Source organism: Tachypleus tridentatus, chromosome 11 (assembly GCF_004210375.1).
Source record: "Tachypleus tridentatus isolate NWPU-2018 chromosome 11, ASM421037v1, whole genome shotgun sequence".
Taxonomy (NCBI): Eukaryota; Metazoa; Arthropoda; class Merostomata; order Xiphosura; family Limulidae; genus Tachypleus; species Tachypleus tridentatus.
The window spans coordinates 42,608,660-43,159,854 of NC_134835.1; the positions used below are offsets into that span (position 1 = coordinate 42,608,660).

The following is a 551,195-nucleotide window of genomic DNA, read 5'->3' on the forward strand; positions in this document are numbered from 1 at the left end:
CCGGGACCGTTAGAAGCGGTACGGCTTATTATAGTCAGGTCATGTTTGTTTTGAATTTTCGCACAAAGCTACTCGAGGGCTATCTGTGCTAGCCGTCCCTAATTTTGCAGTGTAAGACTAGAGGGAAGGCAGCTAGTCATCACCACCCACCGCCAACTCTTGGGCTACTCTTTTACCAACGAAAAGTGGGATTGACCGTAGCTTTATAACGCCCCCACGGCTGGGAGGGCGAGCATGTTTAGCGCGACTCGGATGCGAACCCGCGACCCTCAGATTACAAGTCTGGACATGTTTAAATCTTTGATATTTTTACCTAAATTGTAACATGACTGAAAAATGTTACAGTCAAAACAGTTACATCGCCTGACCACTTTTCCATTAAACGTATAGCTCCAATTTATGTACTAAAACTTGCTTCTTTTAATTCAATATATTATTTTATATGTGTATGGAATGACTGATTAAAATGGATCAAGATTTAATTTCATAGCCTTAACTTTTCAAAATATTTTTGGAGTATGCCCCAGACCTTTTTAAAAATTGTCCCAGCACTCCAAAATTACTTCCTACGACAATGTGTTCCCTAAGGTAAGTGAATTTATTCTTCAAACACAGTTCATATATACTTTAGAAGATATGATATGCACAAATACACCACTATCAAAATATCCCTAAAAGTAATTGATTTAGTGTAATATAGAGATGTGGAATTTACATCATTTGTGCAATAATCCAAGAATTTTACACATATTCTCAGACGCACTTTTGACCTTGTAACTGAGGGCATTAATCATATAAAGGCAGAAAATGTTATGCAAATTAAATCTGATTTTGACTGAGATAAAGAAAGAGACTATGCAAACACTGTGCTAAATATATAACGTGATCCTTATCTACGCTCCAAAAGTTTTTAATTGATTCTTACTGAGGCTAAAAGAGTATTACTAATATATGCGAAACCAGCAGTTTTGTTTTCTCATAATATATTTACTACTCACGTCACGTACACTCACCTAACAAGTGTGCGTGTTTTTTATAGCAAAGCCACATCGGGCTATCTGCGATGTCATCGGAGGGGAATCGAACCCCTGATTTTAGCGTTGCAAATCCGAAGACTTACCACTGTTCCAGCGGGGTACCACCTAACACACGGTTTTCCAACCTTTTGGCACTCGCGACCCCTTACCTAAAAGTTTGAAACCCATGTGACCCCCTACTTATGACTTACTATCACCAGCTTAATTTTTCTTTTATTTTCTGTGAAGAAGAGGGAAAGAAACATCTAAAAAAATATTTAAAAATTCTGTAATTATTTATTAGCAAGTTAAATCACATTGGTCCAACCTGAATTTACAAAAAGAACATATATTTCTTAAAATAAAATTAACATAGGTTTGAACAGCTATCCAACCCAGCTAGTGAGATGCCTGATGTTGCATTTCAGCAGCAAGCTTTGAAATTCGTGGCCGAGCGTTTATTAGAACCAGTCTCATGTCATCTCCAACATCCAATCTGTTCCTATTATTTGTTTTTATATTGACAAGAGTGGAAAATCCTGCCTCACACAAGTAGGTAGAAGCAAATGGAATAAGGATACGTAAAGCTATCATGCTGACTTTGGAGTATGACTGATACATAGCGCACCAGAATTGAGTCACGGATTTCACCTTGAAGAGATCACGAGCTGAAGAGTCGTTCCTTAGATCCAGAAATTCATCTTGGATATCATCTGGGATGATGGATACATCAAGTTTAGTACAAAATGGGTTCCTTACCAGGGCCTCCTGTTCCTGTGATAGCTCAGGGAAGTAACGCTCGACTTCCTTTTCTAGAGACTGAAGATGTTCGGTAATCTCATCCTTGAGGAACTGATCCAGTTGGATCTGAGACTCATCCGTCACTCCACAAAGTTTTTCAAACATAGCGATGTTTCCAAGATTGGTTTTCCGACGCCAGTTCTGCAGCTTGGAAACAAAGGCCCGAAGACTATCTTGAAAAAGGAGAACATTTCCTTTTTTGAAGGAAGTTTCCCTTCCTTGAAGCTTCAAATTGAGCTTGTTCAGCTGGTCAAAAATGTCGGCTAGGTATGCAACCCTTTTATTCCATGCTTCATCTTCGAAGTGAGCTACAAGATCTTTCCTTTCTTGAGTCTGCAGGAATAGCTTTATTTCATCTTTCATTTCAAAGACACGATTAATAACGTTTCCTTTCGACAACCAACGTACTGCTGTGTAGAAGAGAAGGACTTCATGTCTTTGCATAGTTCTTTGAATAGGCGAGTGTTGAGTGCTTGAGTCTTCACATAATTTACAATTTTAATTACAGATTCAAGCACTTCCTGCAGAGTGGCAGGGAGAGTCTTACTGGAGAGAGCATATCGGTGAATCATGCAGTGGATGCCCTTTGCTTGAGGTGCTAGCTTCTTCACTCTCGACTGGAATCCTGATTTCGATCCCAGCATAGCCGGTGCCCCATCCGTACAAACCCCAGACACGTTTTCCCATTGAAGATCTTCGTCTTGACATCATCAGCTTTTGTTGTGGTTTCAAGTGCACTGCAGAATAAGAATTCGTCTTTGATGTCACCTGAATTAATGTATCTCACGAAGACAAGCAACTGAGAACATGAACTTACGTCTGTTGACTCGTCGAGCTAAAAGGAGAACAAAGGAGAACCCTTGATTTCAGTCAAAACCTGTTCCTTTACATCCACAGACATTTTAGAAATGCACCTCTGTATAGTATTATTTGACAGGGATACTTGCTGCATCTTCTTTGCACTGGCTTCTCCAAGAATAAGATTTACTGCTTTCATCATGCAGGGTTTAAGAAGTGTTTCTCCAATCGTTTGAAGCTTTTTTGTTTAGCAATTTCGAATGCAATCTCATATGAAGCTTCCAATACGGCTGCACTCTGCTGCTGAAACGACCCACTTCTATCGATTCTTTGGCTTTTAAGACACCGTTCATGCCGTTTGAAGAAATCCAAACCCTTCTTTGCGTGTTCTGGATGTTTCGTCTCCAGATGACGCTTGAGTTTTGATGGTTTCATTGACTCTGCACGCAGGACAGCATGGCACAAAACACACTGTGGTTTCTCGATGCCGTCGTTGGCGAGCACAGTGGTGAAGCCAATGTTGAGGTAGCATTCTGAGTATCTGCGCCGTTTAGCCATGGACACAACTCACCTCTACTGCTTACTTATCTCCTTGTTAAAATAAAATAAAAATATTGAATAATGAACGCTTTGGCAACTATAGATCTTACACTGACTACTTGTGGGGGGTGCAGGTAGAGTAATGATGGGGTAAGTATTGGGAGGAAAGGGAGCGTGGCCAGTCGCGCGATTCGTCATCCACGAATCAGCAACGGACATGTGACTCACGTGTCGACAGCGAGCACACACACACTTAATCACAGCTAAACAGACACACAAGCATACGTACATGCGCGTGCACTCACATACTCGCTACTCACTAGTACACACATACCTACAGTTGCAGACACATACACATTCACACAGGCACATTCACTCACAGGCACGCACACATACACCCATAATATCACCTAATGACATTGAACGAACGTAGCACACGTTTTGCTTTGCACCGAAACAAAAAAATGTAAGAGCATGAAAATGTAATTGATGAAATAAAATTAATATTATCCCAAGCTATTTCTAACAAGGCTACGCGACTCCCCTGCCAAGGCTTTGCGACCCCTGGGGGGGTCGCGACCCAGCGGTTGGGAACCCCTGACCTAAGAAGTAAAAATAGGGAAGACATAGCTTCCAGGTATCATACAGCTTCAACACAGTAAACCTCGTTATAGAATTTCAACTTTAATGAGAATTTTATGTCAAAACAATTTTGGAGTCGCAATACATCGGTACAGTCTACCCATATGTCATGGAAGCAGCTTGTCTACACGTAACAAGAATCGCCTTTCTAAATAGATATATTTTTTGACTGTGTTATGTACTGTTGACTTGAAAATGCAGACGTCCACTGACTTACTTTTATAGATTCTCATATGTACAAGACACTACTCTTTACTCACTATGGCTGTGATAGAATTTGGTGAAGGTTTATTTTTAAATGGTCCCGTTTTAATGACCATCTAGAAAGTCAAGAACCATTTTGTGTAAATTAGATAATAAACTGTGCTTAAAGCTACTCATTTTAAAACCTAAGTTATATAAATATCGTTACGTAATGTTCTATATCTTGAAAAGGCACTATCTACAGTACTTATCAATTTTAGTCGGGTCATAATAGGAATTTGTAGCTTGAGAAAATAAGGTAGACACTATTTCTAGCCTTTTTAGAGTCCCTCGTTGTAGGATTGAAAATATAAACTTTGCATTTTTAGTCAAGTTGTTTCTATACTTTTATATCTCCATTTGCGGTATTAAATTAATAATTTTTAATTATCTTATTTTTAAAGTTTACATATCCGTTATGGACAATTTGTTTCTTGTTTTGAATTTGCGCAAAGCTACACAAGGGCTATCTGCGCTAGGCATTCCTAATTTAGCAGTGTAAGACTAGAGGGAAGACAGCTAGTCATCACCACCCATCGCCAACTCTTGGGCTACTCTTTTACCAACGAATAGTGGGATTCATCGTAACATTATAACGCCCCCATGGCTGAAAGGATGAGCATGTTTGGTGTGACGGGGATTCGAACCCGTGACCCTCGGATTACGAGTCGAGTGCCTTAACTGCCTGGCCAAGCCAGGCCCACTGAAATAGTCGCAGAAAACCACGTAGAGACAAAATACAATAGTGTTAGTTTCAATCTAATGGGCTATAAGTTGTACAACTTATTTTTTAATTAATACGGTTTTATTTTTATAGCGAAAAGTGAAGTCTTGGAGAAATTCCTTCTAGTCCTAAACTGCTAAATTAGGGACGGGTAGCGCAGATAGCTCTCGTGTAGCTTTGCGTGAAATTAACAAACAAACAAACAAACCATTTTCTGTAGACTTATGAAACAACAATAATAATATGAAAAGCAGTTGGGTGAAAATTAATTTTAATTTTGTCTAATGATCGGAAAATAAACTTTTTCTTTTTTGCTGTTATCAAACCAAATTATCTGTGGTTGAAAACTTTCTCAATAAACATGGCTTTATCTTTTGTAAGTTGGATTCTTCCAGTTAGTGATAATCCTACACTTAGTACTGTTTTTGTTGTTGTGTTGCTTACTGGGGTAAAGATTTGAAGACTCTTGAAGTAATACTACTTTTAGTTTCTTTCGTTATTTTTTTCTGTGTGGTATATGACAGAGAGGTTCAAGATGATAGGTATTTCATTGCTAGCAATGACTAAATATTAATGTTTTGTTTCAAGTTAAACACAAAGTTTCACAATGGGCTATCTTTGCTTTGCCCACCACGTATATCGAAACCCAGTTTTTAGTGTTGTAAGTCGTTTGTAAGTCCACAGACATGCCGCTGTGCCACTAGGAAATTAATGTTTTGCTCTTTATTTGTCAATATATAAAGAGTTTTGTTCATTGTGAACCTTGTTTGGTAGTTTCTTAGAGTCAATTTTGGTAGTCAATTAGAGCAGTTTTTACTTTTATTCGAGAATACCCTATAGAATAATATAGCAATTGTAAAAGTTTGGTGCCATGCCTATAATATTTTTTACCGTGGGTTTTATTAATTTTGATGTGTGAGATTTTTTGTGGTATGGTGAAAGGGAGAAATGAAATGTATGTTTTAACTGGGAACTACTGTGACATTTCAATTGAATAACATAGATAAGTTATGTCAGCTACAAGTTTCACAGTTAATGTTAGATTTGGCCACTAACTTGGAGAGGAGCAGTAGTCAATTTGTGGGCTTATATGGGGTTGGTGGGACAGGATATACGTCATTAAAGGTGCATAGCATATAATTAGGGTTAAGCTCCTGGATGATACCTTGTGGAGTAACAGGTATTCTAAACAAAAGCCAACAATTTATATAGTGATACAGCCTCCGCGATAGCAAACATAGTGTATTACAAGTATGGTCCAGGGTATTATTGTCTCGTATTGTGATAGAACAAATGCTCAAAACGCACTGTTTTCTATTCATAAATCAAGGTGTGCTTCGTCAAATAGTTATTTATTTTGGTGTTGTTAATATGGGCATTTGGCTATTAACTGTCCTGTTGAAATGGTGAACAGTGTACAAGTAAAGTTCGAGTTATTTTAGACGACGCGTGTTTGAGAGAAAACACAGCTGCCAAAAAAACTGATATGACCAGTTGAAGATAGTGCAGACATTTTGAACTTAACACAGAAACAGGAACACTGTGATTTGCTGGTTATATTTCCCAATTTATTTGTGGTATCAGATGGCCAGTTTGGTTGGACAAGAGTAAAACTACTATATAGACACAGGTGGGTCATGTCTTATAAAAATAACACCACGTAGGTCTTCCTGGAACACTGACAACATAGCCATAGCCATGTCGATTAGGATGAGATAAAACAAGTCCTACAGGGGGCTATTAATCACCTAGTAGTGGTTGTTCGAAAAAAAGAAATGTATCATAATGTTCTGTACGATTTTAGGCAGACAAATACGACAGTCCATTTCTATAATGGAGAATGCTTCTTTATTCAGCATGTTACACCTGGCTGCCGTATATTGTTACTTTGCTAGAGTAATATCTTTACCACTTAATGTCTAATATTTGTTTCAGAGCGGAATCTAGTTTAAGTTTTTGACCTTGAAACCCTGCTGGCTATCTTTTACAACTGAAGCTGCTAGGCGTTTTCTTAAAATTCCTGCTATTATCAGACCTGCCCTTTATCTTTTTATCATGGAAAATGATTATGTGCTTTGTAACCTCAGTGATATGGAGAAGTATTCTGTGGTCCCCAAGAAACCAAGAATATTATACTTCAGCCCACTGAAGAGGAGCTTATGGATGAGAATATCCTACACATATAAATTCAGTATGTTAAGGTTATAGGTCTTATGTAGTCCTCATCATAGGATTGACATATCTTCACACTTCTGACAGGTGTATTATTTCCCTAAACCAAAGAGTAGCTTTATAAAGTTAAAGTCTGGTAATGTGCTAAAGAAGTTCTGTGATGAATCTTCAAGTGCAGCAACTATCTCAGACACGTGTGTGTGTATATGTTTTTCGTGTAGCAAAGCCACAAAGGGCTATCTGCTCAGCCCACCAAGGGGAATCGAACCCCTGATTTTAGCGTTGTAAATCCGGAGACATACCGCTGTAGTAGCGGGGGGCATGTTAGACACTGTACTAACATTTCATCTAGCACTTTCCCCTTCATTCTCTGCACTCGAGACAAATCTTTTCTAACCAAACCCAGAGCTAACTTATGAACCACTTTGTTGGTCAAGTATAAGGCAACAGCAACTCTGGGGAAACTACGCGCAAGATTGAAGTGAAAACGGACAGAGCAAATGGCGTAAGTATGCCCCGTAATTGCTGGAAAGGGGGAGTAGAACCAAAAGGGGGGTCAAAATAAGCTCGAATCATAATTACAATTATAGGAAAATAAATGTAGGGGTCCAATTCCTTTTATGTGGCCTGGGCCTGTCTTTTGTGGTTCATTACTGAGTAGAGCTTTGGGATGTTTGTAGTCATTCTCTTAATTTATATGAGTGTTTTACATATTTTTTTTATGAACTGAAATAGTGTTATATATATATTTCTTAACACAGGTATTTTATCTAAAATTGTAATACATTTTACTTGATTTGTTTCGTGATACATACTTACTACTTTTCTTAATTGTCATCTTATTAACTTAATATTTTTTCATGTGGTACATTTAGTTTGTATAACGCTAAAATCACGGGTTCGACTCCTTTCGGTGGACTCAGCAGATAACCCGATGTGGCTTTTTATAAGGAAACACCACCATCATAACTACAACACAATAAAATTCAAATAGTTAAATGAACTATATGATATAAAATTAAAAATACGCAGACTTACCGCTGTACCAGCGGGAGACGAAACTTGTTATGATTATGACATAGATATTGAAAAGTTTTCGTATCTATGAATCTTTTATGTTAAAATATTTTAATGTTTTATATTTGTGTTAGATTACATCTTCTAAAGGGGTTAAGTGGTCTTTGTTAAAGAGTTATTTTTGTTTCTGCAAGTTTTTTTTTGTTAAATGGTTTAATTTGTTTTCTGTGTTAAACTTAAAGGGTATTGAATGTATGTGCGTGTGGTTAAAGGATTATTTTTGTAGTATGCATGACTCTTTGTTAAAAATGCTTTTGTGTGTACTTATATAAATGTAAATACAACTTCGCTGTTTGAAGATGTATTCGTACTATTTTATTCATCAAGCATGTTTCATTTTGATGCTAATGTATTAATAAGAGTTTTCTTAGTTTTTATATATGTGTATACAGTTTTGGCCAAAACATTTATATGTCTTGTAACATCGTTATGACTAAAATATAAAGCAAAAACACTTAATACTGTGAAATTAAAAATACACGTTATATTAAATATGTACACATGTAATTTATAAGATAAGATAATTTCATCGTCTCATGAATGATTTACTAGAAGAGCAAATAATTTTATGAGACACCTGTAGAAATATGTATAATTCAGCGTTTCACCTATTCCAACAAAACTCACTAAAACATATATAATTAGAAAATATCACGCCAAATTATCATAAATAGGGTCTGCAACCTTTTTTCAGGGCATATCAAATAATCAGTAACTGGTTGGTCTTCCTTCCACTCTAATAACCTCCGCAAAACGAAATGGCATGTTATAGATGAGTTTATTGATGTAATTCAACCTGATTTGATCCCAACTTGACGCAATAAGATACTACAATTCAGCTGCTGTAGTCGGTTTAAAATTGTGGTTGGCAATTTTCCAGCTCATTTTGCCCAACATTTCTCAATGGGATTGATATCTGGAAACTCTGCTGCCAAGGTAATTTTGTAATGTCCTCCTGGTCAAGTCAATCTTATATACTACGTGCAGTGGGGGCAGTGACATTGTTGTCTAGGAACACAAAGTTATTTCCAAAACTTACTGTAGCGTATGGCAGAAATATCGTCTCCATGTGAAGCCTATAGGAGATGCTATTAACGTTTCTCTGGAGGATATGAAAAGCAGCTTTTCCACCATGAGATATGTACTGCACCACTTCCTGTGTCTGTTCCCTTTGAGAAAGACAGTCTTTCCTCATTTGTTCTCCAGTGATGAACATGAATCCTACCACCAGTTTTAACCCTGTAACTTTATCATATCCTACTGGAGTGAATTCATATTTGTTTCAAGGGGTAGTTTGGCGTACACGTGAATATTCTTTCTCTTGGAAATAAACGGTTACAATGGTTGCTGAAGTAGGTGGTGTAAGATTGTTAAATCCGTACTAAATTTTGTCTGACTTGAAATATGTGGTGTTTAATAGGATTCTTATCCTTTTCTTCATTTTATGTAGCCATGATTTGCTGTTAACAGAAACTAAATGATTTCCTTCTTTTTTTTAAATACAAAACAAATAACGTGCGATACCGCCGTAATACAAAGTATGTTTTACTTAGTTACGTACAAAACTACACAATTATTATTTATATCGTACCAATCACGAGTAACAAAAGCCAGTTTTTAGCGTTATAAAACTTCACTGCTTCAGACTTGTTTGTTTGTTTTAAATTTCGTTCAAAGCCATACGAGGACTATTTGCACTAGCCGTCCCCAATACCGCAATGTAAGACTAGAGGGAAGGCAGCTTATCATCATCACCCATTGTAAACTGTTGAGCTTCTCTTTCACAAAAGAATAGTGGGATAGAGTGTACATTATAACGCCCCAACGGCTGAAAAGGTGAGCATGTTTGGTGCGACGGACGATTCGAATCCGCGACCCTCAGACTACGAATCGAATGCCTTAACCCATTTGACCATGCCGGGCACCGCATTTTTGTTTTTGTGTTTTAATTGTACGTTTATTATCTGTTACAAAAGTGTTTGTTTAAATCTTTGTTTACGTTTCAGCGTAAAGCTACTTGACCATTTCAGGAAACAATCCTCAACTTTTAGCATCATAGTCCTCAAAGTGACTGCTATTGCTAAGCCATTGGGAAGATAAGGTAAATTAGAATGAAAATTTTGTTATTTTAATTTACAGGTAAAATTTAACTGCCTCAGAAGATGGGTGGTATGTTTATGTTTGTCACAAGAGTGGAAATACTCCAATCTCTACAGGAAATGGGACCATTAATTTGTATATTCTTAAACACAATTTATCTCGTATGTGATTAATTCTTGATTTAAAAAGAACGAAACAAACACAGAAGTGCTCGTTTTTCCTTCGTAAAACATTTATTGTTGTTTCACTAATTTTTATTCGTATTATCCGCTATTGTATGCAACTTAAACAACGACAGTTTATATATTTTTTTGTGGTTGATGTGAAGAGACATGTTTTATAAATTCTATAATAAGTTAATAATAATAAGTAAGCGTATTATTCAAGGTAGTAAAAGTAAGTTAATAACTGTATCATCAATTCTTTTACCTTAGGTGGTGTGGCTAGAATTAGAAAAAAAAGGCGCAAAAGTCACAATGATAAATTAAATTACGGAATTATTTGTTTAATCTATAATTATCCATCATGAACTCAGAATGTTTTAAAAAAGAAATCGTATTATAATTATTATTATAAACCGAGAGTATGGATGTCTGCTTTGCCATCATCACTAATAGTAGCTTGAATAGGCATTAAGGTTTGTTATGGTATAATTACAAATTACAATATTATTTTGAATGAAAAATATTTGAAATACAGCTGGTACTAATAGTATCAGCAGTAATGAGAAATCGTATGGACTGTTAACATATAGTGCAGTGCTCACTGCTTCTAATAACTATAAGTAAATTATGTGTTTTGTCTTCAAGCCGAAAGTTTAGTTTAATTTTTGGGTAACATTCATTGGAAAGTGATATCTTGACAGTTTTACAATGATTAAACATTAGACCTACCTATTAATGGTGTTATAAATAATTACATTTATAGTGTAGACATGGTCAGAATTTATTTGTGTAAAAGGTTGAGTATAAGTTACAGTTTTATGTAAGCTTTACTTCTCATACTTACAGTCACAAGGTAACCAACTGATAATTTAATGTAGGTTTAAGTATTATAGATACAGATTTTAGTTTTCTAGTGTATATATTCATGACATTAACTTTATGAAACTGAAAGTTTCTTCTATGTTCTATTGAACTTATACTGTATAGCCTGTAACAGGATTGGATTCAGTAGTTTTTGCTTAGTTCTTAACTATACAGTTATAGTTTAATTTTGGTCTGCATTTGTTAACAATCATTACTAACAATAGTGTAAAAACTGCATAGCAGGTGTTTTGTTATGTTTACATCAGCCATCTACATTGGCATTGGGCATGAACTAATAAAGGCCAAAACATGAACAATTACGAGATTTCTAACTAGCATTCCACACTTGTGTTTGTAGGGGAGAGTAATATACCTCATTTCTTCTTATTTTAACATATGATATATATTTGTAAAACTTATCATATGAATACTTCATTCTGGAAAATAAATTTTAAAAATGTGGATGAAAAATACTAAGTGTAGTTTCTGCATGTAGTAATGCTATCCTAATGACAGGGTCATTTTAATGGGGAAAAAGCTGTTTTATGATTTGCATAAACTTGAGTGTTCTTGAATTTCCAATTTGTTAGTTTTTATAAGATTTCTTCATGTTTGCAGCCAAGGATACATTTGTAGATGGTGTGTATCTTGACTTGCAGAAAACCTTTAATAATGAGTCATTCAGTGTGTTAATGAATCATTCTTTTGGAATAGGGGAAATGTATAATGTACTACAGCAAGAAAATTTTTGATGTCAGAAACTATAAGGTTCCAACAAATAGGTATTTTTTTAGAGAGAATTATATTAGTGTCGTGGACTTGTTTTGTTACCTTTATTTTCATTTTGTCAGCTATTGTAAGATTTATATAGTTATTTTGATTGCTGTATTTTTAATTTTTCTGACCATATTGATATGCAGGAAAAAATTAATTGTAAGGAAAATGTTTAATTTAAAAATACCTAGACAGCTTATCTAGTAGGCCAGTGTATGAAAGACAAAGTTACAGTATTGAGAGGTTTAAAATTATACATTTAGGGTATTTACAAAAGGGTTGAATACTTTTTGGTAAGACAGGGACTAGCTTGTTTGCAAGGACTTAGTAACTTAGTAGGTAGATTAAATGAGGACTAAATATTAGTGAGGGTCAAGATGAACTGAAGTTGGAAAATTAATAGGAAAATTCTAGTGTAGCAATGACGTACACAAGTGGTGTTAAGGGAAGGGTAAGCTGTTACTATTGTAGTGGTAAAAATATAAGAAATAAATAATGACTTCAGGGCATTTTATATGGGAATAATTGAAACTGTTAAATGTAGAAAGTTTTGATTAAAGAAATGTCTTTGAAATATCGGTTTATAAGTTATTTGTTAGGGATAGAGTAATTATAAAAAAAGGGAAGGAGTGGCTTTGTATGGGAACTGTGAGTTGTGTCCTGTTGAAGTTGAGGATATCAAAGAGAGTAGCAAGGAGATTACATTTCTTTGGGTTTCTGTTAGTGAATGTAATGGAATAAACTGATGATTTTAGTGAGAAGCTCTACAGTTATATTAATATCTCAGCTGTGAATGAGTTTGTAATTATGGGTGATTTTAATTTCAAGCATAGTGATTGAAATATTACACTTCAGTGTAATTTAACTTTGAAGAATTTAATCTTTTTCACTTGGCTTTCTCAATCAGGAATGTATAGTCCATTTATATTCCTTTAACAATGATCAATGAAAGTGAACATATTTTATGATTAAATAAAGAAACAGTTCATAAAGAAATGCAACTTTACATGAGTGAATGCAATTATTCTAATAGCTTTTTATCAAGTTAATGTAATAATTGTATTTTATTATTTCTATCCTTGGGCATATAGCTTGAGAAATGTTAGTCAATTTGTAAGGAGGACAGTATTACAGAAATTATTCAGGATAATTTTCTCCAACAAGTGGTCAAGGAATGCATTATAAACAATGGTATTTAAGATTTTTATTGTTAACTTCTACTATATAAATGGTTGATTGGGTGGGGATTGGAATTTGGAGAACATGTGGTTGTAAGTGGTCACTTGCCATTTAGGTTTTAATGTTTCGCTTTATATGGAGATCAAGATTGATGAGACTTTGCCTACAAAATCAATAAACACATTTTGAAGTGATGCATCAAGAATTATCTGTTATGAACTGAGTAACTGAATCAATTTGAGATACTGATCAAGTGTGGAAACAAATTTTAAAAGTTTAGATGTTCAAAACAGACATCTTTATTTAAAAAAAAAGTGTGGCTACAAGTTAAACACTAGGTTAGCTCACAAAGGGTTTAAGGGGTAATATTAAAGAAAAAGCATTACAAATTTAAAAAGTTTAAATTGATCTAAGACAATCTTAGATGATTATAGGAGATTAGGTGAATTATTCAAATATTAGGCACTTAAAAAGACTACATGAAAACTGACTAACCAGAAATGTAAAAATTAACAGTATTTTAACACATTTTAAAGTAAGTAAAATGTTAGGATATGAATAGGATATTTGAGGGGATAGAAAATAAAAGACTTATTTCTGATTATTATAAGATGAATGAGTTTTTCAAATGCTACTTTTTCATCACTTCTTACTAATGAAGATTTATTTAAGTAGTATTCATTGTTCTGTATAGTTGCTGGATTGAAACAAGATTTGAGTTTCTTAACAAAAAATTGGGAAGTTTAAAGAATAATAAATACCATGGCTGAGATATTTCCCATAGGTTTTGAAGGTGGTTAAAGATTTTTTTGTCAGGCCTTGAAAAGTGAGCAGGCAGAAGATGGCTAATTTTACTCTTTTCAACAGTGGTGATTAAAAAGTTGTCTTAGTAGTTATAGGTCTGTTAGTCTTACTTCATTGGTGGCAAAATATTTTGGAAGTGTTACAAAGGATGCACTTCAAAGTTGTTTAATAAAGTTTAAAATTTTGTTGGATAGTTAGCATGGTTTTACAATGGATAAATGTTGCTGAACTAATCTTGTAATATTCTCTAAAGAGATTACTATATATACAGATGAGGGTAAGGGTATGTATTTGATATATGGATTTTCAGAAGGCATTTGACAAGGCACCACTACAGGCTTTTTTTTTAAATGCCTGTATAGATGTGAGGAAAAGTTGGCTGAGTCAGTTGAGAAGTTGCTGGATGGAAAGAAGAAATCTTGGCAGGGGTTTAGTTTAGAGAGAGAGAGAAGTCTGAGGAATTCTCTCCCCAACAGGGGATTTCAGGAACATTGTAGTTCCTCTTTGCCCCTGCTCGTGGAAGTTTATTTATTTGTATGAGGGAGTTTTTTGTGTTTTAATTTGGCATTGTTTGAGACAATGAAGTGAGCCAAAACTTCAGTAGCCAGGTACTCCAAGACAGCAGCAAGGTAGACAGATTGCTCCACCAACTAAGAACAACCATGCTGGATGGAAGAATGCAGGTGGTTGTTATAAATGGAGTTGATGAGTAGAGTTTAAGTGGAATACCTCATGGCTCAGTGTTTGGACCCTTGCTTTTTTTTATTATTTATGTGAGTGACATAGATGAAGGAATGGCCAGTATGTCATGTAAATTTTCTAATGATATAACAATCTTGGATATTGCTGCTTGTGAGGTGGATGTTGCTGTGTTACAAAAGGATTTAGATCATTTGGTGAGCTGGCAAATAAATGCTGGATGGCTTTTAATTATAATGAATGCAAGATAATGCATATAGGTTGTTGTAACTTGAATTCTAAATACCATTTTGATGGAAAAAACCATAACGGTGTTATGGAAGAGGTGGATGTTAGAGTTCTGGTTGTTCAGTCTGCTACAACATTGAAGTGGCATGTTGTTGCTTGTGATAGGGAAAATGGAATTTTAAACTTTGTTTACACAAGTGCTAAATACAAGTGTAAAGAGATTGTAATTTCAATGGTTAGGTAATATTTGGAATAATTTTTCAGTTTTGGGCTCCTTACAGTAGAAAGAAGATTGAATTAGTTGATAATGGTTCAGAGGATGGGTACTGGGATGATTCCTTGGATAGAAATGTCATTTGTGAGCATGTTAAGATCTCTGAAATTCTCTATTGAAACAGAGTAGGGTTAGAGAGGATGTGATTACGGTGTTTAAGATTGTTAAGAACTGATGTCAGTGAATCACTACTAAATTGTATAGCCCTCCAATAGCTTTCCAGTAAAATTCAAAACAAACCACAGGAAGCATAAGGATATACTGAAAAAAATTGCATCGATTAACTACTATAATTATTCTTGGTTTAAAACATTTTGAGCTACAAAAAGAGAGCATTGAAAACATGGGTTTATTTTTTGTGAGGATTAGAAGTAGAGGTACTTTAATTCCAGTTTTTATAAATATTGAATAAATGTGGGATGAATAAAACTTGAGGATTTTAAGTCTTTTAAGCCTTTCCTTAGTTGAAAGTTATTGTATTTTAATATTTAAACAACCAATTGTAGAAACATTTTATTAGCTTTTAAACATAGACCAAAACATTTTCTCGGATAACCTTGTTTTACTGTTAGAATATTTGCACTGTGTAAAGAAAAAATAATTTGTTGCAGTGTTTATTGGTGTAAAATATTAGATAGGTTGCTGTTTTGGTTCAGTGATTAGGGTACACTTTAATAGTCTAAATTACCTGCAGTCATCTAGCATTTTGTATTGGGGCCAAACCTTGGATATATCTTAATTTATATGGAGAGTCAGTTTAATGATGTTAATGATATTTACAGGTAATTTTAGTTTTAACCACATTTAGAGTATGTTAGTATTTGTATAGTAGCTTTTAAACCATGTGTTTGAGAAATTACATTAAAAAAGCATAATGTAAGATATATATGTATACTATTTAATTTTCATGTTTATTGTGGCTGACATTACTGTTTGATTTTAACTACTTGTGAAAAAGAAATATAAATGTCATTCTTTTAAGATATTTATAGAAAAAAATATTTAAATGGTGTCTGAGGTTATAATGTATAATATTTTTGTTCATTTTTCTAGTTTGAAAAATAGTGACTAAAATCCAATGTCAAGACCTTCATGGTTGATATAAATTTCATGGGGAAGTACTTAACAAGTCCTAGTTGTAAATGTGAGAATGACATCATTAACATACGTCTCTTGTATTCGCAGCTGTGGTCGTCCAATTCTTCCACCTGTGGTAAATAAAATGTCTTTTTAACTTTCATGTGACATCTTACAGTTAACATTTCTAAGGTATCAAATTATCATAGTAATTAACAACAAATACATGTAGAATTTATAGAATAAAATATGCAGCATGCTTCAAATTTTTAATTCATATTTTCTCATTTCATAAGCATAAATTGTTTAACTTATTTTTAACTACTGATTTTAGTAAAGTTTTATGACAGTATGCTTGACCTGATGCATTTACAATCTTAACTATAACATTTTATTCAATAATGTTTTAGAAAATTAAAACCAAAATGCTGTCAGCTTTATGACTAATTAAATGTTTTATTACTTATGGGATTCTGAGTCTGTTTTAACAACCTATGTTAACTTTGGTATGTGAATAATGTTATGACATTTTGTTGAATTCATTATTTACTATTATACAGTGAACCATCTCTTAAATGGTTGTACATATATGTGTTAAAGATTTCTTTTTGTTTTCACCAGAGGTGAAATTGAAAAGAAAATCTGTATTGTAGAGGTCTAGTGCCTTCTTTCATTAACTGTACATCTAATGTGAACTGCAGTTTCACCTATTCAAGGTTCTTCAGCACAGCTTGTGTTGGCAAACATATATAAATTGATTTAGGTTACTATATGATGAAGTAAAACAGTCTCAGAACTCTATAGGTGTTATAACTTCACTGTTATGAGATGCCTAATGGTATTTATTTGGTTTACTGACTAAATTTGGGCTGATGAGCCTTGAATAAGTGAAACTGTAGTCCACAGCAGATGGTATGGCCAGTCTGGAATGCATTAGGCCTCTATATTACAGAATCTCTTTTTCAGTTTCATCTCTGGTGAAAACGAGAAGAAATCTTTAACATATATGTAAAAAAATACTTTATTGTTTTAATATTTTACTTGGTTAGTTTACAAAATAATGTAAAGAATTATACTATTTTGATTATTTTTTTCAAATAATTTTTTCTATCTGGAAGAATTGATGGGTTTCAGGTGAATGAGATATGAGTATCTACATCTTTTTAAAGTTTGATAATAATTATGTTGTCATTTTACCACCTAATTTATATTAATATGTCATTTTGACAAACAGGTATTGTTAAGAAAAATAGCTTTATATTTCCCATTATTAAGTATTATAGGGAAAACAAGAATTTAATATAAAATAGAGAAGTTAACTGGTTATTATAATTTGATGTCACCAAAAAGTTGAACCTAGGTAATTATTGTTAAGATTGTAATATTTAATATTCTTTTTAATATTTCTTCCTAAATGTTCACAAATCAAAATGAATCAGACTTGTTACTTAAGGAAAGAAATAGTTTAAGATCGTGATTAATCAATTTTTTCATAAGTATTCAAATATGGAGACAATTAAATGATTTAATATTAAGAACAATTCCCTCAGTATACACAGGTATTTGTTTTTAATAGTAACACTGTGAGTGTTTATCTGTGTTGAAAAATAGAAATCAAATTCTTTGTTGTTGTTATGTGAATGTTGAAGTTAAATATAATGGTAATTATTGTGTGTTGTATATCTTTAAGATAATGGTGAGGCTGCATTTACAGTCCTTCCTGATTGATGGTCATTATCAAATTAATGTTCAAAAGTATCCATCAAGTGAATTTTGCAAGTGCTTGTTAGAACTTCTATCAAGTCTATCATGATGGCTGCTGTTTTAGGCTCACTACTAGTCATTTTATTCATATTTAGAAATGTTTGATTTCAAGTCCCGTTATTTGCAATGGTACTGGCCACATGATCAACTGCTGTTTGTATACACAGACAAGTTCACAGATACCTTTCTGTAAAATAATTAATTGTTATGAGTTAAGTGTCCTCCTGTAGACACCCATGGTAGAAATCAGGCCAGTGATAACTCTTACAAGACCCCATGCAAAACCAAAACATCTTACCTCCAAAAGCACTTGCAGTGATTAAACTTCATTTCAGAGATATAGAATAATTAACTTGTATGATTGCACAGTATCAAGGAAAAAATATCTGTTGTGATTATACAATAATGAACAAAATTATACTTTCCAATGTATCAGTATAATAAAACTGAATAATTCAGAATTGACTTGTGCTTTTGATTCCACTAATAAAAATTCTATTGGTATTTCAAATTGTAGATGTTGAGACTTTTTAAATGTGAAGGCTTGAATAATTTCTGTGTAACAATTAAAATGATCTTGTCTTATAACATTGAACTAATTTTCTGTATAACAATTAAAATTATCTTGTCTTATAACATTGAACTCATTATCTGTATAATCCTTGTTGTAGATTCTTCTACGAGATGAGGGAACCTCCCAGGGAAGGTTCTGTTCTTTTAGTTTACCTCCTCTGAGATCTAAACATCGTGTGTGGTGACCCTTGAAGGAAAGGAGAGGATCCTGGTGGTTGAAGGGTCCAACCCTAACACACCACTTTGGCCTTGAATACTTGTAGGTGGGCAGCCTTGGGATGGCTCCTCTTGGGTCAATCGGCTGGTCCACTTGGGCTAGGGTTAACCAAGTACCAGTGTTGGATGTTCTCAACAGGTGTTGTGGACTTTGTATCTGATGCTGGTGTTTGGGAATAGTGCTCATGAAACCCTGGCGTTGCTGCAATGTCTTTGTTTGGCATTGTGTAGTGTGTCCCCTCATAAGGTTCCATGGTGGGTGGGATCAGTGGGTACCAAAATATTCCTCTTTTTATTATGGATCCTCCAAATAAAACTTATAAAGTAGTGAAAAAGCAGTCCATAAGTAAACGACCATATCTTGAAGATTCTGAGCAGCAATCTTCAACATCTGACACCTGTTGTACCTAATTTTTTATTGTTGCATTCACTTTTAGATAAACCTTTTGGGCAAATGTCTCCCTTTTTCATTCAGAAGGGACTAGAGGGACTTGTTGGCACTCCAAAGTCAGTTAAGAAGCTTCGATCTGATGACATATTGGTGGAAACATCCACATTTCAACACAGTGAACTCCTCCTATATTCAAAGGCAATTGGGGATATACCTATTGAGGTTACACCTTATGCTACTGTGAATTCAGAGAGATTTCAAGAACATCCCCAAGTCAGAGATTCTTGCTGGTTTCTCCACCCAAGGAGTTTCTTAGCAAGGTGTATCTCCACTTGCAAAGATGGAATTACAATGTGATCAGTGTCCTCATTCTGACATTTACATCACCATGTTTACCTGCCACCATCAAGGCAGGTTATTTTAATTGCAGGATATGGCCATACATTCCAAACCCTCTCCTATGTTTCCAGTGTCAGTGGTTTGGTCACTCAAAGACGTCATGTCATGGTTCCTTGATGTGTGTTCGTTCTGGTGGCAAGGACCAAGATGCCTACTGAGAGTGAAATGGAACCTCATTGTGTGAATTACAATGGCTCCTACACATCCTAGTTTTGTTTTTGCCATAAATGGTTGGAAGAAAAAGAGGGGCAGCATTTTAAAATGATTCAAAACATTATTTACCCTCAGGCTCAAAAGTTGCTGTCCACCACTTCATCTTGGACATATGCTGCTGCATTTTGTTTCACTACTACAGTGGGAGTGCAGACAGATCTTTCTGTGCCTCCAAAAGAATTGCTCTCAAAACAAATGAAAAGTCTTTTGACCTCCATGGTTAAAAAAGTTGATGAATCAACTTTAAACTTCAACACCCCAAGATCCACTTCCTTTGGTTCTGGGTATGAGCATTTTCTCAGATACATCTTCTCCCACATCAAGATGCAAAATGATCATTCATTCACATCCTCAGTTGCTGGAATCCTTTTCCAACAGCAAAGACCTACGAAATTGACCCAGGGCAGGATTGATGGAGGTCAATAGACCCCCTTGAATAAAGACAGTAAAGAAAAAAAACGTGGTCTGAAACAGAAGGGTTCTCCACCCAGTTGCCCACACATAAATAGAAATGGCCACCTCCACACAATGGATCTCTCGATGTTTACGTTCTAATCTGGATGACATCAAAACACTGATTTCTTCTTACCATCCTTTATGTCTTTCCTTACAGGAAGCATTTCTGAAACCTGATGATACAGTCGCCTGTCGGCAGTTTTCTTTCTACTGAAAGGAGAGGTTGTGTGATGGACGAATGCATAGAGGGGTGCCACTGTTGTTTGATCAGCATGTGCCCACTCTGTCTTTGCCATTTGACACACCCTTGGAGGCCATAGCCATCCGTGTTTCCTTGGGTTGTACCATCACAATTTGTTCTCTCTACCTGTCGCCTGGAGAGACCATTGATCAATCAGCCCTTGGTGCTCTCATTGAACAGCTGTTGTCTCCCTTTATAATCCTGGGGGACTTTAATAGGCATCATCCCCTCTGGGAAAGTGCTGATATTGATAGGAGGGGTTGCTCCATAGAGCGTATGATCTCTGATCACAACCTTTCTCTTTCTAATAGCAGTTCTTCAACTTATTTTCATGCACAAAGTCAGTCCTTTACTGCTATTGATCTCTCAATTTGCTCCCCTTCATTGTTCTCTCATTTTTCATGGAGGGTTGACAATAATCCACGAGGCAGTGATTATTTCCCTATAATTTTGAGAGAGACTGGTCATGGTTGATGCCACCAGACCTGCATTCCCAGGTGGAAGCTGGATCAAGCAAACTGGCCCCCTTTCACTGCTTTCGCAGGACTTGATTCTGCCATCATCTGTAAGCCATCAATAGATGACTGTGTGGCAGCAGTGACTGACTGTATTATACAAGCAGCTGCTCAATGTATTCCTAAAACTTCAACATGTTTTCCACATTATCCTCGTCCCTGGTGGAATCTTGTCTGCCAAATGGCACAGAAGGCTCAAAAACGGGCCTGGGATACTTTTCTTAGGTATCCCACACTTTTGCATCGCAAAGACGTCACAGCAAGAAGGAATCTTGAATCGAGTTCACAACCAACATTTCTTCTACAACCAGTTCCAAAGATATGTGGGACAAGATTCGAAAGATCAGTGGGCAATATAATTCTGTCCCCCTCTCAGTATTGCTCTATGTTATCCAAGAAGTAGCTAATACCCAGAGCATTGCCGATACTCTAGGTGAAAGATTTTGCCAGGTATCTAGTACTTCTGTCTCCTCCTCCACCTTCTTGGCCATCAAGACTTGGGCAGAGTGATCACCTCTTTCCTTTCAAGCTGATTGTCTCTATGATTATAATTGTCTCTTTACACGGGTGGAACTCAAACTGGCCCTTCAGCAGTCTGACAGTACATTTGTTGGACCTAATGATGTACACTATGAAATGCTGCACCATCTATCTCCTGCTTCTCTTACTATTCTTCTGATTGTTTTTAACCAGATCTGGCAGGAGAATTTTTCCTGATGCCTGGGACCAGGCTGTTGTCCTACCTTTCTCTAAGCCTGGGAAGGATCCCAAGATTCCTTCAAACTACCATTCAGTTGCTTTGACGAGCTGTCTTTGTAAGACCTTAGAAAAGATGGTTAAAGCTCATCTTGTTTAGTTTTTCGAATCATACAACCTCCTCTTGCCTACCCATTGTGGGTTCTGACGACAGCGCTCATCTATGGACCACCTGATTTGAAACGTCAATCAGAGAAGTCTTTCTCAAATAACAACATCTTGTTTCAATATTCTTTTACCTTGAGAAGGCTTATGATACAACATGGAGGTATGGCATTTTGCGAGACCTCCATATATATGGGGTACATGATCATTTGCCCATATTTATTAAAATTGTTTTAATGGACAGGAGATTCATATGAGTTTGACACTTTCCTATTCTTTTTTACAGGAACTTGGAGACCCTCAGGGCTGTGTTCTGTGTGTCACACTTTTCAGTATAAAAATTAATGCCATCACTGAACAATTCCCTCTTACTCTTGCAAACGGGCTCTGTGTCGATGACTTTCACATCTCACATCAGTCATTGAACATGAGGTACATTGAGCAGCAGCTACAGACTGCCCTCAATCATTTACTGAAGTGGACCACAGCAAAAGGCTTTAACTTCTCTCTCTCTCTGAAACCATTTGCATGCACTTTTGTTGCCAACGGGTTATTCACCCTGATCCTGAATTTCGTATCAATGAAGTTGTGCTGCCTGTGGTCCCTGGTTCTTGGGGCTTATATTTGACTGTAAGCTGATCTTTATACCACACATCAAGCAGCTACAGGTCAAGTGTGGAAGAGCACTGAACATCTTCTGTGTCCTTTCTTTCACCACTTGTGGAACGGATCGATGTTCTATGCTAAAGACATAACGTAGTTTTATTTGATCAAAACTCAATGGATCACTGTTCAATGGGTTTTCCAGGACCTTAACCTTAAAGATCCTGGACCCTATTCATCATCAAGGACTTCGGCTCTGCACTGGAGCTTTCTGCATTTCCACAGTTCAGAGCTTATACATAGAATCTCATGAACCTTCTTTGCACCTCTGCCATTTGCCACTGTCTTTACTATATGCTTTGAAACTTTGTTCCTTACCACAGCATCCCACCTGAGATCGTGTTTCTTTCCTCAGAACAGACAATCTGCCATTGCTCCTTTTAGCCTTTGTATCCAGGTGCAGTTGGATGAATTAGGTCTGTCCTTGGATAACATTGCTGTATCCAGTGGTCAGCTCATTCCACCATGGCTTTTTACAGTCCCCAAATGTGACCTATCTTTAAGTCATCTGAGAAAAGCAGACACTCCTGAATGGAAGTACCATCATTCTTTTGCTGAACATCATTTGAACCATCCTTCCATTCCTATTTATACAGATGGTTCAAAATCAGGTGACTCTGTGGGCTCTGCTGTGGTTTATTGTGGTTTGGTGGTTGCTCGCAGAATTCTCTCTACAGATTCTGTGTTCAGTGCTGAACTGTATGCCATTTCTCTTGTCCTGGATCACATAGAAGCTAAGCAGTACTCAAACTGCACTATTCATACTGACTCGCTTAGTTCTCTACTGGCCTTGGAATCTCTTCACATTAGTTTACAAACTGTTCTCACTGATATTCAGAACCAACTGGCCCATTTCTCTTTAACATCTATCCAGTTTTTCTGGATATCAGGCCACATTGGTATTTGTGGGAACAAGCTTGCCAACACCGCAGCGAAATCTGTCTGCTCTGGCACTATCACCGCTGTGCCTATTCCATACGTGGACTATGGTCTTATATTCAAAGCTCAGCTCCATGCCAGCTGGAAGTCAACTTGGAGTGAGCAACACAAAACAAGCTTTTCCAAATAAAACCCTATATTAGACTTTGGCCGTCTTGCTTCCATAAGGATTGAAAAGAGAAAGTTATTTTAACTAGACTATGCATTGGTGACAGTTTTTTAACTCATCATTTTTTTATCTGGAACTGATGCACCAGTGCATAGTCTATGTAACACTCAAATCACTATAAGCCACATTTTGCTTTCTTGCCCTCGTTATGACTCTCAATGATGGCATCATTTTAAACATGTTCTGTCCCAAGGTTTGTCCTTAATATTAGTGATAGTGACACTGTCCACCTTCGAAATGTTTTTAGTTTTTTAAAGGCCATTAATGTTTTTAATGCCATTTAAGTTTTTTAAATTTATACATGAGACCTTTTTTTAATGTGATTCCCTTTTAAGAATCACAGCCCATCTAGTTCAATTTGAAATTAGAAAATGGCTGTAACGTCAAATAACTCGAAACCAGGAATGGAAAGACCAACTTTAGGTGACTGATGCTGCTGTTTGAACCACCCATTAGTTATCCTGGTGTGTTATCGTTAAAATTTTGCCACAAGTCTTTTAATACTTTTATTACTTTACTTTTTGAAAATGGCCATAATGTCAAGTAACTCAGAACCAGGACTGGAAAGGCCAACTTCAGGTGACTGATGGTTTGTTTTGTACTTACCTTTTTTGTCTTCCTGGTGAGTTATGATAATTACAGTTATGCTACAGAAAGTCCTCTGCAACTTGTAGTATGCTAGTTTTTCTCTTAACATTGTAGACTAGGTGTAAATATTTGTTTTATATTATTTATGTTTCAAACTATGTTTTGTTTTACTTTCATTTCCTTCTATGAATTTTACTAAATTTAATTTCAACTTTTTACTGAATGTTTGATGCAGATAGCCCAGCTGCTTTGTGCCAAAAACACCAAATCAACCAACCAACGATCTGTATAACAATTAAAATGATTTTGGTTTGTAATGGAAATTAAATAGTTTTATAGATTTTAATTTTGAAAACCTCTTAGCAGACAGACAATCAGTCACAGCTATAACCAAGGATATCTTTAAAGACTTGCATCTATGTACAAACTTTTGCTTTTTTTTTTTTTTGCACATAAATTCAAGAATTTCTAGAATAGTTAATGATTCAGTTTAAGATTGTGTGTTTGCTTGATTGTATGTGCCAGTAGTTTAAAAATGTATGTGTTACTTATTTACTTCTGAAACTATTGTTAGAAATTTTATATATACAAGTTTTTTTTATATTTCGTATTATGATTTCAACATTACCTGGAGAAATGCTTTCCTTTACAGTTAGCTTTATTAAACTAATAGTAACACCTAAGCTTCACTGACATTTAATTTAAATTGTGTTATTATGTTTAAAATGTGTGTTGTTTAAGTTGCTTATAGTTTACGTTAATATGGTAAACTCTAAAACCTTTTATTGGTTTTTCAGATCACTACAGAAAGGAAGAAAGAAATTGCTCAATATCGTGAACAGGCTGTGGCTGTAGAGGACCGTTTGAGAAAAAATAAAACTTTGAAAACTCAGTTAATATTCAAAATTAAATCAATTGTTCAAGACTTAGAGGTTAGAATAAAATATATGAAGTATCTTGCCCCATTTAAAGATATTTTTAATCATATTATTTTTTCAAGGGAGTATCTTGAAGGGCTATTTAGTTTACTGAGTAAATCTCCTTATACATTGAAATACTGGAAAATGTGCTGACATTTAGCCATTGTTAACCATAAACCAAGTTAGAAGACAACTTTGTGTTCCAAGCTGACTGAAATTAAAAAAAGGAAAGTGTAAAATAAATTATACTGTGGTGGTTCATAGTAGATTTAAAAGATGCATAGCCAAATAGTGCAATGAAAAGAGTGGGTTTTATGCATGATCCTCAAAATACCATATTCATTTTTGTCTGACAATCAGCACTCATTAAAAAAACAAACTACATCCAGTTGCACAATCAGGAATTTTAAAAAAAAGGAGTCTCACTCTCTATCCACCAGTTTTTAAATGATATAGGTGATGTCTTCTGTATATAATGTATTGTTTATTGAGCAAATAAGTAATAGTAAGTGTACTAAAGTAGTTCAGATTAGAGATGAGTATTCAGCTATCTAATTGTGACTTAATACATATTTTTATACATAAATTGAAAAAACAATCGATGACTAAGAAGAGGGCTTGAGCCCTCCAAGACTTTCTTTTCAGTACATGGTTACCTGTATTTAAGTAAGTTTTAAGAAAACAGGTAATCAAAGGCTACAATGGTAACGTTTACTGGTTAACTTTTGTAACACAAAATTGTAACAAATAACTAATATCGATGGACTTTTTTTTGAACTTGTGCTATTGTATAATAGTATTAAATAAAATATGTACAAGTCAAGAATATATTCTTCATTTGAGGCATGCTTTCTGATTTGTTGAAATTTTTATATACTTTTTTAAGCTTTCTTGGCATCACTGATCATTACAGAGATTGAGGAGTGCTGTTAAACATATTCAAACAGTTAGGCTCTCTTTCTGTCTTTAAATTTGTCTGGAGAAAATGAGCAAGTTAATTACAAGCAAGCCTGTTAATTTTTCTTTCTTTTTACTGAAAATTTAATGGTTTAGACATGGAGTTTCTCGTTTGCTTGACAGCTTATTTGTTCCTTTCTGCTTTACCCAATTTTCAGAGCATTATTCTATAGTTTAAAAAAAACAAAGATTAGGAAAATGAAGAAAAAGTTAAATGAAAATATTTAGCAAAAACAAACAACAACAAACTTCAAACAATGGAGAGCTGGAAACATGTAGATTAACATTTCCTTTTTTATAATATTTGTTTTTACTATGAGATTTTATTAAACTATTACAAAATTACAACATTGGGATATAATTTCCTTCATGAAGTATTTTGTATATTTTCTAATATATTTACTGCTACTGATGTGCAGATAGTTACCAGCCTTGTTCCTTTGTCTTAAAACTTGGCATTGGTTTAGTTTCACAGAGATTATAGGCACAAATAATATCATTCATAGAGTTGCATAATAATTGAGATCATATGTGTTTTATTGTTTTACTTACTACCTAATTGTTTTTGTTTTCTAACAACAGTTGTTTTTCATAGAAAAGAAATCATCTAAGAAATCCGTTGGAATTAAACCAAAACAAAGAAGGTAAAGGAGCATCCGTAAAGTGCCCAAAGGATGTGCCTGCTTTAGAACACCCTAAAGTTGGTGAGACAGGAATTCATGATATTGCCACAGATCCAGTTTCGAATTCAGTTGAACGGTATGAAACAACTAATTCTCGGGACAAGTTTCTGCAGGAAGAAACCTCAGATGTTCAAGAGAATAATAAACTAATAGTGGATAAAGAAAGTAAAAGATGTATGGTTAGTGATAACAGTCATATTTCAGCTAGTGAAAGTGAAGAAGATAAAAGGTTAAAGCAGCTAATTTTGAATGATTTGTTTATTGAAAAAGATGTTGGAAATTTACCTGTAAAGATAATTTCTTCTGAGACTCCTGATGACAGAGTTTTCACAACATTACCATCAACTGTTTTGCATGTTAGAGAGAGAGCTGTAGTTTCAGACACTGAGCAAGAAAGTATGCCATTAAGTTATGGTGATTATCAAATAAGTTCATGCAATAAAATGTCGTTTGTTTCAGATGATCAGTTGAGGTCTGTCATTAGTGTGACACCTAGTACTGACCTTGAAAAGTATATGGATAGTTCAGTTGATACTATAAGCAGTACTGACTTAATGGAAGATTCACCTAGTCCACAATCAGTTATCAGAATTTGTATGTCTGACTCTGGTTCTGGTGTCACTCTGCAGCAGGGTAGTCAATTGAGTACAGATTCAACTGATTCACAGAAAATAGTGCCTAAACAATACCCTAATGAAGAGCAATTGGATTGTTTTAGCGATAATAAAATCTCACACAAACACTTTTCTGATAACCTCCATCCTTGTGAAGAGTCTGCTGTCATTGATGGAGAAACAAAGAGTACTTATATGTCAGATCGTGAAGGTATAGCATTTTCTGGGGGGAATAGTAATGATGTCTATGAAAATAAGAACTTGATGTGTGAAAAAGTTGAGAAGGAACATAAAAAACATATCCGGAAGTCATCTTATACACTAGACAAACCATCATCTGTTTTAATCATGGCTCATGAACGATGCTCTTCAGAAAACAGTTCATCTCAGGAAGAATTTCCTCCCCAGTTGCCTGCAACAAAATTACAAGAACAGTTGAGCCACAATGCTAACAAGAAGTTAGATGATGTTAATAATGATAAACATGCATTTCCTTCAGCAGAACAGAGTGTTATAGCTCGAAGTAAACAAACTGGAGTTGAAATTCAGTGCGCACTTACTAAACGTCCAAAAAAAAAAGAAATACCATATTCCATGGACAATCGTAAAATTATTGATAAAACTGTTGTTTCTTCCTCAACATCAGTTATAAAAATCTTTAATGAATCTGGGGATCAAAAGGAAATGCTGCCATCTTGGAATAACAAAAACCAGTTGGAGAATGAAGTTGTGGAAAGATCTGAATCTAAACAAAATCGAGTCTCTCTGTTAGTTTATCCAAGAAGCTTTGTAACTGATAATTTAAAAACAAATGAAAAGGCTTGTAAAACAGAAAGGACTGAACCACAGAATGAAGCTGTGATTTCTAGTTCTCCCATTGTTTATGATGGAAGCAGCAGAAATTTATCTTCCATGGTCAGTTTCACAGAAAATCAGATAATGGCACTGGAGGAAAAATCACACGAACTGAAGAAGTATTTGGAGGAGACATCCACAGAAGCTTCAGAACTTGCAAAGACAGGTGTGTATAGGAAAGATAAGAAATCTGCTGTATTTTTACAAGAAAGGGAACAAAACAAAAACAATGGGAACTCCATAACTGAATTGACCTCATGTAATTCTCCGTCGGACTGTTTCTCAAGGTAAGTAGCAACATCTTTTCTTTTTCTGTTTTTTTATATATACACATACATTTTGCTTTTCAAAAAGGAGTAATCATTTAATAGAAAGAAATCTGGAATATCAGTATAATTTAAGAAGACAGAAATTAAAACATATCTGATTAAGAGTTATTTAACACAAATAATAACCTATTTTTACTTCCAGTCCTGTCATGTTTGTGGTATCAATACAAACCATATTTTTGGTACAGTCATTATGCATGTGTGTACATTTCATACCTTAATCTTTGAAAATGTTTAATAAGTATGTTTTTTACATTTATGTAGGATATAAATAACCAATATGAATTAAACTTTTAATGTAGTGGAAGTACATATACTTTATAGTGGACATCTTGAGGTGTTGTCATTGGAATGTTGGGTTGTATTACAAGTGGTGATGGTTTCAGTGCATTAATTGTCAGTAATAAGTTATTTCAGTGCTGGTTCAAACAGTAACCACATTACATAGCATCTGCCATTAATCATTTAACTTCTCATTTTGCAAAAAAATAAATAATTCTTAAAATTAAGTTCAGGAATTATTTTGTACCTATTTACAAAATATATTTTTCATGGAAAAATAGAAAATTTTTTCCAAACATAGAAATAAACATTTGGAAATTTTAAAATAGCAATGAATATTTTATCACATTTGAATTTTCATTACCTGTTTAAAAACAACAATGAAGATTTCTTATTATTTGGTTATATTTAAACTTCTGAGTAAACTGAAAACTGTGAAAGAACTGGAAACTATATATACAAGAGCTTAAAATGTCATACCTCAATATTTCTAATTGTGCATTGAGCATATATATATTTGTTACAAGACAATCCTTAATTTACTGTTTCTTCAGTCTAATCATTAGTTTTATTCCAAGTTCCCAAATTTGAAACTATTTTTAATGACAGGTTTTGTTTTTATTTGTACTGAAGTACCTATTAAATATTTCCTTACACTTTCTTGCTATAATAGTTATCAAAAAACATCTTAAAGTTGAGTTTGTGACCTAAATATTTTATATAACTGTTAAATTGCAAAAGTATGCCTTATAAACAAAGAATTCATTGAAAGAAATTGTTAACAAGTACCATGACTACATTTTGAATGTACACTTAAAGGCTGTAGAAAAATTTCAATCAATTTTGAAAGGAAAATGTCTCATTGCTCTGTTTATAGCAAAACTTTAAATAAATTTTAATTCACTCTTGACAATTGCAGTAAGTGAGCAACAGGTAAGGAACACATGAAAGAATGTGATTTTATCTTTATAATAAAATTTAATTATAAAATTTCAAGAATCAAACTAAGATTGAAGCATTCACCTTTATTTTCTACATTATCAGAAATACGTATTCACTAAATGTGTCTGATCACTTTCGTTTTTGGTTTTTTTAACTTGAGTTAAATTGTTAGGGCTTTTGGAGCAAGAGTCCCAGTTCTGTTAAAACTACTCCAATTGCATGAGTAATGTGTATGCTACTGCGTAAGAAGTTTGCCTTTAAGTAGTAAATTAAAATAAGCACTTTTATAATTTAGTTACAAAAAACAGATATATTATTGAATTATTTTGTAACTTCTATTTTATATCAGACTATAGTGCTTTTGTACTAGTATACACACGTTTGTATAATTCTATAAAGTTTACTTTTTGTAAGAAGTTTCCATTTGAAGTTTTTCTTTCAATTGGAAAATGTTATATTGTTCAATTCTCTTAGTCATAAACAGTTTTTGTTATTTCCAGGTGCTAAGTAATAACCTCAGTCATGAAATATTCATTAAATTGTTTATATTTTTAATTATTTTATTACCTGATATGAATAGCTTGTTTTACTGTTTAATGTACTACTGACATACAAAGTTGTATTTTCAATCAAAGTAAGCATGATTTAAAATTACATTTTATATGTATTTACATCTACAGAACTAGTAACTCTCTGTCTGTGGAAGAACTTTTGCAAGAACAAGAATATAATTTTGCACAGTTTAGACAACAGCTTCAAGAACAACATAAACATCAAATGGAGGCTTTGTTGCATCAACAGATTAAGCAGAGAAAAAGTTTACAGGATAAAATAACCAATCAGGAAATTCAACTTGCTCAAGGGCCAGGTTTTATCAAGGAAGCAGAAATAAATTATCAAAGTGAGATTCGCTTTCTACTCTTTCAATTTAGAAGAATTCAAAAATTGTAGATGGATAAATTCTTTTGTGTCAAGTTATTGTTTTGTTATTATAATACAAAGTAGTCACCAATATCTAGTATATAGATTTCCAAATCCATAATTTGTGTCTTTAAATAATACAGAGAGAAAAAAAAAGGATAAATAGAGTTATGGTATTTTAGCTGTGACAAAGTATACTGCTGCTGTAACTCATATCAGTCTTTTCAGTTTATCAAAGAAATTATCATTTTAGAGGAGGACCATGTTAAGAGTAGTTAATCTTACAAAAGCAAGAATGTCACAGACAATTATGAATTACCAAGCCTACCAAAAATAAGTTTTGGACTTAATTAAATAATGTTTTGTAAAGGTTAGTTAAAACTAATTTTTAATGAACTTAAACTACTTTTAAAAATAAACAGCTAAAATTCAGTAGAAGAAACAATACAGTAAAACACCATTTTGCTACTTTTAATGTTGTGTGATCAGTGATGATGCAGTGTTAACAGTGGCAAAGAGTAATTTTACTGTATCACGCAATTTTCATTCTATTTTGGCCATTTATCATATTTCAATTGTATGGGATATATCTCTGTTACATACTTTTTTTTTTTTATCTGTGTATTGTAGAATCTTTGAAGAAAGGAAATTTTTCAGAAAGTGTAAAAGAAGTGCCAGACACTGAGAATTTTTACGATGACACCAGTCCTGGTTCTGACATCATTTTTCCAGTTAACCAGCCACATTCATTAAGAAAACAATCACTTATCGGAGAAAATGATTCATTTGCTCTTCCTCCAAAAGAAACTCCAGTCTTTCATGTCCCATTTGATTATGTTAGTAAGGATTTAAGTGCTCATACAGAAGTGTCTCAAGTTGTAAAAGATGGCGATAAAGCAGCAGATGTGCTATCGAAGTTCACACAAATGCCCAGTTCAGTAATTAAAATTCCTCCAGAGGTAAGAAAGCATAGTTTGTTTCCAGTTTGTGATAAAAATGTAATAATTCCTTCAATGACAGAGTTTAAAGCCCGTGTGTTCCGAAATTTTGAAGTGTAGTTGCTAAAATGGGTTCTGTGGTTTAGACAAAACTAAACTGGTATAATACTAAATTTTGATGTTTCAATTTAGCAGTTGTGGATCCTCCAAAGTTATACAATTTGTAATACTAGTTACATATTATTTTATTTCATTATAGGCTTTAGATCCAGCCATGAAGTTGAAATTTGATCGCCTTACAGCAGCAGCTAAAGGTTTTCTCACAAGGCTTCTAATGAAAAGTGATAGAGTACAAGGAGTTATTCAGACAATTAAGGTTTGTACTTTATTTGTTCTTGGTTGGTATTTGGATTAAGGACTAAGAAGGTTGAGGATCAAGATGTTCTTTTTCACTTAGTTTGGTTCATTAGAAGCAAGTTTGGTAATTTCAAAGTTTATCCACTCTTCTTGAGTTGAATTGAGCTCTGGAAGCTAGTAAATATTTTTATTATTGTTTTTGTTGGATCAAGTATCTTACTAAAATATATTGAGATGTAATGGAAGCTAATAAATATTTCTAGTTATTATGCTTGTTAGATTATGTATCTTACTAAGAATAAACCTTAAAAAATTCAAACCATTCATTTCAGTGCCTGTAAGATGGGATTAAAATGTATATACTTTTGGTTCTAAAAATGCTACAGATGTTTAGTAGTACTTGTTAAACATCATTCTCTCTGTTGTTCCTAAATTAATTAAGTCTGGACAGGAACTAGTGATGTTCAATAATAGTCAAGTTGATAGCTCCTAAAATTCATGTTTATAAGACATTAGCAGTGTAAAACATATCAAACTCTATAATCTGTGTTTCATGTTCTGCACAATATTTAGCTTTGGCATAGAGGCTGAGTTGGTTTTTCAAGTACAAACTGTTAGCTTGTAGTTTAATAATCTTATGACCGATTTGAGGTATAATTACAGTTTTGGAGTCGGGTGGTCAAAGCCTTTCAATCGATGTATTTAATCATGACCCAGGTCTCAGATTAATTTATTCTAATCCTGCCTAAGAGAATTTCAATATGAGGGGAGGCTGGAGAAGAAGCCAATGAGTAATAAAATCAAATTGATATACATGCACCCCATACTTGGTATTGCTGGTGCACAAAAATTAACTGGTAAAAAAACATGCCATTGATTAATTTACTCTAATCCTGCCTGAGAGAATTTCAAGTGCCACAGCTGTTGAGTATTTTATTTTGTTAAAAACTGATAGTAAGTTAAATTTTGAAAAACAAAATTAAGAGGCTGGTATTGGGTGAAGGCAAGATACAAGTAGAGATTTTAAAATAGATCTTCTGGAACACACCTCCTATCACACTATGGCTTTATCCCAACTAAAGTTCTCTTCTCTGCCCATCAAAATATTGGTATGAGTTTTACCTCACTTGCTTCAGCCTTTATACCCCATTATATTGGCCATAGTAAGTTAAATATTATGCTTCTTTTCACCTATGTCAATGCACTTCCTATTCCAAATTGGTATATCAGCTCCCCATTATTATTTCCTACTCTTTTTTTCGTGACAGAAGAATGTTATATTGATTTTGTGGGTTTCCTATGGGTTTCCCTTCAGCTTTGAATAGCTTTAGTTATACCTATGCTTCAGACAATTTATTTGTTTTTTAAGACTTGTCTTATTCAATATTGACTGTTTCTTTGCTTTACACTAAAAAAAAAATTCTTGGACGTTTCCGATATGAACTTATAAATTTACATCTCTTACATGGAGTTGCCTAACACCACTGTTCTGCAACCTTTGGAGCCTAGCATCACCTGGGCTTGAGGGGAGGGGGTATGCAGAACGAACTAAACCTTGGCAGGGGTTTAGTTTAGAGAGAGAGAGAAGTCTGAGGAATTCTCTCCCCAACAGGGGTGTTCAGAAACGTTGTAGTTCCTCTTCGTCCTCGCTTGTCGAAGTTTATTTCTCTGTACGTAGGAGTTTTCCTGTATTTTAAATTGTCATTGTTTGAGGCCATGAAGTGGGGTGGGGCAGTATGAAAGTGACGGGTGAGAAAGGAGAGCGAGACAAAGGCTTCAAAAAGGAAATGGACAAGTACCGAGCCCGTAGGCAGAAAAGAAGAAAGCGGAAGACCAACTTCACATCAATCAACGGAATGTCCCGTTATCAGGGCCACGGAGTGTCTGGGATCTATAAATTCAAGTGTCTCGAGAAAACCCACTTTCACAGGACAGGCGCCGAATGTTCTACCTGTCTTGTGCCTGGAGCTGGAAAAAAAAATTATATACATATATAAACATATATGCATCTTATTTATAATTGTGCTTTATTGAGTGGTTTGTGATTCTTGAAATATGTTGTATGGTGATATGTATTTTGTAGGAGCGCTGGCTAATTTGTATAATGACGCAGTTAGTTCGTTTCTATGTTCTGCTTTTAAATAATATTTGTATGTTATTTCTGTGAGCCTTTCTTAAGGGTGGGTAGATTACTGATTTTGTGTACATAGTTGACAGGCGTGTATGTTGGTAGTCGGTTTGCTGCTCTTAGTATTTTATTTTGTTCTTTTTGGATCTTCTGTAGTGTGTTGTTAGACATATTGTATGTGCCTGACACCCGTATTCTATTAACGGACGCATTTAACCCTTGTATATTTGAATGATGATTTCAGGTGAGTAGTGTGAGTGCTTGCTAGTTATGATCAACAAATGTGAAATGCGTTTTTTGGTGGATAAATGTGTGTTGTTGACATGTTTTTTCCATTTTAATCTGGAGTCGAAAGTGATGCCAAGGAATGCGATGTGCTTACTTGTGCTACCAGACGAGTTGCTGAGTGAGATGTTTACTTTTCCTAGCGTTTTTCTGTGTCCTTTTAATTTCCTGTAAAATGTGATTGCTTGCGTTTTTGTGAGGTTTAAAACCCCTCTCCACTTGTTGCACCATCCCACGACAGTATTTAGTGTTTTCTGAATGCGAGACATGGCCATTAGCGGGTTTCTAGAAATGCTCCAAATAGCAATGTCGTCAGTGTATTGTGAATTGTAAGTTAGACTAGGGAATGGTATGTCACTAACGAAAATAATGTAAAGGAGTGGCTAGAAGACGGATCCTTAGGGCACTCCTGCAGTGCTTTTGAAAGGTTTTATTGATTCTTACTTGAGCCGTTCTATCTGTTAGGAAGTTTGATATCCATGTGATAATAGTTTGATTTACTTTCAAGTTAGTTAATTTATACTTGATGGCCACACACTGTCAAATGCTTTTTTAACATCTAAAAATACACCTGTGGTTACCTGATTGTTATCGAATACTTTGTATAATGATTCAGTGGATCGTGTGAAGTGATCTATTGTTTGTCTGTTTTTCCAGGAAGCGTTTTGAGATTCGGGGAGAATTTTATTTATTTCACAGAAATGAAGGAGGTGATTTGATATTATTTTCTATACCAGTTTGTCAAGACAAGTTAACAGGTTGATGGGACAGAAGTTGTCAGGATTAGTCCTGTTTGTTTGTTTCTTGAGAATAGTGGTGATAATGGCTTTTTTTTTTAAGTGTCGGGGTAATAACATGTTGTTAGTGAGAGATTCGTGATGTTTGTGAGATGTTGTAATAGGAGACTGGAGCCTTTTTTGAAAATAATGTTAGGTATTTCATCATGTCCGGGGGATGTGCTTTTCAAGTTTTTAGTGTTAATTTTGTATTCAGTGGTGGTGACTTTTCTATTCATTGAGCTGGAATGGCTGTTTAGAATGTTACTGGGGAATTATGGTGTGAAGGAAGATTGATTTGTATGTATGTAGTTGTTAACATGTTGTTGGTGTTGTGTATCAAAGTCAGCAGAGTTGAGGTCGCTAAAGGAGGATTCATAATAGTCGGCTTTCTCTGAATCCGACATCGCGATTGTGTTGTTGTGTGTAATGTGTTGGAATACGTAATTTGTGTTTTTGTCCGAGGAAATGCTCTTAAATTTTTTCCAAATCTCTTTTGGGTTATTCTTAATATTTTCTAAGTTTTTACAAAAGTTAAACCAACTTGTTTCTTTTGCAATTTTAAATTGTTGTTTAATTATTGCGTTTGTTCTATTGGTCTGTGTTTTGATGGTCGGGACGCGTGTTGCAAAGTGAGTTCGTCTTAGCTGTCTACGTTTGATTATTAGAGAGTTAATTTCCGGTGTTAAAGTCCATTTATTATGGGAGTGTTTTCTCCATGTTTGTGGAATTGTGTTTTTAAGAGCTTCAGTAACTTGCTTTACGTAGTTGTCGAATTCCATTTTATTGTTAGCAACATATTCGAATAAGTGACAGATGGTAGTAGAATGTAGCGTTACACGTGAGCCAGCCAGTTTTAGTGTACATGTACACTAAGGGAGTCACGTGCCTTGCTGGGGGGGGGCAGCGCGGGTGAATCATACAGGAAATGGGGAAGTGGCCGCTGGTGATTTCGTCATGCACACTGAAGTTAGAGATTCTGTTTACTGTTGCCTTGGGAGCTAAATGAAATCAAGTACATCATAGGAACCGTTAGCAACAGAAAAATATGTAGGCGTATGGTCATTTATTAGATGCATGTTGTTTATGGAAAGAAAATTTATTATAATTGACGCTCTGTGCGTGTTTCTGTATCCTTTCAGCTCTGTATGTGTGGGGAATTAAAGCCCCAATGGTTTTGGGTTACGATCTGCAGGAATTTGTAAAAAGTTAATGTCGATATCTTTTGAAGATGAACAATATATAACTAGGATCAGGATTGTTCGTCGGTTATTGAGGTTATGTTGCAAAAGATTGTTTCATTTACGTTTGATTTGAAAATATTTTCTATCGAGTTGAGATGTGATATTTCTATGCTAAAGTAAACGATTATACCTCTGCTGTTTTCAGAACGAGGTACTGAATGTTGGGAATTCACTCGGGGGGGGGGGAAGCAGAGGATGTCCAGTTACTTATATGCAGAGAGGTGGAGTCTTACATGAGTTCTGATAATTTTTCACCTGTCGGCTCAGAGGCTGAGCTTGTATGAAATGAGTGGTGCACTGGAGAAAATTTTTCTGGCACCTTCATTTTCTCAAACAGCTAATCAAGTGCCTAGGATGGACATCTCACCTCCTGCAATATTGCTTCAACTAGGACATCAAGTCTTGAGCATTTTTCCTGTAGCTTATGACTCTTTTTCTTTGTTGAAAGAAAGTCATTCAGCTGATTACCTGGTCTTTCCATCTTTGCCAGACATTGTTGTGTATTTTAGTAGATTTACTAAGCCCTCTTGAGACAGGAAGTGCAATGCCTTGTCCTCCTTATATTATGGATCAGTATGCCTTAGCTTCCATTGTCTGGATAATTTGGGTTTTCAGAGGTTAATTTCTCTTCTTCCTGTTTGGGGTTCCAGGTCTGATGCCATTGTTCATCTTAATCAAACCTGGTTTTCTTGAAATAGTTTTGTGTTTTTTATCTTCTTTATTACTGTTATCTGAGGCCCATCACAGGTCATTTGCTCAACCTTCAGAGGATCTTAGTCATTGATTGACTTCTTCTTTGGTATAGATATTGGCTTCTGCTCTTGCCTTGGTCTCTTGGTTATTTTGTTGCTGGGATCTTTTGGAAAGAGAAGCTTCTCCTAAAGGAATTTGATTTCCTTCTTCAGCCTTTAGAGATTTCAGGGAAGCTCCTTTTCTCAGGCATTCCCAATTCCATGGAATATAGGGTGGATGTGGTTCACTTTCACTCTTTTGACTCAGGACTCTTTTCTTTTCTCAATCTTCTATTGGACAGCTTTCTGCATCTACCATTAGGGTTTCCAGACCTCCTGCATCAGTTGCATGTTCTATCAGAACACAAGGGAGATTCTACCCTTATCAGCAAGTATTCTCTGCTTGTATAGAGTCTAGACAATGTTGTCTGTGATTATGTTATGAAGTTCTGTCATGTGAGGGCTTGACTCAGATGGTACACATGTCAGATCAGTGGGTCGTTCAAGCTCTTATGACAAAATTAGTCTTTTGTTTCATGCCTCTTTTTTCCACTCCTAGCCATCTAGGGTCTTTTGCCCAAAGAGGCCACAGAACATGTTGACTCTTTGCCATTTCTTATTTATATGATCTTGGTTCCAGATTGTCTTTTATGCCTGATTAGGACTCTATGATATTATGTTGCAGATGTTGAAGACTTTTGTGGTTCAAGCCATCGTTTGTTTCTCCACTGGGATCCTACAGTGTCACATGACTTATACTCTGTCATTTTGATAGGTTGTGTTTGCCAGTTGGTTCATATTGCTTACTCTGGCTTTCACTGGAGGAGTAGAAACTTCTTTGATTCTCATCTCATCATGTTTGCTATATTTTAATATACCTGGTGGCTCAGTTGAGCTGCTCACTGGGGGAGATTGTACAGGCTGGTATGTGGGCTCCACCTAATACATTTATATCTCATTGTTTGCATGATTTGGCAATTGCCTTCATAAAAGGTTTTCAGCTACTCCTTGTGGCTTTTCACATCCCAGCTAAGTTGTGAGAGAGGTGACTGACTTCTCTCTTTGTAGTTATTCTTTTTAGGGACCCTCTCACTATTTTCATTTGAATCCCTCTTAGTGAAGGATGTTACCTGGTTAGGTGTGTTTCTTTCCAAATCCACATTAGCTACCAGTATATTGATAAAAACTTACTGATAGAAACAAGCTCTGTTGAGAGATGCTGTGTTCCATGAGACCACCTTGTGGGTTTTTGGAGTAGGGTGTGTAAACCATTATATACACTACTGGACTTCCACTTCTGGTATAAGTAAAGCATAAGGGGATTTTTCCCATCCCTGGATTGAAAATAGAGAATATTGTTCTCCTGTTGCCCTTTCTCCAAGGCACAGTTCTTTGAAACTTCCTCATTTCTCCTCGTGGAGCATAGGAATCCTTACTACTCCCAATTATAGATGGATCTGCATGTAGAGAATAACAAAATTTAAGTTGATATGGACAATACAGTGCAGTATAAATGATGTATAAAGTGAGGTAAGATTTATACAAATGTTTAAAAGGGCATAAAAAAATAACTTTTGTCAGGATAAAACTATTTCATTTCTGCTGTGTGTATTGATGAACAGAAGACATATTAATACTAGAAGTAAATGAACTTATAACACCAAAATGTTATTATTTAATTAGACACTGTTTTTTATTGTGTAGCTTTTTCAGGAGTATTCACTAGAACACAAACCAAACCTGGCAGTGCAAAGCTTCAAATGGTTTAAATAATAATTCTGTTTGAATTTATAACATGCATTTGTACAGAGTGCTTTATACTTACTAAGTAGTAAAGCATATTTTTGAAATTATGAACTATTATTTATAGCAAACAAAAGTTCTATGAAGTAATGAAGTAATAAAACCATTTGTGGTCATAATTCTTCAATAGGAAGAGCTTCTTTGAATTTTCTGTCAGTGTACAGGGAATGGTGATTTCAAGTAAGGTGTTACTTGTCAATAATTAGTTAAAAATGATTTGAAGTGTATTCCTTTAATGTTATTTATAAAAAGCATCAGCATATTCTTCTGTCCTTGTGTGTATGGTTCTTCAATTTTCTCCTATGTACATATGATGGCAAATGTTACATGTGAGCTGGTAAACTATGCTGGAGACAAAACATTCATTTTTATGCTGTAAACACATTTATTTAAGACAGTCAGCTTTATTAGTCTGTAGGGCAGTGTACTGGGATTTTGAAACCTGGCATTTTAGGGTTGGACCTGGCCATTCTATAGCCTTATTTAGCAGTTGAGATTTCCTGATTGTAGTTTTTATTTCTTAAAGATAGCATCATCAATTAGAGGTGTTACTTTTAGAAAATCAGGTTTTTCCCTCCTTGGTTATCTGTTTTTTCTTATGTTGGAAGTGTTATGCTTATTTTTGCATGCCTTATTTCTTGAAAATTTGTTGGATGTAAAAAAGGTGTTTATTCATTGCTCAAAAGAAGTGATTTTAGTTTAATACATGTATTTTTAAAATCTTTTTTACAATCGTGACAGATTCAGTTAGTTCTTCAATAATTGCATTTTTTTTTAAGTTTTGGGATGGTGGCAATTCAAGTTAAGGAAGAGGTTTTATTATTGGTTTGTAAAACAAAGTTGATTGTATATTATTGTCACTGTCAGTCCTTTAGGAAACATAAAGAAAATCTGTATTCCTCTTGTCATTCAAAGGATTCAAGGTGAATTGAATGTAGTGGGTCTATGAAATTTGAAAAGTCTAAAACTTTATTGAAGAAGGATGACTGTGGTTCCCCATTCCAAATGTGTTATCAGTGTGTCTAAGCCAGGGATGAGGGCCAGTGCTGGTATCTTGATGCCACATATCAAGTGCCATTATTTCAGAGACATGCATAAATATTACAACATAAATAACAGTGATCTGTAATACCCACTGAGTTGAAGATATACTTTGTGTCAACACAAATATATCCATTGAAAATATTTCTATAACAGTGTCTATTGTCAGTCTGTACATTTCCAAATTGTTTATGTGATTTGACATTAATTCACATACTACATTGACACCATCTTCTGCACAGGTGTATAGGGAGCTGCAGCATCCAATGTAAAAAGTATTGTTATGTTGGTTACTAAGTGAAGTACGTACTTGATTCATGATAACAGGTCTTGTGTATTATTTAAATGTAATGTAATGCCATTCTCGGTAACAACACCAAAATTATGTGCATAAGCCAAGACAGACTTTCAGTGGCATTGTCATATGCTGAGACTATGGGTCCTAGTGACATATCATGGTTATATTTCTTTGATAAACCATGTGGTTCGATGATGATAGAAGGTTTAAGTTCATCCAGTAACTCCTTAGGGAGGTTATTTGTTTTTTTAAGTTAAAATATTAGCTTTTGTCTTAATTTTTTGATTGGATCACTATTAAGTATTTGAAACTTATTCCAAATATTTTTTGTTCATAAATGTTTCTGCTGAAAACTATAAAACCTTTACATTTGTCCCATTCTTTGATAATGTTATTTTTTAAAGCTTTTTAAGGGCTACTTGTTCTTGGACATTTAAGTTAGGCTTGGCTTGATGATTCTTAACAAGGATAGGAAAACATGTGGACTCTCTTTATAAACAACAACATGAAAGAAGTGCAGTTGCAGATCCTTTTTCAACTAATTATGGACAAGTAACACCCGACTTGAAACTATCATTCTCTGTACAATTCCTCACCAAGTACATTAACAAAAGATTCAAAGAAGTTTTTCTCATTGAACAACTATGACCACAAATGAATAGGGACAAAGAATGGTGCCAATAATTTTAATTATTATTATTATTTATTAAACCTATCTTTTTGTTACTTCACTCTGTAATATTAATAGAACTTTAGTTTATTACAAGTAGCAGTTAATTATTTCAACAATACTTTTCTATCAGAAATACGTTTTACTACTTAATATGTCAAAAGCACTGTAGAAATGCACTTTATAAATTTATTATTTGAACAATTTTAAGCTTTGTTTTACCAGTTTTAGCTTGTATTTTAGTGAATGCACCTGAAAAAGCTGTAAAGCAAAATGTTGAGTGTCTAATTGAATAACATTTTGATGTTATAAGGTAGTTTATTTCTAGTATTAAAAAGATAATTCTATAGATGAGAGGAAATAAGTATTATGAAAAATATATCTTCAATGTAGAAAAATGTTAACTTTCTGACAAGTTTTGTTTTATTTTAACATACAGAAAAGAAATAGCTATCTTCATAACAGAAATTGTTGTGCAGTGGTTTGTTTTTTGTATTTAACAAACATTTTTGTAATCACTAAAAACTTTTTTCTTTCCAGAACTTCATCAGTAATTGTTATTAAATGGAATTGGTATCTTTTTTCCATCATAAATATGATTAGCTTGGAAGAAAATTAAATTTGAACTACCTAGGAGATCACTAATTAATACAAGATCTATTTTAAATAATAGAAATAGGTTTGGTTTCCTTGTATTAAAATATTGGTGCATGAGTGTCTTTTAACCCTAAAATCAGAAGTTGATTGTAAAAAAAAATTGCCAAATTGTAGTGACAGTTTTAAAGAAGACAAAATTTGCTAGACTAATTTCTCTTATAAAATTGTGTTTAATCTCTTGATTTTAAAAATGCATTGAAAGTGTTTATAAGTAAGATTACCATTGCTCAGGGCTATTCCATGTTGACCTTCATTAGCATTATAAAATACATTTATAGCATCTGGAACACTTCACACTTCAACCATTTATTATGAGTTTCATTGGTGAGATCTGATCAATCATATCTAAGTCTGTCAACCACTAAAATGATCTAAGACATTGGAAGGATATTTTCTTTTTTAAGAGTTTTTGTGTTATTGGATTCCAACATTTTTTGTGATTACTTTAACTTCAGTAGGAATCTCATCATGACAGTAACTACATTTGCACTTCATCCACACATCACAACTTTCAGCCTTGCTGTTGCAACTTGGGTGAATATGACTTTTGGGCATTCTGCCAGTGCATGTTGATTACCTTAGCATTGAAAAAAAGTTCAACTGTAGACAAATTACCTCACAAGAGTCAATGGATCTTCACTGAAATTGTGACAGAATCAAGAAAAACTAATTTTTATATGAAGATTTCTTTACAAGAGGTTAACCAATGAGCACAAATATATTATATAAAAACTATAATACCACATTATTGTTGAAATACAATTGAGTGATTTTTCTTGCTTGAAGGATATTGTGATGAGCAAGTTATCAACTAATTTCTGTATGATTGACTCTTGATTATAGGATTAAAAAATGATAAAACTGATGACTCTGATTTAGGCCATCAAATATATTTTGTGCAAACTGAAGACTTGTCATATATAAAGATTTGATAAAGGATTATTTATATATAAAGTTTAGTATATTTATCTTTTATCAGTTCTTAAGCTAAAACATTTATGAACCTTTAGTATTAATCAGTATTGTGAAATCTCAGAGGTTCTCAGTCAGTGGTGGCTGTAATGGCAATAAATACTGGATTTTTATATAAAAAAATATTAACTGTAGAAAACGTTTACTATTTACACACTGTGTATGGCCCATTATAGTGTTGCTGACAATAGGAATAAGGAATAAACTCGACAAAAACATCTCATCTTTAAAATCGAAAAAAGTGTAGATGACCTTGACAGTTAAATGCAGTTCAAGAACAAGCTCGAATAGACATACCTAATAACAGTGAAACTGAATTTGTGGAAGAAGTACATCTAACAGTCACTATAAAGACACATACTTAAGTACATATGACATGCACAAGATTATATTCCCAAATACAACTTTTGACTAAACCCAAGTAAATAAAATTAAACATGTTGGGCCCGGCATGGTCAGGTGGGTTAAGGCGTGCGACTCGTAATCTGAGGGTCGTGGGTTTGCATCCCCGTTGTATCAAACATGCTCACTTTTTCAGCCATGGGGTTGTTATATTTGATGGTCAATCCCACTATTCATAGGTAAAAGAGTAGCCCAAAAGTGGCAGTGGGTGGTGATGACTAGTTGCCTTCCCTTTAGTCTTACATTGCAAAATTAGGGATGGCTAGTGCAGATAGCCCTCGAGTAGCTTTGTGGGAAATTCAAAAACAAAAACAACAAAACCAAATATGTTTTAAATCCAGTTCTACTGACATGTATAACAAAATGCTGTTCTGCATCCATACTATTTACCAAAATTTACTTGAAAATATGAGGCATTATAATGAAAATGATTATTAATTACCATCATATTGAACATTATTTATAAATGTAAGCAGGTCAGATATAAAACATTTAGTGAATAGATTGCATTTATACATTAACAGTCCAATTTGTTAAGGTTTGGTTTGTATAGCAGATTTAGATTAGATCACAATTAATATATTAAAAATTGGTTGTTGCTTGTATGAAATCTTACTTTGTGGTTATAAGTCTTGTTTACGTAAGAAAATTACTTTACACAGTTTTACAGTGCATATCTTATGTTGTAATGTGCAGGATATTACTAGAACTTGCTGTAGGAGTAACTTTAACATGTTAGTTTTGGTTTTTTCATATATGTGTAGGACACGTTGGAGTGTGCTCTCAAGTTTCATCAAGAAACACCTATCAAAAAAGGTTATGTAACTTTACAAGATGCTGAACTTCACAAAAGGCTTCTTACACAGGTTGGTAGATTTAATTTGTAGAGACCTTAAAAACTTAGCCATAAGATTGAAGGATGTATACTAATGCAAGCTTGTAGACTTTTATGTGTAAAGATCTTGTATCTGGGTCATCAGGTTAAAGCTGTTACCTGTCTTAACTACTAGTACATGTTTGTAGGTTTTGTTTTGAAAAACTGGATATTCTGATGAGGTACTTACCATTTAGAATACAAGGTATTCCCATGTAGTGCTGCACTCTGTATGCAAACTTTTTGTACACAAGCATTCTGCTCCCCTCCATTGGAATGTATATTTACAGGGGGTGGACATATGTTATTAATTTGTTACATCTTTTAGTAAATAACAGAAAAATATATAAAACTATATGTTTTTAGAATGAAATCGACAGGATCTGTTTGAATATGATTTTAAATCTTAATTTTAACACTGATCTTTTTAAATATCTGAACTTTTCATAAATTTAGTTACATAAAACCTTAAGTCTTAATTTTAACACTGACTTTTCAAATATCTGAACATTTCATAATTTTAGTTACATAAAACCTTAAATTTTAATTTCAACATTTTTCATGATTTCAGTTACATTTTTTCAGAAGGTGTTCTGTATTTGGTGTAGTTAAATCTTCTTATTTCAGTAAGCCTACAAAATGATCAAACAAGTTTTTCTACAATTGTGGAGTCAATAAAAGATATGTTAGAAATAAGTCCTCACTCACACGTTTGTGATTGTCTCTCTTGATCAAACTTCTGTGTTGTGAGTCACAGTGGAGATAAGGGGATTGTTCCAGTTCTATCCTTTTTGCTATCCCTCATTGTACCTTATGCCTACTTCTCTCAAGAAACTAAAATTTGATACACTGTATGTAATAGTAACATAATCTGGTTTAAAAAATAAAAAAACTTGACACAGTTATTGAGACTACTTATCTGAATGACTTGTCTTAAAACCTGATACATGTATACGTAATAATATTTCCTGGCTTAAGTGACCAAATCATATGAGTGTTTAGTTATTTGGAATCAAAATATGATATAAAGTAGTTACAGATCCTGATAACAAAATATTATTCCATAAATATGCTTTGATTTTATATTTTAGAAATAACAAACATCCATTTACTTTGAAGATGTTAAGACCTGTTACATATAATATATAGTAAATGAATTAAAATAAACATGGAGTCAGATTCCTAATCTTAAAACCCTGATCCTTCTACAATTTTGAAAATGTAGACCTGTTTTTAAGTTGCTGTTTTATTAACTTGTTTTCCCCCCCACTATTGTGTAATTTACTGTTTTGGTGCCATTGTTAATTTTATTACTGTTCAGTAATGTTTGATATTGCAATGTTATTACAACTAACATGTCTGCTTGTCTGTTACCTAAGAAACATTAGTACTATCTTCAATTTCTGTGTGTGCAGTTTTCTTGAATTAAGAATTCTCACTTTTTTTTATATTTTTGTATTACATAACTTGGCAGTTATCAATATGTTGTCTAAGGAAAGGTTGCATATTATGGAAAGGAAGAAGCAGCAAAGTGTGTGTATGTAAATTCCTGTTGTGGTGTTCTGAGAATAAACAGAAAATGTTTGAGAACCACTGCTCTGACTGAAGTTATTTCAAATTAAGTGTGAAAACTCTCTCTAAAATAGATGCCACCAAAGAACACACAACCTTATCATCATTATCTGAATTAGAACATTCATTTACAAGATTGTACATATTCCAGTTAGAACTTTTAGCATCATTAGAGGTAACATTATATTAAAACAAATGTTATACAGTTTATCATATCATAAAACTATTTTTCATTCCTTTAAGTAATTCTTTTAAATGTATTTCTTGTAAGCTTAAATGATACCATAATACTTGTTTTTGTACTATCAGAATAGTTATTTTAATTAAGTAATAAGTGAATTAATAATATTTTGTGACTAATATTTAACTATCATAATTTCATAATGATTTTTTATGGATGTTTGTAGTAGGAACTTTAAAATATTTTAAAACAACAAAATAAAGTTAATTACTACTAACTGTTGTATCACTTTTATCAGAAAATTTATGTAATTGGAAGCATATTATTTAAGTTTGCTGTCTCTTCAGTGTAGTGTTAAATTAGTATAATTATGTTTATATAAATTTCAACTTCTAACAATTTGAGGCATGAGTTAACAAATATTACTTACAAGCTCTTAGCAAGACATGATAATAATTACAACTTTTGTTGGTTCAGGGTAGGAATATAATAGAATATTATAATAAGCTTTGAGTGATTTAACTGGGCTCATATCCTCAAAATATGGTAATAAATTACGTCAGAAACAGAAATATAAATTTGTTTCCATTTTTAATCTAAAAGCGAACTTAAAAACTGAAACTGTTTATCGAGGTTGACTTTTTCTGATTAAAGTTTATTTTTACTTGCTGTGTAAAGTTAGCCAGAAACATAGATATTTGAATAAGAGAAGTAATAACCAAATCACACAAGATGATCTTTAAAAAATGTTTTATCAAAGGAAACAAATAGCAGCTTTCATTTTATCTTGACTGGGATATAAATGTTTGCAGGTCTCTTTGTGGATGGTCCCGACATCCCAAATTGATACACATTCCTTTGTTTTCAACACCATTAAGCACAAGGGATATTCCCAACTAGAACATTTTAAGTATAATTTAAAATAAAATAATGTTTATTTTTAAGTAGTGTTTTTTGGAAACATTATAAATGTTTGCAGGTCTCTTTGTGGATGGTCCTGATGTCTCAAGTTGATACATATTCCTTTGTTTTCAAATGCCATCAAGCATAAGGGATATCTCCAACTTGAAAATTTTAAATCCTAACCTGGGCACATGTTTGATCTGCATTTACGAATATTTTTTCCAGAAAGGGATGTTACATAAATCTTCCAAAAGCTTTAAGTTTTCAGTGCCATCAACACTCCTTATGAAATGCCAAGCAGTGTCAAAATATTGTTCTGGTTCATGTCTATCCACTATGATTATATATTAGCTGTAACTGTCACATGACTTGCTGATTTATATATTTAAAATTGTTTTAATATGACACACTCAACAATTTATATGTGTTTTTTTATTTGTTTTATACAGTAAGCTAAACACAGTGTTTGTGTTATGTTGTTTTAGATAAACTTTGATAATTTTTTCTCCTTTCAGTTAACAGCTGCCTGCTATGAACTTCATAGAATTTTTTTCGAACTTTCTACCAAAGAAAAAATGGCAATCATTGCTCAATCCAGAAAACTTCCCAGAGGAAAACGAGTATGACTTAATGTGTTTTTTTTAGACTATAAGTGCTGTTTAAGAATTTTCAATTAAAGTTATTTTAATTTTGATTTCTCACTGAATACATTTCAGCATCATGCTGAAGATAATTTCCACACAATTACCAAACTGCACACGTCACTTTCCTTGGGGATAGGGAGTAACCTTGGTTTTTGGGTTAACAGGTCAAAGATCACTCTCACTATTAAAAAGAAATATAGAAATTTGGTTTCTGTGCAAAAGAAAAACAAAGTACACATGCATCAAAACAGGTAACCATGCTAATGGTCAGGGAAATCAGCCATCTGCTGATAGTTATATTTTAATTTTAATATGATTTAATAATTTTATTTTAAGGTCAGTACACCTGCAGAAATTCAGTTACCTCCAGAACCTCTAAGGAAAATATCTTCAGCAACTCTCAAGTCATTGGAAAGGAAGAAAGGAAGGTAAATTAAAGGAAGTTTAAATAGTGTAATATAAAACAGTCTATGAAAGAGTATGAATTATATATGTACAGCATGTCTTATTTAGTTTAACTTTAGTTTTGGTGTTATTTCTAAAATAAGAGTACATACTGAAGAACATTTGATTTTTTAATATATTAAAATCAACTTGCACAGTAAAGCAGTAATTGTTTAACTCTCAAATTACTGACTTAATTTTATACTGTTTGGGACTGGTGTAGTCCACATACTGCATTATATTAAATAATTTTGTTTTTGTCTGATCAAAAACAATGGATGAAATAATCATTCATTTTCTAGTGGAATCGTCTACAGTACTAGTTATGTTGTTTATCTTTGTTTGTGTGAATTATATGTTATAAGGAACCCTTTAACCAACAAAGTAATATACTTAAAATAATTTGGTGTATTAGTGGATTATTAAATTTTAGGGGAAATTACATAGGCTTGTGAATTTAAACTCCATTAAAGTTTTTTCAGTTTTAATAATGGATTTTCCATAATTCAGCTATGCAAGTTACAAAAATAATATAATTCTTTTTTTCTTTCACGTAAGGATGTTTTACAAATTTGGAAGAAAAAGACTTGCTTAGATCAAATTAACTACAAAAATAACGTTTTTTGTCACTTACACACCTCTTGTTGCCATAGTGACAAATATGTAATATTAAAAAAAAAAAATATTGTTAAAGTACATGTACAAATAGGTACCATTCAAGAATGAACAGCATGCAGCCTGTTAACTATTTTATGTACTAGTGATGTGTTTCTTGTTGTTTTCTTTATTTTAAGCATGACAGAATGTGGCCCTGACGTCAATTAAAATTATTCACGTACATAAAAGTACATATAATGTTTTGTGGAAAACCTGTACATGATGAAGAAAAATGAATATCAGCATACAACAGTTTTTATAGAATATGCAAAAATATCAATACAATAAAACAATTGCAGGTCTGTGTTATTTAGATCCAACATATGTGAGCATAGATATTATTTAGAGAGAAAGAGTTGCATTTAACCATTAGTTGTCTCTTAATACTAATAATATTTCCTTTCTTAATATCTATGTTCTCGGTCCAAGGAAGCAAGCAATGTCTAGATCCATGAATTATTCATCTACAGATCAAAGGTTTGTAGAGTGGCCAAGTGTTAGTTAACTGTTAAGTAATGTAAAATGGAACACTTGTGTAATTTTTATACTAGAAATTTTCTTCTTGAAGAATGAATTTGTGATCTGAGTAATTTATATTTGATCTGAATTGTTAGAGTTGAAATAAAAATATTAGTTTTAGAATAACAAGCAAAATATTCAAAGTTGAGAGAAACATCAGTAACAAAATTTAAAGAATTAAATCATATCAAAATAAGAAGAATTCATAAGTATAAATATAAAAGGTGTGTAGAAAGTTTTAACAAGTTTTTGTAATGCAAAAATACAATTTGTAAATAGTATTTTTATTACACAGCATATATGAGATGTACTGTCACATAAAACATGCAACATTTGTTTATATATATTTATAGTGCTATGTTTATATATCATTGCATTATGAAGACTTGAGAAATACAACTAATTTGCTTGCCTGTACTTACATATCATTAAGCACTGCTATGTCTTAGGGAAGAGTTTGCCAGTTGATAATCCTGTGAATGTGTAACCTAAAACTGTGTTATGTTTAAGGGTTCATCATGATTGGAAAATCTAATATAACTAGATATTCTATCTAGTAATAGAAGCACATTTCAGTTTTTAAAAGTCAAATGCAAGATTGAATAATAATATTTAGTGGTTAAGATTTTCCAGGATTTTTGTCTTGAAACATTTAGTTAATTACTTAAAAGAAAATTTATGATTAGAAATTTTTTAATCAGAAGTATTTGATATGTAGGTTACTTTTAATTTGTTGTTTATGTCAGTAATTTTTTCCTTTGAACTTTAGAGCAGGTAGCTCAGTTGTAATAAAGCCTCGAAATTCTCCTCCTGGTTTGAAAAATTCTGTGAGTACAAAGTTGCAAGCAGTTGACTCAAACGAAATTCATTCAAGAGAAGGTAATCTATTTTTCTTTCTCTCTTGTTACATATTTTTATAAAAATTAAAGCAGACATGCTGTCAAAATGATGTTTGTTGCTATTTGTAACAAATTTTAATGTGGGTCTGTAGATGTACAGAAATTGTTATGAAGGCTGTTGTTGTTTAACACTGTAATAACAAGGCTTTTGAATAATTTATTTGTGTAACAACTTCTTTTTCCTCATCTGGTTGAAGGTATTTGTGTCTTATAAAACTACCAGAAATGTAATTCAATCATAATGAAGTGTAGGCATTGAAAGTAAAGAAACTGATGTGAAATAGGAGTTTTGCAGTTATGTGCAGTTTTCATAAAATGGGAAGAATAATAGTGTTTACTGCTTTGTTTTTGTGAAAAAAAAATTTACACAAAACGTTTATGAAGCTTATTAAAGTTTAAAAAAAAGGATTTGCATAGGCCCTGGAAATCTTGGAATATGACTGAATTTTTAAAAGTTTTTTCCAATCTTTGATTTCCTAGAAATTTGCAATTTTTTATTAAATTTTAAATGCTTGAAAAATCCTGGAATATTTTTTAGGCTACTGAAAATTCAAGTGCAAGCACTTATTCGATCTAGGTCTATTTTCATAATTGGTCACTTCACCAATGTGGTTTATGCTGTTAATAAAAACAGATTTTACTAACTGCAATTGCTTTGCATACTTTGAAAAAAATTCTGCAGGAAACTGTTGAGATGTTTGGAATAATATCTCAGAAGCATTCTGGCAACCAGTAGAAATTGCCAATCAGTCACCAGAATGTTTTATGATGAGTGTTGTCTCACTGTGTTCACTCTTTAATTGCTATTTTTTTCTTGGTGTAGTTTCTAGGCCTACTTATACAGGTACTAGAGTCAACTATTGCATCTCTGCACAAGAGCCTGTACAAAAGGCTACAGTGTTTAAGATAAAGCTTTAGATTAGCATATCTTGGCTACTGCATATAACACTAGGCTTAATGTGAACACACTTCAAGATTGTTCGTTCATTTATGGTAATACCAACAAATGCCAAGCAAGCACAAATTTAAAAGTGAGTGGCTAAAACCCAGTGACTTTAGGGACTGGTTGGCATAAGTTAACAGACCTTAAGTGTTAGTCATCTCTTTGTTGGACTAGACCCATAGTATGGCCCATGTAAGTAGCATGACTTGAATAAAATGTTTATACTACAAATTTATGAGAGTATGATGGATAATTGGTTGGTTTATAACATTAAAATATAAAATAGAACAGCAGTAAAATTTGGGTAATTTGGACCTTTTTACATTAGCTCAATTTTGACAGGTGTAATTAATGCAGCAGATTTATAGCTAGAGTGTTTATAAGAAATATGTTGATATATCTGTCAAATGAAACGGTTTATACAACCATTGTGTCTATGGCCTTAACACAGTAGAAGGGTCTTGATGTTGTCAACCTGAGGCTTTGAAAAAAATCATGGAGTTTTGTTTTATTCTAGATGTGTGAACCCTGAAATGTTCATAGTTTAAATAGTTAGAAAGTAGCAAGGTACTGAATTTGAAAACTTTAACTTGAAAATGAAAAAAATTATTTGTTTCATTCTTAGCCTTTGTTGTGTATAGTTAAGGGAGTAAAGTAAAATTTCTTTTGAAAGTACTTTTGACTTTATTAACTTTGGTGTGCAACTATATTACCAAGTAACACAACTTACAACTAGAACAGTGATTAGTAATATTAGCTAAACAGTTAGTAGCTCCATCAGTCAATAGGTATGATGTGTGCAGTAAAGTGCTCCATCTAAGTGCCTTCCTTCTAGTTAGCAGTTTAAAATAAAATTTGAAATGAAATTTTTTGCAAAATAATTTTGATTTCACCCTGTTTGGTATACTACTATTACCAAGTTGCACAACTAATAACACCTTGTGCACATTTCGTACCTTACTTTTGGCTTGTATAGTCATTCAAAGATTGAATAAATTTAAAGCAATACACTGAGGCATACACTATTTTAGTTATACTTTATTTAGCCATAATGGGAATTATAAAGCTTGAGAAATAATTTCTTGAATAACTGAAAATCTTTCATTGTATTCAAGAAATTAATGTAACAACTAAAACATAATACAAAATGGATATTTTCTAGTAAAATGTCTGTGTGATATACTTGAATAGTTTCTTTACTTAATTTAGTTTTTTGAGATAACATTTCAATTTTCTGTTATTAACAGGTGTACCAAGAAGAACAATCAGACGTGTGCGACGATCCCTTTATGGCAAAATCACCACTGAATCATACGCTTCTCAAATAAGGACATTATTACCGAGAAAAGAGCAGGCTAATTGGAAAGATTAAAACGAAGTTGTTTTTTATAAGAAATTTCTACACAAAAGATATCAGCTGTTACACAAAAAATGCAGAATGGAAACTTCTTTTTTATAGAATTTAAATAGTACAAGTTTTTCAGCCAGTGATGTCAGTAACAATTTTCTCAACCAAATTATATTTTTCTATTATTAAGTGCAAGTTGTAGTAAGGAACAATTTCTTGAGGCCTTTGGTGTATATTAGTTTTTACTAGGCTATAAGCCTTCCTTAAATGTTTGCCTGTATGTTATTGCATAGTAAAGAGATTTTTTGAGTTATAACATTCCTATAGTGTATTGTAAGCTTGCATTTTTAAGAGGTTTAGCACAAATATTTTGCTTTTTGTTTACAGATAACGTAGTTTTCAATATATATATATTTTTGCTGTTCAACTTAATTTTTGTTGCTACTTAATTTTTCTTTAGTGTAGAATTTCATAACTATTTGAAAAATCTAAACCAAGTTGTATCATTACTGTTAAATGGCATTGCTGCTAAAACCTAGTCTTAACCTAATTTTGTACTCGTCATAATCAGTGATAGCCTTTACTTAATATACTGGAACACAAATATTTTTGTCAGGATCTTCTTGTTATGATAAAGTATTATAAAGAACATTCGATTTAAAATATGTATATATATTTTTGTATGTATTAGGATTTATTACTTTTTAAAAAAAACATTATAAAAAGAGTGAAAATTTTACCGAATGTAAGTTGTGAATTTTATAATAAATATGCTATACTTCAGTATTTGGAAGACAATCCATTGGAAAATTAAATATTAAAAAAATCTGATGAAAGTAAAGGCAACTTTGTAATCGAAAGATCTTTTGCACTGCACTCACAATTTAGAATTATAGCAGTCCTAATTCATTTCTTTCTGTATGATCAATAATGTCTTTTGTTTAATATTAGATATGATTGATAGTCTCCCATTACACTTCACTTATCGTCTACATGTTAATATACGAAATGTTAGAACTTTCTGGTCCTATCATTTAATTGTTCATACCATATTTACATAGTCATGCAATGGCCCATTGTGTGGGTATGTGTTTATCCGTTAGCATTCATTATCTGGAGTTGACGAGATTTATAACCGTGAGTTTTGGTACGATAAATTGAAATTATCCGATGGTGTACAGTATTTTGTTGTTGTTTTTTTTAAGGATTTTTACTCCAGAATGGCAATTCTCTCGATGTCGATAAATTCATTTCTTAACCTATAAAAATGCTAGTATTTGATCTCATGGTATTTGGGTTTAACACTTTTACTCAAAAAGCAGAGAACCTGAAGATGACCTAGAAAGGTCGAAACGTTGTTCTCTCCTTATCAATAAAAGTGTTAATACCCATACCAACCGTTCTGAGATACCGGAGTCTATCATTCTACTGTCACGAACTTACCGTACAACAACAGATTTTAAGTTCATAAATTTTGATCCTACAAATTTTGAGGAATTTGTAGTTAAGTGTGTCGTGAAAACCAAGTTAGTAATAGCAAATAATAACAATTTGTTAATGAAATATATTTTTATCTTTAAATTTCATAGATGGCACTACAGAGCACAGGAAAACATTTTTATTTTACATTGATCTATCCAAGTACATCAACAGTATTGGTTAATGAAAATGCTTGTTAGTGAGAAGTTTGTTATTTTAATGTCACGTGGTTGAAGGGGTGGTATTGAATCACATTTTAAATGAAAGCGAGTAAGGCTTAATTATTTATGCTTCAAAGCCTTTAAAAATATTTCATATATCTACGTTTTTAATCCAGAATGTGACTTTACTGTGTTAATAACTTGAAAACGTACTAGAATATAAATATCATACTTATAAATAAATTTTAAAAATGTCTCCAAGTTTATTTCGGGTAATACCGGACCCATCGCAGTTCTTGTGTTTTCGTCTGTGTGTATTTAAAATTAAATGAGTGGTGTAACAACGTAGTGTATAAAATGGGTAATATCAAACTGTTGATCGAGAAAACTTTAAAAATATACTATTGCCAGAGCGAAATAAGAGTCCGTAGAGAAGGAACTCAAACGTTGAGTGTAATAGAAGTGATGAAGAAACAGGTAGTTTTTCATGCAGAGATATACAAGCTAGCCACAAGAGTATAGCTAACATCTATGTGATGGCATGACGTGAAGTGAATGACAGAATTTAACAAGGAACTTATCTGCGGTTCCGGAAATTACAGTGACACTGGATGAATTGAAGATAATTCTTCGAACAGCAAAGAGGGGAAACTGCATTAGGTTCAGATGATATACTCAAAAGTACAAACTACGGAATAGTCTGTAAGGAGAACTACTTGAAATGATCAGTTTGTTAATGTTTGAGTGGAAAATGAAGAAAGATTTTGGAGAGTGCGTAATGGCAGTGTTGTGCTGCTCAAACCATTCAAAGAAGGGATTCAAACTAATAACGAAGCTTATAGAAAAGATAGCATTAAAAAGTTAAGATAAAAAAAAGATTCAAGACCTTGTGGCACAGCATCAGCCAGTGTGTGTGTGACATCACAACAGTGAAAATGCACATTCATTGGACTGTGGCAAGAAAGCTGAAGGCTTTGGAAGCCTTGGGCGTTTTCATATAATGAGTATTGACCGTTCTAGACACCAGGTGCTGTCAGTTGAAATTTGACAGATGAAGACCCGAAACCGTCTATATCAACTGTGGCTTGTCACAAGGATCCTCACTGAGTCGTATTCTTTCAGTGTATATATTGTTATTCTAGTTAACACGCTGAAAGGCCCTAGAATAATACCATATAAATATGTTATTGTAACTGTAGCAAGTATCTCACATTAATGGAAGTGGTAGAAGATCTGTTTCCAAACAGGTAAAGCTTATTGGATGTTCACTACTGGATTTTGTGCAGACACATGCAGCCAGAAGGAGTCTAACCTTTTATGGATGTTGTGATGGGCTATAGAATGACAGTTTCTGATCAATCATGTGAGAAATAAATAACTGAATACTTTTCCTTATCAAATATACTGCAGCTCAAAAATCACCAGAAAAAAAGTATGGAATCCTCTTATGAGCATCAATTGCCTAGTCACTAATGACCAAGATACCAGAGGGTGGAGGATGCAAATAGTTACAAGAGCAGCTAAACTAACGTCCTCTGACATCAGGCTTTTGGGTTTGTTTGAACGGCATTATTACGGTGCAATGGATTCTAGATAGACAAATGCTGCTTAGAGTAACCACAATTATTTCACCCACTATATCGACACTTAAGAGAGGGCAAACAAAGGTTAGTACAGAGGTTAAAGTTGATAAATTGATAAGTGAGTCTAAGGAAGATGTAAAAGAAATATGTCAACTGGAAACGTTAGGAGTATTGAGTTGGTCCAGACAGTTAAACACAGTGTGATTGATATGTGAAGGGAAAAGTCGGGACTGGTCAACACAGCAGAAGTCATGGAATAGATATACGAGTCAATTATAATCGACGTAGCTACACGGTCAGGAGTCAAATAGAAATATGAATGTGTAGTATTTGAATGGTCATTGGCAAAAACTGGTTGATCTCGCTCATTCAGAGCAAAATGTGAAGCATATGGAAATCTATTATTTGGTTGAACCGTAATCGTCACGATTATAATAGGATCATACTCCTGACAGACTCGCCAAACTTCCTCAAAAACTTGGAGACAGATTTTGTTCAAGCACATGCGAAAATCCTTGAGAGACTTGAAGGTTCATCTGAGAAAGACAATATATTGAATTTCACAGAGCCATAATATTCAACGAAAAACGTTATTACTTGGTAAAGCACAGAGAGCCCTTGTGAATCATGTTAAGACCTTAAAATGATGTCGTCAATGAAATAGCATGTAGACGAATGGAACAGACGACCCATTGGTCAACTGGATGAAAGAGGGAGAAAGTACAGAAATGGAGCGAGTGCAAACGTATGTGGCATTGAACGTTATTACTAAAAAAACCTGTTGGAAAATGTCTTGTTTGTTTTTGAATTTCGCGCAAAGCTACACGAGAACTATCTGCGCTAGCCATCCCTACTTTAACAGTGTAAGACTAGAGGGAAGGCATCTATTCATCACCACCCACTGCCAACTCTTGGGCTACTCTTACCAACGAATAGTTGGATTGACTCTCACATTATAATGCCCCCACGGTTGAAAGGGCGAGCATGTTTGGTGTGACGAGGATTCGAACCCGAGATCCTTAGATTACTAGTCGAGTGCACCTGGCCATGCAGCGCCTCTGCCAGTGGCACAGCGGTATGTCTGAGGACTTAAAACTCTAGAAACCGTGTTTCGACATCCGTGGTGGGCAGAGTAATGTGTAACTTTGTGCATAAAACACAAAAAAAATGAATGAGATAATTTATGTTTATCAGGATCCCTAGTTTGTTAACTAATGAATAGTTATTAATGTATATTTTCTGCGTGTCGTGTCTTTGACGACTTTCTAAGATACTGCAGGATAATATTGGATTAGCTATTATTTTAAATTTACAGGTAACATATCTAATACATAAATTACTACCGCTTCGTTTTTTAATGTTAGTGTTTCCATATTTTTTACACGTATTTGTGAAAATACTAAATAACGGTTATTTCAACGATTACATAAAGTATTGATACGTTTTACTAGACACTAAGATCTTCAAATATAGTTTAATTTATTATGTGCTAGTGACATTTCTAGCATGTTAGAAAGTATCTATTTTTTGTAGCTATTTAAAACTGGCAGTAGAGGTAACAGAAGAAGCCCATTTTAGAGGAAGTTGCTCATACCTGTTTAACCAATTTTCAGTTCCACACGTTGAACACTTTCTACAAGATTGTTTAAACGTCTAACATTCAGTGTAATAATGTTTCTTCACGACACTTTTTATCTAATACTTGGTTACTTTTTAAAAGATGCAGTTGAGTTCAACTAGTGCCACCTGTATAATAACTACAATTGACTAATTTCATATGATAGCACAATATCTTTTATTATACGCATAGCACGTTAGTTTGTTTTAGAGAAGAGCTATCTCTACTGCATGAAATGGAACTCCAGATTTTAGTGTTATAGATCCGGAAATTTACGCTGAATCACCTGGGGTCTTGTAAGCTCCAAATTTTTGCATCAACTTGAACCGTCTGTTCAGATGTAATTTATATCATTATATAACCTATAATTATAATTAGCCAATTATAACAAGTATTTCTATTTACAAATTAATATCATATAAAAAATCAAAATCCTCTATTTGCTTGGAAGTTTCCGTATCTTTGCACCATTATCATTCGGTTACGCTAAATGGTTTTTCTTATTCGTTTGCATAGTAGTACGTTTGTTTGTTTTGAATTTCGTAAAAATTTACACGAGGACTATCTGAGATAACTGTCCCTAATTTAGCATTGTAAGGCTAGAAGGAAGGCAGCTAGCTAGTCATCACCACCCACCGCCAATACTCTTTTACCAACGAATAGTGGGATTGACCGTCACATTATAACACCCCATGGCTGAAAGTGCGAGCATGTGTGGTGTGAAAGTGATTCGAACCCGTGACCCTCATATTACGAGTCCAGTGCCTTTACCACGAATCCATGCTGGCCCGTATAGTAGCGTCTATTAGTTTGCTAATAGTCAGTGGCCTTATTAATCAACTATATTCATTTACTTGATAAAGCGCCGCATTTCTTTTATTTTATCTTAATATTCCTCGGTAGAACAACGTTAAAATTCAGCGTTCAAGTCACCGTGTTGGACAGAGCATATAGTCGAATGTGACTTTGCTCTGAAATAAGAAAAAAACAACAACATCTTATTGTTGATTAGTAAGTCATCGTACTTACTGTCTCCTTAAATATGTACTTGGTATTTTAGACCAGCTGCACCAATTAACAGTTATTGTCAATGATTACCATCAAGTAAAATAGTAATCACTGACCTCATCAGTCAACTGCCCATTTTCTTTGTATCTGATGTGGTCTAATGGTTGACATTATGCTTCATCACGTAACGACGTAACGTTCCATGTCACCACATCCGGTCATGTCTCGTTTGACGACTGTGCATCTTGACAGTAACCCTAAAGCATAGTTTCATTTGCAAAAACTTCATTATGAGGCTGTCATGTCCAAAAGACATCATTTTTTCTTTTATATAATTCATTTAACGGACGAAGACGACGCTTTACCAGCATTCGTATAAATAGTCTAATCGCACAGAAATCCATAGGCGCCTTAACACGTATGTCTTGTGTGACGTATTATTATTTATTTTGGATGAATTTGCGATTTATTATATTACCGTGTCATATAACCGGAAATTTGAATTTAAGCTTATTCGTTACTTAAATGTTAATATGTATTAACACTTGTGTTATTTGTCAACAAGATTGATACATACAATTTCCTTTCTTAACACAAATACATTTTAATATACAAACATAGAAACAATAACTGTTATTACTAATAGTTATCAGAAATTATGTTTATATACAACAGTTTTACAAACTTATAGACAATATTGAGTTTTATATCTAGTTTAGAACTGAATATTTTATCGACGATCTAGGGCCACGACAAGTGAATTAATTGAGTTAATATTGTTGCACGTCACTTAAGCTAATAAGGCCCAGCATGGCCAAGTGGTTAAGGCTCTCGACTCACAATGTGAGGGTCGCGGGTTCAAATCCCCATCGCACCAAATATGCTCGCCCTTTCAGCCGTGGGGGCATTATAATGTTCGTTCAATCCCACTATTTCTTAGTAAAAGGGTAGCCCAAGAGTTGGCGGTGAGTGGTGATGATTAGCTGCCTTCCCTCTAATCTTACACTGCTAAATTAGGGGCGGCTAGTGCAGATAGCTCTAGTGTAGCTTTGCGCGAAATTAAAAAACAAACAAATGCTTAAGCTAACGACGTCTTTCTTAACTAGCCTCATACCGCATACCGATGAAGATATTTAATGTCCTCGCAGAAACAAAAACGTCCGAAGTAATTCACTGAAATTGAACCGTTTGTAATATTCGAAATCTATAACGTTCCTGGTCAAATTCTATAGTTTTCCGATTAATAGACAGTAATTACAATTATAGCTTCCTAGGCCTATAGCATACTGACTGTAGCTGTACAATAATATTCTTCTCTTATCTTTTTATAAGAATCACGCGAGACTCTAGAACCTTCACCAAGTTCGCTTTCGACGATACTGTCAGTTACTAGTATTATATACACATATAGTACGTTGTTGATCCTTACTCAAGTTTCGAGAACAAGTGGGACTTGCGCAATACATAGTCAATAATATACGTCACATGCAAAAGTGAAAACTGTACTGAAAGAAGCGTAAGCACTAAAGTAAATGTACAATTTGGTATGTAACAGCACGAATACCCGTTTCGTTTCACAACTGCTTGAAGTATGCAACGGTTGAAGAGATATGTCTTGAATGTAACTATAGATATATGTCCTTCGTAGCTGTGTTGCGTGCTGTTGCCTCTTACGTTACACATGGACGGCTTTTTTCGCTGACTTTTCGTTTTCATAAGTTTTCGCTTTTTACTAGATGCCTCATAGCTCGTGCATAAATTTTACAGGTCTCTTTGTACACGATTCTGGTGTCTTAAGATGATACATATTCCTTTATAATACTTTTAAGTACAAGGATATCTCTGTCTTGAAAACTAAACCCTTGATGTGAAAACATCTTTATAATGTCGGAAAGATAGGTGAAATATATCTTTTCAAACAAAATGTCCGATTTTAGTGTCATTACACTACCAACAAATCACCATACAATGTCAAAATGTAGTTCTGACAAATACCATTCCATCACAGCTTTATATCAGCTGTAACTTGCTGATTTCTGTATTCCAATTCTGTACGGAACTTATTCGATTTTAATAGCTAGAAAAAAAAAATTGTCGTAGCGACCGCTGCTGGTGGCTGTCTTGCGTCTGCCCAGTATATAAAAATATTACCGGTAACTAAACCTCAAACCTTGGGATCTCTGACTTAGCATTCAACCTACATGTACATAAGGCTAAAATTTGCAATTCCGTATTCTTAATAATTATAAGCTAATTTAGACGTTTGAAAGTTTGATTATTATTCCCTAATCTTCAGTTTCTGAATTACCTCACAGACATGTAATACTTACGATAACCTACACCTACATTAGTTCTGAACATAAGAAATAATTTGTCACAACAGTTTTCGGTTATTCGTACTTGTATAATATTTATAATCTATAAGTATTTAATAAGCATGTCCTCTGGTATGTAGTAAACTTATTTTGATCTCCTCCTATATTTTTCAGAGCAATGCAAAAAAGACTAAACAATTGGAAATGTTAGAGAATTGCTTGAGATATATGATCAAATAACAAAAACAGCAAATACCTCTCTCCGATTTTCAAAGGTGTATTCTACAAGGTACCTTTCTACCATGAGCGTCTTTATCAAAGATCGTTTATTTGATCTATTGCATATAGTCGTTTGTCATCACACTCTTATCAACAGCATCAATTGAAAAGAAAAACGTCTGCCTATAAGAAAGATCGATGACCATTAAACCGAGTGAAAAGATGATTAGGCAGGTTTGTCAGGTAACACTAATGACAGAATGTGTTGACTAGTTGACCGAATCCTTCAACGATCTCACAGTATTTGCTTAAAAAAAAGATTTGTCATTTTTCATGCAACAGACAGCTTAAAAATTGTTTATTTTAATTTCAAATGAAGTTTAACGTCAGTGATGTTTAGAGCACAGATGTGAATAATTGGAAATATACTATACGGCAGAGGAAAAATTTGGAAAAAATCCAGATGAATCCCTTAACACTGCTGTTATTGTTCTCAGATTGCAAACTGCTATAGGTAGTGTAACAGTGTGGGATAACATGTTATACTGCCATTCTAAACTATGCTAACATGTTATACCGTCATCTGAACTATGCTAACATGTTATACCGTCATCTGAACTATGATAGCAGGCTATACTGTCATTCTGAACTATGATAACATGTTATACTATTATTTGAACTATGATAACATGTTATACTGTCATGAACTCTGATAACATGTACTGTTAACTGAACTATGATATCTTATACTGTCATTGTGAACTACGATAACATGTTGCTCTGTCATTATGAACTACGATTACATGTTATACTGTGATCTGAACTATGATAACAGGTTATACTGTCATTCTGAACTATGATAACATGTTATACTATCATTCTTAACTATGCTAACATATTATAGTGTCATTCCGAGCTAATGATAACTTGCTATATTGTCATCTGAACTATGATAACATGTTATACTCTCATTCCGAAAGACAATAACATGTTATACTGTAATTCTGAACTACGATTACATGTTATACTGTCATTTGAACTATGATAACATGTTATATTGTCACATGAACTAAGATAAAGGATATACTTTCATTCTGAACTGTGATAAAATGTTATACTGTCATTCAGAACTATGATAACATGTTATACTGTCGCCTGAACTACGATAAAATGTTATACTGTCATTCTGAACTATGCTAACAAGCTATACCGTCACCTGAACTACGATAACAGGTTATACTGTCATTCTGAACTATGATAACATGTTATACTATCATCTGAACTGCGATAACGTTATATTGTCATGTGAACTCTGATAACATGTACTGTCAACTGAACTATAATAACATGATATACTATCATCTGAACTATGATAGTATCTTATACTGTCATTCTGAACTACGATAACATGTTATACTGTCATTATAAACAACGATTACATGTTATACTGTGATCTAAACTAAGATAACATGTTATACTGTCAGGTGAACTATGATAACATGTACTCTCATCTGAACTCTGATAACATGTTATACTGTCATCTGAACTATAATAACATGATATACTATCATCTGAACTAGGATAACATGTTATACTGTCACCTTAACTATAATAACATGATATACTATCATCTGAACAATAATAACATGTTATACTGTCAGGTGAACTCTGATTACATGTTATATTGTCATCTGAACTCTGATAACATGATATACTGTCATCTGAACTTGAAACATGATAATTTACTGAGATCATATAATTATCAGTAGATCTATGACAACATTTTCATTTCATAGGACATGATAGTCTTCTGTTTGTGTCTCCAGCAGGAATGTTATATATTCCTAATTTCCAACGTAATTGCTATAGCGTTTTTCTGCAACGTGAATGTATACGCTCTTTATAACACAATGTTGTTCTTTGTTTTTCTTTTTGATTTTCAGTACATTCGCATAGTTCATCTTTCTTCTGTCTATTCGCTTCAACAAAACAATAAACCTATTACTCAACTTTGGCAAAAACTCAAATAAAAGTTTTACCTGTTTTGATGTTTGTTTTGCTTAGAAGGTCAAAATATAAGGTATTTCTTCTATTGCATGTGTGTCTCTGTGTGTGTTTTCTTATGACAAAGTCACATCGGGCTATCTGCTGAGTCCATCGAAGGGAATCGAGCCCCTGATTTTAGCGTTGTAAATCCATAGGCTTACTGCTGTGCCAGCGGGGGACTCATCTATTGTAATAGGAAAGATGTGAAATGTTTTGGTGATTAATACACTTTTGCAGTATTTTAAAATCTGAGAGAACAGATGTGAAAACGATTGAAACTGGCGATAACGTGGCAGAGAAATCCTTTTATATGAAATGGTTGACTTGGAAACTTCAAAGTCGTCGAAAGAGGCCTTAAATACGTATAGCATGTGTAAAGCTCACCCACCATCTCCTACTCATTCTACACTCACCCATAAATATTAATTCGGAACGTCTCGTACACGCTCACGAACCTCCAGTTTACTGTAACTGTATCTCAACCAAATACGTACAGCTAAGTTGTCAGGTATCGTGCGACTCCAAGCGTCTTAATTCACTGATGCTCCTCGTAGTTTGTTTTGAAACACATGCGAGTCACATATATCATAAATGTTTTGCGCTTTTCACTGTTGGTGGGCAGAAACAAACTGGTAAATTATTCAAATAAAACGACCAGAGCCACACTCACAGTTTGTACAACATAAAATACTCATTGTTCCCTACATTTCCGGGACTGCGGAACAAGTCAGACTTAGTTTATTTGTTACGCTTCTAACGTAAATCTCCCTTATTCAATATCTCTGACCGTCTCAACCTCCGCATTCACAATGGTAGCTAATCAGCTCGTCAATTCTAAACGTGTATTGCAGCTGACATAACATGTTTATAAGTTATCATAATACGACTTGTGTATGAGTGATAAAACCTGCACGCTACAACTGTTTTTGAAATTCATCATTTAGTACATATTTTCTTTCTACTGTTGTTTCCATCCTCTTTTCAATTTAAAATTTTCTTTTTTCTTTATGAGCTTCCAGGTGGCTCATCTTAAACGCTAAAATTCGGGGTTCGATAGTTGCGGTAGGTATGACCCAGATAGACCATAGCGTAGCTTTATACTTAATAATAAACAAACAAATAGTACTCTTTATACATTTAAAAATGCATTTTGATCAAACAGTTAAGTGTACTAGTGTATTACACTGGGCCCGGCGTGGCCAAGTGGGTTAAGGCGTTCCACTCATAATCCGAGGGTCACGGGTTCGAATCCCCGTCACACGAAATATGCTCATCCTTTTAGCCGTAGGTGTTATAATGTGACGGTCAATCCCACTATTCGTTGGTAAAAGAGTAACCCAACTCTTGGGTTCTTATTTTTTTATATTAAAGCTCAAGTATAAATTTGTGCAAATATTTAACGTATTTTTCACAGGAGTCTTCCGGCTTTCCTATTCAAAACTCACCTAGTTTTGAAGTGAAAAACAAGAGAAATGCGGATTTCTCTAGAAGATTTATCCAAGATTCAATAAACAAACAAACCCTAACATTCAAAAGGCCCAGTAAGGTTGTTAAACAAGACAACATAAAATAGTCAATGTTTTGTGGGTGGTGATGACTAGCTGCCTTCCGTCTAGTCTTACACTACTAAATTAGGGACTGCTAGCGCAGATAGCCCTCGTGTAGCTTTGCGCGAAATTCAAAAACAAACAAACAAGCATTACAATGAATATGTTATACTAATTCTAATTTAATCTAAAAGGGATAATAGGATATAAATTTGAGTTAAATTGCATATACATTCCACTTGTTGAATAAGAAACAGTAGTTTTATCTGTAGTGTTTTAAGTTATATTTTATGTTAACTATACATGATACGATTATACGACCAAAGTATTAAACTATCATAACTACATCTTTATAATACAACTGATGTAATCTTCTTTATCGAACTATAACAGATAACACGCAGTTAGCTGAACGTTCTATGTTTTTTCTAAAGTGTATAGCCATTTTATGCCTTAGTCATGTAATACTAAGTTGAAAAGAACATGGTGTATTTCTCGAATATAAAAACTCGTGGAACTTTAAAAGTTTCCATGATAACATAATTTTAGATATGGTTTATTGTTGAATATAAAAATTCGTGGAACCTTGAAAGTTTCCATGATAACTTTAAATATAGTAAGTTCTATCAACATTCGCGAATCTTAAGTTTCTATGACAACTTGAGATATAGTATATTGTTGACTGTAAACATTCATAGAATCTTAGAAGTTTTCACGGTAGCACAGTTTACAGTTAAGTTATTTATAACCTCATCTAATATATATATATATTATTATGCTTTACGTTGTGTTTGTAATTACTGTGTATAAAAAATTATTTCCTTTACTCAATTCCAGTACCACTGGCCACTTTATCAAATATTTTACTCGACTACATTAAGTCGTTACTGATCTACACTTTTAACCATATATACTTAACTAGATATTTACCATTTACCATCATGTTAAATGACAGATTTAATATAAAAATATATTTTTATTGAAAAAATACGTTTTGATATAGTAGGTGAAAACGTCCCCAGCAGTGGGTGATAGTACAGCGCTTCTGATGTAGTTATACAAAAATAACAACTTTTAATCTAAATAGATCAACAGAGAATAACGAACTTTAAATCCTTTCTTCGTTGAAAATAGAACCAGATAATTTCATAAGAAGGTAGTCACATTATAATACAACTGATAAGACATCCGTATCTGCAGTGATAAAACTGTGTCAAGAGTTTTATTTTTTCTGTGTTAATCTTAATAAAATATACATTAAAACTTTAATAGCTTCCACTAATCTCAAGGTTATCCTTCCACCTAAGAAAAGTGGGTGAGACAATGTAATTGCTGACTCTTAAAAACTACAGCAATTTGCGGGAAAAACGTTTTTACATGCGAGTATAATTATGGCCTAAAGGAGCTCGATGGTAGATAAGTGATGTGCTCGAGAGCTTATAACGCTAAACACGCGGCAAATAAACGATTGAGTTACTTTGCGCTAAAACAAAGAAATATTCCGATTAAAGAAAGTGCTTCTCACCGGTAAACTCATAAATTTATTTTTGTTCTTAAACAAACTGCTTTTGATAAACTGTCTCTTCATTATTTTTTAGTTAGGTTTTAAATGCATATTTCCTCACATTAATAACTCCGTTATTTTAAAATATGTAAATCAAAGTATTACTTTCTCTTATATTTATCTGTGGTTTACAGACAAGTTGGTGGCATCCAATGTGAGCTTCGTGACTACTATTATCAAAAACAAATGATTCGATACAAGGAAGTAGTTATGAACATATGATCCGTCACGTTATTGTGATTATTTTTGAAAGAAAATGAAACGATACCAAAGAAAGACTAGGAGTGTATAATCCGTCAAGTGTAAATCTGAAAAAGTTAATTAGCTAGTTTAAGCACGGGCGGGAATGTTTAGAATATAACCTTAAGGAAGGGTGGTTTATGGAAGACACTTCTCATGAAATGTAGAAAACTATTTATTTGATAAATATGAAATTACCTTCCTAAAAAGAAAAAAAGGTACAGGATGGGGTGTGAACTTAACCCATAAGGAATAATTTTGCATGAAAATTAACACTGTAGAGATTATTAACACAAAAACACAAGGTGGAGGTGAAAAACTGGGTAGCTACTGATGTGGTACGAGGAGAAACCAGACAAAAACTGGATTATAGTGACACTGGCCGTGAGTGAGGTGTTGATAAACAACCTCATGCTGTTAAGTTTTGAGTCTCGCCCTACAAGATTGTAGCTTGTATTTGCTACTCAAAACAAATAAACAAACTCGAACATTATAGTCAGAAGGGAGTAGAATCAGATGATAAAAGATGTAGATAAACTGTATTGGGGAATATAAAGTATTTTAATGTAAGTGGGACAAGTGTTCCACGTCTCTTAAATATCATTAGTTGTAGAGGTTGCTACACCTATACATAAATCAAATAGCTTGAGTTGTCTAAAAAGTATATAGAGGTATTAAAGACAGATCTGCATGTGTTAATAGAATGGAGTGTAGCCACATGTGACATATTAACATTTGTATATATGGTTGACGGTGAATTCTGACTATTCGATAGTGCAATGCCAATACTGATAGACTTAAATTTTGGTAAATATATATATATATATAAATCCTTTTCCAAGTGCAGCTGTTCATAAAACAAGATTTCTAAATGACGTGCAGCCCAGGAACATGACATTTCAAAGAAGGGGCTTTCAGAGTTCTGTGTAAAAGAAAAACAACGCGCACACGAGAGCATTCACAATATAAACAGTGGACCTACATTCGAATTCAATTTGAGCAACAACCACATCCACAAAGCGAATGCTATAGTTAAAAAAGACAGTTCTCTGATCTGAAAGACCTCTACTCTGAAGTTGAGCATATTTGCTGATACTGTTAGTACGATAAATATATTGTTAATTTTCCTATACAATTCCATCAGACTTTTGTATTCTTGTTCTGCTTAAATAAAGGGACCCTATGTCCGAGGACGTCAAGACGAACGACTGGTCTACTCGTCTTTCACAGGAGTTAGGTACAATGCAAATTGGGCTATTAGACAATAAAAATTAATTATTTCCATCACATTAATCATGAATGGCAAAGAGGAAGAAGACTCAAGGGCAGCACAGTATCTAGAACATCATCATTGTAAAGTAAGAATAACCCTTCGAAATTATAGGTCAGAGGAAGAAAAGGCTCTGAATTTGATTATCGAAAAACGTTGTGCACAAAAATGTGAACTTCGAAATAGATGTACTTTCTTATTATTGTACAGTGAAATGAGAGCGGATCTGTATCTTGAAATTCTACTTGAAACAATAACACCGTTAACATTGCGATTACATAAGCTATGTCGAAAGTATTATAGAAAACTGCTTCATTGTCTTTTAGTGTGTTTGTTCTCGTAAAGTTACACAAAAGTTATCTGTACCACTTGTTCAAAATGTGGAGTGATAGGGAACACCATCTACCACCGGGTTACTATAATCGAATAGCAAGACTTAATGATCACAGTTATAACACATATATTACCCCAAAGTGTGAAACACCATTTTATAGCAACGGGATGCGAACCCTCGACTCATAGGTTCATAGTCTGTAATGCTAACCAGTGGATCATTCACGATCCTGCTTTTAAGAGATCGTTCAGCAGATTACTATTTCTGAATTTTTGTGGGTTTTTGTTGGTTTTTTAGCCAGAATTCATTTGTTCATATAAGTTAAACATTTCAATGTTTTTCTTATATCTAATCATGATTCGTGACCAATTTGGAGCAGTTTAAATTTCGCAAGTCCCCTTAAAATGGTAAGTTAGACAAAACTGTGTAAAAAGCATTATATATATATCATTCAATAACCAACTACTAGTATGTAAGATGCCTCACTTACGTATTAAAATGGTGTAAATAGCAATTATCCCTTGATTACTTTACACATTATGCTTTCAAGTAAACCTGATATATAGGCCTAAGCTTGGGGCTCTTCACCAAGTAGTTGTTATACCAGTTTTCGATTTTTCAGCCATTTTGCTAGTTTCTGCCAAAATGCCTAGCCATATTAAACATGCCATTATAACATAGAATATCGTGTATATGCCTTAAATCTGCACCATTCGTTTTAGTGGGTCCAGGATAGTTATTTTTTATTTATCATATATTTTACTAGAGTACTGTGTAACTGTGTTATATGCAGACATACCATCATTTTTTTACTATCTGTAGTAATATAATTTTCCATAAAATTGTTAATTATTTCGGTTCCATTGTCATGGTGGCAACTTATGGTTTAAGGTGTCTTAACACTTTGCCCTTTCCTTATATAACGTATTATACTCACAGGAACATTTCAGCATATCTTGAGCCTATATTTATTTAGTTAAAACTGGAATATCCTTTGATGATTGAAGTAAGACGTCAATAGAATCTAGCAGCTGTCAAGGAACAAAGGTCATGAAGTGACTTCGTTTATTGTAAAAAGAAAACAATTGACATTTGAAATTCAGACTCTTTTTGCGTCGATTTGTTGAAAGCAAATCTTTGTGAAACTACCCCAACTCTTTTAGTATTGAGATTATCTGTCTTTTGGGAAGTGTTAACAGTCGCAGCTCAAAATGAGAACTGACAGTCATCGCACGTGGGTACATGATCAGTTTCAGTCTTCTTTTGTCTGTATAATAAATAAATAGTTTACTTATTTTATATAAACTGTCCAGGTTCTTTTATTCCCACTATTTTCTCCGAATACTCTTGCACAAAAAGTTCACTTAAATCGTTTTGCCGAACCTTCTGGTATTTGCGGGTATTTCTATCTGATACACATATCTGAAAATATATTTTAATTAAAAATACCACAAGCATTTATTAAATACATATTTTTGTGTCAATAATGCGTAACTGTATCCTACTGGAAAGATTTTCTTAGATATAGTTTAATTTTTTATTTGCTAATTTTGGAGAATTTACAAACGACAGATTAGATTAACATAAGATGTCATAGTCCTCTATAATGTGCACGAAATTAAAACTATAAAATGCTCGACTATACAATTGTATCTGTAATAACGACCTTGTTATAAAAATAAAACTGTTAAGTTACTTATGATTACACAACTGGAAGAATACTCAAATAACGGATATGATACGACTGGCTAAATGTATAACCCAAACCAACAAAATAGTTACAGTTAAGAATAGCCACAAGGACCTGCAAAGAAAGCTTCAAGAAGCGTTAGGTTAGGAAAGTAGAGAACGAACAACGTTTTCAGTTGCCAGAACATACAGCTTCACAAATAGCCCAATTATCAACTAATTTGTTTGTTTTGAATTTCGCGCAAAACTACTGGAGGGTTATCTGCGTTCGCCGTCCCTAATTTAGCAGTGTAATATTAGAGGGAAGGCAGCTAGTCATCATCACCCACTGCCAACTCTTGGGCTACTCTTTTACCAACGAATAGTGGGATTGACCGTTACATTATAACCTCCCCACAGCTGAAAGGGCGAACATGTTTGGTGTGACGGGATTCAAAAATGGGACCCTCGGATTATGAATCGAGTGCCTTAACCACCTGGCCATGCCGGGCCCCCCAATTATCAAACCGTCCAGTTAACAAAGCTAATTAAAAACATATAATTGATATACAAAATTATACAGTGCATTAAAAAAGAATTCATCCCCTGGAAGGCTTCTACGTTTTATTTTTATATGAGCTTGCAGTCGTGAAACTTTCAAGTGGAACGTTACATTTTAAACCTGCAAAATCTACTTCAAACTGAGAAAGCTATAAAATGCTGATATTGCAAAAGTAAGTTGGATTTCTAATTACATTTAAAATATTCTTGGGCTTAGCATGGCCAAGTGTGTTAAGACGTTCGACTCGTAATCTGAGGGTCACGAGTTCGAATCCCGATCGCATGAAACACGCTCGCCCTTTCAGCCGTGGGGGCGTTATAATGTGACGATCAATCCCATTATTCGTTGGTAAAAGAGTAGCCCAAGAGTTGTCGGTAGGTGGTAATAACTAGCTGCGTACCCTCTAGTCTTACACTACTAAATTAGAGACGGTTAGCGCAGACAGTCCTCGTGTAGCTTTGCGCGAAATAAAAACAAATAAACAAATAGAATATTCTTAATTGCATAAGTATTTAACCCTTTTGCTACGATAATTCTAAATAAGTTCAGGTGCAAAAGATTAGTTTGAAAAGTCTCAGATTTAGTGTAATGGTCTCTGTCTGTGTCTAATCAAGGTAGTTTAACTTGACTTCAGAGAAAATGCATCTGTTCAAGCCACATCTCACATACCGATACGACAAAGTAACTATAAAAACCAAGGAGTTTTCCAAACGTGTCAGGTATAAAAGTGTAGAGAATCACAGATCAGGAGAAAGTTATAATAAAATTATCAAGTCGTTTATTATCCCTTTGAGTACAGTTAAGTCCTTCATTAAACAGTTGAATGTGCTTCATACAACGAACTTACTACAGAGGTCAGACAATCCTTCAAAACTAAGCAGTCGGGCAAGCAGGAATCTGGTTAGGAATGATATTGTGAAGCCAATAGTGAATTTGGAAGAGCTTTAAAGCTTCATGTCTGAGATGGAAGTCAGTATTGATACATACACACACACACAAAAAAACACACAATAAAACTGGCCTGTATGGGCGAGTGGGAAGAAAGAAGCCATTAACTGAAAATAATTATCTTAAATCTCTTATGGAGTTTGAGATAAAATACGTATATGACATTGCAGCCATGTGGTAGGAGGTGTTGTGGTCAGACGAGATAAAAATTGAGCTTTATGGTCTAAATCAAAACGTTACGTTTGACACAAGTCCAACAAAGCACATCACCCAGTCAACACCATCTGAACTGTCAAACATGGTGATGACAACATCAAGTTATAGAGATGCTTCTAATGAGCAGGACTGAAGAGAATATGAATAGTACAAACTTAAAGTGAATCTTTGAGGAAACCTACTTGAGTCAACCAAAAACCTAAGACTTGGTTGAAAATTTACATTTCTACAGGACAATGACCCAGTTAACAGAGCCAAATCCGTACTGGAATTATTTCAAAAGAATAAAGTGGTTGTCCTGGAGTGGCCCAGTCAAAATCTTCACTTGAATCCAATAGAAAATGTGTAAAAAGACTTGAATATTGTAACGATCCACGTCGAGCTTATTAGAATTGAAATAATTTTGCCATGAAGAATGGACAAACATTATACAATCTCATTACGCAAAGCTGAGAGATACTAATCCTAAAAGACCCACAGCAATAACTGCTGCCAAAGATGCTTCCATCAAGTAATGATTTAGGTGAATAAATACTTAAGGAATCATCAAATTCCAATTTATATATTTTCTTCGCAATTTTTTTTTGACACTCAACGTCCTTCACACATAACAGCGTTACATTTGCTCATTGGAGTTTTGAATAAAAACAAGTTCATTAATAAGATTGTTTGCATTATTTTTTTTCATCAACATGTGACATCATTGGTAGGAGGTGAACACGTTTGCAAGACATTATACAACAGAAAAAGTGTTGATTTTCCAAAAGTTTTTTCAGCTCGGCTCGAATACAGATCAAGTGTGGCATAATGGTTAGCTAACCAGTGCGAATCTAAAGGTTAAAGGATTGCGTCCTGTTACCACACACACACACACATACACAAACAACAACAAACCGCACAGAGATTAAAAGAGTGGCTGTCAAATCCACTGTTCGGTCATGTAAGAGTAGTTGAAGAGTTAAAGGTGGATATTATTTACTAGTTGTTTTCCCTTTAGTCTATCAGTTGAAAATCAGGAAGAATTTTGCGCAAAAAGTCACTATGTAGCTTTGCGATAATTTTCTAAAACAGATCAGATTGTTACGAAAAGTATAAACGTGAAAATATTAATTATGCTGTTGAAGTTCAACTGGAAAAATATTTTTACAGAAAGAGAACGTGATTTACGTCATGTTAATCAACCGGTGGTTAAAACAACCAGAAAAACAACAAATAATTTCTGTTTGTTTTGTTTTGTAACCATCAAAACTGTACTGTGGGTTGCCTGCGATTTGCCCACCGAAGGGATATAATACCGAGTTTTAGTATTACAAACACGCTCACCGTTGAGCCACCGTCGGGCATGTTTTTCGTAGTCTGTTCTTTCGTCAAAAAAATAAAAAGTGACCAGTTTCCAACGATCACCCATACAGTGTCAGATATGTACAGTGAGATATAGTGAATCAAACAAAAACAAACCTTTAGCATACAATAATGCATTGATAGAATTAGCGAAGTTTGTTTTAATTAATAGACACTTATGTGAATAGTTAGTAAAAATAGAAAGTTAAATTTAGTTTTCTAAGTACTACGAGAATATACTTTGGCTTTAATAGCTTGTGAAAGTTAACAATAAAACAACCAGTCGCGTGGTTTCACTACAGGGGTGTCCATTCAAACTATGAGGTACTGATAATGAAATAGATGAGTGGCATCTACATTCACATAACGAAAAGGTCAGCGAACTTTCTTTTGTAATTACTAGTATTGGAAACATTTCAAAGCAGGTTTTTTTATAAACTCCAAAGCGAAAATTATCTTTTTTTATATATATATATATATTTGAAAGAATAATTGGTCTTATTGAACAACGGGTACCCGAGTTACAAAGAAATAACAAACTTTCAGTGTCGTGAACAGTAGGCTGTATATACATTTTCCAGTGTAGTGCAGCATTCATGAAAAATGCTCTAGGACGTTGTTATTATTAACAGCAATACCTATTGCATAGAATTGTTAAGCTCCTGATTTCATACATGTTCTATATATTGTTTATAAATAGTCGAGCTTTGATGTTGGTTTGTTTATTTTTTGAATTTCGTGCAAAGCTACACGAGAGCTATCTGTGCTGTCAAGCTTTGAATCTCTTTCTTAGAGCCAGGTTTTCCATTCAGAGGGAAGGCAGGATATTTTAAGGGGCCCAATAAACTAAAAAGCTTAAATTAATATAATTTTTTAATTAAATAATCATTAAAACAAATCAAACCTGTAGTGGTGTTTATCGAAGTTTTATTTTTTTTACTGGATGACACAAAACAAGTTTATGGTCTATAAAAATTAAATATAATATGCCTAGATTTTACATGGTGTCGGAACCCTCGTGGGTTTCCCTGGATACGCCGCTGTTAGTAGAGCTAAAGTTCTATATTTATAAGATTCGATTATTATCTGAGACAATAATTACACGTATTGAATGACGACTTCTTCAATGGACGTCCGCAGGAAGGGTCAAAAGGAGGAAGCTGCTGTCTTACATTTCACAAAAATTCCACTTGGTTTGGTTTGTTTTGAATTTGGAGCAAAGCTACTCGAGGGCTACCCGCGCTAAAACTGCACTTGTCATGATACAAAATTAATGTCGTGATTAAAGTAAATATGTTTGGTGATTTATTTTAAAACTGCAAATTTGTGTTCGCGATTAAGCACACATAACATATTCTTAACTTACATTGTAAATATTGACCCCCTACATACACACTTTAATCCTCCCATACCCTCACCCTATGGGTGCCCATGGTGATTCGTTAATAAGCGATAGAATTGCCAGTATTTTTCATTAATTATTTGTTGTCATTTGTTTAATATTATTAAAATAAGAGTAAATTATTTCAAATATTTTAAAACTTTTCTGAATGTATGTCATATACAATACATAATCAATAGTTTTTGAAACAGTCCAATTTATGTACATTCTTACTCAAAACACGAGGTTCTGTCGCTGACTGGAAGGAGCCATTATACTCATAGTAATGTAGTGGTCTCAGAATCTGAAGAATTAGGTTTTGAGAAAAATTTGCGTGCACACAAAATAACGGAACAGTAAACCGTATCTTAATATATTTTTTTCCCGTGGATTATGGCCCGCGCGCTTGCCCACATTTCTTTATTTTTACTTATGTTACCTGAATAATAATCTACCATGACTTTTATGTACATCGTCACTATTTGCTAGAAATTACTCTCACGTGAAAAGGAAAAAGTCCTCTGTTTCCGTACCTCTTACGAACTTTGGACCTTGGTAACAAACAGATGGTTGTGATCTACGTCATCACTTCGTGACTACGCACGCCCGGGACGTGAAACGTGCAGCCCGCGTTGTATGAGTTTCGTCGTTCGCAAGAACTCTCAGAATGAATGAAGCCACAGGAGATGTGAGTAGGATTTGGCTGAGGTAAAAGCCGTATTTGTTACAAGAATAAATCTTAGGATGAATGTAAAGGTGTTCAGACGACATGCCTAAATCTGTCCTTCTTCCAGACCAACTGTACGAAGATCAACAGAGTGAATTAGACACACTGGCTTCAACAAGTGAAGTTGACGAATGGAGCTCAGACGAGGAGTGTTGTGAAAGCCAGTCTCGACTCTTTGAAGAATATCAGCGTGAAGTAAAAAAGATCAAGGAAAATATTAAAGCCATCGATGAACTGCGCCAGTCGAAACCAACTCTCTCTCTTGTAAACTCCTCATTCGTTCATCATGAAAAGGATCATGACACTAGGTCATCAAAAAAACTTGGGACTCGTGAACTAGAAACCATGACGTACAGGACGCGGTTGCTAGGAGATAAGCACGTGCTAGGGTTTTCGCCCAATACTGGATCTCACGTGTCTTCATTACGAGGTAGAAGTTCTGACAGACGACACCAGGCTGTTACGCCTACTGTTCTGCAAAGAGTAAGAGACAAACATGGTTTACGCGTTTGTAGCCTTAATTTGTATTCTTCACGGGCAAGATGGAGAAATCAGGAACAACGTTCGGAAGAGGGTAAGACAATAACTGTTTTTTTAGATACACATTAATTCAAATTATAAAGACAATTATTTTATTTTATTTCTCCCATCCCACTAAAACTCAGAATGTGATGAAAATAGAACAATATGATTTCAGAAATTAAATTCAAACTATTACAAACACGAATGTCATTTCAACTAGAAACAAGTGATATTAACAGAATGTGTGTTACAAGTTTTGGAAAATCCAGTCTAAGATGAGCAGAAATTTAGATGGTTAACCACTAAAACATCCACTAGTCTCATTAAAAGTGATGAACTGAAATGTATTGACAAACACTAACTTGAAAGTAAATTGTCAGGCTTTATTCACCCATTCATTTACAAAAGGAAAATTTTAAACGTTTTTGTTATCTTCTATACTGTGTATGTGTAAGACGTAAGGTTTAGTTTACTCATTATTACAAATTACTGTAATATTAATAAAAAGACTAATTCTCTTTCTTGTAGATTAACTCTTCTTTTGCCATGAAACTAACCATAATATTCAGCCATCAAAACGAAACTAGAAAACACTACGAACCGTAGGCGGATTCGTCATTGCGTCACTACAATACCACTGCTATATTACTACTCAAATTTTCTAAGTCGTACTTTCTTCATACCATTATTAATGCTAGTATAAAGCAAAACTTTGTCGTATTAGTTTGCATTGTCTTTATACCGGCATTTTCAGAGTTTCGATAGTGCTTTCCGTTGTGCAAGTATACTGCCAATGATATTTAATATACGAGTGCTCTAATAGTGCTCGGCGTTTTAGCAGTATTCTGCTAGTAGCGTATAATGTACTGGTGGAATACTAGTGTTCATACAGTGTTATGACGTTGGTTTATACTGTACCAATGCTTTGATATCTCTCTCAATTTTGGCACATGGTGATTGATGACATTCACATTTTCAATGCTTTAACAATGCTCTCCGTTTTGGCACTGTACTACCTCTGGTACTCACAATACCAGAGCTTTAAAAGTGCTCTCCCTTTTATCAATACACTACCATTAAATCAATATTAACTTCCGTTTAAAGATAAAATCTAGCTAATTGAATAAAATGTTCTTTCATACAAAGATCAGAATGAATTACTTGATCAGTTGATTATCCTCACTGTTAGCGATAATTTCAGATGGAAACTTAACAATATTCCACAAGGCTCACCCATTTTAAAAGGTTTAGAAGGTTCCTAAATTCAGGTTAATACGTATCTCTTTATTTTACTATTAGAATTACCCATATGTTAACTGCCTATTGTTTTGTGTAGCGTATTTACAATAACAAAGTTATCTTCCATTCCTTTAAATGGCTACTGTTTTCCATTGCGTTACCAAAATGTTACTGTTCTTTTCCATACTCTTAACTGACTAAAGCTGATTACCTTCTTTGTAACTAAAGTTGATTAAATTACAATCGTTGTAACTAAAGTTGGTTACAGTCTTTGTAATTAAAACTGATTACAATCTTTGTAGCCAAAGCTGATTGCAATACGTTTGACTAAAGCTGGGTACAATCTGTTTATCTAAAGCTGGTTACAGTCTTCGTAACTCAAACTGATTATAGTCTTTGTGACTAAATCTGATTACAATCTTTGTGAGTAAAGCTGACTGCAGTCTTTGTAACTAAAGCTGGTTACAATTCTTATATTCTCCGTAATGTAACATCATTGATAAATAGTAATGTTTAATTATCTGTTTTCTGCATTTCTGTCATTACAATAACAATACTTGAAAATTGTATTTTATTGTGCCACTGCACTAACACTGTTATCAGTTACTCTGTTACTTAACTCATTGTATTACTAGAATATAACTAATATGTACGACATTATTATGTAATCCTTCAACTTAATTTCTGTTTTCCACTGTGTTTTTACAATACCATTATTGTCAAAATTGTTTCTACTACATTATTGTTCTCCAGTGACCACTCTTATCAACCATGTCACAATTTAGTTACTGTTCTCTACTATGTTCCTGTAGTACGACCGTTATCAGCAATATTATCATTCAACTTCTGTTTTCCTTGTGTTACTGTAGTACAGTACTACCGTTATCAGCAATATTACCATTCAACTTCTGTTTTCCTTGTGTTACTGTAGTACAGTACTACCGTTATCAGCAATATTACCATTCAACTTCTGTTTTCCTTGTGTTACTGTAGTACAGTACTACCGTTATCAGCAATATTACCATTCAACTTCTGTTTTCCTTGTGTTACTGTAGTACAGTACTACCGTTATCAGCAATATTACCATTCAACTTCTGTTTTCCTTGTGTTACTGTAGTACAGTACTACCGTTATCAGCAATATTACCATTCAACTTCTGTTTTCCTTGTGTTACTGTAGTACAGTACTACCGTTATCAGCAATATTACCATTCAACTTCTGTTTTCCTTGTGTTACTGTAGTACAGTACTACCGTTATCAGCAATATTACCATTCAAATTCTCTTTTCCTTGTGGTACCGTAGTAGCAATGTTATGAGCTTAGCTACTACTAATTACTCTTCTTAATTGTATCACTAAAATATCATTGTACTCATTTGCACTTCTGACTAAGTACGACTAAAATCAATCTAATGCATACAGACTGAATACAACATATCTCAAGCTTAAGTTGGAAGTTGTCAACTGTTACATATTTGAATATCCTCTTTCCTGAAGTTTACCAAATACTGTACAGGAGTCTTTACCCAACCTTATTTGATTATTTAAAACACAACTGATGTAGCAGTTACTTATTCGAATCCATAGATTCCATATTATTTCACGTTTTAACCAGTTTATATATGTTATTGAATATCGTTTGCATCTCGCTATCGCGCGCTTACAAATGCACTCGTTTCTCTTTTCTTTTCAAAACTTATTTTCCGGAAGAAGCATCACCAAACGAACTCCTTTTGAACAGATCCCGGAGCACAGCTGGTTTTATTCCACGTTACTTCCTAACTGCTGTTTTCCATTGTGACGCTACAATGTCACTATTGTTAGCCATAGTTCAAGTATTTTATCCATTGTTTCACTACGACATCACTGTTATCAGCTATGCTTCTACTTTACTGTTATATCACGTGTTACTATAGTACCGTTGTTGTCAAACATATTACTACTTAACTACTGTTATCCCTCAACTCACTATAATAACACTATTGTCAGCTATACTTCTTCACTGCTACTATGTCACTATTACCTTCCATACTTCCATTTAAATACTGTTTTTCATCGGTAGAGAATATTAAACTAGTATAGTCTTGGAAGTACGTTGAATCTTCTGGACAAGAGAGTTGGTGGATGACAACGTTTCAGGTTAAGAGAATGACCTGAAATGTCTTCGCCCACCTATCCTGAGAATTTTGGGCTTCTAAGTCTATAGTAGTCTCATCATGAAAACACGGTTTAAATCGTTTGTCGGAGCTTTGCATCATATCTTTACAACAACATTTTCCACTATATCACCCTGGTGCTACGTCTATACTTCCATCACATTGTTGTATTCTTCTAGAAATAAAGCTATTATTAGTAGGGAAAAAACATCTATTCAAGCATTGACACTTCCATCAGCCATAAGAGCTTATGTCATCTGATAATGTTTCACTGTTTTTTCTTTTGGAATAGTTATTCACTCAGTATTTAGACATTTGGCGAATTTCACCTGTATTTTTTATTCTGGAAGCAGATTTCCAGTTAATTAATTGATTAATTAATAAATTAATTAATTTGTCAGAAAATAAGTTATATATAATGGAACTTACAAGGTTGCAGCTAATATGTTGTTCGAATTAATATGTTAAAACTATTTTGTGTCAACTTTGCTAGAAGCGTACTCTGTTTTAAGATAAAATCTCTGTTCATTATCCACCAGTTATGGCTTCTCGGCATTTAAAAGGTCGTGCTTTACTTTTGAAATGAAATAAATCACGTGAAAAAACGTGTGTACATTATTAGGCCTCGTCTTTTCTGTACGTGAAGATCGAAAACATCACGAACGTGTTATTTTTTGTTCGTATAATCGACTTAATTGTAACCACCCGCTAACCACTCATTAAGCAATTTCCATCCAATCAATGACCCTAATTACATGGAAAGCGTGCAAGGAACTAGGCACAACGTTAGCGCAGGCATTTTTTGAGTTTTTATAAAGCTAGGTGGCTACACACAATAACTATTATATATGTTTATAGGATAAAACTGATATAACAGAAGACGAAGAATCAGGTTTTGGATTTTGTCTTGAATTATAAGGCATCTCGTGATCTTCTGCAACATAGTCACGAGCCATCTAACAAAAGGTGGGAAGCAGATCGTGCATGTGCTGGCGAGGGAATAAGACAAAAGCATTATGATAGCTATCGCCAGATAAGTAAATGGCTGCATAGTATCACACCTCGCATTCTCCTAGAAGACCTGACATATTCCGAGTTCGTTTTCTGAACACTTATACTATTAACAATTATAAAGATAATAGTCAAAAGTTAATGTGCCGGTAATGGTCGTGGTTGGTGTTTGTTGTCAGTTTTAGCGTCACTTGGACACAGAGTAAGATCCCTAGTCATGTCGTCCCGTGCACCATTCTTTTCCCTGGTTGTTTTCTACGAGCGTTTAAAACCTCACGTGTACTCATAAAATCTGACGGGTTAACAAATAACGATCATTCCTTGGTTCGTAAGATACGTCACCAGCTGTCCGGAAAAATAATTGGATAAGAGTTACGCATATACAGATTCGTATGTGCCTTTCTGTTAATTTATTTTGCATATTTTTCTACATCGCTATGTGACCATGGTAAAAGTGTAAGGATGTATGTAAGTAAAAAGTAGACACTGTGATTATTACCTCTTGGGTTTTCCTGTTTCTGTTGCACGTCGTAGGTTTGAGTTTCGCTTATAAATTGCGTGTGAAGGTGTAGTAAATAACTGTTGACGTCAACCTGATTTGTAGCGCAGCTTCCATTGTAATTGAATACATTGCTTATCATTTTGACATAGAATCTTCACTTGTTTGCATAATCATATCAAAACCAACTCATTTTTACTCTAAAGCCATAAAATATATCTTACTTAACACGAGTTTTCATTCAAAGTAAAATCAGATCAAGATCAGAATTAAACGAATCCTAATTTTAATAATTTTCTCGTGTAGTTTCACGAGAATTTCCGAAACAAACAAGTTAGTTTTCGTCATTTGTAGAGAACTGACGAGAACTGTGTAGTGACGCACCACTCAAAAGTAATAAAACAATACAATGGTAGTGACTTCAAATGGTGATAAGAACTTGTATGTATTTTTTAATCATTTCATTTTCACTAATTAAAAGTTAAGAAAGAGCGTGTATGTGTTTGTTATAGAAAAGCCACATCAGGCTATCTGTTGCGTCCACCAAGTGGAATCGAATCCCTGATTTTAGCGTTGTAAATTTGTAGACTTATCACTGTCCTAGCAGTTGATGTCAAGACAAAGAAACATTAAGCAATTTGTAACAGCTGTAACTATTTGGCAACGCGTAAGGCCATCAAAATATTGTATCACATCTTTAGCGTTAATACATGTGTTATGATATCAGTAATATATTTGATATGATTTAAAATATTTCAAGTTAATAAAATGCAGTAAAAATACAGTTATCTTTAAGTTCTTGTATCTAATAAAACGTCTCAACTACATTTATAAGGGCGTTATATTATGGTTTGTTTTAAATTTCTCGCAAAGTTTTACGAGAACTATTAGCACTAGGCGTCCCAAATTTAGCAGCGTAAGACTAGAGGGAAGGCAGCTAGTCATCACCACCCATCGCCGACTCTTGAGTTATTCTTTTATCAGCGCATACTTGGATTAACCAGCACTTATTATAACGCACCCACGGCTGACAGGAAGGGAACGTTTGATGTTACGGGGGTTCGAACCCGAGACTCTCGGATTGAGAGTCAAGCACCCTAAACACCCGGCGATGCGGGGTCCGTTATATTACAAAACACACTAGTTAACAGTATAAAGAAGATAAGGAGTAACATGAATGTAAAGTTTCAAAGACCATCAGCTACAGTTAACACGGCTAGGTTGATCTATGCAATCAATCCTTGTAGAGGGGGCCCGGCATGGCCAGGTGGTTAAGGCACTCGACTCGTAATCCGAGGGTCGCGGGTTCGAACTCCCGTCACACCAAATATTCTCGCCCTTTCAGGCGTAGGGGTTATAATGTGACGGTCAATCCTACTATTCATTAGTAAAAGGGTAGCCCAAGAGTTGGCGGTGGGTGGTGAAGACTAGCTGCCTTCTCTCTAGTCTTACACTGCTAAATTAGGGACCGCTAGCGCAGATAACCATCGTGAGCTTTGCGCGAAATGAAAAACAAACCAAACTTGAATTGAGGAAAGTGTCGTTTGGTGTCGTTCATTTTTAAACCCTTTTCTTCATACTTCAATCTTACTAGAATATTTACACGCTGATGTATTTTAAAAAGCAAAGTCCTTCAAGTTACACGTCGTGATGTTATCTACAGAAAAAGAATAAACAAAAGAATTAAGAAAAGCAGCGCTTCTATAGATAGGAGAAAACAGCAGGTCATCCTGCAGTATATACGTTCTGATATAGTATAACTTTTTTAGTGAGATTAGATTTGGAATCACTTAGCAAGTGTTAACAAAAGATTTTCTATTACACGCATACACATCTTGCAAAGTCACACGGCGGACATTGTGTTGAAACGAGGGAGACTGTTTAATGAAGATAGATGACAGTTCCAATGTGAAATGATAAAGGATTTCTTATGACGTAAGCTATAAACAAAGTGCATTTTACTGCATATATACAAAGATCTGGCACAGTACAGCGAACCTTCTAGTCAAGTTTGACACAAAATGATCTGCTAGCAGTTTTCAAAAGACCAACCTTTGAAGAGAGGTATGAGTATTCTTGAGCTAGACAGGAAATCTTTTTTTTATAACACAAAGAGAAGCTTCTGAAAAAAAATTATCTTAGAGCCTTTTAACGAACAGTAGGAATAGTCCAATTAACTGAGACCAGTGGTTCAGATTAAAGTAAAAATAAATTATCAATTGCAGGTTCGCGGTATTTAGGGAGGGAGGGAGGCAAAAAAAAGAAACAAGCAAACTTGTTTTAAAGTAAATAAAGGGTCTTCTGTTGGAGTTAAACAAGGTCTTTATACAGCTTAAAACACGAAGTAATAGTTAGTAGAATTAAAAAGTAAGGATTCTTCTGATGTTGTTACTGTAGGTGTGTTCTATTGAAATTCAACAGGATTGTTCTATTTCTATGAAGGTTTTTAATAAACTATTAAACTTGAGAATATAATATTTTATTATATCGTTCTATTTTAGAAAGATATGAAATATTTTATTATCCTGAAATTGAGAAAGGGTATTAATCTTCGTTTTCTGTAGGGATAGACAAAGGATAATAAAATAAAAATAAGTAGATGTATCCAGTTCATACTAAGAAAATAAATTATTTGATGCATTACACTGAATCAACAAATTATTATTTCCACATCATAATCTGTATATTACATTATTGTATATTACATAATCTGTATATTACATTACTGTATGCACTGAATGTTCATGTATTTTATTTCCATCAGAGCTGCGTTGGATTAGTTCAAATTATAAGGTCGAACGAGATTTCTATTACTCCAATTTTATCAGCCATTTTTTCTCATAGAAAACACAACTGCTGGTTTCAAATTGTGTCTGAAACTCCTTTTTTTTTCGATAGTGGTACCAGAATATATATCCAGCTTCCTTACAATGCCTTTTTAAGCTGAAGGGATCTTTTTCGTTACCGTGACTTTATGAGGATGTTGATCTTGATTGGCCTATGTTGCTGTGATAAAAATATCTCTTGCTGTTTTAAACGTTTGACTCTGCGAGTGTTTTCGCTTCTTTGGGAAAATCGTAGTCTTTTCATGAAGTGACATGTCACTTTTATTCTACGTCGATTAATAATCTTGCTGTATCATTATTTCCCTACAGAAAGAACGAACACAAAAGTTTTACACGCGCGTAAGCAGGGGTTTTGTGACAAATGCGAACTTATACCCTAAATTGCACTTGGACTTGAACTATGAATTTCTGCTTACGTCCTTCTTTTACACTTCCCGTCAATAATGTATACTTTTGTTTGCTATACAGAGGCTTGTTTATTATGTGATTGTAGATCTAGAATCATCCTGACACTCGCATGGTTCTTGTAGCTAACGTACTTGTGTTTCTGCAACATGTAAATTATCTTCTAAATCTGTATAAGTGTAATAACACTGTCTGTGATGACAAGAAAACCCGTGTAATAACACTGTCTGTGATGACAAGAAAACCCGTGTAATAACACTGTCTGTGATGACAAGAAAACCCGTGTAATAACACTGTCTGTGATGACAAGAAAACCCGTGTAATAACACTGTCTGTGATGACAAGAAAACCCGTGTAATAACACTGTCTGTGATGACAAGAAAACCCGTGTAATAACACTGTCTGTGATGACAAGAAAACCCGTGTAATAACACTGTCTGTGATGACAAGAAAACCCGTGTAATAACACTGTCTGTGATGACGAAAAAACCCGTGTAATAACACTGTTTGTGATGACAAGAAAACCCGTGTAATAACACTGTCTGTGATGACAAGAAAACCCGTGTAATAACACTGTCTGTGATGACAAGGAAACCCGTGTAATAACACTGTCTGTGATGACAAGAAAACCCGTGTAATAACACTGTCTGTGATGACAAGGAAACCCGTATAATAACACTGTCTGTGATGACAAGAAAACCCGTGTAATAACACTGTCTGTGATGACAAGAAAACCCGTGTAATAACACTGTCTGTGATGACAAGAAAACCCACTTGAAATGAAAATGTATCTCAAGACGGCTGATAAGGGTGTTAACACTTTTACCAAAACAAAGCATAGAACAATGTTTGATTTTCTTCAGGTCATCTTTAGGTTAACCTTTAACTCCATATTTAATTATTTTCTTCAACCACAACGCAGTAGTCCTTTCTCTTGACCATTCAACCATTATTCTACGTTCACCCTCATTTATCTTGTAACTCAACGTCTTCTTGGCTTTTCTTTGCTTCTATTCACACCGCGTCTTGACTCAGTTATTCCGCATGAAACAAATCGCCACACTTGTCTGTCCAGGTACACGTGAGATCTGCAAATATCTCGTTGTTTCGAAAATTTGGTCACCGCGAACTTTGTCCATTTCGAATCTTATAATAACGGATTTCATTTATGTAGAGCGTTAAACAATGAAAATATCCACAAGTGGATACATCGTGCATTCTAAACAAGTAAGAAAGTGTCATAAAATCCACGTGCTTTAATTCAGTCTCTTCCTGTGCTAAAAGTTACTTCAATTACATTTATTCTGGGAAATGACTTTATATATCACAATAAAATAAAACACTGCTGCTAAAGATTTGTAATTTTTTGTACGCTATCGTTTTTTTTCTGTTTACAAAGAAAGTTAATTATCTGTATTATAAAATCACTCTATCAGTTTAGCGCTCTTCCAGTTAAGATATCTAAAACCTCTTCACAAAGCAGCATGAAGATATGCAACTAAACTATAACCTACGTATACTATATTATCTGTGCTGATTACGACTTTCAAATATTCCCACTTTCCAAAATGTCAGTAAAGAACAATTAGAACAGTTTAAGTAGTTTACTGGCACTATTTTATTCAATGCTCTGTTTTACTGCTTTGAGTTCTCTGTATGATTATTTTGTTTTGTTTTTGTTTTTTATTTCGCACCAAACTACACGAGGGCTATCTACTCTAGCCGTCCCTAACTTAGCAGTGTAAGACTAGAGGGAAGGCAGCTAGTCATCACCACCCACCGCCAACGCATGGGCTTCTCTTTTACCACCGAATAGTGGGATTGACCGTAATTTTATAACGCCTCCACGACCGAAATGGCGATCATGTTTGGTGCGGCCGGGATTCGAACCCACGACCATCAGATTACGAGTCGAACGCTTTAACCTACCTGGCCATGCCGGGCCTTTCTCTGTATGAAATTCTAGGAACCTGCGAGTAAAAGTAAAAAAACGTCTCTATAGGAGATATAATGTTAACCACACTATGTCCACTGTATTCAACACCAACGAGACCTTTGGCTTAGTATCAAAACTCACCAGACCGTCTCAGATACGACGGACAGAGGAATAGTCAACATACTATTTATATTGTTAACTTACATCAACAACAACTGTTATGGTGTAAACTAGATTAGATTAAATGAGTGGAACATAATTTTTATCAGGTTTATTTAATTCATTTATGAATCAGATTTATAGTAAGAATTAATAACACATTGTTATTTATTCATTTTAACATCGATTATTGATCTTTATTCGTCACTAGCTGGAGCACCTGTCCACTGGACAGAAGTTATATAAATTCATGATCAAAGATTATCTTACGACATGAAACGTTCCTTCTCTTATATGTAATTTAAAAAAGACACGCAAAAACGCCCATAAAATCTGCAAAACACAAAATGTGAAACCGCACATTTGTATTATATCCATAAGAATCTCATAAACCTTCAAACCAAGGTGAAGATCACAAACCTTCAAACCAAGGTGAAGATCACAAACCTTCAAACCAAGGTGAAGATCACAAACCTTCAAACCAAGGTGAAGATCACAAACCTTCAAACCAAGGTGAAGATGACAAACTTTCAAACCAAGGTGAAGATTACAAACTTTCAAACCAAGGTCAAGATCACAAACCTTCATACCAAGGTGAAAATCTGTCAACAGGAGGCGTAGTAGTGGCAAAAAAAAAAAAAAAAGAAATTGCAAAATTAAAATTTGTTTAATCTCCCCTTTGATCCAATGAATTGCCAAATAAAATTTAGTGAAGATTCATCCACACGTTGCGAAGTAGTTACATGGACATATAACTAATAATAGACAGTGTTATTGTATTTCAGGGCGGCTGGTATGGATTTTAACACTTTTACCAAAATAAAGGAAAGAACAACGTTTCGACCTTCTTAGGTCATCTTCATATTAATAATGGTTCTGACAGAAAACGCCAACGTTGCTCTCATAGCTCACATTCTTTCCATAACTGACCAGCCACAAAATTAGATCAAAGTCTTTTCTCTCAACTTGCTCTCAATATAGGGAAATATATTGTCTTATTTAGTGAAACGTTGCTTGGTGTTCCTAGGCTTAATTTATATGAGAAATGTGATTCTTTTTGTTTTGCTTTTCTTCTTATTTACACGTGATCTCGATTTAAAAAACACATTAATTCAGAGTTTAAAATTAGGAGAAAATACCTGATTACAAATTGTTACTTTATCATTTTATACCATATTCAACAGTGGTATCTTAAGATGGCCCGGCATGGCCAGGTGGATATGGCTCTCGACTCGAAGATCGCGGGTTCGAATCCCCATCATACCAAATATGCTCGTCCTTTTACCCATGGAGACGTTGTAATGCGACGAACAATCCCACTATTCAATGGTAAAAAGAGTTGTCCACGAGTTGGTGGTAGGTGGTTATGGCTAGTTGCCTTTCATCCAGTCTCACACTGCTAAATTAGGTAAGGTTAGTGAAAACTCAAAACATCTTAAAATGCTTCATATTAATATAATTATGATTGACAGCTGTCCTACATTTTATGTAATGTTATGCGCTACGTTATTGGACTGGAAATGTTATGTATCTACTGGGTGGTTTAGAATAAAATACGACCATTCCATGAAGCAATAGCTAGCTTTCTTTCTCGAGGCTCTGCTACAGAATGTAACACTCAGAGGTGATTAAGAACATGATCTCAACCGGATTTATGTTTCACATTAGAATAGGCCCGGGCATGGCCATGTGGTTAAAGCACTCGACTCGTAATCCGAGGGTCGCGGGTTCGAATCCTGGTCGCATCAGACATGCTCGCCCTTTCAGCCGTGGGGACGTTATAATGTGACGGTCAATCCCACTATTCGTTGGTTAAAGAGTAGCCCAAGAGTTGGCGGTGGATGGTGATGACTAGCTGCCTTCCCTCTAGTCTTGCACTGCTAAATTAGGGACGGCTAGCGCAGATAGCCTTCGTGTAGCTTTGCGCGAGATTCAAGAACAAACAAACAAGCATTAGAATTTTAGAAATTTCAAAAACAAACAAACGAACGAAACTATCAACATTAACTATAATATAAAAAAGTGAAATACGTAGTGCTTGCAAACTAAGTATGAAATTCTACAGTTTTAATGTAATTTTTGTTATATGATCTAGTAATTCTAGTTGGTTAGTTATTTATCGGATAAACATCGGATTTTCATGATATTTAAAGACAATTTAAGTAGTTACGCTTTGAACTAAATTAATGAAGGTTTAGCAAATCCACAACAGTTCCAGTTCTAGTGTTTCAGGAAATACTCCCCAACAACAACTTTACTTACAAGATAAGGCCTGGCATGGCCAAGCGCGTAAGGCGTGCGACTCGTAATCCGAAGGTCGCGGGTTCGCGCCCGCGTCGCGCTAAACATGCTCGCCCTCCCAGCCGTGGGGGCGTATAATGTTACGGTCAATCCCACTCTTCGTTGGTAAAAGAGTAGTCCAAGAGTTGGCGGTGGGTGTTGATGACTAGCTGCCTTCCCTCTAGTCTTACACTGCTAAATTAGGGACGGCTAGCACAGATAGCCCTCTAGTAGCTTTATGCGAAATTCCAAAACAACAACAACTTACAAGATAAACGGATGCGTAGGCAGTGAGTGTTGGTTTGTAACTAGCAGAAGTGGAGGGTGTGTTCGAACAATATCCCAATACACTTAATGCTTTTTTACGTAAACTAAACAAAGCAGAAGCAAAACCACTAGCATTACTTCTCAAGTTTTTAGATTTTACAGAGTTTACGTTTTTGTCATCAGAATGTTTATCACTTGGAAATATGTGAAAGGCGCACAGTTTCACATTTGTACTACTTAGTTCTCTCGTGGTTCAGCTACAAGTAAACACTTATAGCTCTAAAAACTGGGTTTTGATACAAGTATTGTGTATAACACAGATAAAACATTGACTAGTTTGCTCACTTAATTAAAACTCACCACTTATTTATTATTATTATACATGTGTATAATATTTTTCTTGATTAAGTTCACGCTTTTTTTGATCTCTTAACCTTGGGAGTTGACTGTTGGTTTTAAGTAACGGTGTTCTGAAATTACAATTATAAAACTGATTTATGCTTTGGCTATCTCGGTATCTGTCAAATGTAAGGGGAACATATTGAAAGAGCTTTTCAAGGGACAGTCTTGTATGGCTGGTTGAAATAAGTATATTGAACTACTTTTCTGTTACAGCCATTATGCTAATAGAACAGTTACATGAAACTCAATAACGGATCTATCGTGATATAATCCTGTGTTTTTTGTAAGATATATTTAGTGATAGGTCCTTTTCAACGCGTCCCTCGGTAGGGCGGCAGTACGTTTAGGGACTTACAATAATAAAATTCAGGGTTCGATCCTCTGCGGTGAACACAGCAGATAACCCAATGTATCTCTGTTCGAAACAAACAATCCTCTTCAATACACACATTTAATTAACGCGAAAGTAGAAATGTAAGTTTTTGCATTAACGTGTTTTTTTATATTTATCGCAAATAAAATGTAACAATGTACTTTTTAATTATTCTTTTTACAAATTCTGCACTTGACTCTCTGGAAATTTAACTTTTTTATAACACCTTTTTAATGGAGAGTGTAGCCAACCACGTGAGACGCTCCTCGGACTTTGACGATGTCATATAGATTATAATTAATGTCAACTCTGAGAAACTCTCAACATATGCATTAATCACTGGAGCATTATATGGCGTCCTGAAAGCAATGCTTACGTTGATGTATATATTATAATAATTATATATGCTAGACATATATAAATATATGGCAAATCATGCTTGTAGCTAGACTTTGAATCAGTTACATCAATATCTAACACAGGTTCGTACATTATCGTACTAGTTCATTGTGCTCTACACTTTTAATGGCTTTGATGGCCTGCGGGAATCAACAACTTGAAATGAATTCATGCAACAGCTGAAAGTACATCCTAAATCCATCAAAACACAGTCCATTAAAACGTAAAAAACAAAACATAAACCTTTTGACCAATGTTGCGGAACAATGATTGACTCAAAGTCATCCGTGATGACGAGAAAACCCATTTGTAGAGAAAAAACAACAAAAAAACGACTGGTATGAGTAAAGAAAACTCTATGTAGAGGAGTGAACAACGTTTCGACCTTCTTCGGTCATCGTCAGGTTCACAAAGAAAGAAAGAGGTAACTGGTAATTGGTTCTTGTAACTTTTTCAATCACATTAACTCTCTACATCCCAACATGAACTTCACATGTGAACAGGAAGAAAGCAATTAAATAACATTTCTTAATCTCAAAATTGCAAGATCCGATACACAATTTAAAACAGGAATTCACCGAAAAATCAACCATACTGGACTACACATTCCTTGGAACTCAGCACATGAAACGAAACAAAAACTCAACATGCTAAGAAACCAAATAAACAGCCACAAAACTGTGCTAACCAGATAAAATTAACGATGAATTAGACAAAATAAAACAATACTTCATCAACATCAATAAGTTTCCTCTACAAACCGTAGAAAATATTATACGCACACACCTAGACAGAAAGCAAAATCAACAAAAGTAAATATATCTCACGAATCAAAAAATCACGGAACCATATACTGCTGCATACCATATATTCCCAACATCAGCAGAAAAATAACCAACATTTGGCAAAAACTAGTAACAAAATATTACATTCCAATTAATACCAAATTTATTCAAATACCAGGCATAAAACTGAGGTCTATACCATGTAAAAACTACACTGACAAACACCACACCAGCCCCCCGCTAGTACAGCGGTATGTCTTTGGATTTACAACGCTAAAATCAGGGGTTCGATTACCCTCGGTGGGTTGAGCAGATAGCCCTTTGTGGCTTTACTATACGAAACACACACACACACACACACACACACACACACAACACCACACCAACATTATTTATAAAATGCAATGTGATAACTGCCACGATTTCTATATTGGAGAAAAAAGAAGAAAGATAGAAACCAGATTCAAAGAACACAAAGTCATCTTCACACGTTTTCGAACACTGCAAATCAAATAAACACAGCATAACCATAGAAAACATCCAAAAACTAAATAAAGAAACAAACATTAACAAACGCAAAATTAAAGAAGCCTTACTTATACAACAACTCAAGCCCAAAATAAACCAATACAAAGGAATACTCTTATACCTATATTAATAAATATAATCAAACATCTAAGCACGCCCTCTACATTCCTACACTCAGTAACACAAACCCTTTCAAACATGTGGTCAGCTATCTTTCTTTATTTGTGAACCTGACGATGACGGAAGAAGGTCGAAACGTTGTTCGCTCCTCTATATAGAGTTTTCTCTATCCATGCCGGACGTTTCTATATATATATATGATTCAAAGCCAAGTCTGTAATGCAAAGACGCTATATTTCACCTCCGGTCATTTTACAACAAATCGTGACCCTTTTTTCATCTTACACAAGTTTCCGGTCATTCTTCAACAAATCATAACTCTTCTTTCATCTCCCACGAGTTACTGGTCGTTCTACAACAAATCATAAGTTTTCTACTAGTTCTTTAATGCTTGTCATGGCATATTTGAAACCAGTTTCTCTAAGTTGAAAAACATACGTCACTAACAAAATAATTATCAATATCAATTCTCATAGCTGGGATCTGAATCAGCTTTCCGACTTATCTACCATGTTACTATAGAAATCAGAAATTTGTATGACGCTAGCTTATCTGCTAATGATCCATCTTAAAATAGATTGTACTGCTCATTGTAGTTTCCTTTAAGTCCATTAATGTTGCCAGTATACCTTTTTATATTTTCAATCCTACACTGTCGTCTAGTGTAGGAAAAAGGTTTGACGGTAATATTAACAAAGAACTTCAAAAACCCTCATCTATTATATGATGCCGCAAATATACTGAATATATATTTTGTAGAAAATTGAAAAATGTTTTTCACCAAATGAAAAACTTACAACATCATATAATACAATATTCATAGAATAACAACCACAAGGAACGAAAAATGACACTTTGTATCGTTTGAACAACCCATATAACACAAACTTGTATTTGAGTTGTGTTTCGTTATCATATCACTCACCTTGTCAACGATATTCCATGTTTTGTAAACTCCTAAATAATAACTTCTGGGAGAGAAATTCATAAAAGACTTGGTTTGTTGGCTGTTTATGAACATACGAACTGCAATCATTTCTACTTCAGGTGGTTATGGAGCTTAACCCTCAATATGAGGGTCGTGGGTTCGAATCCTCGTCACACAAAACGTGCTTGCCCTTTAGCCATGTGGGCGTTATAATTCCACGGTCAATCCCACTATTCATTGATAAAAAGTAGTCCAAGAGTTGGTGGTGGATGGTGATGACTAGCTGCCTTCCCTCTAGTCTTGCACTGCTAAATTAGGGACGGCTAGCGCAGATAGCCTTCGTGTAGTTTTGCGCGAAATTCAAAAACAAACAACAAGCATTAGAATTTTAGAAATTTCAAAAACAAACAAACGAACGAAACTATCAATATTAACTATAATATAAAAAAGTGAAATACGTAGTGCTTGCAAACTAAGTATGAAATTCTACAGTTTTACTGTAATTTTTGTTATATGATCTAGTAATTCTAGTTGGTTAGTTATTTATTGGATAAACACCGGATTTTCAGGATATTTAAAGACAATTTAAGTAGTTACGCTTTGAACTAAATTAATGAAGGTTTAGCAAATCCACAACAGTTCCAGTTCTGGTGTTTCAGAAAATATTCCCCACCAACAAACAACAACTTTACTTACAAGATAAACGGATGCGAAGGCAGTGAGTGTTGGTTTGTAACTAGCAGAAGTGGAGGGTGTGTTCGAACAATATCCCAATACACTTAATGCTTTTTACGTAAACTCAACAAAGCAGAAGCAAAACCACTAGTATTACTTCTCAAGTTTTTAGATTTTACAGAATTTACTATTCGTTGGTAAAAGAGCAGACCAAGAGTTGGCGGTGGGTGGTGATAACTAGATGCTTTCCATCTAGTCCTACACTGCTAAATTAAGGACAGCTCGCGCAGATAGCCCTCATGTAGCTTTACGCGAAATTTAAAACATAATCAAATCAATTTTTAACACAAATATATTTTAATATACAAACAAACAGAAAGTGTACAATTTTCAATAACGGTTATTACTAATAGTTATCCGTCGCACCAAACATGCTCGCCTTTTCAGCCGTGGGGGCGTTATAATGCGAAGTTAATTCGCTGAATTTGAACGGTTTGTAATGTTCAAAATCTATAAACGTTCCTAGTCAAGTTCTGTAGTTTTTCGATTAAAAGTGTTAATCACAATTGTAGCTTTCTAGACATATAGCACACTGACTGTAGCTGACTAATAAAATATTCTTCTACTGTCTCTCAGCTAGCTGCTTTTATATGAATCACTCGAGTTTCTCGAAGTTTCAACAATGTTCTAGAGCGTTTTCGTAAAACAAGTATTGTTGATTCTTATTTTTGAGAGTTTTCTACAAATTTCGAGAACAAGCGGGACTTGCGCAATACACGTCACGTGCAAAAAAAAAGACAGGAAAACTATACTGAAACAAGGTATTAAAATAAATGTATAACGGTAATTCCGTTAAAACCGGATATAGTTTTTAAAAATACACCAACTATGAACATGATCCTTTTTTTCACGTTTTAAATTTTCCTAATATAATTATCCTCTAAAATCATCTTCCAAACTGGTTTCCGTAAGATAAATTTTAATATATTTTACTTGTAATATGTTCGTGCTTTCCTAATGTAAGTAGTGTTCAGTCGCCCATGCTCCCTAGTGGCACAGTGGTATGTCTGCGGACTTACACACTAAAAACCGGGTTTCAATACCCGTGATGGGCAGAGCACAGATAGCCCATTGTGTAGCTGTGTGCTTACTTCTAAAGAAACAAATAAATAGTCGTCCATATCTTGTCTCACCATAAACTAATATCTAAGATGTCAAGTTCCGATAGCTTCTCGTTATCTACATTAATTGTGGAAAAATTATTTCTGTTACTTTGATGCTCTATGGTTTGTAATGGTCAATACTTTCTTTAAATTTATTCTCAATTGTTTATTTTGTTAATAAATAAATAAATTATTAGAAAGTGCTCTTTTCTGCTTCTTCTGGTTATTTTTCTCTGTTCTTATCTGTGTGAAGGCTTACAATGCTAGAAACCAGGTTTCGATGCTTATGGTGGGAACAGTATAAATAGTTTTGATTTTGCTTTATACTTCACGACAAACAAATGTTTCTTATATTTGCTTAGCCCTCACTCGTTTTATAAATAAGAATAAATTAGAATAATTATTAATTAATTTAATATTTTTTTTAATTTCTCCTCGATCAGTTATTTCTTGGTGTAAGCTCTTTGTTTACATGAAACACAAGCTTTAAAGTCAATAATACATCACTAAAGTGTTCTTTGACAACTGAATAAAAAATGGATTATTACTTTTTCATGCACTTAATTAATACAATAAGCTAAACACAATAGCGATACAAACAACCTACATTAAATATATATTTTAACTGAAAATGTATTGGAAAACCGAAGTGCCTATTTGAATCCAGCAGCTTGGAGCACCCTGGCGATAGCCGTGCTCATTTCGGTATATATTTATATATATCTAATACATTATTTAGGCATCGATAAACAAAATAACGTTGTCATTAAGGCCGTTTTGATACTGAGGAGAGCAGCTCTTATAGTAGAGACTACACTAAGATGTCAAAGTATAAAACATATAATACTGAACTCCATGTGTTTGTTGTATACGTAAAATTAGTGCTATTAACATAATCAGATAAATCAGGTTTCAAGACCAGTTGTCATCTTAGTTTTCTAGTTTTCTACATCGTGAATAATCTGATGTTATCTTCATAACTTTCAGGTTTTAACGATTGTTTTGCAAGTCAGTCTTGTATGGGATCTCACCACAACAAGATATAGGATAATTCTAAGAACTGTTAAAACTATATTTTTATGCCACTGATGTTTATTAATCTTGTTTCTTACTGTTCCTCTTACCCGAAGTTCGACAACAATTAATCTACAAATTCTCCCAAGTATTTGAGCTGAACACAATATTTACTGATTTAGAAAGGTTGCGACAGTAATCTTCTGAAGTATTTATTCAGCTTAAAAGAACAGTTTGTAACTTCAGGCTGACTTTTTACATGTTTTTGTTTAGGAATACCATTTCTTTTTTGATAGACTATTTCAACGCTAATATATTTTTTAAGTTAACGATTTTCTAGAATCTAGTAGGTTTTATAAAGTTTTTCTTAAAACTATTTTGAATCAAAGGAAGATTTAACATCAGGTGATCATTTGAATTTGTTCGCATTAAAAACAAGGCTTACAACTTTTATAGTGGTTTTCCTTGGACTTTATCTTAATACGATGTTGTTCACAAACGATTTTATAAGTTTGTTTGTTAAGCACAAAGCTACACAATGGGCTATCTGTGCTCTGCCTATCACGGCAGGCCCGGCATGATCTAGTGGTTAAGGCACTCGACTCCTTATCCGAGGATCGCGGGTTTGAATCCCCGTCACACCAAACATGCTTGCTCTTTCAGCCGTGGGGGCGTTATAAAGTGACGGTCAATCCCACTATTCATTGGTAAAGAGTAGCCCAAGAGTTTTTGTTGGGTGGTGACGACTAGCTGTCTTCCCTCTAATCTTACACTTCAAAATTAGGGACGGCTAGCACAAATAGCCCTCGTGTAGCTTTGCGCGAAATTCAAACCAAACCAAGCCTATCACGGGTATCGAAACCCGGTTTGTAGCAGTTTGAGTCCGCAGATATATCGCTGGGCCACTGGGAGGCTCTTTAGCAGGTCTCCCGCTCTATGTGGCTTAGAAGTAAGTTTAAGGGCTTATCACGCTAAAAATTGGGTTTCAGTACATGCGGTGGACTAAGTACAAGTATCCCTTGTGTAGCTTTGTGGTTTTTTAATATATATTTGAAATATGTTTTCACAGTTTTCTCTTGCAAAAATAATAATTAGTGAAAAAAATAGGCGCACAAAACGTTTTCAAGCAATTTAAATCTTTTGGAAAAATTCATAAAACAGGTAGTTTAATGAAACTAATATTATCAATCAGAGAAACTTAATATTTTAACAGGTTTTTCCTTTTTTTATATTTTCAAAAACAGAATAGTGAAAACTTAACTGTTAGAAACAATTTAAACTTTCCATTGTATTACAAAATCAGAACTTCCATAGTGATTAGTTTACAGTGAACTTGACGTTATGGTACTTTAATAGTTCGTTACACAAACTAAGTTGTTTATTTTTATAATTTTTGTTCAAAGCCGAACAATAACTGCCCCTAATTTTGAATGAATACATTACAGTGGAGACACCTAGTCAACAGTGCCCACTGCCAGCTTTCGGTATACTCTTGTCTGACCACGTATTGGGATATAGCTATTCCTTTTTTTACCACAGCAATATTCCTGAAGTGCGGAGTGCGTCTTTTGTTGGAGCTAACGAACCCTAAGATTCAGTCTGATCACGATAACCACTTAGCCACGCTCTGTCGATTAATTTCATTAATAAATAACTGTAGTTTTCCCTTTCTTTCTCTTGCTGTAAATGTCTACTTAAGCATGCATTTAACCAGTTAGTTATTATTTATCTGTTGTAAACAAAAAATAATAATTATGAAATTAATAAGATTAACGCGGGATTTAAATTTGGACCTTCTGATATATTTCTGAATTATCATTAAAAATATTACAAATAAATTTCGTCAATATATTTAAACCGTGCTCTTAGTTTAAGGCTTACAAGTTAAACATCGAGATTCGACACCCGTCGTGAGTACAGCATGGATAATCCATTACTTTTAACGCAAAGCTATGCCCACCACACATACGTTATTCAGGCTACCTAGTCGTTTATTTTTCCCTTTTAAAAGGGTGTTAATATCTAAATAATAACCTACCAAGTGATAAAAGCACAGTAGAACAAGCGCATGAGTTTATGTACTGCAGTCCACAATCAGCAACGTTACGAGTTAAATGTCTATTTTCATATTTTTTATTACTCTCTTCCTTTAAAACTACTATAGAGGGAGCTGTGATCAATCTTACTTTCGTACTTTGATTTCATAAGCGGAATATATCTAGAACCAACGATCATTTCTCCTTTTCTTCTTCTAAGTTTTAATTGTTAGAAGTAAAAGTTACTTACACGTTTAGTTCTCACTGTATTGTGTGATCCGCGCCCAGTAGGTGGCTGTCCACCATAAAGCAAAAACAACGTGCGAATAATAGTAGAAAATAGATCAACTTCAATTCGCCAATTGTTGTTCGAATGTAATGCTCTGTTGTATAAAGCTAAGAATGAGCAACAACAACAAGTCACGATTTCTGTGCCTGCTAGGCTAAGATGGTCTTGATAGAATAGAGTTCAGCTTTCGTCCTTTTTCTCACAATGTAAGCTTGTTTCATTTCATGAGGTTTTCCTCCCAGGTCGATAAATATACAACTAGTAAGAAGTATGTGTGCTCAATTTACTAAAAGGAAATATGTCTTCCAGAATATGAAATATATGATTATTCGATCCTGTGTGCATTTCAAAACTTACTACATGAATACATTTTTATCTTTATCTTTTCTTATAGAGGTTCTAAAGGAATTATTGAACCAGTCGTCTAGTGTCCAGTAGATTATTTCGGCCGTTATTTTGTAAACTATAAACGAATGTCTGTTCAAGAATATCAAGCAGCCATTTTCTCATCTTTGCCATTCACACTAGTAAGGAACTTTTCCTTAAGTTGCTTAGTGGCCAGCACGTTATTTAAGTTACAGTTGCAGATTTCATGTAGAGAATTTTAAGGAACTTGTCGTTTATACTGTCCAGTGGTCATTATCTTGGCTGATCCTCCAGAAACTTAAAGTTTTCTTTCAGTATGTTAAGAGGACAGTTTTGCTTTTGTTTTTTGCTCTAGTGTCTTTAAAGGAACTTATTCTCTATACTGCCCACTGGTCATTATCTCGGTTAGTGTTTCATAAACTGAAGAGCAGTTGTTTTTCAAAATATCAAGTGGTCATAGCCGAAGAATACAGACGTATAGGATGTTCCTCAAAATAAAACCACTTCATTATGTTTGTTAATTTACTATTTATTTCCTAACTGGTTATGGCATAGGTTTTATAAACGAGATACTTCTTCATTCATAATTTATTATTAATACAATGAACATTTACATATTCCAAGTACCTCAATTATGGAGCTCACAAAATATATTAAGCTTTATATTTAGTACTGACCAACATAATTTTAAAAGAATAATAACAATATTATATTTCTTTAACTCGAAAATACGAACATCTTTTCCAATAATTTGAATGATTTAGTTTTTAATTGTTCTCTACTTAACAACGTTATAATTTATTTGTAAGTATTTTCTGGTGAAATATATTCCTGTGAGAAGACGAAGCACCAGAGACGTAATTCCATTCTTGTAAGTCATGCTGTAATTAGTCATGATGTAGTGATGGTCTACCGCGACTAAAAAATAGTTTTAGAGTAGTCCACGACGTGTTATTCGAAGGAGACGGAAGTAATTGCTACTGGTGTGTGAAGATTCTCAGAAATTTTGTGAGACAAAATTTGAGGATTCGTCACTGTTGACTGATTACTTAGCCAATGGTATCAAATAAGAACTTTACGTGGGGTCAATTCTCATAATAAAACTTATCATTCAATTGTCTGGCTTGTATAGAGTATGTCAGGAACAAACCGGCACGAACTTTAATAACCTTGTTATGTCTGTTTAACATTTCTCTGTCAAGCTTCATGTATACCAACATAAATAATAATGTCTGGCGGCATTGTTTAACATTTGGGTTTCATGTTAAGAACAGAATATGTAACATGTTGAAGAAAAAAAATCCTACGGGGGCAAAAACTATATTCTATACAATATGTCAGTCAATACTTCTGATGTATATATTCCGATTTTATACGTATTTCAAAGCCCTGCACGGCCAGGTAGTTAGGACACTCGACTCGTAATCTGAGAGTTGTGGGTTCGAATCCCCGTCGTACCAAACATACTCGCCCTTTCAGTCATAGGGGCGTAATAAAGTGACGGCCAATCCCACTATTCGTTGGTAAAAGAGTAGCCCAAAAGTTGGCAGTTGGTGGTAATAACTAGCTCTAGTCTTACACTGCTAAATCAACGACTGCTAGCGCAGATAGCCCTCGTGTAGCTTTAGGTGAAACTCAAACAAACTTAAAATTATATTAATTTCACCATTACCTAAAAAATAGAGAAACGTTGTAGTTCTACCAATTCTTTAAGTTTCTGTACAGCAGCTCGAAACGTCGCAACAAATGTTTAAACCTTTTCAAAAGAAGAAAAAAAATTGTTGTTTTCAACATTTTGAGCTTCGAAATATGATTTGTTCATCAGAGGAATAATTTTAAAATTTTCGTTTTTAGTAGTTTTGACTCTAAAGGTTGTTTTAGTAAACGGAAGAATAATTATGAAGTTTGCTTTTTTTTATTAATTCGACTCAAAATACTGGTTTTTACTATCTGATAGATGCATTAAAACTCGGACAAAACCATAGCTAAAAACAGACGTAAACAATTTCTTTGCCAAGTTTAACAGATCTGAATTTTCTTCCTGTAATTGATAGTTGCTAACACTATTCAATGAAAGCGTAGTTTATAATGAATTTGTGTATAAGTGTACATGTACACTTAGCATAGGTTTAAATAACTATATAATCTTCTTTTTATGTCAAGTCTAACATTTATTTGGTTAACACTAACAAAAGGACCTAACGTCTCATTATGTGTTGAGTTTTATTTCGTAATTAATGATTGTTTTAAGATATGAATGGTTCTAAATAACAATCTGCCATAGAAAAACAATGACAAAATACTTCAGTAGTAATGACATTAATTTTAAAGCTCTTCTGTATTGTGCACATTGTTGACGAACTGTTACCTAATGAGGGGTAACAATTCAACGTTAGGCTTCTGTGGTGTTTCGCGATATTAGATTGAGCTTCGCTAATTTCTGAACAATTTATCATATCGAAATTATGTGTAATTTTTAACTGATATAAATATAGTTCCACAAGAGATGAGAAAATATGTTTAGATTCTCAGGCATCTCAGAATACTTCACAAAGCATTGTTTGACAAGTAAAGAATGCTAGTTCTAGGAGGGTTTGGGGGCATACCCCCCAAGAAATGTTTGGAAAACAGGTTATCTGAGATTGAATTCTGTGCTGATTTTACTATCACTCATTTAAAGTATTAATTATTTACATATAGTTCACAAAAGTAGGTGCTCACTGGCACTCATACTTATCATAACTATAACCAGTACAAGTTAGTGCACTTGCAGATTACACGTGTAATTTATTATGCATTGATAAACTAATTCATATATACTATAAGTCTTATCTACTGACCTAGAAACAACTTTTGCAGCGCGAGTTAAAGTTTAAAAAGACCTACAGTTATTGTGACAAGATGTTAATTAATCTATTACTGCTAACTTTTATTGAAATAATAAAATTAGGACTAAACAGAAGAAACCTTAGACTAAGTCAGAGTTTAAGATCATAAGCTTGAATTATTTTTTCACTGTTTTCTATATTATATTATAACTTGAATTTTCTCAAGTTTTAAACCATTAATTAATCACGTGCTCTTTAACTTGTATTTTTACTTTGTTTTGAAGGAAAAAGCTAGCAAATACATTTTCGAGTAAACCATTAGACTGAATTTCTTTTCTTTTTCAAGTTTCAAGTAACCTTGAAGGACCATTCTTTCGTAAATAGTCTTGTACTAGTGTGGTGTTCAGATACATACAGTGATTTCCGTGGGAAATGTATTTAGTATATGTAGATTAAGTTGATAATAAATTGAATGCGAGCTGCAAAATACAAGAAGCAAGAGACATGAGTATATAAAAACAAACGAAATATATATTCACGTTAATCAACGTCTTTCAACACCGGCTCATTTATAAACCTAAAGAGATGGCATGTTATAAGTGTTCCATCATAGCTGTCATTATGTTTACGTAAATATTAGAATAATAATAATTCTTTACTAACATCTATCAGTTACTTTGAATAGTAGTCGACTTTTGATTCAAACCTTGGTCAATAATACGTATTAGTTTTAGTCTTAACAATCAGAGAAGGCCTTCAATTTTTTTTTTTGTCATTGTAGTTAATTTGCTTATCACACTTGGATTCGTTTTACTTTTAGTTATTTTTTATTTTATTACAAAAATGATAAAAATAATATTATGTGTGAGCTTCCTCATCAGGTCGATGAGTTTTAAATCCTCATTATATGAATATATCGCATTAGTCCTAACTTAGGTACAATATAATTTACATAGACCAGTCAGTAATTTATACATGGTTTGGGGATCATGACAGAAAATTCTAGTAACGATGAGGGTGTTCGATAAGTGAATTATTCCAATTTACTCATTAGAAGTTTATTCTCTTTCACAAGTAAATGTAATGATGGTATTTCATAATAATTTTAATACTATTGACAAGACTTTTAAAATAAATCAATACTAACAAATATTTCTGTGTATATATTTCACAATCTAATTTTTTAAATATTTATAAATTAAACTGATTTTAATTTTTATTGTTTTGTTGAATTTACATATGACTGAAAGTTATTTGTAATTACAGAGCTACTGGAAACAATATTTTATAGGTAACTGAGCTAAAAAAAGGAAACTTTTTCGCGAGTCGATTTTAGTTACTGCTATTAAATTTTTCTATCCTAATATATTGTCATTTATTTTACTTTCGCAAAGTTTGGTGTGTTTTTGTTTTTTTTGTTGTTCGGCGCTGAATAGAAAACGATTCTCTAACTTCAAAATAAAAAAATGTGAACGACTGAATTAATTCATTTCAAGTAATATAACTTGTAAGTTAATCCTTGTCAAAAATAGTGATACACTGTGTTCGTGATAGGATTTAATGAGTTAATGTGAAGTGGTACGGTTGAAAAAAACAACTAATATTTAAATAAATGTTTCTTTCATGCTAAATTAAATTTGAATTGTTGTTTATGGCACACCTTAATCTTTATGATAAGTGTATTACGAATAGACATGTTTAGGTACTCTTTCTGTGTATACTTTCCTGGAATAGCTACTTGAGATTTGTGAGAACCGACTTTTTTACTTCTTGCATACGGTTAGGTAATTTCATTGGCCAGATGAGTTTCAAGACACACGTTTCTTAAATGTAACAAACATCTTTATTTCTCAATTATCCTTATTGGTTGAATAGTCATGGCACTAAATGGCATATAAAGAGAAACAGAATGGTACAGCATTTTGACACAAGGGGTCAGTGGAAACATTCGCATCTTCATTTTACTCAAAAAGGAAAGTAAAATAAGAAAAATCAGTGGATAGAACCAACCAATAATAAGTTCCAAAAACATCTACTAGCAGTGATGTTATTAGTCGAATGATGTGTTGGTGTGTTTAAAACTAGGAGAAATAAAAACAAACGTTTAAATAAGTTTCCACCAAGTGCTTTATGAAAAAATATATAAATAGAGAGGTCTATATTTCATAACTTACTCTACTATTTTGGTGAACTTTGAGCGTAACATTTTCAGTTGTTTTTTCACAATACATTTTATCGCTTCTGTTTTGAAGCCAAGGCCTTTCACCCACCAGTAGAGTGTTGTAGCAAGTGAGCTAAAGAATTAGTCCGAAACCTATAGTTACTTTGTCTTGCACTTGCTTAACCACGTGGCCGTTCACTCCTCCTTAGCATTTACAGGCTTAGACATACAACTGTCGTTTCCTTGGCTAACAAAAGGACACCTTTACAGTTTTGCGGGCAGAGAAAGTAAATTTGATACGAAAAATAGAGAGAGGGTAAGATAAAGCTCGAACGAAAAAATTCCAACAGTTTCTTGTGCCAGTATTTTCATGTCAAAACTACATTGAAATAAACTTTACAAAAATTTCTGTGCTACTGAAGATAGTTTAAAATATTTGAATTATTTCCGAAGTGTGATGAATCTACATTATTCATACATATACAGAACACACAATGTACTCGTATACCATAATAGAAACATAAAAAAGAATGTATCGAGGAAAAGGTATGAAAAATTTCCTGTTAGTTCAGTTTCATGAAACTTAAATTCGTTTCAGCACTTTATTTGTTTGACACAGAAAGATTAATCAACCATATCTTTGTCAGACCAAAGTTCATATGAAAGAGGAATCACTGGCTCTATCAGCAGTAAGTTAAGACCAGGAAAACTATTGTAATTTATTTTACGTAAACAATTTAATGCTGATAAAGAAATTATACACTCATCTCAGACTTACAATCAGACGCCTAATAATTTCTCTTGTGTATGGATCCTAACAATCCACTCCGTATTAAGGTTTGGTTGGATATTGTTTCCTTAATACCCTTATAACCTAGCATCTGTTAAGGTTTGGTTAGATATTGTTTCCTTAATACCTTTATAATCTACCCTCTATTAAGGTTTGGTTGGATATTGTTTCCTTAATACCTTTATAACCTAGCCTCTATTAAGGTTTGATTAGATATTGTTTCCTTAATACCTTTATAATCTACCCTCTACTGAGGTTTTGTTAAATATTGTTTCCTTAATACTTTTATAACCTACCCTCTACTAAGGTTTTGTTAGATATTGTTTCCTTAATACCTTTATAATCTACCCTGTATTAAGGTTTGGTTAGATATTGTTTCCTTAATACCTTTATAATCTACCCTGTATCAAGGTTTGGTTAGATATCGTTTCATTAATACCTTTACAATCTATCCTGTATTAGAGTGTAGTTAGACATAGTTTCCTTAACGCCTCTTTTCTCCTTATACTTAACAGTACATGTGAATTTTATATAAGGTCGTAAAGCAAATGTTTTACGATTTAGGCAGTAAACCTGTTTCATTTTTTTGAAAACAGAATCCAGCTGAGTCAAAGTACTTATATCTTACCCAATGTGGAACACTGATGCTCTATCCGTTGAAATCTTAATCTAACAGACACATTCTCTACTAGTGATATTAGACGTGTGAATATGTGTCTGTAGGGAAAAGTGTTGCTTTAAATTTCTAAACATCTAGAATTATCATTCATATTAAGATGTACTGAACTTGTTAAGTATAATGTACAATTATCTGTGATTTTTGTTGGAGTCTATCTGTGTACATCCAATGTGTATACACTAACACTAAAGTGAGAATAGTTACTTGTTTGTTACAAGATATACCACGTAGGTGTATGATGAGCTACCAAGAAATAAAATGGGTTTAGTTACTCGTACTGCATAAAGGTGTATCAGATTCATGTCGACGGAAAGACAACACACGCGTTAAATATATGGATGCAAGTACAGTATGGTATTTTCATGTATCAGACATTGCGTACAGTCTTGGCCAAAATGTTCCATACTGTAACATATTGTTGTTATTGTCTACATGCATACGGTAGTTATTGAGTAAATGCCCAAGTTGTCACAGAATGGTAGCTCATGATTGAACAAACATGTAAACTTGTTATTCTAAGCTGTGTTGATTGTTTTAGAGGTGTTTATTTTGTCAAACAACACATACATTCTTGTGTTGTACAAAAGGTTTTGGTATAATCGGTTTTTTTGGAAACAGATCAATGCTTTGTTCAGGCAGTTTCTCTGTACTTACTGTAGAGTTATGCCTTGTCACGCGCCAAAAGTTATAGAATATTAAATTGTTCGACTAACCATAAATGGTATGCAGCAAATGGACATTTCCAGAACAGTGTAGTGTGTCCAGAATCTTGAAACGCCATAAAATGACATAAATGTTGTTCTGGGAACTGGTAAACGCTGACATAGACTGCTCGAGATGACCTTGTTTTGACCAGGTTAATACGTCAAGGTCAAACGAAGTCTTGCAACACGTTATGACAGGAATGACATGAGCACATTCATTCCAGGATATCCAGAAGAAGATTGAGTAGGAAACTGACTAAACAAAGATATTTTGTAAGTAGAGCTATCTGAAAACCGATATTAACCAGAATTCATCGCTGTCACCATTTTACTTGGGCAAGACAGCAGGCCATCTTACGGTAAAGGCACTGGTGACATGTGAGCTTTTCATATGAGTCCTGTGTCTAGCTTGTTGAAGCTGATAGTAGGATTCGTGTTCGTCGTTTGCCTGTAGAACAGATAAGGGAAGATTGTCTTTCCCAAAGGGAACACACAGGAGGAGGTGTGGTACGTATTTTGGCAGCTGTACATCATGATGGAAAAGTTCTTTTCATATCTTGACTTACAGAGAAATATCAATGGTGCCTCCTACAGGTATCACATGGAGGTGGTATTTCTACCATATGCCAGGGCTTTTTAATAATAGATTTGTGTTCCAGGATGATAATGCCACTGCTCACAGTACATGCACTGTATGGGATTATCTCGACCAGGAGAACACTATAAATCTGCCATGGCCAGCAAAGTCTCAAGATTGTAATCCCATTGAAAACTGTTTGGCAGAACGAGTCGGAAAATTGCAAATCACGATCCTAAACCAGTTACTGTAGCTGAGTTGCAGCACCCTCAAGAGAACAGTTAGGATGAAATCATGGGGGATTACATCAATAACCTCATTGACAGCATATAACGTCGCTTTAAATATTTAGTATGAATTGATATAAGGTAACAGACGCTACTTATAATAATATGATGTTATATTTTGTCATTATATATACCTTTTAGTAAGGTCTTTTAGTGATAGGTGAAATACTGAATCATGCATCTTTCTATAAATGTGTAATAAAAATGTTTGTTTTACGGAATTCATGAATAATTGATTAGAACAACTTGTTTCATTACACAAATTACATATGTAGTTGTTTAATATAACAACTTGATTTGACAGCGTCGAGTATATCTGTATTCTACCTTAATAATAATGATCTGGGCCTGGCATGGCCAAGTGTGTTTAGGCGTTCGACTCGTAATCTAAGTGTCGCAGGTTCGAATTCCGGTCGCACCAAACATGTTCGCCCTTTCAGCCGTGGGGGTGTTATAATGTGACGGTCAATCCCACTATTCGTTGGTAAAAGAATAGCCCAAGAGTTGGCGGTGGGTGGTGATGACTAGCTGCCTTCCCTCTAGTCTTACACTGCTAAATTAGAGACAGTTAGCGCAGATAGTCCTCGAGTAGCTCTGCGCGAAATTCAAAACAAACAAACAATAATAATGATGTCACAAAATAAACAAACATTTTGGGCAAGACTGTACTAATAGTATGTGTACTTGAGAGTACAATAAAAGTATCTTTTGCAGTACTTCATACACATGTGTATATTCTGTGAAAAAAAGTAGAACAGCTATAGAGTATTGTAGTTTCTTTTGAGGTGTTAATCAGTGTGTTCGTAATAACGTGGGTGCGTTACGCGCGTGCATCTTTTGGTAACTTTGAATACCACCCCTAATCGAACGACCAGATTGAGTTAAGCAAGTAATTTTGATATAGGAACAGATAATCAATAAAATAGGCCTAAGCTGTTTCCGCTAAGACCTGTTGTAATTCATGTAGCGGGTGAGTATTTGGATAAAAACTGGTTGTTGGTAATTTGTCTTTCCATTAAGTTATATAGGGAGGCTGAACACTTCCATAGAGTGTAATGAAAGGCTTGTTGGTTCGGAATGGAATAATGATACCCAACAAACTCACGCGTGATTACAAGTTCAGGGGTCTTGGTGTGCGATCACGAGCTAAGAATCCCACTGGATATTTCGCGTACTTCTTTTCATCCTAACGTTTACAGGTTAAACGTTTTTTTTTTTTTTCATTTGAAAGCCTTACCTTCTATCATTTTTATATACACAACACTTAAACCTACACTTATCTTTGTTTACGTTCGTTTTTACGTGAACTGAAAAACACAAATTTCAAAGACGTTTTAACTTAATGAAAAAAAAAAGTCGTGACATTGTTAGTATCCATCTATCTGCCTATTGAAACGTAAAAAATCAAGTTCCACTCACTGTAGATGCATATATTTATTTGTGTGTGTGTCTATGTGTTTTTTTATAGCAAAGCCATATCAGGCTATCTGCTTTTCCACCAAAAGGAATCGAACGCCTGATTTTAGCGTTGTAAATTAGTAAACTTAAAGCTATCCCAGCGGGACACATTTATTTTTGTACTTTTCATATTGTACCGTTTCCGAAAATTTCAGTTGCTTATATGTGATATCTGTGAAACAACCAATCAAAGAAAACATTAGGCCTCTACGTCACAGATTCTCTTTTCAGTTTTACCTTGGGTGAAATTGAAAATAAACTTGTAATAAGACATGTATGTAACCATTAAATACTTAGTCCAATGTATATAATATGATAAATGATTTGGACACGAGCTCAAACAGTATTCAAATACCTAAATTAATTTAGCTTACTTTACTGTGGATTGAAAAGGACTTAAATATCCCATTAATGACAGTTATTTCGTTTCTGAGATTTGGATGTTTTTGTAAGCACAAAGTTATACTATGAACTACCTGTCCTGTGCCTGCTGCGAATATCGAAACCCGTTTTTTTGTGTTGTAACCGTTCAGTTTTATCGGTAAGTCGATGGAGCGGACATAGTTTCGGAGATAATTTCTTTGGTATGATAAAAAACCAAACGACATTAGAACAAATTAGGGCTTCTATGCATCTCCCTCTACTTTGACATGATTTTCCTTTTTTAATTCCGTGCAAAGCTACACGAGAGCTATCTGCGCTAGCCGTCCCTAATTTATTAGTAAAGACTAGGCAGCTGGTCATCACCACCCAAAGCTAACCCTTCAGTTACTCTTTTACCATCGAGTAGTGGGATTGTTTGTAACTTATAACGCCTCCAAGGGTGAGCATGTTTGGTGTGACGGGGATTTGAACCTTCAGATTACGAGTCGAGCGTTCTGGCCATGCTGGGAACTTTGGTATGAAGGTTTTGTTTGTGTCCTTTGGGCTTCTTATTAAACCATGAATAATCTGGTCCGAAGTTGTAGACTATAAACAGCTTGAACAGCACAGAAAACATTGCTATGTAAATTATATATTTTGAGGAAATATAGCCCATATATTTGTTCGTACTTGCGAACCTGAAGAGTTCTAATGTCAGTCTAGGAACGGAATTTATAAATTTTATTTTTATTCTAGACTTAAACCTGCACGTTGGGCGGGGGTTTAGAACGAAATCTATTCTTATATCGAAATTATCTAATTGGTTGTTTGTAGAATAGTTATACGATTTTGCCTTGATAATTATGTAACCGTACAGTAAAGTTATCATTTTGATTTATCACAATGTCATTTCACATTGTACGGAGGACCAAAGGGATTGCGTTAGTTATAAGTGAGATAAAAAAAGTGTGGCGAACATAAAACACACCTACTATATTTAGTGATTATAATCTTTCCAGTTTGAGAAACATAAAGGAAATATAAACAAAATTTGGGTCGATAAAAACCAAGATTCGTATAGACAGAATCCTCTCCCGTGATTAGCATGCTAAACAAAACACAGTACCTTTTTAATAGTAACAAAAAATCTGTTATCACGCTGTGATCTACACATTTGTATGCGTTTATTTTATTTTCTCAACTCGACACCATATTCTAAAGAAAATAAATACTGTTATCGGTTTTGAACATTCTTGCTACTCTAACATAACATTGTTACCATTGGTGTAAACTGTTAAAAGACAATACAGATTTTCGACAATATTAGTAGCATTGATCATGATATAATTTAAATAGTATTTTATGTTTCATTCACAGCAGTACTTAATGTAAGAAGATAGTACAGTAAGGTTCTAACAATATGACCAATTATTTCCGTAAATGTAAACTATCAGGTATGGCAAAAATCATGGCAATGATGGACTGAATGAAAGTGGTACGATGGGGCTATCAGCAGATAGCCCCATGTGGCTTTGCTGTAAGAAAACACACACACGCTTACTGCACAAATAATTAATTTATGGTGAAATATATATAGCTGTAACTAATGTTCTTTGTAAGTTATTTATTTATTGCTAAGCTCTGTAAGTTTCAAACAACACGACTACATCTTCTGTTAAATGTAAACTGTTGGTTAAGATAGTATTTTTGTAATTTTCTAAAAACATAACTATATCTTTGTTAAGTGTATACTGCTTATTGAAATGGTAGTTCCGTAAGTTTCTAATAATGCGAATAATTCTTCCATCAAGTGAAAATTGTTGGTTGAGATATATACTCTGTTCAGATAGACGTGGAACTGTTATTTGTTAAAAGAAAAAAGTAGAAGATGAAATACTCTACTTCGATAAACAAATAATAAACATTAGGTATGATAGAGATGGAGAGGAAGAAACTTATTTAAGCAAGGGCCAGTCACATAATCCAAACCATTGTTCGAGTACGTTTAGGCTGCCCTCTAGTGGATGACATGACACGTAGCAATTCATCAACCCAGAACAGGGCAGGAACGGTGTGGTAAAATTGTTTGCATCACGCTATCGCTATGTTTCGGCATGCACAGCGACGAACTTGAAACGTGACGGTACATTACCAGGTCCACACTTTTGAAGGGCATACCTAAAGCACGTGGTATTTTCTTCCTTCTATAATTTTTTTTTCACGTACTAAGCACAAAATGCTAAAGCATTCATCGATAACATAGCGCTTGAAATTACAATACATAATTTAAAAAATGCACCTCATGACCTCCTGCCCTTATCGTTGCTTGAGATCAGAAGGTCATAGACTAGGAATCTTTGCTGCTCCAAGCTCATGTCCATAATAGACTTGGGTAAGAATAATTATATGTTTTGATTTTATATATTGGCAATAATAAACATGTGTCGTCATCCTAACCTTAAACTTAATACGAGTGTGGGCAAAGATTGATATAGGATGGTATTATTGCAGACCTATTTGGTGTTACCCTTCTAACCTTCAATTTACGACTTTATCATAACCTGATGTGGTTTCCATTGATGTTTACAAACTGATTGTTTATTGATTTCCTTTTAAAGTTCGCGCATAGTTACACGAGGAGTATCTGCGTTAATTCCTAATTTAGCTGTGTAAGACATGAGAGAAGGCAACTAGTTATCACCACCCACCGCCAACTCTTTGGCTACATTTTTGCCAACGAACAGCAGGATTGACCGTAATTTATAACGCCTCCACGGCTGAAAGGGCGGGCATGCTTGGTGTGACGGGGAATTGAACCTGTGACCCTCAATGACTCCGCGACTCTCATACTGCGAGTCCTAACCGCCACGCCATGCAGTATGAAAAATGAAATGAGAACTATCAATCAACATATTCATACCTGATGTACTTTCTTAAATACTGTTAAAGTTTATATTTTAAAAATACGTATTCCTTAAATACGTAAATTTAAACAGAAATATGATTAATTGATATCTACTTATTTTGCAAGCTAAAACAGAATTAGCAACAAGCTGTTAAGATTTCTCGTAAACATTCATTATGCATTTTCCCATTCCAAATTAAAGCTGCGTAAAATATGAAAACATCCACTGTTTATAATATTAAGTCAATACATCTCACATTTGTCCTGGTCCATGGGGTTGGGTACGTTGCAGATCGTCTCGGCATGGCCAGGTGGTTAAGGCACTCGACTCGTAATCCGAGGATTACAGGTTTGAATCCCCGTCACACCAACATGGTCGCCCTTTCAGCCGTGAGGGCGTTATTCGTTGGTAAAAGAGTAGCCCAAGAGTTGGTGGTGTGTGGTGATGACTAGTTTTCTTCTCTCTCTAGTCTTATGCTGCTAAATTAGGAACGGCTAGCGCAGATAGCCCTTGTGTAGCTTTGCGCAAAATTCAAAACAAACAAACGTTGCAGATCAGCAACTCTCGCGATAGCCACAGCTGATTTAAATGCACGGTAGAATGGAATGTTACGGAACTTGATATTGTTTGATGTTCGCAGATAATATGTTGCCACCAAAATTTGATCATTTTTGTGAAGAGTATTTAACAGCCCTTTCCAACGCAAAGTATCCGTACATTCATATCGTAAAGAAGTATTCGTATCGGGTTTTTAGAATTTCCAACACAGAGATATTCCTTGTACATAATGGCTTTGGAAAGCAAAGGAATATGGATCAACTTGATGCGCCAGGACTATCTAGAAATAACCTGCAACAAGAAGTACCCCAGCTGTGGTAAGCAAGTAAAAATCTACAAAGACAAAGGTCAGTAGCGAAAGTTTTCCTTGTGTTCCAGGTAATAATACGCATCATAATGAAGAATCGCCATCTGGAAACACCATACAATTTTGGTTTAGTGTTTTAAGGCGCAAAGCAACTAGGTTGTTTGCGCGCCATACAATTTGCTTCCATGACAAATCCGTTCAACCGTCGCATACCTAACGCAGCTGGAGAATGAAACAGGTGTTAATGATTTTCATCACAAGGACGTAATAGTCAGGTCGCTGGACCTTGGAATTTTTGTGCGACTAAACTGTTAAAACGGGGGTTAGGAAACCGTCCTTGTGCAGAGAAGTGCACTTTGAACATAGCAGCCTTGTGATAGAAGCTTTTATAACGGAAACTACGCCGCCAGGCTGCTCTCAAGTTGCACGGATCATCTCATGGAGTAAGACCAGCCGTGGTTACATTAATAACAAAAAACATGGTAATTGTGTTGTTATAGCGTACTCAACACCTGACTACATGCCATATTAGAATATTCTACCCCAAACCTGACTAAATTCAACATTAGAACATAGAACCTCGCGCCTGGCTACTTGTTACGTTAAAACATAATACCGCACGCCATTAAAACATAGCATTCCACTACATAATATAACTATATATCACATAGTTATATAGTTTATAACTATAAGTCACATTAGAACATTTTACTCCAAACCTTACTAAATATAACGTTAAAACATAGTACTTAAGCTGAGTCATGTTAAAACATTTCTTTTCAAGTCGCATTAGAACATATTACCATAAACCTGACTACATGTAACATTAAAACATAGTACCTCATACCGAGTCATATTAGAACATTATTCTTCAAGTCAGAATACTTGTAAATTAATAACAACGTACTGTACGCCAGAATACACATTACACTCAATCATGGTACCCACACCTGATTATATATCACATTAGAACATCCTACCTCACACCTAATTACATGTCACGTTAGAGGATTCTACCCGAAGTCTAACTAAATATCACATTAGAACATAGTACCTCACACCTGATTACATGTCACGTTAGAGGATCCTACCCCAAGCCGAACTAAAATGCACATTAGAACAGAGTACCTCAAGCCTGACTACATAACACATTATAATATTTTACCTCAAACTAACTATATATCCCATCAAATTAAAGGATCTCACTCTTCACTATATGGAACATTAGAACATTGTACCTCACGCCTCACTACATATTACATTAGAATGTAGTACCTCACGCCTGATAAGATGCTAGACTTCTTCTAATGTAGTCAGGCGTAAGGTATATGTTGAAGTATGTAATACATAGTCTGACTGTGTGTCTCATTAGAATATAGTACCTCATACCTGATGACTACATGCTACATTAGAATATAACACCTCATGACTGACTATATGTCACATTAGAACAGGGTACCTTACACCTGACTATAAAACACATTAGAATATCCTATCTCAACCTGACCACATGCCACATTAGAATATAGTATCTCATACCTGACCACGTATCACATTAATACATAATGTCTCACGCCTGACTACATAGCACATTATTATATCTTATCTGAACCTAACTACATGTCTCATAAGAATACAGTACCTCACACATAAATATAAATCGTATTAAAATGTGTTAATTCAAACCTGTCTAAATATTACATTAGAACATAGTTCTTCACGCCTGACTACAAGCTCCATTAGAACATAGTAGTTCAAGCTTGACAATATACCACATTACAATAGTACCTCACGGCTGACTACAAGTCACACTAGAACATCCTACTCGAAGCCTGATTAATTGTCAGATGAGAACATAACACCTCACGCCTGACGATATAGCACATTATAATATCCTATCTCAAACTTCACTACATGTTCCATTAAAGTATAGTACCTCACTCCTGACTAAAAATTACATTAGAACATTCTACCTCAACGGAAATACAAGCCGCACTAGAATATAGTATCTCACGCCTGGCTACATGCAACATTAGTACATAGTTTCACACATTTTTTCTCAAGGCTGATTATTTGTGACTTTAGAATCTAGTATACCTAACACCTGAAGTTATACTACATTAGAACATGGTATTTCACATCTGACCTACAAAGCACATTAGAATATCCTACCTCAACCTGTCTGCATGTTACATTATAAAACAGTACCTCACGCCTGACTACACAGTATATAAGAATATCCTATCTCACTACATGTTCTATTACAATATAGTGGCTCATGGCTGACCAGAAGTAAAATCATAACATCCTACTCCAACGTGACGACATTACATATTCGAACATAGTACAACACGGCTGACTACATAACATATTAGAATATCCTACCTCAAATTAACTACTTGACCCATTAGAATATAGTACCTCACACCTGACTACAAGTCACGTGGAACATCTTGTTCCAAATCTGACTATATGTTACATTAGGACATAGCTCGTCGTGCCTGACTACATACGGCGTTAGAATGTCCTATCTCAACTGATTATATGTTCCATTAAAATATAGTTCCTTTACGCCTGTCTATATGTTCTATTAGAATATAGTTCCTTAGGCCTGACTACATGCCCCATTAGAACATAGCACATCAGGTTTGGTTAGATGTCACTTTAGAAGTTTAGAACATAGTACTTTGCACCTCACTACATTAGAAGAAGTATGTAATATGTTGTCTGATTGTATGTCCCATTGGAGTATAGTACCTTATGCCTGACTACACGCCACATTAGAAAATAGTTCCTGACGTCTGACTATATGTCACATTAATACATATTATATTGCACGTAAATAAATATTGCATTAGAACATGACACTTGAATATTTGTTTTCTTTGAATATGATATATAATATATCGTACATCCAAATACATGCACTACAAAATACAGTGGCTTACAATACACAAACTACCAGAGTGAAATATGGTACCACGAAATGGGTTAAATGACACATTTGAAAACATTATATCAGATTTACCGACATGCCACATTAGAAAACAGTATCTCATATCTGACAATATGCTCTATTGAGAACATCAAAACCTACAACCTAGCTACATTTAGCTACGTATTGCACAACAATATAATATTCCAACTTTATTAGCTATCACCTTAGAACATGGCATTAAATACCTTATATTGTACTACATAGTTCATTAACATATAAGTGTTACGTTATCCAGAAACAAATGTCGTTTTTGAACTGCGAAGTTTGGAAAAGTATAAACCAGTGTTGTAAAACATGCCTTAATCAAATTAAGCGCCATTTGCTTTAACACACTTTTGCCAACGTGTAACGATGCTGTTTATGTCCTTACTGTAGAAATCAGAGTTTCTATGGTCAATAAACTCCCTGAAAGCTTCTTCTGCAGATGTCCGGTTTTGAAATCGTTTATTGTTTAAAAAGTTGTGAAAGTGCTTGAAAGAAATGAAAATATATAGGGGAAAGGTCTGGAGAATACGGTGGATGAGGCAGAACCTCGATTCCCAATTTGTTCAATTTTTGAAGCATCAACCTTGACAGGTCTCATAACGCTGATTTTGTTGATCTTCAGTCAACTCATGTGTAACTCACTTATCTAACTTTTTCGTCTTTCCAATTGCACTCAGGTGGTTGGCAATGCTTGATTTGCTTGTGCCTGGGTTTTTTGCAAGTTCATGTACTGTTGTGCGAGGGTCTGTCTTAACTTCTTCCCTTAATGATGGCTTACTTCCACAACTTTCGTGGTCTTCAGGACTTTCATCTTCATGTCAAAACCTGTACGTTCAGTATCAGATATATGTCCGAATACCTGGTTGATGTTCCGTGTAGTTTCGGTAGCTTTTTGTCCAAGTTTGAAGTTGTAGAGGAAAATCAGACGAAAATCCTTCTTGTTCATGCTGCTTTGGGGGTTGCAAAACGTACTCTGAGTAGAGTTGAAACTGCAGACAATTAAAACACCTTGTAAGCGACAAACGCTGGATTAAACCAACCAACTAACGATAAGTTACTCAATATTCATTTTCTAAATGTCACCATGAGAATTCCGACATTTATTTCTAGACAACCGAATACAACAACACGTCACATGTCACGTTAACAAAATACACCTCACAACATGTGTTGACTTTGGAACTGGATTTGGCATGTCGAACTGTGCATCATGGATTCCTTTTTGCGTCCCGTTGTCCCAAAATTCACTCCGTACTTTTCTGGCGCGTGTGCATTATAAGAATTAATTGACAATCATAATATTTGATTAGAGTAGCCCATTAATTGGCGGTGTGTGCAATTAATAAGCTATCTTTTTTTTTCTAGTCTTAACAGTAAGGGTTGAGGGACGACTAAAGCGGATAGTTCAAACAACTATAAATAATGGTCATGTTTCTCAACACCACAATTTCTCTTGTAACAAGCCTCTGCGAAAGATAATTATGAGGTCAGTATTGAAGGATTAACAAGTATTTGATCGATCAGGGTGCTGTAATCGTGGTCTCTTTCGTCATTTTGTTCTTGTAACCAGCCACAGGTTTCATGACGTGGCTGGAGATTTGTGTACTTTATGCTTCAACAGCTTTCAATTATTGTTCATCATCTTATTATACGTACAAAAAATATATCAACTTGATTACAGTTAAGGTTCTTTTGTCACTATGGCTTTCACTTTACAGATGAGATTATGTATCCATATTGGGTTGAAGTGTAGATTCGGAACCTGATTGCTGTCCTGAATGCTTTGCCCAGGGAATTGTTTTGCTTCTTTGAGAGTGTCCAGAACTCCTCTTTTCAAAATAGTGTGTCCTATGGTTGTAAGTCGTTGAAGTGTTCACACTTTGTCAGTATTTTTAATTGAAAATACTTTAAATAACTCTCAGGCCGTAAGTCCACCATTATTAGCTTTACAATATAAAGTAGTTGTTAATGAAATGTGTAGGCGTTAAGGTGTCTCCAGTGATGGCACAGTTGGAGTGGTCGGAAGTTTGCTACGAATCAGATGTGTAGGTATTAACGTGTTTCCAGTGACGGTACAGCTGGCATGGTTGGGAAATCTCCATGAATTGAATGTATGGATACTAAACTTGCCCCCACTGACGGTATAGTTGGAGTGGTTGGGAAATTGCCACGGATGAAACGTGAAGATGTTAACGTGTTCCCAGACAGGGGCGGTTTTAGTTATTCTGGAGCCACGGGCAAAATTCATTAAATGGGGCCCTATAATGATAAGAAACTTCAGACGTAGATTAAAAGGCGTAACATCGGGGGCCCTTCCATATGTGAGATCCCTGAACAATTGTTAAGTTTATCCAGGAGGTAAGACCGCTTATGTTTCCAGTTACGGGTTAGTTGGAGTGCTCGGGACATCGCCATGAATCAAATGTGTCTCCAGTGACTGAACACTTTTTGATCTACGATGGCATTCTGATGTATTAATATCTACAAAACGTTATATGTACACAACACATTATCATTTTCACCATAATGTTCCTGTAAACTCAGTCAAAATACATATTTTTGAATAATGTTACGTGTTTATTTCAAGTGCAAAAGATGGCTAATAAAAACAAGGCTTCAAACAAAATAATTATTTAGAAAGGAATGCTTTGCTACATATGTAGTCAGAGGATAACGTAAACACAATAGTCTTGTTAGTTACTGTGATCTGAAACTATATGTACAGCCAGAACAGTCTGGCTTAAGTTGATCTGACATAGTATTAAATATTAATTTCAAAAACTAAGAGTTTAGCTGATGCCAACCTGACTTTGTTCTAAATGTTAATATAAATAAAACAATCTATCTTTAGTCAATCTGACACCACAATAAATATTAATTGTAAAAATGGCAATCTAATTATGACAGGACAACTTTATTCTAGTCATTAAGTTAAGTAAAACAAAGCAACTTAAACCTGACGTTATAATAAATATTAATCTATGTTTAATATAATCGGGTTCATTACTTCGTAAATTACTCACATATATTAATTTAAATGCCTTAATAATTATAGCTTTACTTCTTAGTAGATAATAATTTAAAAATGTTAATATGGCGTCTTACAATCTGACTTCATAATGAGATAATTAATTAGAAGAAAATCAGCTTGTTAGTTACAGGTAATTACATTAGAGGCTATATTCATTATTTTTAACGTAGTAAACAGTATTGTATAGATTAAAACTAATTGCTTTCTTCTTCAAATCTCGATTAAGTACAATACAAAACTTTACTACAGATTATGCATTTAAAATGACATATCACATCATAAGTTAATACAGTGGATTCTGATCATATACAATACAACGTGTGGTTTTAGTGAATAAAGCTCACTGCTCTCGACATTTGAACAATACTTTCTAGTTTACTTAAACCGTTTTCTCAAGAAATCTCTATCTAACTACATTCAAGATCTGATCACGTTGATTGGAACCTGACGATACATCCGCAGTATTTGTTTACATGTGTTATTCGATACCAAGTGCTATATAAAGCACACTTACCAATTACAACGTGATTTAACGCTCCACCGAATCTTAAAGAGGAAAACTTGATAGAAGCGGATAAAGACATGACGGATCATGTCACACTATGGCTACAAGCCATGCCGTACATCCAACTGTCATACTACAAAGTATGGCTACAAGTCATGTCCTACTTCTAAAAGTCATACTACACAGTATGGCTACAAGTCATGTCGTACTTCTAACAGTCATACTACACAGTATGGCTACAAATCATGTCATACTTCTAAAAGTCATACTACACAGTATGACTACAAGTCAAGTCGTACTTCTAACAGGCATACTACACAGTATGGCTACAAGTCATGTCGTACTTCTAACAGTCATACTACACAGTATGACTACAAGTCATGTCCTACTTCTAACAGTCATACTACACAGTATGGATACAAGTCATGTCGTACTTCTAACAGTCTAACTACACGGTATGGCTAGAAGTCATGTCCTACTTCTAACAGTCATACTACACAGTATGGATACAAGTCATGTCGTACTTCTAACAGGCATACTACACAGTATGGATACAAGTCATGTCGTACTTCTAACAGGCATACTACACAGTATGGCTACAAGTCATGTCGTACTTCTAACAGACTAACTATACAGTATGACTACAAGTCAAGTCGTATTTCTAACAGTCATACTACACAGTATGACCACAAGTCATGTCCTACTTCTAACAGTCATACTACACAGTATGGCTACAAGTTATGTCGTACTTCTAACAGTCTAACTACACGGTATGGCTACAAGTCATGTCATACTTCTAAAAGTCATACTACACAGTATGACCACAAGTCATGTCCTACTTCTAACAGTCATACTACACAGTATGGCTACAAGTTATGTCGTACTTCTAACAGTCATACTACACAGTATGGATACAAGTCATGTCGTACTTCTAACAGTCATACTACACAGTATGACCACAAGTCATGTCCTACTTCTAACAGTCATACTACACAGTATGGCTACAAGTTATGTCGTACTTCTAACAGTCATACTACACAGTATGGATACAAGTCATGTCGTACTTCTAACAGTCATACTACACAGTATGGATACAAGTCATGTCGTACTTCTAACAGTCATACTACACAGTATGGATACAAGTCATGTCGTACTTCTAACAGGCATACTACACAGTATGGCTGCAAGTAATATCGTAGTTCAAACTGTCATACTACACAGTATGGCTACAAGTCATGTCATACTTCTAAAAGTCATACTACACAGTATGACCACAAGTCATGTCCTACTTCTAACAGTCATACTACACAGTATGGCTACAAGTTATGTCGTACTTCTAACAGTCATACTACACAGTATGGATACAAGTCATGTCGTACTTCTAACAGTCATACTACACAGTATGACCACAAGTCATGTCCTACTTCTAACAGTCATACTACACAGTATGGCTACAAGTTATGTCGTACTTCTAACAGTCATACTACACAGTATGGATACAAGTCATGTCGTACTTCTAACAGTCATACTACACAGTATGGATACAAGTCATGTCGTACTTCTAACAGTCATACTACACAGTATGGATACAAGTCATGTCGTACTTCTAACAGGCATACTACACAGTATGGCTGCAAGTAATATCGTAGTTCAAACTGTCATACTACACAGTATGGCTACAAGTCATGTCATACTTCTAAAAGTCATACTACACAGTATGACCACAAGTCATGTCCTACTTCTAACAGTCATACTACACAGTATGGCTACAAGTTATGTCGTACTTCTAACAGTCATACTACACAGTATGGATACAAGTCATGTCGTACTTCTAACAGTCATACTACACAGTATGGATACAAGTCATGTCGTACTTCTAACAGTCATACTACACAGTATGGATACAAGTCATGTCGTACTTCTAACAGGCATACTACACAGTATGGCTGCAAGTAATATCGTAGTTCAAACTGTCATACTACACAGTATGGCTACAAGTCATGTCATACTTCTAAAAGTCATACTACACAGTATGACTACAAGTCAAGTCGTATTTCTAACAGTCATACTACACAGTATGGATACAAGTCAAGTCGTACTTCTAACAGTCATACTACACAGTATGACTACAAGTCAAGTCGTATTTCTAACAGTCATACTACACAGTATGGCTACAAGTCATGTCGTACTTCTAACAGTCTAACTACACGGTATGGCTAGAAGTCATGTCCTACTTCTAACAGTCATACTACACAGTATGGATACAAGTCATGTCGTACTTCTAACAGGCATACTACACAGTATGGATACAAGTCATGTCGTACTTCTAACAGGCATACTACACAGTATGGCTACAAGTCATGTCGTACTTCTAACAGACTAACTATACAGTATGACTACAAGTCAAGTCGTATTTCTAACAGTCATACTACACAGTATGGCTACAAGTTATGTCGTACTTCTAACAGTCTAACTACACGGTATGGCTACAAGTCATGTCATACTTCTAAAAGTCATACTACACAGTATGACCACAAGTCATGTCCTACTTCTAACAGTCATACTACACAGTATGGCTACAAGTTATGTCGTACTTCTAACAGTCATACTACACAGTATGACCACAAGTCATGTCGTACTTCTAACAGTCATACTACACAGTATGGCTACAAGTTATGTCGTACTTCTAACAGTCATACTACACAGTATGGATACAAGTCATGTCGTACTTCTAACAGTCATACTACACAGTATGGATACAAGTCATGTCGTACTTCTAACAGTCATACTACACAGTATGGATACAAGTCATGTCGTACTTCTAACAGGCATACTACACAGTATGGCTGCAAGTAATATCGTAGTTCAAACTGTCATACTACACAGTATGGCTACAAGTCATGTCATACTTCTAAAAGTCATACTACACAGTATGACTACAAGTCAAGTCGTATTTCTAACAGTCATACTACACAGTATGGATACAAGTCAAGTCGTACTTCTAACAGTCATACTACACAGTATGACTACAAGTCAAGTCGTATTTCTAACAGTCATACTACACAGTATGGATACAAGTTATGTCGTATTTCTAACAGTCATACTACACAGTATGGATACAAGTCAAGTCGTACTTCTAACAGTCATACTACACAGTATGAGTACAAGTCATTACATTTTTTTATGTATTGTATTTACTTATTTTTCAGTGGAACAGTGAATATTGAACTAAGTACAAACTAGCAGCAGGATTACGTTGAGAAATAAAACTAAAAATAACTGTTGAACCACTAGCTCGCGTTAGAAAACTTCATGAGCTCCTAATGACCACATTGAAATATTTTACTTCTAACAAGCTTGTCATTTTGTAAAACCTCTATAGCTTTATGGACATGTGGAAATTAAGAAGAAAACAAACGAACAAACTCTGTAACAGAAAATTTCAACATCTCTAATTTCAACATCTTAATAAACTGATTAATTAACAACAAAAACTGTGAAGGATAAAAAAATAACTAAACACAGTAACAGATAATCATTGATGCAGTAATTTAGACATTTTAATTTTAACCGATTAATTAATATTGCAAACAATAATAAACAATATAGTAAAAGAAGTCAAGTGCAGAAAAGTGTAACAAAACAGAAAACTTTTATATAATTAAATATTTTAGCAGCAACTCTGAAGTTCATGAACACTTAACATCAATAATAGTAGTACTTGTGTTTATTATCCGATAAACATCGATAATGTAGCAATAGTAGTACTTGTGTTTATTATCCGATAAACATCGACAATGTAGCAATAGTAGTACTTGTGTTTATTATCCGATAAACATCGATAATGTTTTTAATTAAAATTTTATATTAGTTTTATTCATTAACCACGGCATAATTCTAAATCGTTCTATAATAAATAAAAATATATTCGACTGGATTAATTATCGAGATTAATCATAATTAGATACACGTTTACTTATCGAAAAATACAAAACAGTAATGAATTAAAAAACTTGACATTAGTAAACCTGTAGATAGATACAAATAAAATACATCAGATTCTAGTTGTTGTATAACCACTTATTGACGAGAGTCAGGTCCCTGCGGGCAGATTACTTGTTGAAAAGAAACGGTCGAAAGATTCCAAAGTTTGACTACCTATGGCAGTGTTACGAACTAGAAACTACGTAGTTGATAAACTGACGTTTGGGACCATTTTGGAGATGTTTTATGCAGAGAATATAAAAGTGGTGTGTGTTATTCACTTTTCTAAGTTGCTGTCTGAATTTTAATATATTTGGGCAATTGTTCGAATCAACGAAATATGCTGGCTTTTTTGTTTAATCAGGAGAATCAAGCAGTAAAACCGTTTTAAAATAAACGCATTAAAATACTGCCAAGAGGTGGTACTTTGGTTTGAATTTCGCACAAAGCTACACGAGAGCTATCTGCTCTAGCCGTCCCTAATTTAGCAGTGTAAGACTAGAGGGAAAGCAGCTAGTCATCACCACCCATCGCCAACTCTTGGACTACTCTTTTACTAACGAATAGTAGGATTGAATGTAACATTATAACGCTCCCACAGCTGAAAGGAAGAGCATGTTTAGTGTTACAAGGATTCGAACTCGCGATCCTCGGATTACGAGCTGAGTGCCTTAACCACCTGGCCATGCCAGACCCCAGGTGATAGTGCCTCAGAGCAATATATTCAATAACAAATTATTCAGGAAATGTAATATAGTATAACTAAATACAAATCTTGTTCATTTGTAGGAGAGTTTATGAATTGATATGTTAGGTAGATGTCCGTGTTGAGTGAATGATATATAATTCAACAAGCTGACTTAAAATTATAAACGTGTTTCAGAAACTGTGTATAATAGATACGCGTATTATAATAAACTAACACAATATATTGAAAAGTAATATTGTGAACTTGAAGGACTTTGTTATTAATTATATAAGTATAATTATATACATTCAAGTATTCTTGTGAATTCATGAATAGCTAATTAAGCATAGCGTATGCTCGTAATGAACAATGAATTTTGTAACACAGGTAAATTGATTAATGACATTCATTATTGCTATATTGTTACATTTTATTTTGCTTTGTTTTTTGGTTAAATTTCGGGTCATCTGTATTAGTCGTTCTTGATGTTCAAGAGATAGGCTAGAGGAAAAGCAGTTATTTCACACAACCCACCGACAGATATTCTTGTTATTTCACACAACCCACCGACAGATATTCTTGTCAAACCGAACAGTGAGATTAGATCGTCACCTAACACACCCATGGGCTTGGCATGGCCTGCTGAATTTGGCTCTAAATTCGCAATCTAAGGGTCGCGGGTTTTGAATCTACGTCACCGAACATGTTAGCCCTTTCAATTGTGAAAGTCCTATAGCGTTACGGTCAATTTCACTATTACTTATTAAAAAGAGTAGCCCAAGAATTGGCAATTGGTGGTTTTGACTGGCTACTTTCTTTCTAGTCTATCATATAGCCATAGCTAGTGCCAATAACTCTCGAGAAGCTTCGCGCGACATTCAGAATAAATCACACCCGTGACTCCAAAGTGTGAAGTTTGATTTTTTTCATGATAACGAACCTTAATTCCACAATGCAGCTCGTTAACTGTTATAAATAGATGAAATGCGTATGAAGACAGAGTCGAATAGTTTCTTTCACTGCAGATTTTATTTATTTGTTTGTCCATTTTATTATTTCTCTAAGTGATCTTTTTCCTATAAATGCCCCCCAGTGGCTCAGTGGTATGTCTGCGGACTTACAACGCTAAAAACCACTTTTCGATACCCGTGGTAGGCAGAGCACAGATAGCCCATTGTGTAGCTTTGTGCTTAATTTAAAACAACAACAATCTTCATATGAAGATAATTACGTGTAATTTAGTTTTTTGCATATTTCGTTGGACCTGATGTTTGTTTCTTTTCTTTTTTGCAAAGACTTGCAAATGATTTTCTTCCAGGTGTTTGTTTGTTTAGAATTAAACATAAAGGTACACGATGGGTTATCTCTGCTCTGCCCACCACGAGTATCGAAACCCAGTTTTTAGGGGTGTGAGTCTGCAGACATGTCACTGGAGGCTCTTCCAGGTGTCTGCTGTCTCTTGTTTTATACTACTCAAGTTTTATTGTCATAACTTAAGTTTTTTTATTTCCGTTCTGCATAAGTATCATCATAACTTTCATTGCCAGTCTAATTGTTGTCAGACTTAATATCACTAGCAAATTTAATCAACAGATAAATGACCTTTTTATGACTTCTATTAATTGGTTCCATATGGCCATAACCATTTCCATACTAATCTGAGAGTAATTTTTGAATTGCCAATTGCTAATATAATTTTGTCCTTGGGATGTTTTTTACTCACTGTAATATTACTAGAGAAGATATTCACAAGAATACTGAAACTGGAATAAATTTCACATTAGAAATCTCAGCCTGTTGTACAAGTAAATTATGACTTTTTATGTTGCAGTGAGTTCATGCATATCAAATAATACCGATAAAAAAAATCATGGCGTGTAATTAATCGTTTACTGTCTAAAAATATATGGGAATACATATGGAGTTCCAACTGTAATTAGTAGGATTAAAATATTGTTGATATTTTTGTTTGTCTTTGTTCGTGGAACTCATTCGTTATTAACAATCTTGTAATCGACAAACTGTAAATCCATAAAATATTTGGTGCACCAATGTTTTAAAAAATGTGTTCTGGGGTTAAGAGAATAATGGACGATGTACTGCTAATAAATTAAAATAATAAGACATTAAAAGTAATTTGATACCGAAGTAATAGAACACAGATAGAAAAGAAAAAATGGGAGAATATAACATTGATAGGAGGTTGGGAGATGAATAAAAATGTCCTTGCTAGAGGAGAATGGCGAGGCTTAGACTAAAAGTTGGAAAAACAGAACAAGTTGATATATCATAAATTAATGTTATATAGGTTTATAGAGGTTATATAGGTTTAAAGGGAACTCGAGGAATTGAAGTTGAAATAAAAATACAGAGGAGAGAGATAATTTATAGAAAATATTAAATAACAACATGAGAAGCAGAGCAGACTCTGATAATATTAAAAATTATGTAAGGATAAAAATGTTGATGAGAAAAGACGAAGAAAATACTTTCAACTCACTGATGGGATTATGAAGTTTGATTTAATTAGTGGGATTTATTTGATCTGTACTGAACATTTATTTGTCTGTACTGAACATTTATTTGATCTGTACTGAACATTTATTTGTCTGTATTTACTGTATTTATTTTAGATTACATCGCAGCCCTAAAATATATTTGTGCGTGATACGATTGTAAACATTTACTGGTATTCTGCTATTTTAAAACGTATGGCTGAAACCTATGTTCATTCTTCATAATAATCTTGACATTCAATCTGCTTTGATTGTTAGGAAAAATAGAGCCAATTAAAAAGAAAAGTGAACATTGCAAACTATCATCTGAAACATGTTCTCGTGTATATCAGGACAAAGACTTTGTAAATTAGACAAGTATCTTTATAGTTCGCTTTGTTCAAAGGTCGCTTTCCTCTTTGGCACGTAACCGCCGTAAACTGGTCCTTGAAATATAGAACTTCTCCTCATTCGAGAAAGCTTGAGTTGCACTATGAATGGAACCAATATAATAACATTATTTTCTCTCTTTACCACTTTACTGTCCTGATTTTTTTATCACTGTAACTTGATCACTTGAAAAGTGACTGTCTGCTTGCATATAAACGAAGTGTCGTGTAAATATCATGTTAGGTATGTCAAAATATAATTTCCAGCTTTAACAAAAATGGGTTTAGATACTCGTAGTGAGCAAAACATAGATAGTTTTTTGTATAGCTTTGTGCTTTCTAACAAACAGACTTTTAGATAAAATCATTGTAATGAAATGTAGGCACCAGAGTCATAAATATTTTCAAGTAGAATGATCAAGAATAGACGTACAAACTGAATTATTAACATCTTATTTATGACAAGGCAAAAACCACGATTATAAAATAATGTTAAACATCACCTCAGTTAATTTTTATGCAGATTAGATTTTCGATAATCTGTCATGTGATTCGAAATACATATGATTTATCATTCAGTTTACGCTGGTAAATGAACATATAATGGAATTGGGTTTACTTCTTTACTGTTCGGGATATTTGATTTTAGGGTAGAACATGCTGACCACGAATAGCAAGACAAGCCTGGGACCGATATCACATACTTAGAGTTTAAGTGTTGATAAGGTCCTAAGGTATTTCCTACCACTTTCTTAAAGAGTTGTTTCCAGAGGATCTGAAGTCACACAATGAGATGTGTCACGTCTTCCACAAATCATTCCATGTATGCTAGATAAAATAGAAATCCCATGAGTGAAAGACCATTCTATTCGATCATTTCCTTCTTACTGAAGAAACGTTTCAACCACTTTATCATAGTGAGGCTGATAAGTCCGCCAATGTTTATTCTTTCCAACATTATACTTTTAACACCACCTTTTGTCTTAATTTTCTATGTTAATTTCTACCTACACTGTACTCTTAACACCACCTTTTGTCTTAATTTTCTATGTTAATTTCTACCTACACTGTACTCTTAACACCACCTTTTGTCTTAATTTTCTATGTTAATTTCTACCTACACTGTACTCTTAATACCACCTTTTGTCTTAATTTTCTATGTTAATTTCTACCTACACTGTACTCTTAACACTACCTTTTGTCTTAATTTTCCATGTTAATTTCTACCTACACTGTACTCTTAACACTACCTTTTGTCTTAATTTTCCATGTTAATTTCTACCTACACTGTACTCTTAACACTACCTTTTGTCTTAATTTTCCATGTTAATTTCTACCTACACTGTACTCTTAACACCACCTTTTGTCTTAATTTTCCATGTTAATTTCTACCTACACTGTACTCTTAACACCACCTTTTGTCTTAATTTTCTATGTTAATTTCTACCTACACTGTACTCTTAACACTACCTTTTGTCTTAATTTTCCATGTTAATTTCTACCTACACTGTAATTCTTAACACTACCTTTTGTCTTAATTTTCCATGTTAATTTCTACCTACACTGTACTCTTAACACCATCTTTTGTCTTAATTTTCCATGTTAATTTCTACCTACACTGTACTCTTAACACCACCTTTTGTCTTAATTTTCTATGTTAATTTCTACCTACACTGTAATTCTTAACACTACCTTTTGTCTTAATTTTCCATGTTAATTTCTACCTACACTGTACTCTTAACACTACCTTTTGTCTTAATTTTCCATGTTAATTTCTACCTACACTGTACTCTTAACACTACCTTTTGTCTTAATTTTCCATGTTAATTTCTACCTACACTGTACTCTTAACACCACCTTTTGTCTTAATTTTCCATGTTAATTTCTACCTACACTGTACTCTTAACACCACCTTTTGTCTTAATTTTCTATGTTAATTTCTACCTACACTGTACTCTTAACACTACCTTTTGTCTTAATTTTCTATGTTAATTTCTACCTACACTGTAATTTTAACACTACCTTTTGTCTTAATTGGTTTTCCATGTTAATTTCTACCTACACTGTAATCTTAACACTACCTTTGTCTTAATTTTTCCATGTTAATTTCTACCTACACTGTAATCTTAACACTACCTTTTGTCTTAATTTTCCATGTTAATTTCTACCTACACTGTAATCTTAACACCACCTTTTGTCTTAATTTTCCATGTTAATTTCTACCTACACTGTACTCTTAACACCACCTTTTGTCTTAATTTTCTATGTTAATTTCTACCTACACTGTAATCTTAACACTACCTTTTGTCTTAATTTTCCATGTTAATTTCTACCTACACTGTAATTCTTAACACTACCTTTTGTCTTAATTTTCCATGTTAATTTCTACCTACACTGTAATCTTAACACCATCTTTTGTCTTAATTTTCCATGTTAATTTCTACCTACACTGTAATCTTAACACCACCTTTTGTCTTAATCTTTCTATGTTAATTTCTACCTACACTGTACTCTTAACACTACCTTTTGTCTTAATTTTTCCATGTTAATTTCTACCTACACTGTACTCTTAACACTACCTTTTGTCTTAATTTTCCATGTTAATTTCTACCTACACTGTAATCTTAACACTACCTTTTGTCTGTAATTTTCCATGTTAATTTCTACCTACACTGTATTCTTAACACCACCTTTGTCTTAATTTTCCATGTTAATTTCTACCTACACTGTACTCTTAACACCACCTTTGTCTTAATTTTCTATGTTAATTTCTACCTACACTGTACTCTTAACACTACCTTTTGTCTTAATTTTCTATGTTAATTTCTACCTACACTGTACTCTTAACACTACCTTTTGTCTTAATTTTCTATGTTAATTTTACCTACACTGTAACTTTAACACTACCTTTTGTCTTAATTTTCTATGTTAATTTTACCTACACTGTACTCTTAACACTACCTTTTGTCTTAATTTTCTATGTTAATTTCTACCTACACTGTACTCTTAACACTACCTTTTGTCTTAATTTTCTATGTTAATTTCTACCTACACTGTACTCTTAACACTACCTTTTGTCTTAATTTTCCATGTTAATTTCTACCTACACTGTAATCTTAACACTACCTTTTGTCTTAATTTTTCTATGTTAATTTTCTACCTACACTGTACTCTTAACACTACCTTTTGTCTTAATTTTCTATGTTAATTTCTACCTACACTGTAATCTTAACACTACCTTTTGTCTTAATTTTCTATGTTAATTTCTACCTACACTGTTATTCTTAACACTACCTTTTGTCTTAATTTTCTATGTTAATTTCTACCTACACTGTACTCTTAACACTACCTTTTGTCTTAATTTTCTATGTTAATTTCTACCTACACTGTACTCTTAACACTACCTTTTGTCTTAATTTTCCTATGTTAATTTCTACCTACACTGTACTCTTAACACTACCTTTTGTCTTAATTTTCTATGTTAATTTCTACCTACACTGTAACCTTTGTCTTAACACTACCTTTTGTCTTAACACTACCTTTTGTCTTAATTTTCTATGTTAATTTCTACCTACACTGTAACTCTTAACACTACCTTTTGTCTTAATTTTCTATGTTAATTTCTACCTACACTGTACTCTCTTAACACTACCTTTTGTCTTAATTTTCCATGTTAATTTCTACCTACAGTGTACTCTTAACACCACCTTTTGTCTTAATTTTCCATGTTAATTTCTACCTACAGTGTACTCTTAACACCACCTTTTGTCTTAATTTTCCATGTTAATTTCTACCTACACTGTACTCTTAACACTACCTTTTGTCTTAATTTTCCATGTTAATTTCTACCTACACTGTACTCTTAACACCACCTTTTGTCTGTAATAATTTTCTATGTTAATTTCTACCTACACTGTAATCTTAACACTACCTTTTGTCTTAATTTTCCATGTTAATTTCTACCTACACTGTAATCTTAACACTACCTTTTGTCTTATTTTTCCATGTTGATTTCTACCTACACTGTACTCTTAACACTACCTTTTGTCTTTTTCCATGTTAATTTCTACCTACACTGTACTCTTAACACTACCTTTTGTCTTAATTTTCCATGTTAATTTCTACCTACACTGTAATCTCTTAACACCACCTTTTTGTCTTAATTTTCCGTGTTAATTTCTACCTACACTGCCGCGCTTTAACACCACCTTTTGTCTTTTTCTATGTTAATTTCTACCTACACTGTAATCTTAACACCACCTTTTGTCTTAATTTTCTATGTTAATTTCTACCTACACTGTACTCTTAACACTACCTTTTGTCTTAATTTTCTGTGTTAATTTCTACCTACACTGTACTCTTAACACTACCTTTTGTCTTAATTTTCTATGTTTATTTCTACCTACACTGTACTCTTAACACTACCTTTTGTCTTAATTTTCTATGTTAATTTCTACCTACACTGTACTCTTAACACTACCTTTTGTCTTAATTTTCCATGTTAATTTCTACCTACAGTGTACTCTTAACACCACCTTTTGTCTTAATTTTCCATGTTAATTTCTACCTACACTGTACTCTTAACACCACCTTTTGTCTTAATTTTCCATGTTAATTTCTACCTACACTGTACTCTTAACACCACCTTTTGTCTTAATTTTCTATGTTAATTTCTACCTACAATGTACTCTTAACACTACCTTTTGTCTTAATTTTCTATGTTAATTTCTACCTACACTGTACTCTTAACACTACCTTTTGTCTTAATTTTCTATGTTAATTTCTACCTACACTGTAATCTTAACACTACCTTTTGTCTTAATTTTCCATGTTAATTTCTACCTACACTGTAATTTTAACACTACCTTTTGTCTTAATTTTCCATGTTAATTTCTACCTACAGTGTACTCTTAACACCACCTTTTGTCTTAATTTTCCATGTTAATTTCTACCTACACTGTACTCTTAACACCACCTTTTGTCTTAATTTTCCATGTTAATTTCTACCTACACTGTACTCTTAACAATTCACCTTTTGTCTTAATTTTCCATGTTAATTTCTACCTACACTGTACTCTTAACACCACCTTTTGTCTTAATTTTCCATGTTAATTTCTACCTACACTGTACTCTTAACACCACCTTTGTCTTAATTTTCTATGTTAATTTCTACCTACACTGTACTCTTAACACTACCTTTTGTCTTAATTTTCCATGTTAATTTCTACCTACACTGTACTCTTAACACCATCTTTTGTCTTAATTTTCCATGTTAATTTCTACCTACAGTGTACTCTTAACACCACCTTTTGTCTTAATTTTCCATGTTAATTTCTACCTACACTGTACTCTTAACACCACCTTTTGTCTTAATTTTCCATGTTAATTTCTACCTACACTGTACTCTTAACACCACCTTTTGTCTTAATTTTCCATGTTAATTTCTACCTACACTGTACTCTTAACACCACCTTTTGTCTTAATTTTCTATGTTAATTTCTACCTACAATGTACTCTTAACACTACCTTTTGTTTCACGTTTTGTATAGAAATGGAGATGAGTTTAGTTCCTTTCACTCTTTTAACTGGCTGGAGTTTGAAGTTTGTTAAAAGAAATATTGTTCAATGTGCTGTTCCATACTGAACCACCTGATGTCTTCTCAAAGTTTAGTTGGTCTATAGATCTGCTGGATGTCTTTTAAATGTACAGTGGCTCTACTGGACCACTGGATATCTTTTCAATATGCTATTACTCTACTGGACTATTGTATGTCTTTTTTCAATGTGTTGTTGGACTACTAATTTACCAGATGTCTTCTCAATGTGATGTTGGAATACTCATCCATTGGATGTGATCCTTTCATTATTGCAAGCACTCTTTGATTGAATGAAATGCTTATGCGTATCTTGATAATAGACCAGCCTTGTGAAATATGTTTCGAACTATTTATTCACTGACAGAGCATTTAATTGTGGCTGCTAGCATCTGATTCGGTCTCGGAGCAGACACTTCACGATTGCGGTGAACCAGAAGTAACAGATAGCAGTTGGCTGCTTGTGTTGTAAACGAATGTCTCCTTTGTTCAGTTGTACAAGTACCACACTTTTGGTTTGCAAGTAATTCCATATTCTGTCAATGAGACACTTTAGAACACTTGTAGCGACACCCATAAAAGTCTGTTGTGATTGAGCGGTTACCACTCATCCAATGGCTCTCCATGTGAAAAAAAAAAAAAAAATCCAAATGTCTTTATAAAGGATCATGAGCAGTTTGAAACGTCATACGTTATGTGATACTTCTGTACATGACAACTAAGACTGATTATGTAGGACTAATTTATATAACATTGTCCAGTGATTCTCAACCTTATTTGTGGACTACCTGATTTTTATTTCAGTGGACCACAATGGGATCAAAACACTATGCTGTCGATTCCTTTCCTCACTACGTAACCTTTATGCAGACTACCTGAAAAAGAGTCTGAGAGGCCACAGACTAAGAACCACGAAAACAGACTGAATGACCACTCATTTGTGTGTCAGATCAGATGCCTAATTTACATAACATTAAAGCCGTGGTAGTGAGAGTGATGAACATTATTTTATAACATTGCTAAAAGAGTAATATTACAAATTCTGATTTTCATTTAACATTGTGCAGCGAAGTTGAGTTTCATTTTTAGTATGAAATATATAATTCACAAGGACACCACATAGCAATACTTTGTGTTCACATTAGTCATTTAAATGTTACAACATTCGATGAATAAGAAGTACATTATTATTTACTTTCATTATCGAAGTAAGAGCGTCCTCGTTGGGACAAATTTGAAAGATAAGAAAATAAAAACTAGTATTAATAAATAATCTACAATGACGGTACTAGGAATAACCTACTTTTGAAGTTCTACTCGGTAGAACTTCAAAAGCTTCCCAGTGGCAAGATAAATACATGTACTGTATTTATCAGTACAGTCACAAAATCTTTCCAGTGGCACAGTGGTAAGTCTGCGGACTTATAAAGCTAAAAACCTCGTTTCGATACTTGCACAGATAGCTCATTGTACTAAGCTACGGACAAGCAAATTAAAGAAACTTAGAAAATCAGAACATTTAATCATGAAACGATTCAAAACGAAGTTTTCTTAAAACAATGAATTTACAAAACATCAGCTAGCAACAACATTTTATGAACAATGTGTACAAGAAACACGATTAAGTAAGTTTATTTACCCATTTCTAAACTGGAAACTCTTAACATATTTAATCTTTATACAATTACCTGCAGAACTGGATATTGTAGTTTTCAATTACAAAGTTTTCTGACAGACGTTTTTTTTAAAAGAGATTCTAAAGTAGATTATCTTCTGGTGACACGACCAGACTTATATATTCGTGCAACATTTTTTAATGTCTTACAATTCAGTCACGTGCTGAAGGATTTCGAGTGGAAATTCAAAGCGTCAGCCGCCATATATGTAAATAAGTTATAAAAACTGAAGATGAAGAAGAGACAAGATATCGATATGAACTATCAACGACTTATCATCACCACTTCATTCATCCTGCTGGAATGTCTGGTTTATTGTACTTGTTTGCCACCGTCACATTCGTCGCTGTTGCGTGCCCCAATATGCCAACACATTAGGATACACGTGTTTTCTTTAACGACATCCATAACTGTTTTTTTGGATGGTTGGGGGGGGGGGCATTATAAGTAACAAACAAAACCTTAACTGATGTCATATAGTTTAGTCGTTACGTATATAACAGAGTAAAGTTTATTGTGCACATTTTTTATCTAGGTGTGTTTGTAATCATATGGAGGATTGGAAAAATACACTCAATTATTGGATATCCATTTCATAAAAACATCATTAAAAGATAAATTTCGTTTGTTTGAAGTTAAGCACAAAGCAACACAGTGGGCTGTTTGTGCTCTGCCCACCAAGGGTATCGAAACCAGGATTATAGCGCTATATGTCCGCAAACATACAGCTATGCCACTTGGTGGGGCTATAAATAAATTAAAAATCAAACGTCTATTATGAAGAACTAAGTAATTAAATAAGTCGTTAGTGTTTTTTTTGTTTTTTTTTGTAAACTTGGACTAAGAACTTTTGAAAGAATCCTGGCTTTTAGCATATTACGGCACAACATAAACCAACTAAAATATGCATTAAAACAACAGGGAATAATCAATAGCCACAGCATATGAAATTATTTTAGCTAGGATTAGGAGTAAATTAATCTATGAGAACTTTCTCTTGTTCATTTCTCTCCTTTTTATTAGCTATATTTAGGTGCGCAAGCAATACCAACCGTGAGGCGCACATATATCTGATTCATTATTATTACTCAATAGGATTTCTACAAGTCTACCCTTAAATTGAAATTATTTTCGGCAGGGTTAGAGTAGAGTAACTTATGAAACTTTTGACAAGAGCAATTATATCAAACAAAAGTGTTTGACCACCTGTTTTATTTGTTTGTTTTTGAATTTCGCTCAAAGCTACGAGAGGGTTATCTGCGCTAGCCGTCCCTAATTTAACAGTGTAAGTCATCATCACTCACCTCTAACGCTCGGGCTACACTTTTACCAAGGAACAGGTGGACGGAGTGTCACATGATAACGCTCCTACGGCTGAATGTGCAAGCATGTTTAGTGTGACTAGGATTCGAACCCGCGGCCCTCAGATTACGAGTTAGCGCCCCAAACCGTCTGGTCATGTCGGGCTGAATAAATGTATCTCAAAATGTTTACAAAAGTAGGAAATTAATGAAAGCATATAGAGCAGAGCTACAAATCACTAAGTCACTACAAATCACTAAAGTCACTACAAATCACTAAGTCACTACAAATCAGTAAAGTCACTACAAATCAGTAAAGTCACGACAAATCACTAAAGTCACTACAAATCACTAAGTCACTACAAATCACTAAAGTCACTACAAATCACTAAGTCACTACAAATCACTAAAGTCACTACAAATCACTAAAGTCAGTCTAGTAGCTCTTCTTTCGCCAAGCTCTTTTGTTTTTGGAAAAAAATACAGTTATTTCCCAAATATTGTGAACATTTAGTGTGTTACTAGATTAATTAAAACAGTAACACAAAAAGAATATAATATTATGAGACTGGTTAATATTTATATAACTTTATCCCAAATTTTTGAACTGAAATTTATGTACATACTGTAATGAGTAATATGCAACGGTAAGCACTGGAATAAACAATATGCAACAGTAAATACAGGTATAAACAATATGCAGCAGTAAACATTAAAATAAACAATATGCCACAACAACTATTGGAAAACACTATGTAACAGTAAATATTAGCTTAAACAATATCCAACAGTAAACAGTGAGTTAAAAGAAACCTTGTGCGCTACACATTATAATTTATCTCATAACACTTTCTGTGTCGATACGATGGCAGAATGCCATATACACCTTTTTGCAAAAGTTTCATTAACAGAGGAAAAATATATATTTGCAAACAGCTAATCACCAAAAATGAAATGTCTGCGACCAAAGACGGGGTTCTAGCATGTGTAACTACAATAGGATTCCTCGCTTCGCTAGCCAAGACTTTCTAAATTTTGATGCCTGGTTATTAGATCCTTCTTAAAAATAACAGTTGAAATAGTTGTTAGGCCTTGCTAATCAGTTCTGGTTGATAGATTATGGTATCGAAACAAACACTTCTTGAAGAGTAGCTTCTGTCAGACAGAAGATTGATCTGAAATGTTATTTCTAGTTGAATTTTTCATAATAAGCTGGCTAAGAGAAACATTACAAAAGTACACTTTGATTAAATCATCTTTTAGATTTTCCACCACGTTCAATGACCTAAGAGATTATTATACGTGTCTTGTAAAACTATCCTTTTTTTCTCCCTAACATTCTACTTCGCTACAGTTTCTGTTTACTTTTAATTTTCTACTCGCATGCATCAGTAGCATCCACGCTTTTTCTGAAACACAATATGCTGCTCTTAAATGTGTAGTTCGAAAGCTTCTAAGTTCTCTCGTTCTTCGTCTGATGTTTTCGAATACACAGGTTTGAGTTTGAAAGATTTACCAGCTAGAATTCCTGAGATACACGAAAGTAATCGTGAAAGTATCAAGTTTGCAAAACGAAATCTGTATAAATATCATAATCTGTTTTGTAATAAGGTTACAATAAAAAGTGGGTTAAATTCATCAAATATGAACCAATATAAATAGCTCCTGTTTAAATATTATTTAAAACGCAGAAAAATAATGCGTTTGATAAGTAAGTAATTAAATAGAACATTTATCATAAGATTTTTTCATGTAGTCGTTCAATCTGTCAGTGAAATTCAACATTTGGAGCATGATAAATGTACACTTAATTCGTTGTTTATGTCGATTGTATTACTGTAAAGGATCTAGATGCTCTCCGTGGCTCAGTAATAAGTTTATGGACTGATCACGGTAAAAGTCAGATTTCGATACCCGTGCTGGGCACAAAACAGATATATCACTGTGTAGTTTTGTGTTTAATGACAAAGAAATACTGAACTTGTTATTTTGTTAACATCCTTTTGTGACTGATTGTACTTCGACAATAATGACATCGTAAACAATGGGTTTACAATGTAAACTCTTATGTATCTTATATAATTGTTTAATATTTCTGAAATGTTTCAAATTATGCACATGATTTTACATTGGAGAGGAATGTTCTAAACGAAACGAGACTGTATCTGTTTTATGACTAACAATATAAACAAAAAAGTAATGTATTTTCTGAGTGGCCAGTCGTATCACATTACGACAAGAAATCTATCCTGATGGTATTGAGAATGAAGGTAACCACGGATCACTTCTCCACGTAACTCCATATATATTTATATTTATATATTTTTAAAACGATGCGTTTTCCTTTCCTTTCTTGAGGTTCATTATACCGTTTTGTGATATTGTACATCTCTCTCTCTCTTCCGTAGTACAGCGGTATGTCTACGGATTGACAATGCTAAAATCATGGGTTTGATTCCCGTCGGGAGGCTCAGCAAATAGCGTGATGTGCTTTTGCTGTAAGAAAACACACTCACTCTCTTCTCTCCCCGCTGGTACAGCGGTAAGTCTACAGGCATACAACGCTGAAATGAGGGGTTTGATTTCCCTCGGTGGACTCAGCAGATAGCCCAAAACGACTTTGCTATAAGAAAAACACACACTCTCTTTTTTTTATAGGGCATGCATATAAATACACAAATGTTACGTTTTCAAATCAGGTATTTTATACGTCATCAACACATTGTCATGAATGGCCTTCACATAATTCTGGCCTTCACACGGTAGATTTTAGTGTAAAATTCAACAATTAAGTTACAAGATGTCTCAAGTTAAACGTAAAGTTTTTTAATAAAAGAACTCAAATGTATGCATAGTTTATTTAATTTCGCGCAAAGCTACATGAAGGCTATCTGCATTAGCCGTCCCTAATTTAGCACTGCAAGACTAGAGGGAAGGCAGCTAGTCATCACCACCCACCGCCAACTTTTGGGCTACACCTTTACCAACGAATAGGGGGATTGATTGTAACATTATAACACCCCACGGCTGAAAGGGCGAGCATACTTGGTGCAAGGGGGGTTCGAATCCGCAATACTCAGATTACGAGTCGAACGCCTTAACCCACCTGGCCATGTTGGGCCTGTATGTATAGATAAAGATCATACACGGTAGATTATAAACAATATAGCTTATTTGCAAAACACAAGAGGTCTAAATTTTCCAACCAGAGGGTATTGTTTCTTAGTGGTTGCAATTTAAATACTGAATGTTCGACACGTACCTAATGTTCTGCTAACATAAGATTACAAAACATTTTACTACTGATTATGTATTGTAGATTGTTTATTTCTCCTCAGTGTTACGTAATTAAATTTATTGAAATAAAAACATTCTTTGGGTCTAAATATACCCTACGGGACGAAAGTTGGGTTAAAGTCGTGATAACACAACATCAGTCTGGGTTCAGTAAATGGGCTGCGAACAATGAAATAGTTCTAAGTGATTACGTTAGACTATGTTGGTCGAACAAGTTTTATTATATTTACTCAACGATTAAGTCAAAATAACAAAAGTTTTAGAACGTGTGTGTGTGTGTGTAAGAAGTTTTCCTACTCGTGACACGATTTTTTTATTATTATACAAACATAACCACTTGTAACAAAAAAAGTACGTGGCACCAGGGCGGCTGTTGCACGCGGTCTCGTGATTTGTTTTATTTTGTGACTGATTGACTGAGGGACTCTGGAAGCTAAATATCCTAGTGGTGGAGCGAATAGAGATCAAGGGTTGACTATAAAAGTCCTCTACACGCGTTTGCGTGCTGTTCACCATTAAGACATTGGCCTTAACATATGTTTGCTCGAATTAAGCTAAGAAGGTTTTATAACCAACTAATGGCTGTATGGAATCTTGGACAATGATAGATTGCGTTTTCTTGGAAAATTCTATAGTAATGTTTTTATTAATGGACTCATCGTGGTGTCAGAGTATAGTTACTGGAATGTGTCAATATAATATATGGACTTGTCAACTCCTTTTGAACAAAAACTTGAAAAAACAAATAGAAATTCCCCTTCTGAAAGTGTTAGGTTATATTGTAAAATATGAAACACAACAGAGAATAATATAAATTTAACTCGCGGAATCATTCGTTTGTTAGGTAAAATAATTATAATTAATTCAAAGGAAACAAACTTAAGTAATTGTTAATGTAACCGTTAAAATAACTTTAAATAGTTAGAGAGGAGACATTAACTTAACTCGGGAAATTTGTAAGTTTATCGGGTAAAAAAACTGTATATTATAAAGGGTAGACAACTTTAATTGTTTCTTTATCGCTGTCGTGTCAGATAAAGCAATATTTATTATAAAAGAGAAAACAAAATTAAGTTGTACTCAGATCAAAATCACTGAAATGAGCAAAATTAATCATAATCCATTTTAGTTGGTTTCATTTATTACCGATTTTGTTTTAAGATACTTCCAGCTTTTTATCAAAATTTAAGTTGCGTTCTGTTGGTTTATCAGATAAAACAAATATTGGAAGTAAAGAGAAGACAAAATTAACTTAGAAACAGACAAAAGAAGTAAAGAAGACAAAATTAACTCAGAAACAGACGAAAGAAGTAAAGAAGTGACAAAATTAACTTTAAATACAGATGAATGGTTGGTTGGTTGGTTTGGCGTTTTATGGCATAAAACAACTAGGTTATCTGCGCCTAAAACAGATGAAAGAAGCAAAAAATATTCAAATTTAACTTTAAAATAAATGAAGGAAGAAGAAAAACACAAAAAGAAGGAAGTAAAAATAGAAAAAAATTAACTTTAAAACAACTATAAGAAATTAAGGAAGAGATAAAATAACTTGTGTAAATGTTGGTTTAACAGGAGAAACAAGTGTAACTCTTAAAGACTTGGCATGACCAGGTGATTAGGGCGCTCGACTCTTAACTTGAAAGGTTTGGGTTTGAATCCCCATCATACCAAACATGCTCACCCTTTCAGTCATGTAGGCGTTATAACGTTACGATTAATCCTATTATTCCTTGGTAAAAGAGCAGTTCAAGAGTTGGCAGTAGGTTGTAATGTTTTACATTGTTAAATTATGGACGGTGGCGCAGATAGCCTTCATTGCATGAAATTAAAAAAAAAACAACGAATAAATATTAAATAGGAAAACCGTTACTTTGTTTATCAAGTAAAGTAAATATAAGAGGTAATTAGACAAAATTAACGTTTTTAATTTGGAGATCACGGGTTACTTTTAGACTTAAGCTGGGAACATGTTTAGACACGTTAACCTTTATCAGCTTATTGTTTTGTACCGATATTCAGCAGTATTAAGCTGACGACAAAGATTTCACATGACACAGTTTATGTAGGATATTAGCACGTTCACAGGCAGAATATAAATAGAAACCCTAATTGTAACAATATTTATGGATCTGTTGAGTAATTCGCTTTAATGAAAGGTGCAATTATACGACAAAGATATATTACAATAATACAAATACAGGGAGAGCTTACTCAAGTATCAGATCCTGAGCACGCGTCTTTTTTTACAGTATTTTTACCTACTTTGTTTCAAGAACAGAAAAAAGGAAAGAAACTCAATCCTTCTTCTTTATCTTACACCTCTGTAATTTTATCAAGGGTAGCACTACGGAAGAATAAATGATTGAGGCGGCGCGTAAAGCTGGAGGTATGCCTTAATCTTTGTGATCACACATCATTTGTTTCGTGTCAGCGAAAGGTGCAAACGAAACGTGCCTGTTTTATGTTCAAGTTTTACGAGATTATTATTCAGAATGAGACATATTTTGTGGTATATTTTTTTCTAAAGCAAGAATTGTAATACGAATAAAAATACTGAAATAGAAGCAAACTATTGAGCTTTATTCAATTAAAGGTAAACTGTTGTAAGAAACATTAAAAATAAACAAACTATGTCACGTTACTTTATTAAGTTAGCGAGAGTTGTCATAAGAAGTAACAATGCTAAAAAAAAAGAACAAACCACAATCTTTCACTGTGTTTGGTTAAAGATAACTGCTTGAAGATGTAAAAATACTAAAACTAAATATTCCCCCTTCCTCCTTTCAGTAAAAGAAAGCTGTGATACAAATTGTAGTTCTTTATTTTAAACGGATAAAATAACTGTTAAAAATAAAGAAGAAACAAACGATGCTATTTATATTCTGGGTTTTCTAATAATACACGTACAATACCTGAAAACATTATCATTGTGGGTTTTCTAATAATACACGTAGAATACCTGAAAACATTATCATTGTGGGTTTTCTAATAATACACGTAGAATACCTGAAAACATTATCATTGTGGGTTTTCTAATAATACACGTAGAATACCTGAAAACATTATCATTGTGGGTTTTCTAATAATACACGTAGAATACCTGAAAATATTATCATTATTCCTTTTTTTTCCTTTTTATTCCAAAAACAGATTACTTTAACCTTATTTTTAATTGAACTATAATAGTTGAGTTTATATAAAAACAGTTTCAGTAGTAAAGAAAAAAACAACAGTCAAAGCATCTGAAGATGACCTAGAAAGGTTTGGTTTGGTTTGAATTTCGCGCAAAGCTACTCGAGGGCTATCTGCGCTAATCGTTCCTAATTTAGTAGTGTAAGACTAGAGGGAAGTCAGCTAGTCAATCACCACCCACCACCAACTCTTTTACCGACGAATAGTGTAATTGATCGTCACATTATAACGCCCCCACGGCTGAAAGGGCGAGCGTATTTGGTGTGACGGGGATTCGAAAGAAAATTGGTGCTTATTGAGAACTGAAAGATAGATATCACATACAATGAATGGAAACAATTAACACTGAAAACGAAATCAGATATGAATACTTGAAAAAATTCGAAACACAATATATTCCACTTCGGGTTTGGATCGATGAATGGTTACAGCAAATTAGGTTCATTAGGGTGTGTGTGTGTGTGTTTTCTTATAGCAAAGCCACATAAGGCTATCTGCTGAGCCCACCGAGGGGAATCGAACCGCTGATTTTAGCGCTGTAAATCCGGAGACTTACCGCTGTACTAGCGAGAGGCTGTTTTATTAGGAAGAGGTAGAAATACTAAACATTTTACATACAATGTTTGAAACAAAAAACACATTCATCCTTGTTTTGGAATTTCGCGCAAAGCTACTCGAGGGTTATCTGCGCTAGCCGTCCCTAATTTAGCAGTGTAAGACTAGAGGGAAGGCAGCTAGTCATCACCACCCACCGCCAACTCTTAGGCTACTCTTTTACCAACGAATAGTGGGATTGACCGTCACATTCTAACGCCCCCACGGCTGGGAGGGCGAGCATGTTTGGCACGACCGGGATGCGAACCCGCGACCCTCAGATTACGAGTCGAACGCCTTAACACGCTTGGCCATGCCGGGCCCACATTCATCCTATCTAGCTCTAAAACTCAATTGCACAAAAGTCATTGCACTCATCACTAAGATACCACAGTTTTTTATTATTTGTTTGAAATGTTATGCAAAGCGCAGTACACTTAATAATAACAAAATCATTTTATTTTTTCGACTACAAGTTTTGTTTAACTAATGATAGGCCTAAATATACACGTAAATAAAATGTCATTCGAAATTCTACTAGCTGATTTTTCGTACGCGCAGTACTTCTTGTATCTCTATTACTTCGTTTACAAAGTAAAATCAAAATTTAAAGAGGTTATCTAACTATCAGGCTGACTCAATAACCAAATTTTGTCAACGCCTGGCATGTGTTTTATACAGTTCAAGTCGTTTCATGATTTTTCAAGAAAATTCCAGTTATTAATTAAGCTAGAGCTCACCAGGTAATATTTAAAACTGCCTCAAGCTAAAATAAATGTCTAAAATGAGAAAACACAGCCTGCAATAGTACAAATGACAGCAATGAAAACTACTATTTGTATCCAATGATGAAACTAAAAGATTTTTGTTTTATGGTAAAATCAAGAACGCTTTGGACAATGATTTGTACTTTATTGCAAAACCCGAAAGTTCTGTTTTTTTTGGGCCTGGCATGGCCTAGCGCGTTAAGGCGTGTGCTTCGTAATCTGAGGGTCGCGGGTTCGCGCCCGAGTCGCGCCAAATATGCTCGCCCTCCCAGCCGTGGGGGCGTTATAATGTAACGGTCAATCCCACTATTCGTTGGTAAAAGAGTAGCACAAGAGTTGGCGGCGGGTGGTGATGACTAGCTGCCTTCCCTCTAGTCTTACACTGCTAAATTAGGGACGGCTAGCACAGATAGCCCTCAAGTTGCTTTGTGCGAAATATCAAAACAAACAAACAAAACTGTTTTTTCTGGTTAATGAGATATGGTTTATACTTTAAGATAAAACCAAACGTTTTTGATTGGTGGTAAAAAGTAAGAAACTTTTGTACTCGTACTATGAATGTATCTTATCATAAAATTAAGTGTTTTGTCTGATGGTAAAGGCAAAGACATTTAGCCTGTTTTGTTTTTTTTCTCTTCTTTTTTCTAGTCTAGCCTGGAAGTTTCTGATTAAGAGTTTATACAGCAAGAAAATATTTTGGCCTAAGATCCGTGTCCTTAAGAGAGTAACAAACCCGGTCTTCAAATAAAACCAGTAATGCTTTTGATTTAAAATCAATGTCCTTAGGAGAGTAAGGAACATTATCTTCAGTTAAAGCCAAAGAGCTTTCAGATGAAGTCAGATAGTTCTTGATTTCAGGTTCTATTTGATTGTAAGTAATGGATAAACGTGATAGGTTTGATTTTCTGAAATATCACCCGCACTTTTTAGAGTGAAAGTTGTAAGTTAATGCTTTAAGCTTAGAAAACAATTTTACACATGTGACGTGTGAGACAGAGTGGTTGAATTATTCTCGAAAAGTAAAGGTTAAGGTGTAATTTAGCCAGGCTTGTAACAGATATGATGTTATTGGAAAGAGACCAGAGCCATTGAAACTCCACTTAAATTACGTCACAATGTTGATTGTACAAATCCCAATTTTGTTGTTAGTTCAGCCTCGTTTGAACACAATGTATAAGTGTAAAATAATGCCTAAAACTACGTTCTTGTTTTGTTGTGGTTTTTTTTTTTCTGCTTGAGTGTAGTCTTTTATTTAATAGAAAGATGAAACCCGCAGGCCATCTCGCAAAATATTTCTACACAAAAGGTGTTCTAGAAAGGCGGGTTTCCCACGTAGATACACACGGGTACTGGCTTTCAAAGAAAGAAAATTGGAACTGGTCGTTTATTTCATACAATTTTAGAGTAACGAACATTATTCGTAATTCTGTGTGGTATCTGAAGTTCTACACTCAACCAGCGTTGCTGACGTGTTACAAAGGTAAAAACAGAAATAGATTTAATTTTTTTCTTTCATATTTTTTGTTATGTAATAGATAAAGATAAAAAGTGAAAGCACTGCTATGCATATCACTTTAAATCACAAAATTGTACAGTAATTACTCGTTGGGTAAGAACAGTTTGAACTAAAGCTGTGAGACTTTTCAAACTCGTCTATAACACCAACCACAAGAAAAATTACGTGTTTCTTGTATTCAGGAAATCGTTTGATTGTCATAAAGTCTGTAGTTCAGAAACACCGAATGGTTGTTTCATTCAAACTCCAGTCACTTTAGAATGCTTATTTGATTTTTTTACAATCTTTCTTCTAATTTTGAATAGATAATTTAGTGTGTAATTTAGGGCGAGAAGTTAATTATGAAGGTCTATAACAACTCAGAGATGTAAGAGAAATTGGAAATACGAAGTGTAAAAAGGTTAAAGCAGACAGAGGGTAGAAAACAATCAAAAACGATTTTGATAAATTATCTTCCCTTAATAACTATATCATTTATAAGATTTGTAACTATCTTCATGTATTTGTGGATTGAGATGAGCAAGTACATATAAAAAAAATTGAAGGTGACTGTTTTGTAAAATATCTCGAATTATCAACTCTCTTGAGAAGTTAGTGTAAGTTTACAAACTTACAACGCTAAAATCCAGATTTCGATTACCAACAGTAGAAAACCACTAAAAAAAATTGATGAAATGTAAAACATTTGTTGTAACGTGCTGCCATCTAGTGCGATAGATATTAAAGATATTATGTTTTAAAATTATGTCCTTCCTTCCACACAGTGTTCCCGTCACTTTTATGCCATTATGTAGCATATGACATGAAATTACAGAGCTAATAATTTATAAACTAATAACACCATCACATATAATACTACAGCCATAAGTATTTACTTATATGTTTCATTTTAAGTTTTCAGAATTAATTTATTACTTTATTGTACTTTTAAAACGAAAGATACTTTTGTTCGTTAGGGGTTTCAGAAACATATACAATGGAACAAAATTTGCAAATTTTATCTAAAGCATTTTATAAAGCAATATTTTCATAAACTCCTGAAGGTCCCTAGAAACATAATACATCGATATCAGGCTGGACTTTAAATGTCGTTTTATACAATACCATTTGTAGTGAATATAATCAGATCGCTTTTTTCTTAATACTAATTCATATCTAGGAAGAGTGTCATGAAAACCTCTATCAAATATTTGGACAAATTTTCTAAGAAATCAGCAGTAAACGAAAGAAAAAAAGAGAAAACACATGAATTATATTAACAAACAGAAAATAAGAAAACAAAATAATATTCCCTCTCCTAGTGACTCAGCGGCAAGTTTGCTAAAAGTCATATTTCGGTTTTCGCAGTAGACCACAACACAGATGACCCATTCTGTAGTTTTGTGTTTAACAACTAACAAGAAAGATGACATTTCGATTTCTTCGTCTTAGCAATCAAAATTTCCAATTTATTCCATTGTGTCTCCTTCGCTGAAAAACGATAGCAACAACCACAAACAAAAATGTACAATCTTATTTCTTTTTTAACATGTACTGTTATATGAACAAGAACATACAATGATTAATGTTAACATTTTCAGCAGCATAACGAAAATTTGAACCTTGGACTTTCGTGTCTTTAGTCAAAAACGGGGAACCACTAGGCCACGTAATTCCCAGTATATCTGTAGACAAATCTGGACAACCCAGATGTTTAATTTATGGCATATATTTTGTAGTATTGGCAACAGATGGCAGTAACATTCGAGAACGATTTGCTCGAGAATGCCGTTAAATGATCACGATGTAACGGTCAATAAAACTTACTGGTGAATTTACTTTGAATAATGTTTGCAGTACAACAATATAGTGTATCCAGTTTATTAACACTCCTACGAAAAGACGTTTCTAGTCCTGATTTCTCCAAGCCCGTTCCCCTGGCTGTGGTTTTGCTAGATAGTAGATAGGGACAGTGGGAATCTCGTTAATCCATTCATTAATGGATTTAAATGGCAATTTCATTTAAACACAAAATTATTAGCCTAATATTAATAACCTTTCAAGTTGCTCTGGGGCCTATTAGACCCCACTTTTCGTAGGAGTGTTAAACGAACCGTACTTTTAGCATTAACAATATTATACGCGGAAAATTGTTTTTATAGTTTTGAAAAGTGAGTTTCTTTTCTTACGTTAATCTCGAGTACAGTTTTATTTGAATTAAGCACGAATAACAGAATTTAATTTTAAATTATTTTTATTTCTTCTTGGCCAGTTATTGACTTAATAATATTATTTGTTTACTTAGAGAGTGTTTGATTCGTTGCTAATTTATTTCAACTTAAAGAACGAGAAGTTATTTTATACATGTACATTTGCCATTAAAATGATGGACTGACTTATTTTGAATTCGATCATTTTTCTTCGTCGTCAGAAGAATCCGCCAGTAATAATATAGTACAATGAATTTATTATTAAATACTTTGTGTGGTTATTGCATTTAAGCCTAGCGTCTTAATACTTTGTAAAACAACCCACATAAGTTAAAGTAATTTTCTGTGCGCATATTTAAACAGATCCTTCAAGTTCACTCAATTAAGCCTAGTGTCATAATCGTCTGTAAAACAGTCCACGTTGTTTTCTTGTGCATATTTAATTTTACGTTAAGTTTGTCCAAGTCAACTCAAGAGTCAATTAGTTTTGATTTTAATTAAGTTTTATTTTTTTTAAAGCAAACATTTTATGGAAAACTGCAGTGTATGATATTATTAAAACTACGAGATAGGTTTATAAAACTTGAAAAACAACAACAAAAGTGTTGGTGGAGTAGCTATTCACCAAACACAGTTTCTGTGTAACGGAAAATAGATGTAATGATGCATATTGACTTTTGGAATACTCTATTAGTGTATGCTAATAGGCTGTACAGGCCACATCTTTCGATTAGGGTAAACGTCTTAGCTGGCATGTGCGGTTATTGAGGAACCAACCAGTCATTACCCACGTATGGGGAGGGCGCTGAAGCTACAGACGAGAAAGGGATGATTAATGGGGTTTCCTGTTTTTCCAGTCTTACAAAACGAAGTTTGAAGTGGGGGGATGGACTGTAGATAGAATGAGTAGGGGTCATACAAAAGGTCATCTTGATGTAATCTCAGAAATAACAAACAATGGGTCTCTAAAAAATACTTATTTCTTGATGCATTGAGTAACTTAGTATCGAAACATTAATAATTTGATTTAATAAAATGACTGTACACTAATAACATTGTTAACTCGGTTTTGGTTTGGTTTGTTTTGAATTTCGCGCAAAGCTACACGAGGGTTATCTGTGCTTGTTAACTCGGTAACCACACTTCAATTGTTACTAATAACATTGTTCACTTTGTAACCACACTTCAGTTGTTACTAATAACATTGTTCACTCTAACCACACTTCAGTTGTTACTAATAACATTGTTCACTTTGTAACCACACTTCAGTTGTTACTAATAACATTGTTCACTCTAACCACACTTCAGTTGTTACTAATAACATTGTTCACTCTAACCACACTTCAGTTGTTACTAATAACATTGTTCACTCTAACCACACTTCAGTTGTTACTAATAACATTGTTCACTCTAACCACACTTCAGTTGTTACTAATAACATTGTTCACTCTAACCACACTTCAGTTGTTACTAATAACATTGTTCACTCTCTGACCACACTTCAGTTGTTACTAATAACATTGTTCACTCTAACCACACTTCAGTTGTTACTAATAACATTGTTCACTCTAACCACACTTCAGTTGTTACTAATAACATTGTTCACTCTCTGACCACACTTCAGTTGTTACTAATAACATTGTTCACTCTAACCACACTTCAGTTGTTACTAATAACATTGTTCACTCTCTGACCACACTTCAGTTGTTACTAATAACATTGTTCACTCTAACCACACTTCAGTTGTTACTAATAACATTGTTCACTCTAACCACAGTTCAGTTGTTACTAATAACATTGTTCACTCTCTGACCACACTTCAGTTGTTACTAATAACATTGTTCACTCTAACCACACTTCAGTTGTTACTAATAACATTGTTCACTCTAACCACACTTCAGTTGTTACTAATAACATTGTTCACTCTAACCACACTTCAGTTGTTACTAATAACATTGTTCACTCTAACCACACTTCAGTTGTTACTAATAACATTGTTCACTCTCTAACCACACTTCAGTTGTTACTAATAACATTGTTCACTCTCTGACCACACTTCAGTTGTTACTAATAACATTGTTCACTCTCTAACCACACTTCAGTTGTTACTAATAACATTGTTCACTCTAACCACACTTCAGTTGTTACTAATAACATTGTTCACTCTAACCACACTTCAGTTGTTACTAATAACATTGTTCACTCTCTGACCACACTTCAGTTGTTACTAATAACATTGTTCACTTGATAATCATGCTTCAGTTCTCTATAAACAAAATAAATATTTCTCCATCTTAAAAACTAGACTGTTTTGTGATTCTCTTTGAATTAATATTTTCTTGTAGCAAAGCCACATCGGGCTATCTGTTGAGTCCACCGAGGAGAATCGAACTCCTGATTTTAGTGTTGAAAATCCGTAAGCTCACCGCTGTACTACAGAGGGACCCGTTGAATAGCATTCAGTTTCTTGTTTTAATTTTCTGGAGTATTCTCATGTTGTGACAGTTTTTCTAATTATTAATATGAAGTATCATGTTCCTGCAACTCAGTTTTAACAATGGTATAGAATACCTTGATTATACAAATAAACTGTTCTTATCGAAATATAAGGAGTTTCATCGTTATGCGATCAGTTTTCTTCTCAGTGATATGCAGTATTCTAGTCTTATGACATTGTTTTTCTTCTCAGTGATATGCAGTATTCTAGTCTTATGACATTGTTTTTCTTCTCAGTAATATGCAGTATCCTAGTCTTATGACATTGTTTTTCTTCTCAGTGATATGCAGTATTCTAGTCTTATGACATTGTTTTTCTTCTCAGTAATATGCAGTATCCTAGTCTTATGACATTGTTTTTCTTCTCAGTAATATGCAGTATCCTAGTCTTATGACATTGTTTTTCTTCTCAGTGATATGGAGAGTGTTGATTCAATGACTCAGTTTTTCTTATTAATGACATGTGATGTCTTGATTCTACGATTATTATTTGTATATTTCTGAAATCACTGATATAGAACATCTTGATTCCGCAACTTTGTATTTATTATTATGATATCGAGTATCGTGATTCTTCAAATCAACGATTTTCTTATCAGTGATATGGAACATCTTGATTCTTAGACTCAATTTCTCTTAAAAATGATATGGAGTATTCTTTAGCCTTCATAGGAATGATTATACGAGTGTAAACGTTATTATTCGAAAATAAAAAAATAAAACAAAAATGTTATTAAAACTTCTTCCAAAAATCGCAAATAAATTAAGATAAAGTGAAGAACTGCTTCCAGTAGATCCACAAGTTCCTTATTACCTGCTTAAAGCTATATACTAAAGAAAACACACGCCACCATACGTCAGGTGCAATTATGACGACTGTACGGTGTTCGATATTTGTCTCCTGAAAGACACGCACTTTTTTTAAGCTTTCGTGGAAATAAGTAAAGAACTAAACGGTACATTTATCTCTGTATGTTTGAATTCTATGTACCAAGTAGTTTTGTGAAGGCAGATTAAAGGACTTAAAATGATATATCGTCTAGAAGATACGTAACTACTGTAATGTATTAATGAAATTACCAAATATTTCAACATATAGACTTGAAAGCGTTCACAGCGGGTTTCTGTCTGTCAGCAGGTGACTTTGATGTTGCTTGTTGTTAAAAATCTATATTTTGGAAGTAATTTGACATTCACTTTCAACCTTTTATTACTAGACATGGTATTTGATCTAGTAAGTTCTGGTACATTAAAGGCCAGATGTGGCCTAAAAGTCAGCGTGTCAGGCTGTGAATTGAAGAGTCAGGGGTCAAGATGTAATACTTCTGAACATGAATTAAACTTTTAATTGTATTTGGGTTAAAAAAAAAACAACAGTTAATTACCTTATTTATTTCAAAGAGCGAGAGAAAACATTTGTGGCGGTGGGTGCTGTTGGCTGATTGCCTTACCTCTTGTCACTAGCTCAAAATTATGGAGGGTTATATCTGAATCCCAGAGGTCTTTGACCTAGACCTTTTGTTCGCATGCGCAGAAAATGCCGTTCAGCTTCAAAGTTGCGCTAGGTTGGCTTTTCTGTATAGCAGTCGATTGATCTGAAGTATTATATTTGACTCGACTTTGATTACATTATTTGACTAAGTATAGTCTACTGAGGACAGCATTCATAAAAATGTGATGAATATTATACTTCAAAAATTTCGGGAGATTGACAAAATGAGATAATAACTGTAGTTTTGTATCTGAGTTTAAAAACGAAATCTTAATTATACCATGTTTTTTATTCAACCCTTCAATCACCAAAAACTAAAAAGAAAAACGACATGTTCGTAGGTTTGTGGAAGGTGTAACTACAGCATTCGTTGTAGCTATGCTTAACAAAACGTTTTAATACTGCAAATGAGAGAAAACATGAAAATCTTAACTTTATAAAAATTGCCAATTCAAATTAAAGCATCTGGAACAAAGGTTGAGTTCTGTATTGTAGTTTTACACTTTAGTAATTTACATAAATGACTCTGCTGAATTAAACTAGAGAACTTAACTTCTCAGTAATATGTTCATTGATTTTTTTTTTTTTTTTGGAAATTAACAGTAATGCATAAATTCTTAATGGAAAAATATTGTTGTTTACTTCATTGGAAGATGGAAAAAAGTGTCACAAACTATTTTGATGACAGTCTCGAACTAATTTTGTGCTGGGTCTCGTGATCTTTTTTCACAGATTACTTTCAGACATTGTCAGTTCACTTTTCTTTTTAATCACAGAAGACAAGAATTCCTGAACTAATAAAGTCGTTACTTGTTCCGAAATGCTACTGCCGTTTGTGCCGGAAAGTTCACATACCACTACCCAATGTTCACACATCACGAGTCTTAGTACTGTAGTTTGAATAGTTAAAAACACCTTACTAGAAAACGCTAGAAGCTGTCTTGTTTTTTTCTCCCTATTTGATAAAACATTTTTCTACCATGCGACAAGTTTCGGGTTTGAATGCTTGGCGAGGAAATCTATATGATTAAATTATAATACACTTTAAAAATACACGAGCACGAGTGCTATATAAATGTCATACTGCCATGAAAACGAATATTTTGACTTTTCCTTTTGCTTCTAATGAAAAAACCTTTTGACGTCGAGACAATATTTCCAACTGTTAATGGATGGATTCTATAGAAAATAAAAACTTTGGATTAGAAACGCCATTTTGTACTACAAAATTACTTTGTACACACTGGTTAATTTTCCATCAAACAAGTCTAATGTTACCTTGGAGTTTTTAGTTAGTCTAAAGTAATTTATTATTTACAAGGATTAAGTTGGGGTGTAGGTCTGGAATGAGAACATTTCGGTGCGACGTTTCGCTTTTTTAAGGATTCAAAACATTAAAGTTACTCTAAGCAACTACAGCAACTGGCAGATTTAAGATTTGATGAGCAATCTTTAACACTGAATCCTCGAAACAAGTGTACCTCCGTAGAAAGTAATTCGATTAGCATCATATTTGATTTTTTTTAACTGGTACTGACCAAACAAACCTATATTTCTTTACAGAAGGAAATCTAATTAAAAACAGATTTGGTTATTCTAAGTTATATACAATTGTACAAAGTTTAAAAATATCTGTTATTAAATTTTCCTATTAATAAATCTCATTTTAATTCTGACAGCAGATTTTATTATCAAATAAATGGTATTGTTATGGGTTAAAAGTAGCAATGGTTAAATAACTTTCCAAATATTTTTTAAACCTTTTAAATACTGTAAGTATGTTGGTCATACCTTCGTTGTATTTGAGGGGAAAAATGTGAATTTTTTTCTTAGAACATTTAAAAAAGAACAACTTTCGTTACTTGAGTGTTTATTCAGTAGATAACTATTTTTACTCTACCTTAAGTAAATGTCAGGATGGATAACGTTTGTTTATTTGTTTATTGATTTTCCTGGAACACAACACGAGGACTATCTGCAGTTTGGTTTGTTTTGGATTTCGCACAAAGCTACTCGAGGGCTATCTGTGCTAGCCGTCCCTAATTTAGCAGTGTAAGACTAGAGGGAAGGCAGCTAGTCATCACCACCCACCGCCAACTCTTGGACTACTCTTTTACCAACGAATAGTGGGATTGACCATCACTTTATAACGCCCCCACGGCTGAAAGGGCGAGCATGTTTGGTGTGACGGGGATTCAAGCCTGAGACCCTCAGATTACGAGTCGAGTGTCTTAGCTACATGGCCGTATTGTGTGAATGATGCAGTTCAAAGAGGAAATAGTTTTTGATGAACATTTAGGAATCTGAACGTATCATACAAATATACAGGGTTGTGTAGTTAAAGCATTACACTCTTTGTATGTAAGTTCATTTTGATAAATATTTTTATTTAATGGAGTTTAGCATATTTAAACAACTGTCATTATTTCCACAAACAAAGGTAAAGTTTCAAAATAAGTTGTTAAAAATTATTTTTATCAGTCATTACTTAGAATTTAAGCATTTTAATCGACGTGTAAAGTAAGTTATAATGTTCCTAAAACAGTCATTTGATATCAGACTTCCTGTTATGTGTAAAAATACCTATGTTTTGGGAAACATAATTAAAATTATCTTGAAATCAAAATATCCACACATTTCTCTCAAAATATTTTTGTAAACAACACTGAAAATAAAGAATATTTTTTCAAGATAAAGGAGTTGATCAACAAACTTTACCGTTATTATTCTCGAGTTCCGAATAATAATAAAGGGTGGAAAAATTTAATAATTAAATTTCTTTATTATTAAATAATGTGGGCCTGGCATGGCCTAGCGCGGCCTAGCGCGCTTCGTAATCTGAGGGTCGCGGGTTCGCGCCCGAGTCGCACCAAAACATGCTCGCCCTCCCAGCCGTGGGGGCGTTATAATGTGACGGTCAATCCCACTATTCGTTGGTAAAAGAGTAGCCCAAGAGTTGGCGGTGGGTGGTGATGACTAGCTGCCTCCCCTCTAGTCTTACACTGCTAAATTAGGGACGGCTAGCACAGATAGCCCTCGAGTAGCTTTGTGCGAAATTCCAAAACAATTAAATAATTTAATGATAGTGCATGATAGAAAATTTCAGACTTTAAAGTTAATGATTGTAAAGGTCGAAATCATAGGATGAAATCAAACTTTGTGTTTTTTTGTTAAAGATGACAGAAGAATAGTATTTGTGAAAATTCAAATGAGCTTCGTGACGGGTGGAAAATTTCGCCAAATTTATAATCGTACGGGTACGATTGTTTGTAACATACGAGTGCACTTTTCGTTGTGAAGTTTGTTTTCGGTATGGACGAGATTATGTGTCATGAATCACACGTCGCTTAGAGCAACGTTTAAAGTTCACCTTAAGCCGAGTGCGGATAATTCTGACAAGCTTCATAGACATCTAGAACAAGGTTTTTCAAACTATGCTCCGCGGAGCCCTTGGGCTCCGCCATAGTTATCTGGGGCTCCGCGAGAAAATTTTAGAATGTTGATATTTTTTCATAAAACTATAAAATTGAATCATAATACGTACCAAAAAGTGAAAAGTAAGACATATCTTCAATATAACACGTTTATCACGTATTAGGCCTTTTAATATTTTATTCTGTCTAACGTCAGTCGATTTTATTTTGTTTAGGGGTAATTCTCGCAGTGAAAGTGTTAATACAATCTTAATTAACTTCGACAGTAGCAATACTGGTTGGTTGCTAGTAGATGTGGCATCATCTGGTTGGTTGCTAGTAGATGTGGCATCATCTGGTTGGTTGCTAGTAGATATGGCATCATCTGGTTGGTTGCTAGTAGATATGGCATCATCTCAAGATCGCATGCGTCGTTGGAAATGTAAGATAGTTTAATAATTCTTGTGTGAACCATCGGTCAACCTTGCATAGTGATGCTAAATGTCTTTTAAAAGTCAGATCTGGATTAGCGGCTAAATTTCAAACGAAATGAAACAAAACGGCCAGGTGGTTAAGGTATTCAACTCGTAATTCGAGGGTCGTGGGTTCGAATCCACGTCACACCAAACATGCTCGCCCTATCAACCGTGGGGGCGATATATAAAGTGACGGTCAATTCCCACTATTCGTTGGTAAAAGAGTAGCCCAAGTGTAGGCACGTAATCGCTTGAAGCTGCAATAGTTGACATAACAGGTATCGGTTGATGTTGTTGTTGTTTTGAATTAAGTACAATGATACACAATCGGCTATTTATGCCCTGCCCACCACGGGTATCAAAACCCAGTTTTTAGCGTTGTAAGTCCGCAGACATACCGCTGAACTACTGGGGGTCATGTCATATTGGTCGAATATGACTGCTGTTATTCCAAGTTCTTCAACCATCTTTTAAAGGAAAACAACAAATAATGGTGTTAAAGTCTACCTGAAACCAAGAGAGCCTTCCACAAATTCATAATCCTTGTTTATTAACTTGTTAACTACCAGGAGATATGCCAAGTTTCATTACGATAAAAACATTTATCGAAAAGTTATCTTTATTTAGTAACCGTAGTGGCGAGTTTTCTTACTTCTACAAGAACGGCGAAGGCTTCCCTCTACGAAATGTTATGTCTTATGCTCTGATGTAATTTAACAACCTCGCTTCATGAATATACTTTATTCGTATGAAATTAGATACCTCCAGGTATTGTAACGTTAAATGATCGGAAATTCACTGTGACTCATATATTGTCATAATTATTGAAGACGAGAAACTCACTTGAAATAAAAATGTATCTCAGAACAACTGGTATTTGTATTAACACTTTTACTAATAAAGTTTTATTATTAAAAGTGTTAATACCCATACCAGCCGTTCTGAGGTACATGTTGTCGTAACGTAATGGCTTAAATATGCGACGACTCGTCACTGCTTTAACATATACAAATAGTCCTTTTACAGTGTAATTGATCTTGTTTGTGATAAGAACATGCAGGTTATACCTTAATACTATATATGCTGTGACATTTATGGTATTAAGCATTATAGAGAAATAATCGACATGCTAGCTACAACTTTGATTTAAGTTATAGACTCTAGAGGTGTTCCATATACTACACAATTTCAACTTTTCAGAAAACAACTAAAATACGATAGAAAAACATTATCAGTTATAAACAAGGTTTCGCTACTGTTAAGGTGGCATCAAGCACTTAAAATATCTAAACATCACAATTGAATACACCCATTTATGACGTCACAAACATAACCTTGAGCTTAGCGTAAAGTATAAACCTGCTAATTGTATTTTATTGACTCTTTTCAAAGAAAGAGTGAAGGATATCTGGAAATCGGTCAGGATGTGTGCTCTAATATTCACTTTTCTATCACTCACAGAAGATTGCTACAATACATTGGTATTCGAGAATTTATTCCGGAAGGGGGGGAACAAGCCATTGCATAGTGCAGTCCATTATCTTGCAGACCGTTGTTCTGACTGATTATGGCTTATTTATATACACCTACTTTCTCATTTCTTCATTTATATTTAAACAAGTTCGGGTACTCTTTCTTTCTCCGGGTTATGAATTTAAATAATGTTGGGTTGGATACTACCATAAATAACAGAAAACTCCCAACTTTTAGGTAATTTACTTATAACACAGTATTTTAGAACAGTACCATTATTACCTCATCCATATGTTTTAAGAACTCAATACGTATATAGTTAAAACACATTACACATTGTGCCATTATTAAGGGGAAAACAGCAGTGGTGATAAGGGTGCTTTCAACATTCGGCTCTTAATGTCCTTCCACAATGTTTCATGTTATTCATTAATTGACGGTTATTGGCCGTATGGGATAAAACTGTAAGGTAATGTGTCAGAGAAGGAAGTGGATATAATTCTTCATATCAACGTTATGGTGGCTGTGGTAGTGGAAATTTCATCTGAGTTTACGTATTACTTCAATATCGGCAGCCATTTGTTTTCATTACATTCCTCCATAGAGAGCGCTAGTGCACTCTCTAAGATACGTAGGATGTTTATATGTCCTCTTTCGACACTGGGTATATGTTGTGTTATAGAAAACGTAATGGACTCTTCTTTTTTTTCTTTGCTTGTTTGATGTAGTGACGTAGTGCAATCTATGAACATAGTTGACGATAATTTACGTCAAATATAATAAATATTTAATAACAAGGAGGGATCAAAACATTCCCCTTGTTTCAAACTATCATCCTATAAAGTCTAGTTGCGATTAGTAATGAAGAACAGACAGAGACAGATATTTTTGTGCGTTATATACCGTAAAATAATATCACTTTCTAATACATTTTAAATACCTTATGCAAAAAAAATTTTCATCTGAAAGTCCGAGGACGAGCGATAGAGTGGAAACTGTAGTATCGGCTGATAGTTCGTGATCACAGTTACGTTCAGTAATGGAGAAAGTAGTCTCATGGAAACACGGTCCTTGAACAATCGTTTTTCAAAAACATGAGCAACTTAAGTTTTATGGTATTTATTGCCTCGTACAGCGATGTAGCTACATTAATAACATAAAGTAAGCATGTCTTACTTTCATACATACACGTGGATAAAACAGATATTACGCAACAAAGAACGATATCAGGCTAAATACTGCTAATTTGGGGGCCTGAATACGGGTTTCATGTTTCTCTTCGTCAGTCAAAGACTTCCTTACTTTGATGTTCCAGTGTGGAGGACAGGTTGAGGTGTAGCACATGTGTTACTAAACATGGGGTATTGAATATAAAGACACCAGTCGTGAGGTATAATGGATGACTATTGTATGTCATGATATTTTCCAATTAAATGGCGATTAATGTTTCCTTTTTTTTTTTAGTTTTTAGTTTACTTGTTTTTTTTTATTATAATTACGTTAATTTTATACCATATTTGTAATGGACCTGTCTTTAACGCTATACTTGTTATGATCCCATTTTTAAAGCACAACTCTAATAATTATATAATTGTACTCCTTTTTTTTAGATAATTAATGCTTGCAAACACTTCAAAATTCTTCTATCTCTTAGGAGCTTAATGCTTTAAAAACACTTGTTTCATCGAGAAATTATCAAATGTTAATCAGTTTTTTTCAGCTTTGCGATATGAACTATAGTATAGTGATCAAGAATGTTGAAATCTAGTTATACCAGATAAGCTAGTGTTAACCTACAACTAAGAATTGAAGGCTATAAATATAATATTTTCCAAGATTACAAACTCTCCTCGTACTTACATAAAGGTGGACTATCCTAGTGGTAAGTGTCAGGCTGCGGATCGCAAAGCCTGAGGTTCTAGCTGCAATAATTCACTAAATACAATCTGCACTCCCAGTTGTGAAAATGTTTAAAATATTATAGTCAACCCCGTTATTTGGTTCAGAGTAGCAGAGTTAATAAACAATAGTTGCCCTCATTCTGGTCAGCAGTTCCAAATTATGGATGGCCATATCTGAACCCAAGGGATTTATGATATGATCTTGTGATGAACATATTAAAACAGAAGTGTTTTCTTGATCAGTATTACTTGTATATTTGCTTGTTATGAATAGCAAAACATGGATGACTTATTGAGTCGCCCATCTTTGATATTTAAGGCACAATAAAAAGACACGTCTTAATAAATAAAAATAATGAAGAAAGTTATCCACACTTCTTTGTTTTCCCTGAGAGGTTCTCCATACATCAAGAAAATCGAACTTCCTGTTGAGTTATTTGTTTAGAGACACGAGATAAGCCGGGAAGTTGTTTTATTAATATATTTCTGAAAGCTGACTATAATATTACGCTCATATTTCAATTTAAAAACAACCTGAAATCTCAAATAAACGCTTTATTTTATTTTGATTAATGTTTTGGCTACAAACTTTCATCAAGGATTGTTCTACTCACTATTATGAACCACTATAGTTATTCATAACTATAGGAATTTTACAAAAAATTATAATAGAACACATGGGCAAGAGCATCTTAAAAAGTGGAACTGTTCTGGAAACAACATTCAAAACTTTCAATCTCAATGGCAAAGGTTGCTTAAACATTGATAACAGCAGAACAAAAGTTGGTTTTCCGATCATTATGTCCCCAGCTGGTACAGCTGTAAGTCTAATGACTTACAATGCTAAAGTCAGGGTTTTGATTTCCCTCCGTGGATTCAGCAGATAGCCCGATGTGGCTTTGCTATAAGGAAAGACACACACACCTAATCGTTAGGCAAAATTCAAAATTCATTAATTTGCTTTTCATATTATTGTTTGACAAGTATGCAGAAAAAAAAAATCCATAAATATTTTATTCAAACCTGAGTAAACGTACTTAAAAACGTCTGGGCTGGTTACAGGACTATTTTTGTGTTGATTTTTGGAAAATAAGAAAATATTTTAAAAGTTTCTTCATCGCTACCTACCAAGTTTCTCTTCGAAGCTATTCAAGCACGGAAGCCGATAGCAAAACCGTTTAGGTATACTCTGCTAACATCTCTGCACAGCTACTAAAAAAATTCCTACAAAAATTGTGGTGCTATTTTTCATTTGATTATTGAAAATCGAGATTTACACCCTATAAAATTTTCTAAGTTATTTTTCATCGCTAACAACATAAGTTCTTCAAAGCATTTCAGGTATCATAGAAGCCGTTATACTAGTCTGAAATGCTCCATTTTATACTAATCTGAAATGCTCCATTTTATACTAGTCTGAATTGTTCCATATTATACTAGCCAAAAACGTTTCGTTTTAATATAGTAAATAATGTGTATATTTACAACAGTGTCTCCAGTCTTATTATTACTGAAATCAATATGAATACGTACTTTAGTGTTTATTTTTGTTTTTCACAAGCCTACAGCAAAATCGGTTGGGTATTTTGCAGCAAAAGCTAGACAGATATACTGTGTGAATGTCCATGATTTATTAAAAAAGTGAATTATTTTTCATTGAAAGTTAATTGACGTGGCTGTAAATACATAGTATATGCAATGCCATTGTGAGAGGATTCCTTTGTACTCGACGCTTGTTAAACGCGTGTTTACACGAAATATCACGCAAAAACCATCCGGTTCAGTAAATAATGGTTGGGTGGAAAAAAAGCTAATGCAACAGTAAACTGTTGGAAAACATTGATATTCAAATAAATACAAATTCATAAAAGTTAAGAAACAAAGTAATTTAAAAGTGTTAATTTTAAAAAGTACAAAGATTATATTTTCAAGCATACAGCTAGGAACTCAAAAAAGTGAACAAACTAAGCTGTAAATGATGTCTATATTATTTTATCAACCTAGAAACCCTATATTAACTCCATTAAAATTGATAAGTACTGAAGACATGGAGTCAAAATTGAGCCGTTTTCATGAACATCTTTTAGGATCAGATTAGGTCAGCAAACTTACTACTATCAATCGTTTTCAAGTAACTTACAACTCTCATTCACAGACAGGAATAAAATAATATAACATTATTTATTTATTTAAGTAACTTTCTTATCATCCACAAAAACCAATAAACTAGTAAGCTAGTCTTCTTAATACTGGAGCGGGTCATGCAACCATAGCAACAACGGAAGAAAAACAACATTTATAATTCTAAGAATTCACGAGGATGCATTATGATATGTCATTCACACTACATCTGCTTTAACCAATACCGAAGAGGTCTTTCACCCAGTACCAGTGTTAATTAGGCTGGCTGAGATGTAGTAGTGGTACATAAAATGTTTTGAATGTACATTAAATGATTTTAATACAAAAAAGTCTCATTAGAATTTTAACGATTGAATGATAGACAGAATTCTGCCTAAACTGATAATACACTCTTTCTTAACTTCTAAAAACATCCTGCCATGTGAATTGATGTAACAAATATTCTCCGATTCCAAACGTGATGGTCTTCCAAAGGATCACACATCGGACCTGTCACATTGTGTTAACTGAACTTCTGCCACATGTCAGAGTGATTCAAGATTTTCTTTGCAGGCTACAAGAAAGTGAAGAAAACAGAAGAATGTATTGAACCTGTGATAGGTTATATTCATCAGCCAAATATAATTGATTTAGATGGCTTGTCTTTTGATTTATTTGAAATGACTCCTGGTTGTATTTTTTACAAAACAGCAACTTTGAAATGTAGAAACGGTTTGACAACCAATTAAATTGTGTCAGTACAATTAATTTTGTAGTTCTATTAAATACTTTTAACTTTATGCATTCATTTAAATATTGTTCAATGATGGCCCGCTATGACCAGGTGGTTAGGGCGATCAACTCATAATCAGAGGATCGCGGGTTCAAATCCCCAACACATGCTTGCCTTTTTAGCCATGTAGCGTTATGTTGTAATGGTCAATCCCATTATTCGTTGGTAAAATAGTAGATCAAGAGGTGGCGGTGAGTAATGATGACCAGCTGCCTTCCCTCTGGTCTTACGCTACTAAATTAGAGACGGCTAGCGCAGATAGCCCTCGTGTAGCTTTGCGCGAAATAAAAAAAAACAGTTCATTGACACAGCGAGATATTAAGACTGACCTCCGCCTTTGTTTCTGGTTCAGATATACGAACAATGTATTTGTTATTTTGAAACCACCATTTAGATTCATTGATTTCATCATTTCATCCCACAATTACTTACATTCAGAACGTCCTATCATCAAGTTTATTTCAGAAACATCCGTCCGTTTTCACTAGCCAACTCACCTTCATAAGAAACCCTTCATTATGTGTTTCTATCTCTACCATACATTTTAGTAAGAAAAAAAGTCTTCAGTATTAGTCGGGTTCACATAATTAATAAAATATGAAACGTATGTAAGGGGAAAAGGGTAGACAATACTTTGACAAATCATAAAACTAATCTATGTATTAGATATATATTAGGACGAATATCACAGTTACTTAATCTGTAATGTCTCCAAAACTGTTTTAGTGATTACAATAAGGTATATTTTAGTGACTGATTACAGCATGGCATATGTTAGTGGTTACAATAAGATATATTTTAATGATTACAGCAAGGTATATTTTAGTTATTACAGTATGGTATATTTTAGTGATTACAGTAAGGTATATTTTAGTGACTGATTATAGTAAGATATATTTTAGTGGTTACAATAAGATATATTTTAATGATTACAGCAAGGTATATTTTAGTGACTGATTACAGTAAGATATATTTTAGTCACTGATTATCGTATGGTACATTTTAGTGATTATAGTAAGGTATATTTTATCTTCTAAAATACTAAGTCGTTTAATAAGACTAATTATACACTATCACCAAGATATATGGAAACACTGAAGTGTTTTGTACGTTGGGTTATTTGTTCCTTGTAACAGTGACTAGCTCACGAGCTACATAAAATGTGGACTGTCGTAAAAATCGTAAACAATCCTGATACTGTCCTTGTACAAATATTCGCCAGATAACTCACAAACCTTGTATTAAAACTGCAGTGACTGACTAACAAGTTTAGATTACCAGGTCACGTGATTTGGGAGATCACGTGTATGTTATAAAAACGAAACAAGGAAACAAACGCAAGAATGTTTTGCGGAACACATCAAGAGCATTAATGTTGGGAAACGTGTTTGGGGGTTAAATGTTTGAAAACATGCTGCTGGGAAGCGTTTTCGTGAAGAACTTTGTCACAAAAAAAACTGATATTTTTCTGAATAAAAAATATTTAAAGAAAAGAAACCATCTATAGATCTTAACTATAGTTGTTTTTGGAATTTCTGTTTTTCATTATCTTTGAAATTCAGTCATGTCTTACGATTATGTTAGTTAAATAAATCAATGATGTTCCGTTCCCCAGTCGCACAGCGGTAAGTCTATGGACTTACAACGCTAAACACGGGGATTCGATTCCCCGCCATGGACACAGGAGACAGCTCAATGTGGCTTTGCTCTAAAACAAACAACGTTATTTAACAACTATTGCAATTAACATACCCCCAGTGGCACAGCATCATATCTGCGAACTCCCGCCGCTAAAAACCGGGTTTCAATAGCAGTGATGGGCAAAGCACGGATATCTTTTTGTGTAGCTTCGAGTTTAATTCCAAATAGTTAGTCAGTTGTTTAATATGTGCATATTTATGTTTATTTATATATATATATATATGTGTGTATGTACAGAAAGAGAAATATCTCCTTTCAGTATATTACATGAAACGTGCTGAAGGACCTGATTATAAAATAAAATACAGTTGTTATCTGTGTTTTAGGATGTTTTAAACAGAAATATTTTACGCTTCATTTAAACACCTCCTACAACTGTTCACTAGTTGAAAACGTTTAGTGACGAGTACACATGGATATACGTAATAGTACGCAATAGCATTGCATGTGCTGCTTGTAGCAAAGATTATAATTCAAGTTTCATAACAAAGGTAGTTTATAAAATTGTCAACAGAGGGCAAACCAGTAATCTACCACGAAAACATAACGTCCAGTGAAGAGACATACGTAAATCGTGTTGTAGAGTATACGTAATAAAGTTATTTATTACATTCAATATATTATATATATTTTTGCAGTGAAATTGTACACAAGTGTTTGCCACTTTTATGAGTATAATAGTACTAAATTAAATTACTAACAATAATTTATTTTACAAAACATCGAAATAAAGTAATTGTATCTATTTTTAACTACTGTATAATATTGTCAAAATAAGTTTATGTTTGACACCATTGTTTCCTATACGTTACTTTTACACGTTGACTTTTAGATTCGGGGAAATAAAGTTCATATACATGTCTTGATTTAGCTAGAAACTTAGACCACTAGCTGTTAAAGAGAAAAACATATTGTGGACATGAGTGCCCGCAGGATTTTTTCAGAAGTTTTTTTTTGTGAGAAAGGGAGCATAATAGTGTGAAATTGTAAAAAAAAAATAATTTAAATATGCAAAATAAAGTAAATAAATAATGCGTTTTCCATTTATCAGAGGGAGCCCCTCCTCTTCCCGACGCCCATTATTGCAGAGTAGTAGCAAATTGATAGTTGTGACCATGTGCACCGTTTTGGTGGGAAAAGTGTTATTGTGCATTACAACTTACTGTAGAATAACGAACTGAAAAACTTCATGAAATGCAGGCTTACAAACGTTGGTTGTTCTGAGATTTTTCCCAAAAAGAATAACTTGTATCTCCTCAAAATTCCGGATAAAAATTCCTTTGTCTTTTGCTATTATCTCTGATAAAAAGAGTTAAATTTTTGTGGACGCTTTTTAAAATAAATACCTTCGGTTTCTCTAGTTTCCCTGATAAAAATGACTGAACATTTTCTGATTTTTAATTTGTTCAAACTGTGCTTTTATGTATGAAGAGAAGAAAATTGCCTATAAATAAATAGGTGTCAGGCCAGACTTATTAAAAACGAGTTATCAGCTACTTGACTTACGAACATTTCTGCTGTGTCTGTGAGTGTCAGTGCTCGAAGAAGGTTGGAAGAAGTTATTCTTGTTTTAATTTGATTAAAAACATGTTTTAGAAAGTTAGATGGATTGATGTTTTTCAACTGTCACGTTTAATACATACTGTAAAAGCTATTATTACGCTCACCATTACGTTTGTTTGATGCCCCAGCATGGCCAGGTGGTGAAGGCGTTTGTTCATAATTTGAGGGTCGCGGGTTCGAATCCCCGTCACACCAAACATACTCGACTTTTCAGCTGAGGGCTTTATAACTAACGGTCAATCTCACTATTCATTGGTAAATGAGTGGCCAAAAGTTGGCGGTGAGTGGCGATGACTAGCTGTCTTCCCTCTAGTTTTACACTGCTAAATTAGGGAGGGCTAACGCAGATAACTTTCGTGTAGCTTTCAACAATTGTTTTTTTGTTTAAGTGCAAAACTGCGTTGTGACCACCAGGAATCATCTCTTCCGTTTAACTGAAAGAAGCGCGTGATGTCAGTTTGTTGTTAAACTACACAATGGGTTACTTGTGATGTACCCACCACATGTATCGAAACCCGATTTTTAGCATTATAAACCTTCGAACTTACTGTTGAACAGCTGGGGGTACGTGACGCCAATAAAATTAAAAACCTGATTAATGGGTGGTTGTTTCTGGTTACAATATACGAAGTGAAATGTAATGAAAGACAATATATATTACTCATCATAGGAGCAATAAATACATATCCGTTCGTCGAAATAGCTTGGAATAGTTTATAACAAATAATAACAATAACAACCAAAGCAACGTTGATGTAGAAGTTCTATAACTCTTTTTAAATGTGAATCTTGGGAAAGATAAAAGTTTTCATTATAAATACAACAACATTTATCCAAAACAAAAAAGACGAAGTAATAAAATTCAGGTGTATCATTGATTATGTATATATATTCATTATCGTAAGAGTTTCTTGAACAAATTCGAAGAGTACAACAACTATAAATATTATTATAAATCTTAAAATTTTCCCTTCCTCTTTACTGATGGAAACTTTCAGTACAACAATAAGATGAGATCAAATACAACAACGCAAGTGGAAACGTTAAAATAGTTTCTGCTTAGTCAATTTTTAATCTCAAAATAAACAAGTTTAACTTCGTGACTTAACTAACTCAAAGTTAAAGGGTGTGTTCAAATTATTAAATTACACGTTTATCTGCTGCTAACACTTTCCAGTGATAGCGGGAGAAAGATAACTAGTAATTATAATACAGTAACTAATTCTTTATTAAGAACGTTTGATATATTTAACTAAATGTAAATTTATGACAAAAATATCGTAGCCAGAATACATAACATTAATTTTATCAAAATTCCAAAGAACTTTGATGTGTGTGCAATTAGAAATGGATATTTGTGTTAAGGCTGGAGTATTAGTGCGCATAGCAACACATTGCCTTGTTCATCGTTTTAAGAAACAGATCATAAAGTTTTGCGACTTATTATCATGAACAGTTTCCTAACTTAACTGTTTTATGAAATAATTCGTCTAATACACTATCAACTATGATATTTCCTTCCAACAGTTTACAATTTACATGTAAAAATGAGGAATAATTACAATTAAAAATATGTCCTGTGGCATCGAAAAGTAGTTCGCTTTTTTATTCCCAACATTCTGTTTTCTATTAGGCGACTCTGGTGGCATGCTGAGATTGCATTCATTCCCGTCTTTCATTTCTTCTGTGTGTTTAATTGGAGATATTTGTAATAATATAATCAAAGTATGCAGGTGGAACTTTTACTAATAACTGTCTTCCTTCTAGGACTCTCTTGAGTTAAATCGTGGGAAGTTAGTAGTTCTCGTTGTCGTCTTGGTGCTTTGTTCCTTTGTCGTCAAGTACAAAACTGGTATCGAAACCCAGTTTATAGCAGTTTATGTCTGCAAACATACCGCTATGCCACCGGAAAGCCATCTTAATGCAAAGTTATACGATGGGCTATATGCACTGTGCCCATCGCGGAGAATCGAATCCCAGATTCAGGTTTTCTAAGTCAGCTAACTCACCAGAATACAAGTTGCTAAAAATCAAACTATGTTGAAGGAGAGATAGAAAGAGTTATGCGATGTTTGCTGTCTCACACCTTGAAGCCTCCGGCAACTACAGGATTTACAACGTTAAAATCAGAGGTTCGATTCCCATCGGTGGGCTCAGCAGATAGCCTGATGTGGCTTTGCAATAAGAAAAACATACACACACACATCTTGGAAATCGCTACTTTATGTTCGAAGATATGTATAATTCCTAGTTCACTGTTACAACTTTCTCAAACTTTCTGTTGCTATTCCTTCTCACAAATTTCCACCCTTTTCACTCTAATCTTTCCTAATTTTGAACTAATATTATGTGGGAAATGCAACTAATCAACACCACCCACAGTCAACTTTATGGTTTCTCTCGTTAGATCGATAGTATACCACGCCTCCAAAGTGCGGAGTGCGTTTTTGATGAGACAGGTTGCGAACAACTCATCTTTGGATTTACAGTCCGAGCACACTAACTACTAGAACACGCCTAGTCCGATTGAAAATGCATTAAGTATTAGTTGTTTATAGTGTTGCTTTACTAACACGTGTTCTTAAAGCTTTATATAAAAATTACATATATGTCTGGTCAATGAGGTTCTATAATCTCATATGGTAGGATCTGGTCAATGAGGTTCTATAATCTCATATGGTAGGGTCTGGTCAATGAGGTGCTGTAATCTCATATGGTAGGGTCTGGTCAATGAGGTGCTGTAATCTCATATGGTAGGATCTGGTCAATGAGGTGCTGTAATCTCATATGGTAGGGTCTGGTCAATGAGGTGCTGTAATCTCATATGGTAGGATCTGGTCAATGAGGTGCTGTAATCTCATATGGTAGGATCTGGTCAATGAGGTTCTATAATCTCATTAGGTAGGGTCTGGTCAATGAGGTGCTGTAATCTCATATGGTAGGGTCTGGTCAATGAGGTGCTGTAATCTCATATGGTAGGATCTGGTCAATGAGGTGCTGTAATCTCATATGGTAGGGTCTGGTCAATGAGGTGCTGTAATCTCATATGGTAGGATCTGGTCAATGAGGTGCTGTAATCTCATATGGTAGGGTCTGGTCAATGAGGTGCTGTAATCTCAAACTTTCTTGACAGTTTTAGTATGAGTATGAAATCAGTAAATTACAAAACAGTTCAATAAAACAATTCTCTTTACTAGAGACTAAGGCTGTGAATTTCAAAGAAGTGCAAATGTTCAAAACTCCAGCACGGCCAGAAGGTTAAGGCACTCGACTCGTAATCTGAGGATCGCGGTTTCGAATCCCCGTCGCACCAAACATGCTCGCCCTTTCAACCGTGGGGGCGTTATAACGTGACTCTCAATCCCACTATTCGTTGGTAAAAGAGTAGCCCAAGTGTTGGCGGTGGGGGTGATGACTAGCTGCCTTCCCTTCAGTCTTACACTGCTAAATTAGAGACAGCTAGCGCAGATAGCCCTGGTGTAGCTTTGCACGAAATTAAAAACAAACAAATACAAACGTTTAATCTGTCGCTAATGAAGCATGTTAAATGGAGAGAGTGGTGACATCAGCGACATTTTACACGGAGTTCATGTGTGATCAGGACCGTGTTGTGAATTTGTTTGTAAGCTCATCCTATGGTTGTAACGTTAAAACTGACAAGTAATATGTTGTTGTAGACTCTTTACGCACGCTATTATGTGTAATTCTTAATTCACCGTCTAGACAAAGTGTAGAGGTGAGGCTTACCGTTCGCATTCCTTTGTCGTAAAAACACACATACAAAACGCGTTCCGCAGTCTCGTCTATGGGTATGTTAAATCCCAATATTTGATAAGATTAGCCTAAGGTTTGGCGGTGGGTACTATTGATTAACTACTTGTCCTCTAGTCCATCAGCTCAAGATTACGAATAGTTATCACAAATAGCTCCTTTGTAGTTTCATACAAATATCATGTACAAAACAAACTTAAAAGTCAGTATTACAGAGCCATTAGTGGGCGTTAATCTAGTGCATTAGGTTTCAAATGTTTTAAGCTAACATAATTCCCTTTCAAAGTTATTACAATTTCGCGTACCCCATGGTTCTTATACCGAATATAAATATATACATACTTTTTTTATTTTTTTGTGTCAGTAATTGTTATTTTTAAAAGAAGTTTTTTCAAACCTTTCTGACTTAATGTTTTACCCTTTTGTTTTGTGTACTTCTTCGACAACCTCCATGGTGTACGCGTACCACAGTTGTTTGTTTGTTTGTTTGTTTTTGAATTTCGCACAAAGCTACTCGAGGGCTATCTGTGCTAGTCGTCCCTAATTTAGCAGTGTAAGCCTAGAGGGAAGGCAGCTAGTCATCACCACCCACCGCTAACTCTTGGACTACTCTTTTTACCAACGAATAGTGGGATTGACCGTCACATTATAACGCCCCCACGGCTGAAAGGGCGAGCATGTTTGGCGCGACTGGGATGCGAACCCGCGACTCTCAGATTACGAGTCGCACGCCTTAACATGCTTCGCCATGCCGGGCTGACCGCAGTTGTAAACCACTAGTATAGAATATAAACTGTAGTTTGTCATATTGTGGTAATATTAAAATTAAATTATAACAGAAAATTAAAACATCAGTCAAATTATTCTCCTTTCTTGGCTTTTTAACATACTTTTTTATTTATTCGTTTCATGTGTTTTCTTGTTGTCTGGTACAGAGCAAACTCACATTGTCAATTATATATTATCAGCTAACACTGGTGAATATTTAACTTAAATAAAGATAAATAGCATACACACGTGAGTACAAACCTCTCAACACAGTTCAGTTGTGGGCATGTCTTGTTTTACAAAAGTGAGTTCGTGTTGAAAACATACATCCAGTATCTTTTCGCCAAATTTTATGTCTGGCTTTAACTTAAGAAGTTTGTTTGATAAAACGTCTGGATACATAAAAATACGTATAAACACCAGGGATTTTCAGGCTTGTACGCAGAATGTTTGAGAGGATAATTCTAATTTGTGAGATCAAAACCAACGCATACTGAGCGAAACAAAATCATTCAAAACACGCTGATGCTACGGAGTCTGAAGGCACGTGACTATTTTAAGCCAAAACACGCTAATGCTACAGGGGCTGAAAGCGTGTGACTATTTGAAGCCAAAACACGTTAATGATACTGGGGTCTGCGAACATGTGGCTATTTCAAGCCAAAAAATGTTAATGATTCATCATAAGAACGTAGACCATGTAGAAAACATTAAATACCATAAGCAGTTGCACTATAATAACACATGTGTATGTTGCTTTTGTGCGTGATTTCTATCCATCAGCAAATTTTAAATGTCTAAAATTCGTAAATTCTCCTGAAATTATGTTCTGCCTAAAGTTTGACATGTTTAGTTGATACACTAAACACATAAAAGTCTTTTAATTAAGTTGACTTATTGGGTGTGTTTTCTTATAGCAAAGCCACATGGGGCTATCTGCTGAGCCCACAGAGGGGAATCGAACTCCTGATGTTAGCGTTGTAAATCCGTAGACATACCGCTGTACTACTAGGGAACAAGTTGTGTTTGTTGTTTTGAATTAAGCACAAAGCTATACAATGGGCTATCTGTGCTCTGCCCACCACGGGTATCAAAACCTTGATTTTAGCGTTGTATGTCCGCAGAAATACGGCTGAGCCACTGGGGGGCAGGGACAAGTTGTCTTATTAATATTTGTGGTGTTAAAATATTTCAATTCAATTAAACACTGCTTTAAATTTAGTTTGGTATATCTATATTGATATATATATCTTCTGCTGTTGTTCATAATACAGTTGAAACAGATAAACATGAACAACTAATCTCGAATTAATATTTAATTTCAGTTGTCTACAATCACATCTAGTATGTGCCGTTTTTGCTTTTCAACAGTCCTTTGTTAAACGATCAATTCATTATTAACTGGGCTAAGTGTGCTATTACATATCCTTCTTTACTTTCACTCGTACATTCTTAGAATTACCACTATAACAAAGTTCTATGCAATGAGCGATAACACATTTGCTAATCACAAACAGCTAGATCACTGCACACGAGCAATGCTACTTCTGCTAGAAGACTTGTCATGCAACATGATTTATTAAGCATATTTCTTGACAGTGACACGCTGAACGCGCATAAACATTTAACTTTCAGCATCTGATTTTGCTTTTGCTTTATCTTAACGTGAATTGCTAATGAAACAGTGAGGTTTACCATTACAGTAGTAGGATAGACCCTTTGAAATTTGTTTGTTAATTATTTTATGTTTTTAACAATTATGAAAGTACAATTACTTTTCGATGTTTTTACAAAAAGATATTTTTTTGCGTTTAACAATAACTCTCTTTATTGAGCTGTGTTATGGTCTTTGTCATATAAATATATTTTTGTAATTCCTCTATGCATATAATAACGAAAGTTCTGTTCATATAATACCCATATTTCTATGCGTTTTGTTTTTTCTTCTTGAAAATCGTATTTCCTGGTTGAAAGATATATCAAATAATATATTCATTGTGAACCTGAGGATGACCGAAGAAGGTCGAAACGTTGTTCGCTCTTCTACGTAAAATATTTTCTCAACCCAAACGAGCCGTTTTTGCATATATATTTCAAATAAGATATTCGTTTTCTTTAATGAATCAAAACTACATTATTTACTTTATTACTAATAATATTTTTTACGTAGAACAACTTCTATACAGAGGAAACACCCTTGTTCGATTATTGTACTTTCAAATGCCACTTTGTGCGTACACACACCCTCCACTTTGGAATGGATGATTTGTTACTGTAAACAACATCAACTGATTAGATAGAAGGTCGGACTTGCTCTTCCTGTTTACCAGAAAAACATGGAACCAACTTGTTATACGTAGTAGGATATTCTTCACACAAGGTACAAAAGCCAAGGTAACGGTGGTTCATCAACTAGTAGGATATTCTACACACAAAACCAAGGTCGTGATGGTTGTTCAAGTAGTGGGATATTCTACACAAAGTACAAGAACCAAGGTAACGGTGGTTCATCAACTAGTAGGATATTCTACATACAAAACCAAGGTCGTGATGGTTGTTCAAGTAGTGGGATATTCTACAGACAAAGTACGAAAAAGTAAAGCTGTGACCAAGTAGGATATTCTTTGTATAATGATACAGAAAACTAAGGTCGTGATGGTTGAATTGTGTTTTTTTTTTTATAGTAAAGCCACATCGAGTTACCTTCTGTGTCCACCGAGGAGAATCGAATCTCTAATTTTAGCATTGTAAATCAGTAGACTTATATCTGGAAGTCATGATCTATTACAGCAGTTACTCACTAATAATTTTTTACATTTGATGTATATGTGTATGTGTGTGTGTGTAATCAAAATGTTAAAAAAGCGAATATTTTTATACATTACTAATAAATGTCAAAACCCTTCACGTTGTTTTGAAAACTCAAAATTAAATAGAAATTTAAGGAAAAATATGGTTCCATAAACATTTTCCTCAAACGTGTCTGAAGGTCGAAAATTACATTGAAGTGTAATTCATTCTGTTTTAGTACATGATAGGTCGTAGCCAGAGTGAAAATTTACTCGAGGTCCAAACACCAGAAAGCAGACCTTTACCACATAAGTATAAAATTAAATAACACGTTATATTTAACTTCCGATCTCTGAAACTCGCTGAGTTCATCGCTATTTAAGAAACAATGGCAGGCGAAGTTGTAATAGTGATACAGGTCAAAGGGAAAAGATAGTTATAGTATTAACTATATGTCTCTCCATCTCTTTGTATATTTTGAGAACTTCTCTGAAAGTGTGTAAATTATTACATTTTGACGTTGTATTTGAAAAATCACAGTGATGGTCAGAAACGTTCTTCATAATGGAGTGTTTGTTGTTTTTTTCCGAAAGACAATTTTAAATATATGTAACACAAGGATTTTTGAAGTGGGAAATTGGTTGTATAATCCAGACTCTTCAACATCAGGAACAATGTAAAAATTAACATTTATACATAAATATTTTCTTACGTGGTTTTAAGACTTTGGATTAAGTTCTTGTTGCTGCATTTCTTACAACTTCTCTTATTACAATTCGTGCTTCCTTTTTCAAGTAGCGATTAACTTCAGGTTTTTCGTTTCCTCTTTAATACCTGAGAACTGTGTAAATCTTGTTCATTTATTTGAAGTTAAGCACACAACTATCTAATGAGCTATCTGTGCTCTGCTCACCACGGGTATCGAAACTTCGTTTCTAGTGGCACAATTCCGTAGACATACCACCGTGCCACTTGAGGGGAATTAAATAACAAAACTTTCTAATTTACCTCTAACAAATAGAGATCCATCTTTCGGAATCGTTAGAATTATTTAGAGATTTTGTACTGTTTTCATCTAACTTATTTATCCTTCGAATTTTGTCACTATCATAGAAAAAATAAAAATACTTACAATTTACAAACACAGGTGGTTTATTGGACTGTTCGTGATCCTTCACACTTGTCTTTGTGAAACACGTTTGAATAATTACTTATATATATATATATCGTAGCTTATTATAATGTTTTATATGGTTCTGTTATCACGTAAAGAAAAGAAAAATCGTCCAAACCCTAGTTCCCTTGAATACGCAAATATTTCCAAGTTGGAGAAAAAGAAAATAAAGCACGCAGAGGGCGCTCAAAGTATTTCCATCACCATTTTTTATAGCTTAAGGCCTAAATCTTTCTCCCATCGCTTTCGGCTGACTCTGTTTTTATTGAGTCAATACGTCTTCTAGAAAGTGCAGGTGCATAACCAATTACGCGTATAACGACGGTTGAGTTAGTGTGTTTTTCACTTATTTTTTTTTTCAAAGTCGATAAGTTGTCATTCCGGATTATGTACACATACCTGCACTAATAATACGATCAGTCTATTCACCTTGTGATTTGCTAGTACTTAGGCCTAGTTACTCCCAATGGCTGCACAGACGGTGTTGTTGACAAATATGACTGTTTCCTGTCTTGCCAGGCTATCTCATATCTATTTGTGGGTGGAGTGCTGTAGCCGAAAACAGGGGACTGTTAGTCAATTTCTGAAAACATTAATTATAAAAAATATGTATATTTCTGCAGAGAGTCCTTGGTCTACTAAATTAATAAACACGTGTTTATTAACTTCGTAAATTAATAAACAATGCATTTTTCATAGCTGTTAATATACAGTGGAATGTGGGGTATGACATTCAGCTTTTGATCACATATGATTATTATTGTTGTAAACACGAAGTTGATTCTAGAAAAATTATTATTGAAAGAAATATGAAATTTTCTATCTTGCATGTAATGTTTTCAGCTCATTACATTAAACACTCGAAAATTATTTATCGTACATCTTGTCAATTAAACAACTATTCTGTTGCCCTTCTGTAATCAGTCTTTCTTTTAAACAAACATGATTTCAGGCCGTGGCGGGGGGGGGGGGGAGCATAGAAATGTCATTGGCCTCTTCAGCTAATGCTCTCCATTAATTTAATTTTAGATTTGACCGCACTATATGTCTCATTCCCACCTCCTCTTTCCCTAGTTAGGATCAAACTAGAACCGGGGCTGCATTAGGTCGAGTGGTAGGTTTCTTTCTCGTGGACGAACACCGTGGCCAGTCAATTGTACCACTAGGGTTTTCTTTTATCTTATATAGAATGTAAAAATGAGGCTTGTTTGTTCCTACCGCGTATTGAATTCCATAACGTGTGTATAAACAAGACGAATAATTCTGAGTATTTAAAAAAAAAAATTTCTTATGACGGATTCAGACATTTAATAAATTGGCAAGTTCGGTGCTAATTTTGAAATGATAGACCATAAGGAAGGTAGCCAGTCAACAGCACCCACCGCCAACTCTCGAGCACCTCTTGTGGAAGAGTTTGCTCGAGCAAACTTGGAAGTCATCAAGGTTCCTGTTAGCTAAGAACACTTCTTGGGCAGTTTACCTTAATATGTCATTTAACTAAGATGAAAATTTGAGTAACCTGAAAGAAGTAATCCAGGATATTCAGAGAGTAAGATTCTACAGAAACTTTCATGAAATCAAATTTTGTTTTAAGTGTAAAAAATAAAATACAGAATATTTTTGCACAAGCTCTGAAGAATTAAGATTCATGAAAATCATGGTAAAAATCAACTAAATTCGGTTATTATTATTTTGGTTATTAAAGATTCTAACTACAATAGAAATGTAAGCCAAGGCATCAAAAGGGAAACTTGAAAAATTACCCTAAAGGATAGAAAAGAAGTGATGTTAAGTGATGAAAAAAGTGAAGAAGTGATAGAAGTAAACAGTGATGTTAGAAATTACTTACGGTCGGTTAGCATGAAGTACCTGAAATTGAGAGCAAGGTATCAGTTGCTGTAGAAGAGCTATTCTAAACCGAATTACAGTAGTGCAACTATACCAGAAAATGTATGCTGATGGATATCGGACTTACATCCCACAACTGTCCAGCCAGATATTGTCCCCAATTATATTAAAACTGTCTTTACATATGAAAATATAGATGTACAGTAGAGTGAAGCGAAGTGATAATAAGACAGATGAAAGGTTAAGATATATTTTAATATTAGAAGCATTTTTAAAGCGCTTTTTAAAGATGGAGTTCTTGAAATTAGTATATTTTGTTCAATATTCATGTTAACTGTCACATGTGAAGACGAACTTGTTATTATTAGACAACTGAAAATAAAGCACTAACAACGGAAGACGCATAAGTTAAGTTAATAACTGGCATGTAATTTAATAGAAATATCAAGAATATTTTCATCGAGATCTGTTGATTAGAAGAATATTTGGAAATTTGAAATTAAGCAAAACTCTTGTGAAAGTTACAAATCTGTGAAGTCTGATAAACAAAGTCAAGGATTTTAAAGTGAGGTAGTGGAGAGCTTTAGTAGAATCCCTGAAAAGGAAGAAATTACAGGATTACTGAATCAGCAAAAAATTAAATTTGGAAATCAAGGATGTCTGTCCACATATCTGAAAAGAAATGTAAAAACTCAACAAGAATCGATATAACATTCCATTTTATCTTCTTATAGGATATCAAGGTTCTGACAAAAACTAAGACATTTTATTGAGATTCAATTATGGCAATGGTAAGAAGCAATATATTAGCAGATGAATCGTAGGATAATCTTGAAAAGGACTATTTTTATGTAGGTGATGGTGGTGAGAGTATAATACGTCACCCACTCGACTGATGTCTTTCCCATTAGAACGTGAATCAAGTATTTGAACGTTTTCAACAAGCGTATCCACGTTGAACTGATTTCTGTGCTAGATTAGGCAGATATATAAGGCTTTTTTCTCTTGAGTGGTTCATTAGTTTTATTTCAGTTTATCGTATTTAGTCTTCGCTAGCATGGTAGGTTACTGCAAATAGGTCGGTATTACCGAGTCTTTTTGTGTCTGTTACGTTTCAACATTTTTTTTCGTTTTTCCTTCTCTAGTGAGGTCCAGCATGATCAGGTGGTTAAGGCACTCGACTCATAATCTGAGGGTCGCGGGTTCAAATCCCTGTCACACCAAACATACTCGCCCTTTCAGCTCTGAGGCTTTATAACGTGACGATCAATCCCACTATTAATTGGTAAAAGAGTAGCCCAGGAGTTGGCGGTGGGTGGTGATGATTAGCTGCCTTCCCTCTAGTCTTACACTTCTAAATTAGGAACGACTAGCGCAGATAGCCCTCTTTTAGCTTTGCACGAAATTCAAAACAAACAAACAAATTCTTCACCAGTATATTGAATTCAAAATTAACAGAGGATGTTGCAACTGACGTCTTCACTGTCCATCAGGTCTTTAGATGATCTGATGCCTACTAATTGTGATTATATTGTATTGTGGCTTCTGGATACTGTTCCACCTTTATTTCTTATTATAGATCCTTTGTCCGTTGTCAGATTGAACTTTGAAGTGAGGAAATATGGCCGAGTATCTATAATTTTCTTTCTATTTATTTTCGATGTTTAACCTCATTATTTACTCTTAATCAAGTGTTATGGTTGTCCATTGTTATAAGGGCTGTACTGACGTGTTTTTATTTCTTTTTCTGAGCGTCTTCTGTATTACAGCCCTTGTTCTTTCTGGAAAGTTTAACGCCTATCTTTACACCACTGAGATGATTTAATTTATAGTTGCGGTACTTATTTTTATGTTGCAACATTCTTGTGGTATATGAGTTATGTGTCTTGATAATTATCACGTCCAGGAATGTAAGTTTGTTGATCTTTCCTGTTTCCATTGTGGATTTTTTTGTTCAGGTGGTTCATGAATTTTTGAAGCTTGTCTGGAGTTTGTGGTCGCATTACGAATGTTTTCTCAGCATATCTAAGCAGCATATCGGGGCGTAGAACGGCTGTTTTGAGGGCGTTAACTTCGAAATGTTCCACATCGAGGTTATTGAGCACTGATGATAGGGATGGGCCATAGCTGGTCCTTCTTGTTGTTGACAGTATTTATCATTGTGTTGGAAGCAGGTTGTGTTAACACAGAAGACTTTGAGTTCTGTTGTTGTACAGGTTGTCAATTAGGTGAGTTCCGTCATTCTCATGCTGTTGGAAGAGAATGTGTAGTGTTTTCAAGAGTCGGTTATACTCGTGAAAAGGTTGAATACAGCAGCACTGATCATTATGTCTTATGAGGTTATCGTGGTTGCTTTTTGATAATCTTTACGAACTGTGCTGTGTTCTAAACAATGAGAATGGTTCACCTGATAATGTTGATATTATAGCTACATGAAATCAATTCTTCATTAATCTTCTTTACTGGCTATTACTGACAGTTTGGTAACTTTGAGGCTTATATGTCTATTATGTTATTGAATTCTACCTTTGTTGGTCTTTTTATTTTGTCGCGGGTTCGAATCCCCGTCACACCAAACATTCTCGTCCTTTCAGCCGTGGGGGCGTTATCATGTACGGTCAATCCCACTATTCGTTGGTAGAAGAGTAGCCCAAGAGATGGCTGTGGGTGGTGATGATTAGCTGCCTTCCCTCTAGCCTTACACTGCTAAATTAGGGACGGCTAACGCAGATATCTCTCGTTTAGCTTTGCGGGAAATTCAAAAACAAACAAACTCATTTTGTTTTCCCATGTACTGGAGTCCACATTCACAATAGTTTTTTTGTTATAGTGTTAGCAGTTGGCTTTCATTTTCTAAACTGACTTCCTGTAGACTGAAAGGTTTTCTTGAAAGTGCATTATTTCACTATTGTAATATCTGCATGGTGTTAACTCTTTGACTGTTTCTTTTCTGGTGTTTTTGAGGAGTTGGTTAACAGCTTTCTGTTAATATTAGAAGGGTAGATTTCAAATATGTTTTGAGAGAGCTACAGGCATTTGTGGTGTGTAACTTAATGTTTACATTAAGGCAGTGTTTTCCAAGCTGAGGGGCTTGTACTGGTGGATGGGTAGGGATTTGCCTTTTGGCTAAATAACCCAAAAATAAAGAGGGAAGAACACAGACAAGTTGGAGACAACGGTAACTTAACTAAACTATCTCTGTTTTCAAGGCCCTTTTTTCTTTCACATGTACGCACTCGTTACAGATTGTCGGTTTTCTAAGTATTGAAAACGGGAAGAGGAAGTGTTGATCTTACTGTTATCACTTGCGAAAATTATTTTAATGTGAAGGGAGGGCGAAACGTAAACTTTTCTGAGTTCAAGGGGTGCCGCTATTTAAAGTTTGTGAAACATTTATCAAAGAATGAGACCCATTTATTTGTGAGGAATCATAACAAATAATCATTATGTTGGAGGTTATCGATCGGTCTGACGACGATTCCTCCCCCCGTCCCTAGTGGCACAGCGCTGTGTCTGCTGACATACATCACTATAAATCGGATTTGATACTCGTGGTGGGCAGAGCACAGATAGCCCATTGTATAGCTTTATGCTTAACTATAAAATGAAAAAATATATCTTACAAGACGCTAGTTGTTATCACATTTTGTCAACTCCAGATATCTCTTAAAACCAGACGAACACAGCTGCTTTTGTAGCACTAGGTGGAGCAGCTGAAGTTAAAAAAGTCTGAGAAAAGTGTTGTAGATGAGCGATTCAGCTTAGCATTTATTTTGAAGTGTTTAAAGAATTACTTAGCCTCGAAATATTCAGGTGTGTGGAGGCATAGCTGGTCATGCATTTGTATAGGTCGAGGCACTGAATATTGAGGCTATGAATCACAGTGTTACTACCATTGCAAAAACAATAATGACTATGATCCATATGTGAGGCCTGTCACATTAAATCTTTAAGGCTCTATAGGTAAAAAGAAAAACACCTAAAAGACTCTGTATTCACTTTGTACCACTGATATGTCATGGGGTAATGAAGGATGGTGTAACTGTATCTGAACTAAAAGCAAGGTACAACTTGTCAAATGTCTACATAAAACCACAGAAGCCCATAAATGGCAGCACACAGGTACTGCGCTTCGACTATACACACGAGTTAACTGTAAGAGTGTTCAGCCAGCTTTTTATTACAGTACATACCATGAACTTCTGCCTTAATTCCAGTGTTTACCTATACATATGGTTTTGTGGCTATTAGACACCATGGTACGTATGGCACGCACGTATTGCTTTAATGAATACAAATAACAGAAGATTGCAGTAAGATTAAAAAATAAATTTAATGTCAAAGTGCCTTCGAATGAATCCGAAATGGTGCATTAATTAATCAACTGTAGTAACATGACTAATTGGTACTGACTTGCAGCAAACAGCATTGCAGTGTACCATTAGAAGGTTTTGTTTCGCTAACTGTTTTTGTTCTGGAATGTATTAGCTCAAATCTGTTCTCCTGCATAGAACAAGAGGTGCTGCTTTTTGTGAGATGGCAGAGCGAGTCTGCATAATGAAGTATGTTCCTCTGCACTATGACGCCCCTACATCAAGTGTTTGGATCAGTGGAGAAACTGGAGACTTAGTGAAGTAGCTGATTCTCCCGGAACTACGCATTGGAGCATGGCTTATGGATGTTCATGTTAGATGTGAAATTGGTTGGGTGCTCTGTGGTGGAGGGTATGTAATCACTACCAAGTAAGAGCAGAGACCCAGCATAAGAGGACTCCCCCCTCCCTCTTTCTCTTATTAGTTTGTTCTTTTCTGTATGTGTTGAAGACACTCCATTCCACAGGGTCGTGCGAATAAATATCGGATGGACACCGCCCAACAGGGAGCCTTATGTAAGCCTACCCTCAGGGTGAGGGTGGTTCCCACTTTCATTGCTGATAGAATGTTATTTTCTGCAACGAGTAAAATGTACAAAATATTTTTATTTTACATTATTTAGAGTTTGAATATGTAGCATTTCCCGTGTTAGAGAAATTGAGTAATCAGTAGCTGATCAACAGACCTTAGTTCTCAACTGAATTACACCTTATACAAAGCGTGGGTCTTTTATCTATTGTGCGTATGAGGCGTGACCTGCTATTGACCTTTCTCATGTCAGTATAATATATCGTTAGTCATTTTACTGATGCCTTATATGCTTGCTTACAAACTAGTTTTCTTAATGCTTCAAGGGAAAGTTTATAGTGGAACAAGATGAGTGAGACATTTAACTTTGGTAATCAAGATCAGTTGAGACAGGTGAACCAAGTGTCTTTAAAAATACCACTGACATAAAGTGACTTTTGTTATCATCGCACAAAAACGAAACCCAGAGGTATGATGACCGTCAAGGACAGAACATTTCAATACATTTACTTCAGAAAAAAACATAAATAAGGTATAGTGAACCATTATTTATGATGTTAGAAAAACACATAGGTTCAGATAAATCTTGATAGAAATGAATAAAAACCCTATAACCCGAGCGCTTTAGAAAGGTGGACCTTTCTTCTTCAGGGGTAAACTGGAAAGGTGTGTGTGTGTATGTGTTTTTTACAGCAAAGCCACATTGGGCTATATGCTGAATCCACCGAAGGGAATCAAACCCCCGATTTTAGCGTTGTAAATCCGTAGACTTACCGCTGTACCAGCAGGTGATGAACTGGAAAAGAGTGAACCACTATGTGATATTAAAAACAATATCATCCATGAACATTTCAACCTTTTTATTTTAGAATTTTTTGTGAGATATTTTAACCGTGGATTATTAAGGTAAATAGCGGTATAACTCAACATTCATTTATAAAAAATAATTACAGAGGAAATCAGGTTTACTAGGAGAGAAAACATCACAGAATATATGTCTTCATTCTCAAACGATATATACAATACTGGAATGTTTAAACCAAGATGTAGTCAGAGATAATGTATACTTTCATAAGTAACTTTGTATTGCTTCAGCTGTTTGTGTTAACGAACCTAAAACACTTTAGCGCTTTCTATTTAAAAAAAGTTTTAGGAAAAAACTAATTTGAAAGATTCAAGAACAATATTTTATAATTAACGTGATAATTAATGAGGTTTCAACTGGCAAGTTCACGAGACTTATGCTAGGTAATTTACAGAATTATAATGCGTGGCTCATATCTAGTGTGGTCCGGCAAGGCCAGGTGATTATGGTGCTCGACTCGCAATCTAAGGGTCCCTGGTTGGAATCCCCGTCACACCAAACATGCTCGCCCATTCATCCGTAGAGGCGTTATAATTTGACTGTCAATCCCCCTATTAGTTGATAAAAATAAGAGTAGCTCAAGAGTTGGCGGTGGGTAGTGATAACTAGCTGCTTTTCGTCTAGTCTAACACTACTAAATTAAGGCCGATAGCGTAGATAGCCCTGTGTAGTTTTGCGTGATATTCAAAACAAAGATTATGAGTATATGTAGTAAATGTCAGTGAAAGGTCAGTTAAAAATTCTATATAATATTATTCTGCATGTTATAATTAATAATAAACAGTGTAAAAGTATGTTTTGTGGATAACAGAGGTTCATGGTCAGTACTGTAGTACATGGTAGAGCTGACAAGAGGAATGAGGACCTCTTATCCATGTTTATTTGTTCGGTTTTGGTTTGTTTTGAATTTTTCGTAAACATACACGAGGGTTATCTACATTAGCCATCCCTAATTTAGCAGTGTAAGACTAGAGGGAAGACAGCTAGTCACCACCACCCACCGCCAACTCTTGGGCTACTCTTTACAAATGAATAGTGGGATTGACCGTTACTTATAACGCCCTCACGGCCGAAAGGGCAAGCATGCTTGGTGTGACAGGAATTCGAACCCGCGACCCTCGGATTACGAGTCGAGTGCCTTAACCACCTTGCTAGTATTTGATTTAGAGCAAGCTTACAATATGCGTTGTCTGAATTGTGTCCAGCTCAGAAAATCGAGCTTCTGATGCTAGACGGTTTGTTGTTTGTCATTGGACTATCTTCTGTGTCCACTGCGGAAAATGGAATCTGTAGATTGTAAATCAGTAATCTTACTACTGTCCCACCGAGGGACAACCTCTTGTGGGCATGCAAGGATTTGTGAAATAATTTAAAACAAAAACTTTAAGTAACGTGTTGCTTGAACAAAGTAACCACTGTTACTTCATTCAAACTTCTTGTACCTACTACCAAGACTGCACACTGGCAAATGTGCTACGATAGGACTCCATAACTGGAAGACCGGTGGTAAAAACTCCTTAACAAATCATAACAAGTAATTTGTTGACTAAATACTGCATAAAAAAGCTAAAGTAAATCATTGTATGAAGCTGAAAGGAAAAAAATTAAAATTGTAATATTTTCTTCAAGAACGGAGCTGATCAAGATTTATTTGAAGGTCGGATTGTATTAATTTACTTTTTTTTCCTGATTCAATCAGAGTCACATTTAACACATTTATTTACACATTTTTGTGTAAATCTCCAAATACATACTGCTGTGTTTAATTAATCTTATTGTTAGACTTAAAATTTTCTTCATTTTAAAACCTGGTGTCTTTTATCAGGAAATATATTTGAGTCATACTTTTGTATCTGTAAATAATGGTTTTGTGTAACCCGTTTTTATTAAATATAGTTTGCGAAATTACAAAATGAAGTATACGTCATGTTTTTAATTAACTATAAAATGAGGTAAATTAAAATTAAACATAGAGACCGATATATTTCGCAATCGTAGTCTGTTGAAGTACAGAATCGAGAATTTCATGGACACATAGCTGTATTATAAGTTAACGTAGGCCTTACTATGAAACGTCTGTATGTGAAAGTAGTTTTATTACGAGTACCTTTAAATTTTCCAAAAGTGTCATTCTCTACAGTTGGTCTAAAGTTACTTTCAAAGTGTCTGTTTCTTTCACATTAAAGTATGAAGTTTATATTATTTAAATAGGTTAATTTGTTTGTCAAACATCTTAGAGTGTGTGTTTTTATAGTAAAACCACATTGGGCCATCTGCTGAGCCCACCGAGGGGAATCGAACCCGCAATTTAGCGTTGTAACTCCGTAGTCTTACCGCTGTACTAACGGCGTGAACGAACATCCTAGAACACAGAATGTCCGGACACTTTTTTTTTTTGCAATTATCTGAAACTAAATTTAAATACAACAGTTAAATAGGACAATGATTTAATATACCGTGTGTAACTTGCAATGTTATTAAAATTTTACCTCATTCTGTATATGCACAGTTGCATCTATACCAGTTTGTCTGCCATGAAAAAACAATTTTTTAGTTTCGTCTGATAGGGCAGTGGTCCTGAAACCAGGGAGAACGTTTACAAGGAGTAATGGGACACACAATGTGTCATGGGTTATGTGTGAGAAGGTTAACGAAAACATACTAATGAAGTTCCATTATTGTATCCATACACGCGTCAGTGAACATGCAATGCAACTACAATTGTTGATATATAGTTTTGTGACATATTGGTTTCTTACGTATGCGCGGGTAGGTGGGGGTGGGAGCGTCAAGTACCACCGGTAAGGCATAAAGAAAATGCTGTATGAAAATTGAAGTACCATTTTTAATAGGGTGGTTTATAGTTTTACGGTTTGATTATTGTTACTTATAAAAGACAACTTATATGATTAATTTTTTCTTTGATTTTATTTTTATTTGTCACCACGGATGTAACGACTGTAAATATATTTCTATACGTTTTTCATTGACAATTTGTCCCAGCATTGCCAGGTGGTTAAGGCATTCGATTCGTAATCCGAGGGTTGCGGGTTCGAATCCCCGTCACACCAAACATACTCGCTCTTTCAGCCGTGGGGGTGTTATGATGTTATGGTCAATCCCACTATTCGTTCAGTGGGTGGTGATGACTAGTTGCCTTCCCTCTAGTCTTACACTGCTAAATTAGGGACGGCTAGCGTATATAGCCCTTGAGTAGCTTTGCGCGAAATTCAAAACAAACCAAACTTATGGGTGTTCTAATACACATGGTTTAGTTGTTTTTACTTTTCACTGATTTTAGTTCTTGTGTTTCGAATCTCACACTTTGACCTGTTATTTCTTAATCATGGGTTATAAAGAACTTAAATCTAAAGAAAATGTCATGTGTACTCAGTATGCTATAAAATAACAGTGTCTCACTCAACATTATGCTCCTACTGTCTTAAATTTGAGACTACGTGATGATTCCTGTGCTTGGAATTAAGACAAGATTCTTTCCACACAACACAAAAACTCTGTTGTGACCTCGAAAACAATTTTGGAGGTCATATATCATTAACCTGTCACTGTCTTAACGTACTGGAAATAGCTAATTTCTAGTCACATAAAGTTAATTCAGTGTCTTAAGCAAAACTGTTGAAATTTGGGTTAAAATAACTGATTTGTACGGTCTAAGACTGTATGTTAGGGTGAGCTCAAGGTTTATTTTGCTTTCATAGACAATTGTATCAGGGTTGAGACGACCCAGAAAGCTCTATCACACACGACCGCTAGAGTGGTGGCAGTGCTGTCATCTTTCAGGAGCACCAGCTTCCATGTTGGCTTTGATAGCTGAAGTGAAGTGCAGGGACCAGACCCTGGTGGTTTATACTGACACCAGTGGTGATATTTCGTCCTTGTAAATGACAATGCCAACCCACAAAGCACTTGGATTATGAAAGAGTCTTCTCAGAGGTACAAGCGTCCACATCTACGAATAAGAACCCAATCAAATATAGCTAATACTCACTCTAGCATCTGTTTCAGTCCTCCCTGTCCCGACTGTGACTCTCCACGGCCTGGGAAACATCTTTCTGGAGGAATGGAACCGTGATTATATTCTGTAGCGTTTTGGTATACTGAGATCAGACAGGTAATTCATATAAGTAACTGGGAAACAGTGGTTTTCCGAATTTTTTATGAGTAGTAATACTTTAAACATAGACAACTAAGGAAATACGAATACACGAGTGAGCAGATACACAAGTCTTTATTCACTGAAATGTCGCTATTATAACGAAACAGGTCGGGTTTTTTTTTTTCCCCCAGTGACATAACTGGGGCTAGAGAAAGACTTTCCAAATAAGTTTGCAGTGAACAGGACTAGATAAGAAATAATATTATGCTTCACTTTCAAGTCAAACCAGCACATAACTATTATATCCTAAAATAATTCTTACATTTATTATATAAAGTACTATTTCAAACAATATATACAGGTGTAAAAACCTCTGAATTCCTATAAACGTTTATATTCGTCTGTGTCTTGGGTTTAGTTGGGCTTGCCCTGCCCTAAAGAGTAGGCACAGACACAGGTTCAAACTGGTACAAGTCTCTATGGAACAGCCATTGCCATATGTAACCTTTTTCTATCAGAAGGATTAGTACGTACTTACGACCTTTCGACATTCGGTTTACAAGGATGTCATTAACTACATGCAGAACGTCTAAACTAAAATTTCGAAAAATTATGTGATTATGTCTTACTACAGACACATTCTAAGTTATTTATCAAAGAGTAAAATGAACAGTTACAAGCTGGGCTACCCGTAACCTGGACGGAAGTTACGTAAATTCATGATAAATGAAAGGTTATTTTAGGGCATGAAAAGTTGTTTCCTTTGTGTATATACTAAAAAAAAAACGCCAGTAAAAACAGCAAAATATAAAATGCAAAACCGTAAGTTTACGGGAAAATCTTTAACCTTATTGCAAATCTACATGCGCACAGGATAAAATGTTCGTGAAGTTGGGGGTTGCAAATCGCGTAATAAAAAGTTTTTTCAGTATCATATGGGCAAGGGTTCCATTATAGTACGATCACGAAAAAATTTTTTGAAAAACGATCTCAACTAAACTTTAAGAAGTATACATTCTGTAGTTTTTTATTTAGTAATAGTAGTGTCAAGTTCAAGCTGCAAAGCTCTTTAAATTTAATTTTATTAGTGTTTCTTTATTTAGACTATTCTAGCTACGTTCTGTGTAATCGTTGGAGTGATCTGTTAGATTTAGAATAGGATTCGTGTATGCCTGATTTTGTTTTGCTTTGCAATGTACTTTTTTTTAGCAGTCTTTTTCTTTTAGATGTGGATGTTTTTTCCGTTAGACGCTTTCTTGTGAATTTGTGTGAATGCCCTACAAGTGTCTGTTAAGCTATGTATGTTCTCACCTCTAGAAGGAAAGTTTTGAGGGAGAAGACAAATCCATAGTCAACTGTTATAATTAGAAATTAATTAAAGTTAAGTCTGTCAGAGGACTAGTCCAATACTAGAGGCGAGTAGCCGTGATGACGCCACACCCCTTTACCACAATAATTATATACATATATTTAACATAACGAAGTTAAACGTGTTTTCACTGGTAATCATTTACTATTGTTAGCATTGTGTTTTCTATCTTATCATTTGCTTCACTCTTTTCCACTTTTCTATGAGAATAGAGAGGATTTCCGAAATTTCTGTGGCCACTGCATCTGCTTTTCTTCGGTATATTTTTCAGAGCTTGACCCTAAGTCTTTGACCTTTGTTCCCACATCAAAGAGGATGTTTTTGCTCTGTTTCGTATATAAACTACATAGTCCAGTACATATATTTTAACAAGTTATTCTCTTAAATTTTGACAGGAAATCCATTCAATTTTGTTTCCATTAATACTTTATGTTTCTCAACTTTTTTTCTACATGACAAGTGCGTAATAAAGAGTTATGCTTTAAGTTTAAACGTTTAGTTTGTTTGTGTAAACTAAATTCTCGAATTCTTGGATACTTGATACTTCTTGTGGTTACTTACTTATTATTTATTCTTATTCACAATGTCACTGAAACTTTATAGTTAATTATGTCGTGACCTGTGTTCTAGTTGGAAAGTTAGGACCAATCATTTTGTTTTTGTGGCCTAGAAACAAATGGAAAGTTAGGGCCAATCATTTTGTCTCTGTGGCCTAGAAACAATTGGAAAGTTGGGGCCAATCATTTTATTTTAGTGGCCTAGAAACAAATGGAAAGTTAGGGTCAGTCATTTTGTTTGTGTGGTCTAGAAACAACTGGAAAGTTAGAGCTAGTAATTTTATTTTCGAGTCCTAGAGATCACTGGAAAGTAACAGGCGATTTTTTTATTGCTAGAACCAACTAGTACAACGTCTAGTGTACTATAAAAATGTACAATTTTGCATACAAAATATTTTCTATAAATAAAATAAAATCAATGTACATATTTATTATAATTAAACCGTATTCCTCAGTTAATTCATGTAAAACAATCATAATATTATGAAAACATTATACTATAAACATATGTTTTACATTTCTCTTTCGTGCGGGAACAGTTGAATTGAGTAGATAAAAATAAGTTACTTGAGGTAAAATCACAGCAGTCGCCATCTGTTGTTGTCAGTTACAACAAAATGTAAGGGGGGAATTGATTTGGTTTGTTTTGAATTTCGCGTAAAGCTACATAAGGGCTATCTGCGCTAGTTATCTCTGATTTAGTAGTGTAAGACTAGAGGAAAGGCAGCTAGTCATCATTACGCACCGCCAACTCTTGGGCTACTCTTTTACCAACGAATAGTGGGATTGACTGTAACTTTATAGCTCCCTCACGGCTAAAAGAGCGAGCATATTTTGGTGTGATAGGGATTCGAACCCACGACCCTCGGATTATGAGTCGAGTGCCTCAACCACCTGGCCATGCCGTGCAGGTAGGGAATAAATTATATATATTTTTTAATTTTTTAAAAGTTAAAAATCCGTATTAACCTTACTCCTTGTTCGCGGGTTTTGTAATTATACAAACAAGTTGTATCACAGCATTACATCAATATGAGTAAATGAGTTTGTTAACAGGACACAAAGGTCGCCGCCTTGTAACTGAGTATTTAAAAATTGTTTATCTTAAAGCTGAGGTTATAACATTAACGGAAACTCTAAACACTTGAATATAAGTGCATATCTTGTCTTTGTGAACAAACACTGTAGGTTGTTATATTTTTAAAGTGAAGCCATTTCTGTAGGTCTGTCTAATCTTTTTAGCACGATAGCATTCAAGATACACCTTGGTTAGTTTATAGAGATGGACAATAGTTAAGTTGCGAATAGTCTTTACTACGCTACCAAAGGGAATATATATATTTAGTGTTCTTACTGAGGTAACTTCTATATATATACAGTGAAGATTACGTTTAAGGTTACAATGTGACTTTAACAGGTATGACAGCATTTAAAGTGTAATTTAACTGTGATTGATCTGTGGACAATAGTATTTCATATTAATCCGTGATGACGAGAAAACTCACTTGTAGAGAAACTTGTACATTTTAAAACGGCTGATATGGATAGAGAAAGCACTGTGTAGAGGAGCGAACAACGTTTCGACCTTCTTTTCTTTTGTATGTATGAACCTGACGATGACCGAAGAAGGTCGAAATATTGTTCGCTCCTCTACTAGTGCTTTCTCTACCCATACCAGCCGTTTTTAAATATATAGTATTTAAGATTAATTAAACTATTACAAAGCTCAGACTGATTCTGTTCGAATTCAGTAAGTAAAATCAGTGTTTTCGTTAACGCCTTAATGGATTATAATAATCTATGAGATCGTGTATTGTAAGTAACTTTTTTAATATTTGTATACATATTTTATTTGTCTAAACACACTACTGATTTACCACACAAGAAGAATAAGTCTCCAGGTTCAGGTGTTATTTGTAAGATATTATTGAAGATTTTTTCTCTGTATAAATTATGTTTTAAACACGCTTTTACTGACAAATTATGTTTTCTGAAACAGAAACACGCTTTTACTGACAACTAAAGGTTTCCAAGATTTTTTATCATTGGGCTTACCCTCTTCTGTCACATTACTTTCTTAATATGGATCACGCCATAACAATCGTTGTTATAAATATTTATGGTGTTTATAGTGCCTAGACCACTACTATCTCCACCCCGTTCTGATGATCATTGGTATCAACGAAAGGCCTCGTCGGCAGGCACTGGATATGGCAGATACGGTGTGGTTGACATAACATACTCTGCTTTACTTTCACCCATGGATTCTAAAAATTTATAAAAGTTACATAACGGTTTAATATCTAAAGGACAACTAATGTTAAGGTCTGTAAATGCGCGTGTGCGTGTGTGTATAACTCGATAGCTAAATCCTACAATAACGCAAACACGTTTTATGATAAAGAAATATTAAAAATAGGGGATAATAACACATTAACTGTATTTGAAAAACTGCTGTATGCGTCCTGTTTATTGAATTAAATTTTACGAATGAGAATTTGCCAAGAGAAATATAAAAAAAACAGCGATAATATAACGATTATCAATTAGGAATTATCATTTTAAATTATGATAAATATATTTTAAAATAATTTATGTGTAAAGTTACTCTCTCAACAAATCGTTAAAAGTATAAAACAGGTTTTCTGTCGTTATTTCAGTCGATAAAACGTATTATTAATCTTGTCTTGTGCAACTGCTACTTATGAAACAACAATAAAGTTGTAACGGCCGTTAAGGTTATATATAAAAAAAAATGTATACTTAGAAACGAGATAACACTAGACCATTACTTTATTAAACACTAATATTTTAGCATCCAAACCTAGCACCATTAAATAATTCTGTAAACACTTATATTTTGACATCCAAATCTAGAACCGTTAAATAATTCTCTAAACACTAATATTTAAACATCCAAACGCAGCACTGTTAAATAATTCTGTAAACACTAATATTAAAACATCCAAATCTAGCACCGTTAAATAATTCTGTAAACACTAATATTAAAACATCCAAATCTAGCACCGTTAAATAATTCTGTAAACACTAATATTAAAACATCCAAATCTAGCACCGTTAAATAATTCTGTAAACACTAATATTAAAACATCCAAATCTAGCACCGTTAAATAATTCTGTAAACACTAATATTAAAACATCCAAATCTAGCACCGTTAAATAATTCTGTAAACACCAATATTAAAACATCCAAACCTAGCACCGTTAAATAATTCTGTAAACACTACTACTTTGATATCCAAACTTAGCACCCTTAAATAATAGTGAAATAATCAAATGCAAAATAAAAGATCACTCCAAATAGTTATCAGATACATCCGCAACTATTTTTGTAAGGAGTAAGGTTAACAGAATACAAGACAAAAGCTCAACAAATTAAACATTTAAGCCTAAAGAACGACTCTCAAGAATTTAACTTTTATCCTTTTTATCCTCAACAAAATGCTTAGCTACATAATAGGTACGAATTAAGTTAGCTAAACTTTAAAATGAACCATTTATCACAAGACGTCACTTGTGCAATAGTAATAAACCTAAAAGTTCTGACAAAGAATAAATACAATTTATTTTAATAACTCGAGTTACTTCCACAGACTGTTTTCTGCTCCCAATCGAGAAGTAACATAATAATATAATTATCTTGAGTATTCTGTCAACATTTACCTTATAATAAAAGAGAATTCCAAATTTCAATAGCGACAATTATATTATTATGGGCTGTCATACTGGGTAATTAATTATCGGCTCTGGGTTATATTCAACAGATGTCGCTACTTCAAATAATATTTTTCAAGATTTTGATTTCAGCAATGACAAAAGTATTACAAACATCAAAACATTGGTTAATAACATTGCACATGTAGGCGTGGCTCGAATGCAATAAAAAATAAGTTATGCACATCAAAGCAAAGTTGTTTTTTTTCAACAAAGTTTGAAACGGAGGTTAATAGGTTGATGTGAATTTACTTTACCAAATTATTCATTATAGGTATTAATAATTCACTACACTTATATAAATTAAATGCACTAACATATGCAAATGGCGGTGGGGGGGATTGTGTTGTCCCTCCAAATTCTTCCGCTACTGCTCAAAGTTTTTCATGTTGTGACCGAAAATATTTTGATATAGTGCACATTTATTGTTGGAGTCTACACCAATACGTAATTACAAATACATCAGTTCTTTATTTTTTACAAATATTTCTTAAAGTGACCATTGACCTTTATTTGAACTTGCTGCGCTATGGAAGCTCAATTTTAAATTTCTAACGGTGCCCCAGGTGCTTATTGTCCAATCGTGCTTTGAAATCTATAACACAAAAGAACGTAGCACTCAAATGTTCAAATTCAAGCTAGTTTAACACATCGAACAGTGGCAAATGACAGTAACAAATAACGATAGTAAATATCTGTCATCAAATGAAAAATATGTTCAATCAAGTACTAGGCCCAGCATGACCAGGTAGTTAATCTCGTAATCTGAGAGTCACGGATTCGAATTCCCGTCACACCAGACATGCTCGTCCTTTCAGTCGTGGGGGTGTTATAATGTTACGGTCAATCCGTTAGTAAAAGAGTAGCCCAAGAGTTGGCGGTGGGTGATGATGACTAGCTGCCTTCCTTCTAGTCTTACACTGTTAAATTATGGACGGCTAGCGCAGATGGCCCTCGTGTAGCTGTCCGCGAAATTCAAACGAACCAGGTAGTCCAGACAAAAATTGTTTAAACTCAAATTATTTAAGTTTTCGATAACTTTCCTTAAAACATGACTGATGACAACGTTTTGAGCTTTATATTGAAATTACAATTACACTATTTTTTTGCAACTCTACATTTTAAAAAATTGAAACAAACATGAATTTACCAAGTTTTTATATGTCAAATGACAGTTTTCAACGTAAACAATCATATCAAATGTGAACACAGTATAATGGTGTTAGTGTTACACAAAACAATGGTGATCCTTTTATCCCAGAATTCACATCAATATATCATTTCATTTGAATATTAATAGTTAGCTCCAATATTTAAATTTATTTCATATAACAAATAAGTCCCCCCCCACTGTCTGCACTAATACCCAGTGTGATTAACGAAATGTGCAGATCTTACACAAATAATTTAACATTTTATTATTTATTATTTAAACAACTGCTTACTGTAAAAAGTTCAATTTGAAACGAGCTTCTCTGTTTTTATGGTGGAGAATGTTACTTAACCTGCTTTAACCTCCCTCCCTATGCTATTGGTTACTGGGCAAAGCCGCTTTACCTGATTCAGCCACCGTCAACAAAGCGACGGCAGCGCCTGCGGCGGCATAGGGGCCAATCAGCTCGAACAGTGCGCGCGCCCGTTCCCGCCGTCGCTAGGGTCACGGTTAGCGAGCGGTCTTGTGAAGATGGGAGGTCTCTGTGACTGTAGGTGCCTGCGGGCCTCTATCTGCCTGAGGTGGGTACTTCTGTACACGTGCAGTCTTATGTTTAGTAGCTATGGTTAGTTAAGGTGTTATGAGTGAGCGAACAGCACGCAAATTCAAAAGGTTGGTCCTGTTCATAAGAAAATTATTAGAAAGCGTTTACAAAGGGGATAAAGAAATATTTTAATCAGTTAAAACGTGACGCTAAGTTGTTGAATGACTTGTTAGGTGAGCTTACTCTGAACTTGGCCTCTTCAAGGTCTATTTCCGACAGGTAGGCTTAGCAACGAATTCGTATTGAGGTAGAGCTTGGAGATTAACGCGGGAGAAAGCTACTTACCTGTAGTTGTGCCAGAAAGTAGTACTGGAACCTGGCCGTTATCTGTATGGCAGTTTTGTGAGTGAACGACTGTCACATCTTTTGAGGTAGATGATTAATTTCTATTTATGATTCGAACGAGACCATCAGAACACCGGTTGATAGCCCGAAAACGGTGACTGCTGCTACGACTCGATTTTAAAGCTTTATCTACGTTACCATACGGGTACCTTTTGTTAAGTTTTGGATGCATTAAAAACACTTTGTTTGGATAACCAGCGTAACTGTTCGAAACTTAACGATTATATTGTTAAAAACTACAATCTGTTTGTCGGACATTTCGTGTGTGCAGTGCCGGTTTTTGAACAGAATATCTCATGCTTAATGCTCGACTGCGTAGAACTGGGCGACCGGATGATTCACCTGAAGTGCTACAGTAATGGCAACACTTGGACTGTCGAAAGTTTTCATTTTGGACAAATATTTTACAGAACTGCAGAAATTCTGGGAGACAGAACGTAAGTTACAAGGTAAGTTACACTATTATATAATGTTTGCACGGTTAAATGAAATTACTGTTTTAAAACTTAGGCATTGCTTGTGTTGTGTTTCGTACTGGCTTCTAGAACAGCTAGGACTAGGAAAGTATAGAAATAAATCTTTGATACCTACAATTTTTGGACACCATTTTTATTACTTCCATATGTTTTATTCTCTTTGTTTATATTTGTATAACTGCAAATATAGCTATTATTCTGTAATGATATATATATAATTCAACTCTGTTTTAATAACATTTTAAATAGAGATAAACAGATCAACTAACTGTTAATTGTATAAATTTTCAACTTTGTAGACAACAACTTTCCTGATAACATAGTAAATATGAACTGGATTTAAGCGTATCTTAGCCAGAAATATCAAACAGCTACAATATAATATTCAAATTTCGATAATTTTGTTCTAAAGTTTAGTTCTATTGAGAAGTAATGTGCGAGCGAATTTCTTTGTCGAATACGACTTGCCTTAATAAAAGCTTAGATTTTCTTGTATCATTTACGTGAAGAGAATGAGTATTGACGTTTTGATTTCATTCACTGTTTTTAATTAATTGAGGTAGGACCTTCTGGGCAAGTTACTCTCACACTAATTGTTGTTTTCGGGTTGAAAGTAGTAGATTATTGTACACTGAAGTAATTCCACGCAAGTCGCCGAGCGTTCGTAGAATTAACATTGTCATGCATAGCACATATCAACGATTTATCAAAGAACTGGAGTTGACGTGTATAATATTGTTGTGTTGAATACCCTAGCGGTGGTTAACAGAAGAGATTAAACGACAAATGTTCTTAAGTATTCATACTTACTTGTTAATACTAGTTGACTTTCGAAGGGTTTCCGAAAGTGTTCTGTTTCGAGAGTAAGTAAAACCAAAACTAAGCGTAACATATTTCTATTCCTTGCGAGCGATTAAAACAGGTGACTTCTAGGCGACTTTTTCCCCTTTCACAGAACTGAATCTCTTATCAGAGCCAACAACCTGCTTAGAGTGAAACTAAAAACCAACCTGGTAATGAGTGAATCCAATTAGATATACGTTTCTTATTTATAAAGATTAGAATGCGTTATTTGATTAGTCGGGTGTTTATGATGTTTTCGGCCGTGAATTTAACGAACACCAAATTATCAAAACTGAAGTGCGAGCGATCATTTTCGAAATATCCCACAATGCCTCACGCGAACACTACCTTTCTCAGCCTTGCGCCCGTAGCTTTGATGTTGCGAACTTACAATACTTTAAAATAAATCTTGTGTGTATTTTCATTTCTTGCAACCAGGGAATAAAACATGAAATTTTAATTAAAAAGCAAACGGAGAATAAAACATTGGAATTAATATTCTGAGGATATTTTGTGTGTCTAGAACTTCTCTTCTTTAAAAAGGATTTCGGCGCTAATTTTCTACACTGTTGATTTTTGAACGATGTCTGAAACACCTAATAGTTTATAAAAATAAATAACGTTTTGGTACTTCGGGAAAGGACAATATGCCTTTCAAAGTGAAAATGGTTAATAGGGAACTGGCATGATATAACGCATTTCATACCTGCCATTAAATGCCTTTCTGTATAGATATTATATGTGTTTTACAATAGCATCTTTAAAGCTGGTCATTATTGCCTAGAAATGTTATTTTACGTGCGAGTCAAACTTAGTATGAATTAGCACAGAGGGAATATAAGTTAATATTTTAAGAGATATCTCTGTTCTAACTGCTTGCACGTACTTTCTTTTGTTAAGTACGTTTTAGTAATAATCTAATGCAGAAGTTCATGTAATTACCATTTACCGAAAGAATAACTAATAAGATAAAATGCTAAGACATTATAAAACTAATATAGTAATATACATATAAATCCCAAATTAATAATTGTAATTAATATAAATTGGATTATGTAAATTCGTTGTGCCCCTGGCATCGTTGCCTGTCGATCACAAAAAATGAGTTTATTTTCTGTTGGATTGAGGCAAATAAAATCCAAGTATAGAAATAAGATAAATATGGAGCTGGATCTTCGTTTGAAACTGTCGGGCATTGACCTAAAAGTTTCCGAGATTGTTTCAGCAAAGTACATTAAGTGAATCTTAAGACTTTTATTTTTAAATTTTCTGTATTTTTAAAACTAGAATCAAGCTGTAAAGATAGTAAAATACATATATGATACATCAGTTACACATGGTAGAATCTATTTTTAACGGAAGGTGGTCCTTTCGATACAGTAAATAAATTGAAGGTTGGCAAGGTTTGGGAATCCCTAATTTAATGGATATTATCGTAAGCTGCCCCAGAACTCAAATGTAAGCTAACAGTAATAACCCAGTATGTAGAGTTTTGTTGATAAATATAACTTTGTGACAAGCAAATGTTCGTTACACCTGCAAGGAAAGTTTTACGATATGCCTGCGACATTAAGCGATAAATTTCATATTTGTCTAAATAAACACTGGTCACGATAGATTTTTGTCTTGATGGCAACAGATTTACTTGAATCTGGAACGTGCAGGTGAAAACGAAAAAGTTTTATTATTAATAATTCATAATTATTTCCATCCACACACATAGATGATTAAGTACAGTTACCAACGAAACGTTTTGTTTTTTACTCATGGATATCTCCTGAAATAAATACATACTTTCACTGGGGTCCGGCATGACCAGGTGGGTTAAGACGTTCGACTCGTAATCCGAGGGTTGCGAGTTTGAATCCCCGTCGCACCAAACATGTTCGCCCTTTCAACTGTGGGGTCGTTATAAAGTGACGGTCAATCCCACTATTCGTTGGTAAAAGAGTAGCCCAAGAGCTGGCGGTGGGTGGTGATGACTAGCTGCCTTCCATCTAGTCTTATACTGGTAAATTAGGGACGGCTAGCACAGATAGCCCTCGTGTAGCTTTGTGCGAAATTCAAAAAACAAAATAAATTTTACCCTTGACAGCATTGAAGTCAAGGTCATAACTTGCAACAAGTCATTCTCAAACACTTTTATTTTGTATGGGGATTTTTAATGGAAAGATATTCAGATTGTAATGATACAGTTAATAACTGATAATAGTGTATTATTATTCACCATGTTCAGGATCATGTGTTGACAAGAGCGTATTTTAGTCGTATTTTGTTTTTCTCTTCCCTTCCAGCTGTTTGTGAAGAAACATTTACAAAGTTTCAACTATTTATCGATCAACACTTTAATTAAGACAATAAAAACGTGTATATGAAGATAAAATCAAGTCCATTATCCTTTCCCATACAACTCTAGTGTTGTATTATGTCATTAATACATTTATTGTGTTGGAAAAATTGTTTAATATTAATCAGTTGTTAGTCGAAACGTAAAATGTTTACCTGACAATTATATCATATATTATATTGATTGAGTATTAGCTTCTAATGTGTGGTGGTGCTTGAATCGTGCGCGTTGACGTAAATGAACTTTTAAGTAAGAGTTTATAAGATATTTCTATGTTAATGAAGCTGTGGATAATTTCCTCCAGGCACTTCAAGAACAGACTTGTGTCTTAGTTCGAGATTGTGACTCTAGGTGTTATATAGGTCACGCACTTAATCTACGGTTAACTACAGCGGGAAATCAAAATAAAATTGTAATGAATTGCGTATTATAATTGAAAACACGAGAACATCTTTTGACCGGATGCTTGTTCATAGTGTTGAAAATACCATGCTTTTACTAACGCACGTGTTCTATTAATTCCGTGTTTATTTCGATGTTTTGAAAAGAGTATATAATTTGATCTTTGTTTTACTAAACGTATAAATGAATTATGCCTTTTTTGGTCGCCTTTAAACGAGGGGCGTGAAATAACATATATATACACTAAAACGGTAGCGTATGTTCTTTAGATATTTCTACGCGTTGTCAAAATATTTACAAGTAAATCTAAAAGTACATTAAAATGCATTTCCTATGTATGTATTGTTTCATTTCAGTCTATACATACAGCAAATACATTCACTTATGCCTAAGTGTACTGAATATCTTTTACTCTCACTAGCCACCCAAATATAGTCTGTGTATATTTTTACTCTCATTAGTGTTCTGAATACACTTCTGGGTATATATTTTGCTCACTAGTGTCCTGAATACACTTCTGGGTATATATTTTACTCACTAGTGTTCTGAATACATTTCTGGGTATATATTTTGCTCTTACTAGTGTCCTGAATACAATTCTGGGTATATATTTTGCTCTCACTAGTGTCCTGAATACACTTCTGGGTATATATTTTGCTCTTACTAGTGTCCTGAATACAATTCTGGGTATATATTTTGCTTTCACTAGTGTCCTTAATACACTTCTGGGTATATATTTTGCTCTTACTAGTGTCCTGAATACATTTCTGGTTATATTTTTGCTCTCACTAGTGTCCTAAATATACTTCTGAATATATTTTGCTCTCATTAGGCCTTATATTTCCGCTGAGTATTTTACTATCAGTTTAATTAATGGCCTTATATTTCCGCTGAGTATTTTACTGTCAGTTTAATTAATGGCCTTGTGTACGTTTTACTTTCACCAGTGCCCTGAATACACTTTTGCGTACATTTTACTCTCACCAGTGCCTTGAATACACTTCTGCGTACATTTTACTCTGACGAACGTCTGAAATGTACTTCCGTGTGTTTTTATTCTCACCTATGCCCTGAATTTATTTTTGAATTCCATATTTAGTTACTACAGTTCTAAGTATACGGATAAATCCTAAATATAGTTCTTAATGTTGAATAGACCTAGTGTTACTTATATAACAATAACGTAACTAAAATTTTAGACTGTGTATGCGGGAGTACAAAGGATGTTAAAGAGTCATTTTAACTTTTATTTTCTCTAGTCATTTTTGTATAAATATCAGAACAGTGTTAGGGAGCAGCATCCCCCATGGGGAACACGAATATCACACTCCCCTCTTGTTAAAACTCCGTATGCTTATACGTACTGCATTTTGCAATTGTTTCACAACACAAACCATATGGGTTTTTTATACATAAATTTTATACTAAGCACAATGCATTTTTCTCAGCATAAAATAAATTTGATATAATCGGGCAGAAAACAGTAATAAAATTTTCTCGTAAGTAAAGGTTTCCGTTAGCATTAATTATTTTTCTTTTCACGTGAGAAAGTAAAAAGTAGGGACGGGTGTAATTACACATAAGTTCACGTGACATCTTTTAATCTCGCACTAGGCTATGAAAGCGACGCCGTCCTTTCGTGAGCACGAGCTTTAAGAAGCAAAAGACGAGAAACTAGTCACGAGCTACATTACAGGTGTAAGTTTGCTTGGTTTACTATGTCTGGTTTTGTACAGAAACTTAACAAGGTGATTTAAGGATAGCGATATTCATCTGCGCTGTACCAGCTAAAACACTACTTTCTGTTGTTTTGTTTTTTTACCCTCCATCTAAACTGGCTGTTTTCAACACGACGTACCATCATTAACGGATGTGTGAAGAAACGACTATTATGCTGGAAAGTGTAACCTGATTTGAATAAATTAAAACGCCACCTGTGTTAAAAATTATGTACACAATACCATGTAGGTACACCTGTAGTTAAACACGCAGTACCATAAATATAATATATACTTGTTAAGCACACACCAAAAAGACTACACTTGCATAGGTACATACACGCTAACACACGCTTCACAGGTTCAGCTGTACAATACAACATATATCTAACGGGTTCAGCTCTACAACATAGTTAAAATATACAGTAAAATAGTTCTGTGCTACGCCGTTTCATATACAATAACGTAAGCATACGTCTTATTGCAACTCCATTCCTTTACAACTTAAGTGTAAAAAGTATTCATGAAGTTTCAGTTGTTTTATGTTCAGTAAACTTAGTTTATTGTATTTGTACATAGTATCACCTACGATAACATACCCCTGTACTTGTATAGTTTCATGTACGATAACATACACAAATACTACTTAGTTTTATGTACAGTAAGATACATCTCTACTACTTAGCTGCACGTACAGTGACGTGAACCTCATACGCACATATTTGACACGTAGTTGTATATAGCTGTATCTAACAGAAAAAAATGTGCGTGTTTACATAACTCGATGAATAAAGAGAAATACAGGTACATAAACACGTATAGAAATGTGCAGTAACTTTATTTAAATGTGCATATACAAATGTGAGAGTTTTCTTGGCTTGTTAGGAAAGTTTTGAACAAATTCATTATTTTTATTTTCTATATTTCATGATATTGGATGTGAACACAAGAAATGCAAAATAAAGATTTGGAGATAAACATAATACATCAAACACTTGCAGAAAAACTTAAACATTAAATTACCGAAAGTCAAGTGCGCTTGGTTAAGAATCGTGTTCCAAATCCTGTGATGTCCTTGGAACACTTTAATCGTTGTCTGGCCATCATTACTCGCTGTTGCTCAACGCTGCTATTTTCGTTGTAACGAGCTTCTGCGAATCAGAGCATTTTAACTTTAGCTTCTAATCAAAGCTACCTACACAGATAAGAACACAATATTAACCCAACAGTTAATATAGTTAATTTAATATGCAGGTGTGATCTTAAGCCACACATGATGAACAAACTTCCCTTATATTCTACTCTGTACATGGACCCTGACTTTCAAAGCCACTTTGAAAAATAAAAAACAACATCAAATGAACAAAAGTCATGGAGATGACTTTAAAGGTATGTCAGAGAAAAGGACTACATGAACACTACTTTCATTTTCCTTGGTTCTTAAAATATTTTGATAGTCTTGACCTTCTTGGTATCCTGGTTATGCCCCTCCACTAGGTGGCTCAGTGGTAGTTCCGAGGGATATTTATGCTAAAAATTGGGATTAGATACCCGCGATAAGCAGAACCCGTTGTGTGGCTTTGGGCATGACAACAAACAAACAAAATACTGGTCGTACAATGCAGGAATTTCGTCTCGCATGACTGATGTCGGAACTTTGTTCTGTCGTTATCTTTCATGCTGTATGAAAAGTTTGTGGCAACCGTAATGCCTTACGATTAAGTTTATTTACGTATCCAGTACTTTTTCTTGCTTCAGTAATTCCATTACGCTCAGACCATTTTTATAAAAATCTTCTCTCTCAAGCTCAAAGTGTTTTTGTACAGTTTTCTGTCAATGTAATCGGGAAAATAGCTCGAGCACTTATGGTTTGTGTTACTTTATAAAAGTGTTCTGAATTATATTGAACACAGCAACTCTTTTCTGGATGGGTAGGTGATGTATTCTGGATGATCAGTCTACGAATGGGGCACTGTTAAGGTGATTTTTTTACCTCCTTTATGGGCTCTGCTAAACTCACATTATTGTAAAGAATTATCTTTGAAATTAATGTGGCTGGAACTTCCCTTTGTTGTTTCGCTGTACGCACATTTATTCTTCCCATAAAAAGGTTTTGACAAATTCCACTACCCTTAAATTACTTCATGGCAGCATTGCACTTTATCAGTTTGAAATTTTGTTATCAGTTTTACAGTTTATAGGTTTGGATCCAAGAGCACTTTAAACAGTTTTATTGCATAATTTTGTACTTGGTTGTTTGCCATTTGAAATTTTAGCATTTACTTTTAACTAAAAATCCCCGACACTTTAATTATTATCTGTTTGTCTATGGATCTATGGATCATATGTTACCATTAGGAAATAAGACAGAAATCGACGTTTAGAAATAGTAAAACGTCGCAGAATGTAGTTTGCAGTAATTACCTAATTAATTGACAAACTTAATGTATAATTCAATACGAATAATGTTATTTAAGTTACTCTTATATACTGAAATATCAAATACTTTACATGCGTGGTTTTATGGACAGTTGAATAAGTACACGTACTTCAATGTTAAAGTGTTATTTTAAAGTTCCTTGATTTCAAAAAATTATGTTCACGCACACAGCTTTATATGCTAAACCTAAGTATGCTGAGATTTCAGACAAGATGGCCGTCGGTAGAGTTTAAAAACCGCTTTCCTCAAGGTTTGTTACTGACTGGGCCATTGAAACAAATAAAAAAGAATCCGGAATGGTGTTTTAGTTGTTCTTTATTGTCCGGTTCTTTTCTGGCGCTAAAACGCAAGATAAACAGGTAGAACGGGTAGTATTGGTGATCCTAGGTCATGAATAATCCGACTAACAGTGTAGTGCTAGTTTTGTAGTTTTAACATGCAATGCAACTCCCATTTTATTTCAGCCATAATTCTGGGTTCACAAAAACATTGATGTAATCCGTTAGATACTGGGAATATAGCAAGCCTACTTTTAGTAAGACTCGATACCTACAACTCTAAAGACATTGCAAAGATAGAAATTAGATATTTAACGTTATAATGGATGAGTTGAGGCCTAACTTTAACAATATCGTTTGTGAAACTTAAGTTAAAATTAAATGAAATTATATTTTTATATCCAATATCTGAACATTTATGGTCAATTTTCACTAATGTGAAGAATACTGAAACAAAACATGTAGTCTAAAAAAGTGTCACTTTACCAGTGATATTTTGATTTATTTGTAGGCGTGTTACCATTTTCAGGAATGATTTACATGATGGGGGCAAATAAGAGTCGGAAAATCATTACTTAGGTCTTGTACCTTGACGTTTTGGTTAGACGTTGATCTGATTCTGAATGTTGGAGAGTGTATTCGTCATTTAAATTGTATATTGAAAGTAACTATTGGTAAGCAAAATGTTCATGACCCAAGGATGCTTGCTTACTGACTATTTACATGAATCTACATGAACGTGAACGGATAGATAATCAGTAAAGTGCAGGAACTTACTCTTCAAGCGTAGTAAGACAAATCATTTTTTGGAGGTAATGGTTTTTAAGAGAGACTGCCATGAGCCATAAGGAGCAAACGAATTATATTTTATTCATATTCAATCGGTCTCATAAACATTTTTAAAAATCTAAAACTAAATAGTTAATTCTTGTGTATCAACACTTAAAAACATATAACAAAAATATCTTTACTACAAGTCCTTGTTTACCATACATTTTACAACTGATTTTTTCTCATAACTTGCAGCAAGCAAGGTGTGGACTCGAACGTATCTTTCAGCAGCTGTTCTTTTTTATAACTCTAATACGAAAATTCGTATTTTCTCACACACAGACACATCTTTAAATTATTAAATATTTGTTTATATTGAATAACTACTGTAATCCTGGAATGGCCTGGTGGTGAGGGCGCTTGACTCAGAATGTGCGAATCTCAGGTTCGAATAATAGTCACGCCAAACATGCCATTTCAGATATGAGAGCGTTATAAAGTGACGGTCAATCCTACTATTCGTTGATAAAAGAATAGTTTAAGAGTTGGCGGTGGGTGGTGTTGATTAGCTGTCTTGCTACTAATCTACACTGCTAAATTAGGGACGGTTTTACGCGAAATTCCAACACAAAATAAAACCAAATACCAAATTCTCACATGATTTACAACAGTTGTAAATCGTACACACTGGATTCCATTTTTAACAGTTATTCATAATACAGATTGACCCGCTAAACCAAGGACGAATCCATAGTCTATACGTTTTTTTGACTATTTCTGTTTTTGTCACGTTTTTAATGCTGGATTTAAGATGGTCAACAATTATTAGATTCGATTCAATTTTCTAAAAATGATTAATCTATTTCAGAACTTCAAAATGGTTGCAGTGATATACTTAAAGAAAAGCTAAACCCAGTGTAGATTTGAATAGAAATTTTGCTTTTCTTGTATTTAGAACGTCATATGTAATGATAATAAGAAATACAAACTTGGATCTTCTGTACTGTGTAGCAGTATTTTAACAAATTGTTAAAGTAAATTATTCGTATTTGTGCGCGATAATAAAATAGCTCACTTGTATCCATTTCAAGTAAAATACAAATACTTAGACTGGTTAAACAGAAAGTAGTACAGTTGAAAAGTGTTACATGAGTAGTGAAATGAAAAAAAGGACATTTCTGTTAGAGTTGGATGAAAACCTACACACACTTCTATTAGTTGGATGAAAACATATAAAAGTAAATACTTTTCGGTATTAATAAGCGTATTTTATTCATTAGTCACTATCGAAATATCTAATCAAAATATACAAATATGTTCAACAAAATTCGGTGATCCGACAAAGTCCCAAATCAAGAAATGTGTCAGTTGTAATGAAAAAATTACTTATTTATTTCAATATCAAGAAAGTTGAGAAACTTGGTTTGTTTGTTTTATTGTTGAGTCTTTTTGGCCCAAAGTTACTCGAGGGTCAAGCGAAACTACGTAATGTGCTATCTGTGATGAGACCATTTCGGGTATCGAACTTACATTTTTTCGTGATAACCCCTCACATTTATATTTAAGTTACTAAGCCATCTGAAAAAAAACCCTTTCAGTTTGTTTATTCTCGATGTTCTTGTTTTTGTTATTGACTATAAAATACATATAAAAACACATTAAAAAGAGTATATATATATTAAGCATTCAGGTTTTTGTTAGAAAGCTTGACAACTTTGCAAGGATGCCTGTTATACTTAAGCATAAATAACACACCAATAACAAACCACGATTAAGAACAATTAGTCCAATGCTATTGAGTTTAGTTTTTCGGATTTGAGCCCTGCCTCATGTGAGCATACTTGAATTCACTCACACACTTACTATATACATATATACACCACAAACGCAAGTAAACCCAAGAGCCATAGTATATATACTTTTATACTGGTTAAGACTACCGTCATTCTCTGCCAAGTTTAAAATCAATGGACGAAATCTGGGCTCTCAGGTGTTCAGGGGTAACAAGAGGGTGTGTTACTAGAGAAAAAGACCTTGGACAGTTCTCTACCCCCTGGAGACAGGTTTACAAGACCCTACCTGGGGCAGGCCTGGCGCCTCTTCTCTTTCGTCTATAGGGTCAGCAGCAAAAGGAATTTGTTTGGTGCCTTCAAAATGTCGCTTTCTACCTTTGTAGGTATATCTAGAAGAGACACTCCTCTCTTCTGATTCGGCTCGGTTCCGCTACTCTGTTGTGCCCTCTCTCTCTTTTTTTTTTTTTTCTTTTTTGTCAATGTAGTCGGGATCACAATCAAAACACGTGCACGTGCAGTGTCGATAGTATAAGCTTGCTTTCAAAATAAGTGAAGGGACCAAGGAATAGTTGACATTGGGCTCAAACACACAACGTAATGAAACATTATCAACCAGTCTCTGTTACAAGCGCTAATTTTTAATGTTATTGTTTTGCTGCTGCTGAACAAACAAATAAAATAAGTGTTTATGTACAGAATATTTTGATACTGGTCTTACTAACCAGTTATATTAGCATTACTTGGGCAAAGCATCTTTCTGAAAACAATGTAGTTTGGTATAATGACATAAAGTAAAACAACTTCGCCGTGGTTTACTGCAGAACGAGTGTGTGAAATACATCTTTATGTTTGAAGTGAGCGGTTTGATTTGCTATCATGCACCTACATAAGTCATCACGTCTTACAGATCTGATACATATTTCATAAGACTTCTCACTGACCTCAAGGCTAAGCCAGCGCGATGTTCGACCAAGGACACAGCTTTCTTTGACAGGGAAGCTCTTATGAGAATGACCTTGTGATGATGGTCGCCACCTGGCAGACAAAGTGAACTTTACCCTGAAGTTTTATTACAGCGAAAGTTTTAGGGGAGAAGCCAGTAACATACGATTTACTAAATAAATTAGAAATTCATTTTGTGCTTAAGTATTAGTTCAATACGTTAAAATGAAATTGTGGCTACTATGTAGCTTCACTTGTGTCGTGTTTTGTATAAGACTTGAGTGGTTAGTCTTAACATTATGCGTTTACGGACTTAAAAACGTTAAAAACCAAGGGCGAGTTTTCTTGCCCTTGGTGGGCTGAGCACAGATAATCCATTGTGAAGTTTTGCGCTTAATTTAAAAAAAACAACAAAACAGTTATAATATATTTTTACTTGTTATGGTGGAGACTTTTGCTTTATAAAACGAGTTTGAGATCTAAAGAGTATTATTTTTCACCTGTGTTACCATGTTTTACGCTATTTTTCAAGTATTTTGTCATCTTGTCCAAAAGGAAGACAACAGAATTAGCGTACATCGGTAAGGTGTTCTTTGTGAGTAATTTATTTGTATTTGTCTTCAAAAACGTTACATGTTAGTCTATTTTGAATTTTCGCACAAAGCTACATGCGGACTATCTGCACGTATTAGAGACGGCTATCTCTAATTTTGCAGTGTAAGAGTAGAGGGAAGGCAGCTAGTCATCACCACCCACCTCCAACTCTTGGGCTACTCTTTTACGAACGAATAGTGGGATTGACAGTAACATTATAACGCCCCCACGGCTGAAAGGGCGAACATGTTTAGTACGACGGAGATTCGAACCCGCGATCCTCGGTTTACGAGTCTAGTGTCTTAACCACTTGGCCATGCTGGGCCAAGAAGGAAGACAGCTAGTACTTATCCACTGCCAACTCTTGGGCTACTCTTTTACCAACGAATAGTGTGATTGACCGTAACTTATAACGCTCCATGACTGAAAGGGCAAGCATATTTGATATGACTGGGATTCGAACCTGTAATTCTCAGATTACGAGCCGAGCACCTTAACCACCTGGCCGGGCCCTACATTGTAGCCACAACAACTCGCGTTGTGCCAATACATGAAGTTTATCGCCAGTCATCAACTTACTTCTTCAGATTTTACAACTGATAATGTCAGTATTTCCGAATCATTTCAAGTTGTGATGTCATTTCATGTGATGTAAACACTGGTTAGTAGTATGTAAATTCACACACACACACACAAATAACTAATCTCTATTCATTATTTAGGTATGTCAGAAGGTTTCATAATATCCCAGTAGAACGTCAGAGTTAGCCATTTCTGTCTGACAATTCTTAGTCTATGTTAATATTGAATTATTGGTGAGAAGAACCGCTACTGTTTTCATTGTGCGTCACGAACTTGAATAGTTTATCGTTATATTCGATGAGACGTGCAAAATGATGAGATATGAGGACTAGAAATGTTTACTTGGAACGTTGTAGAACATAACAATTTGTCGTGAAAACTTGGGAGGAAAGTTTATTAGTAGGAAAATAGAGAATAGTGACAAATTAAATCTAGAAATGTTTATTTGAAACGCTGTAGAACACAAGTTACATAACATGACAACTGAGAAGAGTGGCTAGCTTGTGTATTTGTAATGTTTCATCACACGGAAACATTACGTGGACACTATTGTGTAACAGGAAAACTTACGTTTGTAAATGTGTCAGTACACAACAGCCTAACTTGAAAACTTAAAACAGGTGTAAAATAGAGAATGATATGACCTAAGTTGTTGTTTTTCTAAGTTAATTGTGGAATATTTCAACGAAATAGTGGTTTTTAGGCTTGAAGGTTAATTTATTCAGAGATAGCCAGTTATAAAATTCTATTTGCTCGTAGTTGTGTTATGTTACTCTTATCTCCTTGTGTCCCACGAGTAAGAGAAACCTAAGAATTCATGCACCAAGAATATAATAAATTTTTCTAACTCGGGTAATTTTTAAATTTTGTTTTGTATTACGCGTTTGTAAAATGTTCCTTTTAACCGTTTACACTGCAAGTAATACCGTGTTTCTCCGATAATAAGACCTACCCATAAAATAAGACCTAGTGTGATTTTTGGGGATAGTTTTAATATAAGCCCTACCCTTAAACTAAGCCGTAGTTAAGAATGGCAGGAAGAGGAAAGAAATAAAAAAAAATTAATTTATTAATTAGTTTAATAGTTAGTTAATTAGTTTGTTTAAGTATTAATCAGTTAGTTTAATAGTTTAATAATAGTTTATTTTATAACTTCATTTTTTTAATATATCAAAATAAGACATCCCCCGAAAATAAGCCCTAGTGTCATATTTTGGAGTGAAAATTAATATAAGCCCTGTCTTATTTTCGGAGAAACACGGTACCAGTCTGTTTCTTAATCAGAATTAATGTGTGCTAATTTCTTAACTCGTTAATAGTTATGTTGTAACCTTTATAACTATGGCATACATTTGTTTTCGACTTTTGGTGCACACAATGCAAATACTTACAATATTTTGAGCATTTTTTAAAGGTTTCTTTATCTTATCGCAAGGTTACGTAATATAATAGGCGCTTTGTCCGCCGCTATGAATCCGCAATTTACTGCTCACCCACCATGAATTTGAGCGTTTGGATAAGCGTCACTTGGTGTTTTATCTAAAAATCTGGTGTTCCAGTTTTATGATTGATTATCTGGGATCCATCAGTTTTGCAATGATCCTTTAAGAGTGTGCAACTATAAGTCAAAGGCTAGGTTGAGATGCACCAAGTACATGATTATAATTAAGTTTACCATAGAAGAAATTAGCTACTATTTAAAACCAGGTATTTTAACCGAATAAAAAAAAACAGAGAGAGAGAGACGTATTCCTTAAAATAGTATAAACTGTGTTAGCTTCTATATATTGTTCAGGATTTTGAAGAACAGTGGCTCGAATTGGTTGAGAAAATTATAGCTTAGCAGAAGTGTTTGATTCACGAGGGCTTGAGGTTCGCTGTAGTAATAATGTCTATCGTGTGTGGGTTGAGAGAAGATAGGGACAGAAAGGTTAATATTAGTCACGTGAGCAGCCACAACTATACAAGTTGAGGATAGGTTTGTTATAATGCAGCTTACTCTGAAGAGACGAAATGGTGAAGACCACTGAAGCTAGGTAAATGACTTAGTACTAATCCACGCCCTCTTTTGCCGTGTGATTATCCAACCCGACCGAGGCCCACAGTAATTTTGTGTTTAGATTGGAAACGTCGCTTCCATCATGTTATTCCATGAGAGTTACTCATTATTTCGGACCCTAAAGAAGAAATTAGGGTGGTTCTGATATAAGCTTGAGAAGCTAGTTGGGTCTTTGAATACAAATGAACTATATTTAAGTAGCAACTTGGTTGTTTACAGTGTTTATATTGAAAAGCATTATGGCAATACGTTGTGATGAACACGCGGATTGATATTGTACCTGTTGTATTTTCTTCCTTAGACGAAACCAAGTTGACGCTATAACCTGCCTGACGCGTGAAGTTTATGTACAGTTATCACATCCTGTTTTGCCCTTGCTAACGGACACTTGATAGAACATGGTTGACTTGATAATAACTCACGTGACGGATAATAGAGAATGTCTTGCACGTTTACTGTATAAATAACTATAACAAAACAATGCGTTCTTTTAACCTTACCCACAAAATGTTAGATGGATAAAGTTATCAAGTTGGTGTAGTGTTTTTTAACAACAAGATATTTGGTAGATATACGAACTTGGGCTAAGTTGTTTTTATCAGTGCTGAGGCCTTGGTAATGAAAGAGCTTTGGTTATACTTTGTTGGCGAGACCTTGGTAATTAAGAGCGTTGTTGTCACGTTGTTTTAATCTTGTTTACGAGACATTAGTAATTAAAGAGCGTTGGAGGCACTCTGTTTTAATTTTGTTAATGATATCTTCGTAGTTAACCCTCGAATGCCACCATGATTGTATAGCACCTGGTATTAGACTGAAAACTTGCTGCTGACATTAGGGTTAAGAGCACTGGTAGTACTTTATTTTAAACCTAATGACGATAACTTGATAATTAAAGAACGTTGGTAGCACTGTGTTTTGATATTGTTGAAGAGACATCTTGGTAATTGAATGTGTTGGTAACATTTTATGTAACGATGTCGTATTTTTGTAAAAATTTACTAGTTATTCGCTTTATCACTGTTATGGTTTTATGGGTTTATGTATAAAAAGTCTCAAGCTTCCGTTAAGAGAGAGAGTGTTTTTGAAAAGTTTGGTTTAGGTTGTGATAATTTCGGACAGAGATTTTTCTCTATCGAACTAGAAAGAGTTTTTGAACCTAGATATCAATCGTAGGTATTTGTTATAAGCTATCATTAACTTTTTATTAACGACTCTAATAAACGTTAGTAAGTTTGGGGATAATAATTAGTCTTAACTTCTGTAGGTATTGTGCTCTTGAGAAATGTTGAAAACCGTTTTAAAAATTATTTACAGTTTTTGGTGCAGTTGACATTTGAACAATGAACTTTTCCAACTGTACATCTAATGTGAATTTCAACTTTGGATTTATAACATGAAGCATTCTGTTAGAGCTCCATTCCTGTGTAGTTCAGTAGTCTCCCTAGTCCAGTGTTTACAGACTCCCCTTATATCGGCATGGGGTATTAATATAGTAGCTATATATGTTTTACAAGCACATACATAACATATGGTTTGCTGATCACCATGTATATAGTGATCATACATACAGTAACACTATCAGTGACATCATTGTGGTAATGATATCAGGCGTAAAAGCCATTCAGCCTGCTTAAAGTCCATCCAAATGTCATTGTCTCCCGGTATAGCATCTTACACCAACTATGCATTTCATAAAACTGTTTAAATGGGACAGTACTGTTATTGTACAGATTCACGTCCATGATGGACGCAAGAACAATTTAACTTAAAGTGAAAATACAATCGCCAAAAAGTAAACAAAGAAACTTAAGGTTTGAAACGTAGTGTTGACATTATTTCCTCAAGTTACAAATCACTATTTTGACTCCATTTATTTAGGAGAATCAAGACTGATTTGTAGCTTCAGTTAATAATATTAACACTACATCTCAAACATTAACTTTGTTTGTTTTTTGGCGATTTATTTCCTCTTTAAGCCACCTATTTTTTTCTGTACTTTTTTTGAAGATCTCTATTCTTCCTTTTTAAACTAATATTTGTTAATAGTCTTGTATATATACATATGCTATTAGTAGCATAATTTGTTAATTTGTGATTATTAAGTTAAAATGTTATAGTTTGTATGTATCAACAGACATTAAGCTAATATTATATACTTTGGATATCAAGTGGCAGTAACTGAGGTAATATACTTTATGTACATGGATGCTACAGACAGGATAGCTTGTTCATTAGTGAGCATTGAGCTAAAATGATATACTTTGTGTGTATCAACAGGCTCTAAAGTAATATTGTACACTTTGGATACAAGGAAACTCTAGCTAAGATTGCAGACTTTATATATACATGGATGCTACAGGCATCATAGTTTGTTTAAAAAGAGAACAATAAGCTAAAACAGTGTTTGTTGTGTGTACAGCAGGCAATAAACTAATATGGTTACCCTGTGTATCAGTGGGCTACAACTAATACACACAAAGCTTTTGTGTGAGGTGATGCCACATTTTTATACTTAACTTTTCTTTATATTAAATCACGGTATGTTTCTTAAATGTTATTATGTGATTGCTTTCTGAAAATAAGTTGTCACCGTTAATTGCTATATATAGTAGTTTTTAAAGTGTGTAATTTCTGTATAGATATATAACTGATAAAGTCAAAGGTCATCTATATGTATATACAAGTTTTTTAATTATTACCATGCAATAGAAGATGTTTTAATATAACTTCTGTATATATATTTTCTCTTTCGTACAAAACTGTGTACACAAGTGCTACAATGAAAACTTGCAAGCTTTCTGAGATAATCGGACATGTTAGTTTACTGCAGTAAAAAAGTATTAGTTCAGTCCAGCTAGAAACTTTTTATTTGTTGAAACCTCAGAATGAACACAAACCACCAACTTCATCATACAGTAAAGAAAACAAAGCCGAGTATAGGTAAGTATGGGGCTGGGAGTGGGAAGATGAAGCCTCAGTTTTTAAACAATTTAAAAAATAAAAACCAATACATGTTATAAGACATTCAATTCAAGTAACCAGTATATTTAATTTTTAAGACTCAAGAGATTCATTTAGTTTACATTTTTCTAACAGATACAAGATCTTAAATACATGTTACAAAATTGTTTAGAATTTGGCTCCTATACCATAATTTCATAGTTATATTCTTAATAAGTACTTTTTTGTAGCAAAAACAATCAATTATCTTTAGAGTACATTGTTTTCATATGCCTGCAGTATGGTGTTATTTTAAAATACCATATATCAACAAGATAAATGAAAAAAAATTGGAAATTTAAAAATCTGCAGACAGGGATCATAAAAAAATAAACAAACAAGACTGTAGATACTGTAGACATTAGTTACTCAAACTACAAACCTGTATTTTGGCTCCAGCCTGTTATTTAGAATTACATTTGATAGAGTCAAAATATGGATATTTAGTTTTGAGTAAATAATGTCTACAGTGTCCCTAAACTTATTTCATCATTTTTTCTTACAATCCCTATTTGCAGGCTTTTAAATTCCTAATTTTCTATTTATTTTGATTGCAGATGTTTTTGTGCTTAACTATAGACAAATGATTACTTGATGTGATAACTAACTTAATATACTGTATGATAACAAGCATAGCTAGTAGTTAGCTGATTCAGATCATGATGATTTACTATAGCTATTAACCATTTGATCACATTAGTTTGAGGTGTAAAATGCAAAGCTGCAGCTGGAGATTATAAAGCAGATTTGCTAGAGAATATAGTGAGCATTAATAGTTTCTGTGTAACTACATTATTTATATATAATGTACAGTGATAAGCAAATATATCCCTAGATTAAGACACAACCCTAAGTGTGAAAAAAAATGTTACCAGTAGAAAAGAGGCCTTTTCATTTAAAACATTGCTTTAAATAAACATTCATGCCTTTTAAAGTAATTTTCTAACGAATGTGTGCAATAAAATTTAATATCGTGTGTACTGATGTTTTTTTTCTCCCTCACTTCATACATAATACAGGGGTTGGCTCCCTAAAGAAATCAGTTGTATAGTATACAAACCCTCCCCGCTAGTACAGCGGTATGTCTACGAATTTACAACACTAAAATCAGGGGTTTGATTCCCCTCGGTGGGCTCAGCAGATAGCCCGATGTGGCTTTGTTAGAAGAAAACACACACACACAGTATACAAAACACTGAGTATGTACATGCTATAGTCATGCCATCTGATGTTCATCTATTATTGGTTGGTGATTCCTGTTTCACACTGTAGATATGTTTTTAATATGATGTAAAACATAGAAAAAAAAATCGACTTATCAACTTCCCTACGACTTTCAGTGTATTACTTATTATTTTACAGTAGGTTTAGTCGCAATGTGCCAAGCTTGTTTGCTCTTGATTGACAATAGAATAACAATAAGGTGAAATACAAACGGGCCATTTTGAACATATTTTCTTTTCTTTGTAAGTCTAACATGTTGTTTTTTTTTGTACATTTTCATACGTGTACAGTTTTATCAGTCAATAATAAAAGTTTTAAATAGTTGCTTGACGGTAATCATTAGTGTTTAAGATGCCTGAACTTTCTATTAGAATTCTATGCAATTCCTTGGTTTCCCTACTATGAATTACTGTCGTGGTTTATGATGTGACAGGCAGTAATCTTATAACAAAGTACTGTTATACTACCAATGTTGCGGTACCTTTGTTAAACATTGCTATATTGTCATTGATTTATTGTAGTGTTCCTTTACAATGCATTATTGTGGTGGACATCTATTGTTGTGTTACACCATAGCATTATGTGGTCTGTGACACTTTACGTAGTCTTTCCTTTACAAAGCACTTTGTAAAGTGTTTGTGGCGCGTTCAGATATTTTACAAACTGTTGTGTTCTTAATAACGTGACAGGCTGATTTTTTTAAAATGTCATTTATCCCTTAATATATTTTCACAGGCTTGTTGTGTAGTTTTTGTTTTGTAATAATATACACTTTGATAGTGTGATAAACCTCCATTAAAAAACTCTAAACGTTTTGTTTCGTTATTAAAACTTTCCCTCGATTTCTCTTTTTCATTTATTTATTTTTTTCTGCTATGGGGTTATATAGGCTAGAGCTAACTATCCCATAGTTATTGTGTGAAGGTTATATGAACGACGTTAAATTTCATGCATTAATCCTTGTAGATGATCCCAGATCTGTTATTTTGAGTAAACTAGGAAGAAACACACAAGTTAGAACAAGTGTCTTTCTTATTTTTAGAACACCAGTCGTGATTCTGTTTTGTGCAGGGTTTCATATCAAAGAAAGAGAAAGCTATGGCTTGCTGTGCACTCTGTTTATTCATAAGTGATTTTTCTACCAGCAAATGATCTGTTACTAAAAAAAAAAATGTCGCCAATATGTTTCCTACGTAGCTTAGGGAGATTTGAAAAAAAGCAAAAACTTTAAGCTTCAACATAAATTAAAAAGGTAAACAAAAGCAGTTTACTAGTTTACTACATTAAAAGTATCGGTTTAAACGCTGAAAGCTGATGAACCATTTGAAATTAATAGGCCTAACATCTGTGGTAAGAATCACGATGTTTCTCCATCCCAACCTGTATTCCTCTTAATATGTCTATTGAAGATGAGAGGCGTGAAAAAATATCATTTAAGCTCCTTTGTCTCCTACAGGCTACACTACTTACACAATGGTATAAATTTTCATGCATACGTATTTTAGTTTTATTGAGAATGGCCAGGTGGTCAGTGCACTCTGAGGGTCACACCAAACATGCACCCCTTCCGCCATGGGTGTGTTATAAAGTTACAGTCAATCCCATTATTTGTTGGTAAAAGAGTAATTACAAGAGTTGGTGATGATGACTAGTTGTCTTCCCTCTAGCATTACACTGTTAAATTATGGACGGCTAGCATAGATAGCCCTCGTGTGACATTGCACGAATTCTAAAGCAAACATTTACTGAGGAACCAATGCAATTCTTGTTGGCTTGAGGAAAGTAAGCTACCAAAATTACTTGAAGATAAGCCTTTTTCGGAATATTAAAATGTGTTTTACTGAGGAGATAAACTTTTTGCTTTGATCTAATCACCAGCGTTTTGATCATTTTATGCGCATTTAGTATATGAACTAGAAGTGGAATGAATAAATTGCACTAGAGTAGAAACACGTGTGTATACATGCTACAATATTTAAAAAGTAATGACTTGTTTTCCTGGATACCATTGAGTAACAACGTGAGACTCCGAACAATTACATAACATATCTAAAAACTAAAACTAAAGACGTTCCACATATACATATATATAATAAAATATGGGAATATCAGACTAGTCTGTATTTTTTCTTCTTTATTAAACTCTTCTTCTGGTTTCGTGGCTTCAAAGGTCATTCTTCAGGACATAATTTGATTGAGAATCTGTAACAAAGACATTAAAAATCGTTTTTCAACTATATATAGATAGATATAGATAATGTATTTGTGTGTGTGTGTACGGTGATAGTATTACCGCTTCCCAAATGGTAGAATGTTTTATAAAATTATATGAGATTTTAAACGAGGCTTACTCGAGTTGCTGATCATAAGAACACGAACAAAACTAACTCATTTTTTACTGATAATATGATACACTGAACTAACTTGACACTAAGATGCTAGAGAAGCATTTTTAAACTTCCGATGGCCTCGGGTTCTTCTCTTTCTGCCTGTAAGGTCGTTACAGTTTACACTAAGAGCAGATTTCTTTCGACAGTCCCTATTAGAATAGTTTTAAGATTGTAATAGTCGAGAACTGCGCCGCCGTGTGTACATCATGAAGCATTAGATCATTTTTCGGCTAAACTTGCAACACGTATAATAAAAAATCAACTTTCACATCGTACAACAACAAAGCACGTTATGCAATTAATCAAATATTCTAGTGAATTATAGTTTGAAATTTAACCAGAATATTATTCATATCTGAATAGTCAGTTAATGCATTTAGTAATTTGTTGGAAACGATTTCATCTTCAGGTCATCTTGAGACTTGAACATCACAGCTTTGTCGAGTTATTCCAACAAGGTTAGGCTAAATACTGAATTGATAGACTAGACGAAAAGCAACTAGTCAATCTTAGACTGTTCTTGTCTGACTGAATTGCGAAAATGTGACTGTCACTCGTATAACGCACCCTCAGCCCAAAAGTGCTCAAATATCGTGATTTTAAGACAATGATTCGCGAATCATGTGCATCGAATTCACAGGCATTAGTACATGTTTAGCCTAGGTGTAATGTGAACCCTCGAGAAAACACAAAATGATCATTAAGTATAGCAAATACAGATTAATGTTTCATATATAAACTACTTATATACAGCTGTCTCTAATTTAGAAGTAATACACTAGAAGAAAGGTAACTAGATAACAATGCTCTTTGCCAACTCTTGGACTGCTCTTGTCTGACCGCATATTGAGTTATGAACACGAAGGTTTACAGTCCAGACAGGTTAACCGCTAAGACTAGACATGCGTGGACCAATGCGTATGCAGTAATAGGATGCATTAGTTAAATGTGCTTAATTTTATTGGTTCGTGGCCAGATGTTTAGGGCGCTCCACGAGCAATTAAAACATCACAAGTTCGAATCCCGGTCACACCAAACATTCTCGCCGTTTCAGCTGTGGGGGCGTTATAATGTTACGGTCAATCCCACTATTCGTTGGTAAAATACTCACCCAACAGTTGGCGGTGGGTGATGATGACTAGCTGCCTTCACTCTAGTTTTACACTGCTAAATTAGGGACGGCTAGTGCAGATATCCCTCGTGTAGCTTTGCATGAAATTCAAAAATTCAAAAACAAACAAATTCGTCCGTTCCAGTCTCACTGAATGTAGTCTTTCTCCTAAAAGTAGGTCCATGGTATCAAAATACGACTATCTTTGGAGTAACTATTAAAGGAAAATCTGTAAATATAGTTGCCAATCGTAAGTCTCCCGATCTTAAAACGAACTACTTAGTCGAGCCCAAAACTTAATGTAAAGAGACGAAACAAATGATTAAAGTTTAGAATTTGGCGCGTTAACTGATTTTAGAAGACGTTAATTTGTCTTAGCCAACTGCTTAGTTATTTTATATACGTTGGAAATTACGTTGGTCTACAATACGTAATAATATAGCATTGCAGTTGTAAATGGTATGACCGACTCTTCTGTAATTCGTAGTACATTGCTGTATATGTACAGGTTCTAGGTTTTGCAAGTCTTAACAAGAACAATTTATTGATTCGTGATACTTGACAAAAACTTAATCAAAGAACTGGATCATTATACACACTGCTCACATTTGGCAAATTTTAGTCATTACGGTATCTTAAGAAAGTTACGTACTGTAGTTAGAAGCTACAATGGAGCGACTTTATTTTTCTGTGTATCAAACGTAAGTAAATTCGAATACCACTTATTCAAGAAACGTGAACGTAAAGCGTCAAGTACCAGTTTCACAAGGGCGCGCAAAAGGAATGTAAAAGAAAAAAGTAAAACAAGTTAAGTACCAGCTACATCATAAAATATGTGATGAAAAAGAAACCAATTACTAGTATGAATATGTAACCTGATGGAACGTGAAATAACCGAAAATTCAAACTGAAGTGATGAAACTAACACCAAACTTAGTTAACAAGTTGCACAATAGAAGGCAAAAGAACCTGAGAAAATAGCATGACTCAACGTTGAACAACTATGAAGAATTAAAATGTATGATGGAATGTAAAATTTAAACAAAATTTAACAAATACGAGGGATTGTTCAGCCATTTTAATTACGTAACTTATGGAACGTAAAAAAAAAATGTTGCATTAATTCTTAAAGGAACGATAGCGGAACGTAAAACAAATTAAATTTATACAAATGAAAAACGTAGATTGTCAAACAAACGACAATTAATTACACTTATCAGCAAGATGAAGTATCAAGAAAACAAATCAAGAATTAACTTGAACAAGCAACATGAATGAATACGAATAATCCAACCAAAAATTAACTTGAACAAGTAACATGAAGGAACGTGAATGATCCAACCAAAAATTAACTTGAAGAAGTAACATGAAGGAACGTGAATGATCCAATCAAAAATTTTAACTTGAACAAGTAACATGAAGGAACGTGAATGATCCAATCAAAATTTTAACTTGAACAAGTAACATGAAGGAACGTGAATGATCCAACCAAAAATTAACTTGAACAAGTAACATGAAGGAACGTGAATGATCCAACCAAAAATTAACTTGAACAAGTAAAATGAAGGAACGTGAATGATTCAACCAAAAATTAGCTTGCACAAGCAACAAAATGAGAACGTTACCAACTCAACCAAGAACTAGAGCAAGCAACATGATGGAACGTGAATTATCCAAACAAAAATTAACTTGAACGAGCAACATGAAGAAACGTCAATGATCCAACCAAAAATTAACTTGAACAAGTAAAATGAAGGAACGTGAATGATTCAACCAAAAATTAGCTTGAACAAGCAACAAAATGAGAACGTAACCGACTCAACCAAGAACTTGCACAAGCAACAAAATGAGAACGTTACCAACTCAACCAAGAACTAGAGCAAGCAACATGATGGAACGTGAATTATCCAAACAAAAATTAACTTGAACGAGCAACATGAAGAAACGTCAATGATCCAACCAAAAATTAACTTCAACAAGGAACACGATGAGACGTGAATGATGGAACGAAAAAGTAACTTCAACAAGTAACATCATGGAACGTGAATCATCCAACCAAAAGTTATCTTTAAGATGGAAAAGGATGACAAGGTAACCGACTCAGCCAAGAACTAACTTGAACAAGGTACATAAAGGAAAGTTAATTCTCCAACCAAAAATTAAGTTGAACAAGCAACAAGATGTAACGTAACCGATTCATCCAAATATTAACTTGAACAAGCATAATGATGGAGCGTGAATGATCCAACCAAAAATTAACTTGAACAAGTTACAAGATGAGAACGTAATCGACTCAACCAAGAAGTAACTTTAACAAGAAACAAGATGAGGACGTAACCGACTCAACCAAGAACTAACTTGAACAAGCAACATGATGGAACATGAATGATCCAACCAAGAACTAACTTGAACAAGCAACATGATGGAACATGAATGATCCAACGAAGAACTAACTTGAACAAGGAACAAAATGAGAACGTAACCGACTCAACCAAGAAATAGAGCAAGCAACATGATGGAACGTAAATGATCCAACTAAAAATTAGCTTGACAAGTAAGAAGATGAGAATGAAACAGACTCAACTAAGAACTAACCTGAGCAAGCAACATGATGGAACATGAATGATCCAACCAAGAACTAACTTGAACAAGCAACAAAATAAGAACATAACTGACTGAACCAAGAACTAACTTGAACAAGCAACAAAATAAGAACATAACTGACTGAACCATGAACTAGAACAAGCAACATGAATGATACGTGAATGATTCAACCAAAAATTAATTTGAACAAATAACAAGATGAGAACATAACCGACTCAATGAAGAACTAACTTGAGCAAACAACATGATGGAACATGAATGATTGAACCAAGAACTAACTTGGACAAGCAACAAAATGAGAACGTAACCGATTCAACCAAGAACTAACTTGAGCAAGCAACATGATGGAACGTGAATTTTCCAACCAAAAATTAACTTGATTAAGCAACATGAAGGTACGTGAATGATCCAACCAAAAATTAACTTGCACAGGCAACATGAAGGAACGTGAATGATCCAACCAAACATTAACTTGAAGAAGTAACAAGATGTGCAAATAACCGACTCAACCAAGATCTAACGTGAGCAAGCAACATGATGGAACGTGTATGATCTAACCAAAAATTAACTTGAACAAGCAACATGAAGGAACGTGAATGATCCAACCAAAAATTAGTTTGAACAAGCAAGAAGATGAGAACGAAATCGACTCAAACAAGAAGTAACTTAAACAAGCTACAAGATGAGAACGTAATCGACTCAACCAAGAACTAGAGCAAGCAACGTGATGTAATGTGAATGATCCAACAAAGAACTAACTTGAACAAGCAACAAAATGAGAATGTAACCGAGTTAATCAAAAATTAACTTAAACAAGCAACAAAATAAGAACGTAACCGAGTTAATCAAAAATTAACTTAAACAAGCAACAAAATAAGAACGTAACCGACTCAACCAATAACTAGAGCAAGCAACGTGATGGAACGTGAATGATCCAACCAAAAATTAACTTGAACAAGAAACATGAAGGAACGTGAATGATCCAAAGAAAAATTAACTTGAACAAGGAACACGATGAAATGTAAATGACATAACCAAAAATTAACTCGAAGAAGCAACATCAATGGAATGTGAACGATACAACCAAAAATTAACTTGAACAAGCAATAAGATAAGAAAGTAACCGATTCAACCAAGAACTAACTCGAGCAAGCAACATGGTGAAACGTGAATGATCCAACCAAAAATTAAGTTGAACAGGCAATATGAAGGAACGTGAATGATCCAACCAAAAATTAACTTGAACAAGTAACATGAAGGAACGTGAATGATCCAATCAAAAATTAATATTGTGTTTGTGTATAAAGAAAAGGTTATAAATGCGTTATTATGTGTAAGTGTGCGTCGTTTTACCTGTTTATCTATCTGATTTACAAACGAATAGTTAAAAACAAAATGTTGTAGTTAATTACATCTGTTCATGTCAGAGTGTGGATACGAGGCCAGCCACGCTTTGAGTTATACCTGCCTGCTTACGGTTCCTGTCAGCGCACGTAGTTTTCCGGCTTAGAACGCTATACTGGATAGTCTTGCTTCCATACAAATACAGATCCGGTTCGGTGACTCTGATAACACGGCTAAAATTTTAATATAATTTTGTTTGTTGTTAAACTTGCTTTCGGCATTTTTGAAGGCCAGTGTTCACATACTCTGTCTTGGTGATGCGTAAGATGTGGGTGTAGCGGAATATGCTTTTTGATACGTGTGGTCTTAGACGTCATTAAGGAAAGGCAGTGGTACTTCGATGACTTTAAATTAAACATTTCATTATAAAGACGCTTATATTCTGTGTGATATATATTTGTTCACACCATTCCTAAATTATTTTTACTTTTATCTGTCAAATTACCAGCACTTTCAAGGGCATTTAGTGCCTCCAACTTGAAGATTATATTAAGAAAACGAGCACTTAGATTCACTTCACTTCTGTAAGTAAGGTATTACTAGAACAAATAATCCGAACTATTAAAGCTAAAACACTTGTGTTAACTTAAAAAATAATGCTGATGTTAAGCGAAAAAAAAACGTTCAATGGTAAACAATAAATATTCCAAAATGAAATTGTCCGCAGCTTCATAGGTTGGCCCAGCATGGCCAAGCGTGTTAAGGCGTTCGACTCGTAATCCGAGGGTCGCGGGTTCGAATTCTGATCGCACCAAACATGCTCGCCCTTTCAGTCGTGGGGGCGTTATAATGTTACGGGCAATCCCACTATTCGTTGGTAAAAGAGTAGCTCAAGAGTTGGAGGTGGGTGGTGATGACTAGCTGCCTTAACTCTAGTCTTACACTGCTAAATTAGGAATGGCTGACGCAGATAGCCCTCGAGTAGCTTTGCGCGAAATTCAAAACAAACAAACCGCAGCTTCACAGCACAATAAAAATTTATTGTATTTTTGCTGTTATCGATATTAAGTTCACAACTATCAATGCGACACAAAGTTTTCGTTTTGAATGTTTTTTTTATATTTAAGTCTTCATACAATTTTCAATTCACGTACTTGTAAAGTTCTTTCAATTATTAATTAGATTATTGAAATTTATTTTAATTTAAACAGGTTTTTCTATTTTGTCAGTTTTCTCGCACATACAACAGAATGAGTAATTTAGAAAAGCCAATGTTGTTATCGTTTGTTTAACATCAAGGTAGAATATCTTAATGAAAACAGTTGTACTAACCGTGTAGGATGGATATAAAAAAATCCAAAACATTTCCTTTGTGGAAGAAAAATATATATAATGAGTCGTGATAAATAGGATTAAACTTGCCAAAGGTTAAAAATAAAAATCTACTGAAACGATTCCTGGTCAGGAAGAGTATGGTTTATCTCCGTTTTCAGCATGAGGGTGACTAACAAAGAAAGTTGTCGAACTTCCTTATTTGAATATATGACGTGTTTTAAATACGAGATGTTTGCCGACGCAAGACCGCGACAAGCAAGTGCACTCCGCACCTCAACTTCTAAACAAAAGAAAAGAAAATGAAAAAAAAACAAATTTTGTTATTTCCTTAATGTTAAAGAACTCCCAACACTGCACTGACCAGGAGGGATAGTTTGAGTTAAGGGTTAAACGTTAAAATGACGTGGCAGGTACTCTTATACCAGAGTAGTTGTCATACATTAGCATTGGCAGTGTTTACCAGATACCATTACTGAACTGTAATGCATATATTCGGTAACACACAATAGACTTAATTAAAACAGAAATCAACTAACGAATACTTTAATTAGAACACTTTATAATTTAATCACTTTAACACCAATGTGCTGCAGTGGTTATCACTTGGTATACCCACATTTGTTTTATTATGTGCGAAGCTGCACAATGAGCAATGTCCGTAATAATCATCGCATAGATCCAACACTGAATTTTAGTGCTATAAGTGTCCAGCTTTATCGCTAAGTCACTTGTGTGTGTTATGCCTTATACTCACATCACAATGGGTAAGCTGCAGTGTTTACGAAAACATTAATTTGAAGCTCCTTACGTTTGCTCAACATTTTTAACACGTGAATTAAAGTCCCAAACTATTTACAATACTACAACATTATTGCAAAAACGGTAATTCAGTTAAATTTTTAAGTATTCATTGAACCTTATAAAAATAGTAATATTTTCTTAGGCTTTGTAAAATAATTTTATTTAGAGTATTTTGGCACAGTAGTTTGTAGTTGCTTTTATACTGTAGAGATTTTCAACTTATCCTTTCTTACGTATTATAATATATATCGGACGAATCTACATTTTATTATGTTACGTATTACAATTTCAAATTGCCTGAAATTTTCATTTTAATTTAGAAATTAATTGAATGTCGATATGTATCAAATTTATGCTATTAGCGAACAAGATTGTTTGTTTGTTTTCGGAATTTCGCACAAAGCTACTCAAGGGCTATCTGTGCTAGCCGTCCCTAATTTAGCAGTGTAAGACTAGAGGAAAGGCAACTAGTCATCACCACCCACTGCCAACTCTTGTACTACTCTTTTGCCAACGAATAATGGGATTGACCGTCACATTACAACATCCCCACGGCTGGGAGGGCGAGCATGTTTGGCGCGACGCGGGCGCGAACCCTCGACCCTTAGATTATGAGTCGCACGCCTCATAAATATATTTTAATATACAAACAATACAATTTGTAATAATGGTTATTACAAGTAATTATTTATGTACAAAAGTTTTAGAAACTTTGCAAACAATAGTGAATCTTCTATCTGGTATGAAACTGAATATCGACGGTTCATGATGAGCGAATTGATTCTGCGTTGATGCACAGGTACACAACTTGACGGGAAGCTGGTTAGCTTTTCCATACGTGAGTTTATTTCCGCCGAAGTTATACGATGCCTTCATAGAAATGCTAACGTCCGGAGTTAATTCACTGAAGTTAAAAGGTTTGTTATGTTCAAAATCTGTAAACGTTCCTGTTCAAATATCCCTTTTGTTGTTGTTGTTTTTTCAATTAATAGGCGTTTATTCTAGTTATAGCTTCCAAGGTTTATAATGTATTAACTGTAGCAAACCAACAATGTAAAACTGTTTCTTGGCGCGTCGATTTATAACCATTTAGGGTGAGATTCTCGAAAGTTCAGTTAGCAACAATATTTGAAGATATGCTAGTGCTTTCATAAAACATATATTATTGATTCTTACATTCGAAAATATTCTACAAGTTTAGAGAACAGGCAGGACTTTTGCAGCAGAGATTTAACAATATAAGTTACATGCATTTCTAACTATATATTAAACTGAAACAAACATAAATATCTAAATAAATATATAATATTAAATCTGTTACACGTTACCTCAGCAGGTAAAGAATATATTAACTTGCTTAAATGATTGTATAAACACGAGTTGTAACTATTCGGGTTCTTCTGATATTTAATTTCATGTAAATGATAAATACGTTTTTCCTTAGCATGTTAGTCGATTTTAGATATGATGATTTTTCCTTCCATATAAGTCATAGTCTTTTAATTTTACGCAAAACGCAACACAAAAAAAATGTGTTAATAATATAGCTAGTTTCAGTTATCGTCAGATTTTAAATGAAGTTCCTTGTACAGAATATCGTGTTTTTATTACAGTTTCTGGGTTTAAACAAGATATAAGTAACTATAAACAAAAAGAGCTTTTTAGATTTTGTGTAAACTAACTACAGTCGTTTTGAACTGTATGAATCCATAAATTTAGACAAGTGTCCAAGGATAATTTTATCAAGATATGAATAGCATTAACTGGAACAAAATATCTTGATATACGGCATGTAATAGAACTGCCCTCTAAATGAGAAAATGGATATATTTTATATTTTTACAGATAGTCTTTGCACGAATTTCTATTGTTTCCAGTTGCGAGTTTAATTATACCACACAATAAACAATACTACTGGAATACAAAAATATACTTAAAGTCTTTTAAGGGCAAACGACTTATGTGATTAACCTTTCGATCACAAGAATGGCACAGCTACAAGTCTGTGGATTCACAATGTCAGAAACCGGGTTTTGATACAAGTGGTGAAAAACTCAGATAGCCCATTGTGTAGCTTTGTACTTAACTACAAACAAACAAAATCGATCAAACGAGATATCAGTTCTTAAGAATCTTATCTCAGTCAAGTAAAATCAAATCAAAAGGAAGGACTGTGTTAAAATCAACAAATCTCAACCACTGACTAATGATATTTTCTAATAAACAGAAACAAGCCCAAACAAAATTGAAAAGCGCTGTACTAGTTGAAAGGATCCCTAGGGTACAGTCTATAGTGTGGGATATAAAATGTACCCTAGGTTTTGGAGGTGACTGAAGAAGTAGTACCCAGAGTGCGGTGGGAATGCACCGTCTATTAATCTTAATCTCCATTCCCCAGTTTCACATAAAGAAATTCATAATAATAACAATAAAATAATCAAACGAAATAGAAGTTAGGAGAGTAAATGTAAGTGTTCAAGCCCACAACGTCCCACATCTATATCGCCCTTCACAGCCTGCAGGAAGTTGTGGGAAGGTAACTGCTTCCCAAAATACAGAAACAAACAGTAATAAACTACTACAACTTGGGGATAAGTTAAATAAAGTTACCTCCTGAAGCTGTTATTCCAGCCTCCTGTGACTAGTGAACGGAGGTTAAGACTAATAGACTGTGCATCCCCATCGCAATGTAGGTTCTACTTTTTCAGTCACCTCCAAAACCTAGGGTACATTTTATATCCCACGTTATAGCCTGTACCATTGGGATCATTTTGATTTGTGCAGCATTTTCAATTTTGTTTGGGTTTGTATGGCTCCATACTGCTACCTAGAATTACATTTGGTGGAGTCAAGACAGGGATTTCTAGTTTGAGTAAGTAATGTCTACAGTATCTTCAGCCTTATTCACTTACTTTTGTTTTACGATCCCTATTTGCAGGTTTTTAAATTCCCAGTTTTTATTTATATTGTATATATGTGTATAAACATAATGTGTTTAGACTGAATTATTACCATTTTAAGGATAGTTGTTTTTTTTTTTACTGTCTTAGTATTGTTAGTATGATAAAAAACAAAAAATGATTTGTTTACGTATGCTGGTTAGAAGCTCTGTAGTTGGACAATATAAAGAGACAAAGATGTTGAAGAATCTCAGGATATTTTTGGAACTTTACTCCATTTTAGCTATGGAAATTTGTATTTAACGTAATCATTTTCTCTTGAAAATACTATTTAAATTGCGCATATTAAATTGGTAAAAACCGCACATTGTGAATCTTTCTAGGCCTAGTTATTTTCTTTAATGCCTCTTTTTGTTTATAATTTTAACCATATGATTAATGATTTTCTTCATGTTTGATTTTATACACTTTTACAAGCAAAGGTTTTTGTCAGCAGTTACAGGAAAAGTTTAATTTATTTATCAATTTAAATTGGCCAGGCATGGCCAGGTGGTTAAGGCACTTGACTCATAATCCGAGGTACGCGGATTTGAATCCGTGTCACACCAAACATGCTCGCTCTTTCAGTCGTGGGGGCGTTATAAAGTTACAGTCAATCCCACTATTTGTTGGTAAAAGAGTAGCCCAAGAGTTGGCGGTGGGTGGTCTTACCCTGCTAAATTAACCCTCGTGTGGCTTTGTGTGAAATTCAAATAAACCAATCAATGTAAATTATTTCATGAAGTTTTAAAAGGTTAATTGTTTTGCATTTTTGGTTGCACTCAAATGTAAACTTCTGAGCTACTTTACGCGAAAAGTAATTGTTGAGCATTCCAGTTAAGCTAAGAGTCCCTCAACAATAACGCATGATTAATCTACATTTATATTGTTTAAGTTACGCCACATTTTGAAATCTGAATGATGGTGTGATTAATTCCTAACAATTTATTGTAGAATATCCTGTTTGTGAAAAAAATTTATATTATTCACGCCTGTTCTCCTGTCATCTCAAAAATGAATGTACAATTATCTGTGCTTATATGCAAAGCTCGAGACAGACGATCGCTCGGAAGACACCGTGGTTCGCCATATATAAAAGATAAATGCTTGGCTGCTTTAACTTTACGGGACAGAATGTCCATTTTCAAAAGCCTAGTTACAATAACCAGTCCGTTAACTTATACGCTAAGCGTGGCCTATTGACTAGCGTCCCTTGGCATGATTGTGGAGCTGAGTAAAATGCGCTAGAATTTTGATATTCTAGGTGTGTTAAAGGAGCCACAGTGTTCCATTCAGCAAGATAAAAATGTCCCAAGAGTTGGAGGAGGGTGTGCTTTATATTATCTGCCTTCCCACTAATCTTATCAGCTCAGAATTACAGATCTTTATACGCCGATATCTCTTTCTGTAGTTTTATTCGAAACTCTGAAACAAATTCATTATCTAATACTAACTTCCTGAGAGATAACTTTAATCATTGTTTAGAATAGCTGAAATAATTGCTTGAATATATCTTCAGGTAATATGGAATAGTGAATGTGCTCGGTTCAACTCAATCCAACATTTTTCAGACTCAATACCTGGATTTCAAATAATCATGTAATCTTGGCTTAGCCTTCTTCTAACCTTTGGTTTTATCGTTTTGCTATCTTTCTTACAACCGAAATATTGTAAGAGAGACATTGGTTTTAGAAACCAGAAAAATTAATAAACAAATGTCACTAAAAGAACAAATAAATAGCTTTGTTGTTTAAGAGGAACAGTTAAGTCATACACTGTCGGTGCGTGTATATCTGTATATCTAACCAACAGACAGTTTTATGGGACTTTGATGCATGTTCTTAAGCCCAAAAAACTCCATTTGTTGCTGGAATCGCGTAAATGTACACACCAAATAAAAACGAACTGTGCCCCGGCATGGCCAGATGGTTAAGGGTGCTCACCTCGCAATCTGAGGGTCGTGGATTCTAATCCCCGTTCCACCAAACCTGCTTGCCTTTTCAGGCGTGTGGCGATGTAATGTGACGGTCAATCCCACTATTTGTTAGTAAAAGAGTAGCCCCAAGAGTTGGCGATAGATGATAATGACTAGCTGCCTTCCCTCTAGTCTTACACTGCTAAATTAGGGAAGGCTAGCGCAGATAGCCCTCATGTAGCTTTGTGCGAAATTCAAATAAACCAAACCAAAAACGAAGTAGGTGTTTGTACAATGCACTTTGATGTGACATCTTTATGCCATCAATTAATCTTGGAAATTTCAGAAGCTGGGCATGTTTTCGGCTTCATTTGGGTAAAGAACTGGTATTTTTTTACCACTTTCTTCTGTGTAAGGTTCCAACAGATTGTTTAATATGAAACTTTCATGCATTTCACAAAGTGTAACAACTCCCAGAAACGGGTTAAGCGAATGGGGTAAAAAATGCCGCCGAAAAGTGGACGAACGCAGGTGTTGTTTTTCTTTCTAGTAATTCCGTCAAAGTAACAGAGGCGGCACCCTAGCACTTTTTATGAAGGTGGTCATTTTATCTTTTCCTTTTTTTTTTTTTTTTTGAGTTGTCAGGCAGGTATATACGTCTTCTATTTTGTAATTGGCTACAATCGTCGGATAGGGACGCATGGAAGCCGGAACTTAGAAAACAGCTCAGGGCATTTTTTTTTTTCGTGTTGTCGAAAGCTTCTGTTGTATGTGTGTATGTCTATATATATATTCAGTCCATAATTTGAAAGCTGTAGAGGAAAGTAAAGGTAGAATGGTGGCCGTGAAGGGGGGTTTCATCGAGAAAGAAGACAGCATAAGAATTGAAATAAAAACCTTCATAAACATAGTCATCTGTAGGGGTACAAAAGGCATCAGCGGGATGTAGAGAGACACTCTAGCTTAATAAGGGTTATATAAATCCTCCTTGTTAAATTTATTCAACCCTTTAGGGGATAATTTTTGTTTTGTTTCGACTTTTTTGTGTTGAATGTCATTAAACGCAGCGTCTCTATGACTGAATAGGTGTTTAAATGAATGCACGCACGTGTTATTGAACGAAGACTTCTACAGCTAACTGCTGGAACATAGTATGGAGTGAGCACAACTCTAACATATTGTGTTAGTCTTTATAATGTGCATTGTCCTATACGCTTGTCTCGTCTTTTATTCCAGAGATGGCTTTATTTCTTAAGCAAAACCTAACACTTCACGAAGCTTAACTTTCCAACTAAAATTATTTCAAGTGTCTCGAGATAAATTAGCCAAAGACTTAGTAACAATGCTGTTCATAACTTGTTATATTTGTCCACATCACTGGTTCCTTTATTAAGGAACTTACCGTTCATGGGTTCGAAGTTAAAACAGTGATTAAACATAAAACTGGACATTAGCAAGTAATCGTTCAGGTATTTTACTGTTTTTGTATTTTGTCTTTCTTCGGACAGACTGGCAAAATAAGTTCAAATTAGAAACGTTTTATCGAACACCGACATTGTGTAGATAGGTGGATAAATGAATAATTCGATTGATTTTCCCAAACACCCACTAATTCTATGAACTGGAATCCATTATTAATACAGAGACGGGGATTGAACCGGAGTTACTTTAATAGAAAACCTCGAACACAACGAGTAATGCAGCTCCTTATTAAAGAAATGATGCATTATATTAAAATTAAAACTTGAATGTTTAGCTTCGCTTCTAACACTGTCTCTTAATAATGTTTTACAGAGAGAAGAAACCCGAAAGTATTCGCATTCCGTTTGTTGATGAATTAATAAAAAACTTACAAATATATGTTGCGTTTGACCAAAGAGTGCAATAACAAATATAAGGTAGATTTATTTTGTTTTTCTTCGTACGGCTTGGCCCTGAATTAAATCATGAGAGGCCTTAAGTAATCGGTTTAGTAACACTGGTCTTTCATAACGTTTCATGACCAAATTCGTGATAAACGTGAGCATCAAGGTTATGAGAAACCTCTTTAGTAATACACACTACTTGACTCGCAATCTGAGGGTCACGGGTTCGAATCCCATCATTGAACATAATCACCCTTTAGCCGTAGGCACATTATAATGTAACTGTTAATCCCACTATTCGTTGGTAAAAGAGTGGTCCAGGTGTTGGCGGTGGGTGGTGTTGACTAGCTGTCTCACCTCTAGTCTATTACTTCAACATTAAAGACGGTTAGTTTATGTAACTCTCTCGTAGCATTTCGCGAAATTAAGCAAATAATTTTGTTTTGTTTTTTAATTTCGCGCAAAGCTACTCGAGAGCTATCTGCCCTAGCCGTCCCTAATTTAGCAGTGTAAGACTAGAGGGAAGGCAGCTAGTCATCACCATCCGGCGCCAATTCGAGGTCTACTCTTTTACCAACGAATAGTAGGATTGACCGTAGTTATAACGCCTCTACGGCTGAGAGGGCGAGCATGTTTGGCACGAAAGGGATTCGAACCCGCAACTCTCAAATTACGAGTCGAGTGCCTTAACCACCTGGCAAACAACTGTAATACATCGAAAGCTTTATGCTCAAAATGTAGATTCTTACACACAAATAAACATTATTTTCCCCGACCTTAATAGTTTTTATGAAATTGTTTCGATTAATTCGAGTGTAAAATGTTTTTTTAATCGTCGCAGTAATCATGAAATAAATTTTGAAAAAGACCACGAGCGACCTCTATTATACATATTTTTAGTTATTATAAATATTTTACATTGATAGCATAGTATTGTTGTTTGTAATTAAAAACAAAGCTACACAATGGGCTATCTGTGCTCTGCCCACAAGGGGTATCGAAACCCTGATTTTTAGCGTTGTAAGTCCGTAGACATACTGCTGTGCTACTGGGGAGCAAGAAAAGTCAATTATTTGTTTTTAGAATTAAGCATAAAACTTCCCAATGGACTATCTGTGCTTTGCCCACCACGGGTATCGAAACCCGGTTTTTCACGGTATGAGTTCACGGACATACCACCGTGCCACTGGGGGGGGACAAGAAGTGTCAATTATGTGTCTGTTTGTTTAGAATTAAGCACAAGATTACACAATGGGCTATCTATGCTCTGCCCACCACCGTATCGAAACCCAGTTTTTAATGGTATGAGTTTACAGATACAGAGGGACAAGAAACGTCAATACCTGTTTCTTAACTTGTTACATGAGTCTTAGTTTAGTGTAATCACACCTGTAATTATATATTAATTAATCGTATCTGGGTTCACAGACTTCTACTAGCAACGTTAAAAACCATTTCTGGCTTCTTGATATATAAAGACATTTCATTACACCAACTCCCTGGTGGTAGGTTTTGTTATTAACTTGTTGGCAGTTGTTACACAGTAGAAAGAATTACCCTTTCCGTTTCTGTTGTTTATAGTAAAAGTCATTCATTTATCATCTACAGTCTTCTGACTATTAATAGACACATAGCTCATAACGTATTGAAGACATCGACTAAAGATTTCTTCTGTACACGTACACACTAGTTTCGCTTACCTAGCTTTCAGAGAAGAACGCGTTGCAAATATAAGGTTATAAGATAAATATACAATTGTGAATTTAAAATCCTGCTAATAAGGATTTTAAAAAAGTAAGCAAACAAGGCTGAAGATACTGTAGACATTACTTACTCAAACTAAAACTCCTATATTGGCTCCATTCTCTTATCTAGAATGACAACTATGGGCAAAGAATTATTTGATATGGTAACTAATTTATATACCGTAATAATATAAAACATAGCTAGTAATTAGCTGATACGGTTCATGATGATTTACTGTAACTATTGACTGTTTGATCACATTACGTCTAGATGTAAAATGTTAAGCTACAGCTGGAGATTGTAATGCAGATTTTATAGAGAATATAATGCACATTTATATTTTCTATGTAACTGAATTCTTTATACATAATGCATGAAAAAAATACCAATTGCAAAACAACCTTTTCAAATAAAATATATACGTCTAAAACATAGTTTTAAGTAAATGTTTGTGCCTTTTAAAGTAAGTTTTTATATGAATGTGTGTAATAAAATTGCATATGATTGATGTTTTTTACTTCACTTCTTACATAATAGTGGTTGGCTTCCTAATAACACATGCTGTATAGTGTACATACAAAGTATTGCTATAGTCATCTAATGATCATCTGTTATTGGCTGATAATTCCTGTTTCAGCTTTTTAAAGAAACACCTTATATTTGTCATAAAGCTAACTTCGAGGGTAATGATAACATCGTTTTCGCTGAAGTTATGATATTTTTTAGCTTATGCAAAATATAGATGAAAGTAATACCCTTAAGACCTTCGCAGTACCTTATTTAGTATTTTGCAAAAGGTTTAGGTGCAATACACCAAGTCATTTTTGTTAGTGGCTATCAAATGAATTATGATAGTAAGAAGAGGAATTAGGACAAGGGCCGTTTGGACGGATTTTCTTTTCCTCATAAGTCTAACATGTGCTGTTTTTGTGCAACTCCATGTGCACAGCCTTAGCAGTCAATAGGAAAGGTTTTAAAGTGTTGCAGAAACTGAATCTTTGCTGTTTAAGGTGTTTTCTGTCCTGACGTTCTGTTAAGGTTTTCTGCAATTTATTTGCTCTTCCTATTACAAACCACACTATCATGGTTCATGAACAGTACAACATCTCTAGCTTCTGGTAGAAATAGTAACAACAATAATAATTTTATTCTACCAAAATAAGCATTTATATGATTTCTGTAGGAAAACTTAGCACGAACAACAATTTTCTGCCAGTCAAACAATGTATTAACAGTCTGTTGTTACCTCTAAAAACATTTTTTTTAGAAACATTACATCAGTTTCATTATATGCTGCTTTGTGTAGGTAGAGATGAATACATTGTGCTTGAATATCTTTTACAGTTTTACTTTAAACAAAAGAAAATTGTATTAAGAAAATCAACTCTGTTGATGTTTTTTGTTATTGATCATATATAAATAAAGAGCAGCAACAGGTTAAATATTTTACAGGTAATTCATGACTTGAATCTTTTCTTCTGACAGGTGGTTTAATGAACGTCCTTCCTGTCAGTTGAATGTATTAGACATTTATTTTCTTATTTCTGGCATCCTACCTTTAAGCTGAATGTAATAAGCATTTGGATTCATACCTCTGGCTTACTTTTCTTACTTTATTAAGTAACCAACCATACTCATTAAGAACAGAATCCTTCAGACATGACAGCAACGAAAACAGTACAAAACACTAACAAGCACCAAACCCTTCTGTCAAGGATAACAGTTTTAATTTGGGTTCCAAATCAGAATTTGGTATGGTATAGTTAATTATAGGTCGTTAAACTCTGTGGTTAAAAGAAGCGAGGTTCCCAAGGAAAACATATATATATATATATATAAAAACAGTAAACAACTGACTAAAAAGCTTTCTAAGTTCCTAGCAGCACCACCTAAGGACAGACTTTCTCCACATCATTTCAGACAGATAGATTTATAAGTCGATAGACATATAATTTATTCTGTTTCTTTTGTATAAGATATGTCTAGACATTTTTTTTGCCATATGGATATGTTTAGACATTTTTAATTCTTTTGTTTGTGGTTGGATATGTGAGGACATTTTTTTATTTATTTTCTTTTTGTGATTAGATATATATGCGTATAATTATTTAATCCTGGTTTTTGTTGTTTTTTGTAATCAGATAGATAAATGTAGACATTTTTTATTTCTATTTATTTCCTGATCAGATATATATGTACAGATAATTAGTTTATTTCTTTTATTTTTGTGATCAGATATATACGTGTATAATTTTTTCTAATTCTGTTTGTTTTGTGGTAAGATAGCTGTGATATACATTTTTTAATTGTGTTGCTTTTGTGGTCAGGTATGTAAACTTTATATTAATTTGTCTGGTTGAAAGTACTGTGCGTTGAACATAGTTGTTTTTAGAAATTAAAAAGTTTCGGTTGTACACTTATGAAGTTATGGTTTCAGCGTGTTACTTGGTAAAGCTTAGCTACAAGCACAGTTTTAAAAGTTTATATAATATGATGTTTTTTACTGCCCCTGTGAAAACACTGAAGATATATATTTTTTCTGTATTTAGCGATATTTATTTCGGAAATGAAAATGTACTCGCATACGCTGTATGGACAGTTTATTTTGGGAAATCACGTTATTTGACATAATTCAGTTTACAAATATAAATACAGTGAATTGAGTGCCTTTTTTAAAAATATTTTGAATACGCAAATCGATAAATCATGTATCAGCCATAACCAATATAAATTTGCTGCAAGTAACATATTTGGCACTTCGTAAGCTGTGTTATGCGACCAAAGATTGATCGATTTGGGGAAAATTATTTAATAGGCTTACGACAGTGTATTTTTCAGCAGAAGCTATCCTTTTTGTTGTGTGTGTGTTTTCTCATAGCAAAGCCACATCAGGCTATCTGCTGAGCCCACTTCTTTTTGTTAAGGTGCACTCTCGTCAAATAGAACAGAACGGACATGGAGACATGGACTACAGGCTCCAAAATTGCTTGGACTACAGGCTCCAAAATTGCTTTACAATAACCTACTCAACCTCTGTATATCCTTTTAGTGTTAGAAAGTTTTTGGAGAGTTTGAAACTTCCTAGGTGACAAATTAGTTAACCCGAATAACGTGAGAATAAAAACTCAGATGAGCTGGAAATGAGAGATGTTTCACTCGTAAGTTTTCGATCCTTTGTCTACGGTTTAGTCACCACATTCAGTGATTAAACTTGTTTAAAATATAATTCCCTACATTGTTTTCAAAGGGACAATTAACTAGGCACACAAAATAAAAATATTTTCGTTTAATTTAATGTAGTTAATTACATGTAGTTAATGTAGTTAATTAATATAATTAATTTATATGAAGAAAGTAAAAAAAAAGCAATAAAGTTAACGATGTTGAGTGTAATCAACCATGTTGTCGATGATTTTCGTACTTAAAACGTGAACATTATTTACTAGCCCTCAAGCAATCGTGAAGAGTTTATTAGGTTTAAGATTTTACGAGAAGCTTGGCTAGAACGTAACACAAGAAAAGAAATAAATTAGGTAGATTAGCAAATAGCGGTTTCAATAACCCATGTTGTTGTTTTTTATATTAAAGTTATGATCATTAGGTGATGACTAAAACTGATTACAGAAAGTTGTATATCAGAACGGGTTTCAGATTTTGACAGTCAATATACCGCGTTGTACAGGAGACTAGCTTGTTACTCAGCTTAATAGCTCAAGATTTAGAAGTCCGTTTTGATCCATGCTTTTATTATACCGTCTGTTTCTTGGTGGGGAGGAGAAGGAAAGAAAAGAAGAGCTGGCTTACCTTTGGTCGGACGATGTCTTCAAATTGTTTGGATTTTATTTCCTCATTTTAATGAAAATTTTCTTTTAGTTTGTTCTTAGTATATATTTATATAAAAAAAGCATCAATTCCAAATTACTGAATCTCACGTGAGAAAGCGTTGGTTACTATAATTTGTAAAAATCATTATTCTACGAGCATTTCAAACTCACTCGAGAGCAGAGTTTTCTGACGTGTGGGTAATATCGATACTGAAGTATAGAAGTGAAGTTAGAAGAAATTGTTAACCCTCAAAACTTTGTTCATTCATTGGTTTGTGTGTGTCTGTGCACTTGTCGAATAGCACGTTAATTTGTGCAGGTCAGCTTAAAATAACAACAACACACAAACGAACTCTTGCTAGTGACAGTAAAACTTACGATTAGCAAATAGGAAGCTTCATAACCATACAGTTCCGAAATGAATAGGGTTTGAATATTGTTCTACTACTGGTGTTGATTTTTAGCGCACAGCTAAAGAATATGCGATGAATCGAAACTCCAGTTTTAGCGTTGTAAGTCTGTAAACTTACCGCTGATCCACTCATGCCGCTGTTACTGATCAAATATTATTTTACTTATATAGCTAATGGTGACATTATTATTAGCACATTCTTTGGCCAATAAATTTTTAAGACTTATCTGGGTCTCAAGTTTTCCGTATGAGTGTGTGACGCAATTTGATGTGTTTCGTTGGATGTACATTTAGTGTTGTTGCTAGCACTCAAAACATTATCTAAAGTTTTCCGGATGAGTGTGTGACGCAATTTGATGTGTTTCGTTGGATGTACATTTAGTGTTGTTGCTAGCACTCAAAACATTATCTAAAGTTTTCCGTATGAGTGTGTGACGCAATTTGATGTGTTTCGTTGGATGTACATTTAGTGTTGTTGCTAGCACTCAAAACATTATCTAAAGTTTTCCGGATGAGTGTGTGACGCAATTTGATGTGTTTCGTTGGATGTACATTTAGTGTTGTTGCTAGCACTCAAAACATTATCTAAAGTTTTCCGTATGAGTGTGTGACGCAATTTGATGTGTTTCGTTGGATGTACATTTAGTGTTGTTGTTAGCACTCAAAACATTATCTAAAGTTTTCCGGATGAGTATGTGGCGGAATTTGACTTGTTTTGTTGGATGTACGTTAACAGTGTTGTTGTCAGCACTTAATATATCAATAATATGTACTAAACCTGTTTTCTAGCAAATAAAACATAAAACATTTAATATTTGCAAAGTATATAATTTTAAGCAGTATTTTATTGAAATTCGCAGATATTGTAGACAAAAGGCGGAAGACTTTTGAAACGTCCTCCTCTTTACTTATGTCTCCACAGCAGTTGCTGTCCATTCTACAAAGTTTCATCATAAATATTCTGCCTAAACAATCTATCACGTCTTTAATAGGCACGCATTAAGTGTTTGAAAATTAGAAGGTATTATATTAGTATAGAAATTTTTACAGTAATCTCAAACTGTAAGCAAACTTGAGATCATAATCGTGGTTTGGCTAATTTCTAGGCTGATGGATCCTCTCATCAGACTGACTAACACGATAATATACGCCTAATCAATGACAGTACAGTTTTCTTATGGTCAATATTATTATGTCCGCCTATTTGACGACTTATATGGCCTGGTATAGTCGGATGGTTAGGGCGCTAGACTGGCAATCTGGGGTGGCAGGTTCGAATTCCCCTCCCATCAAACATGCTCGCCCTTTCAGTCGGTATTACGGAGGCGTTAAAATGATGGTCAATCCCACTGTTCATTGATAAATGAGTAGCTCAAAAGTTGGCGGTGGGTGGTGATGACTAGTTGTCTTGCTGGCTGCTAAATTATGGACAGCTAGCGCAGATAGCCCTCGTGTAGCTTTGCGCGAAATTCCAAACAAACAGTTAAACAATGTGAAGGTTCGGTGCTCACCCTGAGGGTTTATAACTATCAAATTAGGAGTTCAATTCCTGTGATGAGCACAACACAAGTAGCCCACTGCGTTTGAAAACAAAATGAGATCGTCAGGATTGTTTGAAATGACCTGTGTAATGTTTTCTGACTTATTAACAGTTTTACGTAATGTTTTCTGACTTATTAACAGTTTTACGTAATGTTTTCTGACTTATTAACAGTTTTATGTAATGTTTTCTGACTTATTAACAGTTTTACGTAATGTTTTCTGACTTATTAACAGTCTTATGTGATGTTTGCTGACTTATTAACAGTTTATACTTGAAAAAGAATGCTTGAATCTTCATGTCTTATTTATATAGAGTTTCTAGATGATTCGAATAGCAGGACCATTTATTCGGTCTAAAAGTACCATTATTTTTAGATTTTGTCCAATACTTTTCTCTGTGACTAAGTTATATCATTAAACTGTTTTATCTTTTTCTCTATATTTTATCTTATTTAATCGCTTCATTTTTGTAATATTTTGTTCAGTTTCATGACTCATTAATAATTAATTCAAGAGCACTAAGAGGGAACTTTTTACACATTTACAGAATCTTCTTCATCAAACGAAGCGGTTCATCTTCAGCAGCGACTGCGCAGTCTCAGTTCGGAGCTGGTAACGTTGCGGAATCGGTTGCACGTGACAGGTGGCTCCCCTAGCGTTCCAGTCAATGGACATACTCTTCCTGCCTACCCGCAGAACGCGGAACCAGGTAGGTTACTGTAACAAAATATCTCCAAATCATTGATTTCAATTGCATACTGTCGTAAATACAGGTCTCGGTCAGTGACAAATGATGCGTCAACGGCTACAGATACTTCATCCATAGCTAGTTCCTATGACGGGCATGCGTCAATTGTAGGCTTAGTTGTATATAGATAAAATACACTTGTTAAAAGGCGAAACTGATCACTGTTTTCTGTTGAAGATTATTTCGCAGAAATACACGTAAAACGATATTTATGGAAAATGCTAGTTTGTGTTCTTAAGACTTAATAACTCTTGCCGACAGTATTCGTATTTTTAAAACTTATTGTTTCTTTCTGACAACTTTCACAACGGTAAACTTGTTTATCTCTGACAGTATTTTTGTTATAAAACTTAACGGTTCTGTCTGACAATATTTTTAGTAGGTATAGTTCATTGACTTTTTTGACGATATGTAAAACTTATAAAATAAGTAAAACTTATTGGATCGTTCTAACAGTAGTTGTAGTAGTGGTGATAATTTATGAGTCATATAAATGATTTTATTTTATTGTAGAACCATTAAACGGGAATAATTAATCATTTCAATTTTGTTTTTGTATTTTTTTTCTCTATTTATATTATTCGGGTGACAGTTTCGTCTTCTTTGCAAATTCACATGTATTTATCTTTACAAGCCTCAAATCCCTTGGAATGAAACTCATTGAGATGTATCTGCGTAAATCTGAATATCCTTGCCTACTCTGGATAATGGTTGATATTTGCGATTACGCCATTTTTTCAAACGTTCAATAAAATATTGAACCATTAAAAACGAAGCAAAAACTTACCAGTCTAAGTGGCTAAACTGTGTCTCTCATTGTCTTATCATTTACTATTATTGTCGGGGTCTGAAAAACATCTTCAATCTGACAGAGGCGGTTTGGTTTCTATTCTAATGTATAAAACAACTGTAATGTCTTGTGCCTACCCTTTAAATATTTATTATCTGTTCATGGATACAACAAATAAAGATTGGTTATCTATAAATGCCAAACAAGAATCCGTTTTTATATAACACTAGGTTACTCTGCTGACAACGAGTTTTAAGCTATGGCATTCACGAAGCGTGAAATAACAAAAATATTGTTTATATCTAATGGATATCTGTGTGCGTTCCTTTCACTTACTGTTATATTATTGACAACTATAAGTTTATGTGGTTGACCGTAAGATCATAGATTTTCTATTAGCCTTGAAATTAACCTCAGTATTCTGCAGCTTCAACAAGAACAACAAAAGCTTCAAAGTCTTAATTTTAGATTCTGATGTCTTAAAATGTCGAATAATGAAAGATAGTTGTTCTGTTTGAATAATATTGGTTTTAGATGGTTGTATTCTTTTGTTTAGCTAACGTTGATTGTATAGCAATGTTCCTTCTGTTCTGCGCGGGCGCACAACAACCAATCAAATTCCACGCATTTTATTGTTCCAACCGCTCACACCCTCAGTAATGGTGAAGTGTCTCAATACGTTGACTGACTTAATGATCCTGGCAGCCGATAGGCCTAAAGACCAAATAACCAACTGATAGCAATGAAAAATGGCCAGTGGCGGATTTAAGCCTAAATGCCTAGTCAGCTAAAAACAACAAAAAAGGAATAGAAGGACTCGGCGGGCTACTATACTCATATCAATATTATACATCAAGCGAAAGGAAACACGGGCTTGGGTATCTGACCGCCCCTGAAAGCGGCCTAATGATCCAGTAGATTGAATGTTCTAAAAATACCCACCTAAAAAAAAAAAAAAAAACTGGTAGCGCACAATCACAAATTTCCATGATACTGGTGCACGTGAAAAAAATTAATTCCGCTCATGGATTGAAAATATTAGAAATAATATTATTGTATAGTCTTAAAAACACCACAGAACATTTGGAATCACATATTCGAGAATTCGTGGCTTCAGTTTTCCTCCCGTGTAGAAGATGAGACAATTTATCTTAAATATAATTTACCAGGTAATTAGCGCCTCTTGTGCCATTTGTTACCGCCCGTTGAATATGTTTTTGTGTTAAGAAATCCGAAATTCCAAGGAATTTTATAAGTTACAGTTTCTATATTGATACATAGTTTCGTTTTAACTGAGGTGGATAAACTGTTCAGTGCCAAATATTGAAAAAAATGTCTTTATGTCATTGAATAATTTTCGAGTGGCCACCTTTATTTTTTAGTGTTAATGTCAAAGCTTTTCACGTGTTTCTCTACGCAATTTGAAAAAAAAAAAGAACGAGATCCTGTAAGACTTGGGTCAGTGATACATTTGTCGTTTTCCGCTGTCATGGACATTATCAAATGAGTTGTAAGAAACGTAAAACATGCGTTTTCCCTTTGTAACTGGCTCGGCATGGCCAGGTGGATGGGTTAAGGCGTTGGACTCGTAATCTGAGGGTCGCGGGTTCGAATCTCCGTCACACCAAACATGCTCACCCTTTCAGTCGTTGGGGTGCTGTTATGTGACGGTCAATCCCACTATTTGTTGGTAAAAGAGTAGCCCAAAAGTGGGTGGTGATGACTAGCTGCCTTTCCTCTAGTCTTACACTGCTAAATTAGGGACGGCTAGCACAGATAACCCTCGAGTAGCTTTGCGTGAAATTCAAACCTTTGTAAATACAATACCAGCAGTGTACTCCTTTATTGATTAAAGATATTTCTTTCGTAATACACGTTCAAAAAACTGCCGTCCTCCACTTCTCTTGGTGAAATGTTCAAGTCTTCCAAATGTTAAGTCTTCCAGCAGTGAACATGGGCTGTTTGGAAGGATCGCTTATCCGCATAAAATTCTAAATGTACCCTCAGTAGTTTTAGCCAATCCCAGTGATTGCTTTTGGTACAGTTACTTATTAACGTACAATATTCAGTACTCATAAGTACAATAGAGCTAACAACTTTGTAAATATGCAGTATATATGGTTGTTTTAAGGGTCGTACCACGGATAATGCGAGCGGTACATTCGCACAGAGCGTTGTCAAAGATAGATGTTGTACTGGACTGTCTTCATGATCTCCAGGAAATTAGGCTAAACTTCTTGGTTAAAATAGCAATTGTCTTTTCTTCCCATTTACTTCAGTTATTACTTAAGCCTGTAATGAAAACCAACGCATGCAAATATTATGGTTGTTTTATTGAGATTTAGAAAACCAGGTTGAGCTTTTTGATCAATATAACAACGATTTTTTGTCACTGTTTACTTCAGAGATTACTTAGGCCTGTATAAACCAGCATGTACAAATATTTTGGTTGTTTTATCGATACCGGGGAAACGGTGTTAAGATGTTTATTCAAAGTCACAACGATTCTTTATCGCCAAACAAGATGAGCTTGAACTCCAGGACTGATCTTTCTGAAGTAAGTTATAAATAGTCAACGTTGGTCTGATACAGTTAATAATGGTAGTAGGGTCTAGTCTTATACAGTTAATAATGGTAGTAGGGTCTATTCTTGAATATTTTTACAGATCGCATCATTTAAATTATCCAGAAAGAAAGTAATCCACGCAATCTGTTTAGTTTGTCGTAACGTTGTTCGCAACGGAACGTAATTTCTCACTATTGATTATTGTAAGCAAAAGAAACATTATAAATCTAATGACACAAAACTGTATTGTTTTCATTATTTTTCACAAACGAGAAGAATATCATTGTTCTGTTTTGTGTTGTTAAGACATATCGTTTTTCGTAATTCTTCAGGGAGATTCTACAAAGTTAATGTGTGAAAAAATATCTTAATAGAAGATCTTTAGCTTTTAATGACAAAAGTCGTTGTGAACTGACCACGTTTCATGCATATTAGAAACAGGAAAAGCAGTTATATTACGGTCTAGGAGAACACTCTTCCATGTAAATTATCTGCTAAGTGATTTTACACATCGGTACAACTATAGTTTGAAGACGTAGCTGGTTTTTGCTGAACACACTAGCCATGCATGCAGAAAACTAACGTATGGTATCAAGCTTAAGTGTCCACGTTTGTTGCAAACAACATATCATATTACTGAGTTTTTCTTGGAAAAGGACGAAGAGGGAGTGTGGGAAACTTTACTTAATGCTTTTCAGACCAGGGACGCTAAGTTTGAAGCTTTAGATTGATAGTCATTCAATATGCAATGGCAGCTGATGGGAAGTAGCTCAGTGTTAAGTGTTTCATAAGTTAACCATTATTTCACGCAAATAACGATTGATTTATCAAAATATCGTCTAAAGGTTTCCTTAAGTATACCTATGTTCCTGTTTTTTTCTCCATTGTATGCTTATCACTAATATGTCTTTAAATCAATTATTCTTATTACTTACTGATAACATTTGATTCTTAAAGTACTCATTATAAATCAACACTACTAGGCCCTCAGACCATTAATTCTCATCTATCCTATATAAAAGTCAGCGTGTATCACTTCATGCTTGATTTCATCAAATAGGAAAAGTAGTAAAAGCCAAAATGTATTAATTCAGATAGAACAGTTCGATTACTGTCTATTCAATACGATTTTGTGATGAGGTACAAGAGGACACGTGAGGAAGGGGGTGTTGTGAAACCTTATAAGTGTAGTAAGTGTTGGTATGATAAGCCTACAATAAAGACGCAGTGTGGGATCACCTAGAGCGAAGTGAACACAATTTACCATGAAAGTATAAATATCGATTCAATTTAAACTTGCATCGCTGTTGATTTAAGCTATTTTCTGTTATATCACCAGTGTTTTTAATAAAAACAAACAAACTTATTTAAGCAACAGAGACTCAAAGTTAAGAGATCAACAAATATTTTTCAATATGTGTTGTCTGTACAGTACTGTGTTAGGATAAGATAATATTTTATCATTCTTTTTATTTTATGGGGCTAATTCTTCCATGCCATTACAGAATGTAAATTTCATTATGGTAACGTTTCGCTGACTCCTGTTGACATTCGAATGTGCCAGGGTGAGAATTCTAATCATTCTTTGGAATTTCCTCTACTTGTATCAAGGACATGTCATAAGGATTCTGCTTCAGTGAACATACTGGTCAAATTTAGGGTTTCAAACAAGTGACATGGTATCCTATATAGAAGCTAGCAAAGAACCAGTATATGGTACCGTTGTTTGTTAGAATAAATCAATTTAATAGCACTTCACAAATAAAACTTGATAAAAAAACAGTGTTTAACACTATATATATATTATGTTTGTTGTCATACTACGACCCTAAAGCACCGCAGAACATTTGGAATCTTTCACATGTTCGAGAATTTGTGGCTTCAGTTTTCCTTCCGTGTAAAAGCTGAAATAATTTATCTTAAATATATTTCACCAGGTAATTCGCGCATCTTGCTCCATTTGTTACGACTGGCTGTTAAGAGTTGCTTATTTTAATATGGCTCACCAGTGGAGCGGATAGTTCACATAAAAGCCTTACGTGATGCTTGTTTGATTCTCCGATAAACTGCTGCAGACTTTGAATGTTCCCCAAACACTGTGAAGTACACCCTAGATCGTGAGGCAGAGACAGGTAAGTCTGAAAATAGGAAAGGAAGAGGCAGAACACCTAAACTCAGTGATACTGATGTTAAGTACCTTCGTTTATTCCGCCTTTTGGGACAAAATGAATACTACCACTGATCTGAAGCATTAGATAAATGACCATATACCAAACAAGAAAAAATGTCCAGATTTGCAGAAAACTCAACGAGAATGGAATATTTTGGTCATGTAGCAGTTTAAAATCTTTACTTCGATCTTCAAGTATTGTCAAGAGACTGAAATTTGTTACAAAGTACAAAAAAGTAGACTGTTGACGATTGGAAAAGGGTGTAATGAACGGATGAGTCTAAGTTTAAAATATTTGGTTTAAAGCGTAAGTTGTTCGTCCGGCGGAAAACGGTGAAAGATACATCAATGCATAGCACCTATCATGAAGCATGGGAGACAGTGTGATAGTTTAGAGGTGTTTTTCTGCTGAGACGACAGGAGATATTTGCAAGATAGATGGAATAATGGACCAGTACAAGTACCTTCAGTTGCTAATCCGTCATGGTATAACCAGCGGTTTGTGTATTATTGGTGAAGGAGTTTACTAATAATAATTATTATTCATGCCACCCATGCATTACGTAGATAATAAAGAAGCTACTAGAGTCATTCAAATGATGCAATGGTCCACACAGAGCCCTGATCTCAACCTAATTGAGCAGATCTGTGGTTTGATAGATCAAAAGTTGACAAATCAAAAGTTACTTCTAAAGAAACTGTATGGAAGTGTAGAAGATGAATACGCTACAAATTCGTTTCGTGAATTATCTTCATTTTGATTGGCTCACAAAGAAATTTACCGACGTTTGACTGCTTCAACTCCACTTTTCTGCCTCTTTGATGTTCAAGCTTGATTTCGCAAAATTTATTTATTTCAATTAGTTATCAAGTTTTACCCTAGGGTACACTATGGAGTAGGAGTAATAGTACTTGATCCATCATTTTTGACGGGTTATATGCTAGTTGTTTTATAATACAAGCAAACCTTCAGGCGGCTGGTTCTTATCGTGTGACGAATACTACTATCGTTTTGAAATATAGTTGTTTCACATAGCCTTGTTCAACTTCAAACAGGAACTATGAAATTAACATCTTTTCACTGTTTTTCTGACATTTTAACTACATTTCCTCTCTATAGCTAGCTCTTAAGAGCTGCTTATTTTAATATGGCTCACCACTTATTCAAATAACTTTTGAACATTTTGTATGAAGGGTTCATTATTTTCTTCTCGAAGTACTACTCTAGCCTAATATTTACTTTCAGATTTTAGCTTTAATAATCAATTTGGCTGAGAGTAACTCTTATAAACGCTTTTAACCATAATCATTTATACACGTATTTTTTAAGACTCAAGGAATTTCATATTTTCTCTGAAATTTGTATTTCATTTGCAGATCATAAGTTTCATATGGACTCAAAATTGGATTTATAGACTTGATTAGGGCAGTTTTGCAGGAATTCACAAATTTTGTATTTAGTTGTTCTTTGGTAATTGTAAGCCACTAAAAAGAACTAGCTATAAAAATACGAGTAATTCATTTTGAATTAGAAGAAAACATTATCTCCGATTACAACTACTCTTCGTACATTTAAATCTTTACTCTTTTTTTTAAAACAAACGCTGGTTTAATTTGCTTGCCATCTACTTTAAGACACAACATTTTGTTTGTTGCTTGTCAAAAAAAAAGAAAGTTTTGTCCGTCTTGTCACTTCACAGCATAGAAATTATTATCAATCGACTGAAAAAGGTGAACATATTTCAGCATGTTTAAAAGTATATATTTAAAGCAATTGTATATAAAAATTATGCGAGACATCCAGCTACTGATGTTTTATCATTCTTGAATCCTTCATCTTAGTGACCTGAAGAGTGATTCATTCTTCAGAAGGTAAACTTTGACCCCTTGATATATCGGTCACAGAAATATCATTTGTATACGAGAAAATGTAATCATAAAAATGTGGAATTTAAAAACAACCTTTTATATATTCTGCGCCCCCCACTAGTACAGCGGTATGTCTCCGGATTTACAACGCTAAAATCAGGGGTTCGATTTCCCTCGGTGGGCAGATAGCCCGATGTGGCTTTGCTATAAGAAAAACACAAACACATATATTCTGTACTCACACTTTAAATTTCTGAATTTCATATCCAGTTTTTTTAAATTAGAAAACGATTCCAAAAGTGTTTAATACACTATAATATAACTGTAGTCACCGCAGTTGTAAAACACACTAGCTGATAATTCAGACATCCTAATATTAGTTTTACAGCTTAACGTCTGTATACAAGAAATAAAAAAATTAATGTTACAACCATTTATCTTTCACTTTATTAGATTAAGTAAGTACTTGGCTAGTATTATACGTAGCACTATATTTAAATAAAATATTGCCCTTTTTGTGATAATGTACCAGTCATTAAGTCATTTGTTAGCAATAAATGTTTTTTTCGATGTGCGTGTTCAGAAGCTTGTAAAAAAAAACAACTAACAAAATGTAACTGGTGTGGAGAAATTTGTTCTGACGTAATTCCCGATGAAACAAAGTAGATCGAGTCATGTAAACACTTATATTAAGAGTTAACAGATATATGATTGTTAACTTAGTTGGAAAACTGACCATTAAACAAAGTAGATCGAGTCATGTAAACACTTATATTAAGAGTTAACAGATATATGATTGTTAACTTACTTGGAAAACTGACCATTAAACAAAGTAGATCGAGTCATGTAAACACTTATATTAGGAGTTCACAGATATATGATTGTTAACTTAGTTGGAAAACTGACCATTAAACAAAGTAGATCGAGTCATGTAAACTTATATTTGGAGTTAACAGATAAATGATTGTTAACTTACTTGGAAAACTGACCATTAAACAAAGTAGATCGAGTCATGTAAACACTTATATTAAGAGTTAACAGATATATAATTGTTAACTTAATTGGAAAACTGACCATTAAACAAAGTAGATCGAGTCATGTAAACTTATATTTGGAGTTAACAGATAAATGATTGTTAACTTACTTGGAAAACTGACCATTAAACAAAGTAGATCGAGTCATGTAAACACTTATATTAAGAGTTAACAGATATATAATTGTTAACTTAATTGGAAAACTGACCATTAAACAAAGTAGATCGAGTCATGTAAACTTATATTAAGAGTTAACAGATATATGATTGTTAACTTACTTGGAAAACTAACCATTAAACAAAGTAGATGAGTCATGTAAACACTTATATTAAGAGTTAACAGATATATGATTGTTAACTTACTTGGAAAACTGACCATTAAACAAAGTAGATCGAGTCATGTAAACACTTATATTAGGAGTTCACAGATATATGATTGTTAACTTAGTTGGAAAACTGACCATTAAACAAAGTAGTTCGAGTCATGTAAACTTATATTTGTAGTTAACAGATAAATGATTGTTAACTTACTTGGAAAAATGACCATTAAACAAAGTAGATCGAGTCATGTAAACACTTATATTAAGAGTTAACAGATATATAATTGTTAACTTAATTGGAAAACTGACCATTAAACAAAGTAGATCGAGTCATGTAAACTTATATTTGGAGTTAACAGATAAATGATTGTTAACTTACTTGGAAAACTGACCATTAAACAAAGTAGATCGAGTCATGTAAACACTTATATTAAGAGTTAACAGATATATGATTGTTAACGTACTTGGAAAACTGACCATTAAACAAAGTAGATCGAGTCATGTAAACTTATATTTGGAGTTAACAGATAAATGATTGTTAACTTACTTGGAAAACTGACCATTAAACAAAGTAGATCGAGTCATGTAAACACTTATATTAAGAGTTAACAGATATATGATTGTTAACTTACTTGGAAAACTAACCATTAAACAAAGTAGATTGAGTCATGTAAACACTTATATTAAGAGTTAACAGATATATAATTGTTAACTTAATTGGAAAACTGACCATTAAACAAAGTATATCAAGTCATGTAAACACTTATATTAAGAGTTAACAGATATATGATTGTTAACTTACTTGGAAAACTAACCATTACATAAAAATCCGTTTTCTCAAGTCAGCTACAGTTATTTTAATTGACTGCAGTAGAATGCTCGTGCAATATAAACTTACTATATGTATATATGTGAGTATCGCAGCTAACGTTAAATGTATATACCAACAATGAGTATTTTTTATTCAAAATATAAACAAAAGTCGATTATATATAATGTATTTTCAAACTTGATGTGAATGTTTTATTTCACTTGAACTGATTACCTGTAAAATAAAAGGGATTTGGATTAAATATAAACTAGTAATAATGGTAACGTCGTCTGTAAATTATGTAAATTAGTGATGTCGAAAGTTCGGTAGTGTGTTTCGAGCCTTCGAATGTCAAAATCTTCCTTTCTTCCTAGTCCTAATAGTATTTGAAGTTAGCAAATGCTATATCTGAAATTAAAATGTGCAATTCTAAAGGTTAACAACTGTGATTTCTTAGGTTAGTAGATATAATTTCCTGAAGTTTGCAAGTCAGATTTGTAAAGCTAGAGATATGTTTTAAGTTTAAAGTTATCGTTTCTTAAGTTGGAATCTATAAATATCTGAATTATCCGTTAAAAAGAATCATTACAAATTGTGTGAAACTTATGTTTCTTTTCAGAACTTTGTAAGCCGAATATAGGGATGATACGTCCCAGTGCATGTCCAGATGTCCATGATTTAATTCATCTCCCAGGACCATTGACTGAAGACGCTGTATTACGAACTCTCCACACCAGGTTCTTCAACAGAGAATATTTTGTATGTTTTATTTTAAAACTCAGTTTTAGATCATAATTTCTGCTCTGTAAGGGCATTTTTGTCACTAATATTATGCCATCTGCTATAAATCGGTACAATCGTGAACTATAGAAAGGATGAATAATGTAAAATAATGTACATTATTTATCTAATTCATTAAATAAAGTTTCCCTTTTTATAAAATGGAAAGATTATTAGTGCTGTGCCTACATCTCCCGTTTCTATTTTATGTGAATAGGTAGGAGTTACATACAGTTTTAGTTTTAGAACTTAAGAATCAACTCAAGTTTTGTCTATTTTATTATCCTTGTTTCTGTCGCCTGATATTAAGCGTATTCAATGCTAAGCTTAGAATCTTTGAGTGAGTACACGATATTAATACAAGTATACAATTATTGTCTACATGATTTCAAAATAAGCTGACAAAGTATGTTTCTAGTAAACATATGTGTGAGAATGAGCTTACTTTTCTTGTTTACATGGTTTTGTATGCTTAGAGTATTTGCTAATTTTAGTTAACATAAATCTACAATTCGTGTCTACATGGTCTGGCAGAAAACTTAAAATACACGTGGAATGACATAACACTAATTTTCATGGTACGTAGATGTGATAAGCGTACAGTCATTGTTCTCATGAAAGGGTAAGTATTGTAAAATGTGTCAATGTAAGTGGGGGGAGAGAGGGAAATCGTATTTTACTTTGCGTTAGATGAGGGTTGAATTTATCTTATGCAGGGCCAAGGGTCCCTAATTATCGTAAATAGTGTTTTACGGCTAGAGAAATGATACGATCATTGTAATTTGCTTTAAAATGAACAAAACATTTTAATCTTATAAAAAATCTACTAGTACTGGAGATATGTGTCTATAAAAACATATCTAAAAATTAAACAATAACTACTACACAAAAACTTGCAAATAAGCAGCCAAATAAATGAGCACAGTTGTTCACATTTGTTATTTTATTTATTCTGAACAAGGATAGGCAGAGAAAAATCTGATGTTGAGTCCTGATAGCACTTGACTAAGAAGTAACTTGTTGACTGAAATATAGTTATGCCTAAGTAATGTTAACATTTTGACCTAGTAGATAATCAAGATATCCATTTGGTTGAATTCAAGGCTTGAAAGAAGTGAAGGGTCACACAGAGAATTTGACCATTTATGTGGACAATCTGTCCAACTACGTGAGAAGGCATATCTTTCTATGAAGTCACAAGATCATGAGGATATGATCTTTGTCAAACTTAGTGAGAGGCTACTAAGCAAGATTATGTTACATCACCAAGTGTGAGAGGCAATCTTTTCTAAAACGAGGCAGTATTTGTGGCATTTAATTTGAGTTTGTAATTTCAATCCAGTATTAAGAGGGAAAGAAGCCCGTAGTGATAGCTACAGCACTGTATCTCTTGAATTGTCTGCTTTATGCCAAACTTATGTTCTTTTAAGGGTAAATCAGCCATTGACACATCCTAGTGCTGCAACAAAGCCTCGCCAGATAGCACTCAATGAACAGGACTTTCTCTTTCACGATCTTTGTGCCAGAGCAGATGTCAGTGATGCCTCCTTTTATACATCACTCAGAAGAGGGAAGACCAGAACATTTTTTTTTGGTTATGGGCTCATAAACCACCAGAATGAACTAACAATTACTTGCTTCACAGCAAGGTAGGCAAAACTCATTCTGTGCAACTGCTCATCAGATGCTGTAAGATCACTGTCAAAGCATAGATGCTGGCTGTCTAGTTCTAGAAGCAAAGTCCCATTTAGATGTAGTTACTGACGTAGAGAGAGCAATATTCAGCTTGCTTCCAAAGGTTTGATAGCAAACTAGTTTTTTCTGGGCTTAGTGTATACTGATGAAGATACATGGACAAGAAGTGGAGTTTCTGCTTGATATAAGAGCTGCCATAACACTGGCTGACCACACTGTAAATTGGACATTTCAAGTGATGCCACCATTCTTGTTAGTCGATATTGACTTCATTCTAGTGAATGAAGAGGCTCATCTTCAACTACATCAAGGTAATATTGTTCACAAGACAAAATTAGTTAAATAAATTTCAAAGGTTTTCAAACCTTTAAACACCAGTCAGAATAGAACAAACAACAGTGCATCGCGTGAGTGTATGCTGAGAATGGAGACACAGTACCTCCAAAACAAAATTGGTGTTGGGTGATATACTGTAGACAAAGTCTAATGCATTGCCACCATGCAACATGTTGATGGAAAAGGTTGATTATGTTTTTGTTGATGTTGCCCAAAAAGTAGGCAACATTATCCCAAACACTGATTATTTTAAAAGTTAAAAGAAGTTTTTGTGTTGTTATGTAATTCTGGACATTCAACTATTCACCTTCCCACTGGAATGTTATAGGTATGGTAAGCAAAACCTGAGTCTTTCTGCCATACCATGTTCAAGAATGAATTTTTGGCAGAATATGGTGACGAGTTTGTGGGATAAGATGGCTGATTGATTTTGAAAACTGTACCATCCCTGTACTACCAGCAGTATAGTGATCACTAAAATATGAAGTTATTAAAGGATGGAATCATAAAGTGTTTGCAGCCAGTACTTTACAGTAAATACAGGGATGTAAATATATGGAATTATAAAGTGTTTGAAGAGTGGATGATGATGACTTTCGAGGTAAAAGAGGACATGCAAATTTATATGTTAATTTTTTATGAGTGAACTTTGTAACTGACATTAATGTCTCACCATTTCTACAGACAAATGAATGTCTGAACAGGCTGGAAGTGTCCGTAGGTTTAGCAGTTTAGTCCTAGCATCTTAATAATAGCAAGTCGAGCTGTATGATGAGAGCAGACTTAAAACTGCTTTTAGCAATTGAGATGGTAGTACAAATTTGGCGTACGTGATGACCTGTAACTTTGGAGCTGCTAATGGAGTTGACACTGAGAGGTCTGCAATGGTAGAGGTGCTTGTTGTTTGTCATTGCTGCTCGTTGTTTCATTATAAGTTCGAGTTTACCTCACAGAATCTGAGCATGATGATTCAACAGAAAATGAAGGTAGGATTGAAGCTGGGACAAGGTTAATGTGAACTTACGCACTCACAAATAGAGATTTACAGTTATTGTAGGTAGAAATATAGCCTCTACTGACCCTATGACACTGGCTTCACTTTCTATTTTGCCCCCTTTTCCAACTCTAATGCACCAAATTCTGTTTGTAAGGAATATGAGCAAGTTACAAGTGGGTGTGTTAGCTGTTACAATGACAACGATAAGAATGGGCAGCACAGCTGTATGTTGGCCAGGAGTAGAGCCTTAACGAAACACGATGGGCCAGGACATTCTCAGATACAAGATATTTCTAATAATGAAGTGATAGGCTAGAAGGAAGGCAGCTAATCAATGTTACTCACCACTAACTTTTGGATTACTCTTTAGCAACGAACAGTGGGATTGAACTCCACATAATAACGCCACCTTGGCTGAAAGGGCGACCATGTTCAGAAATGGGTTTCGATATTCCGACTCATAGATTGCGATTCGAGCACTCTAACCACTAGGCCAAGCCTAAGTTATTTTTTTTAATCAAATAGAAATATCAAGCAATGTGTATTTGTTTTTTCGATGGTGATAATGTTTTGAGTACTAAGAAAATGAAAGGTTGTACTTCTTGAATTTGACTCTTTACCCCTCCACCACAAAAGAAATGGTTGGTTTATGAATTTCGTGCAAAGTTGCACGTGGGCTATCTGCGATAGTCGTCCCTAATTTATCAGAGAAAGACTAAAGAGAAGGCATCTAGTTATCACAAACAGCCAGACTTCACAAAATAAAGAGGCTGTTGAAAAACATTGAGAGGGTGGGCTGTTAGTCTCTTGTCAAACTGTTAAAATGTAAAAACGGCGAAGACGAAAACCGAATGTACACTAAAATCTGATGGTTAGCGTGTTTCTGGAGAAACAGTTAAATAATCAAATCCATGTATATTCAAGAAAACAAAAATTTTGGTAATATATATATATATATATAATCTAAATCAAAGTAGAATTCATACAGTAAACAAACTGTTTGGGGAAAAATTCGGTTCCTTCAATAAAAACAGGCAAAGCTGTTGTTTAGTAGCTTACATTAAGCAGACCAGATTAGTATTCGAGCCCCAACAATTGAAAGCAAAAATAAATACAACCAATAAATTCATTATCTCTTATCTAATGATTCATTAAATACAGCTCATCAAATTAGCAGTGATACTGTACATCTTTATGCAAACTCGTTTATTTAATATAATTTTTGGAACTTTGGTATATCAATGACCTCCAGAACACCGTTACACATGTGTGAACATTAATAATAATAACTTATTTTCCCACGTTCGAAGAGTATTTTCCCACTACTTGCATAAAGAAGCAACAAAGCCTGAAATTTGTTGAAGTTTCTCTTCCGTTATCCACAATTAACTTTTAATAGTCATCTTCCTCCATGCAAAATGTTAGATTGTCGAAAGTCCTAAGAAGTTGTGTTTCGCATATATTGATTATGTTCATGTTTCTTTTGGAAGTTAATGCGATACCTATTTTCGGTAAGAAACATTTTATACCCAAATATATTTATTAGGTAATATCTTCAGGAGATGAGTTGTGAGTTAATCGTTACTATTACAAACTGCACGTCGAATATCTCGGGGTTCGACGTATGACGCCACTGGTTATGTTGTGCAGTTTCAGCTGGGGGTGCAGTATGAAAGATGATAGTGAAAGCCGGGTTTTAGCTGTGACTGAACGGCTCATATAACTGCTCTGAGTTTTTGTTTATATTTCAAGTAAAAACTTTTATCTCGTAGCTCTGCCATCTCTTGACCAATTTGAGATATAATTACAGTTTTGGACCTAGAAGGTCAAACCATGTCAAATGTTGTAGTTGACCATCCCTAAGGTGTCATAGATTAATTCCTTCTAATCCTGTCTAAAATAATTTGAATTTGAGAGTGGCTGTTAAATATCCTGACGAATTAAAACCGACTCAGGTATACGCACGCTTTGCTCTTGTTATAGTTGAAGCACAAAAATATAGCCAGTAAAAAGGGAAGTGAAGGTCTCGTGAATTAGTTTACTCTAATTCTGCCTAAAAAAAATTAAAGTGACACGACTATTGAGGATTACTGCTTGTCTTTTCATAAATTCAGACAAAGTACTCTTGGCGGCGGGCACCTCTTGCTGCCTGTTTTCCTTCTAGCCAGATTGCTCAGAACTAGGGACGGCTCATCTGACCGTTTAACCCAAGTACACATTGGGTGTTGTACACGTTAAAAATTTCAATACCTAAGATCCGAATCTAAAAAAAAAATTATTTAGTATAACTTACAAGTAAACAAAGGAAAGATAAATATAAGTAATATGAACTGAAGAAACAAACCAGGTAATCAATAATATTAAATCTCATGTTCTCTTATATTGCTATTAAACTGTTGTGCAAAGCTACACAATGAGTTATCTGCACTCTTCCCACTGAGGGGACGCAAACCCCAAATGATAGCGTTTTAGATCCATAAAATTACCACTGACACACTGGGAGACTTTCTGAAATATCAAATACGTTACAGGGAAATAAATCCTGAGACGGGAATTATAAAATATTAAATTATAAGAATTATAATTGTGCTAAAGGTGGTCATTTTTGTTTCTAAACTTGAAGACGTTCATCTAACTGTACAGAATGCTAAAGAAATGAGAAACAATGTTTAATTGTGTTGATAATGTTCACAATCCCTGTGATCGAACTCCACATGTGACGCTGCAGAACATTATAGATCTTCTAAATCTAAGTATATTTATCATGATTTATAATCTATAAATAGAACCACTTATAAATAGAATAAAAGTTAAGAAGAGTCTGTTGATTAATCCTATTTGTTCTTAATAATTAAAGCAGAATATTCCTAATTTATCAGCAAACTGTATGAGGTTCAACATTGTTAAGACACGACGTAGGACTAGAAATGTGTCTTGTAGTTTAAAATTGTGTACTATTATATTGTGTTCATGATGTCAGAAAAACACGTAGGTTTAAGAAATCTTGATGTAAAAATAAAAATCTTATAACCCAAGTGCTTTCGAAAGGTGCAAACTGGGAACATTAGAATTAGGCATGACATGCCAATATTGTTAATTGGGTATTATAACTGTGTATCGTGAACTGGATTTCTGTTTTGTTAAAGAGTTGTTTTAGTAATCGTGTCGACACCTACTGTAAGCGTTTTGCAAGAGTAAGTTATCCCAGTTTCATGATCAATGTAGCAGTTTTCACTGTTATATTGGTTTTAAGCTTTAAAGGTAAGGATGGCTGAGGGGCTGAAAATGATTGGAGGAATCATGTGGCACATTTAATGTTTCCTGTCTTTTTTTGGTTTGTAAAAAAGATATATACTTCCCTTTGACGTGTACTTTCTCTTAGGAAAGATTGCTGTACATTGAAACACAACAGTATAAAAGAGGACAGTAATTTCTTCTACTGGTAGGTTAGGCGATGCCTTGAGATCGTATTCTCTCACTTGTTTATCAGAATGACCAACAGTAATATTGGTAGCGCATGCGCACTGAGAGGGGGGTTATTAGGAATACTTGTGCTCTCTTAGTTTGAAACAAAATTTAATACATTGAGTTAGATTAAATTCTAGCGTCATATGAGCTTTTCCCATTGTCCAGTGTACTCATTTACTTTTGAATTTGTTGTATGCATTTTGTCAATTCAACTCAAAGATATATATCGTAACGTTTATCAAGCTTTACGGTTACTATATTTCGCTAAGTGTATAAGTGTACCTGAAAATACCACAACGACAATAAATTTGCAATCCAATACCACAATAATAATAAGTTTACTTTTTTTTTTCAATACTCGATTTAACAATTGTTAAACCTACAACCTTTCATTACGAGATAGGCTCATAGATACTGATTACAAGATGGTAAAAAAGTGTTAATTTAAAAGGGAAACTCTATTATTAGTCACTGTTGTGGTTCATGATATAGCGTAACATTATCCTTACAATCTAAGTTTACTTGGCTGAGAGTAAGCTTGCAGTCGTGGTTTATTCTTAAACCTTAAAAGATATACATTTCTTGTCTATGTTACGGTAATGATATTACAGTGTTCTTGCTGTGACAGATAAGATTTTGATGATGCAATATACTTACAAATTTCTGGGTTTGCAATACAGAGATAAGTTTACAGTTGTTCGTACGTAGAACCATTGTAATGGTATACTCTTGTTTGCAATGTTTCTCTGGTTAATTGTAAAACCAGATTTCAATTCTTATGCACCCGTATGAAATAAACTTAAGTTCTTATTTCCATGACTTTCGATTCTCTGTACAATCTTTTTTCACATATTATACAGTTCTTGTTACGTTACAATTGTTTGTAATAAGCAGTATTATAACTTACGCAGTTATATCTTAATGGGATTTTTTCAGACAAATGTTGGTCCAATCCTTCTTACTGTTAATCCCTGTCAAGACGTCGGTAACCCTCTCACCCTCAGCAGTGCTCATGCTTCATCAAAGTGCCCTCAGTTGCTTCGTGTGGTTCCATGAAGCTGTCCGTCAACAGTCAGAAACAGGATACCCTCAAGCCATTATTCTTGGGTAAGCTAGAGAAGCTGAATAATAGTTACTAGTATACAAAGTTAAGAAGACTTTTAACGTATGTTAGTATGGAATACAAGGCTTCATGTTTGATTTGTTTTGTATGGATAACCATGAATCTTTTAATCGTTATCATATTTACTAGACCCATCATGGCCAGGTGTTAGGGATATCAGCAAACATGCTCACCCTTACAACCGTGTCTTACAGCGCACTCATAGCCTCGAAGCACAGAGTGCGCATTTGTGGCACGGGACACGGACCATGAACACGAGGATTTACAGTCCAGACAGGTTAACCTATAAGATTAGACATGTGTGGACCAGTGTATATGCAATATCAGGAAGCATTGGTCATAATACTTGGCTCAGAACAGTATTTTATTATTAACGTTTTTCTGGCGCTTGCCTGCACAATATTAGATGTATAAACCTCACTGAAAAATACTGTGACTAGACAATAAAATATAAATAACAGAAAGATTAAATAATAATAATAAATGAAAGAGCTATGTACAAAAGATAGGCTTCACGGGCTAGAATTTTACTTACGCTTGGTCTCAATTGTAGATCAGAAATTCTTAAAGCAATAAACCGGTTTAATTTCATTGTTTCGTGGCCCAACATGGCCAGGTTGTTAAGTCGCTCGACATGCAATTTGAGGGTCGCGGGTTCGAATACCCGTCACACCAAACATTCTCGCTTTTCAGCTGTGAGGGCATTATAATATGACGTTCAATCCCACTATTCCTTGGTAAAAGAGTAGCCCAAAAGTTGGCGGTGGATGGTGATGACTAGCTGATTTCCCTCTGGTCTTACATCGCTAAGTTAGGGAGGGTTGGCGCAGATAGCCCTCGTGTAAATTTTACGAAATTCAAAACAAACAAATTTACCGGATCCTGTCTTTAAAAACGTGGGAAAAAATCAATGTTCAGACACACAAAAAGAATTTGTACATTATTAAAACTTTCATGATAGCGGTGCTTTGGTATGTTTCCAGTGATACTGAAGGTTGTATTAAAGATAGCACTAAAGACACGTTATTAAAATAAAGTTTTAACTTGAATTTACTTTATGATATACACTTTCTCTTGAACATCTTTAGGTGCTTTAAAATAACTTAACTAGTTGTAGTTTGAATAATCATTATATCCATATCGCCAGTGGTATTAAGTTTTTTAATGAATTTCTTACATTAAGGTGACGATAAAAATATTTCGGTTAAAGTTTTGAAAAGATTGAGTCGAGTAACTGATGGATGTATGAGAAATATATTGTGAATGTTTGTTGTTGTTGTTTTTTTTAATTTCGCGCAGGACTACATGAGGGCTAACTACGCAAGCTATCCCTAATTTAGCAGTGAAAGACTAGAGGGGGCAACTAGTCATCACCACCCACCGCCAACTCTTAGGCTACTCTTTTACCAACGAATAGTAGGATTGAATGACACATTATAACGTCCTCACGGCTAAAAGGGTGAGCATGTTTGGTGGAAGGGAGATTCGAACCAGCAACCCTCAGATGCGACATATTGTGAATTATAAAAATAAACGTTAGTCATATGTATAAATATTTAAAAAGATAATAGAAACCTTTCCTGAAAAATCAATAACTTTGGAGATGAATCCAACTAATCTAGATATCCTCTAGAAAATATAATGTCTTTAAAGAAAAATATGATGATTTAGAAAAATAACCCAAGTGAAGGGAAACTATCGTAAATAGTTTCTCTATCTTGTCAGACTGCATCCTATAGCAACCTTGACATATCAAACATGCAGAGTATAATGTTTTCCGCATAATTTTAAATAATAAACCTGGGAAGGCGCATACCGCAAAGGAATGTATAGTCGTTGATATATATTTAAATGTTAACATGTATTTAACGGTGACACTGAACTATAAGTATATAGAATTATTGAATAGTATATACTTTTGTAACACAAACTCAGTACTGATAGTTGACGTTTATTAAATTCCATAGATGGTACAAACGTTACTCTGCTAAATGTTGCTACTCAAACCCATATCTCCTATTCACACAACAGCAATGATATACCAGACTTGTGTTTAAGCTCATAAAGTGGAGTTCAAAACGTTTTCATATTTCAATGTAGAACGAGATGCTGATATGAATCAATCTACCAATTGGCCAGGTGGTTAAGGCACTCGACTCGTAATCCGAGGGTCGCGGGTTCGAATCCCCGTCACACCAAACATGCTCGCTTTTTCAATCGTGGGGGCGTTATAATGTGACAGTCAATCCCATTCGTTGGTAAAAAAGTAGCCTAAGATTTGGCGGTGGGTGGTGATGAGTAGTTGCTTTCCCTCTAGTTTTACAATGCTAAATTAGGGACGGCTAGCGCAGATAGCCCTCGTGTAGCTTTGCGTGAAATTCAAAACAAACAAAACCGAAACTGTTCAAACATTTATCGCTAAGCTATACAACCTCAAGAATGATTCAGAAACGACGCCAAATTCAAAGACGGTATATGGAAAATAGAGACCAAAGAATAAAAACAGAAAATTAATGTACTTAGAAAAAGAAGAAAAAAAAACGAACAGAAGTTAAACATCTTAAACAAGGACAGTTGAACCAAATAGTGTTCTAAACTAAATGAAAAACAGAACTAAAACATTTCTAGGCACATCTAAAACAATGCGCAAACGGAGGAAACACAATCCGTACATACTCACCATCACGAAATAGTAACAAAACAGCACATAGAAACAGAGACAAGACAGAAACCTTCAAACACCTACAAAACACGTTCCGAACCAATCACAAACAAGACTCGAACAGTCGTTCCTACAATAGTATGCAGCATAAAACAAGGCACAAACGACGATAGAGACAAAGAACATACAGCACGAGAGGTGACTAAAGAAATAACGTACATGAAGGTTATAAAAGCTACCAAGATAAAAGCTCCAGAACATGACGTATAAGCTATCCCCCTTCAGAAAAGATACCCGGAGATTGGTTGAACACCTTATAGTATTTTTTAACCTATCGCTTAAATCTGGATACATCCCAGTTTCTCGGAAGCAAGTGAATGTTTTAATGTTCCATAAAGAAGGAAAACCAGCCAATAAACCGAATAGTTACCGTCCCATGAGCCTGACCAGTCCCTGTAGGCAAAATATTAGAAATAATAACAAGTAATACTCTACACATTTGTGGAGATAGCATCTAAATTACCTGAAGTTCAAAATGGGTTCAGAAAATTCTGGCAAACTACAGATCATTATAATTAAATTAAACTGAATTCATCGGAGATACTTTAGACAGAAAAAAGGACTGTCGCATGCTTTCTCGATATCAAGAAAACATTGGATACTTTTGCACAATGGTCTAAGGTTCCGCATGTCAGAAATTGAATTGCCGTGCGGTATTATTCGCTCGCTGTCAAACTTTTTGTTAAACCAGTGTTGAGGAAACCTTCTCGCAGCCATTCACACCTGAGGCAGGTGTCCCTCAGGGAGGGGTGGTTAGCTGTATTCTATTCACATTTATTTTAACAACGTGCTTCTAAAAGATCCGAATCACGGATACTCTTCACAGTTCGCAGATAATATGGCAGTCTGGAAAATCACTCACATCTCATCAACAGAAGCCATAAATCTACAACCTGAATTAAAAAGAGTAATCGAATACTACGAAAAATATTGCACTGAAGTAAATGTACCAAAAGTCAATCGGTAGTCTTCGCAAAACTAACAAAACATAAAAATAAGACCCACCCGAACTATACATGAACGGAACACTTCTCCAGATAACATCATCAAAACTCTTAGGATTGACCTACAATACGAAATTAAGGTGTGCCAAATAAATAAATAATATTAAAACTAAAATTTGGCAACACACGAATTATGCTAGAAGTCTAACGGGCAGGAATACTGAAGCAACAGCTGATAATATAATCATAATTTACAAATATACGTACCTCCAGTAATAGAATATGTATGCCTCGCACGGATAAACGTGACACCTAAAAATGTTAAGAATGAATTACAAACAGTACCGAAGTTCTTACTTGTAACAGCACACGTAGTACCGAAACCAATATCCTCTACATTCATTCACGAACATAGAAACACTAATCATGGATTCCAACATAGCTAGCTGAATTATTTCACGAAATATTGGTGAAAAAAGTAATTTATATTTGAATTGATTCGTTAATGCATATATGATAAAGATAACCTTAAACATTTCTCCACAATTAATACATAGAATGATACATTAATTAACACCACCTCATGCAAGACTTCTAACTAACCATTAGTTTTAGGTTACTACGACAGGATTTTAAAAAAAGGCAAAATGCTTTCAAGAAAATGTAAAATTAACGAAAAATGTAGACATCTTGAACTGTTCGCTAAGTGTAGAACTTTGCAATAACGAATGAAGAATTAGTGTTTTCAGCACATTATTATTACCATAATTACACAATTAGACATAGCCTTGAAAGGGGCCTGGATAATTGCGCGGAGTAGGAAAATTAAAATAACACTATTCTGAAATCATCCACCGTGCACCGAACAGGAGAAAAACGTCAAAACCCTCCCGGGTCTACTAAGACATGAAGCCCGATACAAGAGATTTGTTACTTTTATCTTGACTTAATGAGTTTCGTTTTGACAATGGTTTAGTTCAGTATTCATAATTAATTTAAGAGAAATCCTCTAGAAAATAGTCGGGTAACTTCACTGAGGTTTAATCTCAACAGTCTCTGATTAGAACATCACCTGTAGCCATACATGTATAAAAATAATTATACATTTAAATTACACTACGAAGCTACGTTGCTATTGTATTTATCATATGTTCTAATTAATTTCGATTTGGATTCTGTTCTACAGCGGAGAAAGCGGAAGCGGAAAGACGTATTACTCCATGTTACTATTACGTCAGCTGTTTGACGTTGCAGGTGGAGGGCCAGAAACTGACGCTTACAAACACATGGCAGCCGCTTTCACCGTGCTTCGGTCTCTGGGCAGTGCCAAAACGTCGTCCAACTCAGAATCTAGTCGTATTGTAAGTGGTGACGTTTTGATTAAAATTACAGTAATTAATATTGTGAATAATAAACGGACATTCAAATTACAGAGTAGCCAAAATATCAACATTTAATAATCACCGGTTGTTAACATTATAATTCCACGTTATGAATAAAAATATAAATTATGATACTGTATGAAATGTTAGAAGGGCGTACTAACATGGAAAGTTAATTTCGCCTTTGACACGAATTTTCAGATAATTTTGTAATTCTAACAACTGAATATGAAATGATATGTCCTGTTCAAGAATGTTTACATAGTGTGAACCGGATACACTGTTGGAACATACTGGATGATAGTTGTTCATCATCAAGTGTTTAGTGTTAATTCTGTAAAATCATTTATCTTTTACGTATCAACTCAGCAAAAATCGTTTACCTGATAGTTGTTAAATCGGCAAAATCATTTATTTACTAGTTGTTAATTCAGCAAAATCATTTATCTACTAGTTGTTAATTCAGAAAAATCGTTTATCGGCTAGTTGTTAGTTTAGCAAAATCGTTTATCTGTTGGGCGTTAATTTAGCAGAACTCTTTACCGAACTAAAAAAGTAATCCATCTTTTTAATATCAGCTTTAGAAAGACCGTGGACAGTATAAAATGTATTTTTTTAAATCAACGCAAGCATTTTTATTTCACGACAACACAGGCTTACGTGAACTTTAAGATAATGGATTGATATCTGTAGGGATATAAACAAAAAATTTGTATGTTTTTAACAACACAAATTACGCACGGTTTTGAGCTCCAAACTGTTATGTTGTGAAGCCACATTTTTATATGTATGTAGATTATATAAAATTAAACACGTAAGTTATGCACTAACCAACACGTGTGTTCTGTTTTATTAGCTCTCAATAACTGTGTTGTTTTAATACAAGCCTTTTTTTACAACGCTAAAATCAGGGATTTGATTCCCCTCGGTGAGCTCAGCGGATAGCCCGATATGGCTTTGCTATAGGAAAACACACACATACGCCTTTTTTTTTTCACAGTATAATACGCTTTGCACTAAGCTTAAGAAGCTAGATAAATTTATTTATTTATTTTTATATTTTACAAGGCCATAGAGGCGCTATTAAATAAACGTAGGCAAAACGTAATGTATTTTTTTCTGAAAGTTTAATTAGAGGCGCACATCTCATCATAGTATTGTATCGATACAACTGTATTACGGCTCCAAGATACGATACTCGTATCGCTGTGTCGTCACACGTTTTGTTTTGAATACGAAGGCTGACCCGATAAGAGCTTATATAAACTCAACACAGTCTAGCACTACTTTTAGCCAGAAAATAAACCCGTGTTGATATTTCATTTGTATAACCTTTGCTGTGCGTTAAGATTGTTCCTCAGAAACATAATATTTCGCTCCTAATTTTAATTCGACATTGCAACTTTTTTAAAATTTGAATTTGTTTGGATTTTTCAAATGTTTACTATTTTGAGGTGTTTTTTCTCTAAATCGTTAAATTCAGTCACAAATAAAATCTATAAGGAAAATAATTCGCAATTTAAAAATTTGGAAAAATAAATTCGTTTTTATGGCAGAGGACAAAGAAATATGGGAGAAGGGAAGAAGGAAGGATAATTATTGAGTATATTGTTTGTGAAAAAAATTTAATGAGTACTGGCCCCCTACCCACACCTCCCTCAGAAAAATGTTACCCCAGGGCCTTTCAGGTCCTTGCCATGCCACTTCCTATTAGTTCGCGTTTTTAATGCTTGGGAAAAGTGTAACGATACTTTCGCATTACGTTTTTGAAGCTAAATATAAAATATCAGAACGTCACATCATCCATTTTACTTGCAGTTAATTTCCTGAAGAAGTATAATGAAGAGAGTAAACAGTGAAATTTTTGGTGTGAACAACAGGCTGCGCGCGCATATCCTAAACGGTCAGGTCTGAGACCCCTATGGTTCAAGTCTAGTCCGTCACTTTTTTAAACCATTGATCAAAGGAAAGGAAACCAAACAGTAGCACATGCCAACACAAAGACTGCATCAAGTTTATTGAAACTATAATAACGGGATTTTCTGCCACTCTTATAACGCGCTCACAATTGAAAGTGCGGAGGAAGTTCATTTATCAAACCTTGGACATTATAGATTCACAGACAAATAGGATAACAGTAAGTTCACACGTGGTTTTTAAGGTCTCATTGATATTTTTAATACTGATACCAGTGAAGACTGTCGCAGGTTATGATTATCAGTCATTATGGGGCTTTGATTCGATGTTTTCGTATCTTTGGTGGAATATTCGTTAACTAAAAATACGCTTCGAACTATTAATAATTGTTAAATGAAGATTAAGAGAATGGACAGACAAGAGACAGTTGTAGTATATAGGTGAATTAGAGGCACCTATTGGAATTTGGCTAGTGGAAGGCTGGCTTACAATGGTATTTAAAGTATGGTTGGTGATTTGCAAGCTTACAAATGTATCTTTAAAATGTGACCCGGTGAGAGACTGGCGTAGAAACGTATTGAAACGTGGCTCGTGAGAGGCAAATTAATAAACATATCTGAAGTATACAAATAAAAACTAAGTTCTATATCGGAAAATGGCCGTCTTATGAACATACTGCTGCTTTGTATAATGTACGTGTAGTACTGGTGTGAGCCGGGCATGATAAGGTGGTTAGAGCGCTCGACTCGTAATCCGAGGGTCGCGATTTTGAATCGCCGTCACTCCAAACACGCTATCTCTTTTAGTCGTGGGGGCGTTATAATGTAACGGTCAATCCCATTATTTGTTGGTAAAAGAGTAGCCCAAGAGTTGGCAGTGAGTCGTAACGATTAGCTGCTAAATTAGGGACGAATAGCGCAAATAGTCCTCGTGTAGGCCGGCATGGCCAGGTGGTTAGGACGCTTGGCTCGTAATCTGAGGGTCGCGGGTTCGCATCCCCGTCGCACCAAACATGCTCGTCTTTTCAGCCGTGGACGCGTTATAATGTGACGGTCAGTCCCACTATTCTTTGATAAAAGAGTAGCCCAAGAGTTGGCGGTGGGTGGTGATGACTAGCTGCCTTTCCTCTAGTGTTTCATTGCAAAATTAGGGACGGCTAGCGCAGATAGCCCTCGTGTAGCTTTTCGCGAAATTAAAAAAACAAACAAACAGACAAACATCTCATGTGATGTCGCTACATAGGACTCAGGTTCCCTTGGATCAGCAATATGTTTTTGTATATACAGTGGAACCCCTCTAAAGCAGCCACCTTCGGGACTGAGACAAACTGACCTGATTAGAGGTGTTCCACTGTACATTATTAGGGATTATTTAAACAAAAAAGGGACTGTGATTGAATGACCGCTTTCAAAGGGTGACCGAATTTGAGAGTTGGCCACTTATAGGGGTTTCACTGTATTATTGTAAAATTAATCTTTCGTTGGCGAGTACTTTTAAACTTAACAAATTAGTTGTTTCTTCCTCTGAGTATCTACAAACTTTGCCTTCACTTATACATTGTTGTGACTGGTTTTAGGCCTAAATTTACAGATGATTTTAACTGCACAAAATTAACGTGAAAATAAGCATACTTGTTATATCTCAACAGAAAACAAACTGGCTGAACGAAAACACACTCTGAAAAGTTCACTCTACTACCTTCTAAACAACCTTTCAACTATACTGTTGATACTTCGCTTATTTCCTATTTATAATCTACCGTAGAATGTACTAGAAAACATGACGTCAAATCATTATAACTTTCTAGTTTTAAGTATTACACGACCCACAGATCCCTTTTACTAACAAACAAATTACAGCATTAAAAGCATAGCCTATAACAATATTTACTATATGAAACTTGGCTCTCAAGTAATACTTTAAAAAAACATTGTTTACTAACAGAGGGAAACTACAGTATAAGAGGCTGTAATCAGTTTTGATGATTCAGTTTTTGGTTTTGTAGAACCGTAGTTGTTTGGCTATGTGCAAACCTGTACATTTTTCATTTGCACATTCGTAACCTAACCACCTTAAGATGAATGCTGACAAGGTGGTTGGTTAGGGATAATCACTTGCGGCATGGTTTATGATGCAAGGAAAAACGTGACTTAAGTCTAAAGGACTATTTCTTATCGAATGAGGTTACTAATACGAGTAGCTTAAGAATATCACACAGTAGCTATCCCAAAGACTCCTCATATGCATATATATGCATGATGTTTTTATAGGCCCTACTAAGAAATGCTTTTAACAAGATGAAGCACTAAACCATTTCCACCCTTCTCCAAATCTTATGCAAATCATATGTTAAATGAGAAAACGTGACCCGAACTGCGCTTGAATACATCTTTCTTTCTTTTCCGATGTCAATTTTTTTCAGCCTCGGTAGTTTAAATTGTGTTTCGTTCTCTCTTCTGGCAATGACGGATTTGTACTTAACGTTATGGTTTTCAGCGTAAATAAGAATTTGTAGCTATATATTATACATCATATTTTCGTATAACCCTTCCAAGTTATACTAATAGATTATTGGAATATTTTAAATTAAAAAAAAACAGTATACACATTCTGATTTTAGTCGTAAAAATTAAAAGTAGGTTGTTAATTTTGATTATCGGAAAAACTCTAGATTATTTTCGGTATATAACAACACAACGAATCAATATATTATAAACAGTGTTTTTTCTTAGCTTCAATAACTAAATATGTCTCAGTCTGTCATCTTGAATTCGTTTTCTACACTTTAGTTATACACAGCGTCGCTTTGAAATGAACGTAACTCACCAAACAGTATTTGGTCTAAGTGTACAAAAAAAAGGGTAATTCATTTAGTATTATATGAAATAAGGTGCTAAGTTAGTGAAGAAATCCTGTTTCGTACGTGGTGTATTTGTCGGTTAAGGAAGGATGGTAACAAAGTGTTACCACTCCTGCTATATGGGTTCGTATGTCGTCACAAGCGAGAAGTGTGTGTGTTGTCGAATTTAAACAGCTCAAGTGGTAAAGTCTCACTGGATAAATGATACTTTATGACAAAGATATGAGTAAGTGGAGTGTTGATAATGGAATAACGACTCATAAAGCAAATGTGGGCGTTACAGCTTTGTCAGTTGGTACGACTTGGGCGGAGCCATGTGTAGTAAGTTTGGACCAAGAACATTGATTTGCAGGGTCTTCAGACCTAACCACTTGTTCTTTTATCGTCTATTGTCAGAAGCCATATGGGTGAAACTTACATTACGTTAACTGCATAGATGACAAGGTTTAAAATGTGAAAAATTTCCAACTTGGGAATATTCATTTATTCCAGTAGCACGTGTGACAAAACGCTTTCCATACGTCACAGTTTAACTGAGTAATAGCGAAATTACTGAACATACGTGTAATATTTTGCTGAGAACTTTAAAAAGAGTTATAATCGCTCTGTTTATGAAACGTATTAATCAAGATATTTAACACTATTTATAGATATGCAAGTATAAAGAAAGCTAATTAATAATCTAATTTTTCATTTAGTTAGCTAGCTTTTTCAGTAACATTGCTATAAGAACAAATCACACGTTGTTTTAACGTGATTTTAACATTCGCAAGTCATATGTTGATGCATGTTTTTCACAGTTGGATTTCACCAGGTCAGAATATTGCATATGTCGTAGAATGGATTTATCAAACCAAGAACATGATAGCATAAAATGTTCTTGTGAATGCAACCGTTAGGTTATCAATGTGAAGTTCTCGGTTGCTTCTAAAATATAAAAAATAACTAACCAAGTCCTACTTATACCACGTGGGTGGCATGCGTGTTCGTCAGCATTAATTATCTGCCTATACAATTAAATACTTCCTTGATACTAATGAATCTCACCCATTCGACTAATTTGTCGACAAGAAATGATCTAATTCTATATTCAGCTGTACACAAGATGGACGACAGACAGGTATTTTTACTAGAACAAAACTGGAACTTGTAAAAATAAAGTTTTTGGTAACGGAATGTAAAAAAAAAAAATTACTGTCACACCGTGATATTAATTAACATTATGCTTTCCAAAGTAAAAGCCGCTGTAGTCGTAATTTTCCTTCATGAAGTTGCACAGCAGTTGTCCTACCTTGGATTTGCTACCTAAAATTCATGAGATGCGCCTGGTGTGGGGACGGATCTTGAATTTAATTAACAGAGGCATGGGTGCTTCTTGAATGTCTGCACTGGAAAAAGTAAAATATGACACCCAGAAAGAAAAAGCTGTGGTTCAACTTCCAGCCTGCTTCGGCGCTGCTAATGGGTCACGTGATCCCAGCGGCCTCTTTTTGCAGTATATATTGGCACAGCCGTTTGTGGTTATTGACATTGGGTCCCCTTAGTGGCGGGTCACCTTGCCTCAGGACCTCCTTCTCGCTACCTTAGAATGTTGGAGTCTAATGCCTTAACTTCCCGTGTCATTCAATGAAATCATGGCTGCGAGGTTTTTCTTCGAATCCACCGGTCTTTGTAAATCACTCCCATAAATGTCAGTGTCAGCACGCAAGATGCCACACATAGAATTTCTCAAAAATAATAATACGAAAACGACATATCGTCAACATTAGTAAGTATGTGTACAAACTGATACTGAAGAGAAATGTCTTTTTTTTTTTTTTACTTCGGTACTACTTTAAAAATATTTCCATTTGATTAAAGACAAATATATGTACAATTTTGTCGTTATTATGGTTACTTTGCATTGTTAGCGTGATATATGGATTTCGGAGTATTTTAAATCTTATAAACTGGACTTAACCTATTGAGATGTTATTAGGGATAAGTATTTCGTTTCATGACTCAATATAAAACTGGTTACAACGGTATATTAAATTACCTATGTTATTTAATTGATTAGGTTTTTTTTTATTCCGGTCTGTGTAGATGAGTTGCTTTGATTAAAAATTCACAATACTACAATATCATGAGAATAGAAACGTAAGTTATCACGCACTTTTCATAAACTTTTGTCAGAGTCCATAGATAAAACGTTAAATTAATTGGGATAGCCACTGTCGAGTTTACGCGAAAACTATTTGTCGTGGTTAGAGGCCTGTACGATTAATTTAATCAAATTATTAATTATTTGATATTTTTAATTTCACAATTCAAACCACTTAATAGTTTACATTCTATATTTCGATTGCTAACTTGTTGTCATCTTCAGGGAAGCCCTTGGAATCTTGATTTTGCGATCTTAAAAGGGTTGCATACTATCCACTCATCCGGGCTCTTATCGCCACTAGCAGACGAATCAACTATTTAAATGTCTTCACGAGGGATATCCAGGTTATGCTTACTGCTGTGCGAATGTTATTCAGTTTTATTGCTTGGTCTTCCTGCAGGTTTGTAAGTGTAGATAAATCCTATCTCTGTTGTTAAGCACAAAACTACACTATGTTTACTGTGCACACCACAATTATCGAAAACAGGTTTTTTAACATTATAATACAGAGCCTTAATAGCTGTAACATAACATAAAAACTCATTAACACCTAATGATCAGTAGTAACTAGTTAATAATTAGAGTTAGGGGATCATATAGGATAAGAGCCATGACAACGATAGATATCTGAGCACCTCAACCTTATTCATTTGTATGGTAGTGTTACATATTCAATGTTGAGATTAAATAAACATCATTTACATGGAATATGTTGTATGCCATTGTTGAAATAACACACGTAACTCGTGTGTGGCAGTGTTATATAGCCATTTATGAGCTTATATTTGCGTATGTGTGTGTTTGAAAGATACTTAATATTTTCTTGATACAGTTTGGTATTTTGACTGTCAAGTTCAAATAGATGTCTCTAATCTGACACAGTGTAATCATGACTCTTCAGAGTAGTTAACTAACCACGGTAGTCATATTAAGTATACTAAAACGAAGATAGTGCAATCTAATTCTTGAATGAACACAAACAACACTTGTACGACACAATGACATGTGCTATTTTGTTTACTCTAACACAACATGTACAATACAATGTGATATAGCTATTGTCGAGTTTACGCTTGCACCACATGTACAATACAATGTGATATAGCTATTGTCGAGTTTACGCTAGCACCACCTGTACAATGCAATGCCATATAGCTATTGTTGAGCTTACACAAACACACTGAAATGGTGCAGTGTGTTATAATCATTGTTGAATTTGCATAAATATTACTAGTATGCTACTTTGTGTTAGTTATTTTAGAGTTTACACAGATGTTACTTATACGATGCATTGTGTTATATTCAAAATTGAGTTTAGACAAATATAATCTGTATGGCGAGGTGTGTTATAATCAGTGTTAAGTTTACAAAGTAACTTCGTACTGTGGTATATGATCATTGTTGATCTCCCATCCATTCTAACTACTATTTCTGATTACGTTCAGTTTCAAGTAGTAAGCTGGCTAAAACAGTTTGATAAGTGGTTATTGGTGAATTCCTTATCATCATTGCTGATTTCGTTCAGTTTGAAATAGTGTGGCTGAAAAGGTTGCTGGCTTAAAAGTTTCCTTCGAATGTAATGCTCACTCACAGTTTCTATCTTTCCAATTTTTCGACCAATAGATAACTCATTATTTTGACCATAGTTGTGGAATTCTCATACTTTCGTATTTGTTTACTTACGTAACACTTATACCACAGTTTTCTTGCTCCTTATTCCTTCTGATCTGTTGATGAACTAAAGTAGTTAGGGTCCTGTACACTATGAACCCCCCACCACCACTAAATTCGACCTAATGTTTGATATATAGAATATATATATCAGAACATTTCCTTATTTAACTTATAATAATAACGAAAGTCAAATTTGTCTTAGCAAGAAACACACAAACGTCATTGGCACTGCATAGATTTTTGTCTTACTGAAATAATCTGGTGTCGTATGTGAATATTTAAATAACTCCTTGTACCCCGCCCTCATGAAAATAATGGGCTGAGAAAGCATTGCAATAATTGTGAATCGTAAATAGGTGGACAACGTTTATCGCTATTGTTAATTTGTACCGGTTCTGATTATACAATACTACCACTTGCTACTCAGATTTTGTTGAAGTCATTTTTTGTGCTTTGGAATCCTGTGCGATTGTACTGAGTGCCCATTGATTAATCTGAGCTTGCTTCTAAAATGTAGCACCAATCTCACAACTCGTGCGTCACAGGCATCCATTCCACTATAACACTTGTTCCACATTCTAATCTATCTTACAGTTTCCATGTTACCGTTACTCCTTTTGATATAAAAGAGTTTATACGTTACTGATATATTCCTTATTTTATATCGTTTATTCCACAGTCTACGTTGCCAGTATTTCTTTACTGTAACACATATCCCACACTCTTATGTTTCCAGTATTCCTTCTGATATAGTTCCCTGCTAGAACAGCTGTAAGTTTGCGGATTTACAACGCTAGAATCAAAAGTTTGATTTCCTTCGGTGAACACAGCAGATAGCCTGATTTCACTTTACTATAAGAGGAACACACACAAACTCACCCATATGATATAGCACGTTGCCAGTATTCCTTCTGATAAAAGCAAATGAGCTGGATTTGGCTCAACGATTATCACGCATGACTGTGAATCCAGTCCATGGTTCGCGTCCATTTGATGCAAAGACGAGATCCGCACATTATAGTCATGAGTACGTTATAAAAGCCACGGTAAAAATCCCACTATTCTGATTAAAGTATTCCAAGAGTTAGCTGTGCATGATGTTGACTAGCTGCCTTTATTGTATTCTATTCTCTTAGTTCAAAATTATGCATGGTTTTTCCCAGACAGCCCTTGTGTAGGCTTTGTACGAATATCCACGCAGTAATGAAAAAAAAAGTATTCAACGGGTAAATAACAACAATATATATATATATATATTTATATACTTGAGTCTTTATAGCTTCTTGTGATTTTATTTCGATTTAACACAAACAGCTATAATTTGTCTCCCGCTAGTATACAGCGGTAAGTCTACGGATTTACAACGCTAAAATCAGCGGTTCGCTTCCCCTCGGTGGACTCGGACTATAGCACGATGTGGCTTTGCTATAAGAAAACACACACACAGCTATAATTTATCATTCAGATATTTAACTATAAATTTTAATTCCAGTAAAAAGACACCGACAATTTATAAGAAACAGGTTGTTGGCTTTATAGAGAAAGGTAGAAGTTTAAACAGCATCTTATGTTTTTTTACTTGTTATTTATAGACTGACGCAAATTTTGTCATTTACTGCGTGAAGTGATTCTTATTCTTTTAAAGTTCTTATCCTAACCTTTCAAAGTTTTCTCGAATACCTCAATAATTTGATTAATGGTGAAACATGTTTAAGGCCGTGATACTTTCAATAAATCATACGAAATAGTCATCTTCAGAGGTATGCCCTCGGGACATCACGAAAAATCTGAGAGGTGAAAGGTTTCGTCACCTCAGGGGTGTGTAGCTTGATAATGAATTGCCCAATAAATATTCGACGATACACCATTGCTTAGCGACGACTCGTATACTTTCGTTAGGTAGTTTCGTGCAGCAAGTACTTTAATTGTCAACGGATCACATATTGTTTGGACTGGTATACTCCTTGGGGTTCCACTTTTTTTTTTTTTTTAGAATCTTAAAAGTTAATTAAGATCCAAAAGCTTCTGATCCTACCAAACCGCACCCAACTTCCTTCTGGCTGTTTCTTTTCTTTTTTTGAACATTCATGCCTTGATGTCGAAAATGCAATATTTTTTATGGACATTTTTTTTCAATGGAATACAATAATCATCTATTAAAAGATTTCAAGATAGCCATTTGAGGTCGCTGCACCTGACATTTTCTAAAAAGGTTTGGCCGAAGTAATTAATCAGCCGATTTATTCATTATATGTATATATATATATATATACTATATCAGCTCGTACTAAGATATTAACTTAAGTTTTTTTTTGTTTTGTTTTATACAAACTTTGATTTTTTCCGATTATTTTTTTAGGGTCATTTTATTGAAGTTCAGGTGACAGATGGCGCCCTCTATCGGACTAAAATTCACTGTTATTTTCTTGATCAAGTAAGAAACGAAAAAGTACATGTTAGTGTGAAAAAGCTATATCCTTATTCAATGATAATCACGCTTCCAAAGAATCTTAAGTTCATAAGGGGAAATGTTCGAAGTTTCTGTCTAAATTTAAAGATTACAATATCAAACAAGATTATTTAAACATTGTCATTTAGTACAAATAACTAAAGTTTCATTCATAAACCTTAATTCGTGTAAGTTTGATTCTAATAATAACAAACATTTTAATTTCTGTATCTATAAAGTTTGGTGTTTATATCATCCAAGTTTTTCAGTTACCTAAAATGTATTTTAAAACAAATAAAATTTACTTTGTAATTCACTTTAGTGTAACAAAGTTTATTTAATGAAACGAGAGAATATCATCGTATTTATAACTTGTTTCTCTTTTTTTTTTTTCTAATTCAAGACGAGAGTTGTTCGTCAACTTTCTAACCAAAAGAACTACCATATATTCTACCAGATGTTAGCAGGCCTAACACAGGAGGAAAGAGGTACAATCAGACACCTGTTTTCACATTTTATATTGCTCTGTGCATGTTGCAAAGTGTAAAACATTCTTTTGCAGGAATTATTAAACAAACTGTGTAACGGCATTGGATATCTATTAACAGTTTGGCACGGAACTTAGCCTTACTGAGATCCATATTTTTTATTACAAAGAGAAATACTTCTTAAACCTTTAGTGTTATCTGAATATACTACAGTTAAACTGGTAGGCAAAGAGCAAGGTTTGAAAGATTACTTTATGGCTGTGGTTAAGATTATTGTAAATTTAATCGCAAAGAACACTGCTAACAGCAAAATAGTTTTTAAAATGATTTAGTATTCTATTTGGATTGCAAGTCTTGATATAATTATAATTAGGCTTGTTTTTTAACCATTTCTCTAAATTTCCTGAATGCATTCATGGCTTTAGGAGCATGCAATATTTGGGTAAGGATTGGATTATTTCAGAACAGGTCAGTGGTCTTGGACAACCTGAGTACTCCAACACTCTCCAGAGGAGCAAAATCCCTGTGGAGCTGAAGGATTTTGTGTTTTGGAATGTAAAAATACATATGTATGAGATTATGTAATTTTCTTGTATAAATGAATAACAAACTGTCTGAATATTAAAATACATAATAATCAGTTATGTAACTGTCTCAACTGGATTTCTTATCTTTCTCTTTTTATAATATTGCTTTGCTGTCTTTTCTGAGTGGCAAACTGTGTTCTTGTAATATTTTGCTGCTTTCTTTACATGGAGACTACCAGAGTGAAGTCACAATATGCTATATTGGAAAGGTTACTCAGGTCCTAGTTATACTTGCCTTTTGTTTTTTCAATTTTTCTTTCTTTCACTACTACTTTCTCACATTAATTATTTTAGAATTAATTAATAATATAGATAGACTGAAATTATTTTATTCTTTTTTATAAGAGGTAAATTTTTTAAAACTAAACTCTTTAAGATGCAAAACTATGTTTTATATCTGATAAGTTATTTAAATTAAATTTTCAGGTTTTGACTTACAGTTGAACTTTTACACTTTCTAGCTAAATTAAATCTAGAAGGATATTCCATACTCAGTCTTCAGTACTTAAACCGTGGAGACGTCAACCAAAATGAGTCAGAAGATACAGCAAGGTTTGAAGCATGGAAGGTACCACTAGTATTGTATAGTTCCTTTGTTTTTGACTAAATAAATTGATATTGTTATTTGTAGAAGTTAGGATAAGAAGAAATCCAGACTTTGAAACATAGACCTATGAAAGATATGAACTGGGAAGAATAAGTGTTGAGGTAACATTAACGACTTCTACGTCGGTGATCACTTCTTGCTTAAAGTCAAAACATCAGTTTAAAACATATCTGAAATAGATTATAATTTAACAGCTTTCTTAAAAGGAGTTTTAAACAATGTTAAGCTGACATAGACTTTTCACATTGAACCATATATACAAACTGGTAATAGTGATGTGTTTAATTCAATATTAGATCATTGGAACTTTATTTTTACCTTTTAAATTGATAATAGATGTAATTTAAAATATACCATTGTGGAGATGACTGATGTTTACGGTGGAACCTTTTAAGTGACACCATTATTCCAAGTATACTATTTTGAAACACAATAAACTTTGTGTGATTATAGATTAGTCAGTTAGAAATACTGAAACAAACTGATCCAGTTGAGAATCAGTAGGATTTTGATGATTTTCTTACAGAACAGGTGATGTAACTTTAGTTTTTATTTTCAAGTACTTGCAAGCCTTAATATACATAATATTGAATTTACTAAACCAGGATACTTGGAGTAATAGTAATAATAAGATTTAAAAAAAAAAGTCACTGAAAGTTTGTGAACAACAGTACAATAGAAATAATATATCCACTGCAGCAGCAATATTTCTTTGAGGAAAACTTTAGAATTGTTTAGCGTTGCTTTTTTAATACATGCAAATTTGGCATGCCCTGCTGTTCAGGGTACTTGACTCATAATCTCTGGGTTATGTGTTCTACTCTCGTTATTGAACATGTATGCTCTTTAAAAGTGTGTGTGTGGTGCTTGTGGAGGTGTTATATTGTGATGCTCAATCCTGCTATTCATTTGTAAAGGGTAGCCCAAGAGTTTAGTGGTAAGTGATGTTGATTAGATGCCCTTCTAGTCTGTTGCTTCAAAATTAGGGATTTCTAGCACAGTAAGCCCTCAGGTAGCTTTATATGAAAAAAAAAACAAAAAACATTTGCCTAATGAGGTAGAATATCAAACAATTATTGTTAAGTAAAAGTTTCTACACTATAATTAGTTAGACACTGAAGTTACAAAAAATATTATATTTCAATACTGAAATGTAGAATTAATAATAAATTATTTTATTTGGTTATATATCTTAGATCTAAGAAAAAAAAAGGAAGTATTACATGGGTCTAAATGGCTGTATATTTGAAACTCTTGCATGATTGTTGTTCACATTACAGTGTTAGGGCTGTACTTACAACAGTTTTCATATATTATTATGTTACAGTTCACATTGGAGTAATATTTTTTTCCCAGTCACTCTTTCCTTTGGTGTGGATTCCTGTACATGGTGAGGGGACTTCCCAGAGAAGGTTCTGTTTTTTCAGTTTACCTCCTCTGGGATCTAAACATTCACCCATGTGTTTGTCATGGGTGGTGACTCATGAAGGGGAGGAGAGGATCCTGATGGTTGAGGGGTCCAACCCTAACACACCACTTTGGCCTTGAATGCCTGCAGATGGGTATTCTTGGAGTGGCCCCCAAGGGTCAATCTGCTGGTTTACTTGGGCTAGAGCCAACCAAGTACCAGTGTTGGATGTTCTATACAGTTGTTGTGAACATTGTGTCTGATGTTGGTGTTTGGGTATAGTGCTCACAATAACCTGGTATTGCCGCAATGTCCTTGTTTGGCATTGCAATGTGTCCCCTCATATGGTTCCATGGTGGATGGGTCAGTGGGCACTGAAATGTTCTTTCTTTATTATGGATCCCCCAAATAAAAGTAAAAATAAAATAATAAAAATAACAGGTCACAGGTAAATGACTACATCTTGAAGATTCTGAGCAGCAATCTTCAACATCTGTAACACCTGTGCCTCATTTTCTTCTATTACATTCTCTTTCAAGCAAACCTTTAGGGAAAATGTTTCCCTTTTTTATTCAGAAGGAACTAGAGGAACTTGCTGGCTCTCCAAAGTCAGTCAGAAAGCTTTGCTCTTGTGACATATTGGTGGAAACATTCACATCTAAACACAGTAAACTCCTTTTACATTCAAAGGTGATTAGAGATCCACCCATTGAGGTTACTCCCCATGTTACTTTGAATTCATCACGAGGAGGTATTGTAGAGAGGGATTTGAAGGACATCCCTGAGTTGGAGATTCTTGCTGCTTTCTCCATCCAAGGAGTTTCAGCAGTGAGGTGTGTCTCCTCTTGCAAAAATGGATTTATGATGCTGATCAATGTCCTTACTTTAATATTTACATCACTGTTTTCACCTGCTACCATCAAGGCAGATTATATTACTTGCAAGGTACGGTCATATATTCCAAACCCTCTCAGAGGTTTCCAATGTCAGCGGTTAGGTCACTTGAAGACATCATGCCATGGTTCCTTGACATGTGCTTGTTGCGGTGGCAAGACCACAATACCTGTGAGTACGAAACAGACCCTCATTGCGTTAATTGTAACGGCTCTAACCCATTCTGCTTTTGTTCTTGCCCTAGTGGTTGGAAGAAAAAGAGGTGCAGCATTTGAAAACAATTCAAAACATTACTTACTCTGAGGCTCAAAAGTTACTGTCCACCACTTCATCTTGGATGTATGCTGCTGCACTTCATTCCACTACTACAGTGGGAATGCAGACAGATCTCTCACTGCCTCTGAAGGAATCGTTTTCAAGCCATATGTGAATGCTTTTCACCTCCATGGTTAAGAAAGTTGATGAATCATCGTCAACACCCATCTCTGTTTCTAACATTCATTCCAGCAAACTCCAAGATTTTTTTCTTTTGATTACGGGTACAGGAATTTCCTCGGGTACATCTTCTCCTGCCCCAAGATGCAAAATGATCATTCGTTAACATCCTCAGTTGCTGGAATGCTCTTGCAACAACAGAGACCAGGAGGTTGATAGACCTCCCTTGAATAAAGAAAAAAAAGAAGTAGTTGAAAACAGAAGAGTTCTTTTACCAATTTGCCTACACATAAATAAAAATGGCCACTTTGATATAATGGAACTCTCGAGGTTTACATTCTAATCTGGATGATATCAAAGCATTGATTGCTTCTTACCTTACAGGAAATATTTTTGGAACCTGCTGATACAGTCATCTTTCGGCAGTTTTCATTGTACAGAAATGGCAGGTTGTGTGATGAATGAGTGCATGGAGGGGTGGTACTGTTGGTTGATCAGCATGTGCCCACCCTGTCTTTGCCACTTGATACACCCTTGGAAACCACAGCCATCCATGTATCCTTGGGTAGTACCATCACTGTTTGCTCTCTCTACCTGTTTTCTGAAGAGACTTGTGATCAGTCAGACCTTGATGCTCTCGTTGAACAATTGTGATCTCCCTTTTTAATTCTGGGGGACTTTAATGGACATAAACCCCTCTGGGGATTTACTGATATTGATGGGAGGGGTTGCTCTGTAGAGCATATGCTTTCAGATTACAAGCTTTGTCTTTTCAGTACTGTTTCTTATACTGTAAAACCTATATAAGCCAGAAATTACAAAAGGCAGAAACCTGTACAAGCGGGAAATGTCAAAATTTTACAGCAATGTCTTAAGATTTCTCGGATGAAAGGCCCTCTATACAGCAGAATCTGTTAACGGTGATGGAAAACTATCTTTCACTGACCTCATCTATCAACAAGTAGGATTAGAACCAGAGTAAGATGGAAAAAATGTTTTTGATTAAACATTAATTTATTGTTTATTTAATAATGCCTTTAAATATTAATAAATTCTTGGACATTTTGTTACAGTGAGTATTGGTTAAATAAATTCTGTTCTTTTTTCTGCCATCATTATTTTAGCAGTTAAATTAGATTCATGATTTGTAGAAATATATTTGTCTTTTTAAATGCAAAATTCTACTCTTTTAAATAATTCTCACAAAAAAAATAAATTTCTATCTTCCCTAATTTTAAAATTTGGGGAAAATTTACTTAATATCCTCACTTTAAAAAAAAGTTATTAAATACCCTCATTTTTTTTAAAGTTGTTTGTTGTGATTATTCTAGTGAAATCCAAACTCTGATTGAGAAGATTGATGCAAATGATTCTGTGAGTGTGGAAAGTTTTGTGAATAGGAATGTTTTACCAGAAACTGATGAAATTGATTTAAACTCTATAGTAGAATTGCAAGATGGTAACAGTGTGAGAGGTTCAGAAGATGAACAAAATGGAAAAGATAGTGAGAAAATAGAAATTCCTACCTCATTGCAAGTGTTAAGTTATAATAATGTTATCAAATTGTATGCAAAAATGAAGGGGGAAAATGAACTTCATGAAAAGGCCATAGAACTGGCTTTCTCTTTTAACTGCATGAGAAAGCCCATTGAGGAAATGAAGCAGTTGAAATTGGACACTTTCTTCAAATAAATTTGATTGAGATTTTGTGTACTTGAGCATATGTTGAATGTCTATTTTTTTCTTATTCTAATAAATATAACATAAACAGTATAATAATTGTATTCACAAATGTCTTACTTCCCTTGAGTCAAGCAAATATAATGTTCTGCTCAAAAATTATATATAATTAAGGAAATGCATGTTCATTATGTCCAAGCCAGAAATTTTACTCTGTCCTGTGCAATTCCACCTTATACAGGTTTTACTGTACTTATTTTCATGCACCTACTCAGTCCTTTACTGCTTTTGATCTCTCATTTTGCTCCCCTTCACTATTCTCCCACTTTTCATGGAGGGTTGACAGCAACCCATGAGGCAGTGATTGTTTCCCTATCATTTTGAGAGAAACTACCCAACCTGCATGCCCCAGTGGAATCTGGATCAAGCAAACTGGCCCTCTTTTACTGCTCTCGCAGAACTTGATCCATCAATATACAACTGGGTGGCAGCAGTGACTGACTGTATTATACAGGCAGCTGCTCAACATATTCCTAAAAACCTCGATATGTTTTCCATGATGACCTCATCCATGGTGGAATCCTGCTTGCCACATGGCATGGAAGGCTCGAAAACAATCCTGGGATACTTTTCATAGGTATCCCACAGTTTTGAACTGCATTGCTTTCCAGCAGGCCTGTGCACATGCTCAGCAGGTAAGCCATCAAAGCCAGAAGGAATCTTGGATTAAGTTCACAATCGGCATATCTTCTACCATCAGTTCCAAAGTCACATGGAACAAGATTCAAAAGGTTAGTGGGAAGTATAATTCTGTCCCCCTTTCGATCTTGCTTTCTGATGGCCAGGAAGTACCTGATACCTGAAGTATCACTGATACTCTCAGTTAAAGCTTTTGTTGGATATCTAGCACTTCTGCTTCATCCTCCACCTTCTTAGCCATTAAGATTTCGGCAGAGCAATCACATCTTTCCTTTCAAGCTGATCGTCTATAAGACTGTAATCACCTCTTTACGCTGGTGGAGCTCAAACTGTCCCTTTATCATTCTGGCAGTACATCACTCGGACCTGATAACATACACTACAAGATGCTGTGCCATCTATTTCCTGCTTCTCTTTCTATTCTTCTGATTGTTTTTAACTGGATCTGGCAAGAAAATGTTTTCCTTGATATCTGGTGCCAGGCTATTGCCCTGCCTTTCTCTGTGCCTGGGAAGGATCCCAAGATTCCTTCAAACTACCATCCAATTGCTTTGATGAGCTGTCTCTGTAAGACCTTGGAAAGGATAGTTAATGTTCATCTTGTTTGGTTCCTCAAATCATCCAAGAGCTATTGAACATGAATTCTTGCAGAATTTTTATCTTCAGTTTTAGACAACACAGCAAAAAGTTTTGGGACAACATGAGACCTAATGGTTCATCTCGGTTTTTCCATTCTTGAAACTAAACTAAACTTAACAAATGAAACAAAAAACTTTTAATGCCAACTCTTATCATTCATATACTGTAATGGATTTACTGTTAAACATTTATTTTAATATCAAAGTTTGTTTCAGTTTAGTATATATTTAGAAATGCGTGTAACATATATTGCTAAATGTGTATTGCTAAAGTCCCACCTGTTCTCTAAATTTGTAGAAGATTCTCAAGCGCAGGAATCAATAATGTATATACTACGTAGATACCAGTTTGTTGGGTCAACTGAATTTTTGAGATTTTTGTCTGATCAGTATAAGAGATAATCATCACAACACAAGGGGAGACAGAATAATGCCCACCCAGTGTGGGTTCTCATGACAGTGATCCACAATGGACCACCTGATTCAACTTGAAACATCAATCATAGAAGCCTTTCTCAAAAGACAACATCTTGTATCAATATTCTTTGACCTTGAGAAGGCTTACGATACTACATGGAGGTATAGCATTTTGCAAGACCTCTACTTATATGGGTTACGTGGCCATTTGCCCATTTTTATTAAAACTTTTTTAATGGACTGGTGATTCCAAGTTTGTGTGGGTTTAACACCTTCCTCTTCTTTTCTATAGGAACTTGGAGTCACTCAGTGCTGTGTTTTGAGTGCCACACTTTTCAGTATAAAGATTAATGCCATCACTGAACAACTCCCTCCCTTTGTTGCAAACGGGCTCCATGTCAACGACTTTCACATCTCATGTTGGTCATCAAACATGAAGTATATTGAGCAGCAGCTACAGACTGCCCTGAATCATTTACTGAAGTGGACCACAGAAAATGGTTTTAACTTCTCTCTCTCTAAAACCAGTTGCATGCACTTTTGCCACCAACGGGGTATTTACCCTGATTCAGAAATTCAAATTGGTGAAGTTGTGCTACCTATGGTCCCTGAGACAATGTTCTTGGGGCTTATCTTTGACTGTAAGCTGATCTTTTTATCACACATCAAGCAGATACAAGTCAAATGTACAAGAGCACTGAACATCCTCTGTGTCCACTGTTCTACCACTTGGGTAGCGGATCAATTTTCTATGCTAAAGATGTATTGTGCACTTATTCAATCAAAACTAGACTATGAGTCACTGGTCTTTGGCTCTGCCAGGACCCTGGCCTTGAAGATGATGGACCCCATTCATCATCATGGATTCAGCTCTGCACCAGGGCTTTCTATGCTTCCACAGTCCAGAGCTTGTACACAGTCTTGTGAACCTCCTCTACACCTCTGCAGTTCGCAACTGTCTTTACTGTATGCTTCAAAACTTTGATTCTTATCACAGCGTCCCACCTGTGGTTGTATTTTATTTCCTCAGTGGACCATGCTCTTTCAGAACAGATGATTTGCCATTGTTCCTTTTGGCCTTTGTATCCAGGAGCAGTTGGATGAATTGGGACTGTCCTTGGATAACATTGCTGTATCCACTGGTCAGCTCATCCCACCATGGCTTATTGCAATCTCTAAATGTGACCTTTCTTTAAGTCATCTGAGGAAAGCAGATACTTCTGATTGGAAATACTGTCTGTTATTTGCTGAACATCTTTGAAACTGTCCTTTCATTCCCATTTATATGAATGGTTCGAAATCAGGTGACTGTGTGGGCCCTGCCATGGTTTGTTGTGGTTCGGTGGTTGTGTGCAGTTTCTGTGTTCACTGCTAAACTGCATGCTATTTCTCTTGTTCTGGATCACATAGAAGCTAAGCAGTACTTAAATTACACTATTTATATTGACTCGCTTAGTTCTCTACTGGCCCTGGAATAGCTTTGCATTAGTTTTCACCGATATTCAAAACTGACTGGCCCATCTCTCTTTAACAACTACTTCTATCTAGTTCTTCTGGATACCAGACCATGTTGGTATTTGTGGGAATAAGCTTGCCGACACTGCAGCTTAGTTTGTTTGCTCTGGCAGTATCACTGCTGTGCCTATTCCAAACATGGACTATGGTCCTATATTCAAGGCTTGGCTCCATACCAGTTGGCAGTAGACTAGGAGTGAGCAACATGAAAAGAAGCTTTTCCAAATACAACCCTCTATTGGACTTTGGCCATCTTGTTTGTGTAAGGATTGGAAAGAGGAAGTTGTCCTAACTGGACTATGCATTGGTTACAATTTTTTAACTCATCATTTTGTTTTTTATCTCGGACTGATGCACCAATGTGTTGTCTGTGTGACACTCTAGTCACAATAAACCACATTTTACTGTCTTGCTGTTGTTAGGACTCCCAATGACTGCACCATTTTAAACGTGTTTTGTCCCAAGGTTTATCCATAACGTTAGACAGTGTAATTCACAAAGGTGACACTGTCCACCTCACAAATGTTTTTAATTTTTGAAAGGCCATTGACCTCTTTAATGCTGTTCAAGTTTTGAATTCAAAAATTAAACTTAGTTTCTTTTACTTGGATTTCTTTTTATGAATTTTAATAATTTAACTTTTAACTTTTCACCAGATGTTTGTGCCATGAAATGCCAAACCAACCAAACCCAGTCTTTTTTAATCTTCTCTCTACTAAGGAGGGCTAAGTGTGGCATTGTGCTTAGCATGCCCAAATTGTGAATCCAATGGTTTATGGTGGCTGTTGGTGTGCTATTAAAATGGCAGTAAACATCTAATAATTTGTTTAGACAAGAGTATCCCATTAGTTAGTGGTGGGTTCTGTTGATTAGCATACTTGTATGTTGTCTAGCAGTTCAAAATTAGGGGTAGGTATGTGTAGATTGCCTTCTGTAGGTTTACATAAAAATCTTAGATACAAAAGAAAATCTATAATTGGACTAAATACTTAATCAGATATTTTAATTGAAGAAGCTGGTGCAACACAATTTTTAATTGTATAGCTTTCTACTTGGCTATAAACAAACAAAATGTTTGTCTTTTTTAGTGATTGGAGAGTAAAAAGATGAACCTATTTTATTATAAAATAATACTGAGCTAATATATAATTATTTTTTCTTCTGAGATAAGAGAGAGAGAATGGGCATGGTAAAATGAGCTGGAGATTTATTAAAATTGTTGTAGTAATCTTCAAAAACTATTCTATACAAATTGCAATTTACATTTTCAGTTTTATTATAAATTTGTATGTTAAGTTTCTATGAACTATCATCTTCATGAAATAACATCTGGCTTGATATGAATATTTTATCACTGTTGTATCTGAAAAGTCTTTGCTTGCAATTTTTATTGTTTCATTTTTTAATTTTTTCTTGCTTATATGATGTTTTCAGTTGAAAATTGTTTTTAAACTAACTGCAACACATTGTAATGATATATTTTTTATCAATAATTTGTTACTTACAAAACGTAAATGCTAACCAAAGTTTGTGTTGGAACAGAATGTCAAATTTTTAATCATTTATTTCAGACATGTCTTTCAGTTCTTGGGATTCCATTCATGGATGTCATTAGGGTGTTAGCTTCAGTTTTGCTGCTAGGAAATGTCCAGTTTCTTGATGGGCCAGGATTAGAAGTGAACATGAAAAGTGGAACAGGTATAGCAGAAGATCTTTTGTTTTTTATATATTTTGTAACTTTTAAGACTTTGTCTCAACTATAATTGATTTACTTCATTGATTTATATACAGATAAATAGATTCTTAGCATTAAGAATTGCAATTTTTTCACCCCATATTTCAGAAATTAAGTCAGTTTCATCATTATTGGGGATATCCAGTGTTGCTTTGTTTCGTGGTCTTACTTCTCGCACGCACAATGTTCGTGGACAGATTGTTAAGTCTGTTTCTGATGCTAGCATGGTAAGTATATGATAAAGTTCAGTACTAGTTTAAAAGTCCTTAAAAAATCATGCATTTCCTGTCTGAAAAAAGAAATCTTAAAAGTATTTAAATTACAAGCTAACACTTAAATGCTGATACTTATTGATGAAATTAGAAATCTAATGGTCTTTTTAAATGGATAATAACACAAAGGCTTATAAGCTTAGAGTATTACAAAAAGATCCCAAGAATAAATAACATACAATTGATAGCCATAGGGCATTTATTTATTTATCTAAAGGAATAGTCTTTGTATTTTAAACCTGCTACAGCTTAGTGGTGTAATAAGTGTGAAGCATTTTAATGTGATTTTGCCAACCCCATTATGGGATGGTTTCTATATCTAAGTAATATTATTTTCTTTACTGTGTTTCCAGTTTTATTAGAAAGAATGTTAGGTTTACTACAAAATTGAAAGAAATTGTAATTCAGTTAATTACTGTAAGTTTAATTTAATAATTATAGTAATAATTAATTTCAGGAATGAAACTTTCTCATTATTTATTATCCATTCTTATTGGGTGTGTTTCTATTATTACAAATACATAAATTTTTCTGTTGAGGTCTTATTCATTCTTAAAATGTTAATTTCTGAAGAGTTCATCACTATTATACAGGTGTAAAATCTACTAAACAGTGCTTTTATTAACACCTTACAACTAAAAGAAAACTTCTATTAAAAATTGTAACATCAAATTTGTCCCTTTTCTTCATTCAAGAATTTTTAACCTTTATCTCAGTTCACGAAGCCGGTAACAGAATATGCATGAAAACAAAAATAAATTTAATAGTTTATTTTGAAACATACAAGACACAAATAACTACGATAATTAATATAAATCACTATCAAATACTGTTTCACATATTTAATATGAGCAAGCATGCTCTTTATATGGCATGAGTTAACTTCATAATGATAAAAAACGTAGAATTATTGCAATTGTAACTTAAAGTTTCACAATAAATAAATCTGTAATCCATTGCACTGTTTTAATCAATACATATCTGTTAATAAACTCTAGCAAGATATGAATGTTAGGAAGTGGAAGAGGAAACAACAACAAAATGTATATTTGTAAATATTGAAAGACAAAAAAATAATACATGTTCAGTGTATGAAAACCAACCTATGTTATGCCAGTTAATTGTACTATGTCCCAATATCAGCTGCAACTTTGGCTCAGTTCACAATGTGAATATTCGAGAATCATCCATTGGTTTTACTTAACAGTATATAGTGTCTCTTTATTAACCACTGTTTGTAAATTGTTTTAGGCCACTGCAACAAGGGATGCCTTAGCCAAAGCGCTTTACTGCCGGACAGTAGCAACAATTGTCAGACGAGCCAATAGCTTAAAAAGGCTTGGATCTACCTCAGGAACTCTAAGTTCTGACAGCAATGAGTCAGTTCATAATCATGCAGGTAGGCAAATCAGTATCATTATGTTTTTGATTTAGACATTTTCTGAAATTTGTATCATTCTTTAGCAAGAAGTTTGAGGTAACATGATGGACATGGCCTAAATGTCTGCAAGTTTTTCCAAAGTTCAGGAAACAGTGAACCATATTTTAAATACATGTTAGGCTTGAATGAGTTATTGAGTTACCAAAAGTCAATTAATGAATAATCAGTGCATGGTGTATTTATTTTCAGACAGTTCAGCAGAGATGGTGCATATCGTGGTGATCAGAAATTGATTACAAGTATGAATACTTCATATTTTTATGAAAAGAAATGCATGAAAAATGCTAAATATTAAAATATGAATACATATGAATTTATTCATGAATACTTTGTCAGGTAATATTCAATAATAAAACAGCAGTTGATGAGATTTCAAACTTTTTAGAAACTCAAACAAACAAATTTTGAATAAATAATAACATTTCAATGTTTTTATTTTTCAAAATGCATTTGTAAAGTTTAAGAACAAAAGGTATATTATTAAAGCAGACTTATAGATATTACAGCTGTTCATTGTTCTTTATGAACATCAGTCTCACGTCTTGTCAGTGAGGTGACAGCAATCAGGTTCAAAGGATTTGCCTTCAATGCTAAATGGAACAGAGGATGCTGGAGCACTCAGATAGTGTTTGGCTAGTAAAGATGGGATAGGAGAGTTTTTCATGGATCTTCTAATACTTGCTTTCTTCAAGAGTGCAAGAATGGTCAAGATTGATGTTCATGTATGCATTCTCTGAAGTTAAAGTGGTTGATTTCTTGGAGGCAGCAAAGAAACTATAGAGCTTACTTCTTTTGCAAGGGGAGGATTTACTGTTTTCTTCTGGCTTCATGGTTGTAGGATTATTGGTTGAGGAAAGTATCTTGACTTCTTACTGCAGTATCATTTGATTGAATTCATAAACCATATATCTGGTGAAACATCAGTCAACTTTAAACCTGGGATCAAATACTGCAGCTAGGCAGAGCTCACTTTATTGCTTATACTATGTCAGCCTGGTGTGAACAGATTTCTCCAGTTTAGAGACATCATTGAAATTATATTTGGATTGCATACTGTCAATCTTGGTGTCATCAGACCATAAACATAAAGTGCTACCTGTCTGGAGGTAACGACATTCTGACCATTTATGAAATCTGTTGCCTCTACAAAAGGTTGTCAATGTTGTCACTAAATCTACAAGCATATTTTGATCATGAAAAGTAAGTTCGATGTTACAGTATCTGTATTATTGAACATATCCTGGGGAATCTTCAGTTGACTCAATTTATGAGTTCCATACTGTTAATGTTAATGACTGAACTCTGACCTCTCCTCAAGTAGATCAGTTGCTTGCATTAAATTTTGAATGTAGGATACTGTGTCTGATGATTTGGAAATAACTTTCAGCAGTGGTTCAACTATTTTCATGCCATCCTTGACCATAAGCTATAATGTGGGAAAATTAGGGGACATAATCAAGAATAAGTTTTAATAAATTATCTGTTGATTTAGATTAATCCAAAAGTTCATCTTCTGAGTCACTATCTGTAGATGAACAATCACCATCACTCACACTAAGCAGTGTTTGTGTTTCAAATCTAGGCAAGCAGAAAGCTTGTTGGATGCATTGTCAGGTGTCACATATGAGATCTTCACTTTTATTATATTGTATAATTTACTTAGAATATAGTTTGTATTAAAAGAGCCAATCTTCAAATGTATCAGTAGATGAGATATGTTTTTTCCTGAAGTGGAAATAGTATTTACATTTTGCTTTGTTGTGACAACATCTATCATTAGGAAGTATGAAGTGTTCATGTGACACTAAAGACAGTTTAGTAGCCATATCAAAATCTTTTAAATGACTTACTAGAAAATAACCACATAAAATAACAATTTTTAAGGTGGGTGGAAGAGAGTATCGACCTAATTTTTCTCTCTCACCATAGGCATCCTTTACTGCAAATGTTTTTTTTCCATTGTTACATTCAAAATTTAATTAAACAACTTTTCGTTCATGTTATATCAATTAGTATAGCATAAAATTGTAGCTAATAATCCATATTTTAATATTATGTAAGTTTTAAGTTCTTAATTTTATAAGCAATATTTTAAAATATTCTGAATTTTCCCTACTGTGAGAGATGTGAGTTGTTTTCTCTAGACATTCTCTCTTCTCTAGTTTATTTACCACCTTTCCAAGAAGTACAACATTTGACATAGATTACTTATTATAATGTTGTCACTGTTAAGGCAAAGCATAATTTACATCCACCTGTCACATCCTCTCTTTCAGGATTTGTCATAAATTACTTATTATAATGTTGTCACTGTTAAGGCAAAGCATAATTTACATCCACCTGTCACATCCTCTCTTTCAGGATTTGTCATAAATTACTTATTATAATGTTGTCACTGTTAAGGCAAAGCATAATTTACATCCACCTGTCACATCCTCTCTTTCAGGATTTGTCATAAATTACTTATTATAATGTTGTCACTGTTAAGGCAAAGCATAATTTACATCCACCTGTCACATCCTCTCTTTCAGGATTTGTCATAAATTACTTATTATAATGTTGTCACTGTTAAGGCAAAGCATAATTTACATCCACCTGTCACATCCTCTCTTTCAGGATTTGTCAATAGTTCTTTCTGGTGTTCAATACTGTATTATTTATAACCATTAAAAAGCCAAAGTTTTCATATATCAAATGACATATGTTGTTTTTTGTGGAGAAAAGTGTTAACTTCTCTTTCAGCACAAACTTTATTTCCATGGGAATGAAACTTGTACTGAAAGAAAAGTTAATATTGCTGTGAATGTTATAATGAAAGTATAGAAATTTGATGAGTACAAAAGTTGTCATTTATTCTTACAATATTAAGTGTTCACTGAATCATTCAGGGAGTAGTAATACTCTACAACTGAATTCAAATATAATTACTTTTAATTTTCTGTATCAGAGTATTCAAATCCAAGTATAAGTATTCTCGAAGCCATATTCAAATGCACTTGAATATGAATATCCCTTATCAGGTGCTGTTCCTGTATTGAAATTAAAGAATAATAGTTATTGGCCATATTGCCTAAAAAGTAGAAATTTTAATATAAATAAACTCAGGGGTAAAATGGTATGTTAATCTAGAAGTAAAGGTTATTATATAACACAAACAAAAATTACCATTTTATGTGAATAGAGTGAAAAATTTCACTTATTTTATAAAGAAGTATTTTCTAAATGTGTCAGTTTTTAAGCTTACAAAAGCAGACTGGAGTATTGAAAAAATGTATTCAAACTAAGTGTTCATCTTATTCTTTTCTCAAGTGTTAGAGAATCACATACAGATACAGCCCGATTGTTAAAAAGAACACATTGAAATTTTGGGTTTGAATAAAATCATTTTTCTGGAGTTTGTTAGTCTTTTTTTTTGTCAACATATTTTCTGAATGCTTGTACAGTCTTTGAATAAAAAAGGAATGATCAATTTTATGACGTAATAAATGCTGAGAAAACAAATTGATAATTCTTTGTTTTCACTTTTGAACTGCATTTTAGGGATTCATTAGTTGAACTGTCCAGTAATCAAAATGGACCAAGTAAATACAATTGTAATGTGGAAAAGCAGCCACTTGGCTGTCTAAAGAAAATTGACTAATTCAGTAATGGTACTGTTACTACTGCACTCATTGATAGACAGTGTGTTTTCTGAAGACACTTTTATCTTGCCAGACTTACCATGCCACACACCATTTTGTGTATATTGAATGAAAATATATATACATGAAAACAACAAGTCATGCCCGATGATGAACTGAATAAATGTTGTCAAAATATGTAGCAAAATATCTTTGTTGTGCCATAATATATAATTGTGGCTCAAATAATTTATTATTTTTTATTATGTGGGTAGATTTACAATATTGTCTTTTCATAAATAATATTTTATTGAATGAAGCATTACTTGATTGAAAACACTTTTAAGCTTTAGATCATTCTCATTTTTTCAGAGAGTAGTTCATCATTCAGTTTTGATATAATCATATTTATTATTATACTTTTGCCATCATTGCAGTTCAGATATTTATTTTAGACAGTTGCATCCTTCTGTTGTATTAACCAATATTGTAACCCTCTCATAAACTTGTTTATAGAAACTATTTGAACCAATTACACAAACATATCTGCTAGTATTGTTTAGGATTATATGACTGTTTTTTATCTAATCATAATATATACCATTATATTTTCTATCCCCACTAAGTGTGAATGTCTCATTTGTTTATCAGTTCCATTTTACCCCTGATTTTCTTTACATTAAAATTTTACTCTCTAAGCAATTTAGTCATTTTTAATTATTCTCTAATTACCATACAGTCCCAGTATATAATCTAAATAAACTGTGAACTCTCTGTGTTTCTTTTATTCATTAAAAATTATATTAGTAGAAAAAGCTTCAGTATTCCATTAAACAAAAAGAATTGTTAATTCTTGTATAAATTATTTTGGAAATAAAAGTTTAATATGTGGTGAATGCTGTTTCTTTCAGCAGAGACCGGTAGCCAGCATGCTTCAACCATAGGTTCAGGTGGAATTAAGTCTTCCAAGTCTATGACAGTTCTTAACTCTGCCATTCGCCATGCTACTGATGGATTTATTGGTATTCTTGATATGTTTGGCTTTGAAGATGGGAAGGTAAAAATGTGTTTGCACTTTCATCAAACCTTGTGCTATAATTTCTGTGTTTATATTGCTTAAGAAAAGTTTGAATATTTTCAACAGAGAAAAATTAGTTTCTGTATTTTGTGAAAGTGCAGTCTCGTCAGACTTTTGTGAATATAAACTTTAGCTTAGTTTAATAATCAAACTTGTCTTTATTTATTAAAATGTTTCAGAGTAAGACATGTACCCTAAGTATAATCAGTCATAGACTATTGCACGACAATTATTGTTAATGAAATAACATATCTATAAAAGGTTATTTCAAAAATAAAATGAAGTTAATATGCACAGTTACTTATCTTATCTTACCATAACCATTATGCTACGTTTGCTGTAACTTAGAATGAAACAACAAAGAACAATACAAGGTTTCTTGTAGCAATACAATTTGATTTCCTTTTTAATAGCCAAGTCAACTTGAACATCTGTGCATCAACTTGTGTGCTGAAACAATGCAACATTTCTATAATACTCATGTGTTTAAGAGTAGCATTGAGTCTTGCAGAGAAGAAGGAGTTCTTTGTGACGTAAAAGTCGACTATGTGGATAACGTACCCTGCATAGATTTAATCTCATCTCTTGTAAGCATTCTTGTTGTTAGTGCTTTTTATTATTAATACCAATTTCTGCCATGAATTTTGAGTTTAAAGAAACTTAAAATTTGACTTAAAGATCAGAGTGTGGAATTGACAGTATCACGAACTTCTTTACAGGTATTATAAAGATTGGGTATTTATAAGCTAAGTGTTGCAAACTTTTTATACCAGTCCTGAAACTATACATTATGAACTAATAATACTTTTATTAATTGTGTGCATGTTTGTGTGTGTAAAGTCTTTTTTCTTTTTTAACTTGTGGTAAGAAGTGTTTAGTATTTTAGTTCTTCTTGGACCTGCAGCTCATATAACAATGTTTCATTATTTTTGAGTCATACTCACTATTTGTATTCTTTTGTATTAAACTAGGCTTAAACTGAGTTTTACTTTTACATAGAGAACTGGATTGCTAAGTATGCTGGATGTTGAATGTTCAGTTCGTGGTACACCTGAATCATACATCCAGAAAGTAAAAAACCAGCATAAGGCCAGTTCTAGGTGGGTAATGATCATTTTATGTAATGAACTTTTTATAGTTAAAAATTTAACCTTATTATTTTAGTTAATAAGTACATTTCTGCTACTTATTGCAAAAACTAGTTTTATGATTTATATTTGTTTTCCTTCTTAAATTAGGTGCACTTTTTAAATGACATTAGCATGGGAAGTTTTTCTGTGCAGCTAATCTTTCTAACTATTTAATCTGCAACTTAAAATTGTGAAGATAATTCATTATTGTTTTGAATATTTTATTTTTATCCTAGGTTTTTTGAGCCCCAACTCTCAGATTGTCGGATTTTTGGAGTTCAGCATTTTGCAGGAAATGTCTTTTATGACACATCTAATTTCCTTGAGACAAACAGGGATGTTGTTCCTGATGATGTTGTTTCTGTTTTTCACAAAACTTCATGTAGTTTTGGCTTTGCTATTCATTTGTTTGGAAGTGAATTAAAAGCTCTTTACTCAGAAGGTCAGTAGACAAAATTCACTAAGGTAGATGTTTCTAGAAGTGATGTGAAAATTGTTTTATGAATTATTGGTTGTATGTGACCTTTCATATATATACAGAGTAGGGTCAAAGAATGAGCAGTTGGTTTTGAATTTATATCATACAACACATTTTTAACACTAATTATTATGCATGACAAAAACAACCACGTCAAGTTATCAAAATCTACATTAGCACACAGTTTTTATTTATTCAAATAAAGCAATGAAGTTATTTAAGGATTTTTTAAAATTATTTTACTCCCATATAAAGATTTAAGTGTCTTGTGTCTTATTTATTTAAAATACCCTGTAGATACATAGGTTGAAAATGTACAAATTAAAAATAGTATATTTTTATTTCATAAAATACAAAGAGCTAACCACTCTAATCACTCCTTATAAGTTAAGCATATGTGACAATTTCAAGTGTTGCACTGCTTTTTTTGTAGGGGCCAGCTATGCCATAGGAGGTATAGGATAATTTCTTTACTGATGTCACTAGTGGCCTTCTGGTTGTGTCCTGTTCTACTGATTCCCCTTCTTTTACATTTGTTAGCTACATCATATGACACTTTGTTTTCTAACAGTTTAATTCCCTCTGAATGTCGGTAAACCTCACTAGTGTGAAGGAGGTTGGCCAGTAGATTTTTCAAGATAGTGCTACTTTTCATTGGTAGTGAATGATCCTTTTGGGAACACTTGCTTATGCTAATCCAGTGGATGTAACTGCAGATGTAACACTTTGATAAAAACTTTTATCACCTGTATATTTAATTCATTATCAATTCCTTACCATTTAACAGTTGAATGTTGGCATGAATAACTTATGCCAAGAGTAATAGTGGATGGCATCTAGGGGTCAACTTAAAGAGTTCTTGCATCCTAAAATGGGTTTCATATATAGCTAATATTTATTCAAATATATCATTGTTAGCTTATGACTGCTAAATGAGGCATGGGGGCCATAGAAGTAACTTGCAACTGGTTTAGGTTGCCCACCACTGGGCTACAAAATTTGTTTTGGCTATTTCCATGAGTTACTTGTATAGTGAGATTGATAAGTGATGGAGAGCCATAAGATACAACATTTCAAAAAAGGGTACATTTAATGGTCTTTATGGAAATAGAAAAATCACACAGCAGAGCATTAAGAACAGTATCAGATTTTGAAACCACACCACAAGCCAATTTCAAGCATTATCCTCACCCATAAAGCAGAAACATTGGTTAAAAAATAAAAATTTGTGAGATATAAAATTATTGTGATGAAACTGCACGTGACTCTTTTGAATAATAACAAGATAACAACTTGACAAGCTTCTGACCATACTTTAGAATCAGTAGTTGTCTTTAAGAGAACCATGGCTGAAGAAATTGGAATCACAGCACCCCTTTTTAACCAAGTCCTATATTTTCAATAGAATTTTGTCTTTTATTTACAAAAATGTGGTCTTGGATACTAATGTCCATTACATTTTAATTCAAAATGTGTGATTTAAGGCTGACCATGTCATCTTTCAGAGAAGGTTTTTACAATGTAAAATGGTGCTTTATCATGACCATCACCCCAAGCTTCATTAATCATGAAAAAAGTGGTTCTAAAATCAGCACAGGATATGGAACCTTGTTTTTGTACTGTTACTGACTGGGTATTTTAGTACTACAATTAAAACAGTTATCAGATTAATTAGCACATTATTTTAAAATTTTTAAGTAACCAAATGATAAAAACGTGCATTTGTAAGAAATGACACACTTTAGTATTACTATTTGATGAAATTTACTCTGTTACTTTACTGATTTTTAATTAATCAACATTTATTTCCATAGAGACAGTTCCTCGAGGTGTATCCTTTCGAATTTCACCCACTTCTCATACAGATCTGTAAGTATTTGGAAAAGGTTTAGTTTTATCAAATAATTGAGTTTTAAGACTTGAAAATATGTAACTTAATAAACTATATATACATATAGATACACACACACACACACACACACACAATAAAAAGGATTACAGTGTTAAAATAATTGGTCAATAAATAATTTATTAAAAATAGGGACTAGCCCTAAAGAGACTACATGTATTATTGTTATGTCACCATCTTCCTGGGAATAGAGAGAGAAAGAGAGGATTTGGAATCAGTGGTACCATTTTTTTAAATTTACTGTATTTCATTGAAAGGATTAATGTAATTAAAGTATTTTTTGTTATGTTCAGGACAGTTCTACAATGATGGGCAATATTTTACTGCCTTATTCATTTATTATAACTCTTCTTCTGTCACATAATTAGTCAAGATCTATTCTGAAACTTTTATTACAACTTTAAATTCAGAAATCCAAACAATTTAATTGTTAAAGTTAGGAAGATTAAACGTTACACGAGGAACCAAACGTTCTAAATATTCGATTAAAAGATCAATCATTGTCTAAATTTATGTGAACTCAGTCCTGTGTATGGTAAATGAAAAACTTAGAATAAATAATTTATATTTTTGGACTGATCATCAGAATATAATAAAATGTGTAGCCATTGCACAATTGGTTTTACCTTATGTTATGTTTTTAGACATTTGAAACTAGTTTAGTAAAGTATTAAATATATAACATACTTTACTATGAGACATTATAAGCTTAGAGCCTCAGCAGTGTTAACTTTTTATTATTTTTATTTTACCCATACATTTTATTATCATCTGGCTTACTGAATTTGTATTGTACATGATAGTTAACATGAGTATAGGGGAGAAAGAATGTATAAACAACTTTTAAAAGAGAACTGTAGAAAGTAGGAGCTTTAAACAAAAATGTATATGAAGAAACAACCAACACTCAAAAAATATTTATTTATTTTGCTTATAGTGAAAATATCATAAATATTTATTGAGCTTGGAGAATAGGATGACAAACTTTTGGGCTCATTTACATGATGAAATCATCTAGTTGCAGCTATTCACCACACAGTACTTTTACTGTATGTTGTAATAAAGTACTTTATTTCAGACCTGAAGTAAACAAACATTACTAGTTTTTAAATTCTGAAAGCACTAAAATAATCAGAAAGGGAAAAAAAAACACCAATTGAATAAAGTTTTTGAATTTGAACATGATCTCCAAGAAGAGTAACACTTATAATATCATTAATATCTTATTTCTTCTATTTTAACATTGCATTTTCAAACCCTATGCTGTTGTTGTATGAATACTCTTTTAGTAATCAATTATAATATCTTTTCCACAAATAACATATAGTCTGTTGCAAATAAGTGTTATGAAAATTATTAAGTAATTTTCTTTTAGGCAAAATGGAAATGAGCCAGTTTCAACACTTACCCAAGATTTTCACACCCGCCTTGACAACCTATTGAGGACTCTAGTCCATGCCAAGCCTCACTTCATTCGTTGTATCAAGGTAATTTGATATTTGTTACTGGACAACCTACTGAAGACTGTTTCCTACCAAGCTTCACTTCACCCATGTGAAGATAGTCGATACTTTTGAACACCACATTTATAAAATTAATATTTTCATTTTTGATATATGACTGTAAATATTTAATCATTCTTGCTTATAGTTTAGTCTTCTGTAAATAATGAAAGACGTGTAGTCAAAAGGTTCGTAATTAATTCTGCATACAAAACTTTTGTAATGATTAAAATATATTTTGCCCTTCAATCACACATAAAGAATATATCTTTAGTCAGATGTGTTTAAGAATGTTTTTTTTTATTTTTCATACAGATGTTCTGTATTTAGTTAAAATCATCCTTGTAAACCAGTTTGGAAAAAATTGTAAATTGCAGTAATCCTTTAGTTTTGTTCCATAAGTCTTGTAGGTGCTTGGAACTGCATTTGTGTCATGATACAGGCATTTGTGCAAGTTATTGTGAGATACTAATTTATCTCCCTTGAATATATTTGGAGTTATTGTTGTTAAAAGTAATCTAAGGATTGTGGGATACTGCATGAGATCCCTGATCTAACATGAAAATGTGGTAGTTTATTATAATTATTCTTATCTTGTCTGTTGCAAACATGTTTAGGCAATGCTAATTTATCTCCCTTGAATATATTTGGAGTTATTGTTGTTAAAAGTAATCTAAGGACTGTGGGATACTGCATGAGATCCCTGATCTAACATGAAAATGAGGTAGTTTATTATAATTATTCTTATCTTGTCTGTTGCAAACATCTTTAGGCAATACCCTATACCCCATCAGTTAGTGTTACTGAAGTTGACTTCATGTTTAAATTGTAATATGCTCTGATGAAGACTTAAAGTGTGGTTAACACTTTACTATCTATCTTTATAAGACTGAAATCTACTGACTGTTCAACACAGACTGAATATAAGCATTTACTTTGGTTAATATATATGCTTAATAATTTCTTATATTTATCAAAGAAATTTCTTTACTAACACACAACAGAGACTTTTAAAATATAGATCAAACTATTATTGACCTTATGTGACGTATACTTGTCAAAAGCAAAGTTTTGTATCACTTAATTCACTAGTGTGCAATACAGTCTGTTTCCTCGCAGAAATATATATATGTTTTTGTATATATACAGGTGTATATAAGTATATGTAATATTTGCTATTTCAAAGCTGAATTATAAAAATGTAAGTATTTTGTCATTTTTCATTAAAATTAGAATTTTAGTTTAGAATATAAATGGTCAGTTAATTTTCTGCATATCAGATGTAACTAAATTAAACAAAATTGACATTTACAAAATTCCTGTTCTTTTGTTAATATTTTTTATTGCTAGCTAATTTAATTTTAAGTACTACCATCATTATGTCTGAAGTTTATTTTTTATTTATAATTTTCTCCAATTAGTCAAACAACTGTGAACAACAGTCTCACTTTGACAGAGCTTTAGTTGTCAGACAGATTAGAGCCCTTCAAGTCCTTGAAACTGTCAATTTAATGGCAGGAGGTAGGAAAACATCTTGTACAAAGATTTTTTTTACACTGGAGAATTATTTCAAGAGAGGACATCAATTGATTAGTTTTGTGGAACTACATATTTATTTTTATAACTTGTTGGATTTTAAACCTGTAGAAGCTAATATATGTTTAAGCTGTGATTGGTTAATGTGTTAGTAGCTAATGAAGTTCCTGCAGTGAAACAGGCTAGAAACAAAATGATGGAACTTCAGTATTTAATTTCATTTATTTGAAACCCTATATTTAATTTTCTTAACAGTAAAGGTAGAAACTAAATTACAGATGCCCATAAAGTTGAGTTTAGTATAATTTTATATCCTCCAAACATGTTTGAATATACTTTAGTATAGACCAAGGAAAATTAAATATTTGTGAGCTGCAAAAGGTCTAAACAAGTTGGCTTGCTCGTTTCAGGTTACCCACATCGTATGAGGTTCAAGGCTTTTGCTGCTCGATACAGAGTTCTAGCACCTTTCCGAAAATTGAAACGAAATGAGGATAAAGCCATTGAAGACTGTAAAGTAAGAAGATATTTCCTGTTGTAAAGTTTTCCTAATAATGTTTATTTCAAGGAACACTTATTTAAAATAATATTGCATTGTAACTTTGTTGAGATTACTTTTCCCGTAACTTTTATTTTGACTGGAATATGAACACATGCTACTGCTTGATTACGTAACACAATTGACCAAAGTCAGTTTGTATGTAAGCTCTCCTTTGTTCAAATGTTATGACTGACCATATTTGTTCTTTAATGTAGTCTGAGTTCGTATCATAGTGTGTTTCTATTTCATCATCTTTGGCTAGTACCAGTGAAGTAAGTATACATCACATCAACAATTTCAGGGGGGCCCTACCCAAAAAAGGGGCCAAAGGATCTGTCAAACTTGTGAATTGCAGGCAAAAGGAATAAATGTAAGAGGCCAGGTGTATTTTATAACTACACAACTGGCTAATATCTAGATCAAATGTTGTTTGATTGGTTTTTTTTAAGACATATTGATGGTATAAATAGATGTGTTTCAATAAATGAATCAAAATTGAATAATCTGAATAGATTAACTTTTAAATATTAGTTCTATATAAATATCCTGCTTTACTACTTCCAGAAGCAACTTGCACTTTGTACTGTTATTTTGCTTCACTAAATGTTCAGTATCTCATTTTCAGGAATTCTCTGTTTTCTCTAAAGGTTTTGGGTAGTTATCCATTGACTTGCAGTCTATATGTTAAAAGCAATGACAAAATATTTCTGTTGGCTCTAATTCTCTCAGTGTTTATTTCCAATCTACATTCTATACTAATTTGCTGATGTAGTTTATTAAGTGTGAGAAGCATTTTTTTTTTCTCTTTTGATTCTACCATAAAGTTTCTTTTTAAATAATTTGTTTCTTTATTCTTATTGTATTATATCTGTAAACTGGTTTATTTATTAATATAGGACCTATATTAATTGAACAGGTTAAATACAGCTACTGTGCATTGTACCAACTTTAAATTTAAAAAATGGTCATCACACTTTCATAACACTCAGAAACACATCTCTTTCTACAAATAACTCATTATTTGTACGTTAATTTTTATTCATGCTTCAGTAGATATATGTAGATCATAATATTTACATTTGATCTACATTAAATGGAAAATAAATTTCATCTATTGAGATAATATGTTTTGTAAAACTACTTATTAGTCAAGTTAGGTTAGACTTAAAAGCTGATATGCTCTTTATATTTTGTACTTAAATGTGATTGAACCATTTCAAAAAGTAGTATGGTTGGTTAAACCACAGACCTAAACAAATAGGAACATATTTAGAGAACAATAAGCTAATCTGCATGTACTGCTTATATAAGAAGTTGGAAGTTGTCATGAAACCTCAAAAATCAAATATAAACTACATTTCTATTATTCTCCATTGAATTATATATATCACACATTGTTGACATGTATATTAAATTATATGGGATCTTATAAATAAAAAAATTAGTTCTATAGAGGAATTTATAATTAAAAAGTCTAGTCCAGTTTTAATACTTTAGTAGTTCTATTTCATTTTATGTGTTAATTGTTAATATAGAAAAGTTGTTTCTTATTGTTATATGAACAAAATAATGGATTTAATTTTGCTATATATTTACATATGTAAGTGAGTTAAGCATGATATCTGAGTATTTAAATGTATATGAACTTTCAATTTTGTTATTTCCAGGTTATATTAGATTGTTTCCTACGAGTAGTGGAAGCCCAAGAACTGACAAGTGCTTCAACATCTTGGTCATTAGGAAAGAGACATATCTTTCTAAGGTGTGTATTTATAACCTTAAAATGATAGTATTACAAAAATACAGGGTTTTATTGGGTTAATTATTTCCCCAGCCAATTGCTGTATTATTTTCCAGTCACCAACATGTTAGCTATGTTGTACTTATTTCAGAAATTTAGTAATTATTTAGTTTCAGAAATCCATTTTGATATTATCAGCATAAAATGTTTTATGTTAATAATTACACAAATTATTAAACTTTGCTATTTCTCAGTTCTAATGTATATATAGTATGTGTAATTTAAGATAAAGCTTTTCATATATTTTCAACAAATTTTTTGTTGTTTTCATTTTAGCAACGTAATGAAAATCACTCTTCAGGATAATCCAACATGTAAAACTGTTATTTAGATATGTTACAAGAAAAATGAGAATTATATTTTATCTGTTAATCATAAATCCAACAGACCTAATGTAAACTTAATGCAATATCTAGATAATTGTCTATATTCAAACATTAAATATATTTGTTTTTGTCTTTGGTGTACAAAATGTTCCATTATTTACACATTATGAAATATATATATATATATACTTCTCAATAACATTAGAATGAGTTTGGGTAGGAAATTGAGCACCTATCTTGTTCCTTTTAGTGAAGGGGCACGACAACAGCTAGAGAAGATACGAGTGGAGCGACGAAATAATGCAGCAGTGCTCATACAGTCAGCATGGAGAGGCTGGCAGTTTCGTCGACGATGGTCCACGCTTAAACATAACTTGCAGCTACAGGCTCGTACACGAGGCACCAAGTATGATTTATAATATTTATTACTTGTTAAAATAGGTAAATGAAAATTGATGTGTGTTTATAGGACACCAAATAGACTTTATGGCCATAATCATTTGTCAACATATTGTATATCATATTAGACCACCACAAGAAGGCATCTATATCAACATACAATATGAATCAAAAATGAATATTTAATTTTTGTTTCTACAATTTAATTTATAGCTCCAATTTATTGACATACATTCATAAAATAGTAGTTTAATAAAGTTTTCAATGCAAGTTTTAAAAAAAAACAACATGATGACATGTCATCTGATCCCTAACTGTATGGAAAAGGTTAATTAAAGAAAGTGACTACGTCATGAGAGAATACAAAAATGCATATGATATCAGAAATGTTTTCTGGAGTGAAAGCTTTATTGACGAAAAGGTTACTAAGTCAAAAGCCATGTTCAAATGGGTCCTTTACTTCTGTTGGTAAATTGTGATAGATAGCAGAAAGACCAAAGAAATTGCATCCAGTAACAAGTTAAAAACTACAACTGTAGTACAATCAAAACTTCTGGTATATTCTTTCCACTGAAGGTGTTATTAGTTTCATTGTCTTCTTCACTACTACAAAATGACAATGTTTTCTGTTTGTGTAAAATTGATATCAAAACCCAGTAGAGTACATGATCTTTTTGGGCTTGATACACTATCTTGTGACACATTCTGAATGAGACTATTTAAGAGTTGTAATGCTAGTTATCTAACATTCCTAATATATAGCTAATATTTAATTATTCATCAGTCTTTATGTAATCATATTTTCATCTATACTTAGTATTTTGTTCTAAGAGAAAAAAAAACTGGAAAATCTTTTTCAATACTACTTTCATTTGATGTCTACAACTGAATTTTAAGATTAGTTTTTGACGATCCTACAACAAGTACAAAATGTTACCCAGTTTGCCCATATAACAGGTGTTAAAGGTAACTAAGTTACTTTATTTATTGAAACTTAGGAAGCATATCTGGTATTTAAAAAATGTGATTTTGTTTTATCAGAAATGTTCATCATAACCCTCCTCCCATTACTACCAATGTTTCAAGACCACGCCCTCAACCAATTGCTGGAACTCCTCCTCCTGACTTGGAGAAAGAACAGAAAAAAATTCAGCAAACGTGTTCACTGTTTGGACTAGATCTGGTAATTTTTATTTATGGAGTTGTTGTTTCTATAAGGAATCAATAAACATCTTAATACATATTAACTTGTATAATACCCATTATGACAACAGATAAATGTATTTATTTATGATAAAAATTCATCTGGTATTCACAATGTATAAATATATAGTAGATAAGTAGGTAATGGGTTAAGATGTTCCTTTACTTGATGACACCTGTTAGAATAAATGTTATAGTTTGTACAATAGCTCCACGAGTACTAGTTAATTTTATCAGTGTTAACATTAGTATTTTTGACTTTAATAATTAAAAAACATACATTTTGCTCTTGCTGATAAACACTACAAAAAAGTCTTAATTATATTTCTATCTCTTCTCTTAAAAAGGAGAGACCCCCACCAGTACCTCCCAGTCGATCATACACAGTGACTGGCAACACTAAAATGGGTTATCCACAGACAAGAGTAATAAAAATGAATTTCCCAGGTTTGTTCCTGTATTTTTATTTTATTTTTTCAGATTTTAATGCATTGTGTTGGAATACTATACATTTTTACCATATATATTTTACTATCATAGAAAAATGTCTTTCACTAGTGTATTAGTGGCATTGTGTTAAAGTTGTTAACAGTACTTAATATTCTCTTTCACTTGTTTTTTCACCAAATTCTACTTATATCTTTATTTTAGAAACATTTTGGCATTTAATATTGTTTTTTGTTTTTTATCTATTAACAAATATTAAGACATACTACTACAAATGTTCTTGGATTGCACATCAGTACAGCTTATATATCAAAACTACTTCCACACTTCCAGTAACAACCTGGCTAATTTGTATTATTAAACATCAGAATGAGATGAAATATAGATAGTGTTGTAGTTTGAATTGTTAAAAAGGGCCTTACTAAGTTGGTAAAGCAGTCCTCTGGTGTGTGATGGATCTTAGGTCCATTACTGGACTGATGGAAGAAAAACAAGCTGGCACTCAGTTATTAGAAAGTGTATTATTAAAAACTGTAGTTTAACCCTTTGTTGTGGTTGGTAACTTATTTCTGTGGCATTCAGGAGGTCTCAGCTTTAAATTTGAGCTGAGAAATTTCAAATGGTTTATATTACCATATTAGTGAATGAGTAGTTTGAATTATTAGTTCTTATTTAGAACATTTCCTGGAGATTAAATATGTAAGAAAATGTTTATTAATAAGTAACATCTGTTCCTAGAACTTTAGCCATTAACTGTGTTTAGTGTTCTTACAGAAGATGGTAGTGGAGAGGTTCAGTTGCTGAAAGGAGAAACTGTAGTGGTTGTGGGAGCTTCCCAGCAACGAGGACATTTACTGGTGGAACACAAAAGTCATACAATTCATGTCCCCTATCAGTATTTGGAACTGAAGACCAATGGTCAACCAGCAATTGGCATGTGAAATAACTCTTTATTGGCAAAGCCATTACAAATCATATTTTAAATCAAGAAACAGAGGGTCTTATCAAATAATTATTATTTTGTAATATACCTGGAGTGACTGTAATTGTTTGTTAGAGGTTTTATGCTAAAAAATGGACTGATTAATAACTTGGTTTTAGTATCTTTTAGCAGGAAAGGAATTAGTTAAATAGAATGGTTTATACTTGGGTTTCTGTATGTCTTAGCAAAAAAGAAAAGAGGGAGAGCTGGTTACTGATATTAAAGTTTGATAAGTTACTCTTTGTTTTGTTGTATAGGTAATCATTTGTTTTCGTGAGCTCGTTGCTGTTGTTAAGGCAATATTTTGAAGCATTTCCAATTTGTTTTATTGTCAGTATATCATTTAATTTAATAAACAAACATCTGGTGTTATAGCAATATTTTAGCACTTGGTGTTTGTCATTTGTTGGATTTGATAAGCTAATTGTTTAATTAAATAACATTTAATAGAACTGGACTGATAACTGGAATCAGTATACAATTTTGGCAAAGAAAAGAAATGACTGATTGCCATCAATATAATGTTTTGAGTAATTAATATTTTGTTTCATTTGAGTGAGGTTCCAATAACTTTAAATTGTTTTATACACAAGGTAACATTTAAACTTCATTGGCTTTTATCATCCAGTCATCATTTGATCAAACAATCTCATTCTTCACTTTCAAGTAAGATGTGATGAGATTGTTTGCTTGGAATGTAATATTTTTATAGATTAGGTTATTTTTAGTGGATTGTTACCTTTTTGATAAACTTCAAGGTGGAGTTTTAATGATGTGATTTCAATAGTTTTGAGATGTTTTGTCTTCTCTAATGTACTATGAATGTACAGTTCAAGCTCTGACAAAACAAATTATGAATCTCTTGTGACTTCCTAAGGAACATTTTAAATATACAGAGTAGTCCAAAATTATTTTACCTATTTTCAAGATTTAATAATTAACTAACTAAGGAAATAGTTATGCAGTTTTCAATATATTGTAGCCAAACTCTAACAGTTTTTATTGACATGTCAAGTAGCCTTCTATGCATTCACCATTAGTGGTTCTCAGCATTTATACATTTCAATTCATGTTCACTGCAATGTGTCCATAGTTACAGTGGTAATAGCATCTGTCATCCTGGTCTTTGCTATAGGTGTGCAACATGCAGTATCCTTAACATACTCCCATACTTCTTTCCTGTATTGGTATCTGTGATACTGACTTATTCTATGCAAGCCAAATGACACATTGAGCCTTTTCTTGCATGGTCACCATTTTATAGAATAACACTACCTGCTGAGATGATAAAACAACAATAAAACATGACAATAAAAACTATGAGCTGGATTATAAGATGTAGAAAAGTGCATAGTTGTATTTCCTGGTTATTGAATTATTAAATTTTAAAATTGGAAAACTAATTTTGGATCACCCTGTATATTTAAAATTGAATAACACTGTAGAATCTAAAAAAAAGAAAATTGTTTAAATATGCTGTTAAACAGATTATTTACATCTTCTAAAAGAAACTGATAAAAGTGGAAAAGGAGTATTCACTACATTTATCAGTTTTTTTTGGAAGGGACTCAAAATAACTCAAACTTTTTCTGACATTTTAATGACTTTCAAACTAAAAATGCTAATAAACAGTGAGCCTTGAAACTTATGGAAACTAAAAATTGTGTAAATATACTTTTATATGTATATAGTTAGGAATATCAGTGCCAAGTTATTAATGTAATTATTGGTTGGAATACTGATAGACTCATTATGCCGAAAAAGGAAAGAAAGAACGTTTTGACTCAATTCCTTCTTTTTTGTATAAAACGGGTAATGCCACACATGTGAGTGCAAGACCCTTTCATTATTGTATGGCATTTTATATATTGAAAGCATTACTTTTAATTCCGTCCCAAAAACCTAAAGAACCCCAAAGATTCTTATAATTGTTGTTGTGGATCTGAATGTAGTTTTCTCTTACATGCTTTGAAGTTAGCTTGCATTCGTGTTTTGCTTTTTCTGTAATTTTCTGCACGGATAAACACTAATGAATTCATAGATTGTATATGTTACTTCTCACAAAAGGTTGGAAACACAGAACAAGGAGGAAGGTCTGTCTTTAATCTAAAGTAGATAGGCAACTGATGTATAAGTAGTATCAGTATTGAAAAAGTAATAAAACTAGTGTAATGGCAGCAAAACAACCTAATGTGTTTCATTAATGCCATTTTAAATTATACAACATAGTGTATTAGTTGCAACTATATGCAGAAATTAATTCTTTATTAGCTAAATGACATAATCAAACATCTTGTCCACTGTGTGTAAAAATCGTCTCAAATTGAAAAAAAAAATTTTTTTTCTTTTACTGATTGTGATATTTTTTATCTTTTACTCAGTTCTACAAAATATTGTGCTCAAAATATACTTTTTACAACACAATGTAAAAAATGGTTTAGTTACCAGATTTTTTTTTACCAGGATTACAATACAATGATTGAATTAAACAGAATGTACTTAAAGCATTGTTTAGGTTAATAGCATTATATACTAAGAAGTAACAACATAACCTTTTAAATTTTACAACAGTGGTTTACAACTTAAGTATTATCATGCGACTTAGTCCATATGTTTTTAATACTATATGAAAAAACTAACTTCAATATTTTTATTTTTGCTAAAACTATCAGATTACTGATCCATGTGCATTTTAATACTGTTTGAATAGTATCTTTTTTATTTGTTTATTTCTTGTTAAGCACAAAGCTACACAACAGGTAGTGTGTGCTGTGCATACCACAGGTATAAAAACCTGTTTGTTTGTTTTTTATGAGTTTGTAGACTTACTGCTGAGCAACTAGGAGAAAGGATAGATACTATCAGATGTAGTAACTTTAAAACATTTGTTGTAATACTGCCAGACTGCTACATTCGTGTCTTGTTGTTTTCTTTTTTAACTGTTACAATATCAATTGCAAATGCCTTTCCACAGCAGATGTGCTATAGCATCTCAACTTGTTCCTTAGTTCAAGTAACTTAAAAAATATCTTAGTTTAACACTAACACAATAGTGAGGTTTGAGTGGCTTAGTACTTCCAAATTTTAGTTTCTATCAGTAATAAAATGTCAACAATTTGTGAGACTTGTTACTGTATTACTTTGCTGTTTGGTTTTTTATAATCATAAAATTCATCATTCTCTATAGTGTATTATAAAGGGTGGAGCAGAGGGCTCTTTGCCAAATGTAAAACATTTGCTTTTAGAATGTTGCATGAAGTTTACAAGGGATTGGACGAGTGAATGGTGTCATTCTTTTTCTACATTTATTTTTGTAATAAATTAAGAAGGTTAACATCAAAATATCATAAAAAATGCAATATGTAATTATTTCCACTTTTATACTTAGGGAGCTATGTCCCTCATAATATCTTATATGGTAAATGCTTACACTGTTTTAGTTATCTTCTTATAAGACATTGCTAAATTGGGCTGTATATATACAATTTATAACACTGTAGTAGGAGAGTATTCTAAAATTGAATATAATTTTTATCAACATTCAATTTTATGGGGAAGACTGACATAACATTTGGTGATAATTATTTCCAATATTCTGAAGTAAGTCTGGGTTATGTTTATACATTATCAATATTCTTCTGAAAGACTAGCATTAGATAAGGTATATTTATTACAAGTTTAGATGTTTTGTTGTTAAAATATAAATTAATGTTGATGTGAGTATTTATGTATTATTGCTGGTTGACATTGATGTAATGACAAACGTATGCACTAGTTTTGATGGTCACTCTTTGTACAGTATGTTTAATTAGTTGTTAAAGCATATCATTATTCCTCTGTGTGTATGTGTTTTATGACTTACAGTCTGTGGTTTGTTGCTTCTAACAACAACAAAGCAATTGAGACCTTTAGTCAAACTTTAGCACAAGTAATAGCCCATGTAGAACAATGAACAAGTTAGACGATATTAACTTTGTGGGAATTGATGTCAAAATCTTACTCCAAATTCAACATATTTAACTAAGTTTGTCATTATGAAGTCCAAGAATGTAACTTTTTTAGAATTTCAAAACGTTTTACCATTTTCACTATACTTGATATATTTGTCAAATAGTTTGGAAGCTGCACATGTATTCCATCTGGTTTCAATTAATTTATGTAATACTTCTCTGCCAGACATTTATAAAAGTGTTTAACTAATTTTACACTAAAGTTAAATGTAACAAAACTAGCAAAACCATTCTGAAAAGATTACATTAGTGACAGATAGTTATAATATCAGTACTTATGTTACTGGTCTTAATAGTCATAGATTTCTAGTAACATGGTGTTAGTTTTTCATGGCAGTGATAAAATTGGTAGGCATGCTGTTTGGTGTTTATGATGTAATTTTTTCTAGGTGATGATAATATAAACTATAGTGTGCTGATGAAGAAAATAAGGAGACCTTTCATATAGCATATTTATATATACATATATATTTATGTATGTCAATGTTAACTTCTGTCCATCTGTTAATAATTGTATATTTTGAACCAAATACCATTATAAAGACAGATAATCCTCAGGGCCATATTTGTACAATATGAAATTCCGTTTACTAACAGCATACACAAGTTCCATATTCAGTCAGTATATGTTTAAAGTTTGAACACTGGTTAATTATGTCAAAATATACTTATGCTTTATAAGCTTTTTATTTACTTTCCAAACATTAAATGTCCATTCATTAGATTGGTTATACTTGTAAATGAAATAAAACTTCAGTAATTATATTTTTTTTTCATAAGTTGTAGCTTTTCTCTTGCATCAAGTGACTTTTTCAAAGCAACAAATCCTGCTTAAATAAATTTACATTACAATTACTCTCAGTTCCAATTAATTGTATAGCTAAAACAAACTGTTAAAAGTAAATGAGACAGAGAGAGATATATTATTTGTGGAGTTGTTTACTTTTTCTTTCATAAATATGAAGTATGTGAATGGACATATTTGTACAACACTTAACTAAGAACTGATTATATTACAGTTTATATGTCAGTCAGGTTGATAATAACAATTTGCTACATACAAATATCTCAAAAAGGTATACTTGAAAGCCTCAATTCTCTAAACCTACTTTGGACACTGAAACTACCCACTCACAAACTTACCTCAACTGTAGTTCCTTTTACTTTATGTATTCAGAAAGTCAGGTGAAATACAGAAAATACTGAATACCTTAAAGCTTTGTCACAATACAAGTCTTGTCATTTTTTTTAAACAGTGCTTCAGAAGTTAAATTTATATGCAGTTTAGCCGTTTCTTCAGCTGAAGCTAACACATTATGTATGAGTGTAAATTAAAAACATTAGTTGTATCATTTTATGTAATACAACCAAAGTTGGTGGGATAGGTGTGTGTTCTTTACTAACTAGAATTGTTATGTTTTGTAAATATTATAAATGTATTAACATTTATCTGTACGAGTTCATGTCCAGAAAAACTTTCACCTCTGTAAATAATTTGTAAATGTAATCAATAAACAGGTGTTCCAATTCACTTACGATATTTTTTTCACTCTGTATGTTGTTTGTGAACTTTAACGTCTTTTACGAACTGGCTTTTTACTGGAGTAATTATAAAGATCTGAATCGGAAATAAAGTGCACTAACTAATTTTTTTTTGCCGAAATATCGCCATTTGAGACCTAAAAACATGCAATTAAATAAAAGTAAAGTATCTAAACCTAAATAATAACAACATTAACATTGCTAAAATAAAACGTGCTATTAGTTCTTATCTATAAATCTGATTTGTTAAAGACTTACTAAAATTATTATAAATTTAAATTGAAAGTAATTGCAGGTTTACTTGCCTAACAGTTTGATTAATGACATAAAAGTTGTCATGAAAATTTATGTTTTATAGCGCCTAGAGCACCACTATATTCGTCATATCCTAACGGGCCTGATGAGCCATGGTATTTGGTGTGATGCCTCGTCACCATACTAAATGGCATAGTATGGTTGACATACACTAATATACTTTCCTTTCACTCACGGATTCTTAGAATAACTGAATTTTTGAATGATGATAAAATTTTACACATGTGAAAATAATGAAATTTTGAAAGAATCAATTAAAGAACTGCTAATGCTATAAACGTAAATCGTAATTAACAAGGCCATCCTGCTAAATCCTAAAGAAATTCTTATATTAAATTCAAGTCCAATAATTTAAACTAAGCCAACTTTATACAGAACCACTTAAATAAAATCATATTATGCCAAGATTATTAAACTCAAGTTGTTTAGGTAAGTTTAAATAGACTTGTTGAGGCATATCTTCATACTCTCAGGTTCTATGCCAAAACTAAATCCACTTAATTATTAACAAAGCAATCTGGGCATGTTGTGACTAAGCCTACTCAATTTACTTTGTTTCACGAAATGCTCCTGTATAAAAGCTGGTCTGGTGGTTAGGGCATTCGACTCGTAATATTAGGGGACCGGTTTTGAATCCTCGTCGTACAAAACATACTCGCTCCCTTAGCTGTAGAGGCGTTATTATGTGACAGTGAATCCCACTATTCGTTGGTAGAGTAGCTCAAGAGTTGGCGGTGGGTGGTGATGACTAGTTGCCTTCCCTCTAGTCTTACACTGCTAAATAAGGGACGGCTAGCGCTCTTAGCTCTCGTGTAGTTTTGCGCGAAATTCAAAACAAACACATAAATATAAAAGCTAGTAATAATGCACCTAAACCTATCCCAGTTTTAATATTAATGGAAGAACATTCTGTTATACCTACATTAATTCAAATTTTAATAGGTTTGAAAAGAGACATCTATACTTATTAATCCATCTTTATAAGGTAGACTTTGTTTGAAGTACAATTTCAGGAGATAATTGCCACGCCTACCTGTTACAACTTCTCTTACACAAATTGTTAACAGTTCTCTCTGACATTTTGTACAATATTATTTAGAACCTCTAAAATGATAAAATTTTAACGTACACATGATGTATTATATTACGTCGTTTTTTACGCGCACAATTGATTACTTCCAGTTGGGCATAGCTAATTCTTAACAAAAATGGTAACGAATAGTTAGCAAGTTATAAAAAAAATAAAAGTATAAAACAACCTTTGTTTTGTGTTCTGTGTTTTTAGGTGTATTTTTGATTAAATAAATCATTTAGTGTAGTAGACAGTGTCAATATTATAAAAACAGACGTATATTTCGTCAACAGCAAAAGGGAAAAAAAAGAGAGATCCGGAAAGTTCTATATTTTTTGGTTTTCATCCTTATTTTTTTATTATTATAAATGTAACTAAAGTACAATTATAAACGTATTAGCACAGATAACAAATAATAATTTTTCACAAAGCATGCTCACGAGCAACTCGTTTATTATGTAATTCGGTATGGTAATGTGAGCTTCAAATACTAAAGTGTTTTTTAAAAGTTTTGTTTGTAGTTGAGCACAAAGTAACACTGGGCGGTCTGTGCTCTACCTACCACGGGTATCGAAACCTAGTTTGTAGTGGTGTAAGTCCACAGACATCCAACTGGGGAACTTGTTTTGGAAGTAACAAAATTGTATGATGAAGCTTTGTTCTGTTTTATTTTTTTCACATGTGTGTTGTTTTTTTTGTTTTTTTTTAGAATTCGGGAGATTTGTCAAGAATTCCAGGAGTCGGGAGAAAATATTAAATGCCATTTCGGGATACTCCCGACGAACTGGGAAGGATTAGCAAGCCTATTCTCTACTCTATATTGTTAAATTCTTGTTCGTGATGACGAGAAACCCACTTGAAGTAAAAATGTATTCTCAAGACAGCTGATATGGATATTAAAACTTTTATTAAAATAAAGTAGAGAACAACGTTTCAGACTTCTTGCTTCAGTTGCAGTTTCTCTGTTAACCTAAATATGACCTAAAAAGGTCAAAACGTTGTTCTGTACTTTATTTTCATTAAAACTTTAATATCCATACCAGCCGTCTTGAGAATACAGTATTAAATTCTACCAAAGAATAGCACTGTCATTAACTGTACTGATTTGAAACAAACAATCAGAGATATTAAAATTAAATTTCGTTACAGAGAAAGGAAAACAGGAACAATCACATTAGCAGAATGGCATACCAAATTTTGAATTTATTTTCGCATGATACAAGTGACTGCATGTTACTGAAGCAATAAGCAAATAGCCGGGCCTATATCGTAATAATAGTGATAATAATGTTCTAAGCTATATTTTCCATGTTATAATTAAGTTCTAGAGGTTAACATTTTCATGTAAAACCTGTTTCTCGAAAAGCAGAGTTGTAAAAAATTCTAAAATATGTTTTTTATGTTCACTTAAAAGTACTTTATCAAAACGTTGTTCCAGTAAAATTATCCAACCGGAAATCTAACATGGCCACGTGGTTAAGGCACTGAGCTCGCAAGCTGAGGGTCACGGGTTCGAATCTCTGTCACACCAAACATACATTTTCAGCCGCAAGGACATTATAATGTGACGGTCAATTCCACTTTTTGTTTGTAAAAGAGCAGCCCAAGCATTTGGCAGTGGGTGGTGATGACCAATTGTCTACCCTCTAGTCTTACACTGCTAAATTAAGGACGGGTAGCACAGATAGTCCTCGTGTAGCTTTGCGCGAATATCAAAAATCAAATAAACAAACATTATCCATCCTGATATTTACTTGAGCTAGAGTGAAAATAGTTATTTACTGAATAAACACTCAAGTAATAAAAGTAAAAAATACACTCATGTGCAGTTCTTTCAAACCGTACATGTATATTGCGGATCATAAGGTCTAGAAACAAAAACCCTCTATGGAATATATTTATCAAACTATGCAAATTGACAGTGAATAGTAGTGATGTAAGATATTTTTTTTTTTTTTTTAGTTATCTAGAACACATTTCTTGTATATAATTGATTATTATAGTATTCAAAACTACACTTAAAATTTAAGCCATCTCATGCAGGCAAATGTCCGTGAACTTATCACAACAGTAATGCCAATAATGAATATTGTACAAATCTTATCGTTTCAGAATAAACTATATGACGAAATAAAAAAAAAACAACAACAAGTACACGAGTTCAACCAACTATATTATGTACAAAATTTTTTATTCAGATTGAGAAGCAACTAGTTTCCAAAGTTGCCACAGTCAAGCCTTACACATACGGAGTTGAAAATCTGCTCAGCACAATTGAATGTCCAACACTTTTGTTGTGGCGATATACTTCACCCATAGCTTCAATCATATTATTTTTCATTTATTTTACAGCTGCATTGATCTTCTTGCATCGTGACATGATGCTGTAGTCTGGCTGCATTCCAGGAATAACATTTCAGGATTCTTTATTCTCCATAACGCTGAACGGATGAAATCCCCCAGTTGTAAAGTTTATAACTAACTTATCAAGCGTGATCTTGGATACACGTTGACTCACCATTATGGATATTACCTCGGTTGCTTATTTGATGACTCCTTCTTGATGACCTACCTCTTTCGAGTTTGCGAAGTTAACTCTGTGTATTTCTCTAAGTCAGCTGGGTGGGCACGCTGCAAAAAGCAATGTGGACTTAGAATATGGACATATCGGAAGATATAAGTACGTTACATTTACTTCAACTTCTAAGCTGACAGCCAAGCACTTGTGTTACTTAGCTATTATTCCGCATTTTTTCTTTAAAAATTCATCTATTATTAGTTATGTGTCCTGTAAAGCCATATTACTCTTAGGTTAGATGAGGTTTTATGATTTCGTATAGTTTTTCCATGGCTTTTATTCGATCCTTCAGTTTTTTTTCCTTATCATATATAAATTATTTAGTTAGTTTTTGTTTTGTTTTCGCCCAAAGCTACACGAGGGCTATCTGCGCTAGCCGTCCCTAATTTAGTAGTGTAAGGTTAGAGGGAAGGCAGCTAGTCATCACCACCCACTGCCACCGCTTGAGCTACTCTTTTACCAACGAATAGTGGGATTGACCGTCACATTATAATTCCCTCACGGCTGTAAAGGTGAATATGTTTGGTGCGACGGGGATTCGAACCCGCGACCCTCAAATTACGAGTCGAACGCCTTAACACACCTGGTCATGTCGGTCTGTATTATTTAGTAATAAAAATGATAAAACGTTCTTAACTATTATTAATACTCTCATAGAAACTCTTGAAATCTGCAAAAGAGAAATATAAATCAATGAAAAAGTTCTCTAAAGTTGGGGTAAGCATCCTTTAACGAAATTAGCCGTGCCTATCGAATTAAGAATTTATTAATTATGAAGACCAAGAAAGAAGTTCCTATTTTTCAAATTTTATCCAAACCCTTCTCATCCTATATTGGTTACATTAAGCTGGTCTGATAGTTAAAACACTGATTAATTGTTGAGGTTGTTGAGCGAGGTGGCTATGTTTTAATCACCAAACCAACCTAACTTAACCAAACATGAGGCAATTTTAATTATCCAACCGAATTAAAGCAAATAATTTAGAAAATGAATTATCGAAACTGCAAAAAATCTAGACCATAATCACTCAAATATAGATGATGATCTGAGAAATTTTGTTTCATCTTCATTTAGGCCTAGAAATTTAATACCGTACGTTTTAATCTGAATGCAATATCCCAGCACTTATTGATTCGGATAGTCAACTATACTTCGCCTCATATATAATCCTCTTGGCATGTACTGTGTAAAATTAAGATGACTATACATTTTTCTAGGAATTATGTATTCCACATACACAATGAAGATTATCTTATCTCCATGTGCTTCTTTATGTTTATGTAAACAGTCATGTTCACCAGCTTCAGATAGGCAAGCCAAAAAATAAAAGCGTATTCGATCAGGAAATAAGGAAAGTTATATATAGTTTATACCTTAACTGAGTTATAATATGCATAAGAAATATACATACTGAACACGTTTGATGGACAGTGAAAATAATTTTCATCTATACACGCACACAAATAGGTCCGACATGGTCAGGTGGTTAAGGCAATCGACTCCTAATCTGAGGGTCGCAGATTCGAATCCTCGTCATACCAAACATGCTCGCCCTTTCAGCCGTGGGGGCGTTATAATGTGCGGTCAATACTACTATTAATTTGTAAAAAAGTCGCCCAAGAGTTGGCGGTGGGGAGTGATGACTAGCTGTCCATCCTCTAGTCTTTCACTGTTAAATTATGAACGGCTAGCGTAGATAGCCCTTGTGTAGTTTTGCGCGAAATTAAAAAACAAACAAACAAACACACACACATAGTGTGAGTACTTGCATAGATAAGTGTGCGATCGCTACTACTGGATGACTGAATTGATTCTCAGCTCTGTGTCCTTCAAGTGAATCTCTCTCGTATTAGTCATGATGAAAGCCAAGTAGAAATGAATCGAGAAAGCACACCCTAATTCAACAGATCAACTCAGGTTTTTGTCCAGTTGATAATGTCACTTTGTGAACTTTGTTTTCTCCCAGCATTCAGACAATCCCAAATCAGCCAGTAAAGGATGTTACAATACTCATTAGGGGACCCAGAATCAGTGTTTGGGGCAGGTCAAAGTTTAGAAGAGATGGCATCTATAGCGTGGAGTCCATGGACTATTTTATTACTAAGTGAGGCTAAAAGTGGATATTAAGCCACTATAGGTGAGATATTTCAAAAATACGTCACTTCCTCTACATAAGGCCGAATTTACTTAAGGCCCTTTAAATGGTAATAACAATGAGAAAAAAACAGAAGATAAAATTAGGCGTAATTTGGTTAGTAATCATTATTTGATATCGCTTTTATATTATACTCTGTTATAACAGATTCGCTTAGTTATAGTCTACAAAGTCCCATGTTGGGCTAGTCTAAGTTTATTGCACGTTCAGCAATTATGACTTAGGCCAGGCTAAGTTGGGCCCATCTGAGTCTGAGAATCGCTTAAACATAACAGTTAGTTATCTGAGGAAAAGTTCTTAATTTAAAGTGTCATAAAATAGAGAAATTGTGATAGTTACTAGGTCTAGGCCTAGCGAATTTCAACTAATAAATAGCCGCATTTAGCGCTAGCACGTATACGTCTTGTATAGTTTTACATACACATAATTACGATACAACTGGAATAGTTAAACAAGGGTTGCTAAATGACCGAAACCTTTAATAGCCAAACTGTCCATGATAACCAAGATTTGGGACGAGCTTTCAACTTCTGCAATAAAATGCTCAAATGCCCAGCAAAAATGACTCGAACATCATCTGATATACTTTAAATGCTAAACTTTCAAGAGTGAGTTTCGACCCTATACTTAACATTGCAAGAAAACATTAAAAAACCGTAAGTTTACGTTCCACGATCATCATCACTTTTTTTTTTTTTTTATACTTTCGTTTAAGGAGGGAGTCATGGCTTCTTTGGATCCGCCAGTGACATTACTAATCCTTTCAACCCAAATGCTATTCGTTATTGCAATATCCGCTTGACGACTTTATGGATCATGTGTTGCTGTCATGACAGAACGGAAAAAGTAACCAAAAAATGTTTAAAACCTTTATATCACTAACGCAGATATCAAATATATGACGTGTTTAAGTATCACCGAGAGAACTGCTGATCATGATGAATGCCCTGGAACTGTATAGTCCATGAAAGTAGTTCTACAGTACCCAGTAATATTATAATAATCTAGAAATTTTGTGAAACTCGGAGAAACGATAAAACATTATAAATACGAGTGATTAATTAATTGTGAATGAGAATTCAGTGAGATTTATCATGTCTGTTAGCAAAGAAGCTCTGTAGGTACGTTTATGTGTGAGTTAGGTATTCTATCAAAGTATCAGAATTTTTGTTGAAGTGTTTTTCATGCAGTTTACACCTACGACAAACGTGAAAGAAGCCTTTAGCAAATGTCAAAGAAGAAATGAACAAATGTGTTAGTGTTACGTGGACTGGACTGGATTTTGCATTATTTATACATGATCCAAAAGAGCCCACCTAACAATAATAAATGCTGATGACTGCTATAATTATTAAGACCTTTATTATTATGTTTACATATTTATTGACCCCATTTTAGCTTTCTGTTTTTACGGATAGTTGTGGTATTTTAAGAGTTGACTTTTAGTATCCCACAGGAGCTACAAAAGCAGGAGATTTCATCAGGTACTGTATCACAGGCTATGTCATCATTTCTCTATCTTTGACTGAGTCTTTACACAGAAGAAAGACATTTGGCAGAGGCTTGCAAACAGTTGAATTTTTTATTGAAATAAATATCCCACAGTCGGGTCTAAATATTCATACTAGTGTCGGTGTGTTTGAAGAAAAATCTACCTTACATAAAGTACCTCAGCAAAGTATCAAGTCTGGTGAAAATCTGTCGTAATTAAAACCTTTATAAAATTATAAAATCTTGAATTTCTAAACAGACTGAGATATAAACTGAAAAATAAAGAAACTGGACATGATGTGTGAGGCAAAATGAAATAAATCAAATACTGCACTGATTGTGCTTCACATCACTACATAGTCCGTGTGTTGGTCTGGGGTCTCCTAGTCGCTTTTTCTGAAGCTTCTATGGTATGAATCGTGGCACTCAATTATTAGTGGAACTCACTACCAAATAATGTCCTCGATTAGAATATTTAATGAATGAACAGACTAACACCTTACTGTGAGACTCTCCATCAGTGTTTTCGTATTGCTTACGTAGATGATGATGTATGAGCATGTCATGTTATTCTTACAACATTGTGATCCTTTGTGTTATCATCTCATCATGAGGCATTTTAATGATGAGTGATCTACTCAAAATTGTGGACCTTCTGCTAAGCAAGTAATGTCAGAAGTACTTCATTAAGACCACAGCTGAAAGCACGAGTCGTGACAGTACAACTCACAATATCACATATTGAATTCCAACCTGCAACTGTGAGAGCATTGCTCAGATTCCATTGTGTTACGTATTATAATTTCTCATGGACAAGTTACCGATTTATTATGTTACGTATTAAGATTTAATATATCTTGAAATTTTAATTTAAATTTCGAAGCTAATTCAATGTCGATATGCATCAAATTTATGATATTTGCCAAGGTGATTGATACACACAATTTTCTTTTTTCACATAAATATATTTTAATATACAAATAATAATACAATTGCTAATAACAGTTATTACAAATAATGATTTAAATACAAAAGTTTTTCAAACTTACAAACAATACTGAGCCGTCTATCTGGTCAGGGACTGAATATTTTATCGACGGTCCACGATGAACGAATTAATTCTATCATATGTTGATATCGGTACAGCTCCCTTAACGAGTAAGCTATCACTATCTTTTCATACATGAACTTTTCACAGATATTTAATGTTCTCGTAGAAATATTAGCGTCAGAAATTAATTCGCTGAAGTTACACTTTTTGTAATATTCGGAATCTATAATCTTTCCTAGCTAAGTATCTGCACTTTCGCTATTAATGAGGGTCAATTACAATCATAGCTTACGAGGTTTATAGTATACTACTGTAACAAACCAACAATGTTGTGTAAACTGTGTCTTGGCGCGTCAATTTATAACCTTTAGGCGAGTTTCTCGAAAGTTCAGTTGGCAACAATGTAAAACATGTATTGTTGAGAATCTTCTATAAATTTAGAGAACAGACAAGACTTTTGCAATACACATTTTACAATATAAGTAACATGCGTTTCTAAATACATATTAAACTGCAATAAACATATATATTAAAATAAAGAGATATTATATATATGTATATGTATATTGGTAACAATATATTAAGCACAGTACATTGTCAAATAAATATACAAGTTCGATAATACAATAAATACAAACAACCTTATGATCATAAAAGTGAAAGTGCATCACCACAGATGCTATCAACCCTTTTGATATGGACTATCTTTAAATCATAGTCTTGTAATGATAAACTCTAATTTAACAGATTTTGTTTCAAAAATGTCAATGGGTTATGATCAATGTAAATAACAACAGGTTGCTGTGATGCAGATACATACACATTAAAATGTTCTAAAGCTAACACTAAATCTAATATTTCCCTTTTCACAGTTTAATAGTTCTTTTTGGTCACAACTAAGCTCCTTGAAAAATAACAAACAGAATGTTCAATACCTCTCTCGTCTGACTGTAATAGAATGGCATCAGATCCACAATTGCTGGCATCAATACAGGGTAAGTTCACAATAAAGATTTGACTTTTTCCAAAACAGATTGGCACGTTTCAGGCCACTTGAATTTCTTCAGTAGGTTTAGTAATGGTACAGTGATATCAGCAAACGTTTTACAAAACTTCCTTTATTAACCAGCAATTCCCAAAAATCTCATCAAACTTTTTTTGTTTGTAGGAGTGGGATAATTCACAATGCAGTCAACTTGGTCTTGAATTGGAGAAACTTAATCGTGGCCTACTATGTAGCCTAACTAAACAACTTAGGCTTTACAAAAGTCAATTTGTACTAAATTTACAGTGGGATTGGCTTTTGTAATTCTCGTAAAAACACCACGTAATAAGTGTTTTTCCCGGATGTTACTGTAAATTACAATATCATCAACATAAATTCCAACATCTGACAGATTGTTGAGACGCTGATTCACCATTCTCTGAAAATGTTTTGAGAAATTTTCATCCCAAAAGGCATTACATTGTACCGATATAATCCATTAGAAGTAACAAAAGCAGAAAGTTCTTTTTTCTGTCAGTTGGAGGAACAGCCCACTATCCCTTCAGTAGGTCACATTTTGTACTATGTACGTAGATTTTACAAGTTTATCGATATAATTCTCTGTTCTTGAAATAGGATAGAAACCTGTTTTTGTCAAAGCATTTTCTTTATAAAAATCTGTACAGAATCTAACCGAGCCATCAGATTTAGGAACCAGCACACAATGTAAAGACCAATCACTTTTACTCGGTTATATAGTGCCATTTTCCACAATATAAGATGTTTCTGAGTGGATATCCCATAATGAATAGCAATATCAGGGCAGAACTCGTACTCTTCACCCTTTCGGAAATAAAAGTTTTTATTCTAGCTTGGGATGACTTTAGATTTTCTGGAGCCAATTCGCAAGCACCTACAGCCTAAATCAAAACATGAAAAGTTAATCGATTAAAAGCATTTCTTTAGGCTCATCTTCCAACCATTGAGACAGTAAGTCCGAAACATTTTTTCCAATGTAGAATGAAATCTCTCAAGAGCACCATATGATTCGGGATGATATGCACTAGATTTGATCTTTTTAGCATCGAGCTGGTAAACAATCCGTTTAAACAACCTAGACATAAAAGTTAATCCCTGATCAAACTGAATTTCGTTGACCAAGCCAATAGCAATTAAGAAATTAATCAAAGTCTTAGAAATGTTTTGGCTGAAATTATTTTAAGGGGATAGCTTCAAGGAATCGATTGGATGCACGCACGATAGTTAACAAATAATGATAGAGTTTTGGTAAATGCCTAACACAGTCAATAATCACACGACTGAAGGGTTCTTCGAGAGCTGAGATAGGTTTCAAAGGACCAACAGGAATTTTCTACTTAGGTTTTTTCCAATTAATTTACATGTATGAGAATTTTTAAAAACTGAGAAACATCTTGCCTAATTTTTGGCTGAAAGAAATGTCTTATAATTTTGTTGACACCTAAATGAACTCCCATGTGGGGTTCATGGATCACTTTCAATATATGAAAACCACGTGCTTTTGGAACAACGAATGAATAAACTTTAGCCCAGTCCTCTAAAATTAGTATATCTGGTGGTCACCATTTTCTCAGGTGCACACCGTTTTTAAAAGGTAACCATTTGGAATTTTCTTCAGTTCATTCTTTAGAAGTTATATTTAAATAGTGGAGAGATCTGTGGATTCTTTCCTTACTGGGTGATCAGTTTACTTCTAGCACATGGAACTTCACCAGGTGAACCAGATCCCTCACACCCATCATTGTCATTCACCTATGAATTGTCAATAGAACAATTTTTCACGTGATTCCCGCCGGATCCGTAAAATATCTGACACAAATCTATAATGTCATCCTATGAACACGAGTCTATCACTCGTTTTTGGTTAATTTCTAAGCCTGAGCTCAAGTCACAGCACACTAGGGAAACACGTCTGAATTCTCCTAAACAACGACATAATACTTAGATGAAAGAATGATTAGTTCGCTAACCATTTGAGTTCGGTAACAACTTTTCCCTCAGCCAAATCGTTTCCTAACTTAACTGGCAGAGTAGGTCTTACTCCAATCATAACTTGTTTAGAAACTAGATAATAATATTCGAACTAAAGAACCTTGCGATAACTTCGAAACGTTTGACGATTAGCCTCCGGTACTAACTCGTATGCTTTGAGAACAGCTGTTTTAACCTTAGCATAATTGATGCAATCTTCTAGAGACAGGGCGGCATGATGTTCTCGTGCTTTAATAGTTAAAACTATTTGTAATAATAGTTTTAACTATTTTTCGATGGGTCACTAAATGGTTTTAGCAACCTTCTCAAAATGTTAAAAATGTTTATCAACTTTATTTTTATAAATGGTGGTACTTTAATATATCAGTTGAGTTCAAAGTTGTCATTTTGCCTTCCTCTATCAGAGATGAGTTTACTTTCCAATTCTTTCAGCAAAATTTCTTTCTCGGCTTCGATGCGATCTTGTTCAAGTTCGATCTGAGTTTTAACTGGATTTTTAACTTATCTTTATCACTCAACTCAGATTGGCTAGTGGAAACACGACGGTATTTCCTTAATGGTTCCGCAGACAACAAATTATTACCGACTATTATATCAATAATACGTTTTTAGTTCATTTTCACTCATTGATGTTTTTATTTTTAATTAAAAAATTTGGCAATTTCGAGTAATTCACTGTTATTGTATCTTTCTAGTCGTTTGAGGGAAGGTGATTCAAGAAAATCTTGATAACAAGACATGATCAAATCCTGTTGGCAATAATTAATATAAATGAAATTAAGATTTGAATTTAAATTTTAATCGAATTTTCTCTCTGATTCAGATCTCGAACACGAGCCTCCAATTTATTATGTTAGGTATTATGATTTATTTCGGACAAGTTTCCTATGTATTATGTTATGCAGTACGATTTCAAATAACCTGAGATTTAATCTTAATTTAGAAGTTGATTGAATGTCGATATGTTTCAAATTTATGACATTTGCCAACAAGATTGTTAAACAGTTTTCTTTATTAATACAAATATATTTTAATATACAAACAACAATACAATTTCTAATAATGATTTATATACAAAAGTTTTAGAAACTTACATACAATACTGGTCTAGAACTGAATATTTTATCGGCTGTTCACGATGAACGAATTAATGTTGTGGTGATATTGATAGAGTTTCCTTAACGGATAAGCTATCACTCGCTTTTCACATGTGAGTCTTTCGCAGACGAAGATAACTGATGTCCTCTTAGAAATAGTAACGTACGAAGTTAATTCGCTGAAGTTAAACGGTGTATAGTGTTTTAAAGCTATAAGCGTTCCTAGTCAAGTATCTGCACTTTCCCAATTACTAAGCGTTAATCACTATTATAGCTTCCGAGGTTTATAGTATACTAACTGTAGCAAACCAACAATAGTATAAAAACTATCTCTTGGCACGTCGTTTTATACATTGGATCGTGATTCTTACACTCTGATAATCTTCCGCAAATTTAGAAAACAGGCGGGACTTTCGCAATACACATTTAACAACATAAGTTACATGCATTTCTAAATATATATTAAAATGAAACAAACATAAATATTAAAATAAATATATTATAGTAAATCCGTTACAACTGTCATTGGCATCAGTACCCAATAAGAAATTAAAGTCTCGTAAAGCACAATGCGTATTGGTTTTAGTAAGAGCAGACGTTGATGCAATAATGCGGAAAAACTGGCCACAAAGAAAAATCCTGAATCTTTTATTTTTCAATGTGTCGTAGCTTGAGGCCAAGCTTGAACTGTTGTAAGCTTTACAGGGTCTGTTGACTTATGTTTCCTCAAAATGTAATCAAGAAAATGTTTATGTGCATATTTCCCATGTTTCAACTTCAAACCAGTCATTCGTATCCTCTAAAATACCACTGATAAATTATACACCAAAACAACATTCGCATATATCAGGCACAAGTTCCACTGAAGACATATAAGTGCAAGTTTTTTTTTAATCTCTCAAAAATAACAGATAGGTTACACAAGCTAAATAACAAATCTTCGAATTTATGTATAGATTATCTCAAGTGTCCAACAGTTTTAGCTCTTATCTTGTCATCTAGCTCGACTTGTCAGTATCTGGAAACCAGGTCTAATATCTTGAACCATTAAAGTACCTTGAAACACATACGCACATTTATCTATCCACTACAACAGAAAACTGTGTGCAATGTTATAGTGTTCACCCGTCAGTAATCAACACAGAAACTGTTCGTGCTGTCTTTCTTTCTAAAAGTCACCAGTAGTAATGACTATGTACCCGCTGATGGTTTTGTGATCCGATTCTTTAACACACACTACACATCAGTGCTAGCTATATCCCTTGTGCCCCAAGGAAGCCTCTGTGGTAGTTTTATAACTGAATGGGTATATCAGTGGCTGTGTAATATTGTATTGTTTCTATTCGACCCAATCAGCATCTGATCCCAGAAATAATTTAGTATTTTTAACCAATAAGTCACTGAGCACTAGCTACTGAAATGAATCAAGACTGCTTGTCTAATCCTTATTCAGCAACCTCGGATGTATAAAGAACCGATTACTTGTTCATAGACTCAATGTGGTGGAAACAATCCTAGTATTACTGCTAGTCTCAGTCACTATCAGTTCCTCTAGTCATTCAATAATTATTTAAGTATGAAGTTGGATAACCACCTGCCTATAAATGATCACTGAGAGTGAATTCCCACACAGACAGATTACTGTTCGTGTCATTACTGCCTGCTTACTAAATAAGGAATAGTTCCTCTCATGTGTTGTTCCTACAGCGACATCACACAGCACCAGTCAACCATGGATCATGAACTGCGTATATGGAATTATGATGACTTATTCCTCCAGATACATTCATGTTAATGGCAACCCCTCATCCATAGCAACTATTTCTTCCTCCTGACCATGAATTTTCCATCCAGAAACTGCCAAGTTCCAATTCTATGGGTCAAGAGTAAGTAAAGCGCAGGAAAACAGAGACACTTGTCTAAAGAAAGAAAACCTTCGTAATAACAGCATCTTCATTCATGATACTAAAATTTCTCATTTTTAATTTTCCAGTGGTATTCTCATGTTACCCCAGCTTCCCTCAGGATAGCCTGCAGGACTCAAATAATATATAATAGATCAAAACTGTGTTCTCCCTACCCTTAATAGTTTTTCACACAAAAGAAAGCGACTAGTCACAGGCTGGTAAACGATCACACTCATTAATGAAATAAACACAATCAGAGTTAAGTCTAAGTACTTAATCAAGTACTTATGAATTGACTGTGGAGGGAGAGAGCTTTATTGTAAGTTCTTGAGGGCGTAATTATGTAGAATTACAATAATGACAGAAAAACAGGAATGGGGACAAAACCAGCGTTTGCATAGGGCAAAAAACACGTCGCGTTGACGCTGCACCAAAAACCTGTGGACTACTGTTGACTAATATATAGTGAGATTGACAGTAATATTATAACGTCATAGTTGAAAGGACGAGCACGTTCAGCGACACGGGTTTCGATCTCGTGACCCACGTATTGCGAGTCGAGCATCACCTAACTCAAACCAAAACGAAGGGGAATTAGCGAGTCACTTGCTAGATGTTTTATAATAAAATATGTCTGTAATACTGAAAATAAAAATACGTGATATGCCCGCATATCAAACAAGTCTAAGAGTCAAAAAAATGAAAAAAAAACAACACAAAACAACAGCGACTTATTCAAAGGTGTTTTCAAATATTTCATAATTTATTTATTCAGCTTATGGCTGATAAAGTAACATTGATTCACTACTATTTTTAGAATGTAAAATGGTAGTAATGAATTAGAAAAATGACACGAAAATAGCATTTTCAGAGAGATCTGAATATACCTAAACATGAGGTGTTTATAATTGTTTAGCTTATTTTAATAATTGGCTTATAATATTGTGAACGAAACAAGAAATTATAAATTAAGAATATTAGACTGATTCACAAGTGTTAAAAACAAGATTTATTCCAACAAACACGTTGACCGTTACATATGTTACAATGGCCAAAAAACGAATACACGAAATTCATTATTTAAGAGACAGTTATTTTAAAAAACTTGGAACTAGGAGGGTTGAGTAAACAAAAAAATATTATTTTTTAAAGTAAAATATATACGAAGTAAGAATATAATAATAATACAAATATATATTTTTGAAACTATTATCATAAAACTTTCAGGTTAACATATATTTAAATATCTTTAATTAAACCAAGCTTAACATACGTCAGGCTTTTGATACTGATAAAATCTCTCTTTAAAACGTTTATTGATATAAAATATAATATTTTTCAACAGCTTGTTTTAATATATGATTTGATCTCCTCAAAATGTGAACTGAAATTATATGTGTTAAATGCAATAAAAAACTACGTGTGGTTGTTTCAATTTTTGTGGTTTTTCACAACCCAAAATCAAGATCTGACATAAAAAATTCTCTTCAGCTTGCAGCAGGTCGAAGTCCATAGAGAAACCACGTCACCAGTGTGTAGGAGAAACCTTTCAAGGCTTACACCTGCAATCACAACACTGATAGAAGTCCTCACATTGGATCGTTTCGAACTCCAGGTTGTAAGAAAGAAGACTGACTGCACGTCGTTGGTGGCTACAACTGACTCCTGTATCCATACAGTTGCTATTGGATACATTACTGTGCGTGACAAAAGAGGAGGGGTAGAAAGTTAGTTATATATTTAAACACGGAATAAAAATACTCTGATGTACAGATATAACGGTGAAAACATTTCAAATTAATTTGATTTTTTCAATCCTTGTTTTTCTTTTACAGAGATACAGGAATATATGACTTTAGCAGAATGCCTAACACATAGAAGGAACTATTGTTTTAGCTAAGTAAGAGAAAATGACATCCTGTTTTTCAAATGTATTGGCGAATTCTTTCTCCTTAGATATTATTAAAGTAAAGCTTTTAATACCTAAAAACAAAATCAAATGTTCGCAAAACAATCGTTAACAAGTTATATATTTTACGATGGCTTTTTAAACTAAACATTCAAAAGGCACTCCCTTTATTGGGCTCGAGTTAACAGTTTGAATAAAAAAACTGTACGCAATTAGATTTAATAACCGGGATAATTAATAATGTGTCATCAGTTGACACTTCAAGTTCAACGTTCACAACAAATAGAAAATTAGTTATATCAAAATGCTTACAAATTGAACATTTGTTTACAACGACATACATACACAGAAACTTTGAAAAAAAAACAACTGAGAAGCAAAAAAAATCTTACTGGCATTTAAACTGCCACACACACTGCTGCAAGTCGTTTTGCTGTGACTGTACGATAATACGAAAATTTCCGTCTACAGTATAACCAAACACTGGCTCACATCTTTCTTGAGCTACCTGACACTGAAATAAGTCGTCACCGTAGAACCTTGAAAATCGTGTAGAGAAACATAAAGTAATAATGGAATTAAAACATATTAATATTTGTTATTTATAGACAAAAAATACTGAAATTTCTTGCACGTTTTTATATGTACAATATGAAAGAAAGGTAAAAAATTCATAGCAATAATCAATCCAAGGCTCTGAATATATCATAGATATTAAGACTACATGTATTCATTATTCACGAATGCAGTGTAAACAACATGTCTGAGCTGACATACAAACGACTCAATAAAAACAAACATTTTAAGTTTTCTCACTAGTAGTAATTGTTCGTCTATTTTTAAGTTTCGCGCAAAGCTACACGAAGCTTTCTGCGCTAGCAGTCCGTAATTTAGCAGTGCAAGACGAGAGGGAAGGCGACCAGTCATCACTACCCACCGCCAACTCTTGGGCTACTTTTTATCAACGAATAGTGGGATTGATCGTAACATTATAAGGTTTAGTGTGACGGAGATTCGAACCCGTGACTGAGAGTTGAACGCTCTAACCACCTGCTATGCAGGGCTTAGTTGTGACTGACAAGTCATTGGTTGCAGATGAAATAGTGGGCAACAGGTTTTATCTTCAAAATTTATTTAAATGTCTTTTTTTTTCTCATTTTCAAACGTTACGTGCTGTTTAGAATCATACCATATTGTATATACATCTCGTTCTGAAATATTAATTGTCTATAATGGAAAGGTTACTGGAAGTTAGGATGCAGAGTATACAAAATATTTCACATTTACTTATTTAAACTTCATTGATCTGTCAAGACTAAACTCAAGTCTGCTTGTTAATTAGATTAGATATTTAAAATTATAAACTATTTTACGCTGTAAGACAAGAAGCAACTTTTGTATGGACTTTAAAGGTTAATTTGAAAGTCACGTAAGTTCAGGAAACAGTGGCTGTAATGTGTTTAGGGTACTTTTTATAACGTACAGCCATGTATTACGAAGTCTACAAGTCAATTACGGGCTTACAACACAAGGCCTGAAAATCATTCATTCAGTATTAGGGTCTAAAAGTCATTACTTGCCACCAGTGGCATAGCGGCATTTTTCATGATTTGTAATGTTGAAAATCGGGTTTCAATAGCAACAATGAGCACAGATAGTTCAATGTGTAGTGTTGTACTAAACAAACAAATACGTGACTTAGAAATCGCTATGCTCATAATGTGGCCCTGTCTTGTTTTGTTTTATAACAATCACACGCTAATGAAACTCCCAGCTGGAATCTACTACTCCATAACTACTTTACTATCATCATCCTTACTGACTTTACACTAATGTAGAGCTTTACAGATAAGTCAGATGTTTTCGTTTGTTTTGAATTTAGCGCAAAGCTACACGAGGACTATCTGTGCTAGCCGTCTCCAATTTAGCAGTGTAAGACTAGAGGGAAGACAGCTAATCATCACCACCCACCGCCAACTCTTGGACTACTTTTTTACCAACGAATAGTGGGATTGCCGTCACATTATAACGCTCCCATGACTGAAAGAGCTAGCATGTTTGGTGTGACGAGGATTGGAACCCGCGACCGTCAGATTACGAGTCGAGCGCCATAGCCATTTGGCCATGCTGGGCTCAGGTGTTTTCGTTCCAATCCACTCGAAGACGCATGCTTGAAAGTATAATAGGTCCGGTTTTTTTGTCTCACATAAAGGGTGCATTCACATTGAAACATATAATGATTTCTTTGTTTTTGCAAAGCTGTACAACGGGCTATCCGCGCTGTGCGTATACTGCGAGTATCGAAACATAATTTTCGGCATCATAAGCCAACAGTTTTTCCTGTGGGATCACTTCTCTCTTATGAACTTTTGCTTTTTTTTTTTTTTAACTATGAGCAAACATAGAAACGTTTTACAAAGAATCATTAATATCAGAATGATATAAAAAGGTTACTACTTTATTATTGTACTTTCTAAATTTTAAATTGTTTGTTATTTATACGGTGCTCACAAGAATAACGAATAACTATATTTTTTAATTTTTATAATTGATTCAAAATGTTTGTAATATTTATACAATTGTGTGTTGCTTAGACATTTTAAATACATCGATCTCTTTACCATTGAGTTTTGTGTGTTTGTTTGCCTCCTTAAATTTGAGTAGTTGGTCTCAGCTCTGTCAGAAACATATAATATTTTGTGTCTGATTATATCATGCCATAACAGTTTTCTTATTATTTTCTTTCTAGTATCTAATAAAATAAACTTTGAGTTGTAGCTGTTTTTACTGCTTATCGATGTTTAATAAATAATAATATAATTAAGTACAGAAATCAAGTCAATACTTACAATGCAGAAGAATAACAGTGATCTTCTTCAGGGCTAACAAAAATAATAATAAGAAAAGAGTAAACTGTAAGAATATCTAAATCAAAAACAAATATTTATGTTAATATATTTAATCATTACTCATAATATCAAGGGCCAGCTTAGAGCATTTCTATGTGATGTATTTAAATGGTAACAACACATATCGAATTACCTAACAAAGCAATTGTGATGTCCACACGACTCTAAAGGATTGAGAGATCTCTTCTCCTTTCCCAAATTTCTTTGAAGTCTTTCTATTTCTCTATCGATTTTTCTGTTAAAGAAGACAATACGTTCATTTTAAAATAGTCCTTTTTGTAAGCTCTGAATTTAATTTTTCACGAAATCAGTCTCTGGTTCAGAATTATCATAAGGTTATATTTCTTGAATTTGATCTAGAATAGCAGTCTTAAACAAGAAAAGCTGCATTTATGGATATAATTAAAATTAAAACCAGTTAACTTAATCCACTCTTTGTTTCATTCGAAGTAAACCCGAAATTACACTCCCTCTTTAAAGTGAGGCTACAATTACTCTTACCTTATCTGAGTCGTGTCAGAACTCCCTCAAGAATACAGTACAAACCAACTAACTTAAGATATTAAAACATTTCACAATATTGCTTCCTCCTGGGTTGTGAAGTCCCCTAAATAATTCTAATAAACAAGTAAAATAACAGTATATTGAATTTAAAATTTCAGAATTAGAATTAGGAATCACTCTATACAGTTAACAATATTAATATTTACATGGTCAAAATTATTTATTGGATAACCATTGAAATAGACAAAAATCAAAATACAGTTTTAATTTTAACCAACAAGGTAGGAATCTTGGCCTTTGCAACTGGTCAATTTATGATGAATTTTTACTGAATTTGGACAATTTAATGTTCTCCTGTCAAATCCTTTCAAAAACGATAACGTTGGAAGACCATTGGTTTTCAATCACCTGCTATGTTACATTTTAGGTTGACTGTTTTCGCACACCTGTGCACCATTTTTATTGCTGCTTAAAGTCCAACTTCTAGTCTTGTAATTATCATATAGAGAAATAGTTTTTGTTTCGTAAACCGTGTAGCTTTTCAAAGCTAGTCTGACCAACATTCATGTTTCTGCATTAAGCGAGTTCCCACACACTTTCTTAATGTCAATTACCGACAAATCATGATCTGTAGAAAAAACTTTCCGAGGTGAGGATGATTTCCAACTTTCCTTTTGCTGGAGCTTTTTGCCCTTTTGTTCTTCTTTCTTCATCTCTGGCAGGAATTTCCAACACTTGATTACTACACTGGACTGAACAACTGTAACCTTAGAACCAGTGTTGATCAACGTACTTCTAGGCTTCCCAACAATGAACTTGATAACTCGTGAACTGGTTACTTTAAACAATACAATCTACAAGGATACCTGTTCATTACTCACAGTAACTGCTGTAATATCCCAGCTTCCTCCTCCACTTACAACAGTTACCTTTTTCTGACATCCTTTAGGAGGAATTTTCGTTTCTTTCTATAGGCTTTTGTCTGCAGATTCTGGCAATCTGCTCTTTTAAGACACAATTTCAACACCTTCTTTTGTGTGGCTTACTGCTTCTAGTTTAGGTGAAAAGTTGGTTAATGAGAGTTGATATTTTCAAACTACTTTTTCTGATGCACTCATGCTGGATGGTACTTTTAGTTGTATACTTGCAACTTTATTTGGTTCACATTCCACAACCAACTGGATAGCTTCCTTTAATGTTCTCTTCTACCATGACATCTATAAATTGACCACATTACAATAAACTCATCATTTCACATGAAACCTTCAGATAAGATAATTGGGCAATCTTTTGCACATCTTCCACAAGTTCGACTAAGGTATCGTCCTTCTCTTTAGAAACTTCCTTTTGATTTGATACTCTATATCCGTTTGATTTAGAAGCCAGCCACAAGCTGTTACTGCTCTAAGCTGTAACATTGCCTACTAATGTTAAGACAGATCCTTTCCAATGGACAGAAAGAGCTTCTTGTTTACTACTCCATCCATCCACTTTAGAAATTATTTCGATTTGAGCCCAATATGCTTCACCTTATAATCCTATCATGAGCTGTTGGGTTTTCAACTACTCGATGTTGTAGAGTTAGATATCTAACTTATGGAACTGGATTATGCAGAGATACAGCTGACCTTACTCAGAAAGGTTCTATATTCATAGGTGACAAAAAAATTTGTTGTGAAAGGTGTGGACGTGTCGTCATCATGAAACTGAAAATTTGTTTGCGTTCTATCTAAATTTCACCCAAATAATACCACTCCTGAAATTAGTGTTTTATCGGTTTATATCGTTGGCTGGGTTCTTTTGAATATTCGGTAACAATAATGCAAAGTTTAGTCAACGAAAATGAGATCATTTTACTGCTACTTCAAGTTTTACTAACTCACCCAGTGGTATGTCAAATTCACAAATAAAACTAAACATTCACTCACTAACTTGCTAAATTTCGTCGTGTCTGCGGCACAAATTAAAACAAGAGGGAATCCTCAATAACCGCGGCACTTTAAATTCGTTTAGGACATGATCAGAGTAAATTAAATCTGTATTTTTTTTTTGTTTATGGTGAATTACAAAGCTACTTAAAGGGCTGTCTATCTGTGCTGTCTTCCACTGGGACAGTGGTAAGTGTATGAATCTACAACGTTAAAATCAGGGGTTCGATTCCCCTCGGTGGACACAGCAGATAGCTCGATGTGGTTGTGCTATAAGAAAAACATACTATCTATGCTCTGCTCACCACTGTTATCGAAACCCAGTTCCTAGCGTTGTAAGACCTCAAACATACTGTAGTGACACTGGGGGAGGGGCTTAACTCTACGAAAAGTTTACTTCCATTTCTATTAACTATATATTTGTACTTTATCAATATTAAATGTGGGACGCGCGTATGCCTAATTCGATTTTATTACTCATCAAAATCTCTATCAGCTTATCCTGAAATTTAAATTATCTTAGGCAGGATTAGAATACATTAATACAATATTGAGCGTGGTCAAATAATGAATCTAAAAAGTATAATCTCCTGAGCAGAAATCGGTAATTAGATCACAAATCAGTCGAGAGGACTGATGACGGAACTGCGAGCTAAACGTTGGCACTAATAATTAACTCTTTCTTCCTAGTTTTCATTATTAAATAAAAAGACATATATAACTAAGAGTGCAATTTAAAAAAACAATAGTATTGAGAAACATACATGTTTAGTGAGATGGTTTTACCTTCACGGACCCAAGATTTGGAACCGTTGCCAAAGTATGATCCTTTTGTTTGGTTTGTTTCGAATTTTGACCTTCACTTATAACGCCCTCTTGGCTGAAAGGGCAAGTATGTTTAGTGACTGGGATTCAAGCCCACGACCCTCAGATCGCGAGATATGCCAGGTCGCAGTAGTAGAAGTAGGCTGGTCAGATGTCCAGACGAAATGATTACACAAAGTTATATAAAATTTATACCAGAAGAAGAAATACATTAATAAAATAAAAACTGTGACATAAACTTTAACAATAATAAAAACCATGACTCAGTCGGACTTGTATCTTCACGTAAAGTACAAACTTGAATATGTTTCTAATTCCTTTCTTGGATCTGTATTCAAGTTTAGAAAACTACAACTTATAATAATAATAATATGGTATGAATTTAAACAGTAGCTGTGGCTGTTTTATATTAGATCTCAAATATGTTTCAAAACTGAATAAACTGGAAACAAATAGTGTTTACCCCAGCTATTTAATTTTAATATTTTTGCTTTTGAGAAGACACATAATCATTTCATAATTCTTGTATAATTTTTTCAAAGAAAAAAATTCTAATGGTTGGTTAGTTGGTGTCAGATAAAATCTTGAAGTTAAAAATTAAGAGAAAAGTATTGTACTTGTGCGATTCTTGGAAAAGAGTCATTAGGTGGATATGGCAAGAGGCTACCCCACTGAATAAGTAACATTTGTTTCAGGGTATTCATCATTTTGTGTGAAGAGGCAGAAATATTCTGACCAAATAAACAGAAACTATGGCTAACTCAATATTCATGTTTGAACACAATAGGTTCGATGAACAGTAAAATGATCAGTGTTTCTTTATTAGGTTGCTATAAATAAAACAAATAAATAAACTGCCACATCACACATTTGAAAAGTTTTATGTGTAGTAAAATAAAAATGAAGATTGTCAAATTTTATTTTATTTGGGTCCTAATGGGGGGCGTATCTCTATGACTGCTCCCTCTGGCTACGCCACTATTAGTTATGCTTTAGAACATTAGAGGTGCAGTGGAAACTGTAAAGTATATGTAGGGTATCTACATCGAAAGAAGTTTTACGTTTCTGAATGACATACGTACCTTTGTATCTCAAAGTTGATATAAGTTTTCGGAATCTTGCGTCCTTGTAAGCCTATCGGAAGTGGTTCTTCGCATAGGCATTCTGGTTGGTTGATATCAGCGGAAATGACGTAAAAAAGTTGTAGCAACGACGACAAGATTAGCAACGAGTGCAATGGCTGTAAGTATAGAACATATTACAGTTACTATTAATTTATTTCACAAACTTTAGTCCCATCACTGAAATAACTATTCATTTGTTCAACCAACTTATGACAATGTTCTTAACACGAAGCTGTTTCGATCAAACAGTCATTGCTTCCAAACATAACTCATAAATCTAACGCGTTTGTTGTTTTTGAATTTTGCACAAAGCTACTCGAGGGTTATCTGTGCTAGCCGTCCCTAATTTAGCAGTGTAAGACTAGAGGGAAGGCAGCTAGTCATCACCACCCACTGCCAAATGCTTGGGCTGCTCTTTTTATGTTCTTTGAATCTTGTTTCCATTTTTCTACTTGTTTCTCCAATATAGAAGTCGTGGCAGTTATCACGTTGTATTTTATAAATAATGTTGGTGTGGTGTTTGTCAGTGTAGTTTTTACATAGTATAGACCTCAGTTTTGTGCATGGTTTTTTGAATAAATTTGGTATTAACTGGAATGTCCTATTTTGTTACTAGTTTTTGCCAAATGTTGGTTATTTGTTTGCTGATGTCAGGAATATATGGTATGCAGCAGTATATGGTTTCGCAAATCAAAAAATCGCCTTCACACGTTTTCGAACACTGCAAGTCAAATAAACACAACGTAACCATAGAAAACACTCAAATACTAAATAAAGAAACAAACATAAACAAACGTAAAATTAAAGAAGCCTTACTTATACAACAACTTAAACCCAAAATAAACCAATATAAAGGAACGCCTTTATACCTATATTAATATAATAAAATAAATAAAATTATATATTCAAACATCTAAGCCCGCCCTCTACATTCCGACACACAGTTACACAACCCCTTTCAAACATGTGGTCAGCTTCCGGTCAGTTACCTCTTTCTTTGTGAACCTGACGATGACCGAAGAAGGTCGAAACGTTGTTCGCTCTTCTATGTAAAATATTTTCTCAACCCAAACGAGCCGTTTTTGCATATATATTTCTCTACAAGTGGGTTTTCTCGACATCACTGAAAGGACTATAGGGTATTACCCTATCATCTGCGGGTATTACCATTACACTTCAGAGTTTACATACAACTAAATTGATAGCAAGGATTTTGTAACTAATTATACTACTATACCAATGGTTCTCAAAGTATGGTCCACAGTCGACCACGGGCTGGTCACTCATGTGTATCGCCACGGGCGAGATTATACGAAAGAAAAGTACGGTTGGAGGTAGGAGAGGTGGTGGTTCGTGTGATCTTTTGCCTCGTCGAAGTAATTCATGAACGAAAAAACTTGAGAACCAATGTAAACTACTTACCGCAACAATGAAAATACAATTAATGGTTTTTTGTCATGGATAAATTATAATAAGTTCCCGTGATTGAAAGCATAGTGTTGTTCATAATAATATCGAACGCACTCATGTGATTGCTACACGTCAGTTGTTGAAGTGCGTATCACATAATAAGATATATTGTACTGTTCTTCAAGCTGTTACTGTATGGGACAAACTATATGTGTTGTTGTTTTTTAAATATCATTGACAAATTAATAATAAACGTCTGGCATATATCTTATTAAGTTATAACATTCATTACAAATTATTATTCGTTGAAACGATGAACAATGGCGACCCTCTCTTCGCCTCCCCTAGCACGTTCTTCTGATTTCGTTTCACCATTCCATGGTATGCACCCCACATCTGTCAATCATAATAATCATTATTACATGTTTTCTACTACTGTGTGAGAGAGGTTTATGAGCTCTTAAAGGTGATATACTGAATTTTAATTGATACTACGTGAGTAACCTCCTAATATCTCTGTCTTCTACCAGTGCTTTAAATATTAAAATAGATTTTTATTCTCTTTGTAAAATGTGGGTGATTGTTTTGTTTTTGTAATTGAACTTGCACGTTATTGTAATAAATGTCTACATATTTTACACACAGTTATATATTATTCATACGTTTTTGTCTGAGTCGTTGTAACAGTCAGTAGGTAAATGTTTAAAATTCGGTAAAATCGACGTTTCGATTTTACATCATTGCAAAAAGATAGTACAGTTGCGAGCTAGTTACAGCTACAACATTTGTGGCAATAATTAAAATGGCTGTTTTATCATGACTTGGAAAGCGATTTTATTTATGTTTCTAAAATCCTTAGGGCTGTTAAATTGTTCAATATTTATTTAGGTAAAAACTGTAAATATATCACTCGTTTCTGTTTTATATAAAAGGAAGCGCTTGTTGTACGCAGAATATAAACGATCTCTATTATTTCTCACACACTTTATGTGTAATGAGATTCACATACCCCAGGAACTGCTGCTTCCTGCCTGTTCAATTCCTTCCTCTTTTTGATAAGACAAACTTGTTTATTAGTACAAGTTATCTTTAACACTCCGGTATTCTTCGTTCAAACAGATTTCCCTATTTTTTTATTTTTTTCCAGAACTGTCAGAAGAATAAGTTACAAACTAATGTCGAATTTAACAGAGCTTAAGTACTTTACTGTACATTATTTGTAATAAAAAACGAAATCAACGATTAAAGCAAAAACAAAATACTATTCTTGCTTGCTGAACTGTCGTCTTTCACTGGATTGACTAGTTTTCTTTTTTCAAAATGTCTTCCCTTTAAACAACGCACTTAAGATCACCTACTTGAACATTTAAATCAAATGCTCTTTACATTACTACAGAGGCCGTGTAGTTTTTGAACAAGACTGGAAAGTTCTGTGGAGGATATGGAACTGTTTCGCCCGTGTAATTGTTTTGCGCACGCTGGAACTTGTCACATCACAATGTCACATCATTAAAATAGAGTTTGGTTTGGTTTAAATTTCGTGCAAAGCTACACGAGGGCTACCTGCATTAGCCGCTGCTAATTTAGTTGTGTGACACACTATAGAAGGAAGGTAGCTAGTCCTCACCACCCACCGCCAATTATTGGGCTACTCTTTTACCGACGCATAGAATGATTGTCCGACCAGGTGAAAGAGTGAATGAATTTGGTGGGATAGAGATTCTAACCCACAACCCTCAGATTGCGAGTCGAGAGTCTTAACCACCTGGCTGTGCCAGGTCTCTGAAAATACAGAGAGACAGACAGACAAAAAGGGACCCTTTATGGTTCAAAAGATGGACCAAATCTCCATGAAGAAGGAATAGTAGAGAGAGAGAATGGAGGAAGATTCGACTTCCTATGAATTTGGTGAATATATATATAGTTGAGGAAACTGCACGATACTGTTTGAAAGTATGTTTATTGCAAAAAACAAAACAACCAGATGTTACGTTCTTCCACTCTCATAAAGAAAAACAGCTTGTTTAAATATGTACGTGATGTAGGTTTAGTGACTATTTGTTACAATGAATGTTGATACTTGGCGTGTCCCTCGGAAACTACAAATACCTGCTATAGTATCATTTGGAGGCATAAAATTTGTAAGCTACTATTCTTGTTTCTTTCTAATGGTAATATAAAATAGAACTTATGAGATGTTGTTTCTAAATCAAAGTATGCAGTAGAAAGAAAAACTCAGTAACCCAAAGAAAAAAGTGCTAAATCCTGGCGATATATCCCGTGTACAGTAAGAAATATAGCCCTAAGTGTCATTAAGACTACTTTTTTCTTTTCTTTTTACAATAATGACAACCTGAACAGTGATGGTATGATGTATTTCTTTACTAGACACTAAAATCGGGACCCAGTCGTAAACCTGTTTGTATGCATTAGACAGTGAGGCAAGATGAAAACAAATAAAAATTTTCTCGGTTCAGAGAATCCTCTAAGCAGGTGTTGGTTAACCGATTTTTTATTTTTAAAATATGCGGTAAAACGGATTTAAAAAAAAGTAAAAGACCTTGAACAAAGTCACTTCTCTCAGACTGCTTCGCTCTGAAGGAAAAAAACAACATTATACGTATTCTAATCATAATGTCACCATGGCTAACAAGTCTTTCTCTGGCATTGAAAAGAAAGATTTAATCCTGAAATATTATTTAATGGCCTGTGCCATGTGACCTATTGTCTCGTGTAAATCTTTACCACACGTATTCATGAACTCCTTCACCATTAACAATTGATATGTGTGCGCATTTTAAAAATTATTCTTACGAAAAAACAAAAACTTCGTTATGACATCAGATATTGTGTTGAGTTTAAGATTAGTGCGAGATTACTTGAAACAATTAACGTCCTGAATGCATGTAGTTGGATGTTTAAGAACTATTGCATAAACAAAATATAAAACAAAGAAGTTTCTTTGTTGAAAATTCAAATGGCAATTTGTTTGCTTGAAGTTAAGCACAAAACTACACAATAAGGTATATGTGCCTCTACCCACTATGGGTATCGAAATCCGGTTTCTAGCGTTGTAGGTGCATAATTACTAGGTAGCCTTAAAGGACAGACGTCTTGAATAAAAAGAGAATATACCATCTAGTTAATCGACTACCAGACAGTTCACAAAAGAAAACTTTTTTAAAAAATCCATAAAGTGTTAACCTTACATTTAGGTTGCTAAAATAATTTATATTAAAGTAATTAATAAATGTTCAAAACGTAGCTACCAGCTCGAATTCTACCAAAGAATTAATGTGGGATTCATCCACAGCAATTGCTAACTAAACCAATAGTCAAGAAGGAAAGTAGCGGTCCAGGATGTACATGTTCCTTCCAGGTCACTTGACCAAACAACGTTAATGAAACAACAACGACTAGTACTATAAACTCTCGCCAAACACGCACCTGGTTATTCTCATTTAACATAACCTCAGTACCATTTGATCTACCACAGGAGAATACTAGCTGTCGACATTATTGCAAAACGTGCAGCATTAGTCAAAAATCCCATTGGCAGAAAGACAATGAAGCAATTTCGGCTAGAACGAAGTCAGCGACTCTTGGTCTTCGTGTTATGTGAAAACTGCATAAAACTCGGCATAACTGAAAGACACTACATTAAAATATGAAGGTAGACAGCATACTACAGTACAAAGCTACAGAATTAGTTATTTAGTCTGTTTATTACTGGGAAAAATACCCCTGGATTTCAGCGTTGCAGGTCCGAAAACTTACCTCTTCCCCACAAAAGGGGGAGAAGCAGATGTATTATCTTACCAATCAGCAGAAAACAACCAAACTATTTTTCAGGGAATAGATAAATGTAGCTTTTAAGTTCCCAGATGAAAAATCAGTGCATGATCACCAAAACAAGTTAGCTTTACCTCTGACACAAATCATATATAAGTATGTATTTTTCCTGCAAATAACTTATCTTTCTGATCATTGCGAGATTTTGTTTTAACATGTTACATACCTTTAATTAAATAAATACACAGAATTAATTATCAAGGTTTTAGCCGCAACATAATTGTTCATAGAATGGCTTCGAGTTTGTTTTTTGAGTTATTTTGAAGTACAAACTTTTAACTCATAGATCCATCTCTTGACCAGTTTCAATTTAACTACAGCCGTGGCTAGTGAGGATTTCCTCTTGTTGTTCTGTTCTGTGTAATTCGTTTTCTTTGAACAGAAGTTCATAATTAACAGGCTAAATAATTATACATTAAATCTTTTATTATTAAAGCATAAAAAAATACTAACACTAAAATACGTTGAACATTGTTCAGGTAATTTAATTATAACAGTTGGACACCCCAAATTGCACCACCTAACGCATTGGTTGTCAATCTGTAGTTCATGGAAATAATTACAGAACATAAACATGAATAGAGTATATACATATTGTGGTCCATACAAATAAAATCGTGTGGTCAGCAAACAAAGGTTTGAAAATCAATACATACTAATGAATCTAGCATCTTTGTAAGTTTATATTCTGATTTTTGTGATTCGAACTGAACATATTTTATACTAAAAGAAACACAGTAATAGAGATACGTATATTTACTCTTATTAACCTTAACAAGCTCTTCCACAGTATTAAAATAAAAGTCAGTACTTACCGTAGACATGATACAATGGAAGAGTTCAGAAAGCGACAATTTCACTACTAGCTCTCGGTAATAATAGCTCGAGTGTGACGATTTATATACTGTTTGAGGCTTTCAACAAATGACAGCGCCGCACCTTTCACTCCTGGTTTATTGCATCACAGTTCAGCGAATATGGAACGATAGGTACAAACATCCTCTCCATGACGCATCTGCTGTTTCTCACGGCCTAACCTCGTATAATTTTGTTCAACTTTTCCACATAAACAGATGTCCTGACCTAAAACAATTGAAATTGTACAATACAAATGGGACGTGAAAGAATTCGGTTAAATACGTAAATAATGTCCTTTGTTGTTTGCTATTGAGCACAAAGGTACACAAATATATATGTCGTCTTCCCATCAAGGAAGATATACTACTATGTACTGAAACAACGTTGTATAAAGTTAGAATATTTTAACTGAAGTATAATTTAAGACTTCTAAGTTGACAAATGAATTTTAGTATATTTCCACATATAATATTTATATTATAATCTGTCTACCGAAACTGTGGACTGAGCTCATAAAATCGTTTTTCACAAAAGAAGGTTTTCCTACTTTATTTTGAAAAGATTTATTCGGTTTTTTTGTATCTTTAAAAATTCTTATCACCAAATACAGAATTGCTAGAATATCAGTAGTTTTTCAAAAATCTCACGTTTGCAGCCTTTTGCTAATATTTAAGACAACAGTCAATAACGTTTAAGTACAATGAATACCATTAATTTAAGCTGTTACTCCAGTATAGTATGACATTACGTCATTAGTTAAGTTCTAACAATTTCTGATAAGTATTGTAATTCACTTTCATTTAATTTTGTTTGTTCAAGCCTTATTAATATTTCGAACTTTCTCGTACCTTACTAGCGCTTATGGATTTCAGTTAGTTACGTTTTTACTTCAGACTACTCGCTCTGTAAATACGGTATGTCTGTGGACTTACAACGCTGGAAACCTGGTTTCGATACCCCTGTTGGGCAGAGCACAGATAGCCCATTAACTTCAAACAGTCAACACTCTGTAGACTGACCATGTTGTGTGTGGTTAAGTTGAAGTAATTACAACACTCCTGTGTGGTATGTCAGTTTAATACTTTGTATTATTACATTTAGTTTTGGTTATCTAAATTAGGGTATTCTAATTTTACCATTGTGCGATTTTTAGCGTTGTGTAATTAATCGAATTTATACGATTACCTTAACAGCTACAATTCGGTTAAATTAGTACATAAACCTAAACACTGTTTATGTGTTCATTAATAGAGAAAGGCACTGCTGTTATCATTATCTTATCGAAATAGATAATTCTATCTTCTCAACGTCGAACTGTGCAATAAAAGGTAAGAAGTGATTTTGTTCACGGTAATATGTTTGTCAACTTTCATATGATATTTTTTCGGTTATCTTTTTTTATCCGGTTGTATCAGCGGATCACGTTTATTGACTTCATTGGGTAATAACCGTGAGTACATTATACCTGCAAATCAGGCCACTCCAGGATCTCGAGTTCTGGGGAAACCTTGAAGTAATGCAAGCACATGGACATATAACAGTAATTTCATAAGCACAGGAAAAATTCAACTTTAGTCAGAAGAAGCAGCAATAAAAACTTGTCAGTTAATAACACAAAGTGATTTAATGATTTAATATATATCGTGCGCGAATGCGCACTTTGTTTTCCGCTAACAAAAGGGGCTATCTGAACTATGTTGACTACAGGATCAGAAGACCAACAACTGACCCATGAGGGAGAGAGACCACATACAGATGTACCCTATTTCTACCTTGTAATGCTATCTGAAGAAGTCAACAAGATAAAATGAAAACACTTTCTTTTCATTTATTACTAAACAATTTTGTTTTCAACTCACTTTTTTGTATGTCTCAAATTGATTGAGTTAATGGACACGAAATTGTCTATTTTTTGGTATTTTCGTGTCTTTCTCTTTTCCCTGTTCTTTTAGAAAAATAACCTGATTAAAATAATTCATTATCGTGGTTATTTATCAATGTCGAATCGATAATCAAATTGAAATTGAAAAGTACTAACCGCTCAGCTTTGATAAGTTCACTAATTCAATTTATTCATTCCAGCAAAACAAGTAAAAAAAAATAATGTACCGTTCTGCTATTTAACTGTAACTTACAAGTTGACATTTAGCTCGGATATGAAACTACTTCAAAGCTACACTGGCGGAGGTGTTTCGTGAGGTTTTATTGATGGCCAGGTGTTAGAGTAGCTCATATATATTGGTACTACCCTTTTCAAGGAACAAGGAATTAGTTTCGTATTAAATTAAAGTCCATACCTTCCTTAGTGTTAGTTTATTAAAGTCCATATCTTCCTTAATGTTAGTTTATTAAAGTCCATTACTTCCTTAATGTTAGTTTATTAAAGTCCATTACTTCCTTAATGTTAGTTTATTAAAGTTATAGTCCATATCTTCCTCAATGCTAGTTTATTAAAGTTATAGTCCATATCTTCCTCAATGCTAGTTTATTAAAGTTATAGTCCATATCTTCCTCGTTGTTAGTTTTGTGTATCATTTAATTTTATATATTTTGAGGATTATTTTGCTACGTTAATTTAGAATATGGATTCAGGACTGACCGGCACCTTCTAGGCTATCATTGATATTATCGAACAAATAGTGCTAACTTCAAGAACGGTGTTGTATACGATTCACTACATCTCAGTCAAACTTGAATGCTAACAAGCTGAACAAAAGCAAACTTAAGACTGCAGTTAACACGAGAGAAGACTTGTATAACACCATTCATCTTACTTGAAACAAAGCTGATGATATGGTAGTGATAACTTCGTTTTGTGATGTAACAAAACTAAAATTAAACAGTTGTATTTTTATTTATTTTTTTAAACTGTAGCTATTTAGAAACCGTTGTATTTGCAACCTATGTATGGAGAATGTTATTCCCACGATAAATAATGATCGTTGAGCTTCAAATAACACCTGTTTCATTAAACTTACAGACATCAAAGGTGTTAAGTATAAATAATAAAAACTAATACATTATAAATATCGTGTGTGTTTACACACATAGGAACATGTGTTACAATATAAGACAAAATACGTCTCATATCAAATACTACAGGAATATATTAAACTACAACATAATTTTAAAATTACATACCACCTTGTTTCCTGGCAGCTCAGACAATGGACTTTATGCTGAAAATCAGGTTTCGATACCTACAGTGGGATAAGCATAGATAGCCCAATCTGTAGCTTTGTGTTTTTCAACAAACCAACAAACACATATCACCTCATACTTTCGTTTAAGTGTTGCAAGGTTGTTTCAACTTGGATAATTGATGATGACACTTTTAGGAACAAATCAAATAATCATACTTTAAATAGGAAGACTCAAACATCTTTCACAAGCAATAACAAAAAAAAATGTAACTTTCGTTCACTTTAAAGATTTACATAATAGAATATCATCAATGGTTTCTAGCTAGCATTCCCCATATATGTTAACCTTTATGTCTTTTTACATAAACTGAGGATTTATTTTATTTTATAATCAGTAAAAAGTTGTAGTCTACTGGTGGTTTATAGGAAAGTCTGAGAATGATAAAAGAAAACAGTGTTGTGTATAATAATTAGTAAAAAAACACGTAAATATGGAATTTCTTAAAAGAAAATTATTTGAACTGATCATATCGTATACTGTTCCCATTGACACGTTTACCTATCTTATCGAAATCCGTGTAAATAACAATGTATTTACTTCCCTTGATCAGTATTTTAGACAAACATGCGAAATAGTCATGGGAAATCTACTGTCACAAATATGTTGAGACCGAATTAGTTCTTTACTAAAATAAAAACCTTTCAAAACTTCTGTGTGGCAAAACAAAAGAAGTGATTTTGAAAGTGTTTTCAACATCCTTAATCAACTTCATTCAACTATCAATTTTAAAGTTGAATGGAAAAAGGATGAGCAACTTTCTTTCATAGATATTTTGATATCTAAAAAAAACACAGAACCAATCCTCTCAGTACACCGAAAACCGACAAATTATTTGAGTTTTGATCATTTCGTTCCATGTCACCTTAAACAGATCAAAATATTTATTATTTCACGTTTTGTTAGAGCATATATAATACGCCACCCGACAACGCTTGAACATGAAACTAAAATTATCTTTTCTATTTTCAAAGAACTAAACTTTCCACCACGTATCATTACAAATTACCATCTAAAAGCACGAAAAACCTTGTTCTGTTTAGATAAAGATCAATCACTTTATATTGGTTACAACTGTAACGCTTGACCCCAAGGAAAATATTAAGGAAGAATAATTTTAGAGTGATATACAAATATCTGAATACTATTAAAAACATAATTTAACTTTAAACAGAAAAAAATCTAAAGATAAAAACTAGGCATCATGATAAACGTCTTGCCAGTCCTGTGAAAAATATTATGTAAGTGAAACCGGAAGAAATGTTGGCATGAGAGTTCTTGAATGTAAAAAAAAACACAACATAAAATATGGAAATCAAACCCAAACTTTTTTTTTTCATACGAGAAATTCTTGCCATCAAACTGATTGGAAATCAATGATAATTTTAAAAAAAAAGAATTTTATATAAAAAGAAGAATCGTTGAAAGTTGCTTAATCAAAAGTATGCCTAACTTCAACACCTCCCAAGGTCTCTACAATTAAACTTAACAACTTCCTGACCTCCTGTATCCTAAAGGGAATTTCTGGTTCAGGGATCACGTAGGCGTTTATTGATCAGTTTCTTTCCTGCCAGAAGAAAATATGAGACTGAAGATGATACAAGAATTTGTCAAAATTAGTTTCTCTAATATCAGACTTCTGACAATTTGTTTCCTTTACTGTGGTTTTTCACTAAATCTCGGAACTTATAACACCAAAAATTATATTTCGATACTTAAAGTGGATAGTACTGAGACAATCTATTACATAGCTTTGTTCTTAACAACAAACTGGTAATGCATTTAATTTGGACTTGTTATAAGGCATTAGTATTAAGCCTATTGTATTTTTAAACTCGAAGGTGCTGAAAATGCATGTAGTTATAAAGGTTTCAGAATCATTACAAACATCAAAATCAAGAGTAATAAACGACGTAAACTTTCTTTAAACACCTTTATAACTGTTTTTTATGGGTTTCTTTTAAACTTCAAACTGAATATCTTTTAATAGTTACTTAGGACTGTTTAGATATTCTTCCAGTTAAATAAAACATTGTCGATCATGTCCACCTTATTTTGTATTACCATTCTGATGCAAAAAGTTTTTCTAAACGATAATGCACCGTATTTCCTCATTGTTTGAAGTCAATTGAACACGAATGTCTCTTTGCTACAGCAGTCCACTCTTATTATCTGTAAACCAGCTGCTCAACATGTTAAGCTACAATCGAATAAAAATTTTTCTGGATATCCGTAATATAGAGAAAGCCCACTTGTATAGAAAATTATATATTTAAAAACGGCTGATATGAGTAGAGAAAGCATTATGTAGAGGAGGGAACAACGTTTCGATCTTTTTCTTGAACCTGATGATGACCGAAGAAGGTCGAAACGTTGTTCGCTCCTCTATTAGTGCTTTTTCTACCCTTACCAGCCATTTTTAAATATATAGTTTTCTAGATACGTTGAGAAGTCTGTACCACCAGAAGGCGGTACAAACCAAGGTAGGTGGAGGATCTGCCAAAGTGGTAAATTACTGCACCAACCAACGATAAAGAAAATAACAATAATTACCTAAGAAGTTTCCTATAATAACTTCCAGTACTATATTAACTACGAAGTTTGATTTTGTGATGACCTATATTTGAGAGACAGAAATTTTCTTTCGGAACTTTGACTGAGAAGTGGATACTTGTTTAACTGGTGTGATAAGGAATATTAGAGCACTAAAGGTGCAGCACACCTGTTGTATTCTCAAAAGTGTTTATTATTGTTGTTATTTACATGCACGTCTAGGATGGTAAATTTTGGTGTAAAAAAATCTAAATATGTAGAAGTTTTCAAATCTACAAGAACTCTGTGAGAGGATTTAGTTCAGTAGAAAGCGTCCACTTGTTTTGTGGAAAGAAAATCCCTGCTACAATAACCAAGTATTTTTTGAGTATTTATTCATTTTATGTTTCATTTGAATTACTAGTTAGTTATTTTGATGTAAAAATTCTCGAACCTGGCCACCTAAAACTCGGAGTACAGCAGAAAGTTTGTACTGGAAGGTTTGGTGGTCAGCCCAGTACTTTATTGTCTAGGTAGAGAGCTTCATGGACACTTGTAAGAGTATAAACACGACAAGTAGTTCTCGGTTCATACAGAAGCCGCCAGGACACTGAAATATCTCTCAGTATGTGATAAACTAAGTAAAGTCACTCCTTCACTCGATTAACACTATATTCATCATGATGAACAGGAATACACTTGAAATGAATGGGAAGGTAAATCTTCAACCGTGTCTGGAAGACATAACTCGCAGAATAAAGATAATCATACCTGACTTTGGTTTCGACATTAGCGTCCTCCGGCTAGAAGTAATGTGGAAACTATAAGTCAGTTTCGTCTTTGCAACAGACGAACTGATGTTTTATGGAAGAGTTATCCAATACTAGCAAGGCCTAAGAATAGTAGTCTTCACGAGTGTTTGTAATAACGGTGTATCACAGTATATCCATATATTCAAGCTGTGTTTTGTGGTTTACTATGGAAAAGATTTAGGGTGTTGCTGCAATGCAATAATATATCCTGTGCATGAAACATACTGTTTCCTCTCCAAACGTCAAGCAACATCAACACTGAATAGTTATCTGTCCAAGAAGTGATAAAATACTGATGGTTTTCTGCAGTTCCAGATTATTAACTGTACTGTCTGGATGGTCTTTGGTATTGCAAGGAAATGGAAGCGACCTAGGTTAGTGGTAATGCTATGTTTGCATCCATGAGACAGTCATATGTTTAGACCTACAATGCTAAATTCCAGGGCTCGATTTCTAGCGGTGGACGTAGCAGCTAGCCCAATGTAGATTTACTCTTAAAACAAACAACAAATAAACAATTGCTAACATATCTGAGGTCGCTCGTTGAAATTGAATATTCTGATGGAACAACAGCACTAATTGGATGGAGCAACAATATTTAACCATCAAATAAACACAGGTGATTTGTAACTAATCAAACAACATGCAGGCTTTTTCGAATCATACAGTTTTCAGGGTATTTGGTCATCTCTAGTGGTAAATGTATGGAAAAAAGGAGCATTTCTAGGTTCTCTGTTGTCGATGATAGGTGAGCTTATGATAATGTCATTCCACTGTCATAAACAGATTATTGATGCTGACAAGTTGATAATGAGAGAGATGTCTACTCTGTGTCAGGATATTGCTATTTGGTCGTCTATTGGACTCTGTGCACGAGAAACTGAAAAGATCCTAACAGCAAGTACAGAAAACAAACTAAGAATAAAAATCAGCCTTGAAAATGAAAACAGATATGGGTCCTGCAAATGGAAGTAGAATTTATTGGTTATATTATGAATAAACGTGTGGTCTCTGCAGACCCTGCGAAAATAACAGCTGTGTAAGAGTTTTTTAACCTGTTGTTAAGTGAGAAAAATATTTGTATTGTATTGTATTACTGATCTAAAAGTGGTCAACTTGAAGGTTATAACACAATAATCTATTATCAGATCTCACTAAAGTTGAAATGCACTTCAGACGGTGTTAGAAATGTTAGCAAGCATTCTTCTCAGTGAAGTGCTAGCTAGAGTGTGAGTTCTTGTTAGATACCAAAACTGGTTATTTTGGTTTCAAAATGTAGTAGAATGATTGATTGTATTCATGAGCTAATACAGTTGTAAATCAGATATTGTGCAGTGGGAAAACAACTGTTTGCATTTATTATCTTCATAAAATACTCTTTGTTTTAACAGAAGTTCGCAATTTGGGTAGACCATGATTTCCTGAATTAGTTCATGAAATGAACTCTTAAAAACCAGAAAACAATAATAGGTACCAACGGTATAGAAATATGAAGTTTTTTGGACTTCAAATTTTCAGTCTTGACTTTTACCATTTGAGATCAAATTCTTAATCCTTTCTGCTATCTTATTTTTCACCTAGACAGTTTTCCATTCTCGAGGTTTGCTTAAAACTCCAAGTTTAATTACTGCATCAAGAAAAACAGCTATGGTTGTAACAACACTGAGAGCAAGGAGTTTCGTTTTTGTGATGACTGTATGACCGACCTTATGACTCGTGCATGTGGCCTGACTTTTCACCTGGGTTAACCTGTGAATGAAGATGCCTTGTTGACTGATGTAGCTGTTATGAAGAACCTTAATGTATCCTTTGTTAAGTTAATCTTAGTTTTCTCAAGGCTTGGAAGCCCCCATTGGCTGCAGAATGACAAAAGGATACCAAATCATCCCTAAAGGTACTGTCAGCGTTACAACAACCAGGGGTCTCCATCCCATCAAACAAGCCAAATTTGGGTGGCTCTAATCCAGGTAACGTCACCAATTTTGAAACAAGAGCTGAAGCAATAATCGCCCTTTTGAGCCATTACTGTTTAAAAGTCCCAGCAACCAACCTCAATGACATTCAAGGATAGAACTGCTTGCAACCCTTTCAACTATTTTTATCATGAGACTCGTCTTGCAGCAGATCCAGCTGCTAAAGCGGTAGCGGTTAAGATGTGGTCACAAAGTGGACAGAGACCTAAACTATGATCAGCTGGGATATGGAGATTTGTATTGATGTTCAGTGCTACACTCACAATTGGAAGAAGTCTACTAGCTGGAAGCGAAGCTGACCTAGATTAGATGACCCAAAACACGCATCTAGTGTTAATCTTGAAGTACTATATCTTGTAGTAGAAAACAACGCAGTACTTTTACTGATCACTTTGTTTAAAGGCCTGAAACTTGTGCTCACGACCAAACTGTCAGAAAATATAAAACTTCAATTATGTCTAGTATACAAAAAATGCATTTGTTCAATTAGTTAATTACCTCTATTAATTGTAAAACAAAAATAAACCAAGAAAAGGGAAATACAAATATTAATTGAAGCAACAACAATGTACAGACTATTGGAAAGTAGGAGCCAGTTTGAGTTCTAGTATCCAATTGATACTCCCAAATTACGACTACTCAAATATTACTGCACCTGAGGAACGTCATCTAATCTACAGACTATTGGAAAGTAGGAGCCAGTTTGAGTTCTAGTATCTGATTGATACTCCCAAAATACCACTACTCAAATATTACTACACGTGAGGAACGTCATCCAATCTACAGACTATTGGAAAGTAGGAGCCAGTTTGAGTTCTAGTATCCAATTGATACTCCCAAAATACGACTACTCAAGTACACCTGAGGAACGTCATCCTTTTCGGAGAATTAAAGAAAACAAAATAATTTTTAAAAATCTTCAGACAAACAATAATATTTTGATTTTACGAAAAGTGACATGGACGTAAACAATACGTTTATTTGTTTGTTTTGAATTTCGCAAAAAGCTATGTAAGGGCTATCTGCACTAGTCATCCCTAATTTAGCAGTGTAACACTAGAAAGAAAGCAACTAGTCACCCAACCTCAACTCTTCGGCTACTCTTTTACTAACGAATTGTTAGATTGACTGTCACATTATAACGACCTCAGAGCTAAAAGAACGAGCACGTTTGGTGTGACGGTAATTCGAACCCGCACTCTCAAGATTACGAGTTGAACGCCCTAACCACCTGACCGGGCTGGGTCCCCTTCGTAAACAAAGTGTTCCAATTGACTCTAGCACATATTTACCCCTTTTTAAATGCAACTCGAACTTCTGTTTAATAAACTCCAGCATAAAAGTAACGTACCCAAGAAATTACTGAAACCAAATCGTACGTAGTAGACCACAAGGAAAGCATGCCACTCCAACCAGTAGTATCCAGCTGTGAATAAGCGAAAGCTTCAATCTTGATTAGTCAAAAAATAATCCACTTCCTACTATCTTATGTTTCAGCTCATTCGACTTGTACTAAGGACCTTCATTACAACTTAGAAGACGATGTACTAATCTATTCAAACACATTCTTTTTCAGCTTAAACGTAGTTTTTTCGACACTATAAAACTTATGAATGAAAGTTAATTAACAACAATGAATACGAGAGATAAACCTTATAAGGACCTGAACCTGTTTTTGTTTTCCTGAAACTTTTAGAACGATTCATTCACTTTATTCTGAGCAATAAATGTATTCTATGTTGCTCAAATATTCTTAGACAACAACAACAGAAAAGACGCTATGGCCAGCAGAGTTGTAGTGATTTTTGCTATAGTGTTCATGCATATACTGGAAAGCATATTAACTTCACACCTGTAAGAAGTAGGCAAAAAACCTGTTTTTGGTTATGATATATGTAGATGAAATTTTTAGTATTTTGTGTAGTACTTTACAAGGACTTCAAACTTTTCACAGATATTTCAACAGCTTACTCACAAATAAGTTTTTATTCTGTAACTTCTTCCAAGAACTGGAAAACTAAATTTCCTTGATGGTTTTCTTGAACACCCACAGAGTAAACTTATAACAAGTGTTTATAAAAACACCTCTCATAGGCCGGTTTTCTTCTATAGAGATTGACATCACCTTACTAATATGAAAAAAACTGCTATCATGGGAAAAATAGCCAAGATCAACCGAATTTGTAATTCTAAAGAAAGTAAACTTAAGAAGCTGAAAGATCTACAACATACACTTAAAAGTAATGGTTACTCATGTAGTTTTATCTCCAGCACATTTGAAGAGTTGCAGAGAAAACTAAAACGAAAACCTTTACTCTGCGTAAACAAGATGGCACATATAAGTTTGAGATATGGATTTATCTCATAACCTGTAATCGGTGATACAAAGGTTAGGTTTAATAGTAAGGTTTTCACACACACACAAAAAAAACATACATAGCCTCAAAATAAATACTGAAATATTCTGCATACAAACCGTATAATGCTGGCGATAAAAATGTTCTGCTGAAGTCGCTAGAACAATAAATAAATGCACAATTATAAAAAATGTATATATTTCTCGAATACCTTTTAGAATATGCGACGAATTTTACATTAGAAGAACATCTCGTGCATTACAATCGGATCACGTGAAACCATTGAATCGTTTCAACAAAGGTGCCAGAGAGAAACAATCGGACTGTCTTTTATAAATATAAATCCTTCTTACGTCTAATAATATAATAACATAAAAGGCCCGGCATGACCAGGTGGTTAAGGCACTCAACTCCTAACCCGAGGGTCGTAGGTTCGAATCCCCACAACACCAAACATGCTCGCCCTTTCAGTCGTGGGGGCATAATAATGTGATGATCAATCCCAAGAGTTGGCTGTGAGTGGTGATGATTAGCTGCCTTCCCTCTAGCCTTACATTGCTAAATTAGGGACGACTGGCGCATATAGCTTTCGTGTAGCCTTGTGCGAAATTCAAAATAAACCAATAATATAAAAAAGCTTTATTTATTTCGAATTTTAAGCCACAAATTAATCTACATACAAGAGACATTAAAGTTGTAATCTTTTATTTATTCTCCCTTAGCTTACTGTTAAAATTTTTCTTCTTCTATTAATTATAATTTAAAAGCTGAAATGCTCGTCAAACGATGGGAAATATTTAAACTTAATTAAAACAGTTTAAGTTTAAGAAGAATCTTATATTTAAAAGTGATACCTTAAACATAAACGTGATCTCGAAATTTTTAAATTATATCAAAGGGGTTTCACAAACAAGATTTGTAGTTTGTTTTCCATTTACCAACAAATAAAGATTTCGAAGGGATCCCACCCTGAACATCATACATCTCGTTAACTTTGAGAAAAGCATGGTTGTTCGATAAACAATCCAGCAACTTTCATACTTTGACATCTTTTTAGAATATTCAACATATTGAATACAGCAGAAACAGCCCTCGGTGGGCTCAGCAGATAGCCCGATGTGGCTTTGCTATAAGAAAACACACACAATTTAGGTAAACATTATAGACTGCTCTTCAACTTATAAATCCCACTATTAACTCTCCATGGTTCTAAATCACATACTACTGTTGTTTTTGTGCTAGATAAATACTTTTTTTACTGTGTGCTTTTAATTTGTGACTTCTTCAGAACATTTAAAGTTGATATGTTTACAGTCGTACAACCCAAACTAACTAAATTTAAACAGTTCAATGTAAGTACTATTTTATAGAAACTAAAAGAAGATAAGAACATTAATACTTGAGCTGTAATTTCTAGTTTTGAAACCTACGTTTACAGGGCAAACTTTTTATTTGTTTTCGTTTCAGACATTCCTGTAGCAGTTAAGAAAATTTAAGGTTTGGCCAATAATTAATTAAAGCTGGCAATGTTTACACAGATTTCATTTGTTAACTACATGGTGGCCCGTAAGTCCCTACTCATCTATATGTTATTATGTTATATTCAATTACGCATTGGTTATAAATGGGTTTCCTTTTTTCAAAGAAATATGGCCGATGTAAGCCCATTTACACTTGAAAAGCGTATTGTGCATAATATTATGCAGCGAGAATGAGGGACAGCACACAGATACACTGGATACATAAGATATATGGATGGGTAGGGACTTACGGGCCACCCTGTACAACAATGTCAAAAGTTCCAAGTTGTTTCCTAGTGGATAAACTTCGATAGTGGTAATAACCCCATCACTTATCCATATTTTTACACAATGTAGAATTGTTACTGGTTTTTCACTCTTACGAAAAGCATATACAGGCCATTTTTACCTATACATACATGAACTTTAATAAAAAAAAATGTTAAATGATACATCGCAGCTCATACTGTACATACATGAGGAAAAATTACCACAGTTGAATATCGTTGCATATTATAACCATTACTTCCTTGAATTAATTCAAGTTTTCTTTAACACAGATGGACCACAACTGTTATCCAACGCGATTTTTATATTTACCAATATCATTCAATATATTTATAATGCCTTAAATAGCTCGAATGGACAAGCCTATTTTACGACCTAATACTTCAAGCTAACGATGCATATTTACTATTAACAACAGAGCTGATATTACTAAAGCAGTTTACTTTGTTTTTAACCCAGTCCAAAAATTTGGTGTAAAGCTACACCTAATCAAGGTTTTCTTTTGACTTTAATTTTTTCCTTCAATACACTCGCACCACACTGCAGAATACACACTTCTGAGAATGATGACGTCATACGAAGGGAAATATTTCATGTGTTTACAATTGTTAGTGATTAATTCCTAACAAATGATTCAAAATGGTAAATACATGTGCAACAAAATTAAATAAGAAGCGTAATGTAGTTTTTAACACTACTGTTCTACAAGTAAATAAACTTACATATTTATACAAATGGTATTATACCAGCAAAGTAACATGATGATGTTGTTATCAACATTGCCACTCAAATAACCAAATACATTTTACGCAGTTATTAACTCTTCAACTTCATTAGTGAAATCGTGATAAGATCCTAGTACCATTTAGTTGGCTTGATAGTTAAGGCGCTCGGCTCTCACTACGAATAATGTCGTCCTTTCAGTCGTGAGAACGTTATAGTTTGGCAGTCAATCCCACTATTCGTTTGTATGAAATTTGGCGGTGGATGGCATTGACTAGCTGTTTGCCACTCCTAAGTTAGGGACAACTATCTGCATCATCCTAATTTTGATCTGAAAAACTAGAGGAAAGACAACTAGACAACAGCAATCACCACTACCAACTCTTGAGTAACTGTTTGTTTGTTAAGCACAAAGTTCCAGAAGAGGTTATCTCTGTTGTGCCCACCATGGGTATCAAAAATCGTTTTTTAGAACTTTAAGCCTTCAGACTTACCGCTAAGTCACTGGGGGGATTTTCTTGGGCATCTCTGAAATTGAATAGTGGGAATTGACGGTCACACTTATAACGTTCCCACGGATCAAAAGAACAAAGCGAGATTAATTGTGATAACAAATTGCTAATAACGGACACTCAAATTTTACAATTTCATTGAAAATTATTAAGAAAACCATCACATTAGCCAGAGGAGCCTGACCTGTCCAAAATCACTCTTGACCCTTCTTCAATAATAATAATAATTACAATCATTTAATAATTCTTCATAAGTGGCGGCTATTGTTATGGAATTCAATTAAGAAGAGATAAAAGTTTAACTTAATTCCCTCCTCACACGAAAAAATACAACATAAACACAGCTGTTTAAGGCTTGCACACGTGGATATAACATTCTATGAACCAAATAAAGCCTTATCCGTCTTCATCAGACATTATAAATTAAGTACAGCAATTAGGTTATAAATGAGCTTATTAGAATTTTCCAATACACTCACCCCAGTCTCTTACTCATAAGGATCTAGACCAGTCATTAAGTGACTTCTTGCCCGTGAATGTGATAAGTGTTGATAAACATAACGTTGACAAAGTATGAGTGTTTTAATTAGTTTGAAATACTGACGTATGAAAAGTGTTAGCATCTACATTAGACCCTCTTTGACTTTGAAGTACGCTTGAAAACTTATAAAACTAAAATTTTGGGTTTGATAACCACGATGGATACAGCGCAAATAACTTATTATGTAGCTTTACGCTTAAAAAGAATCAAGAATCATCATGTGTATCAACTCTTATTACACCGTATATCACAACGGAAGTTACATACTTGTAATCACAATGTTGTAAGCCAAGAAGTAAATGTTATTATTGGGATAAAGGAATAAAACAGTGGAATTTTGCTGATATCCGCCGGAAATTAGCACTGATTAGTGTGTCGTGAAAAAACAACATTTGTGGTTCCCGATGTTTAAACCACTCAATTTAGTAGTACTGATAGCTAAAGTCGATAGTTCCGTGCATAAATACTTAATTTAATCTTTCTGTTTTATTCATATTTTCTATTTATGTATCCATCCTCACTTAAACCTCCTTCAGTTTCCGTTGTATTCATTTTCACCTTAACCTCCTTCAGTTTCCGTTGTAATCATCACTCACCTAAACCTCCTTTAGTTTCTGCTGTATTCATTCTCACCTACACCTTCTTTAGTTTCTGTTGTATTCATTCTCACCTAAACCTCCTTCAGATTCTGTTGTATTCATTTTCACCTTAACCTCCTTCAGTTTCCGTTGTAATCATATCTCACCTAAACTTCCTTTAGTTTCTGCTGTATTCATTCTCACCTAAACCTTCTTTAGTTTCTGTTGTATTCATTCTCACCTAAACCTTCTTCAGATTCTGTTGTATTCATTTTCACCTTAACCTTCTTTAATTTCTGTTGTATTCATTCTCATTTAAACCTCCTTCATATTCTGTTGTATTCATTTTCACCTTAACCTCCCTCAGTTTCCGTTGTAATAATCTCTCACCTAAACCTCCTTTAGTTTCTGCTGTATTCATTCTCACCTAAACCTTCTTTAGTTTCTGTTGTATTCATTCTCACCTAAACCTCCTTCAGATTCTGTTGTATTCATTTTCACCTTAACCTCCTTCAGTTTCCGTTGTAATCATCTCTCACCTAAACCTCCTTTAGTTTCTGTTGTATTCATTCTCACCTAAACCTTCTTTAGTTTCTGTTGTATTCATTCTCACCTAAACCTTCTTTAGTTTCTGTTGTATTCATTCTCACCTAAACCTCCTTCAGATTCTGTTGTATTCATTTTCACCTTAACCTCCTTCAGTTTCCGTTGTAATCATCTCTCACCTAAACCTCCTTTAGTTTCTGTTGTATTCATTCTCACCTAAACCTCTTTCAGATTCTGTTGTATTCATTTTCACCTTAACCTCCTTCAGTTTCCGTTGTAATCATTTCTCACCTAAATCTCCTTCAGTTTCGGTTGTATTCATCTCTTAACTAAACCTCCTTTACTTTCCACTGTATTCATCTCTCGACTGTACCTTCTTCCGTACGAATTGTGCAAACTAAACGTTCATCGTGTGTATACAACCACAGTGAATTTGGATAAACAAAGTTATTCCTGATTCTTAGCCAGGTGGTTAGGGTGCTTGACTAGTAATCTGAGGGTTGCGGGTTCAAATTCCCGTCACACCAAACATGCTCGTCCTTTCAGGCGTGGAGGCGTTATAATGTACGTTTAATACCACTATTTGTTGGTAAAAGAGTAGCCCAAGAGTTGGCTGTGAAAACTGGGTTTCGATACCCGTGGTGGATAGAGCGCACATAGCCCATAGTGTAGCTTTGTGTTTAATTCCAAGCAAAGAAACACCTAATTTTTGTGTTTGTTTTAACACTTTTGTACAGTACTGTGAGCAAATGGAAATCGAGATGTTTTCAATCAGAATGGCATTTCATGCACACGTGAGTTATACGAATAAAACATGACCCCTTAGGATTCAGGCATAATCGTCCATAATTTTGAGTTATTGGGCAGAGAAAATACAACCAATATACACTACCTATCGCCACAAGAGATTTGGTTTATTCAAATTACAGGGTCGACTATCATTTTTGCACCCAAAGCTAAACGTGCAACAGATACTAATTTCACATTATTACACCACACGTTGTACAATTTGTTTTATGAGTGCTATTGAATGAGTCGCTTTTATGAAAGGTTTCTTTGGTAAAATAGTATGTAAGTGTGTATTACCCATTTCGAACACAGCACTAGCTTAGGCATACATCGAAGTCTCAACACCATAGTATATAGAGCACAGTCAAATATGTTAAACGTTATTGTTAACTTTAGCCACAGTTATCGTTATATATATTTGATTATGATGTAATTCATTCTCGTAGTGTATAGTTGAAAGCTAATAATAAGCTTACAGTGACTTTTCATCGCATGATGAGCTTTATTATTGTTGTGATGTGTCCTTTTTTATGTGAACGATAGTTATAACATAGTTTAAAAAAAATGTATGTTTCAATCTTTAGGTGTATCTTCTTTTAAATACTCGGTATTCTAATAAACTTGTACTAACACTTATATGTCCGCATGATTTACCTCTATAGATTATTATCATGTTATTAAAATTTTCTTGTAAATTGAGAAGTTTGACAAGTTTGGAGTAACTGCACATTACCGACCCAGTATCGTACGTTGTCATTTATACGAACTCTAATTTCAGCAGGGAATTATTATTTGTTTTTTTGAATTTCGCCCCAAGCTACACGAGGGCTATCTACAGTAGTCGTCCCTAATTTAGCAGTGTAAGACTAGAGGGAAGGCAGCCAGTCATCACCATCCACTGTCAACTCTTGGGCTACTCTTTTTTTAACGAATAGTGGGATTGACCGTCACATTATAACGATCCCACGGCTGAAAGGGGCGCATATTTTGGTATGATGGGGATTCAAACTCGTAACCCTCGGATTACGAGTCGAGCGCCTTAACCACCTGGCCATGCCGGGCCGCAGGGAATGAAGGAGTCAATTTGTTTTTTAACAACAATACATTTTAAGTCATAATAAAACAAAAATAAAGTTTATTTAACTGTGAGTATTGTTTTGCGAATTTTTCAACGTATTTTTATGAATTTGATATCTAACTTATAAATTTGACTTGGTTATGCTTTAACTACGTTCGGTGAACATTTCTTACCAGTACATATTATCCACGAATAAACTTGTACGCGTGTGACTACTACGTTTACACTGACATCTAAAAATCTCATGTTTACCCCGTAAGAATCTTTAATTTAAAGATATATTTACGAAATGTTTAACAATGATACTAAATCATGCTAAGAATTTATGGAAGAATTAAGCTACCTATTGGTTAAAAATCACTTTGTATTCATTGACTTAGCAGAAATCAAACACTTTAAACTTATTTCAGAACGGCTGGTATGGGTATTAACACTTTTACTAATAAAGCAGAGAACAATGTTTCGACATTCCTAGGTCATCTTCAGGTTAACAAAGAGAGAGTTTTAAACTGAAAATCCATACTATGTAAAAATTACAGTGACAAACACAACACCAACATAATTTATAAAATACAATGCAACAACTGCCACGACTTCTATATTGGAGAAACAAGTCAATAAATTGAAACTAGATTCAAAGAATACCAAAATATCACCTTCACACGTTTTTGAACACTGCAAATCAAATAAACGCAACATAATCACAGAAAACACTCAGCTACTAAGTAAGGAAACAAATATAAACAAACGCAAAATCAAAGAAGCCCTACTTATACAACAACTAAAACCAAAATTAAACCAACATAAAGGAACATCTATATACTATACTAATTAATAACCTAACATCTAGCTGCAGCGCCACCTACAATCCTCTACCTGTTTATACTCTCGTCCATAGGACAAGTGCTCAGCAAACTGTCAGTTGCAAACTCTCTCTTTCTTTAGGTGAAGATGACCTAGGAAGGTCAAAACGTTGTTCTCTCCTTATCAATAAAAGTGTTAATACCCATACCAGCCGCTCTGAGATACATATTTATTTCAAATGGGTTTCTCGTGATCAAGAAACACAGTAAACAATTACGATACAAGAAAAATGATATGTTGTTTTAGTTACTTCAAACTCAAAAACGACAAATTCCTCTAAAGACATTATTATTTCATTATTTCACGGATTTCGAATCTATTACATTAAAAAATAATAATTCATATTTATTTGTAGAACTAATTTGCAATAAAATAATGTATACTGATTTCAATAAGCGACGAACAAGAATATTCATTTCCAATCTAGAAGTGTCTTCGTAGCAAATTCTTAATTTCTTACAGTCACATAAGCAAAATTTTCAATTAAACTGATAAACACTATATTCTCACAACTTTCGAGTACATAGGTCATTGTACTTTACTGAAAGTGATTCGTATATGCTAATATTGTAGCATTTAGTAGCAAACCTTATTGTTCTTGTTTTTCTATTTTCTAAGTTAAAGTAATCTTGAGGTTACCTTCTGCTTTTAACGTATTTTGCTCAAAAGGGAGCCGGAAGCCGCTTTGAGGAGTCACCTGTTTTAACCATTTGTACCATCATACAGTAGAGTGTTGTCTTTCAGTCACTCAATAGACGTTAAAATGACGTCACATAAGGGACGCTTAATGTTGCGATTTGTACTGTCATGATGGCAGCAAAACGTGAACGTGCCATGAACCACGAGAAGGATTATGTACTCTGTAGGTTACAACAAAACATGGCATACGCATTTTACAAGTAAGAAGTGAAATATATGTTACTCTTTTTTATGGTTTTATTTACTCTTGAAGCATGATACTTTCGAGAACCCTGCGGACAAACATCGAGTTTATAAAGATAAACTAAATTTGTTCTTGATAAAACAAGAAAGACTGAATGAACGTTTAACACAACAACAAAACGTCGTTCACAACTTGTAGATACATTTAATAAAACTTTGAAATCTGTAGGAAGAAAAGTTTCACATGTGCAAAGACTTACTTAACTATTTTGGATCGACATTACTTAATACTGGTATTTTTTCTTTACTTGTTTAAGTTCTATGTTAAACTGTAAGAGGGCTATCTACGCCAGACGTGTATAATTTGGAAGTGGTATATCAGAGAGAATGCAGCTGGTTAACACCACCGTCCGCCAGCCCTTGTACTGCTCTTATCAGAGCTAATAATTGATTCTGACAGTCACTCTTATAAAGCACCCATACACCCAAAATGTGGAAAACAATTTATTATTATTATTATTGTATCTATGGTAATGTGATGTAAACCACACAGCCTGAGGTACACATTCTGGTACCCTAGCCACAAAGACATGCTCAATCTCTCTCTTAGATAGTTTCAGTACAATAGTTAGCAATAGTTTCGAGTCTAGTGTGAAGTATTCTACCTGGAATCTAAAGATATACATTGGTTTGGTTTTCTTTATTAAACTCACTTGATTGTTGACTTCTGGATAGACGACGTTTTAATCTCATTATTAAGATGTTTTGGTTGCTGACTACTGGGTGGAAGACGTTTAGGCCTTAATACTAACACATCTTGATTGTTGACTGCTAGATGGATGACGTTTAGGTCTCAGTACTAAAACATCTTGATGACTGACTACTTGGTGGACGACTGTTTTGTCTCAGTACTAAGACCTCTTGATTATTGACTGCTGTATGAACAACGTTGGTGTATTACACAGGCTTAACGATAAAAGTTATGAATGGTTGTGCAAAGGAAGTAAATGTCACTCTTTGAACAAACGGCTAAGAATTCTTTTATGTAGAGGAGCTCAATCCAAACGAGCCGTTTTTACATGTATATTTTTATCTACAAGTAGGTTTTCTCGTCATCACTGGTTAAGAATTCGTTAAATTAAGCTCATGATATATTTTTGATTATCAATTAATTTGTTAATTAAGTGGTAAGAAGCTCATTGTTTCCTCTCTTAACAACACTAGAAGGCTTTATCCTAGCAATAAGGAGTTCATTGTTACTTCCTTAAATAACACAGGATGATTTTATTTTAGCAAGAAGCAGTTTGTTGATTCCTTCCTAAACAACAGTTGGTGACTTTATCTTAGCAGCTTAAAAGCCAGTTTAAGGAGATAAAATGTCATCCCGAATTAATCTAGTGAATTTTGGTGTTTATTCATTAAAATATTCAAAGAAATAAATTCTAGACGCCATTGTAAGTAAGAACTGTTTGTTCAACTTATTTTGCTATTGTAATAATTCTCATATTAATATTCCCCATTGAATTGATCACTGGGCTTCTATTATCTGAAAGTATTCGTGTTGATAACAATGTAACTATGGCTTCCTGCCATATTCCCTAATATTAAACTAATGACTAGTTTAATGTTGGGTGTACTAAATGACTTTTAGGTCTCAGTACTAAGACCTCTTAATTATTGACTACCGAGTGTACTATGAATTCGTCTCAGTTATAAAACCTTTTGATTGTTAGATGGACGATTGTTAATTCCTATAGTAGTGATTGTCACTTTTATAACGCGCTCACAGATTAAATATGTGAGCAATATTTTGAGGTTGGAAAGGGACTCGAATTTGGTGCTGAAGACCTGAAATGTTACCCACATAGCCAACGACACATAAAGATTATTACATACACATTACAAACACCATATTAAAAGCAACTGTTTATAATGGAAGTGTAAAACTGTCAGTATTTGGTCGTGAAAGTTTTACGAAACACTATTTAAAATAGTAAACCCTAAAAGTATTTAACCCTGAATCAGAATGTTATTATTTATTTTATTTTCAAAGAATGAAAAATAACTGATTAAAAATGTTTGAATGTTAATTAATGTATGATAAGCCCATGTTTCACCCTACACGTTTAGCAGATTTGTAGAAAACAGATTATTTCTCTTTCCATCCGCTGACGGTTTTTTTAAAGTAATATATACTTACACGAAAAAAATGCACTTTTTAGAAGACTTACATGAAAATATTAATACAGATCAGTCAAGAAAATAAAGGGAAACATTTACGAAGAAAATAACACGTTTATTGGTAAAAATATATAACATTATAGCCCATAATTAAGCTTCTAATTGCGAAGAATTGTGCAGGGACTTCTTCTGAGAAATAACTCGTTTTAAGCAAGATAAGCAGCAGTCGAATGACAGAGATAACTTTTCACTTTTTCATTTTTGTGTTTGTCGATTTACTTCATGTGAAATAGTTTAAATGTGTCAAATTAACACATAGTAAATACAAAATGTAGTAAAAAAAATTAATGCGTTTCTAGGTGCAAGGACAGCCACAACAAGAAGGAAAGTCCTCGCAATAGAAAAGTTGACTTTCCAAATGATACGTCAGTAGGCGGATGGTTTTAAGTTTTTGAGTACATTCGTCCTGGTTCGTGCATTCACTATAAAAAAAATAACAATAATAATCGATTAATCATTCTGATTTAAAAAATCCCGTTGTGTTACTTGTACTGAATAACCTAACATCGTTGTAAACTTTACGATTCGATTATGTAATCTGTGTTTGTTTACTTATCCGAACTTTCGGCTGGTTTTCTACGTGAAACAAAAACAGTAACCAACCGATAATCATAAAAATTAGCAAGTCTTAGAATTTAAGAGTTCAGTTATTAAAAAAATACAAATATTATTAAATAGGAAGATATTACTAGTTAAGTTAATAATAAAACGTTGAAATTAAACATTGGATAAAACTTTGATTTGTAATATTTGTGTAATGAAGAGATAATTATAACTATGATTAGCCCCCAGTAGCCGAGTGGTATGTCTGGGGACTTACAATGCTATGAACCAGACTTTGGTAATCGTATAGGGCAGAACACTGAAAGCCAATTATATGGGTTTGTGCTTAACTTCAAAAAAAATAAAGCCAACCAGTTCATATGTTTTATGGTGAAACAATTGAAGAATTAGCATCTCGAGATGTAAGCTCGTGGAATTTCATATCTTTAGTGTAAAAATTAAAACATTATACAATACCTAATAACAAGCATGAGGAAAACAGCAATGAAACCATTCAACACATATTTTGGCATAAATTATTTATAGCATATGCTACGCTAAAATCATCCAAATGATTATTGTTAGCCCTATATAATTTTTCTCTTAGCGACAAGGTGTGGGAGGACGCTTTGCTTAAGATATTTAATATATTTTCTTTCTACTAATGTTATGCTCTTTCAAGCAATATTTAAGTTATTTGTACTGTTGCAATACACTTACCCACACTTGTGCTCCCAGACACATTGTTCGAAATTAACAGCAGAAGCCTGAACTATTATTCGAAATTCACCGTCCGCCGTGTAACCAAACCTGGGAATACATTTTTTAGGTTTCTTCTCGCAAACATCACTGGTTGGAACCCTGGACAACATTAAATAAATTAGGATCTTAAATCGTTTTTTTTTTTCTAAATAGAAAAAACAACTTTCGAGAAAGACAAAACAATGGTATTAATTACATTGATAGAAAGAAAAAATATACAAGGTTTTTTTGTAAATGTACAAATTTGTACATTAATCACGCTTCCCACGTGCACATCATTCTCAGGTGGCGACGGTGTATATTTAAAAGCTAGCTGTGTTTCTGTCACCGAAAAGAATGTAACAATTATCCAGTGATAAATGACAGTATGACCCCCTAACATCTGAAGGTGTAATCAAGACTTCACTGTGCTACAGTGCCTAATGTGACGTCAGGAAGATGATCGGGATCGCTGCACATTAAACTTCTCTGTGTAAGAGAAGAGCATCTCACAGCTGTTCATTTCAATGTAGGACACTATCAACAAAAGGAAGAAAGAGAAAACTGCAATCCGTTATATTTACCAGCCATTCGTTACTCCAATAAAGTAAAATGGTTCAATAACCAGTGAAACAGTACATATAGATGAAAACAATCGTAAGTCAGTATTTCTCATCAAACGAGAATAATTATAAATAAAAGATTGCCATAAAAAGAGTGATTTTATTATGAGATAATACGCGGCGTTTAATTGGGATGAATTTGGTCCAATAATTCTACTGAAAGGCACGGTAACTGCTATTCCCCAAAACAATACATCCCATAATTTATTAGTTATATCTCGCTGGTGAATGTTTTTTCATTGCTTCTTTCTACCTTGACTGAAAGAATTAGTGCAAACAGGTTATTCAGAGCCAACAAGTCCCCGGTCATCTCTCCTGGTCACTATCAAATAATCTTGAGCTAAGCTTAAAGCTAATTTCGACATCGTTTTCGAGTTCTGAAATCCTTGAAGTAATTAAAAATGATTTTATTTAAAGAACGATTTACTATTCATATCGAAACCAAGAGAAAATATATTTTTTCTAAAGGCTGATAGTACCTCCATATTAAACATTTATGGACAGATTGATTAGTTTTTATCCAACTTCTATGTGCATAAATGGTGTCGAAAAGTCAAGAAACACAGTTGTTTTGCAGTCTTTCTTGAATCAAATACACGACAGATATGACTTGGTTAAAACATGATAAAGTCGAGTTAATCTTGATTTTAATCCAAACTCCTTTACAATTACAACGATATTATAAGGAACACATTCTCAAAAATTCGTTGAAGTGTCTATTGTTCCAAACTTTTCGTACACCCTGTATTATTTATTTCGAAAAATAAAACTCACACAACGAAAACTATTAGCATAATAGTTACTTACGGAGAGCTGGGTAAACAGCGATCAAGTTGTGGACTGAAAAACAAAAAAAATTATTGCTTGAGCACTTGAGTGCTATAGATTAATTTTTAGTATTTGTTAAGAAATACATGTACATCTATCTACATTATATAGCAAGAAATATTAACAGTAACGTTTGTGAGTGGACTATAATTCAGCAATACGTTTATTAGGTCCTTTTGTAATTTACGCAAAGCTACACGAGAGATATCTGCGCCAGTATCCATAATAACAACTCTTACACCACTCTAGTAAGACGCATCAACGATCTTAAAGTGCAAGTAACCATATGTTAACATCGGAACCTCAACCCTAAAGTCAGACACTATAACCACTGGGCGTGTTAGGCCCTCAGTACCATTGAATGATATTTACTGTTATATTGTTTAACAGATCAGTTTAACAACAAAATGAAAACATCTGTAAATAAAATGAAGCAATACCATAGCTGACCTGTGAGCGGGAAATAAAAGAAAAGACATGTAGCTATAGCGTCATGGAAAGATTAGCAGCTATAGCGTCATGGAAAGATATGCAGCTATAGCATCATGGAAAGATATGCAGCTATAGCATCATGGAAAGATATGCAACTATAGCATCATTGCCAAATTATCCATTAAACTCGGAAAAAATGAAATTAAAGCTTATTATTTGTATAAATTGTTACATGGGTGTCTATTTTACAATTTGACCAAAATGTTGCCTCCCGGTTCAACAGTTGGCCTGAGGGCCTAAAACACTAAAAATTGGGTTTCGATACTCGTGATGGACAGAGCGTAGATTGCTCGTTGTGTAGCTTTGTGTTTAACAACAATCAAAAATAAAATAAAAATTATTTTAAATAGAGTTCTATATATAATTTAACCGAGGTTAGAAAAATTCAATCTAAATAATTTTTTTAAATGTCCAATTTGTTAGATACATTTATTTAAACAAAACTATGAAACAAGTACTTTATTAAAAATAAACAAATGTATCCTTTCCTTCCTTTCTGGTAAAATATGTAAGTAAAGCACCTGTGGGCCCAGTAAGATGCACAGTGGGATAGAGTAGATTACATTTAACCTGGTTGACCAATTTTGTCACATACATTTTCACATAGGAGAGTTCTTTATGAATTTGTTCGTTAATAAGGAACGAAACTGAAGAATTACATGGGTGAGTTGAGGACACTTTGTTTTTCGAACCCACTAAAACATGCTTGGTTATTTCGGTTCCGGATAACACTCAGGATGTGATATTTTGTCCATGAAATCTGATACATGTAACAAAAAAATCAAGGCAAAAGTGTGGTTTCAAGTTCTCAAACCTACAGTTCAAAACCATATTACTATTCACTGTCCACAACCTATTATGGACATTGTACATAAATTTTGTGATATAATTCGACTTTAAAAAATGTAAAAATTTTGTAACCACTCTTACTAGGTAAATATTTTTTACATTTACTATTAATTCTTCTTTTTGAAATTTTGCAGATGAAATTAAAAAGCGATATAAGCCATATACTGTGTAAAATGCGCGATGAATTAGTTATGTGATTACTTGTAATTCGTTTTCAAAGAATCTTTGTAACCTAGTAACTCGTGAAGAAACTTTGATCTTCTTCTGAACGTACTTCTTCATTAACTATGAAGATAAAATCTTCTGGTACTTTAACGATTTTAATTAGTTTGGTTTGAATTTCGCGAAAAGCTACACGAGGGTTATCTGCGCTAGCCGTCCCTAATTTAGCAGTGTAAGACTAAAGGGAAGACAGCTAGTCATCACCACCAACTCTTGGGCTACTTTTTTACCAACGAATAGTGGGATTGATGGTCACATTATAACGTCCCCACGGCTGAAAGGGCGAGCATGTTTGGTGCGAACGGGATTCGAACCCGCAACCCTCGGATTACGAGTCGAACGCCTTAACCACTTGGCCACATCAGGCCCGATTTTAAATGATTTGGATCGTGAAATCTTTAAAGTTAGAAGTTGAAATGTTTTCATAGCGTACTTTAAACAATTTTAAAATCTGTACGAGTGGATCCTCAGTTTACGAGTCTAAGATGTTCTACAGCAGTATATTTGAAAAGCCGTTTATAACGAAACTGAAATGTTCCTAATTTATAAAACAGATTTTCTGTCCATATAAAGTTAATACATTAACATAATAAAAGTAATATATGTCTGAAGAACAGATAATACCCAAAACGACACTTTTGAAGGCCACAGTCATTGAATAGTTTAATTAAGTAGATCATGCTATTTTTCTTTCTGCCAAGTACATGTTCGTCTTCGTCTTCGTCTTCGAGTTCTTCCACGGTTTCGTTTGTCTGAAGTACTTCTTTCACTACGTTGTCAATATGACTAGCAAAAAACAAACCATATTTATTGACAGCGACCACATGTATTGTTACTGCTAAAAAGAATATTAATATATTAATGATTCGTAAAGACCACCTTCGAAAAAACAAAATACTAATGAAGCTAGAGTTATAACAGATGCCAGTCTTCCTTTATCCCAGCAGTAATCTATCTTCAAGGCTCATAACACTAAAATAAACTTTTAGCTGATTGTACAGATTTCTACTTTAAGAGATGAAATGTAGCGGAAAACTGTGCGAGAAACAGTCGCAAGATGCACCTCAGAAACGACTTATATATAACAATAGCACTAGTAATGAACTTATCAATCTATATTCGTTTAATACAAGCTTTACCTAATCACACTGAAATGCTAATCATGTGAAACAAACTGCAAACAAATCGCGTTCTTTTTTGTAACAGCATGTATGTGAAGTAAACTAAATCGCTTATTGTGTTCACTTAACACTAAATTAGAAACAACAAAAAAAGATTTAACATGATTATTTATTACTTTAAAACAAAAGCTTAGGTCTTTACGATATAAGAGTAACAGACTGGTTGATTTTTTTATTAATATTCAAAATCCTAAATTAATAAATAGCGCAAGGCAAGTATTTCCTTTAGAAAATGTTTTTCAGGAAGCTTTGCAGTTGTTGTTGTGTTATTTTTAGTTTAAGAGTGAATTTAATTGAAGAATAGTAAATTCAAACTTACTCTTGAACACCCTTGGTTATTACGGGTTTCCTTCCATGGATAACTCCAACATTTAATGGTTCGTCACAAAGGCACAAAGGTGCATTGATGTCACTAACAACGTACGTCAGTGCCCCAAAGAGGACAAGCGTAGCAAGCTGAACCTATATATATATGTATATTTTTATATAAAATTACCGGTTTCGTATCATCTAAAATATTCTGCATTTTCTACTGCATGTTAAACTATGTAACATTTAAGGTGGATTAAAATTTATTTATAAAGTAATATTCAAAAAATAATGTTTTTCTTGTGATTTTCCACAACAATACGAAAATGAAAATATTTGGAAAACGTTTGTTCTAAAGTATTATATTTTCTCATAAAATACTTATTAGTGTGTTTGCTAACAAGTAATGGACTATTATATTCATTTCTGATATGAGATTTGTGCACATTTATTCTCAAACGTAACTTTTCTGCTTCCTCAACGTATATTTGCTTACAAAAAATAAAATATAATACATAAATAACATTATGTGAATTACAACTAAATCTAGAGTTTGTAAAAATATATTTTCTCTTCAGTATGGCCTCTAATACATTTATTGCGCATTATATAAACTTTCCCATCCATATAACAATTTAGTTTATTGCAAGGAAAAATACCTTCGTCACGTTTCTTTGCTTTATTTCTCTCATTTAGGATAGCATATATATTTTTAGGTTTTCTTCGTGATATGTGACTTGTTTATTTCCAAACTTAGTTTTGTATCTGAAATTATTTCTTCTTTTTTTTTGCTTCGATCTCATTAATATTAATTTTAACTCTCTCTCTCTCTATACCCAGGAGGGTCAGGTACACTAGACCTCTTCCTCCTTCCTTTTCATTGTTAGAGTGGACTTGTTAGTATATTTAAAGTAAATGAATGAGGGCCAGAGTGATGAACATAATTCAGGCCCTTTTTAGGGCAATGTCCATGTATATTGTTTTTTCAGATAATCTAAGTCTAGAACATAGGTAGCCTGTTTTATTTTAGCAGTAGTATATATATATATATATATATATTATTATTATTATTTATATATATATTTATCTTATATATTATTATTTATTTTTATTGCTATTGTATTGATTTTTAATACTTAATTTTAGCTTAATGATCTAATGTATAAATTAATCGGAGAGAGGTGTTTAGGTCTCTCTTATTATATATGCAATACCTGTCTAGTTCGCATAACAGCTAATATTTTCGCCAATTTTTATCGAAATATTTTATTGTACTATGTAGAAGCCTATCTGATATTGTTTGTGTATTTGAATATCTGTACATGAACTGTATATGAAACAATATAATATGCTGGTGATATTTGCCAATAATCGAAATTTCCGTGTTACACACAACGATATATTTTGTTTATTTGTACAGAACATTTCTTCCTTTGTTAGTTAAACTGCTAAGAAAACCTGTTCTACAGTTTGACAGGCAGCGCTAATTGGCTCTGTGATAGAGGTTCGAATTTTTGGCTGTTATGAGCATGGTTCGAATCCATTCCATACTACGAAATATTCCGCTCACTTTAAGTTGTGAATGCGTTACGAAGCTGCAGTTATTCTCTTAAATGGCTGCTTATTTCTTTTCCAGTAGTTCAAAATTAGGGACGGCAGCCTTAATCGTTTGGCCATAAGTACAAAACATAACGACCATGTTAGCAGCTTCACTAAAATTGTATGACTAAAGCTCTGAATGAAACATCAATAATTGTAACAAATGTATCAGAAAATCTTTCTTATGTATTCTAGCGAGTTACTTTGTTAGATAAAATTTTGTTTTCAAGGTTTAATAAAAGGTTTCTTAGGTTTAAAATTTGTGAAAAAAATCGTAAACTTAATCGTAAACGCGTCTCTTAATTTATTTATTTTGGATTCAAAATTAGAAATTGTTTTCTCTTTCTTTTATAATGAATAAAAATAATACTCAATAGTTATAATTAATTCGTTTTGGTTCACCATTATAACTGTTTTTTGGACCGAGAAGTCTTTGACACATGAGCATAATTCAGCATTTTTCAAATCCTGAAAATATATGTATTATTGAGATATTCATACAATGGAAATATTTTAGAAATTGTAATTGAATTAATAATTCCCTACGTATTATTGTACCATTTTAACTCACTTAATATGATTTTAGAGAACTCTCGAGTAATATAAATTTTTCTTTATTTTTCTTTACCAATTCTAATAATAAAAAGGGTGCGGAAAGAAGGCCTTTGTATTCATTGTTTAATAGTTAATGTGTGAAAACACTGCACACAAAAGAAACATATTTTCCCATTTTTGGATTCTATTTTAAACTCGAAGCGTGTTGTGGATATGAGCCAGTATGTGTTACTTTCTTGGATGATCAAATAATAGCCGGATGTTGTAGTTTTTATTACTGAAAGATTGTATGCACGTTATAATCATTGTGAGGCAAGTGGATAATGGAGTCAGTTACAGCCTGTCTGTGGTAGCTACTGGGAATCGAAACGCTCTACCTCCTGTTAAGTATTGTATTTATATCAGACGAGTCTCCGATTTAGTTTGTTACGTACTTTACATATTACAATTTTAAATAACCGGAAATTTTAACTTAGAAGCTAATTAAATGCTAATATACATCAACTTTATGATATTTACCAACAAGATTGTTAGACACAATTTTTTCTTAACATAAATATATTATAATATACAATCAACAATACTATTAATAATAATAGTTATTATAAATAATGGTTTATGTACAAAACGTTTACAAATTCACCAACGACGCTGAATCTTAGACGTGGTCTGGAACCGAATATCTCATCGACAGTTCACGATGAACGAATTAATTCTGTGTTTATATCGGTACAGTTTACTTCTCTCGCTTCTCGTGTATTAATTTTTCACGGATGAAAATACGTAATGCCCTTGTAGAAATATCAACGTCCGAAGTTAATTCACTGAAATTAAACGGTTTGTAATGTTCGAAATCTATAAAAATTCCTGGTCAAGAATCTGCACTTTCCAGATTAATAATTGTTGACCACGATTGTAAGTTTATAGTATACTAACTGTTGCAAACAACAATATTATAAAAAAAAGAAATATCTTGGTTCATCGATTTATAAACTTTAGACGAGGTTCTCAAAAGTTCAGTTGGCAACAATGTAATACATATATTGTTGATTCTTACACTCGAGGATCTTCCACAAATTTAGGGAATAGGCGTGACTTTCACAATACGCATTTAACAATATACGTTACACGCATTTGTAAATATATATTTAAGTAAAACAAACATCAATATTAAAATAAATACACATTGGTAAATTCGTTACACTCCTTAGATTAATATATATATTGATTTGGGAGAGGATCGTTCGCCCAAGAGAAGACCAGGGTAATTAAAGCAAGTTACCAACTTTATTTTAAGCAAGCCGTTAAACTTGGTTATGGTAACTGTGAATCTAATACCAGAAATTCAACTTGCGGCACATTACACATTATCTTATAACAGCAAGGCTTGTTTTGAATTTTGCGCAAAGCTACACGAGGGCTATCTATGCTAGCCGTCCCCAATTTAGCAGTGCAAGGCTAGAAGGAAGGCAACTAGTCATCACCACCCACCGCCAACTCTTGGGCTACTCCTTTACCAACGAATAGTGGGATTGATCGTAACATTATAACGCCCCCACGGCTGAAAGGGCGAGAATGTTTGGTGTGATGGGGATTCAAATCCACAACCCTCGGATTATGAGTCGAGCGCCTTAACCACCTGGCCATACTAGGCCTAACAGCAAGGACCAAACTTTTTCAGAAGAACTGCTAGATTTTATAAAAAAAACAGCATTGTTTATCGTTCATTAGAGAATAATATATATTTGACCAAAATGAATTATAGAAACAGTCAGTTCAGAAAAGAGAAAACGTATTAAAGTGAAAATGAACTACAAATAAAGTTGATAACTGTCTTTCATAAGAAGAGAAGCTATCTAAAGAAAGTAGAAATCTGAGAAAAAAACAATTAAAAACAAATTCCTACAAAATTGTTCAATGGCCAGGAGAAGACAGTAAAGGTCAATCAATGTGTTATAAGAAAGATGTTACAGAATCTTTGTTAGCCTTAGAGTTGTTCATCTAGAGTAGTGTTGTACTTTGCGTTATAACAAGCTTCTGTGGAGTATAGAAAGGTTAGTTTAACACCAGACACATTATTCCACATACCTTCAAATATATATCAACGATGTTTTCCCAAACCAAGTTTAAACAGACCAAACACCAATAAATGTTCGTTGGTGCCGCACCAAGAGAACTAACAGGCATATAGGATTGCTGCGATTCCAATTTCTTTGGCTGCTTTTTCTTATTGAAAAAGAGACTCTGAGTTCGAGGTGTGGCTTGATTCTTGTGAAATTTTTCATAGTAATAACCATGAGGGTTAGAAGATTGTCTTACATAATAATAGCCTTCACTTTGCTCAGTGTACTTGTCTCAGACCCGCTGCTGTTCTACATTCTCTGACGTACTAGCATTTCTGCTTCCGTGGGAAGCACTGAAGGATTCATTCTGTGTAATTTTGTTTAGTTTAACGACATATTCCTCGAATAATACATTTATACACGGCAGCAAACCATTGCCTCTCATAACACGCCCTGATATTGCCAGGTGGTTAGGGCGCTTAACTCGTAACCTGAGAGTCGCTGATTCGAATCTCCGTCACACCAAACATACTCGCCATTTTCAGCCGTGGAGACGTTATAATGTTACGATTAATCCCACTATTCGTTGATAAAAGAGTTGCCCAAGAGTTTGGCTGCGGGTGGTGATGACTAGCTGCCTTCCCTCTAGTCTTACACTATTAAATTAGGAATGGCTAGAGCAGATAGCCCTCGTGTAGCTTTGCGCGAAATTCAAGAACAAACTCTCATAACATTAAGAGTAGGAACACTCCGCCTCATTGGCATATGCAAAGCATTCGCATATGTTTAAGAGAGGAGTAATTACCAAATTACAATAGTAACCCGAGCGTTGACAATGTCTCTTCTTCACTAGCAGCTCAAAATTAAGAACGACAATGCGTAGACAGCCATTTATGTAAGGCTTTAAGCAAATTTTTTTGAGACTATTTATGTCAACAGTTAACTCTTTGTTAAAAACTACACATATGACATGTTGTGTTTGTATTAAAATTCTTAATTATTCATTACCTACAAAAAACAAAAATGATTGCAAATATAAATTAATAGCGTTTTGTCTGACACCTAAGTTGCAAGCAAATACTTATAAAGTAATCGATTAAAAGTGTTAACAATTTGTTTAGAGCAATAATTTTTACGATAACTTCGTCTTATTCCGTCACTTGCCTTACCATGTTGTTGTAGTATATATTTCTAGTAACATCACTTACCTTGCCCATTGCAATACTCTCTAATTTACGGCTAACTGTATGAACCGCTTCTAGAAAGAATAAGCGAAAATTACGATTTATATATTTTTTTAGTGGAAAGCACTTTTATTTATCCAATCACTTACAGTTATTTTGATATTTCTCATTTTTAACCAATGAGAGTGAGGAAAATGATTATTAACGACATCTAGTGCCACTGTTCTCCTTCACTTTGACCTTGTGTGACTTTGTCTTTCATGCAGGCCATTAGCCTAAGCGCATAATTAAAATGCAAAGCAAGAACTTTTTTCAATATTTTGTTCTTGTTACCAGTTACTGCTATGGAAGGTGTTCAAGGTTAATAAGGATCGAGATTGTCTCTAATAGTGACAAAGATTAGCAGTTCCTTCTGAGTACAATCACTGAAATCATTCTGGAAACGTGGAGTTTTAGAAATTTTCAAAAGCGTGTATTTCTTTTGTTCTGTAATCAACAGTCCGCCATTTTCGCCCTGGATGTGAATATTTAGATATTTAAATTCTCCTTTCCAGTGCTTTTAAACACACAAACACATATGTATATTTAATTTTCATCATTGTATAAGATAGAAATAATATATATTATTGTTGTTGTTTTTCTTAGCAGAAAGCTACCTAGTAGATTATCTGCGCTCTGTCCACCTCTGGAAATCGAACCCCACATTTTAGCGTTGTAACTCCGAACCTACCGCTGTTGCACCGGAAGGGGCAAAATAATATACAAAAATCCAATAAATTATTAACTATTTATATGTTAACAGTCATTTACTAATGTTTCCAGGCTCTGTATTCTCAAAACTAGGAGGAAAAAAATAACATACTTGTATTTAAGATGGATTATGGTCATTCGATTTTTATTTTCTGCTACGACCATCCATCCAGTTTGGTAAATAAATTACAGTGGCAAGAAAGGCTTTGCAATAAAATCACCATTCATTGTGTTTGGGAGGCCCGGCATGGCCAAGCGTGTTAAGGCGTGCGACTCGTAATCTGAGGGTCGCGGGTTCGTATCCCCGTCACACCAAACATGCTCGCCCTTTCAGCCGTGGGAGCGTTATAATGTTACGGTGAATCCCACTATTCGTCGGTAAAAGAGTAGCTCAAGAGTTAGCGGTGGGTGGTGATGACTAGCTGCCTTCCCTCTAGTCTTACATTGTTAAATTATGGACGGCTAGCGCAGATAGCCCTCGAGTAGCTTTGCGCGAAATTCAAAAAACAAACAAATCATTGTGTTTGGGAAGTTTGGATCATATCGGTAATGACAAAGTAACAGTATTTAATCCTGAAAAGTAAACAAACTGTAACTGCAGCTACTCCTCCTATAACTTCCTTGATGTACATATATTGCTTCCATTGCGTATTGCGTTCATTAATTCAGATATATATATAACCTAAAACACAGCATTAGAGCCTATGATTGACACAGTTTACTTGTTTTGAAACCTGGGAAAAGAAACTGTAATTTTGATTATAATAATATCTGACATAATAAAACGATTTATTTTTGGAACACTTCACTTGTGTTTTTTACATTTTCGAAGTACCAAAAGTATCTGCTACAATCATTCAATTATTCAAGAAGTTCGATGTGAATTCCAGTTCTCTCGGAACTTGTTATTGATCAAGCAATCTTTGTCACTTTAACCTAATATGAACACCTGCATAGTTTAAATTGCTTGCATAATAGTCTTTTTTCGCTTAACTATTTCAGAACCGTAATTTTTTATTATCAAACTATATTAGTGACAGGTTGTACACATCCCAGATATTATTACCACTAATAAAGCAAATGTGTTAGTATTTATACAGTCACGTGTTTGAAAAATAAAAAACGTTCTAATTATAACACACTAAGATATTTTTATTTGTAACAGGCTAGTTATGTTGAAGATGATAACACAGTCAAATAATATTGATCGAAACAGATCAACTGTGCGAAAAATGATAGCACAATACTTTTAGTAGGAATGGGCCAGATATGCTATACAAATTAAAATATCAAACATATTACACACAATATATAAACAAAAGTTTACAAGTACTTTATACACCATTGACTAGTAAACAAATCAAGTATTGAGTAACAAGTCACCAAAACACCTGAAAAAGTCGGCAGAATAAAATAAAAAATTTCACAAAACCCACAGACTGAATAATGTTACTGGAAAGACGTAGCTCTCTCTTGCCTTGGTGTTGTGGAAATCTAAATACACAGGATTGAATAACATTACACTCACAACTTTAGATAAAAGCGTTTTTCTTAGTTGTAATTATACCCTTGGTAACAACAAGCAATAAAAATAACCATCTTGCAACACTACTAATGAACTAATAATATGTAATTAGCCATATTCTATGATTACAAGCACACTCTGTGAGTTTTCAATTAACAACCCGCCCTGATATCACGTGTAGGTGCAAGACTGCTTATATGCACGGACTATGTGGTCAACCTGCAGCTGTGTCAGCTGGATAAAAAACAAACATGGGTTATGTAGATTTTCTAAGTCTACTTTCTAACTATAATTATAATCTAACCTGTGAAAGCAAAGTTTTCAGTTCTATACATTTGATTCGATGGTTCTGTGTTGGACAAAGCAATTATATCATAGAAATTGGTGCCTATGACGTAATTCTCCTATGTGAGGACAAACGTTACTGTTGCCCTAGTCTGAATCGGTTTTGCTCGAGCAGTTTGGATTGAAAACATAATAAAAAGTTGTATAATTTACCTTTACATTTTTCTCAAACTAAGTGGGACCTATTAACATCTAAGGCTGAACTTGAAACAGTACGATTTTTAAAATATGCCTTTCAATGAAATAAAACGAGAGAAAAAAGAAAATATTATATTGATTACCTTGAATATTCTCTGTCCCAGCGAAGAGAGCATTACTACAAGAATAATGTTAGAAACACTAATGCTTAATATGGAAAATAAGCCTTGACCATTAATTCAGCAAAGGAAAAGCTGACACCCTAGTTAGGTGGCAAAAAAACTATAGGGAAGACTACCAGCTAGAAAATATTGACACTTAGCTCTAAAAGCTTTACAAGAAGAGGTATAGAACCTGATCACTCTTGAGACTTAGCAACAAAAAATAAATAAAAACACCATAACACAAATATAAAAATATTTTAAATAAAAACAATTAGAAAGCATAAGGTGCAATGGAAATACCTGGTAATATGATTGTGCTTGTAAAAACAAATATTCTAGTGACAAAATATTTAAAAATTGTTACAGAGGAACTAGTTATTACTTGTCAATAAATTATAACACGTGTTAGTGAGTATGGTAATAACAACATATTAAGATTTTATATTTCAGGTTTGAAAGCAGTTATATACGTGTCCAGATGTGATTTCTACGTGTTAAACCAACTGTGTTGTCTATAGTATATAAGTTATATAATTGTTTTTCACGGTTTCGGAAGAGGTGAGAGTTACACATACAACGGACATCTCACAAGTGAAACTTACAACTTTGGGCAGTAAACTTATAAAAAACTATCATTATTCTCAAGTTAATAATAAAAGTTTTCTTATTAGCTGGAAAGTAAAGATAATTTTTCCCAAACATTATTGTCAGAATGTCTAAATCCCTCCATTATGCACTATAAATTCTGAAAAGCTGTAAAATGTACTGCATGTGTAAAAACATCCGTGAATGATGCATAATACCATATAAAAAGTATCTGAAAGCAATGTATAACACCTAAGTATGTACAAAAAGTACCTGTCAGTGGTGCATAACACCGTGTATAAAAGGTACCCGTGAGTGATGTATAACACCTTCAAATAAAGCTTGTCACATAAATTCGTAAAACATATCTTACTTGCATCTTAGAAAGTATAATTCCAAGATAAAGAGATTATCTAGACGTTTCTAGCTTTACAGATAATCAATAAACTCCTAAGAATTTGGATTTGATATGCATTGCATGTAACAACCAGAAACTGTCAGATGATGAATAGTTTTATAATAAAGGGTATGTTATCATACTAAACGTATGTTACGTATTTTCCACTCGTCCACTCACTAATAAGTCGAAGACTTCTGTTTTTCACTTACCTCGTGGTTCATCAACCCTCAGCCATTTCAGTAAAACCTGACAAACTTGTCCAATTCAAGATAATACAAGCTTTCTTTTAGTAACTGATTTGCTGTTGAGATATTCTGGAAAATGAAACTAGCATTACACATCTAAGCATATTTAGAGTTGATACGTGTATTTGTTTGTCTGTTTTTCTAGAATTAAGCACAAAGCTACACAATGGGCTATCTGTGCTCTGCCCACCACGGATAAGACCACAGACATGAAACTGTGAAACTGGGGGGGCGTTTTTTGATTAGCAACGAATCAAGTTTGCTTTTTATTTGAGAAATATTTCATACAAACAACGATTAAAACGCGAGTATTTTCCTTAAAATGAACATTACACTAAATAGAATTAGTGTGAGCGAAACACTAAAAAACTTACAAATTATAAAATATTTTCGTGAGGTACGGATTATCTGCCCTTACCAAGAACCCACCAATTAAAAAAAGAACTTTTTACGCTACGTAATTTCAACTGAAGATAATAATATTGTTTTTTCACTGTAATAATAAAAAGTGTAATTTATGATCATTAAATTGAATTGCAATAAACAATATAATAACGCAACATGAGGGTTCAATACTTTTCTGTCACTAATATTTTCATTATAGTTCGATCAGCTATGTTTATCTTTGACAATAATTTTTATATCGCGACGTACTTCCAAACAGACTATCTTCGAACACGTTTAAATCAGCCAGAAAGTCATATATGAAATCCACAACCATATTTTTATTGTTATCCTTCTTGGTTCTACAATAATATTTCACAAACAGTTATATTTAACAACATTTTTTAAAAACAGATTCCATGCTTTCCTAAACCGAAATAAATGTTGAATAAAACTTAAACAGGAAATATCTAATACGCTAGAGGTCACACAATCGCAGTTGTTCAGGAAATTTGGTGACAAATATAATGCTTAGACCACCACTATATACGTCGTATGCCAGCCGTTCTGATGAGATCTGGTATTATAACAAAGGCCCCGTCGGCACTAGATATGGCATATTTAGTAGTTCTGAGATATTTTTAAATGTTTAGTTGCTTGTGTATGGAAGTACATTATGTTAGTATAATAGTAAAATTATAAACAATTATTTATAAGCATAATGAAATGTTTTTAGTTGGAAGAAAGATCCTACCTGTTTCGACAGAACACTGATCTGTCTTTTCCAGGGTCAATGTTCTCTTTAATTACTTAAACATATAAATCCCCCCTTCCAAAATTAAGACTACTTCATTGTGCTTATAGATCAATGTGTGCCAATTGTGGTTGTTCGTCGTGGGCTGAAAAAGAAGATTCTAATTTGTTGTTGTTTTTAATTAAGCACAATGGGCTATCTGTGCTCTACCAACCACGGGTATCGAAACCCGGTTTTTAGTGTTGTAAGTCCACAGACATACCGCTGAGCCACTGGGGGCGATCCTAATTTACTTACGTTTAATCTATTTTTATTTTACTCTTAATTACTTTATCATGCATCGGAAAAGCTTGTTTCTTTTTATTTCTAAATGTTTTGGTTTATTTTGTAATAACTTACAACTGTACCTGTTACTTCTTATTGTCTTTAAAAAATGAATTTACGGCAAGGGAGGGAAAAAATAACGCCAAATAAATAACTTTTGCTCAAACTGCGATTTTTTTATATCTTGTTAGCGCAAAATACCATTAGTTCAATACCTTGTAAGGTATAAACCCTATACTAACAAGGATAGTGCAAAAAAAGAGAAAGCTTACAAAACGTGTTATTTATGAATAACATGTTACCAAAGCCACACCTCCCATGCACGTGATCCTGAACTGCTCCAACTGCAATTTTTGTTGTAATGAGCCTGTGTAGAAAATTATTAAAATCCTGATGGCGTCGATATTGAAAAAAAAAAAAAATTCTTGACGAACGTTTTACATGTTCTCCATTGTACGCGGACTACGACTTCGAAAATAATGTTTAATTCAGTAGACCAAAAGTATGCAAGCCCATACGTGCTCCAATGGGTAGCTGGATGTAGTTTCAGAGTATGTTGCTGTTCTAAGTAAAACATTTCTTGTGCGAGATTTTCCACTTCTATGAAGAACACTGAAGGACTTCTTTTGTGGAAACGTTGTATTCATTGACTCTACATCATTTAACATTGTCATTGTACGAAAAATTTATTTTCAGACGTATTTTTCACCACCAGTTCTACCACCATGCTCAACGTGCACTGGGAACAACATGAAATAATACTACTTTGCGTAATGTGTTACTTACACAAACAAAACACACGTAGCAGTTTTGTTTGTCGTGTATTATGAACACAATACATTGCTGTTCTTTGAGATACACACATATATTTTTTATTTTGTACAGTATATATAATTGTTTCTTGTGTGTCATATATTTATATACATTTAACAGAATATATCTATGTTCTTTGATACCTACGCCCTCGCACATGTATATTTTATGAGCATATGGTTAATAGATTTAGGCCTACTGTTCTCTAAAAACGTTTGAACCGAAATTGTTGAAATTACATCACGTATGATATTATAGTGCACTAGTGTTTGTGACGGATTTACTTATATATATATATATATTAATATAAGTGCTTGTTTAGATTAAATTTATATTTAGAAATGTACATAACTTATACCCTTAAATGTGTATTGCAAAATTCCCACTTATTCACTAAAGTTGTAAAAGATTTTAGAGTGTAGGAATCACTAGAATATATGCGTAAGTAAATATTAGTGTATCGTCTATATTGTTGAGCAGGCTGAAATTTTTAGAAATTCTCCTCACACCTATAAATATAACCAACGCGACGCGCCAGAGACAGTACATATTATTGGTTTGCCCACAGTTGGTATAGTATATAAACCTCGGAAACTATAATTGTGGTGAACGCTTATTAATCGAAAACTTCAGATATTTAACAAGAAACGTTTATAAACTTCGAACATTAAAAACCATTTAATTTTATTGGATTAACATTGGACATTAGTATACTTATGAAGACACTGTATAACTTCAGCGGTAAAAAACTCACGTGTAATCAACGAAGAACTCACTGTTAAGTGAATTGTTCCTACATCAACTCCAAATTAACTCCCTCATCGTGAACCCTCAATAAGATATCAAGGAAGTTCCAGACCACAAAGAATATCAAATAATAACGGTTATTATAAATTGTATTGTTATTTGTATATCGAAATATATTTGTGTTAAAAAAGAAACTGTTTATATCAATCTTGTTGGCAAGTAAATTGGGTACATATCAACATTTCGTGATGAAGAGAAACCCACTCAGGACGGCTGAGCGAACAACGTTTCGATCTTCTTCAGTCATCATTGTGTACATTCCGACACTCAGTTACACAACCCCTTTCAAACATGTGGTCAGCTTCCGGTCAGTTACCTCTTTCTTTCTTTGTGAGCCTGACGATGACTGAAAAAGATCGAAACGTTGTTCGCTCCTCTACGTAATAAATTTTCTCAGCCTAAACGAGCCGTTTTTACATATATATTTATCCAGCTGAACAAAATTTGTTTGTAGTACTTAATAATCTAATGAAACATGGAATTTACAGTTCAGTGAAACTTAAGCATATAAATTATTTAAATTAAAAAAAAAAAAGATTAACGTGTTTTATATTTACACACAATCAACGTGAAGATGTGGGTAGGAGAATTTCATCCAACGTATCGGATGCTCAGTATTTTAACGCCATCTCGTGATCAATTAGAACATCGTTTCATAAGCATTTAACTGAAGTACAACTTTTAAATGCAACAAATTATTGGTGGCATTTGAAGAAGACAGCATCATGACAATATCAATTAGTCATTATTTTAATGTCTTTTGTTTAGAGAACGGCACGATTCAAACTAAGATTTTAGGTATGAAACGTTTATTTTTTGCATCATATTATGACTACACATCGAAATATCACATCTAACTACATTTGCAGACTCAGTTTTATACAAAATACATTTTTAAACTGGTATAAATATTGAAATGTGTGATAAGCCATTTCTCACCACATAACTTACTCAACAGTCATAACTGTATGTGATTATTTGTTTACACAATGAGTATAATTTTCTTAAAAATAGTAACCTCGTGAGAAACTAAAGTAAAAGGATTGGATAATCTTCCTTTATCTTCTATATTTGTTATGAAAATACTATAAACACCAGGAGTAAGTTAAATGGAACTACCTTTTAACAGGCACTGTGTCGTTTTTTTATGTTTAGAACAAACAATTATATAAATCTACACACTTGTCAAAATCAAAAATATCTTGAAGTCATAATTGCCATAATAACAATCTTTTTTTTTTTAATTTAACCACAGCAACAGGCTCTCTCTCTCTCTTTTTCACAACTACCGTAACAACAGAAATCTTCTGCAGGTGATAGTATTTTAAAAAAACATTGTGTATCTGTTGTCATATTTTGTTCTTTATTCAACAAATTCCTGTAGTAACAGTTGCTTTTCCATGCGATATTGTGTAAAGTTCAAAAAAGTATGCATTTCAAAATCATTTTAAAGATATATACTTTGAATCATGTTTTAATGGTGAAAACAATGTGTGTCAGAAATCGAATAATGTTATTTAAGACCAAAATCACTGTTCCTTCCTTGTTCACGAAATTATATTTTCTTCAATATACGTATGAAGTAAAAACTATATTTGGAATAACTACAAGCCACAAATAATTCTTAAAATAGAAAACAACGTTCGTTATCAAATAACAGTTAGTAGGGCCGGCCCAAGCTACAGTGTATCCAAGTTAAACAGTATTAAGCGCAAGGCCTAACAGTAGAGTAACGAAGTTAAAAAGTATAATACTAAAAGTATTAAAAGTTAAAAGTAAATACAAGGCCTAAGGAGCAGAGTAACCAAGTTAAACAATATTAAGCGCGAGGCCTTAAGGAACGTGGTAATCAAATAAACAGTCCATTACGAATACACACAGCAGCATGGTTTCTTAAGAGAACTTTGTCCCTTCTCTTTTTCTTCCCATTTAATTAACTAATAAGGTTCAAATTAGATACTCAACCGTTAATCTAAAGAATTATATATCATATATTTCATTATACTTCTATGAAAAATAAAAATATAAAACCCATTTTAATTGTAAATGTTATATCTTGGCTCAATGAGAGACCACGTAGAAGCGCGAGGCCCTAAGTAATTACTTGTATTTGAGCACTGGAACTGCAAAACAAAGCCATTAGATTAAATAAAAAATATTAATACAAAATTAATACAATTATACAGTAAAATTTATTATCAGTTATATAAATACTATGGTGTATAGAACTTGTATTTTTTAGTGAACGGAACATACTGAACAAATTCAGCCTATAACATAATTCAAAAAAACCCTCACGACTAAACTTCCTTTCGAAGAACCTGTCAAGATTCATACTGTTCTGAGAAGATATAGAACTCAAGGTGGTGACGTTGAATTATCTAAATATATATTTTGTGTACTGACTTATCTGACTTCCATAACAAAACAAAATTGTTTTTGTTTACATGCCGGTTTTGAGTAACGTTTTTAATAACCAAATCTGTACTGTAAGTCAAAATTACTGTTGTTCTTTTTCTTTCAGTTCAGCTTTATAGATAAAAATAGAATGAATTAAACCCTAGGCAATGAAAATTATGATAGTGAATTTTACTTCCCCTTATTAAAACGTGTAAACACTGGAAATAAAAAATGTAGTTTGGTTGTTTCATGTCAGACTTTTAATTTTTATAACGTATTTACTATATTTCAAGAAGTAGACCGTATTAATGTTTTACATTTTATTTAAACACTAACTTACCACATATATTCGAGTGCGAAACCTTAAAGCATAATTTTTTTCAGAAATAACTGAAACTTTATATTGATATTTTTAATAAGTATATTCAAAACTGTATTTTAACATCGTCTAGATTGTTTGTTTACTACGTTTTAGTAAAGTAACACACATTTTAGTAAACAAAAAAAAACAACAACATTTTAGGAAAAGCGATAGTGCTGCCATCTCGTGATGTTTACTATCTCCGTGAACTGTTCAAAATAGTGATGACAATTAATGCTTACATCTCAACTTATATTACAAACTGGTCATTTATTTTTAGAGGTCAAGGAAGACTTTAATTTCATTAAATAAAAATCTATTCCTATGAAACCTAGTTTCGCACAATTCTACTTAAACTAGTAGAATACACAAATGAAAGGCGCATTTATAATTCATGAAACCTGATCACCCGAACGCTTCCAGAAGAGAGCCTTTCCTTCATTTCTGAAAAGGAAATGTCATGCAAAAGAAATCGGGTTTACAGATATCTTAAATTCTGATTTTGTACACTTATTTTATTCGACGTTTTATTGAAGCGTTGTCATACTTATATTTTAATTCGTATTCACAAATATAATCATGTTTAAACACTATGTGATCTAAGGGCAGCCATTCCAAAAAGGTTATTTATCAATAACTTTTAGAACCTTTTACGGCATGAGCAAGATAAATTTGTGGTTTTCATGTTTAGTCGTTTTAAAATGAATAATCGTGGGGGGAAGTTTACCCAATCACGGTGACCGTCAAATTTACACTGCAGTTGAGAACAAATCATCATTTGTACTAAACACAACATTTTTCCCATACGTCTGACCTGCTAGTTCCTTAATCCAGGTGATTACTATTGTGTAAACGACAACAAAGTACAGTACCAACAAGGTTGCCAAAATGCTGAACACTGATTTACGACACTATGGACTGGTAGAAATCAACATGCCTATTTCCTGTGTTGAGAAAAATTCCCAACAACGAGCACTAAATTTGGAGATTTTACTTTATTTTTGTGAAAAAAAAGTTTTACTAAATTTTCTACAATTTTTTTAACTCTTGGTAAATATCTGTATGTATCACTAAAATACAGTTATGAGTCACAAATATCTGTAGTGCATCACTAAAATACAGTCAGAAGAAAACCACGCACTATTTGAACGCTTCAATCTGAGGCTAAGAGAGTAAACGTTAAGCTAATGCTACTTAGAAAAACACCTTATCTTTTCAACTCAGTTGGTTTCTATTTAACATCCGTGGCTTAAACGTTTCTATAAGTTTCATTCAGCGCCGTTTAAATTACAACAATGCTATAAGAATAGTTCATATAATTATAAGTATTTCAAGATATCAGGATAAAAAAATCCAAATCACAGGAGTACATCAAATTTGATTCTACTGAAAATCCGAGTATAACCATACGTGCACTTCATTAACTTCGGTAGTACGTAAACTTGGTTTCGCTTAACTTTTTTTTTATCATACTGTGCCTATTGATTTATTGAAATTCGAACGACAACACCCTTTCCATTTTGCATACAGTGCACTCTAGCTATAACACAAAATACATGCATTCAGGGATTATAAGACCCTAATTCTGTGAACATTATAGTAAAACCTATACACATGTATTTTACAAATACTCATCAGCAGAATAATTACAATAATGTTTGCACTAAGTAATGCGTCAAAAGTATAAATTATTTATAAACAAGGTTAGTACATGATTTACTTTAAAAATATATATTTCTTGCTCATTCGTAGTATCAAATCTCACAACCATTACATAATTAGAATCAGCAATTCGAACTTATCATTGGGATATAAAGTACTTTGTAAATATTAATACAGTATTTCAACCATGTTTAACTGTCAGTTTTTAGTTGTTAAGCATTTAATGCATATCTGGAACAGCTGTGAAGAACGAACTTTATATTTTCTTTTGTTATAATTGTTCATGAGCAACGCAAAAGATGAAATAAAGTAAACTGTGTAACCTGAGGTTTACTGAAACTACGGACTTCAGAAGTTATACATGTGCTAAGATTTGGACTTCTCCTTGGTTGCCACTAGATGGCGAAACCGGTGACCTAAGACTCTGTCCATTCACAGAAACAATCACAGCATCTTGGTTAACCACTTGAGAAGAGTCAGTTGTTTGCACGATGGTAACCCTGTTAATATCTACGTTCTTTCGCACACCCTGTTCACCGCAGTCCCACATAGTTCGAATTGTGTCGTGCTGAGATTCTGTTTGCGACACAGGACTTTCGTCCAGTTCATAGTTTCTACTCTCACCACTAGGTGTCCGTAGTTCCGCAACTTGGTTTGACTGAGACTGTTCTGTTGGGCGGGAGTGATTCGAGTCCACAAAGAGAGATTCGTGAGAGAGAAAACTTAGAGTTAGTGATGGATTACGGCTATGACTAGCGTTAGCTCGAGTCGCACTATTTTCATGAGCTCGATGAGATTCTAAAGTGTCCGAACTTGCTCGGAGCGCCACTCCAGAACTAGCTCGTGACCGATAACTAGGAGGGCGACTGTGATCTCGTTCTACCATATTGAGGGGTGGCCTAGAACAAAGGATAACAGATTTAGCTAATTATTTTATTTAGTATTACCTGGTTCAATACTTTTAGAAATCTGTATTTATTTATTTATTTAGAAAGTATATGGTAATATCTAACCTGTCTTTTTATCTATCAACTGAAATGATAATACCTAGCAGGATGTATAAAACCACCTGTCTTTTTATCTATCAACTGAAATGATAATATCTAGCAGGATGTATAAAACCACCTGTCTTTTTATCTATCAACTGAAATGATAATGCTTAGCAGGATGTATAAAACCACCTGTCTCTATCTATCAACTGAAATGATAATACCTAGCAGGAGGTATAAAACAACCTGTCTTTTTATCGATCAACTGAAATGATAATGCTTAGCAGGATGTATAAAACCACCTGTCTTTTTATTTATCAACTGAAATGACAATATCTAGCAGGATGTATAAAACCACCTGTCTTTATCTATCAACTGAAATGATAATATCTAGCAGGATGTATAAAACCACCTGTCTTTATCTATCAACTGAAATGATAATATCTAGCAGGATGTATAAAACCACCTGTCTTTTTATTTATCAACTGAAATGCGTGTTTTGGATCCTACTCTGTCATTAGTACAATAACTAGGGATTTCTTACAAAAGATGGTTAAGTTTATTATTTTCCTACACAATTTTACTCCTAGTTATCACATTCGGTAACAAAGAAAAAATATCTTAAGAAATACAAACTTTTCGTTGAAAAACTATACGACTTAAATATCGAAGCTTGAACTATGTAAACAAATGAAATAGTTCCAAAGAACATTTCTCACATATGGTACAAACGTTTTTGTAACTTCAAAAAATTGAAATGTTGAATCAAAATTTAATCGATGCCACTTTTATATTGATATAATTTGTTGTTCTTTGTTATCCTAAGGTAAACATAGAAAGTGAAACATTGATCAGTTTTTATTTATTCACATTACATTTTAAGTTGAGGTCTAAACATGAAGGAATAAAAATATAGCTGCAATAGAAATGTTACCTTTGTAAGGTGCTGCTTGGGTGTGAACGATACGTTGGAGGCGGAGAAACGAGTGACGATGCTGCCCCCTGTTGACGATCTAGAAGAAGTAACCTTAGGCGATATTCCTGCATGGAGGCTTGATACGAAGGAGGCGGGGGGCGGTGTTGAAATTCAGGATACATCATAGCTACAAGAATAAGGAGATGTCCTGATTGATAGTACTAATTCTAAAGATAACAGCTACATGCGTATTAAAGTTAGAAAATAAAACCTAGTAAAAAAATCGAAAATGCTATCAATCTTTCTTATTACATTCTAAATAACCACTTAAAAAGTAACACTTTCAGAGAATTTAACAAGAAAGAAAACAAGTATTCAGAAAATACAATATATTTAGCCTTTTCATAGCAGCAAAAATAAAACAGTAGACAGGCTTAAGACGTAGTAATAGGAACTCTTAAATTAAACCTTGAAAATGTGCCAACCCATATTGGAGTATGTTCATGACATTGGTCCTATACAGTGTACTATTATTTCTCAAGTAGTTTTCAAAATATTTCATTGCCAGTGGCTCTCAAGAAACGTCCAATTCAAAGTTGACTTCAATGTATCTTAGACCAATGAAAAAACGGAAATTAAAACAGTCTTTATAATAAAAAAAATTAAAGTAAAGGAGGTACATGAGCTTCAATGATGACAGAACTGCTTAAAATGAGGCGCATTTAAAACATAAAGTTATCTCTTTTGCACACTGAAAATAAATGAGCAAATCCAACACTCTTATTTTATCATCCACGGAGAAGATCACAGAACTTAGCTTTAGCCATTGTCTTTTGTGAATCTGCAGACATACTGCTGTGCCGCGAGGGGGGCCTTTTGATTGAGCAAGAGAAGCACAATTGGTGGTGAAGCTGACTGTCTTTCTTCTAGTCTATTACTTAAAGACTAAGAATTTCTCGTATAAATAGTCCTCGCGTAGTTTTACATGAAATCTAACAAACAAGCAAATGTTTTATACATATAAAAGAGAAACATTAACATAAAGTAGCCAGACAGATTTGTTTAAAGACATAAAACCCTTAAAGAGGTGATGTAATTGCAGATAAGTTAAGCAACAGAAGTTGTCTTCTCTTCCTATTATATTTATATAGCCACTTCTTTCAATTCCATGGAAACGAATACTTTTATTCAATTATGATTTTTAAAATAAATAGGAAAATAAAATTTTAATGGGTTTGGTTTGTTACTGAATTTCGCACAAAGCTACACGAGGGCTATCTGCGCTAGCCGTCCCTAATTTAGCAGTGTAAGACTAAAGGGAAGGCAGCTAGTCATCACCACCCACCACCAGCTCTTGGGATACTCTTTTATACCAACGAATAGTGAAATTGACCATCACATTATAATGCTCTAACGGCTGAAATGGCGAGCATGTTTGATGTGACGGGGATTTGAACCTGCGACCCTCGGATTACTAGTTGAGTGCCTTAACCACCTGGCTATACCGGGCCTAAATTTCAATGGAAAGTAGAGATGGTTGATTATTCGTAGGATAGCTATAAAAAGAATACAAAAAATAAATACTGCCATAAAAAATACACAAATACGTAGATGGATAGATTTTAAAAGGATTTTCAATCCCTACTTTGTAGCGCAGATAGCCCTCGAGTATCTTTGCGCGAAATTCGAAACAAACCAAACGCTACTTTGTTTGGCATTGTGAAAGCTAAATTATCCAACAACTTTCCATAAAAATGTTAATGTAAATGCAACTGTTGTCAAACCCAACTTCAGATTAACACACACAAACGTCATTTCGTTTCGTGTCGAAGCTTCTCTGTTTTGTCTATTCAACAAAAGGAGAAGTACACGAATCTTACAATTTTGGAATGTTAATTTATCTTCATCTAAAATTAATATGAAATGGCTGTTTTTAAGTGTTATGTAAAATTATTTAGATCGGTTTATAAACATTTGGAACAGGTGTGATAATACCACGGATTTGGCCTACAGTTCAGTCCTGTAAAAAGAAACACGACATAACTGCTCCACCCTCTAACTTTACCTGTCGTTTCTCTGATACAACAGTGACCATTGCATCATCTTCCGTCGAGATTGAACAAACAAGACGACAATAAAAACACTGGTCGCACACGATAAGATATTTTATAAAAGTAGAAGAATTGACGTATAACCCCAAGTTAGAGTTCAACGGAACTACAGAGATCCTGCAAGAACTCTTCTGATTAGAGATGATCTAGGATTATACCTCCATTACGTGAGTGGTATAAGTTGAACAAAAATGGAAAGGTGTTTATTCTGTGAAATTTAAGGTTTTTTGCTCATGAAAATCATTGGAACTTAAATAATAAAATCTTCCAAAATTTAACATTTGGATAACAATTAAATGCCTCAAAGAAATCAGATTCAATTTCTCTACGACAACTTCTGAAGACATGTTTGTTTGTTTTTTGAATTCCGCGCCAAGCTACTCGAGGGCTATCTGCGATAGCCGTCCCTAATTTAGCAGTGTAAGACAAGAGAAAAAGCAGATAGTCATGACCAACCACCGCCAACTCTTGGGCTACTCTTTTACCAAAGAAAAGTGGGATTGACAGTCACATTATAACGCCACACACGGCTGAAAAGGCGAGCATGTTTGGTGCGACGGGGATGCCAACTCACGACCCTCAGATTACGAGTCACACGTCTTAACTCACCTGGCCATGCCGGGCCCTGAAGACATGAAAAATTACATGTGATAACACAAACTATACCTTTGATAAACTTTATGTCAATGAAAACAAGCTATTAAATACAACAATAGCTTTATGTTTGCTTTACCGGAAACAATAAATGTTGAATCAAGTTATAATGTAACAGAAGTAACTTAAATTATGTAATATATAAATAAGTTAGATAACTTATAGGAGAATAAAATATTATTACCACTTACCTCCATACGGATGGTGTGGACGCCCGTAAGGGGGCACTCGAGGCACAAACCTTCTATTGGGTTCTGGGTTGTCTGACTGTAAGCCTAACATTGCTCTGCAAGAAGGAGCATCATGGGACGTCAGTTTCCATGCGATTCCGCTAACAGTGATGAGCACAATTCCGACACCTGGTGATATAGTTAACAAGTAGAATGAGATTTTTTTAAAAACCACTACTTGTATTTAATAATATATTACCATAGTAAACTTAATAATATATTACCATAGTAAGCCTGGCTTTCGCTCATTCGCTTCTGTTATCGTTAAATTATCAACAACAGTAACACTTTTAAATTATATACATAAAAAATATTTATTGGTGGACACGTAGCGTTAGAAATTTAAAAAAAACTACAAGTTCAGAAACAAGTAACATTGATACAGTGTTAGATGGTCGTATTGTTGCACACGGTTAGATGTTGAAACTCCTAATGTGTTAACAGAGATGATGAGACAGAAGCACCTTTAGAAACAAGTAATATTGTCACAGTGTTAGATGGTCATATTGTTGCACACCATCAGATATTGAAACTCATAATGCGTTAACACAGATGGTGAGACAGAAGCACCTTTAGAAACAAGTAATATTGTCACAGTGTTAGATAGAAACAAGTAATTATTGTCACAGTGTTAGATAGCCATATTGTTCCACGTAGTCACGATGTTGAAACTCATAACGTGTTAATAGAGATGGTGAGACAGAAGCACCTTTAGCGAATACGATGCTTCGTTATATTTTGAAATACGTCTGCTTCTTCTGGACGAACATTTGTAAGAAAAATAATCTTTTATTCTTATGTAAGAAATGTTTTGTATAACCGGGTTAGCTCACTTCTAAACAACACGTGGACCAGTTTTGTTATTTTCAAAAGGGTACTAACAAATTTTGTGTGGAAATTCATGACTAATCTGTAACAATTGATGCGATAAGTTAATGTTGATTAAGATCAAATATTCTTCCCAAAAGGAAAGCATGCATGTTGTTTAGGGCATTCGAATTACAACATTCGGGTCGAATCCCACAATAAAGCATGCTCAACCTTTTGCCTTGGGGATATTATAACATTGTGGGCAATCTCACTATTTGTTGATAAAAGAGTAGCTGAAGAGTTGGCGGTGAGTGATGTTGACGAGCTGCACTCTTCCTCGTCTATTACTCAAGATTAGCATTTTCATCCAAGTTCAGAAATATGACTCAATCCCACCTCTAATAGGCTACAGTGTAGTAACACAGTTCAGTTTAACTATATCCTTTGTTAAGTTACACGAGTGTGTAACTTAATTCGATTACGTAAAACAGCTTAGATGAACTACTTCCAAGTAAGTTTTTGTTGTTTGTTGTTTTGTATTTAAGCACAAAGGCTATCTGTGCTCTGCCCTCCATGAGTATTAAAAGCCGGTTTGTAGCACTACAAGTCCGCAGACATACCGCTGTACCACTTGGGAAGGGAGGGGGGGTGGGGGTGGGGCTTCCTAGTAAGTGTAAGATACGCATGCGCGTATAAACCTATTAAATCGATCTAAAGTTTTAATTGGTTTAAACATCAACATAATAAAGAAAAATTATAATTAAGTTAAAACGGTGTTACAAATGGATTCAATTTATGAAACTTATGAAAGTTCCAGCTCAAATTTAATTAATATATACTTAACTTTACGAATGAAAAATGAATTGAAAATGTTTAAGGTCAAGCAACAAAACCATCCCAAAATTAGTTTACCAGAAAAAGTTTAATATTGGACATAAAATAATTATCGTTAATGTTCGTTCTACAAAACTATAGAAATTGCGAAATAACATTTTTTTTTTGCCTAGAGTTAAAGAACATTATTATAAAAATATCTCATAAATTGGAAAATAAAATTATCTTTTCCTATCAAAAATATTAATATCGCAAGAACCCTTCATAATTTTAATATACAAATTTCATCTGAGGCATATTGAGATTCATAAGTTTTGATATGGAAAGCTTAAGCTTTGTGCAAAGTTTCGAAAACTGTTACAAATAGTATTAAATACTGACGGTCTTTCTCAATTAACATGCCAATCACGTGCCTAAAAGAAGATACTTCACGTATTATGTTTTCTAAACTTTGTTCCTAAATCCTTGCAATGTGTCCCAACTGATAAGCATTTTATTCAATTCAACAATCTCGTATTGTTGAGAGACAGAACAAAAATAAAAACGTTAGTTTTAGATATGCCGTATAACATCGTTGAAACAGAATTAATAGCTTATTTGTTTGTTTTTATAATAGTTAAGCGAAAAATTTTGCTTATCGAAAAGTATCGAAATCCGCTTTTTACCGTTGTAAAGTCCATAAACTTGTCACTGGTGACCACGTAAAGTAATTTTTAAGATTAATAATTTTAAATTGAAATGTAACATAGCGTTGGAACAGTTCTTCTAGGTGTGCGTTTTTCTTATAGCAAAAGCCACATCGAACTATCTGCTGTATGTACTGAGGGGAATCGAACCCCTGATTTTAGGGTTATAAATCCGAAGTCTTACTGCCGTCTCAGCGGGGGTGGGGGGTGGAGGAATTCTTTAGAGCTAACTAGTTTTAATATTAATAATTATAATCGTCGCTGTATAACATAGCACTGAAATAGGTTCCCCAGAACATGTAATTCTAGTTGCTCCTAAACAAACTTTATTTTAAGAAGTTGTTTTAAAATTGCTACCATTATCACAAACGAACAAATAAATACTCTTCTAGACGCTGCTTCCCATCAGCAGCACCACCACCACAGGAAAAACAAAACAAAAAACAGTAGCTGAAAAATGTAGGTGTTTGAAAAAAACACTACACAGGTATCCTAACTGAAGTTAAGTAAATTTACTTTATAGTAAAGTTTCTATTGGAAAACAGTACAGTTCTCTAAACAATACATATATGTATGTGTCTATATACGGGTTTGATGTTTTTCTAATTGATTTATTGATTACTTTCTATAGAAATTATTTCCTTTTCAGCTGCCACTAAAAATATTCACAGAGTTATAATATTAATTACTCATAGTGAATTAATTAAATGAATTTTCTATTGAAAGATAGTAAAATTCTCTGAACCATACATACATACATACATATATATATATGATTAATTATATAGCAAGCTACATTTCCTCTGTACATGTATTTTTTCTTCAATAATTATACTATATGCGCATGCTGTAATTAACTGATTCTATACAAATTGTTGTATAAAAGTAAATCGTTAATGGCAGAAATTTCTACACCTCCAGTTCCTACAACCAGTTTCCGTTATTAGGTTCAGATGGTTGAAAAACAACAACACGTACTCTTAAGTAGCAATTATCAAAGATCGAGTACGATAGAAGTAAATTTGGGCTAGTCATAAAGTCTATGAACTGTGAACCCGAGGATTCCCTGCTCGCGTCCCATTACCGCAAATTCACACTCTACACTTTGGAGAACGAGTGCGTTATAAGAATGATAGTTAATTCCCATTATTTGACTTGGATAGCTCAAGAGTTAGCGGATGGTGTTGTTCATTAGCTGTCTATAATCCATCAGTTAAAAACTGGTGACGGTTAGCTTAAATGTCTGAAACAACCAACCCATTTACCACCATTACCATTTCCTTTTCAGGCGCAAGGTTTGTGATAATAATAACAATTGTGAATTATTTTAAGCAAATATTGGTAAATAATATTTCAATACATCACTAGATAGCAAAATAAGCAAAATTCGTTTTATGCCAACCACGGGGATTGATGTTCGAATTTTAGCATTATAAACCCTCACCACAATAAATTTAATTGTAATATATTTAATTTAAAATAACAAATTAATTCTGCATTAAAATAAAAAGGAAGAGCGTTTTTTTCAATATTTTCTGATAATAAAATAACAAATCAATTTTTATTTATGTGCTTTTCAAATGTTTTTTTTGTCTGTATATATATATATACATCAAACACTCAAAATGTTCAGATTTTAACTAAAGTTATCCGTTTCTAAAAATATATGTGAAAATACTGTAATTTTTATGTGTAATTTTATAGTTTATCAATGTTTTAAATATTTTTTGTTCTGATATTATCAATGTTCCAAGAAGCATGCAAATAAACAAAAAAAAAACATGAATGTTTAACAACAATATTCTCAGTTACTGACAATCCTAGTAACACTAGTAAATCTGGGATGAGACTTCTAAACAGCCATCCTTACTATTCCAACTAATTTCGCCGTACAGTGGGCAAAGTTACCACGAATTACAGGAAGTCTGTGTTTATGTAAGAGACGTAATAAAACGAAACTACGGAACAAACATTTTCAAGGTCGGACGTAAACTGTTTTGTGGAAACTATAAGAGGAGAAAAAAATTAAATCAGTAAAGTAAACGAAACTGCAACTTCAATAACTTGAGCCTTCACAGTAACTGTAGTATATGATAAACTCTAACATAAACTTAAGCTACGTATCCTGATATAGTGTAACATTAGCTAAAGCTGAATAACCTAAGAGTGTAGCACTAAACAAGCTACATATTCGAAAAAACATAATATTAACTAAAGCCGCATACGTTCTAAGCTTACAAAGTGTAGTTTTACCAAGGCTCTGCACCAAGGTGCATGCGTACTACTTCTAAAGCTATTTATGTATTACACAGCACTGTATTAGTTACAGATACATGGCTATAAATAGGGTTTTTGATTTTGGACTTTAACCGATAAAATACCACGACACACACAAAATATTATATCGGTGTATAACACCGGAAAAAGTTGAAATGTTGCTCGACACTTGATGACTTCATCCTTTTCCCAGTAAAATTATCGAACGTCCCTCCTTCCTGACTTGTATCCATCAATGATTCACTCAGAAAATTTTAAAACTATCCCAACTATTGAGCGATTGCAAGTATTAGACACATAATAAGTAATAAGACATGCAACACAAATTAAGCTTTGTTCCGAGAATAATTTTCGGATAAAGATGAAAATGATTCACACCCAGTAAACTAAACGTGAGAGCCCGAAAACGATTTCAAGCCATCCAAATAATAATCAAAAACAGCTAAAAATAAAATTAGAAGATCAACAGCCCTAATTATAACACTTATAGTAAAAACACTTAGCTGTACATCTGAGTATGCTCCTCAGTAGCTCAGCGCTAGATCTAAAGGCTTACAACAATAAAACTCGGGTTTTGATACCCGCGGTTGGCACACACATAGACAACTCACTGTCTAGTTTTGTACTTAGAAAACAAACGTCCCATCTGTCTTCATTAGAATCTCAGTATTGTGTATCATAAAACCTAATATAATACTTGTTATTTTTACTAAAAGCCGTATAACCAGTATACAGTACAATATCATTAAAGTGATAATTCATTGGGCGGGTGTGGCCCATTCCAGACTGTGGAGCTGTATATAGTTCTTTAGTTCATATCACAATACAGAAATAAAATAAAAGTATGTGCGTTATAAAAGTGACGATGAAATTCGCTATTAGAGGGTGAAATTCACCAGCTGCCTTCTCTCTAGACTTTCACTTCAAAATTGGGGACAGCTAAGGCAGATAGCACTCGTACAGCTTTATGAGAAACCCAACAAAATAAACTCTTAAGTAATTAGATTTGAATAAGTTTTCTCAGTTTTACACGATGAGCAGTGATAAAAGAAGCGTTATGCATAATTATGGATTTATTCGTAGTTTCGTACGCGCAAGTATATCTCCAACTAAAACACACACGTCATTTTATATTTTATCTAAAACAAGTCGCATGTTGTTTTGAATTAAGCCGCCGTGATATTACGCTATTCGTAATAAATTACTAAACACTGTAAATCTACATAAATACTGTGTACGATGCAAAAACAACTATTATATAACAGGTGAAAAATAATGTAGCTGATACAATGTTACATTATTTTCGTTAATATTAATTTAAAGAAACCGTTAGATGACGCCACAAGTACTAAATTAACCCATTTTGATAAATTTCTGACGACAAGTTCAGTTTCGCTTGGAAACACTTCGATAAATAGATTAAATGTGCTATTCAACCAGATTAATCTGCAAATAGCTGTCTTGAATCTCGCTGTTTGGTACGGAGGTTTACAGTTATTCAGAGTGCTCGTTATTTTACAACATGATAACGTTGGTTTTTGAATTTCGCGCAAAGTTACACGAGGACTATCTTTTATCTGATGTGCTTCTATGTTTCACGAGACAGTCTACAGCCTATATTTCAAAAGAAAAAAGAAAAATCTACACAACTACAAAGTAAAAAAAATACATATATCACAACAAAACTAAAAAGCAAATTAAATGCGAGGTAGACTAATAATGAAAACATTCAGATTATTGTACATTGTGTAAAAAAAAAACACCTTGTGCCAATTCAGCTGAGAACTATCAGCTGTCGTCAGTCCAGAACTACATCGGTGAGTGAGGTTGTCACTCGATGAAACTTCGTGTGGCTTCAACTATCAAAAAAATTATATTATTGCAGGTTTAAGATAAACACTCAGTTAACTGGAGAACTAGGAAACTCGAAACACACTTCATCATTCTATACCATATTAAATAAAACAAAATATAGGACACAATAATACTGAAAGTATAACCCTTCTTCGTTATTACATGACGCCTCTGTTAATTTCATGGTTATATTTATCGCTTCCTACTCCAGTAGAATGGATCGTCTAATATTCAGTCGCTTTTTCTCACAAAGAGACTGTTTATTTTTATACATACGTTCTTTTTGTCGTTTAAAATACATGTAGTACACAAATACTGTTATGTGAAGTATAAGTTGACCTACATAAAATCTTGTTAGATAATACGACAGAAACGCCGTTTCTGCACGATCACGCTCATAACAACACCTGAAATTACGTGATACTCTTTCAACAAAAGCCAGAATCAAAGAAAGGCTCAAGAAATACGATGTCCTCTCAACAAAATCCATAGAAACAGAAAGGTGCAAAAAATACGATGTCCTCTCAACAAAATCTATAGAAACAGAAAGGTGCAAGAAATACGATGTCCTCTCAACAGAATTCATAAAAAGGCGCAGAAAGTTTGGTGTACCCCTAAAAAAAAGCCAGAACCAAAGAAAGGCTCAAGAAATACGATGTCCTCTCAACAAAATCCATAGAAACAGAAAGGTGCAAGAAATTTGATCTCCACCTCAACAGAAAAAAAAAAAAGAACCAAAGAAAGGCTCAGAAAATGTGATATCCCTAAAACCCAGAATCAAAGATCAAAGGGTAATATGATATAAAGAAATTATTGTGAAAAAATAAATAAAAAATCACAATTAGATAAATGTCATTCAGAATCAATATACAACAAGAAAACATGACAATAAATACCTAACTAGCTTCATATTTGAAAACAAGAAAACAATGAATTAAATATCTCACTATCTTCGTATTTAAACACAGAAACAATACAATAAATACCTTACCAGCTTAAATATTCAAATAGAAGAAAATTAGGACATAAATATCTTACTAGGTTAATAGTTAAATAGAAGAAAACTAGGATATAAATATCTTACAAGGTTAATAGTTAAATAGAAGAAAACTAGGAAATAAATATCTTACAAGGTTAATAGTTAAATAGGAGAAAACTAGGAAATAAATATCCAACAAGGTTAATAGTTAAATAGAAGAAAAAGATAATAAATAGCTTACCAGTTCCACATTTAAATACAAGTCAATAAACACCTTATCAGGTTCGTATTTAAGAAAATGTCTAGATTATATTTCGACATAACAGTTCCAGAAAGTTGAAGGTTTAATATAAAAACCGTTTCGTATTCAGTGGAACACAAAAATTACATTTCATTTTTCACTAGTAATTACAGAAATGCTTCACAACTGTGGGTTTCTTTGAGAGGCCTACAACAACAGTAATTATTAATGCCAAATGTTACGAATGACGTTCGTAAGACTATTTACATTACACAATGTTTTGACTTATTCAAACAAATTATAAATTCAACTCGTACCCTATTTACTTACTGCTGCGATCTTTCTTTGTTAAAGAGACCGTGTATATTATGTTCTATTGAAGACATTAAATATCAGTGTGAAATGCTCCTAACTTTACCAACAAATCCCAAGTGAAAATAGGACGCAAAGTCTCTCACCAGATGAAATGTACTTTAGGAAAAATGTCTTTTATGAGTGGTTAAATCAAATGCATCGCAAAACAAACAACGATTTCTTGTGTTCAAACATTTTTAGGAAACTTACGGTTGACACTGAATGACACATTAGTATCACTACGTTGTCTAAGTTGAGGAAAGAGCAAATGGTCAAAGATACAAGTACTGTCATGGTTTTTTATTAACTTATGCGTCTGAATGTGTGCCTTGTTTATTGTCAAGTATTTAAGCAAAGAGTAGTCAATTACCAATGGAAGTGGGTTCAATCAATACATTTGATATTTAAACACGTAAAACTGGAAAATAAAGAAACCTCCTCCAAAATTTGTACAAATAAGCCCTAGTTATGTGAGACAGTCAAAATACATTTCAGGGCGTATGTGATGGACCAGTAGTCATATTTCGAGCATTATACAGTGACGTATCGAGGAAGGGAGATCGAACAACCACAAAAATGAATAGAAGGTGCTCTATATTCTGGTTTTTTAAAAAAATAAACAGTGGACTTTCATATAAATCACTTAATTTTTGTGTACGGTAAAAGGACCTCATTTTAGGGGGGGGATACTCTCTACTCTGTAGCAGCGGCTATGCCCCTGTCTGAACATGATAAACAATGTGACAACGTACCAAAATGTCCAAGAAAATATCAGCTCATATTGAAATTACTATTACTGTTGTTTTCTTTTATGTTTTTTTATTATTATTATTAACTAGTTTTACATTTCGATTCATCTGCGGTTAAATTGCTAAGTTGAATTTTTAGTTTTTTTTCAAGTAACATGGATGAATGCGTTTTTTAAACTGAGAAAATAAACAAATATATACAACTACTTCTGTAAAAACCACAGTTAAAAATATGCTTGTATTAAATTCAAAAGTTGATTTACTTGAAGAAAAAATAAAACTATAACAGTGTTGTTAAACAGTAATTAGAAACTGATAAGTCAACTCTGCAACAACGCCTTATTACGTTCGGTGAAACCGATGAGACAGCTCTGAGAAAACGCCTTATTACATTATGTGAAACTGATGAGACAGCTCAGTAACAAAGCCTTATTACGTTAGATGAAACCGATAAGGCAGCTCTGTAACAACGCCTTATTACATTAGGTGAAACCGAGAAGACAGATCTGTAACAACGCCTTATTACATTAGATGAAACCAATACGGCAGATCTGTCATTAACGCCTTATTACTTTAAGTGTACTCTGATGAGATGAGTCACTAACAGCGCTTCATTACGTTAAGTAAACTCTAATAACGACCTATAACATTAGATTCAAACTTAAAACAATTGTATCTAGTTTGTATCTGTATGTAGCTTTCTAGTAAAGCTTTATAATATCAATTTCTAACTATTGTTACCCGTGAGCGTTCTTAAATAGTATAATTGTATTTATTACACCGAATAATCCACAACTAAATATTGGGTTGAGGAATAATTCGTGAGCGTTTTTTCAAGTTAAAAAAATATATTCATAAATGAAACGCTTTCGCAAAATATTTCATGTCATTTGGTAGATAATTTTTTTGCTCTAATAGATGGTGTGTTTGATTTTCATATGTCTTTAATTTTTGCTTTAATTTTCAGCTCATTAAATGGAATGTCAAGTGGACAAAATCGAGCATTTTCGACACCATCTGCTTTTCGCATTTAATTTCTTGCAATTTCGTTTAAAACAATGCATACTATATACCTAGGTATTACATGAAATAAAGTATCATAATAAATGTTTTGGGTGTAATGTGTTCATGCATTGAAGTATTGTATAGTCTTGCATGTAATGCTTGAATGAAATTATTTAAAACGCTCACGAATTATTCCTCAACCTAATAGTTCTTATAGTAAAGTTTTGACCAAAATATTAAATAATCGAATCGTTGTACAAAGTTCTGTCCATTTGCGTCACTGAAACCGTAAACGTCAAATCTAGCAGCTGCAAAACTTAACATTAACGGAATTTTCCAGGTGGTCCCTCTCCACCAGCGACACTACTAAGCCATAAACTAGGGCACACTGTACACTGAGAACAAAAACCCGTCTGGAGAGCAAGAACCAGTTCACTTACCCACGAGTTTGATCAACACCGTAATAGCCACCTCCCCACTGTCGACATTGTGAACGGACTAGCGTACATTTTGATAACTGCTATAGTACTCAACCAAACGTTCGTTACTTATTTATGTACTGATGTAAAACTTGTTCAACGTTGTCAAAAGATACCATTACCAGAAGTGTACACATTTTTATCAGCATACACACATATATATACGTATTTGTAATATGACATATGAAAACCATATCTTTATTTATTTCATTCTAAAGTTTAAACCAACTAGCTCCTTGTATAATATGTGGTTGTTGGTGACGTAGGCAACTGTTTACAACGCAGTGCCCACATGTTTCCTTTAATATGATCTGTGAGTTTTCCCGACTATACTCTTATGAACTCTTCATACGTTCTTCAAAGTAATTGCGCATCAGTTAAAATACCAGAACCGGTAGGTTTACCTTTTTTTTTTCTTCAAGCAGTAAAGATTAAGGGGCTGTCTACAAATGTGGAATTTTTTGATATTCATCTAATCTCAAATGTACAGTAGACAGAAGAATATGTTATTTTCAAACAAATGAAAATATTTTATAAACTTACTATATTATTGAAAGTTGAATTCTAAATGTTTATTTATGCACTAAGTGAATCAAAGCATAAGTTAAAGGAAAATACAAATTGTAATAGATTTTATTTGTTTGTTAAGCGCAAAGCTACGCAATAAGCTATCTGCGCTGTGCGTACCACGGGTATCGAAACCCGGTTTTTGGCTTTATAAATATTTGATATTGACGTTGTGCCCTGGTAGTCAATCTTAATCGAATAAAGCCTTAACCAGAATTAATGGGTTATGATTTGTAGTTAAATATTAACACTGTACCACCTCACCAGCAGAAAGTATCGTGGATCGTACAGCCAACCAGCTTATTGTAGGCCTAAAGTAGGAACGTTGTGTTTGTGTGTGTTTTCTTATAGCAAAGCCATATTGGGCTATCTGCTGAATCCACCTGGGGAATCGAACCCTGAATTTAGCGTTGGAAATCCGAAAATTTACCCGTGTATCAGCGGGTAACAGGAACGTTGTGAACGTTAATGTGAGGTTTTCGGTGTTTCTGATGTTCGATATATTTCTATATTTTTAACTATTAACCATAGATCTAGTATTTTGCCGTCAATAAAGCAAAAACTCTAAAATCTGGAGCTGATCAAATCATTGAACTTCAAGAACTTCATTACCTAATGTTGAGCAGAAGAACAAAGCAGTGCGGTTAAATTATTCTTTTAAATTTCAAATTAATTTTAATTTCATTTTATAGGTGATTTTAATTTAGCACTACATTCGTATCCAGCTTTATTGTTATTTGTTTGTTTCTGAATTTCGAGCGAACTACACGAGGGCTATCTGCGCTAGCCGTCCTCAATTTAGCAGTGTAAGACTAGAGGGAAGACAGCTAGTCATCACCACCCACCGCCAACTCTTGGGCTACTCTTTTACCAACGAGCAGTGGGATTGATCGTGACATTATAACGTCCTCACACCTGAAAGGGCGAGCATGTTTGGTGCGACGGGGATTCGAAACCGCGAATTGTTATTTGAATATAGTGATTCGTGTATTTATTAACGTGCATTATTATCGAAGTTTTGTATCATAACAACACCACCTTATTACCTTACGTTTGTCACGTTTCATGAACCTTCATACTTCTTTTCATTCTAATCCAATTACGACTAAGGTTGGGCGTGGCTTAGAGAATAGCGTGCCCGGTAAGTGAATCTGAGGCTTCATAGTTTGTTTGTTTTCGCAAAAACAAAGCGCTTGAGGCCGTTGATGCGCTATATAAGTGTAACAAGTTCATTCCCATTACTCGATCAGATTGTATCACAACAGTGTATTGACTAGCTTAGCTGCCTTCACTTTAACCTGTCGGTTCAAATTAGAGATTGCTTTGCACACATTGATAGCCCTTGTGTAGCCAGATTCATGGGAACATTCTGAAACAAAGTACAAACTAATCTTTTCTATACTACATAATGAATGTTTCTCTTAAGTACTTAAAAACATATCTACGAAAACTTAAAGCTAAATTTAAAATCGTATTTTATTTTATATATTTAGGCTGACTTTACGGAGTTACCACAACAATAACCTGAAAATGGTTTGTTGGCCGTTAATCTGTTAAATTCATTTTTATCTAAACATGTAAATATGCAAAAGATAAACACAATAAACTTCAAAACTGAAATAACTATTTATATAAATTATTCAAGTTAATAAAAGTTCTATACTCTAATTAGATTTATCTCAGGAAAAATAATAATATCCATTTTATCTGTACTTTATCCAGCCGTTCTACCTTTCTGTCTCAGCACTTTTCGTACTTTAATTGTTAATTTAATAGTTTTACTTCTTCTCAAATATAGTGTTGATTTTACCTTCCACAAGTTTCATCTCTAACCTAACCAGTTCTACATTTATCTTTAGTTTATCCAGATTTGATTCCCATAAATAATTTAATTAGCTCTCGTTTAATTTCTAAATTTTATCCAACTCCAGTTCAAGTATCCACTTTACTGAGCCGATATTTAGAACTATAATAATTAGTCTACCAAACTATACTATAATAACTCTAAAATCATTCGCTAATTAGCACAATATTGGTGCAAGTTTTGTTTTACAATTATTATATTCCTGTTAATTTTCTGTATATTCCTGTGATGTTAATTTACACTCCTTACATATAATGTTCAGAAGTCATTCATGAGTGATGAACATTCAATAATCATCTGAGATACGCCGTTGATGTGCCTTGTTTTATATAAGCCAAAAAAAAGAACATTCTAATATAGCAAGCAAGCACTGAACATACTTGTAACAATCAATTTTAGAAGTCTGTTAGTTATCGCAATGCTTACACACGATCAATCCTTTCACAAACCAAAGAACTGAACTGATTCAGCATGTTAAGACTGCACGGTTCGTTGTGTGTTTTAACATACGTATTTCTGTAAGTAGGGTATAAGGTAACGCTTCTACAAGACCAAAACTTCGAAACGAATATTTTAGGAAATATGGTTCGAAAACATTGATTCCTTCAGAAGCAAGAAGTAAAACAAGAACAGTACAAATCAAAGAGGTCACATTAGCAAGAACATCACTACAGAAAAGTTAACAATAAATATTGTACCGTTACAACTTCAAACAAATGCAACAATAATATCTGCACGCTAAAACTAAGAATATTACAAACCATCGCCAGCAGACAGACATAAAACCTATAACTAAAACAGTCAACAATGTTACAAACCATCGGCTGCAGACAGATATAAAACTAAAAACTAAAACTGCCAACAATGTTACAAACCATCGGCTCCAGACAGACATAAAACCGATAACTAAAACAGTCAACAATATTACAAACCATCGGCTGCAGACAGATATAAAACTAAAAACTAAAACAGTCAACAATATTACAAACCATCAGCTGCAGACAAACATAAAACCTATAACTAAAACAATCAACAATCTTACAAACCATCGGCTACAGACAGACATAAAACCTATAACTAAAATGGTCAACAATATTACAAACCATTGGCTGTAGACAGACATAAAACCTATAACTAAAACAGTCAACAATATTACAAACCATCGGCTGCAGACAGACATAAAACCTATAACTAAAACAGTCAACAATATTACAAACCATCGGATGCAGACAGATATAAAACCAATAACTAAAACAGTCAACAATGTTACAAACCATCGGCTGCAGACAGACATAAAACCTGTAACTAAAACAGTCAACAATATCACAAACCATTGGCTGTAGACAGACATAAAACCCATAACTAAAACAGTCAACAATATTACAAACCATCGGCTGCAGACAGATATAAAACCAATAACTAAAACAGTCAACGATATTACAAACCATCGGCTGCAGACAGACATAAAACCTATAACTAAAACAGTCAACAATATTACAAACCATCGGCTGCAGACAGACATAAAACCTATAACTAAAACAGTCAACAATATTACAAACCATCGGCTGCAGACAGATATAAAACCTATAACTAAAACAGTCAACAATTTTAAAAACCATCGGCTGTAGACAGACATAAAACCTGTAACTAAAATGGTCAACAATATTACAAACCATCGGCTGCAGACAGACATAAAACCTATAACTAAAACAGTCAACAATATTACAAACCATCGGCTGCAGACAGACATAAAACCTATAACTAAAACAGTCAACAATATTACAAACCATCGGATGCAGACAGATATAAAACCAATAACTAAAACAGTCAACAATGTTACAAACCATCGGCTGCAGACAGACATAAAACCTGTAACTAAAACAGTCAACAATATTACAAACCATCGGCTGCAGACAGATATAAAATCTATAACTAAAACAGTCAACAATTTTAAAAACCATCGGCTGTAGACAGACATAAAACCTGTAACTAAAATGGTCAACAATATTACAAACCATCGGCTGCAGACAGATATAAAACCTATAACTAAAACAGTCAACAATATTACAAACCATCGGCTGCAGACAGACATAAAACCGATAACTAAAACAGTCAACAATGTTACAAACCATCGGCTGCAGACAGACATAAAACCTGTAACTAAAACAGTCAACAATCTTACAAACCATTGGCTGTAGACAGACATAAAACCCATAACTAAAACAGTCAACGATATTACAAACCATCGGCTGCAGACAGACATAAAACCTATAACTAAAATGGTCAACAATCTTAAAAACCATCGGCTGTAGACAGACATAAAACCTGTAACTAAAATGGTCAACAATATTACAAACCATCGGCTGCAGACAGATATAAAACCTATAACTAAAACAGTCAACAATGTTACAAACCATCGGCTGCAGACAGACATAAAACCTGTAACTAAAACAGTCAACAATATCACAAACCATCGGCTGCAGACAGACATAAAACCTATAACTAAAACAGTCAACAATCTTACAAACCATCGGCTACAGACAGACATAAAACCTATAACTAAAATGGTCAACAATGTTACAAACCATCGGCTGCAGACAGACATAAAACCTGTAACTAAAACAGTCAACAATATGACAAACCATTGGCTGTAGACAGACATAAAACCCATAACTAAAACAGTCAACAATATTACAAACCATCGGCTGCAGACAGACATAAAACCCATAACTAAAATGGTCAACAATTTTAAAAACCATCGGCTGTAGACAGACATAAAACCTGTAACTAAAATGGTCAACAATATTACAAACCATCGGCTGCAGACAGATATAAAACCTATAACTAAAACAGTCAACAATATTACAAACCATCGGCTGCAGACAGACATGAAACCGATAACAAAAACAGTCAACAATGTTACAAACCATCGGCTGCAGACAGACATAAAACCTGTAACTAAAACAGTCAACAATCTTACAAACCATTGGCTGTAGACAGACATAAAACCCATAACTAAAACAGTCAACGATATTACAAACCATCGGCTGCAGACAGACATAAAACCTATAACTAAAATGGTCAACAATCTTAAAACCATCGGCTATAGACAAACATAAAACCTATAACTAAAACAGTCAACAATCTACAAACCATCGGCTACAGACAGACATAAAACCTGTAACTAAAATGGTCAACAATATTACAAACCATCGGCTGCAGACAGATATAAAACCTATAACTAAAACAGTCAACAATGTTACAAACCATCGGCTCCAGACAGACATAAAACCTATAACTAAAACAGTCAACAATATTACAAACCATCGGCTGCAGACAGATATAAAACCAATAACTAAAACAGTCAACAATGTTACAAACCATCGGCTGCAGACAGACATAAAACCTGTAACTAAAACAGTCAACAATATCACAAACCATCGGCTGCAGACAGACATAAAACCTATAACTAAAACAGTCAACAATCTTACAAACCATCGGCTACAGACAGACATAAAACCTATAACTAAAATGGTCAACAATATATACAAACCATCGGCTGCAGACAGATATAAAACCTATAACTAAAACAGTCAACAATATTACAAACCATCGGCTGCAGACAGACATGAAACCGATAACTAAAACAGTCAACAATGTTACAAACCATCGGCTGCAGACAGACATAAAACCTGTAACTAAAACAGTCAACAATCTTACAAACCATTGGCTGTAGACAGACATAAAACCCATAACTAAAACAGTCAACGATATTACAAACCATCGGCTGCAGACAGACATAAAACCTATAACTAAAATGGTCAACAATCTTAAAAACCATCGGCTATAGACAGACATAAAACCTATAACTAAAACAGTCAACAATCTTACAAACCATCGGCTACAAACAGACATAAAACCTGTAACTAAAATGGTCAACAATATTACAAACCATCGGCTGCAGACAGATATAAAACCTATAACTAAAACAGTCAACAATATTACAAACCATCGGCTGCAGACAGACATAAAACCTATAATTAAAATGGTCAACAATATTACAAATCATTGGCTGTAGACAGACATAAAACCTATAACTAAAACAGTCAACAATATTACAAACCATCGGCTGCAGATAGACATAAAACTTATAACTAAAACAATCAACAATATTACAAACCATCGGCTGCAGACAGATATAAACCCAATAACTAAAACAGTCAACAATGTTACAAACCATCGGCTGCAGACAGATGTAAAACCTGTAACTAAAACAGTCAACAATATCACAAACCATCGGCTGTAGACAGACATAAAACCCATAACTAAAACAGTCAACAATATTACAAACCATCGGCTGCAGACAGATATAAAACCAATAACTAAAACAGTCAACGATATTACAAACCATCGGCTGCAGACAGACATAAAACCTATAACTAAAATAGTCAACAATGTTACAAACCATCGGCTCCAGACAGACATAAAACCGATAACTAAAACAGTCAACAATATTACAAACCATCGGCTGCAGACAGATATAAAACTAAAAACTAAAACAGTCAACAATGTTACAAACCATCGGCTGCAGACAGACATAAAACCTATAACTAAAACAGTCAACAATATTACAAACCATCGGCTGCAGACAGACATAAAACCTATAACTAAAACAGTCAACAATATTACAAACCATCGGCTGCAGACAGATATAAAACCTATAACTAAAACAGTCAACAATTTTAAAAACCATCGGCTGTAGACAGACATAAAACCTGTAACTAAAATGGTCAACAATATTACAAACCATCGGCTGCAGACAGATATAAAACCTATAACTAAAACAGTCAACAATATTACAAACCATCGGCTGCAGACAGACATGAAACCGATAACAAAAACAGTCAACAATGTTACAAACCATCGGCTGCAGACAGACATAAAACCTGTAACTAAAACAGTCAACAATCTTACAAACCATTGGCTGTAGACAGACATAAAACCCATAACTAAAACAGTCAACGATATTACAAACCATCGGCTGCAGACAGACATAAAACCTATAACTAAAATGGTCAACAATCTTAAAAACCATCGGCTGTAGACAGACATAAAACCTGTAACTAAAATGGTCAACAATATTACAAACCATCGGCTGCAGACAGATATAAAACCTATAACTAAAACAGTCAACAATGTTACAAACCATCGGTTGCAGACAGACATAAAACCTGTAACTAAAACAATCAACAATATCACAAACCATCGGCTGCAGACAGACATAAAACCTATAACTAAAACAGTCAACAATCTTACAAACCATCGGCTACAGACAGACATAAAACCTATAACTAAAATGGTCAACAATGTTACAAACCATCGGCTGCAGACAGACATAAAACCTGTAACTAAAACAGTCAACAATATGACAAACCATTGGCTGTAGACAGACATAAAACCCATAACTAAAACAGTCAACAATATTACAAACCATCGGCTGCAGACAGACATAAAACCCATAACTAAAATGGTCAACAATTTTAAAAACCATCGGCTGTAGACAGACATAAAACCTGTAACTAAAATGGTCAACAATATTACAAACCATCGGCTGCAGACAGATATAAAACCTATAACTAAAACAGTCAACAATATTACAAACCATCGGCTGCAGACAGACATGAAACCGATAACAAAAACAGTCAACAATGTTACAAACCATCGGCTGCAGACAGACATAAAACCTGTAACTAAAACAGTCAACAATCTTACAAACCATTGGCTGTAGACAGACATAAAACCCATAACTAAAACAGTCAACAATATTACAAACCATCGGCTGCAGACAGACATAAAACCTATAACTAAAATGGTCAACAATCTTAAAAACCATCGGCTATAGACAAACATAAAACCTATAACTAAAACAGTCAACAATATTACAAACCATTGGCTGCAAACAGATATAAAACCTATAACTAAAACAGTCAACAATGTTACAAACCATCGGCTGCAGACAGACATAAAACCTATAACTAAAACAGTCAACAATATTACAAACCATCGGCTGCAGACAGACATAAAACCTATAACTAAAACAGTCAACAATATTACAAACCATTGGCTGCAAACAGATATAAAACCTATAACTAAAACAGTCAACAATGTTACAAACCATCGGCTGCAGACAGACATAAAACCTATAACTAAAACAGTCAACAATATTACAAACCATCGGATGCAGACAGATATAAAACCAATAACTCAAACAGTCAACAATATCACAAACCATCGGCTGCAGACAGACATAAAACCCATAACTAAAACAGTCAACAATGTTACAAACCATCGGCTGCAGACAGATATAAAACTAAAAACTAAAACTGCCAACAATGTTACAAACCATCGGCTCCAGACAGACATAAAACCGATAACTAAAACAGTCAACAATATTACAAACCATCGGCTGCAGACAGATATAAAACTAAAAACTAAAACAGTCAACAATATTACAAACCATCAGCTGCAGACAGACATAAAACCTATAACTAAAACAATCAACAATCTTACAAACCATCGGCTACAGACAGACATAAAACCTATAACTAAAATGGTCAACAATATTACAAACCATTGGCTGTAGACAGACATAAAACCTATAACTAAAACAGTCAACAATATTACAAACCATCGGCTGCAGACAGACATAAAACCTATAACTAAAACAGTCAACAATATTACAAACCATCGGATGCAGACAGATATAAAACCAATAACTAAAACAGTCAACAATGTTACAAACCATCGGCTGCAGACAGACATAAAACCTGTAACTAAAACAGTCAACAATATCACAAACCATTGGCTGTAGACAGACATAAAACCCATAACTAAAACAGTCAACAATATTACAAACCATCGGCTGCAGACAGATATAAAACCAATAACTAAAACAGTCAACGATATTACAAACCATCGGCTGCAGACAGACATAAAAGCTATAACTAAAACAGTCAACAATATTACAAACCATCGGCTGCAGACAGACATAAAACCTATAACTAAAACAGTCAACAATATTACAAACCATCGGCTGCAGACAGATATAAAACCTATAACTAAAACAGTCAACAATTTTAAAAACCATCGGCTGTAGACAGACATAAAACCTGTAACTAAAATGGTCAACAATATTACAAACCATCGGCTGAAGACAGACATAAAACCTATAACTAAAACAGTCAACAATATTACAAACCATCGGCTGCAGACAGACATAAAACCTATAACTAAAACAGTCAACAATATTACAAACCATCGGATGCAGACAGATATAAAACCAATAACTAAAACAGTCAACAATGTTACAAACCATCGGCTGCAGACAGACATAAAACCTGTAACTAAAACAGTCAACAATATCACAAACCATTGGCTGTAGACAGACATAAAACCCATAACTAAAACAGTCAACAATATTACAAACCATCGGCTGCAGACAGATATAAAACCAATAACTAAAACAGTCAACGATATTACAAACCATCGGCTGCAGACAGACATAAAACCTATAACTAAAACAGTCAACAATATTACAAACCATCGGCTGCAGACAGACATAAAACCTATAACTAAAACAGTCAACAATATTACAAACCATCGGCTGCAGACAGATATAAAACCTATAACTAAAACAGTCAACAATTTTAAAAACCATCGGCTGTAGACAGACATAAAACCTGTAACTAAAATGGTCAACAATATTACAAACCATCGGCTGCAGACAGATATAAAACCTATAACTAAAACAGTCAACAATATTACAAACCATCGGCTGCAGACAGACATGAAACCGATAACAAAAACAGTCAACAATGTTACAAACCATCGGCTGCAGACAGACATAAAACCTGTAACTAAAACAGTCAACAATCTTACAAACCATTGGCTGTAGACAGACATAAAACCCATAACTAAAACAGTCAACGATATTACAAACCATCGGCTGCAGACAGACATAAAACCTATAACTAAAATGGTCAACAATCTTAAAAACCATCGGCTGTAGACAGACATAAAACCTGTAACTAAAACAGTCAACAATATCACAAACCATCGGCTGCAGACAGACATAAAACCTATAACTAAAACAGTCAACAATCTTACAAACCTTCGGCTACAGACAGACATAAAACCTATAACTAAAATGGTCAACAATGTAACAAACCATCGGCTGCAGACAGACATAAAACCTGTAACTAAAACAGTCAACAATATGACAAACCATTGGCTGTAGACAGACATAAAACCCATAACTAAAACAGTCAACAATATTACAAACCATCGGCTGCAGACAGACATAAAACCCATAACTAAAATGGTCAACAATTTTAAAAACCATCGGCTGTAGACAGACATAAAACCTGTAACTAAAATGGTCAACAATATTACAAACCATCGGCTGCAGACAGATATAAAACCTATAACTAAAACAGTCAACAATATTACAAACCATCGGCTGCAGACAGACATGAAACCGATAACAAAAACAGTCAACAATGTTACAAACCATCGGCTGCAGACAGACATAAAACCTGTAACTAAAACAGTCAACAATCTTACAAACCATTGGCTGTAGACAGACATAAAACCCATAACTAAAACAGTCAACGATATTACAAACCATCGGCTGCAGACAGACATAAAACCTATAACTAAAATGGTCAACAATCTTAAAAACCATCGGCTATAGACAAACATAAAACCTATAACTAAAACAGTCAACAATCTACAAACCATCGGCTACAGACAGACATAAAACCTGTAACTAAAATGGTCAACAATATTACAAACCATCGGCTGCAGACAGATATAAAACCTATAACTAAAACAGTCAACAATGTTACAAACCATCGGCTCCAGACAGACATAAAACCGATAACTAAAACAGTCAACAATATTACAAACCATCGGCTGCAGACAGATATAAAACTAAAAACTAAAACAGTCAACAATATTACAAACCATTGGCTGCAAACAGATATAAAACCTATAACTAAAACAGTCAACAATGTTACAAACCATCGGCTGCAGACAGACATAAAACCTATAACTAAAACAGTCAACAATATCACAAACCATTGGCTGTAGACAGACATAAAACCCATAACTAAAACAGTCAACAATATTACAAACCATCGGCTGCAGACAGATATAAAATCAATAACTAAAACAGTCAACGATATTACAAACCATCGGCTGCAGACAGACATAAAACCTATAACTAAAACAGTCAACAATATTACAAACCATCGGCTGCAGACAGACATAAAACCTATAACTAAAACAGTCAACAATATTACAAACCATCGGCTGCAGACAGATATAAAACCAATAACTAAAACAGTCAACAATGTTACAAACCATCGGCTGCAGACAGACATAAAACCTGTAACTAAAACAGTCAACAATATCACAAACCATCGGCTGCAGACAGACATAAAACCTATAACTAAAACAGTCAACAATCTTACAAACCATCGGCTACAGACAGACATAAAACCTATAACTAAAATGGTCAACAATATTACAAACCATCGGCTGCAGACAGATATAAAACCTATAACTAAAACAGTCAACAATCTTACAAACCATTGGCTGTAGACAGACATAAAACCCATAACTAAAACAGTCAACGATATTACAAACCATCGGCTGCAGACAGACATAAAACCTATAACTAAAATGGTCAACAATCTTAAAAACCATCGGCTATAGACAGACATAAAACCTATAACTAAAACAGTCAACAATCTTACAAACCATCGGCTACAGACAGACATAAAACCTGTAACTAAAATGGTCAACAATATTACAAACCATCGGCTGCAGACAGATATAAAACCTATAACTAAAACAGTCAACAATATTACAAACCATCGGCTGCAGACAGACATAAAACCTATAATTAAAATGGTCAACAATATTACAAATCATTGGCTGTAGACAGACATAAAACCTATAACTAAAACAGTCAACAATATTACAAACCATCGGCTGCAGATAGACATAAAACTTATAACTAAAACAATCAACAATATTACAAACCATCGGCTGCAGACAGATATAAACCCAATAACTAAAACAGTCAACAATGTTACAAACCATCGGCTGCAGACAGATGTAAAACCTGTAACTAAAACAGTCAACAATATCACAAACCATTGGCTGTAGACAGACATAAAACCCATAACTAAAACAGTCAACAATATTACAAACCATCGGCTGTAGACAGACATAAAACCTGTAACTAAAATGGTCAACAATATTACAAACCATCGGCTGCAGACAGATATAAAACCTATAACTAAAACAGTCAACAATGTTACAAACCATCGGCTGCAGACAGACATAAAACCTGTAACTAAAACAGTCAACAATATCACAAACCATCGGCTGCAGACAGACATAAAACCTATAACTAAAACAGTCAACAATCTTACAAACCATCGGCTACAGACAGACATAAAACCTATAACTAAAATGGTCAACAATGTTACAAACCATCGGCTGCAGACAGACATAAAACCTGTAACTAAAACAGTCAACAATATGACAAACCATTGGCTGTAGACAGACATAAAACCCATAACTAAAACAGTCAACAATATTACAAACCATCGGCTGCAGACAGACATAAAACCCATAACTAAAATGGTCAACAATATTAAAAAACCATCGGCTGTAGACAGACATAAAACCTGTAACTAAAATGGTCAACAATATTACAAACCATCGGCTGCAGACAGATATAAAACCTATAACTAAAACAGTCAACAATATTACAAACCATCGGCTGCAGACAGACATGAAACCGATAACAAAAACAGTCAACAATGTTACAAACCATCGGCTGCAGACAGACATAAAACCTGTAACTAAAACAGTCAACAATCTTACAAACCATTGGCTGTAGACAGACATAAAACCCATAACTAAAACAGTCAACGATATTACAAACCATCGGCTGCAGACAGACATAAAACTTATAACTAAAATGGTCAACAATCTTAAAACCATCGGCTATAGACAAACATAAAACCTATAACTAAAACAGTCAACAATCTACAAACCATCGGCTACAGACAGACATAAAACCTGTAACTAAAATGGTCAACAATATTACAAACCATCGGCTGCAGACAGATATAAAACCTATAACTAAAACAGTCAACAATGTTACAAACCATCGGCTCCAGACAGACATAAAACCGATAACTAAAACAGTCAACAATATTACAAACCATCGGCTGCAGACAGATATAAAACTAAAAACTAAAACAGTCAACAATATTACAAACCATTGGCTGCAAACAGATATAAAACCTATAACTAAAACAGTCAACAATATTACAAACCATCGGCTGCAGACAGATATAAAATCAATAACTAAAACAGTCAACGATATTACAAACCATCGGCTGCAGACAGACATAAAACCTATAACTAAAACAGTCAACAATATTACAAACCATCGGCTGCAGACAGACATAAAACCTATAACTAAAACAGTCAACAATATTACAAACCATCGGCTGCAGACAGATATAAAACCAATAACTAAAACAGTCAACAATGTTACAAACCATCGGCTGCAGACAGACATAAAACCTGTAACTAAAACAGTCAACAATATCACAAACCATCGGCTGCAGACAGACATAAAACCTATAACTAAAACAGTCAACAATCTTACAAACCATCGGCTACAGACAGACATAAAACCTATAACTAAAATGGTCAACAATATTACAAACCATCGGCTGCAGACAGATATAAAACCTATAACTAAAACAGTCAACAATATTACAAACCATCGGCTGCAGACAGACATGAAACCGATAACTAAAACAGTCAACAATGTTACAAACCATCGGCTGCAGACAGACATAAAACCTGTAACTAAAACAGTCAACAATCTTACAAACCATTGGCTGTAGACAGACATAAAACCCATAACTAAAACAGTCAACGATATTACAAACCATCGGCTGCAGACAGACATAAAACCTATAACTAAAATGGTCAACAATCTTAAAAACCATCGGCTATAGACAGACATAAAACCTATAACTAAAACAGTCAACAATCTTACAAACCATCGGCTACAAACAGACATAAAACCTGTAACTAAAATGGTCAACAATATTACAAACCATCGGCTGCAGACAGATATAAAACCTATAACTAAAACAGTCAACAATATTACAAACCATCGGCTGCAGACACACATAAAACCTATAATTAAAATGGTCAACAATATTACAAATCATTGGCTGTAGACAGACATAAAACCTATAACTAAAACAGTCAACAATATTACAAACCATCGGCTGCAGATAGACATAAAACTTATAACTAAAACAATCAACAATATTACAAACCATCGGCTGCAGACAGATATAAACCCAATAACTAAAACAGTCAACAATGTTACAAACCATCGGCTGCAGACAGATGTAAAACCTGTAACTAAAACAGTCAACAATATCACAAACCATTGGCTGTAGACAGACATAAAACCCATAACTAAAACAGTCAACAATATTACAAACCATCGGCTGCAGACAGATATAAAACCAATAACTAAAACAGTCAACGATATTACAAACCATCGGCTGCAGACAGACATAAAACCTATAACTAAAATAGTCAACAATGTTACAAACCATCGGCTCCAGACAGACATAAAACCGATAACTAAAACAGTCAACAATATTACAAACCATCGGCTGCAGACAGATATAAAACTAAATAACTAAAACAGTCAACAATGTTACAAACCATCGGCTGCAGACAGACATAAAACCTATAACTAAAACAGTCAACAATATTACAAACCATCGGCTGCAGACAGACATAAAACCTATAACTAAAACAGTCAACAATATTACAAACCATCGGCTGCAGACAGATATAAAATCTATAACTAAAACAGTCAACAATTTTAAAAACCATCGGCTGTAGACAGACATAAAACCTGTAACTAAAATGGTCAACAATATTACAAACCATCGGCTGCAGACAGATATAAAACCTATAACTAAAACAGTCAACAATATTACAAACCATCGGCTGCAGACAGACATGAAACCGATAACAAAAACAGTCAACAATGTTACAAACCATCGGCTGCAGACAGACATAAAACCTGTAACTAAAACAGTCAACAATCTTACAAACCATTGGCTGTAGACAGACATAAAACCCATAACTAAAACAGTCAACGATATTACAAACCATCGGCTGCAGACAGACATAAAACCTATAACTAAAATGGTCAACAATCTTAAAAACCATCGGCTGTAGACAGACATAAAACCTGTAACTAAAATGGTCAACAATATTACAAACCATCGGCTGCAGACAGATATAAAACCTATAACTAAAACAGTCAACAATGTTACAAACCATCGGCTGCAGACAGACATAAAACCTGTAACTAAAACAGTCAACAATATCACAAACCATCGGCTGCAGACAGACATAAAACCTATAACTAAAACAGTCAACAATCTTACAAACCATCGGCTACAGACAGACATAAAACCTATAACTAAAATGGTCAACAATGTTACAAACCATCGGCTGCAGACAGACATAAAACCTGTAACTAAAACAGTCAACAATATGACAAACCATTGGCTGTAGACAGACATAAAACCCATAACTAAAACAGTCAACAATATTACAAACCATCGGCTGCAGACAGACATAAAACCCATAACTAAAATGGTCAACAATTTTAAAAACCATCGGCTGTAGACAGACATAAAACCTGTAACTAAAATGGTCAACAATATTACAAACCATCGGCTGCAGACAGATATAAAACCTATAACAAAAACAGTCAACAATATTACAAACCATCGGCTGCAGACAGACATAAAACCTGTAACTAAAACAGTCAACAATCTTACAAACCATTGGCTGTAGACAGACATAAAACCCATAACTAAAACAGTCAACGATATTACAAACCATCGGCTGCAGACAGACATAAAACCTATAACTAAAATGGTCAACAATCTTAAAAACCATCGGCTATAGACAAACATAAAACCTATAACTAAAACAGTCAACAATCTACAAACCATCGGCTACAGACAGACATAAAACCTGTAACTAAAATGGTCAACAATATTACAAACCATCGGCTGCAGACAGATATAAAACCTATAACTAAAACAGTCAACAATGTTACAAACCATCGGCTCCAGACAGACATAAAACCGATAACTAAAACAGTCAACAATATTACAAACCATCGGCTGCAGACAGATATAAAACTAAAAACTAAAACAGTCAACAATATTACAAACCATTGGCTGCAAACAGATATAAAACCTATAACTAAAACAGTCAACAATGTTACAAACCATCGGCTGCAGACAGACATAAAACCTATAACTAAAACAGTCAACAATATTACAAACCATCGGATGCAGACAGATATAAAACCAATAACTAAAACAGTCAACAATATCACAAACCATCGGCTGCAGACAGACATAAAACCCATAACTAAAACAGTCAACAATGTTACAAACCATCGGCTGCAGACAGATATAAAACTAAAAACTAAAACTGCCAACAATGTTACAAACCATCGGCTCCAGACAGACATAAAACCGATAACTAAAACAGTCAACAATATTACAAACCATCGGCTGCAGACAGATATAAAACTAAAAACTAAAACAGTCAACAATATTACAAACCATCAGCTGCAGACAGACATAAAACCTATAACTAAAACAATCAACAATCTTACAAACCATCGGCTACAGACAGACATAAAACCTATAACTAAAATGGTCAACAATATTACAAACCATTGGCTGTAGACAGACATAAAACCTATAACTAAAACAGTCAACAATATTACAAACCATCGGCTGCAGACAGACATAAAACCTATAACTAAAACTGTCAACAATATTACAAACCATCGGATGCAGACAGATATAAAACCAATAACTAAAACAGTCAACAATGTTACAAACCATCGGCTGCAGACAGACATAAAACCTGTAACTAAAACAGTCAACAATATCACAAACCATTGGCTGTAGACAGACATAAAACCCATAACTAAAACAGTCAACAATATTACAAACCATCGGCTGCAGACAGATATAAAACCAATAACTAAAACAGTCAACGATATTACAAACCATCGGCTGCAGACAGACATAAAACCTATAACTAAAACAGTCAACAATATTACAAACCATCGGCTACAGAGAGACATAAAACCTGTAACTAAAATGGTCAACAATATTACAAACCATCGGCTGCAGACAGATATAAAACCTATAACTAAAACAGTCAACAATATTACAAACCATCGGCTGCAGACAGACATAAAACCTATAATTAAAATGGTCAACAATATTACAAATCATTGGCTGTAGACAGACATAAAACCTATAACTAAAACAGTCAACAATATTACAAACCATCGGCTGCAGATAGACATAAAACTTATAACTAAAACAATCAACAATATTACAAACCATCGGCTGCAGACAGATATAAACCCAATAACTAAAACAGTCAACAATGTTACAAACCATCGGCTGCAGACAGATGTAAAACCTGTAACTAAAACAGTCAACAATATCACAAACCATTGGCTGTAGACAGACATAAAACCCATAACTAAAACAGTCAACAATATTACAAACCATCGGCTGCAGACAGATATAAAACCAATAACTAAAACAGTCAACGATATTACAAACCATCGGCTGCAGACAGACATAAAACCTATAACTAAAATTGTCAACAATGTTACAAACCATCGGCTCCAGACAGACATAAAACCGATAACTAAAACAGTCAACAATATTACAAACCATCGGCTGCAGACAGATATAAAACTAAAAACTAAAACAGTCAACAATGTTACAAACCATCGGCTGCAGATAGACATAAAACCTATAACTAAAACAGTCAACAATATTACAAACCATCGGATGCAGACAGATATAAAACCAATAACTAAAACAGTCAACAATGTTACAAACCATCGGCTGCAGACAGACATAAAACCTGTAACTAAAACAGTCAACAATATCACAAACCATTGGCTGTAGACAGACATAAAACCCATAACTAAAACAGTCAACAATATTACAAACCATCGGCTGCAGACAGATATAAAACCAATAACTAAAACAGTCAACGATATTACAAACCATCGGCTGCAGACAGACATAAAACCTATAACTAAAACAGTCAACAATATTACAAACCATCGGCTGCAGACAGACATAAAACCTATAACTAAAACAGTCAACAATATTACAAACCATCGGCTGCAGACAGATATAAAACCAATAACTAAAACAGTCAACAATGTTACAAACCATCGGCTGCAGACAGACATAAAACCTGTAACTAAAACAGTCAACAATATCACAAACCATCGGCTGCAGACAGACATAAAACCTATAACTAAAACAGTCAACAATCTTACAAACCATCGGCTACAGACAGACATAAAACCTATAACTAAAATGGTCAACAATATTACAAACCATCGGCTGCAGACAGATATAAAACCTATAACTAAAACAGTCAACAATATTACAAACCATCGGCTGCAGACAGACATGAAACCGATAACTAAAACAGTCAACAATGTTACAAACCATCGGCTGCAGACAGACATAAAACCTGTAACTAAAACAGTCAACAATCTTACAAACCATTGGCTGTAGACAGACATAAAACCCATAACTAAAACAGTCAACGATATTACAAACCATCGGCTGCAGACAGACATAAAACCTATAACTAAAATGGTCAACAATCTTAAAAACCATCGGCTATAGACAGACATAAAACCTATAACTAAAACAGTCAACAATCTTACAAACCATCGGCTACAGACAGACATAAAACCTATAACTAAAATGGTCAACAATATTACAAACCATCGGCTGCAGACAGATATAAAACCTATAACTAAAACAGTCAACAATATTACAAATCATCGGCTGCAGACAGACATAAAACCTATAATTAAAATGGTCAACAATATTACAAATCATTGGCTGTAGACAGACATAAAACCTATAACTAAAACAGTCAACAATATTACAAACCATCGGCTGCAGATAGACATAAAACTTATAACTAAAACAATCAACAATATTACAAACCATCGGCTGCAGACAGATATAAACCCAATAACTAAAACAGTCAACAATGTTACAAACCATCGGCTGCAGACAGATGTAAAACCTGTAACTAAAACAGTCAACAATATCACAAACCATTGGCTGTAGACAGACATAAAACCCATAACTAAAACAGTCAACAATATTACAAACCATCGGCTGCAGACAGATATAAAACCAATAACTAAAACAGTCAACGATATTACAAACCATCGGCTGCAGACAGACATAAAACCTATAACTAAAATAGTCAACAATATTACAAACCATCGGCTACAGACAGACATAAAACCTATAACTAAAACAGTCAACAATATTACAAACCATCGGCTGCAGACAGATATAAAACCAATAACTAAAACAGTCAACGATATTACAACCCATCGGCTGCAGACAGATATAAAACCTATAACTAAAACAGTCAACGATATCACAAACCATTGGATGTAAACAGACATAAAACCCATAACTAAAACAGTCAACAATATTACAAACCATCGGCTGCAGACAGACATAAAACCTATAACTAAAACAGTCAACAATATCACAAACCATTGGCTGTAGACAGACATAAAACCTATAACTAAAACAGTCAACAATATCACAAACCATTGGATGTAAACAGACATAAAACCCATAACTAAAACAGTCAATAATATTACAAACCATCGGCTGCAGACAGACATAAAACCTATAACTAAAACAGTCAACAATATCACAAACCATTGGCTGTAGACAGACATAAAACCTATAACTAAAACAGTCAACAATGTTACAAACCATCGGCTGCAGACAGACATAAAACCCATAACTAAAACAGTCAACAATATTACAAACCATCGGCTGCAGACAGACATAAAACCCATAACTAAAATGGTCAACAATATCACAAACCATTGGCTGTAGACAGACATAAAACCTATAACTAAAACAGTCAACAATATTACAAACCATTGGCTGCAGACAGATATAAAACCTGTAACTAAAACAGTCAACAATATCACAAACCATTGGCTGTAGACAGACATAAAACCTATACCTAAAACAGTCAACAATATTACAAACCATCGGCTGCAGACAGACATAAAACCTGTAACTAAAACAGTCAACAATCTTACAAACCATCGGCTGCAGACAGACAAAAACCTGTAACTAAAATGGTCAGCAATATTAGAAATGATCAGCTACAGGAAGAAATAGTATACACAGTACAACAGCGAAGGGTATCAGTATACTAAGATTTCTCTACAAAAGGAAACATTTGATAGATATCCCAACTGGGACAACAATATTTGAAACATTTACAGATAAAACCAGTCAGTATACAAGCTGGAACAACAATATTCGGAACATCCACTAAAGATACGAAATATCGATATCCCAGATAAAACAACAGTGTGTTCTAATGTCATGTGTCCAGTTTCCAGAAATTCAAAACCACACTGCATCAAACTCACGTGAAAATACTACATAAACTGAAACATTAAATGTACTGACTGACAGTTACGTAATATTCTCCAATATTCAAACCTTCACTGGACTGTTTGTTGTGCGACTATTCTACAGAAATATAAACCTACTGTGCACCAAAGGCGAGCAGATATACTCCAGAAATATAAACCTTCGCTATCATAACAGCCACGTGATTATATTCAAGAAATACAGTGTTTGACAACAGAGAACAATGTGGCCAAATTTCATATCCAATCATATAGTGCACAGGAAATTTGCTTAAATTCAATTCATTCTAAAAAATATTTTATCAAACGATATCTTATTTCCTATCTCACTTCAGAAAATTTTGTTAAGATTTGCCCATTGTTTCAATAACTGTTTCAGTGACATTAAATTACTGACACTGTCATTATAGATTCGTACAAAATACTAGAAGTCTAGTGTTGATATATTAAAGAGCTGAACATATTGATGATAATCATACTTAAATCATCCGATTTTGAATACGGTGTTCGCTTCCCGCCAGTCTGCTTAACAAACAGCCCTACTGATTAGAAACACCAAAATAATATGTCTACTTCTGTACGTCGGATTATAGGATACTAATAATAAAACATATAAATGTGCTTCAATAAGACATAACGCTGGTGCAGGTGTCCAGAAACCAATCAATAACCGATTAGATTGGACACACGAATAGAACTTGAATCATCTTTGTTAATTGCACAAAAGCTATCAAGTAGGATTGTTTGCGTGAAACTCTTTTTTACCTTTCTAACAAGTTCTACAGTGATTAGGTTCATAGTAACTGGTATACTGGGCGGAGAGAACCTATAGACGTCAGCTTTCCTGAACCAAGAATCCGATAGTTCGTGGTTCTCGTAACGTTACCACAAAAACGCAATGGTCATTTTGTAGTCGTTGGTCGACATAAGAATGATGGTCAAATCCCACTCGGACAATAATAGTAGCGAAGGGTGCTGTTGACAAGCTGCCTTCCTTCTAATTTTTCAGTTAAAAATTAGAGAAAACTATGCGAAGATAACCATTGTGGAACTTCGCATGAAAAATCTAAGAAAAACAGTATAGCTCTTAGCTAAACATTAAGTTTTATTTTAATTTGTTATAAGAACATTTAACGTCACTCATTCAATGACGATAATAAAAACTATTTGAGTCTTTTGTATAACACTAAATAGGGTAATGTGAATGTCCTAGAGGTATTGAAAAGCCGACTTGTTTTTTCTACGTTTTGCATCAGCTAAAACAAATATAAACGATGTTATCATTAACCCTGGAAGTTAGCTTTCTTGCAAACATACAGTGGTTCTTTAGAAAACTTGACTACAGAGTAAAACAGGAATTACCACTCAATAATAGAGGGACATTAGATGCCTGTAAAATATACATACTCAATGATTTGTAAGCTATATACTCACTGTCTTTAGGGAGCCAACCCTTATATCATATAGAAAGTGAATGAGTAAAAACCATCAATACACAAATTATTAAATTATATTATATGAATTCGTAAAAAAATTACTTTAAAGACACGAACTTTTATTTAAATCGATGTATTAAACGTACACAGTTCATTTGAGGAGGCTGTTTTATACTGGTAACAGTTAAAAACGCGCTTAGTGAGGGTTATGTCTGTGTCTTAACCAATCTCTTGAAGAACCCGGGTATTTTGCGAAAACACTTTTACGGGGATTCCCTCAAAACGGCCACCAAATTTGACACTGATTTCCATTAGAGTACGTAAATATAGTAGTTCAGGCATTAAATTTACATTGTAGCAGCCCATTGAGTGTGGGCCACATGTTTGCTATTAGATTTGTAAAAGAGGGTAAACATTTAATGCATGTTTACTCAAGAGGTTTCATTGTGTGAATCCTCTGTTTTTTAGGCATGCTGTTTCAAATGTTGATATACAATATTCAGTTTTTAATTTTGGCCGTTCCAAAGGAGTCTCAGTTTGTTTTGGTTTTTTTTTCTTCAGGAAAACTGCCAATCACATTGCAAATAGGAAGGTTTTGAGAATTCTTAAATATGTTGATGAGAACTGAAGGGGTAACATCTTATAATTCACTACTGTCCTGTAGCCGTGATAAAAGCCGTAACACTGTATCTATCCCACTAACACCGGCTGTGACCAAGATCCAAGATTTGAACCACGACATACCGCTGAACACGCTGAGCACTTTCAGTTGAAGGCGTTGTAATTGTAACAGTCATTCCCATTACTCATTTGATAGTAGCGGCAAAGGGGACGAATTCTGTTAGCTGCTTGTTTCCCACCCACCCACTTTTCAGGTCAGTGATTCTAAACGAGGGATGGCTACAGTTGAACCTTGAGAATCTCGGATGTGACCATTTAGACCATGTGTTGTCAACACAAGTCGAGGCTGATAATATCACATACTAATACAGTTATACTGTATCATGAAAGTACTTAGTCGTATTTGTACAGTCATTCTCTACGAAGAATACCACCAATTTACCTTTAAGAACAATTGTTTCAACTGTTGTTTTCGTGTGGTGTAAAACATTTATCCCGATTTTAATATTTGAAAAATCTATACTTGCAAAACTACTTTCTAGGAAATTTGTGTAAAACCATAAGAAAAAAGTTGTATTATGAAGAAAAACCACAGTTTATATCACATACCATTGGCACTGCGGTATCTCTACGGGGATTTACAACGCTAGAAACCAGGTTTCGATACCCATGGTGGGGAGATCACAAACAGCCCAATGTGTAGCTTTGTGGTTACTTTAAACAAAACAAACCTTACCATAACGTTTTAAACATAACGATAAACTAAGTGAGTTTGTATCTTGACTCATGACTTTAATTGATTTCGTACGGTTAGAAACAAAAATATTTTCAGCTGATAACAACCAGTTTTCGAAATTCTGACTGATGGAAAAGCTTAAGTAACCTAACACGTAAGTTCTAACATCATGAGCACATTTTGACAATAACATCATGAGCACATTTTGACAATTAGTAGTCAAGAAAAACAGTCTGCAGAGATATGAAATTATAATATTCATTCCAAAAATAGAAATAAATAAATAAATAAGCCCCACATGATAAACGAACAATCTATTAGCTTTAAATATTCTGGTAATCCTTCGTGTGCAATATTTCAGTATCGAATATCTATGTCGAATTGCTGCAATATGTGCAATTTCTGAGGAACCGCTAGCTTTTTCAAGTGTTGTCATTGTAAGGCAGGAGTAAGCCCAGTCGGATGTTGTTAAAAATAAGATGTCATAACAACTACCAGTTATATACAGATGAAGGGCGTGGATTGATCTCATGGTAGAGCTCTGGATTTTGAAGCTGGTGAGTCGATCGAGTTCAACGCACAATGTATTTCCACCATTTCAAACCGTGAATATATCATAAGAGTGATAGTCAATCGCTCAGCGTGCATGGAGGCTGCCTTCTCTTTGGCCAGTAACTTAACATTAGCAAGCGCAAATAGCTTTAGTACAAAATACACACATATGAGACCTCAAAATCGCCAATTACTGTAGTTATCCTGATTTCTAGTGCATAATTTAGAATGTTAAAGACTTAATAAAAACAAGACTGCATTGAGATAATTATTTTGCTATTATCAAATAAAACTAAAATCTACAAATTAAGTTTAATTTTCAACAATTACTTTGCTAGGGGTTTGTCAAAATCCACTATATTCTTCTATAAGACATATGCTTATGCTGTTTTTGTTGTGTTTTTTTTACTTTAGAACAAACCCACATTAATCTACCTGCTGTATACATCGCGGGGAATCGAACTCCCAAGTTTATTGTTGCAAGATCGTAAATTTATCACTGACCCACAGGGAGACGGTATGCTTATGAGATCACGTTAAAGATTAATGTCACATTAGGCTGTTCCTGAATGGAATGACCCGGCATGGCCAGGTGGTTAAGGCACTCGACTCGGAGTCTGAGGGTCGCGGGCTCCAATCCCCGTCACACCAAACATGTTTGCCCTCTCAGCCGTGAGGGCGTGATAATGTGACGATCAATCCCACTATGCGTTGGTAAAAGCAAGAGTTGGCGATGGATGGTGATGACTAGCTGCCTTTTCTCTAGTCTTATACTGCTAAATTAGGGACGACTAGCGCAGATAGCCCTCGAGTAGCTTTGCGCGAAATTTAAATCAAACCTAAATGGAATATTCATAATTAACGTTCGATACCACATACTAAATTAAGTATGATGTATATTAAAGCAATCAACTTTCAAGAGGTGCCAAAAGTTATGTGCCACAAGAGAAATTTGTCTTTGTAACATCGCCTGTGATCCATCGGTGCATCACGTGGTCCTTAACTAAAAATTGGTTGTGGCCTATCAGTGGGGCACGTGGCAGCGACATGGTAAAGATTACATTGGCAAGGAAGAAGAAGGTATGCATATTTTCTGTATGTAAACATGATCCTTGCCCAATAATTACATACTGCCTGTTAACAGATTGAGTCCGCTATATCAAGATTGTATACTTCCATAATAAACCACTCACTACGGCAGCAAGATAATTCACTATATTATGAGCGAATACTAAACCACTTACTACGCCAGCAAGGTAATCCATTATATCAAGAACGTATACTAAACCACTCACTACGCCAGCGAGAACCAAATGACTGCTATCTGATAAGATTAGAAACAGATGACGTACTCTACAAAGGTTACAATTAGAACTATCAGGATCTGTCCAAACTGGTCGCTACGTGATAATACAGCGATCAGCCTGGATAGAGAACAATTTGATATACAACTACAAAACCAGTTTAATGGGATATCATTTTAGAAAAGAATTCACAATAGAAAAAAAAATCGACGCTTTTATGGATGTACGAAGCCACTGATATGCTGAAAACTGCGTTCCGTTTATACACTAAATAAACGCATGATATTTCAAAACAATAGAAACAGCATCAGGTAGGGAGCACCCCCCCCTCTCTAAGTCTTATTTACTTTTATGATACCGATGGTAGATAAATGAGTTTGCTTACTCTTTCGGAAAATGTTTACCAGTTTTCCTGCAAATATAATCGATAGACCCTAACGGGACATAAGAGAACTACTATTTCAATAAAATCGTGCACAAATGTATAGACTTGCAACAGTTGAATTTGTGCTTAAAAGGTAAAAGGTTTTCAGCTTCGCTATTCCACATTCTGAAATTTTGTGAACTCTGGTATGCTCAGGTCAGTTTAAACCACTGACAGGTTTGGGAAACAATGCTAGATCTTTATAAATGCGCCACAGTAATTAAAGCACACATATATATGGGCAGGCTGGTTGGTGTGTAAAGAGAAAAAGTGATTGAATATAAGTTTAATACTGTGATGTATGAACATTTTGCACCAATGACCACTTCCCAACCACACTGGTCAACGAATCATGAAAAACCAGCTTAGCAAGTATAATATCACCGAGTAAGATTCTAATTAATATTAAAATTTATGGTGTACCTCAAGTAATATATATATAAAGCATAAACGGAACAGATACCAAGCAGGAAACTACATAAACAAAAAGAAAAAAGATACCAATCCCCTAAATGGCATTTCTTGTTTTCCACTGTCTCCTGACGACAGACTACAACCAAGATAAAAGTTGATGTTTGAAACATCAACAGTTTACGCATTTTAGTTTTTCTAAAGCAAATTTTCCTCACAAACACATCTTTCTATGTATGTGCGATAGTTCATTAGGCTATAAATATCAATAGATTCATAGGTCCTCATCACAGTACGATACAAAAATACATTGCTATGATAACGCTGTAGGTACAAAATGCACAAAAATAATACATATAATGCGTCTTCCCATATTCTGAGCTTTAAATGATGGGAATGCCATCAGGCCAAGAGAACTCGGGAGAAGAGCCTAGTTTTCTGTATATGATCTGTTAATGACCCTAAGTGACAACTGAAACTTGTCTTTATGTGTCTTATTTATGAGTTTTATTCACTGTCTTAACTCCTGCCAACTTTAAAAGGTTTATTTTAAGAGGTTATTAAGCTGAACAGAATCTTGATAACGTCACAAAACAGAACAGGAAGTTATGAATCTTTTCATATTTACAGCCTAATAGGAAGTTCCACCTGATTGGCTAACAGTTTAAGTCGATTTGCGGCCGTTTCTTCCGTCCTTTCCAGAATTTTTTTTGTTGTTGTTCAACGAAGTTAAGAACTGTGTGAAGTATATCAAAAAACATAGAACATCCAGTAGAGTTCTCCCAAAACTAATCCCTCACTAGATATCCAAGATAATGTATTTCATCCATTTCTATTAAATAAGCGCGTAGAAGATGTTTATTCCCGGACCAAAAGTATAAAACAAACCATCTTATGGAATATAACTACCTATTAAATGTTTAATCAACATTTTAATATATATTGCGTCATGGCAAACTTTCAAAACAAAAAGGAACAGATACTGGGCAGAATATTACATAGAAAGTTACAACTTCGTTAAAGAATTAATTTCTGTTTCCTGAAAACAACCAAGATAAAAATGGGATATCTAGAATACGTATATATTTTAAGTTAAATACATATTTCAGTATTTTCTAAATAAATGTTCATTACAGCATGTCTTTCTACGTATCTGCAACAGTTCGTTAGATTGCAAATATGAGTGGAATCAACAAATCTTCGTTACGATACGATGCAATAATATATATATAAATTATCACAAAATACAACATGCAGACATAAAAGTGTATAGACGTACCTCATGATGCAGGTGCAGGAAGCTAAACTAAATCACTACAGTAAAGCTCCGTATACACAGTACTTTTATTGCAATAAATAATGGTTGTTTTCTAAAATATACATCAAGTGTATCTACTAATGCGGCACCAGTTTCTTGTAAGAAAAACAAAAAAATCAATGCTCAGCTAAGTATGGAAATTACCCTTAGCTAAGTCCGGTATAGTCATGTGGTTAAGGCAGTCTAAGGGTCGCGGGTCGAATCCCGTCACACCAAACATGCGCCCCGTTTCAACTGTGGATGAGCGTTATAAAGTAAGGGTCAATCCCACTATTCGTTGGTAAAAAAAAGTAGCCCAAGAGTTGGCGGTGGTGATGACTAGCTGTCTTCTCTCTAGTCTTACACTACTAAATTAGGGACAGCTAGCGCAGATAGCCTTCGTGTAGATTTGCGCGAAACGAAAAAAATAACAACAATACCCTTAGCTAATACTGTGGGGTCTATATGAACCGACGCCATTTTGTTTTCTTACTAGCTCCTTTCTTTAACTTTTACTGGTATTAATATGATTTGCCGAGTCATGAGTTAGGGGATGATTTTAGTATAAAATGTAGTTTACGTAATAAATACTCTGGGGTATGTGTGACCTACCAAAAATCATCCTACTAACCAAGGGTTAATGAAAAACCTTCTCTGTTCAGCTTCGCGTAATCATTTAGCGACCTACTTATATATTTACCACCCAAACTCTCGTCATCACCATGACGTGACCATTCCTAGATAAATGGGGAGAGACGGTTCCTGACCATGAGTTGGTGATCATAGTTCACCTTGGAACGTCACGAGCACAAGACGATTAGATGTTATGTTGTCAATAATATCGTTTGATGAACGCCTTTCGATGATACCAAAGCGACTTTCTGATAATCATAACCAGGTATATATAATGTGTGATATATACCCCAGAATCAATCCCAGATGATGAGCAAAGTTGTTCTTGTTTTCTGTTTTGTGACATAATTTGAAAACAGTCCGAAATTAGCCAATACTACTGCTAAATTTAAATGTTTTGTATAAGAACAAGTATAAATAATTCATATTATTTTAAATATTTAACATTTCGGCTGTTGCAGCGATGCTGAAAAATTATTGAACGACGTGTCGTACAAAAAAAAAAAAATCTTTACATTAACAAACAATCACCATAAGTGGAGTGACGAGATGTTATCAAAGTCTGAGGACAAGCCTTCATGTTAGTAGGCTATACCCACAGTTGACTTTAGGGAAAACTCTTCAGCTACTAGATGACATATAGAAGAGGAGACAATAAGTATCATTCGAGAAGGTAGAGAAGGCTCTTCAAGCTAGTCTTCAAGCTAGTCTACGTTAACCCAACGTCCAAACAAAAAAATTTCGCCCTTTCAGCCGTGGGAACGTTATAATTTTAAGGTCAATCCTACTATTCATTGGTAAAAGCGTAGCCCAAGAGTTGGCAGCGAGCAGTGATGACTAGCTGTCTTCCCTGTAGTCTTAAACTGCTAAATTAGGGACGGCTAGCGCAGATAGTCCTCAAGTAGCTTTACGCGAAATTCAAAACAGAACAAAAGAAAAAGTCAGTAGCCAACAACCAAAACTAGAATCACGAAACTATTTTAAATTTAAGCAATAAAAGATTCGAAAACTCCTGCGATCCTAGTAAGTAAAGGTCATGCAAACTCCGTAATGACATACATTTGGATATTGAGATTCATCCAAAATACACTGCTTGATAAAATAATATTATGTATGTTTAGACCACCAGCTCAAGGTTTTCTTACGATAAACAGGATGTTTAGTATATAAATTCAATACGACTAAGTGGTCAGAAGTGTTTTCATATGTGAAGTTGTCTTCAATTGTTTGCACAAAAATCGAGTATCAGATGAAACCATTTAATCAAGTAAATCCTCGCCACGATTTACAAAACCAGTGTTTGATAAAAAGTAAAAAAGGAAGATTTATACAGACTCTATCATCTTCTTTTAACCAGTCTTAATTCTGAAAACTCATAACGCTAAAATCCGGGTTTTGATACTCGTGGCGGGTGCAGCACAGATAGCTTACTATGTAGCCTTGTATTTAACAAAATCTACAGCCACATTTTATATTGTGTGTTTTTAAGCATACTATCTAAACTATAAAATCAGCAATAGGTACAACCGTAAGTACCTCATATTCATGTAAATAATACGCAGGAATTATGCACAACATGCCCAAAACAGTTAATTCACTGACAGTGTAAAATCAGTTGTAAATTTAGTTGACGAAGGGACAGGAGGGCGTATTAATCTCTAGCAGACACTACATCGTCAATATTGATTTTACAAGTCACAGCCACCTCACCCTTCAAGGTTCGTACAGTCAAACACCTTTTACGTTATCATAAGTGACGAGTTTACGTTTTACAAATCACACAAAATTAAGTTGTTACATAAAAGTTTACACATGAAAAATTACTTACATTTCCATAAATCTATTTAGCTTATTCATCTGTGGTCACAGCTTATTATAAAAACTGTACACATTAAATATTTAAGGTTCTCAAAAAGAAAAAAAGCATAGTTAAACCTCGTGATGACGAGAAACTCATTTGAAGTGAAAACGTATCTCAGGACGGTTGGTATGGGTATTAACACTTTTACTAATAAAGCAGAGAACACCTTTTTGACTTTCTTAGGTCATCTTCAGGTTAACAAGATCAAAATAACCTAAGAAGGTCGAAATATTGTTCTCTGCTTTATTAGTAAAAGTGTTAATACCCATACCAGCCGTCCTGAGATACATAGTTCACCATACAATTATACGTCATCGGCGTTTCAAACAATTCCTCTAAACCGTTTATGCATAACATCATGTGTGGTTCTATGACTTTGTTGGTTGTAGGGTCTCTATGGATATAAGAGTCACAAAACAATATGAAATAAAAATACTATCGATATTTGTATTAGTCCCACTAATTACTGATGGGATGCCTTACGTATTTTTCACAAAAAAAAACAAAAAAAAACGAGCGATTATATCCAGTCACATTGGTCAGTTTTTCGTAGCAAAGAAGGTTACTCAGGATGATGAAATATGCGTGGATCCTACTGTTAGTACGGCGTATAAACATAAGTCGGTAATTTGATATGTTCATTTTCGGGAGAAAGCATAAAAATTGGTGTGTCTGTGTTTTAAGATATACTGTTTTCACGCTTCCCCATCTTCTTTTAAAGTTGTTCTTTTAAGTATCCAACTGCTCCTACCTGCTCTCTCTCGGTGTTTGGTTATGATATGTTCATACCCTGGAGGGTCAGGTTCTCTTTGATCTCTTCCTCCTACCTGCTTGTTTTGTGTTTGTTCGTTTTTGAATTTCTCTACTCTATTTATTAATGTACAACTCGCGATAAATTCACTTATGTTACTCTGTGGGTTACCATATGTGTATATCGAACTTTATTTAAATAACTCTCTCTGGCCCGCCATGGCCAGGTGGGTTAAGGCGTTCGACTCACCGTAGCACCAAACATGTTCGCCCTTTCAGCTGCGGTGCATTATAATGTGACGGTCAATAGGACTATCCGTTGGTAAAAGAGATGACTAGTTGCTTTCCCTCTAGTCTTACACTGTTAGCGCAGATACCCTTCGTGTAACTTTGCGTGAAATTCAAAAAGCAAACAAACAATAGCTGTCTCCTTTTCATCAAACTCCACACAGATGGGTTCAGTTTTTTTTATACAACACTCCTTGACAAAACAAATCATTCTCCTCATCTCTACTGAATTGAGGAACTTGCTATAGAATATCGCCCGTTATGGGAGATCATTCACAGCCGGCTGACTTCACGTTTTCTAACTTTTTTATGACTGAACTGCGCTTTTTGGTCACCTGTATTTATACATTCTTCACTGAGGTCTCGAACGTTTTCTAAACTACGAAAGTGACGTTGTAAAGTAACAATACCCACTTGAGGTAACAAGAAAAATACCGATAATTATAATTTGGGTAAATCAGCATCAACAATACTACAATAACTGAGCCACGCATACGATCCCACCGAGTTACGCAGCGAAACTTGTCACAGCTATCTCTTTTAAAATAATTACTTGTAACTCTTGTTATAAAAAGTAAGTTAAATATTAAGTTACCAAATAAACTAAATAACAACTCTTACACTAAACAGTCTTGTAAATCCAACACTAAAGCTGTTCTTCATTTGTATTTTAACAGTGGAAGTAAATTACAACAAGATTCGACTCAATATTACATTAACCAAGTATTGCGCGACTGAATATTGCAGTATCCGTGTGTTACCTGACGCAGCATTGCAGCAAATGTGTGTTACTTAAATCAATATTGCAGTAATCATGTGTTACATGACTGAATGTTGCAGTAAACATTGTTACTTGACTCAGTATTACAATAAACATTGTTACTTGACTCGCTTTGCGTCATGATGTGCTTTTTATAACATTTTTAAATATTTACAAATCTTTGGTGTTTTCGATCCCATTCTAATAAAATGGAACACGTACATGTATATAATGAAGGCTGATTGTAAAGTAGTTATTTAGATTCAATACACCAATATATCCTCGTCTCGAGCATATATGATCTGAATTTTAAGCAGAAAACCTTTTTTCTAACAACTTTCTTTTCTCTAAATATGTTAAATCAGCAAATCTTAAACCTATTCTGCCAGTTTTTATGTTTTCTGTCAGAAGTGAATATGTCATACCATTTCTGTAACACTTTCATCTTACTACGAGCGTTAACAGAGAAAAACGTATTAGTTAATACACTAAGTAGAAAAGCGCATAACGTACTTTAAATAAGGTAATAAAGAGAAAAAAAAAGTTCTGTACTAGGGTTTGTTAACAAACACACTACCAATGTCGACTGTTTGTTGATACATATAAATACCGAATATTCAATGCGAATAGAAATATGCAATAACACTGTAGCTGGTGATTAGAAAAATACAACAACGAGTTCACAGTTAGGTTATGAGAATATAATACCAAGTACTGGTTCAATTAGAAGAATACAATGAGTACGTGATCTGATTAGAGGAATACACTGCTAAGTATGTGGTTACGTTAGAAAAATACAACAACGCGTATGAAGTTGAATGTAGACATGCAGTATTGAGCATGCAGTTAGACTACAGGAATACAATACTGAATATATAGTTGACTCAAGGTTAGTGAGCATTTAGTCCGATTAAATACATATTACCAAGTATACAGCCCGATTAGAAACACGTATTAACAAAAGTAATCTCATAATAATAAAAATTTCGTACAGTGTATGTAGTACGGTTACAAAAGTATTGTACCAAATAAACAACCTAAATATAATATATATATACACAATGTGCAGTATGCAGCTATTTATCAAAATCGTATACTTTTACAAAACAATAACACAAAAATATTGTAAGTAAGATGATAAGTGTGCACACCTTCTATACGATTTTAAAATGATAAAATGTTTACAGAAGTGTAAGAACTATATGTGTATCCAAGACAGAAGGACATATAATGGTAAATGTTATATTACCACCATTATACAAATTTGTTGTTTGTTTTTTTTGTCAGAAAACAAACACAACTGGAGATAACATCTTATTCAATAATATAAAGTTTCCGAAGCAACGCTTTAAGAACACCAGTCACGCCTAGAGTCGAAAGCATAACTTAATTAGAAGCAAAGCAGAAATCTGTAAATAATCGGTTTTGTGGGTTTAATTAAATTAATTATTTGATTTCTGTGAAAACTAGTGCGGCTCGAAACCAGTACACTACAAATACGGTAAGATAATTGTTATATTTGCAAACAAACATATCACTTTACTCGTGGTTGTAAATAAACCCAAGTAGTGCTGAACTGAGATCCACACACACAAAAATATCAACCTACATATAATATGGTTACTTAGAATAAATGTGCATCCACGAATATATACAACCAAAGTTTTCGTAGCGTTACACATTAATATGTTCTACTGTAATTCCTGTATGTTGAATCCGGAAATGACATAAAGTTTTCTCCATCACGTACAGAGTTTTCACAAAACGTCATAAACCCAATACATAAGACCACAACGTGTAGATTTCAGAAAAACAAATAAGGATGAACGAGATTTAACAATGTTCTTTCCTTCTATTCACTTGGTTTGTAGTTTTGTTAAGAGACATAATAGTAAAAAAAAATGTTTGTGTGATGAACATAAAAATAACAATTTGATCTAACTCAGTTCGTTCTTCCCAACTTGTAAAAAAAAATCATTATATGTTAGAGAAAAAAATTATTATTTTCAAAATCTGCGTAGTTAAGTTATGGAAAAATCTGTCAGTACAACTAAAACAACTTTTATGAATTTGCAGGCCTGTGTAATCAGAGATCAATCAGAGTCCCATATCCTACCCTATTAGGCTGTAGCATAAAAATACTACTACAACATAGAATCCCAGCTCTTAACCTTTAACATCAATATAGTATTACCAGTTATCACAGATCAGCTGAAGAAATTATCTGAAAAAAAATTATATTTCAAATAAGTTTTATATATATTTTCACACATTAATGATGCCAGGTTAACCTTATATATATATTTTATCGGTAAATACAACAATTTAATTATATTAGTGTTTGGGGTATTATGACTTTGCTTGCTCTATGCTGCTCTATTAGTAGTAGCATGTAACATAAAAATATATTATTACATGCTACTACTAATCAACTAGAATCTTACGTTCCATGATGAGACACCTCTCATCCCATGGGCTAACTAACAGCATAGAGCTAGTAAAGTCGTAATACCCCATACACTAATATAATTAAATTGTTGTATTCCCCGATAAAAATATATATAAGGTTAACCTAGCATCATTAATGTGTGAAAATATATATAAAATGTATTTGAAATACAATTTTTTTTCAAATAATTTATTCCTACTTTCCCATTCTGCTGTAGTTTTTAACCTCATCTATATACATATATACAAACACACATCATAATGTCAAATATAATAACATTGTTGCTATTTTCTCTCTAGTTATTCGGCTGTGCTGTCTTTCTACTGCCTTCAAAAAGCACTTAATTGAACAAAGAGAAAGTGCAAACATTTTTACGGTGTCAAAAGCGAACTAGGAACTTTTATCGTATTCCAATTAAACTCTCCAACCCTCCTTACTTAACTGTGGGTGACTGTCAGCTCCTGTTAAACGTTCCTCAGCATTTACAGTTTTCTAGCTTCTTTTGATCACTGGTACAGCTTGCTGTTAGCATACACACAGTAAAAACTATCAATGTCTGCATCAGACAGCCATGATGTAAGTTTACTTTCAATCAGCCATTATCATGGTGCAAAACTGCATCATTTAATACACTAACATGGCGTAATATTGCCTTCTTTTAGCCACTACTATCATGATGTAAGATTGTCTCCTTTTAGCCGGTATAGAGGTGTAAAGTTTTTTGTACCCACTATCATGGTTTAAAGTTAAATCATTTAAGACCCTAACATATATCTTTGCCTTATTTTAGTCAATATCATGGTGTAATATTTCTTCTATAGCCATTATCATTTTGTAATGCTACTTTTCTGGAGCCAGTATCACGGCGTAAGACCAAGTTGTTATATTCACTATACTAGTATAATGCTGGCTTGTTTAGCCACTATCATGATGTAATTGTTGCGTTTCTTTAGCTAGTATCATGACATAATACTGCGATGTTTTAGCCACTATCATTATATAAGGTTACTTTCAGTCAGGTACACCATGATGTAACATTGCTAAATTTAAAAACTATGACGTAATATTGTTAAATGTAAGTCACATTGTCGTTATGAGAGTTGCTTTTAATCAGACAATTTCATATTTGATAATCCATGTGTGAGTTTTATACACATGTAGGTATGTATTTACCTACTTATTATATTTACAATAAAGTTAAAGTTCATAATCAATATCCAAGTTATGTTCAGCATACTATATGTTATGTTATGTTCAGCATACTACATAGATATTGTTCTGTAATAACCAGAGTTTATATTCGAGCCATACATAGGTTATGGTACATCAAAGAAATATTATCTGAACAAGTTAAGATCTCCATGATGGTTAGGAAAGTTTATATCATGTAAAGGAATCAAGAACAATTAGAAGTTCATGTCCGCTAACATTTCGAGAGGAGCACTATTTTATTTATATAGAGTTAAAAAACGATGTTGCCAAAGTCACGAAATCTTCAAGTTGTGAACGATGAATGTGGTCTTTCATCTCTGACATTTGAACAAGTCGGTGTGTGTGTGCGTGCGCGCAAGAAATACTTGCAATAAGAAGCCGACTCAGCCAGCTGTAACAACCTCAAAAGACGGCTCCACAAGTGCTCCACTCGGCTGGAATTGAATGAAATATGCCTATATACTTTCTGATTTTTCATTTTCACGGAAGCTGTCAGGGGGCATTAACCCATTTCTTTCACTTGTAAGTTCAATAAACCCAGTAGTAAACTCTGATACTGCGAGAGAAACCATTCAGTCGATTCAATGTTGATACATTACACTTTTTATAAGTGTGCGTTTGTGTAACGAGTCGATTATCAAAGCATGCATTGGTCCAGTGACCAAATATACATCCCTGCCAATGTTGTTGTGGTTCCCAGATTTCTACATATTTCAGAACTTCCTTGGTTTCATTTGATTTATTTTGACTTTCGCGAAAAGCTACATGAAGACTATCTAGGCTAGCCGTCCCTAATTTAGCAGTCATAGAATAAAGAGAAAGTATCTACTCAATATCATTCTCCGCCAAGTCTTTGGCTACTCCTTTACCAATGAATATTAGAATTGGTGGATACATGAAACGCCTCCCACGGCTGAAAGGACAAGGATTTGAACTTGTGACCCTAGAGTGCGAGCAGAGGATCATAACCATCAAGCTATGGCCACTATACACAGTCAACTATACAAACAAGTTTTCATTACCGTTTTAACGGCTGAGTTGCCATTGGGTACAGTCATCATTACAGTAACAAGTCGAGTAATGATCATTTGAAATGACAACTGCATACTTAGTTCCTATTTGCTTAATATCAATTTATTTTTTCATTCGAACAAATACATAGGGACTTCAAAATTTACATTGACTAAATTATTCTTTTAAAATCACGTCAATCTGTTACACATGCGGCTTACTGTGCAAACTTTCGAGATAAGAAAACCTTGCAATTGTCTTTTAGATACAATAACTAAACGTTACAACGGATGCACGTGTATAAAAACGATTAAACTGTACCAAAACTAAAAGTTTAAAAATGACCAATCAGCTTCAAAACTTGATTTCTGACAACAACAACAAACATTCTTTAAGTTTTTGACCGTCTTGCAAAATGAGTTGTAAAGATGTTAACACTTCGTATACCAAAGCAAATGCCATAATTTCATGTACTTTGTATACGTATGTTGTTAACCCAACGGCTATCAATGGGCTATCTGTACTTTTCTCACTAGGGTTATCGAAATCCTATTCGTAGTGTCATAAGTCCTCAGACTTTCAGCTAAGTATCAGTGAGCACACTCACCTACACACATATCTCATATAATTACTGAAAAGTACACATTCAACACCTAATTTTGAATATCGTGCATGATTAATTGTTTTCTCACTCCTCGTAACCTCTTCTAACAACTGGAAACTTAAATAATTTTTTTCAGTGTTTGTGTGTTTATCGCTATAAATTTTATCAAAACGCCTATCTGAGTTATGAAATTATAAATACTTTTCATAAATGAACCGTAATATACTGATATTGATATTTAGCGTCTTAAAGTATTTTATTAAATAGCACAACCATACCTATTATATATACATAACCATGAACAGGTTCAGCACAGCCACAAATGACTGTTAATGGAAGGCATGGCAAAGCGAAGCCCATCACAACAATCTCTACAACACAGAAATCACAGCACAACACTGGAGCAGGAAAGCGAAGTCTCACAGAAATGGCTATCACTCAGATACAGTTGTCGCACATTGCCACCAGGTGTGCCACTGTGCCCCGATGTCTCATTAATCACAACAACTGTTCAAATGTGCTCCTTCAACGTCCATAATACACTGCATCTGTGCGACATCGAACATTACAACAATAATGTGCATCTCATATGGTATGGTAAGCACTTCTCTGGCAATTGCAACCTTGAGATCTGGAACTGTGCGAGGTCTTCTACAATACAGGCGTGACTTCAGGTACTCCCACGACCAGAAATCCACTATGTACACCGGGACTAAAACCAGCAGATCACTGATTATGGGGTACCTGAAGTCAAGGTCTATATCGTGGGAAGCCTCGCTCAATTCCAACCCTCAAGGATGCAACTGTTCGGAAGTGGGGCGTTTCACCTGCACGAAAACCGTAGTGTATCACATTTCGTTTCTACAGTACGGGAATTATACTAATTGTAAGCGTTGCATGTTATTGTTCAACATATACTATACAATTCACTTGCTGATGGTTCTATAGAAAAACGACGGTCTGATAACAGTTAGTTGCAAAACCACATCACCTCGTCACCTTGGCATCGTGAAATGTTACACGTTGCTCAGTTTCCGACCAGATAGTGCAGTTACAACTGTTGGCACTTCCAAAAAGAGTGAAGTGTGCTTCATCAGCCCTTAAGCTATTCGCAAAGCAGTTAAAAATGTCAAAATCAGACATCGGGTGGCATATCGTGCACTGCTGAGCTCATTTGCACTCGTGCTGGTTTGCTCGGTTACTGCACGACTGACTTCGGCAATAATTTCTGTAGGTGTTGGTGATCTGACTCCACGTGGCTTATAATAAGTGCAACCTGTGCCCTCTATTTTGTTTTATGAACTTCCGCGCGGCAACACTAGAACAAGAAGGACGTTGTACACCCTAGCGATCCCTGTGTATTGGATTCCTTCGGTGTAACAACATCTCACTATTTCACCTCCTTTCACACTTGTCAGTTTCGTTTTAGCTGAGTGTGCTGCATTGCAATTGACGGCCCATTTATACCCATGAGAAATATGCGAAAGAAACCACGGTAGCGCCCCCGTTGGCAACATATGACAGCTCTTGTATTTTAACCCGCATGGTGCTCTTAGCATCCTATGTAGTTTAACCTTTCTACCACACACCGTATGTGAGATATGATGTACTTAACTGCAAAACTTTCTTTATAATCATCCTGTATGTATCAAAACAAAAATTTTAAACTAATATCACACCATTTATGCTTCAAAAAAACAAACAAAAACATGAACACGCGAAAGTGTTAGTTTTAATAACTCGTGAAAAGACAAGCCTACAGTATTCTTGAACTCGTTAAACGCTAAGCCTAATGCAATCTTCAATAACTTATTAGATATTAAAAACAAGCAACGAATCTTTAACTTTTCTTCCCACACTGTAAATAAGAATTACGGTTTAAAGCAACGATATTTCAAAACTAGACTTAACACAATGTTAACAGGATTCACACAACACTTCACCAAATTTTTAACATAACAACAAAAATATGCAAACATATTGACTACAAACACTCCACTTTTATTGATTGTAGCGTTGCATTTTATAAAATAGTGGTAAACTATGATGATAAAATAAACAATGGCAAATTGCAAGTATTCGTCCAAACCAAACAGCTGAAATCAGAGTGCTTTACACACACCGCAATCAGATCTCAAAAACAGATATTCATAACAGGAATAACAAAAAAAAAATCATAAAATGTATATGAGTCTCTCTATCTAACATAATGTTTGAGACACATGTTGGTAAAGCAATAACAACATTTCAAGTGAAACTGTTATCGAAACATATATGATGTAATCCTACGGCCGAAAATATTGTTAACAACAAATGGACCAACTGATGAAAGAACGCAGTATTGTATTTTTAACATTACGGGGACCAACTGATGAAACAACGCAGTATTGAATTTTTAACATTAAGGAGAGCAGCTGATGAAACTTTGCGGAATTATATTTTTAAAAGCATGGGAACCTACTAATGAAACTCTGCATTATAATCTTTATAGCAGTGTGGAGACTCAACTAATGAAACAACGTAGTATTATATTTTTAACAGCATGGGAACCTACTGATGAAACAATGCATTGTTATCGTTACAAGTAGGAAAGAAAGATCGGTATATTTGATTAGCTGCATTCGTTGCTGGTTTCATATACTTCTCCTCCTTGGTTTAAATAAATAGCTTGCTTTAAGCAGAAGCTTATGCAAATTAACAACGGAAGGAGTACAACTGCTTCTACAATGTCTTCTGCAACAGTGTCCATCGGGTTTCATGTATTAATTGGGGTAGTTTGAGACGAACCACCGAAAATAATTTAAACTTGTATAAAGTTACAAAGCTATGTTTCTTTAGCTTTCGACGGATTTTATAACTTTTCTTAATTGTACTTCAGCCAATTTTCTCAAAAGTCGTAAAAATAAATGTTAAATTTGGAAGAAGTGATTAAAATAAGATGTTTAAGCATTTCTATGTTTATTTTCTGTTGTTTTTTTTATATACGTTGCTGCAGCCCAAGCACGTGCCACATTCAAAGTATAAACTTTCTTTAGTTTCTACGAAACACAGTTTGAGAACTTATTTATAAATCAAATGTCGATGGCTACAGAAATGGTTCAGTTTTATTCTGAAAAGTGCATTAACTCACCCTGTACAATGTTTATTGTATTTCACGCAAAAAAACAACAACAACATGTAATTGGTGTTTACAAACAGGAACATGAAGAAACATGTACGTTTGGTGTTTACAAACAGAAACATCTAGAAACAACAGGTATGTTTAGTATTTACAAACAGGAACAACATGCAAAAACAACAAGTGTTACTGATGTTCAGAAACAGGAATATGTTGAAACAACATGTATGACTGGTGTTTAGAAACAGGAACACGTCAAAACAACAGGTATATTTGGTGTTTAGAAACAGGAAAATGTATGACTGGTGTTTAGGAACAGGAACATGTAGAAACAACATGTATGACTGGTATTTAGAAACAGGAACATGTAGAAACAAAGTGTATGAGTGGTGTTTACAAACACGGATCGCTGATGATAAAGTTTATGGATTCCGAAATGTCTGATAAATGAACATGTTTACAATTGCTGTCATCTATTTCTGCCTCATATTTAACTTTTTAAATACGTTGTTTACTTCAGTATAAACCAAGCTTATCGCTATGCTGTTTTATAGGTTACTTGTAATCCAGAGTCACTTCGTCACAGGTTAACAACAAATACGAAGTAGTGAACTTCAGAGTAGCTGTGATCTGTTAGAATTATGTCTAGAAACTTGTTTCTGTAATAGAAGGAAACGGTGGTATGTGTGTGGGTCACGGTGAGGGAATAATGCCTCTACCCGTCACACGCTCCATTGAAAATCTTGTAGGTCAGTGCACCACACCTGTACTCGTTTAGACCTCTCGTCCACTGCTCTAAGTTTCACTGTGTCGGTATTTGGGTATTGATGTTAAATACCCAGGAGGGTCAGGTACATTTGACCTCTTCCTCCAAACTGCTCTAACTTCTAATCTTAACACACCTCTGAAATTTCCCGCCAACTTTCGACCAGTAGTCAGAAGTTGACATATTTTTCACGTGACCTAAATCCCCCTGACTGATTGTTTGCTTGCTTGCGTTTTTTAACATACAGGGATATTTTGGTAATTATTAGCTCACATACACAAAATTAATTCAATCTCGTATTATATATAAAAATATTGCTAAAAACTAGATCCTGGGGATGGCTTTGAGATGATCAAAACTCAGAATGTTGTTATCTTCAAAAACAATGAAATTGGTTTTTATTAGTAACAAAAATAATGTTAACCACAAAAAATACATACCATCCTGTTATTTTTTAGAAATATGTTTAACTAAACGTTGAATTGTCTAAATACTAAAAAATATAAACAAAGAATTTTTAATTTTCAAAACTTGAAAAGCAATAGGTGAAAAAAAAAGCTATCCAGTTTCTTTTTTACTTCTCTTACAGCCAGTGGAACATAAAACAACACATTCCATTCTAGAGCTTGTTTAAATGCATAAGGAAGAAGTCAGCTGCCTGAAAAAGAATCTCAAAACTGGGACATTGATTATCACTGGGTCAAGTTCACGTTAAATAACAAAAACATTATGTAGTCCATACAACAGTAACAGGTCTTACTATTTATAATAAAAAGATAAATAGGAAACAGTATGACCTTATAAAGACTGATCTTATTGCCAAGTTAATAATAACAAAATAAAATCCCTTATGAATAATACCAAGGATTAGTACCTGACTGTACTTACTTTCTATTATTCCATCTATTTTGCAAATATTGCTCATCACCTCAGCAAAAAAAAACACTCCTAAACCATCACACTGCCTTCCCCATGTTTCATGATAGGTTCTATGCATTAAGGTAAGAAAATTTCATTTTTTTCCACTGAACATACAACCTACGCTTTGAACCAAATATTTCAAATTTGGACTTATTCATCTATAACACCCTTTGCCAGTCACCAACAGTTCAGTTTTATAGTTTTAGCAAATCTTATTCTCTTCACAATATTTGAAGGTTGTTTTTAACTCTTATTTAACCAAATATTCCATTTTTGTTGAGTCTTCTTGATACTGTAGATCTGGACACTTTTTTATCATTTGGTACATGGTAGTTCATCTCATGCTTCAGATCAGTGGTAGTATTCCTTCTGTCCAAAAAGCTGGATAAACAAAGATACTTAACATCAGTATCATTGAGTTTAGATGTTCTGCTTCTTCCTTTCCTATTTTCTGATTTACTTCTCTCTGAGAGTGTATGAGGAGCATTTCAAGTCTGTAGCAATTTGTCAGTCAGTCTAACCAGCATCACATAAAGCTTTTATGCAAACTCTCTGCTCTACTAACAATTCTTTATACTTTTGGGCTAGGGCATGACAAGAAAACAATATATAGTGTTAAACACTGTTTTTATTGAGATTTATTTATGGAATGTTATTAAACTGATTTCCTCTACCATATGCTAGTTCCTTGCTAGCTTTTTCTATGTAGTTAAGACATCATGGGGTATCATGACATTTATTTCAGGCCCTAAAATTGACCAGTATGTTCATTTAAGCAGAACCTTTAGGACATGTCCTTGGTACAAGTATTTGAGAATTCTAAACAATGACAAATATTCTCACCCTGGCACATTCAGCTATCAACAGGGATCAGTGCAGCATTACCATAGTGTTGAAATTTACATTCTGTAAGGGCATATAAGAAATAGCCCCATAAAATGGAAGGAATGAAAAAAATATTTTCTTGTCCTAACACTTTTATACTCTACTATGGTTTACAGTATGACAGTTAAAAACTGAGCTTCCACATTAATCATATCTTATTGTTGACTAAATACTGCAAAACAAAATATTGGGTTGAGGAATAATTCGTGAGCGTTTTTTCAAGTTAAAAAATATATTCATAAATGAAAAGCTTTTGCAAAATATTTCATGTCATTTGGTAGATAATTTTTTGCTCTAATAGATGGTGTGTTTGATTTTCATATGTCTTTAATTTTTGCTTTCATTTTCAGCTCATTAAATGGAATGTCAAGTGGACAAAATTGAACATTTTCGACACCATCTGCTTTTCGCATTTAATTTCTTGCAATTTCGTTTAAAACAATGCATACTATATACCTAGGTATTACATGAAATAAAGTATCATAATAAATGTTTTGGGTGTAATGTGTTCATGCATTGAAGTATTGTATAGTCTTGCATGTAATGCTTGAATGAAATTATTTAAAAATGCTCACGAATTATTCCTCAACCTAATAGAATCTAAATAGACTGCATGCTAAGGTACTTTGGCTTAATAATGTTTTCCAATTTAGTAAGACACCAAATGAGAAGACTTCAGTATACTCATGTTTTCCAGTTTAATAAAGCAATGAAATCCCAAGGGACACTGTCTGAAGGCTTTGGCATAATAATATTTTTCCAGACTGTTAGAATTTCACATGCACTCCTAAGCAATACATTTTATAATTATATCAGACAATGTAAAATAAATGTAAATCATCTTCCAAAACTTTGTGTAGTATTGCTAAGTTACACATATGAGCACATATAAACAGCATGTTATCAAGACCCACTAGAAGATATAAGGAGAAATGTTTTTAATTTTTACTATCCAATGTGTTCATGTTTCTAAGCACTTCCATATACATATATTAATCACTTAGTAAGAGTTTCTACCAAAAAACATATTCTGTTGTTGCATAACCCCCTTGTTCAAAATAGAGGTCCTCCCCACAATAAACATACATTTTTAAGGAAATTCATCACTAGCAGGAAATTTTATATTCCCTTGCTTATTGATAGAATTAACAAGGTTTTTTTTAAACTTAAAATGTCCATATGTTACAGTTTTCAATTTTTAAGTACTCCAAGTACTTAAGTTTGGCACCTCAAGCTATTTCCTATGGTTTACATTAAACATCTACTCTTTCTTATTGATTTTTACTAAAGAATGGAGCGTTAAATAATGAAATAGAAAGGTATAACAATCTTTCCTCATTTAAAACATTAATTACAAGAGACCAAAAGCTGGAATCAAACGTATGCACACAAAAATAACCTGTGAACAAAACTGTGAACCAATATGTACATGTGCACATGAGAATGCACGTAAATATGTGCTGAAAAGGAGCGTATAAATATCTCCCAGGACCACCACACACACATTTTCCAGATTGCAAGAAGGAATGCCAACGTCTTCTGGTGAAATACGGATTCGTGTTGACCAACTAATCCGCATCACTATTTTAACACATCCTATACTTGGCATAACAACACAGTACTGGTAATCCTGACAGTTTTACATGTGTTAGATGTTACGACGTAAATACGACGGAAACTGTGGTTAAGCATACTCAACGAATGTAGCCAAGAGATTTCGAAAAACAATTAAACTGCTGAATATAGCATTTACATTGTTCGTAACTTGAACAGTACCGGTTATAAAGATTTAATGCATTTTCCACAATATACTAAACTTGCCGACATATAACATTTCTCACAAGATACCAAACATATTGATACATAACACACTTCTCACATGATATTAAACATGACATAACGTATTTCTTACAAGATGTTAAACTTACTACGATATATCGCATTTATATTAAGTCACTAAATTTATAGCTGCTGTTCTTATCACAACTCGTTAACTATGGGAAACATAATATGACACATGACGAGTAGTCATTTATGAAAGAAGAGGGAATCAGCCGCAACACTTGAAATTATTTTAGTCATGATTAGAGTAAACTAATCTACCAGACCTCGGGCGTTGTCAAACACATCAATCGAAAGGGTCTGACCTCCACAAGTGTAATTGGATCTCGAAACGATCACGATATGACGGAGCTATAAGCTAAATGTTTGTAGTTTAGATAAAATCGGAGCCATTCTATGAGCCACTATGCCGCAGCAGAAAAATATTAAAGGCTTAAGCATAAGAGAATATTTAATAATGATTTGGATAACCTGAACTTTGCATATCACCAATAACTAAATATGTGTTTAAATGACACACATTTAGAAAATAAATATGATGTTAAAATTTAATAATATATACGTAGATTAAATGCATAGGTGTTGGTAGGCTTTGGCACACGGGGCCCTTGCCCCAATTCTGTTTGACAGTGTACCAACTAGTATTATTAAAAATCAGAATAGAAAACTATGATCGATATCATACAGAAACGCTGAAATTTCCCGCGCATATGAGTTTGAGCCTCGAATCTCTTAAAGCACTTAGAGACCCTTCTTCATAAATATCATAATTACAGCATTCAGTGTTTTATTTGTTTAACATGCTCTTGTCACTTGTAATTTTCTGGGTCAAAGTTGTTTAATTATTATTGGTATAATTATCTAAAATCCTCTGAGAAAAATGAGCTCTAACAAAGGGCACCATTTACGTTGTAACAATATCCATGTTGTATATCATCATTAAAATATACATATTATGCGTGTATTTAAATAATTTTAGTCTATTTCTATAGTTAGTTCAAAAGTTGATCAAGTTTAGGCGCATGTCTCACGTACAAAATAATAATCTAACGGCATGTATGGGTTCAAGCCTTGATGATTATCTAAACACATACTAAACTCGACTTAGGCTAAAGCGTCTGCTGTACAAAGACAAATAAACGCAGGCACTCAGCTTTTAGCAGAAAATTACACTTTCATAGCGCAATCGAACGTTTCAGTCTATAAATTTATTCACCGTTTTCAAATACATTGTTTGAAATGTTTACCATCTATTTCCATTTGAAAACTGTTGTTATTACAACATTATTTAATTACTTATACACAAAATCAGTCTTTAAGCCTAAACGCATTGTTTAGGCAACAATGGTCTCAGAAATAACGACTGAACAAACAACCTTGTCGCCTGAAATGGAATTACTATTGCAGAAACTATTTAGTAAGACGCATATTTTCATTGACAAATAATTTACCGCTAAAATACGTACAGATAAACAATTACATCATTATTGAGTCTCTTTGATAAATTTAGTCACCAGACTTCGTTTCTTTCAAATTTCTCATAAAAATAAACACATATCTCGCTCAAAACATAGGCTGCACTTTGACGTGTTTGCTTTAAAACGATGTATAGTAAATGTATTCTTTTTGTTACAGTAAACAAAACAGCATGCAGAAAAACATATATATCGCTCACTGTTCATTTATTTACTGTGGTTAGACAAAATGATATCAAGCACCTTTGTTATGAATGCCACATTATTTCTCAGATGTAGAAGTAATGTTTGTGGTTTGTCACTGCTTGTTAGTAGCGTAACTTGTTACATTTCTCTTGAGGTATTAGCCTTTTTACCACCTGCAGAACATTTTACCTGATCGTTGTCAGACGATTATTATCGCAAAAGGGGAAATCCCTGGTGAGGAAACAATTAATCAACTGGTTTTTAGGAATCATTCGCCAATTTTCAAATATTATCTGTTTTGTCGAGTCAATCTAAGCTAAGGCCATTTTTTAAAGTTCTTATGATGCGCATGTGCAGTAATTTTTTGTATATTTGTTTCGTGTTTAGAATAATAGCATCGAATTTTATTTAATGACCAATAACGTTCTACATTTACGGCTAGTACTTGGTTATAATATTTGTACGTGTGTTCTAGTATATATATACCCGCGTGCACACACCAGGTTAAATTTGTTCTACCGGCAAATATATACATAATATGCACACATGAAATATGTAGTATTAGGCAAGGACAAATGTCGGATACTTGATTAATATGTATTAACACCTATAAATAAAAATAAATAAACTTTATATAACTACTATCTTATTAAAACAACTTAACCTTTTAAGTATCTACGTTATCAGCAAAATAGGCTTATATAAGGTTTAACAGTATTAGGAAAAACGTAGTGCATACGTAATACTTTACATAGTTTCTGTTAATAAGATAAATATACAAGAAGGTTAAGTAGGTTTTATTAAGACATATGTATAGGATATTAATTTTACTGATAAAATACACGTACAGAAGTTTACGTAAATTTGTCAATAAGAGAAGTCTAGAATATTAAGTAGTTTTATTAATAAAACAAATACACAAATTATAAGTAATTTTGTTATAAGATAGATCTATAGAAGGTTAAATAGCTTTATTGATAACATATTAATTATAAGATAACTGGGGTTGTTTTCTTAATAATATAGATACATAGAAAGTTAAGTATATTTCTTAATATACCAAAATATGCAATTCCAAAATAATCCGATGGTTTTTACCAAAAGCTTAATACTGGATACTAGTTTATCTTGTTTTTGAGAGAAACGTAATAATGCCCGCATAGTTAAATAAATTAGAATGAAGATAAAAGTCAGTATTATTAACTTTCCAAAACAGATATTTAATATCATAATATACTGATACACGAAGGTATTATGGAAAGTATTTACATATCAGGGCATGGTTTCGTTATTTTTTTAATTTTTAGGTGTTATTAAAACAAGTTATCCTTGCCTATTACTACCTATTTCGTGTGTAAGTATTCTATATTTATTTTCCCCATAGAATAAATTTAACCTGCCTAGCCCGTATAAACAGGCATAAAAACTGTAATCAAGTTAATAGCCATACAATGCTATTTATCATTATATAAAACTCAATGCTATTATTCTCAGCACACAAAAACTATATACCAAAGATGCTATCATTTTATGTTTATCTCGTCAATCTTTAATAAATAACTGAAAAAAAAAGACAACGAGTATTCAGAATATATTGTCTGGTTTTCGTATATTTTACACTGTTTTATTTACACTTCTATACATACAAGGCCCGACATGGCCAGGTAGTTAAGGGACTCGACTCATAATCCAAGGGTTGCGGGTTCGAATCCCCGTCACACCAAACATGCTCGCTCTTTCAGCCGTGGGGGCATTTTAATGTGACGGTCAATCCCACCATTCGTTGGTAAAAGAGTAGCCCAAGAGTTGGAGGTGGGTGGTGATAATTAGCTGCCTTCCCTCTATTCTTACACTGCTAAATTAGGGACGGCTAGCGCAGATAATCCTCGTATAGCTTTGCATGAAATTCAAAAACAAACTATATATACACATATATCTTATTTAAAAAATTATTCGAATTATTATATACCCAATATCTTATTCACAAAACTGTTTAACCTTATACATACCAACCTATCTTATTGACAAAACTATTTTCATTCATATACATATTATTTTCTATAAAAAAACTGCTTTAAGATATACATACAAATATCATACAAACATATAAGCAAGTTTTGATTTATATTCCTTATCATACGTCTTTGTAAACTGTTTACTACTATTCTATTGTAGTTTGTCATTGCATAAATCGTAGTTTAATCTTTAATCTATATGCTGAGTCACTTGATTAAGAAATAAATATACGTCACTTAATTCTATTATAAAATATTAATGGAACAAACTTGACAGTTTCAATTTATTCAGCTTCCAGTTTCCTTCATTTTGAATTTCTCGTGAAACTATTGAAGGTAGTGTACAGTAAATATAGTAGCTTAACAATATGATGAGGATTGTTTGAGCATTTCACAGCCCTTGTTCCAATTTCTGAACTTTGGACTAAATTATATCTTTCATTAAAAGCCTAGATAAATTTGATATTGTTTATATCCAAAGTATGTAATTATGAAATTTTTGTTAATATTTGTGATAATTGTGATGAGTTACAAAATATACCTCCAAGTTTAGAATGACTATTAAAAATTTCTGATTAAACGGAAGTTAACTATACAGATAAAAAACTAACTTTTATACTAATGAAGTCAATCCTGTATCATAGACTAAAAATACTAACATCATTTATATAATTATACTAGAAAAATTAAGACCTATAACGATTAAAAATTTAGCTTATTAGTTGTACCTTGGTTTAGTGTTACCACTACTTCTACAATGTGTAACTACTACTACAGTGGTAAGTTAGTTTATTAGTTGTATTTTGGTTTAGTGTTACCACAACTTTCACTATGTGTTACTACTACTACAGTGTTAAGTTAGTTTATTAGTTGTATTTTGGTTTAGTGGTACCACTACTTCTACTATGTGTTACTACTACTACTACAGTGGTAAGTCAGTTTATTAGTTGTATTTTGGTTTAGTGGTACCACTACTACAATGTGTTACTACTACTACAGTGGTAAGTTAGTTTATTAGTTGTAATTTGGTTTAGTGTTACTACTACTTTTACTATGTGTTACTCCTACTGCTACAGTAGTAAGTCCGTTTATTAGTTGTATTTTGACTTATTGTTACCACTGCTTCTACTATGTGTTACTACTACTACTACAGTGGTAAGTTAGTTTATTTGTTGTATTTTGGTTTAGTGTTACCACAACTTCCACTATGTGTTACTACTACTACAGTGGTAAGTCAGTTTATTAGTTGTATTTTGGTTTAGTGTTACCACTACTTCTACTATGTGTTACTACTACTACTACTACTACTACAGTGTTAAGTTAGTTTATTGGTTGTATTTTGGTTTAGTGGTACCACTACTACTATGTGTTACTACTACTACTACTACTACTACAGTGTTAAGTTAGTTTATTGGTTGTATTTTGGTTTAGTGTTACCACTACTTCTACTATGTGTTACTACTACTACTACAGTGTTAAGTCAGTTTATTAGTTGTATTTTGGTTTAGTGGTACCACTACTACTATGTGTTACTACTACTACAGTGGTAAGTCAGTTTATTAGTTGTATTTTGGTTTAGTGGTACCACTACTACTACAGTGGTAAGTTAGTTTATTAGTTGTAATTTGGTTTAGTGTTACTACTACTTTTACTATGTGTTACTCCTACTGCTACAGTAGTAAGTCCGTTTATTAGTTGTATTTTGACTTATTGTTACCACTGCTTCTACTATGTGTTACTACTACTACTACAGTGGTAAGTTAGTTTATTTGTTGTATTTTGGTTTAGTGTTACCACTACTTCTACTATGTGTTACTACTACTACTACTACTACCACTACAGTGTTAAGTTAGTTTATTGGTTGTATTTTGGTTTAGTGGTACCACTACTTCTACTATGTGTTACTACTACTACAGTGGTAAGTCAGTTTATTAGTTGTATTTTGGTTTAGTGGTACCACTACTACAATGTGTTACTACTACTACAGTGGTAAGTTAGTTTATTAGTTGTAATTTGGTTTAGTGTTACTACTACTTTTACTATGTGTTACTCCTACTGCTACAGTAGTAAGTCCGTTTATTAGTTGTATGACTTATTGTTACCACTGCTTCTACTATGTGTTACTACTACTACTACAGTGGTAAGTTAGTTTATTTGTTGTATTTTGATTTATTGTTACCACTACTTCTACTATGTGTTACTACTACTACAGTAGTAGGATAGTTTATTAGTTGTACTTTAATCTAGTATTATACTATTACTACAGTACTACTCTTAAATTAGTCTATTACTTTTACATTTATCTAGTATTATAATATTACGACAGTACTAACCACTAAATTAGTCTGTTAGTTTTACTTTGGTTTAGGGTTATTACTACTAGAGTGCTTATCAGTAGATACTTTATTAGTTGTACTTGAATTTGGAGTTACCACAATTACTGTGGTGTCAGTAAAATAGTTTATTAGTTGTACTTTGCTCTAGGGTTACTACTACAACAGTACTAATTAGTAAATTAGTTCATTGGTTTTACATGGATTTAAATCACCTAAATTATTATCTAAATAAACAATATGAGTTTCGTTACAATATGATAAATAAAATTTAATATTTAAGAACACAAGCAGACAGAATTTTTATAAAGATGCGTACATCTTATCAGCCTCGGTAGACTCAGCAGATAGCCCAATGTGGCTTTGCTACAAGAAACACGCACACATCTTATCAGAGAACACCAAGAGCAAAACTTACCAATCATTAAAAGTGATACAGTCAAGTGCTCTCGACCTGTTGCCTTAAGTGCTCCAAGTACTGTACCAACAATGGCGCAGCAAAGTCCTACAAATGCAATCATCACAATAAACCATCGAATGCTGACCGTCTGAGTGACAATTACACCACAACAGTGCTTGGGTTCATCGCTCTCGGAGGCTACAGCTGTAGTATAGTTAGTTCCTACAGCCGTGGGTCTGTTTCTTCCTCGTGGAGGAAAAGGTCGAAATCCACTTCGACCACCTCGCACTGACCTTCCCGTATTAGGAGGTGAACAGAGTGCAGTCATAGGTCCGGCGGGTACATAAACAGGGGGTCCATGGGGTATCGGAGGTGGAGGTGGCGGATGTGTGGGGGGAGGTAAACGTCTGTTGGAAGGTGGAGGGAGTGTAGAATAGGGTGGGGGTAGATGTGAGTTAAGAATATCGGGCAAGACGTCTGGGTTAGGGGTAGTATCCACTTGTGTATAACCATCTACTGGAAGTTGTGGTGGCGGGTTTTCCCGTCGATCTCCACGTTGTGCCATATTGTTTTCGTTAACTGGACGACCAGTGCCTCCTCTCCTTTCGACCCCAAGGGCGGAGCCAGGAGTCTCACTGTTTTGTTGGTTTCTGATAAGGCCGTCTCCTGTTACCGAGCTTCGGGCCATAACTTCCGACACTACAGGTGGTCTACCCACGATAGACGTTTCAATTAACTTTACAAAAGATTGTTGCGAACCAACATTTTTCTGATCTGGTTCTGCACAAACCCTGGGATTTGTCAGGGTAGCTGCGTTCCTTGGGGTGCGTCTTCCAGGAGAATTCGAAAAACGACGCCTCCTCGGTGGTGGTTTTACAGAGGTTCGAGAACTAATTGGCTCTGCACTACGAACTGATGATGAAGGTATGTCTTCCTTCCCTGAAGTTACTACCCCGCACTGTGCTGTGTCACTATAAAATACACCTATCCTTTGTATTTTGTATTTTTTGCGAGCAGCCGTAGATCCTTTTCCGTCCCTATCACGCTCAAAATTGCTATGTCCCTGCCTATGACTCGAGCTACCAACCACATCGGTATCGTCAGTAGACCTATCGACTTCCGCACTGAAGCCACACCCCTCAGCGTCCGGCCTCTTGTCCTGTCGAGATGAAAAGTGACCTAGAGCTACAGGCGGGACATCACTGTTTTCGTTGGATATTAGGTTAAGGTTAGTGATGTCAGAACAATCTTCTTTAAATAAAAACCTTCCTTCTAATCCTCCAAGCTCGATGTCACAAGAAACGTTGGGGCATTCCCCCGGATCGAGTACGGTAGTTCCCTGTTGCTCAGACCAATTCTGAGGCTCGAATGAAGAACCACAAGTATATGAACAGTTTCCTTCAGATGGGTCTGTATCACTGACACTATACCTTTCTGGTACGTTCGAGGCTGCAGCAGCGTCGAAGCATGACGCTGACAGAGTTTTCACAGGGACGTAACGTTGTCCAGGTCGAAATATTTTTCTTCGAACGGGAAGCGATTTGCTATAGTCTGTCAGGCTCAGACTCTCCTTTCTTTCATAACTAATTTCGTCACGACTTCGGGTCAATTTTCCTACTGACTGCTTTATCAAAACCTCACAATTTGTTTCTGGAGTACACTCATCTTCAAACGCAACGTTAACTACACCACCATGCAACTGCTCCCACCTCTCTCTTGGCGATAATGTCGACGTCGTCGCTTGTGTTGGCTTTTGATTGGTCACTTCTTGGCAAAGCGATCGCTCTTGTGGCTCCATCTCGTGTTCAGATTCTTTTAAAAGCTGCAACAAACTAAAACGCTTTTGGATCGTGTTGGCATCCTGTTTCGTGGCAGCAGAATCTGAGGCACTCATTTCTGGTGAACGTTTATTTTTCTAAAAAAAAACTAACCCGACGAAGCGTTACAAATAGATGGATATTTAAAGGCTGAAGGGTTAGCAGCTCACTAGGGTTAACGTCCTTTCTTCATTGCACCTGGCCAACAGCAACAAGATAGGTCCGGTGGTCATTCGTTACCTGGAGGTGAAAGAGACAATTAATTCAAGTGGGTTCACTACCCTAAACAGTCTAACTGAGAATGCTTGAAAACTAAATTAAGTGAACTGTAGTTTGATTACAAATTAAATTTGTTTTTGTTTAACTGACTTTACTGAAATTACTTGCTGGTATAGCGGAAAATCTACGGATTTACAACGCTGAATTTAGGGGTTCAATTCCCCTCGGAGAACACAGCAGATAGCCCAATGTGGCTTTGCTGTGAGAAAACTACACACACGCACACACACAGCAGGGAGGAACACTCAGTTTGAACAAACTATGAACAGCTACCGTAAATTAAGTGTTAACTACGCTTCTTACGAGGCGTTCATTGAAAAAACTTAAAACTATAATTTGAGTGAGTGATAAGAAAGACACGTGGAATTCAATGCCCTGTGTATGTGGGGTTAAACAATAAGAAGAATTGCTTTCGATTAAAGAAAAGTCTAAAACGTTAAATAATAAGAAGACGAATAGATATCCACTTTCATTATCACTTTGTTAACAAATGAGAAACATTCTAAAATCAGCGCGTACCTCTGAAGTTCTCAAGTTCAGTAGCTATGTGTATATTTAGAATATTTCACTGTGAATCTTATATACCTTGCTTGCGAAACTAAAACTGTAAAACTAAATCAAGACAATGATGTGAAATAATTATAGTTAACTTAAATATTCTCTTTTTTTTGCAACAGTCTTTCATCACCTAAAGTAACATCTTCATTAAACTTAAACTCCTGAATTTTTCCTTTCATTATATAATTATTATATTCCTTTATTTTACTGAGGTACCCAGATGTAAACAATTTGACAAATTATTAATTTATTATTATTATATATATATATAGCCATTTTGGAAAAGCTACTATATTTCCTCAACAAAATATTGCCTTGTTTAGTGTTACACATCAAATAAATTGTACGTGTCAATATCAGTTTCATACACAAATATCGCTCTCCTTAGTCTGCCCCAAAGTGGCACAGCGGTAACACTGTAGGTAGATAACGTTAAAAACCGGATTGTAGTACAGTGGTGGGCAGAACATAAATAGTCCACAGTGTAGCTCTGTCCCTAAGAACAAACAAAACAAACACTCTAGTCTTAAAAGGTGTTAATTATGTATGTACTGACTGACCAAGTATAGAGGAAATAACGAAGTACAGGATAATTCAAAAATATGTTAAGGTGATGGAAAAGTTCAGGTTACATATGGAACCATGGAAATATTTAGAAAACAAAATACTATCAAAAGTGGAAAATAATGGCTTCTGGAAACTAATTTCATAGCATACAAATACTCCAGGGAAGTATTTCGATTTGCTATGATGACAGTCCAGTCGGCTTTGAATAGGACTTATTTTACAAAGTATACTTGCTATATAGGCAATGAATTGTGTAAATAGCAGGTCAGAAAATTCGTATTCTGTAAATGGAAAATACAGCAATCTTTAAGTATATGTTCATGTATAGTTTTTGACTTGTTCTGCAGTAGCTTCTTGTTTTGCTGAAATTCGCATTTGTAGTGATAAAAAGAAATGAATTCAAAACAGTTTGATGTATCACACCAAAATCACATTTGAAAATAGCCATACAATGTCAACACTCGAACATTTATGTTGTAGCCTGTTTACTTTGTATTACTTCTTGGGGTTATTTTATAATCATGAAATAAAAATATAATGAAACAGTTAACTACAGAGTATTTTAAAAGAAAACTATTTACTTAGCAAGTGTTTTTATAAGTTGATAAACTCTACTAATTCTAAGACTTTTAGGGATCAGACATTAGTTAAGTTAGTAGTAATAAAACCAATTTACTTGAGCTTCATATGCGAATCACTTAGAAACTTCTTAGATCTGTAGCTTTGTGACCCATGATCAGAAACCTTAGAATTAAAACAATTTGTTGAATATACATGAGTGGCATAGTTAGATAATACCAACAAGACAAAGATACAAGACTATGAGTTTACGTATTACAAAATACATATAAAGAATATGCCTATATAAAAGCATTAGTGTCGCATTACAGCCAAGGAAACTAGTGATCTCCGTTCGTGTAAAACGTGAATTTATTGTTGTTGTTAGACGTAGTTAAGGGTGTTAATATTTTACGCAGTACAATCGAAGAAACTGGTGACCTCCTTTAGTGTGAAACGTGAAATCATTGTTGTTGTTAGGCCTAGTTAGGGGTATTAACGTTGCATACAGTACAGTCAAAGAAACGAGCGACATCCGTGTGTGTGAAACGTGAGATCATGGTTGTTGTTAAGCCTGGTTAAGGGTATTAATTTTGCATGTAGTAGTGTCAAAGAAACTAGTGACCTCCGTGTGTGTAAAACGTGAAATCATGGTTGTTGTTAGGCCTAGTTAAGGTATAAATGTTGCATGCAGTAGTGTCAAAGAAACTAGTGACTTCCGTGCGTATAAAACGTGAAGTCATTGTTGTTGTTAGGCTTAGTTAAGGCTATTAATTAATGCTGCATGCAATACATTCAAAGAAATTAGTAACCTTCATGCGTGTGAAACGTGAAATCATTGTTATTATTGTTGTTATTTCTAAAGAATGATTATTCATATTCGTGCTATTTTATAAAAACAGCTCCACTTCAATATTTTCACCCCATGACTAAACATTCATATAAGTCGTGGCCATAACTCTTTAATAGATGGAGTTATGGCTGTGTATTTTATAAAGACTACTTGTGTCTGTCATCTATCGACTCCATTTTTCTTCTGGACAACTCTACTTACTTCCTTTTGCCCCATCCCACCATCATTAGCCACTCCCTACTCCTGAAACAGTACTGGCTGCTGAACTGTTAAGGCCTGTGGGTGAATTGTGCCAAACCATTACGGCTATTCAAGTATCAATTTGCAGATATCTGTAAATTCAGCATCGTGATGTTTCGCTAGCTCCGAGCATTCACGCTCAGTTGAAAGCCGAGATCAGTATAAACGCAGGTCTACATACGTCACCGACTGCTTTTGACAGAACATCAATTTTACTATATATGAGAAAACTCATTAAATGCTGCAGTGAAGCGATAAAACAGGGGAGGGGCGACAGAAACCTGAAAAGATTTTCTGTTCAACCAAATTTGTCAGCAAAATAAGAACTGTTTGAATCTCACATTGCAATATATGTTATTATTGATTTGCTCATGTGCTTAAATGTTCGCTTCAATAAACTGAACATGGATTTCAGCATTGACGAAAAATGCGAAGAAGTTTATCGTCATCATATAGAAATATTAGATTATAATGGAGTTGAAAGAAGCGCATTCCGAACTTCACTTTTAATAATTGTTAAGCTCACTTTTACATTCTATTAGATCCTTAGATTTCTATTTACTGTGTTCTAGCATTGCAATACAATATGTGGCTTGTTTAGTATAGATTTTGTTATATTTAGCACTGTCTGGAATCCCTAACATTTGTTTTATCGGAATCACTGCTCAAAATTCATTGCATATACAAGAATAGTACAAAAATTTTCATGTAAGAAAATAATCTAGAGTTGCCTTTTTAAGTGTGATGTACGTCTATAAGATTAGTATTTATAATCTGTTTGTTATCTTTGTGTTTATACATAATTACCACCGTAGTGTGTTCATACTTTCTGTATTAATATAAAACAAATATCATACTCAGTTTGTTAACATTATATGTATACATAATAACCATCATACTCAGTTTTTTAACATTATATGTATACATAATAACCATCATACTGAGTTTGTTAACATTATATGTATACATAATAACTATAATAGTAAGTTTGTTCTCCTTGTGTTTATATATATTAACCATTATGGTAAGTTTATCATCTTTATGTTTATAATCGTTACATTTATACATAATAGTTACCTCCGACTATTCTATTAACCAACTGTGCACGAAACTGGTCAATTAGACATAATCCATATTGAAGAGGGAATGTTGAAAGATAATTTCTAATTTACTACGTATTTATACGAAAAATGGCAATTCTTTAGAACGGCATACAACTTTTTTGTATCTAAAAGATCAGATGTACTACAAAGGTACTTTTGCTCAAGATGTATATGTGAACAGACGACTTCAGTCTGACCCAGACTCTAACAAGTCAGAGTGTGATTTGACGTTCATGTGATGAATAAAAATAGTTTCCTTCATCATATAATATGCATATTGAATCTGCTTAACCTCTACAACCTGTTAAACGTACAGTACTGTGCAAAAGCGTTATAACTAAATAATATTTAGTTATTCTTTCTATTTTATGAAGCTAATTCTTCCATGCCATTACAGAATGTAAATTTCAACGTTACAGTAATGATCCGCTGATCCATGTTAACAAGTGAATGAGACAAGGTGAGAATACTTATCATTCTTTAGAATTCCCTTATTTGTATCAAAAGCATGTCATAAGGATTCTGCTTAAATAAATATACTAATCAAATTTAGGGTTTGAACAACTGTCATGATACCCCATGCAGTGTCTTAACTATATAGAAAGAAGCTAGTTAAAAGTTAGTATATGATACTGTTGTATACTAGAATAAATCAATTTAATAGCACTTCACTAAAACACCTTGATAAAACAGGGTTTTTAACACCGTGTACATTATGTTTTGTTGTCATATGACACAAAAATCGTAAAGAATTGTCAGTAGAGCAGAGAGTTCACATAAAAGCTTTACATGATGCTGGTTAGATTCTCCGACAAATTCCTACAGACTTGAAATGCTCCCCAAACATCGTCACGTACACCTTAGATCGTGAGATCGAGACAGTTAAGTCTGAAAATAGGAAAGGAAGAAGCAGAACACCTAAACTCAATGATACTGATGTTAAATGTCTTCGTTGTCAGGACAGAAGGAAGACTACCACTGATCTCGAGCATGAGATAAATAACTATGTACCAAATGACATAAAAGTGTCCAGATCTACAGTATTAAGAAGACTCAATGAGAATGGAATATTTCATCACGTAGCAGCTAAAAATCCTTCACGTTGATCTTCAAATATTGTCAAGAGACTGAAAGTTGCTTTAAAAGTATAAAAACTGGTCTGTTGATGATTGGAAAAGGATGATATGGTTATGGATACATGAATCCAAGTTTGGAATATCTGGTTCAAAGGGTAGGTTGTAAGTACAGTGGGAAAAAGTTATCTCGATGAATAGCATCTACTATGAAGCATGGGGGAGACAGTGTGATGGTTTACGGTGTGTTTTTTCTGCCGAAGCGACAGTAGACACAAGTAGCATCAGGTACTAATCCGTCATGGTGTAGCCAGTGCTTTGTGTATTATTAGTAAAGGATTTTACTCCCAAAAAAATAATGATGCTAAACATTCATCCAACCAATGTACAAATTACTTATCTAAGAAAGAAATTGATGAAGTCATTCAAATGAGTGCAATGGTACCCATAGAAACCCCACCTCAGTAGCACTGAACAGATCTGGAATTTCATATAACAAAAACTTGACAAAAATCAAAGATTAGTTCCAAAAAGAATGATGAGAATATATTAGACATCTGGAGTAAAACCCTAAGGGACCCTTTGATGTTGCAACAATGTCTGAAAGATTGTCTGTGGTTATAGGAAAAGAGAGAAACATAAAATATTAACTGTTTACTGAACTCAATCACTTCCACTAAGTTTCTATTGTACCAAATACGAAGTTTAATAACATATTGATGTTTCACATGTGATTTACTGTCCATTGTTCTTTAAAAAGTAGCCTGAAATCTAATTTTTGACTTTGTCCTAACACTTTTCACAGTATTGTATACTAACAAGATAATTTATTTTATATTTAAAAACGAATCTAAACAAAGTACAGAAACAAGTTGAATCAAATTTAAAAATTATATTTTAAAAAAACTTACAACTAAGAACTCGAAAAAAGCAAACAAACTATGCTGGAGATGGTATCTATATAATTTTTTCAAGCTACAAATCCCCATTTTGACCCCATGTCTATAGTACTTATCAGTTTTAGCTCATGAAAATAATGTAGATGCTATTTCCAAACTATCTTGTTTACATTTCAGAGAACTTAGTTGTAGGCTTAAAAAATATCAGTTTTATTCAACGTGTTTCTCTACTTTCTTAACGATCTCTATTTCTCTTTTCATAGCCCTCCTGTGGCTCAGCCGTGTGTTTGCGGAATTACAACGCTAAAAAGCAGGTTCCGATACCCGTGGTGGGCAGAGCACAGATAGCACATTGTGTAGCTTTGTGCTTAATTCAAAACAACAACTAAAACTCTTTTTAAATTAATTTTTAACTTTCTTATATCCGTTTATGGAGAATAAATTTTAAGCTATGACCCCGACCTGATTTTAACGTACATGATTGGAAAACTATGTCACCACCCGACTTTGACACACAAGACTGGAAGAATATATCACTGCCCCTGTGTTTGACACACATGGCTGGAGGAATATGTCACCACCCAATTTTGATACATATGGTTGGAGGAATATGTCACCACCCAACTTTGACACACATATCTGGAGGAATATATCACTGCCCCAGTGTTTGATACACAAGCCTGGAGGAATATGTCACCACCCAACCTTGACACACATATCTGGAGGAATATATCACTGCCCCAGTGTTTGACACACATGCCTGGAGGAATATGTCACCACTCGAGTTTGATAATATGGTTGGAAAAATATGTCACAACCCGACTTTGATATACATGGCTGGAGGAATTTGTCACCACCCAAATTTGATACATATGGTTGGAGGAATATGTCACCACCTATCTTTAACACACATAACTGGAGGAATATATCACTGCCCCTGTGTTTGACACACATGGCTGGAGGAATATGTCACTACTCGACTTTGATAATATGGTTGGAGGAATATGTCACTCCCCGACATTGATAGACATGGATGGAGAAATATGTCACAACCCAACTTCGAAATACATAACTAGAGGAATATTTCGCTGCCCCGGTGTTAGACATATATGGTTGGAGGAATATGTCACCAAACAACTTTGACACATATACCTAGAGGAATATATCATTGCCCGTGTGTTTTACACACATGGGTGGAGGAGTATGTCACCACCCAACTTTAATACATATGGTTGGAGGAATATGTCACCACCCGACTTTCACACATATGACTGGAGGAATATATCACTGCCCCTATGTTTGACGCTCATGGCTGAAGGAATATGTCACCACTCGACTTTCATAATATGGTTGGGGGAATATGTCACCATACGACTTTGACACACAAAGCTGGACGAATATATCACCACCCAACTTTCACACACATAGCTGGAGGAATATCTCACTGCCCCTGTGTTTGACACACATGGCTGAAGGAATATGTCACCACTCGACTTTGATAATATGGTTGGAGGAATATGTCACTCCCAGACATTGATACACATGGATGGAGAAATATGTCACAGCCCAACTTTGACACACATAACTAGAGGAATATATCACTGCCCCACTGTTTGACACACATGGCTGGAGGAATTTGTCACCACCCAAATTTGATACATATAGTTGGAGGAATATATCACTGCCTCTGTGTGACACACATGGCTGGAGGAATATGTCACCACCCGACTTTGATAATATGGTTGGAGGAATATGTCACTCCCAGACATTGATACACATGGATGGAGAAATATGTCACAGCCCAACTTTGACACACATAACTAGAGGAATATATCACTGCCCCACTGTTTGACACACATGGCTGGAGGAATTTGTCACCACCCAAATTTGATACATATAGTTGGAGGAATATATCACTGCCTCTGTGTGACACACATGGCTGGAGGAATATGTCACCACCCGACTTTGATACATATGGTTGGAGGAATATGTCACCACCCGACTTTGACAGATATGACTGGAGGAATATATCACTGCACCTACGTTTGACGCACATGGCTGAAGGAATATGTCACCACCCGATCTTGACACACATAGCTGGAGGAATATGTCACCACCCGACTTTTACACTCACATGATTGGAATAATGTTTTAGTGATCTAGTCTGGCACACATGGCTGAAAGAATGTATCACGTCTTCGATTGCGACACCTTTGCTGAAGGAATATATCACTGCCTCTGTGTTTGACAGATATGGCTGGAAGAATATGTCACCATCGAACTTTGATACATATGGTTGGAGGAATATGTCACCACCCGACATTGGTACACATGGATGGAGAAATATGTCACCACCCAACTTTGACACATATAACTAGAGGAATATATCATTACCCGTGTATTTTATACATGTGGCTGGAGGAGTATGTCACTACCCAACTTTAATACATATGGTTGGAAGAATATGTCACCACCCGACTTTCACACTCACATGATTGGAATAATGTTTTAGTGATCTAGTCTGGCTCACATGGCTGAAAGAATGTGTCACTTCTTCGAGTGCGACACCTTGGCTGGAGGAATATATCACTGCCTCTGTGTTTTACAGACATGGTTAGAGAAATATATCACCACCCAACTTTGATACATATGGTTAGAGGAATATGCCACCACCGACCTTTGCCACACATAACTGAAGGAATATATCACTGTCCCTGTGTTTGACACACATGGCTGGAGGAATATGTCACAACTCGAGTTTCATAATATGGTTAAAGGAATATGTCACAATACGACTTTGACAAACAAGGCTGGAGGAATATGTCACCACCCAACTTTCACACACATAACTAGACGAATATATCTCTGACCCTGTGTTTGACACACATGGCTGGAGGAATATGTCACCATCCGACTTTGATACATATGGTTCGAGGAATGTCACCACAAACTTACACACACATGGCTGGAAAAATATGTCGCCACCCTACTTTGACTCTCACATAATTGAAGGAATATTTTAGTGATCTGGTCTGACATACATGGTTGAAAAAATGTGTCACTTCTTCGAGTGCGACACCTTGGCTAGAGGAATATATCGCTGCCCCGGTGTTAGACATACATGGCTGGAGGAATATGTCACCACCCAACTTTGACACATATAACTAGAGGAATATATCATTGCCCGTGTGTTTTACACACATGGGTGGAGGAGTATGTCACCACCCAACTTTAATACATATGGTTGGAGGAATATGTCACCACCCGACTTTCAGACATATGACTGGAGGAATATATCACTGCCCCTATGTTTGACGCACATGGCTGAAGGAATATGTCACCACTCGAGTTTCATAATATGGTTGGGGGAATATGTCACCACCCAAATTTGATACATATAGTTGGAGGAATATATCACTGCCTCTGTGTGACACACATGACTGGAGGAATATGTCACTCCCCGACATTGATACACATGGATGGAGAAATATGTCACAGCCCAACTTTGACACACATAACTGGAGGAATATATCACTGCCCCTGTGTTTGACACACATGGCTGGAGGAATTTGTCACCACCCAAATTTGATACATATAGTTGGAGGAATATACCATTGCCTCTGTGTGACACACATGGCTGGAGGAATATGTCACCACCCGACTTTGATACATATGGTTGGAGGAATATGTCACCACCCGACTTTGACAGATATGACTGGAGGAATATATCACTGCACCTACGTTTGACGCACATGGCTGAAGGAATATGTCACCACCCGACTTTGACACACATAGCTGGAGGAATATGTCACCACCCGACTTTCACACTCACATGATTGGAATAATGTTTTAGTGATCTAGTCTGGCACACATGGCTGAAAGAATGTATCACGTCTTCGAGTGCGACACCATGGCTGGAGGAATATATCACTGCCCCTGTGTTTGGCACACAAGGCTGGAGGAATACGTCACAACCCGACTTTGACACTCATGTATTGGAAGAATATTTGAGTGATCTACTATGACACATATGGCTGGAAGAATGTGTCACTTCTTCGATTGCGACACCTTTGCTGGAGGAATATATCACTGCCTCTGTGTTTGACACATATGGCGAGAGGAATATGTCACCACCCGACTTTGACAGACATGGCTGGAAGAATATGTCACCATCGAACTTTGATGCATATGGTTGGAGGAATATGTCACCACCAAACTTTGACACATATAACTAGAGGAATATATCATTACCCGTGTATTTTATACATGTGGATGGAGGAGTATGTCACCACCCAACTTTAATACATATGGTTGGAAGAATATGTCACCACCCGACTTTCACACTCACATGATTGGAATAATGTTTTAGTGATCTAGTCTGGCTCACATGGCTGAAAGAATGTGTCACTTCTTCGAGTGCGACACCTTGGTTGGAGGAATATATCACTGCCTCTGTGTTTTACAGACATGGTTAGAGAAATATATCACCACCCAACTTTGATACATATGGTTAGAGGAATATGCCACCACCGACCTTTGCCACACATAACTGAAGGAATATATCACTGCCCCTGTGTTTGACACACTTGGCTGGAGGAATATGTCACAACTCGAGTTTCATAATATCGTTAAAGCAATATGTCACAATACGACTTTGACAAACAAGGCTGGAGGAATATGTCACCACCCAACTTTCACACACATAACTAGACGAATATATCACTGCCCCTGTGTTTGACACACATGACTGGAGGAATATGTCACCACCCAATTTTGATACATATGGTTGGAGGAACATGTCACCACCAAACGTTAACACACATAACTGGAGGAATATATCACTGACCCTGTGTTTGACACACATGGCTGGAGGAATATGTCACCACCCGACTTTGATACACACGGATGGAGGAATATATCACTGCCTCTGTGTTTGACACACATGGCTGGAGGAATATGTCACCATCCGACTTTGATACATATGGTTCGAGGAATGTCACCACAAACTTACACACACATGGCTGGAAAAATATGTCACCACCCTACTTTGACACTCACATAATTGAAGGAATATTTTAGTGATCTGGTCTGACATACATGGTTGAAAAAATGTGTCACTTCTTCGAGTGCGACACCTTGGCTAGAGGAATATATGGCTGCCCCGGTGTTAGACATTCATGGCTGGAGGAATATGTCACCACCCAACTTTGACACATATAACTAGAGGAATATATCATTGCCCGTGTGTTTTACACACATGGGTGGAGGAGTATGTCACCACCCAACTTTAATACATATGGTTGGAGGAATATGTCACCACCCGACTTTCACACATATGACTGGAGGAATATATCACTGCCCCTATGTTTGACGCACATGGCTGAAGGAATATGTCACCACTCGAGTTTCATAATATGGTTGGGGGAATATGTCACCATAAGCCTTTGACACACAAGGCTGGAGGAATATGTCACCACCCAACTTTCACACACATAACTAGACGAATATATCACTGCCCCTGTGTTTGGCACACATGACTGGAGGAATATGTCACCACCCGACTTTGACAGATATGACTGGAGGAATATATCACTGCCCCTATTTTTGACGCACATGGCTGAAGGAATATGTTACCACCCGACTTTGACACACATAGCTGGAGGAATATGTCACCACCCGACTTTCACACTCACATGATTGGAATAATATTTTAGTGATCTAGTCTGGCACACATGGCTGAAAGAATGTGTCACTCCTTCGAGTGCGACACCTTGGCTAGAGGAATATATCACTGCCTCTGTGTTTGACACACATTGTTGGAGGAATATGTCACCACCCGACTTTGATACATATTGTTCGAGGAATGTCACCACAAACTTTCACACACATGGCTGGAGGAATATGTAACCACCCTACTTTGACACTCACACAATTGGAGGAATATTTTAGTGATCTGGTCTGACACACATGGCTGAAAGAATGTGTCATTTCTTCGAGTGCGAAACCTTGGCTGGAGGAATATATCATTGCTTCTGTGTTTGACCCACATGGCTGGATGAATATGTCACCACCCAACCTTGACACGCATGACTGGAGGAATATTTCATTACCCCTATTTTTGACACACAAGGCTGGAGGAATGTGTCACCACTAAACTTTGACACATATAACTAGAGGAATATATCACTGCCCCTGTGTTTGACACACATTGCTGAAGGAATATGTCACCACCCAACTTTAATACATATAATTGGATGAATATGTCACCACTCGAGTTTGATACATATGGTTGGAGGAATAATGTCACCACTCGAGTTTGACACACATGGCTGGAGGAATATGTGACCTCTCAACTTTGACACACATAACTGGAGGAATATATTACTGCCCCTGTGTTTGACACACATGGTTGGAGAAATATGTCACAACCGGACTTTGACATTTATGTATTGGAAGAATATTTGAGTGATCTACTCTGACACACATGGCTGGAAGAATGTGTCACTTCTTCGAGTGCGACACCTTTGCTGGAGGAATATATCACTGCCTCTGTGTTTGACAGACATGGCTGGCGGAATTATGTCACCACTCGAGTTTGATACATATGGTTGGGGGAATAATGTCACCACTCGAGTTTGATACATATGGTTGGGGGAATAATGTCACCACTCGAGGTTGATACACATGGTTGGAGGAATGTCACCACCCGACTTCGACACTCACATGATTGGAGGAATATTTTAGTGATCTATTCTGACACATATGACTGGAGGAATATATCACTTTTACGAATGCGACACATTGGCTGGAGGAATATGTCCCTATACTTTTAGAAAAATTCTATTCCTCTCGCGAGGTCGTGGATTCACGGAAAGTCAAAGGACACACATTTGAAGACAAGCCTTCAATGTTGTCCATACAGAAGGAAAATTCAAAGAGTATTTTGAAGATTCTGAAGCTCCCAAACTTCAGAAAATCCGGAACAACGAGCTCATCTGTCCAATGAAAACCAGACTTCAAAAGCAACCTCCACCCCAAATGCTATTGTTATGAAGACGAGTACTGCTGATATGATAATATACAAATGACTCCGGGTCCTAGACTTCAACCTTTGGATACTAGCTAACAAAGCCAGTGTATCTAACAATAAGTTATCCCCATCAATTTCATGCCCCGGTCCTGAAATATATTTATGGTAACTGAGTAATTAATGATTAGAACATAATAATATTACTATTTCAGTTGTTCGTAACGAATTGATATTAAATTACGACAAGTTACAAACCAAAAGCTGTCAAACCCATAAAGACAACCAGCCACAGCTGATGAAAGAAACTAGAATTAGAACAGTCTGGGTGCAGCTCCAATGTAGTTTTGTGCTTTGAATTTGCTAAAATGAATCTTGGACGTCTATTATAACCCGGCCTGGCATGGCCTAGCGCGTTAAGGCGTGCACTTCGCAATCTGAGGGGCGCGGGTTCGCGCCCGAATCGCGCCAAAACATGCTCGCCCTCCCAGCCGTGGGGGCGTTATAATGTGACGGTCAATCCCACTTTTCGTTGGTAAAAGAGTAGCCCAAGAGTTGGCGGTGGGTGGTGATGACTAGCTGCCTTCCCTCTAGTCTTACACTGCTAAATTAGGGACGGCTAGCACAGATAGCCCTCGAGTAGTTTTGTGCGAAATTCCAAAACAAACTATTATAACCCTCTATTATACAAAAGAAAAATTGTAATGCTATTTTAAATAAGTAGTTATTTTAATTTTAGCTTAAAAACATTTTTTTTTTTACAAAAGCAAACGGAGGTGGAAAGGAATATGAACAGCTTTTAAGACTTAGAAAATGTCTCACACCGAAGAAGGATTCAATAATTGATTGTTTTCTTGAAAACAAACAATAAAAAATTTTTAGTATTTATAAATCACGTGATTTTCTTTATAGCCTCTTGGCTGTTCTGTAGATGATTGACTTTATTATATATTGTTAGTGGAGCTTTCTATTAAGTGTTGATCAGGTTAAAATCACCTGGTGGCAAAAATACAACACTCAGGGCATAAACGTTTTGCAAATATTAAATATATATCATTTTTTAATGTTTCCTCCTTTAGAATTTCCTCTAGAAGTATTTCTTTGGACATGCCCTACGTATATATTTCCCTTAACAATTCCTATCATAAGCCCGCTTGTGGCAACATTCAATACACGATCTGACGTACCCGTTCAACGTAAGGGAAAGACAGAGGGCTCCGAAGAATGGCATGGGTAAAAGACCTTATCCAAATGATGACTCACCTTTGTCATTCCCGGATATTCCTTGGGGTACATGGGAGAGTTGGTGACAATCGGTCTAGCAGTTCGCTATTTATAAACATATACACACAGAGCTTTGTCAAATAATGGTTTAGATTTTTTTGCTTATGAGTTATCTAATTGATTTAATTCTACAGTAAAGTCGTTAAACAACGTTAAACATCCATAAGCCCATGGAAACATAACGCGTGCAGTTGATCGACCACTCGCTTTAGGTACATAACAGCCTGGCATGACCAGGTAATTAGGGCGCTCAACTCGCAATCTGATGATCGTGGGTTCGAATCACCTTCCCACCAAACATGCTCGTCATTTCAGCAGTGGGGAGTGTTATAATGCTATGGTCAATTCCACTGTTCGTTGGTACAAGAGTAAACGGTAGATGACAACTAGCTTCTTTCCATTTAGTCTTTCATTGCTAAATTAGGACCGGTTAGGGCGTATAGCCCTCGTGTAACTTTGTGCGAAATTCCAAAGAAACATAACAGAAAATCTACATAAACAGCCCAACATCTTAGCTCTGATATCATGAGGTTGTTGTGAACATTATTTTGTTTGTTCGTTTAGCAGTGTAAGACTAGAGGGAAGGCAGCTAGTCATCACCACCCACCGCCAATTCTTGGGCTACTCTTTTACCAACAAATAGTGGGATTGATCGTCAGCTTACAATTTCCCTATGGCTGGAAGGGCGAGAATATTTGGTGTTAGAAGGATTCGAACCTGCGACTTTCAAATTAGGAGTCGAGCGCCTTAACCACCTGGCCATGCCAGGCCTGTGAGCATTAGTACAGCTATAACTAACTGTTTTTTAATATCTGTTTTAGGGTTTTTTTCTCTTTTAATAACTGTATTTGGAGTTAGATTTTAACATATATATAACTTGTAATGAAAATTATTTTTATTGTAGTTTATTATTTTATCTTCCTTTGATAATACTTATATAAACATTATGCATAGCATTTTTCATTATATTTTTGTATGCTGGCGATTAAACATGCAGTTCGAGTATTCCAAGTAAACAAGTTCAGTTATTTTTGAACAGATAAAATTGAGCAATTCAAAGCTTAAAATAGAAACGCCAGATTTGTCAGCTTTAAAACACCATCATAAAAAACGTATGGGCGTTTAGAAACGCCTTCTTTTCGCTCTACAGAATTAGTTTTGGCAAAAAAATGTGGTGAAGTTATCTGTAGGGTTAACTAATGCGCCGAAGAGTAATTTTTTTTTAAGTGTGAATAAAAGCGAAGAAACCTAAACCTAAACTTAAATGTTAGATTAACGGAAAACTTCTCTCAACCTCGCTATTGTAGAAGTGCATTATTCAGTTAAAAAGTAATTGTAAACTGTGTTTGTGTGCTCAAATTTTAAGCCTTGCAAAATGGTCACTGAAAATATACAATGGTCTTGTTTATTTGTTAACGAAATCTTAAATCTGACTGGTTCATCTTTGTCGCCATCTTATAATCGTTTCAGTGATGGAGTAATAATTTTGTAGTAAGCGCGGCGTAGCGTTGTATTTATGTTTTTGTTTAGATTGTTTTACCCTTTGTATAATATGGAGTTATTGTTTTACTTCTTCTATTCAAAACGCACATTCTTTACCTCTCCTGAATCTGAAACATTTCATTTGTTTGCTTTATTACTTAATATACACACTAGTTTTCCCTCTTCTTATTCACGTTTACATTACATATTGTATATTTCGACTCTTGTAACATTTACGGAAATGTTTCTTTAAAAAATATATGTTACTAGAAACTAAGTAAAGAATGTTTCTTAAAAGGTCACCCACGGAATTCTTCTTTCCTTTTAAAGATGTCAACTATTTCATTGTATATTCAGCGTTAACTTATCCCTAACTGACCTACTATTGTTTACAAGCGCTAAAAACACGCTTCAAATGTTTCTAAGTATGGTTAATCTGTTTAATTTAACTAGATCACAAGTACTTTTAACAATAATATTTTTGTTTGCGAAACACATAGAAATATCAAATTAACAGTAAATTTTAGTGAAAATGTTAGAAATTAAAGTCGTATCGTTTCGTCCTCATATAAGGCATATCGTTTGTTTGTTTATTGAATTTCGCGTAAAACTACACGAGGGCTAGTCGTCCTAATTTCTAAATGATACACCAATGTGAAGGCAGTCAGTCAAAACCAACCTCTGCCAGTTATTGAGCTGTTCTCTTCTACCAACGAATAGTAGGATCGACTGACACATTATAACGCCCCAAGCCAAAAGGATAACATGTTTGGTGAGGAGATTCGAGTCCACGACCTGCAGATTGTGAGTACAGTGGCCTACCCATTAAGCTATACCAGGCCTCTAAACGTAAAAGTTAAAGCTCAAAGTCGAATTGTTTACGTATTGATTTAACGGGCAAAGGTCATATATAAAATTCGCATTATCCGATCTACGGTTAAAGTAAAAAACTAAAAATAACAAAAGTGCATATGCAAAGAAATTTCGACGAAAAGAAAATGCGATATTTAGTTCCCTTTTTACAAATTTATCTGACAGGCTTTATACGCTTATCGCACGGAGAAGGTTAGAGGAGACCATAACAACTGAGCTGTTGTCTTCAGTTAACGTTTCCACTGACAATGTTTGTCTGCTCAGGCGAAATATGTGCTTGTAATACAATGTGACGAAACGATCGATGTCTACAGTTTATTAATATTAATATTTGAAATTTTCTCTTTTCTACTCCAGTTACACAAAGTTTCTAATTAATTTTAACTCCAGGTATTCAACCTGGAGTATTATGTGCCTTTCACAACACAAACACACACACATGCATGGAATAACATTTCTAAACGTTTGTCAGAATTATGTGCCAATGACGTAACAAAACTGGTTTCAATACGTCTGGCTGTATACTTTATTTGTCAAAGCATCAGATACACTTCAAACACATGCACTAGTTTATGACAGAACAATGAAAATGGGAAATTAGAAAACTTTAAGATTGATTTTGCTTAACTCTCATATTACCGACTTATTTATATACTTTCCACTGCCAGTGGGATTCATACATTACAGAAAATTTTGTGCTTTTGCCTGTGATTACAGTCAACTTAAAGAATCCCTCCAGACACAAAAAGGGTGAAATCAGTTATTTTATGTTAAATATATATAAGTGATTACACCAACAATTAGTTGTGGAGTTTTAGTTGTGTATTATTAGGGTTCCAGTAACCACTAAAATCAAGAACCCACGAGGAATTCGGTGCCTAAATGGTTTAGAAAATTTGAAATTCAATCATTTCCATGTTAAAAAATTACTAAAAACAAAACAGAAAAAAACAAATAATCGATATAAAAATAATTACTATTTGAAAAACTTGAAAAATTAGATATGTTAATATATACATATATGTTTATAACCCCAATGAACTCGATTAAACTTTCACAGTTGTAAAACAACCACAATCACACTTGTCAAAACACTCAACAGCTCATTACTTTCTTACGTACTATACTAAGATTGAGGGTTCGATTCCTCGCGGTGGACCCTACTAAAAACAAACGTTTCTCATCAAGAAAATACAGGTTAAGAAAGTATTAAATGTCTTCCACCCTATTTTACATGATATTACCAACAACAAAATCTACGGCATACGTACAAGACTAATTACGAAAATATGACAATGGACGATGATGCAAGTGACAGCATTCCAAAGATAATTCCTTTAAAAACAGAATAATTATCTGAAATTTGAATTTATAATCTCGCACATTAATCAAACGTTTCACTTGTTAGTGAATCTGTCTTGATAATTAGACAGTATAGATAAGTCCCCCAGGGTTGATTACTTTCGTGAAATACGGGACTACATCATGCAGATTTTTCAGGTTCTGAAGTTACTTGTTCATTAATCTTTATTTCTTTACAAAATGTAAGCTAGCTTATTATTTATCATCACGGTGTGTCTTCAGTTTCAGGGTTAACAAATGAAATGCTAGTATCCTGACGAGCTGCTATACAAATTGAGAAAGTTGAACGACTTAAAAGCTCAGGTGCCTTCAAAGAATGGTCTTTTTTCTTAGCAGAAGCGAAATATGAAGAACGAACCATTTTTCGAAAGTGGTTGAATTTTTGGATTATTTACGTGGAGTGTTTTCATTAAGTCAGATAAGTCTGTCTATAAAATTGTATTTTTAGCCAGCTGCGATGTCACTCCTTTAACTACACAATCCTGATATCCAGAATCTCCAACACATCGTCTTAATAATGTGATAATGTTATTTTTATTTGCGACATTGCATTGTAACTCATTTCTTCAATATGTATGTATATATAAGTATAGAGAGAGTGTGTGTGTGTGATTTTTTCGGGGAGAGGGCGTTTCTGAAGTCACTAATACACTTAGACCTAAGTAATCCTGTATCATGTGATTTACACCAAAATTACGTAAAATTGTAAAATATTATGAATATATGATTATAACACCACGTTCGGCAGTTTTCGCAGAACTCGATTTAGTTTTATGTGACTATCAAATTGCAGCTTTGGTTCAAAATGGGACAGGGTTATTAGTGCTTCATATAGTAACTCTTTATTTCTCAGATAATTAATATTTTAATATTAATTTGCACTTATCTGTAGTAAGCTTTGTACAATATAGGAGATAGCAATCTGATATAAAACATGCAAAACTCTTGATAATGTAAGCGTAGTCGTTATTTACTGGCAATACCACAGCAACCATGCTTAGCTTTCTTTAAAATAACAAAGATCTATATAAATATTTTTTAAACACAACTCAACTATGGGATAAATTTAATATTTGACATCAGATTGCTTTTACTGTTTGTTTTTTGAATTTCGCGCAAAGCTACACAAGGGCTATCTGCGCTAGCCGTCCATAATTTAGCAGTGTAAGACAAGAGGGAAGGCAGCTAGTCATCAATACCCACCGCCAACTCTTGGGCTACTCTTTTACCAACGAATAGTGAGGTTGACCGTCACATAATAATGCTCCACACTCCACACCAAACGCTAAGAGATAATGAGATATATATTCATAATTCAAAGATATAAGCTTAGAAAAAATAAATAAATTCTTTGCCATGGTGAAATACTAGCTCGAGAGCTAATGGTGTAACAGAGAGACTGATATTAGTTCTGTTTACGTTATTTCAGTGTTTCAGGCACGACTTTGTCTAACGGCGAAAGATCGCTTAAAACTGCTAATAATTGCACAGTAGTTTCTTTAATTGTATGTACTATAGGCCCACTTCACTTCTACAACGTCACTGCAACATTTCCTACAGAGAAATCAAAATCTTGGAAGAAGAATTTTATTATATATTTAACGAAATCATTAAACTTGCTCTAGTGAAACAAACAAAATAAACTCTATCTACATATTTGTTATTCAACAGAAATAATTTGGTTGAAACTGTTGGTGTAGACATTTGAGATTGGTTTGTATGGTTCGTTTTCAGACCTTTATAAACGTGTTCACAGAAAACTGGATACTGTGTGTCTTACACTACTGTTTTCGAATTGAGCAACAAGACGTGAATATTTCTAGGTTATTTTCTTTTAACTATCATAAGCGAAAACAAAGTTATGTTTACACACACACACACACACAAAGCGCGCTTGTACTCACTAGCCTGCCGACTAACTTCAAGGTAAATACCATTGAAGCTTAAGTTTTAGTTTCTGTTTATTGTAAAAAAACAGATATATTTACTCACGGACAGACGCCTTCATACACAGTACCCTACCGACTAAGTATACACAGTAAATATAACTACTAGTTCAGGCGTATTAGTTTCTATGGGTTATAAAACGTGTGTCATAATTAGATATGAGTGTCACTAAGTGAGTGTTCTTAAACAAAAGGTTGCCGTAGTGAAAATTTGATGTCACTAATTTAGATACCAAAACAAAAAATATAAGATTAAATTAGCTTGTAACTAATTGCACAATACATAATGCAATTATGCTATCAATGCTCTGACCACCACGTGTACCGAAACCCGGTTTCTAGCGTTATAAGTCCGCATACAAGCTGCTGTGCCACTATGTGCGCAAGGTTAAGAGAGAAAAGTACCAACAAAACAAAATTGTTTAATAAAGATGGAGTAGAATATTCCACTTTTATTTATTTGTTATATGCTTTGTTTTGATTGAAAATGGTGAGAAATGTTCCTTTTTTAATTATTTGCTAGTGTTACATGCTTTGTTTCGAATGAAAATGGAAAGAATGTTCCTTTTTTATTTATTTGATGGTGTTACATGCTTTGTTTTGAATGAAAATGGAAAGAATGTTCCTTTTTCATTTATTTGATGGTGTTACATGCTTTGTTTTGATTGAAAATTGTGAGAAATGTTCCTTTTTTAATTATTTGCTGGTGTTATATGCTTTGTTTTGAACCCAGTTATTATTTTCACTACAACTCTTCTAATATAAAATGATGATGCAACTAAACTAGCTGATATTCAAAGAATCTAAATAGTGATATAGAACGTGGAGATATCTAAAGGAGACTGTTGTTGTTGTTGTTTTTTTTTGTTTACGGATACAGTTGATTCCCCTCAGGAATCCAGTTAGCTTAAAAAAGTCCATCTGTCTTTGCGCTCATCAATTCTTCTGGACAGATACGTATACCTATAGTGACTGACCCTCAGTTTATTATTAGATAATAGAAAGATATTGTACTTTATCCCATGTTTTGACTAAAGTAACGAATACTATTAGATGATCTGGATGTATGAAACATAAAATAAAATAAATCGTCCCCCAGTGGCTCAGCGGGTATGTCTACAGATTTACAACGCAAAAAACTGGGTTTCGATACCCGTGGTGGGCAGAGAACAGATAGCCCATTGTGTAGTTTTGTGCTTAATTCAACAACAACAACAACACAATAAATCTCTACTCTCCCAATTTATGTTCAATGTAACGCATATTATTAGAAGATTTGTGTGTATGAAACACAAGAATAAATATTTCCACAGTATTGTGTTTAAACCCATGTTTTGATTACGAGACAGATTAAGAGTGTGATAGTATATTACTCTACGTATCTTATAGTGTAGATATTCCATTAGAAAATGTCCCAATTAACTGAACGGTATGTCTTAGAGCTCACACCATTAAAATCGTGGTGAGAGCCACACATACAGCCCATTGGTTTGTGCTCAGTATCAAACATATAAATCCCTCAGAGAATAATCCGTTTTGGAGTAGAGGATCCAGAAATATCTGAGATAATTTCTACATTAACATAATAGACAGGAAAATATTAAAAACAAAGAATTGAGTAATTGCGAGAACTTTTATATAATGACGAAACACGTATGTGACGTATCTAGTTAGCCCAGATGAGAAAACCTTGAAGTGTTGTTAAGTGAGAACACCCACCTCAGAATCTTAAAACAAACATATTTTAGTGTTTTTTAATTACCACGAAGACTGGTGTTATTCGAGGAAACTAATATTAATTGACACCAGAGACTTACATTTACATAACCAAAAAACAAACTTGATGACACATGTAACTTTAAAATATCATTTTTAGTAACACAGCTTTATATGCAGGCTTAACTAGTGATTACGCAAGTTGCTTTAAAAACAGTTAATTTTCAACACAGAGTTATTATTGAAACAAGTAGCTTTGTAAAACCGATTAAACATTGTCAATGTAAAAAAAAAAAAATGTGGGTCAAAGAAATATCGCTTGTGTTCTTGTGGAATACAAGTTTGACGCTTAACTGGTTACAACACGAATCAAATGCCAAAGAATCGTCGATGGATGATAAGACAGGAAACACGCGTGTTGCCTGATGCACGATCTTTGTTCTGAATTTTATTTTCTACACATAATAAAAACAAGAAGTCACAACACAACCATGTATTAAAATAAACACAATTTGTGACGGGAAATCGCACGTCCTTTGTACTGTTAGAAACAGTAAAGTTTTCGTGAATTTATATTGTTACAATAGTCAACTGTATTATAGTTCACACAATCTTGCGTTTAAATAACATAATTTCTATTTTTGTAAAACGGCTTATTGTTTATGTTAACTTTTATACACATATTTTAACAGTGTATTATTTAGCAGGATACACAGAATGATTTTGTCACCGATTTTAAATATAAAAGTGATATAAACGTTTGTCATAACTAAAGCAATGCTATTTGAAACTCCCATCGTTAATTCGATGTGATTGTTATATAATATTACACTTTCATCATAAAATGGAAGACAAAATCATGGATATGTGTCAGAGAAGCTGTTCCACATAAAATCGAATTATATCACCCTGGTATTGTGCAATAAACATTTCTTTATCCGCTTAGTGAATACAAACAACACCTACGTGTATCTCAGTTGTTCACAGTTTCCCACTTAGTGACTCATGACTCTTAGATACACATACTGGCTGTAATCCAACAACACTTGGTCACTGGGAACAGGCATAACGAATATGACATGTAATCTTCTCATACATAAATATTACTATTTTAATGGATGAAGAGATGTGGTTAGGAATTAAAACAGATTTATATGGATTCACATTTCTCTATTTTAATTCTATTTCCAAATACTGTTTGGTAGCTTTATATTTATTAATAAAACAGATGTAAGTCACTTGGGTCAGTTAAAATGGCCGAGCTGTGTCGGTACTTCCATATTTTGGCAAACGTAATCAATCCATATTTAATATTTTGTATAATCTAATCAACTAAAACATACCATTTTTTATGTTTGTTTGTTTTTGCTACACAAATAACACTAAATAATGCTTTGTTAATATGCACGCGTCACATGAAATTGTTACTCATGATTTGCAACTTCTTCCTAGAATTAACATTAATCAACGGGTGGAAGGAAATTTAGGCGTACTTTATATTGGGTTCACAGTGAATCGACAATCATTTCATAGTGAAATGTCGCCACCGATGAAAAAAATGCTTCAACTATCTCTGAGGAAAGGTATTCATACAGCGAAATGGCAAAGGGTTGAATCAGTAGTCCCGTATGAGGAAGTAAAAACCTCCTGAACAGAATCTCACGTGGAGAGGTACAACTGTGCATAAGATAGTTCACATAGATCTGTTCAGATAGTTCACACCACTGGAATCAACTGTGGACAAGATAGTTCAGATAGTTCACACCACTGGAATCAACTGTGGATAAGATAGTTCAGATAGATCACACCACTGGAATCAACTGAGGATAAGATAGTTCAGATAGATCACACCACTGGTATCAACTGTGGACAAGATAGTTCAGATAGATCACACCACTGGAATCAACTAAGGACAAGATAGTTCAGATAGATCACACTACTAGGATCAACTGTGGACAAGATAGTTCAGATAGATCACACCACTGGAATCAACTAAGGACAAGATAGTTCAGATAGATCACACCACTGGTATCAACTGAGGACAAGATAGTTCAGATAGATCACACCACTGGAATCAACTGAGGATAAGATAGTTCAGATAGATCACACCACTGGTATCAACTGTGGACAAGATAGTTCAGATAGATCACACCACTGGAATCAACTAAGGACAAGATAGTTCAGATAGATCACACCACTGGTATCAACTGTGGACAAGATAGTTCAGATAGATCACACCACTGGAATCAACTGAGGATAAGATAGTTCAGATAGATCACACCACTGGAATCAACTGAGGATAAGATAGTTCAGATAGATTACACTACTAGGATCAACTGTGGACAAGATAGTTCAGACAGATCACACCATTGGAATCAACTGTGCATAAGATAGTTCACATAGATCTGTTCAGATAGATCACACCACTGGAATCAACTGTGGACAAGATAGTTCAGATAGATCACACCACTGGAATCAACTGTGGACAAGATAGTTCAGATAGATCACACCACTGGAATCAACTGTGGACAAGATAGTTCAGATAGATCACACTACTAGGATCAACTGTGGACAAGATAGTTCAGATAGATCACACTACTAGGATCAACTGTGGACAAGATAGTTCAGACAGATCACACCATTGGAATCAACTGTGCATAAGATAGTTCACATAGATCTGTTCAGATAGTTCACACCACTGGAATCAACTGTGGACAAGATAGTTCAGATAGATCACACCACTGGAATCAACTGTGGACAAGATAGTTCAGATAGATCACACCATTGGAATCAACTGTGCATAAGATAGTTCACATAGATCTGTTCAGATAGTTCACACCACTGGAATCAACTGTGGACAAGATAGTTCAGATAGATCACACCACTGGAATCAACTGTGGACAAGATAGATCACATAGATCACACCACTTGCATCAACTGTGGACAAGATAGATCACATAGATCACACCATGAATAAGAAGAGAAAATAATGTCTTCACAAAATACAAAATATCGAAGAAGAAAGAACAAAGTAACGCTGGATCAGGTCTTCGTGTACTTGAATGACTGGGATAAAAAATAAGCAAGTTGCTACCGACCACGAAGTGTATGGACTGTCACTCTGGCTCAGAGAATGTGGGGAAAACATTTCCACACATCATTTCCAAACTCCAAACAGTTCAACAGCTGTCCTGATTTGAAAACGTGTTTAGAAAGATGGACTGGGAGCTAAATTTAAAGATTAAGAGAATGCATGTTATTCTTACAGGATCTGTTTACTTTTACAGATCAAGAATGTATTTCAGGCAATAAGAGGAGTGAGAGAGTATAAAGTGAGTCTTTTCTTCTCCACGAAGAATTCAAATTTCTATTTATTCTATTGACTTATACTTGAGATTTATACTAAAGTGTCTACTAACAATCAGAATACAATGGACCTTTCAGACTCTTTTAGAAAATTGAATCGGTCTTTCTACCCCCTCCTGCCCTGCTATTCTATCACCTCTTCTCGTGGTCACAGCAGTAAACTTTCTTATACAACTGCATAATGTCTTTAGTTCATACATCTGGACAAACATGCTTTTTACTCTCTTCAGTATTATACGCGGTTCAATAAAGAGCAAAACAAAAACAGAGAAACTAAAATATAACCATAAATCTGAATCATAATCATGAAATAGCATAATCTTATCGAAAAACCATCTTTAACAGCATTCTCAGTAGTAATTCTATAGACTTTAACCCTAAAACCTGGGTTTAGATACTTGTGATAAACACAGCACAAATATATCGTTGTATATTTTTGAGCTTAACAACAAACAAACAATTATTTCAGTAACAACATACTCAGATTCAGCTTTACTATTTAATCGTGCAATAAATACGTTTAGAAGTTTGTTTCTGAATTTCGCACAAAGCTACTCGAGGGCTATCTGTGCTAGCCGTCTCTAATTTAGCAGTGTAAGACTAGAGGGAAGGCAGCTAGTCATCACCACCCACCGCCAACTCTTGGGCTACTCTTTTACCAACGAATAGTGGGATTGACCGTCACATTATAACGTCCCCACGGCTGAAAGAGTGAGCATGTTTGGCGCGACGTGGATGCGAACCCGAGATCCTCAGATTACGAGTCGCACGCCTTAACACGCTTGGCCATGCCGGGCCAATATGTTTAGAAGTAGCAGATAAACTATTAGATGAAGAACCACAGTCTTTGTTATCAGTACATTTGTCTAAAACACAGTTTTCTTTCCTCAAAGAGAAGAAAATGTAATTTCTAGATATCGAGTTTTTTTTTTAAATTTTCTTTCTAAAGGAAAAAAAACGATTATAATTTACAAACAGAAAGAATGGAAATATTTAGACATAATTCAGTCTTTATTATCAAGCTTACACTACTTTAAAGTAAAACAGTTTAAAACTGAAGATCTAGGTAGCAACAAAACGCATAGCACAGTGATCGTTTTACAAAACACATAGCACAGTGATCGTTTTACAAAACACATCGTATAGTGATCGTTTTACAAAACACATAGTACAGTGATCGTTTTACAAAACACATAGTACAGTGATCGTTTTACAAAACACATCGTACAGTGATCGTTTTACAAAACACATAGCACAGTGATCGTTTTACAAAACACATAGTACAGTGATCGTTTTACAAAACACATAGCACAGTGATCGTTTTACAAAACACATAGTACAGTGATCGTTTTACAAAACACATAGCACAGTGATCGTTTTACAAAACACATAGTACAGTGATCGTTTTACAAAACACATAGTACAGTGATCGTTTTACAAAACACAAGCACAGTGATCGTTTTACAAAACACATAGCACAGTGATCGTTTTACAAAACACATAGTACAGTGATCGTTTTACAAAACACATAGCACAGTGATCGTTTTACAAAACACATAGTACAGTGATCGTTTTACAAAACACATAGTACAGTGATCGTTTTACAAAACACAAGCACAGTGATCGTTTTACAAAACACATAGTACAGTGATCGTTTTACAAAACACATAGCACAGTGATCGTTTTACAAAACACATAGCACAGTGATCGTTTTACAAAACACACAGCCGGAGAACACAGTGATCGTTTGATTTAATCTTTTTAAAAACGAATAAACAAATAAACAGTATTCATGTTTCCAGGCAACAGTGCAATGAACACAAATAAGATCAAACATATTTTATAATCTTCTTTCTATTTTACTCACAAACGGTAGTGAACTATACACAGATAACTCATTGACTTATATCCTTAACCCCTTTCCGAAAAACATATGATAATCCCATTTCCAGATAATATTAACATGTTAATATATAAAATATGTGATATTTTTAAAGAAACAATTCAGCAGTTATTCTGCTAGAAGTTCACAGTTTTGGTACTTCGTTCTAGTAAGTCATTCTTGTTCACAGACAAACAAGTGGTCATATTTTACACATAACAGACACGACGAATCGCGATACCTGTCAAAGGGTATGTTTCAACTACTTAACCCTCAAGTGAAAAACTCATGGTTCATACTTCTACACTGGCGATTCTTTTCAATAGAATATCCAGTAAAAGGCGAAGACATCTTAACGGTCGACGACAAATACATAAGTTTTGTTATTCTTCTTTGAAAAATGACGACAACCTTTATGAAAACCTCAAATCCGAGCTTCCTTTTCTATCATGATGGATTCGCTATAGCTTTAACCTTCTGAAAGTCGAAAGAAAGGACAAGGAAGGGGGGGGAGACATTTGCCGAATAGTTTCTCCTGCTACATTCATCTAACAATTGTATAAAACTGAAATGTATTAAAAATTCCTCTGGCGGTCTCCGAGGGGAAAAGTCACTTACTGACTTAACGTACACTGACTGATCTTTGAGAATCCATATAGCAATGGAAAGGGAATTCTTTAGAAATTCTTATCTTGTCAACCAAATCTCAAAGATGCACTGTTATAATAGGCTCAGATTTAACGCTCAATATTTACGGAAATTTTCCTTTATATCCACATTTCTTTATTTTTATTATAGTTCATTTTTATTTAGGTTCTGTTAGATCGTTAAGATAAAACGGTTAACTAATACAAAACTACCGAGACATAAATAACTAATTGTAAGTTCCTTTACGATTTGGAAACAACATTCTTTTGACAACACAATGACTGTCCATTACTCTCCACAAATGACCTATGTTAAAGTAAGTTCACATGGTGTACTACCAATTAATTATTCCATATTAAGAAGCAGACAAATAGTGCATGGTTTTCTTGTCCTACGTTGGCATTCTACTGATGGCGTATTTAGGTAGGGGCTAGAGGAGGCTCAGACCCAGGACCCATGGGAGTCCATTGATAATTTTATTCTATGTAAAATTACATGGGACGTAGGGTCACAAAAAATTATTATTCATTGGGCCCACACAATTTTAAATCCGCCACTGTACTCTCCGAAGAAGTGACACGTGACAAATCCAAAAATCGACTCCGAGTTTCGCGCTTCCTCCACAACTCAAAGTTTTGGTGATAGAAAGTACAATGTATAGAATAATTAGTAGAATGCACCCTAAACTGGCAGCACCCACAGTGTTTAAAATATTACCTGTCACAAATGTACTCGGAAATATACATTTACAAAATAACCTATACCAGAAACTTTGAATAAATCTAGATAACAATCATATAATTATAATCAAACAAAAAATAGCTCAAATCAGGTGGTGGTTATTGTTTTAGCGCAAACTACACAAAGAAATATCTACGCTCGGTCCATCGCGTTAAACTTACCCATGACCCACCGGGGAGCTCCGAGGGAGAAACAATGATCGATAATTCTTGGCTTTAACAGGATTGTAACTTATACGTATGAGAAAAGTGAACGTAAAGCAAAGAAGAGTGAGAATAAATGGAAATTTAAATGCAATAATGCGTGAACAGAATATCTTAAAACCCTCTTAAGCTTGATCTAAGTTAGACAAATTGTGTAAATGTTGGCTTTAGCAGGAATACCAAAACAGAATGTGGAAATAATCCCATCCACTGGCGCATTATGTTTGGTAGCATGCACAATGAGCTTGTGAAACGAACCCTAAAACAGAGAAAATGTATATAAAAAATGTAAAACATTAATCATGAAGCTGATTTATTTGAAACGCTTAAATGAAAATCTATAGATTAGTATATGATTTCCATATATCTATAACACTTTCTTCATACTTACAGTATCTTTGATGTGTTTATATATTAATTTTTAAAAAATTGCAAGGTTTTCAAAATACTTTGTCTTTAACTTCTGCCTACGTTTATCGTCACATCAAACATAATCGCCCTTTCAGCCGTGAGGTCGTTATAACGTAACAGACAATCCCGCTAGTATTTGGTAAAAGAGTAGCCCAAGAGTTGGCGGTGGGTGGTGATGACTAGCTGCCTTCCTTCTAGTCTTACACTGCTAAATTAGAGACGGCTAGCGCAGATAGCCCTCGTGTAGCTTTGCGCGAAATTCAAACCAAACCAAACGTTTATCGTCATTTGGTGAAACTTAAGTAAGTTCATCAATTTCGTTCATTGATGAAAGTAAGTTAGAATTAACAACAACAAAAAAAGGTCTTTAAAGCGTGTATCAAGGTAATTTACTAAAAAAAATTGGGTTATTTCGAACAACGTTTGATCTAAAATATCTGTTTCAGTTAATACTTAAAATGATATTACGTGGCGTGGTAACATTATTTTTAACTTTTTCTTAACTTTAACGACGCAGCATATTAGACTAAGTAAAATATTCGGTTTCTGAACTGTTCAGCTTTAAGCCTCAAAATGTAGTTAAGCGACGCTTAGCGCGTATGCAATCGAGTTAAATAGTATATAACTCGGAATAAAATATGATCATGTCATATTCATAAGTTATATTAATCATTGCACATCTACTTCTCTATACTAGCGACATCTGTTGCTAACGTTTAATACTTTCACAAGCTTCTTTCTTCCCAGTCGTTTAAGGACGAGAAAATGATCATGTAATAGCGTGACAAATGTATGCAACTCAGAAAAAAATTCTATTATAACGCATACATTGACATCACTAGTGTGTTAGTTTATTGTCTCTTTTGTTAGTATGATAGTATATTAACGCATGTGCAAGTATAAATGTTAAACGTTCTATATAAACAACCGCAAGAATCTGTTAAAGATAAATGCTTACAGAAGCCTTGTTTGTTCTAAAAATCCCGGTATAATTAAAACCTTTCCCAAAAATTTAGATACATCAAAAATAGTTATAAAGTGCAACATAAATCTTAAAGATACAAAACTCGTGAAAAAATATGAGCCGAAAGTATGTAATTAGGCAAAATCATATTTCGAGTCATAAACCTAGTGTTAAGGTTAGCTTAAGTTTCTTGTACATCTGCAGAACTGGATATTACAAGTTGACACTATAAATCATGTGAATAAACGTGATTCAGCAACAAACTATGAAGTACAAACACTATAATAGTCTTGGAATAAATAAATATACCCATATAAATGACATTGCTGTTTTTGACTGGTTAACAGCAAGAAACGATTGGACCAAATCAGCTAAATCATTAATACTTACAAGTAAAAAAAAACTTGTTGGTATAATGTTCGTGATTATACATTAAATTAAATTAATATTTAATATACTAAGTTTCTGGACATTTCACACATGCCAATCCAGGTTACTCGTACTTATAGAACCATGCCAAAATCACCCAATAGATGGCGCTAAATTCAGTAAATATCAGTTGTATACACAATATCAATATTGGAAAGATCAAAACAATAAAAAAAAACCATCCCTTTCAAACTACACCTTTAGTATTCAGAAATTAAATCTATGCTATTATTTTCAGTTACCTTTTGGGAGAGCAACGCATACGGCTTGCTAGGTATTTCATTATAAAGAAAGTTTTTATTTGAAATGTACTGATGACGTCATTAGTGTTTCAACACAATTCTAAGACCAACTTTAAGTATGCCTATTTCAAGCACGGTTTGATTGACATAAAAAATTAAAAACAACTAAAAATCTTATTTGATAATTAAAAGTAATTGCAACTATTTATATTTACATATTGAATGTTTTTAAGTTTAATATGGAAACAGTTTCCACAAGTTTTGTTTGAGCAGACGATTTCTCTGTTACCCAGCAGGACTGATATGAACCACATGTTTCAGTCATATGGAGTCTACAATCTAACCAAGTGAGAAGGGGAAGTCATTATATATGTGTAGATTATTAGTGTGAATTAGATGCGTTTGCCATGTGGAACTCCTTTTAACACTGTAATTTTATTTTCAAATGCTAAAACAGACAGAGACGTTAGATTTATCAGTGTGTGTGTATATATATATTATTCTATCTAACTTATTGAATTGCTTCATAGTGATGTGCATGCAGTACAAATAAATATAAACCAAACGTGATACATATTTCTTACATACAGAACTGATGTCAAACCTCTGTTGTCAGGAATCTTTAAGTAATGTTACATGACCATAAAACTGAGTGAATAAGACTTCACATATCACCCCCTAAAATTTGAGCGAGAAAACACTTCATATATCTCCCTAAAAGTTGAGCTAAGTAATACTTCACACATCCTAAAAGTTAGGTGTGATAACTTTTTGTTTTGTTTTTTTGAATTTCGCACAAAGCTACTCGAGGGCTATTTGTGCTAGCCCGTCCCTAATTTATCAGTGTAAGACTAGAAGGAAGGCAGCTAGTCATCACCACCCACCGCCAACTCTTGGGCTACTGTTTTACCAACGAATAGTGGGATTGACCGTCACATTATAACGCCCCCACGGCTGAAAGGGCGAGCATGTTTGGCGCGACAGGGATGCGAACCCGCGACCCTCAGATTACGAGTCGCACGTCTTAACACGCTCGGCCATGCCGGGCCAATGTGGTGACACTTTACATATTGCCCGAGTGAAGACTTCATATATCATCATAAGAAACAAATAATTGTAGTAAAAATTACAAATTTTTCCCCTGAACAATCTTTACATTCACTTACTAGACATCACGTTTTGATTTCTTCTCCAGATCACTAAAATAAGTTGATAAAACACACACTGAAAGACGCACAGCTCAACAGTCTTGTAAGATATATCTACTACTATATAACACACAGTTGAACAATTCTGTAATATATACTAGTTTCACATATACTGTTGAACAATCCTGCAAGACGGATTAATGTACATGTAGCTGGAGAGTCGTGCAAGACGGATTAATGTGCATGTAGCCGGATAGTACTGCAAGACGGATTAATGTGCATGTAGCCGGATAGTACTGCAAGACGGATTAATGTGCATGTAGCCGGACAGTCGTGCAAGACGGATTAATATACATGTAGGCCGATAGTCATGCAAGAAGTGTTACAAGAACACACAGCCGGAAATGTTCTACAAAACGTGTTCGTGGTCAGCTATCACTCAACAAACAACAGTTGTAAATCATTATCGTATTATGTTTCTAATGCTTTAGTTTTTCATCTACTGATATGTCTAGAGTAGGCCATCACACCTTATCAGTCATACACTACTCTAATTTATCACACCTTATCAGTCATACACCACTCTAATTTATCACACCTTATCAGTCATACACTACTCTAATTTATCGCACCTTATCAGTCATACACTACTCTAATTTATCACACCTTATCAGTCATACACTACTCTAATTTATCACACCTTATCAGTCATACACTACTCTAATTTATCAGATGTAGAATATTCATGATTTGCTGTATTGTAAATACACACAATTCATTCTCTGCTCTTATTTAATAAATGTCACAGTATTGAGAATATTCATGTTTACGGTATTTTAAGGACACACACTTGACAGGAGTTGCTAATTATTTGCGTATATATGTTTACTATATTTACCATTAAATTCTTTGCGCCGTCAGATCAAGAGCTTGTATTCAAGGGGCCCAAAGCTTGTAAACATTTTACGACGTCAGATCGAGAGCTGGTAGTTGAAGGGTCTAAACTCATGATTTTTACAATAATTATATACATGCGATTTGTGAATAAGCATTTGTGTATATTTATAAGACTGTATTAAAGTGATATAGTGCGAGCCAATGTCTAATTGTCCCATTTGCCATATTTCATTAATATTTTGACTTATGCACTATAGGGCCCAGCATGGCCAACCGTGTTAAGGCGTGCGACTCGTAATCTGAGGGTCGCGGGTTCGCATCCCTATCGCGCCAAACATGCTCGCCCTTTCAGCCGTGGGGGCGTTATAATGTGACAGTCAATCCCACTATTCGTTGGTAAAAGAGTAGCCCCAGAGTTGGCGGTGGGTGGTGATGACTAGCTGCTTTCCCTCTAGTCTTACCCTGCTAAATTAGGGACGGCTAGCACAGATAGCTCTCGAGTAGCTTTGTGCGAAACTAAGAAATAAACAAACTTATGCACTATAGTTGATTCACTGTTTTGTGTTTGTTTAATTTTTGCTATGTCTATGTTCTGTACCTCGCCATATGAACTGTGACATTCTCTATTTAAAACTTTCGTGACATAAGCTGTTCTGGTCAACCATCTGGACGGAAGTACTATATAGTATATGTACATGTGTGTGCGTCTGTATACATACTTATGTACATAGTACATAAGCACACGTTCATTTCAAATTTCTTCAGACCTTACATACGTAATAGGACATAGTATTTTTTCCACAAGTAATACGCTATATAATACATAATAATCAACATATAATTGTCAGCTACCCTGTACTTAGGTAATTCTCTATATATTCACTTTATCTACTCAAACTTAATTTAATGTTAATTCTAGAGCACCTCAGTAAACGTATGGTAAATCTATACATTTGTATAAACCTCTTATCAGCTTCACACAACTATAAGCCCCCACTCACTCAACCATTTCTAGCAATTAAATGACGCCTTACTAACTAACTAATTTTAGTATTTTGAGGCAAGTAAAACATGCGGCCCTTGAACCAAGGGTTATATAGCAGACCCACATTCTGTACGTACCAGAGCGACGCTTATCAAGACGGTAACGTGAGTAAACACACGTGTTAAGTCCTTTCTGGACATGTTTCTTGTTAGAGTCCAGCTGAGGGTAGCTTTTAAAACACGCATGTGAGCGTTATTAAGAGATAATGCACACGGATTTTAAACGTTGAATGAACACGTTCGTCGTATTTGGTAAACCACAACCTTGCTGTATGTCGCATGGTGGTCGACAAGGGTGTCTTTGTTTAAGTGTCGGGGAATGAGGGAGCAAAACTGCCGATTGTGGCGAGGCAAAACTAGTATTTTTTTTATAACTCTGAGAACCCTAATTTTTATTAAGTTTTGTGACTGCACCTCCCCCCCACATATTTGAGTCAGTAATTCAATACAAAATGCTAACTAATTTCTATACGTATTAAGAATTTACTAAACTTAAATATACGTAATACCAAGTGGCACCCTATAGTCAAAGTGTGGTGGAGCATGTGACCCAGCAAATTCCAGAATTTGGTGTCTGTGGTGGACGGTTTTCCTAGTTTTTTCTTTTCGTTTTGTTTTTAATTAGTACGAAATAATTTGACTTGTTTTCTCATCACTAAAACTACGTAATCTGTCTAGATAGGTGTATTCCTTTCTGCTGGCATGCTTTAATTTTAATGGGATTAATCCATGACAATTCAATAATTCCCCATCGGTTCAAATGTCTTAACACAGAGATTGTGCTTTACCAGATATAGGATCGTGCAAATGATTAGCTGTTAGAAGGTCATGTGCAAAAACATGTTGTCATTTGGCATTAGTAAGACTAAACTAACTTAAACCTTAAGTCTATTTGCATAAAATATTCAGCCCTTGTTTTTCAGTTATACGTTCGTGCTATCTATTCTACTACCAAGTTTTTTCCAGAAACCGAAACTCAGTTTGATAAAAAAAAGATAAACTAGAGACAAAAAGTACTAAAAAAATCACTTTGTTGTTGTTGTTTTAGCATCAAAATACACAATAGGCTATTCGCGCTCTATCCACTGCGGTAATCGAGCCCCGAATTTTAGCACTGCAAAATCCGAAAGCTTACCGCTAACCCAACGGTGAATGTATAGCCTAAATATTAAATTTTAGAGAATAGACTTTTTTGTGTAAAAGATAGTAACATGATAGTTCACATGCAATATTTATATAGTGTATATGATTTCAACGTTTGGTCTTCAACAGTAGTTATCTGAGCTACCATACAATGTTACTCCAGTCTCGTCAGGAAAATCCACCCATAAGCTTGCATAACAGTGGTTATTGTTGAACGAAACACACGTACACTCAAGTAATCCTAATCTTCGTTACGATGTTTGTAAGTCTTCAAATTACTCATGTAACACGTTAAGTAAAAACTCTCTGCATGAAGACTTACTACAGTCGTAGTCGAGGACCGAATTAATTATGTAAGTTAAATCCCTGGGGGAAGTCGAAAAAGAAAAGGAGCAGAAAAAGTAAGGTACAATGAGAAAAACTGGCGACATGAAAACAAAACTAAACAAGCAATTAACAGTAAACAGAAAGGAATAAGCAATAAACATATTTAAAACTGGAATCTTTTGATCTTCAGAACTAGAAACTTTGAGTCTTTGGAATTAAAGTATTTTAACATTGAGAGTTAGAACTGAAATCTCTTAACCTGAACGGCAACTCGTGCGATCCTGGACCAAAATGCCAGGTGAAAGACACATGAGGTTTAGGACCACGATTTTAAACTATTGGCCAAAGGGTTTGTTTTGAATTTCACGCAAAGCTACACGAAGGCTATCTGCGCTAGCCGTCCCTAATTTAGCAGTGTAAGACTAAAGGGAAGGCAGTTAGTTATCACTACCCACCACCAACTCTTGGGCTACTCTTTTACCAACGAATAGTGGGATTGACCGTTACATAATAACGCTCCCACGGCTGAAAGGGCGAGCATGTTTGGTATGACGGGGATTCGAACCCTCGACTCTCAGATTACGAGTCGATTGCCTTAAGCACCTGACCATGCCAGGCCTTTAACCAAAGGGAATATAGCTAAACATCAACGCTCGCCACCAAAAGGGCTCTGTCGTCTTTTTTGTTTTTTTTAACAGCTGAGAGTAAGAAGCGTGGCATTACGTCGATCTTCATCTCGACATGCTAACCAATGGGCCACGCCCAACCCAAAAATATATCTGGAACACGTGAGGAGCTAAAAATAATTAGAAAAAAATTACAATTAAAAAAATTACTGTTGTCAGTAAGTACAGATAGCACAGTGCACATTGTATTCTGATCCATCAACATTTAAAACTAAGAAAAAGGAAACGATTACTCAGAGAGAAGTCATAACAAATGTTATAAGCAAACACGTGTATATTTTACCTTCCTATGCTCAATCATACATATATACGTATATACACACACACACACATATATATATACAGATATAGCACGTTATGAGGCACAGCATGAGACGGCACACGCTCTAACTCGTAAATAGATTATTGTGGCTCCGCCCAGTTTTTCTGAATATTTGGATTTATGTACAATAGCTGTATCAGCAATGTTTCATGTCATAAAAAATAGGTGTTAAGATAATATTTTTATAAAACTGTTAGAGTAACTGACAGCCAAAGCAAGACTGGTCTTTCGTCTTTTACCTAATTCTATATTCTATATCCAGTTGGAAAAACGACGGTTTCAGATACACTGATAATACAGTATTTGTTTCAAAACTGTTTTTAACGTGGTAAGTTGCCAAAATGAGTTGCGTTTTAAACGCTAACGTTAACAAACAATAAAGCGAAACCGAAAATTTACATAAGCTGCTGATAACGACACTAATTTTTAAAACCATTAAGATTTACGTATATAAAACAGCCACACAGAAGACACCAAATATGCCGTTAGTTATTCATATACATACACAATAGTGTGTGTATCTTTGTTGTTCAAATCATGAAGGTGCAAAGTGGGTCATCTGTTTTCTATCACCTCAAAGATCTAACACCAAATTTAAGCATCATAAGCCCTCAAACTTACCTTTGAGCTACTAGAGGAAAGAGTAGCACATGTGGTTTTGTGGGTACACGTGATAGATATTCAAACTACAGGATTCTTTTTTCTTGCTTAAATTTTAACAGTGAGATATTCACTTGTCAAGAAGTTTTAAACGTGATGATAAACACCCAGATATTCTGTTAATAAATGTTTACATAGAAAACTGTAATCAGTTACGAGTTTTACACATACTTGCATTTTTCGATGTATGAATACTTAGCTGTGAGGTGTCTCGTATGATGTAGGTAAAAACCAAAAGGAGTTCAATATGTGATATCCGGGCGCCTCCTTTCTCGTTACCCTGGTAACCGTTTGTTAGTTCTCCTTAGATATGCTTTCAGCTCCAAGAAGACCATGTGGTACGAAGATAAAAAAAACTGGGACTCATTACATCATAATGGATACCATTTTTGTTATCACGATAGTCAACATAAAGAACGGGCAGAAAGTTGTGTAACCTCTCATTTTTTAATTCTATATAAATTATATATGAAATTCTTAACAATTTAGTTTCTATACAATGTACCTATGAAACTCCAACATTTTCTATATAAAGTACATATTAAACTCCATCAAATTATTTCTTGTTTAAATTACATTAGCAACATCAATAACTTATTTTCTATATAAAGCACGTAGGAAACACCACCAACTTATTTTATATATACATACATATATAAAGTACATAGGAAACTCCAACAACGTACTTCTTAATATAAGCTATACAGGAAACTCCAGCAGCTTATTTCATATACAAATTACATACCAACAACTTATTTCCTATATAAGTTACAAAGAAAACGTGTGTGTATGTGTTTTCTTATAGCAAAATCACATCGGACTATCTGCTGTATCCACCGAGGAGAATCGAGCCTCTGATTTTAACGTTGTAAATCCGTAGACTTACCGCTATACCAGCGGAGAACACATAGGAAACCCTACAAACGTATGTTTAATATAAAGCACATAAGAGACATCACCAATGTTTCTTATATGTAAAGTACATACATAATACTAACAACTTGTTTTCTACGTAAAGTACACAGGAAAATCCAATAATTAATTTTCTATACAAATAACACAGAAATCTCCAAGTTATTTCCTACTTAAATTTCATAGGAAACTCCAACAACTAATTTTCTATATAAGTACATAGGAAACCACACCAACTTATTTTCTATATAAGTACATAGGAAACCCCAACAACTTATTTTCTATACAAAGTACATAGGAAACCCCAACAACTAATTTGCTATATAAGTACATAGGAAACCACACCAACTTATTTTCTATACAAAGTACATAGGAAACCCCAACAACTAATTTTCTATATAAGTACATAGGAAACCACACCAACTTATTTTCTATACAAAGTACATAGGAAACCCCAACAACTAATTTTCTATATAAGTACATAGGAAACCACACCAACTTATTTTCTATACAAAGTACATAGGAAACCCCAACAACTTATTTTCTATACAAAGTACATAGGAACCCCAACAACTAATTTGCTATATAAGTACATAGGAAACCACACCAACTTATTTTCTATACAAAGTACATAGAAACCCCAACAACTAATTTGCTATATAAGTACATAGGAAACCACACCAACTTATTTTCTATACAAAGTACATAGGAAACCCCAACAACTAATTTGCTATATAAGTACATAGAAACCACACCAACTTATTTTCTATACAAAGTACATAGGAAACCCCAACAACTAATTTGCTATATAAGTACATAGGAAACCCCAACAACTTATTTTCTATACAAAGTACATAGAAACCACACCAACTTATTTTCTATACAAAGTACATAGGAAACCCCAACAACTAATTTTCTATATAAGTACATAGGAAACCACACCAACTTATTTTCTATACAAAGTACATAGGAAACCCCAACAACTTATTTTCTATACAAAGTACATAGGAAACCCCAACAACTAATTTGCTATATAAGTACATAGGAAACCACACCAACTTATTTTCTATACAAAGTACATAGGAAACCCCAACAACTAATTTGCTATATAAGTACATAGAAACCACACCAACTTATTTTCTATACAAAGTACATAGGAAACCCCAACAACTAATTTTCTATATAAGTACATAGGAAACCACACCAACTTATTTTCTATACAAAGTACATAGGAAACCCCAACAACTAATTTTCTATATAAGTACATAGGAAACCCCAACAACTAATTTGCTATATAAGTACATAGGAAACTCCAACAACTAATTTTCTATATAAGTACATAGGAAACCACACCAACTTATTTTCTATACAAAGTACATAGGAAACCCCAACAACTTATTTTCTATACAAAGTACATAGGAAACCCCAACAACTAATTTGCTATACAAAGTACATAGGAAACCACACCAACTTATTTTCTATACAAAGTACATAGGAAACCCCAACAACTAATTTTCTATATAAGTACATAGGAAACCACACCAACTTATTTTCTATACAAAGTACATAGGAAACCCCAACAACTAATTTGCTATATAAGTACATAGGAAACCACACCAACTTATTTTCTATACAAAGTACATAGGAAACCCCAACAACTAATTTGCTATATAAGTACATAGGAAACCACACCAACTTATTTTCTATACAAAGTACATAGGAAACCCCAACAACTAATTTTCTATACAAAGTACATAGGAAACCCCAACAACTAATTTGCTATATAAGTACATAGGAAACCACACCAACTTATTTTCTATACAAAGTACATAGGAAACCCCAACAACTAATTTGCTATATAAGTACATAGGAAACCACACCAACTTATTTTCTATACAAAGTACATAGGAAACCCCAACAACTAATTTGCTATATAAGTACATAGGAAACCACACCAACTTATTTTCTATACAAAGTACATAGGAAACCCCAACAACTAATTTGCTATATAAGTACATAGGAAACCCCAACAACTTATTTTCTATACAAAGTGCATAGGAAACCACACCAACTTATTTTCTATACAAAGTACATAGGAAACCCCAACAACTAATTTGCTATATAAGTACATAGGAAACCACACCAACTTATTTTCTATATAAGTACATAGGAACCACACCAACTTATTTTCTATACAAAGTACATAGAAACCCCAACAACTAATTTGCTATATAAGTACATAGGAAACCCCAACAACTAATTTGCTATATAAGTACATAGGAAACCACACCAACTTATTTTCTATACAAAGTACATAGGAAACCCCAACAACTAATTTGCTATATAAGTACATAGGAAACCACACCAACTTATTTTCTATACAAAGTACATAGGAAACCCCAACAACTAATTTGCTATATAAGTACATAGGAAACCACACCAACTTATTTTCTATACAAAGTACATAGGAACCCCAACAACTAATTTTCTATATAAGTACATAGGAAACCACACCAACTTATTTTCTATACAAAGTACATAGGAAACCCCAACAACTTATTTTCTATACAAAGTACATAGGAAACCCCAACAACTAATTTGCTATATAAGTACATAGGAAACCACACCAACTTATTTTCTATACAAAGTACATAGGAAACCCCAACAACTAATTTGCTATATAAGTACATAGGAAACCACACCAACTTATTTTCTATACAAAGTACATAGGAAACCCCAACAACTAATTTGCTATATAAGTACATAGGAAACCACACCAACTTATTTTCTATACAAAGTACATAGGAAACCCCAACAACTAATTTGCTATATAAGTACATAGGAAACCCCAACAACTTATTTTCTATACAAAGTACATAGGAAACCACACCAACTTATTTTCTATACAAAGTACATAGGAAACCCCAACAACTAATTTTCTATATAAGTACATAGGAAACCACACCAACTTATTTTCTATACAAAGTACATAGGAAACCCCAACAACTTATTTTCTATACAAAGTACATAGGAAACCCCAACAACTAATTTGCTATATAAGTACATAGGAAACCACACCAACTTATTTTCTATACAAAGTACATAGGAAACCCCAACAACTAATTTGCTATATAAGTACATAGGAAACCACACCAACTTATTTTCTATACAAAGTACATAGGAAACCCCAACAACTAATTTTCTATATAAGTACATAGGAAACCACACCAACTTATTTTCTATACAAAGTACATAGGAAACCCCAACAACTAATTTTCTATATAAGTACATAGGAAACCCCAACAACTAATTTGCTATATAAGTACATAGGAACTCCAACAACTAATTTTCTATATAAGTACATAGAAACCACACCAACTTATTTTCTATACAAAGTACATAGGAAACCCCAACAACTTATTTTCTATACAAAGTACATAGGAACCCCAACAACTAATTTGCTATACAAAGTACATAGAAACCACACCAACTTATTTTCTATACAAAGTACATAGGAAACCCCAACAACTAATTTTCTATATAAGTACATAGGAAACCACACCAACTTATTTTCTATACAAAGTACATAGGAAACCCCAACAACTAATTTTCTATATAAGTACATAGGAAACCACACCAACTTATTTTCTATACAAAGTACATAGGAAACCCCAACAACTAATTTGCTATATAAGTACATAGGAAACCACACCAACTTATTTTCTATACAAAGTACATAGGAAACCCCAACAACTAATTTTCTATACAAAGTACATAGGAAACCCCAACAACTAATTTGCTATATAAGTACATAGGAAACCACACCAACTTATTTTCTATACAAAGTACATAGGAAACCCCAACAACTAATTTGCTATATAAGTACATAGGAACCACACCAACTTATTTTCTATACAAAGTACATAGGAAACCCCAACAACTAATTTGCTATATAAGTACATAGGAAACCACACCAACTTATTTTCTATACAAAGTACATAGGAAACCCCAACAACTAATTTGCTATATAAGTACATAGGAAACCCCAACAACTTATTTTCTATACAAAGTACATAGGAAACCACACCAACTTATTTTCTATACAAAGTACATAGGAAACCCCAACAACTAATTTGCTATATAAGTACATAGGAAACCACACCAACTTATTTTCTATATAAGTACATAGGAAACCACACCAACTTATTTTCTATACAAAGTACATAGGAAACCCCAACAACTAATTTGCTATATAAGTACATAGGAAACCCCAACAACTAATTTGCTATATAAGTACATAGGAAACCACACCAACTTATTTTCTATACAAAGTACATAGGAAACCCCAACAACTAATTTGCTATATAAGTACATAGGAAACCACACCAACTTATTTTCTATACAAAGTACATAGGAAACCCCAACAACTAATTTGCTATATAAGTACATAGGAAACCACACCAACTTATTTTCTATACAAAGTACATAGGAAACCCCAACAACTAATTTGCTATATAAGTACATAGGAAACCACACCAACTTATTTTCTATACAAAGTACATAGGAAACCCCAACAACTTATTTTTTATACAAAGGATATAATAAAGCCCAACAACTTATTTTATTTTTTAAGGTGTGTTAAACAATCCATTGGCATCTTATTACCTCAAGGATACTCTATTCATCAGCGCATCCGGAAGTGGTCTACATACATCCGATTTAGAAATAAGAACTTATGAAATATGATAATTGTTTTTAATTCAGTGGATATAAAACATCGAGTACAGCTTCTAATTGTAATGCATTGAACATTTTCAAATAACTGTACACAGAACACGTACTTATCTTAAACTCCGAGTAACGTATACCACTACCAAATAACACAAGATATGTTTGTATCGTTCTTATGTTTTAATTTCAGTCTCTATCATTCTCTCTACACATATATGTATGTACACCTTTACACTCTGTTCATCGGGTTTATTGAAAAGTGTGTATCCATAAAAAAAATACACTCCGTTTGATTTTCCTTATTATCAACATAAAACAACGCTGTTCGCAGGCAAAACGGCTTATTTAGCCTAAATTCCTAAGTTATGTATTACTATCTTGTTCAAAACTTAAAAAAATGGCATGAACTTCTTATTTCGTTAATATTTTTATTTGTTTATCCCACATTGAGACTTGTTCCCGAGTTAAACAGTATTGCTGCCAATAAAGTTCAGACGTTGTTGTATCAGGTGTTATTTGTGTTTATACAGACATGTGAATGTTATTTTTAGGATTTTCACTCGCTGTTATGCGTGCTTCACGAAGTGATCTGATTATGTTTAAGATGCAACTGTGATACGAGCTCTCGTATAAAAATAACTAAATTACCACTTATACTAATCTAAGTATGGTTACATCATAGTATACCCTTCAAATTGATTATGATCTATTAATTAAAATATATTACAAAAACACTCCTTGTAAACTCTACTAATTACATTAGGCTATATTTTCTCTACCAACATGTCATACTATCTGGAATATCATTCTTTACGTTTAAGTAGCATTAAGAGAGTTTACGAGCTGTTAAACCTCGTAACGATAACAGAAATCCCTACCTACCTCAAGCAAAATAGAATAAAAGTTTAGAACCGTTAACCACAGTAATGGGAAAGAAACGCTAGCGGTTTTTGCTGTCGCGGTCCCTGTGTTACCCCCAGCTGGTAGCAAACACATCTGTTGAGGCGGCTGCTCGTCTCTTTGTCGTGTAGAGTTACATCCTCTGGAGTTTGGATCGTGGGAGAACTTGTGGCCGGCTTGACATGTACAGTTCATCTGTCTCGTCCGCTCCTGATGAACTTTGTCACCTCTAATTCCTCCTAGTCCAACTAACGAGTATGCACATGGTAACGTCACGAGCTATCATCATCCATGCAGCGCGGGCGTCGTTTTGATTGGGTGTGAGATCACTGAAGGCGCGGTTGTCAAGGCGACGAGATGAGACTGATCAATCTGGTGTTGACGTTTCTAACTCAAAAGGTGGGGGGTCTAGTTTAATCATAGAAGTGGTCATAAACATGCTGTAATCAAATATAACCTTGTTTCCGGTGAAACACTTGCTAACCTTCTACCAAAAACCCTGAAAGCATTGAGAAACCTACGTAACAGTTTTTGTTTTGTTTTTGCTTTTTCTTGAGTTAATATTAACTTCAGTAGTAGTTGGAAGTAGTTTTATTAAAATGTTTGAGTTTCATTTAGAAACGCTTGTTTTACCATGTTCTTAGAACAAAGTTTGCATTTAACGCAAGCGCTAAGGTATGGAACTCCTCTCGTGCCAGCCACGTGGCACAAGAAACAAATGTATATGTTACGATGTATTAAAGCATAACAGCTGCCATCCACAAAGCAGAACTACTAGCGTGGCAGCTGACCAGCTGGTAACTTCAGTCTTTTCAGAAATCCCCAAACTGAAAGCTGCAGCTGAGTGTACGAAAACGACCACGTCTAATTCAATAACGGTTTCAAAACAAAATTAAATATATTTGTTCCTCCACTGCTTAGAGGTTTCTTAAAATCAAAATTGTTTTGTTGGTTGTATTTTTAACCACTTTTCTGCAAAATCGACACGAGTAATAATTCATCACAAAGCAAATTCTGTTGTTGCCGTTTTCATTCTATTCCCAAAGACTTAATAAAAGGTTAAGCCTATTTTAATGAAAAAATGAAGTGAAATAACATGTGGATTTTTGTCTTAATCACTAAAAGCTTATAAAACACAAAACTCAAGAATTACCAACAGATTGAAAATAATTTATTTAGCTTTCTCACATTACGTTGCTTAGCAGGGGTCCATATGAAACATGAAACTTTACATTTACTAATAGATTGAGAGGAATTTGTTTAGCTTTCTCATATCACGTTACTTAGCGAGGGTCCATATAAAACATGAAACTCAAGACTTACCAACAGATTGAAAATAATTTGTTTCGATTTCTCACATTACGTTGCTTAGTGGGGTCCATATAATACATGAAACTCTACATTTACTAATAGATTGAAAGGAGTTTGCTTAGCTTTCTCATATCGCACTATATATATATATATAAGAATGTGTTTCATATGTGAATTGGGACAACAGATATAAATTATTTTGAATAAACTACATCTTACGAAACATGAACAGTTATTTAAATAAGCGTTATGCTGTCTTTTAGTGTTCCGTATAACATTAATGAGCACATTCTCACTTTGGTTAAATACATTCCTTATGGGCAGGTTTAAGCATCATAACCAAAGCATTGTATCTCTCATTCCGGCTATACAGAGGATCTCAAGTTAAATGTTAAGTGAATAATAGGTAGCGAAGAACAGTAGGCTGTGTTTTTCTGCTCTCCTCCAAGGGGTCCATAGTAAACAAAAACAAAAGCGATAAATCACTAGGTGTTACACTAATCTAAACTTTAAACTATCATTTGAAAATCATATTTATTTCCATGAGAGTTTTCTGTCTTCCGAAAATATGCATGACCCCTATAGGTTAATGTAGGTGTACATTCGGTCTCTTTCGTTTTTTGAGAGTTTAAGATACTGTTGACGTAAATTACAGTACTGATTGATTTCACTGGTTGAAAGCTTAAGATACTGCTGACGTCGATAAAAATGGTGGAAATCTTAGAATGTTGCTAACATAAGTTATAATAGTCGGTTCACAACTTTGAATTCTGCTGAGGTCGATGAATATAGTTGGTGGATAGCTGAGAATTTTGCTGGCGTAGACGATATCAGTTGGTTGAGAGCTTAGGATGTTGCTAACGTAGATTGCGCTAGCCGTCCCTAATTTAGCAGTGTAAGACTAGAGGGAAGGCAGTTAGTCATTACCACCTACCGCCAATTCTTGGGCTACTCTTTTATCAACGAATAGTTGGATTGACCGTAACATTATAACGCCCTCACGGCTGAAAGGGAAGCATGTTTGGCGCAACGGTGATGCGAACCTACGACCATTTAATCACTTGTAGGTAATGTTCTAGATAGAAAGGATTGAAACTACAAACATACTATAATAAACAGTCAGATTAATAATCCAATAATAAGGAACCAGGAACTTTCTAATTGGGATCCTACTCAGGACTACAAAACAATTAACCTCCTTTTACTTTAATTAATAATAAGCACTTAGACAATTCGGGTAGGCCGCTTTTTTCTTTTAATCCATAATTGATTAAGAAACGTAAGGCATAGTCCCGTGGGATTAGTCGCAAATAATAGGAAGAAGTAACAAGTCTCTTATGGTATAAAGCACGAGAATACTGCAGTTATATCTCAGTTGCAGAATTGTAGTTATATAAAACTAAAGTAGCGTCACAAGCAACATTCTAAACACTCACCCAGTCACGGATGAAAGGGCAACCATGTTTGGTCTGACGAGGATCCGAGCTCGCGATCCTCGAATTACGAGTCAAGTATCTTAACCACCTAGCATTGCCAGACCTCCTGTGAAAGACATGAACATTTATATGTATATATACGTTCTCGTGATTTTGACAATCACCACTAAAATAATTCACATGGATTCACGTTTTAACTCAGAGACAACTGAATGTAATTTGGCATTACAGTTTATAAGTTACGTACGTCCTGGTAAAGTTAGGTTCGTTTACCAAGTTGCAAGATCAACTGGAACTTTTTAAGTTCTACACAGAATAGCGCTTAGAACATCACAGGTGTGGCAATGGAAAACCACTCTTCCTTGATTAGAATGTTAATATATCTTTATTCAAACATTCACTAAGTCGGTAGACGACTTTTCTATCAGGACGTAAATAGTCGTGAACTTGTTTAAATCACTGCTTTAGGTCAAGGTCACATATTGCAGTGTGCATTAAAGAAAGCTGGTACTGTTCTGAGCAAGCTCTTGTATTCTCTCTACGTCTAGGGTGTGAATCATACACAGTTAAGTAATGGGTCAGCTGAGAGTTAATCTCCCAGTAACAGATAGTAAACAGAAGTATACTATCTTTTATGTCATAGAAAATAGCACAGTGTGAGTGTATATCTTTAAATAACTGTACAGGTAGTGATAGAGTCAGTTGGGTGCCATTTCATCACTAAACTTTCACTGCTTTGGTTGAACCAGTGTCAGCAAGTCATCCTTATGCGAAATATATTAGCACTATTATTAACGTAAATATTGATACAGAAATGTATAATAGATAAGGTTAGAACAAAACGCCTAATTAGCGGAGGTCTACAACAGATATAGTGTGTTCGTAAAGCTATAATAAAATGTCTTTCCGCGGTATTCCTGAAGATTATTCGTTTAAAAATGTTTTCAACTGTAACGACTCTGATGATACCTGATATATTATAATATTCTATTATTAATCCTTCTATAACTTGAATTGAAAATTATACATACTTTTCAGTAAAGTTCTAGACTTTGTTATAGTTTCTAAGTCCACTCTTAATCTAAAACTTCAGTTTTATCGTAGGTATGGCGATACCTCTATCATTTAAAAATAGGTATGTCGTCGATACTTTTATTATGTACAAACACAAAGCATGCGGATAAAGTATGTTTGCTGAATTTAAATAAAAACAACAAATACGCCATTAAAACCTTTATTTTATTCTAAACATAAAGCATGTGGCTAAAGCATTTTTGCAGTAATTAAGTAAAACCAAGAGATTTGCCTTTGATAGAATTTTTTAAAATGTTCCCTGTGGGAGAGTGGTATGTCTTTGCTTTACAACGCTAAAAAAAGGCCCGGCATGGCCAGGTGGGTTAAGGCGTTCGCATCCCCGTCGCACCAAACATGCTCGTCCTTTCAGCCGTGGGGCGTTATAATGTGACGCACAATCCCACTATTCGTTGATAAACGAGTAGCCCAAGAGTTGGCGGTGGGTGGTGATGACTAGCTGCCTTCCTTCTAGTCTTACACTGCTAAATTAGGATCGACTAGCGCAGATAGCCTTCGAGTAGCTTTGCGCGAAATTCAAAAACCAAACAATGCTAAAATGAGTGGTTCGATTCCCCTCGGTGGGAATAGTAAATAGCTCGACGTTGCTTTGTTATAAGAAACTGCGACAACTATTTTTTATTATAAACACAAAGCATTTAGCTAAAAAATTTTGCAGTACTTAAAAACATCCCAATGAACTTTTATTGTTACGAAAGAATGAAAATCTTGTTAATTTGTACACGTCAAAAGTTTTTGTTTCTTTGTGTTGTTTGTCCTAACAAATATTTTTTTACTACAATGCCAATTTAGAAGTTTTGTGAAATGGATTTTAAGAAGCATCTTTTTAATATTATGGTCCAGCGTGCCTATAACCTTGTCAGTGGATTTTGTGATTTACAACAAGTATTAATACGTATAAATTTTTATATTCTTTTGCAATAACTGTTTTTCCATATCGTTCATCCATCGTATAGCTTAAGAACGTATAAATAAACTGTACACCCACCCCTACAGTAAAGAAATCTTGGACACCCCGTCTCTGTGCTGTTTCTCCCCATTTCGCAAGTACAAGTAGCCCGTAATTTGAATAGAAACTCACACCATGTTTTTTTTTTTCAACTAGTTGGCTTTCATTTTGAGTTAAGCCTATTCTTCGTGTCAATCTTCTTTTTTTTTTTTTTTCGATTTGAGGCCACAATTCTTCCACTTCAGCGTTCATGTGTATAATACAACTTTCTGCGAACTCGCTGTAGATGTAGATACCTAGGAGCAACCGTTCTTTGTCTGTTGTCGTTTTAAACAGTGTAAAAGAGGATTTGGAAGCCTGATGTCAACCCTGCTATGATTAGCAGCTGTAAAGGAGGACGTAACAGCACAGACTTTTAAGACGAGATGGCGGAGAGCCTAGTATTATAGACTTTAATAACACGTGACAGAGAACCTACCAGTACAGACTTTAACAGCATGTGACAGACTTTGATAATATGTGATGGAGAACCTACAAGTACAGACTTTAATAATATATAACAGATATGAAAGAGAAGTTACCAGTATAGACTTTAATAATATGTGACAAATGCTACAAAGAACCTACCAGCATGAATTTTGATAATATGTGATGGAGAACTCACAAGTACAGACTTTGACAATATGTGACAGAGAACCTACCGGTACAACTTTTAATAATATGTGACGGAGAACCTACAATTACAGAACTTCATAACGTGTGACAGAGAAGTTACCAGTATAGACTTTAATAATATATGATAGAGAGCCTACGAGTACAAACTTTAACAATATGTGACAGACATGATGGAAAACCTACCAGTACAGACTTTAACAACATGAGACAGATGTAATGGAGAATCTACTAGTATGGACTTTAATAACATGTGACAAATAACCTACAAGTACATACTTCTATAAAATGTATCCAAGAACCTCCCAGTACTAACTAATAATATGTTGTAACAGTGACGAAGATCCCAGCAGTACAGATTGAAATAACATGAATGAAAGAGATTTTGGTAATTCATAATTTTAAACAGAGTGAGTGAACATTCTATGTTTTACGTTAATAGTGTTTATTCAATCCTGTTGTTCAAATCAGTTCAGAAAGCAACAATTTACTCATTTAGACTGATTCAATCGAAAATGACATCCTTACGACGAGAGATTTTTTCTGTTAAAATTGTGAATCAAAATAACAAAGACTTCAGTATTAATATTATAACATACTGCAAATATAGTCAAAAACAAAATTGCAAGCCAAATTTTAAGGAAGAAATGATTTATTGCATTTTTATTTACGAGAAACATTGAGAAAAAAATTCAGACGCAATGGTGTCGTAGTCATGAATCAGCCATTTCACTTTTTACATTTAGTTTAAGTTTTATAGCTTGATGAAACTGGAGACGATTCATTTTCCCAGTTGAAGTTGGTCTCCCAGTTGTTAATTTAACCTGTTGACTGCCAAGTATTTCAGCTGCTACAATACAACTCAATGCTTCATCATTTTGTAACCTTTTTTGTGACGCCATTTTGATCGAGAGTGAAACAATATGCAAGTAGGTCATATGCATGTATGGTGCTGACATCTAGCGTTAAAGTTAGGAATTATCGAGAACGAGTTATCTCGTCTACGGCACTGAACAGGTTAAAGTTGCCCATCGTACAATACAAAAATACATCGCATCACGTTATCGTGAAGCCAAAATTTAAACCACAAAAGAATCGATTAAAAATGTTGGTTCTTCTCATGAATTACAGGACAACAGGCCCGGCATGGCCAGGTGGTTACGACACTCGATTCGTAATCTGAGGGTCGCGAATCTGAATACCCGTCACACCAAGCATGCTCGCCCTTTCAGTCACGGGTGAGTTATAATGTGACAGTCAATCCCACTATTCATTGGTAAAAGAGTAGCCCAAGGGTTGATGGTGGGTGGCGATGACTAGCTGTCTTACACGACTAAATTAGGGACGGCTAGCGCAGATAGCCCTTGAATAACTTTGCGCAAAACTCAAAAACAAACAATAAAGGACAACAGGTTGTTTCATCTTTACACTACTAGCGTGCCTCCAGTTTTATGTAGAGCATATGGAAAAACTGTAATAACATACAGCAGGTAAACATATTTTGGTGGTAATAGGTCAAATGTTGAACTTACACAAAGAAAAAGAAAAATTGATATTTACTGAATTATAAGAGGCAGAAGATTTAGTCACGTTCTAAAAATGCTTCCATTCTAGGGGCGCGAAGGAAGAAGTGTCTCTAAACTGTACTCAACAACATAGAGAACTATCATCGACATAAAGTAAGTATTGAGCATTATAGAGAACCATCTTCGATGTAAAGTATGTACTCAACAATATAGAGAACCACCATCAACGTAAAGTAAGTGTCAGCATTATAGAGAACCATCATCGACGTAAATTCAACATTATAGAGAATCATTACACAATGTAACAACATTTTTACTTTTTCTTGTTCCTCGACAGAAAGTGTTATTTCCCAATTGCTTATACCTAAAGTAAATAGAAAAGACCTATTTTTCTCTTCAAACTTCGCTTTTGTGACCTGGGTGATGAAATTTTCAAATTTACCTATTTTCCAGAACATTCCAGGTAGATTCAGAGCTGAGTATCTGATAGAGAATTTTCTAGAATGTTGTAGAACTTACGAGAATTACTAGAAGCACCAAACATGGGACGTAGAAAGGTATAAGAAGGTTTTGTTCTCTGATGAGAAAAAATTTAACCTGGATGGTCCAGATGGCTTCCAACGTTATTGGCACGCTAAGGATATTCCCACCGGAGACATGTTTTACACGACACAGTGGAGGAGGTTCCATCATGATCTGGGGAGCTTTCTCCTTCAATGGAACAATGGAGCTTCAGATTATACAGGACAGTCAAACAGCAGCTGGTTACATTGACATGTTGAAGAGAGCATCCTTATTGATTGAAGGCCCTCGCTTGCATGGAAATGGCTGGATCTTTCAGCAGAACAACGCTGCACTCCACAATGTCCGCAGGATAAAGGACTTTTTCATGGCGAATAACGTGATTCTTTTGGACCATACAGCGTGTTCTCTCGAAATGAACCCCATTGAAAATGTTTGTGGGTGGATGGGATGGGAAGTCTATAGAAATGGACGCCAATTCCAAACAGTGCATGATCTTCGTGGAGCCATCTTCACCACTTGGAATAAAATTCCAGCCAGCCTTCTTCAAACGCTTATATCGATCATGCCAAAGCGAATGTTTGAAGTTATTCGCAATAACGGTCGTGAAACTCACTACTGAGATCTCTTGTTGGGCATTTCTTACCCTGTTTAGGACTTCTTTTTGGTATGGTCTTAAACCAGCTGGTATTTAGGCTAATTTCATAGTGCTCACATTTTCCCTATTAAATGCTAAAAACGTTTTTTATTTTTATTTTGTCTTTTCTTCTTTTCATCTTTCGAAGATCTACTAAAATAAGTGGTTGAGTATAACAACACAAAATGCATATTTTTTCTTTATGTTCATTGGCCTTAAGAGTTTGTACAGCAGTGTATAAAATATTTTTGCATGAATCTCTTACACATTAGTTGTGGCTGAAATAAATTGATTCTTCATAATAACAATTTTATTTTGCTCGTTTGCAGGATGGTACAGAGGGGAAAAGAGAGCCATGAAGTAAACTATTCCAACAATTTGGCATGAACCCACTGACAATTCAAGCAGTTGCTACTTCTGCATGGTGGACCCTTCCAAACGTCGGGCTGACAATAATGCATCTGCTATCATGTATCCGTACCTTCCATCATCCTTCACCCCAGTGTCACACTACCCTGATCTCCTTGTACCCACTTCGCCAGAGAAAAAGCAGCCATCGTCAGAAGAGGAGGTACACGTTAAAGATCCATATTATAATTTCAGAGGTGCAGCTGATAAGTTAAACCCATACTAACTCAACCAAAGAGACCTCAATGACATGATCAGATATCTTGGTCTAACAAAGACGAATGCCGAGCTTTTGACATCTAGGCTCAAGGAGTAGGATTTGTTAGATGAAAGTGTGCAAACTGCAAGTCAGAAGAAGTGTCATTGACATTTTTTTTAAGCTTCTTCATTCGTCAAGATGGGTTCTGCCTCTGCCACAATGTATCTGGTCTGTGCGAATCAATTGGAATTGCCTGTAACCCAAACAAATGGTGTCTCTTCATTGATAGTTCATCCAGAAGCCTCAAAGCTGTACTCCTCCATAACGGGAATAAGTATCCGTCTCTTACCCTGGCTCATTCGGTGCACCTCAAAGAGAAATACAACAGCATTAAACCTTGCTAGAAGCTCTGAAGTATGATGAGTATGGCTTGGAGGTTATTTATCAGAGACTTCAAAATAGTGCATTCCTGATGGGTCTCCAAGAAAGCTTTATCATGTTCCCTGTTATCTTCGCCTTTGGGACAGCTGGGACACTACAAGAGGAAGCACTGGCCACAGTGGACCGAGTTCTCTGGGGGGATGCACAATGTCAAGTGTGAGCCACTAGTGGACCTCCAGAAGGTGTTGTTTCCACCATTGCACATAAAACTGGGTCTTATAAAACAATTTATCACAATTCTTGATAAGAAGTCTGTAGTCTTCGAGACTTCTTCCCTAAACTGTCTGAGGCAAAGGTAAAGCTGGTGTCTTCGTTGGACCACAAATAAAGAAGATCCTGGAGTGCACAGAATTTTCCAAGAAGCTCAGTAGGAAGGAAGAAAAGCCTAGGGCAGCTTTGTTGCAGTGGTTTGGGGTTTTGGGCAATCACAAGGCTGAAACATTATGTAAAACTGGTTGAAATTCTGGTGAAGAACTACGGCAAAATGGGCTGCAGGATGCCTCTGAAAGTTCATATCCTTGACGCTCATCGTGATAAATTTAAAGAGAATATGGAAGCATACTCAGAGGAGCAAGGCGAGTGCTTCACCAAAATATACTAAAATTTGAATGCCGCTACCAAGGAGCGTATAATGAAAACATGGTGGGAGACTATATATGAGGGCTGACACGTGAAAGTGATTTACATTACAGTCGCAAATCTGGGAAAACTACTCACTTCTAAACATTTTTGTATAACTTTAGTACAAATGCATGTAAATCTTGATTCATATGTTTTATTTAGACCTTATGTAAATGAAAATGTGCAAACTTGCCCGTTTTTACATAAAAAAATAGGTTAATTTATAAATCTTATTGTCCAGGTCACAAAAGCAAAGTTTGAAAGGAATAATGGCCATTTTCTGTACTTTTACAACATAAGCAATTAAGAAATAACACATACTATCCAGGAACAAAATTTATTACATAATTTTATCTACAAAAGTTAAATAGTTAACATTATACAGAACTACCATCGCCGTAAAGTAAGATTACTCAATTTGCTTTTGAGGTTAACAATCCTTTATTTGAAGTTCATTATCTGTATCAGTTATCCTTATTTGAAAGGTAAGTTATTGGAGAGCCACTCCAACTTTCAAGGCGGTGATTTCTAGTGATATTATTTGCACAATTTATCCTTACTTGAAAAAGTATTAGAAAACTATTCCAACTTCCAAGGCAGTGTATATATATTTTACTTATATCTGGTTACCAATTTTTAAAACTCTCTTAGAAGTTCAGAATACTACAGGAAACAATGATAAAATCTTGAAACGTAAAGCAGCACATACAAAAATGTTTCGTCTTTCTAGCTTTGCTCTTAAATTGTGATGATGCAAGTTATTTTGCGGATAAATGCAAGTTCAAGGTTAAGGAACTAAACGAATTCATATTTATATTTAGAGAAAAAATTAGATCGTAATCTTATAAACGGCAAATAATCTCTAAGAGTAACGACCCTGAATTATCTGAATAATTATCTGCCATGAAAATGATACTCTGATCGACCTTGAACATCGACCTGATGACAAACGAGCCGGCTATCAAAGCGGAAGGGAAGTTGTTTTTTTTTTTTTTTTTTGCTTTTCTCTTTAGAAGTTTTATATTGGTAAGAATTTCGAAATTTAAAGATTAGGTTTTGGTAGGCACATGTGTGAGCAAATGAAAAAATATTATTGAAATTATCAACTTAATGAAATCCTATATTACTTCAGCTTATTGCTTCATGTGTATTTCTTTATCTTTGCCAATTTAACTTCTCCCAAGGTTTTGAGGCAACTAGGACCAAACTCAACAGGTACTATAGGTTGTCAAGGATACGTTTTTTTCTATATGACTTAGCATCCTTACGAGGGACTAAACGTCTCTGGCAGATCACCCATGCATGAAAGGAGTTAAGAGTAAGTTTTCAAACCATTGAATCAGAATCTGGCATCGAATTTGCGTTCCTTCTCTTCCCACTTGGGATCTTATGAGCGCCATGTTGGAAAAAATGTTCATATCCTCACTCACAAGCTGGCGGTGCCAAACTTGGCACACTTGTTAGGTAGTATGAACAGATATTCTTAAAAGGTTTATTTCGTATACGGACCACTTGGGGTAGATGTAGCAGTAACATAGGTATAAAGGTACATTTGGGCCTCCGTGAATCATGTGGGGGCGAAGCACGAGTATTTTATGTTGGTAATTTAAAAATCGAAATTTCCCGAAAACTATTATAAATGATAATAAATGAACAGGAAATTATAAATTTATATCGTAAACATCAACTATAGCAAATACCAACACAAAACTAGTTCAGAAATATCAAACTAATTTTGATGGGATACTAATAAATGCATACTAGGCATTAACCAGTGGGAATAAACACCACAGTAATAAATAGTTGCGAGCAGTGTGGTAACAGGTGAGACTAAACACCAACAATACTGATAGTTGAGAACAGTGTGATAACATATGAAACTAAACCTCAACAATACTGATAGTTGTGGACAGTGTGGTAACATATAAGACTAAACCCACACAATACTGGTAGTTGTGAACAGTGTGATAACAGGTGAGACTAAACCCCAACAATATTGATAGTTGTAGTAAAAGGTGAGACTAAACACCAATAATAATTATAGTTTCACGCTCTCGTATTTTTTATCGATTCTCAAGTTTATCAATAAAAACCAACAAACCTAAAATTAATGATTAAATTAATCAACCATGGTGGCTCTTACTTAAAACTATCCACATGACATTTTGGTTTTTCATGCTCGAGTAACGTTTTAGGATAAATTAGTGATCACTAACATGAACAAAATGTGGTTTGGTAAATATAATGATGTCTTACATAATTAAAGGGAATACCCTGTTAGTTAAAACTTAAGTAATAGCTTGTTTGTAGATAACTTTGCACAATCTTTAATGTTTAGAAGCTCTTATATATACTGATATTAACTGAAGAATGAGAATTAGTTTGTTTTGAATTTCTCGCAAAGAGATACAGAAGACTATCCTCGCTGGCCGTCCCTAATTTAACAATGAAAGACTAGAAGGAAGGCAGATAGTCATCACATCCACCACCAATTCGTAAGCTTCTCTTTTTACCAACGAATAGTAGGATTGATCGTCATGTTATAACGCTCCTACGGCTGAAAGGACGGGCATGTTTGGTGGAACGGGGAGTTTGTTTGTTTTTGAATTTCGCACAAAGCTACTCGAGGGCTATCTGTGCTAGCCATCCCTAATTTCGTAGTGTAATACTAGAGGGAAGGCAGCTAGTCATCACCACCTACCGCCAACTCTTGGGCTACTCTTTTACCAACGAATAGTGGGATTGACCGTCACATTATAACGCCCCCACAGTTTAAAGGGCGAGCATGTTTGGCGTGACGGGGATGCGAACCCGCGACCCTCAGATTACGAGTCGCACGTCTTAACACGCTTGGCCATGCCGGGCAGGAACTGGGAGTGGAATCCGCGATCCTCAGATTGAAAATTGATCGCTCTAACCACCTGGACACCTTGAGTCCTGAATAAGAATAAATACCCATTAAGACTGATCGTTCATTTATAGGTAAGTAAAGTTTTATAGTGAAGTCACAATTTTTAATAATAATTTAAACGTTTGGTCCACGAGTCTCACTACAAATGATATTTAAATCATTTTCAAAATACAAAATCTGTTAAGGTTTAAAGACCTATTACCCCCCCCTCCGTGTTTTATAGGATCGTATATAAATACACATGTGGTGGCTATTATGACAGTTAGATTGACAAAACTGTACGCCAAATACATCTGCGAGCCTGCGAACATATGGAAGTATCACGTTTTTGCTTAAGGTAAACATATATATATATATATATCAAATCTACCAGACTCCGCAACTCGCATGCACAGTGAAAACATCAATCACCTCGTCTTGATTTATGAATTTCAAAGTCACGTTATCTGGATCATCCAATATTAAGCTTGTAATTAAAAGTTTGGTTTGTTTGTAATTTAGAGCAAAACTACACGAGGGTTTGTTTGCACTAGCTATCCGTAATTTAACAGTGAAAGACTAGAGGGAAGGCAGCTGGTCATCACCTAATCTTTAGTTAAAGAACGATTATCTATAATAAATGAACTCCCAACTTAAAATAATAACACAGCCTCACTGCGATTAAATCTGTTTTGAATACTTGTATAATATTGTTATATTATCCTTTCCTTTGATTGTCTTTTAATTTATTTCATCTTTTAATTCTGTATTTTAATTGCATTTTTAATAAAATGTTGAAACTTTATAAATGTTTGAACCTAATAACTTGCCCTGCTCAGTATAGCTTGTTGGAGAAAGTATGTGTATATTCCGAAACGTTCAAGAATTAAATGTTTGTTGCTGTACAGGCAAATACCAAATGTTCGTTGTTGCTGCCTTCATCATAACACGCATGGTTACGAAGAATAAATGCTTTGAAGTTTAAGTGAATTCTTCTTAGTTCTTTGAAACTATTCGTGTGTGTGTAGATCACGGTGCTCATTATATCTGATAAAATAAAAGTATTTCCGGTAGAAGGTGTCAACTGCAACAGGAAATAGGTGAATGCTAAATGCCTTCCTATTTCCGGGGAGTTAATTATTATTTAAGGTTTTGAATTCCAGGGGACTCTGCGTTAAAGTGCTATAAATAACCAGTTATACAAGGAAACTAATACCAATAGTTACGTCAATTTGAAGAGTCTATCGAGTGACGTTTTCACTTTTCTTAATAAGATAAAAGTTAGAGAGCAAAATATCTTTGATCCCGTGTATCGATATTTTGTAAGTTTGGATATGTTGTAATTAACCAGTATTAGAAAAAATGTAAGCTATACCGAAGACGATAAAAACGTTTTATCGCTGAACAGTATAAAGGTTGATAGAAATGGGGCTTTGAAAAGAACAGTTTAATACTCTATTCAGGCCTTTATAATAATTTACGTTATCCCGCCATTTTAAGTCAATATATCCAATCCACTGATTTAAATCAATATTAAACAAATGAGTTAAACACAAAAACATACCTGAGATTTAGTTCACAGAGAAGGTAACTGTTCAACTAATTTTGTGAAAAACTGACTTCGATGACTCATGGTTAGGTACGTCATGTTATTCTCCACCCCTGACTTCAAGTGACCAACTGAGGTCAATAAACTGGACGTATGACATGTAAACGGGTCAATTGGCCTATCCAAGTTGTAAATATGAATAATTCCGAATCAGACCTTTTAAATTTCAACTTATTATATTATGAGTTTGGTTTTTAGAATTAAAAATATCAAGACTTTTCCATGTTAATGGTTACTTCTAAAACGTTTACTGTTGTTTTATTCAATATTTCGATTCATAGCGTTGACCTATGTTTGAGAAAAAAAAAAAATCTTACATTAATCTACTTACTGGAGAAAGCAGCGCGACTTAAGAACTGTAAATAAGTAACGTTTGTCTAGTTGACAGATAAACGAAATTAATAACAATTTAATATTTACGTGAAATAAGGGCGTCAGTATTATGGTTCTTTGTTTTGAACATTTAGCTGCATTATGCCCGAAGTGGTTCAACGGCAAGTCTGACGATTCACATCGCTAAAAAGCTAAACAGATAACCTATTGTGTAGATTTATGCTTGTCAATAAACTTTATTTGCATTATGTAAAAGATTATGTCTGTTGGCTTAGAACTGTAGAAATGTAATCGAGAGACAGTTTCCGTAATTGAGTATCGTCCAATGTGAGCTTGCCAGCATATAGTTAAACAACTTATTCATGTTTTTGCTGTTTTAGTATTTCTCACATTTACTAATGGCAGTTAGAGTTTAGCTACTAAGTTGTTTTACTTCGTTGTTTGAAGACCATTTTAAATTCTGTAGATTTCTTGATGTGCAAGTTATTTTAAAATATAGCTGTAATGGCAAAAAAAAAGTTATTTTAACTTTTGAAGTTAAACTTTCTTAGATGCAAAGCTCGTATGTTTATTGTAGGAGACCCCAACAATGAACTATGCACTTTGGAGCAGTAAGCACATAATAAAAGTAACAGTCAAATCAGTCAGTTAATAACAGTCCAAGAATTTACGGTGGGTAATGTTAACTGACTGCCTTTCCTCTAAGTCCATCAGTTAAAAATCAGGGACGACTATGTGCAAATAATCTCTTTAGTAGCTTTGTGAAAATTCTGGAACAAACAAACCATTCAGTAGTGATTTCTTTCATGGAGTATACTCAGTTTCAGACTTCGAAATTTATTTTAGGTTTGTTGCCACTCGTAAGAATGAAGGGAACTGTACCTCTTACATTTCAACAGTTGTACTGTATATGCGTTTGACCCTAGCTTTTGTAACTAACCTAAGTTATCGCCTCTACCTTTGAAAACAAAGTATAGTGCCCCTGTTACAACTTATTATAATGTAATTATAAAACTGTATATTAATTTACACTTATATGACATTGGTTGAACAAGTAGTGTTGTCATTCAGAGCATTAGTGTACAAAGTTTTGATTTTAATAAAACGTGATCCAACGGGTTCTTTATAACGGCACTACTCTGATGGGCGTACATATTCAAGATATGTAAATACTTATCGGCAGAGTTTTGAATGTAGTCAGACATGAACAGACGGTTTAATTTTACTTGTTCTGCACTGATGACTGAAGAACACCCGTGATGGGACTTTTACTTTTATTCCTCTCGAACTCTGCATTTATAGTTGTATTATGCAATAATTTGTTACCTATGTCATCGAAGGTGGACGGAGGTTATGTTTTTATCTCTGTGTGTGTACGTGTGTTTTCCAGCAAGATTTCTCAAAATCAGTGAGTGGCTTTGGACGAAAGTTGGTATACGTTTGGACTATGTGCCAACTTAGAAGTGATTAGTTTTTTGAGGTCAAGTTCACAGCAAAGCCACTAAAATAGAAAAAATATCTATCTCTTAACATAGCAATCGATTTTTCACACTATTTTGTCTCTATACCTCAGTCAAAAATTATCGGATTTTGACGAAACAAAGTGAATATATATAAAATATTATTTCTCATTGTACTGAAAAAATAAGTAAGTGTCCATTGACAACAACAAATGTGAGAACATATTTTCGTATTTCTTAGAGCCGAATATGAACAGTCGTCCCTAATTTTAATTTTAAACTGACTGGGAAGGCAGCTAATCAGCAGAATCCACCTCTGAATCTTGGACGACATGTATGATCGAATAGTGGGATTTAATAGTAACGTTTACAGTGCACCCGTGGCCCTAAAATGTCAAGCGCGTACTTATAGGAACGGGTCGCAAACCACGAATACATGGATTCACAGTTTCGAAACGCTAATCCCTTCCTCATGTTTGGTCCTTGTATTAAATAATAAGTGATAATATCCTGAACTAGCTCTACATATGATTTTAATCTATATCGGCTGTTCAGAAGAGTTAATTATGAAAATTGCCCAATAGCGTGAACTTCTTAGTAGGGCAATTTTTAATAGGTCAGTGACATTGGAATTCAAGTATTCAAGTGTACTAGTGACCGATGGAAAAGCGAAATATTTACGCAAAAATACATGTTAGGATTATAAAACGAAGAATAAATTGAATGTAAATTGCATACGATAATAAATCAACACCCTTGAACAAACAATAAATCTTTATTGAAACAAATGTATTTCATAGAGACGAGAAACCCACTTGAAGTAAAAATGTTTTCATGAAACGGCTGATATGAGTATTAAAACTTTAATTAAAATAAAGTTTTAATATCCCTACCGGCCGTCTTATGAATACAAATGTATTTACTGTTCTCAAGTTGCTGAATGGTTTCTACTTCGGTGTGATTATTGTATGACTGCTGAGGTTGAGAACCGAACAAAAAAAAGAGAGACGAAGTTTACAGAAACAAGAAAACAAAATTCAGATTAAAAAAGATAAAGTCTATGGAAATATCCCACTTAAATACTTAGGCAAAGCATACTTCATTCAATGGTTTACATACAATTCTGAACAAAGCCAGTTGTATAGGCTTCTATATTATGGTTACCTTCCTACAAGTCCTAGCGTGTAATGCTAGCTTGTGTATAACCTTTACCCATATAAAAAGATTAGCGTCCTACACTAAAACTTAGAAGTAACAAATTAAATAAATTTATTTTAAAGTTTGGTTTGAATTTCGTGCAAAGCTACACGAGGGCTATCGGCGCTAGCCATCCCTAATTTAGTAGTGTAAGACGAGAAGGAAGACAGCTAGTTATCACCACCCACCGCCAACTCTTGGGCTATTCTTTTACCAACAAATAGTGGGATTCGCCGTCACTTTATAATACCCCAATGGCTAAAAGAGGCAAGCATGTTTGATGTGACGGGTATTCTAACCCGCGCCCCTCCGATTATGAGTCGAATACCTTAACCACATGGCCATAATATATATTAATAAAGATATATTTCAAACTGATTATGAGAAGTTCAAATTGATAATTGTCCTCTCTGTGACATAGCTAGAAAGATAAATATTATTACTTTAAAGCTTGTTTTTAAGATTAACAATCTTTGCATGAGCTCAAAACGTTTTAATCCATTATTTTTAATGTATATATATATATATATATATAATTATTTAAATAAGATACACAATATTAATAACAGATTACATGAAAAGGAAGAATGTTGCAAGTTTTCACACAACACATCCAAACCTTAGATGAAATATGTATGTGTGTGTGGACTAAAAGACACATGATTGGTCTTATGTGCACATGATAAATGAAACTACACGAATACCTATATACATTTGGAAGTTTAAAGAAGAGATTTACTTAGATAAAACTAACTGACCACTCTCTATTCTCTATGAAGTATAGGAGCTCATCCGGGATAGCAGTATTTATGGCGTGTGTAATTCGTCTGGCATACAAAATAGTTTTATTTTACTCTATTCATATCGACGACACTCGTCTGTAACTCCATTCTTTGTACAAGCATTGAATTTTAATGTGGAATAGCTCTTCAATCTGATGCCTTTCAAATAACAAGGCCCGCATAGCCAGATGGTTAAGACACTCGACTCGTAATCAGAGGGTTGCGAGTTCGAATCCCCGGCACATCAAACGTGTTTGCCCTTTAAGCCGTAGGGGCGTTATAATGTTACGATAAATCCCACTATTCGTTAGTAAAAGAGTAGCCCAAGAGTTGGCGGAGGGTGGTGATGTCTGGCTGCTTTCCCAAATCAATCAAATAACAAATGAGGCATTAAAAACGTCATCCAAAACTATTTCTCAAAATACAGAAAATTATTCTTTTGGAAGGTAATTTATTTTTTTAACATATATGTCTGGGTTTTAGAAAAGTGTACGTTTTCTCTTCTGAATGATTTACCTTCAGGTAAATGATTTACCATTAGATTTAACAAGACTGTTTGGAAACAGAAATTATTTATTGTTGATAATTTTTCATAGAAATGATAAATATTCGTGTTTGAACATTTGGACCATAACACGACACCTAGATTCAGAAGAATGTTATATTTCTGAGAATTGAGTTCAGACATTCTACTTGTACTTTTTTCAAATGTTACCGTAATGTTGTTTTCTTTTTCTCTTATTCTGTAAATAATTAGTTGAAGAACAGAAAATGTACAAGGCTGACAAACAAAGGTAAGAAAAGGTTTGTGGATAATTAGTTGCTTATTTATATAAATATCGCTCATGAGTTGTTCAAGATGATCATACCTTTACTTGTATCTGTGTCTGTGTTGCACACGTGCCATTAAACGGTCATGTTCTTTCTTATGTAGTGACTAAAACATAAGTTCAGAATATATGTTTAGCTATATATGTTTAAGTAATGTTTTATTAAGTTTCGTGCAGGAGTTCTACATTTATTTTTACATTCTTGTTACAAAGTTGTACATGTGTATTAATCCTTTTACTCAGGTAAATGTTGTACAAGTTAGCGGTTTAGAAATTTGTGTCACATTGACTCAAAAGGGCGATATAGATACTTTTACAAATTAGTATGAATTAGGATATTTTTTCTTACTGTAAATGTTATTCCAAATAGCCAGCGACATATGCAGCATTAAAACTGGTATATTACACTTTAATTTTTTTATATAAATTTTGAGGATAAATCATAATTCGCATTTTCCTTATCTTATGAGAATATATATATATATATATATATATATTCTTTTCAGCCTAAAAATGAACAGACGTGATTAGAAAAAGACTCCTCTCGACCCCGGCCAGTATAGTCTCTCAGAACAATTGTTTGTTTCTTTGTTTTTGAAGTTCGCACAAAGCTACTCGAGGGCTATCTGTGTTAGCCGTCCCTAATTTAGCAGTGTAAGGCTAGAGGGAAAGGCAGCTAGTCATCACCACCCACCGCCAACTCTTGGGCTACTCTTTTACCATCGAATAGTGGGATTGACCGTCACTTTATAATGCCCCAATGGCTGAAAGGGCGAGCATGTTTGGTGCGACCGGGATTCGAACCCGCGAATTACGAGTCGAACGCCTTAACACGCTTGGCCATGCCGGGTCGAGTAAAAGTAGAGGTTTTGGCTAAGATAATATATAATATAATATAATATATAATATATAATTATTTGTCATGCTTAGAAAAAAAATGCAAATCCAGAATATAGCTGGTTTTATACTCATGACTGTTATTGAATCTTAAATTATTAAATTTCCTTGGATCGTATTTTGATTTAAAACAAAACTACAACATAAATACACAAGAAGAAATAATAGCGATAAGTAATAAGCATCTCTTAAAAACGTTATATGTTCAGTAGCGTTTATGAATATGAACAAAGTATAAGAATTAATAAACTAATTATGTAGACTAATACACTTTGTACATAGTCATATAATCTAATCTAATAAAAAATGCATCTTTGATAATAAAAAAAAATGTGCGACCAAAAAGGATTAAGCCTGAAACTTAATGGAATGAAATCAAAATTGGCGGCAAAACGTGTAGCTATACTTATAGCATTGATAATAAGGTTGCTGTAAATATTCATCAGTTAGCTAGACCGCATTTTTTTTTCGACTTTAAGCATTATGTTGGGAAAAATAAAATATCCGTCCAAGCTAACTAATGAATGGATATTTGCCTTATAATTATTATCAATGCTATAAGTGTAGCTATAAGTTTCATAGCCAATTTTGATTTCATTTCTTTATGTCGCGCGATAAATTATTTTGTGACCTCAATTTTTTTCACTTTTAGCATATATTTGATTAGATATCGTGACTTTTTATTAATATACATAGAAAGTAAGAAATTGACATTCCAAAGTAATCAACATTAGCTTTAAGATTTTAACCCTATTATTCGGAACAGACCTTTACTTTACAGAACCAGACAGATTCTCTTAAATATATGATGGTAGCTTCTTCTTTCTAAAACAGTATTAATTGTTATTAATTTCCTCTACACAAACGCCATGGAACTTAGGCTTGCAGTTTCTTGTCATCTCTTCACTCCATGCAGGCCTGGCATGGCCAGGTGGGTTAAGGCATTCGACTCGTAATCTTAGGGTTGTGGGTTCGAATCCCCGTCGTACGAAACATGCTCGCCCTTTCAGCCATGGGGGCTTTATAATGTTACAGTCAATCCCACTATTCGTTGGTAAAAGAGTAGCCCAAGAGTTAGCGGTGGGTGGTGATGACTATCTGCCTTTCCTCTAGTCTTACACTGCTAAATTAGGGACGACTAGCACAGATAGCCCTAGTGTGGCTTTGCGCGATATTTAAGAAACAACAAACTACCACATGCAATCGATACAGACGTATCAAGCATCGTTATTTATGGTAATTGTTTAAGTTAATATCAGGTGGCGCTAAACTGTCTATAATTAGGATAATTTCATAAAACTTTGTAAATTTATACTGAAAAGTTGCCAAAGAGTAATCAATGATAACCACCCGCATGATTATTTTAAAAAACTTGAGTTAGAAACTGCTCATCTAGTTTCCTTGGTCTAACCAATACTTATTCATTTGCGCGTCTTTTCACGTTATAGTTTTGCTGCTGTAAGTCAGCCGTATCAAATCCGGATGACAAAAATGGTCCATTTTTACTCCTAGGTGAAACTACTGAAAAAATGATAAACCGATAGCTCACTTTTTTTTTTTTTTCGTAGGCGTGTGCAAATAATTTCGTTAAACATGAGCGGTGTTTGTTGAATAACTTTACATATGTGGCTTATATTTACATCAAATGAGAATCTTAATTTTCATTCGTAAATATCTATCAGTGTATTAATTTAAAAAAAAAATCCATAAAAGTTACGCCTATTTTTTTTCAATTAAATAACATTTTCGTACTTTTGGGACGAAGAAAAAATATTAGAAGAAACTCAATCAAAATTGGAGTTATTATATCTCAGATATTTCTTAAAAGATTGCCTTGAAATTTGGTGTATGAAGTACGAGTCCAGTTGAGAACTTTCATTGAAAATACGTACTGGCTTGTGTTTCTAATAACATAGACTGTGTTATATAAGTTGTTGTTCTGGCTGCAAGACATACTTTGACAAAAACCTACATTAAATACATTAATTGACTCATTTATGAAATGCTAAAAAACTAAAACGTGTTTGTGATCAGTAACTATATATTATAATAAGGTATTTAATATTTGTCCAATATGTCTCTAACCCAAATATAACTTCAAATACCGTGTGTTACATAAATGTAGTAAACTCTATTGTATTACACCATACTATTCTACAAAATAAGGTGTTACAGAGTAAAATCTCCGCTGGGATAGTGATAATTCTATTGATTTACAACGTTAAATCAGAGAAAGCAAATAGCCAGATGTGGCATTGCTATTAGAAAGAAAAGTAAAAACCAATGTAATACAGTGTCTACTAGCTCAGTAAGTAAAAAGCTTTCTATTTAATACCGATAATATAGTAATCCTATTAAACATAAAGTTGTTTATTTATTTACAGTTATAGTCATGCTCTGCCAATCTGTTGTAACAAATGGATTATATAAATAGTATCCCGACTATTGCTATGTCCCAACCGGCATGATGAACTCTGTATTGAGCGAAACGCGTCGTCAGCAATGAATACAGCAGATGCAGCGTGGTTGAAATATTAATATACATTTTTCTTCTTGAAATACTCTAAGGGACTGAATAACGAATCTATTGTTAAATTTATAATATACTCATATTTATGTCTTATGGCAAATATAATCAAACTTCATTTTTTTATTATTAAAATGTGTTTTGTCCCACAGAGGGTCAGTGTTAAATTTACGGAATTATAAAACTAAAATACAAGGCTCGATTCATCCGATTCATTGCATAGCTTTTCGATAAATATAAAGAACAAAAAGAAGTCGCAATAGTATAAGACTAGTATACACCAGAAACAAGTAATTCAATTCATAAATGTTTTGTGAAAACAATCACCCAATCAACCCTAAATCAAAATATACAATTTTGTAAACAACTCAAACTTTTACACATGTATACAAATTTCGTTTAACCGTTAAATTAAGGTATATGCTTTATTTAACAGATTTATTTTTTAAAGTTGAGGGCAACAACACTTATCAAATTAAATGAACTAATTGTGTTGCATAAATTTTCATTTTTCTATTCTTCTGTCTGGCACTGAACCACCTGAAACGGAGAGGGGCTTATTATAACAGAAAACGTTAAAAAAAAACTGTGTTAAGACCGACACTTCGTAATTTCTAACAATGAGTTGCCAGAATCTGCGAAGAACATTAAAAAAACATGTTGCCGATGACGTTGTGATGACACAAGCTTTTCTCACCAACAAACAGTGATAATGATATCAATTTCCTTACTGATTAGTCAGCGAAGTGACAACTTCGAGTTAGTAATGACTGACACAATGTTTTTAATATGGTGAAAATGAATAGACATATAGAGTATTCTATGGGCTCTGAAATTATAAAAAGTAATAGAGTGAGGAAAGATAAAAAAAAAGGCAAATACAATACCAGGTATGAAGAAGAAACCAGCTAGTTATGCTGATGCAAACTTCTCGTAATTCTATATAATGTATAAGACAATTCTTCGTTCAGATTTAGCATATGTTCATATTACCTGATATCCAGCTTCAATAAAAGGCATTAAGATTATAGAATGTGTACGAAGGCTTCGTAAAAATAGACTTTAGCTATTAAGATTGACTTAGATACTTAACTTATCACACAGGCGCAAAAGAGGAAAAGTGATTAAAAATTTAAATAATCCATGGATATAAAGGTATACCAGTAGAAAATATTCAAAAGTGAGTGAATTAACAAGAACAAAAGGTTATAGCTACAAGCTGGATAAGGGTAAGCTGCAAATAAACATTTTGGTTGAGCCACATTTGACAAAAAGTTATAAATGAACAGAATGCCTAGCCTCAAGACACATGCAACATCAATAAACGAACTTCTGCCAAAGTGGTAAGATTTACAAGTTATAATCAGTAAATACATATATACACTGGTAACCAAAATCTTAAGGGCAATGAACATAAAGAAAAATTTGCATTTTGCGTTGTTAAACTCAACCACTTATTTCAGTAGAGCTTCGAAAAATGAAAATAAAAAAAAGGGAAAATAAAAGTAAAAACCTTTTTTAGCATTTAATCGGGAAAATGTAAACACTATGAAATTAGTCTTAATACTAGCTTGTCAAAAGTTTAAGACCATACCAAAAAGATGTCCTAAACAGGGTAGGAATTGCCCAACAAGAGGTCTCAGTAGTGAGTTGCACGGTTGTCATAGCGAATAACTTCAAACATTCGCTTTGACATGGTCTCTATAAGCGTTTGCAGAAGGCTGGCTGAAATGTTATTCCAAGTGGTGAAGATGGCTCCACGAAGATCATACACTGTTTAAAATTGACGTCCATTTCTATAGACTTCCCATCCAATTCACCCCAAACATTTTTAATGGGGTTCAGTTCGGGCGAACTCGCTGTATGGTCCAAAAGAATCACATTATTCGCCATGAAAAAGTCCTTTATCCTGCGGGCATTGTGGATTGCAGCGTTGTTCTGCGGAAAGATCCAGTCATTTCCACACAAGCGAGGGCCTTCAGTCAATAAGGATGCTCTCTCCAACATGCCAGTGTAGCCAGCTGCTGTTTAACCCAGATTATTATGGAACCTTCTCCACTATGTAGTGTGTAAAAAATGTCTCCGGTGGGATACCCTTATCGTGCCGGTAATGTTGGAAGCCATCTGGACCATCCAGGTCAATTTTTTCTCATAAGAGAACAAAAACTTCTTCCACTTTTCTACGTCTCATGTTTGGTGCTTCTCAACAAAGTTTAACCGAGCTGTTTCGTGGTGTTGAAGGAGGTGTGGCCTTTGAAAACGTTTACATTTTTTAAAGCCTTTGCTCGTAGATACCGTCTTATTGTTCTTGAACGGCATTCTGCGTCCGTAAGGGCCTTAATCTGGTTCGACAATTGGCTGGTGTTTTGTCGGACAACCCGTCGAATCCTCCTGCTCAACGCCGGCGAAATTTTCTTGTGCCGACCACTTGAAATTCTCGTTTCATATCCCTCAGGATCTTTTAAGAAATTTCCAACAGCAGCTTTACTACGCCCAATCTCACCAGCGATGGTACGTTGAGAGAGACTCTGCTTTTGCAGCTCGATAATTCTACCACGTTTAAACTCTGTTCACTTTTTAGCCTTTGCTATGTTTCTACCCAATGTAACACAGGAAGTGTCAGTGGGAGATGTTGACAACGCTAATGCTTGAATACAAATTACTAAATTTCGTTACGTGTTCACCGATTTACGCTTTGTTTTAGTATGGTCTTAAACTTTTGACCAGCTAATATTTCGGCTAATTTCATTGTATTCATATTTTTCCTACTAAATTCTAAAAAATGTTTTTTATTTTTATTTTCCCTTTTCTTATTTTCATCTTTTGAATCCCCACTCAAATAAGTGGTTGAGTCTAACAACGCAAAATGCATATTTTTTCTTTATGTTCATTGGCCTTAAGCTTTTGGCCAGCAGTGTGTATATATATATATACATGATATAAATGAGGAACAAATATTACTAAGTAAGTATAATTTCAGATAGGGCTCGAAAAATTCTAGCTGTATATGTTTTTATATATTTTAAACAGAGAACATGGCAGATTTGTGCAGGTGGCGTAGTATCGAGCGGCGTCTGCATCATACTATTCAATAGCAAACAAGGAGGGGTACGTTAAGAAAGTTTGATATGTTATGAACCTAAATAGTCACAATATAGGTTAAAGTGTAAAATGTAATATAAAATACTATTATACAGTAATATTAATAAGTTTATTGCGGCGACATTGTACATTGTATTTATTAAGCACGACAATCGACTTAATGTGCGCTTAAGAAGTTGTAAATTGCAGAGTTGCGCCGTTGAGACTCCAGTTTAAAGCCACTTATCCACAGCATTTCAAAATGTAATGTGGGATGACGGTGTAGTCAGACTTCAGTTGCTCAATTACTGTAACTATTTAATAGCAAGCGCCTGTAACTTAATGTTCCCAGAAATAGTACTAATAACAGGTACAGTAGTACATAGTGCTATGTACTACTAGTAAATTAATATTGTATCACGAAGTTAAGGAATTTTTTAAACTTGTGTGAAGTATTACGGTTTCCAGTACTGATACCATAGTTATATTAATAATAATAAGGCTTTATACTGACACTATGATAATAGAAAGTAGATTAAGTATCTTGTAAGTAAAAGAGCAACATTATGTAAAAAAAAAGTACCAGGAAGTACTGAAAAGTTGTTTTTTAAATCAGTACACTTTGAATATTGAATAATTTGGAATGTCTTAGATATCTTAAAGGTTTTTTAATCTTTTTCATGTAATTTTCGTGCATTTTGCAAACATTCAAACGTTTAGTTTTAAAGAATTTATCATGAGATCTAAAAACTGTTTTCTGTTGCCTTTCTGGAAATTGCATTTTGATTATACTTTTGCTATTAATTTGAGTTTAGAAACTTATTTTGAATAGAGGTTACTGCTGAACTAACTAAACATGTTTTCAACTAAGCATATTTACCATGTTTGCCAGTGTGTAAGATACTTTTTACTCTTAAAACAGTGCCTGATTTTATCCCTTATACACAGGTTCAGTATATTTAACCAAAACTGTGTATATTTCTTTCTTTTTTTGTTTGGTTTTAATATGTGCACCAACATCATTCTGCTTACTGCATCACAATAACATATTTGTAATTGTAACATTTGTCTCGATTCTTCATGCTAGTTGCAATTCAGATAATTTTGAATTGAAATGTATTAGTTTCGTCTTTCAAACTAAAATATTGCTAATATCATATAAAAACAAATTAGTTTCTTTAATGAGAACTAATTTTGTAAACATTTTTTATAGCACATCTATATCTTAAGGTTTTGTATTTTTTGTAATATAAAAGAAGTTTAATTGTGATTAAAACTTTCTAAAGTTGATTACATGTTTGTGACTTAAGTTATGCCACATTAAGCTGTCTGTAATGCAACATTTGAAGAGCATAAAAAATTACACTTGTGATTGTATTGATTACTCCAAAGTGCAGGGTAGTACAGTTTAAAAAATTACTTCTATGAATTTATTTACAGAAGTAACTTCCTAAACTTACTTGACAATAGAAGTCATCCTATATACTGAACCTCAAAGAAAGACAATTTGTTTTAAAACATTCAGGATTGTATTATACATTGGTAAATATAGTATAAGAAACTAAAAAAATGTTTGTTTGGATGTTTGTATGAACATCAAATGATGATATATTATGATAAATATTTAGAGATGAGATTGTTGAAAAATAACAAGGTTAAAGGATTTGATGCAGAACTTTTCTCTTCATAGTAATGTAGATTTTGTTTGATTAATTTTGCCAGTTATACAGTAATGCTGGAAAGAACTAATACATGATCAAAATGTACCTTTAACAGAGAGGTATTTCTGTTAACAAACAAACTTGTACATGAGTATTCAAAGGTTGTATCTATATGTATCAACGCTAATATTTTTATTTTGTTTTCAAATACCCTAGTCGAACAGCAATAAGTTTATATACTTACAATGATAAAATCCATGATTTGGTTTCCTGTGATGGACATAACTTGCACCATCAGAACTCCAGTTAAACTCACTGTTTTAAAGAAAGTTTTTAAAAGGTTTTTGTGACATAATAGAATAAAAGTTCTCCATAATAAAAATAATGGATCTACCTCTGCTATATATAGTAGTCAACTCCATCTAACTGTGTACCAGTGATAGATTAAGACCTCATAGAAGTTGTGTGTGAGGTTTTGATATATATGACACACATTTTTCTATTAATAGACCCCATATGTATCAGGCTCTTAAACCACAGTCAAATACTCTGCTTACGGCTTCAGATAACTATCAGTTATAATTTGTGAATACTTTTTCATTTTTCTATATCATCAATATATCTTGTAATGTTTTGTGCAAAAAAAAAAAAATTCAAATTTATGTAACCACATATATTATACTCATGAAATAAAAATTTATTTTCATATTTTTGACCACTCAGTATGGTTGAAATAACATTCGTTACATGATCAGATTTTTCTGGCATTTTAATATTATTATCAAATTTTGAGATATTATAGTTCAGGTTGTTATCTAAATGAATAGTCTCAAAACTGACTCCTTAGGAATATCATTAGTCACTGACTTCTAATCATAAATATGCCTTTTAATCATTACCTCATGTTTATCAGATCAATTCTTCTAGCTATTTTTTAACTTTTCTAATAGTTTCAGAATAACTTTTTTTTAACCATTTTTAATAAATACCATTTAGCGAGGTTTCATCATCCAAAACAGCTCTAACGTGCTACATGGGACCACAATGTAGTTCTAAAAGTACATGAGTACACGATCTTCTAAAACCATTGTGGTTACTAAATACCATCTTTTTTTAGTACTTTACCAAATGAACTGTGGTTCTAAAACCCCCTTACTAAAAATAAAGTAGGCCTGTAAATTCCTAGTACTCTTTTGATCTTATTCTTTTTAAATATGATGAATGACATTATCAGTCTTCTGATTATCAGGAATCTGTAAGATTTTAGTGATCTTTAAAAGATAATGTTGAATACTTATAACACCATATTTAGGTTACTCAAGAGCTTTAAGAACCAGAAGAAGAGTTTTACCTTTCAGAAACATTAGTTTTCAATGGATATTAATGCTTGTAATTAATGCTACGTATATATATTTTTTGGGCCTGGCATGGCCAAGCGTATTGAGGCATGCGACTCGTAACCTGAGGGTCGCGGGTTCGCATCCCCGTCGCACTAAACATGCTCGCTCTTTCAGCTGTGGGGGCGTTATAATGTGACCGTCAATCCCACTATTCGTTGGTAAAAGAGTAGCCCAAGAGTTAGCGGTGGGTGGTGATGACTAGCTGCCTTCCCTCTAGTCTTACACTGGTAAATTAGGGATGGCTAGCACAGTTAGCCCTCAAGTAGATTTGTGCGAAATTCAAAAACAAACAAACAAAATATATATTTTTCTTCTTTAAACAAAGAAACATGGGTTATCTGTTTGTTTTTCAATATTAAAAACTAATAAATATTAAAGTCCTACATTCTTTTTTTTTCCATAAAAGTATTAGTTTTAGCAAATGGTCTAACATTGAAAAATATCCATAATATTGAGAAAGGTAAGGTCATATGTGTCCTTAAGAAGAACTTTATTTAGAGTGTGTTTAGCATACACACAAAAGAAAAACTCTGCATTGAGTGAGCCTTGTATAGGTTGTCTTGAAACTGCTGTGTATACTAATGTCATAATGTGCAAATTTTTGTTTGACCAGTTGGTATGGTAATTGACAACTTTGAATTGCCCAAGAGAAAAGGGTTAAATATATCCATGCAACTCTTAACATGTTGGGAGAAAAAATTATTTTGTTTATTTGTAATTTAGCACAAAGCTACACAATGGGTTAACTGTGCTTTGCCCACCACAGGTATCGAAACTTGTATTTTAGTATTGTAAGTCTCCAGACATACTGGACAGCAATTCTTGATGACAAGAAACCCACTTGAAATAAGAATATACCTCAGAATGGCTGGTATGGGTATTAACACGTTTATTATTAAAGGAGAGAACAATGTTTCAATCTTCCTAGATCATCTTCAGGTTAACAAAGAGAGAATTTGTAAGTGACCATTGCCGAGCTCATGTATTAGGGATGAAAGTATAAATAGATATGGGAATGTAGGGGGTGTTGATTGTAGCAAGGCCTTTTTATCTTCACCTTAGTACTAAAGTAATTGGAATGTTAAACAACTTTTGATAATTTTAGGTAATACATTTGAAAATAAAGTGAATGGTAAAATACAACTCTTTACCTATGGAAAAAAATAAAACTGAAGTTGATTGTTTTGAAATAAAATTGGTCATTAAACTTATGAAGTTAAGTAGTCAAAGCTCAAAGTAAGTGAAAGGTAAAAAAATAATAATCTGATGTTTATGGTTGACCATTTATTTTTCTGTTGTTTTAGGACAATAACTTCTTGTGATGAAAATTGTTATGAAGTATGGCTGATACAAAAGTTAAAATAACAATAGAGGAAACTGTCAGTTGTGCCAAAGAATACGAGAAACAACTACAGGACCTTCTCTTGAAGCTGGATGAAGCTGAAACTCAGGTGTGACTAGCTTTATACCAAGTGTCTGTTTTTAGACAGATATTGTATGTACAGTCAATAATTGACAGATCTCTTTCACCTTCAGGTATACTTATTTGGAAGTATATTCAGTAGTGCTAAAAATCATATTGCTTCACATACGGATCTGTTTATTATTCATCACACACACACAGTACTGTAAAATACATATGTTAAATGAAGGTAATGTTTGCAGTGGTTTTTTTTTTAATACAGAATGATACACATATGCATTTATGAAGATTTGACATCAGAATGAAAAACACTGTTCCTGATGTAACACTAGGAATTTTGATATAGTATGTAATTATAGCTACAACAATTATATATACAGTTGTGTCAATGCAACGTGTTGTATCTCCATCATAACCTTTTACTTTCCCTTTCAGTATAATACCCACCAGCACATTTTTTTTTCAACCCATCTATCTGTTCAATGTTGATCATGTAATCACCACTTTTGGTACATCATACATTTAAGCCAATGAGAAGATCTTAGCCAGTTGGTCACTTCAATGATGGTTTCTTCTTAGTTTACATAAATATTTACTAGTTCTGTATCTGTGAGTTGGCTTTAAATCTTCCTAATCATAATTTTTCATAAAAAACCCATTAAGTCAATAAAAACAGTTTTTATTCTTACTGAGAAGTAGGAACCCGTTTAATGACATAGTGTGATGATTCAGATTGGAGAGTGTACAAGCTAACTCTCTGAAAACAGATAAAATAACATTATCTTCAATATAGATGTCTTTTTCACAATATTTATCTAGTCAAGATGTTATGTAAAAATTAGTCAGAACTGTATTATGTTCAGAATATTATTGGAGGATTGAAGAATTTATGAGTCACAAAATCATATTTGAGTGTTAAATTATTTTTTGGGTGAAATGCAATTTTAAAATATTTTTACCTCGTGCACCAATCTTCTCTATGCTTATTTCATTGGTTTTTAACTTTCAAGTTACATGGGACAGCCTCTCATCATTTTAGAAACCTAGGTGTCACCACAATTGTACCATACTGTCAGATAAAGTATCTGTATTAGGCCATAGTGGAATGTGTATCATGGCCATTAATAAATATGTGGAGATAATTTGCATAATTATAAAATTTTTGGCTCAAACCACTGACATTATATTATGATATGCAGCATGTTGGTATTAAAGTGAATATGATTTTAAAATAAAACTAATTATATGGCAACTTAGATAGCACACTTGATTTCATAGAGATTTCACATTTTGTAATATACATACAATTACATATTCTGATGTCAGGTCTTACATTTCATGGTAAATACTGATGGCATGTTATATAATGTATTTTGTCCAATTTCAACCACTAAAAAAGATATCATAATTAAATAAGATGTCTCATTTGAAACCATTGTAATTCACACTGAATTTATCACTTTTCATTAGAAAATACTAAAATTCTTATTTACATTCCTATTAGCCATCACAAACATTAAAACTAAGCAGTATTTGGCAAGTTAGTGTAAATTTAACCAGGTTCTGATAGGAAACTTCTGTGGTGGTCCTTCTCAGATCATTTATCTTAGACAAGATTGTGCCAGCCACTCTTATATTTTATAGAAAAGGTTCCCCATTTCCATTTATGAGGTTTGCATAATTTTAAATGGAAATTTATGATATAAATTTACACGTTTTTCTCAGTCTGTCTCTGTTTTATGTCGTCTGTTGTTGTTTTGCAATTTATCTGAAACATTAATGTAGTTTAGGTTTAATGTAAAATAGTGATAAATATGTTTTTGTATTTTGCCTCATTCTTCCTCATTAATTGCTCTGAATAATTTAGATATATGAGGCATTTCTCCCTGGTGTGGATAGATTTCTTACCACCTAATTTTTTTCTAGTAAAGTGAATTCTGTTATTTCACTGGGTCAAACAGAATCCACTGACTATTAAGTGTGCATGATTCAACTACATTCAGCTTCATCAGAACTGTATACTTTTAATGTATTTTGTATATCTACTTGTGCTTCATAGTATCATTCACCTTAACATCACTGTGGTGCTTTTCAGATTGATATGAAACCTAGGGTTTATTTCCATCTGTTTATTTATGTGCTGTATTTACTAGTTAGGATTTCATGGGCATTCACACACTTGACACTTATTTGTTTTATGCCTATTCTTGAAGTTGTGGAGGTTTGGATGTATCATTACATTAGTATGTAAAATTGTTTTAAAATCTGACACTGAATGTGAAAAAAGTTAAGTGATTGGTAACTAAGGATTTTTTACATCTGTAGTTGAAAAGGTCAGCAGAGGATGCCAAAGAATATATCAACCACTACTTTAAAGATCTGACTGAAAAACTACTCACTGCCATAAAACAGAGACAAGAAAATCTATCTAATGAGATTACTGTTAGGTGTGAAGAAAAGGTAAAGCCACTCTCTGAATGTCGTCACTTAATAGAAGATAAACTGGAGATAGCAGTGAATGTTTGCACGGAAGGTAGGGAATGTAAATTAATTAAGAAAAGATAGCCCACTGATCATGCTCAACTGTTATTGTGTGTATGTGTAGAATTTTGTGTATGCTTATAACAAACTTAACATTTATATATACTACTTTTAGAAATAATAAAAAATGTTTACTTTTTTATTGTGTGTACACACGCACACATACATAAATAAAGAAAATTTGAGATGTTTCCAGTAGTGGACAGATTTGTACCTTTCTGTATAGCAATAACTTTTATAATTAGAAATGACTTTTCAGTTACTTGTTTTTCTTTAAAACAAAATATCATTTGCCACACTTGTTAATTTGAAGAATTTTCAAGTTCAAGTTCAGACTACAATTCAGGAAATGTTGATAAGCTGCAGTTTTTTCTATGCTAGAACTCAACATTTATAGTAAAATAAAGCAACTGAATTGTAATAATTGTGGAATTTTGTAGTTTTTAAGAAAATAACACTGTTTTGCATAATTGCAGAAGTGTATGGAAGGTAATTGTTAATACAGCACCAGTTAGTGAATTGGTTTTTCCTTTATTACTTTCTATTTAAAAATTCAGTTTGTTATATTTTACCTCCAGACCAAAATCATCTCTGGACATATGATTGTGATGTTTATCAAGGAATGGTCAAAAGTGACCAATTTCAGGATAAAATACTTAAAAGTTAGATGCAGTTATCTGTTAGAATAATTTACATGTTGTGAAATAACAAGGTATGTTAGCCATAATGAAGAAGAAATGCATTTTCAATATTTGTCCATTTATATAACACAACTTAAACACATTTAAATTCAAAAATTTTATTAACATCAGTATCAAATATTTTTATTTCTGGGTAACTCTATCAGTCATTTACAGTATACTTTTTAATTTTGGAAACTTGTCCACATAACCAATAACAACCTGTAGCATCTTTTATATCCCTACAACTTAGCTAATCTCGTGGCTTTTCTTTATTCTCAAGATTTTACACATTTTAGCAAACACCAGTGATTCTGATGTTGATGTGTAATCACAATGACCCTTCACTATATATTCTAGTACTGAGGTGAGAGGGTCTTCTTGGAAAGTTTCTACCTGAACAACTTGCCTTCTCTGTGATTAAGGCATACAGTCATGTTTTCCATATATAGCAGTCCATGAGAGGGGAGAGAGAATGTTGTAAGTTGAGGGGTGCCTGTATAATTACAGTACATTATTTTGACTTGGAATTCATGGAGACTGGAAGCCCTGAAATAATTAATTCAGAGTCGGTTGGCTCATCAATTGTGGTTGAAGTTAGACATCTTTAACTGTATGTTATTTTACAGAGTTCCATTCATAATATAATTAAACAACCTAGTTAAAAATGTATGTTGGTAAGCTTGGAATTAAAATATAGTGAATAATTCAAAGTTCCATTTCTCAGTTTTAAAAGGAGATATTACATAAACTCTTATTCTTCATTATATCATTTGTGCTCTGAATTGGTATTATAGACTTTTTTTTTCTACCCTTGTATGGTCTTCTGAGAGTCCCACCAATTATACACTCATACTTGACAAGCCAGAATATAAATTTCCTGAATCCAAGCTTCATGGTTTGCTGAGATGTAATAAACCATTCAAACCAACATGCCACCTCTAATCCATCTTTCAAAAAAAAAATCAATAATTCTCTCTGACATTTGCTTTTGGACTATTTATGAACAATAAAAAGAGAGAAGATTGCTCTTTACAATACTAGTTGGGAGACTAGCTCGTTTTGGTGCTCATAATTATGTGTTTGGCTCTAGTTTCATGTTTCAGTGACTGTATTTTTCTGCTCCAAGCAGAAAATTAATTTTTAACCCATTTATTGCTTAGTTAGAAAAACCTTTTAAATTGCAGTTGCAGGATATCCTGATGTCTTGTATATGTTTTGTTTTCTAAAATGGATGTTTTAAAGGTTCAAGAATATTTATCTGAAGAAATAACTTACTGAAGAAAGCACAATTGTGGTTTACATTCAAAGGTTGTGTAGTTCATGCAATTTATTATTTTTTGATAAAAGAATCACTGCTTTAGTAGGTTCTAACTACAAATATAAAACCATTAATTTACAAGCAATGAATGTGAAAAGGTTAACAATTGAAACTTTGAAGATAAGAATCATATAAGGAAAATTATAAATCTGAATAAAATGATATTGTTCATTTTATTTCCCATTTTTCAACTTTTCATTTCACTTTACATTAATCCTGATTGATGATGCCACAGCAGTTAGAGTTAGGGTAAACAAAATAGCAGAAAAAATATGTAAAGTTTTGCCAAAAATAACTATTTAACCTGTTCAGTGTCATAGATGAGATAACTCCTCCAAGCCGATTGGTAACACAGTGCTACGGACGAGTTAATTCGTTCTCAGTAATACCTAACTTCAATGCTAGATGATAGCACCATACATGAATTTGACCTACTTACAAATTGTTTCACTTTTGATCCAAAATGGTGTCACAAAAAACGTTACAAAATGAAGAAGTGTTAGAGTTGTATTGTAGCAGCTGAAATACTTGGCAGTCAACGAGTTAAAACTGTAAGTTAAAAAAGTATTCTTTAATATGAAAATCACCTTGCACTCAAACTGGGTTGAGTTAGACTGACTCACTAAATTTATACACAAATCTTTATTTAAAAATTCTGACTTTTTTTCTGTGTAAAATGGAATTTTCACATTTAACAAAATCTTGCCAAATTTTGTGAAGATATACTTAGTAAATTCATAATTATAGTAAATGTTAATTCTGTAATATGGCATTGGTTCAGTGGACAAACTCATACTAATAGGTTTAATTTAATGGGTGCTGTGGGCATTATCTAGTGCTGGTCTTGGGTATAATGTAAATGAAACTTGGGCATTGATTTTGGATTATTTATAACCAATAAATCAGACTTGTTAACCTTTTTCATTTTCAGCATCTCTTGCACCACCAGTTTCAAGATTGTATGGGATAAGATTCAAAAGGTAAATGGGAAAATGCATGTTCCTTTCCATTTTGGTTTTGCATCACAATGACCAAAAATTGGCTAACTCGATATTGCTAACACCCTTGAAGAGTGTTTTTCCACCATTCAGACATCTAGACCTTTTTCTTTACACTACTAATCAATTGCAAAGGCAAAAACTGAAAGAATTCCACTTTCTCTTTAACCTGATTCCCTTTTTAATTATAACAAATATATCACTCCAGTTGAATTCAAAATGGCTTTACATCAGTCTAACTGGATGATTTTCATTATTGGAAGAAACAACTTCCTTCTGGTCTCTCTTCCAATTATTTACTTATTGATTCTCTTGTTTATTTCCCCAATTCAAAGAACCTCCTTTCTGATATCCATCATGGTTTTTGCCATGGACCATCAGGTTTGACTTGAAACATCTGTTGAGGAAGCCTTTTCCAAGGAGAGTATCTTGTTTGTGCATTTTTTTTTTTTATCTTAAGAAGTCTTACACACCACCTGATAGTTTGGTATATTATGGGATCTCCATTCTTATGGATAAACTAGCAATTTCTCATATTTATTTCTAATAATTTTTTTTAGAAAGGCCATTTAGTGTTTGGTTAAGATCATTAATTTTCCAGTCTTTCATGTAGATGTTAAAGGTGTGTCTTTTGTTTAAAAAAATTTTGTTAGTAATGAGATAAATGAAGTTAATAAGCATCTTCCTCAGAAGGTTGTAAGCAGTGTTTATATTCATGACTTTCAGGTCTTTTGTCAGTCATTAAATATGAGTATATTTTAAATGGAATCTTTAAACTTTAAAATCTTAATAAGGTAAATGAATAGACCATTGTAAATGGATTTTCATTTTCATCATCAAAAACCATTTGTTTATATTTCTCCCACCAACAAGAAGTGTTACATTTTGAACCTGTATTTCATCTGGAAAGTGCATAGATTCCTGAAATGGCTGAGACTAAGTTTTTAAAACTTCCCTTTGATGATAACCTGTCATTTATTCCACACATATATGTACCTTAAATTCAAGTGTACAAGAATGCTGAAGGTTCAGCAATCTTTCATCTCTTCAGTAGAGGATAGATATTATGTACTGTAGTTCTGTTGTACACTCATTTGATCCACATATGATTACAGATTTCATGTTTACACACTGAAGAGATTGTGCATTATCAGAATTTTCCATTTTGCATAGGAGCTTTTTATTCTTCTCCAGTCCAGAGTTTGTACCCAGCGTTCTGTGAATCTCTGTTTTACATTTAATGTTTACTGCTACATTTGCAACATACCATGAAGCTCCAGTCAGTCTCAACATCCCAACTTGCAGTGTGTCTTTCATGCCTTGGTTGGTTATACATTTTGCAAATAGATGACCTTCTATCCTTTTGGTCTTCATATCCAGGCAAAGTTTGTTTAGAGGCCTGATATTGGATAATGCAGCTAAATCCAGTAATTAACCCTGTTTCTTCATGACTTTTCAATACATTACAATGTAGTCTTTCACTGAACCATCTCAAAATGTTCAGTAATCCTGACTGGAACTACCAACTTCTGTTTAGTGAGCACCTTTTGGAAAACATTCCATACCAGTTTTTACAGATAGCTTACAACTGCTTAGCAACAATTCTTAGTTCTCATGAATATTTACAAACAACTGTCCCATTTTATCTATGTTTATCAAGTTTAGAAACACTGGTTGTAAATTTGATAATGTGTTGTTGTATTAATATGCTTTTGAAGTGACAAGAGTTTCATATAAGACTTAAGTAATGATAATTGAAATGTCATCATTTTGACGTGTATTTGCTGAAACTTTGTGAAGTTCCATTAGTTTTTGAGTATACAAAATATCTTTTAAAATACAGAAATGTATTGTAGTATCAATAGTATACTATAATAGAAAACAAGAATGAAATTATTCTTATCAGATTTTTTCTTTTCAGGACAGCACTTTTTAATTGAAGAATGTGATATTTCCAGTGAAGATGTAAAAGTTCTGTGTGATAAATCACAGTATTTTGGAAGGTGAGGATTCTAAAACTCATCTGATTATGTATTTGATATTGCATGTGTTTTCCCAGCTTTGTCAATTCTTTGTTTATAAAATGTGTGCATATTTATTCTGAAATATAATTAGTACATAAGCAGAGTGTAAATGACATACACTCTAAACTTGAAGCACTTTTTCTTGAATGGGGTATGTCTCTTTGTAACATGTACTAATAGGTTATAAACACTTTTATGCAACAACAATAAAATACCTTGGGCTTTTGTTAAGAACCTCAGATTGTCAGTAGTGTACAAAAACTAGGGACTTTGTTTCCCACTTTAGTTATAGACTAATTGTTTTTTTATAGTTATTGAGTTTTTATTTGTGTATTAAGTGATATTAATCTGGTTAGATGCAAGTAGTTAAAGTTTATTTCACAATTTTAGTGGTTTCATATGAGAACTTCTTGACGTCTTTTCATTGGTTGAGTCCCTTGCATTAAATCAATCCCTGTGCATCATGAAAAGTTGCTATGCAGTGTAGCTTACATTGTAAAAAGGGTCTGGTGTAAGACTGTAATGTCCAAAGAACACACCCTTTACCCTGAATGTTTTCCATAATCTGTGTAGAATATAAAGATAATAGTTCTCAGTGTTCATATCAACAGTCTGATAGTACAATATTCTATTGGAGCTGTATCCACTGGTATGTTTTTGGAAGGAATAGCTTGAATATTTGTTTCATTCTCCAGCTGCTTAAGGTAAATAGTAATTGAAATTTTAAAAATCTAGAAAAACAATTAACTTTGAGCATGAAAAATATTACAAGTTTTTTAAACAGTAATGTTGCTGATATAGATAGAAACCTAGAAACTCATTAAAATGATTCATACATTTACATTTTACAGTATAGGTTAGAAGAAACTGTGCAAAATATATTCTGAGAAATCAACAAATCAAACAGCTTTCTGTACTAGTCCATGTTCGAGAGGCATTTGTTAACAGCTAGACTTTTGTGTTCCTTTATTGGTTTTCCTTTGTAGCTAGAACTAAGTAAGTTAATATTAAACATCTGTCCTGTTTCCTTAATAGGTTAACAACAGCATTACATATTGTTAAACTGTTATTAGTTCATTTCTGTTAAATTCTGATGTGGTTAAATGATCAAGATATTCAGCAGTTATTTTCTTTCAAAGAGTGAAAACATAATCAATATAAATGTGATCTAATCTTTTATAATGCAATCCTGTTCTAAGTCATATATACAGCCAGGTTTGTTTAGAAGGGTGCTTGCTTTCAGTCAATAACAATAAAGGCCTGTACAAATGTAGTTGACAAGAAGACAGCATATTTATATTATAGATTTAAAATATTTGTAGTTTTAAAAGTTTTTTACTACATAATATAATGTAGTATAACTTTTTATTATTTTAAAATTTACCTTTATTTTTTTTATTATGTAAAGTATGGTTTAGATGTATAACTTGTATCATGAAGGAAGTATTAAGCACCAATATACAAAATTCTTAAAGTAGGAGTTGTGTTTTACTAAAAATTAATTTTAATGACATTAAATAATACAAAAATACTTTTAAAATAGTTTTACATTCTCAGAGAGAGTGTATTTACAACAAAACGTGACGTGTTTTTTTAAATAATAGTCATACTGGTATGTATAAAAAGTTTTGGTTATTTATGCTTTAATAATAATGTTTTTTTAAAGTTTATAATAGGAAAGTTATTTCTGGAACACCCTGTAGCTCAGGTTAGAGCTGACTGTTCATCTATCCAAATATGTTGTTTTTACACAAATTTTAAAGGTTTATGACTGAAGGAAAGACTTTACATTATATGATTACTTAATACCTGCATTTGAAGTGTCATTTGAATATTTGCTCCAGTCATTGTCTTATCTTGCATATACAGGAGTTACAGAAATAAAGGAACATTCCCTTTCTTCTCATTGTGCACTAAACAAATGAATGTTGAATAAGTACATAAGTTTCTTGAACTTTTATATCGTATTTTTGTTTTTGGTTGTAATTATTCCAAATAGTGTCATGATTGGGTAATAACTATAAGTGTTTGCACATGAGGCCACTGTGGTACTACGATTCTTTGTAAGTCTTAAAGCAATGCAAATGCCGACACATGCTGTCCATTTCACAATACAGTTGCCAGAATGCATCTGAGTGGCATGATAAATGTTGTTAGTTAGAAACAATGTGACAGTTCTTAAAAAGCACAGGAAGCATTCAGTTCTAGCCAATAAAGAAATTGTCAGTCAATAGCCCAAAATATGTGATAACGTAAAGTATATACTGTATAGATATGTATAAACAAAAGCACACAATTTGTTGTGTATTTATAATACTTATTTAGAATAATGAACTAGGTAGAGTAACCACTTTATTTATCATTAAAACACCGGGAACTATGTGAGAGTTACTACTGTTCTACCAAAACTTGCTTTACTGATAATAAACGTACCAAAAAGTTAGATTATCTGTGTTCATTATTTTTATACTCCAGTGGGTCATAACTGGTCATTTTGTGTTTATAGTGACTTGCATGTAGTAATATTTAATTATTACTAGCTTTGAAAACTTTAATTGGAAAAGTTCTAATACTTTCTTGTTTTCATGTAACATTTCCTTTCAAAGTCTTATTAGTATTACATAATCAAGGTTATTTACAAATGCCAGATCAAATATCCAAAGTAGTAATTTCTGAGATCTATTTTGGTGCTTAATTTCTCCTTTAATTAGATTAAATACATGTTTTAAAAAATTCCAAACTCTTTAGTGTTGAAGTTTGCATCCCATTGGTGCTCTTCCAAATGTAATATATATTTTAGTTAATTACTTAATGGTTAACCTCATAAGTGTATAAAACCTACCCAGGAGTATTCATATATGACTGAAAGAGGTAACTTGTAAACTCTTTCACAAGTAAGTTATTTCATTCAGTTAATTGTGGACAATGTAGACAATTAGCTTGTTTTAATATACACAAATATTGTGGTTTTGAGAGGAACTCTTATGCCTTTTTTTCAACTTCACTTCAACTTTAACAAAGATGGCTAGCTGCCTGAATAATTCAAGTTAATTAGGATTTTTTTTTAAATTACTGAAAGTCAAAACCATTCAATAAAATGCTTAATCATTGTTTTCAGGCTATCCTTCTACATTTTCTTTGCAGAAATGAGTGAAATTATCTGTTTTTGAAGAAGTATAAGAAAGAGAAATTCACTTCTGATTCCAAATATGACTATAATATATAATATATTTTTAAAACTGATATTTGGTATTGTGTAATATTTAAGGAATAGAATTGTAGATAACAGATACTGTTCTTCATTCTCATTAGCTTGGTAGCAGGAATATATAACGTTTAAAACTAGTATGGCTTAATTAAATGAAAAATTAATAAATATGGTTTGTTTATCAAAGTAAAGAACATTTTTTACTGAGGTTGTCAATGTTAACAAGTCATTGATTTGTCTTGTGGTACACTAAGGAATTGTTATAATGCTTAGTGTTTTGTTTCTTATGAAAAAGTAGTTATCAGAGTTAACACTGAATGAAAATATGAAATATGTATTTTATGCACATTGATTGTAATGAGTAATAAGAATTAGTTTTTAATACTACTGTAAATAATAATGTTAGAGAACAGGTACATTTATGGTCTGCTTATGAGAGGCCTGGCATGGCCAGGTGGGTTAAGGCACTCGACTCATAATCCGAGGGTTGTAGGTTCGAATCCCCTTCTCACCAAACATGCTCTCCCTTTCAGCCGTGGGGGCATTATAATGTGATGGTAAATCCCACTATTTGTTGGTAAAAGAGTAGCCCAAGAGTTGGTGGTGGGTGATGATGACTAGCTGCCTTCCCTTTAGTCTTACACTGCTAAATTAGGACATCTAGTGCAGATAGCCCTCATGTAGTTTTGTGCAAAATTCGAAACAAGCCAAACTACACCTAATGAGACCTTTATCTGAGTTGAAGATACTTAGTTGAAAAGGCACACAGAGAAACATTTACATTTGTTTATTTTATATAATTGTGAAAAATAAATATTATTGCATGGTTGACTTTTGGTGTAGTTCAGCTAGTACTTGTTCACTTTCAGCCTTCCTGAAGTTCCTGCACCATCAGAAGTACCCCACTTTTCTGTGGATTTTAACTCTAATTTATATAAAGACCTCATGCAAGCTGTCCTGTCTGATGGAGTCATCTTAGTCCAAAATGCCATTGAAATCACTAATGTGGAGGAAAAACCAGGGGCTCTCATTGTTCATTGGAATGAGGTGAATTCTAAATATGATAATCCAAGAAGTTCTGTACCTTCAAATGAATTGTCTTCACTTGTTAATAAATGTTGTTGTAGTCTGTTACTTAAAGAAAAAAAGAAATCATGAGAGATTACACTGTGTAACACAAATTTTGTTCCTGGAAGGTATGTGTTATTTCATAATTGCTTATGTTGTAAAAGTACAGAAAATGGCCATTAATCCCTTCAAACTTTGCTTTTGGGACCTGGATAATGAAATTTAGAAATTAACCTTTTTTCTATGTAAAATCGAGCAAATTTGCACATTTTCATTTACATAAGGTCTGAATAAAGCAACAAATGAATCAAGATTTACATGCATTTATAATAAAGTTATACAAAAATGAACAAAAAATGTTTAGAAGCGAGTTGTTTCTTGAGATTTGCAACTGTAATGTAAATCACTTTCATGTATTAGCCCCCAAATATAGTCTACCATCATGTTTTTGTTATATGCTCCCAAGTCACAAAAGCAAAGTTTGAAGAGAAAATTAGGTCTTTTCCATTTACTTTAGGCACAAGCAATTGGGAAATAACACTTTCTGCCCAGGAACAAGAAAAAGTAAAACTTTTGTTATACAGTGTTATTCATTTCATTAGGAGTGTGAGTGCAGTTGAATAGGTTTCATTAATAATGAACTATTTTACTGTTGTGTCACCTAATTAAAGAAGCTAATTTTATTTTAATGCATGATTTAAGTACACTGTATTCTTAAACACACACAATTAAATATTATTTGATTCTAACCTTAGTAATAGTAAGCCTGTTTGCACATTATTCAGCCATTGACAAACAATGATTACATCAGAATATAAAAAATGTGTTAAAGCCATATTGAGAATGAATATTTCACCTGAAAAATATTGGAAGAATATCGTATAGTGTGTACTTCATACTTTTTCCCAAACATTCTGGGAAAAAATACATATTATATGTAGGTATTTATATATGCTTTTAACAAAAATATGTAATTTTAAAGGAATATAATTTGAACAGTATTAATTAGTGTATGTACCTTGACTGAATAGGTGGTAAATACACAATTTGATGTGTAAAACTGTGGATGAATTTAAGTTAATTGAAATATGTAAAGTTTTTAAAAATCTCTTAAAGCTGCTCAAACTTGCCCTTACTATTTATGATCTCATTTTGAATTTGCATGTTTTCTCATTACTCTTTATTTATATTCTAAAGAAAATCATGTTTTTAACTACTTTTTTCTGTATTATGTTTTCTTACTATGTTTAAAAAAAAAAATATAATCTGGTTATACAGAAATGCAAAATTAATCCCAGAGCTTCTTTGCAACTTAACTAAGGTACACAAAAATCTCTGTAATTTGATTTACCTAAATATTGTACACTTGTAATGCCAGCAAGATCAATTTTACCACCACCCACCCCTTTTTTTTTTCAGTGGCTCAAATCTTATTGTACCTATGCTAGAAAGAATACCTTCTTTTTAGTATACATCTAAGATGAGCCTTATTTCCTACTGTGGTTTGGGTTACAGCTGTGAGTGTTAATATTTAAGAGTTAACATATTCCAAACTTACATAATCTTTATCACTCAGTACAATCTGACTATATTGGTTTTAATAGTTGTTTCTATTGACAACTTAATGACAACATTGTTGGCAATCATAAGTGAATTATTTTTGCTGTTGCATTTTGCATATACAAAAGTGAAAAAACAAAACAACATTATTCATTCCATCAAGATTGACTAACACCAAGCCTCATCTACAATTAAGACTGCTAAATAATTTTGGTCTTTCACATCAGAATTTTGAAGAAACTGGTTTTTCACTACATCATCATTACACACATATATTAAAAAACTGTTTATCTGTCATCATTGTTCAGCCCAGCTACCTGACAAATTCTTGTACTGACCAAAAGGTTTTCTGAGCAGACGTAAGTGGCAGACAGAATTGCTGTTACATACTTCTGACTTAACTTCCATAACGGGCTAATTAAAATGAATGTTGAGATAAAATGTCTGGAGTCTATAGTATGATATTTCTGTGAATACTGGATATAAACAATAATATTTTATTATTTTGTTTTGTTTTCAGATTGAGGATGAAAGTAGCCCAGAACCACACAAGTATCATCTTCAGTGTTGTCGTGGTGATGCTAAGAACAATTCAGAAGCTGTAAACAATTTTTATGATGTCTACAAAGGAAATGATACGTATTACATTATTAGAGATATTGAACCAGATGTTACCTATTCATTTAGGGTATCAAGAAGAACTAAAAATGACTCCAGTTTTGGACCTTGGTCTCTCATTTATACCAGTGCTACCACTTTACCTCCATATGGTAAGTTATCAGCATACTCCATCTGATAATGTTTGAGTTTTCTGTTCTTTGACCATATTCTGCATCTGTTTGATCATAAAGATTGATGAATATATAAACAGAAGCGGTGTGTTTATTGGAAATCTTTGTACCTCAGTTATTGTTTCTTTTATAAAATGCAGAGAGGGCATCATGCATGTATTCGTCAATAGTTGTAGTAAAAGGTAAAAACTAATATTAAAGTACAGTTTAATGAATACATTGTGGTAGTACTATTGACCAAAATCCAAGAGAAATCCTTTTTTTCCAGTGTGGTATAAATGATTTATTGTTAAAGCTGAATGTAATAGATGTAATATAGTTACAGCTGTGAGTTTAGTCACTACCATGTTAGTCAAGCTTAAGCTTTCAATGTAAGAAAGACTCTTTCTTTTTTATAATTAACACTACTTAACAAAGACTTGTAGTCACATATAGAAATGAGTGATTAATCAGTATAGTCAGTTAACTTTAAGCAGTATCTACAGTGATATTCTAAAATAATTGATTAATCAAAAAATATGATTAAGTTTATTAATATTACAAAAATATAAATTTAAATATCAAGTAATCAAAACTATAAATAATTCAACTGTTGTCAGGAAAATAATGAACTAATTAAAATTATTATTTCTGGTTATTATTGTTTTCAGTTATTCCAGCTATCCAACAATAAAAAAAAAATGGCATTATGGTTTAATATTTTCAATTAATTTAATGTTGCTTAGCATAACCAATCAGTGTCACAAGTTAAAGAAACAATCAACTAATTGAAAAATAAAAATTAGGGTTTTCAATTAATGCTACATACAGATTTTCCAGCTATTCAATTAATCAAAAATCACAATCATGTTTGTTTTTTGTTAACACTCCTACGAAAAGACGTTTCTAGTCCTGATTTCTCCAAGCCCATTCCCCTGGCTGTGGTTTCACTAGATAGTAGATAGGGACAGTGGGAATCTCGTTAATCCATTCATTAATGGATTTAAATGGCAATTTCATTTAAATACAAAATTATTAGCCTAATATTAATAACCTTTCAAGTTGCTCTGGGGCCTATTAGGCCCCACTTTTCGTAGGAGTGTTAAGCAAAATATTACATAATGGGTGGGCTGTCTGTGCTCTTCCCATTACAGATATTGAAGTCCTATAGTTAGTGAGATACGTTTTTTGTTTTTCTTTTGATGATGTGGTAATCAATTAGTTGAATACAACTGATTCACAAGTTCATCATTTAATAACTTAGCAAATTTCACTAATCACCAAACTATAGTCTCACCCTGATATATTGGTTGATAAGCAGTGCTGTATTTTAATACATACCAGAAAAAAATTCCAATAAAGTATGGAAGGGTTGATAGGTATGGAGATCATTTGTACCTTGGCTAGGCTAGAATTATATAATGATTACAAAAAGCCTCCCTTTCCCTACACACACAAACATACAAAGAAAGTTATTTGTATTGATACCAAAATGAACTTTTGTGGATTGGTATCTATACATCTATCTCCAGTAAAGTTTCAAAATACTTGCAGATTTTGCCAAATTAATCACATAAAAGTTTAGACACATTCCCACCTTCAAGTTTTATTATTTTATAATATTTGTTAATTTTATTATTTGTTGACATTGCACATATCAGGTTAATGAATGTGACTGAATATATTAATTACGATTAATTAACAAAAGTAAAGTTCACTATTACAGATTGCTCTCATTCTTGTTAATAATATACATAGAAAATGTGTATTTCTGTTAGTATTACAGTATTGTGTGGACTGTCTGTAAAGAACTTACATTTTTCTCAAGCTAGAGAGATAACATACTTTAAATTGTTAGCAGCTATAACAAAACTTGTGTAGTTATATTCAGTTTTCACTTTCCTGTTTATATCTAATTAGTAAAAACTACAATTTTTACTTCAGTTCCAAAGCATTTATTACAATGGAAGTTGTTTTTAATATGAATTTAATAAACAATAACTAATTCTAATCTTCAACTGAAGTGTAATTCTAATATAATTTCCATTAAATATATAACTTCAGTAAACTTAATTGAGAGTACTTATAGTTTTATCCATTAGCTTAATGTATTTAGGAAATATAAAGTCAAGATTTTGTGTCTTAATAGATTACTTACATGTTTTTATTTTTCAGAGTGGGATCACTCAAACATTGATTATATGTTAACAAATGAAAATAAGATTGCTACAAAATTATATTCAGACTCTCATAGTGTGCTCTGTTCCAAAACACCTTTGCTCAAGTGAGTTAATTTTAATATTTTTAAAAGCTACAATTCTTTCTATATTTCATCATAAATATATTTAATGAGTACATTTAAATATCATTTAGCTAGTCATCAGTATCTCTAAATTAAAAATGTTTCATTCAGTGAAACTGCATATAAAGCTTAGAATATGGTATTATATATTAAAATGATTAAGCTCATTGTAACATAACTTTGGGATTATATATTTGTTTTCAAGTATATACTTCCTAAGAAATTTTAAAATAGGATTTGTTTAAAATCAATAAGTATTGACATTGTCAAGCTAACATGGTGAAACAATGTGTTTGTGTTACCGTGATTTTTAATCTCCAAAAGATTATTGGAGGTTTGTTTTTTGCTATCTGAAGAATACAAAAATTGTGACTGTTAAGCAACTCCTGAGTATATTTTAATGTGATTTGATAAACATAGTCTATGAATGAGAATTAGACAATATATTGAAATTAAACACATTGATTTCGTAACTAAGGAAGGTAGACAACTAAGTTCTTCTTGCTTATGAAACTGTATATAATATTAAAGTTTGAATTATAGTCCTTAGTTTGATTCCACATTTATTGACATAAAGTAAAAAAATAGTACTTCAATAAAACTTTGAATGCAAGTCAACAAATGTGATGACATAGCCTTTGGCCAGTGACCCAATACACAAGGATTAAGTCATATAAGTTACTTGCTGTGAATAATTTTTCATCATCTGCTTTATAAAATAATTGAGAATTTATATAAACTGTACATGTTATCTGTATATTTTTCTCAGTGTTCTCGCATAATTAAACTTAATGCCATCTTAGCTTATACACTACCAAACAAGATTTCTTGTAGTGAATAATTGCTGTTTAAGATTTATTTTATTTTGTATTATATAAGTAAATGCCTTTTATTTTTTCTTTTAATTTTTTGTATCAAGTTTTTATTTTATTCCATTTTTACTTTAATGACATTTGAAATTTTTAAGATGTACATTTTTCTTCTAGAAAATATCATAGATTGTGCTGTATTTTTCAGTCTTGTAACTAGGCAATAATAGAAAATTACCTCTTAAGTTTATAAGCTCATTCAAAGAGAGTATGTAGCACCTTCTTTGGGTATTGGTCATGCTGACTGAACTGAGAACATAATATAAATTTCATATATATTGTTCCAGTCAATGACAAAATGGTATCAACACTATGAATACTTAGCTTTGCTAACTGATGGGATTATTGTTCACAAACCCAGGTATTCCCCATGCTGGCTAATGAGTTAATGTTACACACCAACTACACTTATCAATCTTGCTGACCAATGAGATCATTGTTCATAATTCAAAGGTATTCCCCATGCTGGCTAATGAGTTGATGTTACACACCAACTACACTTATCAACCTTGCTGACCAATGAGATCATTGTTCACTAATCACAGGTATTCCCCATGCTGGCTAATGAGTTGATGTTACACACCAACTACACTTATCAACCTTGCTGACCAATATCATTGCTCACATACCCAGGTATTCCCCATGCTGGCTAATGAGTTGATGTTACACACCAACTACACTTATCAACCTTGCTGACCAATGAGATCATTGTTCACTAATCACAGGTATTCCCCATGCTGGCTAATGAGTTGATGTTACACACCAACTACACTTATCAACCTTGCTGACCAATGAGATCATTGTTCACTAATCACAGGTATTCCCCATGCTGGCTAATGAGTTGATGTTACACACCAACTACACTTATCAACCTTGCTGACCAATATCATTGCTCACATACCCAGGTATTCCCCATGCTGGCTAATGAGTTGATGTTACACACCAACTACACTTATCAACCTTGCTGACCAATGAGATCATTGTTCACTAATCACAGGTATTCCCCATGCTGGCTAATGAGTTGATGTTACACACCAACTACACTTGTCAACCTTGCTGACCAATGAGATAAATGTTCACAAACTTTATGTATTCTCCATGTTCACTAATGAGGTGATATTATACATCATCTATGCATTTCAACCTTGCTGACTGATGAGATGATGTCCCACATTTGAGAGTTAACAATATTGCTGAACAATCAGATGGTGTTACACATTACATGATTATTAAACTTTCCAGTTCATAAGTTAGTTTCATATACACTGAAGTTACCAGTGTTTTTGGTTTAAGAGATGATGTGGTGCATTTGATACCTTGTGATTGATAAGATTAAATTGCACATTCTCTGTTATCAATGTTGTTGATTCATGTTTCACATTCCATTTTATTAAGTTGTTGGTTGATGACTTGACATCTTATAATTCGTATTTTTACATTTGTTGAATAATGAGGGAATCTACATATTTCATTCTACCAACTATGTACACACTGGTTGTTAAGTATGCATAATGATTGTTGCTTCTGTGCAGTATTTGAAGGATAGATCAAGCATACAGTTACCTGCCATTCACAACAGCAAGAGGTTCATGGATCTCTTCTGTAGAAGTGTTGTAGTGATATGCTATTGCAAGTTTCTTAATGAAAGAGACAAGACTGTGTGTATAAAGGACAGAAAAACATGGATTTTAATGACCAAAGAGATGAGTCACAAAAATAGCTGACTTTGCCACAGGGGAGCTACTGTGATGTGACTGAAGTTAAGATAAATAAATGAACTGTATTTAAATAAAGTAAAACATGTAAATTGTATATGGTAAGATAAGATGTAAATAAACCTTACCTGAAAATCAACTGAAAGTTATAGATATGAATTATACAGAAGTTGCCACATACTATCAGCAGAACTGTTAAGAAACATGCAGATCTAACTTCCACAGTATGGTCTTAACTCTAGCAAAATTTAATAATTCTTATTGAAAATGACAAAACTGTTCCCACAGTCCATGTTCTCTTTGTAGCTTACTAACCACACAGTTGAATCACATGGCTGGAAGCATGTCTGTTCCACGTGACAGTTTCAGAGGAATCCTTGGTACACATGATAATGTAGGATACAATACAACTTTTCAGTGAAACAGCATGTAGTTTTTTTGAATGATTCCTGCTATAGAAAGTAACACCTAGGATTGAATTGGCACTTGACTTCAACCAGTGTATATTAGCTCTCTAGAAAAATGTAAACATTTTATATGATATAAAAGATGTATCATAGGACTGTGAGATATGTGGTATTTGTATGCCGCAGATGCATACGTTATGCTAGTTATTTTTATCTGACTGCTGAGATTAATGTTTTATATTATTATATTTTCTGCTTTCACCCATGTTGAATGATAAAAGTGTCTCGCAAATTCATGCTACTAATATTGCCCTTTTATGAGATTTCTATGCTCACTCTATGGTTAATTTCCTTACTGATGAAATTAAACTATACACTTGTTTATCAAAGCTGTTTATGATGAATGTTGATGTACACCTTGTGTTTATTATGTTGACTTATGAGATGACACACAGAAACAATCTTTTGTTTTTACTGTGATAACTTCAAAATTTTCATTTCACATGTACTATTGATACAGTCTTTTAAAAAAATATATTTTTGTTACTTTTGGTACTATCTATGTATTTTGTATTTGTATTTTCTAGTATCCCTCATTCCTTACATTTCCGAATTCTGGATGTTGGAAAGACACCAAAATTAGATGAAGGGATAGCATTAATTGATGCAAGTGTTCATACTCAAAGTACAAAGTTTACATTCCTTCAGCAGGGTGTTGTTTTTATCAACCTACAAGGTAAGAAAGGTGGCAGAAATCTTAATGTAATAATGTGGAAAATACCATAAGTAAAAAGTGCATATTTATCATAAGTTATTTCACTTGTACTAGTGTGAATTCATGTTTCACTTTAGTAAGATATATTAGAAGTATAGGAATTATTTTACTGTAGGTATATTCAGAGCTGAATGACACAAATGACTTGACAATTTTTTTGAGATATCAAAAAGAAGAAAACACATTAATCTAGTTAAACAGTTTTAAAGCCAGGTTTGTACACTGTATTGTAATAAACAAGCAAAAATTGCTTATTTAAGACACTCGGTAATTTTTAATATAATATTTCTTTTTAAGTTAAATACCTTTTTTAGTAGAATATTTTTCTATATTGTAACCAGTATTGTTTTCATTAGATCACTTTCTATTTGTTGGTTGGCCTTTTGGGTATAACTCTATATTTTAGAACAGGTGAGCTGGGTTTGAATCTGTGTGATACCACAAAATATGCTGTACACTTTAAGCAGCAGATACATTACAAGACTGAGAATGAATCCCTTAGCATGGATAGTGGGTTCTGCTGACTTGTAGTCTTCTCTCTGGTTAGTAGGGGCATCAGCAGGTAGCCTTTGTAGCTTTGTCACAGTTACAAAATACAGTTTCTCAGTTTGGAAAGTTTTGCTAAGTAAGTGTCATCTGATCTGTGCTTTATTAAAGAAACTTTTTCAAAGCTATTTGATCTTGAGTTTTTGAATAGCTAACTTATTTTTCCACGAGCATTTTGGACAAGCTATTATTATAAATGGGAGCATGTTGGTCAAGTAATTTGGGTTAGAAGCACTTTGTTTATTTAAGAAGTTACTGTTGGTATTCAGATCTTCAGATATACTTCTGTAAGTGGGTTTTTCTTTTATTTTGATTGTCAAAGTTTTTCTCATTAGAAACATATGTGAAGTATGAGAACAAAATAATAGGAAGGCAACATTTTCTTACAAGTATGCTGTGGCTAAGTAACTTTTTCATTGTGTTTGTTATATGCAATTTAATTTTTAACAAATTTATTTTATCCAAATAGGTGTTCTGTTTAGAAGTGTGATGGTTCTCTTGAAGATATTTTGAATGAAAAACTAACTCTCTCTGTTCTGACCAGACAGCTTTTTTTTTTTTTTTAATCAGTCAGCCTTTTTTCCAGAGATTAGTCAGCCACTACATCACCTTCTGAAGTACATTGGTTACATTCATTTTTAGCCACAACACAGTGGCTCATAGAACAGCTTCAAGTGTTTTAAATACAAACCTTTAACTTCTAGCTCTGTAATATATTTACCAATTTGAGGTCTAATTACATTTTTGGACTCAAAAGGTCAAACCCTTTTGATTTATGTATTTGACTACTCTTAAGGTTTCATAGATTAATTTATTGTAGGTAGTTTGTTAGAGTTCCTGATGAGTAACAAAATCCAATTGGGTGTATGTGCACACAATGCTTGGTATTGCTGGGGCACAAAAATATAACTAACATAAAGAAAAAAAAATGCCACAACTATTGAGGGTTCTCTCATTTCTCAAGAGTGGCTTGATTAAACAGACTTCTTCAGTTAAATGTTGGTAAATTTTTATCATAAGTTTTTGGTCATCATTTTTTGTCTTCAGATTTTATCTTACATGATCATTTTTTTCAGAATGCGTTACTCAAAAATATTTGCATTTCACTTTAAGTGTATGTTGATAAACAGTCTTATCTTCAAGTTTGTTTGTTTTTTATTTGTTGTTATAAATTTGCTCTTTAGGAACATGTTGGTCAAGCAACATTTTTCTTAAATGAAATTTTGGTGAAGCAACTGCTTTTGAGGAACATTTTGACCAGGCTTCTTTTTTTTTTAGCCACTCAAGATGGATTGCTGTACAAGGTGAAGAGACCTTCCAGAGAAGGTTCTGTACTTTCAGTTTACCTCCTCTGGAATCTGAACATCCACCCACTTATTTCTATGCATGGCAACCAGTGAGTGGTGAAGCAACAGCTTCAGACTGCTCTCAGTCGCTTGTTGAAGTGGACTATAGCAAATGGTTTTGCCTATTCTTTTTCCAAAACCATTTGCCTGCACTTTTGCTATCAATGGGATATACACCATGATTATAAACTCTGTCCTGAGTGAAATGTTTGTGACTCATTTTTGTCCTTAACTTACTTCCATTCCTCACATCAAGCAGCTATGTGTCAAATGTACATCCTCTGTCATCTCTTACACCTTTTGGTGTAAGGTTGATGTTTTATGATCAAGATTTATTGTGCCCTCATATGCTCCAAACTGGACCATGCAACTTTATCTATGGTGTTCTACCAAGACCTTGGCCTTGAAGGTGCTGGACCACATTCACCATCTGCACAGGGGCTTTCCACATTTCTCAAACTTAGAGTTTGTACACTGAGTCCCTATGTACCTCCTCTTTACCTTCACCATTTGCAAATTTCTTTGCAGTATGCTATTAAACTTTGATCCTCACTACAGCATCCCACTTGGGGTTGTCTTTCTCATGGACAGAAGAACAGTAGACCATCTATTCTGAAAAAGTATACTCTTTCAAAATAGATGGCCTGCTATTCATCCTTTTGGCCTTCATATCCAAGTGCAGCTAGCTGAGTTGGGTGTGTCATTGGATGATGTTTCTTTCTCCATTGATCAACTCATCCTGTCTTGGCTTATTACCATCCTCACCTATGACCTATCTTTGAGCCATCTGAGGAAGATGAGTACTCCCAACTGGAGTATTCAAACTATTCTTTTCAAAATCAGGTGACTGTGGAGTTCATCATGGATTGTAGTGACTTGGTGGTTGGTCATAGGATTTTTTCTACAGTTTCTGTGTTCACTGCAGAGTTGTATGCCATTTCTCTTGGTGTGGATTTTTAGAAGCTGTGGAATACATAGATTGTACTATTTACTCTGACTTTCTTAGCTCTACTGACCCTGGAATCATCTAATGTTAGTTCTAATCCTGTTCTTATCAATATTCAACAACTGTGGGCTCATTTTTCTCAATTTTATCTAGTTTTTATGGATATCTGGCCATGTCAGCATTCGTGGGTACAAGCTTGCTGACACTGGAACTAAGCATGTCTGCTCTAATGCAGTCATGGCCATGCGTATCTTGTATATGGACTATGTTCATGTATTTAAGGCTAGGCTTTGTGCCAGTTGGCAGTCATCTTGGAATGAGCAACATCATAACAAGTTTTCCCAGATCAAACCTTCTCTTGTTCTGTGGCTGTCTTGTTTCTGTAAAGATCAGGAGAAGGAAGTTGTTCTAAGCAGGCTATGTATTATCCACAGTTTTTAATTCATCATTTTATTCGGGACTGATCCACCAATGTGTGGTCCTTGTGACACTCAAGTCACAATAGCCCATGTTTCACTGTCAAGCTGTCACTACAAATGTTAGTGATGACACCATTTTATACTGAAACAATATAATTAAAACACTGACAATGGTGATACTGTCCAATTTCCTTGTGTTTTTAACTTTTTGAGCCATTGACCATTTTTAATTCAGTTTAAATCTTTTCATCTGAATTGTAGACATTGTTTCATTTGTATATTTTTATAATACTTTTACATTTTTACCAGTTTTTTGACACATATAGCCTAGTTGCTTTGGTCCAATAAAAACCTTTTTTTCAAATTGTTTTAGTTCAAGTTAGTCACTGTTGAAGAGTGTTGCTCTACAGTGGTTGGTTATTTTTCCCCATTAATTTTGATCATGTGATATTTCCTGTAACTGAAGTAATGGTGGGCAGGCTACAGTCTGTTCTTTTAATTTGTTCCATCTTCATAATTTTCTTTGAAAAAGTGTTACTTTGTCAGATGTTGGTGAGTTTAACATATTAATCAAGCATGTTTCATTCTATTCATTTTGTTTTTGTTAATGGCTATAAAGTGATGACATAGTGGTTTCTACTGTATGATTGTCTGTGTACCTTTTGGAAGACAGTTTAGGATACAGATTTTATATACCTAGACATTTTTTTGGTTATTTTTCTGCAATATAATTTTGGACAGGTGACCTCTTTTTCAAGTTTTTTTAATTGTTTTGTTTTCTTCTAATGAGCATTTTAATTTCAGCAATTTATTTCATTCAAGAACATTTCTGGACAGTTTTGTTTTTACAGTATCATTTTCTTCAGTGTGAGTTGATTTTGTTTTAATGAGAGTTATTATGATTGAAATGTTAAATTTAAATCATTTTTAATCATATTTATGATAACATTTTGCTATCTGTGTTATGATGCTCATATAAAGAAAGTAGGAACACTTTTTTGAATATATTATCTCTCTTTCTTAACTGATGTATTTTTTTTACATTTGTGGTATCTGTTTCAGGCGTTGTTTTCGTTAATGGCTATAAAATGATGACAGAGTTGCTTCCACTGTGCCGTGGATCATCTGTGTACTTTTACGTGGAACCTTTGGATTCAAACAAAAAAGTAAGGGTAATGATTGAAAGTGGAGATGGACAGATAACTTATGATTGGAAGACAGTTCAGAATAAAGGTCATAAATACCTAGACATCTATTTTGGTATGTTCTTCAGAGAAGAAGGTTGGAAGATTGTGGTGGAGTAATACAGGGCATAATGTGAGAAAATGCTTCCACTTCCAGTAATAAACAGGAAAAAATATTATACCATTTTTTATCTCAAAATAAAGTTTAATCCTATAATTCTTTGTCCTATTTCTTAGTAAAAATTTTACTGTACAGACACTTCACATAACTGTGTTAACCCAGTGCTAGTTCACTGGTGATACATTGTAAGTAAATGTTTGGTATATTCATAGAAAGTAATGCAAAGTACTACTGGTTATACATATATATATATATTTATTATTTTGTTAATCCAAAGTAAATGTATTTTGTGAACCCATTTCTTATTTGAATGACTGTTTTGGAAATAAGCTTTTCACATTTTCATTTCCACTGTTTTTTTTTAAAAAAGATCTTCCAGTTAAACTATGTTTTATTGAATTTTCTTCTTTTAACTGCATTAGTGTTTCTTTAATTAACTTTGAAACTACCTAACCTGTAATATGCTGCTTACATTTTATAGCTTGTTTTCTGATTAACCTTGAAACTAATTAAAATACAAGTGTTTACTTCTTCCACTTTTTGTTATAAAACTAGCATTCACTTTTACATAAATTTAAATATGCAAATATTTGTTTTGACTTTGAAATTTTAGATTTAAAATATAAACTTATTTACACATTTTTATACTTTCACTATTTTGAAGATAAAGAAAAAACCACCTTGAATCTAGTTAAACAACATTTGTAACATTTACTGGTTCCATCTGTTTTCTCAACTTAATCTAGAAACTAGTTGAGCACTAAACATTTATAAGATTTATTACTTCCTGATATTTTTTGTTTCTCTAATTAACTTAGTAACTAGTTAAACTACAGGTATCTTCAGAATTTAATATTTCCAGCTGTTTTTTTATAGGGCTAGCATCAATCTCTATAAATTCTGACCATGCAGTACAAATACTTTTGGACTTTTAAATATGAAAGTAAATATAGAAACCTCCAACTTTATAGTTGTTTTGCCCATTTTTATTGTCTTCATGTTTATAAGAAACAAAATCATGAATGTAGTTAAACTGCAAGCATTTTGAGAATTTTTCCTCCTCTAATGAACTTTGAAACCAAACTTCATGTATTCATAGGACTTAATGTTTTCAGCTTCATCAATTATAGAATTATCTTGAAATCTGTTAAGCTACAAATATTCTTAGAATTTCTTAGTTTCAGTAATAGTTTTCTCTTCTCTAAATAACCCTGAAGCTAGTTAAATTGCCATTAGTTTAATATTGTATTAGCAAGATGGTACTGTTAAGAGTGTGAACTTCCATAAATACTTTGTCAGTTTCCCACATGTAAAAGTTAAGTCATCAGTACTTAGCCATTGTTATTACTATTTAAAATTCTATGCAAAATTAATTCAAAGTAATTTTTATGTGTTGCATTAATATTTTTGTTTCTAAAATTCAGATATGTTTAAATAGTATCACTATCACCGGAATTTGCTTTAACGTTAAAGTATTTTTCTCAAAACACTTAAACTTTTTCTCCAATGGTTTTCTCTTAACCAATGAAAAATTTACATACATTAATAATTTATTCTGAAAGTGTGTTTGTATTTTGATACTGTTTTCATACACATTACTTCAAGTAAAATAGTTTTTATGTATGTCCCATTTTATTCAACTTGTATGATGTTTAAATATCTCAGGTTTGTGTATAACAAGATCTCATGTTCTGAAGAAATTATCTCCAACAATTGTATTGTTGCTTCTAGTTTATTCATTATTAAACTTATGATGCTCTTGTCTATGCCAGTTATTTCCATCTTTTTTACAACTGTGGACCACTTCATACAATATTTACTTTATTATAAAACAATATACTTCAGTAGTTACATTCATAAAGGTAGATACTGTTCAATCCTCTTATGTAGACTAGCAGTTGAGAACCAATGGTCTTTACACACAATGCCAAAGTAATGAAACTAAATTAACCAGGTTAGCCATAATTATCTGTTGTGAACCATTTATATCTATACAGTGAGTGCTCTAGTCATTGGATATTGTTTACAACACAGGCACAATTCTGCAGTTTCTTGTAGGTGTGGCTTTAGTCAGAAGAGGCTATTTTTACATCTGTATAGCAGAATACTGTGAAGTAATCAGAATTAATCTGCAGTGAACAACTTTAGTTAATAACATGCATGTCAAAACCTAACATACTTGGGTATCCATTATATATATTTTTGATATTCAAATATACAAATCTATCTATTTATATATCGATGTATTCTGGTCTAGGGAGACAATTCTTTACTCTCAAGAACCTTCTGATAAAAGTAGGGTTGTGATTTCTGATTAACTTTCTTTGGGGTTGCCCAAACTTATAATCAGTAGGTTAAATCTTGGAATGTCTGGTAACTTCCATTTCACCACCTTCAAGAATCATCTATCTATACTATAGCTTGTAGCTACTTGTAAAGAAACGTCATCTGACGTCACAGCCTAAACCTTCTATTAAGTTTAGTTATGTTATTATTCAAGTAACACATTTTAATCATTAGCCAGTTGATAACAATTATGAAATACTAGAGTCAAGGTGGGACAAAACATATTCCCATATTTTTTCATAACTTGGTATCTTGCTGTGAAATTTAACAGTGTAATCAATTTGTTTCATTGGACACCTAACTAGTAAAAAACATCCACTTTATAATGAGTGAACTTAGTAAAGTAAATGTCATTCACAATTCATACAGTTCCATTCAAATTTAAAACGAACATGAATTATGCAAGATGTGTATTCAATAACTTTTTTTCATATTACAGCTAATTAACAGATCAAATATAAGTCACTTTAATATTAGATTATGATAGAATCCTACAAATTCTACTTCACCACTCATTAAAGAAAAATCAGATAAAGCATAAAGTTCTTTAACAAAGTACATATGTTATAAAATTATAATTATTGTTCTGATTTTCATGTAAATGGATGTTATTTGTTGGTGCAGTGGTAGGGTAGTTATGTAAGGAGCATCATTTGGTTAGTATATGAAACGATTGTTTCAACAAGACTATTATGACTTAATCTGTGGCCAATCTAAAGAACGTTAATAAAACCTATTTAGCAGTATTAGAATAATACTCATGAAATATCAAGTGTGTAAAATAATAAACATGATTACCACTCTGAGTCAGAAGAACTAATAGAAACTTTGCATGAGGAATTTTCATTCAACAAAAGCAATATTAGGCTTACTAAAAATTCATTATTATTGTTCTAAGCATGCTACTGTATATGTGTAAAGGTTCTTTGAACCTTAAACTGTAAGAAGACACATGAACAGTAAATATTTCTGCATTGTAGTTTTTAGACAGACATGCTTGTAGACCATAAAAAATCATGGTACGTATTAGTAACACAATTTATTATACATATGTAACCAAACTTGTTTGTTTAAAAAAATCTACTAAAGAAAAAATTTTATATAAAAACATTAGGGTAACTGCTGACAAAAGAAACTGAATGTTTCAAATAAGCCCAAGCAGAAACCATCAATGCAATTAGTTATTTCTCTGCAACAAAAGTTAGAAACTACAAAACTATAAGCAGTTTATCAGATTAGTTGTAGACAAGTACTGCACGTTTTGAAACTTTTTATTAATGGTAAAAGCTTTCATATAAAATTAACAGCCTAGTTTATTTGTTTCTCACCAAAATATATTACAGCTGAAAAAGCATCATTTCTCTTCCTTCTACATGCTGTAAACTATGATCTCAACTCTTATTAAAACAGTTATAAATATGCAAATAACTCATTGTTTTAATGAAAGCCTGTTGCCCAGAAATCACCTACATTATATTAACATGGGTGGGGTCAGTCCATATTAGAGAAAAAATACCGATTATAATTCTGAACTTGCTATGTGTATTATCATGAAATCTGACCTTTTAGTAAAATGTACACAACTATTGTATACAAAAAAAGCAATTGTATCATAAAAGTAATTATACTCAAAATGTGTTGGAGTGTAAGGTGATGTTTATGTCAAGAATGGAAATACTTCTGTCCATATGATTTATATATTGCATTTGTATAACCTCTAGAACCTTTGAAATGCACATCTAGTTTTCAAGTTTCCCTGTTTATTACACTTGATATTTATTGTTGTCTACCATGTACTGTTGCTAAATTAGAAATGTTTGGTAGCTCTGACATCAAATATATAATACCGTGTTGAATGTCACCCTGAAATATTTTAGGGCAGGCATACTTTGACCTCATACAGTCTACATGGAGTTATGGAAAAATTGTGAAAGTTGAATAAACTCATTACAGTTATGCATTAACCAAGTCTGTATTATATTTAATAATACAACTTTGTATATACAAAAATTGCAGTTATTTTCTTAAATACTTCTCTGTAGTTGTACACATACTACTGTTACAAGAACAAACCAATCATATAATGAGTAAATGCTACAAAGGAAATACACTAGAAGATGGATGCTTGCTTGTTAATTAAGTTTATATTGGTCTCTTCTGTGCAAAGAGCAGGTCCAATAGCTATCCATATATTTATATTTACAAAGTTTGGTTTCCTTAAGCATTTGATGAACTTGCAAGTTTATGCAAAACCTTTGAAACCATAAATTAATATGGATGGGTAAAACTGCAGTATCTATATTCAGTACTTCTGAACTTTCTCATAAAAACTGGAAAAACAAAATTTTCTATCTGTTGGTAAAGTTTCTTTAAGTTTACTATTCAGGCTGATTTTGAAATCTAATTTTTAATTGTTAATCATCATACTATGATCACCAGTTCTTTCAAACCTTAGTGTTAACTGTATATTGTACTTGTAAAGTTATTTTTATATGCACTGTGTGTTTTGTAATTTCAAATATTTAGTAATTTTTTATACTTCATTAATGTTTTTAATATTTACTGGTTCATTGGAGTATAAAAACTTATTTTAGATCTGTTGTATAAAGGATCTCTGTGTGTGTATATATATATATATATATATACACACACACTTATCATATAACATTAAGCTCAGTATGAGAAACCTCTATCAAAGTACAGCCCTGGGAACAGAAATAGTGGGCGTAACAACATCAACGAACCTTTTTGTCGACAGAGGCTTTTGCATCCATTATATTAAACTAAATACTTAAAAGTCACCCTTTATCATTCCAAGTACTTACCAAAGTTTATCCTAAACTCCCTTACATTTACTGCATCCATCACATGAGGGCAACCCATTGCAAAGGCCAACAATGCTATGAGAAAAATATAGTGGTCTAATCTGAAAATGACTCCTACTCTGCCCAAATCTGTATTTGTGTCCCCTATTCTGGCCATTCTCACCATAAATACAAAATATATCACCACAATCAATTTATTTAACAATGCTAAGCACCTCAGTCAGAGCATCCAACGTTTTTTTCTAAGAGAATATTCAGATTTTATCCTATCTTCATATGAAAACCTTTCCATCCCAGGTATCATCTTAGTAGCCCACTTCCAAATCTTTTCCAATAAATCAACGTTGATTCTATGTTAAACAAGAGGTTAACATGAGTTTATTAATATACTGTTAGGAATATGGTTGTTTCAGATTGTCTAAATAGGAATTATACTAAATTACTTGGTTTTTATAAACAATAAAGTATATAATGTAAGATAGTTATTGGATAAGTTTGGTTTGTTTTGAATTTCATGCAAAGCTATACAAGGGCTATTTGTGCTAACTGTCCCTAATTTAACAGTACAAGACTAGAGGGAAGGCAGCTAGTTATCACCACCCACTGCTAATTCTTGGGCTACTTTTTCACCAACAAATATTGGGATTGACCATCACATTTTAACTCCCCATGGCTCAAAGGGTTAATATGTTTAGTGTGACAGGGATTCGAACCCGCGACCCTAGGATTACGAATCGAGTGCCTTACCACCTGTCCATGTCGAACCATCGGATAAGTTATCCACACACACTTAATACATAAAACACTGTGTAACACAAAGTTTTTTGTAACATTTTACTGGTAATAAGTTATTATATTAATATCTTGAATAGTAGCTTCATTACATTTACATTCAGTATGTTGAAAAACACAAAAACTGTTTAAACAAGTTTTTAAATATTTAACAATGTCAAATCAAATTAATTTAACCTTAACTTTTTTTTTGTTTTCTTTAATCTAGCTTTCATTTTGCTGTAATACTATAGACAGTAAAACAAAACCTGTTTAGTTTTTGGTTGTTGTTAAACACACAGCTACATAATGGACTACTTGGCTCCTGCCCACAGTGGGTATCAATACCCAATTTTAAGTGTTATAAGACCTTATACTTACTGGCAACATTTGTTTAATATAGAAAGTAGTATTGGATGAGGCCTGTTTCATGAAAGTTCATTAAACTGGTTTTAGTTATTATTTGGTATGTTTACAATAATTACTATACAAATATGCAAATTTTTCTCTTTAAATTTATGCTATGAAAAGAGTTGATCATTTGTATTATAGATTTGTTTTTTTTTCCTTTTCATATGAATAAAACTTGATACAAAATGAGCTTCTGTTCTGAATTGTGTTTTCTTTGTTCTATACAAGTGTTGGATACAACACTTTATGGCCATTATATAGACACATGACGATTTTGATACTAACTTTTAGAACAGTTTGTATAAGAGATTTTATACTGAAGATTGGCATTTTGCTGAAATAGTTATAAGTAAAAAACTAAATTATGACACAACATGCATGTTTTGAACAACAGAAGAACTGGACAGCTCTCATGATTTACCTGTGGTTTTATTTTAAAATAACACAGTGGTTTATTTGGTATATAACATAGATTTGTGTGGAGAGCCTAATAGAAGTTTAAAACTCCTAAAAAGTAAGGAGAAATTATCCTACCTTTGAAGATCTGGGGCATGAATTTCAGTGTAATTTACTCTAGATAAGTAATATCTAGAACAACCTAACGTAAAGGATAATACTTACACTCATTAACAAGTGGGCTCGGCATGGCCAAGCGTGTCAAGGTGTTTGACTCATAATCAGAGGGTCACGGGTTCGAATCCCAGTCGCACCAAACATGCTCGC

At 33.9% G+C, this 551,195-nt stretch overlaps 6 protein-coding genes and 1 long non-coding RNA gene across 25 annotated transcripts; 3 read left to right on the forward strand and 4 right to left on the reverse strand.

The window, feature by feature from the left end:
* Window positions 1-9,727: 9,727 nt before the first annotated feature.
* Cp110 (Centriolar coiled coil protein 110kDa) lies at window positions 9,728-52,736 on the forward strand. Of its 15 annotated transcripts, XR_013017350.1 has the most exons (15): window positions 9,729-10,114; window positions 13,007-13,106; window positions 16,153-16,312; window positions 24,962-25,096; window positions 26,637-28,480; window positions 30,427-30,647; window positions 31,298-31,626; window positions 31,865-31,981; window positions 42,054-42,129; window positions 43,734-43,835; window positions 47,015-47,119; window positions 47,480-47,571; window positions 48,674-48,721; window positions 49,533-49,642; window positions 51,853-52,736. XR_013017350.1 is itself a non-coding variant. In XM_076467038.1 (14 exons), the coding sequence occupies exons 3-14, from the start codon at window positions 16,250-16,252 to the stop codon at window positions 51,975-51,977; spliced, it is 3,291 nt and encodes a 1,096-aa protein (XP_076323153.1). In that variant the 5' UTR covers window positions 9,736-10,114; window positions 13,007-13,106; window positions 16,153-16,249; the 3' UTR covers window positions 51,978-52,736. The 15 variants fall into 15 exon arrangements, 12 of the variants coding, with proteins under 12 accessions (XP_076323164.1, XP_076323165.1, XP_076323153.1 ...); XM_076467038.1 differs by lacking the exon at window positions 42,054-42,129 and having other exon boundaries at window positions 9,736-10,114; XM_076467039.1 differs by lacking the exons at window positions 9,729-10,114; window positions 42,054-42,129 and adding an exon at window positions 10,363-10,509.
* A 21,348-nt stretch (window positions 52,737-74,084) lies between these two features.
* On the forward strand, window positions 74,085-303,228 carry LOC143232040 (unconventional myosin-Vb-like). The gene is given in 25 exon segments (XM_076467051.1): window positions 74,085-74,754; window positions 233,667-233,828; window positions 244,046-244,185; window positions 251,639-251,752; window positions 251,754-251,809; window positions 256,678-256,852; window positions 267,830-267,904; window positions 268,323-268,407; window positions 269,456-269,562; window positions 278,859-278,985; window positions 279,131-279,249; window positions 280,546-280,693; window positions 285,267-285,412; window positions 285,847-286,020; window positions 286,433-286,533; window positions 286,800-287,005; window positions 288,856-288,910; window positions 290,326-290,437; window positions 291,874-291,973; window positions 292,399-292,505; window positions 294,197-294,291; window positions 294,907-295,062; window positions 296,097-296,238; window positions 296,606-296,705; window positions 297,480-303,228. Coding segments are annotated over 25 exon segments (3,501 nt in total). The 5' UTR covers window positions 74,085-74,222; the 3' UTR covers window positions 297,647-303,228.
* On the reverse strand, window positions 186,099-191,348 carry LOC143232041 (uncharacterized). Its single transcript, XR_013017353.1, has 2 exons — window positions 191,109-191,348; window positions 186,099-186,252 (listed from the first exon to the last, which is right to left on the reverse strand). It is a non-coding gene; the product is annotated as an uncharacterized LOC143232041 (long non-coding RNA).
* Window positions 303,229-318,908: 15,680 nt separating the features above from the next.
* Window positions 318,909-333,338, reverse strand: LOC143232042 (coagulogen-like). Of its 2 annotated transcripts, XM_076467052.1 has the most exons (6): window positions 333,199-333,338; window positions 327,080-327,237; window positions 322,874-322,975; window positions 322,681-322,713; window positions 320,224-320,370; window positions 318,909-319,619 (listed from the first exon to the last, which is right to left on the reverse strand). In XM_076467052.1, exons 1-6 carry the CDS (start codon window positions 333,205-333,207, stop codon window positions 319,472-319,474), a joined length of 597 nt encoding a protein of 198 aa, XP_076323167.1. In that variant the 5' UTR covers window positions 333,208-333,338; the 3' UTR covers window positions 318,909-319,471. The 2 variants fall into 2 exon arrangements, with proteins under 2 accessions (XP_076323167.1, XP_076323168.1); XM_076467053.1 differs by lacking the exon at window positions 322,874-322,975.
* A 21,374-nt stretch (window positions 333,339-354,712) lies between these two features.
* Window positions 354,713-366,028, reverse strand: LOC143232043 (coagulogen-like). Its single transcript, XM_076467054.1, has 6 exons — window positions 365,892-366,028; window positions 360,477-360,619; window positions 359,601-359,762; window positions 357,393-357,425; window positions 355,942-356,082; window positions 354,713-355,100 (listed from the first exon to the last, which is right to left on the reverse strand). The coding sequence occupies exons 1-6, from the start codon at window positions 365,898-365,900 to the stop codon at window positions 354,974-354,976; spliced, it is 615 nt and encodes a 204-aa protein (XP_076323169.1). The 5' UTR covers window positions 365,901-366,028; the 3' UTR covers window positions 354,713-354,973.
* Window positions 366,029-373,893: 7,865 nt separating this feature from the next.
* LOC143232044 (uncharacterized) lies at window positions 373,894-489,638 on the reverse strand. Its single transcript, XM_076467055.1, has 5 exons — window positions 489,398-489,638; window positions 444,141-446,179; window positions 382,386-382,553; window positions 379,448-379,616; window positions 373,894-378,423 (listed from the first exon to the last, which is right to left on the reverse strand). The coding sequence occupies exons 2-5, from the start codon at window positions 446,014-446,016 to the stop codon at window positions 377,880-377,882; spliced, it is 2,757 nt and encodes a 918-aa protein (XP_076323170.1). The 5' UTR covers window positions 446,017-446,179; window positions 489,398-489,638; the 3' UTR covers window positions 373,894-377,879.
* A 25,059-nt stretch (window positions 489,639-514,697) lies between these two features.
* LOC143232046 (cytokine receptor-like factor 3) lies at window positions 514,698-545,883 on the forward strand. Of its 4 annotated transcripts, none has more exons than XM_076467059.1 (9): window positions 514,698-514,718; window positions 519,201-519,347; window positions 521,645-521,852; window positions 526,781-526,862; window positions 530,961-531,138; window positions 533,240-533,489; window positions 535,665-535,773; window positions 539,370-539,518; window positions 543,877-545,883. In XM_076467059.1, the coding sequence occupies exons 2-9, from the start codon at window positions 519,237-519,239 to the stop codon at window positions 544,116-544,118; spliced, it is 1,329 nt and encodes a 442-aa protein (XP_076323174.1). In that variant the 5' UTR covers window positions 514,698-514,718; window positions 519,201-519,236; the 3' UTR covers window positions 544,119-545,883. The 4 variants fall into 4 exon arrangements, with proteins under 4 accessions (XP_076323174.1, XP_076323171.1, XP_076323172.1 ...); XM_076467056.1 differs by lacking the exon at window positions 514,698-514,718 and adding an exon at window positions 514,728-514,862; XM_076467057.1 differs by lacking the exon at window positions 514,698-514,718 and adding an exon at window positions 514,865-515,205.
* The last annotated feature ends 5,312 nt before the right edge of the window (window positions 545,884-551,195 follow it).

What these genes read in the sequence shown, in the direction of transcription:
- LOC143232043 (XM_076467054.1), bottom strand. An exon ending in ATAACCAAGGGTGTTCAAGA is followed by an intron (nt 359,763 to 360,476) that starts GTAAGTTTGAAT and finishes GTTTTTTGCTAG; the next exon opens with TCATATTGACAACGTAGTGA. An exon ending in CGCTGTTTACCCAGCTCTCC is followed by an intron (nt 356,083 to 357,392) that starts GTAAGTAACTAT and finishes AATGTTGTCCAG; the next exon opens with GGTTCCAACCAGTGATGTTT.
- Cp110 (XM_076467038.1), top strand. Translation starts at nt 16,250, where the DNA reads ATGACATCATTAACATACGTCTCTTGTATTCGCAGCTGTGGTCGTCCA. An exon ending in CAATTGTTCAAGACTTAGAG is followed by an intron (nt 25,097 to 26,636) that starts GTTAGAATAAAA and finishes TGTTTTTCATAG; the next exon opens with AAAAGAAATCATCTAAGAAA. An exon ending in TAATTAAAATTCCTCCAGAG is followed by an intron (nt 31,627 to 31,864) that starts GTAAGAAAGCAT and finishes ATTTCATTATAG; the next exon opens with GCTTTAGATCCAGCCATGAA.
- LOC143232046 (XM_076467059.1), top strand. Translation starts at nt 519,237, where the DNA reads ATGGCTGATACAAAAGTTAAAATAACAATAGAGGAAACTGTCAGTTGT. An exon ending in AGTGAATGTTTGCACGGAAG is followed by an intron (nt 521,853 to 526,780) that starts GTAGGGAATGTA and finishes TTTTCTTTTCAG; the next exon opens with GACAGCACTTTTTAATTGAA. An exon ending in TACCACTTTACCTCCATATG is followed by an intron (nt 533,490 to 535,664) that starts GTAAGTTATCAG and finishes TTTATTTTTCAG; the next exon opens with AGTGGGATCACTCAAACATT.
- LOC143232044 (XM_076467055.1), bottom strand. Translation starts at nt 446,016, where the DNA reads ATGAGTGCCTCAGATTCTGCTGCCACGAAACAGGATGCCAACACGATC. An exon ending in TGTATCACTTTTAATGATTG is followed by an intron (nt 382,554 to 444,140) that starts GTAAGTTTTGCT and finishes CTATATCACCAG; the next exon opens with GTGTCGGAATTGTGCTCATC. An exon ending in CCAAGCAGCACCTTACAAAG is followed by an intron (nt 378,424 to 379,447) that starts GTAACATTTCTA and finishes CCTTTGTTCTAG; the next exon opens with GCCACCCCTCAATATGGTAG.
- LOC143232042 (XM_076467052.1), bottom strand. An exon ending in ATCAACTTTGAGATACAAAG is followed by an intron (nt 322,976 to 327,079) that starts GTACGTATGTCA and finishes CTTCTTTAACAG; the next exon opens with AAAAATCGATAGAGAAATAG. An exon ending in CACTGTTATTCTTCTGCATT is followed by an intron (nt 320,371 to 322,680) that starts GTAAGTATTGAC and finishes ACGATTTTCAAG; the next exon opens with GTTCTACGGTGACGACTTAT.